Source organism: Trachypithecus francoisi, unplaced genomic scaffold (genome assembly GCF_009764315.1).
Source record: "Trachypithecus francoisi isolate TF-2019V2 unplaced genomic scaffold, Tfra_2.0 Lachesis_group6, whole genome shotgun sequence".
In the NCBI taxonomy this organism is placed as follows: Eukaryota; Metazoa; Chordata; class Mammalia; order Primates; family Cercopithecidae; genus Trachypithecus; species Trachypithecus francoisi.
In genome coordinates this window covers 22553797-23130512 of record NW_022681471.1, presented here as the reverse complement: position 1 = coordinate 23130512, position 576716 = coordinate 22553797, and the positions used below count along the sequence as shown (strand labels likewise).

The 576716-nt window shown below is 40.2% G+C and overlaps 1 protein-coding gene, 1 non-coding gene and 3 pseudogenes across 2 annotated transcripts; 3 read left to right on the top strand and 2 right to left on the bottom strand.

Moving 5' to 3' along the window:
* The first annotated feature begins 67376 nt into the window (after positions 1-67376).
* Positions 67377-67464, top strand: LOC117078717 (annotated as a pseudogene).
* A 33725-nt stretch (positions 67465-101189) lies between these two features.
* GPC3 (glypican 3) lies at positions 101190-557334 on the top strand. The gene is made up of 8 exons (XM_033200897.1): positions 101190-101803; positions 133620-133781; positions 334722-335416; positions 391332-391465; positions 403923-404048; positions 434514-434634; positions 494401-494560; positions 556783-557334. The coding sequence occupies exons 1-8, from the start codon at positions 101629-101631 to the stop codon at positions 556950-556952; spliced, it is 1743 nt and encodes a 580-aa protein (XP_033056788.1). The 5' UTR covers positions 101190-101628; the 3' UTR covers positions 556953-557334.
* On the bottom strand, positions 324843-330815 carry LOC117078116 (annotated as a pseudogene).
* Positions 424668-425082, bottom strand: LOC117077253 (annotated as a pseudogene).
* Positions 557335-561574: 4240 nt separating the features above from the next.
* Positions 561575-561678, top strand: LOC117078602. The gene has a single exon (XR_004435051.1). It is a non-coding gene; the product is annotated as a U6 spliceosomal RNA (small nuclear RNA).
* Positions 561679-576716: the final 15038 nt, after the last annotated feature.

The window sequence follows — 576716 nt, the reverse complement described above, 5'->3', positions numbered from 1 at the left end:
ATGGCAGGGTCTTGCTAGAAAATCCTAAAGTCCTGTGCTGCTATTTCCTACAGGGGCCTGACAAGGCTCCAAACAGCATCCCTATCTGCCATTGAAACTTAAGGCACCACTGGATCTGCTGGATCATATGGCCCAAGTAGCAGAGCAGCTTGAACAGCTGCCTGGACCTGTCACCAAGCCTTCTCTTGCTCTGAGCCCCACTCAAAACTAGCAGCTTTTCAGGTCACTCGGTTAAATGGGTCTGAATAACACATGCAAAGGAAAACTATGTTGACTCTAAAATCCAAAGAGGCCGACTAAATGCTGTGGCTCTTTCTTAGTTGTAAGAGGGACTGATGCAACAAGTTATCTTTCACCTTACAGAGCATATCCTGACATGCCCTACATCACTGGATCCCTAGAAATTTCACTGAGGAAGAAGGCCCTGCATTTTAGATTTATTTCCCACCTCTGACACATAAATATTTTCCAATGAAGTCTAGAGTAGTTGCTACTTCTTGCTTACTAAGTCCAATCAGCATGTCATAAATGTAAGGAAGCAGTGTGACATCTTATAGAAGGAAAGGTGATTAAGATCCCTGTGAACAAAATTATGACACAGGGCTAGAAAGTTGATATAGTCCTGAGGTAGGACTGTGAAGGTATACTGCTAGCCTTGCCAACTGAAAGCAAACTGCTTCTGGTTGCCTTGTGGACAGGAATGGAGAAGAAGGCATTTGAAAGATTAATAGCTTGCATACCAGATACCAGGGGATATGTTAATTTTCTCAAGCAATGAAACCATATTTGGCATAGCAACTGCAATTTGAGTCATCAACTGGTTAAATTTATGATAACCCACTGTAATTCTCCAAGATCCATCTGTCTTCTGCACAAACCAAAGAGGAGAATTGAATGGAGATGTAGTGGAAATTACCACCCCTGCATCTTTGAAGTTCTTGATGGTGGCATTAATCTCTGAAATCCCTTGAGGAACATGACATTGCCTTTGGTTTACTATTTTCCTAGGTGGATGCCATTCTGGTGGCTTCCACTTGGCCTTTCCCACCATAAAAGCCCTCAGTCCACATGTCAGAGGACTAATATTAAAGATTCTGCTAGCTACTGAGTATATCTATTCCAATTATGCATTCTGACACTGGCAAAATAACCACCACATGGGTTCATGCAACCCACTGTGAAATGGACCTCAATTAAAACTCCATTGATCACCAGACCTCTGTAAGCCCCCACTCTGACTGGTAGGCCACATTATGTTTGGTCTCCTAGAAGTAGTGTCAGTTCAGAACCAGAGTCCAGTAGACCCCCAAATTCTGATTACTTCCTTTTCCCCAATGTAAAGTTACCCTGGTAAAAGGCTGCAGGTCCCTTTAGGGAAGGCTGGGAGCAAAATTAATAGTATAAATTGTTGGTAGTGTACTTGGGTTCTTCCTTGAGGCAATCCAACATCCCCTTCATTAAAAAAGTACTGGGTCTATAAACTGGCTCAAGTCTGGAAATTGATTGAGGTGCTATGACTTTTTATTTTTATGATTTGAGTTAGGCTTTTGTTCCCTTGTCCTAGAAATTTTCTGCTTATAACAGATCAAGTAGATTTCCTGTCTATTTCACTTCTAGGAAATGAAGCATCATGACTAACTAACCAATGCCATAGGTCTGCATGAGTCAGACTATCTTGATTGCTGCTTTGACTTTGCTGTCCATTATGATAACTATGCTCACCTTGCCTTTGGTGGTTGAGTGCTGCCACTTGGTTTTTTCCACTCCATGATCCAATTACTCCCATTGCATTTAGGTTTACCAATTCAGTAACTGCAATTCCCAGTGTGAGGTTTGGTCTACAGAGAGGAGAGAATACAGAGCACTTCAAGGATCCTGGAGTTGCCCCATACGTCTATTTCTCATGGTATTGGCAATAGGTATGTCTTCTGAATCCTCCCAGTGTGGATGAGTAGATCCTAAATGACAAATCCACTCTAATGTTCCAATCTCCTTAAGCATTTGAATCTGTTCCTCTGCATTAAACCAAGGCATATTCAGCATTTCTAATTTGCCACCTTTTGGCCAACCAACAAAACAAACTTTTAGAGCCCTTTCTAATTCCCCAAGCTGTAACATTAAATGCGGAATCTGTGCTTAGTAAACCTGTATCAATAAATTCAGCCTGATCCAACTTTATATTCCTTCTACCATTACCCCAATGCCTTACAATCCATTTCCATACATGCTTCTTGGATTTCTGTCTGTATAAATTAGAAAACTCTAGTAGTTCTTTTGGAATGTGGAATGTGGACCTGCTCATGGTCACACATTGTATCTCACTTTTAGGGAACTTCTGAGACTTGAGTCTAGTTATAGATCTAGAAGCAAAGAAGGGTAGTGGGGGTGGATCCTGGGCAGGCTCAGCATGGTCTTTTATGGCAACTGCTTCAGAGGAGGGCTTAACAGTGTCTTAAGGCAATGCAGGGTTAATCCTCTCAGAGGAAGGTGGTAAGACCAAGACTACTATGGTGGAGAGGCTGACAGCACCAAGGATATGGATGCAGCTGCCACTAGCAGGGGGAGGCCATTTGCACTAAAGTTAGGGAGACCACTTTTGGTTGGGGTGAGGTATTCTCTTCCACAGGCAAAGAAGACTCAGAATTTAGGAGCTCACTTTCCCCAGCTTCTTCGGGGTCTTCCTACACATCTCCATTCTGATTTACAGGATCCCATTCTTTCCCAATTGATGTCCTCCCTTTAACAGGAGACACCCTGCAAGGTTGATAGTTTAACTTGTACTGTGATCCAGCCAATCACAGGATGAGGTTCTGTGTTTGATTTGCAGCAATTTTGGCCCTACCACTAGAGGAGACAGAGGATTCCTTCAGGACACACATAGAAGCTCTTAGGTCATTTATGCAGCACTTGAGCTTGAAATTTGAATCCCTGAGCTCATCCTTTTCTTTCATCAATTTGTCCAGCAACATTAGGAGTAACCAACCATTGTCTTTATATTTACTAGTTTTAAAGAATTTTGAAAAGGATTATATACAGAGTCACTCAGCTCCTTGCTTCTTACAAGTGGTTGATTAAATCGGAGTATCCAATGCAGATATTTTGCATATCTCTATGAACAGTTCATGCTATGTTATACTATGCTATGCTATGCACTACCTGTACTCTCTTTACTACTTGAGAGTCATTAGTATCTTTAATTCTAACTATATGTTCCATGAAAGGGCCATATATGCAAAGTGACCCTCAAACCCAGAAGGAGCCAAGATGAGGCAGACAAATCCAGTTTGTCAGTACAGGGTGATGTATTAGCAGAATTTATAGACAGAGCATGGTCTTGGGTGGCTGCAAGATAGATCTCTGCACCGCAACCCTCCAGACCCAGGGCTTATATCTCGGGGGAAACGTATAAATGCTGTGGCTACAGGTGTCACAGCCTATGATATATGCAATTATCCTTCATAAAATAAGAAGACATTAAGACATTCTTGGCCAGGCGCAGTGGTTCACACCTGTAATCCCAGCACTTTGGGAGGCTGAGGCAGGCGGATTACCTGAGGTCAGGAGTTCAAGACCAGCCTGACCAACGTGGAGAAACCCCATCTCTACGAAAAAATACAAAATTAGCTGGGCGTGGTGGTGCATGCCTGTAATCCCAGCTACTAGGGAGGCTGAGGCAGGAGAATCACTTGAATCCAGGTGGTGGAGGTTGTGGTGAGCTGAGATCGCGCTATTGCACTCCAGTCTGGGCAACAAGAGCAAAACTCCATCTAAAAAAAAAAAAAAAAAAGACATTCTTAGATGAATAAACAAACAAGTACTTCGTCCCTAGCAGAATTGCCCTTCAAGTATTATTAAAGGGAGTCCTTCAGGCTAAAATAAAAGGACACTAGACACTAGACAGGACACTCGAATCCACATGAAGAAATAAAGAGCATCAGTAAAGGTAGCTACATAAAAGACAGTATGGATGTATTTTTTGTTTGTAACTTGTTTGTTCTCCTGTCTGATTTAAAAGACAACTGCATAAAGCAATAATTATGTCCATGTTCATGGGCATACAATGTATAAAGATGTAAAGCATAAAGGAAGGGAGAAGAAATGGAGTTTTATGGGAACAACATTTTTGTGTACTATTGAAATTAAGTTGATATTAATTCAGACTGGATTGTTATAAATTAAAGTGCTAATTATAATCACCAGGGCAATCACTAAGACTATAGCTTCACGTCATTATGCCAAGCAAACAATGCTGGATTTCTCTCTTTACCCTGCTGTCCACCTGTGGCATGGTTTGCTGTCTCCTTTACGCAGTTCCTTGTATTTTCTTCCAGTGCGACTAAGTTAGAGCCTTTACTGGGCTGGGGGTGTGGAGTGAGGGAGATGATGTTTAATTTTTCTTATGCACATCTAAGGTAAAGGAACTCATTATGCTCAATCCTGTATTAGTCACAGGCTATCTTCATCAGAAGTGAATTGAAGTAACAAGATAATTCTTTTGTAGAATTATCTTTGATTGGCAAGGCACTTCCAGCTGAAGGAGTCATCTTCCTGGCCCTTCTCCCACCTTGGTCAGGCTGGCCACACGCAAGACACCTGCAAACTATGAGTCTATCATTTATATACAAAGTTTATAGCACATCTGTGAACGTAAGCATTCACTTGAAGGAGCCTGGGGTTAAAGAGGGATTTTTCAGAAACAGCATCTGTGCAAGGTATCCACTGAGTCACAGTACAGCTTAGGAGGACAAAATGAGTTGATGAAAAGATAGGAAGCAAGATTTTTCACACCAGCTTCTTCACATACCTTAGTTGATTTGTGCCTGCAACGTTTGTTAATTTCTCCCCATTCTATGTTCTTTTTTTCCCCCTTACTTTCCTGTGCCCTCTCCTCAAAATGCTGTGATAGGCCAGGCACAGTGGCTCAAGCCCGTAATCGCAGCACTTGGGGAGGCCAAGGCAGGCGGATTGCTTGAGTCTAGGAGTTCAAGACTGGCCTGGACAGCATGGCGAAACTTTGTCTCTGCAAAAACAAAAATTAGCTGGGCATGGTGGTGCGCGCCTGCAGTCCCAGCTACTCGGCTGGCTGAGGTAGGAAGATCACTCAAGCCAAGGAGGTCCAGGCTGCAGGGAACTGTGATAGCACCACTGCACTCCAGCCTGGGCTACAAAAGAAGACCTTGTCTTGAAAAACCAACAACAAACAAACAACAAACAACACGCACACACAGAAACTGGGTTAGTGATTTTGGAGATTTGTTCCTCCTAAAATTAAATGCACTTTCTACCCTAAGTCTGCAGTATTTACATGCTGCCCTACAGTTTGAAGGGAAAGGGAAAAAACTTGTGTTCCTTCCCTCTCATCTCTCCCTGTCATCCTTCCTTTCTTTTCAAACTTGTGAGATTGTCTCAGCCTTTAGAAAAACAGGATGTAGCTCAAATTTAGGTAGTCTGGCACCTTTCCAGGGATATGAGGGTCTGAGGAGCATCAGGAAGAAATCACACCGGGATCAGATAGGGCCAGAGACAACTAGGCAGCAGGTAATACTTGCAAGTGTTTGATGTGAAGATGTCTCCTTTTCTTTACTTGAGATCTGGTGCAAAGACCAGAACAGCACCACAAGTGTAATAATAATTGGCAGTCAGTGTGGGTAAAGGGATGGTCAGTACGTGTACCCAAAGAAATGGGAGGCAACACCAAATAGTGGGTAAATGTTGCAATGACAAATCTGGTTAGATATGTGAGAAATCAAGGTAGGCTGACAGTAGGAATCTGTTAACAGGTATCAAAGTCTGGAGGTGAATAAGATTTCAGTTCCTAGGAGGGGAGCCAGCAAGGCTAGTGTTGTGAGATCAGAACCAGGCACAAGGAAGGGCTGGACTTTGGGATACAGTGTGTGAAGAGTGATAAAGGACACAGCTTTGCAACCTTTCCTTTGCCCTGAACTTTCATAATGTGCCTGGAGCAGGCACTGGGCTAGGTGCTGGATATAAAATGTGATATAGTTTAGATGTTTGTCCCCTCCAAATCTCATGTTGAAATGTAATTGCCAGTGTTGGAGATAGAGCCTACTGGGGGGTGTTTGGGCCATGTGGTGAATCCTTCATGAATGGCTTGATGCTATTCTCACAATAATGAGTGGGTTCTGACTCTTAGTTCACATGAAATCTGGTTGTTTAAAAGAATGTGGCACCTCCTCCCCCTTCTTGCTCCCTCTCTCACCATGTAACCTGTCTGCTCCTGCTTCACCTTCCACAGTGAGTAAAAGCTCCCTGAGGCCTCATCAGAAGCCAAGCAGATGCCAACACCATGATTCCTATACAACCTGCAGAACCAGGAGCCAATTAAACTTCTTTTCTTTACAAATTACCCAGTCTCGGGTAGTTCTTTATAGCGATACAAAAATACACAAACACACAATGAAACTTAACACCGGATGATCCCAACGTTTGCAAAATTTGGGAATAAAAATGGCTGCAGCACTACTGCTAGCTGTGTGACCTTCGGCAAGTCGGTCAACCACCCTGGGACTCCATTTTCTCAACTGTAAAATTTTTTATTTCTTATTTTGTTTTAGATTTAGGGGTACATGTGCAGGTTTGTTACATGGGTATATTGTGTGATGCTAAAGTTTGAGCTTCTAATGATCACATCGCCCAAGAAGTGGACAGAGCACTCAATAGGTAGTTTTTCAACCCCTGTCCCCTCCTCCCTTCCTCCCTTTTGGAATCACCAGTGTTTATTGTTCCCATTTCTGTGTCATTGTGTAATCAATGCTTAGCTTCTGCTTCTAAGTGAGAACATGGTATTTCGTTTGGTTTCTACATTGACTTGCTTAGGATAATGGTCTCCAGCTGCATCCATGTTGCTACAAAGAACATAGTTTCCTTCATTTTTATGGCTGCTTAGTATTTCATGTGTATATGTACCACATTTTCTTTATCCAGTCTTCCATCCATGGGCACCTAGGCTGATTGCATGTATTTGCTACTGTGAATAGTGCTTCAATAAACATATGAGTACTGGTATCTTTTTGGTAGAATGATTTATTTTTCTTTGGGCATATACCTAGTAATGGTTCAGATGATAATTCTATTTTTAGTTTTTAGAGAAATCTCCAAACTATTTTCCACAGTGGGTGAACTAAATTCCATTCCAACCAAGTGTGTATAAGCATTCCCTTTTCTCTACAACCTCACCAACATCTGTTATTTTTTGACTTTTTAATCATCGCCATTCTGACTGGTGTGAGATGGTATCTTATTGTGGATTTCATTTGCATTTCTCTGATGATTAGTGATATCGAGCATTTTTCATACGCTTGTTGGTCACTTGTATGTCTTCTTTTGAGAAGTATCTGCTCATGTCCTTTGCCCACTTTTTAATAGGGCTATTTATTTTATCTTGTTGATTTGTTTCAGTTCCTTTGAGATTCCAGATGTTAGTCCTTTGGTGGGTGCAGTTTGGAAATATTTTCTCTCATTCTGTAGGTTGCATGATTTCCAGGTTGATAATTTCTTTTGCTGTGCAGGGGCTTCTAGTTTAATTAGGTCCCAATTGTCAATTTTTGTTTTTATGCATTTGCTTTTGAAGACTTAGTCATAAATTCTTTGCCTAGGCCAATGTTTAGAAGAGTATTTCCCAGATTTTCTTCTAGGATTTTTATAGTTTCAGTTCTTACATTTAAGTCTTTAATCCATGTTGAGTTAAACTTTATATATGGTGAGAGGTACGGGTCCAGTTTCATTCTTCTGCCTATTGTTAGTTTTCTCAACACCATTTATTGAATAGGGTATTCTTTCCCCATTATTTATTTTCGTAAACTGTCAAAAATTAGTTGGTTGTAAATGTGTGGTTTTATTTCAGGAGTCTCCATTCTGTCCCATTGTTCTATGTTTCTATTTTTGTACCAATAGTGCTATTTTGGTTACTGTAGCCTTGTAGCATAGACTGAAGTTGGGTATTGTGATACCTCCAGCTTTGTTCTTATTGCTTAGGATTGCTTTGGGTATTTGGACTCTTTATGGGTTCCATATGAATTTTAGAATAATTTTTCTAATTTTGTGAAAAATGGCATTGATAATTTGATAGGAATAGTGTTGAATCTGTAGATTGCTTTGGGCAGTATGGACATTTTAATATTGTTTCTTCCAATTCATGAGCATGGAATGTTTCTCTATTTGTTTGCATCATCTATGATTTCTTTCAGCAGTGCTTTTTAGTTCTCCTTGTAGAGATCTTTGATCTCCTTAGTTAGATGTATTCCTAGGTATTTTATTTTTTGTGGCTATTGTAAATGGGATTTCATTGATTTGGTTCTTAGCTTGAACGTTATTGGTGTATAGAAACACTACTGATTTTTGTACATCAATTTTGTATCCTGAGACTTTGCTGAAGTTGTTTATCAGGTCTAGGAGTCTTTTGGCAGAATATTTAGGGCTTTTTAGGTATAGAATTATGTCACCAGCAAAAGACAGGTAATTTGACTTCCTACGTGGATGCCTTTTATTTCTTTCTCTTGAGTGATTGCTCTGGCTAGGACTTCCAGTACTATGTTGAATAAGAGTGGTGAAAGTGGACATCCTTGTCCTCTTCCAGTTCTTAGTGGAAATGCTTCCAGTTTTTGCCCATTCAATATGATGTTGGCTGTGGGTGTGTCATAGATGGCTCTTATTATTTTGAGGTATGGTCCTTAACGCCTACATTGTTGAGGGTTTTTTTTGTTTCATGAAGGGATGTTGGATTTATAAGATGCTTTTTCTGCATCTATTGAGATGATCATATGGTTTTTGTTTTTAATTCTGTTTATATGGTGAATCATATTTATTGATTTGTGTATGTTGAACTATCCTTACATCCCAGGAATAAAGCCCACTTGATTGTGGTGAATTAACTTTTTGATGTGCTGCTGGATTCGACTTGCTAGTATTTTGTTGAGGATTTTTGCTGAGGATCCAAGATATTGGCCTTTTCTTTTCTTGTTGTGTCTTTGCTAGATTTTGGTATTAGGGTGATACTGGTTTTATAAAATGAGTTAGAGAGGAGACCCTCCTTGAATTTTTTGAGTGGTTTTAGGAGCTAATTAGTAGGATTGATACTAGTTCTTCTTATATCTGATAGAATTGGGCTGTGAATCCATCTGGTCGAGGGTTTTTGTTGTTGTTGTTGTTTTGTTTTTGTTTTTGCCTGGTAGGGTTTTTTTTTTTTTTCAACTACTGATTCAATTTTATTACTTATTATTGATCTGTTCAGGGTTTCTTTCTTTCTTTTTTTTTCCCCTGGTTCAATCTTGGGAGGTTGTGTGTTTCCAGGAATATATCAATTTCCTCTGGATTTTCTAGTTTATGTATTCAGAGATGTTCATAGTAGTCTCCAAAGATCTTTTGTACTTCTGTGGGATTGGTTGGGATGTTACCTTTGTCATTTCTGATTGTGCGTCATTGAATCTTCCCTCTTTTTCTTTGTTAATCTACTTAATGGACTGTCAATCTTGTTTATCCTCTCAAATAATCAATTTTTAATTTCTTTTGTTTTTGAAAAATGAAATGTATGGTTTTTTGTGTCTCAATTTCATTTAGTTCTGCTCTTATTTTTGTTATTTTCTTTTCTTCTGCTAACTTTGAGTTTAGTTTGTTCTTGTTTTTCTAGTTTCATTAGGTACAAGGTTAGGTTGTTAGTTTGAGATCTTTCTATCTTCTCAGTGTAGGCATTTAGCACTATAAAGTTTCCTCTCAACACTGCTTTTGCTGTATTCCAGAAGTTTTTGTATTTTGTGTTTCCATTTCCATTTGTTTCAAATACTTTTTTAATTTCTGCCTTAATTTTGTTGTTTACCCAAAAGTCATTCTGGAGCAAGTTGTTAGGTTTCCACATATTTCTGTGGTTTGAGAGTTCCTCTTGGTATTGATTTGTTTTTATTCCACTGTAGTCTGAGAAGATGCTTGGTATGATTTCAGTTTTTAAAATGTATTAGAGACTAGCTTTGTGTTCAAGCATGTGGTCAATCTTACAGTATGTTCTGTGTGCAGATGAGAAGAATGTATATTCTATGGCTGTTGGGTGGAATATTCTGTAGATGTCTGTTAGGTCTAATTGGTCAAGTGTTAATTTAAGTCCAGAATTTCTTTGTGAGTTTTCTGCCTTGATGATCTGTCTAATGCTATCAATGGGGTGTTGAAGTCCTTTACTATCATTTTTTGATAGTAGAGGCTGTCAAAGTCTTTTCTTAATTCTAAGAAGTAATCGTTTTATGAATCTGGGTGCTCCAATGTTGGATGCATATATATTTAGGATAGTTAAATTTTCTTAGTGAATTGAACACTTTATCATTATATACTGCACTGCTTTGTTCTTTTTTACTGTTGCTGGTTTAAAGACTATTTTATCTGATATTAGAATAGCGACCCCTGCTCTTTTTTGTTTTCCATTTGCATGATAGATCTTTTTCCGTCCCTTTAATTTGAGCTGATGGGCATCATTATATGTGGCATAGGTCTCTTGAAGACAGCAGGAGGATGGGTCTGATTTTTGTTTTTTTTTTTTTTCTTTTATTATTATACTTTAAGTTCTAGGGTACATGTACACAACGGGCAGGTTTGTTACATATGTATACAAGTGCCATGTTGGTGTGCTGCACCTGTTAACTTATGATTTACATTAGGTATATCTCCAATGCTATCCATCCTCCCTCCCCCCACCCCACAACAGGCCACGGTGTGTGATGTTCCCCACCCCATGTCCAAGTGTTCATATTGTTCAATTCCCATCTATGAGTGAGAACATGTGGTGTGTTTGGTTTTCTGTCCTTGTGATGATTTGCTCAGAATGATGGTTTCTAGCTTCATCTATGTCCCTACAAAGGACATGAACTCATCCATTTTTATGGCTGCATAGTATACCATGGTGTACATGTGCCACATTTTCTTAATCCAATCTATCATTGATGGACATTTGGGTTGGTTCCAAGTCTTTGCTATTGTGAATAGTGCTGCAATAAACATATGTGTGCATGTATCTTTATAGAAGCATGATTTATAATCCTTTGGGTATATACCCAGTAATGGGATGGCTGGGTCAAATGGTATTTCTAGTTCTAGATCCTTGAGGAATCGCCACACTGTCTTCCACAATGGTTGAACTAGTTTACAATCCCACCAACAGTGTAAAAGTGTTCCTATTTCTCCACATCCTCTCCAGCACCTGTTGTTTCCTGACTTTTTAATGATCGCCATTCTAACTGGTGTGAGATGGTATCTCGTTGTGGTTTTCATTTGCATTTCTCTGATGGCCAGTGATGATAAGCATTTGTTCAGTGTCTGTTGGCTGCATAAATGTCTTCTTTTGAGAAGTGTCTGTTCATATCCTTTGCCCACTTTTTGATGGGGCTGTTTGATTTTTTTCTTGTAAATTTGTTTAGGTTATTTGTAGATTCTGGATATTAGCCCTTTATCAGATGGGTAGATTGTAAAAATTTTCTCCCATTCTGTGGGTTGCCTGTTCGCTCTGATGGTAGTTTCTTTTGCTGTGCAGAAGCTCTTTAGTTTAATTAGATCCCATTTGTCAATTTTGGCTTTTGTTGCCATTGCTTTTGGTGTTTTAGACATGAAGTCCTTGCCTGTGTCCTGAATGGTATTGGCTAGGTTTTCTTCTAGGATTTTTATGGTTTTAGGTCTAACATTTAAGTCTTTAATCCATCTGAATTAATTTTTGTATAAGGTATAAGGAAGGGATCCAGTTTCAGCTTTCTACATATGGCTAGCCATTTTACCAGCACCATTTATTAAATAGGGAATCCTTTCCCCATTTCTTGTTTTTGTCAGGTTTGTTAAAGATCAGATGGTTGTAGATGTGTAGTATTATTTCTAAGGCTCTATTCTGTTCCATTGGTCTATATCTCTGTTTTGGTACCAGTATCATGGTGTTTTGGTACTGTGGCCTGTAGTATAGTTGTGAAGTCAGGTAGCATGATGCCTCCAGCTTTGTTCTTTTTACTTTAGGATTGTCTTGGCAATGCAGGCTCTTTTTTGGTTCCATATGAACGTTAAAGTAGTTTTTTCCAGTTCTGTGAAGAAACTCATTGGTAGCTTGATGGGGATGGCATTGAATCTATAAATTACCTTGGGCAGTATGTCCATTCTCATGATATTGATTCTTCCTATCCATGAGCATGGTATGTTCTTCCATTTGTTTGTGTCCTCTTTTATTTTGTTGAGCAGTGGTTTGTAGTTCTCCTTGAAGAGGTCCTTCACATCCCTTGTAAGTTGGATTCCTAGGTATTTTTTCTCTTTGAAGCAATTGTGAATGGGAGCTCACTCATAATTTGGCTCTCTGTTTGTCTGTTTTGGTGTATAGGAATGCTTATGATTTTTGCACATTGATTTTGTATCCTGAGACTTTGCTGAAGTTGCTTATCAGCTTAAGGAGATTTTGGGCTGAGATGATGGGGTTTTCTAAATATACAATCATGTTATCTGCAAACAAGGACAATTTGACTTTGTCTTTTCCTAATTGAATACCCTTTACTTTTTCTCTTGCCTGATTGCCCTGGCCAGAACTTCCAACACTATGTTGAATAGGAGTGGTGAGAGAGGGCATCCCTGTCTTGTGCCAGTTTTCAAAGGGAATGCTTCCAGTTTTTGCCCATTTAGTATATTGGATGTAGGTTTGTCATAAATAGCTCTTATTATTTTGAGATATGTCCCATCATTACCTAGCTTATTAAGAGTTTTTAGCATGAAGGGCTGTTGAATTTTGTTGAAGGCCTTTTCTGCATCTATTGAGATAATCATGTGGTTTTTGTCTTTGGTTCTGTTTATATGCTGTATTATATTTATTGATTTGCGTATATTGGACCAACCGTGCATCCCAGGGATGAAGACAACTTGGTCGTAGTGGATAAGCTTTTTGATTGCTGCTGGATTCGGTTTGCCAGTATTTTGTTAAGGATTTTTGCATCGATGTTCATCAGGGATATTGGTCTAAAATTCTCTTTTTTTTGTTGAGTTTCTGCCAGGTTTTGGTATCAGGATGATGTTGGCCTCATCAAATGAATTAGGGAGGATTCCCTCTTTTTCTATTGATTGGAATAGTTTCAGAAGGACTGGTTACCAGCTCCTCTTTGTACTTCTGGTAGAATTTGGCTGTGAATCTGTCTGGTCCTGGACTTTTTTTGGTTGGTAGGCTATTATTACCTCAATTTCAGAGCCTGTTGTTGGTCTATTCAGGGATTCAACTTCTTCCTGGTTTAGTCTTGGGAGGGCATATGTGTCCAGAAATTTATCCATTTCTTCTAGATTTGATTTTCTCATTTATTTGCATAGAGGTGTTTGTAGTATTCTCTAATGGTAGTTTGTACTTCTGTGGGATCGGTGGTGATATCCTCTTTATCATTTTTATTGCATCTACTTGATTCTTTTCTCTTTTCTTCTGTATTAGTTTTGCTAGTGGTCTATCAATTTTGTTGATCTTTTCAAAAATCCAGCTCCTGGATTCATTCATTTTTTGAAGGGTTTTTTTATGTCTCTATCTTCTTCAGTTCTGCTCTGATCTTAGTTATTTCTTGCCTTCTGCTAGCTTTTGAATGTGTTTGCTCTTGCTTCTCTAGTTATTTTAATTGCGATGTTAGGGTGTCAACTTTAGATCTTTCCTGCTTTCTCTTGTGGGCATTTAGTGCTATAAATTCTCTCTACACACTGCTTTAAATGTGTCCCAGAGATTCTGGTATGTTGTGTATTTTTTCTCATTGGTTTCAAAGAACATCTTTATTTCTGCCTTCATGTTCTTATGTACACAGTAATCACTCAGGAGCAGGTTGTTCAGTTTCCATGTAGTTGATCGGTTTTGAGTAAGTTTCTTAATCCTGAGTTCTAGTTTGATTGCACTGTGGTCTGAGAGACAGTTTGTTATAATTTCTATTCTTTTACATTTGCTGAGGAGTGCTTTACTTCCAACTATGTGGTCAATTTTGGAATAAGTGCAATGTGGTGCTGAGAAAAATGTATATTCTGTTGATTTGGGGTGGAGAGTTCTGTAGATGTCTATTAGGTCTGCTTGGTGCAGAGCTGAGTTCAATTCCTGGATATCCTTGTTAACTTTCTGTCTAATTGATCTGTCTAATGTTGACAGTGGGGTGTTAGTCTCTCATTATTATTGTGTGGGAGTCTAACTATCTTTGTAGTCTCTAAGGACTTGCTTTATGAATCTGGGTGCTCTTGTATTGGGTGCATATATATTTAGGATAGTTAGTTCTTCTTGTTGAATTGATCCCTTTACCATTATGTAATGGCCTTCTTTGTCTCTTTTGATCTTTGATGGTTTAAAGTCTGTCTTATCAAAGACTAGGATTGCAACCCCTGCTTTTTTTTGTTTTCCATGTTCTTGGTAGATTTTCCTCCATCCCTTTATTTTGAGCCTATGTGTGTCTCTGCATGTGAGATGGGTCTCCTGAATACAGCACACTGATGGGTCTTGACTCTTTATCCAATTTGGCAGTCTGTGTCTTTTAATTGGAGCATTTAGCCCATTTACATTTAAGGTTAATATTGTTATGTGTGAATTTGATCCTGTCATTATGATGTTAGATGCTTATTTTGCTTGCTAGTTGATGCAGTTTCTTCCCAGCATTGATGGTCTTTACAATTTCGCATGTTTTTGCAGTGACTTGTAATGGTTTTTCCTTTCCATGTTTAGTGCTTCCTTCAGGAGCTCTTGTAAGGCAGGCCTGGTGGTGACAAAATCTCTCAGCATTTGCTTGTCTGTAAAGGATTTTATTTCTCCTTCGCTTATGAAGCTTAGTTTGGCTGGATATGAAATTCTGGGTTGAAAATCCTTTTCTTTAAGAATGTTGAATATTGGCCCCCATTCTCTTCTGGTTTGTAGAGTTTCTGCCAAAAGATCCACTGTTAGTCTGATAGGCTTCCCTTTGTGGGTAAGCCGACCTTTCTCTCTGGCTGCCCTTAACATTTTTTCCTTCATTTAAACTTTGGTGAATCTGACAATTATGTATCTTAAAGTTGCTCTTCTCAAGAAGTATCTTTGTGGCATTCTCTGTATTTCCTGAATTTGAATGTTGCCTTGCTAGTTTGGGGAAGTTCTCCTAGATAATATCCTGAAGAGTGTTTTCCAACTTGGTTCCATTCTCCCTGTCACTTTCAGGTACACCAATCAGACATAGATTTGGTCTTTTCACATAATCCCATATTTCTTGGAGCCTTTGTTCATTTCTTTTTACTCTTTTTTCTCTAAACTTCTCTTCTCACTTCATTTCATTCATTAGATCTTCAATCACTGATACCCTTTCTTCCACTTGATCAAATCGGCTACTGAAGCTTGTCCATGCATCATGTAGTTCTCATGCCATGGTTTTCAGCTCCATCAGGTCATTTAAGGACTTCTCTACACTGTTTATTCTAGTTAGCCATTTGTCTAATTCTTTTCCAAGGTTTTTAGCTTCTTTGCAATGGGTTTGAACATCCTCCTTTAGCTCAGAGAAGTTTGTTATTACTGATTGTCTGAAGCCTTCTTCTCTCAACTCGTAAAAGTCATTCTCCATCCAGCTTTGTTCCATTGCTGACGAGGGGCTGTGTTTCTTTGGAGGAGAAGAGGCACTCTGATTTTTAGTATTTTCAGCTTTTCTGCTCTGGTTTCTCCCCATCTTTGTGGTTTTATCTACCTTTGGTGTTTGATGATGGTGGTGTACAGATGGGGTTTTGGTGTGGATGTCCTTTCTGTTTGTTAGTTTTCCTTCTAACAGTGAGGATCCTTAGCTGCAGATGTGTTGGAGTTTGCTGGAGGGCCACTCCAGACCCTATTTGCCTGGGTATCACCAGCAGAGGCTGCAGAACAGCAAATATTGCAGAACGGCAGATGTTGCTGCCTGATCCCTCCTCTGGAAGCTTCGTCTCAGAGGGGCACCCCACTGTATGAGGTGTCAGTCAGCACCTACTGGGAGGTGTCTCCCAGTTAGGCTACTCAGGTGTCAGGGACCTACTTGAGGAGGCAGTCTGTCCGTTCTCAGATCTCAAACTCCATGCTGTGAGAACTACTACTCTCTTCAAAGGTGTCATACAGGGACGTTTAGGTTTGCAGAAGTTTCTGCTGCCTTTTGTTCAGCTATGACCTGCCCCCAGAGGTGGAGTCTACAGAGGCAGGCAGGCCTCCTTGAGCTGCAATGGGCTCCACCGAGTTTGAGCTTCCTGGCCACTTTGTTTACCTACTCAAGCCTCAGCAATGGTGGACGCCCCTCCTCCAGCCTCACTGCTGCCTTGCAGTTCGATCTCAGACTGCTGTGCTAGCAGTGAGCAAGGGTCTATGGGCGTCGGACCCTCCGAGCCAGGTGCAGGATATAATCTCCTGGTGTGCCATTTGCTAAGGTTGTTGGAAAAGCACAGTATTAGGGTGGGAATGTCCCAATTTTCCAGGTACCATCTGTCACAGCTTCCCTTTGCTAGGAAAGGGAATTCCCCGACCCCTTGTGCTTTCCGGGTGAGGCGATGCCCTCCCTGCTCTGTGGCTGCACCCACTGTCTGACAAGCCTCAGTGAGATGAACCAGTACCTCAGTTGGAAATGCAGAAATTACCCATCTTCTGCGTCACTCATGTTGGGAGCTGCAGACTGGAGTTGTTCCTATTCGGCCATCTTGGAACCTTGGGTCTGGTTTTTAAATCCAATTTGCCACTCTGTGTCTTTTAAGTGGAAGTCATTTACATTCAAGGTTAATACTGATATGTGAGGTTTTGTTCTTGTTGGAATGTTGTTAGTTAAGTTGCTTTGTTGTCTCTAATATGTAGTTGCTTTATAGGGTCTGTGGGCTACATGCTTACATGTGCTTTTGTGATAGCAAGTATCATTCTTTCATTTCCATGTTTAGCATTCCCTTAAGCATCTCTCATAGGGCCAGTATGGTGATGAAAAATTCCCTTAGTGACTGCTTGTTTGGGAGAGACTTTATCTCTCCTTCATTATGCGTCTTAGTTTGGCGGGATATGGAATTCTTGGCTGGCATTTCTGTTCTTTAAGAATGCTAAAAATGGGCCCCAAATCTCCTCTGACTTGTAAGGTTTCTGCTGAGAAGTTTGCTGTTAGTCTGATGAGTTTCCCTTTATAGGTAAAATAACCCTTTTCTCTAACTGATTTTTAGGTTTTTTTCTTTTACATTGACCTTGGATAGTCTGATGAATAAGTGTCTTGGTGATGGTCATCTTCTATAGTATCTTGCAGAAGTTCTCTAGATTTCTTGTATCTACATGTTGACCTATCTAGCAAGATTTGGGAAATTTTGCTGAACTATATCTCAAATATATTTTGCAAGTTGCTTTCTTTCTCTTCTCTCTCATGGGTGCCAAAAAGTCATAGATTTGTTTGCTTTACATAACCCATGTTTCTCAAAAGCTTTGTTCATTTTTTAAAAATTCTTTTTTCTTTATTTTTGTCTGACTGGGTTGATTAGAAGGACCAATCTTTGAGCTCTGAAATTCTTTCTTCTACTTGGTCTAGTGTGTTGTTAAGGCTTCTACCTGTATTTTGAAGTTTCAGTAGTGAGTTTTTCAATTCCACAAGTTCTGTTTGGTTGTTTCTTAATATGTCTATGTTGTCCTTCCAACCTTGTATCATTTTTTCTGGCTTCTTAGGGTTGGATTTCAACTTTCTCTTGGATCTCACTGAGTTTCTTTGTAATTCACATTCTGAATCCTATATCTGCCATTTCAGACATTCCATTCTGGTCAGGCTCCATTGCTTGGGAGCTAGTGGGATCCTTGGAGGTGACAAAACACTCTGGCATTTTGTATTACCGGAGGAACTCATGCTAGTTTCTTCTCATCTGAGAGAGCTGACACTTTTGTTTTTTAAATTTGCTGTTGTTGGGATGGGGCTTCTTGATTTTTTATTCTTTCTCCCTTGGAGGTATGACTGTGGTGTATATTGTGTATGATCAATTGCCTTCTTTTCTGGGTGTTTTCAGGGTATAACCAGTTCCTTGGTTACAGATAGGTTCATACAGTCGTGGCTTTCTCAGATGTTGCTTGTTGTAGCAATATAATTTTGTTTGGTAGTATAATTTAGCTGCAACTCAGTAGGTGATGTTTAAGAGTAAGAGCTGGCAAATAGGGGCCGGAATGGAGGCAATGGAGAAGTGTGACAAGCACCCTCCTCCAGTGTGTGTTTGCCTTCAGGAGGGTGGAGCTGCTGGAGAAACCCAAGAAGGGGTTTCTTTTAGCCCATGCTCCCCAGGCCCTGATGGGAAGAGCCACTGCTGAGTCTGCAACAGTGCACCGAGGAGGGGAATGAGGGAACAGGAGATGACCCCCTTTCCATGTCCGTTCCCGGGCTTTGGTGGTGCTGCCTTCAGCAGCTGGTGCCACACTTGTGTTTACTTTGACCCAAGCAGGGGTTTGGCTGGCTGTGCCTACCCTCCCTTTGGGTCAGACTACACTGTGGATTAGATCTCCAGGGGAGTGGGGCCCACCTCCCTCATGCTCCTCAGAACTGGTGGGGAACCATCTTCCAACTGACCAAGGGAGCAGGCTGGGCTGCCCAGTAATGACACATGTAGATTGGTTCCAGGTCACAAAGATGTCCCAGGCTGCAAGTCTTACCATCTAGGAGAAACCTCAGCTTCAGCTATCTCCTCCCACTCCAGTCCTATGATGGGAGAGAGACTAATACCAGTGCCTACTGCTGAGGCGCTGTCCTCACTCATCACTCAGTTCTGGCTGTGAGAGCCCTTCCCCTGCTCCACAGCAAGCCCTCCAATCTCTGGCCCAAGACTAAAATGCCTGTTGTGGTTGCCACTGCCAGGTCACCAAACAATGTATCTAAACTCTCAAAAAGTCCTAGCTATGGACCATTTTGTGACAGAGAGGGTGGGGCCCCTTTCAGGTGAGCAACATAGACAAGAAGCTGTCTATGTTCTTATCCTATGCCATATGCATCACATTTAAAAAAAAAATCATTTCTCAGGCTCTAGAGCAGTTATCCCAGGGACAGTTATGTCCCTAAAACCCAGTATTTTATGTTCCCAAATAGTCTAAGTTTCCTGAGTAAGAAGTAGAAAAAGGAAGCCTTCTTTGTTTTAATGTCTCTAAAACACAAGAAGGTCAATGTCAAGCTTCTAGAATCCTCTTAACAATGCATACTGTGAGCCAAAGCCGAGTAGGGAGAAATCTCTAACAGAAACTATTATGACCTTGTGTATCTACCATATCTTGGAGGAATATCCACCTATACATCCGTTCTCCTTTCCAACAGAATATTATTTGAGGCCAGGCATGGTGGCTCGTGCCTGTAAACCGAACAATTTGGGAGGCCGAGGTGGGAAGATAATGAGGTCAAAAGATTGAGACCATCCTGGTCAATGTGGTGAAACACTGTCTCTAATAAAAATATGAAAATTAGCTGGACACAGGTCACACACGGGTCACACAGGGGTCAGTCATGAGTCAGTCATGGGTCACACACAGCTCACACATGTCACTCACTTGTCAGTCATGTGCCACACACATGTCAGCCAAGTGTCACCCATTTATCAGTTATGTGTCAGTCACTTGTCAGCCACGTCACACATGTGTCAATCATGTCAGTCATCTGTCACGCATGTCAGTCACATGTAAAACACGTGTCAGTCATGTCACATAGGTATCACTCACTTGCCACACACCTGCCAAACAAGTGCCACGCATGTGTCACACATGGGCCAGTCATGTGTGACATGTGTCACACGTGTCAGTCACATGTCAGTCACAGCCAAACACGTCAGTCACCTGTCAGTAACATGCCACACACACGTGTCAGTCACGTGTCACACGTGTCAGTCACAGGGCAGTCACGTGTCAGTCACACACCACATACATGTCATTCACACGCCACATACATGCCACACACACCACATATGTGCCACACACCACACACGTGTCAATCATGTGTCAGACACCTGTCAGTCACAGCCAAACGTGTCAGTCACCTGTCATTCACCTGTCACATATGAGTGACGTGTGTGACCCATGTCTGACAAGTGACTGGCACATGTGTGACATGTGACTGACACATCACTAACACGTAACATGTTTCTGACACGCGTGATATGGGTGTGACACGTGGATGACGTGCATGACATGTGACTGACACATGTCTGACATGTGTGGCACATGAGTTACACATGACTGACACGTGTGTGACATGTCTGGCACATAAGCGACACAAGATGACACGTGTGTGACGTGTCTGACTCATAACTGACGTTTTTTGCACATGACTGACATGTGACTGATGTGTGTGACTCATGACTGACACCTGTGTGACATGTGTCCCACACGTGTGTGACGTGACTTTTTTGACAAGCTCTTTTTCTGTCTCTCAGGCTGGAGTGCAATGGTGCTCAAACCTCACTGCAGCCTCAATCTCCCAGGCTAAATCTATCCTCCCACCTCAGCCTCCCTAGTAGGTGGGAGTACAGGCATGTGCTACCACACCTGGGTAAGTTTTTAAAAAATTACTTTTAGTAGAAACAAAGTCTTGCTATTTTGCCCTGGCTGATCCCCAACTCCTGGGTTCAATTGATTCTCCTGCTCTGGCCTCCCAAAGTGCTGGGATGACAGGCGTGAGCCACGGTGCCTGACCTGAGGCATGCTTTTTAAAACAGTGATGATATCTCCACAAAACACAGACATGTGAGGAAATCACAAAAATTAGATAAATTTTAAGGAAAAGCAAAGTATGTTCAGAGATATTTATCTTTTCAAATCTGATTTGGACTATACCTGTAACTAGTCTGCCAATAAGAGTCATTTGCTTAGGGTAGTTGGAGGAAATTTTTGAGAAGCATTGGGTGAACGGGAAGTACTCAAGAGGTAACCTGATAGGAATGTTCTAAAGAGGATTTCTATACTGAGAGGAGAGGGAATGATGAGCTCTGAGCTCCCTTTCGGGTCTAAGGTTTTCTAAAGGCCTTTATGAAAGGCAGAGCCTTTATGAAAAAGCAGGGAGGAATCTTAGAGTTCTAGTTTGGACGTGGTTCTACTTCAAGAGAGGTTGTTTGTGTTAACTAGCATTTACTTATACAGCAACTTTCTCTCCTTCTATACAAGATCAGATCATAAATTGAAAGATGCTTTTCAAGGGCAAAATACCCCTTCTCCAATTGCTACAAGAAATTCACCAGCCAGGTGTGGTGGCTCACGCCTGTAATCCCAGCACTTTGGAAGGCCGAGGTGGGCAGATCACCAGGTCAGGAGATCGAGATCATTCTAGCTAACACTGTGAAACCCCGTCTCTACTAAAAAAAAAAGAAAAAAAAAAAAGAAAAAAAATTAGCCAGGCGTGGTGGTGGGCACCTGTAGTCCCAGCTACTCAGGAGGCTGAAGCAGGAGAATGGCGTGAACCCAGGAGGTGGAGCTTGCAGTGAGCCGAGATCGCGCCACTGCACTCCAGCCTGGGCGACAGAGCGAGACTCCGTCTCAAAAAAAAAAAAAGAAAGAAAGAAATTCACCATGTTTCCCCACTTGTCCCCACATAGATCAGCTCTCTAGTTGGTGATTATGGAGTTCAAACTTTATAGTTAAATTTCATATTTTTAGCTCAATTTTTGTTTGTTTTCTGGCCATGACCCATCTATTTGTATTCCCAGAACACAGGAAAGCAAAAGTGCTTGTGTCAGTGGATTCCCCTGGTCTGCTCCTGGTTCCACGATCCCCTGGAGGGACTCACAGGACTCAATGTATAGTCCTACTCACAGCGATTATTTATTACAGTGAAAGGATTCTGATAAAAATCAGCAAAGGGAACAGGTGCATGTCCAGGGTAAGTTAGGTGCAAATTTCCAGGGGTCCTTTCCTAATGTTGTCACAGAGGACACTCTTAAATTTCCCAGCAATGAATTGTGACAACACATGTGAAATGTTGCTCATCAGGAAAGCCCATTAGAGACTCAGTGCCCAGGTTTTTTATTGGGGCCTGAGGGTATGCCCTCTCTACCTGCCTCTGCCTGCATGTACCCAAATTCCAGACTCCCAGAAGGAAAGCAGGTGTTCAGCATAAACCATATTTGCACAGTTTAGGTACAGTGAGTCTTCTTGCCAGTGAATGGTGAGAATCTTCTGAATCTAAGTTTCCAGATGCCAGCCCAAAGGCCAACCTTGTAGCAGGGCTTTCTAAGAATAGCATTTTCAAGTCTGCTATGTTAACTCTTTTCTGAACTGTGATAGATGTTTTCTGAAAAGGATCTAGTCTTGCCAGAAGAGGAAGGGCCTCTGACTCTTCTCTGTAGATTTTTGAGAGATCCTAACCACTGAACACAACCTCCCTCCCTTTTACAACAGAAAGAATAGGAATAATTATAGAGGAGAATCAGCAGGAAAAAATATTTTTTTAATACTTCAAATGAGACCAAATAAGTAGAGGCTTGTCTGCATGGGCATAACAACTTGGCCCAGTAAATAGCCACAAAAGAGATCCCTTACCACAACCCAGTGTCCGCCTTAAGTATGCGTTGGAGCAGGAAATATATATATGCAAGAGCCCCAGTAAGTACTTAGAGGCATCCTGCTGGCTTACCGACAGGGGCTAAATGCTGACTTCAGGTTTAGTACACAGTCATCACATTAAACAATGTTTACTTGCCAGGATCCTATTGTGTCTGGCTGTTACAGCTCCTTGATGTTTTTCTACTCTCCCTGCCTGGATGTACTATCTAGCACATCATCTGTCAGCCCTTTTAATTGCCTTCCTGTCTGCCCTAGGTTCCCTGTGTGTCTCCTAAGGTGCCATCATTGCAGAATCAAGAGAGTTGCCAGTCTCCTTCCTTGCTTACTTACTAGTGTCTCTTGGTAAAATATCACTCTCCTGGTTATCCAGGAAAGGAATGGTGGTAGGAGGAAGAAGAGTTAATGGGGCATCATCTCTGAAACGTTGAGTGGATTGGACTAGACAAAGAATGGCAAATATGTGGCCAATCCCCTTACTCCAGCCTCCTGGGCCTATGGTGCACAGACAGCATGGTGTTATTTCTTGTTGTGTCCAACACAGTCTTTATTCTGGGCAGCCATTGTCAATTCCTCAAAATTGGCATAAAAATTGAAGCCTACTGATTCCTGGCATAGATTGCTTTTAAAGTCCTTTTAATTTATAAGCTAAGTGATTACTTTATTCTTGTGAAATGCATATAAGTAAAAACAAGCTAAGCAAATGTGGCTCAGTACCATGTACTGTGGAATATGTAATATTTTTACTAATTACTGTGGAATATCTGATATTTTTAGGTGAAATATGGACAAACATTTAACAGTTGTAAATTTATTTCAATGTGAATAAGGAGAATTAGTGAACACATCAAACTTACTTGTGAAAATGAAATGAAGTTTAGATTTATTAATATATTTATTTAAAGGAAAAGGAGCCAAATTAAAGGCTATTTAGTAAATAATAGTACAGGTATGGCAAAAACCACGTAAGTTGATTCAAATCCTTGCTTCAAAATGTCCTGACCATATGAATTTGAGACAGGTACTTAATCTCTATGGGCTTCAGCCCTTTCATTGGTTGAAGGAAGAAAGTACTGCCCACTTCCAGTGTTGTAAAGATTAGAAGTAATGATATGGAAGTGGGGAAGGGAAGTGCTGGGAAGGGAAGGGCGTGGTCCCTGGCGAGGGCTCCACCCTCAGCCTATGCCCACTGACCTAGGTGAGGACAGATACTCCTGCCTTCCCGCCCTAATGTTGCATTTCCCAAGACCACCCTGGCCTGCCACGCCCCTATCCTGTGCCTATAAAAAACCCCGAGGCCCTAGCAGGCAGCCACACAAGCGGCTGGAAGTTGAGAGAAATACATCGGTGGAAGAAGACATGAATGTCTGCACGTTGAGAGGACATTGAGGGGAGCATACCGGGGAAAGAGCACATGACAGATGCTGGCAGGCCAGCAGGCCATCGACAGGTGGAACAAGGCAACAGTTGGAGGAGAGCCTAGGCCACCAAGTGGCCCAACTCCAGGGGAAAACCCTGTCTCTTCTGGCTCCCCCATCTGCTGAGAGCTACTTCCACTCAATAAAACCTTGCACTCATTCTCCAAGCCCACACGTTATCTGATTCTTCTGGTACACTAAGGCAAGAACTCTGGGATACAGAAAGCCCTCTGTCCTTGTGATAAGGCAGGTGTCTAACTGAGCTAACACAAGCTGCCTACAGATGGCTAAACTAAAAGAGCACCCTGTAACACATGCCCACTGGGACTTCAGCTGTAAACATTCAACCCTAGACACTGCTGTGGGGTCGGAGCCCCACAGCCTGCCCATCTGCATGTTCTCCCTAGAGGTTTGAGCAGCGGGGCACTGAAGAAGCGAGCCACTCCTCCACTGCACGTTCTGTGAGGAGGACAAGGGAACTTTTCCCGTTTCAGTAATATATGTCAAGTTTGTAGCATTGTGGTTGACATATAGCAGACACTCGATAATAATCAGAATTAACTAAGCTTACTATGTGACGAGGTTGTTCCGGAGCTTTATCTATATCAATCTAACCCTCCAAAAAACCGTTGAGATAGGTACTATTATGGCACCCTTTTTTTTTTTTGCCAGGGAAGAAACTAAGACATGGAGAGGTTAAGGTGAAATAATTTCCCAAGTCACAGTTAGTAAGTGGTAGAAGGGAGATTGAACTAGGTGGTCTGACTCTAGACCCTCCAGTTAACTATATTCTAACATCTAACATTTTAAGTACCATCTGCCATCATGTACTAAACGCTACCATTTAGAGGCCTTTCTCCAGGACCCTTTAGGTGTTCCCAGACATGTGCTAACAGGGCACCGAGGGGCACTCAGCTTGGATGGAGTGGATGGGACATATGGGGGACTGATGAAGGGACATGCTGGGGACTGTTAATGACAGAGCAAGAGGCTCAGATTGTTTTTGATAGGTAATAAGAACCAACTATAGGTGTCGGTACGCTGATGAAAGTCAGGTACTTTTTAAGGTACTGGACATAAAAAATGACATGATCCAACCCTCAAGGCCTGCTAGTCTAGAGATGAAGCAGCTGGCTAACAATTCGCTGCAGTAAAGAGGAAAAGATGGTATGAGATGAGTCTACATGAAGCACAGCAGAGACACAAGGGGGAGAGGGTCAATTCTGCTCTGACAGACAGGGGGCAAGGAAGGCTTCATAAGGAGATGACATATGCTGGTTTTACAGGGTCCTTGGAAGGTTTTGAGCAGAATGTCATCGCCAGAAATGTGCATTTCATTAAATAACCTATTTCCCATCCACCAACTCAGGAAAAGGAGGGCCTGACCCTGGGTGGCAGCACTGAGAAAGGGAAAGAGGAACACAGAGGCAGGCTTGGGGTAAGATTATCAGGGGATGATGATTACATATGGGGCCCAATGGGAGTACTGATCTGAAGTCCAGGGACTGGGGTGCCCCTCTTAGGGACAGTTTATGGAAGGAGAGACTGCATTTACTTCCATCTGAAGCACCAACGAGACCTAAAGGTGTAGATAGAAGACAACAGGAAAGAGATGCTAGGTTTTGGGAACAGCTTTCTCTCCAGAAGGACTCTATGAAAAGGCATGTCATTGATAAGGAAAGAAAGGCGTCACTCTTGACTTTTACCCATCATCTTAGGCTAGTTTATTGTCACTGAAGGCCCCAAGAATATAGGAGATAAGATGTGATTTCCAGAGGTGGGGAGTGGGGAGCCACCTGAAACTTCAGCCCTGCATCAGCAGGACATACACCGTCTCTTGTTCACTTGCAAGAGAAGATGTGGGGAGAATGGGCCACTTGAGTCTCAGTCTCACAGTAGCCCACAGCAGGGCATTGGGTATTGTTCTGGGTATACATAGGAGAGTCTGGTTTCCCTGTCCCTCCTTGGCTAGGCAGTGGCTGCAGTTGTGTCAGCCCAAACTCAGGCTGAAGGTAGGATACAGCTCAGCATTAAACTCTCAAATGACACCTTAGGCCTGTGACCAAGGAGGGCAGGGTATTGCAACAGGTAAGCAGCATGGGCAAAGAGCTGTTCGGAGTGTGGTTCACTCGCATCTCAGTCTCACAGCAGCCTGTTGCAGAGCTGTGGGTATTGTTCTAGATATTCATAGATAAGCTGTAGCATAGGATATTCATAGGATGAAAAATTAATTTTTTAATTTGGTGAATATGGCCAGTACTGACAATTGTGTGCAGCATATTAAGATGAAACACCAAAGTTGTTGCTTCAGAACAATTCTGGAGTCCCTGAAGGACCCATACTCCTGCCAGAGAGAGGAATCCCAAGCTATAGCATAGGATATTCATAGGATGGCCTAGTCTCCCTATCCCTCCTTGCCCAGGCAGCAGCTACAGCTGCATCAGCCTGAACTCAGGCCTTAACTGTAAAGCATTTTGAGGCAGTGGCAACTTCTGAATTTCTTGCCTGGTTGGAAGGAGCAGAAGTGTGGTGGGATAAGGAACTTGTCTTGAAGATGCTTTCACATAGCAAATAGTTTGTGTTTTTCTGTAACATTTTATTAGAAAAACTTTCAAATACATAAAAAGTTGAAAGACGTGTATAGCAAACACCATACACCTATCACCTAGATTCTACAGCGGTTAATATCTTTCTGTATTTGCTTTGTGACATATCTATTCGTCCCTCCATCCATCAATCAAACTAAGTTGCAGACATCAGTCACTTCACCCCTAAACACTTCAGCCTGTATAGTGTTAAATAGAACTCAATATTTATTTATGGTGCTTTCTCTTTTTGAGATAAACATACATACAGTGACATGCATAAACTTGTGTACTATTAGATAAATTGAGACAAATGCATACATTCATATAACTCAAACCCCTATCAAGATATAGAATATTTCCTTTACCCCAGAAAGTTCTGTAATGCTCCTTCTCAGCCATCCCTAACCCACCCATCCTGTGTAGTTTCCTAGGGCTACAGCAACTAATTACCACAAACTGGGGTCTTAAAACAACAGAAATTTATTCTCTCACAGTTCTGAAGGCTAGAAGCCCCAAATCAAAGTGTCATCATGGCCGTGCTGTCTCTGAAGGCTCCAGGGAAGACTATGTTCCATGCCTTTCTCTTAGCTTCTGGTGTTGCTGGCAATCTCTGGTGCTCCTTGGGTTGCAGACTCACCATTCCAAGCTGTCTCTGTCATCAATGGCATTCTTCTCGTATGTGCCTTTCTCTGTGTCTCTTCCCTTCTTACAAGGACTTCAGTCATATTGAATTAGGGCCCACCCTAATGACATCCTCTAAACTTGATTACATGTAGAAAGATCCTATTTGCAAATAGGGTCACATTCACAGATACTGAGGGTTAAGGCTTCAACATATCTTTAGAGGGGACATAATTCAACCCATAACATACCCCTAGATGCAGCTGCTATTCTGATTTTTTTTTCACCACTTATGTTTGCATGTCCTAGAATTTTATGTAAATAGAATAATGTTGTTTACTTTTACTTATGTATTTATTTTTGAGGCAAGATCTTACTCATTTGCCCAGGCTGGAGTGCAGTGGTGCAGTCATGGCTCACTGCAGCCTCAAACTCCTGGGCTCAAGTGATCCTCCTGCCTAAGCCTTCCCAGTAGGTAAGACTACAGGCATGCACCACCACACCTGGCTAATTTGATTTTTATTTTTGTAGAGACAGAGTCTTGCTGTGTTTCCCAGACTGGTCTTGAACTCCTAGCCTCCAGTGATCCTCCTGCCTTGGCCTTCAAATGTGCTGGGATTACAGGCGTGAGCCACAGCACCTGGCCTATCATAGAGTCTATACCGCTTTGTGTCTAGCTTCTCTCACTTAGCATGTTTTGAGATTCATTTAGGTTGTTGCATGTATCCATTCTTATTTACCTTTTTATATTCTTTTTTTTTTTTTTGAGACAGAGTCTCACTCTGTTGCCCAGGCTGGAGTGCAGTGGCGCGATCTCGGCTCACTGCAAGCTCCGCCTCCTGGGTTCACGCCATTCTCCTGCCTCAGCCTCCCGAGTAGCTGGGACTACAGGCGCCTGCCACCACGCCTGGCTAATTTTTTGCATTTTTAGTAGAGATGGGGTTTCATCATGTTAGCCAGGATGGTCTCGATCTCCTGACCTTGTGATCTGCCTGCCTCGGCCTCCCAAAGTGCTGGGATTACAGGCTGAGGCACTGCGCCCAGCCCCTTTTAAAATTCTTAAAGGCTAGTCAAGTGAAGCAGTTGGAGTGGAAAAGGAACAAAGAGATTGTACTGGTTGTGATTATTTCCTGTTAGTTGCTGACAAGTATTCCATTGTACGATGTACCACAGGTTGTTTATCCAATCTTCTGTTGATTGACACTTGGACTGTTTCTAGGTTTTAGCTATTACAAATAAAGCAGCTATGAACATTGACATACAAGTCTTTTTGTGAAGATATTTCTCTTGGGTAAAAACCTGGAGTTAAATTGCTGGGTGATGGGGAGGAAGAAAAGGAGGAGAGAGAGAGGGAGGCGTTCCTTTTAAAAAAGTGGGCCACAAGGATAGGACTTGTAGCAAGTTGATGTTGAGTCTTAGAGTGTTGGAGTGGAGTTTCTTAAAATTCTGTTGACAAAGTTGTGTCTGAGACTAGCACTGAGCTTGCAATTGAGATCAAATTGTTGTCTCAGCTGTGGGCAGAGAGGAGACCTACAGAGACTGGAATCAGGCCCTTGTAAATTATTTTAGAGCCAAGTTAAAAATTGGGCTTCATTTGTCTCAGGCTGTACCTATTCTATCAGCCCTCTCCTAATTTTTATGGATACTGCCTGTAGTGACTGGAGTCCATGTGTTTCAGTTTTTAAAAACAAAAACAAAACAAAATACTATTACTGTTTCTGTGTCATACATTTTTTTAACCCAAGGTCCTTGGGCTTAAAATAAGTCATATTCTGATTTCCAGATTTCGTATTAGTGGCCCTATTGTGGCCATATTCTTACAGAAGAAAAAAGCAGATAAAATTAAGCAGAATTAGAGAGCCCGGTTCTCTAGCAATCACTTCTTGGTACTGTCTGGCCACACTGGAGTTGAGTGATCTCTGTAGATGATTTGGATGGCTGGCCTATGCAACTGGCTGGGATCCAGTTGTTTGGCTGCAGCCAGCCCTTGCTGCAGACCATGTTTAGTTCATCCATATGTCTGGGTAGCATTCCTCTGACCCTATTCCTGGATTTATTCTGAGTGGGTATCTCCCTTGTTCTTAATTAGTTCCAGGAAAAGATATTCCACAGCCTCCTTTGACAGTTTATATTACAGTGCTTTATGATATTTCAAGAAATGCCTTTCCATTTCTACTACAACTCATTCCCTCTTTCTCTGAATTAGTGAAAATAGAGGTGAGGCTGCCACTGCCTTTTCCCATGGTAGCCCTTATGTCCTATGAAGGTAGCTTAGTGTATTATCTTTCAAACTTCTTTCTAGAAAGAGTAGATAATATATCTTATCATGCTCCTAATCTGAGGCACCACTAAGGATGAGTGAATCAACTCTCTTGAGGGCTGAAATGACTCTTCTGGGTACTTGTCCCAACTGAACTGTTATCACACAACTAACTTTTTTCTTCCCTTTGTTCACATTCAATTAACACTTTTGTACAAAACTGAGGAGGGCAGCTAATTTATTTCTCTGATGACTGGTTAAAGCACATTGTTTTGACACTAATCTGTCTGTTCCTGCTTAATCCAGTTCTCTGGACCCATGTCCAATCCCTAATTCTGAAACCCTGCCTGCTGTCTACAGTATAGTCACCTCAATGTCTGTGGCTTATACTGTCAATGGCTTTTACTTTGTCTTTCTTTTTCTGTGAAAGGATCTTTTAGATTATTAGAGGAGAAGGACCATAATCAGCCTCCAAGGCTAGACTATGACAAGAACTAATATGTTGTTGGCCATGAAGGAAAAAACATATTTGGTTTAGACTACAGGTAGGTCTTTTCAGTTTGGAAAGACAGTGTAGCATAATGGTTAAGAATTTAATTCTAGCATTGCACAGACCTGGATTTGAACCAGTGCTATCACTTACTTGCCCGTGATTTCAAACAAGTAAGTTAACTTTTCTCCATATTTCACTTTTTCTTATTGTAAAATGAGTGTGACTATAATATTACCTGTCTGAATGGATAAACAAATTGTGGTATCAATGGAATACTATATATCAATAAAGAGGAAGGGACTAGAATAGCAAATTTATGTTATATACATTTTACTGCAATTCAAAAAATGTAATATATCAAAAACCTTTGAATTGTACATTTTAAATGGGTGAATGCCATGGTATGTGAGTTATCTCTTAATGCAGGTATTTTAAAAATGGACTGTTCATACATGCAACCACTCGGATGAATCCCAAAATAATTATGCTGAGTGAAAGAAGCCAGACAAAAAAAATATATACCATATGATTCCATTTATATAAAACTCTAGAAAGTGCATACTAATCTATAGTGACAGGAGGCAGATCAGTGGTTGCTTTGAGAGGCATTTTTGGGAGGGGTAGGATGGGAAGGGTCAGGAATGAGGGGTTGCAAAGAGGGGCAAGGAAACTTTTAGGGATGATGCATATGTTAATTATCTTGAATGTGGTGAAAACGTGCTTACATATGTCAAAGATCATCAAATTTACACTTTAAATATGTCTGGTTTATTATATGTCAATGATATCTTTCAAATGTTGTTTGAAAATAGTATTTTTTTCAAATGGCTGGTAAGAGCCATTTGAAACAATGAATGAAAAATGCTCTGTTATATGGTAAGTGCTTAATAAATTGTAACTTAAAAACACAATTGGCAGGGAAGAGATGCAAGGAGTAAAGTTATCTGAAAATCATTCAGGCACTCATCCAGGTTTTTCTGAATAATGATTTATCTGGCACTTGCTTTCCCCCTTTCCCAGAGGGAGAACTACACCTAAGCTCAGTTACCCACCAGATTGATGAAGTTCTTCCCCCATCAGGGAAAACTGCACCTTCTCATGGTTCTCACGGTCACAGGCTCATGTTAGCTGGCTTTCTCAGACCAGTACCCTAAACTGGTGCCACACCAATTCTAGGCAACCTAGTGCCAAGCAGCCCTGTATGTTCCCCACAGACAAGGCCTATCCTAAAAATGAAGGAGATATAAATAGGAAGGGGTTTGTCTTAGTCCATTGTGCTGCTATTACAGAATACCTGAGACTGGGTACTTTATAAAGAACAGAAATTGATTCCTCACAGTTCTGGAGGCTTTAAAGTCCAAGATTGGCTGGGCATGGTGGCCCACACCTGTAATCCCTGCACTTTGGGAGGCCGAGGCGGGCGGATCACGAGGTCGGAAGATCGAGACCATCATGGCTAACACGATGAAACCCCGTCTCTACTAAAAATACAAAAAATTAGCTGGGCCTGGTGGCGGGTGCCTGTAGTCCCAGCTACTCGGGAGGCTGAGGCAGGAGAATGGCGTGAACCCAGGAGGCAGAGCTTGCAGTGAGCCGAGATCGCGCCACTGCACTCCAGCCTGGGCGACAGAGCGAGACTCTGACTCAAAATAAATGAATAAATAAATAAATAAAATAAAGTCCAAGATCAGGGTACTGGTGGGTTTGGTGTCTGATGAGGGCAGCTTTCTGCTTCCAAGACAGAGCCTTGTTGCTGTATTCTCCAGAGGTGGGGAAACATTGTTACTTACATGGCAGAAGAGTGGAAGAACCAAGAGAGAGAACTCACTCCTGAAATAAAAGGCATTAACCACACCCATGAAAGCAGAGCTTCCATAGTATAATCACATCTTAAAAGTTCAACTTTTAAGGGGAACATCACACATCGGGGCCTATCATGGGGAGGGGGGAGGGGGGAGGGATTGCATTGGGAGTTATACCTGATATAAATGACGAATTGATGGGTGCTGACGAGTTGATGGGTGCAGCACACCAACATGGCACGAGTATACATATGTAACAAACCTGCACGTTATGCACATGTACCCTAGAACTTAAAGTATAATTTTAAAAAAATTAAAATAAAATAAAAAAAGAAAAAAATGGTAATTACATTTCAACAGGAGTTTTGGATGGCAAACATTCAAACCATAGCAGGGTTTCACTACAGGAATTCAGCCCTACATTGACCCAATGAAAACCTGAATCCATCATTCTTATATTTGTTTTCTGTGTTGCACAGATTCACAAACTTAATGGCTTAAAACAATACCCATTTATTATTTCATCATTTACATTTGCCAAAAGACAGCACAGCTTACCTTTATTCTCTGCTCGAGGTCTCACAAAGCTGACACCAAGGTGCTGACTAGATTGCAATCTCATTTGGAGGCTTGAGAAAGGGAAAGATCACTTCTAATCTCCCTGGAGTTGTTGAAAACATTAATTTCTTTGTGCCTCCACTCCTAGGGACTACCCTTTCCATAGGCAATTCACAGTATGCTACATATGCTATTTGCTTCTTTGAGATAGGTAATTAAGTGCTTTTCTTTCTTTTCTATTTCAATTTATTTTATTTATTTATTTATTTATTATTTTTTAGTGAGACAGTGTCTTGCTATTTTGCCCAGGCTGGTCTCAAACTTCTGGGCTTAAGTGATCCTGTCACCTCAGCCTCCCAAAGGGCTGGGATTATAGATATGAGCCACCATACCCAGCCATTAAGTGCTTTTCACCTCAGGTAGAGTCTATGCCATCTCATTAAGTCAGGCCCACTCTCAAATTACCTTTTTGATTAACTGAAAAATCAGCTGATTTGGGACATTAATTATATTTGAAAATCCCCTCACCTTTTCCCTATAACACAACCTAATCACTGAAGCAACACTGCATTGTAATTACAGCCCTTCACCTATACACAAATGGAGGTTGTAAAACAAGAGGCAGGCATCTCAGAGGCCATCTTAAAAGTAGGCCTAGGTCAATGCTTTTCTGTGGTAGAATGGGCAGATTGGGAGCACTCGTGCCTTCTTTCTCTTGCTGTCTTTTGACTTACATGTCTCCTTTCTGCAATAGACCTACTTATTAATCTATTCATTGTGAAATTCAAACAGGATCCTGATAGAAAACCATGTGGGCCCCATATTGTATGGTAAATTGACACCTTGCCCAACTAGGAGGTTCATAGAATCTTCTCACTTTGTTTCAAGAGGGGTATGTACTAACAAAAATAATGTTTACAATATTTTTCTCAACTCCATCTGCCTTATAGATTGGAGAGATTAAAGTATAGCAATATAGATTGTAAGGAAAACTAATTAGATAGGCAAATGGCCAAAGCACATGAAAAGATGCTAAACATTATTAGCTATCAGAGAATGCTAATCAAAATCACAAATGAGATACCACTTCACACCCACTAGGATGGTTATAATGAAAAACAACAAATAGTAACAAGTGTTGACCAGGGTGTTGACAAATTGCAACCTTTGTCCATTGCTGGTGGGGATATAAAATGGTGCAGGCAGTCTAGAAAACAAGTGGTTCCTCAAAAAGTTAAACATAGAGTTAACATACAATCCAACAATTCCACTCCTAGCTATATACTTCAAAGAATTAAAAAACATACATCTATCAAAAAACGTATACAGAAATGTTCGTAGTAGGATTATTCCTAATGGCCAAATGTAGAAACAACTCAATGTCCATCACCTAATGAATGGATAAACAAATTGTATATATCTATACAATGAAATATAATTGGCCATAAAAAGGAAGGAAGTACTGATACATGCTGCAATATAGGTGAACCTTGAAAGCTTTATGTGATGTGGAAGAAGCCAGTCACAAAGGACTACATGTTAAACAGTTATATCCTTAGGGACAGAAAACTGATTGGTGGTTGCTGAGAGCTGGAGGGCTTAGGGGGAGCTGGGAAGTGACTAGTAACGAGTATTAGATTTATTTTTGGAATAATGAATATGTTCTAAAATTAGAGAGTGGTGATGGTTGCACAAATTTGAATATACTAAAAACCACTGGATTGTATACTTTAAAAGGGTGAATTTATGGTATATTAATTATATTTTAGTATATCTGTTATTTTAAGGAATCAGCCAACAAGTGTTTATTATCCTCTCTGTGTTTGATATGGGGTTAGCATTCCTAAAGTCAGTATCTAATATGCAGCAATGTGAATGAAGAATATTTCCACCTAGAAGGAATATTTTTCATTTTTGTTGAAATTGTTGGAATTATGAATGAAAAAAGTAGAGTCAAAAACATATTTGTTATAAAAATTTCTTGCAGAATAAAGTTTCTTACAGTTTAAAGCCTTGCTACTCAAATTGTGGTTCAGTAGCATTAGCACCACTTGGGATCTTGTTGCAAATGCAGAATCACAGGTCTCATTGAGACTTACTGAATCAGAATGAGCATTTTAATAAGATTCACAGGTGTTTGGCATGCACATTGCAGTCTGAGAAGCACTAGCCTGAAGGTTAGCAGGATGACTTCATGACACTTTAATTTGCCCTTTAATCAGTCTGAGAGTGAGGTGGTGGCAGCATATTTAATATTGTATTATGTTGACTGTTCTCTATATAGACTCATCATAGATGTAATCATCATCCTAAAAAGTGAAAATCAGTCCATTTTAATATAATTTCTTCCCTTACTTATAATCTATTACTTTCCATAGCCCTTTGTAAAATCCTATGATACATGTTTTTTCAGTGATATTTTAATGTTAATTTGCCATTATTATGAACAGTTTTATATATTTCAAGGAGACAAACCTGCTTAGTGCACTTTTTAAAAAGTATTGAAGTTTTAATTAAAAGTATGGGTACAAAGACAACTTGTAATTTTTAAGTTAAATTCAGTAGTAAAGAAAACTATTTAGTGTATTATTTGATTAATGTGCCAAGTGGGTAAGTTATGCTACTTAGTTAAAAGCTGTTTGTTTTCAAAGGATTGTTATGTCCTTGTTAGAATGCTAAATTACATTTTCAATTTTATGAAACTGCTCTTTCATTTATGTAAAAATTAAGATAACACAACACACCAGTTTCATAAAACAAAACTGTTATGTACATTAATTTCAGCAATATTTAATAATTGTATATTGCATGTATTTTGGGACTACCGTATGATAAACTTTGAAAGCATTTTGTGGAAATAATTACATATATGAATTTAGTAAAACCCAAATAACTCTATTCTTGCCTTTCTAAAGCAATATTATGTCCTTTGAATATCCATTTTGATGATAAAATGGTTTTCTTGATCTTCCTACATAGCTAGGGATTTTATTTTGCAGTTCAATTTCAGATTCTCTCAAGTATGGGTTTCTGGCCATTAATAATCACCAAGTAGGCCGGGCGCGGTGGCTCAAGCCTGTAATCCCAGCACTTTGGGAGGCCGAGACGGGCGGATCACGAGGTCAGGAGATCGAGACCATCCTGGCTAACACGGTGAAACCCCGTCTCTACTAAAAAAATACAAAAATCTAGCCGGGCGAGGTGGCGGGCGCCTGTAGTCCCAGCTACTCCGGAGGCTGAGGCAGGAGAATGGCGTAAACCCGGGAGGCGGAGCTTGCAGTGAGCTGAGATCTGGCCACTGCACTCCAGCCCGGGCTACAGAGCGAGACTCCGTCTCAAAAAAAAAAAAAAAAAAGGAAAGGCATTCCATCCTCATGGATCAGAGGATTTAATATTGTTAAAATGACCATACTAACCAAACCAATCTACAGATTCAACACAATCCCTATCAAAATACCAATGACACTCTTCACAAAAATAGAAAAAAAAAAAAAAAAAGGCCAGGTGCGGTGGCCTGTAATCCCAGCACTTTGGGAGGCCCAGATGGGCGGATCACGAGGTCAGGCGATCGAGACCATCCTGGCTAACACGGTGAAACCCCGTCTCTACTAAAAATACAAAAAAAATTAGCCAGTCGTGGTGGCGGGCACCTGTAGTACCAGCTACTGGGAGGCTGAGGCAGGAGAATGGCATGAACCCAGGGTGGAGCTTGCAGTGAGCAGAGATCGCCCCACTGCACTCCAGCCTGGGCGACAGAGTGAGACTCTGTCTCAAAAAAAAAAGAAAAAGAAAAAAAAAAGAAAAAAAAATTTGTATGGAACCAAAAAGGGACCCTGAAGAGTCAAAGCAATATTGAGCAAAAAGAACAAAGTTGGAGGTACCACACTACCTGGCTTCAAAATATACTACAAAGCTATATAGTAACTGAAATAGCATGTTATTGGCATAAAAACAGACATGTAGACCAATGGAACAGAATAAAGAACCCAGAAATAAATCCAGATATTTACAGACAACCAGTTTTCAACAAAAGCACCAAGAACATACATTGGAGAAAGAACAGTATCCTCAGTGAATGGTGCCCGGAAAAGTTAATATCCATATGCAGAAAAATGAAGCTAGATTCCCTATCTGTCACTGCATACAAAAATAACTCATGCAGATAACATGATTATATATTTAGAAAACCCCATCGTCTCAGCCCAAAAAGTCCTTAAGCTGATAAGCAACTTCAGCAAAGTCTCAGGATACACAATCAATGTGCAAATATCACAAGCATTCCTATACACCAATAATAGACAAGCAGAGAACCAAATCATAAGTTAACTCCCATTCACAATTGCTACAGAGAATAAAATACCTAGAAATACAACTTACAAGGGATGTGAAGAACCTCTTCACAAAGAACTGCAAACCACTGCTCAAGGAAATAAGAGGGGACACAAACGGGAAAAAATTTCATGCTCATGGATAGGAAGAATCAATATAGTGAAAATGGCCATACTGCCCAAAGTAATTTATAGATTCAATGCTATTCCCATCAAGCTACCAGACTTTCTTTGCAGAATTAAAAAACAAAAACAAACAAACAAACAAAAAAAACGAAATTTCACGTGGAACCAAAAAAGAGCCTGTATAGCCAAAACAATCCTAAGCAAAAAGCACAAAGCTGGAGACATCATGCTGCCTGATTTCAAACTATACTACAAGGCTACAGTAACCAAAACAGCATGGTACTTGTACAAAAACAGATATATAGACCAATGGAACAGAACAGAGACCTCAGAAATAGCATCATACATCTACAACCATCTGATCTTCGACAAACCTGACAAAAACAAGCAATGGGGAAAGGATTCCCTATATAATAAATGGTGCTGGGAAAACTGGCTAGCCATATGCAGAAAACAGAAACTGGACCCCTTCCTTACACCTTATACAAAAATTAACTCAAGATGGATTAAAGACTAAAATGTAAAACCCAAAGCCGTAAAAACCCTGGAAGAAAACATAGGCAATACCATTCAGGACATAGGTATGGGCAAAGACTTCATGACTAAAACACCAAAAGCAACTGCAACAAAAGCCAAAATTGACAAGTGGGATCTAATCAAACTAACGAGCTTCTGCACAGCAAAAGAAACTATCGTCAGAGTGAACAAGCAACCTACAGAATGGAAGAAAACTTTTGCAATCTACCCATCTGACAAAGGTCTAATATCCAGAATCTACAAGGAACTTAAACAAATTTACAAGAAAAAAAAAAAAGAAACAACCCCATCAAAAAGTGGGTGAAGGATATGAACAGACACTTCTCAAAAGAAGATATTTATGCGGCCAAAAAAATATGAAAAAAAAAAAAGCTCATCATCACGGGTCATTAGAGAAATGCAAATGAAAACCACAATGAGATACCATCTCATGCCAGTTAGAATGGCGATCATTAAAAAGTCAGGAAACAACAGATGCTGGTGAGGCTGTGGAGAAATTGGAACGCTTTTACACTGTTGGTGGAGTGTAAATTAGTTCAACCATTGTGGAAGACAGTGTAGCAATTCCTCAAGGATCTAGAATCAGAAATATTATTTGACCCAGCAGTCCCATTACTGGGTATCTACCTAAAGCAATTTAATCATTCTACTATAAAGACACATGTACATGTATGTTTATTGCAGCACTATTTACAATAGTGAAGACTTGGAACCAACCCAAATGCCTATCGATGATAGACTGGATAAAGAAAATGTGGCACAAATACACCATAGAATACTATGCAGCCATAAAAAAGAATGAGTTCATGTCCTTTGCAGGGACATGGATGAAGCTGGAAGCCATCATTCTCAGCAAACTAACACAGGAACAGAAAACCAAACACCACATGTTCTCACTAATAAGTGGGAGTTGAACAATGAGAACACATGGACACAGGGAGGGGAACATCACACCAGGGCCTGTCAGGGGGTGGAGGGCAAGGGGAGGGAGAGCATTAAGGACAAATACCTAATACATGTGGGGCTTAAAACCTAGATGATGGGTTGATAGGTGCAGCAAACCACCATGGCACATGTATATCTATGCAAAAAACCTACACGTTCTGCACATATATCCCAGAACTTAAAGTAAAATTAATAATAATAATAATAATAAAAGAACTGCTCAGTTTGGGCTTAAGATCAATTAAACTTTCATGGAAAAGGCAGAACTTAACCTTGTCTTCATCTATGAGTAAAATTTGTAGGCAAAGTATAAAGAAAGGGGAGGTATTTTCGATATAAGATTGAGGGTAGAATGAGCAAGTGTGTCGTGATGCCCATGAAACCTTTCTAGCCATAAGAGAAGTTCTATCTTGGAGAGTCGAGGAGAAGACTTTGGATAAATAGGATGAGATTTCTGTGCAAGGGCCTGAATTCTAGGTTTAGAATATAAAATTTATTCATCATGCATAAAAATCTCCAGAGGTTTATGAGAAGGAAGTACATAGAAAACCATCTGATTTTTTTTTTTTTTTTTTTTTGAGATGGAGTCTCGCTCTGTCGCCCAGGCTGGAGTGTAGTGGTGCGATCTCAGCTCACTGCAACCTCCCCCTCCTGGGTTCAAGCAATTCTCTGTCTCAGCCTACCGAGTAGCTGAGATTACAGGCATCCGCCACCATGCCTGGCTAATTTTTGTATTTTTAGTGGAGACAGGGTTTCACCATGTTGGCCAGGCTGGTCTTGAACTCCTGACCTCGTGATCCACCTGCCTCAGCCTCCCAAAGTGCTGGGATTACAGGCGTGAGCCACCGCACCTGGTCAACCATTAGAAATTTTCAAGTAGGAGGTAAACTGAGTTTAAAGATTAGTTCAAATTATCAAAGACTACACTTTCTAAAATAAACTATTTGTAGCATATATTGGGTTGTCTCAGTTTAAATAAAGACCAATTACATTTTCAAACCAATATTTCAAGCAATTTTACAACACACACACATATTTAGAATTAAAAGTATTGTGTACAAGAGGGTAAGCTCTTTTCTGGTAAGAATTGATACAAATTAGTTTAGTTTTTAACTATCGCTTTTGAACTGAAAAAGACAATTCCAACAGCTGTTAGTCCATTTTCAGACTGAACCTCTATGATGACTACTTAGTCACTCAGAAAAAAAAAAAAAAGAAGTATTTTATGTGCTTATATGCACAGCATACACACATATAACAATGTTTATACCTGATTCTACATTTTGATGGAACTTATGCCACTGTTGTCAATTATCATGTCTTGCAGAGACTGCATAAGCATAATTATATTTTAAAATAAACTCATGAATTATCCAACTAGAAACACAAATAGCAGTTGTGAAATATATTGGTGAAGGTTTGAAGTCAAAAAATACCTGTGGATCAGAAAGCACAAAACAGAATAATTTAACCACTGAGTTTCTAAGTGATATGCATAGCCTTCATTAAGTAACTTCTATTAAGATAAATGGGAGCCATGCAGCTAAAGCTAGTTTAGAGAGAAAAAGAGAGGGAGAGAAACAGGGGGTACTGGGGGAGGGTGAGAGGAAGGGGCTCTCTTTGATCAGAAAGAAACCAAACCAATATTGAAATCTTATAGTGACTTGGGAGGTCAAAAATCATTGTAAAGTCACTCTTTCTTGTAACTATTCATTGATTCCCTATTGTTAACATGGAGTGTTATTTGTGTTTGTGATATTTTAAGAATATGGTAAAATCTAGCTATAAAGAAACTCATTTGTACATACACTGGAGAAATGACAAGCCTAATCACAATTCCTTTAATATAATTTTCTATGACAGAATTTGTTATACAGATATTTATTCTGTCAACAACATAATAAAAGGATTCAAATTTAAAAATAATTAACTCAAATTGGATTAAAGACCTAAGTGTAAGACCTAAAACTATAAAACTGCTAGGAATAAACATAGGGGAAACCACTCCAGAACATTGGTCAAGGAAAAAATTTTATGGGCAAGACTTCAAAAACACGGGCAACAAAAACAAAAAGAGACAAGTGGGACTAGATCAAACTTAAAAGCTCTGCACAGCAAAGGAAGTAACATAGTGAAGCGATAACCTGCAGAATGGGAGAAAATATTTGCAAACTCATCTGACAAGGGACTAGTATATTCAGAATATACACGGAACACAACTCAACAGCAAAATACTACTACTACTAATAATAATTCAATTAAAAGATGGGCAAAGGATCCGAATAGACATTTCTCAGAAGAAGACATACAAATGACCAACAAGTATATGAAAAAATGTTCAACACCACTAATAATCAGGGAAATGCGAATCAAAATCACAATTAGATATCATCTCACCCCAGTTAGAATGGATATTATCAAAAAGACAAAAGATAACAAACGCTGGTGAGGATGCAGAGTAAAAGGAACTCTTATACACCGTCAGTGGAAATGTAAATTAGTGCAGCCATTATGAAAAACAATATGGAGGATTCTCAAAAAACTAAAAATAGAATTAACATAGGATCTAACAATCCCACTTCTGGGTACCTATCCAAAGGAAAGGAAATTGGTATGTTGAAGAGATATCTGCACCCCCATGTTTACTGCAGCACTATTCACAAGAGCCAAGATATGGAAGCAGCCTATATGTCCATCAGTAGATGAATGAATAAAGAAAATGTACATATACACAATGGAATACTATTCAGCCCATAAAAAGAATAAATTCCTGTCATTTGTAGCAACATGGATGATCCTGGAGGACACTGTGTTGTTTAAAATAAGTCAAGCACGGAAAGATAAATACCACCTTCTCACTCATCTGTGGGAGCTAAGAAAAGCTGAGCTCATAAAGGTAAACAGTAGACTTGCAGGCCGGGCGTGCTGGCTCACACCTGTAATCCCAGCACCTTGGGAGGCTGAGGTGGGCGGATCACGAGCAGGAGATCGAGACCATCCTGGCTAACACAGTGAAACCCGTCTCTACTAAAAAAATACCAAAAATTTAGCTGAGCGTGGTGACGGGCGCCTGTAGTGCCAGCTACTCGGGAGGCAGAGGCCAGAGAATGGCGTGATCCCGGGAGGTGGAGCTTACAGTGAGCCGAGATCGTGCCACTGCGCTCCAGCCTGGGCGACACAGCGAGACTCTGTCTCAAAAAATAAATAAATAAAAAGAGTACACTTGTGATCATTAGAGGTGAGGAACAGAACAGGGAGGAGAAAATAAGGAGAGATTGGTTAATGCATACAAAATAACAGCTAGATAGGAAGAATAATTTCTAGTGTTCCCTAACACTGTAGAGTGAATGTATTTAACAATAATTTATTGCATATGTTCAAAAAGCTAGAAGAGGGGATTTTGAATGCTCCCAACACAAAGAAATGATAAATGTTTGATGTGATGGATATGCTAATTGCCCTGATTTGATCATCACACACTGTATACATGTATCAAAATATCACTCTGGGCTGGTCGTGGTGGCTCAGGCCTATAATCCCAGCACATTGGGAGGCTGAGGTGGGTGGATAACTTGAGGTCAGGAGTTCGAGACCAGCCTGGCTAACATGGTGAAACCCCGTTTCTACTAAAAATACAAAAATTAGCCAAGACTGGCAGTGGGCGCCTGTAATCCCAGCTATTTGTGAGGCTGAGGCAGGAGAATTGCTTGAACCTGGGAGGCAGAGGTTGCAGTGAGCCAAGATCGTGCCATTGCACTCTAGCCCACGACAAGAGCAAAACTCCATCTCAAAAAAACAAAAGAAAACAAAACAAAAATTAAAAAAAAAAACACTGTGTATCCCATATATATGTACAATTATTACATGTCAACTAAAAATTTAAACACGGAATTATGGCCATGAGTGGTGGCTCACGCCTGTAATCCCAGCACTTTGGGAGGCTGAGGTGGGTGGATAATGAGGTCAGGAGATCGAGACCATCCTGGCTAACACGGTGAAACTTTGTCTCTACTAAAAATACAAAAAATTAGCTGGGCGTGGTGGTTGGGCGCCTGTAGTCCCAGCTACTGGGGAGGCTGAGGCAGGAGAATGATGTGAACCCAGGAGGAGGAGCTTGCAGTGAGCCAAGATTGCGCCACTGCACTCCAGCCTGGGCGACAGAGTGAGACTCTGTCTCAAAATAAATGAATAAATAAAATAAAAAAATAAAGACGGAATTACTCTGTTGGGGTAATCTATGGAGATTGTGAGGTAAGAGTTCAAGTGTGAAAGAGAATGGCCATCCCAGCAGAAGCAAAATTAGAGTTATCCACTACTGTTTGATTGTTGTAAACATTTCTCTGCATTGGGAAGACTAAAATTCTTAATATGACCTACAAAGCCCTGCGTCATATGGTCCCTTCCTAACTCATTGTACTCTGGCCACATTGGCCTATTTTTATTTAAGTACCTTTCCACCTTAAGCTGTTTGCATGTGCTATCCCCTCTAAATGGAAAAGTCATTCCCCTCTTTTAAACTGGTCAACTCCAAGTCATCCTTCAAACCTACCTTATATGTCGCCTTCTTAGGAAAATCTTCCTTCCTTTGAAACTAAGTTAGACTCGCCTATTATGTCATCTCATAGTAAAGAAAAACTTGTGTTTTCCTTTTATAGCATTCATCACAATTCTAATGCATTTTTATATAATAATTTGAAGGGAAGGACCATATTTGCCCTTTTCACTGCTGTTTCTCAAGTTCCTAGCATTGAGCTTAGTACATAGTCATTAGCAAATATTCATTAAATGATTGGAGAGATAAATAGGATTCTTAGAAAAATGGTGAAAGCTGCATGTTCGAAAGACTGCATAACAAGTGAAATAATAACCTACATGCCTCTAAATATTTGAATGCTCAGGTATATAGAGGGAAACACCCATATTTCAGGTCAGAAAGGGAGATAGGTCTTCCCTTGCCCTTCTATTCACAACATAGGCTACGGTCTACTCTACCTCTGATGGGCCTTACAGCTCACTGCATGGTTATTTCACCTCACCCAGCAGAAATCCACATCACTCCTGCCTTCCTGGGACCTCTATTCTTTTGTGAACAAACTTCCCTTAATAATGAATGTTTTCCTGGAGTCTTCACTGTCATAACTAAAATCTGGCCTTCTCTTGCAACTCTCAAAATAGAAACCACTTTTTCTCTCGCCTCTAAACTCAGAGTAAGGATTTGGGGTTGACTTCCTTTTTACTCTTATTTGGCATGCTTTCCACTGTCTCTCATGAGCCCTCCTCTTTTGAAGTCCACACTATCCACTTATACCTTACTCTTCCCATTTTGTAGCTGTTATCTATAATCCCCTGGGATGCACTGATAAATGATATTAGCACAGAATCCTAACTTTCTTTTTCACTGCATACCTTGTCCTTGGGGATTTTAACATTTAACACAGCTAACTCTTACAACAGGACGGGCTCACAGTTGTTCTCCTCTTGATGATCTTTATTTCCTACTCACTATATTTACTCATACACTATACTTCATGCCCGGTTCTGGCCATCTCTCTAAAGTTTTTCCACCTTCGCCAGGCACAGTGGCTTACGCCTGTAATTCCAGGACTTTGGGAGGCCATAGCAAGAGGATCACTTGAACCCAGGAGTTTGCGACCAGCCTGGGCAACAAAGTGAGACCCCCCGTCTCTATTTAAAAAAAAAATTTTAATTAGCCAGGCATGGTGATGTGCACCTGTGGCCCCAGCTACTCAGGAGGCTGAGGCTAGAGGATTGTTTGAGCCTGCGACGTTGAGGGTGCAGTGAGCCGAGATTGCACCACCACACTCCAGCCTGGGCAACAGAGCAAGACCTTGTCTCAAAAAAAACAGCATTTCCATCTTTAAGATCTCACATTTTTACTAGAGCCCCTTACCCTTTAACCTCTTTCATTCCCTTACTTCTATTCTTCTTCCTTACCATGACTTCTATTATACTTAGGAGGAAATATAATTTTTTTCCCTTAAACTGGAATACTTTTGAAGGCGAGAGACAGATTTTATTAACAATTACACTAAGAAAATAAAATAAACTGGGACTATATTAGGAATATCAGAATGTATGTTCGCTTTACTTTTAGTCTCTCAACTCTTCCTGTTTTGACTGTCAGCACTTTCTGGTCCTACTTGCTTCCCTCCCCAAGCAATTTTTAATAAAACTTTAACCCTGTTATATGATTTTTAATTATTTTATATACATATAAGATACAAAAGAGTATGTAGCATGCATATATTCAATTTGTGTTGTATTTATGCATAATACAACAATACATGTTGTATAAACACAAAAATAAAAAATAATGTACTATACATTAACATGTATATGTTTAATTTTTAAACTAATAAAGGGAATAATTGTGTACCTATCATTTTGCATGTGCTATGCAGATAATCGTATCTTTTTAAAAATTCTTGAGACAGGGTCTCGCTCTGTCACCCAGGCTGGAGTACAATGGCATAATCATGATTCATTGCAGCCTAAACTTCCCTTGGCTCAGGTGATCCTCCCTCCCCAACCTCCTGAGTAGCTGGGACTACAGGTGTGCACCACCATGCCTGGCTAATATGCTTTGTATTTTTGTAGAGTTAGGGTTTTGCCACATTGCCCAGGCTGGTCTCCAACTCCTAGGCTCAAGTGTTCCACCCATCTCGGCCGAAGTGTTATGTTTACAGGCGTAAGCCACTGTGCCTGGCCAATAATCACATCTTTGAATAATGACAATTTTATTTCTTTCTTTCTAATCCTTATAACTTAAATTTCTGAAATTACTGTGCTAGCTAGGACCTTCGGTACATGTTGAGAAAAACTGTTAACAGTTTTTTTCCCCCTGATGATTTTAAAGGGAATGCTTCTAAAACTTTCCCATTAGGAATATTGTTGCAGGTGTTTTGTAGTTACCCTTTCTCACATTAAGGAAGTTCCATTATTGACATAATCATGTTTTTCTCATCTAATCTGTTAATGTGGTGAATGATATTTATAGATTTTTCTAATGTTGAACTAAACTTGCATTTCTGGATAAACACATTTAGTCATAGCATATTCTTCTATACTGTCTTAGTCCATTTCTGCTGCTATAACAAAATACCTTAGACTGGGTAATTTATAAGCAGAAATTTCTTGCTCACAGTCCTGGAAGCTGGGAAGTCCAGGATCAAGGTATGGGCAGAATTAGTGTCTAGTGAAAGCTGTTCTCTGCTTACAAGATGGTACCTTCTTGCTGCATTCTCCTATGCAGAAGGGCAAAAGGGATGAATGCTGTGTCTTGACATGGCAGAAGAAATGGAAGGTCCAAGCAGCTCTCTAAAGCTTCTTTTGATAAGGACGTTAATCTCATTCATGAGAGTGGAGCCCTCATGGCCTAATCACTTCCCAAAGACCCCAGTTCTTAATACCATCATGTTGGGGTTTAAGTTCCAACAACTGGATTTTGGAGAGACACATACATTCAAATCATTGCATGCACTTTTACTGATTTTCTTTCTGCTTGTCTTATCAGTTGAAACAAGTATGTTAAAATATTCCATTATTTTGTTGAATGTATAAATTCCTTGCCATAGTTTTATAATTTTTGCTGAATTTGTAAACTCCTCCTTTTCATTCTGTAATTTTTTCTTTATGTAGCTTGAGGTCACTGTTTTATGTGCATGCAAGTTAGGAAAGTTATATCTTCCTGGTGAATTAAACATTTTCTCATTATATAAAGACTCTAAGGATGCTTTTTGTCTTAAAGTACATTTTAATAGTAATTCACTGCTTCTTAGCTGGTATATCCTTTTCTATCCTTTTACTTTCAACTCTTCGGTCTCTTGTAAATACCATATAGCTAGCTTTTGTTTATAAATCCTCCCTGCCAACCTTTTAGATAGTTTAGTTTATTTATATTTACTGTGATAATACTTTGCATTTGTCTCTTCTATCTTACATTTATTTCTGCTCATTTCACTTTCTCTGTGTGTCTTTTTTATTGTAAGCTTTTGGATTGTTGTTCTTTGGGGTTTTTTTCTTATTTCCTGTTTTTCTATCTGTGGGTTTAGAATTTATACAGATTACCCTTGAAATTTTACTATGCATATTAGTCTTATGTGAATAAGTATAATTTTTTTTTCTAAACAGTACAAGGGCTTTAGAGTGCTTTAAATACAATCACCCTTTTTTTTTTTTGACTTGCATGCTATTTTTGCCCCATATTTTAGTTCTGTCCTTTATGTAACCCCACAAATTAGACATCATTATTATTTTTATTTTATACAACCAGTATTTATTTAGGTTTACATGTGATTGCCATTTTATATACTCATCACTTCTTGCATCTCAGAAAGACCATCAAAGCACCTATTCTAATAAGTTTTTATTTAGTTATTTATTTTTGTAGAGACAGGGTCTCTCTATGTTGCCCAGGCTGGTGTCGAACTCCTGAGTTTTGTGTTTTTGTTTTTTCTTTTTTTAATTTAGCTTTCATTTTAAGAAATTCTATTTTTCCAAAATCTACCTGTTTATTCCTAGTAGCACCTATTGCTTGTTCAGCTTCGTTATTATCCTTTGTTCTATAATCTGTATCTAACAATTTCAATATCTTTTTTCTTAGGTAGCTAGAACTCTTTTGTATTTCCTTGTTCCTAGTTGACCCTCCCTTATAATGTCTTACCTTCTTGTATAATTTTAATTGTGAGCTCATTGATTGATCTTGAACTGTGGGGGTCCCATGGATCTAAATTTGGAAAAGTTTTCTCTGGAGTGGATATGATTATCCTTCTGCCTGTGGTCATTGAGCACTGTTCTCCCAGAACAATTCAGCTCATTGGATCTCAGCTCAGTTAAAGAATTCCAGGCTCAAACTTTTCCACTTGCGCTGGCCAAGGCTTAGTATCCTGATCACAGTGCTGCTGTAGCTATCTTCTCTACCAGGAATGCCATAAATCCTGGATGTCCATCACTCAGGTCCAAGTTCCCAGTTCCTTTGAATAATCTATTGGCTAATCTACCAATTACGTTTAGTTTCAATTCTATTGTGTTTTTCATTTCTATGTGTTCTATGTGCTTCTTTTTCAAATCTGTTTATTTCCTTTCTTTTTTTTTTTTTTTTTTGAGACGGAGTCTCGCTCTGCTGCCCAGGCTGGAGTGCAGTGGCCGGATCTCAGCTTACTGCAAGCTCTGCCTCCCGGGTTCACGCCATTCTCCTGCCTCAGCCTCCCGAGTAGCTGGGACCACAGGCGCCCGCCACCTCACTCGGCTAGTTTTTTGTATTTTTTTAGTAGAGATGAGGTTTCACCGTGTTAGCCATGATGGTCTCGATCTCCTGACCTCGTGATCCGCCCGTCTCGGCCTCCCAAAGTGCTGGGATTACTTGAGCCACCGCGTCCGGCCCCTGTTTATTTCCTTTCAAACTTCTCTTTTTAAAAATAAATAAAACATTTTCAATTGTCCCCCTTTTCCTTTCTTTCCCCAGGTCCCTGACATTTATTATGACAGTTTTTTAAACCAGTCTCCCTATTTATATGTTCAAGGAATGACTAATGGAAAATAAGATAGGTAAGATAGGTTGTGGTTAGATGTTTTAGGAAGTTTTAGAAATATAATAAGTTTATTTTGCTTTGTCTATGTCTAAAGTCTAAAAACTCTTTCAATAAATATAGAATAAAAATTCTGAGTGAATAGAAAGCATTGAGTTACTGTTTAATTGGCAGTCTTTGTCTTTTCTTAGTGTTACATAAAGTACCAATGTGTCTTATAATCTGGATGTCTTAGATTATCTGAAATTTATTACTTGCATTCTTATATACACCTCAGTGAATTTTCCATGCAGTTGCCCTTGCCTGGAATCCTGATTCCCTTTCTATACATACTAAAACCTTTCTTATCTTTCAAGCTCTAGAAGTACTATCACCTTCTTCATGACACCTCTCCTAATATCAACAGCTAAAAATAATATTCTGTTTTTATTTTCCATATCATTTAATCCCATTCATGGTACTTATTTTCATCATTTTATTATAGTTGTTTGCGTACATGGCTTATCTTTTTTTAGTCTGTAATTTTTACTCGTATTTATATCTATCACAATGTTTTGAATTTAGTAATTAAACACATTTTTAGATATTAATAGACACATGACAGATACTGTCTCTTTTCTTCTCTTCCATTTCCAAACTAGCCTGTCCTTTTCCAGCCCTGAGATTGAACTGGATCAAAATATCTATTCTCATCTATTTATTTCTTTGGGTTAAAATTTGCCACCCCTACCTGACTTCTCTCTCTAAGTTCTCTTACCAAGGAAGTTCAGTGTAAGTGAGTTTCTAAGATCTTTCTCATAACGACTGGAGGTTCTAATAAACATGGAGATCAGTGGAGGAGGAGATGCCAAAGTGGAAAAGAAAACCAAGAAAGAAATGGAAGCTTTGGTGATGATGAGAGGCAGACATGTTGAAAGCCAGCTTTGTCCAGGGCTTTACAGAACTGTTGGTTTAGCCTAAAATCTAATTTTTTTTTTTTTTTTTTGAGACGGAGTCTCGCTCTGTCGCCCCGGCTGGAGTGCAGTGGCCGGATCTCAGCTCACTGCAAGCTCCGCCTCCGGGTTTACGCCATTCTCCTGCCTCAGCCTCCCGAGTAGCTGGGACTACAGGCGCCCGCCACCTCGCCCGGCTAGCTTTTGTATTTTTTAGTAGAGACGGGGTTTCACCATGTTAGCCAGGATGGTCTCGATCTTCTGACCTCGTGATCCGCCCGTCTCGGCCTCCCAAAGTGCTGGGATTACAGGCTTGAGCCACCGTGCCCGGCCCTAATTTTTTTTTTAAGTGGAGACAAGGTTTTACCATTTTGACCAGGCTTGTCTCGAACTCCTAACCTCAAGTAATCTGCCCACGTCGGCCTCCCAAAGTACTGGGATTACAGGTGTGAGCCACCGCACCGAGCCCTGAGAATTTGATTTTATTCTTAGAGCACACATACTTCTCAGAAATTTCTCAGTTGTCTTTGGATTGTAACCCTTTGATTTTAAAATTTATTGTAAATACTGTAAAAGATTAAAGTCAATTTTAGAAGGGAAAGTAACGACCCTTAATTCCCCTGCCTAAATATGACAGTTTTCATCTCTTCAAGTTCCATTCCAGGATTAGTATACCAGAATTTTATATGATTACAGATTATATTATGATTACTATATATCATAATATAAAATATAATGTCTATATATCCTCCTGTCATTATATATTTTTATATTATTACTCTTAATAGTTACATCATAATCCATGGAATGTTGATTTACATAACATACTTTAAAAATATCTGTCAGTATTTGTGCATTTAAGTTTTTACAGTGTTTATTGTTATAGGTAATAAAATATTCATATAATGCAGAGATAAAGTAAAAATTGATGCATGTAGCATTACTTCATTTGAATCTGTTCCTTAAGATAAATTCTCAGAGGGTAATTACTAGGTTAAAGGCTCTTGATAGGTATATCCAAATTGCTTTCTGCAGTGGACATATCTCCCAAGCAGCCTGTATTAGTCCATTCTCACCCTGTTAATAAAGATATACCCAAGACTGGGTAATTTATAAAGGAAAGAAGTTTAATGGACTCACAGTTCCACATGGCTGGGGAGGCCTCACAATGATGGCAGAAGGCAAATAAGGAGCAAAGTCACATCTTACATGGTGGCAGGCAAGAGAAAATGAGAGCCAAGTGAAAGGGGGAAACCCCTTATAAAACTATCAGATCTCGTAAGACTTACTCACTACCACGAGAATAGTATGGGAGAAACTGCCCTCCCATGATTTAATTATCTTCTCCCACCGTGTCCCTCCTACAACATGTGGGAATTATGAGAGCTACAATTCAAGATGAGATTTAGATGGGGACACAGCCAAACCATATCACAGCCATTTATTTGATGGGTGGAATTGATTCCACCACTGCCATCTCCAATCATGAGCCCTCCTTAGTCTTAGCAAATCTGGGCAATCTATTCCTTTGCCATAGTATTTGGTTGCGGTGACCCAGGCTTAAGCTGTTCAGCATATAGTATTCCCCTGGTCAAAGAAATTTGTTCGGTGGTGGCCTAGTCAGTGTGGAGCCCAGAGCTTCTTTCCTGGTTTTAGAAGGCAGCATAATCTTTTCCCCAGGATGTTCAAGAGGAAGAGAAAAGTTGCTTTAGCAGCCCTTTTGCAACAATGAGGGTGGCAATGTGAGGGTGAAGGGAACACAAAGAGGCAGGCAGAGCTGAAGGAGTTACAAGGAAACAGAGCTAGAACCAGGATTAAATTGTGCCTTGAATCCTCCTTACTCAAATCCCTTAGTTACATGATTCAATAAATCCCCTTTGTTTGAGTCAATTTAAATTGGGCATCCTGTTACTTCTAAGCAGAAGCATACTGACATATTTTTTAAAGAGTTCTATGAATTTATATTGCTATTAGTTGAATTGAAACTTCTTCATTAAGTATTTTAAATTGCTAATTCAATAAATACCTTATTATTGCCTTAATCTTGTTTTAGTTGAATACTTGCCCATATGTTTGCTTCCTATTTTTATTTTCTCATATGAATTGACTGTTCATGTCCTTTATCCATTTATATGCTCAGTTATTTGTTCATTTATTCATTGAACAAATTTTTCTTGAATGTCTACTATAAGCCTAGTCTTGATGACATTTTAAAAATAAATTCAAATAAACTCTTTATACAGACTAGCCATTAAACTTTGCCTATCATAGTTGATGCATTTTTTTCGTAGGGCAGAGTTTCCCACTTATTTCAGCCTTTTTGTTCATTCATTAACTTAGCAAATATCTATTGAGCTCATGCCAGGTTTAGTTTCAGGTCCCAGGCATATAGTAATTTAAAAAAATGTCCTGCCTTTATTGTGCTTAAATTCTAGTAAGGTCAACATATAAAAAATAAATAAACAAGTAAATTTATGGTAGGTTAGTTGATGATAGATACTATAGTTCAAGAAAAATAGTTATCAAAATGAGGTCAGGGAGTACTGGGTGGAGGTGTTGCTATTGCAAATAGGCTGGTAAGGAACATTTGAGCATGTAGCTACCTGGATGAAGAGCATTTGGGGCAGAGGAAAATAGCAAGTGCAAAGGCCCAGAAGAAAGAGCTTGCATGATATGTTGAAGGAACAGCAAGGAGGCCAGCATGGTTGCAGCAGAGTGAGTAGAGAAAGAGACAAGGTCAGAGGAACCAGGAAACCAAATTATACAGATCTTTGTAGGCCATTACAGGATTTTAGATTCTATTATACAGAGGTTTGCTTATGTCAATAGTGTAATTTAGAATAGCTAATCAGCCTAGGTGTGGTGGCTCATGCCTGTGATCCCAGCTACTTGGCGAGGCTAAGGCAGGAAGATTGCTTGAGCCCAGGAGCTAAAGACAAGCCTGGGCAACACAGTAATACCCTGTATCTTAAAAAAAAAAAAAAAAAGGGATAACAGTTAATCACGTCCTTTGAAATTTCTTTTCATGGGCTGGGTGCAATGGATCATACCTGTAATTCCAGCACTTGTGAGGCCAAGGTGGGAGGATTGCTTGAGCCTAGGATTTAGAGACTAACCTGGGCAACATGGTGACACTTAATCTCTACCAAAAAAAAAAAAAAAAAGAAAAGCCACAAAAACTAGCTGGGCATGGTGGCATGCACCTATAGTCCTAGCTACTCAGGAGGCTGAGGTGGGAGGATAGCCTGAGCCTAGCAGGTCGAGGCTGTGGTGAGCTATGATGGTGCCACTGCACTCCAGCGTGGGGGACACAGCATTTAACTAATACATTTTCCTGATATACATCACCTTTTCAAAGACATAATGCATGTGTATTCTCTTTGTTTCCGTCTTTTAATTTTCAATTTTTTTTGAAACAAAGTTTCACTCTTGTTAATCAGGCTAGAGTGTAATGGCACAATCTTGGCTCACTGCAACCTCCACCTCCTGGGTTAAAGGGATTCTTCTACCTCAGCATCCTAAGTAGCTGGGACTATTGGTGTGTGCCACCGTGCCTGGCTAATTTTTGTGTTTTTAGTAGAGCCAGGGTTTCACCATGTTGGCCAGGCTGGTCTCGAACTCCTGACCTCAGGTGGTCAGCCCACCTCTGCCTCCCAAAGTGCTGGGATTACAGGCATGAGCCACCGTACCCAGACGAATTCTCAATTATTTATTTATTTATTTATTTATTTAAGATGGAGTTTCACTCTTGTTGCCTGGGCTGGAGTGCAATGGTGCAATCTCAGCTCACTGCAACTTCTACCTCCTGGGTTCAAGTGATTCTCTTGCCTCAGACTCCCAAGTAGCTGGGATTACCGGCGCCTGCCACCATACCTGGCTAATTTTTTGTGTTTTTAGTAGAGACAGGGTTTCAACACGTTGACCAGGATGGTCTTGGACTCCTGACTTCAGGTGATCTGCCTGCCTCGGCCTCCCGAAGTGCTGGGATTACAGGCGTGAGCCACCGTGCCTGGCCAGAAAGACTATTTTATTTTAATTTCTGTGATAGTGGCAGGGGAAGATGTAGCACCCCAGAGTGTAAAATTGAGGAGGCTGTCATTCTTTCACTCAACAAATATTTGTTGAATGCCTCCTATGTGTGCTAGGTCCTAGGAGCACGACAGTGAACAAAACAGACAAAAATCCTTGCTATCTTGAAACTCATAGTCTAATAATGTTCATAGGATGCAGCAGATTTTACTGAAAAATGCTAGATGATTGCTTGTCCATAATTTAGTGCTTTCTGCTTCTTGTATTTGGATCTGATTCTGAAGTTTTGCCAATGATGGCTGGGAATGACTTGTAATGATACTGGGTAGTATTCAGAATGTAATGTGAACATGAAAGTGTCATTGAAATATGTAGCCCCTGTACCTGTATTGCAGCTGTACCCATGAATCTATTTTGAGAGGAATGGGTATCTTGTTTGGCCTTAAAAGAATTTGTGGGCCGGGCGCGGTGGCTCAAGCCTGTAATCCCAGCACTTTGGGAGGCCGAGACGGGCGGATCACGAGGTCAGGAGATCGAGACCATCCTGGCTAATACGGTGAACCCCGTCTCTACTAAAAAATACAAAAAACGAGCCGGGCGACGAGGCGGGCGCCTGTAGTCCCAGCTACTCGGGAGGCTGAGACAGGAGAATGGCGTGAACCCGGGAGGCGGAGCTTGCAGTGAGCTGAGATCCGGCCACTGCACTCCAGCCGGGCGACAGAGCAAGACTCCGTCTCAAAAAAAAAAAAAAAAAAAAAAAAAAAAAAAGAATTTGTGATCTCATGCTCATTGACCTAGGCAATATTGTGAAGGTTGTATTAAGTTTATGGAACTTGTTTAACCTGAACTGCTTGATATATTGTCCCTACTGTTTTTGATATTTGATTTAGTTCTTTAGTCTGAAAGTCTTGATTGGCTATTTTTAACTGCTTAGGGACTTGGGGGTAGTTGAAAACAAAGGACAAAATCTGAAGGCAAATATTAGAAGTCTTTATGGAAGAGATTTGAAGAACAGATGGCATCCTTATGTAGTGATAGCTGGTATGAGGACATAGGAAGGTTGGGAGAAGACAGCAAAGAAGTATAAAGTAAGATAAATGAAGATTTCCTAAACCTCCAGATCACTGATGAAGTCAGACCCAGTCTAGAAATTAATTAGGGCATACTCAGTGGTCTGAAAGAATTCCTTTTGGCATGAGTCTAGTCTGAACAGTTTGAATTTCTCAAAAACAACAGTTGTGGTAGAACAGCTGTTATTTTACATCTGAAAATCTCTGCAGCACACATCCTGTGCCCTGGATTTGGCTATTTTTTATTAATAAGGCTGGAGCTCCTGGAAAAGAAAGCAATCTTGGATCTTGGGATGGGAAAAACACTGAGACGACACTCTGGTGCTTTAACAGCAGCTTGCAAAAGGGCATTTTGCAGGGAGGGGAAGTTTGAAGAGGCTATAAGAAGAGTCAAAGAAGAAGGAAAGGAGGGAGGGAATCAGCAGTGAAACGGCCTGTGACAAAAGGACAAGCAATCAAATCAGTGCAGGAAAGAATGACAGAAGCAACCATAGGGTTTCTGGTAGGAGAGGCTGGGTTTGACGAGTAATTATTGTTAACAGTGTATCCGCCATCTTATACATATTTTCTTACTTAATCTTCACAGCAACTCTATGATATAGTTTCTATTATTACCTCATTTTACAAATAAGAAAGCCAAGGTATAGTGAACCTGAAGTAATTTATCCAGTTACCCAGTTAGTTAAGTGGCAGAGCCCATACTCAAGTCCTTGCTCTCAACCGTTACATTACATAGTCTTTTACAAGCCATGTAAAAGAGCTAAAGCAGGATTTGACATCATCCCAAGGCTAAAATTTTTCTTTTGTTGTAGTTCGTATTATTCTGCATGTAGTATATGGGGATTTATTTTGTAATATGAAGTGCTTTAAACCGTTGGGGCTCCTCCATGAGTGAGGCTAATTTTGCTCTTTTTTTCAGGTTATCCAGTGGAGAATGGTTGAATCTATATCTTCCTGAGCCGATTCCAGGATTAAATCCATGGTCACTCAGCTAGCCCATGCTTTTAATGCTGTGTGTTTTATTTGTGAACCCCCTCCAATCTCGCAGAAGCCCAGCTTGTGTGGGGGGAATGACTGTCTTGGGGTGATTTAGTCAGTTTCAGTGACCTCCATCAGCCAAAAAAACAGACAGGCTTATAAAGCAAATAAAAAGGGTAGGAATATTAAAAGTGATTAGAAAAGGGAGAAAATTCATCCTGAGAAGAGAAAGCCTTGAGAAAAGATGGAGAAAGCAGAATCAAAACTTACCAAGGCCTTTGGATTACATTCTTGTCTCTTAAGGAAAAGGGAGTTGAGATATGAGTGACGGGGCCTAACTGAGCCAAGTACAAGGATCTTGCTATATTCTGATGAGCTCTGGCAGGATGTTATCAGGGGAGAAACTAGAGCCTTTCAACTCTCTATGTTTTGAGCAGAGTTTAGAGGAGATAGCATCCCTACTGTACTTTGAAATGTCCCTTTTAAGAATGTCAAATAAATATACAATATTAATAATAATAGACTGGATAAGGAAAATGTGGCACATATACACCATGGAATACTATGTAGCCATAAAAAAGGATGACTTCATATCCTTTGCAGGGACATGAATGAAGCTGGAAACCATCATTCTCAGCAAACTATCACAAGAACAGAAACCAAACACCACATGTTCTCACGCATAAGTGGGAGTTAAACAATGAGAACACATGGACATAGGGAGGGGAACATCACACACTGGGGTCTGTTGGGGGGTGGGGGGCTAGGGGAGGGATAGCATTAGAAGAAATACCCAAGTAGATGACAGGTTGGTGGGTGCAGCAAACCACCACGGCACATGTATACCTATGTAACAAAACTGCACGTTCTGCACATGTACCCCAGAACTTAAAGTATAATAAAAAATTACCTAAGGATTTTCTTTTCATAAGTAACCTAGATTTTCTGCCTCTCTGGAGTTATTTTTACCCTGGGATATGGTGCTGAAAAAAATGATAAATTGACTTAAGGAAAATTGATATCTTTAATATTTAGCATTCCATCTATGAACATGGCATGAATTTTATTTGTTGAATGTGTCTTTTATATCTCCTGAAAGGAAAACTTCTACCTTTGGTAAGTAAATTAATCTAGAACCCTTAACTCCTGTCCCCTAGAATTTTCTCCCCTGGGGTCTCTTGGAGTCGCTAGTGGTTAAGAACACAGAGTTCGGAGTTGGACAGAGCTGCATTTCTATTCAACTTCTGCCATTTTCCTTGCTGTGTAATGTTGGATAAACCAGTACACCCCTTTTAGCTTCAAGTTTCTCACTTGTAAGTGGAGGTGAGAAATAAAAGTGCCTACCTCACCAGGTTGTTGAGAGGGTTGAATGAGATAATGTGTGTAAAGCAATGCTGTACCTGGCTCAGGCACTCAATTATTAATAATTACTGACAACCTCACTTATGCCTACCAGTGAAGAAAGAGGTCCCACCCTCCCTTCAGCACTTTGGCCTAAATGTAGACACAGTAACCTTTCCTGAGTACCTTTTAGTATAGTTGAGGTAAGACTGGAACATTGACAATATTGTTCTAGAGACTAGGGAATAACAGTAAATAAACACAGAGAAAAATATGAAACCAGAAAACTGCTTTATAATGTAAGTCTTGCTTTTTGGAACCCCATCTTATCTAGGTCTCTACCTATTTCCACCAGGTGGATATCATCTTAGCAACCCACCACCACCCAGGAGCCTAAGGTGAGAATTTATGAATCCCCCGATGTCTGAATCCAAGACAGCTAGACTTAGAGAAACACAAGCAATTCATTTCTTGCCAACTAAGATCCTGTCTTTTTTGTTCAAAATGATTGATAATCTGGAATAATTACTGTTTTCCAGGGAGACTCCATCCATGCTTCACCCACATAAGTGTGGCCTTTCTCTACAGTTATAATTTGACAAAGATTCCAGAAAATCACACACTATATCAATAGTTATACAAAACACACATATATGGGTGAGAGTGAAGGCTTTTTGTTACATCTTCCAATAGTTTTATAGTTTTCTTTACATGGATACCATACCTCTATTGACACATTCATTCTTAAAATTTTTTTGTATTTTCCATGTAATTTATTTAATACTTACATCTTATTTCTTTTTCATATCTATTGAATTGACCAGAAGTTCAAATGCTATTAAAAATGATAGAAGATGTCTATTTTGCTTCCTTTTTAAAGAAAGAAATGTTTTTCTTTCTTTCTTTTTTTTTTTTTTTTTTTGTTGAGATGGAGTCTCACTCTGTCACCTAGGCTGGAGTGCAGTGGCGCAATCTCGGCTCACTGCAGCCTCCACTTCCCGGTTCAAGCGACTCTCCTGCCTCAGCCTCCTGAGTAGCTGGGGTTACAGGCACACACCACCACGCCTGGCTAATTTTTGTATTTTTAGTAGAGACGGGGTTTCACTATGTTGGTCAGGCTGGTCTTGAACTCCTGACCTCGTGATCTGCCCACCTCGGCCTCCCAAAGTGCTGGGATTAGAGGCATGAGCCACCGCGCCTAGCCTTTCTTCTTTCCTTTTCTTTTCTTTTCTCTTCTTTCTTCTTTCTTTCTTTTTTTGATACAGGGTCTCACTCTGTTGCCCAGGCTGGAGTGCAATGGTGGGAACATGGCTCACTGCAGCCTTGATCTGGGCTCAGGCGATCCAACCACCTCAGCCTCCTGGGCACACTGAGTGCCCTCTCACTGACCCAGCTATTCCCTGGGACACACTCCCAGAATCCACCAACTAAAGTGATAACACCTAGCACAGCAGGAGACCATCAGGACCTGGGACTTCAGGCATGCACCACAATGCCCAGCTATTTTTTTTTTTTTTTTTGAGAGATGAGGTTTCACCATGTTGCCCATGCTTGTCTTGAACTCCTGAGTTCAGGTGATCCTCCTACCTTGGCCTCCCAAAATGCTAGGATTACATGTGTGAGCCACCAAGGCTGGTCATTAATATTTCTTTAGTTACATATATTTTGCCTTGTGTTTTAAATCAATGTTCTTAATCATGTTATCCTTATTATTTTCATGGATATCCTTATCATGCTTATCCTTCCATCCCTAATTTTACAGAGTGTGTATTCAATGTTATGATTTGCTCTTTTGGATATCTCTTGGAAATGATTCTTGATACATCGGGCAAACATTTATTAAGCTTCTGCAGTGTGTCAGATACTGCGTGAGAGTGCTGGAGAGATGAGGATGAATAGTGTTACAGGCTAGTCAAAAGAAGGACAAGATGGCAACCATGACAATACAGCATGACAAATGCTAAAACAGACAGAATGCTGTTTAACCAAGAGCTTCCTAACTGATGCCGCTGACAGATTGAGTCGGGGTTGCAGGCAGTGCTGATATTCAGCAGGTACACACCAGAACAGCTACACCCTTAAAATACTGAAATACTTCCATAGTAAATCACTATTGCCCTGAGCGTGCCCTCTCACTGACCCAGCTATTCCCTGGGACACACTCCCAGAATCCACCAGCTAAAGTGATAACACCTGGCACTGCAGGAGACCATCAGGACCCTGATATAATGCTGCTGCCCAGCGTCTTTGGTCCATTCCTGTGCTTTGCCACTTGGTAAACACTGTGAATAGCATACCTGGTTATAGATCTGCCAATATATCCATCCCCTCAACTATTACGGTGGCCAGTGGGCTTGGGACAGCCAGAAACCCTTCTCTCCACCTCCAGCTAAGAACAGCCTCATTTTCATACCTCAGTGGCCCTTACAAATATTTTTATTTTCTTTCTTTTTTTTTTCCTCTTGAGGCAGGATCTTGATCTGTCTCCCAGGCTGGAGTGCAATGGCAGAGTCATGGCTCACTGCAGCCTCGACCGCCTGGGCTTAAGTGATCCTCCCACCTTAGTGCCCCTGAGTAGCTAGGACAATGGGCACAAGCCGCTACTCTCGGCTAATTTGTATATTTTTTGCAGAGACAGGGTTTCACCATGTCGCCCAGGCTGGTATCAAACACCTGGACTCAAGCCATCTGCCCGTCTCGGCATTCCTAATTGCCGGGGATTGCAGGCGTGTGCCACCGCACCCAGTCTCATTTTCTATGTATGCCACAAAAATGTTGAGAAGGACTGATTTAACCTATGGTTAGCATTATACTAGTAGACTGCTTTAGGCTGAACCATTGCTGCTTTCCGAGGATTATTCTTTTGATTGTGAGTTTGGCTCTGTTCAAGCTTTGCTAAACTATGTTTGCTTGTATTTAGGCTAAATTTTTTGGACCTGTCAACTATAATATAGTCTACATTTGGTCTCCGGTTTTCATGTTTTATGTTTATCAGGTTTGGGGATCAGGACCATATTTGTTTCGTGGGATGAAAGGCACATGCTTAATTTTTTCTATGTTTTCTCCTTTGAAGGTTTAAAATTACTTATCATTAGGTTTAGGAACTTTGTGTGACAGTTTCTGAATTTATTCTTCAGTTATTAATTTATCAGCTTTTCTACTTGTGGTATGAATTTTAGTATTTTACATTTTTGTAGACAAAAAGGATCTATTGCACTATATTTAAAAATTTATTAGCATACAATTGTGCATAGCATTTTCTTACAATTAAAAAATATAGTTATACTGGTTGTTATATCCCCTTTCTCATTTCTAATTTTATGTATTTTTCTTACATAGATTTGCCAGAGTTTTATCTACTTTATTAGCCCTTTCAAGCAGCCAGCTCTTGAATTTATTTAAATTCTATTGTTTTTACAACCTCTAATTTATTTATTTTGCTTTTATCTTTATTATTTCCTTCCTCCTATTTTCCTGCGCGACTTTTTGCCATTTTTGGAAAAGGTTAAGTTCAATGTTTAGTTTAGTTTATGGCCTTAAATTTTAATAAGGAGAGGTAAAGACCACGTCGTTGTATGTGTGTCAAAAAGCCTCTTTCTCTGAGCTTGATAGATGCTGGAGGAAAAGGGAATGAGAACTGCCAGGAGTCCAAAGTCAAAAGAGTATGGCAGTGAATGCTCCTCCCAAGTCGCTCATGTCAACCTTTTCCCAAAGCATTTCTCCACAGTGGGGCAGTAGGGAGTAAGAAGTGTTGCAACTAGCTTTCCGCAGAGGCAAAGGTATTCTGCTATGCTCTGAAACCTGTGCGTATGTTACGTTGGGAGTCCTCCACCCAGCCTGTGTGCTGCGGGTGTCGATGCGTGCTTGTAATTCTTGTTCTCTGGTGTTGGCTTTTTCTGAGTCTTGTTTTCCTTTCTGTTCGTCACAGTAGTTAGGTAGCTCAGCTCTCCAGACTGCTTGTATTAACAAGCCAAAATCGCCTGACTCCCTTCAGGGTCGGACAGAAGAAGCCTTTGAGCTTTGAGCTCAGCTGGGACAACATGGCTGCTGCCACTATCACCACAGCTCCTCCTCTTATCGGGCTCAAAGGTTTGGGCATTAGAGGCTTAAGGCATAGATTGGCTGTCTCATGGTCCCAGGAGGAGTTGATGGGAAATGGCCTGTGTGCTTAAATTGTTTTAGAGATGTGGGGGTTGGGGAGGAAGAAAAGGAGGAGGAGGAGAAGGGGGAGGAGGAAGAAGAAGAAGGGTTAAAAAAAATGGGAGTAGCCTACAAAGGAAGGGATTCCCAGGGGAAGAGGAAGCAGGTGCAAGGAAGGCCAATGCTTTTCTTCCCAAAGCTCAGGCATCCTGCCTCTGAGTCTCCCCCTTCAAAAACATATTTCTCCCACCCTGGCTCTTGTTATGAATCGTAGGGGGCAGCAGTCCCAGTTTTAAGTGTAATTATAATAGGAGGTACCCATGGCCTATAAGGCCCTATAAGATCTGATATCTCCCATAGGCCCCTTCACTTCCTATGCCCCACCTACATTCGTCTTCTTTTTGATCCTTAAGCCTGCCAAACCCTTTCCCACCTTTGTACTTTCTAGTACCTCTGCCTGAAACATGCTTCCTCTGATTTTCTCATGGTTGGTTGTTTCTCATAGTTTAGGTCTCAGCTCAAATGAATTGTCACCTACTTGCAGAAGCCTTCCCTGAGCACCTTAGCCTAACAAAGCACTGCCCCCAACCCCAAGCTACTCTCAATCTCATTCTTTTCGCTTTCTTTTCTTCATAGAAATTCTTGTTTTCTTCTCTCGTTTTTCAGCAACCAGGTCTTGCTCTGTCACCCAGGTTGGAGTGCAGTGCCACCATCATGGCTCACCACAGCCTTTAACTCTGAGACTCAAGCAATCCTCCTACCTCAGCCTCCCAAGTAGCTGAGACCACAGGTGTGAACCACCACACCTGGTTAATTTTTGTACTTTTTGTAGAGACAGGGTTTCACCGTGTTCCCAAGACTGGTCTGGAACTCCTGACTGCAAGCAATCACTCCATCTCGGCCTCCCAAAGTGTTAGTATTATAGGCATGAGCCACTGCACCTGGCCTTGTCTGTCTCTTTCACCTAGTTGTAAGCTTTACTAGGCCAGGGAATCTTAACTGCCTTGTTCACTGCTGTATGCCCAGGTGCTCATAACCAGTGTTAGCACATGGTATACATTGGATAAATCTGTTTTGAAGGGATGAATGAATCAATGTGCCAAGCATTAGGCTAGGTGCTGGTGGCACAAACCCAAAAGGAGTTCATAGAACAGTGGGAGAGAAATATATATAAGTGAATAATTGTTAAATAATGGGAGGCATGTATACTGTACCAATATAGGCTCCACCTCTGTATTCAGACCTCACTGGCTTAAATCCTGGCTCTACCATTTACTAGTCACATGACCGTGGGTGATTGCTCAATCTCTCTGTGGCTCACTTTCCTTATTTATAAAATGAAAATAATAATACCCCATGGAATTGTTAGGAACATTATATGAGATGATATAAAGGGTCAATACAGTGTTTGATAAATGGGAGTTACTGTTACTGAATCCCTAGAGTGGTATATATAGAGTATATTGCGTATTGCGATTCTTTTTTTTTTTTTGCTTCTGCCTATCTTTGGTTCCGGCTTCTCTAATGGAGAGCAGTCCAGATCTAGAGCTGGAAAGTGCTACTCTGAGAGGGAGTGGTGCCTCCTACTTTCTATTCCATCTTACAAAGACAGGCCAGTGTAGAGAAATTAATTCAAGCCTTTAAAAACTGATAAATGAAGAGGCACCTACTGCTAATATTTCAATCAAGTATCAAGATTGACTGATTAAAAGAGGATTCAAAAGCTTCTAGTTGATGGAAGCTGTATTCCTTTACTATTGTCATGTAAGACATCATCTTTTTTTGTTTATTTGACCCCAGTTAGCCCATATTGCTAATACTTTAAGGGAAAAATGTCCTATTTTGTACACTGTTATTATGCATTAATTTGAGAGAAATGTATTTCAATGCACTTGGCATCCTTTTGACTCTCCTTCATAATTATGGGACTAATTAAACATATACTTGTAAGCAATCAGTGTTGGGGCTGAAAAGGGATTATAGGGATTATTCAGGTGGATCCTTCATTTTTTAGAGGAGAAACAGGCCCAGCATCTTGCTTGAAGACATATGGCTTGAAGAAAGCAGTTTTAGAAAGTTTAGTCTGGTAGCACAGCAGAAAACCTCCATTGGCCTGCTACCAATTGAGCCTCCTCTTTTCTGTGCTGGCCCTGCTCCTTCTGTTCCTGTTTCATAATTCAGCAAAGTAATTGAGTGCCTAGTGGTTGCCACATCCTCTGCTAGGTACTGGATATGAGCAGTATATAAATATGGCTGCAGTTGTTGTTCAGCCAGCAGTTGAGGAGAAAGACAGATAAATACATAAGCAATAGGGGACATACAGGATATTGGGGGGATACCTAGAAGCTTACTTAAACAGTTCTAGGTGGGATGGGGATGGGAGAGGGTGATCATCAAAGGCTTCCAGGAGGAAGTCTTGTCATTCCATCTAAACTACAGGGCTGAAGTTTGAATGAGACTTAATCATGTGAGTAGGGGGTGGAGAAAAGGGATGGATTACTGACAGAAGGATTCCCTGTACAAAGGCTGGGCGATGAAAGAGAACATGGTGCGGCCATAAAACGGATGAAGCACTGATCCATGCTACAACATGGATAAACCTTGAAAAATTATGCCAAGTGAAGGAAGTCAGACACAAAAGACCATATATTGTATGATTCCATGTATATGAAAAGTCCAGAATAGGCAAATCCTTGGAGATAGAAAGTAGATTAATGGTTGCCTAAGGCTAAGGGGTGTGAGGCTTCTTTTTGGGGTAATGAAAATGTTCTAAAATTGATTGTGGTGATGAATACACAATTCTGTAAATATACTAAAAGCGATTGAATTTTACAGTTAAATAAGAGAATATGGCATGCTGTAGAAATAAAAAAAAACCATATGATGTGGCTAGAGAAGGAGGGGACAGAGAGAGAGAAGCAAGAGATAAAGTTAAAGAGAGAATACTACTACTAAAAGCTAATCTTGGCAGGGCATGGTGGCTCAGACCTGTAATCCCAGCACTTTGGGAGGCCGGGGTAGGTGGACCACTTGAGGTCAGGAGTTCGAGACCAGCCTGGCCAACATGGTGAAACCCTGACTCTACTGAAAATACAAAAATTAGCCAGGCATAGTGGCGGCTGGCTGCTTGTAATCCCAGCTATGTGAGAGGCTAAGGCAGGAGAATCGTGTGAACCTGGTAGGCGGAGGTTGCAGTGAGCCAAGAGTGAGTCACTGCACTGCAGCCTGGGTGACAGAGTAAGACTCTGTAAAGAAAAAAAAAACAAACAAAAAACAACAACCCCGGAAGGTAGGCATTGTAATTACTTCATTTTATAGATCAGAAAACTCAAGTACAGGGAGGTTAACTTGCTCAAAGATACATAGCTACTAAAAGCATTAAAGCTGAGATTTGAACCCAGCCAGTCTTGCTCAAGTCTAATCATTACACAGAACTGTCAAAGCAAGATCTGATTATGAAGGGCCTTGAAAACCATGTTAAAGAGTTTAATTTTTTTCTTGAAGGCCTTTGAAGTGTTTTAAACAAAAGTGATAAGATCAGATCTGTGTGGAAAAAAATCAATGGCATTCTTTTGCAATGTGACCAATTGAATTGGAGATGAGAGAGGGTGGCAAGATTAGAGGCAGGGAGTTCAGTAAGTTGGTCTGAACTTGGGGGCCTGAAATAAGAATGGCAGTTGCAATGAGGATGGAGAGAAGTGAATGGATTTTAAAAATTTTTAGGAGAATTAATTGGCAGGACTTGATGACTGACTGAATGTGAAGTGGGAGAAAGAAGGAATAGAGGTTGACTCCCAGAATTTTCACTTGGGCAGCTGGGTTGATGGTGGTGATATCTTCTGAGATCAAAGAAGGAGGATGAGTTCAGCTTCAGGCATATTGGTACCCATGGGACATTCAAGTCTAGATGTTGAATAGAAAGTTGGATATAGGGATCTGAAAAAGAGAAAAGGCCATGCTATAAATACAGATTTTGGGGAGTTATCAGTCTATACATGGCATTTAGAAACTGTGGAAGTAGATAACAGTGTTCAGGATGATGTGTCAGGTGAGAAAAGAATGGGGCCTAGGACACAGACCCAGTGAACACCCCAGTGAACACCTTAAGGATTGGCAGATATGAGGAGACAGAGCTAGAGGAACCAGAGAAGTAAGACCAAAAACAGGAGGGTATGGTCTTATAGAAGCCCAATGAGAGAGTTTTTCAAGAATGAGGAAGGGGGCCGGACACGGTGGCTCACACCTGTAATTTCAGAACTTTGGGAGGCTGAGGCGGGTGGATCACCTGAGGTCAGGAGTTAAAAACCAGCCTGGCCAACATGGTAAAACCCCGTCTCTAAAAATACAAACATTAGCCGGGTGTGGTGGTGGGTGCCTGTAATCCTAGCTTCTTGGGAGGCTGAGGCAGGAGAATTGCTTGAACCCGGGAGGTGGAGGTTGCAGTGAGCCGAGATCACACCATTGCACTCCAGCCTGGGCAACAAGAAGAGAACAGTGCATCAGATACATCTGAGAGCTAAGAACTGAAAAAAATGCCCATTGGGTTTTGCAATAAGGAGTCCATTGGTGAGTGCAATTTCAGTGGAGTGTGGGAAGAAAAAGACTGATTATAGTAATTGAGAGGATGATTCATAAAAAGCTTGATTTTTTTCCTTTTCTCATAGATCCCACTACCTGATTTCTCTCCTTGAGTTTCTCTCTGCCTGAGCCCATCTCTCAAGTCTTTTACCCAACCCCAATTTTAGTACCTCCCTCAGGGCACTCAAGCTCTTTGCCCTTAAAGCTCTATTTTGTTTTAAAGATTTTGCTGGCAATGACTAAAAGGAAGTAGGCAAAAGGAAAGTAATTTCTAAAAAAAAAAAAAAAAAAAAAACAAATCTCGGGAAGTGATTTCAAGCTTTTAGAAATCTGATAACGTTCTCATCATGGTTATGTCCTAGACTAGTATTTTCTAAAATATTTACAGCAGGTATTATATAACAGGGTTCTGTAATTAAACTAGTTTCTTTACTATCTGACATCCCAGAGCCTTTAATATGCTAATATATACTGCAAATCTTTGTGTGCACTGAGTGTGGAGTTAATCATGCAGTGTTTCTCAAACTTACTTGACCACAGAACCCTTTTATTGAAAAGCATTTATAGGATTAGCTTTCCACAGAAAACACTGGGAAAGTCTACTCATGTTTTATCACTTCTAATATACTTTTAAAGATGGTTCTAGACATTTTAAGACCTCTCACTATTACTCTTCCACTCCTGTGGTGGAGCTCATGCTCCTTCACCACCTTTTCAAAGTCTATATCCCTTACTCTTACTACTACCCAGGTAAAGCTTGATAGGAGGGTGCATACAGGATTGGAGAGACTGGGGGATGGAATCTAAGCAAGGAAACGCTATAGATGTTCACCAATGCATTCATTTATTCATCCATCCATTAATTAAGAGATTTACTGAATGCCTACTACGTGTGACGAAAAGTACTGGAAATATATTAATGAATTTAACAGTCCAAATAAAAAAACCCAAACCAAAAAAAAAAATCTGTTCTCATGGAGCTTACATTTATAATATGGGTGACAGACAGTAAACAAGTAGACAAAAATATAGAGACTGATTTTAGCCCTAAAGGGGTGAACTTCTAAGCCAGGTAAAGTAGGGGAATAAGAATAGAGTAGCTAAACCTCAGAAGTGGGTTTAGGAAATAGGAAGATAAATTTAAGTTTTGCAAAGCTGAATGAGAAACCCCATTCAGAGCTTGGCATCACCAGACCTTTTTTGCTTATCTTTATTTTTTTATTTTTTTTTTTTTTTGAGCTCTTGATCTGTCGCCTAGGCTGGAGTGCAATGGCGTGATCTCAGCTCACTGCAACCTTCACCTCCTGGGTTCAAGCGATTCTCCTGCCTCAGCCTCCCAAGTAGCTGGGATTGCAGGCACCCACCACCACACCCAGCTAATTTTTGTATTGTTAGTAGAAACGGGATTTCACCATGTTGACCAGGCTGGTCTCAAACTCCTGACCTCAGGTGATCTGCCCACCTCAGCCTCCCAAAGTGCTGGGATTACAGACATGAGCCACTGCACCCGGCCTGCTTATTTTTTGTTTTGTTTTGTTTTGTTTTACTCAGAGAAGCTTTCAGCAGCTGTTTCTCTGCCTATGTATAAGACCAGTTGAATATCTTCACATCTGTTGCCTGGGCAAGGGTATCAGGGAGTGCACAGAACACTCTGAAAGGCATCAGAGAGGTAGTTTTAGACTCCTTAAATGACACAAGTTGAATAATAATAACTGGTCAAATGTTTTGTAGTTTTCAAAATGCTTTCTCACCCAGGGCATGATTTCTTGCCCCCATTATATAGAACAGAAAATTGAGGTCTAGAGGCTGACTTGCCTAAGATTGCATAGCCCTTCAACGGTGGAGCTGAGATTGAATTCAGGTCTTTAGCTGGCACAACATCCACACATCAGTCACATTATCGCTTGATTTTCAATTCTCATGCTCATGGGCATGATGATTCTTGCATGTGTGTGCTGGGGGGAGGGGAGAGCACAGAGTAGGAGGTTGGAGTAATGATTAACTCTCCTTAGGGAAAAAGTGGTCCCTGTTAATGTTTTTGGATTGAATGAAAGTTTTCAGGGCAAGGGCCAAGTAGCGATTAGATCTTTTTCCCTCCAAGTAATCCCCATTCAAGGCTGCATAAATTGGAATCCTGAGGGGAGGAACTGTGAAGCAACAAGCCCGTTAGTCTCTCTCCAAACTAGTCAGCCCCATTCGAATTAGAGAATTTGGATGGTTTTTGTGTGAAGGTTTGGGTTTTCAGCTTAAAGGCAGATGTAGTGAAGTTGAGGAAGGCTCAAAGGAGATAATAAAAGGGTAGAATAATATAACTTGGATTCAACAAAGCTAGAAGGAGGGCAGGCGCAGTGGCTCACACCTGTAATCCCAGCACTTTGGGAAGCTGAGGCGAGGTAGGTGGATCACCTGAGGTCACAAGTTCAAGACCAGCCTGGCCAACATGGTAAAACCCCGTCTCTACCAAAAATACAAAAATTAGCCAGGTATGGTGGCAGGCACCTATAATCCCAGCTACTCAGGAAGCTGAGGCAGGAGAATTGCTTGAACCCAGGAGGCAGAGGTTGCAATGAGCCGAGATTGCACCACTGCACTCCAACCTGGGTGACAGAGAGTTAGACTCTCTACTTTCAGGGATCATTTCTATAGTTTATTACTAGAGAAGTTTCTCTGAACGTGTAGAGCACCGAAGAGCATTAAAAGCATTTAAAAAGGAAAAAAAAAAAAAAGAAAGAAAGAAAGAAAGAAAGAAAAGAAAGAAAAAAACAGTTTGAAGTGGTTGGAATTGTTCAGTTTTGGACCTGCCTACCTCTCATATGATCTCTCATCACTTCCTGCTTTGCACTTTGTTCCAGCAATACCAAAATGCTTGTAACATTTTACATTCCTTCCAATCTTTCTATAGTATTTCTTACCATCATGCCTGTATATCATGGTATCACTCTACTCATAGCACCTCTTTCCCCACATATCCATCCTTTACTGAGAGTCGGAACTTCCTGGGCTCTTACTTGCTATCCAGTACCATGCTAAATATCTTAAATCCAGTAGCTCATTTAATGCTCATAACAACCTTCTAAGGTGGATGCCATTACCCTCATTTTACATATGAGTGAACTGAGGCTTAGAGAAGTATGGTAACTTGCTTAAGGCTGCACAGCTAATAAGGGGAACCAGGATTTAAATTCTGATGTTTCTGATTTCAGATTCTAACCTCTAATGTTAGTTTGGGTCCTCTGAGAAGCAGAAAGCAAAAAGGAATTAAATGTTCAAGGATTTCAGTAAGGGAAATATCAGTATGAGAGCAAATGGTTGGGGGAGCCAGAGAAGGCGGAGACAGCCATCAGACTGATGTAAGTCTGACCCCTGGTGAAGAAGGAAGAAAGAAATGGTGGGTGGGGGCATCCTAGCCTGTCATGCAGTCAAAGAAAGGTTTGGTAAGGTTAAGTCCTTGAGCTAAACTCTGCATCTCCCCACAATAGTACTGCCTTAGTGTCCCTGCTATGCTCAGTCCCTTGGCTAGAAATAGCCCATGGAAAGTGTGGCATTGTACAAAAACAGTGATGAATTTCAGAGCACAGCAGTTGGGGCTCTTGATCAATGATGATCCTGTAATTTAGTGGTTCTCAACCAGCTGATTTTGTCCCCCCAGGGGACAGTTGGCAACAGCCAGAGACACTTTTGCTTGTCCCAAGTAGGGGGAGGATGGCTCCTGGCATCCAATGAGTAGAGGCCAGGGATACTGCTCAGTATCCTACAATGCACAGGCCAGCTCCCCACATCAAAGAATAATCAAGAATAATCTGGTCAAAAGTGTCAACAGGGACAAGGTTGAGAAACCCTGCCATAGTTGGAGGCTTGCATGGTGTTCTCAGGGTCACTGTAGTTCTCCACCTCTCTGTCATATTGCCCCTACCAGTAAGCTTTCCCTTCCTTTCTCCTTTACACTCATTCCATTAGATGTCCTTCCTCTCTTGTCTTCATAGCACTGTACATACATCCACCATAACACTTGTCAAACTGCATTATTGCATATTGACTTGTCTGTCTCCCTCTATGGATTGTGAGAACCTTAAAGGCAGGAGCTTTGTCTTACTTTTCTTTGTATCCCTTGCACCCAGCCTTGGCACTGGCACCTAGTAAATGCTTATTAAATGAATGAAAGCGAGAGAAGGCTCTGAAGCAGTTTAATACCTGTCTACCCTACTGGCTCCAATGACCCTCTGCTTAATCCCCACAAGTAGAGAAAATTCCCTACTGACATTTTCACTCAAAGTCCATAGTAGCTCACCATGTTCCTTACAAAATGTGTGGTTCTCCTCAAATCTGTGGAGACTTGTCATGTTCTCTTTATCTGTGAATGGTCCCATAATTTATGCTATTATTGATACTAGAGGCCAGGCACAGTGGCTCATGTCTATAATCCCAGCACTTTGGGAGGTGAGGTGGGAGGGTCACTCAAGCTCAGGCATTCAAGACCAGCCTGGCCAACATAGTGAGACCCCAAGTTTTTTCAAAAAAATGTAAAATAAATTAGCTGGGCTAGTAGTGCACACTTGTGGTCCTAGCTACTCAGGAGGTTGAGGTGGGAGGATTGCTTGAGCCCAGGAGTTCAAGGCTGCAGGGAGCCATGATTACACTTCTGCACTCCAGCCTGGGTGACAGAGAGACACCCTGTCTCAAAAAAAAAAAAAAAAAAAAGAGAGAGAGAAAAGAAAAAGAGGCTGGGCATGGGGGCTCACGCCTGTAATCCCAGCACTTTGGAAGGCCAAGGCGGGTGGATCACCTGAGGTCAGGAGTTGAAACCAGCCTGGCCAACATGGTGAAACCCTGTCTCTACTAAAAATACAAAAAAAAAATAATAATAAAAGCTGGGCATGGTGGTGCATGCTTGTAGTTCCAGCTGCTTGGGAGGCTGAGGCAGGAGAATTGCTTGAACCCGGGAGGTGGAGGTTGCAGTGAGCCGGGATCACGCCACTGCACTCCAGCCTGGGCAACAAAAGTGAAACTCAGAAAGAAAGAAAGAAAGAAACAAAGAAAGAGAGAAAGAGAGAAAGAGAGAAAGAGAGAGAGAGAGAGAGAGAGAGAAAGAGAGAGAAAGAGAGAAAGAGAGAGAGAGAAAGAGAGAGAGAAAGAGAGAAAGAGAGAGAGAAAGAGAGAGAGAGAGAGAGGGAGGGAGGGAGGGAGGGAGGAAGGAAGAAAGGAAAAGAAATGAAATTACAAATCTGAGAGTCACACTTTTTCCTTATTCCCTAACATCCTTAAATCACTAACTCCTAAGCATTTGGCTTTTCCTAATATCTCTTAAACCTTCTTCCTTTGCTCCATTCCCACTGCTATTGCCTTAATACTGCCTCTCATCTTCTTTTATAGATGATTTCAAGAGTCTCCTAACTCAGCACCCTGTTTTTAGTCTTGCCACACAACCCCTTCAAACTTATACTCTACACTGCTGCTAGAGTGATATTCCTAACACACATCTGAGTATATTATCCTCTTGTTTGAAATCCTTCAGGGGGTCCTTGTGATCTTTAGGATAAAGTCCAAAATTCTTATCACAGCACACATGACTCCCATGACCTGGACCCTGACTGGCTTTCCAACCTTGTTTTTCATCACTTTCTCACACATACCTTTGGCTCTATTTCTCAACTGGGGGCAATTTTGTCTCCTAGAGAACATCTCGCAATGCTGGTGATATTTTTGGTTGTCACAACTCAGAGAAGTAAGGTGCTACTGACATTTAGTGGGTAGAATTCAGGGATACTGCTGGTAAACATGCTACAATACACAGCCTCCCACAACAAAGAATTATCCAGCCCCAAATATCAGCAATAAACTGTATTAACTACTTTGGAAGCATCATGCTGGTTTTACTTGTGTGCATCCAAAATGTGCTTGGAATGCCTTTCTCCCCCTTTTTCATGAGGCTCATACCCACTTGCCCTTCAAAACACCATTAAATTCTCACCTCTTTTCGGAAGCATTCCCTGACCTCCCAGTGTAAATTAGATGTCCCTCCTTTGTCTCTCATGGTCCTCAGTGCCTGCCCTCTCATAACAATTATTAGATAGCATTGTAATTATTTTATTGTCTGTTCCCTGGAGAGACTGAATTCCTTGACAGCAGATATCAGTTTATTCACCATTGTATCCCCCGTATGTGGCACATGGTACGTGTTTCAATAAATGTTTTTTAAATGAATGGCCACAGAACCCATACAAATGACTGTTTAGATCCCAAAGAGTAGAATTTGTTGCTTGTCATCACCGTCACTACTGGTCTTCCTTTAAGATGGTGCCTCAATAGCAAAGACTTGGAACCAACCCAAATGTCCATCAGTGATAGACTGGATTAAGAAAATGTAGCACATATACACCATGGAATACTATGCAGCCATACAAACAGATGAGTTCATGTCCTTTGCAGGGACATGGATGAAGCTGGAAACCATCATTCTCAGCAAACTATCACAGGACAGAAAACCAAACACCGCATGTTCTCACTCATAAGTGGGAATTGAACAATAAGATCACTTGGACACAGGGCAGAGAACATCACACACCCGGGTCTGCTGGGGGCTGGGGGGCTGGGGGAGGGATAGCATTAGGAGAAATACCTAATGTAAATGATGAGTTGATGGGTGCAGCAAACCAACATGGCACATGTATACCTGTGTATCAAACCTGCACATTGTGCACATGTACCCTAGAACTTGAAGTATATTAAAAAAGAAAAAAAAGATGGTGCCTAAAATATTTACTGTGTTGCCGGGTGCGGTGGCTCATGCCACCAGCACTTTGGGAGGCTGAGACAGGCAGACCGCTTAAGGTCAGGAGCTGGGGCAACAGTGGAATAAAAGCTCACTAGTGCAGAAATAGTTAATGTTCACAGAAACAGTTAACATTAACTTTGGCACTGTGTGTCAAGCGAGGCCTAGGCCTGTTATCTCGTTCCCAAGAGTCTCTCAAACTCAACTGTAACACTAAGATATCCAAATGCAAAGAGGTAAATCTCTACATTTTAAAAAGTGTTCTGTTTTATTTTATTTTTATTTTTCGGAGTTTTGCTCTTGTTGCCTAGGCTAGAGTGCAATGGCCTGATCTCGGCTCACTGCAATCTCTGTCCCTCAGTTCAAGAGATTCTCCTGCCTCAGCCTGCTAAGTAGCTGGGATTACAGGCACCCACCACCAAGCCTGGCTAATTTTTGTACTTTTAGTAGAGCTGGGGTTTCACCATATTGACCAGGCTGGTCTCGAACTCCAGTCCTCAGGTGATCCACCTGCCTCAGCTTCCCAAAGTGCTGGGATTACAGGCGTGAGCCACTGCGCCTGGCCAAAAGTGTTCTAAAGATATTTATTCTACCTAACTGAATAGCTTTAGTCTGAACCCATGCTAGGAAAAGACTCATTTCAACTACGACTGGAAAAAATGCTAGGAGAAAGATAAACTTCTAAACTCCAGTATGAGAGACAATGGAAGGACAGTATCCTCTGGAGGTCCAGAGAAATATCCAATTCAAATAACATCAGGAGGCCAGGCACAGTGGCTCACGCCTGTAATCCCAACATTTTGGGAGGTCGAGGCGGGTGGATTATCTGAGGTCAGGAGTTTGAGACCAGCCTGGCCAACACGGTGAAGCCCTGCCTCTACTAAAAATACAAAAATTAGCCAGGCGTGGTGGCACGTGCCTGTAATCCCAGCTACTCAGGAGGCTGAGGCAGGAGAATCGCTTGAACCCGGGAGGCGGAGGTTGCAGTGAGCCAAGATCGTACCACTGCACTCCAACCTGGACAACTGAGTGAGATTCCATATCAAAAAAAAAAGAGAGATAACATCAGGAGTTTTTACGGAGTCTTTGGGCAACAGAGGAAACCTCCCACTTCATTGATCTATTCATTTAACAAGTATTTATTGAGCACCAACTAAACACCAAGCACCTGGGTACTAGAAATGCAGCACCGGAGATGAGAGGAGCAGACAAAAATCTCCAGTCTAATGGAGATTACATACTGTTAGGTACGCATTTGGTGAACAAAGGTAAACTGCTCTGCATATGTGTGGGAGTGCCTACTCTGCTTATGTTCAGCTACCCAAGGAAGATCTGGCAAGTAGAGACGCTGGGTTCCTTCCAGATTCTGTAATTTTTGTGGGGAGTAGTGCTAGATGGATATATCAAATCACTGATGAAACAAACGGCTTTGACCCTTAGGAGCAGTTTGAGTTTTCCCCCAACACCTACCTTGCCTTTCAGGACTTAACGGCTGTAAATGGAATCATTCTAGTTCTCAGGAACCATAATTAAGCTCCTCTGGTTGCATGTTCAAATCTTGAGGGTGCCCCTTGGGCATTTGGAGAGCATTTAGCACACTCAGCAGCCTCTACAACAGAAGCCAAAGTGGCAGCAGGAGGGCGTTCCATAAAAGCAGCTCTCTTCCTAGAGCCCATTATTAGAATGTGTTAACTACATCCTCTTTGCATCTGGTACATGGCAATTCAAGGGTGACAGAGGCAGAATGGAAATGGGACCCATAAAAATGTTCTGCTATCTGTAAAGTTAAGAAGTTGGTCTTTATTCTCACTTCACCCCTGGAAATCAGGTTTTTTCCTGCCTGAGTATTAGACACTTGAGGAAGCCACACTATTCTCAGAGTGAGGCATTATATGCAAAACACTTACTACAGTTTCTGGCAAATCATAAGAATTCACAGATGACAGCCATCATCATCATCATCATTAGCCTTATACTAGCACTTCACCACCTTACAGAGAATAAGGCACTATAGAATAAAACACTTTGGATTGAGATTCAGAAGTTCAGGTCTGTAATCTGGTTTTGTGAATAATTAGTCATGGGATCTATGGGGAGTTCACTTAATTTTAAGACTGGGATGACTCATGTGGCACGATAACAAGCTGAGTCTTTGGCAGTATGAGTTAAGGAGGAGGGGGGAAGTAGAAAGAATCATGAGTGGGGCAGATTGGGGCTAGGAAGTAAATCATCCCATTGCATAGTGTTACTGGATATTCAGAACCACTCTTCAGCCTGCCCTGTGCCACTGCAGGCTGACTTGTATGGATTACATTAATGGGCTCCCTTGCTTTCTGACCCCTGATTATGTTTGGCACCAATGGAGATTGGTAGGTAGGAAGAGAATGCAGTTGGACTGTTTATTTCCCAGGCTCTTTCTTGATGGGCCGAGTACTGGCAGTGGCTGTGTCCCTCTACTGAAGACCACAGCTCTTATAAAGCCACTCTCTTCATACTGTTCCCTCTTCTTGGCCCTTCAGGCCTAGAGGGGTAATGGCTCCCTGCTGTTACTATCTCTAGGGTGTGACTCCATCTCTTGTTCCTATACTCTACCCACACTTTTCTAAATAGGCTCTTTATGAAATGCTCCCCAGATTACTCAGTTTGACTGTGCCATCTGTTTCCTGTCCAGACCTTGATGGATAAACCTTGGTGTTTTTAAACTATATCCCAAACCCCTAGCGCAGAGATTGGAACGTCGTAGGTACCCAGTAAAGGTTAGTTAGATCAATACATTAATGAACTTTGATTAGGATAGTGGAGTGGTCCAAAGGACATAGGTAACTCAGGTATAAGTCTGAGTATCATTAGTTCTAGGAGGACCAGTCTGGTAGATGGAACACCCTAGGGCAATGGGGTAGGATTTTGGGAGAACAGGATTCAGCTTTCAGAAAAAAGCTGGCAAAAACTGAGTAAGGATAGTATTTAAGATCCTAGTCACAGACTAGGGTTCAAGCAGGCCCAATTATGTGTATTTAAGGCCAGAAAAAGCAGCAACCCAGAGTTCAACTTAACCATTGGGGTTTGAGGGGGAAAGAGTATCCTGACTGGTCAACTTAATGTCTGGGATCTATGGTGAAGGGATGAAGGAGTCTAATTCACTAGGCTAGCATAGTTTGAGGACTCTAAAGTATTCATTCATGTACAATATTTATTGAGCTCTTTGTTCTGATTTTGGCACTCATTAAACAATCTTCAGGATCTCACTCAGTTTCCATCATCTTCCTTCTTGGGGAAAGAATGCACAAAGTAGCCAGCAGCTCTGTTTTTCAGTATAAAGCAACGAAGGGCTGTGAGTGTAGGTGTTAAGGACATTGGCGTTAGAATCAGACATACTTTATATAAGAATCCCAACTCGACCAGCTTGGGCAAGTCATAACCTTTCAGAGCCTCTGTTTATTTAAAAAATGAAGGTGATGATACTACTTTACTCACAGTGTTGCCGTGAATGTGAGATAATTCATGTAAAGTACTTAGAATGTCTCTTGGCATATAGTAAATATATAGTAAATCATTTTTAGTTTATTTATTTATTTATTTGAGACAAGGTCTTGCTCTGTTGCCCAGACTGGAGTGCAGTGGCGCCATCACAGCTCACTGCAGCCTCGACCTCCCGGGCTCAAGCGATCTTCCTGCCTCAGCCTTTCAGGTAGCTGAACTACAGGTGTGTGCCACCAGGCCTCGCTAATTTTTGTATTTTGGTAGAGATGGGGTTTCACCATGTTGCTTTGACTGGTCTCAAACTTCTGGGCTCAAGTGATCTGCCTGTCTCTGTCGCCCAAAGTGCTGAGATTACAGGCATGAGCCATGGCGCCCAGCCCCTAGTTTATCATTTATATTAATGTATATCTTTTTGATTTATCATGGGTCAATCCCTTGGAGTCTGATTAGTCCTACAGCAACACATAAAATTAAGTTTCTAAACGTGCATAACTGAGAAGGAGCCCCCACAACCTGTGGCAGCATCTTCATGGTGCTACCACAGTCTTTCCCTGCCATATTTCTGGGCCAATCACTAGCACTGGCCAGTGGAGAACAGTTATCTATGCTCTGGGCTTCCCCCAGCCTTTGTGTCTGTAACAGTGCTTATCACTTTTTACGTGTCTGTTTTCCCTACTGGACAGTGAATTGTGTGGAGGCAGGGCTAGGCATAAGAGTAAGGGCTCAGAAATACTTGATAGTTTTTTAAAATAAAATTTCATTTGCACACATCTTCCTAGGAAGATCCTCAGCTTCTTATGAAGAATAAGCTGGGCACTTCATTCAGGATGTTGGGGCACCTGCTTTTCTCCTCTTATTCCAGTCTCTATTTCTTCCATTCCCAGACACCTGCCCCCGCTCTGAACAAGTGTTGGAAAGCAAATATGGCAGAAATAAATACCATTCAAGCAGTGCCTACACTGCAGGGAGCCCATAAAAGGAGAAGTCCCCTCTAAACTGGAGATCTGTTTATTCTGCAATTAGCAAAAGGTCAGTAGGCCTGGTATAGAATCCAAGTGTTACTCTGCTGTGTTAGCAAGAATTGTGGGGTTGAGAAGTTATTGCTGGGGATTTGGAATTTTTATTATGAATTCCAGGAAACCAGAGGTTTCTGGGTAATACGTGAATCACAGGAAAGTACTCTGCCATCCTTTGACCAAAAGTTAGCTCCTTTTTGGCGATATAACAAGGTCAAGAGGTCATGAGAGCTCTACTGGGTTACCTTAAAATGACCTCTTTTGAGGATGTAACAGATTATTAATCAGGAGCCATATCAAGGAGCTATGGCTAGGGTGGGGCAAGCCTTCAACCTTTGATTTAGGAGCTGGGAATTTACAGTTCTCTTTTGTCTGCAGAGCCCTAAATTTGCTTAACATAACTCTAATAGGAACATTTGTTTAGCTGTTGCTCTTTTTATCATAAGGAATCATGGGATATCATCCATTCCAGAAAGTTTATTGAACACCTACTATGTACCAGGTATTGAGCTAGGGTGCATACACACAAATGAATAAGACCCCGTCCTCAAGGTACTTAAAGTCTAGTGGGGCACACAGACATGAAAACAAAAGATACATCCATTGTCACAGGTGACATGATGGAGTATGTTTGGGGCATAGTGAGACCTAAAGATAGGAGTAGCCCACTGTAGCCAGGTAAAGAGTGAGGAACAGCCGGGCGCGGTGGCTCAAGCCTGTAATCCCAGCACTTTGGGAGGCTGAGACGGGCGGATCACGAGGTCGGGAGATCGAGACCATCCTGGCTAATACGGTGAAACCCTGTCTCTACTTAAAAATACAAAAAACTAGCCGGGCGACGAGGCAGGCGCCTGTAGTCCCAGCTACTCGGGAGGCTGAGGCAGGAGAATGGCGTAAACCCGGGAGGCAGAGCTTGCAGTGAGCTGAGATCCGGCCACTGCACTCCAGCCTGGGTGGCAGAGAAAGACTCCGTCTCAAAAAAAAAAAAAAAAGAGTGAGGAACAGGAAAGGCTTCATAAAGGAGGTGGCCCATTTCAACCGTACAAATAAAAAGAACCATTTCAATAAGAAAAGTGCCTCCCTAAGATTCACTCACACTTGTTTTGGCCACAGCATCTTTGATTCTGCATTTATTTGAGCCCTCTTCTACTGACTTAAATCTATCTACTTGTACTTTGAAATTCGTTTTGAAGTCTTAGTTGTAAGATTGTGCATCTCAAATTCATTGAATTTGCCTTTGAAGCTAAAATGCGGATGCTCTTCTATTCCTCAGTTAATGCATATATTTGGTTGCTTGACAATGGAACATTTCTGTACTACCTGTGTCATCTCAGACCGGAAACTTCTTGGAAGAGGAATCCCTTTGTTTTTATAAACTGCCTGATAAGCTTTGAAAGCTTATTTCAAGAGATGCATGCTGGGAGGTGAGGGATGAGAAAGTATTTGGGCTGCAAAGCCCAGTTCAGAATATCTTCCTCCTAGCACCAAACTGCCTCAGACCCTCGGTTGCATTTCTTACCTGCTGCGAGCCAGGGAAGTTCATATTACCACAGCCTTGACATTCCCTCTCTATTGATGAGAATGAAAACCAGAGCTGCATCTCTGTTTCTAGTTTTATCCCTGGGTCTCTCAAAATGTTTTCTCAACAGTAAGTCACAATTCCTGTGATGAAGAAAGCAAATGCGACTGTCTGTCTATCAATCTATCTATCTATCTATCTATCTATCTATCTATCTATCTATCTATCTGAAGCCAAAGACCTTTTATAGTTTCTGAACCTAGCTTGATATCTTCCTTAGAAACTAACCATTCCACACAAGCTGGAACCCTCGGTGTGATGGACTTCTATAGGCCTTTACAGCTGAAGCGCTCTTTGATTTGAAAAACTAGATTATCATTTAAATATTCTCTTTACACATGTCCCTCAAATAGATCATAGCTATATTTTCTTTAGCATGTGGCTTATAGCTTGATGATCTTGGAAAATATTCAAAAGTAGACATAACAGGTATTGCAACCAAGGGATGTTTCCAAGAGAGTGACTGGCCAGAGCATCTTCTAGGATACTTCCTTTTTAAAAAAAGTTTTGGAAAAAAACTTAATTGACAAATAAAAAAAATGTATGTATTCAAGGTGTACAATGTGAGGATTTGATAAACATTTACATTATGTATTGATTACTGAAGTCAAATTAACACATCCATCACCACCTGTAATTGCCATTCTGTGTGGGGAGGTAGGGTGAGGACCCTTAAAATCTGCCCTTTTACCAAATTTCAAGTAAACAATCCAGTGTATTATTAACTATAGGTACCAGGCTGTACATTAGATCCCCAGAGCTTGTTCATTTTATAACTGAAGGTTTGTACCCTTTGAACAACATCTCCCCATTTCCCCAACCCCCAACCTCTGGCAATCATTGTTCTATTCTCTGCTTCCATGAGTTCAACTGTTTTAGATTCCACATATAAATGCCATCATACAGTATTTGTCTTTCTGCGTCTGGCTTATTTCACTTGACATAATGTTCTCCAGGTTCATCCATATTGTGGCAAATGGCAGGATCTCCTTTTTAAAGGCTGAATATATTTCATTTTGTGTGTGTGTGTGTGTGTGTATACACACACACACACATGTATATGTATACAATCTCATATATATATGAGATTTTCTTTATCCATTCATCCTTCAATGCATGCTTAGGTTGTTTTCGCATTTTCGCTGTTGTGTATAATGCTGCATGAACATGGGTGTGCTGATATCTCTTTGAGATACTGATTTCATTTCTAGGATCCTTCTAAGCCATCCCACTGATGAGTATTTGTGCTTCCTGTACATGTTGAATGTAAGCTAATTTATTTTACATTAGCCTAATAATGACTTTCGTGATAACAAAAGAGAGTCAGTGTAAGGAAAATAAAGCCGTTGAGCACTAAGCAAGAAAGTCAGCGTCCATTCTTGTTGTAACCTAACTTTGTAGTGAGAAACAAGGTAAATAATAAATCGAGAGAAATTGTCACCGATTGATCCTAATAGTAAGATGTCAAGTGATGTGTTTCAGAGAGAGAGAGAGAGAGAGAAAGAAAGAGAGAGAGAGAGAGAGGTAGAGAGAGAAAGAAATCCCCTCTTTGTGTTTACCATTTGCAAACTACTTGAAAATCTGCCTCAGCAAAATCTCATCTATTTGGACTAATGGGGGTGGGGGCAGGCAGACCAATCTGAATTAGTGACAGGTTGGAATTCTGGAATGTTTTAAAACATGCCCTTTTATTAGTTGAAGTCTATGTGTACCATAACTCAAACTAACTGCTCACAGTGGTTCCCAAGAGATACTCAGAGACTTGCTTTCATGAATAGATAAGACCCATTTGTTATTAGCAGTATTCACTGACTCATAAATAACGTGCTAAAGTCCTTAGAAACAGTTTGTTCCTTTAAGATGAAAAGACATTTGTGATGTGATTTAAAGAATCCTGCCCAGCAAACTTTACCCTCATGGAGAATGCAAAGATCTCTCTCTCTAGAATCTCACACACACAGTTGGTGGCACCTGAGGGATTGAGGTATGACTACTGATGGGGTAAGGTAAAGGGGGCTCACCCTGATGTCTCCATTAAGAGATGCATAGAATGTAAAGTTGGGAGAAACATCCTATCCCCACCCCAGCCTCTACTGGTGTACTTCTGGCAGCAGGAATGGAGACCACTACCTTTGGAGGCTGGTCAGTACTAATATTTGGAAATGGTTTTCCTTGACTCTCCATTACTTAATGGGCAGACAGCTCCTCTAAGTCTGTGAGTGTGGACTTGCTACATCAATATGTGTTGTCTCCCCAGCCTCCTCTACTTGGGTATGAAAGGGGGAAGTTGATCTTGGTTACCCACCCATCTCCTTTCTTCTCCTACTGCTTCCTCTCTCATCTTGGACCCCCATAACAAAAACAAAAAATGCGAGGCTAACTGTTAGCTAGAAAACAATCTTGTCCCATTCTGGGTTCTTTGTCTACTCATAAGGAATTGCGGAAGTTCCTAATCCTTAAAGAATTAAAAGAAAGAGCTAAAATTTCAGAACATATGACAAGCAATGGAGTTGATATATTTTTGAGAAATGAATCACCAACAGTATTTAGTCAAATCACACTGTGTGGACAGCCTGCCCTCCGTCCATCCCAAAATGCACTCACCTTTGCTCTGTTGGGTAATGTAAATATTCAGCTGCCTCTCCATATCTAGGCTGAATGTTTGTCTTCTCTTGTCTGTATGGCCTTGACATGCCTGGCCACATCATGAAGGGTCTGTATTACAATGTAAACTCCAGCAAAGGGTTTGCGTTTGTTAATCTTTGTACAATTCTCAAAAAAAGAGAATGTTTAATAAGTGGCTTTAAAAATTTTCTAATTGTGGCAAAATACACATAACATAAAATTTATCATCACAACCATTTCTAAGTGTACAGTTTAGTAATAAGTATATTCACATTATTGTGCAACCAATGTCCAAAACTGTTTCATCTTGCAAAACTGAAACTATACTCATTACACAGTAACTCCCCATTCCTCCCTCTCCGCAGTCCCTGGCAACCCCCATTCTACTTTCTATCTCTATGAATTTGACTACTCTAGATAACTCATACAAGTAGAGTCATATAGAATTGTCTTTCTGTGACTGGCTTATTTCACTTAGCATAATGTTCTCCAGGTTCATCCATGTTGTAGCATGTGTCAGAATTTCCTTCCTTTTCAAGGCTGGCTAATATTTCATTGTATGTATATACCATATTTTGTTTCTCCATTCATCTGTTGATGGACACTTGGGTTGCTTCCACCTCCTGGCTACTGTGGTTAATGCTGCTATGAACATTGACATACAAATATCTATCTGTTTGAGTTTTTGCTTTCAATTCTTTTGGGAATATACCTACGAGTGAAATGGCTGGATTATATGTTAATTCTGTTTTTATTTTTGTTAGAGACGAGGTCTTGCTATGTTGCCCAGACTGGTCTTGAACTCATGGGCTCATAACTCTATTTTTTAATTATTTGAGGATAATGATGTTTTTCAATGAGACTGAGAAGGAGAAACATAAACTATATGCATTATTATATTACAGTGTCTCCCATTTCCCCATGTATCTATTGAGTACCTATCATGTACTTAGTGCTGTTTCTAGCAGGACTTAGGACCCTACGGTTCCTTCTTTTCTGTCACTAGAATCTGACCTCCATGGGAGTAGATTTATTTCTATTTATTTCTTCTTTACTGCTGCATGTCCAGGACCTAGGATAGTGCCCAGCATTCAGTCATTCCTTTGTTCAGCAAATAATTATTGAGTATCTAGTATGTACCACATACAAAATGATTATGAAAGTGATTATGAAAGTCAATTAAGAAACCAATGTTTCTTTTCTGCTTGGCTAATGGGCAGAGTTGATGAAAGGAGGCAACAAGGTCTTTTCTGATCACTTTGTGCCCCATCAGCTAAATGTTAACAACCCCTTTACTTGCAAAGGAGGATGGGGGTAAATTTAGGACTGGAAGAGAGCAACTCAGCTAGAAGAGAAGGTCAGTGGAGGCAGAAGCCTTTTCCAACTGATCCTGGATGGACAACTGCTTATTCACCAATACTGAAGCCATTTTTTAATTTGGAGGAGAGCAGAAAGGAGCGCCTGATTATCCACATCACTGTTTATTTTAACAGGCCACAATCAACTCCTGCCTGAATTTTTTTTTTTTTTTTTTGCTTTTTCACTTTTGCCTCAAATTTGGGTGCAGAGGTGGGGAACCACTATTGTCTAAGCAGCAACTTCAAATTAGAAGACTGAACAAACTCACCCAAATGTTACCTGGTACCCAGTTAATCCCACTTAGTTCAATAAGGTGGTATTTACAGAATACTCTCAGGACTCTCTGGAGTTCACAAAATGGTGCATTCAGTTAACAATGTCCATTTAAGTTTCCTCCTTTAAACTGGCATGAGATATGCTATTGGAGAAATTCAGCAGGTTAAGGGGCTGGCAGGAACTATCTAGGATTCCTTCCAGTTAAGCCCTCAAAGGCATTTTGCAGTCCCACGCTGGCCGCCAATATGCCAGTGTGGGACTGCATGCTGTGAACATATGACAAGCCCTTCTGTGAGCCCCAGAGATTGTTTTTCTCTCCCTTCTCCCTTCTGAGCCCCAGAGATTGTTCATGTCTATCTTTCTACTTTAAAACCACTGCCACTTACCATTTCTTAGGGTCCTTTTCATCTCCAGACTGGCCTATGTGGTAGGATGTAAACTTGCCAGCTATCCTCTTCTTGCTGTCCTCCCAAATAACACTGATACCATGGAGATAATAAAGTTACAAATATGGGAAATAGTTATACACACTTGAGACATTTCACAAAAGTTCCTGTAATCAATGTCTGTGCTTCTTTTGACTGAAGGTACTCTGAAGCTGGAGTGGTCTGCTCTCTTTTATCAGTCTTCTAAGGAGAGTGGTGCTTCGTATTGCTTATAGGCCAAGGCTACACTAATTAGCCTAGCATTCTAGGCCCTTTACAAGCAGACTATGGTCTACCATTCCATTATTATCTCCTACTCATCTTCCAGTCCACACAAACTGTCTGCTCCCATCAATGGTCTACTAATTATTTTCCCCCAAACTATTTTCATTCCTATTTCCTGGTCTTTGTTCACATTAATTCCCTCAAGCTCTCTACCCTTTCTTTGGGGCCTGGAGCCCTACCTTTTGTGACCACCCCAGCCCTTGGAGCAGAATGGCTCCCTCTTGGAATTCCAATAATCCTTCTAGTCTGCACCACTTCTCTAGATTTAACACATGGGAGTATATGTGTGTGCATGTGAGCCTAAAAGCAGTCACATTTTTATATTTCTAGGGCTAACACAGTGCCACACACTGAGTAGGGACTCAGTAAACATTTATTTTTTAATGATGATGTCATGTTCTTGAGGCCTGTTCTTTCTTTTCCTAGGTAATGTTTACTAACGTGAATGAAGTGCTGCTGAGACTTGCTCATGTTTTTTAAAAAGATGATGGTGATGACTCAGTGGCAAGACCTTTTGGCAGAAAATTCATCTTGAAAATACTTGTACTATCCTAGCAACACACGTGTAACAAGGGGAAACGGCCAGAACAGTCCTAAGATAAAAGCAGGGCAGATTGTAGGATTTTAATAGGCAGGATTCTCTCTCTTTTCTCCTTTCTTTCTTTCTTTCCTTCCTTCCTTCCAACTTTCTTTCTTTCTTTCTTTCTTTCTTTCTTTCTTTCTTTCTTTCTTTCTTTCTTTCTTTCTTTCTCTTCTTCTTTCCTCTCTTTTTCTTTTTCTTTCTTTCCTTCTTTTCCATCCTCCCTCCTTCCCTCCCTCCTTTCCTTCCATTCTTCCTTCCTTCTTCCCTTCCTTCCTCCCTTCCTTCTGTCAAAGTAATTAAACACTGGAATGAGCTACAGAGGGAGATTATTGAGAAAATTTGAACAATTTACTCATTCATTCGAAAGAAAACTGGGAGGCAAAGTAAAGGAGGGGGAAAAGTTTAAGTATGAGGGATTTGGCATTTATCCATAGAAAACAAAGGAAGGCAGATAAAACCTTCCTTCTTCCTTTCTACCTTCCTTCCTTCCATACGTTTTGGTCTCAACTCTGTGTGGCTTCCCCAGCAGGATGAAGAACCTTGTGGTGGGTGGGGCTCCTTCTTCACTGTGTTGTGGAGCTGTCAAGCAGGCCAATAAAAATTTAAAAAGGCACAGATGTTTTTCTCTGTGAAGAAGTGGTTGAAACAGTTACTGAGTAACTGTTTCTCTTAATGTGGATATACCTTCAGTCCCCAATAGACCCAAACAGGCCAACAAATTTAGCTCTTAAATACTTTACCCAAAGGAGTGCTGGGGTGACCGGTGGGAAAAGACCTGCTATTGCCTCAGGAGTTGGAAAAAGACAGACTCACACAAGTGGCAGGACAAGACATAACAGAAAAACCAAAAAAAAAAGCGTAAAAAGTTACTGAAGGGAAAACAAGGAAACAAAAATTGAAATAGTAAAGAAACACTAACTACATAGGAAGCAAGTATGGAAATTTGTCTGTAATTACATTCTTGGAGAAAAGTATAGAAAATGTGGTATAAAATACTTTAGTCCCAGAAACACCTATTCTAGAGCTATACATTTATAAAATAATTTTAGGTGTTTAAGACTAGAAATCTGGGCTGGGCGTGGTGGCTCACACTTGTGATCCCAGCACTGTTGGGGGGCCGAGGTGGGTGGATCACGAGGTCATGAGTTCGAGACCAGTCTGGCCAACATGGTGAAACCCCATCTGTACTAAAAAAACACAAAAATTAGCCTGGCATGGTGGCAGGCGCCTGTAATCCCAGCTACTTGGGAGGCTGAGGCAGGAGAATCACTTGAACCCAGGAGGGTGGAGTTTGCAGTAAGCCGAGACTGTGCCATTGCACTCCAGCCTGGGTGAAAGGGCGAGACTCTGTCTCAACAACAACAAAAAGACTAGAAATTTGTGGTTTTTTTTTTGAGACTGTGGGCCAGGCTGGAGTGCAGTGGTGCCATCTCTGCTCACTGCAAGCTCTGCCTCCCAGGTTCACGCCATTCTCCTGCCTCAGCCTTCCAATGTAGCGGGACTACAGGCACCCACCACCACGCCTGGCTAATTTTTTGTATTTTTAGTAGAGGTGGGGTTTCACCATGTTAGCCAGGATGGTCTTGATCTCTTGACCTCGTGATCCACCCACCTCAGCCTCCCAAAGTGCTTGGATTACAGGCGTGAGCTACCGTGCCCAGCCAGAACTCTGTATTTTTTTTAAAAATAGAGAGGGTTTCATGTTGTCCAGGCTGGTCTCAACTGCTGGCCTTAAGCAATCCTCCCACCTCAGCCTCCCAAAGTGCTAGGATTACAGGCGTGAGCCACCGCACCCAATTGAAATTTGTATTTTTAGTAAGTGCTTCTGCTGATTCTTAAGATCGAGTAAGTTTGGGAAGCACTAGCCTGTAACATAGTAGAAGGAGTTTCATTAAAGTGCAGAAACAGCAGCAAATAATTTGCTTGAAAGGCAATTCATGCAACAGGAAGAATAAGAGGGGAGATAAAGATTGAACATTTGAAATAGGAGAATAAATAATTATATTCTCTTTTGCACCTCTTGCTCTTGAAATGATTTAAGGCTGCAATGTTATAATATTAATAATGAACATATCTTGAGTGCTTACTGTTGGCTTGACACTACACATGTATTTTCTCATTTAACCCTCACAACAACCCCATGACTACTATTGTTTTCTCCATTTTACAGATGAGGAAAATGAAAGGTTAAGATAGGAAAGGGTAGAGCTGGGAGCCAAGCGTTAAGTATATTAGTCCCCAGAGTCTCTGCTCTTGCTTCACTATATTGCTTCCAAACATCAAAACAAACCAGAAAACCAGAAAGCCCAGAAACAACATGAAAGGCAAAAAGCACAACTAAGTGAAGAAATTTGGATGATGGAAAAATAAAGGAAGACAAACAGGTGAAGCTGGGGTGAGGTCCTGTGCATTGATTAGAAGGGAGGGGACACACATTTGGCTGTGGGCTTTCCAACAGCCAAAGCAAAAAAGGAAACGTGTCTTGATTCAGGGTATCTGCAAGATAAAAGCAAACCCGCTTTTTAGAAGAAACATAGCAATTTCTGGCAGAATTTTCTGGGAGAAATGACCCTTGTAGTACTTCAAAAAGAGGAGAAATGATTCTATTGAAAGGATTTGAAAGGATTTTTTTTTCAAAGAACTTTACTGTTCATTAATTTTTTAAAAAATTGGGCAAGCAAATGTTTTGAAAAGGAAATCATTTAAATATGGATGATAATATTATTCCCTTGTAAATATGTTTTACAGTTCACACTTTTATAATAAAATAACTGCATGTGGAGTTTTTGTCCTTGGAGATCTTAAAGAAAAGAGCTATTCCTCTGGCTTAGATGCCTGAAGGCAAGGACGGGCTTAAGGGGGCCCCTTCCAACTCAGGGGCTGCGATTCTATACTTCTGTAGCTGTGCAAACACTTCTACCTGGGGCAGCTTAACTAGTCTTAAACCTAAAGACTCAGCCACAGCGATGGCAATGAATGCTTCCATTGTGGAAATCCTTTCTGATAAAATAAATGTTTAAAAAACACACACACAGACAATAAAACAAAACCTCCTCAACACTTGGGATTAAGACACACCCAAGTAAGACATTTGCAGAAACAAAAGTTGTACTTAGTAAATGCTTGTCACTGGGGATGGAGAGTCAGCACTTAGGCACCACTCATTTAACTCTGAGCGCGTTTGCTGAAGTCCTTTGTGTCTTAGATGTCAAAGAAATCTTTTCTAAGGGCGCCATCAGCACCACCTCAGGGGTGATGTTTTAAGCCTAATGTGAAAAAGAGAGCTTCGCTAAAACTTCTTATATGATTAACACGGCTGAATGCCCTTTATGACAAAGCATGAGGAGTGCAAATAAAATTCTCTTCAGGAGGAGACCTTCTCCCCCACTTTTTTTTTTTTTCTGAAATCATTTCTTAGTAATGTAGCACAAGAAAAGAATGTTCACATTTTGGGGTTGGGGGAGGAAGCCCAGGGAGGTATAACTGTGCAGTTGAAACTGACCAAACTCATTACCAATTGGGTCAAATGGCTCAGAGGAAGCTCCCTTGCTGAATGTTGTCAGACTGCAACCCATAAAAGGTGAGAATCAAGTTAACATCATTGTGTGCATTAAGAAATGTGGTGCGGCAATAGGTAATACAAGCACATTGATCCTTTATAGAGTCTGTTGGGATCTTTGGCCTTCTGGCTAGCATAGGGTGTCCAGGAAGAAGGCATACAGGCGGCTTCTCTAAAAAAGAACTGGCCAGGTGTGGTGGCTCACGCCTGTAACTCCAGCACTTTGGGAGGATGAGATGGGTGGATCACCTGAGGACAGGAGTTCGAGACCACCTTGGCCAACATGGTGAAACCCCGTCTCTACTAAAAATACAAAAATCAGCCAGGCATGGTGGCGGGTGCCTGTAATCCCAGCCACTCAGGAGGCTGAGGCAGGAGAATCACTTGAACCCGGGAGGCAGAGGTTTCAGTGAGCTGAGATCCTGCCACTGCACTCCATTCTAGGTAACAGAGTGAGATCCTGTCTAAAAAAAAAAATAAAAAATGTAAAACAATTAAAAGAAAAAAGAACCGAGGTGCTTGCCTCTGCAAAGAGGGGCATGGTTATGTCACTGTCAAGTGAAGACTTCATCCTTGCCACAGAAGGCGTCACCCTCTAGAGGGCTTGATGGACTGCTACCCGACCAGGTTTCCCCTTTATAAACAGAGTCCAGCCGCCTTGGCCTTATCTCCTTGATTCTAAAATAGCTCGTCAATTTAATAGCATTCAGGTTGTTTATGCACACACAAGACCCTTTGAAAATAACCCTTTTCATGTCGCCAAACAGGCATTTTGAAATCAACTAATTGGATGGTTGTCTGAATTCAACTCGTTGTTTTAAAAATAACCAGTTGTTCCACTGAATTACATTTTTTTACCCCCAAGCCAATTGGTGTGTGTAGACAGAGTTTGAGTCAATCCAGATGGCTGGCTGCATTTTTGACTTGAACTGACTGACTGGATGTTTTGTGGTCAGATATATACAGCTCTTGATAGCCACTGGGGAAATGGAGTAGAAGGGAAGGAAGGTGTAGGAAAGTTAGGAGAAATTATATCAACAAAAGTTTCCATCTTGAGTGCTGTGGATCAAGACATTTTCTGCAATCAATCCTCCCTCCCCCTCAAAACACACGCACGCGCACGCACACACACACACATGCACGCACACACACACATAGTTAAGAAAACAGAAATAAAGTAATAACATCCCTCCCAGCTGGCTCTGCTCACGGCTGTGGGTCTTTTCTTTCTTTCTCTCCATGAATTTCTTCGCTGCTTGGGTGGCCTGTGGAGGGATTCTGGCAACTCAGCTTCATGGATTTCGCTCCCTCTAAGGCTGATTTTTCCTTCCTGTGGGGAGCTCTCCTTTGAGGGGCTCAGTGTTCCTCTCAGTCTGCTAAAGGCAAAGCAGGAATGAGAGGGCTTCGGTCAGACCTGTACCACATAATTCCAAGCATAAGGCCTGACGCTCACCCATGTAACCACTTTTCCTGAGGGAAGCTGGGAGTTTCCCGTTATGTGTGTAACCAGTTCTCTCTACACAGACAATTACTGGTACATTTTGAGAAATTCAGTGTTTTGTACTATCTATAGTTCTCATAATTAGCTGTCAAATTCCACTGGCCTGAGGAAGTGCAATTCAGATGCTTTCAAAGGCTACTTCTTTCAGACTTACATTTTGATTTCTTCATTTACCTTACTGATAACATGATGAAAGTAGAACAGAGACAAACTTTCCTTGAATGACTTATCCTCAGGTTTTTCACTTGTGAGTAAGAAAAGATTCTCTGAACATTTAAAATTGAACTGTAAGGGTGATCTTGAAAATGTCTTCCACTTTTATTTTCACAAATTCTGAATGAACTGTATGACACAAACTCATTTTTCTGCTGCCCACATTGTACCTTTTCTATCTGTGCAAAGGTCACTGTTTGCAGTGAAGAGAAGAGCACAAGAAATATTCCGAAGTTTGGCCTGTTTATATTGTTCTCAACTTTTCTCTCTCATCCAGTAAATCTCAAATTGGCATGTTTTTCATAACGTGTCATTTTTCCTGCCTAGCTTTTTAAGGTGAGTATTGATTCCCATGAGCCTTCCATAGACATCTGGATAACATTCAAAGTTTTTGCCTATGACATTTATGTTTTAAAGCACTGCCACATGGCTTGTTGGGATTTTTTCTTTTTTTTAGACTTGGGGTATGGTCCTGTCTTCATTGCTGACCTGCTATACGACCTTGGGATCATCACTTCATCTCTCTCAATCTCAGAGGCTTTCCCATCAATATTATGGGGGCAATAATACTTGCTTGCCTGGTCTATCTGATAGGGCTGTTGGAAAGAACAATCTGATAAGGTATGAGGAAGTCCTCTGTGAGAAATAGGAAGTTTTAAACAAATACAAGAGGTTCTGAAAGGAGACAATTTAACTGGGATTATTAGGTAGTCCTGGAAATTTGGTTCTTCCTTCTCAGATTAAGAGGTTTGTTATCAGGTCCCCAAATTTTACTATGTGTTATCATTACTGTAATCCCTGTTTGCTGAATTGAAACACCCCAAAAGATCAAATTCTAAGGAAAAAATGGTATGAGTAGATATACTGCCTAAGATTTGAGAATCAATAATATTAGTATAGGGATAAGGACACTTGGCAGGCTTGATTTTTTTTAGAGTTAGGGATACTATGAATATGTTAAAGTGCATCAGTATTATGCGTTCTATTTGCAGCAAAACTAGGGTGAGAAATAGAGATCTCTGGATTTTAGAATTATGGCTGCTTCAGGTGTGAATACAACATTGCTCATAGGCTGGGTGAGGTGGCTCACACCTGTAATCCTAGAACTTTTGGAGTCCGAGGTGGTCAGATCACTTGAGGTCAGAGTTTGAAACCAGCCTGGCCAACATGGTGAAACCTGGTCTCTGCTAAAACAAAACAAAAAAAACATAAAAAAATTAGAAAATATTGCTGGGCATGGTGGCGGGTGCCTGTAATCCCCGCAATCCCAGCTACTCAGGAGGCTGAGGCAGGAGAATCGCTTGAATCCAGGAGGTAGAGGTTGCGGTGAACTGAGGTCACGCCATTGCACTCTGACCTGGGCAACAAGAGCAAACTCTGTCTCAAAAAACAAACAAACAAACAAACAAAAATAAAACAAAACAAAACTGAACTGCTCATAGAACGATATTCTGATCTTTTTATCTTAATGAGAACTAAACCATTTTTTTTTGTGAAAATACACAGAAGAACAGTAGGTGATTCCATCCTTCATTCTTTGATGTTTCTCTTTAACTGACTCATCCTTGAGTGGTGTAGGGCATTTGATAAACCCCAGATGGTTTAGAAGCACACAGATAATATATCTGCTTTATATTATCATCTTGTCTAGCTGCTTGCATGTGACTAAATGACCTTTTTGCCATAGGAGAAGTTACACCAAGGAAGATGAACTTTCCCTTCCATATGTGAGATAATTGTTTTCCCTCCACACCATAGAGTATTAGCTGAGAGACTGACATTGTTTCTTTTTACCGGGAAATCATTAGCCTTTTGCCTCTGAACAAGAGTCACTTCATTACCTAGTACCAAGCAGAAGAAAAGAAAGTAAATACGGCATGATATTTCCGTAAGGTGATAAATTAGAAAAGGTATGAATATAAGAATATATGAGTTGATGGTAAAGTTGAAAACTGGGGTAGATCTGGCTGTAAGCTCAAGTTTGAAAATGTTTTTTCAAAGGTGAATTTGAGCTCCTGTAGTTACGTCCAGGAAATATGAGCCATTACTAAGATCTGGGAATTGAAGGTAAGGCCAAAAGAAAAAAAAAAAAAAAGTCTGGAAATGTAATTGTAATTGGGGAGGCCAAATGACAGAGGTTAAGCCCTGGGAAATGGAAAGGCAAATCGGTGTCTGAGAATTTCTGGGCCCATGGCAGATCTCTTGCTGGACCCAGGCCATCACTGAACACTGCTTAGCTCCCGTAATCTCCGCATGGACCTGTTTTAAGGAGAAGCTGGAGGAAGACTAAGCAGGAGTCAAGAGTGTGAAATTAATGCCTTTGAGGGCATATGCCTGCCTTCAAACTTACAAATCTGCAAACCTTTGGTAATCTGGAACTCCCAAAAGCTGGCATTGTGGCAAACCTGGCAATGAACTCACAACTAAAACCTCAAGATCTCAGTCATGTCTGATCAGTCTGGAGGTTAAAAACAAACCTGGCTAAGGATCATGAGGAGGAGAATTTTGTCCTCATCACTATATCACCAGTGCTTAGAACACAGTGACTGCTGAATAAATGTTAGTAATAAATGACAAAGAAAGAAACAAGTAAATAATGTTTGTTAAAACAAAACAAAAACCAAACCTGGCTTTGATGGCCTTTAAAAGAAGTAGCCTTAAGGTTCACACAATAATGTTAATACCTGCAATGTGCCAGACACTTTACCTATATGATCTCTAGTCCCCTCAAAGATTTTGCAAAGTTGTATTTTTCTTAGCATACAGAGAAGCTGTACAATGCATTGTAATATATGTGTATTATCACATGGATATATATATCTATCCATTCATTGACCAAAATTAAGTTTAAAAAAATTGTGGTAAGAACACTTAACATGAGATCTCCCCTCTTAACAAATTTAAGCATATTATACACTAATGTTGACTATGGGTACAATGTTGTACAGCAGATTTCTAGAGCCTATTCATCTTGCTTGACTGATACTTTATGTCCTATTCTTCCTTACCCCCAGTCCTTGGTAAACACTATTCTACTCTTTGTATCTATGTATTTGACCATTTTAGATACTTTATATAAGTGGAATTGTGCAGTATTTGTCCTTCTGTGCCTGGCTTTTTTCACTTAGCATAATGTCCTCCAGGTTCATCCATGTTGTCACAAATGGCAAGATTTCTTTCCTTTTGAAGGCCAAATAGTATTCCATTGCATGTATATACCTCATTGTCTTTTTTTTACCACTTCTATCATAACTTCAGGGTTACATGTGCAGGATGTGCAGGTTTGTTATATAGGTAAACGTGTGCCATGGGGGGTTGTTGTACAGATGATTTCATCCTGCAGATATGAAGCCTAGTATCCATTAGTTATTTTTCCTGATCCTCTCCCTCCTCCCATCTTCCATCCTCCAATAGGCCCCAGTGTGTGTTGTTCCCCTCTATGTGTCCGTGTGTTCTCATCATTTAGCTCCCACTTATAAGTGAGAACATGAGGTATTTGGTTTTCTGTCACATTGTCTTTATTTATCTGTCCATTGTCATTTAGGTTGTTTTCACGTGTTGGCTATTGTGAAGAACTGCAGCAATGAACGGGGGGTGTTAATATCTGTTTAGGATCCCGATTTCAATTCTTTTAATGAATACCCGGAAGTGGGATTGCTGGATCATATGACAGTTCCATTTTTAATTTTTTGAAGAGCCTCTATACTGTTTTCCATAGCAGCTGCACCATTTTATATTCCCACCAACAGTATGCAAGGTTTCCAATTTCCACATCCTCACTAATACTTGTGGTCTTTTTGAAGGTTAAGTTTTTAATCCTCATTTTCTAAGTGAAGGCTTAGACCGATAAGGCTGCTTGCCCAAGGTTATCTAGCTAGTAAGTAATAGAGTTGGAATTTGGACCCAGGACTATCTGACTGTGGAACTTATGTCCATTCCACAACACTGTGCTGGTTCTTGTGATCACTGTGTTGCAACATAAGTTAAAGCAAGTCAACTGGAGAGTGAGTTGAAATAGCTGTTATTGAAAATGATTGCTGTTTAACTGAGGTTAAACCAAAGGAACGACCTAGGAAGGGCTACTTTGGCCTTTGATTCCAGAATTACAGTTTTTAAAAAGCAGACTAATGCAGGAGAGCATGCATCTGTATATGTTGAATCATACATTAAAGAGGAAGAGAAAACTCATTTCAGAGGATTTGTTATTTTTTAAAAATCAAATTTCATGATGTATAGTAGGCCCAATACAGACTCAACTCATTGTCTCACCATTTTTGTATATTTACGACATTGCACAAAAATTGAATATGATAAAACAGAGCATCAAGGATAGGTTATATTAGATTTCATATGTATGCTTTGTTTACTAAGGCAGAGAAATAGGCAACGCATTTTGGAAGGATTTCCATAGAAGGGATTGACACAGGTTTTCCAATAGGAAAAAATTAATAATAAATCTTCCTAAAACATTACTATAATCATTTCCAAACAATAAAATAATCAATTAGACCCCCATACAGTGAGATTTAGATATAGTATCTTACCTTTAGTATTTTATAATCTTAAAGAATCAATATCAAAGCCTTGGTTATTTAAAAATGTTAATGAATTAATTTAAAAAATCTGGCCGGGCGCGGTGGCTCAAGCCTGTAATCCCAGCACTTTGGGAGGCCGAGGCGGGCGGATCACGAGGTCAGGAGATCAAGACCATCCTGGCTAACACGGTGAAACCCCGTCTCTACTAAAAAATACAAAAAACTAGCCGGGCGAGGTGGCGGGCGCCTGTAGTTCCAGCTACTCCGGAGGCTGAGGCAGGAGAATAGCGTGAACCCGGGAGGCGGAGCTTGCAGTGAGCTGAGATCCGGCCACTGCACTCCAGCCCGGGCTACAGAGCGAGACTCCGTCTCAAAAAAAAAAAAAAAAAAATCTTCGACTTAGATTTCTAGAGATAAATAAAATATGATAGAGGTATGTCTGTTTATATCTCCACTCTTGCAAAACTGCTTACAACAAAATTACTATCTTGCTTATTAGGAGAAAATTAATTGATTAATTAATTAATTTATTTATTTTGAGATGTCTTGCTCTGTCTCCCAGGCTGGAGTGCAGTGGCATGATCTTGGCTCACTGCAACCTCCTCCTCTTGGGTTCAAGCGATTCTTGGGCCTAAGCCTCCTAAGTAGCTGGGATTACAGGCACACGCCACCATGCCCAGATAATTTTTATATTTTTGTAGATACAGAGCTTCACCATGCTGGCCAGGTTGGTCTCGGACTCCTGACCTCAAGTAATCCACCCGCCTCAGCCTCCCAAAGTGCTGGGATTACAGGCATGAGCCACCACGCCCAACCAGAAGAAAAATTAAATTTTTAATGTTATTATACGGTACTTTGATTAAGAAGAGTACTGATCAACGACTAATATTTCTTGAGCATCTCCTGTGGAGCCATTACTGGGGTCTGTGTCATGAGGAATACATATTGTCATGTCTTCAACAATGTGTACTGGGGGCCTACTGCATTCTAGGCAAGGTTCTGGAGGCTATATACAGAAATGGAAGATTCCTTCCCTCAAGGAGTTCACTAACATAGAAACACAGATGGTCAAAGGTAGAAGGAATTTTAGAAAGCATGTAGTCCACCGTTCTCAATTTATAGTTAAGGAGGCTACATGTAGTTCAGAAATGTTAAGTTACTGATTCAGAGTCGCAATGCTCAGAGGGGCAAAACAAGAACTAGAAATGAGCTCTTTGACTGCTGGTCTGCCGTTCTTTTCATTCTTCCAATCTACTTGGGAAGATGGGATACTCCCACACGAAACAACTGCTAACTTCAAAACAATACCAGACAAAAAAACTGCTAACAAAACATATGGTATTAACCATACGTTTAACAGGAGTTAGGGAAGAACTGGAGACATCCAACAGAGCGTAAATCTTCTGAGTAATGACATGCAATTTATTTACGGCAGGGGAGACTTGCTATGCTTCTGACATGTTGTGAGGATGAATGAGATGAAGGCATTCCAAGGAAGCAGGACTTCCCTCTGGATCTTATCATCTTGCTCTTAAAAAGATGTGTTTTGGTACTCAGGTTAGTATCTCTTTCATTTACAACAGAAAACATGATATAAATTAGGAAGGAAATAATTGATAAAATAAAATACAAAGGCTATGGAGTTCAACTTCTGTTTGTAATTTATACTAAGATCTTCTGAGATGCACAACCTCATGTAAGCCACATTTACTCTCTTCTGAGTGTTTCTTGAATAAAAGTGAGCTGAAGAAGAAAAGCATTCTTATGTGATAATTTTTATAGCAGGAATATTTTAGCCAGAAATTTATCTTTAAATAAGTCACTTATTATTGGAAAGCTTTTATATGTTATGATCTTAATAGGAACTCTCCATAAATCGGGATGTGTGGACTTATTTTTGTAAAGAAAAGCATCACAGGGCTTCATTGAAAAACATTTACTAAGGGACTACTATGGACCAAAGTACTGTGCATATACTAGGGCGATGCTTCTCAAACTATCTGTAGTAAAATCAGCTTATTTTATATTATTTTTATTTTCTGACATGGACAAATACTTTGGGAAAACATCATAAAAATGATTTACTGGAAAAACTGAAAAAGAAATACAAAATATAAGGCCATTTTAAAACAATTATTTGACTCGACAGTGTGACCAACTCTTCATGTGCTTACAAGTGGCAGCAATATAAAAATGCTATAAAAGTTTCTAGGGGCCAGGTGCAGTAGTTCATGCCTGTAATCTCAGAAATTTGGGAGGCTGAGGTGGAAGGATCCCTTGAGTTCAGGAGTTCGAGATCAGCCTGGGCAACATTGTGAGACCCTCATCTCTGCGCAAAATAAAAAAAAAAAATTAGCCAGGCATGGTGGTGTGTGTCTGTGGTCCCAGCTAGTTTGGGAAGGGTGCTGAGGTGGAAGGATAGCTTGAGTTCAGGAGGTCAAAGCTGCAGCAAGCCAGGATCATACCACTCCAGTACAGTCTGGGCAAGACCCTGTCTCAAAAAAAAACCCAAAAAGTTTCTAAATGTTTACTTGGTAGCAGTCACAGATTCACAGACTGGTAGGAAACAGGGCACTGACCAGCACAGGTACACGGACTGCACTCTGAGTAGCACTGTACTATAGGGAGTACAGAAAAGAAGCATATGAATCCCTACTCTTTTAAAGCTCTCAAGTTATTGTGGAGATACATAGGAAAACATACATTTGCTGCACAATTTGGCAAGTGTAGTGGTCACCCCAATGTTGGTACTGCAAGTCAGGCAGCCCCTGGGCCTGGTTGGTAGAGTATGGAATGGCTTGGACCTGCTCTCTCCCTCTCCTTTAACTGCAGGTCTCAACCATACTGCCTCTCAAGAACACAGTTCTTGCCAGGTGCAGTGGCTCACACCTGTAATTCCAGCACTCTGGGAGGCTGAGGTGGGCGGATCATAAGGTCAGGAGTTCGAGACCAGCCTGACCAACGTGGTGAAACCTGTCTCTACTAAAAATACAAAAATTTGCCAGGCGTGGCGGTGCACACCTGTAATCCCAGCTACTCAAGAGGCTGTGGCAGAAGAATCGCTTGAACCGTGGAGGTGGAGGTGGCAGTGAGCCAAGATTGTGCCACTGCACTCCAGCCTGGGCAACAAAGCGAGACTCTGTCTCAAAACAAACAAACAAAACAAAACAAAACACACAGTTCCTAAGGGATAATCTTTATGGTGACTATAGAGTTACAGGTGGTGCTGGGGATGGCGTTTTCTTATGATATGCTACTTTTGAAATTCCACAAGACTTAGGAGTGTGGATAGGGTTTGGGAAGGGGAAGGGAGAAGTTATCAAAAATATGAGTTGTTATCTGTGATGGTGGCTGTTGATTTCCCATGATAAGTTGCTTGAAATTCATGGAGCTCTGGTAAGAGGAAAGGACCTTAATGGAAGCAAACACGTGAGATGTCAACTGTTGAATGCCAGTTGGCTTACTGGGGACCCAGGCTCCAGAGCATAAAGACCCAGAAAAAATCTTAGTGAAATTATTAGAGGTTCTACACATCGTACATCAAAACAGATATATTACATTACCTGAACCACTGTGTTTTTTGGTCCAAAATGATTCAAAACAAAACAAAGTACGTGTGAATTGCCATGTGGCACATAAAGCCATGCCTCAGGCATCACCAGCATTTGGATTTAAAGCTACTGTGCTCTCAATCACCAACTACAAACCCCTTAAATTTTTATAGAAAACCAAATATCCTATGCAAGAGACACAAAATGTTAGATTTACATACAGTGCATCTGCCCAATCAAAAAGAAAATCAATGGACAAACACAGAATAGAATAATTTTTTATTTGTGGTAATCAACATGATGCTACAAATAAAATTTTCAATAGTGTTTTTCAAGACTTGGACTCTGACTTACAAGAAGCTCAGTATATTTTGTGGATTTAGTGAGGGCAAAGCATAGTCCCTGGTCTGAGGAGAGACTATTCATCCACAACTCACAATGCAAGCATCTCAGCAGGGTCTATTAATTTTCCATACACACGGAGCCAAATTCTGCCTGGGATTATTATGCAATTTTCAAAATGGCTCTAAGTCTTTCAACTTACAAAGTTACCATTTACATTGCACTGGCCTGCTGGCTGGGATGGATGAATGAACACTCTTTCCCAAAGGACCATAATTCATTCTCTGATCATAGCTTATACATTTGGGAGCATTGGGATCAGTGTGCCTGGCGCCTCCCCTCCCCTCTGCCCCACAAAGGAGTCATACACTGCAAGAGAAGGGGAGACAAAGTGGCTGTGTGCCATAGAGTGCAGAGGTGTGGCCAGGGAGGTGTTGACTGTGAGCAGCACCAGTCTAACATATAAGCAACTGTCTACATGATGTGATTTCAGGTGCACCAAAAAAGGCCTCATTGCCCCTCAGTTTAAACACTCCCTTCCCACTGGCGGATGCCTGGAATTCCACAGTTTTTAGAGCTCTGTTCCTTTGGTTTAAAGCTTTGATCCTGTTAAAATACTTGTACCCCTGGTGGGCAGCCCCATTATAACCTATCAACCATATACACTGTAAATGGATGAGTTTTAAAGTTCTTTTCTGAAAGCAGGTTTTGAGAGTGGAGTTCAGGGCAGAAGATACTGTGTACCTGAGGGATAGGGGGAAAGGAGAACATCACCTGGGGGGCAAAGGAAACTGGGCCCAAGACAAACAATGTGTGCGTGTGTGGCCGTGTGCACGGCTGTGTATGAGCTCCTCCCATGGCGGCAGCTGTTGAACACCCTTTCTTAACCCTCTCCCAGAAAACTTGATTTATGCTGCTTTTGGAGCCATGGAACCAGACTCTCCTCCCAGCTATAGCAAGATAATAGCTGTTGGCTACAGCTGGGAATTCTCGAATTCTTTCAAACTGGAGACTAGGAGCGAAAGGTGAAGAAAAGTTCTTCTGGGCCTGCTGTGCTAGGTAGCCTTCCTCTGGGGTCCAAAGAGAAAGATGGGGCCCAACGGTGTTATCTAAATGCTTCCAACTGGGCCTGAAAGCACAGAATCATGAATTGTCAAAAGTGAACACTGGCTCAATCAGCACATCCTTTTGTGTTTCTAGACGGATTGTTTCTCTTTGTCTCTACTAGCTGAAGAGTAAGGATGAATCACTGGCCTTACTTCTAACACAAGGAAGGGAACCTTGAAAGGTAAGACAGTTGTTTATGTAAAAGAGAAAAAGAAAACCCAGTCTTAATTCACAGTCGCCCATTTGGGCAGTATATAGTATGTAATGTAACAGATTGTATGCTTCGGTTAAGGAATTGGATTTTCATCAGTAAAATTCCAAGTTACTGGGTAGGCAGGGCAGATAGCTGCTCGTAGCTTTCCTGCAAGCTTTCCTCGATGTCAGTTTCAGTGCCTGAAATTCTGCTATTAGAGTCATCGCTTAGGGAGTAGAAGGTTAGAAAGTCTTTGAGAGGCACTTATAAAAACGGAACCACTCCTTAAACCTAGCAAGTTTTATTAACTCCTACCTTAGGTTGGCTAAAAGCTCTGAAGTAGCCGCTTGGAGGGGCAGCATAAGCTTTTAGGCCAAAGAAGTATTTTCCAAAACCTCAGGGCCAGCTTGCCTATGACAGCCCAAAGCCTAGTCATTCACATATCACCCCACACATTTTGTTATATCTCTATATTCCCATTACAATTAAATATTTTTCTTCAAACCAGTTCACATTTTTATTGAAATAAATGTATCATGGCACCAGCTACTTAGTTTTGTCCTAACAAAATCATGGGTTGGATGTACTAGTTACATATATTTTTTCTAATCCACCATTAAAATAAATATTTATTAAAATGAAAAGCAAAAACTTCATTGGTCCACTTCAGTTAACCCAGGGATTCACACACTTCACTTTGGAAAGCACTGACCTAGCTCATACAAAGTATATTAAATATAAAAGCATGTATTAAAAATAAGTCACATTCCCCTTTTTCCAGGTACTCAATACCCAGTAGTTGAAAACAACTGTTGCCTTTGTAGTTAGTTGCATGAGCTCTGGAAGATCATGAATTTATGGGAGGTCATGTCTTCCTCTGCAAGGTCATGAAATTCAATCAATGCTTGCCTTCCAATCTGCCCTTTGGTCACAGGGCTCCACAGGTGGAACATATCAAACTCACCAGCCAAATTATGACTCTTAATTGGTGTTTCTTTTAAAGTGGATATGTCATTTGTCAAATGTTCAATGCAGGCGCAGGCCTAGCCCCAGGCAAAATTATGAAGTAGGAGAAGAATGCCAGATACATTGGCCACACTCAAATGTTTGTTGAAAAAAGAGTGAATGAGCCCTCCGTCCTTGACTCCTTCTCTCCCATCCCCCATATCCACTAGGTCATTATACCCTTTTAACACTATATGCTAAATATCTCCAGTAATTTTTTTCCATTTCCAAATCTTCTCTGCTACAGGACTTTATCATTTCTTGTCTGAATTATTTTCACAGCCTCTGAACTGGTCTCCTTGCTTCCAGTCTTTTTCCTTCTCCAAGCCATTCTCCACAGTGCTGCTGGAGAGATCTTTTATTCAGGCAAATATGATTATGGCTCCCCCCTCCCCCACCGTGCTGAAAATTTCCTTAAGTGGTTCCCCAGACTCCTCCACATGGCTTCAAGATTGCATAATCTGGCCCTTGCTTACCTCTCTCACCTTAGCTCTTCCAACTCCCCAACATGAAATTATTACTTGCACCTCCCACCTTCCAACTGGGCCATGCCAAGCCCTCTCCCCTCAGTGTCTTTGTTTACACTGCTTTCTTTGCCTCAGCACCCTTCTCCCCATCTGCTTGTCTCACCTAAACTCCTACTGCTCTGAGTTTAGGTCATCATCTCCGGCACGCTTTCTCCGATCCCCCCTCTTACCCCTTAGAACTTTATTATCTTAGCATTACACAGTGGGTTAACATTCGACTTGGTTGTTTTCCCCATTAGTTTGCAGTTCTTTGAGGTCAGGTACCATGGGTTGGTTAATCTTTGTATCCTCATTGTCTGTTTGTAATCTACAGTGCCTGGAACACAGTAGGAGTTCAAATATTTGTTACCGAATGAATAAATGGATAAATGAACTTCCCCGTGACCTTCCTCTCTCTTTGTCTCCCTTCTCAGCCCATGGGTCCTGGAACACAACCTCCTCTCCTCTGACCTTGCACACCCCAGACAATTTCCTGGTGCTGAGGTTCTCCCTCAAAACCTACTTTCACCTAGGTCGGAAACAAAACCTCAGATGACAAACTAATTCATGCAGAGGTGTTAAGTAATTTCATCACACAAATACTTATTGAGTTCCCTACTGGAGTAGGGTGTGGAGGATCATGAAAAGAATCCATGCTAAAGATCCCTCCTTACCAGCATATAGGTAATGACCAAAATGTATTCCTCCTCGGAGAGATATTTGATTCTCAAAGAACTGGATTTCTAATGGTGAAATCTAAGCAGGAGAGGTGGGATTTGGGTGTAGGAGATCTTTCAAATAGCCTTCTACTCCATCTATGAAATAGGCTAGCTTTGGCTCAATAAATTTGCTGTGTAATGATTTTCTAATGAGTTAGGCTGGCTTTAAGCCCCTGGTTATTTCGTTGTAACCAGTTAGGCTTTGCCTCTTGAAGGGCCACCTGGGACTCTCGTGCAGTAGATTTTCTTTTAACGCCCCAGAATCAGGTGCTTTCTCTGACTTTGTGTGGCTCTATTGAATCAAATCTAGCAAGCCACAGGGGCTTTCAGACTTTTAAGATACAGTATTCAAAGGTGAGGCAGGCTGTGAAAAGCCCAGTGGTCCCTGGCTGTCCCTGAACGTGACTATTTGCGGGTTGGCTTTGAGAACCTGGTCAGAGCTGCGTTAGGAAAACGGTTCGCGGGAAGCTCCTCAGAGAGTAGAATGAGGAGGTGGATTTTGTGTGAAGGAATACCTCGTGTGGCTCTGGTGGCCAGGAAAGAGCTGGCACAGGCTGAAAGAAGGCCTGTGGCGAAGCGGAGGGGCACCTAGGCCAGGGACCCCCACCTGCCCCCAGGAAGGAGGAAAAGGAGGCAAAAATCCTAAAGGGAAAAGCCCTCCAGGCTGTAGGCCAATGAGCGGCGGGAAGGAGGAGTGAGGCTGGGGAACTTCTCCCAGTCAGAGGGGACGGCTGCTGGGGAGCCAATCAGCGCGCTCGAGCCTGCAGCCCCTCTGCAGTAGTTGTGCGAGAGCGCCCTGTGTAGAGCGGCGGCGAACGGGCAGCTGGGCTCGGCTGCCGGGAGCCACCGCGCGCGCTCCGCACCCTCCTCTCGCACTGCCTCCGCCCGGTCCCCGCACGCGGTGCCCTAGTGGCCCCCGCCGCCCTCCACGCCGCGCCCCCGCACCCTGCAGGCTACCGGCTGCACAACCGCCGCCGCCCCCTGACCGCGCGGCTCGCCTCGCCCCGCCCCGTCTCTCCTCGCTCCGCCCCACCCCAGTCAGCCCCGCCCTGCCCCGCGCCGCCAAGCGGTTCCCGCCCTCGCCCAGCGCCCAGGTAGCTGCGAGGAAACTTTTGCAGCGGCTGGGTAGCAGCACGTCTCTTGCTCCTCACGGCCACTGCCAGGCTTGCCGAGTCCTGGGAGTGCTCTCGCTCCGGCTGCCACTCTCCCGCGCTCTCCTAGCTCCCTGCGAAGCAGGATGGCCGGGACCGTGCGCACCGCGTGCTTGGTAGTGGCGATGCTGCTCAGCTTGGACTTCCCGGGACAGGCGCAGCCCCCGCCGCCGCCGCCGGACGCCACCTGTCACCAAGTCCGCTCCTTCTTCCAGAGACTGCAGCCCGGACTCAAGTGGGTGCCCGAAACTCCCGTGCCAGGTGAGGAGGGGTCCCTTGAGCGTTCCCCGCACTCAGCGGGGACCAAGGGGCGCGTGGTGGCTGTGCCCTGAGCGCGCTAGCCCCGCCGGGCTGTAGTCGTGCGCCCTGCAGCTGGGCACTTGGGAGTGGTCGGTGTGCCTGAGGCCTGGCTGGATCTACTGAGGGAGGGAGAGAGGGTGTGTGTGGACGGAGCCCACATCCCCCAGTCTCATGCTGCTGTCAGGGAAGGTGTGAGCGGGAGGAACCGTGGGGATCGCCCTCTTGTGAGCGCCTGTTTTTTGGAAGGGCGAGAAGGTGGGAGCTATTTTCCCGGGTCTTTGCGAACTGGCGCCCCGCAGCCGAGCTGGTGCCTCGGGAATTTGCCATCCTTGCTCGCACATACGTGTCAGAATTTCAGCCTTAGCTGGACCACAGCTCCAGCCGTCCCTTCCCCAGCGTGCCCCCCATGCCCTCCTTTACCCAGCCTGGGTTTCCTAAGCTCACGGGCCCAAGTGCAAGCAAAGTTGAGGACAGATTTCTGAATCTGCAGTGGCGGGTGAAGACACACCGAGGCAAACTTTTGAGTAAGAGGGTCCCCAAAATGAGGAGGACTGAACCTTTTCCTTCAAAACAGCATCCCTTATATAGGTTAGCGAAATCGCTTTAAAACCGGTGCTGCTGGCCCAGGGCGCCGGAGTCCAAAGAAATTTAACTCCTCCCCCTCCCAAATTCATCTGCCTTCTTGACAGGCTGGATCCTAAAGGGGAGATGATTTTAGGTGGAGGAAAGTTTCTGAACGCCTGCCTTTTGTTCTGCACAATCAGATCGTGCCGTAACGACGTATTTTAACATTAGCCAAGGGCTGCCGCTGTCAACAGATGAATATTAATGGCCCTGCGTGATTGACTGTCCAGCGGTTAGGCTTCTAACGCCCGCCTTAGAATCCAATTAGACCAAGTTGCTACACTGACAATGCGGACAAGAAGAGTCGGTTTCAAACAGGTTAATTTGTCAGGGGTGCACTGAGAAGAAAAGGCCAGTTGTATTCCGTAACCGTGAGACGTTTGTGGCCTCCGGGGTCTCTTCTCAACTCAGGCATCCAGTGAGGCGCGCGTCCCGCGCTTCCGAAGGATCGGGGAGCAGCCCTAGCCAAAACTTGGCTGGTGGCTCTCAACAAGTCATGGAGGCGGGCCCGATGGTTGGACCAAGTTGTGAATGCGGATGCGCGCCCCGTGGGCGCTACCAGCCAGCGTTCACTGGTAGGAGGTTACCTAGGCAGCCAGCGCGCCCTCAGCCTTTTCTTTAGGTTGATGAAAAGAGCCGAGTGAGCCTGCTGTTTAGTTGCAAAGGTAATTGGTCACCCTTTTTGGTGACTGAAATGCATTTGCGCATATGTTAAATATTGCTTTGCAGGATTTCGCTCTAAGGGAGGGTCGAACTACCTCATCCACTGTTAAGTGTTAATAATGTACCACGTGGGCATGTGCAGGAGCTGTAAGGGGCAACCTATGAATCAGTTCCACAGAACTGAAACAACTGGCGAATCTCTCTCCCCTGGAAGTGCCATGGTAATTAGATTGTTAAGGCTAGAGAACATGCTTTTGTTGGTAATGTAAAAATTGGTCCTCACAGGCTGAGCCCCCACAAGACGAATGGGTCCAGGGTTGGGGTTGGGGCCACATTTGGCTGATTCAAAGCCAGGAGGTAAAGATGGTGCCCAAAAGAAGAAAAAGGCCAGAGGAAAGCACAGATAGTCATTTAGCAACGCCCCTCTCCACACACACTCCTGCAGGCAATCGCCCTCCCTCGCTCTCCCCCAGCTCTCTGGCTGCCTGCCTCTTTGCAGCATCTGTATAAAAGTATTGGGAGGGCCCACACACTGTGTGTATGAGATTTGGCCTGGGCTCTTTCCCTCCCTTTAGGCCTAGGGATGGCCATACACTTATAGAGAAGAGGAATTTGTAATAAAGGTTTTTCATTTTCCTCTGCTATTTCACAAACTCTATAGGAGAAATCACTTTTCAAGGGTTTTCATCATATAAACCCAACATTCCCTGCTTTAGTTCTATTTAACAAACACAAACACTGTTGAGCACCTTCTACATGGCAGGCACTGTCCTGACTCGCACTGGCCAAGCCAAACTTCAAATATAGTGATCCCCATACAGCTACCATTATATATCCTGGATTTTCTGGGGGCAGTGCAGGTTTCTAATACTCTGCCCTGGCATGAAACCATGTGTCCTGAATTTTAGTGGGACAAATATGGTCACTGTAGATGTGGAAAATGTGAAAATCCTAATGTCCGTGTGTGGAAAGAGTGCATCAGTATTTTAGGGAAGAGACAATAATGGCAGACTAAATACAATGGTAAGTGCATAATTTCGAAGTGAATAAATGTATAATTTGCTGCTGTCGTTCAGTGGTTGGAAATTGAAAGAGAGCTGAAAATTATTTGATAATTATGAACCATCACGATGACCGCTTGACTTTCCCCCCTCCACATCCATATTTTAAGCCACGTTCAGTTTGCCTGCTGTACTATATTAACTGCATTAAAGCTTTCTTTGTCCCAGATCAAATGAGATTCAGTCACAGTAAGGAGAAATCCTCAAGAATGTCCTGTTTCACTTAGGGGGAGCATTTGGGATTGACGGCTAACTTCGGCCATTAGCAGAATTAGGTTAGCCTGAATAAGGTACATTTCTTATGCTAATATGGATGAGACTAAATGGCATTTGAGACAAGCCAGCCTAAAAAATAAATCACTGGTGCTAAAGGACTACACTAGACTTCCACAAAGCTGATCTAAAGCCTTAAAATCTCATGTTCCCATTTCTTTTGGAGTGTTCAAGTCACAGGATAGCAGTTCTAAATAGCATGTCCCCAAAATCCATAGATCTCTTCATACCCCACTTATTTTTTTAAGGATTTGTAACTTGGAAAGCACCACAGATGGAAACCAGGCGCACAGAGTTAGCATTTGGCAGAAAAATCCATATAACTGACTTTCAGTGCAGCTCTTTTGCCCTTATTTAATTTAGAAAAATTCAGAAAAAAAGCCAATGAGCTCATAAGTCTAGATGTTTATTTTGTTTTGCTTAACCTACCCACAGGCGCAATCAAGAATGGATACAATTTTAGGCAAGGAAAGTGAGCTAGTAATCAGACAATGATGTTTCCAATTGTCTCAAGGGAATGTTACAGAAGTCTGGAAAAAAATTCCTCTAAACAAAAATCAAGTGTAATTCACTTTATGAATGCCATACACCACTTTTGTTGGGGGAGGGGGGTAGCATAAGGGATGGATGGAAATGAGAAAATCAAACAAACCGTGGTAGTGTTGCAACTCCCAAAAGATTGAGGGATCTTGCCTTGGAAGGCCTTGGAAAGTGCGAGAACCAATCCAGAAGGCCAAATGCCTGTATGGGTAAAAGGCAGTCTTGAACAGCCAAAATTGACTTGGAGTTTCTTGAAAGAGATGAAACAACATAAAAATAAAAAGCAACGTGCTTGAAACAAAGAGAGAGTTTGGTATTTGTTGTTGTTTTTTTTACTGTGAGAACTAGCCTCCGTATCTGGGTTGCCAGCTGCGGTTCCCCAATTAGTTTGAAGCAGTTAGCGGTCCTAATATCGAGAGAGAATAATAAGTGAGGTGTGGAAAGGTTTTCTCTCTTCTGAGATTGCACTAGATATTTGGGTAACCAGGTGATTTGTTAAAACTTTGAAACTTGAACAATACAAAAAACTTTGTATCGTGTGCTAACTTGGAACAGTTAGAGAATTCTTTCAATGTGGTCTGAATAGTACACGAATCCTGATACTGATACCAAGCTGTGCTTAGAGGGAGCCATCAATCTGATGGAGGACATGGCTGATGATTGGTGGGGCACCTTGGGCTGAAAGGAGTCTAACACTGCCAACTCCTTGGCAGCCTCTGTAATAGGTGCTGGGGGTGCAGAGAGGAGTGAGACACAATCCCTTTTGTCAAGGAGCTCACAGTCTAGTGGGGGAGCATACAAGTAAACAGGCTTCCCAGGAAACTTGTAGGATTAAAAAGGTGAAAAGGGCTAGAAAATACCTCCAGGAATTGGCTGAAATGGTCACAATAGCCAGCCTGGGCAAGGGAAAAGAACTGAAGAGATGAAGTGGGAGATAGGGAGAAGTCTCTTAATAGGGCCGCCATCTTAAAAAGAGTTTCTTAATTCTTGGAGCAAATTCCATTTTGGAAGCATTAGGAAATACAGACATAAGAATTTTGATGGATGCTAAATGACGCAGATGGTATCAGTTTTGCAATGTGTTTTTTTCTTATGGGCTGGTAGGTTGTATCCAATATTTTGATGCAATATTTTTGAGCATTCTGCTACTTCCATCTTTAGAGTTGCAATGTTTGCTGTTCACTGTAGCCTAGAAAAAGGCGGCTTATTACCGATCTGGGAGAAAAGAGTCCTGGATTTGTCTGGTATGAGAAAAGACAGAAAATATGTTTTCTGCCTAAATGACAGCTATCAATGACCACGCCAACTTCAGTGTTTGATGCATATACAAAAGCATGGGTCTTAAGAGGTATCTTATTACTCATTTCTAAGAAAATTGAAGATAATCACTTATAACTTGTGCACACGATACATCATTTGGAAAGAATTTCACTGGGGATCATGTTGCTCAACTGAAAAGTTCTGGCATGCTGAATTTGTACATTTTTTTGTGAATGCTTCCTTTTACTCTGATCTCTAGCTTTTTTTCTGCATATGGTTATTTGTATGTTTTAGATTATAAGCCTCTTAAAGGGAAAGCACTGCATTTGAGCAGTGTTGAGCACAAGGCCATACAGCATTTAGTAAATAATTGACAAAAATAGAGTTTCTAGATCATTATGTATTCCCTATGAACTCTCACATACTTTCTTAAGCCATATGTCATCTTACATATTTTAAAAGCCTAAGCCCAAATTGTTACGATACACTATTGGGGCATGTGGACAAACTTTTCAGCCTACATATATTTTGGCTGGAGACAGATGCAGGCTTACCTCAGTTAGCTGGCAACTCTTACCATCAGTGGGGCTTATTAAATTGTTGAATACCCAAATAACAAATTGAAATTAGCAGAATTGTTATGACTGGCTTAGTATCATTAACGATCAACAATTATTACAGCACATAAATTGTAGGACATCTCTTAAATCAAGCCCTCTTTGATTTAATGTCAGCTAGACCTTTCTTGCTAAGATTGATATTACCATATTTGGGAGTTGAGCTATATAACACATGCATGGACCTGTTGAAGTATCTCACAGGTTTTTGTAACCTGGAATCAGAATTCGTGTGCAGGCTCAATTCAAGAGCCTATTCCAGGAGCCAATATCTATTCAGTCCTAGCCAATCTTGTAAATGGGTTAGACGTTTTTGGTAATCTAGGATCTAATGGAAAGTGTGGGCAGAAAAATCTCCCACTCATCTGCCCATATTTAGCAAATTGTCTGGCTTGAAACAGGATCCCTGGCACTCCATTAGGAAATGAGCATCAGAAAATAGAATCCAAGTTACAGGCCCCAGACTGGCTTTAGAGACAGCATAAAGTAATGGGAATTTACCTTCTGAGACATAATGACAGGGAGAATGCTGTTCAAAAATCAAGGTGAAGGTGGGTATATTAGCAGAGGAAGTGTGTGTTTTGAAATGCTACGTGTTTGGGGTGGGGGCGGCGGTGAGAATGGTCATTGGAACGTTGTAGCCTTACTTGAATATCTTGTTGAATATACAAAGTAAAGAAGATATAGTTCTGTACTTCTAATTAGGGCAATTTAAGATCAATTAACCAAGTGTTAATTATTAGAAATACTTGTTTGCAATTTAAAAAAATGAATCAAGATTGATTACTAACAGAGGCATTTTCACTTTTCCCTCTTTTTGTGTGTAGCTGGACAAAGCCTAATTTGAGGGTTTGTATTCTTCCTCATGAATAAAAGGAAGTCAATGTTATAACCAAAATGCCTTGCTAGTGTTCCGAACAGTTAATTACTTCTAGTAGCTGAAATTGTATTTATATGCTAGATTAGTAAATCTACTAAGCTCTTTGAAGTGTACTTAATTGGCTTATATTGATAAATAATTGATAGGAAGGGAGATAAAATACAAGTGGGAGTGGCAATAAGAAGGGAAGTCAAAAGCTATTATAAAAGAAACTTCCACCGTCCAGCCACCTGAAAGCTGAAAAATGTACATGTCTCAGTAGAAGTGATGTTTTTGAAAATATTCTGTATTTTTCAAAATTTCCACAATGAAACATGTATTTATTCCTTATAAATCCAGAAGAAAGCACAACTTTAGAGTAAAATTTTAAATGGCCTTTTTGTCTGCCTTTTGCAACTAAATTTATTACTGGAAAATTAGAAGTCCCCAATTATGGCAACTTTGAAGTTCATGTTTCTAATGATGTCTTCCTTACTAGACTGTGATCATCTTGAGGTTAGGGGCTACATCTTATTCATCTTTGTATCCCAGTGTCTAGCACAGTACAGGGTACAAATAATAGGTACTCAATATATATTTATAGACTGAATGAATGGAGTTAGAAATGTGTTACAAACATAAAATTTCCATAAAGCCAATATTTAAGTAGTTGATTTATTGTTACCAATATACTAAGGCTTCTAAAAAAGTAACCAGTTTTTTTTTTTAGGTCAAAAATCCATTTGTTTTCTATAGGTAAGTGATAAAGGATATTAGTTTAATTCATTTGGCTATACTATAACTCTCTGGAAGAAATAGACTAGTCAAATCTTATAAGAGGTAAGTATTTTATGCTTGTTTATAAGGATATTATAAGTAATTTCAAGATAAATTGAAGATATATTATACATGTATATATAAATGCATATGTTTATCTTCACCTTACAGATCTGTGGTATTTAGGTTTGTGAAAATAATGCAACTTGGTGCCAGTTATGGAAACATACACTGAATGTATGTAAGTTTTTCCTCAGTGTTTGGTGTTTCTTACCTAAGGTATCAAGCTTCATAAATGTACATTTAAAAGGACATAATTCAGACTGGCCATGGTGTCCCACACCTTTAATCCCAACACTTTGGTAGTCCAAGGCAGGTGGATTGCTTGAGGCCAGGAGTTCCAGATCAGCCTGGCCAACATGGCAAAACCCTATCTCTACTAAAAATGCAAAAATTAGCTGGACATGACGGTACATACCTGTAATCCCAGCTACTCAGGAGGCTGAGGCAGGAGAATCGCTTGAACCCGGGAGGCAGAGGTTGCAGTGAGCTGAGATCATACCACTGCACTCCAGCCTGGGCGACAGAGGAAGACTCTGTCAAAGAAGGAAAGGAAAGGAAAGGAAAGGAAAGGAAGGGAGGGGAGGGGAGGGGAGGGGAGGGGAGGGGAAGGGAAGGGAAGGGAAGGGACGTAATACAGAGTGGATTTTCAGCCATGGAAATTTCATTTGGGTAGGATAAAGGGCCTCATTAGAGTTCTCTTAATTTCTGTCTGCATTAGGCCAAACTTTCAATTAGTTGCCTAGGTAAACTAATTGAAAGTTGATGGAAAGTTCTTTCAAATATTCAAATAGAGGCCCAAGTAGGAAAAAGGATAAAAAACAAAGAGATGATGTTCATTTGAAAACAAAAATCAGAATTCTATTTGCATACTCTTCTCCTTAATCTCAGCTCACTGCAACCTCTGCCTCCCAGGTTCAAGAGATTCTACTCCCTCAGCTACCCTAGTAGCTGGGATTACAGGTGCCCACCACCACACCTGGCTAATTTTTGTATTTTTAGTAGAGATGGCATTTCACCACATTGGCCAGACTGGTCTTGAACTCCTGACCTCAGATGATCCACCTGCCTCAGCCTCCCAAAGTGCTGGGATTTCAGATGTGAACCAATTTTGCTCCTGACGAGTTGCCCCTCTTTTAAAACTTACGATTGAAGAGGAGGTGACAAGTAAATAAATATTTTTTAGCTATAGCTTTACATAAGTGTGGTGTTTGGATATGTTTTATATATTTGTATTCATAGATTTTATGTATGTATAGAATGATTTCTGTTATTTAGACAGCAGTAATTAATAAATATTTCTGTTACTTAAACTGTTTGAAAGTTTATTGTTACTCTAAGCAGTAGGTGGTCTTTCACAGTCATACCTTACATTTGTCTCATGAAAGCCTTGCTTTCATATTATCTCATGTACACACAAGGCAACCACTCATAAAGTATCTGTCACTTCCGACTTCCAACAACTTGCCTGGTTCCAGCACTCATACACACACATATTTGTACACTCATACATACACACATATAATATCCCTAGATCTTTATGCCTTTAATAATCTAGAGACTAAGCCTAATTTATGCTGGGGGAGATCTAATTGGTACAGCTTTCAGAGATTGAGTAAACCCTTTTCAGTTGGATTGGCCTGAAATTGTAGCAGAGCTAATCGTCACTGATATCATAGAGGTACCACTCTTAAAAAATCAAGTTCCATCATTTCCCCAAGTACACAGATGTTATCCTTGTTAAGCAGTGACAGTCACCAATAATATGAATTTGGCCCACTTTGGAGAACTACTTCTAGCACTGGCAGCTTTGCATGTTGAGCACCATAGAAATGAGAATGTGACTCAAGAAGCAGTTTCCAGGTTAGGTTTCATGGAGTGATTGCACTGAGGACCACAGTTATCTGATTTGGAAAACAGATGGAAATTTGCAGAATAGGAACTCACTTAATAATGAACTTTATATGCCATTTCTGCATAAATATTTAAAAGTTTAAAATGTATTCTTTACTTCAACCAACATTTATTAAGCACAGATACTGTGCCAGGTACTGAGCTAGGAGCTGAACAAGATAAAATCACTGCCAGCAAGGAACTCCCTGCCTAGCAAGGGATCCAGGCAAGGAAAAACATAGATGTCAAGGCAGCATGACTATGGCCTGCCATTGAGCTGGACACCATGTGGAGGCCTGAGGGCTCTTGAGCTATGGAGGAAGTTGCCTAGTTGTCTTAAGAGGGCTGAGTTCAAGGCTACATTGAGCTACCATCATACCACTGCACTCCAGCCTGGGTGGCAGAGAGAGACCTTGTCTCAATAAAAAAGGGGTGGGGGTGGCTATCATGTAAGGCATGTACAAAGGTACAAAGTTAAGAGACAAAATAACACATTTGTTGGACTGGAGTAGTTGGGATTTCTCGGAGCACAGATGAAGAAGATGAATTAGAAAAAAAGGAAATGATGAGGAGTTTGGGTTATATCCAAGGATGATGAGGAGCCTTAAAAACATTTTAAGAAGGGAAACATTATTCAGTTGGAAGATGACTGGAGAGTGAGCAGTGGCAGGGAGTTTTAGTAACACAGGTGACAGGGCAGGGGACCATAAATAGGAGAATAAAATCTAAACTTGAGAGAATAGAGGGAATAGAATAGACATGACTTAGTGACTGGATATGAGGACAGAAGGGAGAATCTAGAACTTTTGGTTTTTCTGGGTGGTGGTGCTGTGGCACATAATAGGTGCCTGGTAAATATTTGTTGAACAAATGAGTGTGCTTGAAATATAGGAGGAACATGTTTTTAAGGGCTGAAATAATCAGTTTGGTTTCAAACAGATTGAGTTTGAAAGGTCCTTTGATGATGGAGGTAGAAAATGTCTGCTAGGTAGTTCAAGTTGCGTTTTGGATTACAAAAGAGGGAGAAATCAGGGATGGAGATGTATACTTGGAAATTATCAGCATATAGATGGTAATTGAAGCCTTGGGAACAGATGAGATCACTGGGAAAGAGTGTATATATTCTTCTGGAGTTAAGGAGAAGCACATAGTTGGGACTCATCAGCATATAGGCTTAAGTTGGAAGTCATGAGTGTGGATGATATTTTCCAGGCTTTTGCATGTGACATGTATTAAAATGTATTTTGCCAACATCTGATGATTTAAAAAAAAAAAACCTGCCAAAGACTTCAAGAACCCTCTTGATTAAGAGAAAGTATGAGTATATGTTGACATGATCCAAGAGTCTGCAAATGAAATAATGTACTACCAAACACACACGTGCATGTGCACACGTGCATACACATACATCTCCATGTAGAGGAATATATTAGAATCAAAGAGTCAGACTTCTATTATTCTTAATAGTAATAATGAATAATTATGCATGTTATTTAAACGGAAAGGCTGGACACGGTGGCTCACACCTGTAATCCCAGCACTTTTGAAGGCTAAGGTTGGAGAACTGCTTGAGCCCAAGACTTCAAGACCAGCCTGGGCGACATAGTGAAACCCTACCTCTACAAAAAATACAAAAATCAGCCAGGCATGGTGGCATGTACCTGTAATCTCTGTGACTCAGGAGGCTGAGGTTGGAGGATTGCCTGAGCCCAGGAGGCAGAGGTTGCAGTGAGCCGAGATCACGCCACTATACTCCAGCCTGGGTGACAGAGTGAGACTCTGTCTCAAACAAACAAACAAACAAACAAACAAAAACCACACACACAAAAAAATAAAGAAAAACAAAAACAAAAACAAAAACAAAAACAAAACCCTGACAGTTGTTAGCTGTTACTCTTAGCAGTAGGTGGTCTTTCACAATCACACATTACATTTGTCTTGTGAAAGCCTTGTCCTTATATCTCATGTGCACACAATGCAACCACTCATAAAGTGTCTGTAGCTTCTGAGTTCTAGCAACTTTAGTGGTTCCAACATGGTGGCTCCTCTGTCCCTCCCCCAGGGGAGTACTTTCCCAATGTAAAGAATGAAAACTGTAACAATGTGTAGCTTTTGGAGCTCTAGTCTGTATTCTGTTTCAGACTTGGCCCTCATGGCTGGTCTCTGAAACATGTGGTTCCAAGTAAACGCTAGGAATACTTGTGTAATTGGGCTGATCTTTCATAAGTGTCTATGGAGATGTATTATTTTTTGGTTTGGGGGTTGGGGAGGGTTGTATAATTTTCTGTTCCTCTGGCATAAATGGTTTCTTTAATTTGTCCGTTGTTTACGAGATTGCCTTCATCAGTGTTTCTTTCAACATAAGCTTGAAACTCCTTGTATTCCAATCGATTTTTTGACACCACTTTCAGGTTGGTGGAATAGTTTAGAAGGACCATGAGGGAAGATTATGGAAAATAACCTTTACTGAGTGCCTACTATATGTCAATTACTTTATATGTAACCTCTCATTTAATCAACACAGGAAACCTGAAAGGTAGGTGGTATCAACTCCATTTTACAGATGAAGAAACTGAGGCTCAGAAAAGTTTACTTTCCCAAAGGTTGTGTAAGTGGCGGAGCCGGAATTTTCACCCAGGTTTGTCTTACTCCATAGCTCATGCTGTTTCCAGAATACCTACTGGAGTATGAGAGGAAGGGATATAGTCTGGATATAAAGTATTTGACTTAAATTCTCATACTCTATCAACTTCTGTGACACTATATACTCTGGGTTCCCTTCCTACTCACTTCAATCTTTGCTTGTTTGCCCTCTTCCTCCTACACTTTAGATGTAAGTGTCCCAGTAGTGTTTGTCTTTTACCTTTTCTGTTCTCTTTGCTTATTCCCACATCCATTCCCATGACTTCATTATCTTTGCTCTTTGAATGATTCCCATATGTCTTTTCAACCTACCTCTTCCTTGCTCTTCAGTTCAGTATTTCCCAGTTGTCTGCTGGACGTGTCCATCTGGAAGTCCTGCCAGTGTTTCATTTTCAACCGAGCCAAAAATTAGTCCATTATCTTCTTTTTCCATCCACACAAACCTGCCTCTCCTTAACGTTCTATATCTCTGGTGATGGTATCTCTGGCACAACTTGAGACCTTGAAATTGTCTTTGATTTCTCCTTTTACACATCCCACACCCAAATTAAGTGACTAAATCTTGCAAGTCTACCTCTGTCTATTATGTCTCTCACTCTTATGGCCTTGGCATGCATGGCCTCTATTTAAGCATAACAGACTGAGCCAATGAATGAGAATGTGATATTGAATGGGCTAGGGAGAGCCAGTAGGATCTCTGCTCAGTGACTAATAATTTGTAACTAGTTGGAAAGTACTGCCTTTGCTGCCTTAGATGGGTAGAACGTCTAGTCTTGGCCTTGGCTTAATTTAATGTGGCCAGAGGCAGCTATCTCCTGAGATCATTTGGCTCTTCCCATAGGGAACCAATGGTTTCCCACTTTTTCTTTTGTTGGCATTCTGGGGTATATCTTACTTGGCCATCTCCAGAAGTCAGAGTGGAACTGTTGAAAAGTTTCAAAGAGCTGTAGAAGAACTACACTCAGTGTTTCAAATAGTCCTTTCTGTTTCAGAAACAGGTTTTCTGCTTTGTTTTCAAACTTCAAAGTTTATTTCTGAAATAAAGGTTTATTTTCTCCATGGTATTCTGAAGGTTTTATACAAGTGTTAATTTCTAAAACCTAAGTCATTTCTTGGCTTTAAAACTTCAGTGCTGTAGGTCAATTTAATAACGTTGCCTGAAGGGTTTTTTGGCCTTCAAAAGTTGTCAGATTGCTTTTTCTTTGTTCTTTGAGAGTGTAAGGTTGCCTCATTTAGGAAGCTTGAAGGAGATGTTGGAACCAGCATTTATTCAGTCATTCAGAGTCTTTTCCCAACATATCCAGTTTTATCTTCAAATTAGATCCTAGTGGCAATGAAATTTACTACCAACTAATAATTCTAGGTAAAATGGGTAAGATTCTTGAAAAGCTCCTCAACATTTCATAGAGTAGTGATAAGAAGTAGCCTAGGTTACTCTAACACCCACAGTTAAGGAGAACAATGGATGTTCTGTGTGTTCTCATCACAGCCCTCCTGGGGCTCAGTATACCTCTGAAGCTACTGAAGGCCCTCCTTCATCTTTTGGTTTGACTGTTCTCCACATCTTCCCTTTTCCCCTTCCTCCTACCCTCACACCCTCTCTCAACTGGTTATAATTTAGAACAGAAGGTGCTTTATGGTTTGTTATATTTATTAAATGGTTTTGTGTTTCTTGTTCTCTCTTAAAAAAAAGGATGAGTGAAATGTTTTATATTTTCCTCTGCATTTTAGTTTTAAGCTGTGTTTCCTTTCCCTGTAGCTTCTGATTTCCATCTCTCCTCTCTCTTCCTCCGTTTTCCTCTGCCTCCTCGGCTTCTGTCGGTTCTCACTGGAGAGAAAACAGGCTTTCCATTTCTGCCCACGCATTTTGTTTGGGTACCTGGTTTACTTATCTTGGGATATTGTAAAATTCCATTCTTTAGTTTGAAAATGAAGAGCTCTAAAATATACACCAATGAATTTACATTCCATTTTCTTTCTTTTTTTTTTGAGACGGAGTCTTGCTCTGTTGCCCGGGCTGGAGTGCAGTGGCTGGATCTCAGCTCACTGCAAGCTCTGCCTCCCGGGTTTACGCCATTCTCCTGCCTCAGCCTCCGCAGTAGCTGGGACTACAGGCGCCGGCCACCTCGCCCGGCTAGAATTTTGTATTTTTTTTTTTAGTAGAGACGGGGTTTCACCGTGTTAGCCAGGATGGTCTCGATCTCCTGACCTCGTGATCCGCCCGTCTCGGCCTCCCAAAGTGCTGGGATTACAGGCTTGAGCCACCGCGCCCGGCCTACATTCCATTTTCTAAGAACTGAGTATTTAAAAAGCTTTCTGCACAGATAGAATAAGGCTAGATGACCTGACTTGTGTACCTCAGATCATTGCTATGTAGTTTACATTCTCTCTCACCTTGTCATAACTCTAAATACATGAAAATTGCATCTTTGTTCTTAGAAATCTCTTTTCTTACATTGAATGCTTTCCTTTTTTCTAAAGATAAGGGAGCCCCTTTGAAACAGCGCTAGTGTGGGTTAGAACTGACACTTACCTTGTAAGCTAACCAAATTATAACCTGCTTTTCCCTGATGAAGTGATCACACTTCAGGGACATTGTTTTGCTTGTGGGGTTTTATTGTCCCAGTTTCAATTTTGACTGCAGGTTAGAGATTGTATTCCAATTGGACTATTCCTTGGTATTTTTTCTCTTTGTCTTTATACTTACGGGGCTCTGTTGTTTGTCCTGTATCTATTATCTCTTCCAAGCTTGGCCAAGGTTGTTAGGTTATGCACTTATGTATAAATATTTAACAAGATAAGTTAGACAAAATGTGCCTGAAGACATTTTAGCCCTGCCCCCGACCTTTCCACACCCCCCAACCCCAGCTCATTTTTTTGCATAGAGTCGCAGATGGTTGCTTTATCTCAGATGTTTAGATTTGGAGGACATTCCTTTGCACTTTGCTTGATGGACACAATTAAATGAAAATCTTTGAGTCAATCTTGACTACCAAAATAGTAGCACCAAGTAACAGATAACATTAGGTTCTTCTTCCTATTTTTTTTTTTCTAACTGGTTATCCAAACTCCCTTAAGCCAGAGAGTTTTAGGTATGAGATTGTGTGTTTTTTAAGAAAATATTATGGATAAAGACTAATGTTCTCAAGTCAGGAATAACAATTAGTACCATTCATTAATCAGGGGGCATGTTTTGACTTTGGGTCCTGGCTAGGAAATATAAACTGTGAAAGTCACACATATATATGAACCTCAAGCAAATTTATGACTTGTCAGCCTTTTAAGGTTAAATTCTTAACCCCAAATCGGAGCTGGCTTTATATGTGGAGCCCGGCACATTCCTTTGGGCCACTGAGCACGCCCCTCCCCAGCCCTTTGCTTAACAGCAGCTAGTGGCCTAATGAGCAAGAAGGATTTCTGTCTCTTATCAGCTGCCTAAACAGCAACAGGAAGGCTGATATACGGAGTACAGGTCAAAACCTGAGTTCTTGAACCAAAAAGCTACAAGGTCAGTTTAAAACTCTAGATATGTGGTATCGCTATAGTCATCGATACCTGTCAGTAAAGGAGTTAGACGCTTGAGTTCAAACAAATAGTAATAGTTGTCAAAAGTATGAATCGTCTAATTAATTTTGTTAATAGTTCTTTCCTTCTTTGTTTAGTTCTTCTATAAATAGCCTTCATATACTCTTTAATGAGCTTTTAGTTTGTGCCTGGAGGTTGTTATGGTCGTGTAGGAGTGTTTGATTGTCATCTAGTGATGATGATGGAGGTGAGGATATTTATATTTTGGCCCAGATTTTGGAAGGGGCTGCCAAATTAAGGTAAATAGATATCTACTACTATTTTTATTTCTTTTTAAACTGAGGATTTTTTTGCATATGCATTCAACTTGCCATGGAGTCAGAGAAACCTTTGTGCCTCCTCATATTGCACTCAGATGTTTTTTTAAAGGAGAAATCCTCGTTGCCTGTTTCTTAGATCCACTTGGAATCCAGGCTCAGATTCACGTAGAATAAATATTTTAGGGTATTCAGTGCCCATCATAGTGAAAGCCCCTTGACTTTCATCTTCTGCATTTGCATGTTTTCAGAGACAATAATGAAAACATTTTTTTCAGATTCCGTTGTGTTATTGAAAATCCTATTTACATAAACAGGCATTGTTGTGGCTTAGGGAAGAATGTGGGGTCCCATTCTTTAGCTCCTTGTATGTCTTTGCTAAGGCTCATCTAAATAGAAGTAATGACGCTTTAGTCTAAGCAGCTTTTCTCATTTAGGTAGGCAGGGTGGTTTGAAATTTCAGTTTACTAGATAATTGAGCCTCTTCTTCTTAATTATGTCAGGCATGCAGGTTGCTCTCTTTATAGTAAAGATCCTAAAAATCTAGTAATCTCCTCAGACATCCATTTGGTAATAAAGTCCTGTGCATTTTCAGGGGTTAATTTTCATGACAATTGTGTGTTGCCTCTCCACCCCCACCCCTGAAGAAATTCTGCTGTTTTAGAGCGTTGGTCTCCTCACAGTTGCAGAAACACACTTAAAAATATATTAGGATGTTGCTGGAATTACTGGCTCTAGAGGACATTTAAATGTATTCAGATTCATGCTCATTATACAATTTTAATTTAGGATTTTTAATAGCCTTGTCATATTTCTTGGAAAATCATGTGCCTGACTTTGCCAGACTTGGTTTTCTGCCCTGAATGAAAAATGGGTATCAGTGCAAAAGTGCAGCCTAAGTATCCCCTATTCTATCCTTTTTCTATTTCAAAAAAAAAAACATTCACGGAGGTCATCTGGTGCAGTGAGTGCAGTGAGGAGGGAAAAACTAAAAAGCAAAAAAAAAAAAACAAAAAAAAACAAACCCAGGTCGACTTCACATCTGCTAGTCATTCCCACTAGTGTGACTTCAATTCAGCAAGTTTTTATTGAGCACCTGTGGTGGGGGCGGTGCTAATAATCGTTAACATTTATTGAGCCAGGCACTGTGCTAAGCCCTTTATGGGCAACATCCCACTTAATCCTCATAATAGCACTACCAGGTGGGTAGTATTATTTTCCCCATTTTACTGATGAGGAAACTGATGCTTAGAGCGGTTTAATGACTTGTTCAAGGTCAAATAGCTATGAAATTAATCAAGCCCAGTTAGTCTGGTTCCAGAGCCATGTTCCTAATGATTACTCTTGTGATGGGTTCAGCATTTGTAGGAATTACTCCTTAAATCAGTTTTGAGAACCCAGTATGTGTGAGATGCTAGGGATTCAAATTCAAATGCTCCCTTCTCCCTGCTCTTGGTGGGAGAAGCAGACATGTAGACAAGACGACGGCCATTTATGGAGTGGTCCCCACGTTGGTTGAGGGGGAAAGAGGAAGAAATGGGAAGACCAGTACAGTGGCTTGAACCTGTGGGAATGCTACATCACGAAGGCAGCCCAGCAGCCAGGGGTTACAGGTATTTCTTTTCCTGTTTGGTGAAGGTCATCCTTTGAATTGAATTGTCTCAATGATTGTATCAACCTGTTTCCATCATTGCTTCAACCCAGTGTAGCATCAGCTACCTGGAACCCAGCACTCCTAAGACATGCACAGTTAGCACAGTTTGGGGCAATTGGCCTCATAGTGTCACCATTTCCCTTTCAGTTTTCCCTTAAAAAAAAAAAAAGTAAAAAGCAAGCTGGACACAGTGGTTCACCCCACCCAGTACTTTGGGAAGCTGAAGTGGGCAGATGGCTTGAGCTCAGGAGTTCAAGACCAGCCTGGGAAACATGGCAAAATCCCCCATCTCTACAAAAAAAAAATTAGCCGGGCAGGGTGCTGTGTACATGTAATCCCAGTTACTTGGGAGGCTGAGGTGAGGATCGCTTGAGCCTGAGAGGTGGAGGTTGCAGTGAGCCAAGATTGCACCATTGCACTCCAACCTGGGCAATGGGAGTAAAACTCTGTCTCAAAAAAAAAAACAAAAAAAAAAGTAAAAAATAAATGAGGCATATTCCTGAACCAAACTGCTGTCCTCTCAAGAGCTGGTGATTTTCTGAAGACAAGTTATATAAGACTGGCAAGCCACAGGGGACTCTGGATCCAGGCTTGGTTCATTCAGCTTGATCTAGAGCCCTCCTGGTGCTACCTCTTGGAGCCCACACTGGGATCTGGAGATCTCTGTATCTGGGTCACCCACGATTTGATGGGAGAATGAAGTTACTCTTACCCGTTTTTGAGTTTTTCAGTAAAACCATAGGAATGGAAGGGAAATCTCCAAATCACCTGTTTGGATAATTTGTGTTTTTCATAGCTCCTAAAGAAAGCAAAAAGTAAAAAAGTGATTACTGAGCATCACTTAAAAGTCTTTTATGTGTTACATTCATAACCTAAGATTTCCCTCAATTTTAGGAAACATTTGGTTCAGAGAAAAGTGAATTCACTAATGTACGTGTGGGTGTTTTTGAAACAATATCCTCTAGTTTCCAGTGTCAGCTTTCCAAGAACTCTTGTGTCTTCAAGTTTCTTATAGTTGCTCTGCAGTGCTTTGCTTGTCAACTCCCCTCCTGTGCACTTTCTCCTCCATTAAATCTCTTCCATAGAAAAGGGTTGCCACCAAGTCTAGACTTTAGTAACATGCAGAAGGAGGGCGAATTAGTGAGGATTCTGATTCGCATTACATGAGGGTAGGAGGAGGAGGAGGAAAATCTGTCCTTCCCAGTCCTTCAGATACTCAAGTTCTAACACAACAGTATGTTGAAGATGTGTAAAATTACTGGAGCATTTACACAGCTATTCCCCAAGATGGCATAAATGCCACAGCACTAGAGCACGTTAGTGTAGACACTCGGATAAGCTGAAGAATGGGAAAAGGGAAAAGATCAATAACAGCGCTTCTCACTCGGGGATCAAGAGTGAGTGATTTTCTTTTGGTTGCATTTTGCTCAGGTGCAGTGTGTATGTTGTACTAACAAGGCAACGGACTCCTTTTTCCACAGGTTCCTATCATAGGGAAAGGGGAGAGATATAATAGAGGGCACAGATTATTTACAGTGGCTGAGAATGTAATTACAAGGTGCAATGGCTTGAAACTGAAATTTAAGTTAGCCATTACAGCTAGGAGAAGCATCTTAACAGTAAGGGCAATTGGGCATCAGAAAGATTTGCCTGGGAGCTTGTTAAACAGCATCTCCAGGAATGCTGAAGACCAGGACAGGGGGAATGTGAAGAGAAGCTCATACCAAATTCAGAGTTGTGCTGGAGGCCCAGACTGATCTTCATCTTTCAATATTGCCTAGCTCCCTTTGTGATTATTCAATTGCTAATAGCTTGAAACAGTTTTTTTCATGTATTCAAAATATGCCTAATTGGGTAAGCATAACAAAAGAAATGCCTTTGAGCAGTGAGAATGAGGCTTTTAGATTGGCCTGAGCATTCTTCTAACAGACTTTCTGGAAAATGGGCCAACGAAGACAATATTATTAGTATTTTTTGCTTCTGCAAGACTTTTTCCTTCTTATTATATGGGACTATGGCTGTTAAAGTAATATTCGGCCTCTGTTAATATTACTTCCTCAGAGCTGACCTTACAGAAAATTTGGTTTTGGTCCCTGTTTATCTTTTTCTTGATCTTTCCCTCCTTTTAACACCGCGCCAGTACTATCCAGGTGTTCTGGGTTGCCTCTCCGCCTCCCCCCCACCCACTCCTTCTGTCCTGTGCTAGAGGAAGATTCCTAGTAAAGTCTTTAGCCTGAGGTATGAGGGCATTACTCACAGAGTATAATACATGAAGACAACACCTGACGAAATGGCTTAACCAAAGTAGTAACTCACCAATGATGAAACATTTAGATATTATTAGGCAGAAACATTTAGGTTGGGTAGAGGAAGAAAGAGAGTGTATTAGTTTCCTAGGGTTGCCATATCAAATTACCTCAAATTGGGTGGCTTAAAACAACTGAAATTTATTCTCTCACAGCCCTCGTGGTCAGAAGTCCAAAATCAAGGGGTCAGCAGGGCTGTGCTCTCTCCACAGATTCTCAGAATCATTCCTCGCCTCTTCCAGCTTCTGGTGGCTCCAGGCATTTTTTGGTTTCTGGTTGTATCATTCCAATCTCTGCCTCCATCCTCACATGGCCTTTTACTCTTCCTGTGTCTCTCCTATGTGTGTCTCTTATAAGGGCACTTGTCTTTGGATTTAGGATCCACCTAGATAATCCAGGAGGATTGACACCTCTCCAGCCCAGTCCTATCCAGGTGTTCTGGGTTGCCTCCCTCCCCCCTACTCCTTCTGTCCTGTGCTGGAGGAAGATCTCTAGCCTGATCCTTAATTACATCTGCGAAGACCGCTTTTTCCAAATAAGGTCACATTTACAGGTTCCAGGGATTAGGACATGGACATATATGGGGGAGCGGGGGTGAGGTGGACACCATTCAACCCACCATATAGAGAAGAGCTTTCTGGGGCCTTCTGAATCATACCAGTTTACCAGAACTCTCTACTGTAAGGAGGAACTTGTTTGAAGAAATCTTAAAGTTAGTTGTAAAGTGTCAGAAATGTCAGTGTGCTTCCTGAGGGGGATGTGGGTGGTAACTACTGGTAACTCATTTTTTAAATGGTTAAATTGAGGACCTGGGAAATAAAATGACTTACCCAAGTCACTGGATCAGAAGAAGAGTTCTGAGACAGAAGAGTTCTGAACAAGATCAGAAGAAGAGGTCTGAAACAATGACTCTTACCCAAGTCCCTGGATCAGAAGAAGAGGTCTGAAACAAGACGACTTTACTTCTGGCCACCAGAGCTGTGAGAGAATAAATTTCAGTTGTTTTAAGTCATCCAATTTGAGGTAATTTGATATGGAAGCCCTAGGAAACTAATACACTCTCTTTCCCCCTCTACCCGACCTAAATGTTTCTGCCTATTAATGTCTAAATATGTTATCATTGGTGAGTTACTACTTTGGTTAAGCCATTTCACCATGGGCTTTAGGTCTTACCTCATCATTCTTGTTGGACTTTTTTTCTGAAAAAATATAATGTTTTTTCTAAGCACTTTTGCCATGGGAAGGCAATTGTTGCTTATTACGCACCTGAAAACCTTTGTGCGGATCTGTAGGATCAAGGCAGTGGTGCACTTGCAATCTACTGCAGCTTTTCACCTGGTCTTTGTGGTTTGCTGAACTATCAGCTACAGGGAATTTTAGAAGTCAGAAACATCTGTGAAGCAAAAGTCTTTTTAGATTCAGGAATACTGAGTTTTAGGTACAACTTGCATGTAAAGTGGTAAATATATAGTTTTCACAGATGAAATATTCTCTGAAGAAATGCTGTCACACTTGCTTATGACAAAAAGACCAGTTCTAACATTTATGGCTGTGGGGCATCTCTCTTCTGATGCATTATCAGAGCATACCAGTGACAACTGTGGTGTGTCAAGAGATTAGTGAGTTAGAGTGTGGCCTTCATGGAAACAGAGAGAAAGGAACCCTGGGGGTCATCAGATTCACCTCCTACCTAGTGTAGGAGTCCATTCTGTGGTGTATGATATTGCTACCCAAATTATGCCTGAATGCCTCAAGAGACAGGGAGATTACTATGTATAGGAAGTAGGCTGTCATTGTTGACTAATATTTGTTCATTAATTTAACAACCATTTATTGAGTGTGTACTATGTACTGAACCACTATGCCATGTCAGGGAATACAGAGATGGCCAAAATATAGCTCTTGCCCGCAGAAACCTACAACTTAATAGTAGGGATAAGAAAGGTACACCAATGACTACAAAACCTAGATTGCAAAACACATTTTTAGAGAAGTACGAAGTGTACTGAAAATTCTGAGAGATAGCAGCTCAAAGAGTTCGTTTGGAGGGGAGGGGGAAAAAACATGAAAGACACTTGAGAGAGACCTTACGGATGAGAAGATTTAATAGCTGAAGCTAGGGAAAGAGCACTCCAGAGACAGGAAAAGCATGAGCAAAATGGGGAAGCAGGAAATGGAGGCATGTGTTTGGAAAACATTAAATAAGAGTTTAATTTAATTCTCACAACCACCTTGAGAGTAGGTGTTATTGTCTCCATTTCATAGGTAAGGAAGCTGAGGCTCAGAGATTAAGTAACTTGCCTAAGATCACACGGCTAAGTGGGTGGCCAAGTTGAGGTTCACATTCTGGTCTGATTTCAGAGTTTTTCCCTTTGCCGCTGCATGCCATCCATCAGGAGGATATGCCATTGGTTGGCCTCTGGAGATACAGGGGCATATATACAAAAGGACATGTGGTTATTACTCGGGATACAGTGCTATAAAGGCCATCTTGTTGGTCTTTGCCTTAGCCCCATATCGGTATTCATGTGTATTCAAGTGATATTGACAAAACCTTCCTAAAAGGCAAAAGCAAGTCCTTTGCTTCTTTTGTGTCCGCCCAATGCCCGGTTGAGAATGGGCTCAGTGAATATTGATTACCCTACAGTTGGGAAACTTAGACTTGCTAGTCCAATCCCTTTGAGGAAAACAGGCCCAGATTTGGGAATACACTTGATTAAGTCACACAGCTGATTTGGTAGCAGAGCAGATAATAACATTTTAGCTTTGATAGGGAAGAGCTCTTTTCTCTCTGATGTGATTTCATACATGGCAGGGAGGGACCTAGCACTTAGATTGGGCCTAAGGTGTTGAAATTCTCAACTATGCCTCAGGTCTGCATATTTAAAGATTGTATCTGAAAAATAAAAATTATACATCTCCTGAAAGACAGGATCTCAGCTACTTATCTGAGTAGAATAACAATTAGTGAAGAAGTGACTAGGGGAGGCAGGAAAATTGCCTTAGCTTAGTCCCTCTGGCAGAATTCTAAACTAAAAGATTCTGCATCCCAACTCCAGCATAGCTGGCATTGTTCTCCAACCCAGTTTTCTTTTTATTAGGGTGTTTCCCCTCATCTAATAATCAATGATGTGTGTGTATGTGTGTGAATACTTTTGCTTTTCTAAAAGTTGCTCTAGTAGCATCAATTAATCTGACCCAGCTCCTTTTAAACTTAACTCTCTTGAAGTTCTGGCATTACCTCCAAGTGAAAGGAGAGAACATCAAGCCCAAACTACAATGGGCCCCTTGAGATTCAAAGATGAATCAGTCAAGGGTCCTTCCCTCAAGGAACTTAAATCTAGTGGAAATAAGGCATGCATATATAACTTCGTTGCAATTTACAGAGTGTGAGAAGTGTCTTTATAAAGACTGGAGAGTTCCATGGGAATTCAATGGATAGAAAGTTTTTGGAGTTCATCTCCTTCTGCTCCCATAAACATTCTTTCCCGTGGGAATCCAATCCAAAGATAACAAGTAGTCATCTTGTAGCAGGGTTCACATAGCTCCTTGTCATCTGGCTTCTGCCACTCTCCACCACTTCAGTTTTCCCTCTAGCCTTGCCAGGTTCCTTGGCAGTGCCTGAAGATGCCACCCACTTTCACACCCCTGTGCCCTTACTCCATTTTCTTGGAGGTTTTAAAAGAAATAGAATGACATAATCAGATATGTACTTTAGAAATATCTCTCTGAGAGTTGGGTGGAGGAGGGTATAGAGGCAGGCAGGCCAGTTTGGAGGCTGTTGTTAGTTGTCCAAGTGAAAGAAGGTGAGGTGATGAGGCAGCAATGGAAAGGAGGGGAATGATGACATTTAGAAAGCAAAATCAGGAGCATTTGGTGATATTTGGCTATAGCAGATGAGGGTGTGAGTGAGGTATCCAGAATGAGTGAAAGGTTTCTAGTTAATTTGAGAGTCCATTTTCTACACCAATTCATGAACTCTGGGGCAAGGACCATGTCCTGTTCATTATATTCCTTGGGCTGGGCATAGTCCTTGGCACAAAGTAGGCATTCAGTAAATGTTGGATGAATGAATTGTTCACCACTTTGGCAAGCTGGATATAATCAGTGAATTTGTATTCTCAGAGCACATGTTGACCACTGGTTGGGAATGTGGTCCAGAAAGAACCTCTTTATGGGAGAGTGTAGTGATCTGGGGATTCAACCTTTACTGGGCATGAAATGATAGGCAGTTAATTGACAGTTGGCAGTAGAGATAAAGGTAATTCATTCTTTAATTCTCGGGCTTAGAGAATGCCTCATCTCCAGGGCTGCTTTAAACTCCCAGTACTCCAGTGTGGTAGCGACATTTTGGCCTGCCTTTTACAGAGGCAGAGTCCATGGTGGCCCCAGGCACGATCTTTGATTTAAAGTCTAAGCTCCTGATACCCAGGTGCACCCTCTGCAAGGTCATGTTCTTTCAGGCTAAATAACAGAAGGGTAACCTTCAGCTGGGTTCCCTAAGATGATTTCTTTCACCAGCAATCATCACTTTCCCCACCGGTTTTTAATGCAGCCATTTCTTTCATCTGTATTCCTATCTTGATTAGTGAGAAATTAAATGAGCGTGTGTAAGATTTGATTTAGATAATGATTAATTGGGGAAAAGATGTCATTCTAATAGCATGTCACTATTATATGCTAAGGAAATTAGTTCATATTTTTGGATGGCAAATTGACTTGTCCTGCGTTTAAAAAAATACCTTTTAAAAAATGCCTGTTATGGCTTTTTTTGGTTCATTAGTAGAGCAATCTGTGCTTAATCCTTTGAATGATTTTATTAGGCATCTATTATTTTCCCTACAAGTCATGAAGCAACCAGTTTGGGATATCATTAATTCCTTTGTTTAATATTAATTTAATGATAACATTGCATTATTATTTTCAGCACAAAGTACCTTTGTTAGCAAAAATATAATCTGCCATTCGTAAAGCAGACCTTGGCAATGAAATGTGTCAAATCATCATATATATATAGAAAAGATTTCCATTTTCATTGTTACTGAGCCCTGCGATTCATTCTCTTCTGTTGCTGTTTGAATATGCTTTATCTGCTCTTAGAAAAGTGTAAGGATCAAGGTCTACATTAATAGTTCTTCTGTTCTTTAATGTGATTTTTGACAATTTGTAGTCATTAACCAAAATTGCAGTCTAGTAAAATAACCAACATATAGAACATAATAAAGGTAATTAGAGAATCAGAAACCTGGAAGTGACCTTGAGGGTTTATTCAGTCCATTTCCCAATTTCAAGCTGTATGACTAATCTTCCTAAACAGCACTCTTCATCATATTATATCTCTGCTTGAGAACCTCCAGTGGTCCATTACCGCCTAGGAGTCAAGCCCACAGGCCTCTGCCTGCATTCAAGGCCCTTCAAATTTGAACCTGTCTTACCTGATAAGCTATTACGCCCTAGGGTCTAGCCTGTCTCCAGTTATGTTAGCTTTGCCCCGTTATTCCACTGTTTCCAAACACATTTCACCCATTGGCCTTTCCACATATTTTCCATTCTTTGTGGTCTACCTCAAGCCTCACCTTCTCCTGGAAGTCTTCTTTGACCCCTAGAGCCTCTGGTAAGCATTCCCTTATCCAGCAAATGTTATCTATATCACATATTTTGAAAGTCAACTTTATTGAGATATAATTTACAAACAATAACATGCACTCATTTTAAGTGAAGAGTTCAATGAGTTTTGACAGATGTGTACACCCATGTAACCACTAACCTAATTAGAATGTAGACTATTTCTTCTATCTCAGAACATATACTGCATATTTTGTCACATAACCATATACCAACTTTTACTGTTCTCTAGCTATTATTTTGTGTGAAAGTCTAGTCTCTCAGCATGAATTTATCTTTGGTTTACTTTTAATTAATACATATCAAATATTTACTTTGTATCAAAAAGACTAAGAGCTTCACATGCATAATCTCACTTTTTGTAATAACTCTATAAGGTTAAGTACTATTGACGATCCCATGTTATAGATAAGGGTAAAAAGTCAGGTAGAGGTTGAATAACCTACCCTTGCTTGTGCAGCTAGCAAGTGATAGGGCTAGGATTAAATTGTAAACAACTTGACCTGAGGAGTCATAAGTGTTTTGTTATTTGCTGCCTACTAGTGCCTGTGATAATGCTAACCTCGGAGCCATTAATGCTGACTTGGAATAAAATCCAATAGAACTGACACATTTAAACAGCCCCATACACACTGTTGGCTTTCCTCTTCCAAGTATGGATGGGGATTAAGCCTGGAATGGGGTCTACAAGTGAATGTGGTAAGCATAGGACTTCATGGCAAAGAGAAGCTGAAGTCCCACTCCTGGGGGAGGTGGCTAAAGAAAACCAGGAGCAGTCTAAAAGGTCAGATATTTAAATGGAGCCAACAAAGAGCAAGAAGTAGGCCCAAAGGAAAGAGCCTGTGATGGAGGTCAAGAAGGCCAAGCCACAGGTAGCCAGGCCTGAAAAGATCTCCTGTCACAAGAGTATGCCTCAGGAGAGAGCCTTCTGTGGACCATCTGTGGTTAGCCTCTAGGAGTGGAGTAATCCCCCAGAGAAAAAGCTTCCATAGCTCAAATATCTCCTTTTACTTATATGACCCAAAGCTGGACCCAATGTATGTGAGAAGTTGTCTTAAAATAATTAGTAATAAATTACATCATCGTTCATTCAAGCGAAACATCTCTTTATTGTATCTTCAAGATGTTCGGATTTTTTTTTTTTTTTTTTTTTTTTTTTTTTTGAGACGAAGTCTCACTCTGTCTACCAGACTGGAGTACAGTGGCCTGATCTTGGCTCACTGCAACCTCCACCTCTTGGGTTCAAGCAATTCTCGTGCCTCAGCCTCCCGAGTAGCTGGGATTACAGGCGCATGCCACCATGCCTGGCTAATTTTTTTTTTTTTTTTTTTGTAGAGATGGGGTTTTGCCATGTTGGCCAGGCTATTGGTAGTTTACTTTTTTGGTATTTTAAAATATTTTTCCAAGATTGAAGTTAAGTGTACAGGTGCCTCCACTTGATATTTTTTCTTCTTTTTCTTTTTTATCTTTTTTTTTTTTTTTTTTTTTTTTTTGAGGCTGGGTCTTAACTCTGCTGCCCAGGCTGGAGTGCAGTGGTGCCATCACGGCTCACTACAGTGTCGACCTCTGAGCTCAAGTGATCCTCCCTCCTCAGCCTCCCGAATAGCTGTGACCACAGGCATGCACTACCGTGCCTGGCTACATTTAAAAACTATATATTTTATAGAGATGGAGTCTCACTGTGTTGCCCAGGCTGGTCTCAAACTCCTGGGCTCAAGGGGTCCTCCCACTTCAGCCTCCCAAAGTGCTGGGATTACAGGTGTGAGCCACCACACCCAGCCTCCACTCGCTCTTCTTAGATACAGACAGACACAAAGTTCTTTGTTAGTATTCTCAATCTGCAGCCCTCATTAATTCAACACTACGTGCACAGGGCTGAATGGGAGCAAAGGAGTATCCCAAAGGAGATGGGAGTCATTCTCTGCTCTTCAGGAACTTAGAGTCTAGGAGAGGAGATTATAGTATGAAGGTACTTTTTAATCCTTCAATGTAAATGGGAACTAGCAGCCATGTAATGACTTCAGTTAATTTTTTTAGTGTCTGGGAATGCAAGTTATTAAGCCCTAAAGAGCTGAACCTTTCTAGCTCATTTGAATAGTCAATTGCTAAGTTATCTCCATCCCAGGCTATATTGCTTGCCTCTATTCCCTTTTCCCAGCTGAATTCCATTTTTACAATAATAATAATAATAATATAATAAAGTGAGAACCCTCTTTGATAGCTGGGCTCCACGATTACTTGTCCCTTATATCTAATAAAGAGGTTATTTTCTTTTAACTTTCCTTTGTCCCTGTATATTTAAAGAGTGCTTTTGTATTTAGTGTGTTTTTTGTAGGTGGCATCTTATTTTTTGAATTTACCTTTCTGCTTTTACTCATGCGAGTACATACCAGTTCTTGGCTTATCTCGTTAGTCATCTGCTTTTGGTTTTACTTTTTTTCATTCCATTTGGGATTCAGTTCTCAGGCTAATTCTTTGTTTACTTGATGAGGATTCCCTCTAAATTCTTTTTCTGTTTCTTTCTTTCTGTGTTCTTTCTGTTTTATTTCTTTCATGCACATGTCCATACATTGAAATAGTTATATTTCATTATTGTCATTTCATTTAGGCATGTCTAGCTCACCTAGGCTTCTTTGTTCCTCATGCTGTCTTGTAATGGGGCTTTTCTTAAAAGCTGGGCTGTGAAATTTACTGAAATTTATATGAAATTTACTTAATATGGTCGGGCGCGGTGGCTCAAGCCTGTAATCCCAGCACTTTGGGAGGCCGAGACGGGCGGATCACGAGGTCACAAGATCAAGACCATCCTGGCTAACATGGTGAAACCCCGTCTCTACTAAAAAATACAAAAAACTAGCCGGGCGAGGTGGCGGGCGCCTGTAGTCCCAGCTACTCGGGAGGCTGAGGCAGGAGAATGGCGTGAACCCGGGAGGCGGAGCTTGCAGTGAGCTGAGATCCGGCCACTGCACTCCAGCCTTCCAGCCTGGGCGACAGAGCAAGACTCTGTCTCAAAAAAAAAAAAAAGAAATAAATTTACTTAATACAAAATATCGTTTCCTTTGGCATATATTTCTCTTCTTCCTGGTTTGGAAATTCTGAATTCTTAATCAGTTTATGGGTGTTTTATTTCCTTAAATATATGGCTGACTTTTAGCCCATAGATCAATTGTACCAGTTCACTGATTAACCAAGCAGTAATAACTGGGAGGGAGGGTAAATATTGCAACATATCCACTTATATTTGGATATAGCATATACCTTTCTTCATGACATCTGACATGTTTTCCCAAAATTTCTCATTTGAAGTTTTATTCTTTTAAAGATTTTTGACTTAACTGATTCTTCAGGTGGTGGGAGTTTATAAAATGATGAGATTTGCCCAACTCAGGGAAGAGACATACTATATGCAAGCTCTAAATTACTATATGAATTATCATGTCAAAGGCAAATCAAACTGGTGTCATGGTAATTCAAAGAGTCATTCCCCGACCCATGTAGGTACATCAAGCAACAATTTGTTACCTTCTAAGATCTGAACCACTCATAGCACTTCACTGAGAAAAGAACTGAGCCCTTTTATTTGACCTAGAACTGGTGGGTATAGGACCAGTACTAACAGTTACCCTGCCAAATAAACTCAACCATTCCTGAAAACTGGAAGTCATTGTCAATGCAGATTTAGAAACACAAAGGATATTATCTATAACAATTAATTTTATGAACTTATTTAAATATGATATTTTGAACATGTACTACTTGGGCATTGGTTTACCAAGAAAGTAAATAAAGCCCTGCTAGATGAACAGGAACTTTGTATGTGAAAGTACATGCCACATAGGATTTTTCTTGTCTACATATTTGTCCCAACCAGCATTGTTTAAATTTAGATTAGCCACTCTTACACGAGGGGACTCTTTCCCTTCTTGGTCCAGTAAACCGTATCAGTTCCTGTTCCTAAAATAGCATTACATTTTGTAACTTCATGTAGTAAGAACACGGTGAACTAGAACTAGCTGTTTCTTTAATTTTTCTGAGATAATCATAAAGTTTTAAGCTTAGACCATATTGAAAATCAGTCTAAGGCTTGTATATGAGATTGACATTTATAGGAGATAAATCTGAACTCTGTGTCTCCAGACCCCAAATTGTATTTTGACATTAAATATCACCTTTCCATCTAGTACTATAAATTACAGTGCTGTGTTCGGTTTGGTGATATGTATTATCTGTGATCTCCTTTACTGCTTTTGTCAGCAGATCCCTTGAGAAGGGTGAAGTGAAGAGCTTGGAGTCAATACCCTAGACCCCAGCAGTGATGTCATGTGAGGCAAAACTTGATGAATTTTGTTCCTAAATTAAGAAAATCTGGACACATAAATTAAGGACATGAGCAACTGAAATTCCTAGGGAAATAAGATGTTGTAATAAAAATAAATTTTCTGGTGACTTAGGGCTAACTAGTCTCCCCTCCTTTTTTAAAAAAATAAAACCTCCAGTTATTGAAAAGCTGTCTAAATTGTCTGAATATGTTTTCTAGTATGACTTCAGTAAGATTTATTGAAACTTGCTTTTCTGAGGACCTTGTAAAACTTTAGGGGAGTCATCCTTATATCCCATATACAGATTTTTTTTTCATTCTACCTTATTAGTTTACTTTATTGCACTCATTTACTATGCATTAGCTATTTATCTCTGCTAGTCCCTTTAGACAGTGAGCTTCTTTGGAGAAGGGATTAAATTTCTCTTGTTCAAAGTTGTACCTCCAGCATGTAGCACAGTGCCTGGCATATAGAAGGTATGTTAGATTGGGTACTCTGAGAAGCAGATGCCAGTTGGATTCATATCTAATCCAATGTGGAATAGATGTGCAAGGGACTTATTGGGGTAAAACACTTATGAAGGAAAATGAGGAGGGAGCTGAAGGAGGCCAGAAAAGCCATCAGACCATGGTGCAGGTCTGACCCTTGTGGAAGAGAGAGGAAAGAAAGGAAGTTTGAGTAGGAGGAATCTTAGACTGCAGTGCCGTTTAAGAAAGTTTGGCAGGGTCAATGGGGAGTCCTCAAGTCAAAGTTCCCTGTGAGCAAACTCCTGTGTTACATGACTTTGTCATGCTCAGTATCTTTGCCATGCTCAGTCATTGGCTGGGAGCAGCCCCCAGGGAATGTGGCTTAGGCACAATGTGGTGGTGAATTCAAAGGGCAGCAGCTGGGACCATTAGTCAATTACATTCCCCACAGTAGAAGATCTGAGATGCCCATATTCACAGCCACCACAGAAGGAGATCAACAAATGCTAATTGGAGAAAGAGTTTGGCAGTGGCTCATGCCTGTAATCCCAGCACTTGGGAGGCCGAGGTGGGTGGATCACCTGAGGGCAGGAGTTTGAGACCAGCCTGCCCAACATGGTGAAACCCCATCTCTACTAAAAGTACAAAAAATTAGCCGTGTGTGGTGGCAGACACCTGTAATCCCAGCTACTCAGGAGGCTGAGGCAGGAGAATTGCTTGAACCCAGGAGGCGGAGGTTGCAGTGAGCGGAGATAGCACCACTGCACTCCAGCCTGGACAACAAGAGCGAAACTCCATCTCAAAGAAAGAAAGAAAGAGTTTGAATAAGACAGGAATTGAAGAGAGGAAGGAGTTTGGTCTTAATATTCACTGAGCCCTAATATTTGCTAGTATTGGTGGAGGATATAAAATCATGGGATTCACACTCACCTCCCTCATCTCTCCTCAAACGTTACCTTTGCAATCATTGCATTCTGTGTCTCCCTTACTTTACTTTTTAAAAATTAAAAACAAGCCAGGAGAATTGCTTGAACCCAGGAGGCAGAGGTTGCAGTGAGCTGAGATCGTGCCACTGCACTCCAGCCTGGGCAACAAGAGTGAGACTCCATCTCAAGAAAAATAAAAAATAAAAATAAATAAATAAATAAAACAATTGACACCTTTATTGAGGCATAATTGATATATAATAAGCCATACATATTTTAAGGGTACAAGTTGATAATTTTGACACGCATATACACCTGTGAAACCATTACCACAATCAAAATAATGAACATATCCATCACTCCCTGGAGTTTCCCCACTACTCTTTATAAACCTTTTCTCCTACCCCTCCTGCCCACCATCCCCCCTTAACAACCACTGAACTACCTTCTGTCACTCTAGATTAGTTTCCATTTTTTAGACTTTTGTATAAATGGAACTGTAGAGTGTGTGCTTCTTTTTGTTCTGGCTTCTTTCACATAGCATATTGTTTTTGAGTTTTGTCCCTACAGTAGTATGCACTAATGGTTCATTCCTTTTTATGGCTAAATAGAATTCCATTTTATAGATATACCACAGTTTGTTTTCCTTTCCTTACTTTGTTTTACTTTCTCTATAGTATTTATCACCTTTTGACATTATGTTTCTATTTTTGTTTGTTTGCTGTCTCCCAGAATGTAAGTTCCATGAGGGCAGGGACTTTGCTTTGTATACTGTTACAACCACAGTGCTTGGCATATAGTAGTCACCTAATAAATATTTGTTGAATACCTGTATCTTACTTCAGACCTTTAGTTAACACAGCAACAACACAGCTTTGATATGATATTGATGTTTTGATCATTTATCCTGAAAAGCAGTATTGGGTTGGCCAGATATACATTTCATTTGGAAATCATAACTGGAATTTTGAAAATTGTTTCTTGGTTGTCTTCTCATTCATATATTATAATCAGGAAAAATAAATTATAGGAGTGAAGATTGATCTTTTAAAAGACAAATTAAATATTGGTGTTCAATGATGTGTTTTTGGTGCTATAAATTAGTTTATGCAGAATTTATGAGTCAAACCTAGACAATTAATTCTGATGGTTATTCAAAAAGAGTCAGCCATAAGGACAATTGGGAGAAAGCAGGGATTAGTTAAGATGAAACACAATTTTGAATAATCAAAATTTTACTGTATCTCAAAAGAAATGCATTGTTTGCCCTGTTTGCCATGTGTGAGAGTGTGTGTGGCGGGGGGCTGTGTGGGTGTGGGTGTGAGAGAGATCCTGCTTACTGAAACATGAAAACCTTGTTTGTTTCAGGATCGGATTTGCAAGTATGTCTCCCTAAGGGCCCAACATGCTGCTCAAGAAAGATGGAAGAAAAATACCAACTAACAGCACGACTGAACATGGAACAGCTGCTTCAGTCTGCAAGTATGGAGCTCAAGTTCTTAATTATTCAGAATGCTGCAGTTTTCCAAGGTGAGTTCTGGGGATTATTTTAGATGTGCTGCTCAATGGCATCATTATTTGGGCACTGGGCTTTCAAATGCTAAGTATAATTTATAAATTACCATTCCAGCATTAATGCTTGATATTAAAAACCTCCCAGTGAGAAATTCTGGTTTAAAAAATCACATTTTCAGAGAAGCTTCATTTCAATCTTTGGAAAAGTGAGTATTGTCAAAAAATCATTGTTCAAGGACATTCTATTTATCTGTATATAAAGGTTATAAATCTCTACAGAAAGAATAAATAATATTTTATCTCAGCTGGGTTCAAAAACAAAAAGTTTCCTTAAATACTGAGCCTGGTTTTCTCCAGGAAAGAGTCAGATGCTTGTGGGACACATGTGAACTCCTTCTGACCACTAGGACCATTTCCATTTAAGGGGCAGACACTGGCTTATTGGCCCAGCATTTTCCCATTTGTGTGAGTGGTGTCCTCTCCTCTCTTTGTGATTCTCACTTCTTACCATGCCTGTGAATGACTGCGAAAGAAGCTGTTGTGGCATTGCCAGAATGGGTAGGAAATGACACTTTTCCTTGCTAACTTGTAGGACTATCATAGCAGGATGGGGAGTACCTCCCTCAATTCTAACACCCAGCTAGGAAGATGATGATGATGATGGAGGTGGTGGTGGTGGTGATAATAGCAAACACTTATATGGCACCGTGTACTAGGTACCCTTTTAAGTGGTTTACATGTATTAATTCTTTTAATCCTCACAATATAATTATGAGTACATATTAGTATCCTTGTTTTGTCGATGGAAATCTAAGGCACAGAATGATTAAGTAACTTGCTCAAGGCCCCAAAATTAATAAATAAATGGCAAAGGCAGGATTTGAACCCAGGTGGCATGGCTCTTAGAGTCTATTCTTTTAACTATCCCCATAGGCTGTCTCCTGTGACTGGGAAAATTAATTATGGATATCCACAATTAATTAGTAATTAATTAATTATCGAGCTTTCTTCTATCCTTCTTCAAGCAGAGGGAATCAGCCACCTTTTTCTTGCCTCACCAAGAGAGTATTGAGGTCAGACAGAAAAATAACACTCTGACTGCTTGACATAGCAAAGCTTGAGATTTATGACACTGTTACAAGAATTAACCTCTGAATTGTAAGGTGGGTTGATTATAGCTTATTTTTGTATTAGAATGAAATCTTTAGAATTAGCTAAGAAAATTGTTTAGATTAGTGAATAAAGCCTACATTCACAACAGTTTCTTGGGTCAAAGCCTCAGGGGATGTTAGGTTGATTATACGAAGTATAACATATAAGCTTGAAGTATTTGTTAACCTATTTATGCAGTCAGACTCTTGTGAAGAGTTTGTTGAGACTAACAATTTGGTGATAGAATGAATAATCTAGGCAGATTTTAAAAATACGTGTAGCATTCATGAACTTCTTAGATTGGTTTTGGAGTTGATCTGTTGGATGAAAGTGGGGTGAGAAGAAATGATGTGACATGAGAATTGGGTTGAAGCAGAGAGTTGAGTCTTACTCTTTGGGGCATCAAGGTCCCTTTTTAGAACAGAGTACTAGTGATTTGTTTAATTCCCAGAATATCCAAGCTCACAGATGTTACCTTATAATCCTTGTCTGATTGGAGCGGAGTGGTAGAGTGATCATACTGGTATTTTAACATGCATAGTAGCTGACATGGTTATCTCTCTGAGGGCCCAGGCTGTCAGTATTTACACCTCTGTCCAGTTCTGCACTTTGCATACTGTGTTTTCTAGATCTGCAAAAATGTGAGACTAGGAGAGAAAAGAAGTTCTGACAAGATTTTGGTTGGATTAGCTTCCAGATAAGCCTGCTGTAGCTTGGAGGCTGAATACTAGTCCTGCAAACAGAGGGTAGAAAATGGGGCAGCATCTACTAATTGTATCTCTCTCCCCCTTTCTCTCTGTCTCTCTTTCACTTACACACACATACACACACACATACACTTTCTTGAATTGTGGGGATAGACAGAAGGACAACCCTAGCAAAGGAACTTGGAGACAATGAAATGATGTCTGAGCTCATTATTGCTAGTGCTCTTTACCTTGTCACCATCTGTACTCATTCTTTTTCTTGTTTCACTCCCTCTTCTTATTCTTTTCCTGCCTCACTTTTAGAAAAAATAAACCTCACAAAGATAAATAAACCATGATCCCAGACCTCAAGGCACTTGTACAGTGTTGCAGAAGACATTGCCCCTAAATCCTTTTGTAGCAAACATTTGGAGAGACAGGACTTCAAACTGGGGACCACTACAAGATAATGTATTATTAATTGCTAAGAAAAAGAGAGCATCTACTTTTTTCTTTCTTATGACCGTTTATTATTCCAATGAATTGAAATTAGGAGACACAATTGTTTTTCCCCTAAAATACATCCCCTCCCCAATATTCTGGTAGACCAAATTAGTGAGAAAACCATCCCAGTACTTCACTCATGAAATTTGATATGACAGCTTTTGCTAGCTATTTTCTTCATCACACGAAGTTGAAGAAAGCTCATCTTGATCTTGGCCTAGATCCACAATCTCTTTAGTATTCCTTCACTAGTCCACATTGAGGGTATTTAAGCAGTGAGTGCTTTCTGCAAATATGTGCACAGTTCCACGAGCAATCCTTACTGCCTCGATTTGGATTTTATGTCTTCATTTGCGGGAAGCCTTTGCCCTTATAAATGTGCCTGGGGCCCTTTGCTACAGTGGTTGGAGTGCTCTATTGCTAATGTTGTTTTGATAATGATTGAAGCATTTAAAAAAGTTTTCTTTATTTTCAATCTTTGCATTGCCTCGTTTCCTAAATTTAATTTACTTAGATGTGCTTAGTAAAATGAGGCAGCACAATCACTTTTTGTTTCTGCTTAATTAATTCTTTCTGAAAAACTCCACTGAAAGTAGATTTTCCTTTCTCTTTTTCTTTTTCTTCTCCCCTACCTTATAATAATTATGATGATAATAATAGTGAAGATTTATTTAGTGCCTACTATATGATGCTTACTTTTACATAATTATCTCATTTAATTTTACCAATAGCCCTACAAGGTCTGTACTGTAATTATCTCCATTTTACAGATGAGGAAACTCATTGATGCCACAGCTTCTTCTGAGCCATCATATGACATGGCTTTGCTTGTTCTGAATGTACTTGAGGTAAAACAAAATTGAGAAGTTGAATTTGTGGTTCTTGTGAAGAAAAATGGAGTAGAATTCTGAATTTTTCATCATCTCACTACTACCTCTATACCTTCAAACCTTGAGTTCTATTTTCTTTGTAGAATTTTATTATGATTTTCAGCCTTGTACTATCAAGAAGTATTTGGGGTACATCCAGGTCTTTTCCAGACGTTGGATAATTCTAGTCTTCTCCAAGGTACCACTGACTTTGAGTGATAATAGACTCTTTTATATGCGGCAATACCTTGCTTTTTTTGGAAGTTGCCTATCCCACAACTTGAACTCTCTTCATCAGAAAGGAAAAATAGTGGTTAAGCAGGAAATCACCTCATCTGAAAGGTTTTTGGGTCCTTGCTTAGAGCCTACTACTGTTCCATGTTTATGTGTAGTCTTCACACACTTGATTTTCTGCCTTTCTAGGGGGGATCCAAGAACTCACTAAATGTGGCACTTGGGGACATTTAATAGAGGACCATACTCCTACAGGCCACAGTGGCTCTTGTATTACATTAGGTCCAATGTTCACAATGTGATTACAAGTAAATAAGGAAAGTTCAACTTACATTCACTGTCCTTTTCTTAATATTTCCATTTTAAATGGCTAAAATGAATTTCCTCAGTGCTTAAGATCAGTGAAAGAAACACTGGACTTGGAATCAGAAAATCTAAGTTCAAATTCTAGATCTGCATTTATGAGCTTTATGATTTGGGGCAGTTATTTAGATTCCAATAGCCTCAGTTTTCTTATCTGCAAAATGGACATAAAAATTGCAGTCCTGCTTACTTTTGTAAAGTAGAGATAATGAATGTAAAAGTATCTTGAAAACTGTAAAACACTATATGCATGCATTATCTAGACAGCTCATTTATGTGGACCGCTTCACCCCAGGTGGTGCCAAATAAATGATGCATTATCATTACAGACATTAACCTCGACAAGGCTGGAGTTCATGATGTACTTCAACAACTTTTGCCACTTATAGATGATATATGTGCAAACAGCTCCAGTGTACAGACGAAAGAGTACTTAGGCAAAACACTCTTTGAGAAAGGGGTTTATTTTATGCACTCTTGGATGTGAAGCTGTACTGTTTGAAGTGTCAATACTGCCAGGAGTAATCCTTTTTTCAGCTTCCTGAAGCTTCTCTTCTGGCTAGAATCTGGTGTATTTCATATACAAATAAGCGGCTAGATCAGGAAGGGTTTGTCGGTTCAGGCCATATTTTAATTGCATTTTTTGGTCCACACTGTTATGGCAGAGAGGAGGAAAAGGTTGGTATAAGTCTGGAGATCTTCAGTTGATCCTCACTCAGTATTGGCAAGCTTGCTTTCTTCTACCTGCTTTCTGTGGAGATGAAAAAGACATCTCTGAATGGGGGGGAGGACAATGTTTCTGTGCTGCTTCTGTTGTTTCTCTCCCTTATTTTCTGTTTCCAGCAGCTCTTGGCAGTTTTTAGACTCTCTTCTGTCAGATTCCTGTCTCTCCCACTCCCCCTAAATAAAATTGACCTTGGTTAGAATACCCTTTTCTGTCAGCTCATAGCAATTTCTCCAGTCATTTCTGCTTGAAATAACTGTTTAGGGACATTATTCAAGCAAAGCTTTTTTCCTTCACAGTTAATATGTGACTCAATAATTGCTTGAATGTTGATAAACATGTTTTTGAGATTCAATCATTTGCTAATTTAGTTTTTATTATGTAGTGGGGATTTTAAGTGAGTACTGAGCCATTTTTCTCCATTTCACAATTCCTTCCCCCTGACTAGCCTGACAGTTCTGCCCACACTCCAGCTCTGTGCAGGCTGAGCCCCATTGCATCCCCAACTCTAACTGCCCGCCAGTCTGTCACAACCCTTTCTTGGTTAAAAATAATGTATGGGAGAGAATAATTACATTGATGTCTAATCAAAAGTTAATTCATTTGCCGGAGCTAAATATAATAGCATTAAACTAAATAGAATAATTTTAGGAACTCAAACCACGGCCATGAGTGAAGTTATATATCCTCAAAAATGTAAATTATTAATCAAACCGCTCATCTGTACAGCAAAGCTCTAGTAATCCCATTATAAAAGGGTGAATTTCTCATCAGAGCCCAGAAGATGCTGGCTTTAATTAGTGGACTTGTATGGCACCAACTCAAAGGCATATTTTGGTTACAAAGTTTTTTTAAAATGCAATTCTTTAATTATTAGGGTTATTGGAAAACCAACTGGAAACTGAGTGTTTAAAGCCATTTCAGTTTTAAAGTAAAAACTTTTGGATTCAATTCGGTCTCAAAATTCTATGGCTTTAGTAGAGCCAGAGGCTGGGGGAGTTATAAACCTTTCCTGGGCCCTCTATTGATTTAGAAGTCAGTCATTAGGCTGAAAACTGTTTAATGAAAAGAGCTTAGAAAAACGACTCAATGTGCAGCCGGAGACCATTCTGGGGCCAACCATGAGGTGAGGAGATTATGCAGATGAACTCTTTTACCGCAGCCCTTCGCCCTTGATTGAACAAGGTCCTGAACTCATGCCCTTGATTTAACAGGGCTCTGAACTCACCTCCTCTTGCTGTCATCATCACTGCCCACCTTTCTCACTAGTGGGCTCAACAAAGCACATTAAAGGAAAGTGTCCCTGCCCTCTAGAAGCTTCCAGGAAAAACACCACTTTTGCCTAGAGTGCTTACTCTCTACCTCCCCACCAGCCCCCAAAGTGGGATTTGTTTGCTTTCTGAAAACATATGTTCCTCCTCTTCTTTCTGTCTCACTGAGTTGAAGTACCTGATATTGGAGTAATGAAGCATATGTTTGAGAGATTTGAATTCTCTTGTCAGTAGAGTGGAGGTAGAAACAATTTTCCTCTAAGCTGGAAGTGGTAACATAGAAATTAAAAGCCCCTTTCCTTCTACTGACTGAGATGCTTCCACGGGCTGAGGCACCTGTATTGCTCCTTTTCCTTCATTGTACTTTTCAGTCACCAGGTCTCATTTCTTCCTGCATCCTTCCCACGTCATTTTCCTACATTCCAACTGAGACCCCCTATGGGTCTCAGTTATCTCATTTATCATATGCAGATGCCTTTTGATTTTAGTTCCTCTCTGATTTCAGTTCCAGGCTCCATCAGCTAACATCTAGACTACTAGCAAATATATACCTGGGTTTCATGCCTTTAGCCTCCCTTGCTTCCCAATTCAGCAATGGAGTGTAATGATTAAGAATGCAGGCTCTAGGGGGCATTTCGACAGGGTTTGAATGAGTCTGGTTGGGGATAGGCAGGCTGGTATGGAGAGAAGAAAGCTGAGGGCTTGGGTGAGGATTAGAAACCTCCTTTCTAAACATGAACTGTATTGGAGAGAGATGAATGAGAAGTTTTCTGTTCTCAAGTGTTTTACTTATCTGATTTAAACCTCACAACAACCCTAAGAGGTGGGTACTTTCATTAGTCTCATTTTATCACTGACAAAATGGAGGCTTAAAGAGATTAGGTGACTTGTTTAAAGTAGCACCCAGTAGATGGCAGAGACAAGAACTGAACGCAGGAAGTACAACTCCATAGCCTGTGCCCTTAAAACAGTGCTGTATGTGTTATACAGCCTCTGTGTATTTTATCTCATGGTCATAAGCAGTCTCCTCAATTCTAGCTGTCCTCCTTGCAAGGGAACTCTATTGTATTTAATTAAAAAAACATTGGCTGAGCATGTCTAAAGGCAGGTACTGTGGGGGATTCAAAGAGAAAAACTACCTCATGCCTATCTTCAAGTAGATCAAAATTCAGAAACCCAGACATTTGTATACAAATAACTTGGGTACAAGACATCCTAAGAGAAATGTAAGAAAAAACCTTAGCAGTTTTCTAAGGGGAGTACAGGTGGATCCAGGTTTTGTAGTGCTCAAAACTTATATAATTGGGGGACCTTCTTTAAGAAAAAGAAGACAGAATAAAAATGCAAAACGCTCATGGCTCTTCTGTGACAGGTTGTACAAGTGCAGGGTCCCTATAGCTGAAGTTTCATTGTTTAACAGAAAAGTAACTTTTTTTTTTCTTTTTTTTTTTTGAGACGGAGTCTCGCTCTGTCACCCAGGCTGGAGTACAATGGCCTGATCTCAGCTCACTGCAACCTCCGCCTCCTGGGTTCAAGCGATTCTCCTGCTTCAGCCTCCTGAGTAGCTGGGAGTACAGGCGCCCGCCATCACGCCTGGCTAATTTTTGTATGAAAATTCACATAAAGATGGTAGTGTGGGGTTGGAAGAGATTAACTCCAACCAGAGGGTAGAGGTTCTTGGAGGAGACTGGCTGTATGAATTCTCCAGATAGACATGCTGTTGATCAAGGAGAAGAACGGAGGAGGGAGTTGGGTAAATCAGTGCACATCTTTTTCTCAATTAAACTCGAACTCAAATTATTATTATTATTATTATTTGAGACAGGTTCTCTCTCTGTTGCCCAGGCTGGAGTGTAGTGGTACTATCTTGACTCACTGTAACCTTCGCCTCCAGAGCTCAAGGGATCCTCCCACTTCAGCCTCCTGAATAGCTAGGACTACAGGAACGTGCCACCACACAGGGCTAATTTTTGCTTTTTTTTTGTAGAGATGGGGTTTCGCCATGTTGCCCTGGCTGGTCTCAAACTCCTGGGCTCAAGCAATCTGCCTACCTCGGCCTCCCAAAGTGTTAAAATTACAGGTGTGAGCCACCATGCCTGGCTGGCCAAATTCAAATTATTAATTGCCTATTAGATACCAGCCTTTCTGGACTCCTTGTCTACACCTGTAGTCTCTCACTTAGACTTCCTTCTTGAAAGGGCCAAACACCTAGGAGGCAGCAAGGGGCTTAGTGTGATGGCCATGTGGTCTGGCTTCAGGCAGGCTGGTGTCTAAGTCCCAACTCTGCCCTTTCCTCTCTTTGTGATCAAGGGCAGGCCACTTCTCTTTGAGCTATTCATTAAAGAAAATTAAATCAGATGAGTGCTGTGAAGAACTCAGCTCTATGCTGGCCCATAGGAATCAAACGCATGGTAGCCATTGTTTTTATTATTCCCTCTTGTGTATTTATAAGCATACTTATGTATGAAATATAGTATATTTGCTTTACAGTAATGAATGTCACATGTCTGGCATATATACATTTTAAAATAATTTTTTATGTTTTAATATAATTAGTGTCAAAATGTGCTAAATACCCACTCATGATCCTATCATTCAGACATAACCACTCGTAACATTTTTGTGTGTTTTCTTTTCTCTCTCTGTGTGTGTATGTGTATATTTAAAACCGTACAGTATACAGTTTCTAAATGGTCCCCTAGTGGTCTGAATGAGTTAATGTAGCCTTTAGATCTAACCAGCAAAGGGAGACCTGATTCCACTGGATTACATCAAGAGAGGAAGGAGAACAAAAATGTTGAAAGGAAATTGTTATGCTTATGACACTCCTCTCCTTTGGTAAAAGTTCTTTAGCATATAGTTCTGAACCCAGTTAACTGAAATGTCATTATTGGATTGCATTTCTTCCCTCTCCTGGGAACCTGTGCTTTTCCTTTCTAGCACTCATCAGGTTGCAGTGGTACATGAGTATGTATGGTTATTTGATTAACATGGGTATCCTTTACTAAAGAATGAGCTTTCTGTGGATAGGCCTTGTGTCTATTCTACCATATCCCTCTGTTCCCAGGTGAGACAGTAAACTCTCAGTAAATGTTTGAATGAACACATATATATATACATACACTCTCACACAAAATTAGAATAAGTAGTATTGATAGAAATAGATTCCTAACTGTTCCCCTTCCCCTGTAGCAACTACCAGTATGACCAAACAGAAAAGAAAAGATAGGTCCTGTTGCCTGCAGCATTTACTTCTAGGTTTTAAAAGCTGCTCATACATAAGATCTTAAAAGTCTGGATAATGGGGTTTTTCTTGCCCATTGAGATGGGACATCTATTTCTCTAAGCCTCTGCCTCAGCTTCTGGCCTCATAACTCCGAGGCTTGCTGGTTGTCTTTTCTTCCGGCATGACCTGGGCCCTTCCCAGAACACTGTGAACAAGATTCAGTGCCACAGATTTGCACCTTGTGAATAAGAACCATGAGAATGGTGACACCTGTCAGCTTGTCCAAATACATTCTTGTGTGTCCTACCACCCTTTCACAAGAACCTGAAGGGAAGAGAAGCTCGCTTTTCTTGAAAGCCTTGTAGCAAGCAGACATACTTGTATTTTGACAGCTTCCCTTCAAAAAGGTGGTATTAATCCCATAAGGAAACTAAAACTAAGAGAGTTTAGTGATGTGGGCAACTTAACCCAATGCTAAATAGTTGAGTTGCTAGATCCAAGACTGCTGAAATTAAATTGTGCTATTCTCCTATAGTGCTATATGTTCTCTCTCAATATTGTTGCTAGTGCATCAAATTTGGAGACTAGTCACATAACTTTACCTTTCCTTAGAGTTTTATATTTGATATTTTAGTGGAAGGCACGATGTCAGAATAGTCTTTTGAGTCAAATAGTCCTGTATTCAAATACTCTTGTTACATAACCCCCTTTTACTAGTTACGTAACCCCCTTTTACAAAATGAGGATAATAATTACAACCTTACAGCACTGCTGTGAAAGTGAGCCATAAATTGTGTCAAGCATTTACCATATTGCTTGGTATAGAATAGGTGCTTAATAAAAATCTTCAAAGTTAAAGGTTAAGGTTCTCATTCTTATATCTGTTTATAGTTGTTCTTCCTTTATCGACTCTAATAAATTGGGATCTGACATGAGTGTAGGAGTTTGATCAGACACAGGTGGGACTAAGGTTGACTCAAGTTTAAAAAAGGACTTGTCAAATAAATGAATAGTTTAAACAAAATTGTAGAGAGGAATCATTAACCAATTTAAAAGAATATTTTTTTAAATAAAATTTTTAGTGTGCATTAAAAAATCAATAATCATAGGTTCATTAGAAAGTATTGTTATCTATTTGTTAAGGCAGGTTTCTAGAGACCAATGGATTGTTTATTTATTCCTGATTATGTGAGACCTTGAAAGTAATACAGCAGTATTTATTTCAGGATAACCTTTTTTTTTTTAAACAAGTTTTTACTACACAAATAAGTATTTCTTTTTTAATTAGAGAAAATGAAGAAACCACAAAGAAATAAAAAAGTGGAAAATAAAATGACCCTGATTCTACCCACTAGAGGATAACTACTGTTAACATTTTGACATGTCATCTTGCATACTTTTTATTTATACATATGTGTATGTATAGTTTTTAAAAAATTGACTATACTGCTTTTTCATGTAGCCCTCTTTCCATGTCAATAATATGCTTCTGTAACACAATATAAATACAGTATCTAGGGGCTACCCTTTACTTAGTACTGTGGATATTTCATATGTTATTAATCTAACCCTCTCTATTGTTGGAAATGTAGGTTGCTTTCCGTAAGCTACAGTGAACTAAATAATGTCCATGTAATTAAATATTTATGCACATCCTTAATGATTTCCTCAGGATAAATTCCTGGAAGTGGAATCACTGGGTCAGAGGCTATGCAGTTTTTAAGGTTTCTCACATTTATTGCCTATTTGATTTCCATAAAGTTTGTATGTGCTTTCACTTTACTTCTTTTTAAAAACTTTTTAAGTTTTAATTTTTGTGGGTACATTAGTAGGTGTAAATATTCATGGGGTACGTTACATGTTTTGATACAGACATACAATGTGAAATGGAGATTAGCAGTGTAAGAATGTCCATTTTCCTATTTGCCCCTTGCCATTTTATCATAATCCCAGTTTGGGCAAAAAAAATAGTACTTTTTGGTTGCCAGTGAGATTTGTTGATCATTTGTACCTTTTATTTTGTGATTTTTCTCACTAATATTCTTTCATTTGGAAAAATTTAAGTATACCGTGTCCCTTACTAGTTGTCCTTTTCTTGCTGATTTGTAACAAACAGTTCTTTGTATATTCAGAATGCTAGCCCATTTTGTATAAGTTGCTTTAACTGATTTGTTAATTCAAGTTTTTGGTTTTTTGTGGGGTTTTAAAAATACTTTCAGTCAAATGTATCCATATCTTAATTTGGTTTCCAATATATTCTTTGATTCTTTACTAATTGATATTGGCCTTAGCATGAGTCAAAGATGTGTTCTATTTCCTGTTCTGACACCAGCTGTGTGGAAATAGGTAGGTAATTCAAAGTCTCTAAGTTTGTTTTCTTATATGCAAGATGGTAACACCTGACCTGCCAACCTGCTGGAGTTCTTGAGGATCAAAAGAGGTAATATATATGAAAATGCTTTGAAAGTTTTAATGACTATTGTAGTTGTTATTCAGTTGTCCCTTGAGACTTATCAGTCTGTACTATATCAGCATTGCCTTTCTTCCTCTGGATCTGAAACCTTTCTGGCCTTTTAGTAGGAAGTAATTTGGTCTAGAAATGCGCTGGAGCCTGTGCCCTGGTAGCTGCAAAAGTGCTCTAGAGAGTGGTGAAATGTAGCCTGCCACCAGTCTCTTTGCCTGGAGTGTGGTTTCTGGGCATCCTTCCCAGCTGGGGAAATGGGCCCTGGAACTATTCTTTGATGTAATGTGTGTGTTTACTCCTACATGCCCCAGTCCTTGAAGGGTAGCTTAAGAAACCCAGTCAGTGAGGCCAAAGTGCTTGTTCTACCAACAGAGTAGTAGGTGGGGGAAAACCCAAAAGATTGCTGTCCACACTCCTCTTCTTTGGTGCCTGGAAAAACAGTACTCTTTCTAGCAATTAACATTTGAAAGAGATATACTGGCCTGTCAGATAAATCAGTGGCTTAGCATTGTTTCGTGGTACAATTTCTGGAAAGAGTTGTTTATTAGGAAAACCTTTTAAAAAATTGTGAGATGACCATAGTTCTCCCTCTCTAAATGCCAGATTGAAAAAAAAAAAACAAAACAGAGAGACAGGAAAAACAATTAAAGTATCTCATGCATCAAAGTAATCATTAGTGGAAAATAAAGTATGTTCTTTCTGGCAATCTCTGCCAGATGATTGAGATGGCTTATAGTGGAAGAAGAGGCTTAAATGATGCACATATTATTTCAAATATAACCTTGAGATTTTTTATTTTTGTTTTGATGGGAGGAGAAGATAGTGTAAACTTGCAAAAAATTAAGCCTTCTTGAAGGTCAGAGACCTCTGGAAGGTTGGTGAGGTTAAGACATTTGAACTTACCCGGATTACTTAAGTGAAGGAGAAATAAAGTTAACTAATCTTACTAAAAGTGTACTATGTGCTAGACTTGAGTAGTCTTCGTAATGGTAATAACACAATTAGGTATTATTATCCCCATTTTACAGATGTGGAAACTGGGGTTAAGAGCTATTAAGCAATTTGTCCAAGGCCCATGTAACTAGCAAGTGGCAGCATTAAGTTTCTAACTTCAAAGTCATTGCCCTTTTCATTGAGCCACACGGTCTCCTTTGGAGTTAGAAGATAAAAATAAGCTTTAAAACTCCTTAAAATGATCATAGATGCTTTTGAAAAATAGAAAGTGCTGTTAGGAATCTGTACAGTAATGGAGAAATAAACAAAACACCCCAAGAATGGCCCCAAACTTTTATTTGGCAGAAGGCTTCAAATTCCATTGATATGAAACAATTCTCTGTAGGGACATACTAGGGTGAGTTAATTGTACCCTGAGTATTCTATGGCAGGGTGGCAGCCTTTCCTATTGCCTCATAAAGAATTGCACACACACCCTTCAGAGTTCATTTTAGTACTTTTCAGCCTGACATCTAAAGGGGCTGCTACCCTGACAAACACAATCTGGCCAGATGTTATTATTTTGCACTACATTTAATTTCTTCCTGCCAAAGATTTAGGCTTCTTTTCTCTGATAAAGATCAGGGGAAATTGTCTGGTATTTACAAAATCCCATCCAGGCGTATCTGTTACAATGTTCACTTAGCAAAGTTTATTAGATTATTAGGGCTTTAAACCCTTGGGCTCTTTCGTTATTGAAATTAAAAAAAGAAAAACCCAAACATCTTCAACAAATTTAAGTGGTATAATTAGACCCTGGACTTGTCTTACAGGCATTTTAGAATTATGAAAATGATTTAAATAGTATTTGCTTCCTGAGAAACTTGCTGCATTCGACAGGGATGAAAGGAAAGCAGTTATGCTCCTTTGGTCTCCTGAGTTAATGGGGAAAGTGATATCTGGAACTGAAATAAATTTGCTATAGTTGTATGGCGAAATTACTCCCATAAGTAGTTAGCCATACCACACAGGGCCTCTCTTTCTTGGCCTAGTTAAAATGTAGCCACTGTAGTGTTAGAGGAACATGTGGGTCTGTCATTTCCTTGCTCATGAAGTCTACTTAGAGCAAATACTGAACTAGACTCCTGAAGCTCTAATTTTTGCTTATATACACTATACTAGACATGTAAAGAAGACAGTAATAGAAATATTCAATATTTTCAAGGTATAATCAGTTATAATTTATATACACTGCAGTTTTCCTTAAAGGATTTCAATGTGCCTTGCATGCAATAATTGTATTTTCAATCATTTCCAGTTGAAAATTGGTGGCACAATTATTTTCTCTACTGTCTGAATGTAGACATGGAAGAATTCAGACAGTGACCTGACCTAATCAACATAAGGAGCCAGTAGCTGGTCTGGAACTTGAGCTAGTAGGATGTACATGAGAGAGGCGACCTAGTAGAAAGCAATGTAATTATGCTTATTTGTTTTGGGGAGTGAGGTAGGGTAGCTACTAATTCAGGCACCCAAATCCTGTAACATTAAACTTTGCTTAAGAAAGGAGAATTATTTAAGAAAATTGAGTGGAAGTTTTTGTTACATACGCCAACTTGAGTATTTTCTTCTATTGTACATTTACTTGGTGCCAGATGAGATTTTCAACAAATTGTGAAAGCCCAGATCTTTAGAGACTATGTTAGAAATGTCTCACAATTAAGCAGAACCATAGTTGGGCTTTTTCTTCTTCTTTTGAAGGCGGTCAGAAGTCTTTTATGTGAAAACTGTAACAATGCAAACATATGTTTGTACATTAACTATACAGGCAATAAATGCTGAAATGGCAGAAGTGAACTCAAGGCAGGAGGTAAATATTTTGTAAAAATAATAATCTAGAGTGAACTCTCATTAACTTAGGCTCTGTTAATTTGAATATTGTGATAGTTTGACTTGGGCTGAAGTTTACTTTCATCCCATTTATGAAGAAAGAATCTGCTAACAAATTAATAGTGTATATAAGATTGCAGGAAGTCATGTTTAATTTGCTTGAAGGACTTGAGCAAGCCCATTAATTGAGGCTGCTAATTACAATGAGCTTTGCTTATTAAAGCAAACCTGATAGAACCTCTACTTGCAAACACTTTATTAGCAGTGAGTTTAAGTTACTCTAGGTATGGAAAAATAATAAAAGGCAGTGTAGTGTTTAAGAGAACGAATTCTGGAATAAATTGACTTGGGTTTGAATCTTGTTACCTGGGGGAGTCTACTAAACCTCTCTAACTCCCAATTTCTTCATCTCTAAAACAATAATAGGACCTAACCTTACATGGTTATTTTGTGAGGAATAAATGATATGATGCATATAAAACTGAATTTAGGGTGGTGCCTAGTATAGAGTGAGTGCTCAATGAACATTAGCTTGTGTTTGTTATTTTTGGAAAGTAGTTATAAATCCCACTTCACCATCCTTCCCTTCATCAATTTGGCTTAGTGAAGATCCAGGAAAACATCCTGTTTGTTGAGCTAGTTGTTCCTGAATTTGAATGAGCAGCCATCTGGGGACAGTAACTTCGTAAAATGGTCTACCTGTTCTGTGGGCCAAATATGCACATGGAAAGAGATGATCGTTGGTTCTATAAGTCTTTTCAGTTTCCCAGGAGGGAAATTCGTATTGAACATGTTTTATGTTATAAGCTTAGTTGACCATGAGTTGATATTGTGAAGTTACTATGGAGCCTGAAAAATACCGAGTGTTTATATGTCTAAATATTTTATTACAACATTTCTAATATTCCTCTTCTGCTGTCCTGCTGATAAGGGCACTTTACTACATAAATAATAGGTGTTTGTTTTAGAAGAGAAGTTACTAAGTTCTGATAAATATAAAATAGAACATAAAAATCACCCAGAATCCTAACATCCAGAGGTCACTATGGTGAGCATAGGCTTTCTCATTTTTTTCCTGCGTATTTCATACATGTAGGTTTTTTTTACAACAATAAAATTGTACTGTACACATTCAAAGCAATGCTGATGATCAACCAAAGAGTGTGTGCATACTCTCTACAGTTATTTTCAGATGTGGTTTAAAATAGGGGTATTAATTTGTAATCACAAGATGGACTTGAAGTTGAAAAAATGCATGTAATTTTCTATCTGGGAGTCTGCCTCAAATCTATTTCTATTGACACCAATAGAAATTATAATTATAATTAAGAATGGATGCGTATGTGTGTGTCTTTGTGTGTGCACATGTGCTGTGTGTGTCAGGTAGAGACTTTTCCCTGTTGTGGGGTCTGGTGACAAGAACATTAGACTGGGAGTAAGAGGACATGGATTGTGGCTCTCATGCCATCATGACTCACTGGATGACCTTGGACAATCAATTTCATTTCTCTGAGCTTTGGTTTTCCCATATATAAGATGTGGGGTTAGACCAGATAATTTCTACAGCCCCTTGCAGCTCAAAGAGTCTGAGTGTTAAAAAAAAAAAAAAAAAAATCAAACCTGTCTGTCTGTCTGCCTGGAAGAACCTGAGGCTCTGTGGATATCTTCCTAAAGAGAGGAGGGGTGATGAATTTCAGCAGTTTCTTTGGCGCCAGATAGACCAAAGGCTGTAATTTTTAGCCTATCAGGCGTTTGACTTTTGAAAGTGCTAAATTCTCCATTAGGAGTAAATGTGGAAGCTCCAGGTTATTTATTGTTATTTACACTTTCCATCCATAACTGTCAGTGTCAGAGGCTCTGTCAACATCACTGCGTCAATCAGGTTAGCTTTAATCAGTTTAGTGGTGGCTAAGTCACAAATATATCAAATAGCCAATCAAAATGCAGGAGCCCTGTAAAGCCCGACTGAATTATTTATTTTGTTATGATGAAAATGTCTGGGCTTTATTGGGTTTTCTTTGAAGAACTTGATTCAGCTTGAAGTCTAGAAGATAAAAGATCAGTGATTGTCTCTCAGATTTTTATTCTGCCTTCCTTCAAGGCTTTTCATTTTTCACAAGCCGTTGTTAGTACTTTTAAGTCAAGGTGAGAGAGCTGTGATATTTTTTATCCTAGGGGTTTAGGCACGTGTGGAAAACTTTTACCTTTGATTTCTTGTCCTGTTTATGTCATGTGCAAGGTGTGTGACCTTGAGCTAACCACTTAACCTGTCTGGGCCTCATTTTCTTCATCTATAAAATGGAGATAATTCTAATCTTACCTAAATCTCAAATTGTTGTGAGACTCAGGCCGGGCATGATGGCTCACGCCTGTAAGCGCAGCATTTTCTGAGGCTGACGCAGGCGGACTGCTTGAGCTCAGAAGTTCAAGAACAGCCTGGGCAACATGGCGAAACGCCATCTCTACCAATAATAATAATAATAATAATAATAATAATAATAATTAGCTGAGCACGGTGGCATATTCCTGTAGTCCCCGCTACTTGGGAGACTGAGGTGGGAGGATCGCTTCAATCTGGGAGGCAGAGGTTGCAGTGAGTCGAGATCATGCCCCTGCACTCCAGCCTGGGTGACAGAGCGAGACCCCATCTCGAAAAAAAATTGTTATGAAACTCAAATAAGATAATGCCTTAGTTGTCATATAAACATGAGGTTTTATTATTATCATTAGCACTGTTATTTAGGCCTTCTGTAGGTAGGTCTGACATAGTATAACATATATAGTCCTGAAAAGTTACTTGGAAGTCAATTTTGTAAATCAAAACTCTTGTGTGCCTTACATGATACTCTCATATATTATCACAGAAAATTACATCCTGCAAATGTCATGAAAAATTAAAGCATTTAACAAACTTTAAAAAATCATATTGAACTGAAAAACGAATGATTTTCAAATATAACGTGAGCACTGCAAATCATTAAATACAATGCTTTAAAAAATAGCTCTAGAGACTCTGAAAAGGGAAATAATTCATCTTGCTTCCAAAATGCTCAGGGCCTTTTTGGGGGTAGAATGGATGGGGGAGTGGGCGGCTGGCAGTGGGAGGTCAGAGAGAGAAGAAGACAGAAGAAAAAGACATTTAAAATATAGCTGTCCTGCACAATTCTTTCTGTGTCAGTCTAAGTAGCTGTTTCCAACCCCCACCACACACTTATTATTCCTTTCCCAGACATCTTTAATACAGACGGTGAAACTGTAGTAGAAATGTGCCTTTGTACTTACAAGAAAGTTGTATGGCCCCTCTAAGAATCACTTTTGTTTTCTTTATTCTGCCGAGCCATTCAGAGGCCCTGATTACCAGCATAGCAGGAAAGAAAAGAGATAAATACCTAGCTCCAAAGCAAAACACAAAGGAAGCAAGATTAGAAAATTGAGAAGTGTGGAGGGGGAACATTTGAGTATAGTAACATGATCACTAGTAGGAAGGAAGTGTTTCAGATTTACCTACTGAATTATCTCATGTTTAAGTTGAGTCATGGCTAATTAACTTTCATGTGCTAAAGCAAATTTGTATGTACTGAGCATGTTCTGAGAGTGACTTTTATTAAAAATGGAGGAGCTAGACATTTTCTATATTCCTGATGTGATTGAAGCTGTGTCTCCAGGAGTGATTTTTCAGCCCTGTCTGGTTGCAAGGCTGTATTAGGTCATTCTTGCATTATATAAAGAAATACCTGAGACTGGATAGTTTATAAAGAAGGCCAGGCATGATGGCTCATGCCTGTAATCCCAGCACTTTGGGAGGCTGAGGAGGAGGACCACTTGAACTCAGGAGTTCGAAGACCAGCCTGGGAATGTGTTGAAAAAAAAAAAAAAAAATTAGCTGGGTGTGGGGTACTGGAGAGGCTGAGGTAGGAGGATCCCCTGAGCCTGGGAGGTCAAGACTGCAATGAGCTGTGATCACCCCACTGCACTCTAGCCTGGGCAACAAAGTGAAATCCTGTCTCAAAAAATATATATGTGTGTGTATATATATATATATAAAGTTTGGCTGGGCTCGGTGGCTCACACCTGTAATCCCAGCACTTTGGGAGGCTGAGGTGGGTGGATCACCTGAGGCCAGGAGTTCAAGACCAGCCTGACCAACATGATGAAACCCCATCTCTACTAAAAATACAACATTAGCCAGGTATGGTGGTGCGTGCCTGTAATCCCAGCTACTTGGGAAGCTGAAGCAGGAGAATCGCTTGAACCCAGGAGGCGGAGGTTACAGTGAGCCAAGATTGCACCACTGCACTCCAGCCTTGGCAACAAGGTTGAAACTCCTTCTGAAAAAAGAACAACAATAATAATAATAAATAAAAATAAAATGTATAAAGAAAATAGGTTTATGCTGGGTGCAGTGGCTCACGCCTGTAATCTCAGCACTTTGGGAGGCCAAGGTGGGTGGATCAGGAGTTCAAGACCAGCCTGGCCAAGGTGGTAAAACCCCATCTCTACTAAAAAGAAAAAAATACAAAAATTTAGCTGGGCATGGTGGCACACACCTGTAATCTCAGCTACTTAGAAGGCTGAGGCAGGAGAACTTCTTCAACCCGGGAGGTGGAGGTTGCAGTGAGCTGAGATTGCGTCACTGCACTACAACCTGGGCAACAGAGCGAGACTCCATCTAAAAAAAAAAAAAAAAAGAGGTTTAATTGGCTCACAGTTCTGTAGACTGTACAGGAAGCATAGTACTGACATCAGTTTCTGGGGAGGCCTCAGGAAGCTTTTACTCATGGTGGAAGGTGAAGCAGGAGCTTGCAACATCACGTGGCGAAAGCAGAAGCAGGAGAGAGAGAGTGAGCGGGAGAGGGGCCACACACTTTTAAGTTATCAGATCTCCAGAGAACTAGCTATTGTGAAGATAGCACAAAGCCACGAGGGATCTGCCCTCACGATCCAAACACCTCCCACCAGGCCCCACCTCCAGCATTGGGGATTACAGTTCAACATGAGATTTGGTCCGGGACAAATATCCAAACTATAGCAAAAGCCTCTGGGAAGCTCAGCCCATAGAGAAGTCTTAGAATACTTAGATTCCGGTTCCTAGTTGGTCATTTTCAGGCTCTGGTCCTGCAACAAGCTGTCTGAACACCTTGGGGATCCTCTTCTAAACCCGCAGGTGAGGCTAGGTCTCCTTGCCACCCTGCCTACTCCCCATCCCACCTGCCCCACACCATGTTCCCTTGCTCTATGTTGGCATCTCTAGGTTTCTAGTAACCTAGAAATGATGTGCTTTGGATGGGATGGAGAATGTCTGTCCCCTTCACAGGACTGAAAGCAACTCAAGGGTCTGTTTTGAGTACATCTCTGTATCTCTGCCCCCTTACTCAGTGTTGGTAGGTAGATATACATAGTAGATTTTCTAAATGTTTGTTGAGCTTTAATTTCCCAAAACCTTGGATTTCTAACTTATAAAATGGAGTTATTACATGTCTAGTCCATATTCTTATATTAGTTATAAGAATATGAAGATGTATATGTAAAATTGCATATTAAACCAAATGGTGCTATATGCACACTTGTATAAGGGGCTCTTATTAATTAGGGTTATTATGCATAATTCACATTTTAAAATATAAGGCTGTTTTCCAACAGGAAATCAGGCAAATTAATTTTGTCTGTCCAAAGAGATGAATAGACTAGCACATTGGTTCTTAACTTGGGTCCATTAATAGGTTACAGTGGTTCTTTGAAGCCCCTGAAATTTTATGTAAAATTTTTTTTGTATATGTGACTTTTTTCTAGAGAGAAAGCACATAGTTTCAGTCAGATTTGTAAAGGGGTCTATGCCTCCCAAACAGTTAAGGACCACAGGGCTAGCTAATCTCTAAAACTCCATTCCACTCTAATTTGGTTTTATGAAAAATCCCAGTCTGAACAAATAGATTCAAATTATTATTATTTAATGGACTCAAATAAACAGTCTCAGTTATTTTAACAGCAGTAAACTCAGGATTCTTAGATTTAATAATATCCATTTGGGTACTGATTGCTGGCATATTCTGCTACCATTCAGATTTCTACTTGGCTTAAGGGAAGACCTGTTATTTTACATGTTGCCTCCCATGTCCTTTCTCAAGCATAGTTATTTTGACCTCACCTGTGTTGCTTTTAAGAGGGGCTGGTTTGGGGCCTGCAGAATTAGAAGCTTTACCCTTGTGTTTGTCAACTGAGTATAATAAACATCTTTTAAAGAAACCAAACAACAATAGCAAAGGTATAGCCCAGTGGAGGCATTAAGGGAGTTGCACCATTTAGAAATCCAGCTGTGTTTGTTCTGATTATAATCAGGCTACTGTCTACCATTTAGTTCTCTTGGGAAGTGATACAGTTAAAATCCCAGCATCTGTAGAAATAGCAAGTTTATTCACTCAGTTATGTACACTGAGCTTTCTGTTTTAATAAAGAGAGGTGGGGTACAATGATCAGATTAAGGAATATGGGCAATTTTTACATTGAGCAGAAGGAAGCAGTCCTCCAGTGTGTTTTAGAATCCTATTCATTGCTGACACTGGGAGAAGACTGCTGACAATATGGGTAAGCTCACCTTGATCTTTTGGAGGGGAGCCTCTTCCAACCATTTAGAACAGTACGGTGGGAGGAAAACAAAACAAAACAAAAAAACATACCACAGAGTAGGAGGTGGAAAATAGAGTTTATATTCATGGCTCTGCTATGAAGCCAATAGTGTAACACCAGGCATGTCTTTTCCTGATGCTGAGCCTTGTGGGCTAGCTGTCGTTTAGGGCTTAGTCCTTAGTCCTTCCAGGGCTATTGTAATTGTTGTTAATAATAATTAGGAATAATAGTGAGAGTTTCCATATATTGTCTACTATGTGCCACTATGCTAGAGGGTTTTAATACATTTATTTAATCCCTGTGGTAATCCTGTTAAATAGGTAGCATTGTCTTCATTTGATGTATGAGGGAAATGGAAGCTCAGAGAGGGTGAGCAACTTGTTCATGTCCTATATTCTGCCCGCTCCTTCCTGGGTCCTTCTACTCCCATAGCCAGTGGTCACCAAGTCCTGTTGGTTATCACTGCCCTGGTTTCAGCCCTCAACTCTATCCTGAGGATTTAATTGCTTACTAACCAGCCTCCCTGCCTCAAGTTTTATACCCTTCCTTTAACATCTGTCAGGTTTTAAGATGTAACTGAAGTACCACGTTCTCCAGGACACCTTCCCTGACTACCCCATTCACTGGATTAGGTTACCCTCCTTTGTGTCTCATAATACCTTGTATATCTCTTGTGTGCTTCATTAAAAATAACAATAGCAAATATTAATGAGTATGTACTATGTACCGAGTATCATTAGAAACTCATTATATGCATTAACACATTGAATCCTCACAACAACCCTATATAGTAGGTACTGTTAGTACCATGTTTTACAGATGTTCAGTAACTTGCCATGATTTGAACCCCAGACACTCTTATTTGAGTGCCTGGTCTCTCAGTCTCTGCTTGATACTATCTGTTGCCTCAAGTACTGCTTTCACCAGGAAGATGTCTATGCTTCATTTCAAAATTACTTTAAAAAATAATTTGTGGCCTGGCACGGTGGCTCATGCCTGTAATGCCAGCACTTTGGGAGGCTGAGGCAGGTGGATCATGAGGTCAGGAGATCAAGACCATCCTGGCCAACATAATGAAACCCTGTCTCTACTAAAAATACACAAAAATTAGCCAGGTGTGGTGGCACGCACCTGTAGTCCCAGCTACTTGGGAGGCTGAGGCAGGAGAATCGCTTGAACCCAGGAGGTGGAGGTTGCAGTAAGCCGAGATCGCACCACTGCACTCCAGCCTGGTGACACAGCGAGACTCCATCTTGAAAAAGAAAGAAAATTGTATTTGTAAAACTCCACATTAAAGTTTGAAGCTGAAAATGATCAGTTCTCAGGCATTTCTTATAAACTTGAAGTACTAAAAAATAATGGTAAGATCAGATCATTCCACACTTGCATAAAACTAAATATTTTAAAACATTTCTGCTTCCATGAGACACATAGTCCCTATTTTCCAAGTAGGAAAACCAAGGATAGAAGATGAGAAGTGATTTGTCTAAAGCAGGGTTTTTCAATATTGGCATTATGAACATTTGAACATTTGGGACAAGGTAATTCTTTGTCATGGAGGTTGTCCTGTGTGTTGTAGAATGTTTAGCAGCATCCCTGGCCTCGACCCACAAGATGCCAGGAGTATCTCCCTCCAGTTGTGGCAACCAAACATGTCACCAGACACTGTGGCATTCGAGGCAAACAGTCTCTGGGGCTGGGGCAGTTGGGGCGGGGGGTGCTCAAATTCATCTTCCATTGAGAACCACTGGCATAAAATCTTGTGTTGGCAAGTCACAGTTTGAAAACTGGCCTTCTAGCTCTAAATCTAATTCTCTTTAATTTTTCTGAGTTGGTTCACATTCTCATTCTGATGGGGAAAACTGTGGTCCATGAGGCATGTTTGTACATGAACTTTTTTTCATGGAATGCTCTTTGTAAAGTGTGGAAATCATTTGGTGACTAACCAAAGAGGAGTTCAGAAGTGGTTTATAGGAGTATTTTGTTGATTGAATCTAGTTATTCAGTGTTGCCCAATTTTGTTTTCCTAAACAACTTTCGTGTGTGCATGGTATCTGAATGGATTTGATAGAAAAGAACATGTGTGTCAAGGTTTTTATTGTCTTTACACTTATGTGAATCAGCACTTTTATTTTACTAAGTCTCTGTTTGCCTCGAATGCCATATTTTCTCCATCAGAAGTATTTGGCACATAGACTGTATAATTTTACTAGTGGGCACTGCTGCTGTTTCTTATGAGAAGGCTTTGAAAAGGTTGTTGCTTCTCCCATAGTTTTGAACTTCTGAGAGAATTGCTTATTAAGAAATTTTCTCTCCATTTAGGGCAGTGTACTACCCTAAGAACTAGTCTCTTTGCAACCTGTGACCACCTGCCACCAAAAAGAAAGAGTAGGAATGTCTTAGATGGAGCAAGGAATGCAGGGAAGCTAAGCAGGCCTGGCTGGACTGTTTCACCAAGTCCCTCTGTGGATTCCCAGAAGGCTAGGTGAAAAGGTAGGGGTTTCTTCTTTTTCCATTTTTGATATTTTTTCAAATTACAAAGGTAATTTCTAAGATGGAGAAATGCATACAGTGTTTAGACATGCTTAATGAAAAAAAAAAAAAACAACACAGAACTATATGGAAACCCAGTGGAACAGAATCGAAAACCCAGAAATGAACCCAAACATATATGGTCAACTAATTTTCCACAAGGGCACCAAAAAAGACACAATGGAGAAAGAATAGTCTTTTCAATAAATGGTGCTGAGAGAACAGGATTTCCACATGCAAAAGAAAGAATTAAATTGGACCCTTATACTGTACATAAAAATCAACTTAAAATGGATGAAGACCTAAAAGTAAGACCTGAAACCATAAACCTTTTAGAAGAAAACATAGGGGAAAAGCTCCTTGGCATTGACCTTGGCAATGATTTTATGGATATCACACCAGAAGCTCAGGCTACAAAAGCAAAAATAAGTAAATGGGACTACATCAAACTAAAAAGCTTCTGCACAGCAAAGGAAACAATCAGCAAAATGAAAAGGCAACCTACAGATTGGGAAAATGGTTGCAAATATTTGCCAACCTTATATCTGATAAGGGGTTAATATCCAAGATTTATAAAGAACTCATACAACTCAATAGCAAGAAAACATATAACTTGGTTTAAAATGGGCAAAGGACTTGAATAGACATTTCTCCAAAGATGACATAAAAATAGCCAACAGGTATATGAAAAAATGCTCGAAATCACTAATCATCAGGGAAATGCAAATCAAAACCACCATGAGATACCACCTCACACCTGTTAAGATAGCTATTATCAAAAAGACAAGAGATAACAAGTGTTGACAAGGGTGTAGGGAAAAGGGAACCCTTGCACACTGTTGGTGGAAATGTAGATTGGTGCAACCATTATGGAAAACAGTATGGAGGTTCCTAAGGAAATTAAAATTAGAACTACCATATGACCCATATGACCCAGCAGTCCCAGCAATTTTTAGCAGGTATGTACCCCTCAAAATGAAATCAGTCTGTCTAAGAGATAACTGCACTCCCAATGTTCATTGCTGCATTATTCACAATAGCCAAGATATGGAAACAACCTAGTTGTCCATTAATGGATGAATTGATAAAGAAAATGTTTCATGAATAGAAACATGAATAGAAAATGTTTCATGAAACATTATTCAGCCTTCAAGAAAAGGAGGAGATCCTTCCTTTTGCCACAACATGGATGGACCTGGAGGACATTAAAGGGGAAAAAGGTCAAATATACAGAGATATACAGAGATAGAGAATAAAACAGTGGTTACCAAGATTGGGGCAGGGGAAAGGAAATGGGGAGATATAGGTCAGAGGATACAAAATAGCAGATATTTAGGTTGAACAAGTCGAACTAATATATAATACATGAGGACTATAGTTGATAATAGTATATTATATGCAGGATTTTTACTAAATGAGTAGATTGTAGCTGTTCTTGCCACAAGGAAAGTGGGGAATGTGTATGTGAGATGATGGAGATGTTCATTTGTTCCACTATAGTAAATATATATATACACACACACACACATATATATACACACACATATATATTTATTACATCACATTGTATACCTTAAATATACACAGTAAAATTTATTTTATAAAAGAAATATAGAGAGTAAAAAGTAAAAGTAACCAGGCATGGTGGCTCACACCTGTAATCCCAGCACTTTGGGAGGCTGTGGCAGATGAATCGCTTGAGGTCAGAAGTTCGAGACCAGCCTGGGCAACATGGCGGGACCCTGTCTCTACAAAAAATACAAAAATTAGCCATGTTTGGTGGTGCACACCTGTAGTCCCAGCTACTTGGGAGGCTGAAGCAGGAGGATTACCTGAGCCCAGGGAGGATGAGGCTGCAGTGAGCCATGATTGCACCAAGGCACTCCAGCCTGGGTGACAGAGGGAGACTGTCTAGAAAAAAAAAGTGAAAGTCCCCCCTTATCCCTCACTCTATCTTATTGATATTGTCAGCTGGATACACTGTAAAGAGTTTGATGTGTGTATCCTTCTGAACTTTTCCCCATGTATTTGTGTATATGTATGCACACACTCACTACTCATACAGTTTTTTTTCCCTACATAAATGAGGTCATACCATATATACTGTTTGGTAACCTACCTTTTCACTTTATGTATCTCTGGCATCTTTTGAAACAAGTACTTAAATACTTTGTACTTAAAAAAAAATCTGCTGCATAATATTCCCATCCATCTGCTTCCCTACCGGCAAACATTTAGATATGTTCTTTATTTTTTTTTTCTCTTACACACAGTGCCAAAGGGAATATTTAATTCCTATGTTTCATATACTAGAGCCGAACCCCTTAGGGTTTCCAGGGACAACGGGCCAGAATTATATTATCTGCTGCCTCCCAATGTGCAGAAAGAGCCAGTCCTTTCCATAGTTCACTAGGGAAGTGAGTGTAATGGTGGTTCCAGAGGAGTGACCCTGAGCAGTCTGCCTAGGAAATTGTGTTCTCCCTTTCATCATTCCAGAGGCCAAGGAACACCAAGCTCCAGGCCCAGTCTAGTTAAGCTACCTCGAACAAAAGACCTGAATCCTGCTGTCATATTGCAGGCTTGAATTTGCCGGGGCAGCAGGTTGCGGGGGGCGTGTATTTTTGGTTAGATGCCTCAAACACTTTAATTTTTCTGTTATTGTCAGCCAACTATATAGTGAACACTTACTGTGTGTCAGGCACTGCTGGGTAGTTTCAGACATACACATGGTAGTCTATTCAGCTAAATTCCTCAAACATTTAGGTCAGTCGGTTATGGACATGATATCCGTGTTATTTTTATATCTCAAATAAGGGCTCATAGAGGAAATGCTTTGCTTTAGATTCTGTTTCAATTATATTTCACAAATAATCCACATTTGGAGTGTGGTTTAGTTCGTTGTTTTGTTTTTGTCTCTATCCATATAAATCACTCTATAGAAAAACATCAGATTCTGTTTTCACAGAAGTCAGGGAAATAAGTTGTTTACACATCACCATTTGACTCCCTTCACCCATGTCCTCATTACAAACATCTCAGCCACCCAGTGAAGTTTATTTAAACTCCCAAGCCATCCATGCAAATAAGACCCCCACAGCTACGGAGTTTGGAGGAAGAAAGGACTAGGATTGTCTGCCACTTCCTTAGTCTATCTACTGGGTTCAGAACATTTCTTTTCATGAGTTATTTACTACCCAGAGGCTTGGCTTTAGTTGTGTGTCGTTTTTCAGTTTTGTAAATTAGGAAGGTGGTTCCATAGAATCATAGCATATCAGAGTTGTCAGGGAGCTTTAGAAACACCATCAAATACAACCCTCCTACCTCTGTGTGACTCCTCTGTACAACATATTTTGGGTGAGTGGTCATTTGGTTTTGGAGTAAAAACCTCTTCTGAGCAAGAACTCCCTCCCCTAAGAGGCAGCCATTTAATTTTTGGTTAGCTTTAGTTGCTAGTTCTTACGTTTGTTGGCCCACAATCCATCTCCATGTAACTCTTTTACCATACCAGTTGCTCTCATGTGGCTTCTACTCCAGTAGGTTTCTACTTGGTTATTATCCTTCTAAATTGTGGCACTCAGAATTGCCCAGTGTGATGCACAGGGTAGCAATTACCTCCTATTATCTATATAGTGTTACTTTTATTGAGGCAGCCAATTTAACAGTCACTCACGGTTGAGTCAGCAAGTGTTGTATTTATAATCAAGCAAAATTCTCCAAACTTTTGTCACTGGCCTTCATCTCACCTTTGGGGATTTGGTCCTGTATTGATATGACATCTTACTAAATTTGAGCCCAGATTTTAGGGTTTCAAAATTAGTTAACGGTTCTTCCAGCTTTAGTAATTTGTAAATATGATCAGTGCATCATTTATGCCATCACACCAGTCATTGATTAAAAATACTGAGCAGAGAAGATACCTTAGGATCCTGATTAGAGACTTCCTTTTCAATTGACATTAATCTATTAACTAGTACCTTTAGTACTGCCATTAAATCAGTGAGGCAACCAGCCAGTGGTATCCTTTGTAGTCCAGAGCAGTCTCTCTTGGACATGACTGTTCACTTTGTCCAAGGCCCTCTTGAAATCCAGAATCAGTATATCCACTGGATTTCTCTGGTTTTCAGCCCAGTACCCCCATCATAAAAGGGAATGAGGTTACTCTGGCATGACTTGTTCTTATAAAACTGTGCCAGTTTCTTTTGAATGTCTCTTCCTTCTTGAAATGCTCACACATCTTCTGCTTGATGACATGTTCTGAAATCCTGTTTGGGATTGATGTTAGACTGGTGGGATTATTATTTGTGACAGCCACCTTCTTTCTCTTTGAGACAGGATCTCACTCTGTCACCCAGGCTGGAGTGCAGTGGTGCAATCCTGGCTCATTGCAACCTCTGCCTCCTGGGCTCAAATGATGACAGCCACATTCTTTTCCTCTTTAAGGAATATGGAAACTAGATAGGCTTTGTTTTCACTCACCTTACCCACCTCTTCTAAACCTCTGTTTCCACGAATACTTTTCTCTTTGTCACCTTTCCCAGAACTGGACTGACTCTCTCCTCCTTCCCATTCACTCAGAACACTGCCCTCAGTTTTCCTAGGTGAGAGCTACTTATTGTGGTAATAGGTCCTAATGGGCTAACGTGTTTTTGACAATGAGTTTCTTTTCCCTATTCACTTTTTGAGCAGGGCCTAAGTCCCAACGTGTGATTAGAATGGTGGTAATTTGGGACACCATGGCAGGTTATTAATGTAGTGTGGGTGGTGAAAACCTTTCTCTCAAATAGGTGGCTGCCCATTTCGATTTCATGTATGGCTTTCTGCCAATTGTGTTGGGGGCGATTTGAAGTCAAATTGATTGGCTAATTGCTTGTGATCATCTGGCTTTTTAGCTGCTTGTGTAGCATCCCTGGAGGTAATTAGCACTTCCAGAATTGGGGGTGAATTGGAGTTATTCATGTTCACTGCTTTTGGAGTGTGAGCAGGGGCTGCACTCGCTTCTAGTTATGAGTGAATCATTTTTACTTTAAAATGATTACGAGGATTGATGAGTTTCTTTAACAATTTAAAAAATCCATTATGGAGGAGTTTGATATACAATTGCCTTCTAGAGTCATTTGAAGTGGCCAGTTGGGTTCTATATATTGTGCGATAAACTCATTGGTAGGAAATAGCTTCAAAAGTGTTGAGCATTTTCTAAAAGCGATTGGAATTTCAATTGCAGCCCTGTACCAGCAAACATAGTGGAATATTTTTCAGCCAAGTGTTAATGTTAAAGAATATATAATACATTTTTCATTTAAACATTTCTTCGTATGTAAATATCGTGTAAAAACCACTGGTATCTGACAGTGATTCCCAAATTTCGAATCATCAAAATGTCAAGGTGATTTCTCCCTTTTAAAAACAATGTCCCTGGGCGATTTATAGGACAGAGAACAACCAAGCAGAACATCTCAGGACTCTGCCATATCCTCACCTACCTGGAATTTGTCAGTGTCAATCAGCACTGAAATTCAACCTGTGGCAGTAAAGCAAGGCCGAGAGTTATCTCCTTATTTTGACTTTTCCTTTTTCATAGTTAAATGGGAGCTGATGTTATAATCTTTGGAAGATCCAGCTTGAGGGTGACTTGCTTTTGCAATGCAAATAAACAGTAGGCCTGGGCCACTGCCGAGTCTAGGGCTGAGAAGCCTCGGCCCAACCAGCTGTTGTATTCCAGTTGTTCCCGTGCTGTTCAGGGTGGTCCTCCAATCCTTTGACCTGCTGGCTGGGTTGTACAGCCCTCATCTTAGAGGTTCTTCCAGTTTTCCCTCTTTCTGTGTTAGGTTCTCAGCCTTGACTAATGGCTGGAATTTATGGAAGGCTAGAAGGGAAAGGCAATAATTTCTCTCCTCTGTCTTCCCAGTGATCAGGCAAGACCTACCCTCTAGTTCAGGATGGGGGTGGGGTGGGGATTTAGAGAGGACATGTTTTAGATTATTCTCTCTTGAATTCTTGCTTTAGGGCATCTCATAAATGAGGGAGCAGTGTCTGAGACCTACCACGTCCTATCTCTCTGATCAGAGCTTCCAGCCTGCCTCCTCCACGTCCTGTGTTTAGCAAGTTTGATTTTTACTTTCACTTGCTTTTCTCTCCTCAGCCTGTCCCCTCTCCCTGACTAAATGGGTCAGATTTTGTTTCCTAAAAGTAGATTAAATTGCTCTTTGCTGGAAAAGAGAAACAAACAGTCGCTTGGGATGCTGTGTGTGTGTGTACACGCGTGTATGTGTTGGTAAAGGGTGCTCAGATGGGGAATGTAAGGCTTCTTGTCGGAAATCTGTTTTCAATCCTAATGGCTCTTTTCATCCTAAAACTGAGTTCAAATCCTGGCTCTGCCTCTATGTGACCTTGTGCAAGAGCCTTATCCTCTTAGACCATTATGTTCCCCATCTTTAAAATGGGGCTAATAGAAGACTCTACCTCATATAGTTGTAGTCAGGATCAAGTAAATAAGCTGGGAAAAGGTGGGAGGGGGGAGGTGGTGGCTGTGGTACCTTTATTGTCACCCCCTATCATCCTCACCAGCAGACAGAACTGAGGAAAGTTTTTTTTTTTTTTTTCTCCTGAGGATCCAGTATTTGATCCAGAGGAAGTTTGCACAACCTATCTAACCCCAAACTGGTTCTGTCCCTGGAGACCAAGCTAGATCTTCTGGGGGCAGGGGGCAAGGGGGCAGTTGGTGGTGAATCAATCAAAGAGCTGTCTTCAGCAGTGGGAAGTGTCATGAGAATAAACAGCTGCTCCTTCTACCCTGCACCCGCTCCTGCTGCTAAATGACTCTAGGGAAGAGGAAACCAGTCATCAAAGACTTCTGCCACCTGTGCACAGCTGGTAGTTCCTGAGGTCACCCCTATAGTGGCTAGAGGAGTTTAGAAAGTATCCACTGGGTCAAGACACTGATATATCCATTTCCCAAAGGCCCAACGACTTGCTGCCCCCTCCATCCTCCATTCTCAGAGCTGCAAAGCTCCTTTGTAAGCTGGGACCACAACTAGTACAAACACACTTTGTAAGTGTGACACACAAGGTCTTCCACAGTGCCATTTTGGGAACAGCATCCCTTGAGAGATTCTCAGTGGGAAAGGCGTAGGACCAGGCTTTCTTCCTCCTTTCTGTCTAGCCTTCTCTTAAAAAGGAAGAAGAGAAAGTCATTATTCTTGAGCTATTTGCTGCCAAGTGTCATTCTCCCAGGGGATCCAGGCTGTTTCAGCCGGACTTCCCTTTTCCTGGCTTTAAGGTTACCAAGCCAAGTGGATGGAAGTGCACAGGGCCCAAATGTAAAGTTCCTGTTCCAGATGGGGCAGAGTAGCTGGTGACTGCTAGAGGGCAGCAGAGGGCCAGGAGCAGGTTTAGAACTGCTTAACGGCCAGATGGCAACCAGACTGCTGCCAGAGCAAAGGACATCAGAGGTCCCTCATTGTTGCGGGGAGAAAGAAGTAGGATGGTCCCTAACCAGGAGAGACAGGCACATCCAGAAATATTAGCAGAACATGGCGGAGACATATCACAGAGCAGGCAACTGGGTTGGTATACAGTGCAACATATCAGGGTAGGCAGGGCCAATGTTTTTGTAGAAGAAGAAAGAAAGCATATTTGCCATAAAGATCAAGTCAGAACCAGTGCTATGGTCAGTGTTCAATTCAAGGTTGGAAAAATCAAGGCTCAAAAGCTAGAATTGGACTGATTCAGCTCAGTTATTTTTTGAGTATATTTCAAGAAAGGCACAATAATGGAATAGTTAAAGATCATAGACTTTGGAATCACATAGGAACTGGGGTTTGAATCACTGCTCTGCCATCTATTAGCTAAATGACTTTTTGTCAAGTTACTCAGCCTGTCTGCACCACTTTGAAATCTTATCCAGAGCTGTTTCTAGAAGGATTGGGGTTACTGATTGTAGCTCCCCATCTCAAAGTTCTATTCCATTTGGTTTAGTACTTGTTTTTGTCCCTTGTTTAAGATGAGTGGAGCGGCTACCAATGCTGCCTTGGTTCCCAGCCAGCAAAGACCTGATTGGTAGTGGGGCATGAATAGAGCTAAGAGGGGCCCAGAGACCAGAGGAGAGAAACAATACCAAAGTTTCTGGGAAGAATTCTGAGATCAGTTAATTCATGTGCAAATCAGGAAAACAGAATATGCTGACTTATTCTAAAATGGTATTTTCTCTATATTTTCATAACCTTGTAATAGAAAAGCTAAGCTAAAAGAAAACCTGATTAAATGAAATGACATTTTATGAGTCTTGAGTGAGGCAAAAATTTGGATTATCTTGTTAAACTTAAGTGAGCAAGTAAATGCAATGTGGTATTCTGAATTAGAGCCTGGGACAGATAAAGGACATTAGTGGAAAATCTGGGGAAATCCAAATAAAGGTGGTAGTTTAGTTAATCATATTATACCCATGTTGATTTTTAAATTTTGACAAATAGTCCTTGGTTATGTAAGGTGTTAATATTAGGGAGAGCTGGATGAAACTAATTTTGCAACCCTTCTGTAAATTTAAAATTATTTTAAAATTTAAAGTTTTAAAAATTAAGTGGCTGAATTTCTTACTATCAACATTGACGAGCTCTGTTTTGGTTTTTATTTAATTGCACTGTGTCTGAAGACGTTTCAAAAATACATAGGATTGGGATAGGAATTAGCATATTGGCCGGGCGCGGTGGCTCAAGCCTGTAATCCCAGCACTTTGGGAGGCCGAGACGGGCGGATCACGAGGTCAGGAGATCGAGACCATCCTGGCTAACACGGTGAAACCCCGTCTCTACTAAAAAAATACAAAAAATTAGCCGGGCGAGATGGCGGGCGCCTGTAGTCCCAGCTACTCGGGAGGCTGAGGCGAGAGAATGGCGTAAACCCGGGAGGCGGAGCTTGCAGTGAGCTGAGATCCGGCCACTGCACTCCAGCCTGGGCGACAGAGCGAGACTCCGTCTCAACAACAACAACAAAAAAAAAAAAAAAAAAAGGAATTAGCATATTTCTACTATATACTCAGTTTTGAACTCTGCCCTTTTCCCTCTTAACAATATGTGTATTTTCATATTCCAATAAAAGCTCACCTAAATGTGATTGTTAATATGTATAATGTATTTAACCAGCCCCTTATTGATATATGCGTAGGTTTATTTTATGCTAGTATAAATAATGCTGCAGTTATTACCTGTGTACACATATTTTTATGCTCATTTCTAATGTTTCCTTGAGGGTAAAGACCTAAAAGTAAAATAATTGTGGAATATGAACTTTTAAAAAGATTTTGATGCTTAATGTTAAATCATCCTCCAGAAAAATTTGACGAATTTATATACCTGTGAGCAGTGTGTAGTGACTGTGCCACTACCTCTTTTTCCTAATTGAGTCTATTAGGAAAAAGCATCTTTTTGCTTCATATACTTACTTTTAACTTAGTTCTCTTCCGGGAATCTCAGTCTCTCTCTCTCTTTTTTTGTTTTTTTTTTTTTAAGACAGGATCTTACTCTGTTGCCCAGACTGGGGTGTAGTAGTGTGATCAAGCTCACTGCAGCCTCAATCTCCTGAGCTCAAGTGATCCCCCTGATTCAGTGTCCTAAGTAGCTGGGACTACAGGCGTGTGCCACCATGTCTGGCTAATTTTTTTTTTTTTTTTTTTAAATTTTTAGTAGAGATGAGGTCTTGCTGTGTTGCTCAGGCTGGTCTCGAACTCCTGAGCTCAAGCAGTCCTCCCACCTCAGCTTCCAAAAGTGCTGAGATTACAGGTGTGAGCCACTGTACCTGGCAGAATCTCAGTTTCAACTCAGATTTTTTTCTTTTTTCTTTTTTTTTTTTGAGACAGGATCTTGCTCTGTCATTCCGGCTGGAATGCAGTGGCATGAACACACACATCGAGGTCGAGGCTCACTGCAGTCTCGACCTCTTGAGCTCAAGCAGTCCTCCTGCATCAGCCTCCTGAGTAGCTGGGACCACAGGGGCAAGCCACCTATGCTTGGCTAATTTTTTTTTTTTTTTTTTTTTTGAGACAGAGTCTCGCTCTGTCGCCCAGGCTGGAGTGCAGTGGCGCGATCTCAGCTCACTGCAAGCTCCGCCTCCCGGGTTCACGCCATTCTCCTGCCTCAGCCTCCTAAGTAGCTGGGACTACAGGCGTCCGCCACCAGGCCCGGCTAATTTTTTGTATTTTTAGTAGAGACGGGGTTTCACCGTGTTAACCAGGATGATCTCGATCTCCTGACCTCGTGATCCACCCGCGTTGGCCTCCCAAAGTGCTGGGATTATAGGCGTGAGCCACCGCGCCCAGCCACTTGGCTAATATTTTTAAAATTTTTTCATAGAGGTGGGATCTCCCTGTTACCCCAGGCTGGTCTTGAACTCCTTGGCTCAGGCAATCCTCCCACCTCAACCTCCCAAAGTCCTGGGATTACAGGTGTGAACCACCGTGTCTGGCCAACCCAGACTCAGTCCTCTCTTCCTTTATCGTTTTACCATTTTTATCTGTAGTTCCTTAACGTGGTAGTTATGTGGGATATTATCTTTTTAAAGACTATATCTTACTGACATGTAACAGGAGATTCTCTTTATCTTTTACATTATTTCTGGTAATATTATGAAATTCACAGACAATATTTTTGTATTTACATACGCACACTTTAATGTCACCAAAGGGAAGGGGTTGTGGAAACAAGTGAAAGTTGAAGTTTAGGGAACCACTACCTACTGGAGTTGGAGAGCACTAACTTGGCATGACTTGGATTTACTAAATGTACCATTGCCTAGCACTGTGTGCTACTCACAGGTGGTAAGTACCTTCTCAATAAACAGGATGAACAACTGAAATCTGCTGTGGTGTAATGGAGGCAAAAGGGTCTAGAATGTTCTTGGTGGTGGGAATGCCGTTTCTGCTCCTAGTTCACTGTGTTGGGTCTCATTTGAATTCAGGGACCTCGCTTAGCACCCGTGCTTCTGGAGGAAAGTATTCTAGCCAGGATGCTGGCCTCTTCTACAGCAGGGACTGCTCTGTCAGAAAATGAGCTGCCACCGCAAGGAAGGTGGTTCCTTCCACTTCTGTCGCCCTTCACAGTCTCAGCTCCTCTCGTATTTATAAGACTGCTTTAATAGTCTTGTCTTGTAATTACATCTGGAGACAGGAGACAGCATCTTTTGATAGTTCAAGTCCTAACGCATTTAAATTGCCCTCCTAATGCTATAAAAGAGTCAAATTATATATTCTGGTTTGCACTAGACAGCAATAAATGTCAAGGTGCCATCCGCTCTGGTATTTAACTCCTTGCTGCCATCTGTTTTGGTGCTCCTCACATGGACCATACACTAGTGTTTTCCTGTCTCCTGGCATGAATGGATCAAGTTGGGAGATAAATCTCACTATTCAAATATATTAAAAGGCAGAGGCAGTTTGTAAACATTGCTTTGGAAAGCTAGGCGTAGCAATAAAGTCAAGGACAGGAACCTGATTTAGTAAAGGAAACATTTCACTAGATTGTCATCTACTTTATTTTTAAAGCTGCAATAAGATGTAACGATAAAAAGGCCAATGATGCATTTCAGCCAAGTGATACGAACTCTTGCTAAACCAATTAAACTGTCAGTATACTATGGTTTCACAGTTTCTATAACATTCTAGGTCACCTTAGAACACTTAGTCAAGTATGACTTTTTAACATTGATGCAAAATCAATTTGGCAATTTATAATCTTACATTTCATTATGAAAGTATATTATTCTGCAGGAATGCTGCTGGAAAAATGAGATATTTCTGAAGCCCATTCACTCCTCTCCTGCTTAAGTAGTCATAAAAGAATAAAACCAATCATGTTATCTGATGTTTTGAGACTTCTAGGTAGTTTTTTATTTATATGATTTTTTAAAAAAAGATATATGAAGTATACAATTTCTAACCCTGGATACAATTTTGAATGTTGGATAAAATTGTAGACATTAAAAAGTAAAAATTTTGATTAAAGAGCTCACTTTTTCATCTACCTTTTTCAATTTTGTAGTTTGTGGACAGAAAGAAAACTTTGCTTAAGTATGCCAGAGGGTAGGCTTTTTTAGTGTCCTATATTGAGGTTTTGAGCTCCAGCTCTCCTCAAAGAGATAAAGCAGATGGTTATTCATATTTAATACCATCACATTTTTCAATTTGGTGTTTGGAAATTGTGTGTTATAGAATGATGAACCAGCAGTATTGGAGAGGTGGTGGGGAAACAGAAAAAGGAAGAGTTGGAGACTTACTGTGATTACTGTAACTTAAAAAAAAAAAATCTTCCCTTTTTCTCTCTAGGACAAATATAACACTGCTTTTTGAAAAACCAATGACAGTCATAAAATACACATGACAGATCCTTAGTTTTCGGTGCTTATTAGTATAGTAGGGGACAGATCTGTTCTTATACTCTTATATAGCAAACAAGAACATAACTAACATTGACTGTATAGCCCTTTACTTCTGTTACGAACTCAATGAGGATTTTCTTTAACCCTCCCTTATGAATATTAATCATATTTGCAAATACATTTCCCACCAAAGCTTAAATCAGATCTGTGCCTCTGGCAAGCATGGCTGCATTAACACTGGACTATTTAAACTTGAGGTTTTCTTCTTTTTTGGTTTAAGTCATGGTTACAGAGTTGGTAAGGTATCTACTATATTAATTTAGATTCAGTTTGGGATCAAGCATGTCTAATTTACATATGGTACAAGGACTGTGGGCCACTCAGGCATTTGCCTGCCTCCATTGTCTCAGGTAATTCCACTCTCATTGGTATATCTCCTATTTGTATATTCTTTCTCAGACTCCAGTCTGAACACATTGAACAAAAAGAGAAACACAGAGCAGGAATTGACTAATTAAAATGAGATTCATTTCACACTTACTTTCTTGCTGAGAAAGCTATTAGAATGACTTTCCGTGTGTTAAGTATGGAGATAGGCAGTTGCACCTGCACTGTCTCATTTAAACTCACAACAACCCTGTAGGGTAGGTAATATTATTCTCTACTTTAGAGATGAGGACTGAGGCTCAGGGAGATTAAGGAATTTGCCATAGACATAATGCTAGGAAATGGTAGAATTTAGTTTCCAATTCAGGACTTTCACTCTAATTTCAGTGTTCTATTGGCTCCATTGGGGTTATTTATTGTTATTATTATCATTATCATCATCATCATTGAGACAGGATCTCACTTTGTCACCCAGGTTGGGGTACAGTGGTGTGACCATGGCTTATTGCAGCTTTGATTTCCTGGGCTCAAGTGATCCTCCTACCTCAGCCTCCTGAGTAGCTGGGACTACAGGCATGTGCCACCACACCTGGCTCTTTTATTATTTGTAGAAATTGGGTCTTCCTGTGTTACCCAGGCTGGTCTTGAACTTCTGGGCTCCAATGATCTCCCTGCTTTTGCCTCCCTAAGTCCTGGGATTATGGATGTGAGCAACCATGCCCAGTCTATTTGTTATTGTTGATACAATGAAGTCTTGATAAGCCAGACTACTTAGGGAATGGTAATATACCCTATGCGGGGAGGTTAGACAGTGGGAAAATTAACAATGTTGGCTGTTTTTTAAAAATTAATAATGTATTGGTATAATACCTGTTCACTTTAGAAAATTGAAAAACACAGATAAGAAAATTATTCATCCATAATACTAAGACCTAGAGATAACTACTCTTAACAGCTTAGTTAAGGGACTTTTTAATAGAAAAAAGGTGTGTATATACTTTTTAAAAAGGCTTGTAGTATACATACCATTTTATACCCTGCTTTGTAAACAACCTAACAATATATTGTGAAAATTTTTCCATATTATTATGTTGATGCCAATGCCATTGTAATGGCTATGCAATATTGTTTGAGTGTACTGTAAAAACAATCCTTTTTTTTTTTTTTTTGAGACAGAGTCTCACTTTGCCAACCAGTCTTGGGTACAATGGTGTGATCTTGGCTTACTGCAACCTTTACCTCCCAGGTTCAATCGATTCTCCTGCCTCAGCCTCCCAAGTAACTGGGATTACAGGTGCATGCTACCACGCTGGCAATTTTTTTGTGTTTTTAGTAGAGATGGGGTTTCACCATGTTGGCTAGGCTGGTCTTGAACTCCTGGCCTCAAGTGATCCACCCACCTTGACCTCCCAAAGTGCTGGGATTACAGGCTTCAGCCACTATGCCTGGTCAACCAATCCATCTTAGCCATCTTAATGAGAATCTCTCTGCTGGTTTGAGAGTATCCCTCTGATGTCACAATGTCTGGCAAAGTAGTGGCTTCTTAAAATGTTCAGAATATGCATTTCATTATTAGGTAGCTATGATTGAATGTACATAATGTTGCAGACTTCTTTTTCAAGATGGTGGTTTCCTAGGACATGACCCAAAAGCCTAACTTCTGAAACTTTTGCTTAGACATCCACAGGTAACACTAAGCAAGAAACCCCTGACAGAGGGAGTTAAATGCATGATGACCAAACATGATGTATGTATTAGGGGAAACAGAAACACTTTTTTCTCTTGAATTTTCATTGGAAGTGTCCTCTGGGTTGAAGTACTAAAGATTCAGGTTAAAAGACAAGTATGACCAGGCACCATGGCTCATGTCTGTAATCCCAGCACTTTGGGAGGCTGAGGTGGGTGGATCACCTGAGGTCAGGAGTTCAAGACCAGCCTGGCCAACATAGTGAAACCCCATCTCTACTAAAAATATAAAAAATTAGCCGGGCGTGGTGGTGGGTGCCTGTAATCCTAGCTACTTAGGAGGCTGAGGCAGGATAATTGCTTGAACCCAGGAGGCGGAGGTTGCAGTGAGCTGAGATTGCACCATTGCACTCCAGCCTGGGCAACAAGAGTGAAACTCCATCTCAAAAAAAAAAAAAAAAAAAGAATATTTTTGTTACATTGGTGTCATGACTATTAATCAATTATGGTACATCCATACAATGGAATAATATATGCTGTTAACAATTATGCTTTCAAAGAACACTTTATGATAAGAAAAATGATCTTTTATGAGCCAGATGATGATACTTGTTAAAATTTTATAAAGAATACAAAATTATATATATGTTATATATATTTATATTTCCAGTTTGATGAAAGAACACATAAGCCTCTATGCTGCAGTCTCTGGTTGTGTTTTTTTGGACATGGTGGACTAAGAGTTAATTTTTGTTTCTCTTTAATATTTTCTGAACTTTTCAAAAAATTACGGTGATATATATCTTTTGCTATAAAAAAGAAATAATCATATTTGAGTGAGGGAAATATGAAATCATTACTTAATGCTAAAACATTTAAAAAGTAACATTTTTGATTGTTAACTAAGTGCTAACTATACTGTACTAGCATATTAGTCTTTACAACACCTTGAAGAAGGTACCATTATTGTCCATTTGAGGAAGTCATTTGCCCAAGACCACACAGATTGGATGGGGCAGAGTCAGGATTTCAACTTGGGTCTGTTTATTTCCAAAGACTGTGTGAGATAAAATATAGTGGGGTCAAGAGACAGGAGGCTTATTTTTTCTTAACCAATTGCAGACCAAGCAGTCTAAGCAGTACTGGGACAAGAAAGTAGAAATTGAGAGCCAGGGTATAGGTATAGGGCATTTATGCTGGTGAAACCTGGGAGGTCCTTTGGCGCCAGAGGTTAGCCCAGGGGCTCTGAATCCCTGGGGCTGATAATATCTAGCCTCATAGCTCTATTGTGAGGATTAAATGAGACAATTCATGTAAAGGGCACATGGTACAGGCTTGCTCAATAAATAGTAGCTAGTATTATTATTTCTCTTATTTAGGACCTTGCTTGTTATAGGGATTAGAGGCTCCCAGAAGCCTGAGGCAAGACATGTTTACCCTAGTGAATCCTGTCACATCTTAATAGTCCTCAAACATTCCTCACCATTGAAATGCCTTTTATTTGAACCTTTCAAATAAACAAGCCCTAATCAGCTTTGTGGGCCCTACCAGCTTTTTTAGAAAACCTCTCTGCTTTTGGGGTGGGGTAGTATTTATTTACTCACTGAAAATAGGGACTTTGTGTAATACAAGGGAAGCAGGAGGTGATTGGTTTGGAGTTAATAGGCAAGTTTTTTTTTTTTTTTTTTTTTTTTTTCTTTAACTTGAGGAGGCTTGATTGGGTTATGCTCCCTAAAGACTCTTGGAGAGTCTGGGAATTTTGAGAACAAAGGCTCTGCAGGGAGGCCACCAAAGAGAGCAGGCTCTCCACCAATCTTTGTATGTTCTTAAATTTTTCATTCTATTTCTTTCCTCTCTTCAGTCCCTAGAATAGAGTGGCATTATCTTGAAGCCATGGAGATTTACGAAACAACCAAGGTTGGCCTCCCTTTGTTGAGCTTATGAAAGCCATATTTAGATTGAGAAGGAATGTGTTTTTCCCTTGGGAGGCCCCTCTATACCTGCAGCCATCAGAAATTCCATATTAAAATCCCACATTTAAGTCTTTACAGCTAAAGTCTGTTCTTGCATGTCTGGACCAGGTCCAGCTGTCAGACTGAGATATTACTGACTTTTTCTTCTCGAGTGGTTTACATCTGTTGGCTCCATTTCTTTACCACTAATTCTGAAACACCTTGTAATCTGACTTCTGCCACTGCCTCTCTGCTAAAATTGTGCCCTTGCAGGTTACCAGCAACTGACTTTTTGCTAAATTCATTGGGACTTATTTTTCCTCATCCCTTTCTTCTCCATGAATGTTTCTCTTCCCTTGGTTCCAGACACTACATGAATTTAACTCTCCTCCTACCTTTCTGAGTATTCCTTCTCTCCTTTGTGATGGAAAGTCTTCTTCCTCTGCCTCTCCTATGCAAGTGTGATTGTTCCCCAAAGGGGTGCAGTGCTCCCTTGTCCCTCTACTCTTCATTCATTCTCAGAGCTTCAACTGCTACCTCAATGCAGTTAACTCTCCAGTTCTGACTTCTTACCCATGCCTAGTCCAATTTTTTTTGTTTGTTTTTTTGAGATGGAGTCTCCCTCTGTTGCTCAGGCTGGAGTGCAGTGGCATGATCTTGGCTCATTGCAACCTCTACCTCCCAGGTTCAAGCCATTCTCCTGCCTCAGACTCCTGAGTAGCTGGGACTACAGGCATGCACCACCACGCCCGGCCTAGTCCTGTATTTCTTACGGCCTAATAGTAATTAAAAGTATCTTTTATGAGCCAGACGTTGTGCTATGTGCTTTATATACATTGTCTGTAATCCTCACAACAGTCTTCAAAGCAGATAGTCTTAAGCCCATGTTACAGACAAGGCAGCCAGTTCAAATAAGTTATATATGCTTTTATTTTTCCATTTCAGTCTCCTAACATTAATTGAAACTCAGCAAGTCCAAAAGAGAATTCCTCCCTCTGTGGGTCCTAACTAGCTGTCCTTCTCACTTTAAGGCAGTGTCATTCTCCCACCTTCTGTTGTGTCACTCACAGGCTGAGAGGACTGAAAATCAGTCAGGCGATTGCTTTGGAATAACACGCACCCCCCACCAAAAAAAAAAAAAAAACCCAATTCCTTCAAAATCCCCCAAGCCCAATACATTGCAACCCCAAATCTTGAAAATTAAAGTTTAAGCTATCATACAGATGAGCAATCCTCAACCATTATGAGAGCTAAATCTGATAGCTTTCATAAACTGCATACTCTGGGCTGCCTAGGGTTAAGCATAATTCTCAGGATTTAGCTGTGCTTTCTTCAATTCTCAGGACTCACTCTTCCCAAACAGGACCTTCCCATAGGCGAGACTGCCCTAGATTCTGTGTAGTTCCCCTTGCACAGGCAGTAATCCCACCCCTCCTGTGTAGAAGCTAGAAAGCCTATTGGAATGTGAGTGATTTAGCAATGGTCTTTCTATATATAGGTGTGACTTTCAATTCGCTTTTTTTCTTGTAAAGAAAATTACTTACAAATGATGGTAGTTAGTATTCATAATAGCTGATGCAGAACACATATTCACAGCTGATCTGGACATACCAATGTGTTGAGACAATGATTTTGAAAACCACTTTCACAGATTATTAGGGAAGGCCCAAATGCCCGTCAGTGAGGGTCAGCTTTCATTTCTGTGTGGCATATTTGCCTAATGCTACAAAATTTTAAACTTGATACTACTCAAGAATCAGAGAATTGAGAAACTGAACATTTTTTTGAAGGCTATGACAGGATCACCAGGTGACAACATCTCGTTGAGATGTTGCACATGCCAAACCAAATGCTTTACTTGGGCTGTTTTTACTCCACTAACATTTCTGTGACTGCTTCATTTTTTAAAGCGGAAATCTACCATAGCTGCCATCATTTTCAACGGGAGGAGTACAGAAGGTCAAAAGTTCAGTTCTATACTGTTCTTGTGAAGTCAAGCCACAAGGAAGTATAGCCCCATTGAGAAATTTTGGTTATCTATTTGGTATGTCAGTTTCTTCTATTAGTAAGGTATCTGTGCCCCAAATTGTAGTGACACTACTATTTAATCAGACTTGACTTGGATGGCAGCATGGAGTTGAAAGAGAAACTCAGATTAGCCTTTGGTGACTTGTCTTCTTAATAAGGAAATTAGAACATACCTTTTTAAGAAAATCTGAGCGCCTGGATATTTAATCACTGTCATGAAAGGAAGATAAAAGGCTGATGTGTTTTCCAGGATGTTAACCTGTATCTAGTTGAACAAATGTGTAAATTCGTCCTATATGTACTGCATATAGACGTGATTTGTTCACAACTAGCACAGTGCCTAACGTGTTTGAGGCTCAATAAAAATATATAGAATGTTAATTTGTTACTTTAGCAAAACAAAGATTAAAAAGTACTGAATTATTAAGAAATGGCTCCCATAGTAGTTAGCATAAATAAAAGTTTGATCAGAGCAAAATCTAATTTGCAAAGAAGATCACAGAAATGCTTATGTTTTAAGGAAAGCTTTATGCTAAAATGTAAAATATTAACAATATCTTACAACAGGCCACTTTTTTTTCTTCCTGAACATAGTACAGAGAGTGTTTTCACATTTAGCACATACCAATTGGATGAAAGACAGTGGGGAGGAGGTGAGGTTGAACACAGGGTTGCTTGGAAGCATCACTTCATCTGGACACAGATCATGGAGGACCCTACATCAGATTCATTCGGGGACTCAATATTCTCTTGGGCTGTTCCTGAAATTGTTGTCCTTCAAGCAAAGAGTTAGGCCTGATGCTAGTTAGAATCTGATCGGCAACCAGGGTTACATGTGATGTTCTATGCTTCTCAGAGAGAAGTAATTGAATAGAAGCCTACTAACAACTAGCTTTCCCCATAAATTGGTAGTCAGTGCAATTGACAAATGGTTGTAAGTGCCTACTTTGTGCTTAGATTGTGTGATGCCTTCTGTGAAAGTCTGAGATGTGGTCCTTGTCACAGAGATGCTTAAAGGCAAGATACTCACAAATGAAATAGTTAAATAACAGTACAAGGTAGTGTGAAAATCATAGTTTGAGAAGGAACTATGCAGATCATTTAGTCCAAAATTTCCATTTTCAAAAAAGTTAAGCTCAGATTAGGAAGTAGAATTTCCCAAGGTCTGGAAGACAACTGATAGAAGTTGGAACTAGCACTCAAGTCTGCCCCCCCCCTTTTTTTTCCATTCTGTTAAATAGGTGGTTATATGATGTTTTCACATGCTTATATTGATCCACCATTTTGATGCTGGGAACCTTCTAATGAGACTGTTTTGATATGGGGGTGCTTCTACAACAGCTGCAAAACAAACCAATAAAACATTCCACTTTTTTTTTTTTTTATTACCAAGTAATGTGCAAAACAGACAGACATACCCCATCCCATCCCTCAGTTTCACCTCATCCCCCAGCCATGAGGATGGAGATCAGGGATAAGGTGGGAGCAGGGGTCAAAAATGGAATGGGTGTCATGGATGGGGTGAATCTCAAAGAAGAGATGAGGGATGGAGTAGGAGGTCAGGCACCATCTGGCAAGCAAAGCACACATCTCCTGGAGCCATATGTTTCCCACACTTGCTCATCTTTGAAAGACCATTAATCATTTTGGGCATAGTATCTGCTCATTCTCTGAGAATTCTCTTATTTCTTGAATAGTCTGTGTCTTAAAAGTTCTGATTCCAAACCTTCAAGAGACAAGAATCTAGAGTAGGGGAGAATGTTTACGTCATAATATGGTCTCATAGACTCAGATCCAGACTTTACTGGGAGTCCTTGAGTCAATGTCTGTCAGTTCTATCATTAATATTCCCTGTAAAATCCCATGAAAAAGTAATATGCATCTGCTATTTTTAAAATCGTAAAACTTCGATTTTCTGATGGTTTGAGGGAATAGGTTTATTAGGCTCTTTAGAGGTTTATCTTTTTTCCAATACCAAACAAACTTAAAAATACATCTGTTTCCTGATTATACATATATGAATTTTTCACTTTCTCAAGGCAGTTTTTCATGTGAAATTATTCTTTAAAGTTTACTTCTGAAATATGGAGAATCTAAAGGCAAAAAGGAATGCGTAATCTAAAAAATTCATATTGAAAGTAGAAAGTGAGAGTTCCCCATAATTTGGATAAGGGTTGAGGAAAAAATGTCAGACAAGTAAATGATAAGCAGCTCCTAGTAGTCTGTTTTTGTCATGGCTGCCTCATGATGGCTGAATCAGAACAACCATGCCAGAATGTCAAATATAAATATAAGATGTCTTGATTTTAGCAGAACATTTGAGAGTCTTCTGTAATATCCTTATGCATAGATTGTGAAATTTGACTGCATAACTAGTAATTAGGCAGATTCACAGCTGGTTGATCAGTGGATTCAATGTCAACCTGGAAGAAGATGTTTTTAGTGAAGGCCACAGGAACTGTTTTTTTGGCTCTGTCCAAGTATTCGTTTATTTAACAAATACCAGACACCTACTATATAGAGGGCACCCTACTAAGCACTGTGAGGAATACACAGCTGTCCAGATCGGGGCCCCTGCCCTAAAGAAGCAGATTGTTGGTCATAATTGATCACAAAGACAGCCTTTTTGCATTGCAGATAACACAAAGCTGGGTGGCGTAGTTTAATATATAGGATGACAGACTCCAGATTTAAAATGATCTCAACTTGTAGGAACTCTAGGTCAAAACTTACAAGACAAAAGTTAACAGTGATAGATGTAAAGTCTTGAATTTAGGTTAAGAAAATTGCATATGTACAGGATATGAGAGATGTGACTTGGCAGCAGTTTATGTAAAAAGTTCTTGGGGATTTAGTTGATCACAAGTTTAATATGAGCCAACAATGTGGTGTAGCTTATTTTTTTTAAGCAAAAACAATTTTAGGCTGTATTAGAAGCATGTGTGCTGCTCAGACCACATCTGGAGTATTATGTTCAAGTATAGTCACCACATTTTACGAACATTGACAAAGTTGAATGTATCCAGAAGACAGTGACCAGGATGGGTCTGAAAATCATATCATATGAGAAATGGTTGAAAGAAGTAACTGGGGATAATTAGCTTTTACTTTAAGCCTTGGTTTAGACCCTTCAAGTCTTGGTTAGGTTCCCTTGCTATGTGCTCCACAGACCTCTGAACAAGCCTCGTGCCTTCCCCACTAGACCGAGGACTTTATTAGAGCAGGGTAGGGGCTCTGTGTTCACTATGATATCCACAGGACCTAGCATGGGACAGGATGTATCCTCAGCAATGTTCAGAGAATGAGTGAGTGAAATTTCCAATTGTGAGGGCCTTATGTAAAAATGATAAAGAACAGTAATGCCTGGCATCTATAGTCATTAAATTAAAAAACGAACAAGGAACTTAAAGGAGTTCCTTTTGAATGGTGCTTTTCTTTTTCTTTTTCTTTTTAAAGGCCTCTCTGACTTTCTTTTGACCTTTGATAGTACTCGATACTAGACTTGCATGTCTGGTTTGACAGGAATCTTAAAAAGTCATCTTTCCAAAAGGAGCGTTTTTTAAAATGGGAGAAAGTTCTGGCACTAGTATCAAGGAGATGCAAAAACAATGGGATAACATTTTTTACATGAAAATTAGCAAAGGAATATATATGTATATACAAATTACATACATAAATATATAAATATCTGCTATCAGTAAGGATTTAGTCAAATGGACACATTCGTACATTTCTGGTACAATCGTTTTGGAACAGCAATTTGGCAATATGTGTTATCAAGGGCCTAAAAATATTCATTGGCTGATCCAAGAATTTTACTTCTGGGACCTTCTCCTAAGAAAAGTCATCCTGAATACAGGGAGGAAAAAGGCTTTATGAACAGAGGTGTTTTATGACAACAAAAAATTGGAAACAATCAAAATGTTCCATAGTAGAGGAGTGAACGGTTATATAAACTATGATATGTCCATTTGATAGAATGTTATAAAGCTTTGCAGTTTGTAGTTTTGGAAGCATATAAAGCTGTATATATAGTATGATACAATGGGTGAAAACAAACAAACTGAAATCTGTACATAGATAAAAATCTGTGAAGTCTTATACCACAATGTGAACAGAAGCTATTTTTTAGTGGTGAGATGATCAATTAGTTTTGCTTTTTTTTCCTATTTTCTAAATTTTTCATTTAAAAGATTTTATATTGAAGACAAATTTTATAGTGTGCTCTATTGTGGCTAGAAATGAACCTCTGAATTTCTACTTCAGGTCTTCAACATCCCTGTATATTTCCAGTTTATATCAAGGGCCTTATGAAATTGTGAGGAAAAAACAAACCCAAACATCTTCAGAGCAAAATTGATTTTAATTCTAAAGTTAATTGAAATTAATTTTAATTCACTTTAATTTAAAACATATATGTAAACATATGTTATGAACACTTTTAGATCGGGGTATGTTAAGGAATCTCACAAATAAGAGAAGATACAACTTTTTTTTTTTTTTTTTTTGAGACGGAGTCTCACTCTGTTGCCCAGGCTGGAGTGCTGTGGCACGATCTTGGCTGACTGCAAGCTCCGCCTCCCGGGTTCAAGAGATTCTCCTGACTCAGCCTCCCGAGTAGCTGGGACTACAGGCACCCGCCACCACGCCCGGCTAATTTTTTTGTATTTTTATTAGAGATGGGGTTTCACCGTGTGTTAGCCAGTATGGTCTCGATCTCCTGACCTCATGATCTGCCTGCCTCGGCCTCCCAAAGTGCTGGGATTACAGGCGTCAGCCACCACACCCGGCCAACTTTTAAAAATAAAAACTTAATCATCCCAGCTTCTAGAGAGCCGGGCACCTTCTGCAGATGGAAATGAAAAGGTGTCTTGCAGGTAGCAGGCACTTAATACAGTTTTGAATGGCTAACTCCTGGAGGTGAGTAGGGAAGAATGAGAGCTTGACTGTAAATGGATACAACTGAGTGGCTGGATGTATACTGGAAGAATCTGGGAATCAGGTGTTACCTTATTACATCATATCTGTTTTAATGAATATTTATATATTGCTCAGATGTATCAAAGTTCTAGCTGTCAGACCTTTGTAGACTGTGAAAATGCATCCATTACAAGTAATTTGCGCTAACCTGTGACTCTGGACATTCAATTGAGTTCAGTTGACCTCTTATCAAAATTACTAGTTGCCCTTTCAATATTTATATTTTAATTTAATACACAGTTTATCTCCTACATGTAGAAGGCATGTTCACAGGCACATTTGATGCAAACTTAATTTCTTATGTTTTTAAGTCAATTTTGGGCTGCATATTAATGCAGCCTGTCCTCCCTTCTTTCCTAATAATGGCAGAGATGTCTTGGTTCTTGAGTCACTTGCATTTTGTTTGCTTCTTTACCACTTAGAAAAAGAACACTGCAGACTTTAGGAAATGGAATGGTTTTGAGTTTTGTTCGTGATGTTGTGGGTATCAGCATTCTAGTAGGGATACAGCCAGAATAGATCTGGTTTCATTAAGAATGTGTGAGGCCAATCTAGGTTTGAAGAATGTAGAGTTTTTATACATGTTCACATTGCATGTCCCTGGTCTTTGTGACTTGCAGTTCTGCTTAGCATATAGCTCTATCTCTACGAAATTAATTTTCTCCTCTGTTTTCATGTTTATGACATATTAAGGTTATTGCGGACAGTACTATTAAGAAGATGAATTTGATAAGAACGATTTCTGTTTCTTACCTACTTTTTGCCTTTTTTCTCTCCTCCTCCTTGTCCACCCTCCATTTTGTTTTAAATATATTCATTCATCTTTTCTTGTATCACCTTGTTTCTGTCTCAACAGGAAGCAAACTATTCTTCAGAACTGGTCAAATCCTTTTTTTTTTTTTTAACCCCAAATCCCCACTAAATGAAACGTTTCATACAGTATTAGATTGACATTTCAACAAAGCCAAAGAAAGGAGGATCTTTGGGAACAGATTTGACATCTATTTTCTTTTAAGATGTCCTGGACTAGTGTTCTGCAGATTCAATTGACTGAGAGATTTTTCCATATGATAACCTGAAGGTGTGATCTCCCGGGGATGGGTATTCTTAAATGGGGGATCTGGACAACTTGAAAGAAAGCTGTGAACTTCAAAGCTCCTTACACCTCAACCACAATTAACTTTATAGTGTCACTGGTCTGGCAAGTGTTAATAGCTTCATCATTTGCCTGCAGATAACTCCATTGGAAATTGTAGAGTATTTCAGTGGGGAATAGCCAGTGGGTCTTTGATCTCCATATAGATAGAGATAGAATAATTCAGAAAGAATTCTTTTGGAGCGATTTATGGCAGAGGCAGCACAATTTTATGAATGTTTCCCTCCAGTATGTCCAAAATATCTTGGCAAATATCAGTACAAGATGTACGCTTTCCATGGTTTCAACTTCTCTTATGAAATGGGGGTCTTGATTATATGGTTTTCCAACCTCTCTTTTTTCTTCAATACAATGGTTTTAAGAATAAGTACTGACAGTTAAACATGTAAACTGTTGGTGCTTGGTGAGGGGAGACTTACTTTGAAAAGAGCAGATGGTATCCCGTGGGGTGGAGATGATGTGGTACATTTGCTTTCTTTGCTGTGTGCCTAAGGTCATGTACAAATGGCCAGAAAGCAAATGAAGGTACCCTTAAGGCCGTTTGCACTTAGATGTCAACTTTCTTTCAGGAAAGACGATTTTTCTTTATTTTTGCTTTTATATAGGTCTAGGCCTCAATGTTGTTTGTTGGTTTCTCTTTTTTATTGCTACTTATTTAGTGCTGCCTCATCAATGACTTAGGTTTCTCTTTGAAGTGGCTGAGTCCCACCTCTATAATTCAGTTTCTTAAAGACTCCAGTGATAAACTAGACTTGAACCAGTAACCTAGTCAGCATATTTTTCCTAAATGCCTCCTGCCTTCTCATCAACAGTTTAATCTGTGAGAGGACACATGCTAGAATGACTATTGATGGGGATGTATTTTCTTCTAAGTGGCTTTGTTGGTTTTGGGAATCTTTCCCATCTCTCTGGGTAACTAAAGGCTACCCATCTTCACAACTGAGTCCTACCTCCTCCTCTCCATTTCAAACTGGCCTCGGTCCCATTTCTGACCTCTCAGAGCACTTGCCAGCCTGATAATAGTTTTAGCACTCCACTTTATTATTCTTTGGTTCTTTCTGGCGTTTTCCTTTTTACTTCCCAATTTGTTTGCAGGGCTCCGAAGAGAGAGACCATGTTTCACAGAATTATTCCTTATTAACAAGAGGTATATGGTCCAGTGACCCACTTTGTTGTCACATAGTTTGTGACCAGAGGAAGAAATGATGTAAGAAACACAGGGCTTCCAGATTTCAAAGAAAAATAATGGTGAGAGAGTGAAGGAGTTGGCACTAAGCTCTCTCATTACGTATGAATTAAAATCATGTCAGATATATCAAAACATCAACTGGATATTGATGAGAATGTTAATATACACTGAGTTATTTGAAACACTTCAGCTATCCTTCTACACTGTCCTCTAGATTGCACTGAGGATCTGTACCTCGGTACTGGCACAGATGTTGCTCAGGGCTCAGCAACTACCTGGATGAAGCTCTTGTGGCCCCATTGCTACCTTGAGCCAGGATACCTGTGGGCCAGGTATTTGGCGACTTTCCTGCTCCTCCAGTCACAGTCTTGTGTGCCTTTGCCTGTCTCCTCAGCTATTTCTGCTCAAGTACATCACGGTCAGGGTCGATCAGAAACCAGAACCAGATTTAGGTCAGTAAGGGAGAGGAAGACTGAGTGCCATAAAGGCAAGCAAGAAAGGGGAGGAGTGGGAATGATACAAGTCAGCTCCTACTTGGCTCCTAACAGTATTCCCCATTCCCTTCTCTGCCAGTAGCTTGCTGCAAAGGAAATACAAGTCTCTGTTCAGTCATAGAGATGTACATAAAAATGTATTTATTTATTTACATTTTATTTATTTATTCTCAGACAGAGTTTCGCTCTTGTCACCCAGGCTGGAGTGCAGTGACAGGTCTTGCTGACTGCCACTTCTGCCTCCCAGGTTCAAGCAATTCTCCTACCTCAGCCTCCTGAGTAGCTGGGACTATAGGTGCACATCACTGTGCCTGGCTAAGTTTTGCATTTTTTTTAGTAGAGACGGAGTCTCACCATGTTGGCCAGACTGATCTCAAACTCCCAGCCTCAGGTGATCCAGGCACCTTGGCCTCCCAAATTGCTGGGATTACAGGCATGACCCACCACGCTCGGCCGTAAAAACATATTTATAAGGGGGTTAACAACTGCAGCATTGTTTATGCAGTAAGAGCAAACAATTGGAAAACAATCTAAATGTCTGAACATAGGGGAATGGTTGTGTAGAGGACACTATGATAAAGCCATTAAAATGGGGGATTTTCTTTTTTTTTTGAGACAGAGTCTCACTGTGTTGCCCAGGCTGGACTGCAGTGGCACAATCTCGGCTCACTGCAACCTCCATCTCCCGGGTTCAAGCGATTCTCCTGCCAGGCTGGTCTAGAACTCCTGACTTCAAGTGATCTGCCTGCCTCGGCCTCCCAAAGTGCTAGGATTACAGGCATGGGCTACCACACCCGGCCTAAAGTGGTGTTTTTAAAGACTTTTAATGACAGTGGAAAATATTCACAAAATAATACATGGGAAGAGGCAAAACATCAGGCAATGTAACGAATCTCAGTTGACTATAGTATGCAGGTAGAAAATGCTGTAAGGAAATATGCTAGAATATTAATGGAGATTGTTTTTGTGTGGTGGAATCATGGATAGTTTCCTTTTTGTTTTACATATCCTAAAATTTCTTTTTTTCTTTTTCTTTTTGAGACAGGAACTTGCTCTGTCACCCAGATTGGGGTGCAGTGGTGCAATCTCAGCTCACTGCAACCTCTGCCTCCGTGGTTCAAGTGATTCTTGTGCTTTAGCCTCCCAAGTAGCTGGGATTACAGGTGTGTGCCCCCATGCCTGGAAAGTTTTTGTATTTTTAGCAGAGACGAGGTTTCACCATATTGACCAGGCTAATGTCGAAATCCTGGCCTCAAGTGATTCCCTCACTTTGGCCTCTCAAAGTTCTGGAATTACAGGTGCACATCCTAAAATTTCTATAATGCAGAATTTTAAAATTCTATGATTTTTATAATCAGTAAAATGAGAAGAAAATGTTCTTTGCTGTAATCTTCAGCCTCCATCCCAAGCCATCTCACATGCCTAGATGTAGAGAATTATTTTTTCTGAGAACAAAAGTAATATATTTGAATTATTAAAACTTTTTAAAATATACAAAAATATGAAGGAAAAATAGCAATGAATTGTCTTAAAGTGTCCTTCTTTAAATAAAACTTCTTTCTTTTTCAGAAAAGCTTATTTGAAGTATCACCGTACTTTCTGTTACTTAATAAAATAGCAAAGGCTCAAATATTTGGTTAATACAAAATATTTTAAAGCAGATTCTTTTATTTAGATGGCATCTTCATCCATGATTTCTAGAAATAGAAAGGACATTATATATCATCTGGCCCAACCCCTGGGTAAAGTTCAAGAGTAGGTTTTGACGGTATTCTATGTCAGGCACTGTTCTAACATCCCTTAGACCCAGCGAGTCTAAGTGACCTGTTTCAGGTCACACAGCCAGCTCTAGAAATCTGGAGATAGTCAGTACTTTGCTCCATCAGTTGTAATTCCAACGGGGAAAGATGTTTTTGACATTCTGTAAATGGTAGCATTCTTAAAAACACATACCTCAAACCTCTTTTCTGAAATAAGAAATTACCTTTTCCACTCTCTTCAAGTATATAACTTTAACTCAGAAATATCCAGAGGTTGCCAGGTGCAGTGGCTCACGCCTGTAATCCCAGCACTTTGGGAGGCCGAGGTGCGCAGATCGCAAAGTCAAGAGATTGAGACCATCCTGGTCAACGTGGTGAAACCCCATCTCTACTAAAAATATAAAAATTTACTGGGTGTGGTGGCGCTGGCCTGTAGTCCAAGCTACTCGGGAGGCTAAGACAGGAGAATCACTTGAACCTGGGAGGCGGAGGTTGCAGTGAGCCGAGACCACAGCACTGACACCTGGTGTCAGAGCGAGATTCCCTGTCAAAAATAAATAAAATAAATAAAATAAATCCAGAGACAAGTTAAAAAGAAATATGTGTCTGTGTATATGTATGTGATATGAAATGAAAAAAAATTTTGCTTTCATGAAAAAAAGGTACTTGTGTTTGAGAATGTTTTCAAATTAAAGAAAATGTTTGTTTGTTTGTTTGTTTATTTTGAGATGGAGTCTCGCTCTGTCCCCCAGGCTGGGATGCAATGGCGCGATCTCGGCTCACTGCAACCTCCGCCTCCCAGGTTCAAGCCATTCCTGCCTCAGCCTCTCGAGTAGCTGGGATTACAGGCGCCGCCACCATGCCCAGCTAATTTTTTTTTTGTATTTTTAGTAGAGATGGGGTTTCACTATGTTGGCCAGGCTGGTCTTGAACTCCTGACCTTGTGATCTGCCGGCCTCGGCCTCCCAAAGTGCTGGGATTACAGGCGTGAGCCATCATGCCCGGCAAGAAAAAGTTTAATATTAAGTAAATATTTGGTATAAAAATTCACCTAGGTTAATGTCTTTTAAGCTTTTTTGGTCTACCCTCTTGCAAAGAAATAGTATTATTTGATTTACAGTTAACTTCTGAATCAAATGTTAACATTTCAGATGCCATTAAATACGTCTATTATAGAAATGGTTCTTTTGATAAACTTTTATAGTGGCATGTTGTCGTATTAACCAGAAATACATTATTTGTATTATATCTGCTTCAGAAACAGAAGTAGTTAGATTCAAACAGAAATTCCTGAAAAACCCATGTGGTTTTCTTTATGAGCAATTTAAGGACACATTCTTCCAAAGAGAGAGAGATGGACAATATAAAACATAATCCGCTTCTAAAAATAAATACTACTTTGTGAAAAAGTTCCCTCTGGGTGGTGCTCAGTAAACCCTTTGGTATCAGTAGTCTGTCAGCTCTGGCACAATTGGAGCTTGTGTGGGAAGCCGTTTCATTCAGTGGTTGCTCTGCCACCACCAAGAAGCCAGAGAACATGGGCTGTAACTGAGGAGAAGGATAACCATGAGAGAATTTTTCGGCAAAGTAATAAGCAGACCTTAGAAAATCTTTGAAATGGTCCTAGGTAAGATCTCTTATCCTGGAATCAGATTCCCCTTCCTCCTTATCATTTTGTTGGAGGAACATTTGAGAAAGAAATTGATTTTCAGTTGACTAGGAAAATGTAAATCGATTAAAAAAAAAAGTTAAAGAAGATGAATCCTTGTATTGCTGTTTTGTTTAATCCTCAGATCTTCCACATGGAGTAAGAAATAAGTACCTGGTATTTTCTCAGGGACCATGGCTATTCAGTCTGGATGAGCTCTGACTCTTAAGATAAAAAGTGTGCAGGATTGCTGCTATGTTCTTGCTACCACCACTTGATTGTACTTCTTTATTGAAAACCCATCCAGCCGGGCGCGGTGGCTCAAGCCTGTAATCCCAGCACTTTGAGAGGCCGAGACGGGCGGATCACGAGGTCAGGAGATCGAGACCATCCTGGCTAACATGGTGAAACCCCGTCTCTACTAAAAAATACAAAAAGCTAGCCGGGCGAGGTGGCGGGCGCCTGTAGTCCCAGCTACTGGGGAGGCTGAGGCCGGAGAATGGTGTAAACCCAGGAGGCGGAGCTTGCAGTGAGCTGAGATCCGGCCACTGCACTCCAGCCCGGGCGACAGAGCGAGACTCTGTCTCAAAAAAAAAAAAAAAAGAAAAAAGAAAGAAAACCCATCCGTTTTCTCACGGACTTTTTGCACAGGGCCCTCTATGTGCCAGGCAATCAATAAATATTTGATTGATTGTTATCTTCTAAATGCAAATTCAACATTTAACATTCAAATATTGAAGTTTTCCTGTGCCGAAAAACAAAGGGATCTCTGCTAGGGGGATGCCTACTTGAATACTTTGGGCCTGCTCCTATAGGCCAGTTGTCATGTGTGTGTTCTGCTTCTGTGCTTTAGTTTAAGTTGAATTTAAAAACCATTAGACTAGCTGGGCGTGGTGGCTCATGCCTGTAATCCTAGCACTTTGGGACGCTGAGGCGGGTGGATCCCCTAAGCTCAGAAGTTCGAGACCAACCTGACCAACATGGTGAATCCCTGTCTCTACTAAAAGACAAAAATTAGCCAGTGTGGTGGTGGGTGCCTGTAATCCCAGCTACTCAGGAGGCTGAGGCAGGAGAATCACTTGAACCCAGGAGGTGGAGGTTGCAGTGAGCCGAGATCATGCCACTGCACTCCAGACTGGGTGACAGAGTGAGACTCTTGTCTCAAAAAACAAACAAACAAACAAATAAATACATAAATAAAATAAAAATAAAATCCAGTAGACCATTGGTCAAATCACTTACCAACCACCTAGAGATTCAGAATTTTCCAGTAGCTGGTGGGAAATTTGGAATCCTAGAATTCAGTTAAACTGCATATTGAGCATTCCTTGAACTGTAGGCTTCTGGGTTGCGTGGTGGTGGAGTGTGGGAGGCAGGGTTTACATACAATAATGATTCAGACTTAGTCCCTGTTCTCTGGGATCTTACAGTCTAGTAGAATGGGATTCATCGAAGAAGATTGATGGTATGCAGTTTGAGGAACAGACACTTTGACCACCTGAAGAAATGTGTACTGGAATTGGTTGGTAATGGCTGTGAATGTCAGGATCCTGTGATGCTGGAACAAGGTAGATGTGTGAGTGGAGGGAGTACCAATAAATGATGGAGCAATAAATGAAAGGAGATGTCTGGAGGAAGGTAGATGTGGCCTCTCAGAGAAGCAGGGCTCTGTTCTGTAGTATGTGCCAATGTTGGTCAGGGATATCATGATGTAAATATACACCCAGCTCTGTGTCCCACACCATATGAGACTGATGTTCCTTATAATGAACCAGAGCCATTAAATGGTTATGTTTCATATACCGTACTTCATTTACAGAGACAAACAAATGTAAGAAATATCCATACAGTAATGTGAAGTATTTTAAAATTACTTTTTATCCAGAAGATCTCAATCTGCAAATACTTAACAAGGTCAGACATCATGGGGGATATTTTAAAAACATGTGTGTGCCTTTGAGCAGTTTACTGAGTTGAGACGAGGTATATACAAATGGGAAGTTGACTCTCAGTACCAGGCAGTACAGGCCAATTGCTTATAGACAGTAACTGCTGTGGACTTCAGGGATGGCCAGCTTCCTGGGATCTTAGGTAGTCCAGAAATCTTTTCAGGTTCTTGAGCTGGCCTAAGTGGTTGAACAGGATTTAGGTGGGCTCAACATAATGCGGGATCTGCAGAAACATTGTCTTTTGCCCTCTGGAAAGTTGCAGTGTCTGACCTGCTCTCATAAACTCCTCCCCAAAACAGGCTTGTGCACTTAGCAGTAATAGATTGAACCATCAACTCCTTAAAGCACACCTGGTTGATAATTAGCTCAATCACATTGTGTTTCGGTCATTACCCTTGGATTTCCCAAGGATGAGTTTAATTCATCTCCCACATTGAAGTGAGTGCCTGCATGACCAAAAGTCAACAGAATTTCTGTGTCTATTATGTCAGTTTAATGCTGTGGTAATTTTATTGCAAAATAGGTATCGGTTTACAATTTGCCACCCAAATATCTGCACAGAAATTGTTAGTGTATGCTGTAAAAAGATCTTTGATGGCAAAAGGCTCCCATTTTTCCTAAACAGTACTTCATCTGAAGGAAGACAGAGGAAATGAGCTGAAACTCTGATTTGAGGAATTTGGGGTTGATAAGATCTAATATTGCTTATTCAGAGATGACTTACTCTGGTTTTATAGCTTATAAATGTATTGATGATAGATACAACCCCTTGCTTCCAAGATTTTACAGAGTTTATTTTGTGTTTTAACCACACTCCCTTTGCCTCTGACCTGCTGCTGGATGTGAAGGGATAAACTGGTGGTGCATATGCTATATTACCAAAGTGGGAAGGGAGAGGGGCACCTTTATTATATCGGATTACTGCCAGATGCCTGGAATGCTCAAATCTACTCACTGGTTGCTGTTTAAAAGGGAAAAATACAAATCTAACCGTTTCTAGGAATGGTGCCAGATGTCTGTACTAAGGCAACCCAACTCCAGAAGGCTATAAAAATAGCCCCCAAGTAGTAGGTTCTGATTTCCCACTGAGCTGACCAATAAATCCAACAACCAGTTAATTAAAAATGCTGGGAGGGAATGTTCATCCTCCATTACCCACCTGTCCTTGTGAATACTCATCGGTTACAAATGGGAGGCTACCACTTAGTGTTTCAGTGTCTGGATTAGGAAACTCTGTCCTTCTTTCTCATAGCAACACAGAGATATAAATGGCCTATGTGGATTGCCTGATACCCCTACTTGGGTGTCAAGGTTTATTTGAGGCTGAAGTGATTTGAGGCTTTCAAAGAAGCACCCAGTTATTTTACTTGCCTAGGGGCTTCCTGGCACCATCCACATGAGCATGTTTGGAGAGACTACCTCATCTCTCCCGTTTTCAGGCTTTGAGTTTTATTACAGTCTGCCGAAATCTGATAGAAAAGAAAACATCTTGCTGCCCTGACTGCTGCTATAGGCAGAATAGCACGGTATCCTTATATACAAGGGGGTTGCTTGAAGTTGGATCTTTTGTTCCTCTTAACAAGAAATTTCAACTTGATGAAACTAAAAAAAAAAGAAATCAGTTTGTGATGCAAGCAAAAACGTGGATAGAATATACCGTCAGTATCATCCTCATTGTTAAAGTCATTAAAAGGTGCACAAAGAGGCTGGGCTTGGTGGCTCATGCCTATAATTCCAGCACTTTGCGAGGCCAAGGTGGGCGGACAGCTTGAGCCCAGGAGTTCAAGACCAGCCTGGGCAACATAGTGAGACCCTGTCTCTATTTGAAAAAAAAAAAAAAAGCCGGGCGTGGTGGCTCACGCCTGTAATCCCAGCACTTTGGGAGGCCGAGGCAGGCAGATCACCAGGTCAGGAGATCAAGACCATCCTGGCTAACACAGTGAAACCCTGTCTCTACTAAAAATACAAAAAATTAGCCGGGCGTGGTTGTGGGTGCCTGTAGTCCAGCTACTTGGGAGGCTGAGGCAGGAGAATGGCGTGAACCTGGGAGGTGGAGCTTGCAGTGAGCCAAGATTGTGCCACTGCACTCCAGCCTGGGCGACAGAGCGAGACTCCGTCCCCCCCCAAAAAAATAAGAGCTCAAAGGCAAGGGAGGCCCAAATTCACTGAGTACAAATTTGACTACCAGGAACCTATTTTCCCAAGATACCATTACTAATGAATTATATTTCTCTTGATGCTTTTTGCCGACTTTTAAAAGAGAACTTGGAGAGATTTTGATGGAGAACAAAGAAAAGAGATGGAACTTGAGTTTTAGTTGGGTCTGCCACCTAAAATGGATGTTTCGTTTCTTTTTCTTTTTCTTTTTCTTTTTTCTTGAGACAGTCTGCCACTCTGTTGCCTAGGCTGGAGTGTGATGGCACGATCTTGGCTCACTGCAACCTCCACCTCCCAAGTTCAAGCAATTCTCCTGCCTCAGCCTCCCAAGTAGCTGGGATTACAGGCATGTGCCACCACGCCTGGCTAATTTTTTGTATTTTTAGTAGACAGAGTTTCACTGTGTTGGCCAGCCTGGTCTCGAACTCCTGACCTCTGGTGATCCACCCACCTCGGCCTCCCAAAGTGCTGGGATTACAGGAGTGAGCCACCACGCCCAGCCTTGACATTTCCTTTCTAGGGCCATTTCCTCTGTCCAATAAAAACTGGACTTGAGAAGCACTGTGATTCTTTGCCAACACCCTAAATTCATGGGGACAGTTGGATTTTGAGTCTGTCTTAATTGGGAATGAAAGTTTTTATGTAGAATGAAAAGTTTGGGAAGAGGCTGCTGAGTCCAAGGGTGGAAAAGCTTAGCAAAGACAAACTTTTCTTGCCAGCGAGGGAACTCTCTTCAGTAATCAGAGGGCCTTCAGTAATCATGATTGATTGGGCTGGATATGTAGATTGCTTTTATTCATGCTTTTGAGACGTGTGTGTGCCTGTGTCTGTGTATGTGCGCGCGCATGGTTTAAAGACTTTTCTAAAGCTGAAGCTCTTACATGATTTGCTGTGCATTAGCAGGATATGAATTATTAATTCTGCTTATACTTGATAATGAAGGCCACAAACTGGGACCCTGTTATCTGAGGACCTAATGCATTCCTTTTTCTTCATCAAAATAGGTTTGTAAATTGTCATCAGGGCCCTGCTACCAGCCCCCTAAATAACTCCTCTATCTGCTGCTACCTGTGATTTCTTTAATAAGGAATGGCAGGGATACTCATAATCGCATTCTATGAGGAAACGTTGATGGAACTGAATCTCTTTAACTTGGGGCGGGGGGTGGAGATTCAGGGTACGTTGGTAGCTGTTATCAAAAACATGAAGGGCTCTCAAGTCAAAGTAACAATAAACTAGTTTTGGTGGCTTTGGGGTGGGAGGAGGCAGACTCTGATCAGTAGAGGAGAGATATAGGAAGACATCTTTTTCTCAATCCAGGCAATAACTTTCCAACAACATAAGCTGACCAAAGAGAGAATAGGCTACCCCAAGGAGGCAGTGAAATTCTCATCATCAGTCCGCATTCACAGTTGTAGCTGGAGTGAAAAATTAGTCTATTTGAATGGAATCTGGACTCACTTTCCTGGAATAGACCTATAGGGATCCAGTGGTCTGGTGATCCCTTCACTATACTATGAACACTTCTAGCAAACTATATCTTATTTGTATCCTTAACACTTAGCATACAGCCTGATCATAGTAGGATCTCAGAAAATGTTTGTTGATGGACCAATTAGCTAAAAATGCACTTGAAAGTAAACAAATAGATGCTTTTGGTCCCAAGATCAAGTGTATTAAATTGGCTTCCATGTAACTGCAGTGTCCCACTTTTTCTTCATGTGTTTCTTTTTTCTTTTTTTGAGGTAGAGTCTTGATCTGTGGCCCAGGCTGGAGTGTTGTGGTGCAATCTGGGTTCACTGCAACCTCTGCCTCCTGGATTCAAGCAGTTCTCCTGCCTCAGCCTCCCAAGTAGCTGGCATTACAGGCATGTACCACAATGCCTAATTTTTGTATTTTTAGTAGAGATGGGGTTTCACCATGTTGGCCAGGCTGGTCTCAAACTCCTGACCTCAAGTGATCTGCCTGCCTTGGCCTCCCAAAGTGCTGGGATTACAGGCGTGAGCCACCACGCCTGGCCTCTTCGGGTGTTTCTGTGCATCTTCAGTCACACCAAACTGCTCATAACAGTGACCTTGTCATTGTTAGAGAACTTAAACAGTTCTGTTACCAAAAGACCCTTCCATATTAATATATATGGAGAAAACATGATTTTAATATTGGATAAGCATTATCAGAGTTACATGCATGTAAAGTAGTACAAAAACAACTACAAAATCTGGAAATAATTTCACACACATTCATACAATAAAAAGTAGAAGAGAAAACAATTCAAAACTTCTCATTTTCTTGAGATACGAGAGGATGCACATTGTGCCTGTCTCACTTATACCTTAGGAGAGACCCCTGAGCGAATTCTAGAGGTAAGTATTTGCAGTTCCAAGGGTCAGAGGCCCACGAACTTGCATTGTAAAATCAAAAGGTCAAGACTTTTGATCAGGCTGGGCACGGTGGCTCACTCCTGTAATCCCAGGACTTTGGTAGGCCGAGGTGGGCACACCACCTGAGTTCAGGAGTTCGAGACCAGCCTGGCCAACATGGTGAAACCCTGTCTCTACTAAAAATGCAAAGTTAGCCAGACGTGGTGGCAGGTGCCTGTAATCTCAGCTACTTGGGAGGCTGAAGCACTTGAACCTGGGAGGCAGAGAGGTTGCAGTGAGCCGAGATTGTACCACTGCACTCCAATCTGGGCAACAGAGTGAGACCCTGTCTCAAAAAAGAAAAAAAAGAAAGAAAGAAAAAGAGAAAACTTTTGATCAGGCATATTATGTTCTGGAAACATCCTAAAGAAGGGAGGATGAGTAGGCAGGGGCTTCCCTCCCCATCAAAAATTTAATCATTGCACACTTACATCATCTGATATGATTAGATTAGATGGTGTGTGTCCTTCACAGGATCCTTAAGCTTCCTGAGGGTTAGTTCGTTTGTACAGTGAAACATCTTCCCTATAAGAATTCTACTACCTAGGAGCTGGAAACCTGCATATCATCACTTTATTGGTTGACTCTACCATTATTATTTTTTTAAATGAAACACTTTGAATGAGGCCTTATTAAAAACAGAATTAAGTATTAGTAAATCATAAATATAATTATGTAAGTTAAATTTTAACAAAATAAAGAATAAATAAAAGACAAAATTTAAAAATAAAAAAATAAAAATAGAGTGAAGATGCTGTCAAAGGATGAAATAGGCTAAACCTAATGGGAAAATTGAATCTCTTTCCCCAAATACCTCACAGCGCAATGGCTTTAGAAACCATTGAGAAATGACAGACACTTCAACAATATAACTTCACTGAGAGCTTATTTATTTATTTATTTATTTATTTTGAAACGGGGAGTTTTGCTGTTGTTGCCAAAGCTGGAGTACAATGGTGTGATCTTAGCTCACTGCAACCTCTGCCTCCCAGGTTCAAGCGATTCTCCTGTCTCAGCCTCCTGAGTAGCCAGGATTACAGGCGCCTGCCACTATGCCCAGCTAACATTTGGTATTTTTAGTAGAGACAGCATTTCACCATGTTGGCCAGGCTGGTCTCGAACTCCTGACCTCAGGTGATCCACCCGCCTTGGCCTCCCAAAGTTCTGGGATTACAGGCATGAGCCACTGTGCCCAGCCCAACTGAGAGCTTAAAAAGGTGCAATGACTCTCCGAAAGACTGAGGCTCTGAGAGATATTTAGGCTAGTACCTAATAAAGTAATTCAAGATGCATACAAATCTCTGGTTTCTTCCAATTGGTGTCTTATGATTGTGGCTTTTACTTAACGTAACCTGCACCCTGATTGCAAAGGTTTTCCTGACTAACCAGTTGTGTGGACACTGCCTGTTCACCTTCCTTTAGTCCTCTCCAAGGTATGTAAAGTTCCTCACAGGAACTTCCGAAGTATATCTCCCCCCTTCCAGCTTGACCTTCTTTCCCTTTTGGTGTGGGGTGGCTTGAGGGTGTCACCATAGGAATATTGTTTTTGAGCCACCCTGATCACTATTTAGTTTAAAAAAAAAAAAAGACCAAGCATCCTGTTTGGACAGGTTGTAAGCTGTGACATTAGACCTTCCTGGTATGCAGAATGGCTTTCATCACTCTCCCACCCCATTCAGCAAGGTTAAAGGTCTCAGGAAGGTATTTGACTTGTGGCTGTAACTTGCCCTGACTGCTGAGCAATGATGGGTCTTTTGCTTGAACCACTTAGGAGGTGCCCATGGGAGCAGCATACCAGAAAGGAGTAGTGAAGGAGCAAAACTGAGCTCATTACAGCATTTGAAACGAAGAGGTCACCAAGAGGAAAGTAGAATGTACAATGAAGGGTTTGTCGATAGTTTTGGTTTTTTGAAAGCTCTGTTCCAGAAATAAAATGGTTTTCATGGTGTTTTTATTCAAAGACAGCAGAAGGAAGCTGGAAAAAAATGTAACATGTCTTAGATGAGAAGACCCTCAGAGGCAAGGACTACATCTGATGCAGCTCTTAAGAAGGGCTTTGTGCACAGAGACACTGGGCTAGGAAATACTCTGCATGCATTTGTTTATCTAACACTTATGGAGTTTCTATGTGTCAGGCACTTGTAATTATACAATCTCATTTAATTCTCATAACCTGATGAAGTGGGGGCCCATTTTCCAGATGAAAAATCTAAAGTGCCTAATGTTCAAAGTCCTCACACAGATTCCCTTCTTAAAGGAAGATCTTTAAAATTAATTTAAAAATTAATTTTAGTTTACTTGAAGAATTTTTTTTACTTCAAAAGCTTAAAATTTTTAGCATGCCTCAGGATTTTTTTTTTTTTTTTTTTTGAGACAGGGTCTTAGCTCTGTCACCTAGGCTGGAGTGTAGTGGCATGATCACGGCTCACTGCAGCCTCCACCTCCTGAACTTAGGCAATCTTCCCCTCTTGGCCTCCCAAGCAGCTAGAACTGCAGGCGTGTGTGTGACTATGCCTGACTATTCTTTTTTTTTTTTTTTTTTTTTACTTTTTGTAGAAACAGGGTCTCTCTAAGTTGCCCAGGCTGGTCTTGAACTCCTGGCTCAGGCAGTCCTCCTGCCTTGGCCTTCCGAAGTGTTGAGATTATAGGTGTAAGCTCCCATGCCTGGCCCAGAATTTTTTAAATGACAACTTTTATTGAGATATAATTCACATACTACAAAATTCACCCTTTTAAAATGTATATACTATTCAATGGTTGTTAGGATATTCACAAAATTTTGTAGCTATCACCACAGTCAGTTTTGGGATATTTTTATCACCTCAAAAAGAAACTATACACTTTAGCTAATCACCCTCATATCCCCCCATCTCCTTCAACCCTAGCCCTGAGCAACCATTTATCAACCTGCGGTCTCTATATATTTCTGTATTCTAGACATCTCGTGTAAATGGAATCATACAACATGGAGGCCTTTTGTGTCTAGCTTCTTTTACTTAGCATAATGTTTTCAAGGTGCTTCCATGTTGTAGCATGTATCAGAACTTCATTCCTTTTTATGGCTATATAATATTTCATTGTATGGATACCTGTATATACATTTTGTTTATTTTTCTTTATTATTTTTTTAAGAGATGGGATCTCTCTGTGTCACCAAGATTGGACTGCAGTGGTGCCATCATGGCTCACTGTAGCCTTGAGCTCTTGGGCTCAAGTGATCCTCCCATCTCAGCCTCCCAAGTGACTGGAACTACACATGCTGGTAACCACGCCCAACTAATTTTTTTTTTTTTTGAGATAGAGTTTCGCCGTTGTTGTCCAGGCTGGAGTGCAGTGGGATGATCTCAGCTCACTGCAACCTTCGTCTCCTGGGTTCGAGCAATTATCCTACCTCAGCCTCCTGAGTACCTGGGACTATAGGTGTGTGCTACTACATCCAGTTAATTTTTTTGTATTTTTAGTAGATACAGGGTTTCACCATTTTGGGCAGTCTGGTCTCGAACTCCCGACCTCAGGTGATCCACCTGCCTCGGCCTCCCAAAGTGCTAGGATTACAGGCATAAGTCACCACACCAACCTTTTTTTTTTTTGTTATTTTTATTTTTGATAGAGACAGAGTCGCTCTATGTTGCCCAGGCTGGTCTTGAGGTCCTAGGATCAAGGGATCTTCCTGCCTTGGCCTCCCAAAGTGCTGTGATTACAGGTGTGACCACCATGCCTGGCCTATATATTTTATTTATTCATCAATTGATGGACATTTGGGTTGTTTGCATTTTTTTGCACACCCAGGAATTTATCCTAAGGAAATAATCAAGATGATATATAAAGAATGGATTATAAGGATCTTTATTGTGCTATCAAGAAAGTGAAAAACTAGAAATAACCAACAATCTCCAACATTAAGAGATTAGTTTCATTATGGGACACCTATATGATAGAATACTGTATAGCTCTTAAAATAGTATTATGAAATAATTCATAATGACACTGAAAAATGCCAACAACTTATTATAAGTGATGAAACAGTACATAAAGTGTAATTCCATTTTTATGAAAATGTATTTATATACATTAAAGGAAAGTTAGAGGCCAGGTGCATTGGCTCATGCCTGTAATCCCAGCACTTTGGGAGACCAAGGCAGGTGGATCAGAAGGTCAGGAGATCGAGACCATCCTGGCTAACATGATGAAACCCCGTCTCTCCTAAAAACGCACAAAAAATTAGCCAGGCATGGTGGCAGGCACCTGTAGTCCCCACTACTCGGGAGGCTGAGGCAGGAGAATAGTGTGAACCCGGGAGGCAGAGCTTGTAGTGAGCTGAGATTGCACCATTGCACTCTAGCCTGGGTGACAGAGTGAGACTCTGTCTCAAAAGAAGAAGAAGAAGAAGAAGGCTAGAATCATAGGTAATAGGAAATCGTGGTCCTCTCTAGATGGTGGAGTTACAGGGGGGAGGGGTTATTTTATTCTTTTTTATCTGTATTTTCTAATTTCTCTAGAAAGTATTCCATAATTACTTACTGAGCACGTAGTATATGCCAGACATTGTTTAGAATATATGTATTGTGTAGTAAAAAATATAGAAAAAATGTTATTGTTAAAACAATCCAAAAATGGAATGTATGGAATTATGTATTGTATACACACGTACACATGCACCAACTTCTGAGGATGTAACAGGATCTTGCAAGCAGCACTGGGGTGTTATGTTTTAACTCCAAATAGATTAAGATTTACAGATGACATATTTATTGGATAAGAAAGACATTGAATCACTTTTTTTTGGAGTGATTCTGTGCATTTCTCCCTTCTCAATGGAATGTCTAGCTATTCTTTCCCTGCAGGAAGTGATTGGAAGTGTAATGCAGAGTTTATTTCCACTTACATGGTCTGACATTTTGACATTTCCTAAACTGCAGGATGTTTGAGAGCAAACAACTTGGCTTTTACTGAAAAATTAATTATACTGCCACTTTCACATAGTGGTGGGCCTTTGTAAGAGGACAAAGCTATTCAAGTGGGGAAAAATGAGATGCTTAACAGGATGACAGTAACATAAAGGTCTTGAGTCTGGAGAAAAGGACCTCATTAAGCATTGGTTATCAGCATGGTGTAAACTCTTTCAGAAAGTGTTACTACATTCCATGCCTTTATTGTGTGGGGGAAATTTAAATCTGTGTTCCATTTACATCATAAGTGAGATTTGTGTATTCTAATAATAGGCTAGTCTTGCCTTCTGCTACATCAGTACACACAAATTCAGTTCATTGCTTTCACTGGCTTGTCACATCAGGCCATCCAGCCAGTTACCAAAAGTCAGTCACGAAGAGTGAAACTAGTTTGTGTGTTGACATACAGCCATTCTGACTGCCTGTTTGGAGATCAAGTCAGCTTGGCCCGACATGAACATGTATAGTTCCTTATGAACATACTTGAGTTACTTTTGGGGCAAGATATAGTGTTGGATTGAAGCTAAGAATTCTGTCTGGAGATATTTATGCAGCCAATAGACATATAAAAAAATGCTCATCATCACTGGTCATTAGAGAAATGCAAATCAAAACCACAGTGAGATACCGTCTCACGCCAGTTAGAATGGCAATCATTAAAAAGTCAAGAAACAACAGATGCTGGAGAGATTGTGGAAAAATAGGAAGACTTTTACACTGTTGATGGGAGTGTAAATTAGTTCAATCATTGTGGAAGACAGTGTGGTGATTCCTCAAGGATCTAGAACTGGAAATACCATTTGACCAAGCAATCCCATTACTGGGCATATACCCAAAGGATTATAAATCATTCTATGATAGACACATGCACATGTATGTTTATTGTGGCACTATTCACAATAGCAAAGACTTAGAACCAACTCAAATGTCCATCAATGATAGACTGGATAAAGAAAATATGGCACATATATACCATGGAATACTATGCAGCCATAAAAAAGGATGAATTCATGTCCTTTGCAGGGACATGGATGAAGCTGGAAGCCATCATTCTCAGCAAAGTATCCCAAGATCAGAAAACCAAACACCATATGTTCTCACTAATAAGTGGGAGTTGAACAATGAGAACACATGGACACAGGGAGGGGAACATCACACGCTGGGGCCTGTCAGGGGGTGGGGGGCTAGGGGAGGGATAACATGAGGAGAAATACCTACTGTAGATAACAGGTTGATGGGTGCAGCAAACCACCAGGGCATGTGTATACCTATGTAACAAAACTGCATGTTCTGCACATGTAACCCAGAACTTAAAGTATTAAAAAAAAAAAAAAATTCTGTCTGGAGAAAAACTATATGACATCGGTCTGGGCAATGAGTGTTTGGATTTGACCTCAAAAGCTTAGGCAACAAAAACGAAAAAGACAAATAAAATTAAATCAAACTGAAAGGTTTTTGCAGAAAGAGGAACCAATCAACAAAGTGAAAAAGCAACTTACAGATTGAGAGAAAATATTTGCAAGTCACACATCTGGTAAGAGGTTAACCTATATATTTGCTGGAGGTCACAAATTTTTTTCTGTGAAAAATCAGACCCTGGCGATGACCTTGAACAGTAGGATATAAATAACTCCCACAAGCTCAGCGTTACAATAATGGAACACTAGGCATAAATGGGTTTTAATATTCAGAGTATATGAGGAACTCAAACAACTCAATAACAAGAAAGCAGATTGCCCAATTAATTCATAAATGGGCAAAGAACCTGAATAGATCTTTCTCCAAAGAAGACATACAAATGGCCAACAGGTATATGAAAAAAATGCTCAACATCACTAATCATTAGGGGAACATAAATTAGAATCACAATGAGATTTTACCTCACATCTGTCAGAATGGCTGTTATCAAAAAGATGAAAGATTAGTGTTCGTGAGGATGTAGAGAAAATAGAACTTTTATATACTGTTGGTGGGAATATAAATTAGTATAGCCATTATGGAGAACACTATGGAGATTCCTCAGAAAACTGAAGATAAGCCTGGGCAACATGGTAAAACCCTGTTCCTACAAAAAATACACAAATTAGCCAGGACTGGTGGCAGGCACCTGTAGTCCCATCTGCTCAGGAGGCTGAGGTGGGAGAATCATCTGAGCCTGGGAGGTGGAAGCTACAGTGAGCCATGGTTGTACCACTGCACTCCAGCCTGGGCAACAGAACTGAGATCCTGTTCAAAAAGAAACAAAACAAAACTGAAGGTAAAATTACCATATGATCCACCAATCCCACTTCTGAGTATATATTCAAAACTTTTGATATTAGTATGTTGAAGAGATATCTGTACCCACATGTCCACTGCAGCATTATTCACAAAAGCCAGGATATGGAATCGACCTAAATATCCATCAGCAGATTAACAGATTAAGAAAATGTGGAACATATAGAAAATGAAATAATATGCTGCCACACAAAAGAGGGAAATTAATATTATTTGCAACAACATGGATGAAACCAAAGGTCATTATGCTAAGTGAAATAAGCCAGATACAGCAAGACAAAAATACCACATGATCTCACTTATATATGGAATCGGAACTCATAGAAGGAGAGAGCAGAATGCTGGTTACCAGACGCTGCGGGGTGGGACTTGGAATGGGGAGATGATAATCAAAAGGAACAATGTTTCAGTTAGACAGGAGGAATAAATGATAAGTATTTGAGGTGATGGATATGTTAATTAGCTTGACTCAATCATTCTACAGTATATGCATATATCATAACATGCTTTGTACCCCATAAATATATGTAATTATGATTTGTCAATATCTAATGAATTTTTTAAAAAAGAATTCTACCTTGTGTCAGACCAACCCGAGTTCTTTTCTACCCCTCCCCCACCTTTAGAGACAGGAGTCTCACTAGGTTGCCCAGGCTGGTCTTGAACTCCTGGGCTCAAGCAGCCTTCCCACCTTGGCTTCCCAAATTGCTGAGATTACAAGTGTGAGCTGCTACACCCAGCCCCCAATCTGAGTTCTAATCTCTGATTAGATTGAGACTGTGTGAACCTCAATTTTCTATCAATAAAATGGGGATGATAATATCTATCTCACAGAGTTGATTGAATGAAGTAGTACTTCAATTAGATGATTGAATGAAGATTGAATAAAATAATCCTTTCCGTATGCTTAGCATATTTCATGGTATATTGTAAGAGCTGAATAAAATTTGGTGCTTTTAATGTGTACGCAACGGAATTTAAAGGGGAAAATGGAGACAATTCCTGTTCTTTTTTCTTCTCTTCAGTACATTTCAAATTTCCTTGCCCTGATTTTTTGTCTAAAATGCATTGTTAAAATTGCTAAAACTCGAAATTTTAAATCTAGACTTTAAGGATATTTTATATTACAATAATGAAATACTGACATAGGAGCTACTGGTGTGTGACAAACTAAAATGCACAAATACAACATTTAAACCCAACAAATCCTGTAGCAATCATGAAACCATACCTACTTATGGTCATCTGATTTTTCTGTTTTTTCTTCCCAGCCTTTGGACTTTTATAATGATAAACACATATCTAGATCTTACTATATTTGGCCTCTTCAAATACAAGGCTTTTGTGACTTTTTCTGTAATTCTCATCAGAATACTGTAAGTCTATTAATAACATCCCACTCTCCCTCTAACTTGCTGCTTTTAATCTGTTGGGGGCTTGAAAACGAGTTTACAAAACGTGTTTGAATTCTATTGGTAATACAAAAGTATTCAGTTATGAATGAGGCGTTGAGCTGGGGAGAGAGAGGTCCCCATTTTTGCTGCTGAGATACCTTTTCCTTTATTATATTCTGATTGTTCTGTACATTCTGGACACTTGAGGATCACGTATAAGGGAATCCAAATAATATTTTAAAGTTTAAATGTGTGACCCTGATAGCATATGAAAAGAATATTCTTTTACTCATTAAAAGGAACTAGCCAGTAAACTACATGTAATAATCCTATGACAAGTAACCCAGTGCTGCGGTAAATTGTTACATTGGGTTAGGCATTACCAAAATCACCAGAAACTAGCTGACCAATAGTGATAGATAGGTGATATGGAGTCAAATGTCTTGGAGAGGGGTATCTTTTGAAATTAGGTTAAATGACATGTGTTTGCAAGAGCAAATATTTAGTGCTGTGGTCACAATGTCATCTTGATAGACAAAGGAGAAATATTTCTGTCCAAAATGTCTAGTTAATATTTGACAATAGAACCAATGTGCAATAGTCAGGAGTGGTGGACTGATGTTTTGAGAGTAAACAAAAAATACCAGAGATTAATCAATGTAGGTTTGAACAAGGTTTTGACCTTGTGATTAGTCGTGTGACTTTCCTAATTTGACATGATCAATGAATAGTTCATATCTGGTAGACTTTCTGGTGAATTTTCTGGTAGTATGTTTTATGTTGAACATTGATTGGACTGTCAAGTGAATGCCAGATGCTAGCTTTGACATTTGTATGTTTAAATACAGATAACATCATTTTCATTCAGGAAAATTCTGGTCTATTAATATTCCTGAAGTTCTCTCTACAGACACACAGTTACAACATTGAAACTAGGGCCCTACAGCTTGTGATTTGGGGCAAAGTTACTTAATCTCAGTGTCCTAATTTCCTAGTATGTATAGTAGAAGGAGTAATAACTATCTCAAAGGGTTGCTATGAGTATTAAATAGATTAATATGTGCAAAGCTTCTAGTATACTGCTTGTACATCATATTAATTCAATGACAGGTTAATATTACCACCTAAAGCTAGACCTGGCTTTGATGACTGGGTAAGGAGACATCCAGTATTTGAGCTAGCTATCTTTTTCTTGCAATTTGATAAATCTCTTGAAGGCCCAGGGGCTTGTTGCAGTCTGTGGGAATGAGACTCTGGACGTAGAGACAACTTGCTCACAGAAAACTGATAGATAATCATAACGGAGAATTCTTGACTCACCAAAATGAAAACTTCTTAGGGCAATTGGTAAATGCAGTTAAGTGGCTGCACATCTTTTACTCATGAAACTTTGAAATTTGGTTCTCTTTGTCTCTGTCTCATCCTTTAAATGAGCACCCTTAGAAACTTCTCTTGACTCTGGGATCTCAATGAGATCTGGACTATACACTTAATAAACTTCATCTGTGAATGAGCCATCATAACCATTGTAAAAGCTCACTAATTACTGTTGAAAGCCACATGTTAATCATTGCATAAGGATTATATAATATAATTTCAGGAACTAAATAATTAAAGAAATTTATAAGACCATTTAACATATCTTTGACAACAATGAGCCAGAAAAAAAAGACAGCTTTACTTTAGTAGTTTAAAGGGATTTAACAATTCATGCAACACATATCTAAAGCAGTTAGTATATTATGGTTGCAGTGTTGAAGAATAACATTTCTTCTGGACAAATGGAATTCAGTAATGAAAGCTAAAACTGAACACAAATAAAGAAGGGTAGAGTGCTGGGGAGAAAATATCAGTAATGAGTACTTTAAAGTAGACTTGATAGTATTCAGAATTTGAGTGTCTAGATTCTAGAACATATCCTGGTCTGCTTTTAATTTCTACCCCAATAGAGTTGCTTAAAGGATTTCTTCAGCTTAATTGCCTTCTTTCATGCTGTTATCCTGCAACTTAAGTTCCCATATTCTATAAAACTTGACTTTAAATTACCCTACTTTATTCTGTGTCCTTCAGTACATATGCATTCAGTATATATTGCAAATAAAATTCTATTTAATGGCAGGATGGCAAAAATGACTATGTTGTATTAGAATCTTATTTAAATAAATGTCTACCACAAAGCCTACAGAATTTTGTTTGGCCATGCTAAGCTGGGAACTGTAAATGCTCATGGAAAAGGTATAGAAAAGATTGTACAAAGGGGGCTATTTTGCTGATTCCAGAGCAGTGGTGTTTCTGAGTAAATACCTCTGTAACCTTCTGCTGTACTTGTATTGGAAAGCAATAGAAGCAGAATCTGTAAGTATTGAAAGGCTCAGAATAAAAGCATAGTAAGAATAAAGGTATTTTTAACCTTTTGCAGGTTTTAAAATTTGTTAAAAAGGTGGTTAGGGAAAAGCTCTATATACACATATAAGCATTCGCACACACAGACACACACAAATATATTTCTAAATTTAGAGTGAAGGATTGTGAAGGCATTTGGGGCAAATTTCAGAATCTATCTTTAAGTAAATGATGCTCAATTTGAAGTATGTTGCTGGGGCTGCGGGACCTATTTGAGCACAAGATGGATATGATCTTAGGCCATCTGGGGAAGGGAAAGTGGGAGCAGCTGTGGGCCAATTTATTTGGAATTCTCTGACCTACTGAGAGTCAGATTAGAAATAAGATTCTCAAGGGATCGGATAGATCTTCCTCCACCGTGCCTCCTGCCTCTGACCAGGATATCTTTCCATTTTGAACTCTGTTCTCTGCATCGTTCCTTCCTCTTTGCAGAAGTTGTTCAAAGTCACAGGACAAGTTGATGGCAGAGCCAGATTTTAAATTGCCTGTAGGCATAGAGTTGGTCAGTAACTTTTCTCTTGATTTGGGGCACAGTTGCAAGGGCATGCTTCAGGTTTCCAGTAAACTCTCTGCGACTGGCACCACAAGGCAATTCCTTGTTAATTCAACCTACAGTTAAGCCACAAAAAAAAACTGTAGAAAATATCTGGTGACCATTTAAATAGAAATCAAGCCAAAATTATGTGTTTTTTCATTCTAGGGGGAAAGAACGATGATATATCTAACATTGTTTCTAAAGAGCATATCCATGGTCCAGTGTCTTTCAGAATCAAAAGTAGGCAAATTCAAGCAGTACCTAAGGGCCGTTTTGCTCAGCAGCACCTAGAAACAATTTTGGTCAGGGTCCAGATTTAAAGAGTTTCATATTCAGGTCAAGCTAGAGATTAGGAAAGGTGGCAGATGAAAATCAACTCAGGGTCTGACACCGGTTACAAAAGGAAGCAGGTCACTGGGTTGTGTTTATAGAGGAAAGAGAATGGATTGCAAGATTGTTATCGCTGGAATCATTGTGGGGGAGGGGAAGACCCTCATTTGAAGCCTTGGTCCTCAGACTAAAGGAGCCCAGAGTGCTTTAAGGACTTACACATAATTAGCCATACATTCCACAGGAAGAAGTTCTGCCTCTGGTTACATCCCTCTGCCTTGAAGCAACGGAAAAGGAGGAGGGATAAGGGTGGGAGCAGGAGGCACCGCAGGAAGGGCCCTTCTGGCCTTCCGTGAAGACCTTTCTAAAGCAACTCCAGATTTTCTAGCCTGTTTCAGCCTTTGTATTGAAAACCAGCAGATGTTTAGAAGCCTCAGCTAGCAACTTGGGGAAGAGGTTTTTACTAGTATATAGTAAACAGTGGCATATGAAGTTTGTGCAGTCCTGGTTTGTTGGAGCTGGTGATCTCCTTGCTCTTTGACAAAAATATTTTGTTCTGCTTTATAGTTTGCAGCAGATATTGTCCCTGACCCTAGAAGGAGGGGGAAAAAAGGACTTAGTCCTTTTTTAGTCCTCACCCTTTAAGAATTCAGGTAACAGAGTGACAAATAAAAGCATGGTTTCACCAACCAAAAGTGTGGGGTGTAGTTCACCCAGTTGAAACATACATGGTGATCAACATGAAAACAAACTGCTAAGTAGTTTTCATTAGTATCCAATTAGTAGGTGATTTGGTTGGTAAATACATTTGCTAATTCATTAACAATTAAGTAAATTAAATTTAACGAAAATGATTTAAATTTGAACATAAAACGCCACATGTATTCATTTTTACTTTATAAATTGAAATCCGTTTGCTGCCTCCCCCCACACTCCTTCAAATTGTGTACAGTGCGCAGTCAATTAGAGCACGCAGGGTAGATTGTTTTTCTCATTTAAAGTATCTCTCCTCTCTGGAAATCAGTCTTCCAGTGGAGCATGTCTGTCTGTGTCTCTAGATGAGTGTCAGCGACAAATGGTGCATGTGCACATAATACTGATGGGGATTGTGGGTACGCAGTGAGAGCAGGAAAAGCCCTTTGCAATACCATGAGGGATTCAGGAAGGTATTTTAGAATTTGGAGGGGTTTAAGGCTTCATTCCACTGCTGATATTGAATTGCAGCATGACCAAATGATTAACAAACTTGGTCTTCTGGAAATATCTCAGGGCAGAGAGGTTCTCAAATGATTGCAAATTGGTTAATTACTTTAAAAAGCATATTACTTGCTGTAAACAAGTAACTTTGCTGGGTTTTTCTAAACACCTGGCTATGTTTAGAAGATAGCAATATAGACCAAGTAAAGATATACAGAGCTGGAAAGCTGATATTATTATTATTATTTGGTAAATCTTAGAAGAAGCTTCGTAGTTTACGATGATGTTTTGAAGACTACTCCCTCATCTTATTTTAAATAACTTCATTTCAGCATTATGGTCAATGATTTTAAAAGCTGAAACACATTCCTGCTGTTACAATTTGTGTTATTTTTATTGTCTTTCTTTTTTTTCCTAATCTTTGGATAAATCTCATTCACAATTTCCTGGAGAAGCAACTAATCCTTTACATTAGTGGATCACATTATATGATTTTCCTTGTGATCAAATAGAAGATTGAATGAGCAAAGCTAAATGGGTGGGCAAGACAAACATCAATGTGGAATGGTCTTTTTGAAAATCAGTATTCAAATAGGCAAGGTGGTTGTTGTAATCTCTTCAGTGTATGTAGCTGAAAACAGTAAGATGCTGCCTCTAGAACTTTGATCTTTACTATGAAACGGTGGGAGAGAATATGTGGCCCATTGTGTTTGGTAACTTGCCAGGGTAGGTTCACATTTCTGAGGAAGTAGCTGCGGTCATATAGCAACATCAGTTTTTTCGCTTTCAATTCGTATTAATAGGTTGATGAAAGTTCAAGTGAATGTTGTTGAGGTTGAGTGAGTGAAAAATTATTTAATAGCATCTGTTAAGTATAAGACATCATTCACTGCTGGCTTCCTTCAGGATATCTAATTTCTCCATGAGGACCTGACCTGATTTTTTATCACATGAGGGTTGGATTACCATTTACCTCAAAGTCAGCTACTGTGCTCATAAAAGTTGTGTTTATTTTTTCTCTCTCAGATAGGTGGCCATAAACACTGGGATACAAGAATCATTCGATTTTTGTCTTCCTTTTACAGTGCTGTCTCCTAGTGGACTTGTGTTTTCTGCCTTCCCATTATATTCAGTTTTAGGGGGTTGTATAGAAAAATCCTCTTAAAAGGAAATGGTTGATGATGTCTTTTAAACAGTTTAAACTATGTAAAAAGAAAAAGCCTTTCAGTGAAGCAAGGTAGCATAGCTGTTTCAAAAACTAATAGGGTTTTAATAAGAATTGCATCTTTTTTTTTTTTTGAGATGGAGTCTTACTGTGTTGCCCAGGCTGTAGTACAGTGGTATAATCTTAACTCACTGCAGCCTCCACCTCCCGGGTTCAAACGATTCTCCTGCCTCAGCCTCCTGGGTAGCTGGGATTACAGGCACCCACCACCACGCCTGGCTAATTTTTGTATTTTTAGTAGAGATGGGGTTTCACCATGTTGGCCAAAGCTGGTCTTGAACTCCTGACCTCAAGTGATCTACCTGCCTCAGCCTTCTTAAGTGCTGGGATTACAGGTGTGAGCCACCATGCCCAGCCAAGGATTGCATTCTTGGTTTTTTGGTATATTTGATTGGATTGTCCCTATCATTTCCATTCATCAACTTTCTCAGTTGAGCATTTGACAGACACCTCTTAATATCACTAGTTTTAGAATTTGCATTTAGATGTTACAGAGTTAGTCACTGAGTTGTTTGAGTTTTGCACTTGGAATATGTTAGGTAACATCAAGCACCCTAACTGTGCTCTGTGGAAACCTGGACTCTATACATAGAATGAAACCTTAAAAGCTTAGGATGGAAATTTGGGTAAATTTTGTTATCTCCCAGATTACGGAGGTGGTGGGGAGGTAAGGGAATTAATGCTATGTAAATAATTTACTGATGTACCCTGGTTTCCTCAGTTTTAAAAATCTCTCCCTGGGTGTACTATGATACTTTCTCTCTGAGGCTGATGTAGTCCAACAAAGCCACAGTAATCCAGCAGACACATTTTAAAATTCTGTGCTTTATACCTCGCTTCCCTGTATTTGTCTTATATGCTACCATGTTTCTGTATTTTCCCAAGCAGACATTCAACTTGTACAGTTTTCCAGCATTACTCTCTTCTTTAGTAGTTTATAAATTCCAAGCTTGTTTGATGAACTGGAAGCCTTGCCAAGGATGAGAGATAGATACATGCACTGTGTCCTCGTTTGTTATACTTACTAAACAGATGCTTTGTGACTTGACCATGTCTTCCTGGCTTTTCTTTTAGCCCTTATTTGACTCCCAAGACGACTGGACATTTTAGCTGTGTATCTAACTGGGCAGAGTATGGCACATCCTTTCTCACCTTTTAAAACCAGGATGTGGTGCAGCTGAAATAGCTAAGAAGTTTGCAGCAGGCTCTGACCCCTACTATCAGTTACTGAGTGTATGTAAAAAAACAAAAAGAAGAAAACAGCAGAAGCACGTTTTGGGTGTGGAAAAGTCAATTAAGACCAAAAGAATTGAACTAATTCAGCACAGTTCTTTTCAGAAACACATTTTTTGGTCTTTGCTCCACACTTGGATTATTTAATTTTTGTCTAGTGACAGTGAGGATTTGGACCTCTTTAACAAAGATACTATGATTTTTTTTTTTTTTTTCGAGACGTAGTCTCACTCTTGTCGCCCAGGCTGGAGTGCAATGGCGTGATCTCAGCTCACTGCAACCTCTGCCTCCCAGGTTCAAGCGAGTCTCCTGCCTCAGCCTCCCGAGTAGCTGTGATTACAGGCGTCTTCTACCATGTCTGGCTAATTTATGTATTTATGTAGAGACGGGGTTTCACCATGTTGGCCAGGCTGGTCTCGAACTCCTGACCTCAGGTGATCCACCTGCCTCAGCCTCCCAAAGTGCTGGGATTACAGGCGTGAGCCACCACACCTGGCCTCAAAGATAGTATGATCTTAACTTTATCTAATGTTATCTTAGCGTTTACAAATACACATTTCCAAATATCTCATATAATTTTCAAAATAGAGTTAGAGAAAAAAAGTTAATTAAATTCTTTTTTTCTGATTATAATTCAATATATGCTTTAAAAGAAATTTGAAAATGCAGAATATTAAAAAAAACCATAGAAGTCACTCATAATTCTCCCCAAAGATAACAGTGGTTCAATGGTTAATATGTTGGTGTATTTCTCTCCAGTCTTTTTTTCTGTGTGTGTGTGTGTGTATGTGTGTGTGTGTGTGTGTGTGTGTGTGTTATAGTTTGCATTATGTAATATGTACTGCCTTGAAACTCACTTTTCCCACTATTTACTGTCAACACTATTTATTGTGAACATTCTAGTTCAATACATTTTTTATAAAACCTATTTTTTATGGCTGTATGCCCTTCATTATATGATTATAGAGTAATTTGTTTTGAGTTAATCATCTTAGATTGTTTCTGACTTTTGCAATTAGAGCTCATGCTATAATTAGCATTCTGGTGCATAAATATTTGGGTGCATTTCTGATTCTTTTATTAGAATAAATTCTTAGAATTTCAGCACTACTAGGCCAAAGAAACATTTATAAAGATGTAAAAATTCTTTGATGCATTTCCAGATTGCACTTTGAGAAGTGTTTCTGTTTAGTCCCAATAGCAGGGTGTAAGTAGAGAACGGTTGCATTATCCTTGTTTTATAGATGCAAAGGTTCAGGTCTAGAGAGATTTAAGACTTGTCTAAGGTCACATAATGATATTACTTATCCTCTGGTTTTCTGAGCCAGTTCTGTATTCTTTCCACTCTACCACTGTTGTAGTAAAACTTGGTGACAGATCTACAGTGATATAACTGTGAGGGAAAACTTAATGCAACCATGGCCTTAAAATAAATTTACTTGTATTATCATTATTACAAACTCTAATGTGTAGAATGTGATATATAGTGAGGACTCACTTCCCAAAGGCATTCTTTTATATCTTCAATATGTTTTCTGACTCACATCTAAAATATCCACTATAGAGGTTATGTTTAACTGAGAATAATAGCCTAAAGTGATTTTGTTGTAACTTTTTGGTCACCAAATCTGGTTTAAACTATTATTCCTTATTAAGTAATAGTCTTTGCAGTTCAGCATCAAGACATTGAAAAGATTAGTTTTGTCAGGATTAAATTGCTCTCAAACCATCATAAGTAAACCTTAATGTCTACAAAATGGACTGAAACTTTTGTTGATTCTCACGTTTTGGAAGAAGATGAAGGTAAAAATATAATTTTAATGTCAAGACTCCAGAATGAGATGGGATATAACAATTAAGGATGATTTCATCCAATGAAACATAATCAAACCAAGTGTGGGAAGTAAAGCAAACATCTACCCCATTCTCCCAAACAAAAACAAAACAATACTGTCAAAAGGACTAACCACATTAGTAGTTTTCATTTCTTTCACATAGCACTTACTTAATTCTTAGAATAACTAGGCATCTTGGCCTTTTTTGTCTGAGGATAGCCCATTCACAACTTCCAGGTCACCAGGAAGCCCTGTCTGGACTCTGCTAAAGGTCTCTTGCTCTTTGCCTTAGAGAATAAATGTGATAACATTGTTTTGCTCTTGATTCCCAGGTAGATAGGACATAAATTGGAATTAAAACATTCAGATTCTGAAAGCCAAGATAACACTTTATCTTATTTGAGGCTGTGTTTTCTTTAGTATCACCTTACCCTGAGAGCCCTCCTAAGTGTTTAGTAGGTACCATTATTTCTGGGGTTAGAAGTGCATTGCTGGAAGCCTTCTTATTGTATCCTGATATGCCTTTGGGAAAAACAAAGCCCTTCAAGTGTTAACAGGGTCTGTATTTGTTTTAGGCCAATGCCATTGTTATTTCAAATCATATTATCTTATGAAATAGGAGTCTATGTAATATGAATTTTGTTGTGTTTTGACAAAAATTAAAGTTGCCTAAGAATTATGATCATGTTACAATAATTGCCTAAACTGTGGTGTTAAAGTTCCTCACTTCAATTGTTTTCTGTTGATTGAACCACCTTTGGGGTAGATGATAAATCTCAATGGCTTTAGTAATAAAGATCTAAATAGCCTAATAATATTTCTAAATGAATCAGTTTTTCAGTGTTTCAGAAATGACAATTTTTTTAAATCAAGGTACTTATACTGAAATCAAATACTGATTATAGTGTAGTTCTTATTGCTTAACTGTTTTCAGACAGCAGGGACTGTATTTTGAATGAGTGCATCTGCTGAAGTTAGAGTCTCAAGAATGTTCATGTTATGGTAGGCATCTTGAAACAGATGATTGATGGGTTCAGTCAATCCACAAGTATTTATTGAGCATCTACAAAGTACCATGCACTATGTTAGGTACTGTAGGGCTAATATATAAGATCTAATTTTTACTCACAAGAGAGTATATAGACTGAGTGACAAAGAGACCATGAACATACTATCCCTTTTTGAGCTGAGCCTTGATGGTAGGGAGGTTATTGATAAAAGAATATGAGAGACTGGGATATCCATTGTGAGTAGATATAATAGCCTAAGCAAAATCTTAAAGACAGGAAAAGTGAGCTTGGTGAATGCCAAAAAACTATTTAAGCTTGAATAAAAAGATTCCTTAAAGGAAATAGTGTAGTGGAAGAGAAAGTTGAAAAGGCAGGTGGGGCATACAATACTCTCATTTCCATTTGCCAGCTGTGTTCTGGGGCTGTCTGCCTAGAACTAAATAAATATGAATAAATTTAAAAATTTGTCCAATTTAAAGCAACACCCAAAGAACAAAATCTCAAATTAATTTGTACAACATGTGGCATTGTAAAATAATCCTTCAGGGTGTCCAATTTAAACCACCTCCTCTTTCGTCTCTGTGTATATCATGTGGGCCACCCAGTGATGCCAGTTGGAAATGAGACACTAGGATTAGAAAATTTTGCCAGAGTGATTCAGAGCTTGTTGGATCAAGCTAACCAGCTTTGTGATTTCAAACTCACTACTCTCTAGTTAAATGATGTAGTGTGCATTTCTAGATGTTTGGAAGTAAAAGTCATTGATCAAATGATCTCATGTATGAGCCCTTCATATGAGACACTCCACCAGCCAGTGAGAGCCCAGAATCTGTCCTTGACGCATTATCTTGTTTTCTCTTGTTCTGTCTTGGCCACCACCTTCATCTGTCATGTTCTTTTAAAAGCAAGACCCTAAAAATTTACCTTCTAAATCAATATTCTAAGGTGAATTTTGTGATGCTTTGAATTATGGCAGAGAACCAGAAGTATAGGCAATTGCAAATGGAAGATGATGAATAACTCATTTATATGTGAGTTGGAAAACCTGTTTATATTACATTTGACTATGGGTGAGTCTGTTTTTCAGCAATTCACTTTCAAACTAAATAATGAAGTCATACGTAAAGGTCTGACTTGAGCTGCTGAGAGGCTGGCCCAATTTTCTGCAACCTGCTGCATGCTGGGGAGAGAGTAAAAACATCGTCTGTTGTTCAACCTATTACTGGCATAGCATCATCCTAAGCACTACTGACATGTGTAACTGAAATATTTTATTCTGTGGCTTACAGCTGTTTCTTCTTAGCTTGTCCTCAATAAATATGGGAGGGATAATCATGGTCAAAGGACTTAAAAAGGAAAAGTAGGATGGTTGTGTACAGGAAACTGTAGCAAAAAATATATATATGTGCATAAAATGGAAGGATTGGGGTTCAGTGACATAGACAAATCTTTAAAGATTACATGAAATAAATGAGTTGAAGTAAAACCAAGATAACATCACAATTAATGCTAAAGAATTTTTGATCAAACCAAACAGAAAAGTTCACACAAAATGAAAAACTACTTTACCTGAGATGAAGAAATGAGATGGTTTATGCATTTCAAAAATGGAACTGCAAAATGTTTGGGAGACCAGGTGGCTAAAGAACACAGAATGGGAGAATTGTAAAGTTAAAGCAGGTGAGAATAATCTTGCTCCTTAACTGACTTAGACTTACAAGAAGGAAGATAGGATTGGTGATTTTTTTTTTGGTGCAAATTGGATCCCAGATAAACCTTGGGAGCTCTTGGGAGCTCTTCGTGGGTGCCATAATTAGAACTGTGTTGTTTCTGTGATTTCCAGTAATCTACTCCTGAAGAGCAGAGTATGGTTTGAAATTGTTCTCATTCAATAAACCATCGTGGATTGAAATCTTATCAACATATTGAACCCTGTTTTGGTGAAACTATGTATTTTCAACTATTAGCACCTCTTGTTTTGAGTAATATAGAGTTCCATATATTTAAACCAGCTGTTTCCCATACCACTACCCATTTTAATCTGTTTTAAGCTTATCTTTGTTTAGTTTTAAGAAGTCCTTATCTTTACTGTATTAGGATTTGATGAATAAATTCAGTTCACCCAGCCAATATCCATTCTTGTTCAACAAACTGATTGCATCCCTTTTCAAACTTCCTCTGTTTAACCTGGAGTGCCTGACGTCTATAATATGCCCTTATATAGCAGTATTTCCACCCTCAAGAAGATGACAGTTAACTTTCTCAAGCTTTGTTCTGTCTCATCACCATGGGGCCTAGAATAGTATGTTGTAACCCAGGAGGAAAAGCACCTTGCTTAAACTCCTGGACACCACTTTGTTTATTTTAATAATTTGTGGATTATTTACATCTCAGCAACATTCTTGGGGTTTGGGGGATGTGGAATATATATGGACTGGCATAGTACTCTCTGCATTTTTTGTTGGCTGGCCTGCCTGGGAGCCTGCAGAGTTGTCTGTGATAATCGTTCATTGGCAATAGAATGCCAAAGGATAGTGTTTGTGCCTGGCACCATTTTTAATTCATTTGCCTTGTATTTAACTTTTGTAGTAAACTTTTGGGATGGCAGCCTTCTAGGGCCCATTAACCAGAGTTTAGAAGACTGTGTGGTAGAGGTCCTAGCCGTCTGTTACCTATATATTTCCTGCCAGTTAGATGACTTTCACTAGGACTACTTTATGAGGGTATAAAAGCTTCTTAGTAAATTCGGCCTTTTATTAGGCACTGCACAGCCCCTATTTCAGGAAAACGGTCTGTACCAGGAAATATAAGGGAAAGAAAGACTTTTAAGCTTTCTTTGTAGGTGCCTTTTAAACATGTTAGCCATCTTGGCACTTGCCACTAAGTGAGGGAGGCAACTATCATTCAGAAGAGATGGTTTTAACATCTGTGGTTTGGGTACACAAAATGAGACAGCATAGTAATAAATGTCCGAACCCCAGGACATTTAGGTCAGGCATGTTTCTTCTAGCATTGGTGCTAGTCCTGCCTGAGATTGCAGAAATCAGTGGCATCAGGGGCTTCTTCAGCCCATACAGAAAAATACAACTAAAGGGAAAAAAAGAGGCAGACTTTGAAGCCAGTAGACAAATGTTCAGTCTAAGTAATTGTGAAAACAGAAACAATATCTGTATGTTCCTTCCTTCCTCCTTTCCTCTTATCTCTGTTTTCCCTCTATCCCCATCCCTCTCAAGGTTCCACCAAAGGCCCAAAGCAATACAGGAGTGAGAAAAAGATGGTTGGGTGGAAGGAAAAATCATTTTATTATTTGAGTTGCTTTCTCCCTTACCCAAACTCCAGCACTGTTTGTTGCATGAACAGTTTGAGCTCCACAGGACCGTAGGTTACACTTACAAAAACAGGAATGTGTCTTTAAATAATATTAAATGTTTTAGTGACATCAAGATGCTTACAGGGCTAGTCAGACAGGTAAGCATATAACTGGCTTTCTTCTACAAGAAGTTATATTTGCGTCTTTTAGCATCCCCTTGACATTTATATACCAAGGTAGAAAGCCTGAACCTCAGAGAAAAAAAAAAAATACATGGGGTTTATGGGTACTTGAAATAAAAAATTGCACTTTTTCTTCCTATCATGTTCCTTAAAAGCCTTTGAGGAAAAATGTTGTTATGATGTGCCCAAAGACATTTAACATAAAAGGTAAATGATGCTAGCTATGGTGGTGCGTGCCTATAGTCCTAGCTACTTGGGAGGCTGAGGTGGGAGGATCACTTGAGCCCAGGAGTTCAAGGCTGCAGTGAGCTATGATTGTGCCACTCCACTCCAGCTTGAGTGACAGAGGGAAACCCTATCTCTTAAAAAGGTGGGGAAGGTGGCCATGGTTACCTGCCATCATCTTTAAGTTTCTTGGGCATTAAGCAAGCTGGAAGCCAGTTTAATAGCTATTCTTATGTCTTATGTCTTACTTTGCATCCTTGTGGATCCCTTTGGAAGAAACTAAATGTGTTGGCACCATTTTCACTATCATATCGTTTTCTTTCTGAATGTGAGGCGGTAGGATTCGGCTTATCATGTACTAGACGGTTGCACTACTGGAGGATGATGAACTGCCACTATATGTCACCTAATCACTTCTTCCATCCTAATTTGTATGTGGTTTAAAGTGTATAATCTCTTGCCTGATGTTTTTAAATAATGGCTTTTACATTTTTAAAGGGAAATTCTTTTGGAGGTACTAGTTTGTGGTGATGGTTGATAATATCTGTCTAGCATCATTTGTAGGAAAAGGATAGTATAATGAACAAATATTTATTGTGCACCTGCTATGTGAGATACATTATGTAAAGCACTGAGCACGATGTCTCACATAGAAGGTAAGGCATGAAGATCTTAACTAGGGCTATAGCAGTGGAGATAGGGAAAAGCTGGCGGTGGATATAAGAAACATTGAGGAAAAGAGAACTGATAGAATTTGTGACTATATGGATGAGGGTGAGCAAGAGGAAGGAAGGAAATAGTTTTTACTTTCAGAGCTGTTAGTAACTGGGAAGGAGCAGAGTGATGTCAGGAGTAGAAATAAGAAAGTTGGGGCCGGGCGCGGTGGCTCAAGCCTGTAATCCCAGCACTTTGGGAGGCCGAGACGGGCGGATCACGAGGTCAGGAGATCGAGACCATCCTGGCTAACACGGTGAAACCCCGTCTCTACTAAAAAAAAAAATACAAAAAAATTAGCTGGGCGAGATGGCGGGCGCCTGTAGTCCCAGCTACTCGGGAGGCTGAGGCGAGAGGATGGTATAAACCCGGGAGGCGGAGCTTGCAGTGAGCTGAGATCCGGCCACTGCACTCCAGCCTGGGCGACAGAGCGAGACTCCGTCTCAAAAAAAAAAAAAAAAAAAAAAAAGAAAGTTGGTTGAAACAATAAGGATTGTGGGATGATCAAGAGGCAAAATGAATTGGATTTTGGTCATGTTGAGTTTGTAATACAAGTGACCTGCTTACAGGGAGCTGTCCAAGAGGGAGTCAGAAATACAGGCCTGTAGCTCTGGAGAGAAATTGAGACTTACAGTGAAGTACAGTGAAATACAGTGTTATCCACATAACACATCACAGTGGAAATCGTGAAAGTAGGAAAATTTGCCGAAGAAGATATTTTAGAAAAAAGATCCCGCAAAGAAATAGAGCATGAGAATGAAAGCCTTGAGGGTATGTTAGTGTGTAAGGCAGAGAGATTGAAGAAGAAGCTGTGTAAAATACTCCATAGGGGTGGAAAAGGATGGAGGTTAGAAGTGACCATCACATTTAGCAACTCTAAAGTCATTGGTGACATTTGAATACCAAATTTCATTAGAGTGATGGGCATGAAAATCATATTGATTGGAGTTGAGGAAGGGAATGTTGATTTCTCTTTTAATATATTTGGGGGTAGAGTGGAGAAGAGTGTGGTAATTTGAGACAGGAGGGAAGGAGAGATCAGGTGAAGAGAAAGAGGCAGGACATCATAGGAAATCATGTTTAATATCTTCATTTTATCAGAGAAATAATCGTTTGCTAAGAGTGAAAAGGACAGGATCGGGTTTAGGACTTGGGAAATGTGGGACAAATGGAAAGTGGGAAAGGTTTAGATTGGCTGCCCTGGGAAATGACAAGTAGTCAGCAAAGTGTAAATAAAAAGTCTTGTTAAACATTAACCAGGGCTCAGCTAAAGTTAAGCTATACTGTAAGTTTATACCATCAAAATGGCAAAATTACATTACTTTCTCCAGTAACACTTGGCACTTACTAAAGAAAAAAGTCATGAAATTGGGAATGGGAGCCTAGAAAGTACATGATTTGGTATTTGTCAGATTGAGAATGAAGTCACACAGTGAGGAACTTTAGGAGACTAATGAGAGCGTTGAATATTTAGAATAAGAAAAGTGATAATTTAAATCATCTTTTTTTTGACCATTCATTCCCTTTGCAGCAAATAAGCTCAGTTATCCTTCCAAATGTGTTTTGATTAACAACAGCAACAAAAGATTCGCTCCACCCCCTATCTTATTGCTGTTCGAGTGATGATTGGTACATCATCACTAAAAAATCAGAGTTGAATTCTTGTGTGTGAGAATTCACTGAAGCCATATGAAACATAAACTGGTGATTTCTGTAGTTGCCCAGTACTTTTTTTTTCTTTTTTTCTTTTTTTTTTTTGAGACGAGACCGGCTAGGGTGCAGTGGTGTGATCTCGGCTCACTGCAAGCTCTGCCTCTTGGGTTCACACCATTCTCCTGCCTCAGCCTTCTGAGTAGCTGGGACTACAGGTGTCCGCCACCATGCCAAGCTAATTTTTTTTGTATTTTTATTAGAGACGTGGTTTCACCGTGTTAGCCAGGATGGTCTCGGTCTCCATCTCCTGACCTCATGATCCACCCACCTCGGCCTCCCGAAGTGCTGGGATTACAGGCATGAGCCACTGCACCTGGCCGCCCAGTACTCTTAGAAGCAAAATAAAAAAAGTTACCCTCCTTTCCCATCCTTGGAAATTTCATGTTACTATTCTGTGCTCATTGTTAAAGCAGGCTATGCCACTCAAGCTTGAAATGTGTTTGTGTTGCCATGGTTTGTGTCAAAAGTCCTTCCTCATCATGCCTATAGTTGCTTGTGCTCACTGAACCCCAACAGGTTTGTGACTTAATGTAGATGCTAAAGAAAGATACAGGAAAATATCTGTTAGCACTAGATTCTGGGTGCGCTTTCGGTGAAATTATACTTGTGATATTTGCTATTACTTACTAGGGTTGATTTTGCAAGTATTATGTCCAAAAACACTGCGTTCTTCCTAGGCACAATGTATCTGATCTAAGATGACTCTTTTTTTGTGAACAACATAAGAAGATATTAAATGTAGCCTATATTTTCTGAAATGTAGAGTACTGTCATGTTTACCTCTAGAGACACCCAATTTCCTACGGTAACTTTTCCTCTACAAGTTTTAAGTGCAGAAAGAAAAGGATGGGAACAAGGAAAGAAAGAAAAGTAGGTACTGCTGAATACTGGAGGAAGACTTGAGCTCAGAGAAAGAAACTAGGAAAATCAGGCCTAACTTCATCGTAATTCCACTGATAATCTGTGAGAACTGTTTCTAGAGACTTTTTCAGTTTCTTACCACTTCTCTCTGTGTGTTATTAAACCTTGTCTGTTCCCCTTTAGTTGTTAGCCCTAAAACCCCTTACAAAACCTCAAAAGGGTTTCTGGGCTTAAGTAGATACAGATGGGGAGGAGGGGAAACTATATAGCTGTGTTCTACTTGGCAGTGGCCCAAGAGAAAGCAGAGTCAAAGAGTAAGTGTTGTCAGCAGAGAAAGGGAGGGAGGAGGCCCGCCCATTGAGGAGAAAGTGAGGGTTGACTTGAGGGACTCTGGAAAGGGCCAGGGGAGGATGCCCTTTTCAAATGGCACATTATCATGAGGTCTTATCCTTTTCCTCTGGCTAGAAGTCATCCTCCCTTGCTCTGGACTTACCTGTACCCCTTTAAAAAAGCCTATTATTTAGTATTATCTTGTATTTGTTGTTGTTATCTTGTATTTTAGCAGCTAATTGCAAACATGCCTTATCTCCCCAAGTAGACTGTGAGCTCCTTGAGGGGAGATATCCTCTGTCCTGCAGCTTTTGTTCCAGTGCCTTGCCCATAGTAATGACTTATTTCATTTTAACTGAAAGAACAAGTGAATGTAGCCTATGGTCTACCATTTTCTGCATTGATTCCACAAGTATTATTTGAGCTCTGCTGATGAAACGGAAGAGTTCCCTAATCCCCCTCACAGGACCTGCGACAGTGGTTTGGCTCACCACTGCTCTAACCCCTGACAGGAGGGGGAGCATACAGACGGGCAGGAGCAGGAACTGGGGTGAGTGCTTTGGGCTCTGGCCCCGTGGTAGTGTCTAGGGGTGGGTGCCTGCAGCCTCAGTGTTACAGTGTTCTTTTAACCTTGCCATCCATAGATGGCTTAAGTGTTAACCAGCTCAGTGGACCTTCTGCATTTTCGCAAAGACAGAGGGCCAGTGTGACAGCTTTTTGTATCCCAAGCTTTTGCCTAGCATCCCAGAAGAATTGGGTCACACATGGGCTTGAAGGATGAATACGGGGTTTTATTGAGTGGTGGAGGTGCCTCTCAGTGGGATAGATGGGGAGCTGGAAAGGGGATGGAGTGGGAAGATGATCTTCCCCGGGAGTTTGACTGTGCAGCAGCCAAACTACCCTTCCACTGCCCCTAGCTGAACTCTTCTCGGCGTTTAGATGTTCCTTCCCTTCTCTCTTCCTCTGCTGCACCATTCTGCCATTCATCCGCTTGTCTACTCATCTCATCTCCTTGTCTGTTGTCTGCTCCTGGAGCCTGGGGTTCAGGATTTATATGGGTACAAGATGGGGGCATGGTGGGCCAAAAGGCAACTTTTTGGGCACAAAAACAGGAATGCCTGTCCCCTTTCAGGGCCACGTGTCTTCAGGCTTGAAGATGGGGCCTTTGCCACGGAACCGGCCTCTCCAACCTAGTATTTCCCTGTCTCCTGTCTGTGTCAATATTATGGGGATAGAGAGGATTTTTGAGATTGAAGCCTGCCCTCCAGCAGCTGCATATCTAGGTGGGATGCATAGATGCCAAAGACTGCTCTGCTTGTGATTCCATAGGTCCCATTGGATTCCGCTAGCAGATCATTTGTTCACGTGTCTTTCTCGTTTCCCCGGTTGCAATTTTAGCAAATACTCTCTTTGCTCTGAAAATTGTTATCAATTCTTCAGCCATTTATTTTCTGGGACTAGTAGCCCAATAATTCAATATCCAGTTCAGTGAAGAGTCACTGCTAGACCTGATAGTGATGGTAACAAACTTCTTCCTGGGAGCCACTGAACCATTTCAAGGCACAAGGGAATCTTAGAATAAACACATTTTTTTTTTTTTTGAGACAGAGTCTGGCTCTGTCACCCAGGCTGGAATGCAGTGGCATGATCTTGGCTCACTGCAACCTCCACCTCCTGAGTTCAAGTGATTCTCCTGCCTCAGCCTCCTAAGTAGCTGGAATTACAGGCATGCACCACCATGCCCAGCTAATTTTTGTATTTTAATAGAGACAGGGTTTCACCATGTTGGTCAGACTGGTCTCAAACTCCTGGCCTCAAATGACCCACCTACCTCAGCCTCCCAAAGTGCTGGGATTACAGGTGTGAGCCACTGCACTTGGCTGTAAATGATCTTATTCAGGCGCCAAATGGTGGGCTAGGAGCCTGAGAGAGAATAATTGGTTCTTTTCTCGGTATGGTTGGTCCCATAGGGCCACTTCCATCTCTTATTTACCTATGTCTTTTTCTAGTCTTGATGATTGACTGGAGAAGTTTTGGGGCCATTGCTTGATCTCCAAAAATAAAAAAAAGAAGCCAGAAGTTCTTTGAAAATGACTTTAGTTTTTTCTTAAAGAAGCATGAACTATCAGGTTAGTTGGGATAGTTTCTAAGCAGGGAAGCTATATTTCCTGTATTTGCTGAGAATATTATGAATGAGTTAACATGTTACTGTAGGTTAAGATAATCTAGAAATGTATCTGGAAAATCTATTTCAATTACCTTCTGGGTGCTTTTAGCAAAAATAATAAATTTCAAAGAATTAAGAGAGTCATAAAAAGAAGTGTTATGAGGGGAGTATGCCTCATTTTTCACCTTCAAAATTAAATATTCACTGTGGAATTATGTACTGCCAGGGTCACTGCATTGCTTATAGGCATTAATAGCTGCCATAGGTAACTGCTGAAGGAGGTGAAGGGGACCATTTCCATAACACAGAGTTTAAAGCATGCAATTTACTGAAAATCCCCTAAATAAATAGCAACCTAATGCTCAGCTGTGCACTAAAAGGGATGCTGCTTCATATTTACAATTTGCATGTGGATACCCTGTTGAAACTTGCATTTGCATATATAAGGTATTGATTTTGGCTAATGGAACATGAGGTCATTTCTCTTTAGTTTCCCTCAATTTAAGTATCATTTTCTTTCTCTCCTTTTGCTCACATAGAGGAAGGCAGAAAAATAGCTTCAGATGATTGTGTCTGGAAATACTAGATATTGTGGTTATTTTTATTTCAATTTTTCGTATTTAAATTGTCTGTATACCTTAGTAATGTCAGTAGCTGGCTACTGCTTAAAACTAGACATTTGCATGACAAATAATAGTTACTTTAAAGAGCTACTAAAGCTGTTGGAAAATACCTCCAGACATCGCTGTAGCTTTGTCTACTAAAACCAGTGAGGCCCAGCATTCTTGGTCGACATGAAGTGGCTTGGTTGAACTTGTTGCTATACAATACAGTGAATTGCCTGACCCTCCTAATTGTGCTTCAGATTTAATGCCAAAATGGTGCATTAATTGGATGTGGGCTTCAGGTTTTTGTTAACTATCAGCTTCGTTGCTGACCAATTACCACATGTAGGAAAAGATTAGAAAGCGCTCTGTTTTACTGAGACAACAACATCGACTGATTTACATCTACCCATACATTTTAAAGTAAGCAAACTTTGTATAGATTTTTGTTGCAGCAACCAAAATTCAGGCAGATCTCCCCTCCTAACTGTGTATTTTCCTGTGTGAAATGTTTCTTGTCATTATTTTCCTCCCATTTCATTTAATAAGAACATACATAGCTCATTATGAAGTAGGTACCCTATGGAGAAGATTGCCTGTGACATTCCAATATGAAATCACAATATTTTGTTTGCATCTATTTTATAAAAATTGCAAAAGTAATATATTTGGCAAAATACCACCTGCAATAGTGTAATCTTAATTAAATTGTTTTGTTGCTTATATGGACTCTTGTTGCTTCCCAGTACCAAAATCACACAATGTAACAGTTATTCCCTTTTAGAAACTATGGTTGCAATGATAGGTTTGAATTTTTAATGACAGAGGGAGAAAACATAAATATTAAAATATCTTTATTTTTTGTGTGGGATACAAATAAAAGAACATCCCACAGATAACTGTAATTGCATTTTATTGAAGGAAGAGAACTTGTAAATAGGGCAACAGCTGGACACACTAGATTTAAAGACAACAGTATCACATTTAAAGTATGAATGTCTAAGAGGAAGTTTATACTGCATGCCTCACATTTTAAATTCAGCAAGAAAGAACAGGGACATCCTTTTTCTCACTGGCAAGTTGTAATCTGTGTAAAACGTTAGGTATGTTTCCATATACTATTTAAATGCAAGCGACATTCAGAAAGAAGATCCAGATGAACACTTGTCATATAAGTTTCATTTTATTTACACTTTGAGAATTGTGTTTCACACTCATATTTGAATAAGAAACCTCCTTGCATCATGAATAAAATGTTTTCAACAACAAAAAAGTCAAATGTTGGTAAATTGTAACACATTTTTCCATAAATTTTCACCACAACTTTAGAATTGTACTCCCAAGAAAAAATACTGTTAAATCGGGAAACACAGTCAATCTGTCACTTACACTTGAGTTCAGGACAGACAAGGCTGCTGGGACATTTGAGCATTGGGTATTCATAGAGATTAGGCATGGGGCTGAACAGTGATGGGGCCAGGTGGAAAGGAGAGGTGATGGGAGTTGCAGCTGTTTGTTTCTACCCACCATCATGAGATGCCAACAGCTGGAGAACCAATTTGGTATAAATTCCCAGGACCTTACTGTCAGTTAATGTGAGCCTTCCAGGAACACATACCAAATAATAGCTTACTTTCCTAATTCTATGATGGGAAATTTCTTCAGAGTCAATCCCTGTGAAATGGGATCAGGAACGGTTTTAGTCAAAACCGTGAAGTGCGCACAGTTTGGGTTTCATGCCCTTTAACCTTCCCTTCATCTGTCATCCCTTCTTCCTCTTCCCAAGGTGCTCAGTATCCTATGCCTTTAAAATATTATCCCAACTGTTCTTATTGCTTCCTGTCCCCTCTCTTCCCCCATGCCACCACCTTACTGTACCCTTTCCAGAAAATACCCTGTGAGCAAGGTTTTGAATCTATTACTTGACCCGCTTCTTCCTCTATGTAAAGTTAACTGAGTATTCTTATTTTTCTCGACACTATCTATGGGAAGGGAAATTTGCCAGTAATCAAAAAGGCTTAATGTGTTACCTCTCTTAGAAATATTTTTATGTTAACTAGGTGTGTGTGTGTATGTGTGTGTGTGTGTGTGTGTGTGTTGATGGTGGTGGTGGTTGCACAGTGCCCTTAATACAAAGGAATGAAACATAAATGATAGCATTTATTAGTTCTGTGGCCTTCTCAGCACTCTTCAAATCCCATCACTTGGGTGCCCCTTCCTCTGCCTGCTGAGACTATCTCTGAATAGGTGATGTTTACATCCATTTATTTACTGCCTGCCAAAACCACAATTTAAAAATGTTCCTGTTGCCCAGTGAAGCCAAGAAGAAACTTTCAAGATTATCAAAATGTTCATTCTTAGAGAGAGAGAGATGACATCGTTCTTCAAAATGTTTCTGTTACTATGCTTAAAGAAAATGTTTTTTTCCTTAGAGAATTAGTTGGAGTATTGAGACTCAGATTTATGGCTATTCTATTGACAAGGGGTTATTGCACAGATGTTTTATTTGCTGTTTCTAGGGGCTTATCAAAAATAATTGACTAGCTGTCATTTTCTACATGAGACCAATTACTATTGACCCAGCTTTGCTTATTGTTTTCATTAATGTCTAACAAAGAATGAAAATGTTGTTGAATGTTCTTAGAACTGACAAGAGAAAAGCAGTGCTAAGAAGTGAGTATGTATCTCTTGGCTTTCCTAGTGCTGCTAAGCAGAGCCAAAGCTGGATGCCAAGATGTTGTATGAGCAAAGGCGTCTACAGTATGCAAACTCAGAACTACTCTATGTGATGTTTGGGAGAATGGAGGATATGGAGAGGTAGTAGCCTGCTATGTGTAGTTGTGCAGGTTGTGCTCTGCACATTCACATTGTGGTTCACGTGAAAGGCATTCTCTAGAGTTGTGCAAGGTGCAACCATATGTGGAAGCCTGGGAGGCAGTAGGATAACTTCTGTGTCTTCTGTGATAAATGTAGTCAGTATTATTATTATTATTATTATTTTGAGACGTAGTCTTGCTCTGTCGCCCACGCTGGAGTGCAGTGGCGCAATCTGAGCTCACTGCAACCTCTGCCTCCTAGGTTTGAGCGATTCTCCCGTCTCAGCCTCCCAAAAAGCTGGGACTATAGGCGCCCACCACCACGCCTAGCTGATTTTTTTTTTTTTTTTTTGTAGAGATGGGGTTTCACTGTATTGACCAGGCTGGTCTCAAACTCCTGACCTTGTGATCCACCCACCTCGGCCTCCCAAAGTGCTGGGATTACAGGCGTGAGGCACCACGCCTGGCCACTATTTTTTTTTTTTTTAAAGGAAGCAATACAGCCATGAGATGGCTGTCGTCTATGACTTGGCACCTTATAAAGGTAAAGGTGGCCTGTTTTACCTTTGTTATGTGGTCTATTGGCCGCATTAACCACATATTTATGCATCTTTGTGTTGGCATGTAGAAATGATTGCATTTCTGTAGTGGGAGGAATCTGGTAAATGATTTTTTTTGGCATATGCGGATTAGACAGGAAGACAGGTATGACTTAGTAAATGTGTTCCATTCTTCAAGAGTAGAGTTGAAAGTAACATTCCTCAATTAGTGAGTTGCCAAAAAAAAATCCCTTTTTCTAAAATACTAACATCGTACTCCTCAGTAAAGAGGAAATGGAAATGGAAGCACCATAATCACATGCAAAACTAATTTATGATTTTGGTTTAAGGAGCTTATATTAGGCTGTTCTTGCATTGCTATAAAGAAATACTCGAGACTGGGTAATTTATAAGAAAAGAAGTTTGTTTGGCTCATAGTTCTGCAGGCTGTACAGGAAGCATTGTGCTAGCATCTGCTTCTGGGGAGGCCTCAGGAAGTTTACAATCATGGTGGAAGGTGAAGAGGGAGCAGACACATCACATGGCTGGAGCAGGAGCAAGAGAGAGGGAGAGGAGGTGCCACACACTTTTAAACAGCCAGATCTTGTGAGAACTCGGTATCAACTAGGACAGCACCAAGCCATTGAGGGATCTGCCCTCATAACCCGAACACCTCCCACCAGGCTCCACCTCCAACACTAGGGATTACATTTCAATATGAGACTTGGGTAGGCACAAATATCCAAACTATATCAGAGCTAAAAACTTCCTGTATGAATTTGGGCTTTCCAAACCCTTCAGTTTCTTGAAGCATCTCCAAATATATTTAGTATCATTTATGATCCAGTCCCCATTTAAACTAACACAGAAGAGGTAACCAAATTCTAGTTGATCAAACTTTAGGATTGTTAATCTTGGGGAAACAATAACCCAAAGTTGAAACTTTACATAAAATCTGGCCAGATTCTAGCTCCTAGAATCTAAATTCCAGGTACTGCTGAGTCAGTTTCATTCTTGTGACTTAAATGGTCCCTGCCATAGCTCCTCTCCTTTTGAGAGCCCAGCAGCCCCAAGTTACCATAAATTAAGAGTAACCAGACTAGATGCAGATAGATCATTTACTAGGATGAGATTATCTATAAGTAAAATTTTAAGCCTGTGCAGTTTTATATGTATGCTGATAAATGCCCCTTCCCAATCGGGTTAAAATGGATATTCAATTCAATCGATTTTTTTTGAGACAGGATCTCACTTCGTCACCCAGGCTGGAGTGTAGTGGCATGACCACTGCAGATTCAACCTCCCAGGCTCAAGCAATCCTTTCGCCTCAGCCTCCCAAGTGGCTGGAACTACAGGCACATATCACCATGCCTGGCTAATTTTTCTATATTTGTAGAGACTGAGTTTTGCCATGTTGTCCAGGCTGGTCTCGAACTCCTGAGCTCAGGCGATCCACCTGCCTCAGCCTCTGAAAGTGCTAGGATTACAGGCATGAGCCACCGTGCCTGGCCAATCAATTTTTAAATAATGACTTACCATATATGCTAGAATATGATGATGGTTAAGATACTTCTCACCATTGATTCCATAGGACCTTCTACCGTGAACTTTGTAATTAACAACAGATCTACTGTCAAAGAGATTTGAGTTAGAATCCCAGCTCCACTCTCTCCTAGCTGATCAACTCTAGAGTATTCAGTTCATCTGTCTCAGGCTTAGTTTATTCATTTTTAGAATGAGAATAATGATAGAGTCTTCCTCATAGAAATGTTGTTAGGATTAAATAATATAATGCATTCGAAGCACTTAGCACAGAGCCTGGACATAAGCACTCATTAAATGCTAACTGTTAACAAATTTTTAGTGGTCATAGTTTATCATTCGGTGTTCCCTGAGTGCTGTTCAGTTGCTGTTCTCCCTCAAGAGGGCTGTGAACACTTTGAGGAAAGGATTTTTTTTTTTTTTTTCTGCCTGGTTCCCCTTTGTATTCTTACCTTAGCCAGTGAGTGTTACAAAGTGGGAATACTGAGCCTCAGTTTCAAAATCTTGGTGGGAAAAAACAGTACTAATAATGACACTTAACCACACAGGGTTGTTATGAGGATTTAAAGTATTTGCTATGATAACACATGAACGAAAGCCTCAGTGATTCACATATCCTACGATGCAGTGGTTTGGATATGATTTTTTTGGTCCCTGCCAAGTCTCATGTTGAAATCTGATCCCCAGTGTTAGAGTTGGCCTGGTGGGAGGTGTTTGGGCCATGGGGAAGGATCCCTCATGAACAGGCTTGGTGCTGTCCTCAAGATAATGAGTGAGTTTCATTCTGTTAGTTTCCAGAACTGATTGCTAAAAAGAGCCTGGCACCACCCTCCTCCTCTCTTGATTCTGCTCTTGCCATGTGATCTCTCCTCCCCTTCACCTTCCACTGTGACTGGAAGCAGCCCAAGTCCCCCTCCAGAAGCAGATACTGATACCATGCTTCTTGTACAGGCTGCAGAACCACTATCCAAGTAAACCTCTTTTCTTTACAAATTATCCAGCCTTTATAATAGTACAAACGGGCTAACACACATAAGTGTTTACTTCCCTTTCTTAATTCACAGAATTGCCAAGGATCCAATGAGATGATACTGATGATGCTTTGCAAACTCAAACTCCTGACATAGATTTGTGTGATGAGTGAGGAGAGTATCTGTAAATGTCTCTCAAAATTTTCTTTGTCAGAAACCTGAAACCTGCCCAGACTCGCACTGTCTCTTCTCTCCCAAGCCCCAGTCCTTATTTGTTTACGTCATTCACCACCATCTGTAGCGGCTGGAACTTTCCCCTTCATCTCTCCCTACCCACACACACCCAAAGTGGGCCCTGGGGTCCCAGCAGAGCAGATTTCCTTGGCAATAGTCCCCCACCTCCTCCGCCCCAGGTACACACATGGGCCTTCTGAGGGAATTCCCAGGGAGACCCCAAGCCTGGGAATTTTAGTATGGAATTGCTGCACTCCAGGAATCCTTCCCTCAGGTCCTAATAGCTCTGCCTTGGGAAGTCCTCTCCAGGAAGAGTGGCTCAGCACCCCTGTATGGTTGGGAAAGTTCCTAGAAATGGAGCCTTGAATAGAGGATGAGGACTTCTGGGTAGGATTCCATGGTTAATACATTTGGGAACTGGTGGGTCAGACAGAGCCTTAATTCACTACTGTGTGATTCTAATCTCTGAGAGAGATAATATATAGGGTTTGCCAAACTTAGTGGATGAAAGGACAGTTATTTTTCTAAGAAGTATTCATAGGACAAAATGTTACATGGAACTTGCTTTTGAAAATATGATTCCCACTCCCCAACCCAAACCAAATGAGACTCATTCTGGTTTCTGTCTTCTAAAATGATATCCTTTTCATTAAGATGAATCTGGTCCCAATCCAAACTGCAATGATAACTGACAGTAGTGTCTAGTATAATTGGAGCAGTGATGGAGGTGGGGCAGGTAAATGCAAGAGTGGCAGAAATTAATCTGCAGTCAGAAATTAATCTGACCCCAGACTAATGCTGGGGCAAGAGAGAGGGATATATGAGAGTGCCAGAATATGGTAGATATGGTAGGTGCCATGACAGGGTGAAGGCATCCAGGTGGGAGCTGAAATCCAGCCAGGATACTGCTAGACAAGCTGTTTTTCTAATTACTCCAGCCACAGAAAGTACCTTTGACAATCCCTCTCTCTCTTTTCTAGCTGGATGGCCCAGAGTGGGTACCTTTTAGCACCAGAGGGGACACTTTTCCTAATTTGCACAGTAGTGCCCTATGTTTTAGTAGTGACCTCAAGGGTGGTTATAGGAGATGCAAAGACAAGAGTGTCTATTTGGTATAGGCGTAGGGAAGATTAGTGATAGTTAGGAAATTTCTCCAGATAATGGCAAGGCAGTTCTTTAGCAGGCCCCCTTTCCTGAGTTTCCCATTGTTCCACTTATTAAACTCTGACATATGTCATGTCCTATGTACCCGGATATCCATTCATCCTGATCACAACCTAATCTCCCACTTACCACACCATCTCAGAACATTGTCTGGCAGATTAAAATATCTCCCCAGCTCTGCTAACCCACTCTTATAACATGACTAGCTCCTCCTTCCCCTTTTTAATCCCTTTATCTATAAGTACTTTTTAAAACAAGGGCTGACAGCTTTATTGTTCAGGAATAATTGTCAAAAGGCTTAGTGGACTGTATTGCCAGTAAAAGGTTATTTGCTGGCTTGGGGGTGTGATCCTCAGCTGTCCTGTGTCATTCCAATTATATTGTCATATGGTGAGATTTGTGCCTGATGTCATTGTAGGCGAGGATATAGTAGAGGCAGCTCATTTGTTTGATGGTGCTTCCCAGTTCTCCATTTGTTGAGATGCTTTTATCATTCAGACCTTTGAGACAATTCAACCTGCTTCCTTCATCTTAAAGGTGAGGAAATGGGCCCAGAAAGGGAATGTGATTTACCCCAAATCATACTATGTGTTGGTGATGGGACCAAGATGAAACCCAGCTCCCCAGGACTCTGACCAGGACTCCTGAACTCATAGCTTTGGGCACTGACCTCATGGGGTGAAAGGGAAGATTATATTTCTATTTGAGTGTTTTCTAACACATGAAATTTATATAGATAGCTATACCTAGCAGGAGCCAAAGAACAATAATTTAGAAATTGTTCTATAAACGTCATATCCAAGTTAATTAAACAAACTTTTATTGATTTAAGAGAAACTGGTTAATCAAGTTCATGATTCATTAATAATCAATTTAAGTTGATATGAAAATATTTGTGGTATGAGCAAGAGGTGGAGAAAAAAGGATCCAGAGAACAAGAAGAATAGGGCAGAAGAAGGAGGATTTAGAGAGAAGTGTTACTTGTGTGTTGGAGAGGGGTAGATAGAAATTTGGGAGTCATCTGTAGAGAGATGATAGTTGAAGAAATGAGAATGGGTGAAATTGCTGGGGATAATCTAAACAGAAACATTACATGGTAGATAATAAAATATCCATTACCACTTGCTGTATATCTTTCTTTCCTGAGTTCAAAGCCTTTCACCAATGCTATCACATTTACCATCACAGTATCTGTTAGAAGCACGCAGTAATTATTGATTCCCTAAAGCACACACGAGTTAAGTGACCTGACCCAAACCATAAGTAGTGGAGATAGGACCTAAAAGTATTGCAAAGCTCTGTGGCAATACAACAGACTCATTTAAATAATATATGCTTGTTCACGTTAGTCTTTGCTAATTCATGTGATTGTCCAGTTTTTCTTAATCAAGTTTTAGTTTGTAGCTATAAAGTTAGCACATGTCACTCTACAAAATTGTAAAAATATGGAAACCATAACATAAAACTCCTACCATCATCCTGCTATTTGAAGAAAATTGCTATTAACATTTTAGTGTAGATTCCTTTTTCTATGCATTTTAATACCTTTTTATAATTAGAAAGATATACAATATTGTAGCAGAGAATGTGGAAAATTCAAAAATATATTAAAAAGAACAGTAAAATCACCTGTAATTTTGATTACAGGTGATTTTGATTACATCTAGATGCTTAATGTTAGTACATTCACCTGTAATTTTACTATTCTTTTAAGTGTTTCTATTTTTTTAAAATTATGGTCAACAGGTATATGAAAGGTACTCAGCATCACTAATCATTAGGGAAATGCAAATAAAAGTCACTGTGAGATACCACCACATACCTGGTTAGGGTAACTATGATAAAAAAGACAAGAGATAACAAGTGTTGACAAGGGTGTAGAGGAAGATCAACTATTGTATACTGTTGGTGGGAATGTAAATTAGTACAGCCATTATGGAAAACTGTATGGAGATTCCACAAAAAACTGAAAATAGAACTACCATATGACTCAGCAGTTGCTCTTCTGGGTATATGCCCAAAGGAAATGAAATCAGGAGGTTGAAGAGATATCTGTACTCTCATGTTCATTGAAACATTATTCACAATAGCCAAGATATGAAATATTGACAGACAAATGGATAAAGAAATGTGCTGTGTTTGTGTGTGTATGATGGAATACTATTAATATTCAGCCTTAAGAAAGGAAGAGATCCTGACATTTGCCACAGTATGGATGGACCTGGAGGACATTACACGAAGTGCAATAAGCCAGGCACAGAAAGCCAAACATTTTATGATCCTATTTATATGTGGAATCTAAAGTCTAAAGGTAGAATATATAGAGATAGAGAATAAAACAGCGGTTACCAGAATTGGAGTAGTGGGGAGAAAATGGGGAGATGTAGGTCAGAGGATACAAATTAGTAAACCTGTAGGATGAAAAAATCAGAAGATCCAATGTACAACATAAGGACTATAGTTAATAATAGTGTATTGTACTTAGGACTTTTGCTGAATGAGTAGATTGTAACTATTCTTGCCTCAGAGAAGAAGGTAACTATGTGAGATGATAGAGATGTTAATTTGTTCCACTATAGGAACCATTTTACCATATATATATATATATATATAATATATATATATATATCTTGTAGCAGCATGTTGCATAACTTACATATACATGATATAACTTATTTTAAAAAGGAAAATCTGGCTGGGTACGGTGGCTTATGCCTGTAATCTCAGCACTTTGGGAGGCTGAGGTGGACGGATCGCTCGAGCTCAGGAGTGCAAGAGCAGCCTGGACAACATGTAAGACTTCGTCTCTGCAAAAAATAATTTTAAAAATAGTCAGGTGTAAGAACGCACGCTTGTAGTCCCAGCTATTCAGGAAGCTGAAACAAGAGGATCACTTCAGCCCGGAAAGTTGAGGCTGCAGTGAGCCATGATCGGGCCTCTGCTCTCCAGCTTGGGTGACAGAACAGGACCCTGTCTCAAAAAAGAAAAGAAAAGAAAGGAAAAGGACATCTGAAATATCCACCAAAATAAAAGGAAAAGTAAAACTACCTGTAGCTACTCCATCAAGTAATGATTACTGTTAACATTGTGGTATATTTCCTTTTAGTATTTTTTCCTATGCATTCACAAAGAAAAATGTTTTATTAAAATGTGATTATGCTATATATATAGTTTGATACTTGCTATTTTCACTTAATATTGCATCATGAGTATTTCACCATATCATTATATATAGTTAAAAACATTATCTTGAATGGTTGCCTAGAATTCACTTGTGTGAATATACCATAATTTCTTATGGATGCACTATAGTTTATTTTTATTTTCACTAACAGTGTATAAGAGGACCTGTGTCACTACATTCTCATTATCATTGCATTTTAACTTCTTCTGTCTCTGCCAATTGCTAGAAGAATGATGAAATCTCATCGTTTGAACTTTCATTTCTTTGCTAATGAGATTGAACTTTTTTTTGGAACAACTTGGTTTTTGACATGTGGCTTTTAACGCCTACTGAATGCACAACTTCTAGTCAAAACCACATATACATGTTTAGGACTCATGGCTCCAGTTGTGACAGAACAATGATTGCCTTGCTAATATGTTTTATATAGCACTGGGCTCAGTGCCACAGCCGCTAAATAAATCATAAGCTCCTTGACAACTAGGCCCATATCTTAATCATTTCTGCATCCCCCATAACCCCCAGCCTATTGCCTAACACAGAGTAAGCTTTAATAAATGTTTGTTAAATGGATATGGAGGTGGAGCTTTTGTGAGGGTCAATGTTAAGTTACTGAAATAGCTTTTGAAATCTCTTCATGTGAAAAAATAATCCCTGGAGTCAAAATTTAAAACCATTGCTCAGGCCTCAACCTATCATCTCATGTGACCAGGAACAATGAAGAAACAGATTTTTCCATAAAAGGGGACTTCTTTTTGCCAAAGGATCCTTTTCTAGCCATGGTATCAAGTCCACAAACACAGCACCATTATGATAGAGGAGAGTCAAAAGTAAAGCTACTAGAAATGAGCAAATGGCTACAAAGGAAAATAAATGGATGAGAAGAAATAAGGGGGAAAAAAAGAAAATATATGCAATTTAGAACTGTTTTTCCTTCACTTTTCTACTTGGTAAATAGAGCATGAAAGCTGCAAAGACTAGTGGAAAATTTTTTGCATAAGGAAACCGAGGCTTAAAGAGGTGAACTGACTTGTCTAAGGTGATGTAGCTTCTATAAGAGCATAGCTAAGACTGAGAGGAGTGTCTTTCAATGAGATCCTACTCCTATCCTCCACACCTCACAGCAGTACATCAAAGCAGTTTGTATTTCTCCATTCTCCTTGCCAGCTCTATACTTTAAATATCTATCTCTTCTTGTACTTCTTATACTCTTCTTGCGCTTCTTATACTCTATTACAATTGTTTGTTTTTATTTTTGCCTCCCTCAGTAGATTCTGTTCTTCAAGGGCAGGAACTGAGTCCTGATCTCTATAACTTCAATATCTAACATAATGCTTGATTCATCTAGATGCTTAATGTTAGTTCATGAAAGATATCATGTAATTACCAAATCTGTGTTGTGTTTTGGCATTCAAACCCTGAGCATCTGGAAATCTTTCTAGTTGAATAAATTTGCCAAGTATATAATAACTCCCAATAATTTTTGTTAATTATTAGGGTTTTGCCATAAGTAAGGCTATACTTGGAGAGGAGAGAAATGACTATTGTAGAGAAATGACAACAGGCTAGGGAAGGGGAATATGAGGGAAACAGAGCAGATAGGGAAAACTGAGGAGACTAGAGGAGGGAGATAATGGATAGAAAAAGAAGATCTTATGGGAAATTAGCCATTAGTGTTAACCATGTGCTTTTGTGGTACGGGTTCTCATATGCATACATACCTCACAGTAATTCTTTGTGTAGTATCACACCCACTTTACAGATGGGACAACTGAGACATGTTAACTGACTTTCCCAGAGTCACACAGTTAGGAAGTGGCAGAGATGAAATCTAAATTCATGTCTGTCTAATTTCAAAACCTGTATTTTTCCTTGTGTCTTTCTAATACTCCATGCTGCCTCTTACTGGCATTGAAAGGAATAAAACAAAAGAAAGCTTTTTTTTTTTTTAATTTAAAAATTGCATATCAAATTAACCAAATATTAATGATATACCATGTCTTCTTTTGAGACTTTCCCCTAAACTTCCCTAACAGTTCTTTAGCCTACTTTATTTATGTGACATTACCTGTGAAGTACTCTACATGATAGAGTCAAGGAGAAGTTATAGGTGGCAATGGTGCTAATGAAAGAGAACAGCAGTCTTTGAAAGCACCAAAGTTATACATACATCATCTTGCCTCATCATTGAGGGGATAAAATGCCAGCTTGTGTGCTGCTGTTGGAAGCCTGGCCACCTTCAGTTCACCTCCTGCACTTTTGCCACTCTCTGGCTTTATTGAACTTCCCACAAGCTCCATAATTCCTACTTCAGCATGCTGCTTATCTTGTGATTGGCAAAATTCCTATTGTTTAGTTTCCCAACAAGCAATTGGCAGCTCATTAGAAGTGATTAGTTGCTTTCCAGGATTTTAAAAATTTAGAATGTATTAAGTTCTCCAAGAAAGAGGAAATCTTGACTGGATCTTCAAAGAATCCCATTTTAGCTGCGTGTTCTCAAAAGTAAAGTTAATATCCAAGCAGTTGATTGCACCTAGTTGTCTAAACAATGTTCCAGATCCAATGAAGATTTTCTAATTATTCCCATCCTCCTTTCTGGAGGCAGCCTGGCACCAGCTTTGAGAGAAGGCAGGAAGATGGGTCTGTCTCACCGCTCTACCCCTCAAAGGCCTTATGAAGTTACAAATTCCACCTGTTCTGGAGAGGAACTCAGACTGAATAAAATATTAGGTCATTTGGTAGAATATCTTGACTTGGTTTTGCCTTAATGCATTTTATCATTGTTCTACAAGAATCTAAAGCTTTCTTAGAAAAGTTTGCAAAATACTGTTAGGTTGACCATGTGAGGTCTAAGACCTGGAAGGGATATACATAAGCCATTTAATTCATCCCTCTGCTTAGGTACATCAATACCTAAATCATAAATGAGTGATAGTTTTTATCCTTTAGAAAATATTTCTCAATGTAGGTATTTTGTGTCTTTTTAGTCAGTAGTATGTTCTGGTGTTTAAGTCTCTGGCATGGTCAAGAAGTTCTCCCTAATGTTTGAATTCTTTTCTAGCTGTGCTTTTATGCCCAATTGATATAAGCAATTTAGAAGTCCTAGGGAGATGCATGACATTGAAATTTGCTGAAAAGTACTCAGAGTTGGATTACAGTAGAAACAATGAAGAATCATTGCAGCCTGCAGAGATGTAAGGAGAATAGGAAAATGTATAACTGATTTCATCATGAATTTGCATGCAAATAAGGATGAAGCAGTCTATGGGAGGGGGAAAAGAACAGGTAGAGAAAGTAGAACTTATACTAATGCCATTGGAAATGAATCAGTAGAGGAGAAAAATTTTAGGGCAATAATGTGAAATAATTGGAAGAGATAGGGCCCACTTCAGAGAGATTTGAAGGGATAGATTTTAAATTGAGAGAACAAGATTGCTTGTATAACCCATGCAATCTACACTATAATGAGTATACTGGGAAGTAGGGAAGGGAAATAGATACAGGAAAATACTGATGGTTTATCAGGAGGGTAAGATGGTGGTATAGTATCTAGAGAGCTAAGTAATCCACTGATTTTGAAGCACAAGTAAAGAACAACTCTGGTGATAGTGTAATTGGAACTATGTGCCTTTATAAGGCCTTGGCACAATGAGAAGTTACATTTGAGAAGTATCCATTTTGAATGGGTATTCATGTAGGCCAGGATAAAGATTTTCGTAGAAAACAGCTGAATGTAAATGAGTAAATCTTTGAGGAGTAAATTTTGGAATAGTTCATTTAGACAAATGAAAGTTCATGTTTTTTATTATTATTATTATTTGTTTGTTTGTTTTGGAGACGGAGTCTTGCTCTGTCACCCAGGCTGGAGTGCAGTGGCACGATCTCAGCTCACTGCACCTCCACCTCCCAGGTTTAAATGATTTTCCTACCTCAGCCTCCTGAGTAGCTGGGACGATAGGCGCCCACCACCACGCCCAGCTAATTTTTTTTTTTTTTTTTGGTATTTTTATTATTTATTTATTTATTTATTTTTTTTTGAGGCGGAGTCTCGCTCTGTCGCCCGGACTGGAGTGCAGTGGCCGGATCTCAGCTCACTGCAAGCTCCGTCTCCCAGGTTTACACCATTCTCCTGCCTCAGCCTCCCGAGTAGCTGGGACTACAGGCACCCGCCACCTCGCCCGGCTAGTTTTTGTATTTTTAGTAGAGACGGGGTTTCACCGTGTTCGCCAGGATGGTCTCGATCTCCTGACCTCGTGATCCGCCCGTCTCGGCCTCCCAAAGTGCTGGGATTACAGGCTTGAGCCACCGCGCCCGGCCTTTTTTGGTATTTTTAGTAGAGATGGGGTTTCATCGTGGTAGCCAGGATGATCTCCATCTCCTGACCTCGTGAGCCACCCGCCTCGGCCTCCCAAAGTGCTAGGATTACAGGCGTGAGCCACCGGAAAGTTCATGTTTAATCCTGAATATGATCACTGTTTCACTTCTAATTGGAGATTCTGCCTAAGGAAAGAGGAAGAGTAGGTAAAGACTATTGTCACCCAGAGTACATTCTTGGGACCCTAAGCGGAGAAGTTGCCATTAATGAGGAAGGATGAGCTCACCAAATAGATATGCCTTGTACATCCTTAAAATTGAATGATCATTCTGATAGTTAGGAAATGGAGCTTGCATGATTCTGAGCCCACTGCCTCAGCTAGCATTCCTTTGTACTGGTGTTGGAAGTACAAGGCTGACAGCTGTTGTAGCAAGGATTACCAAGTAAACACTATTTCTGTGTTTGGTAGTGATATTAGCTATTGATCTTCACCTCCCTCAGAAATTTGGCAGTAGTGATCTCTTCTCATTCATCATGATACTTCCCAGGCTTCAGAGATTCTGATAATTGTGTGAAGTTCTGAACCTTTACTCTTCAAAATATTTTACCAGTGACTGTAGAGAAGCTAATGAGAAACCTGTGAATTTGCTGGGTTTGAACAGTAAAGTTGGAATTTTTCTTTTTCATCTTAAACTGTAAGGAAGAGCTCAGCTAGCTTTATTTACAAAACAAACAAACAAACAAACAAAAAAACAGCCCACAAAGTCAGATCATAAAGATGAACGTATCTAATGAACAGAATTGTAGTATCTTGGGCCTTAAAGTTATAATCTCATGGCTTAAAGTGAAGGTTATTGATTTCATCCATCATAATATTTTGCATAATAATCCAGACTTTAAATGAAAGAAATAGAGAATTAGGTAAGTTCCGATCAGTGAACTACTGATAAGGTAACAGTTCTTTAAACCCAGAAGAAAATGGGTTTAAAGAAACTAGTTCAACTCATTAAACATTAGCATTCAGGCAGTTTCCTTGGAGTCAGAGGGATCCAGAGATGAGTCAGCCATGATCTCTGCCCTCAAGGGACTTCTTGTCTGATAGGAAGGAGAAGCCCAATAATAATCTAAAGTGGAATATGTTGAAGGTGGTTAAGAGAGGTAAAGACAGCACTCTGGAATTTAGGCTTGGTAAAGATTACAGTTGAGTTGGGGTAGGGAGATCAGGTGAGGACTGGACCAAAGGATCAGGTGACAGTTAAGTGGGTCCTGTCTCCAGCAAGGATCAGGCAGGCTGGGCATAGGAAATGAGATTTTTCTGTTACTTTTTTACCAGATGGAAAAGATTTGAAAGTGGTTGAAGGGAAGCTTACCAAAAAAAAAAAAAGAGGCTGATGAAATAGAAATGGTTACCTCTTCAGCTGAATACTGACATTATGGTGAATTATGAACATATTATTGTTCTACCTTGACAGGTCAGTACGGGTGTACCTCCATAGTCTATAAAATTTGCATTTGAATTTCAGTGTTCTTACTAGAATTGATCAGGAAGTTATTATAGCATTATGGAACTTCAGTGAACTCATTTAATCTATTGTCCAACCTCGTTTATTATGGTTAGGTGAGAATAAGTTTTATTTTTAAAACGTCTTTAGTTAATTAGCCAGGCGTGTTGGTGGGCGCCTGTAGTCCCAGCTACTTGGGAGAGTGGCCTGAACATGGGAGGCGGAGCTTGCAGTGAGCTGAGGTAGCGCCACTGCACTCCTGCCTGGGGGACAGAGCAACATTCCGTCTCAAAACAAACAAACAAACAAACAAAAAACATATTTAGTTTTCCTTAGTAATCTGTTCAAGCATTTGCTGTCTATTTAACCAAACTCTTGTGAAGCGTATTTTATCTTGTTCTGTCTTCAGTGCAGATGGAGATCAGCTATGTGTATAATATCCTGCAAGACTTATTAAATGTTTTTCCCATTTTATCTAGGCTTACATAATCCCACTGTCATTGCCTGTACTCACAACCCCTTACTCTCCATTGCTTTGATGATCTTTCTTTTTCTCTAAGCCTCTATATTCTATGCATCTTTCCTTCCTCCCTTCCTCCCAGACATATTCAGAGAGTGAGTGAGCCACAGTGCTTAGTGCTGCAACATTATCAGCCCTCCTTCTCCCACAACACTGATTTGTACCTTGCTGGTACTGTGCTCATGTGACTGCATGGCCCTTATAAAGACTATATAACATAAAGGAAGGATGTGCCTTTGAACCTCATGCTTTTAATGACTTTCATGAAAAAAAATTCATCAGTGTCACTAGAAATGCTAGATTCGTTGTCTATTTCCAATTGATTTCAGTTTCCTATGGGAATGTGACCAGCATTGATATTCTTGCAGTCTATCAGCATGCATGCTTCAATGCTGCTTTTGTTGGTATGGCCACTTCAGTTGGTTTATGTGAAGATTGTGTATCTCTTAGTTCATCTTCCAGTCCATTACCCTTCTCTATCTTTGTGCTCTATGGGATGAATACCATAGAACGTTTTAGGAAGCAGGGCTATGATGGATTTATTTTAAGGTAAAAAATTATTTCTCTGTTTTTTCCTTGAACCGCTTCCCCCACTCCAATCTCTTTTCTCAATCCCATTCTATACTTCTTTACCCCCCCAAAACAAGCATAGAGTCAGTAACCATAAAGTGTCATTAGTCTCTGATTTAGGTTTGAGTCTGAACTAATTTTGAATTCTTGGCTCTAATGGATGCTTTCATAATAATTATTGGCAGCATCTCTTTCCACCTTAGTTTTATTAATACTGACTGACCTTGTGTAAGAAATATGAAAATATTTCCCTTTCCTCTATCACCTCATGTATTTGAAATGACATCCCTTCTCTCTTCCTTCCTTGAAGTGGCAGCATTGATTTTCTTTTGTTAATCTCTGCTTCTGTTTTCAGAAACAACAGTCAGACATACATCCCTGCAAATAGCTGTTCTTTTGTCTCTTCTAAATAGTGTTTTTAATAGAAATTTATTTTCTTATGGTCAACTTCTCTTGTACATTAATAGAAGCAGGCACCAGTTCTCTTGTACGTTGTTAGAAGCAGGAACCAGAGAAATAACTCAAAATATTAGTCATGGTTCTGACTCCCACCCAACAAGTCAGAAACTCTGCATTGCACTTATTTTCTGTAAGTAGGCAAAACCCTGAGGATTAACTAGTTCTAGTTTGGAAAACAGTTCATTCATATATTTGAGCATGACTTATGAAAAATTTCCTGTTTGTAGATATGTGCGTGTGCTCACTGTTGTAAAAGACCTTTCTTTCAAATTTGAAAGCCCTGAGCTGGAGAGCTGTCATGGAAAATAGGCAATGGAAAAGTCTCCTAAAATTGTTCCAATTTAAGCCAACTTGCTCCATTTATAAAACTTTTATATAGGCAGTCAGATGTCTGCTTTCAGCAAGTGCATGCGCAGTGGGACCTGAAATTGAGAGCATGTGAAATCCACAATTCATATGATAAGATATTCTTCCTGAATAATGAAAATTGCGGTAGGGAAACAAACCTTCAAGCAAGAATCAGCTTCTTAAGCATTTGTTTTTTAAAAAAAGATATCTGTGCCCATTATGAAGTATCTTTTGGCAAGAGAAATAAAAATACTCCTTACTACAGATGGCAAACTGTAGACAAATGCCCTGTATGAGGTATCACGTGTAATTATATCATTTCATCTTGAAACATTTTATGGGTTTGCCTTGCTGGATGTCTGTTGTCTTTATCTTGTCTCATATGCGTATACTCAGTTATATGTATGTATACATATAATTTGATTGGATAAATCCACCTAAATTAACTACTCTTGGCTTTTTCTTTGCTGTGTGGCTGGAGGGGTCACATATTTGAGATTTCGAAATAAAGAACATTTAAGGTATCAGTGGAAAAAACTTAGGAAAAAATCTGTTATCTGTTAGTTCTTATAAGGAGAAGTTCAGGTAATGGAAGAATTCAGAATGAATTCTACGAGCAAAGCTGGTTTAGGTGATGAGTTTCAATTGATATAACTATATCAAAGCTTGTGGTAGCAAATCTTAGAATTCTTCATCTATAACTTACAGGCACAAAGACAATATAGTATGCATTTATTAGTACTGATTAAACTACAAATATAAGCTATTCTGGTGGCAATTAGAAAGCACAACGTGTAAAGAAAATAAAAGAAACTACTTTTTTTTTTTCAGGATTTCAGAAGAAAGGCAGTTTTACAGAACTGAGTGAATTCTGCCTTTTCATGTTGGATATCGTTCTGGTTCTCATCCAGACTAGTTCACAAGTTCAGTATAATAAATTTATGATGACTGCAAAACCAAACTATTTCTTCGGGTCTTTGGAGAGAAATATAGAAAGAGTAGTGGGGAATAGTAATATGTACTTTCATTAGCTATGTCATGTATAAAGGAGGTAAATATTAGAGTATTTGTCTTTCACTTCAGAAGGATGCCATTAGAAAATGAAACTGGCAAGAAGTCTTCAGCAGCTCCCAAAAGAAAAGTTATGTTTTCGAGGTCCAGTGTATCACTGGAGTGGGAGGAGGATTATTTCCATATGTGTCAGGGTTAGTTTGTATGTGAAGTTATTTAAAAAGAAAGCAGTTGAACCTCATTAATTCAGTATTCTGTTAATTTGTAAACAAGATTGCCTGAGGGAGCTTTTAAACTGCTTAAAAGAGCAAACTTTTCAAACACTTTAGAGGTAGTGCCTGGTACACTAATTTCAAACAGTTATTTGCATGTGAGGCAAACATCCTTGCTGGGCAACATTTTGTTCATTTCACTCTAGCTATGGTATGCACAGTAATCCTTTCCTAAGCCTGAATTCCCTTAATCAAATTATATCCTAGGCAGACTTGCATCTATGTACTTCTTTCCCACCATCATCTCAAGAATTTTGGATAGAGATTTAAACAAATCTCCATTCACTCCAAGTTTTGAATTTGGGAGCATTATCAAGGTACCCCAAATCAAACACCTGGATGGAGGATTGGTCAATGAAAAAATGTTTCTTAATATTTTATTTGTAACATGGAAAAGTGAACTTACAAGGATCTCATTAAAACTGTGAGAGAGGAAGACCCTGGAAAGTTTGTAATCAGCAGACTAAGTAAAAAGTTAATTGTACAGCATCCTTTAGTGCTCATTTACCCAACAATTGATATTCTTTTTATTAATGTGCTGTTTCTGTTGTTTTATTTTGATGAGCATTAACAAATATTTCTAAGAGTTCTCTTAGGGTCACTTGTAACCACAGTCTCCTAAACTCTAGGGAATGTGGCATTGTTCAGCTCAAGAGAGAATTCTGAGGGAGCCCAAGGCCTTAGGTACTTATGTTTAGCTACTGGGACTCACTTTGATCCCAGAACACTGGGACCTTTTTCTGAGTGTCTGAGAAGTAGACTTTCTCTTTCTAGTTGTATTCTATTATTCTTGCTCGAAGGCTAAACTTTTCCTAACTCCCCTCATCTTTGATGAAAGAAAAGCTTTCACTCAAACCCCCATTTTCTATCCTCAGCCAGCCACATTGTTACCTCAAGCCTAATTCTCATTATTTTGAGTCAGCAGGACTCAACTAGTTTGCAGCTACACACTCTCCATACTTTATTTTACACTTTTGTCTGATTCCTCACAGTTTTCAGCTCCTTTCAGGCCTGACTTCCCCTTTCATTTCATCTGATCTATTTTAAGTGTCATTTGTGCTACTCCTGACCAACACCTTATCTATTCCAAATTAGCATATACAAGAAAGTTGTTTGTCTAAACTTTGAAGGTAGCTTCCTACTCCCACCAAGGAGGCTGTGAGAGGAGTGCAAAAAGGGAAGTTTGTATTTCTGTTCCTTCTGCTGTTACCTACAACATCCCTGTCTTCTGAACTGGGACCCTCAGGCTTTTGCCCTGGATTAGGTATTTTTTCTACAGCTCCCACCAGCTGAGGATCGCTGAGTTATTTACTCTTTATCTACAGTGAAGATATTTTTGAACTAAACATGGTAGGGGCATGTGGCCTAAAACTGGGACCAAATATTAAAAATCAGAATTTTTCCTTATACGCTGTTATTCTTGTAACTCAACTATATCTTTACTCCACTTTCTAGAATCTCCACTGTAGGTAACAGCAGAGGGTGAGGGGATGTGTGAAGAGTGAGAGTGTTTTGTGAAATAAGGTCTTGCCTCCCTTAGAATGTGAAGAATAAGTTCTGGTTTATTCTTTTCTTTACCTTTCTTCTTTTTTCTGGAAAGCAAAATGGATTTACCAGATAAGGTTTCACAAATAACTATACTCAGTCTCCCATTGATCTAGGGCCCCTATACAAACAGCCCTGGAGTTGTATGGCTGGTGACCTCCTCATGCTTTTTCTTATGAAGAATAAGTACAATCTACCTCACTAGGGAGTGTCCAGTCATGTGTTTCCAGCTTTGTTAAAGTGTGACTGAATGTGTATGTTTAAAGTGTACAGTGTGATCATTTGATATACATTGTGAAATGATCACAATCACGCTAATTAACACAACAATCACCTCACCTAGTTACTGTTTGTGTGTGTGTGGTGGGAACACTTAAGATCCACTCTCTTAGCAAATTTCAAGTATACAGTTCTATTAACTTAGTTTCCATGCTGTACATTAGATCCCCAGAACTTACTCATAACTAAAAGTTTGTACCCTTTGACCAGCTATTCCTCATTCCTCCTGTCTCACACCTCCCTTTCTCCTTTCATGGAGTCATTTTGTGAAGGCTCTACTGGCCATGGTTAACTTGTCTTTCTTCACAGGTATATTTTGCTAGTCATATTCTGTCTTTCAGAAGACATGTTGATTACTCTTTTCGCTTTCTGGTGATGGTTGTCTTCTGTGAGATCTATAATGTAAGACTTTATCTCTTGCTAAAAGGATGTATAAGCTAAGGAAAGATTACTGGCAACAGCTATGTAATAAAGGACAGGGAAAAAGTACAATGAAATGTGTTAAAAATGACTTTGTGGAAGACATTTTTTTGTATCAGGAAATACATAGTTACATAGTTGCCACAGAAACTTTTCAGATTTTTAAATTATTGTCTAAATTCATGAGAGGTAGCCATTTGTGTGGTTATCTATTGCTGCATAACACATCACCCCAAAACTCATTGCTTAAAACAACAATAATAATTTATTATCTCTCATGGTCTCTGTGGGTTATGAATTTGGGAATGGCTAGGTTGGATGATTCCTGTTGGAGGTCTCTAATGGGCTCGTGCATTAGGCCATTCTTGCATTGCTATAAAGAAATATCTAAGACTGGGCAATTTATAAATAAAAGAGGTTTGATTGGCCCATGGTTCTACTGGCTGTACAGGAAGCGTGGTTCTGGGATCTGCTTCTGGTGAGGGCCTCACGATGCTTCCAATCATGGCAGAAGGTGAAGGGGGAACAATTGCATCACATGGCAAAAGTGAGAGCGGGAGATGTAGAGGTGTCAGGCTCTTTTAAACATCCATATCTTGTCGGAACTGAGTGGGAACTCACTTATAACCAAGGAGATGGTGCTAAACCATTCATGAGGGATCTGTCCCCATGACCCAATCACCTTCCACCAGGCCCCACCTCCAACATTGGGAATCAAATTTCAACATGAGATTTGGAGGGGACACACTTCCAAACCATATCAGCTTGCAATCTAATGTTGGCTGGGGCTGCAGTCATCTGAAGGCTTGTCTGGAGCGGGAAGACCTGTTTCCCAGTGACTCAATAACATGGCTGGCAAGTTGGAACTGACTGTAGGTGATGAGTCTCAGTTCCTCTCCTTGCGGGCTTCTGCATAGGTCTTCTGTAATATCCTTATAACCTAGCAACTGATTTTTCCCAGAACAAGTAATCCAAGAGACCAAGATGGAAGCTACAATGCCTTTTTTGGCCTATACTTGGAAGTCACACATCATCACTACTGCTGTGTTCTATTGGTCATGCAGGGCCAAGCCTGATTCATTGTGGGAGGATACTATCCAAGGTCAAGAATACCAGAAGGTGTGCATCATTGGGGAACATCTTGGAAGCTGGCTATCACGCCATCCATATGAATGAATAAAAAACCTTCTGAGTATCCAATAATAATAATATTAACAACAACAACAATAACAGAATCTCCTACTTTTCTGTCTTAATAATTTCTGTATAGAAACTCCTAGTGTAATTTCTGGGCCGGCATGCACTCCTGGTTCTCTTCTTTTCTCTTTGCCTTTGTTTTGTCTATCACTTTCATGGAACTCTTTCTTCAGTCTGCCCTTTCAACATGTTTCCTTAGGGCTTATTCTCACTGTACATTCTTTACCTGGGTGACATCAAGGGTGCTGTATTAGTCAGAGTTCTCTTAGAGGACAGAACTAATATGTATGTAATATATGTATTACTGTATACATATATAATATATTATATAATGTAATACATTATATATACATAGAGGAGTTTTTAAAATTTAATTATTATTATTATTATTATTTTTTTGAGACAGAGTCTCACTCTGTGGCCCAGGCTGGAGTGCAATGGCACAATCTCAGCTCACTGCAACCTCTGCTTCCTGGGTTCAAGCGATTCTCCTTGCCTCAGCCTCCCGAGTAGCTGGGACTACAGGTGCCTGTCACCACACCCAGCTAATTTTTGTATTTTTAGTAGAGATGGGGTTTCGCCATGTTGTCCAGGCTGTTCCTGAACTCCTGACCTCAGGTGATCTGCCCACCTCTGCCTCCGAAAGTGCTGAGATTACAGGTGTGAGCCACCTGCCCAGCAGGGAGTTTATTAAGTAATAACATACATGGTCACAGGGTCCCACAATAGGCTGTCTGCAAGCTTGAGGAGCAAGGAGAGCCAGTCTGAGTCCCAAAACTGAAGAACTTGGAGTCTGATGTTTGAGGACAGGAAGCATCCAGCAGGGGAGAAAGATGTAGGCTGAGAGGCTAGGCCCATCTCTCTTTTCACGTTTCTCTGCCTGCTTTATATTAGCTGGAAGCTGATTAGATTGTGCCCACCAAATTAAAGGTGGATCTGCCTTCCCCAGCCCACTGATTCAAATGTTAATCTCTTTTGGCAGCACCCACACAGACACACCTAAGATTAATACTTTGTATCCCTCAATCCATTCAAGTTGACACTCAGTATTAACCATCACAGGTGCCCACTACTGAGGTCTCACATCTGTATTTTCTGCCTAACTTCTTTTATTTCGGCACCTATCTCTAAAATAATTGCAAATTCACCATTTTCAAATTCTTTTTTTTTTTTTTTTTTTTTGAGGCGGAGTCTCGCTCTGTCCCCCGGACTGGAGTGCAGTGGCCAGATCTCAGCTCACTGCAAGCTCTGCCTCCCGGGTTTACGCCATTCTCCTGCCTCAGCCTCCCGAGTAGCTGGGACTACAGGCGCCCGCCACCTCGCCCGGCTAGTTTTTGTATTTTTAGTAGAGACGGGGTTTCACCGTGTTAGCCAGGATGGTCTCGATCTCCTGACCTCGTGATCCGCCCGTCTCGGCCTCCCAAAGTGCTGGGATTACAGGCTTGAGCCACCGCGCCCGGCCACCATTTTCAAATTCTAACTGATCACTTTTCTCTCTAAGCCTACTCTTCCTGTACCCTCTTTCTGGTATCTGACATGAAGTTCACATTGGAGTGTTTACTGAATGAATATATTTATGCATCATGACATCTCTAATTGTAGACATCTTTATGCTTTTCAGTGTGGGCAAATATCACACTGGCAAAATAAATTATTAGACAACTTTAGGGCTGGGCATGGTGGCTCACACCTGTAATCCTAGCACTTTGGGAGGCTGAGGCAGGAGAATTGTTTGATCCAAGGAGTTCGAGACCAAGCCTGGGCAACATAGGGAGACCCCATCTCTACAAAAAAAATTAAAAGATTAGCCAGGCGTGGTGGTGCAATTAGGTCCCAGCTACTCAAGAGACTGATGTGGGAGTATTGCTTGGGCCTGGGAGGTTGAGCATGCAGTGAGCCACTGTGCTCCAGACTAGGTGACAGAACAAGATGCTTTCTCAAAAGAAAACATAAAACTTTGATAGAATAATTTTTAAAAATATAGGTAATTCATTAGGGATAAATGGTAAAAGTAACATACACATAGATATAATATTTGGTTCATTTCAAACATTTATGAACCAGAAAAGATGTCTGAGAGTCATTGTCAACTATTACTTGAAGTCTCAATGCCCAATACTGCCATAAGGGATTCATAATCCTAGGTATCATCAGGATGGAAACAAAGCTCTACCTTTTCAAAAATTCTTTTATTGGGTATTCTTCAAATGTGGCCTTTTACAACCACCTCTTGCCCCAACCCCAGCATAACTTCAGCTTTCTCCTTTGACCTACTCTGTCTATATAATGCACTGGTTCTGAGAAGCTTAGACTAAAACTTGTCAAAGGACAGGAAAAGAGACTGGTGATGATGGTGATGATGATGATGATGATGAAGAGGAGAATGATGATAGTTAACATATAGGAATTTTCTTGTATGTACCAAATGATGTGCTAAGTGGTCTGTATGCATTATCTCATTTAACCATCACAACAACCCCATGGGATAGGTGCTACTATCTTTAGCCCCATTTTAGAGGTGAAGCAACTGAAGCTCCCGAGATCACATAGTGAATAAGAGATGCATTCAGGTTGAGAATGACACCTGTCTTACTCAAAACTTCTTTGTAATCCCTTCCAAACCCCCTCCCCTAACCTCAATCACCTTAATAGGTGCTGTATACCTTCTTAAAGGATATAATACTGCCTAAAGTCACTGAATTAGGGGAAACTCCAAAGGTCATATATGTATTCTATAACCTACATATGTGAATATAGACACTATAGCTTCTGCTGTTACTTTAGTGTCCTCTCTAAGTTGAAACTCTCAACGGCTCAGTGAAGTATCTATAAAGGATATTATCACCACTTAGGGGATATGTGACTTGCCAAAAATCACCCAGTAAGCTTGTGATAGAGCTGAACTAGAATCTATGCCTCCTCATACCTAGTTCCTTTTTTTCTTCTATTTTAGTGTTCAAGGTATAGTGTGGAGCCACATTTCTAATTATCATTAGCCAGAAGATACACATGACTGTTCTGAGATTTTTTTTTTTTTTTTTTTTTTTTGAGATGGAGTCTGCTCTGTCTCCCGGCTGGAGTGCAGTGGCCGGATCTCAGCTCACTGCAAGCTCCGCCTCCCGGGTTTACCCATTCTCCTGCCTCAGCCTCCGGAGTAGCTGGGACTACAGGCGCCCGCCACCTCGCCCGGCTAGTTTTTTGTATCTTTTAGTAGAGACGGGGTTTCACTGTGTTAGCCAGGATGGTCTCGATCTCCTGACCTTGTGATCCGCCTGTCTCGGCCTCCCAAAGTGCTGGGATTACAGGCTTGAGCCACCGCGCCCGGCCCTTTTTTTTTTTTGAAATGGAGTCTTGCTCTATTGCCCAGGCGGGAGTGCAGTGGCATGATCTCGGCTCACTGCAAGCTCCGCCTCCCGGGTTCACGCCATTCTCCTGCCTCAACCTCCCGAGTAGCTGGGACTACAGGCACCTGCCACCAGGCCTGGCTAATTTTTTTGTATTTTTAGTAGAGACGGGGTTTCACCATGTTAGCCAGGATGGTCTCGATCTCCTGGCCTTGTGATCCGCCCGCCTTCGCCTCCCAAAGTGCTGGGATTATAGGCGTTAAGCCACCGCGCCAGGCCTGTTCTGAGATATCTTAAATGATATAGATTTTTATAATTGGGGAGAACAAAGGACCAATACCAGTCATGTGCTTGAGAATTACCATATCAGTGTTGATGACTCATTTGGTTTCACCCAAGCGCCCTCTTGAGTCCTTTAAACTTTTTTCCTTTCAGCTTTATTGAGGTATAATTGACCCAAAAAATTGTATATATTTAACGTATACAGCATGGTGATTTGATATATGTATACACTGTGAAATTATTACTACAATCAAGCTAATGAACACACCCTTGTTTAAAATAAGTCTATTATCCCAGGATTCCCAGACCCCCCTGATAAAAGTCCTGCGTCTTCCTGCAAGGCATGCTTTAATACAGCTTATTCCCACAAGGGGGAGCCAAAAATGCTTTGGGGGCTAGGAGATGAAAAACACTAAGAAGTTCTGAAAATCCTGCTTCCTTTCTGGTTTCTTTTGCCAGTAAGGCCCTCCCAGCAGTCTCCAGAAAGGAAAAGTAGATGGTGTTGATGCTGATGGTAGTGTTTTTGTATATGGGCATGGGATGAGGGTAGGGGACTTTCATCTAAAGAAACTTGATCCTGAGAGATAAAGTCCTTCTGAGCAAACAGTCAGCACTGTGTTCTCATCACCTATTTCTTTCTCCTCCTGGAACTTTGTCCTGCAAAGCTGCATTCTTTTGCCACTGTCAGGGGGAATTGGATCAGCTGCCTGTTGAAGTCTGCTCCCTTAACACTGGGTCAGTAATCTTGCCCCATCAGCCCATTGGAGCTGCTTCTGCCACTTCCCACTAAGGGTGTTAAAGAGGACCTGGTAAAAAGACTTCTGCTGCTTTCTTTGCAGAAGGTGGGTAGATATTGGGGGAGAAAATCCCATGTGATTATGGCCTTTAGCACTGCTTTAACTTTGGTAGTACCAATATTTCAGTTAAGCCAGGAGCAAAAAGGGTTGCTCTGGCTTTGACAGATAAAGCAAATTTCTGAATCCACATTTGAAGAAGAAATTTGGCCCCAAACCAGGAGTATGTATAAGGATGGAGAAATTCAGGCTTATTCAGAATGTAAAAATTAATTAAACTGTTGTTTCCATTGATACCCTGCAGATCTTTTTTTCTATCAGAAATATTTAAGAAATTTACATGTGATAATAACTTTCAAACACGATATTTCCAAATGTCAAGTTAATGTGTTCAGGGACCAAAAAGACTCAAGTACCCAGTATGAAGCTCACATCACATCTGTTTCCGCAAGTACTTTTGGGCCCTTTGAGGCAAAGACGGTGGGGGACCTTGACTTATTTTTAAGACATGGAAGTGAAGATGGGAACATCCCTTTCATCTCCCTTCATCTTTAAAAAGGGAGATGAGGATTGGTTGGCATAGTCTAGTATTTCAGGAAAAAATAAGTTACAAGTGATTTTAATTGCAGAAATAACAATATTCATAAGTGAAAAATGGGGTTACTTTTTAAGATAGAGAGAAGTAGGCTATTAAAATGACATATTTTGAATGATATAACTTCCCAGCAAGATGTAATTGCTGATTTTTTAAAAGAGTAAAGCAATAATCTAGTAATTCTAAAATTCCATTCAGTTTTCTGTAGACATTTAAGAATTACTGTTTGTTTTTTGGAGTGGAAGTAACATCTTTTGCAGTTAGTTTTTGGAACATGGCCACTGCTGAATAAAGAATTCCAGTCGTGCATTATATTCCTTTTGTATAATTGCACTAAGAGAATACGTTGGCATATTGTATGGTTTATAATGAGCTGCAAATAAAAATGAAAAAGGTACCACAAACCCTCAACAATGAATTAGTTATTCTGAATATTTTATTTTTGTAACAGTGATGCTGTGTAAATTGAAGAAAATGTCAAAAATGCTTCTTGGTATTTGGTCTGAGAGTTAAACTAAAGTGAGGTATAGAACTGATCAGTGACTAGATTTCTTGGTTCTTCTAAGGAGTTCCTTCACAGGGCAGTTTAGTTTCTGTCTAAACCTGCCTTTGAAGACATGTTGGGTTAGGTCTAAACCTGTTCCTTTATCACTGTTACTCCAAATCAGGCACTGAGGAGGTTCTGTGACCCTGAGGCCCCAGTTACAATTAAAGTACTTAATAATAATTGTCAAAAACATATGCAGTTATTATACAAGAGTGATTATCTTGAGCTACTAGCAATCCTTTAACCTTTAGGCTGTAGGTTCCTTACTTTCTTTCTCATTCCTCCCACATATTTCATATGAGTCCAGTCAGAAACTATAGACTGTTAAAAACTGTGAAGCGTCTGGGATTTTTTTTACCTTACTTGCAAGCCAGCAAGTTAGCTAAGACAGTTTCTTAGTTGCTGGCAGGAGGCACAAGACTCTTGTATCAGAGATGAAGAACATTTTATTACTCACAACAGTAGCAGTAGCCAAAGTCTCAGCATTTTCTCTGAGCCCTGGTACCCACAAGATGGTGTGAAGAGGGCCACATGATATCTGCTCACTCAGTGGGTTGCATTACAGAAGAGAACTCCAAGCTTAGGGGACTCAAATGTTTATAACAGGCAGTAAGCATGCCAGCCCTTTGCTCCAGAGAGTAACATTATATTTATTTTACTGCACTGTAGTCATCTGTATCTTCAAGGGCTGTAAGCAAATCTGCTGTTTTTCCCCCCAGAGTAAGACACTATCTCTCTCTAAACAGTCTTGAAAAGATTATTCCAGAACAAAGGCACTCAGTGCATCTGCTCACAAGATGTGCAAAAACACAACAGATCCACTGGGAATTGTCTCCCAACACAGACTAGGGCCAAGATGGCCTCTGAAGAACTGTTGGCCTAGTCCATCCTTGGGAGTTCTGCTGACAGGACAAAGCACCATAGTCATCACCATCATTACTATTACTCTTGCCTGGAAGAATTTTGTCTTCATCTTCCTGAAACAGAAAGTCCATACTTTGCACCTGACTCTGGTTTAGCCAGGAGATTTGGGAGGATGTAACTTGGTCACCATAATTTGACTTGTGACTTGAGATTGGGGGCCAGTGGTTAAAAAGTTAACATGCTAATTTGGTTTACTCCTATCCCTCACTTATAAAAAAAATAACTAACTTGATTGAAGCTTTATGTAGCTTCAGCTCAGTGGTTCAAAGCTTTGAAGGGAAAGACCATTCTGTTGGAAGGAACGATGTGGAATTTGGACGCTCAGGCCAACTCCCAGTCCCTGAAGAAAAATGGGTCTCCTGACATAGCCTTTAATAAGCTTCTGGACAAAGGGGCCACGAAGCCAGCCAAAAGATCTCTGTTTATCTGCCACATTTTCTTCACATAGGTAGAAATATTATGTTTAAATCAGCAAGCTGTACAATCTGAAATTAACAAAAAATATTGAATTATAGAGCTGTGTTGTCATGAAAATCCAAAAATTATTGTCTTCAAAATTTTGCCTTAAAAATCCTTTTGTTTTCTTGCCTGATTCTAGGAAGTTCAACATGAGAGAAGGCTGTATTGCCAGATTGTATTTCATAGACTCTTAAAGCTGCAAGGAACCTTAGAGCTCTGCAGGCTAGCCTGGCCCCCAGGGCTAAGTCCGTGCTGTAACTTCTTGACAGAGGATCATTAATTCCTCTCAGAGAGGTAACTGGACTGGGCAAAGCTCTGGATCTGTTCTAGACTCTGCCACTGATGAGCTGTGAGACTTTGTGGATATCACTTGTCTTCTCCAGCCTAGGTGTACTCAGACCTAAAGAAGAGAGAAGCTAGATGATCTTTTAGTGTTCTACTAGCTCTGACATGCCTCTGGTGGTCTCTAAATTCTGGAATGTGTGAATATTTGAACATTTTGAAAGGATGATTTTTTTCCTGATAATAGAAGTAACACGTTTATTTTAGAAAAATAAGAAATTATAGATTTTAAAAGTAATTTCGAATCTTTTTACCAATTTCAGTGCATATTTTAGACTATTTTGTGTGTGTAATAAAATTGGAGTCATATTGTTCTGTAATTTGCCCCTTTTACTTATCAAATAGTATGCGCATCTTACTATAGCAATTGTACTGTATCCTGAAGGAAGTAGAGAGCCAGTGAAGGGTTTTAAGTAATTTTCCCTGTAGTCATCCCTCTCCACGTCAGTGGTAGAGAAGAGAGAAGATAATTTTTATGCAATTTTGGGATTAATTCATTCCATTGTTTATTGCTTTCTGTGCAGAGAAAGGAGAGCTCATGGTTCTCTTCATTGAATATGGGGGTTATAGATTATTTTAGAAGTTTAGACGTCATGAGATGCTATATTATTGGCACTGTCTGTGTACATTTGTCTGCTGTGAAAACAAATTAGAATGGCACATTTCAAGACACTCATGATATGGAGACTATTTAATTATACCAAAATCAAAACTATCAACTATGAATATCAAATCTCACAGCTCCCAAGGCAGATACAACCATCAAGCCAATTTTTAGTAGCATGTGGGCCAATTGTTACAAAACAGCTTTTAGTGACCACATTTATTTAAGATTCTTTCATTCCTTACACATTCAAAAGAGTCAGAGGTACTGTACGAAATTAAACATTGTAAAATATAGGGCCTTTACATTTTAAAAACCAAGGATATCAACTAAGGAACCAAAAAGCATGGATGCCATGAAGTATCTAGATACGTCAATCCAAGTCTGTTTCCTAGCAGCAAAAGTAAACAGGAAAATATATTGGCTTGCATGTTTTTATTGTTGCAGCAGAAAAATATGTATTCTTTTCCCCAAATTTTATCCTGATATTTATTATATGGTCCCTCATGTGAAAGATAATAGGTAATAGTAGACACCTTCAACTATAGTTTTGCAATGGAACAATAACCCTGTTAAAATGGATAATTCCTGTATTGACCTTCTACATAAGAGGTGAGTGTGTAATATTAAATCATAATTCAGTTTAGACATTTCTTTGGAGGCTGAAATAATACAGTTCTGATACATGGCTTTCTGATTATTTAAAATATGGAAATAGAACTTGGAGAATGTGGTTGATAATCTAGCTATCATGCCCACTTTATTCTTTCTTTCTCAAGGGTCAGATGCCTCAAGGGGACCATTGCCTGACTATAGCTTGCATAGGAATCATGTTGGAAATCTTGGTCAGGTAACTCTAGGACCCAGGGTCTAGGTTTATCCATACACTTTGAGTAGGTGTTCAATAAAATTTTGTTGAATGAATAACTTACCAGGGTCCACAGCCTGGACAGATACTTTTCTCCCACTTAGTACTCTCTCTCTACTAGGGAGCACCTTACATGAATCTGCTTTTTTCTCCATGTACTGTCTGACTACTCTCTTAATTCATTTCTCAGTGATCTCCTCTTCTTCCTTCTCTTTTTCACCATTTCCACCCTTGTGCAGTCTGCATCTGCCGTGTTTTGGACAACAGCTGCCACAAATACAATTTGGATACAAATACAATTACATTTCAAAAATTACTCCTACCATATTGCAAAAACTAGAAAACAACAACCAAGAAAAGACTGGTTAAATTATGAAACAGCAATATGTTGGAATACTATGCAACTATTGAAAAGATGTTGAAAAGATTTAATGACATCAATAAATATCCATGATATATATTTAAGTGGTAAAACTGTGTGTGAATATACATGAATTTCTTTTGATATCTATTTTTCTACCTACCTATCATTTATTGAGAGAGTGAGACATAGAGACACAAAGACACACACACCCAGAGACAGACACACAGACAGACACAGACACACACAGAGAATGTACAGCTCTAGGTGGTAAAATTAAAGGTGATTGCATTTCTTTGCGTTTTGCTTCTCTGTACTTTAAAAATTTTCTATAGTAAACATAGATTATTTGTGGTTAAACAAATAATATAAAGCTCCTTAGCATGACATACAAAGCCTTTTTATAGGTGGTCACTGCATATTTCTCTAGCTTCTGTTTTGATAGTCCCCCATCCTTTGTTATATGTGTTACAAACTCCAGTCACATGGGTCCACTTGAATTTCCCCTAGATGCACTGGGATCTCCCATACTAGATTGCGGGCTCCTAGTAGCAGTTGGTAGCTGGGTTGTGGCCCTATGTGTATCTTTTCCACTTAGTGCAGTGCCTGGCGCTTAGCAAGGGCTCAGCATCTGTTTGTTGAATGAATAGCCAATGTATCATATACTTGTCTCTCGATTTTAATCAGACCCTCTCTCCTCCTTCCTTGTCACTGATGCACTTCTGCTGTTCAATTATCAAATTATGGACCTTATATGGTATGTTAACATGAGTTTGGATAATCAGTGAACATGTCCAGAGTTGTATAACCATGAACCTTATATATATGTTCCTGCCCTTATACATCTTTAGCATCTAATCAAGCTCATTCCCTATCTATTTCATGAAAGCACACCTTCATTTTAGGACTTGAACACATAAAAATAGGTGATCCTAAGACATCCTAACTATAAAAACCTGCAGGATCCATTTCCCTCCCGAAAAAACATATCTGGCTCTGTTTTCTTCTAAAAGTAAAATTAGACCTTGCAGAGACAGTACAATTTAAACGGCACCTCCCAATTAATTTTTACATTAATTTTATTTTTACAACAATAATTAAACATGGTCTTCTGTAACATCTATTCTTTCTTTTCCCCAAGGAGAGATTTTGTATTATTTTCCTTTTGTCTTTGCTCAGCACTTTGGAGTGTGTGAGTTTTCATTAACTATTCTGAATGCAGGCAAAGGCAATGTGGTAGGAACAAACACAAATCAAGACCACATAAATTAATAATCTTTTTAGTACCATTGTCCTGCATGCCTTTAGAAATTAATTTTAATACCAGCAAACAAGTTCAAAAATTCCTCCTTCTTTAGCTACTGTAAGAAACTCAAACTTCCTTTGGCAATTTTGTGAATGATAAAAGCTCACTTTTGCCTATATTTTTATAGCAAGTATCATATGGATTTATGCAAGGGGAACAAAAAATGAGTGGAGACAGACCAGTCACCTGTGTTAATCAGTACAGTATGTAGGAAGGTGTGGTATAAATTATGACAGGTGGATCTTTCGCTTTCTCTTTTTGTCTCTTTCTGACTAATCGGGTATGTGAATTTATCTTCCTGAATTGTAAGGGATTTCTCCATAAAATATCAGTTAATAAGTACCTCAGGTAGGTTTATTCATGGGTACAGTGTCTTCTAAAGATCTAGTAGCCATAGAATAGAGTGCAGTGTAGTTTCATGGTTAACAGCAGAGATTGATGTTAGAATGAAGCTAACTTTAACCCCAGCCTCACTGGTAGTAAGCTCTGTCATTTTATTTTATTTTATATTTATTTATTTGTTCATTCATTTATTTATTTATTTTTGAGACGGAGGCTTACTGCATCACCCAGGCTGGAGTGCAGTGGTGCGATCTCAGCTCACTGCAATGTCTGCCTCCCAGGTTCAAGTGACTCTCCTGCTTCAGCCTCCTGAGTAGCTGGGACTACAGGCACGTACTACTACACCTGGCTAATTTTTGTATTTTTAGTAGAAATGGGGTTTTGCCATGTTGGCCAGGCTGTTCTTGAACTGACTTCAGGTGATCCACCCGCCTTGGCCTCCCAAAGTGCTGGGATTATAGACGTGAGCCTCCCTGCCCAGCCAGCTCTGTCGTTTTAGATAAATTGCTTAACCTCAGTGTATATCACTTGTGTGTAAAAAGGGGACAATGGTGGTATTTACTTCATAAGATCATTGTGAAAATTAAATGAGTTAATAGATGTTTAATTTGTACTCCCCTAATGGCTAGTGATGTTGAACATCTTCTCAAGTGTGTTGGCCATCTGTATATCCTCTTTGGCGAAGTGTTGGTTCAAATCTTTTGCCCAGTTTTAAATTGGATTGTTTATTTTTTTACAGTTGAGTTTTTTTTTTTTTTTTTTTTTTTTTTTTTTTTTTTTGAGACGGAGTACAATGGCATGATCTCAGCTCACTGCAACCTCCGCCTCCTGGGTTCAAGCAATTCTCCTGCCTCAGCCTCCCGAGTAGCTGGGATTACAGGCATGCACCACCACACCCGGTTATTTTTGTATTTTTAGTAGAGATGGAGTTTCTCCATGTCGGTCAGGCTGATCTTGAACTCCCAACCTCGGGTGATTCGCCTGCTTCAGCCTCCCAAAGTGCTGGGATTACAGGCATGAGCTACCACACCCAGCCTACAGTTGAGTTTTTAAATATAACTTTTTATTTTGAAATAGTTTGTGACTCACAAGAAATTGCAAAAATGGTGCTGAGAATTCTCAAGTGTCCTTTGCCTAGCTTCCCCCAGTGATAATATCTCACAAAGCCATATATATTGTTAAAACCAGGAAATTGACATTGGCACAATACTACTAAATCAGGTACAGACCTAGATTTTACATGCACTTTAAAAATGTATTTTGTAAGTACACATCATGATAATCAGGATATAGAACTGTTTCATCACCACAAATAAACTCCCTCATGTTACCCCTTAACAGTCATACTATTCTGTATCACTATAATCTTTTTTAACTTTGAGAACATTGTATAAATGGAATTATACAGTAACCTTTAGAGATTGCCTTTTTTTTTCACTCAGTATGCCCTTGGAGATCCATCACATGATAGTTCTTTATATATTATGGATATAAGTCCTTTGTGGAATGTACGATTTGCAAGTATTTTCTTCCAGTCTGTAGCTTATCTTTTCATTGTCCTATAAATGTCTTTCTCAGAGCGAAAGTTTTTGATTGTGATGAAGTCTTCCAAATTATAATTGTTGTTATGGATTGTGTTCTTGGTGTCATGTAAAATCACTCTTTGCCTAACTCCAGGTCAAAAAACGTCTCCTATGTTTTCTTTAAAAAATTGTATAGTTTCGGCCGGGCGCGGTGGCTCAAGCCTGTAATCCCAGCACTTTGGGAGGCCGAGACGGGCGGATCACAAGGTCAGGAGATCGAGACCATCCTGGCTAACACGGTGAAACCTCGTCTCTACTAAAAAAATACAAAAAGCTAGCCGGGCGAGGTGGCGGGCACCTGTAGTCCCAGCTACTCGGGAGGCTGAGGCAGGAGAATGGCGTAAACCCGGGAGGCGGAGCTTGCAGTGAGCTGAGATCCAGCCACTGCACTCCAGCCTGGGCGACAGAGCGAGACTCCGTCTCAAAAAAAATAAAAAAATTGTATAGTTTCTTTTTGAGATGGAGTCTTGCTCTTGTTGCCCAGGCTGGAATGTAGTGGCACGGTCTCAGCTCACTGCAAGCTCCGCCTCCCGGGTTTACGCGATTCTCCTGCCTCAGCCTCCTGAGTAGCTGGGATTACAGGCATGTGCCACCATGCCCAACTAATTTTTGTACTTTTAGTAGAGATGGAGTTTCACATGTTGGCCAGGATGGTCTGGAACTCCTGACCGAAGGTGATCTGCCCACCTCAGCCTCCCAAAATGCTGGGATTACAGGTGTGAGCCACCACGCCCAGCCCCCAGAATTGTAGTTTTACATTTTACATTTGAGTTAATTTCTGAAAAATGTTTGATTTTAGGGAGAGATTTATTATTTTTTCACAAGTAATTTTTCAACACTATTGTCAAATCTTTGCTCCATTGAATTGCCTTTAAGCTTTTATTAAACTCATTTTCCCTTATTTGTGTGGGTATATTTCTGGACTCTCAGTTGTATTTTGGGAATGTATATATCTATCCCTTTAGCAACACTAGTCTGTCTAATCTTTACAGTACTGGAGCTTTCCAGTAAGACTTAAAATTGTACAGTAGAATTCCTCCAATTTTATTCTTCTTTTTCAAAATTGTTTTGGTTATTCTGGGTCTTTTGGATTTCCATAGGAATTTGAGGATCAGTTTTCTGTATATGCAAAAATATCTTGCAGGGATTTCGATAGGAATTGTATTAATTAGATCAGTTGTGTTAATGTAGATCAATTTGGGGAGATTACATCTTTACTATGTAAAGTCTATATGAATTTTGAAGCTCTGTTGTTAGGTGCATACACATTTAGGATTGCTTTACTTTCTTTGTGGATTGACTCTTTTGTCATTATGTAATGTCCTTCTCTGTCCTTGATAATTCTTTTTGCTCTGTAGTCTACTTTGTCTGATTTTAATATAGCTAGCCCAGCTTTCTTTTGATTAGTATTTGCATAGTGTATTTTTTCTTTTTGCTTTTAATTTCCATGTTTGTGAATTTATTAAATTCCCTTGTGTTATTGATTTCTAATCTCATTCTACCATGGTTAGAAAACATCTTGTGTGTCATTTTAATCCTTTAAAATTTATTTAAAATTGTTTTGTGGCCTGACTTTTGGTCTGTCATGGAGAATGCTTGATGATCACTTGAGAATATGTGTTCTGCTCTTGTTGAAAGAAGTGTTCTATAGATGTTTGCTGGGTCTGTTTGGTTTAAGGTGTTGTTCAAGTTTTCTGTTTCCTTGCTGATCTTTGTCTGGTTATACTGTGTGTTATTGAAAGTGAAGTGTTGAAGTCTCCAACTATTACTGTTGAATTGTCTATTTCTTGCTTCAATTCTGTCAACTTTTGCTTCATGTATTTTGGGGCTCTGTTATCAAATTCATATATGCTTATAATTGTTCTATCTTTTTGATGGAATAACCCTTTACCATTATAAAATGGTTTTTTTTGTCTCTAGTAACGTCGTTTTGGTCTGATATTAGTATAGCCACTTTAGCTCTCCTTTTGATTACTGTTTTCATGGTATATCTGTATGTTTTCTTCCAACCTTTTATTTTCAACCTATTTGTGTCTTTGAATCTAAAGTGTGTCTCTTGTTGACAGCAGATAGTTGGATCATTTTAGTTGGACATGGGTTTTTATTGTTATTGTTTCCCTATCCAATTTAATTGTTACTTTATTTATTTGTATTTTTAATTGACAAATGTTGTATATATTTATGGAATACAACATAACGTTTCAATATATGTACACATTGTGGAATGATTAAATGAAGCCAATTAACATATCTATCACCTCGTCTGCTTATGTATTTTTTTTCTGATAAGAACATTTAAAATCTATTCTTAAAGCAATTTTGAAAAATACAATACTTAATTATTAACTGTAGACACCATGCTGTACAATAGATCTCAAAAACTTCTTTCTCCTATCTAACTGAATCTTTATATGCTTTGACAGACATCTCCCTTTTCCCCACTCCCCTACCCCAGGCTCTCATAACTGTCATTTGATTTCACTTCTATGAGTTCAACCTTTTCAGATTCCACATATAAGTAAGATTAATTGGAGGCTTTAATAAATTCCCATTTAATGTAATTACTGATAAAGTAGGATTTCCATCTGCCATTTTTGGTTTGTTTTCTATATGTTTTATGTTTTTTCTTGTTCCACTACTCCTGCATTGTTCATTTTAAAAAGATCGTTTCAGGCCAGGCGCAGTGGCTCACACCTATAATCCCAGCACTTTGGGAGGCCGAGGCAGGTGGATCACCTGAGGTCAGGAGTTCAAGATCAGCCTGGTCAACATGGTGAAATCCCATCTCTACTAAAAATACAAAAATTAGCTGGGTGTGTTGGCACTCGCCTGTAGTCCCAGCTACTCTGGCGGCTGAGGCAGAAGAATCACGTGAACCCAGGAGGTGGAGGTTGCAGTGAGCCTAGATTGTGCCACTGTACTCCAGACTGAGCAACAGAGTGAGACTCCATTTTGAAACAAAATTTAAAAAAAAAATAAATAAATAAAAATTAAAAATAGATAGTTTCTACTGTGCCATTTTAATTTTCTTGTCATCATTTTTAACTATATATTTTTATGTTATTTTTTAATGCTTGCTGTCAGCACTATAATTAAGTTCTCAGCTTATGACAATTTAGTTCAGGTTAATACCAAGTAAATTTAAATAAATATAAAAACTTTGGTTCTTTTATTATTATTTTTTTTAGACAAAGTTTTGCTCTTGTTGCCCAGGCTGGAGTGCAATGGCACAATCTTGGCTCACTGCAACCTCTGCCTCCCAGGTTCAAGGGATTCTCCCTTTTCAGCCTCCTGAGTAGCTGGGATTACAAGTATGTGCCACCATGCCCAGCTAATTTTTTTTTTTTTTTTTTTTGAGTTGGAGTTTTGCTCTTGTTACCCAGGCTGGAGTGCAATGGCACAATCTCGGCTCACTGCAACCTCCACCTCCTGGGTTCAAGGGATCCTCCCTTTTCAACCTCACGAGTAGCTGGGATTACAGATATGGGCCACCATGCTCAGCTAATTTTTTTTTTTTTTTTTTTGAGATGGAGCTTTGCTCTTGTTGCCCAGGCTAGAGTGCAATGGCACGATCTTGGCTCACTGCAATCTCCACCTCCCGGGTTCAAGGAATCCTCCCTCTTCAACCTCCCAAGTAGCTGGGATTACAGGTATGCACCACCATGCCCAGATAATTTTTTTTTTTTTTTTGAGATGGAGTCTCACTCTGTTGCCTAGGCTGGAGTGCAGTGGCGTGATCTCAGCTAACTGCAACCTTCGCCTCCCAGGTTTAAGTAAGTCTCCTGCCTCAGCCTCCTGAGTATCTGGGACAACAGTTGTGTGCCACCACGCCCAGCTAATTTTTGTATTTTTGGTAGAGACAGGGTTTCACCAGGTTGGCCAGGCTGTTCTCGAGCTCCTGACCTCAAGTGATCCGTCTGCCTCGGCCTCCCAAAGTGCTGGGAATACAGGTGTGAGCCACCATGCCCAGCCTAAAAACTTTGGTTCTATATAGCACTGTTACTCCCTCTCCTTTATGCTGTTATTGTCACAAATTACGTCTGTATATAACGTGTGCCCATAAACACAGATTTATAAATTTTGCTGTATGTAATTGTTTTTAAATCAGGAGAAAGAAAAAGGGGTTACACACAAAAACTATATGTATATTGTCTTTTATATTTACCTATATAAGACTGTTACCTGTGTTCTTTATTTCTTCATGTGAATTAGAGTCACTATCTAATATCCTTATATTTCAGCCTGAAGGGCTTCCTTTAATTTTTCTTGTAGTGCAAGTCAGCTAGTAACAAATTCTCTCAGTTTTGTTTATCTGGGAATGTCTTGATTTTCCCTTCATCTTTTTACCCAGGTGAAATTCATATGCAATAAAACCCATTTTAAAGTGAACAATTCAGTGACATTTAGTACATTCACAGTGTTGTTCAACCACCACCTCTATCTACTCCCAAAACATTTTCATCACCCCAAGATGAAATCTTGTATCCATAAAGCAGTTACTCTACATTTCCCCTTCATTAGAGGCATAGTTTTGATAGATATAGACTCTTTGTTTAACAGGTATTCTCAGCAATTTGAACATATTAATCCACCATCTTCTGGCCTTCTTGGTTTCTGATAAGAAATCAGCTGTTAATTTTATTGAGGATTCCTGGTGCATGAATCAGTTCTTTCTTGCTGCTTTCAGGTTTTTCTGTTTGCCTTTGTTTTTCAAAGGTTTCAGTATGATGTGTCTAGGTGTGGATATCTTTGAGTTTTTCCCAAGAATTTGTTGAGTTTCTTGGATGTGTAGATTTATTTTTTTTTAAAAAAGTCAAATTTGGGAAGTTTTTGGCCATTATTTCTTCAGGTATTCTTTCTGCCTGCTTTTCTCTCTCTTCTTCTGGGACAACAATTATGTTTTTGTTGGTATGCTTGATGATATTCTACAGGTCTCTGAAGCTGTTTGTTTTTCTTCATTCTTTTTCTTTCCTTTTCCCAACCAAATGATCTCAATTGATGTATCTTCAAATTCAATGATTCTTTATTCTACCTGCTCAAATCTGCTCTTGAGCCCCTCTAGGGAATTTTTACATTCTAGTTATTTCACTTTTAAGCTCCAGAATTTCTATTTAGTTTTTCTTTAAAAAAATTGTATTGCTTTATATTTTTGACATGCTGAAACATTATTCTGATACTTACCTTTATTCTTTAGATGTGGTTTTCTTTAGCTCTTTGAATATATTTAAAATAGCTGATTCAGAGTCTTTATCCATAATGTCTAATGTCTGTGCATACTCAGGAACAGTTTCTATTGATTACTTTTCCCTTCTGTGTATGGGCTATACTTTCTTGTTTCTTTGCGTGTCTTTTGTGGGTTTTTGGTTAAAACTTGGGCATTTAAAATAATATAGTATAGTAACTCTGGAAATCAGATTCTTCCCCTTCCCCAGTGTTTGTTGCTGCTGTTGCTACTTGTTTTAATTGTGTTTATTTGTTTAGTGAGTTTTCTAAGTGAACTCTGTAATCTCTGTGTGTGGCCACTGAAGTCTGGTTAGCTTAGTGGTCAGCGAATGATTGGACAGAGATTTTCCTCAAATGCTCGGACTGAACAAATTTTCCAATGTTTGCTAAGGGGCTCTGTGTGTATATTGGGGCATCTTTTCAACAGTTAGGCAGTTGACAACTCTGCCTTGGCCATCACTTCTTACTTGTGCAGAGTCTCAAGGTCAACCATAAGTAAGACCTTAGTGCCTTCTCAGGTCTTTCCCGAGGATGAGCACAGCCCTACATGTGTACATGACCTTCTGTATTTCCATGAGTATGTCCAAGATTTCCAAAGCCCCTGTGGATATCTTCTTTCCTAGTTTTTCCTGTTAAGCTTTTTGTTTATTCTTTGCCCCAGCTGTATCCACCACCTCAGACAGTCACAGAGCCTTGTCAGTAATACTCCTTGACTAATTCCCCACCCTCCCTCCTCCCTGAGAAAATGCTTTTTATAGTGGATACATTCCAAATCAGGTCAAATGCAAACAGCCTTTTAAGTTGAATCTTCCAGATAACCTCCCAATGGGTCACGTAATGACAATTATTTGAGAATGACACTTTGTGAGAGCTGCATGTCCATTCTGCTCCTTAAGGTGGCTGTCAGGCTGCACCAGGAATGTAGGCTGTTATTTTTCAAGGCTACTACAGAGCTGGAGAGCAGCAGATGGACCTAGAGCAAGTTAAAATTTCACAAAATTCACTATTCTTACAAAGATTCATCCATTTTACTTGAATAACTGCTCCATGAGTTGCTCCAAGCCTTCTATTAATTTCCAGAATTCATAAAAATGTAATTTTTGCCCAGCACAGTGGCTCATGCCTGTAATCCCAACACTTTGGGAGGCTGAGGCGGTCAGATCATGAGGTCAGGAGATCAAGACCATCCTGGCTAACACGGTGAAACCCCGTCTCTACTAAAAATACAAAAAAAGTAGCTGGGCATGGTAGCACGCATCTAAGTCCCAGCTACTTGGGAGGCTGAGGTAGGAGAATCACTTTAACCTGGCAGGCAGAGGTTGCAGTGAGCCGAGATCGCGCCACTGCACTCCAGCCCGGGCGACAGAGCGAGACTCCGCCTCAAAAAAAAAAAAAAAAAAGAATAAAACAAAAGTAATTCTTGCAATTTTTGCCAGTATTTCATTGCTTGCTTTTATGGAGAGAAATTTTTTGGTATTAACTTGTTTTTTTAATTTTAAATTTTTGTGAACACATACTAGGTGTATAGAGCAATTTTTAAAATTGATACATTGTAATTATACATATTTATGGGGTACAATTTAATGTTTCACTATAGATATATGTTATGTAATGATCAAATCAGGCTATTTAGCATAGCCATCACATCATGCACTTACCATTTCTTTGTGGTAAGAACATTCAAAAGCTGTCTTTTAGCTGTTTTGTAATACACCATATCTTACTGTTAACCATCATCATCCTACTGTGCAATAGAACATTGGAATTTATTCCTCCTATGTAATCATAACTTTATACCTGTTGATTAACCTCTCCCCCTTCGTCTCCTCCCTTTTCCCGTCCTCAGTGTCTGGTAACAACTATTCTACTCTCTGCTTCTATGATGTCAATTCTTTACTCTGCCATTTCACTGATGTCATTCTATATCTTTGTGTTTTAAACATACCTGTATCAGTACATGGGAAATAGATATCTTATAGACACCCTGTAGTTTATAATATCTATCTTTTAATTGGATTGTTAGACCATTTACATTTAATGTCATTATTGATATGTTTGGATCTAAATCTATCATTTTATGATTTGTTTTCTGTTTTTTCTCTTCTGTTTCTCTTTTTCTCCTTTCCTGTTTTCCTTTGGGTTATTTGAACATTTTTTATTATTCCATTTTATTTTTTTGGCTGTATCTCTTTGTTTTTTTGTTTGTTTGTTTGTTTTTTAGTGTTTTTTGGTTTTTAGTGCTCTAGGGGATTACCATATACACACTTACTTTTTACAGTCTTCTTACATTTTTTTTTTTTTTTGAGATGGAATCTCATTCTGTCACCCAGGCTGGAGTGCAGTGGCACGATCTTGGCTCACTACAACCTCTGCCTCCCAGGTTCCAGCGATTCTCCTGTCTCAGCCTCCCAAGTAACTGGGATTACAGGCATGTGCCACCATGCCCGGCTAATTTTTTTGTATTTTATTAGTACAAATGGGGTGTCACCATGTTGGCCAGGCTGCTCTTGAGCTCCTGACCTCACGAGATCTGCCCGCCTCATTCTCCCAAAATGCTGAGGTTACAGGTGTGAGCCACTGTGCCCGGACAGTCTTCTTACAATTTGTATTTAACCTGAATGCAGAAATCTTCTATTATGTAAGTCCCCTTTCCATCCCCTTTTGTATTGTATAATGGTTGTTTTATATGAATATATTGCAAAATCCCATCAGAAATTATTATGTTTGTATTTAATGTTAAAACATTTTAAGACCTCAAGACCATAAGTATAGACTATTATATTTATTTGGATATTTATCTTTTCTGTTGCTCTTTCTTTAGTTCTTATTTTCAGATTTTCCTTCTGATATCATTTTCCTCCTACATGAAGAACTTCCTTTAGAGCATTTCAGTGGCTATCAATTCTCTTAGTTTTCGATTATATGGGAATATTTTTCTTTTTATTTCATTTTCATTTCTGAAAGATATTTCACTGGATACAGAATTCTGGGTTAATAGTTTTTTTGTCATTACTTTAATAATGTGCCACTTCTTTCTTGCCTCTGTGGTTTCTTATGAAAAATCCACAGTCATTCAAATTGTTATTCTCCTATAAGTAATATGACATTTTTCCAGCCAGTTTTTTTTTTTTTTTTTTTTTTTGGAGACGGAGTCTTGCTCTGTCAGCCAGGCTGGAGTGCAATGGCGTGATCTTGGCTCACTGCAACCTCTGCCTCCTGAGTTCAAGCGAATCTCCTGCCTCAGCCTCCTGAGTAGCTGAGATTACAGGCACCCGCCACCACACCTGGCTAATTTTTGTATTTTTAGTAGAGACGGGGTTTCACCATGTCAGCCAGGCTGATCTCGAACTCCTGGCCTCAGGTGATCTACCTGCCTCAGCCTCCCAAAGTGCTGGGATTATAGGCATGAGCCACCGTGCCAGGCCATTTAGTTCCTTTTATGCCAAGTAATTTCATATGTGTTCTGGACATTCTGTACATTATGTTATGAGGCTCTGGGTCTTGTTTCTAGTCTGTGGTAATTAATTTAATTTCATCTTTTAAACATTTGGCATATGATATAGTAGTCCCTCCTTATTCATGGGCATGCATTCAAGACCCCTAGTGGATGCCTGAAATCTTAAGTCTTAGTTCAGTCAAATAGTACTGAACCCTGTATATACTACATTTTTCCTATACATGCACATCTATGATCAGTTTTAATTTATATGACGGGCACAGTAAGAGATTATCAACGATAACCTAATAATAAAATAGAATACAATGATATACTTTTCAGTTTCACAGATAGATTTGCCCTTACCATAGATCTTAGCAACCTCAGCATATGATTTTTTTCTCTTCCTTATTAAGAACTTTCACCTTTTCACTTAAAGGAAGCACCTTCTGACTCCTCTTTGGCATATGTGAATTGCCAGCACTTCTACTCTTGCACTTTAGAGCCATTGGTAAGTAAAATAAGGATTACATGAATACAAGGCACTGTGATACTATGACAGTAGATCTGATAACTGAGAGACTAAGTGATTAACGGGTGAGCAGTATATACAGTATGGATATGCTAGGCAAAGGAATAATTCATATCCCAGGTGGGATGCAGCAAGACAGTGTGAGATTTCATCATGTTACTCAGAACAGTATGCAATTTAAAACTTATGAATTGTTTATTTCTGGAATTTTTTGTTTAATATTTTCAGATTGTGGTTGACCGCAGGAAACAGACCACAGATAGCAAAACTGCACATAAGGGGGGACTACTGTATTTATGCATGGCCTTTAGAACAAACCACAGATAGCAAAACTGCACATAAGGAGGGGACTACTGTATTTATGCTGCCCTTTAGAAAGGTAAAAATGCATAGACTCTGTAGTATACCATTATCTGTTTTCTGGGTCAAGTGATGCCAATTCAAAGATGACTCTTCAATCAGGCCAGAGAGATCTATTTCAACAAAATGATTTTGACTGTGAGTGACAATTATAGGATTATTAATACCTTATTTGTAATATATTTCCCTAGCAATGCAAAATTCCAGGGTTAAAAATACTATATTTTCCTGAAAGTTTTATCACCAAGCAACAAATGTTCTTTGCATCTGCTCACTATTTGTCTACCACGATTTTCAGGCCCATGATGGATATAAAGATGAATAACGCCTACACTAGGTATTATTACCTTTGTTATGTAGATGAGGGAGTTGAGGCCCAGTCAGACGTTACTCACCTAGTAAGTGGTAGAACCAGGCTTCCATTTCAAGTGTTCTGACTATATATGTATCTCTATGGCCTCAGCTTACCTCTATCAAGTACATAATCTGAGACAAAAGGAAATAAGTATTTCAAGTTTGAACAGTTTGAACAGAACTATTAGTGTGCTAGTAGTATTCCCAAACGATAGATAAAATTGACTGTGTAAAGATTGTGACACTGTTGCTCCTTACTTTTATGGACCACTTAAGAATGTGCCAGGATTATACAGAAATTCAAAGTATTAATAATTGGCTATAGTATTTACCAAAGTTCTTGTTCCTTCTGATGGCATCCAAAGCTTATTAGTCACTGGAGCGCATATGTCATTGCTGGTGACTTTTATAATAATTAGTGTACATTTATGCTTCCAAAAGAAGCTATTTTGAGGTTACCTTTCATCATTAATTTATCTTCATTGTTCATTCACCAGGTGTTGAAAAAAATGATTCTGTTGAAAACGTTGCTATACAGGTGTGTGGCTAGAAAGATCACTTTGTATACACTTGAAGACTTTCATCCTTTGGCTTTTCAGCACAACCTCTTTTGTGGGGCTTTAAGAAAGGCCTGGAGCTCTTGCTATGTGCCAGCCATTGGACTAAATTTCTGGCGTATGTTTCCTCAGTCATACCTTTGAACACAGTCAGTTTGAGATCCTAGTACTAGATGGGCCAAATCACATTCTTGTACTATCTTCCATCTACCAGCTAGTTGCTCCTCTGACTTTTTTGCTTATCACTTTTCAGGCTGCCCAACACCTTTGAGAGCCCTTGCTAGCCAGACATCATTACTCTTTTGCTGCTAGCTTAGGATAGACCCTTTCTGTGAGAGAAAGTATGTGAGAGTATCAGGTTCAAGCTAGGTGCCCTGATTCATAATTTTTGTATGGACTTCCTCCCATTTGTTCTACCCAAACTTATGACCCAACTGGCTGCTCTGATTTGTGGTTTTTGTATATTTCTTTATCTCAGTCTTACCTCTTCGGCTTCCTGAGCTCCTAATTGTGCTAACTGTAACTACTAGGATGGTCTTACCAAACCTCCTAGTCCCCAAATCATCTGGTAACTCAAATTTTACTGCCACTCAAAGTCCCAGCATGACATTTTCTTGAAAACAAAGCATCCCATTTCTGATTGCTCCACACCAGGCTGAACTGCCTGCTTCTGTTGCCCACAGCTAAACTGCATCATCTAACGTTATGATCAGTAATATTGCACTAATTTGCAAGAAAAAATGCATTAGCAGCACTAGTAGAAAAATCAAGTCAAAATTGACTGTATAAGATATACGTCTTATGCTGCCCGTTGCACTCTTGTTACAACTTTCATTCTTGTCCTTAGGGTTGGAGCATTTATTTCTCTTCAGTTACATACATTATCATGGTGACACTGTTAACAAACGTGGCATGAAAAAGTGAGGTTTCCATGTTTGGTTTCTAAGCATTTCCTGACCAGGCATCTAAGTTGTTATTGGCTTCCTCTTTGTCAATGGGATTATACAGTTCTTTATGGTTAGCTATGTGGCCCAAACTTTATTTCTTAGTGACCAGAGACAATGAAGACAATAGCTCAGGCTTAGGTTAAACTGAAAGGACTGTAGTGTAATGGAAGTAATGGTAAGAATAGATTTGGTACCATATAGATTATGGTTTGAATCTAGATTCTGCCATTAATCATGTATAACCTTGAGCAAGTTTACTTAAACTCACTGAACCTCAGTTTCATTATCTTTAAAATGGAGATAACAAACTCACAGGGTTGTTGTCAGGATCAATTGTGATATTGTTTATAGCACACTTGTCACTTAGCCTGCTATTGATTACAGAGAGGCTAAGTAACTTGCCCAAGGTTATATTGCTGGTAAGTGGCAGAGTTCAGTCTGAAATCCAAGTGTGCTTGATTTCAAAGATGCATGTTTATTCTACTGGTTTGTTTTGTTTTCCCATTTATAGGGCATTTGATGTGTTATTACTTAGAAATATAGATGCTTAGTACTGGAAGGAACTCAAATGTCATCTGTTATACCACTGATCAAGTTGCCTTCACAGCATATCTCACAAAGCCCTGCCAAGATTCAAGCTATTCTTGAACACCTTAGTTTGTCTATACTTTGCATAATTTTTGCTGATACTGTACTCTATGTCAAAGATTGCTGTCATTTATAGTGTCTAACCATGTTTATATTATGTTGGAGAGGACACCAATAGAAGGGAAGGGACTGTCAGGAAGTATGCAAGTAGAATGGGAGTCTAGTTTAATGAGAAGCCCCTGATGCCGTAAGTGTTGGTAGCAGGTTAAAAGAAAAAAAAAAAGAAAACCAATCAATAGAGAACAATCACCAAAAGGGTCTCCAGTCTAGGATTCTCCTGAACTGATTTCATCCCAACTTTCCATGTTATGATAAACATGGTGGATGGTTTGGGGTCATGGCATACCAGTTTCAGAAAGAACTGCTTTGACCTGCACCCACTTTTATTTTGACTGAAATAGGAAATCTTCTCAGATTCCCACAGGGACTGGGCAGCCGTTCATTGCCATAGTGCAGATAGTTAAAACTTTACAACTTGCTCAGAGTTTTTATGGTCTACCACCCTATTGGGCTTGTTAAACTGTTTGGGTAATTTGCTTTTTAGCTTATTATAACACTATTCTATTCTAGGGGGCAACCAATCTATTACACTCTTCATTACCTGTTGTTCAATAACAACACCTAAGGAATTCAGGGTGTTTGGTGCTGGAGTCCTGGTTTAAATCCTTATCATTTGGATTACACAGCTGATCAGTGCTCTGACTTCTAATAGTCAGACTAACTCTGGAAACACCTAGCTGCTTTTAGACCAAGGTGCAAGGGTGGGTGGCTCTCCATTCTCAGCTCATTTCAATTCCTTATCTCAGGGAGAGGGCCATGCAGTCTTGTTGGATGTCGTAATTTTAAACCACTTGGAATAATATTCTCCTTTGCCTTAATGTTATACATCCCTGTGCATGTTCTTCAGTAATTGAAAGGGATATCGGGCAAATTTGATCTGTCTAACTTTGACTTATGCTGTCCTTATCTTGGCCTTTGTGTCATTAAGAAAAAAATTGGTATTGATCTTGGACCATACCACTACATTGTGCTGCAATTTTTCTTCCTTGCTAGTGGAATATAAATCGATAAAAGGCAGCTGCTTTAGACGAAGGCCAGATATGGTGCTGTCATTTATATATTGTAAATCCAATGATAGCTGATCAAATCAGTGCCTCTTCTGTTCCAAACTTGACATGATTGAATTGTCAATAAAAAAGATTTTACAGTAAGAGAAGGAAAGCTGACAGTGTAAATGTCTGAAAACCCAATGAAGCTCAATATAAAATAAAACAATGAGCTAGGATATCATTTTATAATTTCCAATGGGAAAAAAGTGTTTAGTGAATCACAGCTGAAATTGGGGGTGATCACAGGGAGGGGGAAGCAGGAATGAAAAGCCTGCTAACTTGCATTATAATTTTTGAGAAATCTGAAATGCAAATTTGCGGATGCAAATTTTGGGAATTATGCATCGTAGTCACTGAGTTGTTATTTACAGAAATGGTTCAAATACTCTCCACCTCTTTCCTCCTCCACACACATATTTTTTTTAGTGATAATACCCAGTTGCTGGGAGAAATAAGCATCTTTCCCCAGGAGTCCTGCTGACTTCTAATAAGTGGCTTGGGAACAGATCTTGTAGAACTTATCCTTGCATTCTTAAAGTCGATCAGTAGAGCACTAGTTTCACTTAAAAGATCCCTAGAAGGAGTCAGGTTTGTTTTTGTTTTGTTTTGTTTTGTTTTGAAAGGAAAAGCTATAAATAAGAAGCTGCAGAACTTTCTCAGATATATACATCTGGCTTCACACGTGGCCAACCAAACTTCCCTTAGGTAAACTAAAAAATTAAAAAAGCTATACCTCTTAAAACTTGAAGAACTCCTGCCAATTTTTCAAGAGACCTGATCTGTCTGTTTGCAAATATAAGAGCATGGTACTTATTTGTATGTTGAGAAGCATATGACATCCCATAGGGAGAGACCAGGCTGTGAACTGATAAGAGAATGCTGTTTCATTTAAAAGCAGACAGAGCCTTGTTTGCATGACATTCTTGCCTCAGTAGTTGCTCTAAATGCATGGGACCTGATTAAGGGAGAATTAGCTTCTGAGAGATGCTTGGTTTCTGAGTTTTCATCTTGAAAATTATATTCTGAGGTTGTTGGAGCATATTTTTGGAGACCTCTTTAAATATAAATGAAATTCAGCATTATTCTGCTCCTTCTGGAGGTGGCACATTACACCACTGACCATCCTCTCTCTCCTTCTGTGATGTGCTCTTCTCCCAGGAAACTTCTCCAATATTGCACTTTTTATTATATTTATTTTTTGAGATGGGATCTCCTTCTGTCACCCAGGCTGCAGGGCATTGGTGCAATCATAGCTCACTGCAGCCTTTACCTCTTGGGCTCAAGCAGTTCTCCCACCTCAGCCTTCCAAATAGCTGGGACTACAGCTGAACATGCCACCATGCCTGGTTAATGAAAAAAACTTTTTTATAGAGACCAGGTCTCACTTTGTCACCCAGGCTGGTCTCAAACTCCTGGCCTTAAGGGATCTTCCTGCCTTGGCCTCCCAAAGTGCTGAGGTGACAGGTGTGAGCAACTGAACCTGACCTAATATTGCTCTTTTTTTTGAAGCTTCTCAAAATTGTTCTTGATGGCTTGTTCTTTGTCTCATTCAACTACTTCTTTAATCTCTTGTTCTGACAGTGGAGTTCTTATAAAGTTCAATCAGTTGCTCTCAATTTATTATCATGACTGCCCTTTACTAAGTGCTTTTTACAAGCCAAAGACTGTGCTGTTCAAGTTACATCTATTATTTCATTTAATGCTCACAGAATCTCTATAAAAATCAGAGAGAAGAGAAACAGGGCCAAAGAATACTCTAGATTCTTGGTTAACACCCAATTTTACTGGACAGGGAAAAGAGTAGGAGCCAACAAAAAAAATGGAAAAGCAGTGAACAGAAAGGAAGGAGGGGAACCAGGAAGAGCAAGATCCTGGAAGTCAAGAGAAGTTCATGTGACACCCACCATGAATTACACTCTCCAATCTGTATATCTCCATCCTCAGCTTATTGCACATGCACTGTACTAAAGGTGCTGTGGCTGGGTTTGGGGCATCATTGACCCTCTGAAATATGATGCAAAATTTCATGCATCTACATGTATACATTTTCTGGGGAATGAGTTCACAGGTTTAATTAGGGGCCCATAAACAAAACAAAGGTATATCTTCAGGCTCGTGCCTTCAGTTTTCCATTGTACAGTTTCCATTGTACCCCAAAAGTTAACATGTCTAAAACTTCATGTAACATCTCTTTTTGTGTCACCTCGCTGCAAACTGGTTACTGATCTCACCTCCACCCACTTTTTGCTAGTGTAATACCGTTATTCTCCTCCAAGCCATCCTGTTTTCTCCATATATCTAGTACATGACCATTGCCTCTAGGATTTATCCCTCCTCTCTTCTTACTTTTTTCACCACCTTCTCTTGGGACCTTTTCTTCTAGTGTGTAGACTTTTGAGGTTGCTTTTAGCCAGCATCCTTGCTTGCTAACCCTCTTTGTATTACAATGATGCCAGACAAATCGGGTCTCATGAAAAACTGGCAGGAGTTCTTCAAGTTTTAAGGGGTACAGCTTTTTTAGTTTTTTAGTTTTCCTAAGGAAGTTCGGTTGGCCACGTGTGAGGCAAGATGTATATATCTGAGAAAGTTCTGCAGCTTCTTATTTATAGCTTTTCCTTTCAAAACAAAACAAAACAAAAACAAACCTGACTCCTTCTAGGGATCTTTTAAGTGAAACTAGTGCTCTACTGATCGACTTTAAGAATGCAAGGATAAGTTCTACAAGATCTGTTCCCAAGCCACTTATTAGAAGTCAGCAGGACTCCTGGGAAAGATGCTTATTTCTCCCCAGCAACTGGGTATTATCACTAAAAAATATGTGTGTGGAGGAGGAAAGAGGTGGAGAGTATTTGAACCATTTCTGTAAATAAACAACTCAGTGACTACGATGCATAATTCCCAAAATTTGCATCTGCAAATTTGCATTTCAGATTTCTCAAAAATTATAATGCAAGTTAGCAGGCTTTTCATTCCTGCTTCCCCCTCCCTGTGATCACCCCCAATTTCAGCTGTGATTCACTAAACACTTTTTTTCCCATTGGAAATTATAAAATGATATCCTAGCTCATTGTTTTATTTTATATTGAGCTTCATTGGGTTTTCAGACATTTACACTGTCAGCTTTCCTTTTCTTACTGTAAAATCTTTTTTATTGACAATTCAATCATGTCAAATTTGGAACAGAAGAGGCACTGATTTGGTCAGCTGTCATTGGATTTACAATATATAATGCCACAAGAGTGGGCCAGGTGCGGTGGCTTATGCCTGTAATCCCAGCACTTTGGGAGGCCAAGGCAGGTGGATCACCTGAGGTCAGGAGTTCAAGACCAGCCTGACCAATATGGTGAAACCCCGTCTGTATTAAAAATTACACAAATTAGCTGGGTGTGGTGGTGTATGCCTGTAATCCCAGCTACTTGGGAGGCTGAGGCAGGAAAATCGCTTAGTCCTGGGAGGTGGAGGTTGCAGTGAGCCAAGATCGCACCATTGCACTCCAGCCTAGGCAATATAGTAAGACTCCATCTCAGTAATAATAATAATAATAATAATAATAAAGCGTGAACTCTCTAAGTCCCTTCCAACACTGACATCCTAGTATTTTGATCTCTGATTTTGACAGAATGTAGCGTCTCAAACAAGGCTTACAAGGGTTACGTGCTGTCCTTAATTGAAACTGTTTGTCTCTCCTAGTGAGCAGACAAGCCTCAGTTTTCGGAAACCACATCAGCAGATTTCATTCCAGGGTGGGGAACTATTTCTGACAAGGAGCCCCACAAAGTATGTGTGCTTCAGAAAAAAGGCAAAACTGAGTAAACAAATACTCCCTTTGCTGAAGGAGGATGTGGGTTAAAATCATATTATAGAGGAGGTATCCTGGAGTGTCCTGGGTAACTAGCCAAAAATTTGATCTGGTTTCTCTTAGCATGGGGTAACTCACCATGCCAACTGACTATTTCTCCAGTGACCTCGACATCCGAAAATGTTCCCTGAAAGCACAGCTGTCTGTTCTCCGTGCTTCAAACCTCACTGTTTGCCCTAATAGCCTGCAAGATGCCATTCTGCAGATGTTTCTTTAGCATTTCTTAACACAAGGGCATATTAGGCTCCTTTACATTTCTGACATTTGTACGATTGAATCCCCTCCTGGAAATCCGGGATTGCTTTTATATGACGCAGGCCATCCATGCTTGAGAAGTTGGGGCCTTGCGGAGCAGCACCTTAATGCCATTCACCCACCATTTCCACCAACTGCCCAAATCTGGGTCGACATTAAGTTCCAATTTGCTTTCTCAGGATACTGTAGTGAACAGAGTGGAAAGAAGAAACATTGGCATATCCTCCAGAATTTTAACTAACCAGAGGGCTGTCTGCTGATGGGTGCTCCGTGCACCACTAGCTCCAAACCTTTACTAATTATGCAAACTCATTGGGAGTGTCACCTGATGTTCTATTTAATGAGTGGTTGTGCACCACATTTCTTTCATTTTGCATCAGAATTACTGACATGATACTGACATTCAAGGGCAGGCTGGTTTCCTAATGCTTGCCAGAGAATCAAAGTTTTTTTATTTCCTGACTTTACCTATCCTTTCAGAAAACCTGAGAATGTCATTAATACTTAATGCTACATATAGTGTTCCCACCATAATACTTTCCCCAGAGGTTAGTCTTCAGAGTACATAGGACAGGGTAATTAGGTCTATTGATCTTTGCTACAGCCAGTGTTATCAGAATGGTGATCAACTTTATAAGTAAGATGCGGATATTCATTTTAGCTAAGGAGCTACAACGGCTCTTGTTTCTTGGACATTCTTTGCCCTAACAGAAGCATGGCTAAGCAGCTACCAGGACATCCTGAAGAGCTGAAAGCCCTCTTTTGTAGGCCTAGTGTTGGGGGCCAGAATAAGTAGGCACTTGCTGTGCCAAGAAGGGGAAAACCTTAAACTTAAATAGATTTGGCCCATGGGGCAAGATTTGTAAAGTCAAAAACTCTGTCAGGAGCTCCCACCCCTGCCATTTAAATTGCCAAGTGAATTCTCTAAAAGAGAGTTTCTCAGGTAAAATGTTCAGTATAGAACCCTTCTCAGGAGGCTTTTCTTTCACTTCACCAAGGCATAGAGTGGGACAAGTAATATCTTAGCTTGCAGCTGGAGAAAAGCCTTAAACAGGTAGCACCGACAATTGTACTGGAACCTAGATCGACATCTACCTACACCTAGAGAGTCTGGGCACTGGGAAGGATTGTTTTCTGGACTGTCTGGTGTATAATTCCTAGAGTCAAAGGATTTGAGCTTTGCCAAGCCAGAGAGAGGCTCACAGGGAGCCAGGACACCTTGTGTTTATCACATTTAGTAGCCACCCTGAGCTCTTTCCTATTTGGGTTCCCAAAGAGGGCTCCTTTTAAGAAAACTGAGGCTCACATATTCAAACTTCATAGATTTAGTTCTTTGGCTGGCCAGAATAGGGTGGGTGGAGGGGTTGGAGATTAAACTGTCAGGCAGGCATACAGCCAAGGAAGCAAGAGTCCAGTTACAAGAGAAACCTGAGTAAGGCCCTAGGCAGCAAGATCAATTCACAGTGAAGCCAGGAAGATCTGGACTGAGGTCTCCTTATTCCTCCTCACCTGTTCCCCCTCCCAGTTTTCTATAGGGCTTATGGAAATCATGGCTACTGCTTTCAGAACACATCTGTATATCTGTATACATAGCCTGAGTCAACTACAGTGACATCCAAACACTTTCGAGTTTAAATATTAACGGCAATTTGTTTCTCATGTGGCTTTGGAATTTTAAAAGTAGATCCTTCTGACTAGAATGGTAAATGTTTTTGAGACTAGATCTGTCTGTCAGGTACCTCTTCACCAGAGTATTTAAATATTTTTATATGATGAAGTCCTTTAGACCCATTTATATCCGTCTCCAGCTTGAAAAATAATTAAAACACTTAGGTTTTGATAAAGGTTCAATAAAATTTTGTCCAAATAATAGGAATGTTTATTGAAGTTTGGGACTACTTTATTAGGTTTAAATACGGCCTTGGGTCTTCACAATAGTTTGCTGTAGCCTTTTTCAGTCCCAGAAAAAGAGGATATCAATTTTGCATCACTGTTTGCAACAAAATCTCCTTTCCTTATTTGGTTTTTAACTAATACTTTTTGTAGGACTTCTATATTTTAACTAGGTCTAGATACTTGTCTAAGAATTTCTTTTAAGTAGCCCCCAAGTTAAAGAAGTTATTTAAGCCTGAGATTTTCAAGACAAGTTTAAACTAGCACCCTAAACTCTGTGATTAGTCTGGTGAGCATTGTCTGTGGAGACGTGAGGGCAGATTTTGACCTACATGAGCAGCTTTGTTGATTATGTGGCTTTAAAATGGCTAGTTTTCAGAATTAGACATTTTTCTCTCAGTTTAATTTATGTAAGTTGACCTACTATGTGCAAATGATGTTTGATGACAAAAGAGAGTGAGTCACACTTAGGCAGCAACATCAGTGCCCATTAAGCAGAATATAAATAACTGTCTCTAGATATGCAACAGAGATTTAAAATGGTCCCATGGGAGCTGAATTACATAGGAGAGTTTCCTGTGCAATTATTCTGAAACAAACAGAAAACAAGGGAAAAAAACCAAAAACCAAAAACCAAAAAACAAAACAAAACAAAAAAACAAAAACAGCCCCCACCAATTTCAGTTGGGATAGTCCTTATATCTCTTTAGCCAAACAGCTAAATCTCAACGGTGTGCTCCCCTACTCAACCTTGTTTCTTATTTCACTGTTTGTACAGTTCCTTCCTCCCACCTTCCCTCCTCCTTTTCTTCTTTCCTTAAGGAATGAAGCTCTGTAATTTTAAGTATGTTAGCTAGAGAGATATAATTAACTAGAGCTGTATACCAAAGTACAAAACTTACATTTAGAAATGACTCACAGATAGAGTGACAATAAAATTATTGTCCAAACAAGGACACTTTTGAGAGTGAAAGGAAGTGCTAAAAATAACTAACAGGTTAGTTGCTCTACCAGGTATAAACCAAGCCTGCAGCAGGCTAATCAGGATATATGGTCACCCTCTTCACACAGATGATTAGGATGCTAAGGTGGAAGAGGCTTCAGAAAGCATCTAGTGTTCCCTCCTTTGGAAGAGGAAACGGAGACTGAACCAGTAATGCCTGGTTCTGATTTAGGTCTTCTATCTTCTAGGCCAGGCCCCTTCCTTCTTTCCTTCTTTCCTTCTTTCCTTCTTTCCTTCTTTCCTTCTTTCCTTCTTTCCCTCCCTCCCTCCCTCCCTCCCTCCCTCCCTTCCTTCCTTCCTTCCTTCCTTCCTTCCTTCCTTCCTTCCTTCCTTAGAGTCTTGCTCTGTCACCCAGGCTGGAGTGCAGTGGCACAATCTCGGCTCACTGCAAGCTCCGCCTCCCGGGTTCATGCCATTCTCCTGCCTCAGCATCCCGAGTAGCTGGGACTACAGGTGCCCACTACTACACCCAGCTAATTTTTTGTATTTTTCATATAGACGGGGTTTCACCTTGTTAGCCAGGATGGTCTCGATCTCCTGACCTCGTGATCCACCCACCTTGGCCTCCCAAAGTGCTGGGATTACAGGCGTGAGCCACTGCACCCAGCTGCCAGGACTCTTTCAACTACTTCCCGTGCCTCATTTCTCTACCCAGATGGGAGTACATATAGCATAGACTCGCTTCATTTTTGTAGTTTTTACCTCACTCTCCAATGAATAGCTTTTAGACATGAAACATTTCAGATGTCAGAATCCCAGACTCCTCTTCCCTCCAAATCAGTGCTTCGCAATTAAGCAACTACACTGATACTTGCTGAACTCTCACTGCTAACTCATTTTTGGTCTTTCCCCCACTTTTCAGTAATTTAGGAAGGATGATGAATTCACAAAACCCAAGCCAATTAAATATTATGGAAAGATTCAGATAATTTGGATTCAAATATATTTTATCTTTTAAAATTCAAAACCAGTGAATCCTTAATTGATTTCAAGGCAGACTTTTCAGACTAGCCATACTTAAGTGGTCATCTGCTAACCAACAAGGCTAGACAATGGAGTAAAATTTCTCCTTTGATAATGAACTTGAGCTTGTACTTCTGGGTGAGAGATGAGAATGAGTAAAACTCTCAGCTGTGACTGACTTATGTTTTGAAACTGAACAGAAAGTAGCTGAAATAAAATGGGCCAGAAACTGGGATTAAGTTTATAAATATAATGCTCACTATCTCATATTTTTATTATCCTGTATGTCTTCTTTCATCTCTGTTCACACACTAGGTTTGCTTGCCCTGGTGGTAGACAGGCAGCATGATGATTCCCTCATTAATGAAAAGGATGGGTTCTGAAAGCACACTTTGTTGTTACAAACTTTATTACCAGTAGTAGAGATGACAGAGAAAACATACAGATGATTTTAGGACACAGGAAAACAAGGACTCATAGAATAAAAATCCCGTCAGATCCTAATGGAAATATGGATGTGACTGATACAGGGCCCTTAATGTTGAGGTCAATATCTCACTCCGCTTTTATGTATAGCTCAATAATCATTTGTTGACTGAATAGCATTGCTGGATGCTGCCATTGATTCTGCAGGCCAATGTGAGTTCTTCCTTTCATTTGTCTAATGACTCCAGAGTAGGAGGATGTTCTGTGGCCAGCAGTAACGCTGTTGGTAGTTGTTTTACCAGAGACTGGAAATTGGATTACAAGGATCAACTAGGAGTCTGGGAAGCTGCAACAAGGTTCAACTAGGAGGCTGGGAAGGATAAGAGGTGGAAGTGTCTCTAGCTCTTTCTCACTGTCCTCCCTGCTTTTCTTCTTCCTAGTGGGTCCTTATAGTGAATTGATCACCCTGATACTTTTCCCCTCCCCTCCAAATAAACCTGGATGTCTAGGCAAACTAGACATTTGGTTTAACAAGTTATAAATTTTAACAAATGATTTAAAAGGAACACCAACATAACTAACTTCATTGTAAGTGAACCTCCTAGAAAGTTTATTAACTTCCTAGAAAGGAGGCATATAAAATTGCATAAATATAGCTGTGGGTTGGTCAATTATTTTTTTCCCTGAGTTATTTCTTTCTGCACTCCTAATATTCCTCTTGCACACTTTGTATAGTTAATGTTTTACTATTTGGCCCTTATTTTGGTTTACTTCTTCTCCTTATTCACATATGCTTAACAGTTTTTCTCCATTGTCTCTCTTCTCCACACCATTGACCTTATAGCAAGGATATGAATAGGAAAAAGAGAATAACTTGAAAGATGGATTAAAAACTTTTCTAATGCATTTGGAACATTGCTATGTCTATATATGTGTCTTGTCTTTGTATTTGAGAATACCTGAAGCCAAAACTGTCTTTTTATTATGTATGAAATTTCATTTTGTGCATTGTGCATTTTTCGTTGGGGAGGATGTACAAGAAACTGTACGTAGTGGGATTATACATTTTCAAAGTTAGAACAGGTATTTGTTTTCTGATTTTTTTTTTAATACTCATGTCCTGGGTACTTTAAATACATTATCTCATTTAATTCTCACAAAAATCTCATGAAGATGTGGTATCTTGCTCATAGTCTCACAGCTAGTAAGTGGTGGAAGTGGAATTGGAATGCAGATTTGTCTGGCCCCAAAGCTCCAGATTTTTTCCATGATACCATACTGCTTCAAAATGTGAATAATTCTGGGTCTTCCTACTTCCTGATATTATAGCATATAAGGACCAGGCATATTTCCCCACTGAGCTCAGTGTTCTTATATTGAATTTCTTTATATCCCAAAGTCTGTTGAGTAGTTTTTCTATTTACAAAGCGTTCTAAGCTTTGAGTTGTATTTTGGAATGGATAACCCCCCATTTTCTTTCCCCAAGACATATGGAGTTCTTTGAAAAAATCAAACTGTCATTTGAGACTAAGAAGGAAAGGAAAGTCAGAGTGTTTAAATTTCCCTTTGTCTCAAGGGCATGGTTTTCATTAAGTTCTTTGCCTTTTTTTGTAGGGAGCAACCCTGTGGGCCTGGGCGTATGTTTAATGTTTGCTTTTATGCGGACATGGTCTTCTTCCTATTCTCAGGGTCCTGTCATGAGTGCTTCATAATAGTGTACCCAAGTCGTGGTGATATCATTGTAGTGCCTTAGCCTTTGGCATTTGGCCAGTATTGTTAACAGAGTTGTCTTATGTTTATTCTGATGTTGCCTTGGTCCAGCAGAAATGCATGGGAGGCAGGGAAGCTGGAGATGACAGTGCACTACAACAGTGGTTCTTCAACTTGATCTTCCTTCTGAATCCTCTGGAAGGCTTGGTAAAACACAGATTTCTAGGGCCTACCCCATATTTTCTGATTTGGTAGGTCTAGGATGAGGCTGAGCAATGTACATTTCTAACAGGTTCCCAGGTGATGCTGATGCTGCTGATCCAGAGACTGCTCTTTGAGGATCATGGCAGTAGAGAATGAAGGGAAATTAGCTTTACCACTTGATATTATTTTTTGTAGATTTGTACATCTCTTGAACACAGTCCCTGGCCACATAATAAATGCTCAATGCATGTCAGTGCTGCTTATTTTGGTCTGTATACAGTGATACTTACTCACTGTGCTTTTCCCTTTGCCAGCCTTTTCTAGTCTAGAAAAAGTTACCTGTGCAAGAGCACTTAACAGCACTTGCCTCGTTTGGCAAACTCACCCTCTAGAGACTCATATTTCTTTCTTTGTCTTATGCCTGTGAGTCAGGCAGCTGTGTCAGGTTCATACCATTTTGTTCCCCCTGGAGTCTTAGTCCATTTGTGTTACTATAAAGGAGTACCTGAGACTGAGTAATTTATAAAGAAAAGAGGTTTGTTTGGCTCATCATTCTGCGGGTTATACAAGAAACATGGTGCCAGCATCTGCTTCTGGTGAGGGCCTCAGGAAGCTTCCACTAGTGGAAGGTGAAGGAGAACAGGCATCATATGGTGAGAGGGGAAGGAAGAGAAGGGAGAGGGTGGTACCAGGCTCTTTTCAACAATCAGCTTTCTCAAAAACGAATAGAGTGAGAACTCACTCATTACTGTGAGGATGGGATCAAGCCATTCATGAGAGATCTACCCGCCATGACTCAAACACCTCCCACCAGGCCCCACCTCTAACACTGGGGATCCAATTTCAACATGAGATTTAGAGGGGATAAATATCCAAACTGTATCACCTGATCTTGGTGATCTGAGAACATGCAGTAGGATGTTTTTTCACTCATTTATCCTTTCCTGTAAGTGAACCCTCAGAATTCCTTTAAAATAGGTGATCTCAATTTCAGCAAATTGCCTATGATCTTGTTTTTCTAAGTCTGCATAATTTACTGACATATAAACAAAAACATAGATCAGGATGCTAAATCAAGACCACTTTTTTCTTCAGGCTTGTGCAGCATACAACTTTCTAACTTAATTTGAAGGCTAACTTAGAGTAACACATCAAATGAAGAGTGTTCTGCTTTGGTCACTGTTCTGTTAGCTTGGCTTTATCTTCACTCCCAAGTTAGGCCCAAATAATTCTAACTTAGAGATAAAATTTTAAGTTTTTTGTGATCTTATCACTTCCAATTACATCTGACAGTAGTCTCTTTTCTGTTTGTGTCTTATTGCAAAAGCAGAGAGGAAATGACATTATTATGGGTCTTGGTTTAACCACAAAAATAACAATGAAAACAAAGTAGAAAACCTTGTACATTCTGCTCTTGTTTCATATAACATAGAGCACCGTAGGTATTTTGCTAAGTTGTACTAAGTGCCAGATAATTGCTCTTCAATGGCATGAAGTAATTTACTTTCCTTGATTCCAGAGGATCAGGTTTTGTATTTTCCACATGTAACTGGCTACTAAATATAGTGTACTCTTTCCCTGGGATATACTTCTTAAAATATTAGGTTGCACCACATAAAATTGTTAATTTTCATTTTTTCATCAGTGAAAATGGCTATTTGTTATGGTTCGATCAAATACTTTTTTTTTATTATTATTATACTTTAAGTTCTAGGGTACATGTGCACAACATGCAGGTTGTTACATATGTATACTTGTGCCATGTTGGGGTGCTGCACCCATCAACTCATCAGCACCCATCAACTCGTCATTTACATCAGGTATAACTCCCAATGCCATCCCTCCCCCATTCCCCTTCCCCATAATAGGTCCCAGTGTGTGATGTTCCCCTTCCAGAGTCCAAGTGATCTCATTGTTCAGTTCCCACCTATGAGTGAGAACATGCGGAGTTTGATTTTCTGTTCTTGCGATGGTTTGCTGAGAATGATGGTTTCCAGCTGCATACATGTCTCTATAAAGGACACAAACTCATCCTTTTTTATGGCTGCATAGTATTCCGTGGTGTATATGTGCCACATTTTCTTAATCCAGTCTGTTACTGATGGACATTTGGGTTGATTCCAAGTCTTTGCTATTGTGAATAGTGCCACAATAAACATACGTGTGCATGTGTCTTTATAGCAGCATGATTTATAATCCTTTGGGTATATACCCAGTAATGGGATGGCTGGGTCATATGGTATTTCTAGTTCTAGATCCTTGAGGAATCGCATACTGTTTTCCACAAAATACTTTTAAATAATACAGTTTTAAAGTGGAAATATAAAGTGATTCTTTAAGGTACTTGATGATGATAATGATGATGATCATGATCATGATCATGATAAGGATAATGGCTAGCATTTATACAGGGCCTGCTATGTGCCATGTACTTTATATGTGATCCCTCATTAACTCATCTCAACAACCTTAGGAGGTAGGTACTGTTAATACTATTCATATCCTTTCTTTATAAAGGAAAACGCTGAATCTCAGAGAGGTTAGGGAACTTGGTCAAAGTCATACACATTAATTAGCAAAGCTGAGATTCTAACCGAAGTCTAGCTGATTCCAAAGCTTGGGCTTTTTTCAACTGTATTACCATTGTCATGTTGTAATTGAGTATAGGGAATTGTGTATGATAAGGCATAGGAGGCAGCATTCACTGGTGACCACATTCAAAGGTAAGCTCCCTTCCATTCAGCTCTAACTTTGGCATAGAACTTGACCTTATATTCCACAGTCCTCCAGTCCTAGGCTGTCCCTGCTCCCTTCTACTGGTTCAGTTCCTTTTCTGAGGCATTCTGGGAGAGGAAGTTCCAGGACACAACCTTTGTTTTCTACCTAGTGTGAGATGAAGAGGAGGATAATTAGAGGGGTGGGGAGTGGGCTAGTATAAATCCCTGTAGATGGTCCAGTTTGTGGCATTGTCATAACTTTGTTTGATTTTTGCCTACTTTATGTATTTCTTTTTTATTTGCAAGACAAAATAATCAGATAATTAAACAAAGTCTACTGCTTCACTTCTGTTCTCATCTACTCAACACAGCTCCAGGACCAATTTTGACCCAGATATGCCTGCTTCTGTGTAACCTGGTGAATAAGAAGTTTCTCTGAAAAACTGATGGTGGAATTTGCCTCTCATAGTACCCCTGATACTTTAATCAGGACCTATTTTAAATGGATGCCATATAGTATCTAATGGTAGTATTCCATCTCTGCATAGAGATAATATAGTATACCTACTAGATTTTTGTAAGTAGAGCAGATATTTGCTAGGGCTCATTACTTTTATTTTGATTTATTTTTACTATTTTTTTTTTTTTACCTCCGCCACCACAACCTAGGATTCATTACTTATAAAAAACATATGTAGTGTGGAGAAAAATGGCAAATGCAGAGTGGTTAAGTTTTATAACACATTTTTGGGTCGATTTTTAGAAATTATTTTTAAAAGAAGAGGCATAAGGCAGGATATTAGAATTCTAGTTCATGGAAATGCGAGGGATCTTGACATGACTGTTTTTGAATATTATGTTAAGAAAATCAACTTGAAATTTACACTTAAAGAAGGAACAGGTTGGAGAGTAAAAGAGATGAATTTAGTGTTTTGGCCTTCGTATATTTGAGATCCTTCTGAGACACCTTATGGGCTTGTCTGGAGCTCAAAAAAAAAAAAAAAAAAAAAAAAAAAGGTCAGGGCTGGGGAGAGATTGAGGAATCTTCAGAAGAGAGCAGAGATGATACCCTAGGGTGGATGAGTTAGTACAGATGTTTTGAAACGGTTAAAAATACAGATTCCTTGGGTCCTGCCTTTGGAGATTCTGATTCAGCACATCTGGAATGGGGCTCGTTCCCCCACTTCCTTAACAAGCTCCCTAGGCCATTCCGATTTGCAGCCAGGTTAGCACATTGGCTCATCTATCAACTCAGGTCTTGGCTGTTGCTTTGTTGCCTCTAAGGGGGATCATAAAATGTGAAAGATTCTTCTCCTGTTCTTTCAAAAGAGAGTAGTTTCCAAACAAAGCAAGTTTGAGAGATATATTTTGAGGAAATATTTGTGAAAACACCAGAAATAGTGGAGCCACTTGCATTTCAACCCTCTGGATTTGGTTGATTTAAAAAAGAGGAGGGGGGGGGAATTGTGTGTGTGTGTGTGTGTGTGTGTGTGTGTGTGTGTGTGTATTTATTCCAGACACTGAATGGGTCATTTTTACATATTTTCCAAAGACACATAAATAATAAAAATTTTAAAATTCAGAGTGCTGAGCTAATTTTACTACATATATAGAATATACTTAGCGGCTATTAGTGGCTTCTACACTGAAATAGAACCCTGGGATATGAAAATCATACTTGAAATTTGACAAAAGTTGTTTTTGCACAGTAATATAGGGTAAATGATAACTCTGGTAGAATAACCTAAATGAAGTTCAATAAATGCTGGGTACTATTTGAGGTTGACTTTTGGATTTTCTTGTAAAGGTTATCTCCAGATCTAAGTGTAAATTCAGATCACTCCAGGCTTCCTGAATCAGACCTATTTTTCATTTGAGACAGATGGAACCATCAAGAATTTTTCCCCTTTGACAATGTTTTGGAAGAACAGGGTGCCATTCTTTTCAGGTACATTTAAACCCAATCCAAGTAGTCAAATTGAAGAATGGAGAGAGCAGTGGCTATTATAGATCTCAAAGAGTCCGAATCCTTTGCAATGGCCATGAACCAGTCTTGCCTTTTCAGATGATCTATAAGCCTGGAATAGGACAGTTTTTGACCATGGTAGGGAAGTTGGAAATGTTAGTTGGTCTAAATTCCTGGTTATGGAATTAAAACAAGCTGTATCTACTTTGGTTATACTACTTAATACAGTATTTTTGTTTTGGCTTAATCCTATTAGTGTCACATTTTACTTTTAGAATATCTTCCACTATTGCCGGATGCAGTGGCTCACGCCTGTAATCCCAGCACTTTAGAAGGCTGAGGTGGGTGGAGCACGAGGTCAGGAGTTCAAGACCAACCTGGCCAACATGGTGAAACCCCGTCTCTACTAAAAATACAAAAATTAGCAGGGTGTGGTGGCACATGCCTGTAATCCCAGCTACTCAGGAGGCTGAGGCAGGAGAACTGCTTGAACTGGGACCTGGGAGGCAGAGGTCGCAGTGAGCTGAGATCACGCACTCCAGCCTGGGCAACAAGAGTGAAACTCTGTCTCAAAAAAAAAAAAAATCTTCCACTGTAACCTTGTATTTTATACACATCTCCAAGTCTTTTACTCATTCTCTCATTCTCTCTGCTGATGTAGACAGATATTTCTATATCTGGAGCTGGACACAGTCCCTATTTTCTGGGCAGGAATTCTCATTAGATGGGAAAACTGGGAAGACTTTGGAATGATCAGTCACTAGTGTGTGATGTATAGATTGTTTATATTGATAAAATGTTGTTCTAGCATCATTTAGGGGAAGTTCTCAGAATAGTTTTATATGTGTTATTCACTTCTAACTATAGCCCTGTGAGATAGGGAGGGTAGGGCTGGCTTAATACCACCATTTTTTAGATAAGACATCTGTGCTTGGAATGATCTCAGTCCAGGGTCCTTGACATTCAGCCTTCCTGTGGAATCAGGAAGAGGAGGAGTGATGGACAAGACAATATGTGTATATGGCTATGAAACAGTTTTGCAAATCTGCAGGCGGGTGATCATCATTATGAGTTTTCCCATAGGGGCAAAAATATTAAACACAGTCTTGAGAACCACACGGTTTATACAAAACAGTTTGCAGACTGGACTGAGTCACAGAATTGGCTCTTAATATGTTGTTGTTGTTTTTTTTAATATAATGTCTCCTCCTAAAATGCTATTATTTGTTATGAACTGATGGGGGAGTGTGTGTGAATGTGTATACAAATTACAGTTCCTTGACTTTTCTATCATGATAGAGGGCTTTTGCACTTAATACTGTGCTCATTTTATGTACTATGTGTAAGATTAGAGTACGTGATCCCATGAAATGATGCTTATGTCCAGACCTTCACAAAGGTTAATTATTAATCTGCATGTTCTATTTGTATTGACTCTGTTGTTGGGGAAGGTGTTATAAGGCTTGGAATTTATGATTAAGACTGTTAGAGATTATAATTGTGTTGGGAATGGCACACAGAAATGAAGAGGGCAGTAAGGTTTTGTTTTTTTTCTTCCTCAGGCCCATTTTCTGTTTCTCAGTTGCATTTTCTCACTGTCTTTAAACACACACACATGTGCATGTGCACACACACACGCACACACACACCACTAGATGGTTAGTTCATTCATGTGCAGTTAAACTTAGAATGCAGACTTCGTGGAGACAACACATAAAAAACAAAAGCTTAAGAGACCTATTAGTGAAGTTCATTTGAGTGCCTGAGGTATAAAGAATCTTTATAGCCTTGACAAAATGTATCTCTAAGTGTTCTTTGTTTAACTGAGATGTGCTAATACATGTCGTGTTGTATTTTAGTGTTCTTGACCTTTTAATTAAAATCCCTTGAAATGAAACCTTCAAGAGATGACATAGATTTAGTTGAATTTACCAAAGATTGGCATTTGTTAAGGGTAATGGCAGTTAGATTAACAGTTTTTTAAAAACACACTTGCTATTTCTTTCCGAAGAAGGGGAAGAAGTGATTTTTTCCTGCATGATTTTATAAAATGCGTTAGACTACATAAGGCCTTATTGGATTCATATACAGGAAGATGCATGTATAAACACATGTTAGCAAGCATATCCTAATGAAAAATAGGACTGTGAACCTCCATTTACCAAGGTAGGGAAGGAAGGAAGCAACAGCGCCATTGCTTAAAATACTTTCCACTGAACCTGACCAAAAGTAGAAAATGTATTTCAAAGAGCATCTCTGGCTGGGACCACCTGTCTCTCTAATTTCTATGGCTGTTTCAGATGGAAAGTTATTGGTGGTAGACATTTCTCATTGAATAAAAAGAAACCCCCTTTGTGAACTGTGTTGCCACAATTAATTTTCTTATAAGGTGTTCCTTACCAGAAAGTTTCAGAATTCATTGATCAATCCTGTGTTTCCTACTAACTTTGATTACTAGTGCTTGGATATCCTAGTTCATTTACTGGGGGTGGGATTTCTGTTTATTCTGTTAGTTGCTTGTGAAGGAAGATGTCTCACATGAGTAGACTTCAAATCAAAGCAGCAGAGATAGTATCATTGCAGCTTAGAGTATTTGAAATGGACTAGATGTGCTTGAACAAAAGACTTGCCTGTCTCATTAAATGGCTGTTTGATACTTTCTCTGGTGAAAGAGGTGGACCTCAATTTGATTGGTAGTCTTCCTCACAGACATTGGTGGTCTTCTTCCATGATGCATTTCAATCTAATTGAACTCCAAACAGACTACTGGCACTGTTTTTTCCTCAAATTGGACTTTCCTACTGTATGCAGCTCTAATGGCTCTCTCTAAACAGTCTTTCCAGAATATACTTAGGAACTTTTCTATTTTTGCTTTTTGAATTTGTAGCCTGCTGTATTACTTGCAAAGCCATTCACATGTGCTTTGTTTCTTTCGTTCTTTTAAAAATGACAACCAAAGTGATTTCAGAAAAAATGAGCCCAAACAGACTAGATTGACAGTACTCATCAAGTTGCTACCTGTCTCCTGACACCATAATAACCATATTTCAGAGTTGTGCATGCTTGAGCGTTACAACATAGTAGATGAAATCAGATTTAGAGTGGGGCTTGGAATTCTCTGCTCAAGTCCACAGAAATCTGAAAGCCCTGGTTTGTAATCTCCAATATCTGGTCTAGTCTGGAATTCATAAAATATTGTTTGTTCTCTGTTGAAGAGATGGACATTTCTGTGATACATTTAGTAAAGCCCTTTGGCCCTGGGGAATAAGTGGATGGTGGAGGAGGTCAGGTAAAGCCAAAATAGTCTTCCAATCACATGACAACATAATCATTTTTATCTGATCCAAATGCTAAATTTGGCTATTTGGGCATGTTTTAGTTTTTGGTTTTTGTACTGTGTCAGTTTCCCCAAAGGAATCAATCTTTGGGAAGCCAAAGAAAGAATGGATTGAAGGTACCACAGCTCAAATAAAGTGCAAGGTTAATCAGCCATCTCTGTTCAAAAGGGTGCTGTAACTCTAGGTAACTTTTTATATCAGTCAGAAAGCAGGGGCTTCCTTCCAAAGTCATTCATGTTCCTTTTTGTTGACACATTGACTCATCAGGACACCTGGAAAACTGTAGGGCTTATCCTTCCAGATAGGTGGCTAAATGAAGGTCTAGAAGAGAATTCTGTCTTTCCATCTGTAGTCTCAGACTTTGACCTTTTAGACTCCAGAGAAGTTACAGCTATCTGGAGCCCCTCTTAAGTATACCATATATTCCCAAGCAAGAAGAATGAGAGTCACAATCTTTTTAGAACTATGCTGGGCTTGCATGTGAGTGAGGAAGAGGTATCAAGGAGAGCTTCTGGGACAAGGAATGCCTAAACTGTAGCTTTAAGGGTCAATAAAAATTTGACATATAAAAAACAGGCAGGGAGTGCAAAAAAAGGGGGAATTTCAGGCACAGAGAATAAATAGCACGTAGAAAAGCTATGTAGCACTGTATACCAGACTTAGAAAGATGAATATGATACAAGCTCTGCCCTTGTAGAGCTCACAGTCAATAGGCTACCTATTCTGACTTCCTTTCCCAGTGATTAAGATGGCTTTGTCCTAATGGTGGATTCAACTTCAAGCCTTCCGCCCAGAGGTAGCTTCAGGACTTTTTTTTTGAGACAGGGTCTGGCTCTGTCACCCAGCCTGGAGTGCTGTGGTACAATAATGGCTCACTGCAACCTCTGCCTCCTGGGCTCAGAGGATTCTCCCATCTCAGCCTCCCAAGTAACTGGGACTACAGGCATGCGTTACCACTTCCAGCTAATTTTTGTATTTTTTATAGAGACAATGTTTCACCATGTTGCCCAGGCTGGTTTCAAACACATGGCCTCAAGTGATCCTGCTGCCTTGACCTCCCAAAGTGCTGGGATTACAGGTGTGAGCCACGTGCCCAGCCAACTTCAGGATCGTGCAACCTGTGCAGTCACACAAAGCCCTGCACTCAGAAGGGCCCAGTGCTTGGTTTAACATTCTGCCATTGCCATCTTTTAAAATTCTAAATATTTTTTGAATAAGGGGACCACATTTTTATTTTGCACAGGACCCTACAAGTAATGAAGGTGGTCCTGCTGGTGTCCCATGCTACTTTAATATGCTGACATGAGGCAAAACACAAATGTCCACTGCCCTTTCTAGTACCCTTTTGTCTTCTACATACCACCCCAGCTGTTTCCCAGTGAGGGAAACTTTAGATAGACTTACTCCTACCCAAGTTTACAGGACTTAATAGCTTTCCTTCCAAGGACTATTTGCCTTCTAAAAGAAGATAGCAGGCAAAGGGTGTAGTGCTCAAAGGAATGCATTTAAGGGTGGATATTGAAAAACATAAAGTGTTTATCACAATTATAGCAGCAACAGCAGCAACAACAACATTTGAACTGAGTGCTTGCAAAGCTGCTTCTCACATATTATTCCATTGACAAAGCACAAGCAGTCTGATGGTTTATGTGCTGTATTCATAAAAGGTAAATCAACAAGTTAGATAAGGTTGGGGTAAGCTCCCTAAAACAAGCACGTTTATCCTGTGACCCATGGGAGACAAATGCTTGTACTCAGTATCTAGCAGTGTCCGTATCTAGCAGTGTTGGCGGTGGCTGTACCCTGTTCCCTCTTTCCTTGCTAGCATCAATTAAGGGGAACCTTTTGAGTACTAAAGCAAAAAAAGAAGGGGAGATTGTGTCAGGCTGAGGGGTCCCATTCATCATGTGGGAATTTACTACATGGACCCATCTAAGACAGCTAACATGGGTCTCTCTCTCATGAACACCATCATCACACCATCTGCCTGACCAGGTCCTCTTTTAATTATTTACAATCTGATCTTTTGGGGGAAGGAAAACTGGTTTGCTCTTTTATTTTAGACAGATAAGCTTAAAATGAAACATAAAATCTTAATGTGTTACTGAGCCCTAGTTGAATTTAAAATTGACCTTTTTTCACGTGTGTTAAAGAAGCATTATAAGAAGCGATGTCTTGAAGTTTTTTTTTTTTATGGATTTTTTTTTATTATACTTTAGTTCTAGGGTACATGTGCATAACGTGCAGGTTTGTTACATATGTATACTTGTGCCATGTTGGTGTGCTGCACCCATCGACTCGTCAGCACCCATCACTTGCACTATTGAGAAAAGAGTTATCAACTTGAGACTTCAGGAAACTTATTATAATTTTTCTTCAGAAGAGATTTTTTTTTCTTAACAGCTTTGGGGGAATATTGAAAGAAGACTGAAGAGAAAGAGAAGAAATTAGATTTAACAATCATTTATGCATTTTATTTTTTATTTTCTAATTTTTTTGAGACAGAGTCTCACCCTGTCACTCAGTCTGGAGTGCAGTGGCACGATCCTGGCTCACTGCAGCTTTTGCCTCCTGGGTTCAAGTGATTCTCCTGCCTTAGCCTCCCAAGTAGCTGGGACTACAGGCATGTACCACCATGCTCAGCTAATTTTTTGTATTTTTAGTACAGACAGAGTTTCGACATGTTGGCCAGGCTGGTCTCAAACTCCTGGCCTCAAGTGATCTGCCTGCCTTGGCCTCCCAAATTGCTGCGATTACCAGTGGAGCCACCGCACTTGGCCCATTTATGTACTTCAGAACAAAACCTAATAATACACTTGTCCCCTAGTCTTTAAGGAATCTCAGGGGGGTAGAGCTGGTGATCAGGGAGAATTCCAGAGATGGATAATGGGAAGAAGTTTTAGTTTTGTGGGCACAACACCAGGTTCAAGCAAGCATGGCAGCATGTGATAAATATGACAGAAGTCTAGTCATCCAGTCACCTCTAATCTTTCTATATACTGGGCATTGTGTTCTGTTCTATAGAATAAAGATGAATAAAATAAGGTCTTTGCTCTTGAGTTCAAAGTCTAGGTGGGGAGATAGACATGTACCCAGTCAGTATGTCTGATTGCGGCTGAGACCACCAGACTGTGGTTAAGAGCCTGGATTCCTAATCCAAGGTTTGGGGGTAGGACTCTTAACAGCAGCAGCAAGGCAGTCCACAAGAGCCAGGGTTCTGGCCAAGAAACCAAGACAGGGACTCAGGCGAGATATAGTATCAAGCCAGAGGCAGAACTGCTGGAACTGACTAAAGTATATAAATCACAAGGAATTACCAAAGGCCCAGTTATTGCAACTGGGTAAAATGTCAGAGCAGGACTGGAAGACTTGATGCTGAGGGGTGACTTGATGTTGAGCACTGTGTGTCTTAGGAGCTTCCTCAGGTTAGGAGATCACTGTAAGCCTAGGTAGCGCTGGGGTACTATGGGGAGCAATAAGTAGGCTTCATCTGTAGTCATTCAAGAAAATAGTGGCAGTGAAGTTGAGTTAGTTTAACTGTAAGGCAAAGCTAAAAAGTTCTATGATTTCTATGAGACTAAAAAAAGAAAAGGTTATTTCTGACACTTTATAAATTGCACCACTTAAGCTGTTGGTTAGTTTGGACCAATGTGTCCTCTAAAATCCTTATTTGAGTGGTGATCCCCAAGTAATTGAGGCAGAGGATGCTAGAGAAACCCCATCTAAATAAGCACAGAGCTGATCTATGGGAGCAGAGAATGTTCCAGACTTAGAGAAGGCTGCCTTTTAAGTAGTTTCTGTTTTGAGTCTCAGATAAGGTATACCCAATTTCTAATTACTGCACTTTAACTGAAAGCCATTTGTCTTCTCCCAGTTCCTCCTTTCTTAGTGTTGCTGTAACCAAGGTCTAACTTGTCAGTACATTTCTCTTCAGGCACATTTAGGGATTTGTCATACATGGTAGAAAGTCATATTTTTCAACTGTGGTACTTTTAACTGTATCAGTATAGGGTTGATTTTGTACTTATACTTCGGCATACAGAAATGAAATTTCGTTGATGTGTGTTGAAAATGGCTCTTATAGCCTTTTACATTTAAAAAAGAAACATCTAAATTAGTAAAATATTAAACTGTGAAAAATGACCATAGTCACTGCCCATGAGGACTTTTGCTCCATGGAATATACTATATTGATAATGATTGTTTACTTGGAGACTCTTATGAGAGGGTCAGTCCACCATTTTTCATATTGTAGCAGTTCAGGGAAATAGAGTAGGATTCTGGTACGTAATATGCTTTTCAAAAGCCTCAAGATAATTTATATTACTTGTAACATAACCTTTTAAAAACGATTTTGAGTCCATAGGTATTTAGATACATACACAAGATAGTAAAGTTGTTTTATTGGTTTTTTTTTCTTTTGAAGATTTCAATGAAAAATTACACTTCACTGGGTGGTTTTCATGACAATCTATCTTATCGGACCTAAGCCAGGTTGTTGAGAATAGAAGCTGGAAATTTTCTTTTGTCTCACCCCACCTTGACCAGGCATTGCAACATGAATTTGGAATTGGGACCATGTGTGACCCTTATCCATTTATTTAATATCTAATCCTAGCAAAGCATAAGCAGACTCTCTGCCTTTGTAGTTTTTCATGGCTATGACCACTTTATGTGAATTACCACAAGGGGAGGACATGGTCCCTGACAGGCAGATAAAGGATAGTCTTTCCAAAGGACATTGTTCCTGAAAAATAGAACGGCTTTTTAAATGTTCCTTGTTTCTTTCTATTATATCACTTGTTTCTGGTTGGAATAGCCATATGTGTCTTAGCAATTTAGTTTTCAAAAACATTCCATGATCCACACATCAGATTCTTTTCAGTTGGCATATCTTAGGCTGAGACCACCATTTTTGTTGATTGTTGTTACATAGCTTGGTTCTGTCAAACAAATGCTTCTAAAGAGCCCCTTCTGTGTCATGCTCTAAGGTAAATATAGAGACAGAAAGATGAGAAAGACACAGTCCCAACCCTCTAGCAGTTCGCAGACCAGTGGGGAAGACAAATGGACAGGTATTTTCAATATATTTTGATAGACTCAGATAGACATACAGAATGTGCCGTTGGAGCCAATACAAAAACATGGTCTATGACTCATAGAATCTGTTTTTCCCCTTGCTACTCACTAAATATATTTTTAAAAAATTCTCCCTTCAACTAGCATAGGAAGCCACTGACATCTTCAGCCACTTAGTAGCCGACCTGTTATCATAAGGAAGTGCATTTACAGGGGGGATTCTGTTGAGATCATGTGAGGCGGTTGTGAAGGCACGGTTACAACCCCAATTGATGGTACTCATTTTTGGTCTTTCCCTTCCTCCCCATGGGGAAGAAACAGACAATGAGTAGAGACCAGAGGAGGAAAAAGAAGCACTACAAAAAAGGAATAAAGAACCTAAAAAGGCACAGATGATGCCCCCCGACCCAAAGCCAAATGTGTGCCTTTGAGGCTAAAAAGGTGACTGACCCTGGTGTTAACGTTGTATATTTTCAATAAGCTATATTCAGCTGTCTACTCCTTGAATTTCTTCTTAGCAACTTAAACACAAACGAGGCCTCCTTTGTGCTCAGGGACATTCTCAAGCACTTACGTTTTTTCCCTGGAATTCACAGGCCCTGCTCTGTTCTGTGTTTTATTGCTCTCAGCTTATTTCCTGTTCTCTTGATTAAAAACTAAAGCCTCTGTAGACATGATAAGTTAAAAATGGAACAGACACAAGCATTGCTTACTGGTGTCCACACCCTGGACCAGGTGAAGTGAATCCAGGGCAATTGGGATAAAAACACTATGTGGCATCAGCCTTTTGCACATCTTGTTCAAAGGAAAAAGAAGTGCTTTAAAAATCTTGCTTTTTCGAATTCTCTGCAGAATTATTTCGATAAGTTTGGAGCTGTTTATTTTTTCTTTCATTCTGTTGTCTCTTGTGCAGATGGAAGAGAAGCCTCCTATGTTAGCTTGGTTTAAGTGATGCTAAAAGGAATACATTTGCCGGCACTATCAGGGGGCCCAACTGAAAATGATCACCTCTGACAGCACAAGATGGACTAGCTCTTTCTTTTCACCTCCTGAGGGTTTAAACACTCTCAACTTTTTTATTAACAGGAACTTGCAGGGACAAGCCTGCTAAGCTTATCTCATTCCAAATGAACACTTTAATTCATCAAAAGCTTACAGTGAGGCTATGCAGGTTTATAGAAGAAATACCATACAAAAGGCTCTCAGAGGTCCAAGGCAGTGATCTGGTTCTGAAGCTAGAGATTGTTGGTTTTACACACAAATATATAGGGTATTTGAATTGTGGGCAGCCATGCAGTTGTGGCTTGAGGGGTTGTGTGCAAGACTGGAGTTCATAAAAGGATGTCACCCAGGGTGCAGAGTTAGGATATTTCTGGGTTTGGTGACTTAGGAAAAAATATGAGGAAAATCTGTTTTGTTTTAAGGGTTGGAGTACACTTACTAAGAGCATCAGACCATTTATTTCACAAGGGGTATTGTCAAACTTAAATGCATACATTACAGTAGCCAAAACCTATGCCATCACAATAAAAATTCATATTAAATGTTTTTGGATATTCATTAAGCCCTTAAATTTCTTAATACAAATTATATGCATATGCCCATACACGTTAACTGTAATGGGTTTTTCTTTATTTATTTTCTTGCACACCTTTAATACTATAGCAAGGTGTTCAATTTTTGGATTTAATTGTACTCTTTTGAAAAACTCCCCAACTTGTAATGTATATAGTGTTTTAATTAAAATGCATTTCCACCAAGTCACAATGATAATTTCTTGGAGTGGCAAATAAGCAACTTGTAATGTCAGCCTACTTTGATGCCAGGAGTTGGCTTTTATTTTTATTTTTTATTTTTTGGTGTTAATTCAGGATAATCATAAACCAAAAGATTATCATTATCATTTTATTACATTACTCTAGTTAAAGAGAATACATCAAAAGGACGATTTCATTAGGCAGCCCTTTGCATAATGGCCTTTTGTTAGAAGGAAACGTGGCTCCCTCCCCTAATGTGTATAGAACAACCCAGGACAATTCTGGCAGCTGGCCATGGAGTCCGTCTTGGCTCTGACAAGAACAGATGGTTTTGGGGTCTGTTGTTCACATTTGATTTCCATGTTACACATTTTGAATGAAGTCTTTACTGAACCCTTTGTCCTGCAGTCTGCAGCTCCTCACATCAGGGGTCAGTTAGGCGCCGGTCCTGACATGCCAATTTGACACCCGAGTACTGCCATTTAGAACTTGGATTCCCCTTACTTCTGGCCCTCTACTGGATGGAAGCAGTAAGTGTGCGTATACCGCCCTCTGGTGTCCAGCTCGGAGAGGTGCCAAAAGCTGGAGTTCCGAACTCCAGGAACTCAGGGGGAGACAAACGCCTGAGCCCTCTCTCTGGTACTTGGGAGCAGCTATGGAGGTGCCTGTTTGAATGCCAAATCCTTATCAGAAAAGGACCCAAGGTGTGAATGCCGTGGTCCATAGACTTTCAACTCAGGGAAGGACCTTGGGGCTTATCCATTTCACCACCTTCCTTGTCTCATTCTATACCCATTTATTGAGCATCTACTATATTTGTAATTTTTAATTCAACAGATATTTATTCACACCTAGTATGTGCTAGGCACTGTGTCCTGAAGCAAAGAATGTAACAGTGAAAAAAGTGTACAAAAATCCTCATCTTAAAGGAACTTCCATTCATTTTTGGTGGGGGGGGAGTTGGGGGGGTGAAAGGCGAGGGAATAGCAAACAAGAAAATAAATGAATAAGGCAAATTTAAATTTATGGTAAGTACTATGAAGAAAAAGCAACAGCACTTTGGGAGTCTGGGGTGGGCGGATCCCTTGAGGCCAGGAGTTTGAGACCAGCCTGGCCAACATGACAAAACCCTGTCTACTAAAAATACAAAAATTAGCCTGACATGGTGGCACATGTCTGTAGTCCCAGCTACTCGGGAGGCTGAGTTGGGAGAATCACTTGAACATGGCAGGCAGAGGTTGCAGTGGGCCGAGATTGTGCCACTGCATTCCAGTCTGGGTAACAGAACCAGACTATGTCAAAAAAAAAAAGAGAGAGAGAGGGAAGGAGGGAGGGAGGGAGGAAGGAAAGAAGGAAGGAAGGAAGGAAGGAAGGAAGGAAGGAAGGAAGGAAGGAAGAAAGAAAGAGGGAGGGAGGGAGGGAAAGAAAAAGGAAAAAGGAAAGCAGGGTGGAGTTAGAGATGCAGGTGGGGTGACATTTTAGATAGGGTGGTGAGGATAAGCTTCTGAGTGAGGTGAAGGAACAGCCATTTAGAATGTGTTTAGGTCAGGAAAACTGAGGTCAGGAAAAGGGGAGAGACATACCTCAAGTCTCATAGCTCTTTTGATAGTAGAAGTAGGACTAGAATGCATACTCCCTGATTCCAAAGCCAATGTTCTTACCTCTGAGTTGCGTCTAAGTAAGATAACAGAAAAAAATAATTATTGAGCTGCTTCTATGTATCAGGAGACAGCTAGACCCTGGGTCAGCAGAGGCCACACAAACATGAATGACGGTGAGTTCCCTGTTTTAAAGGAACTTAATGTCTAAATGCATGTGCCTAGCCAGGTATCTTTTGCCTAGAAAGTCGGCATCTACCTGCACTAATGGCACTCTGTTGCTCAAATATGACATTGCAGACCTGTGGTGTCTGGGACTAGCCAGTTGAGTGTTAGGTACCCTGTGTGCTAAAGGATGAGTTTCCGGGGAAGCTGCAGCATCAGGTCATTTGCTGTCCCCTCAACCACTGCCCCAGCAGAGTCGCTGCTCCTTATATTCTCCCGGACTCTGTATTGGCCATGGGGAGAGGCTATCTTGGCTTGCTTTGAAAGAAGTCAAGTCAGGAGAACTCTGTTTTATTCACAAAGTGGTGGTGGTGATGCTCAAAGGTAATCAGATTCAGAGACAGAGTCAAAGCACTAATGAACTGAAACCCTCATCCACATGGTAGACCAGTCATGTAGGACAGACTGAGGAGATGCTGCCTTTGTTGAACCCTGCCACATCCACACTGTCCGTCATGCCTTTGGTTCCCCCAGCTTTGAGTACCCACTCCTATTGCTTTCATGGGGTGATTTATACTGTACCCAGGATCTTTCTTCAGAAGAAATAGCTGTCTGTCCTCATTTTTTTAAACATAATGGTTCAGAGATTGGATGGGAGAATTCTCTAGTTGATCTTTACAGCCTGATTTTCATCTTTCTGAAATCTATATATGTAGATATGGTGTTATATCTGACATCCTTATTGTGGACAGGCTTTTAAACAAACACACCAGTAGGCTGCATAGGGGTAGAGTGGGTAACTGGTTTAGCATTATTTACCTCTGATTTTTCTACAACTAAAGAGAATTTTTTAAGTCAGCATTTTTGGAGTAAGGAACTTTGCAACAGAAAATATATTCCTTTGAAAGATATGTATATTTCATCTGCTACAATAAATACCCTTTTCGGTCTCCCCCAACACAGAAAATGATGCATGTGACAATCAAAAAATGAAATATGATGAATATAATCTGAGGTCAACTTTTAGGGATGGTCTGTGTGAATGTCATCAATCTCCAGAGGAAATGATCACCTCCTCTTCCCAGAGAGAGAAATGTTCCAAGGGGTGGGTGGGAGGGGAAGAAATTCTTCCTTTACCTCTAGTGCTTGCCAATTGCCAGAACCTCTTTGCTACATATTCGTCTTTCTCTGGGCCTTCAAATTGTTTCTTATTCTCTCTCTCCTTGTCCTCTGACTCTTTCCCTTTCTCGCTCGTAAATCAGCCAGTCTGTCTTTTTTTTTTTTTTTTCTTTTTTGGCTGATACCCATTTCTTCCATGTCATCCAGCCAATTGACTCCTCATTTATCAGTTAACAACTAATTGTGCACTGATTACCTTAGCCTTCTCCCAGCTTTGGCTGGGGAGGAACCTGCGATTCACTGACCTCATTTCATTGCATATCTGGCATCAGCACTGTTTTAGAATTAAGTGATAGCCTTGGGGAGCTAAAGGAAAGAAAAAAAAAAACAGTAGTTAAGTAGGAGTTCCCCAAGTTTTTAGCTGACTGAGAATTTTGCCCTTTTGGAAATCCTTCCACTAAGTGCTCTCTGCTCTCGTTTACCACTTTACTTGGCAAAGCTGAAGGATAGCAAAATGATCCATTTGTGAGGATTTTAAATTGATAATAGATAATAGCTTATATTTGCACAGTACTTTAAAAGCATTTTTGTATTTATCTCCTTTTTCTCCTGTAACAACCCTGGGAGGGATGTGGGATCATCCCTGTTTGATGGTAAGGCAGCAAAATGTAGTTGAAAGCATTGCAGACTCAGAATCAGAAAACCTGGTCTCTTTAAGCCATCCATAGAGGTAGCAGGTGTCCCCTGGAGATCCTGGAAGTAGGTTGTTCCATGACAATTAAACTTAAGCAAGAAGCAATAGATCAATGCAGAGAGCTGTCTCTGGAAGGTATTAATATAAGTTAAAGCAGTGATGTGTCAATGAGAATGGAGACTGGAGAGAGTAAAAGAGCTCACATTGAAGGGCCTGTCCAGTTCTGTCTGAGGACATGAGTGTCTAATAGTTCATTACATTGCAAAGATTGATGCCATTGCACATGTAGATGATTTAACTAACTCACTGGGTAATGCTTCCAGGTTTGCCAACCAACCTTCTAATTATAATTCATCTTTTCATGTAACTTGTCTATTGGAGAGAGAGTGTGGCCAGAGAATGTGTGAATCTAGTCCTCTTAGTAGTAATATTTAATACCTCAAATGAATACTTTGGTATTCTGGTTGCATATGACCGTCTCTTGAGAACTTACGTAGCATAAGTCGGATGAATACTGGGATACTGTCAAAATCAAATTTCCTCGTGGGCAAAAGTGAGGACCAAATTCAGACTATAGAAAATTTATCAAAGGGAAGGCTCCCCTGTGAAGCCTCATAGTGGCTGCCTGGTCTGTCAGCCTTCCTTGGTGACATCCTTCATTATCATCACATATATGTCCTTTTGAACCTCCAAGGATTCCTGCTTTCATAGGCTATGTAACCTTGGGCAACCCAGTTCTCCTCTCTGAGCCTCAGTGTCTGCATGCTAGAGTGCTTTGGAAACTATCCAAAAGTAAGGTGGTAATATTCTGAAGAAAGAGAAGAAGAAAGAAGAAGAGGAAAAGGAGGAGGAGGAGAAGGAGGAGGGGGAGGAGAAGAGGGAGGAGGAGGGAGAGATGAGAAGGAGAGGTTTGGCATCAAAAACAATTTGCCCAACACCATATATATAGCTGTTGGTAGCCAAAAGTAGCATGGCAACCATCACTGTATTCTTTTCTACCAATGGAGATATGGAGGGCTGAGAAGTGGTGATCTTGTGAGATGGGAATAGGAAGGCAAGAAACGGACAACCTCTTGAATAGGTAAGGGGCATGTGGCTCTCATGTCAGAGGTGAAACAGTGAGACTGAACTCTACCTGTGAAGAAAGGATTGATCATAGATCGTTGGAGAATTCATAATAGTGAGAAAGCATCTAATCCCACAACTGGATCTTTTGGTGCTGTCTTAAGGGATCCCAGGCATAGCTCTTTAAGCTCAGGTTTTTACATCTCTCCACCTTCTAGGTCTTTTTCTAGAGCCCAGGAGCAGAGTTTTCACCTGAAATTTTTGTTATGTCCTCTGTCTGGTGGCTAGGTCTCTTTACCTAGGAAGCTGGATAAGAGGAGTTATTATGAAGCTAATGACATTTGCTTTGTACCACTACAGATATTTCTGTATCATATATATATACATATATATATACACACACAATCATATGATATCTTTATATTATGTACTATACTATATATATGTATATATCATAAAATATCTTTGAAAGTACACACATACTCATCTTTAATCCCCAGGGGCTAACACAGTGCCTGGAAATAATGTTAAGGAAAGCCTAAATCACTGACCTATTATTGAATGAAGGTTTCTTTGAGAGTGGTTGTGTCCCATCTTCTTCATTCCAAGTCCTGATGATGACGAGAGTGGAAGAGAGAGTAGACAAGTGCATTGTAATCGAACTATGGATTGCTCAGAAAAGTAGATCATGTAGGTCCACTTTCACATTTTACAGGTGTGGACATAAAAGACCAGGGGATTGAAGCCACATCCCAAGGTTGTACAGTTAATGGCAGAGGTGGGGCCAGAAGCTAGATCAGTTGATGAATAATTAGAATAGAACAGAACAGAGCAAAACAAAACAGAATAGAAGGAAGTGAGCAGATGACTGACTTCACCTCTAATTGGTAACAGCCTTGGGCCCCTGGGGGACCTGCCACTCCCTGTTTAGTCCATTCTATTCAAAACTTCTTTGTGTTGGAGGGAAAGGGCTAGTTGAATTCCTAGGGGTTCTTCACTACTTGTTCAGTGTTCCTCCTGTCTAGAACCAATGCCTGATTGCTAGAAGAAGTAAAGGCCTCCTACAACAGTGGAGGAAAAAATCCTAAAAGTTAATCACTACTTCATACAATTATGGACCTTGGCATAGGCCCCCCAGAACCTAACTAGCATCCAGGACTGTTTCCTTTAGATGGTTGTTGCTAATGAGCGAGAGGGAAAAAATATACCTTCCAATATCAGGTTAATGATAAGCAATTGTGTCAGACTCCTCATTCCTTTGCCATTGATAAATGTTAGAGGCTCTAATCTGCTCTTTCTGGATATGATTTCTTGAGGCTTGAATAGTGTCATGGACCAGGGATTAGAATGACCCAAGTTTTTTAACATTATAGGAAATCCTATAGAAATGGAATTGTGTTGAGAACCTACTGCTTTGTGATTATTTTCTATTACTATAAATAGCATTAAGTGTCATGTTATTATCCATCAACCTGAGAAGGAGTGAAATGCCCACAGAGACCTGTGATAATTTCCTTGTTTTTGTTCACCTACCAGACCAACTATGTGTGCAGTTATAAAATACTTGACTTTGAACTTTTTATTATGGAAGAAAGATGTTTCATTGTGTTGCAGAATTTTGCTCCTTAGTTCAGTTAAAAATCCGGGTTCTTGTCACATGACCAGGAAAATTTAGGCATGCAGACACATTGAAGGGTGAGTAGAGCAGGATTTTATTGGGCGAAAAGGAAAAAAAGAAAAAAAAAATACTCAGCAAAACGAGATGGAGTCCTGCTAACAGGCCCCTGACCTCAGAGCTAATCCCAGGCCACCACACAGGAACTGAAGAGGCCAAGCTCTTCCCCTGCATAAGCTGCACTTCCCCATGGCTCCACTGACTTCTCCCAGTGCATTTGTTAGGCTCCAGTCTGCTGTGGGCATGCCCAGACAAGCCTGGGCGGGTTTCCTCATCTGCACAAAAGCATCTAATATATACTTGTGGGGCAGGTCGGAGATTCTCCGAGGACCCCTTTTTATCTGCCTAGGCATTTGGCTGTCTCAATTGTGTTTAAACACCCTATCTGGGTTCTTTCTTCCTTCCTTTCTTCTTTTCTTTTCTTTTCTTTTGACAGAGTTTCACTCTTGTCACCCAGGCTGGAGTGCAATGGTGCTATCTCGGCTCACTGCAACCTCCACCTCCTGGATTCAAGCACTTCTCCTGCCTCGGCCTCCTGAGTAACTGGGATTACAGGCGCCTGCCACCACACCCAGCTAATTTTTTAAAAATATTTTTAGTGGAGATAGGTTTCGCCATGTTGGCCAGGCTGGTCTCGAACTCTTGACCTCAGGCGATCCACCCACCTCGGTCTCCCAAAGTGTTGGCATTACAGGCGTGAGCCACTGCACCCAGCGTCACTTTATAAAATATATATTCTTTATTTTGACAGGATTATGTTTAAGGTAGCTTTTGATGAGAGACATCTATCTTTTCTAGATCTTTTGTCCCTGGTAATTTGTTGTAAATTTTTATAAATCAAAGGTCTTATTGATCTATAGGTTTTATATTATACTGTGCATGAATAGCTATTGCTATATTACTGAAGAAATTGCCATATAGTCAGGGTAAAACATTGATTTTTACGGACTATAGTATTCTTTGCAGAAACAATACGTTGAACTTTAATTTCCTGAGAATGTCAACTTGCCTTGCCTGTCAAGAAATTAATCTGTGGCTAGAGCTTACTGATATAGCAGTCTCACCTACTTGATTAGACATCATATCATTTTATTACATCAATATCTTTTGGAGGCATTGCCAATACTTGTATTCAGAATCCCATCTTTCCTTTTGATGAGGTGCACTTAGCTCCAATAAGTAAGCAATGAGTAAGTGCAAAAACCAGTACTTGGCACACAATAGGCATTTAAGTTTAGATATAATTTGTTGAGGTCTTACTAATGCCTGGCATAGTACCAAGCTATTTATCTGTATCTGTATTTTTATTGGTACCTGTCTGTCTATCTATCTACCTACTTATCTATCTCTCATTTAGTCCTCAAAATAAATCCTGTGAGATAGTTACTATCATTTCCCTTTTACAGGTGAGAAACTGAGGCTGAGAGGTCATGTAACTTCCCCATAGTCACATATACCATAACCTGCAAAAAGTAGTAGAGCTATGACTTGGAACCTAGTTTACCTGACACTCTAGTCTACTGCTTTTCGCAAACAGGCTGGAACTGGCTTTGAGATATTCAGATCTGTCCTGCCTCTGACAAACAGCAAAGAAGACCCCCCACTTCCCCAACCAAAAGAGAAAGAGAGAATCAGACCTGGGGTAAAAGTCTGCGCTCAAGCACTGCTATCTGTCAGCAGCTATATACATCTACAAGTAAAGCCCCCTAAGGAAAGTTTCTTCCAAGAAAGTTCCCATCCTGGTTTATTCAAAGATCTGAATTTTAAGTGGGACCACCTCAACATTTCCACTGATCTGTTTCCTTTAGGGGGTAAAAAACACACACACAAATAAATAAAAAACAAAACCCTATGCAAAAAGAAGTGACTGTTCAGAATAGGCAAATCCATAGAGAAAGAAAGTAGAGTAGTGGTTGCCTAGGGCCGGGGGGAGGAAAAAGAGGAAATGGAGAGTGACTGTTACTGTACACAGGCCTCATTTTGGGAGTGATGAAAATATTCTGGAATCAGATAGTGGTGATGGTTGCACATCTTTGTGAATATGTCAAAACCAATGAATTGTACATTTTAAAGGAGTGAATTTTATGATATGCAAATTATATGTCGGTTTTTAAAGAATTGAATGATCATGCCCCTCTTCTTTTCTAATAATGGCAATTTCCTTACATTCTGTGTGTTACAAACAGTCTGCTGTTAAGGGGGAGCAGTCCTAGAAATGGAATGTCTGTTTAAAGCATGCATGTCCTTGGGGGTTCACAGTGCTCTGGGATGCCATTTGTGGCCTATGACCTTTGACTAAAGAACAGTGGTAACTTTGAAATCAGCTCTGCCGAGGGGCTGGTCAGTATGGGCTCCTAGATTCCAGTGGGGATTTTCAATTCCCCGATTACAAACTTCCTATGAAAGTAGGAGATTCAGTTTGGGTTTCTGCCTCTCTGCATGATACTCAGGTAAAGGCTGGGGTTTTTCCCTCTTAGGAGAAATGTGAATAGTTAAAGTGTAACTTCTGCAAATAACTTGATTTATCTTGAAGTGCAGCAATTTGCTACACGTGCGTTTTTCAGAAAGCACTAATCAATTCCAGGTCAGAATCATTTAAAGCGCCCCACAAATTGATAGTGAGGTCTTAAAAAGGCTCAGCAGCTTTGGAACGTTAAATTTACTTGCTGTAAATTTGGAATAAGAACATAAAGAATCACTTTCCAGCAAGATGATGAAAATTCATCATGTTCATTATGTGTTTCTTTAGAAGCACACTACATTAATTTTCCAGCTCAACTAAGTGGAGGAAGTAAGGTTTCTCGTTACTAAAGAGTTGCTCTGATGTTTAGAGAGGCGGTCCAGTTTCATTAATGAATCCAATCTGGTCTGACTTGAGATACTGTTTAATGTGTCCCCAAAACCCGAATATGGATAAGTGTCATAAAAACCAACATCAGGCTTTCTCCTTTTAAAACAATGGCCAGAAGGTATTTATAAAACTTAGTTTTGTTTTCCAAGGATTCAGATGCAATAGCTTGCAGTCAGCTCTTGATTTTTCATGGTAATGAGGGAGAGCAATGGTATGGCTCCTCTGAAAATAGTATCTCTTTGCATTTGACTCTGAAGGATGTGTCAGAATGAAAGAAAGGAAAATAAAGAAGTCCCACTGGTCAGCACCTCCTCTTGGAAGCCCTCTTCAGACATTTGTCCCACTCTAGGGCATGCTGGAGAATGATAGCATCACCTCTCAGCCGAAAGGGGCCTTTTGCTAGCTAGGGGGAGAGCAAAAATTGTCTTCTTTTTAAAAAACCTTCTTGCTCAGCTGCAGGCCAGCATGCAGAAGTGAAAGGAGAAACAAGGCAATCAAGTGCATCAACATAAAGTGTCCTGTCACGTACTTTGTTTAACTTGGCTAATAAGAACATGAAAGCAAGCTAATTTGCCTGAGGATACCTGAGATATACAGGCTCATCTTTCTAGGCCCTGTAAAACACACTTTCCATCTCATCTTGAAGAACCTCAAAAAGCTTTGCAAACTACACAGTGGTCTAGAATTGCTTGACACCTCCTGAAATGCAACCTATGTTGTGAGTGGTAGCGGCTGTTAACTCCTAGAAATTCTACCCAGAAGTTCAGATCAGGAATGGGGAGGTAGTACTTTGGGTTGCTGTGGTTCCAGCCCCTCCAGGTCTTGGATTCCTAGCTCTCTGGCCTCTATCTGCTTGGGCTCTTCTGACCAAGCTAAGTCCTAGGACACCTGAACCTTGGACATCTTTTTTGGCCTGATATCCGTTGTGATCATACATCCCTCTCTGTCCACCCCCTGCCTACTGACCCCTTAACATCTACCCAACTCTGCTGGCCTAATGAGCTCTCAGAATTGGCCCCTGCTAACCTGTCTCCTTGCTGCCTGAGTCAAAAGCTTTGGCAGCCTGTTTGCATAGATGTAATACCTATTCTTGTGGCAGATCTCTATCTGTAACCATGGGAACTAGGCACAGATGTTTATATGATAAGCATCTAGTCTAAATCTCTATGGTCATCTCTTGTTTGTCAATGCTAGTGGACAGGAGCAGAGACATAGGTAATCTGATAGAGTGGGTGATCCAAAATTAATTTGTATTTGAAGTTGAAATGGACATACACACTTCATCGGGCAGCCATATATAAAGAGACTGCTCTGAGTCTGGTTCTGACTTCTGTTTTATAGTAAGGTGCTAGGAACAGGGAAGGAAGGGTACATGAGAAAAATGAAAAGAACAAGAGGAAGGGAAAAAGGACAGAAAGGGGATGGAAATATAGAATAGGAAATGTGAAGAGACACACTGAGAGGTGAGTGCTTCCTTGAGTTAAAACAGGTGGAGTGCTGAGTGCTTCCAAAGGTTTGCTCTGCTGGCCTTGTCTTTTCCTTGTGTTCCATAAATGCTAACCTCAGATTTACATTTCTATCACAGAGTTTCAGGCTTGATTACTCTAACAAGTGCTTCTCAGATAGTCACCTTTCTATTACATTTTCTGTAAAGATGAAATTTAGCAGCTGGTAATAATTACGGTGAAGGTCTCAGTCCCCAGCAGAGAATGTGAGTTTGCAGGGTAATCACAAGTGATGTTGCTTTGGTGCTGGGCCAGGGGTTTAGGGTTAGCACTCTGTCTCCCACAGAGGAGATGGAAGGGAATGCCTGGGATCTTCAATAAGTAGATTCCCTCTGGTAGCATTCAGAGCTGTTACTTCTCAGAGGAATTGCTAGTTTGGGAATGGGCTCTCTGATGAGTCACTGCGGTCTGCACGATTTGTAGAGGTCTTTGCAAATGGTAGTGCTTCCAATCCAAAAGAAGTTATGAATTTCTGTCCTCAGAAGTGCTGGGAAGATTAAAGCCCCAGGAACCCAAAATAAGCTGTTAAGGGCATAATAGACATTGGATTTCACACTGGACAGTAAGTTTCTTCAGGAAAGGAATCATGCCTGATTCTCTTTCAGGTTCCTGGCACCCTTAGTATGGTGTCTGGCACAGAGTGGGCACTCACCAAACACAGGAGTGGAGGCTTAACAAGGAAGGGTAGGAGTGGAGACTAAAGGGTAGCTTGGGCCATTGCAACTGCAGGCCTTGTGCAGTTCCCTGACTTCCAATTTGCCTCTTCCCCACCTTCCCACTAGGCATGCTTATACCTAGTTTCTGCTTCATCAGCCTTGTCCAAGGCTTTCAGAATAAAGTCTGCTCTAATGTACCCCTTCTGCCAAACTATCTGGAGTTCACCTTTGCAAATGTAAGTCAGTCCGTGAAGATAGTGTAGCAAGTTGTTTTCTCAGTTTGTAGAAAAAGTGCTTTATTGGTCTCCTGAGAGACTGGCCTTAAAGTCATTTCATGGAGTTCCCAGTTGCTGCATTTTGAGTGCCGACACCTGGCTCAGCTCTAGCCTCTGTGATCCTGGCAGTGTAGCCTGCCAGCTGTGACAGTCACCATATGGCCTGGTCTCTCACTCTTCCTGCCTCAGGATTGACTAATGTGGCAGAAAAACACTCCCATTACATTTTTGTGGATGAGGCAGACAAGTGGATTTACTTTTGAAGTGAAGGAAATGAGACTGAGATTTCCTTCTAGCCTGTGTTGCCAGAGAACTCTTCATCAGTGAGGCAGTTGGGAAAGAAAATATAGAGCTACCTTTGTAGATACAGAGGATCGACTCAGAGAGAAAAATAATAAAATAAATACAGAATTAAAAAGAAACAAAATGTAAGGCTGTAATGGGGGAGGAAATACAATATCTTACATACTGAGAACATCATTTCTGAAATAATTTTCAATAAGTCAGTGAAAGCAGTGCAATTCCACAGGCTTGGGATATGAGAAAAATAAAGTAAATATTTGCAATAAGCCGTTATGGAGAAAGGTCTCTGATGAGTTGCTATTCACTACAACTAGACTATAATGATACTAAACAGAAATCCTTTGGCGCCTCCTATTTGCAAGCTTTCATTGAGGTACTCAAGATCATCGTTCTCTTTCCTTTTGGGATGACAGCATCCCAAGCAGACTATAGAGGGTTTGAGCGAGGTGGTGATGTTGCCCATTGATCTCCTTTTACACTACTAGCAATAGGGCCTGCTTCATTCCTAAGCTAGGCACCACATTTCTGAAGGGTGGCTGTCACTGAGACTACAGGTCCAGCCCTGTGAAAGAGTTGATAGGTAATTATATGTTCCCATGAATTACTTTCAGAGCTGGGTAATTATCGTGAAACTGACCAGCTGGAACTCACAATTAGTCCAGGCTTCCCAGGCCACCAGCCATTACCTTTGAGTCAGGGTAATCTGGGACACAAATCGTTTCTTTTAAATGTTGTAAGACAGGAAAACATTTAAAATGAGGAATGGCTAGGCCCTCTCGGAAACTAAAATCTGTTATTAAAACAAAGTATAAAAGAAAATATTATACCTTTAAAGAAGCCTCTTTGTGAGAGGCACAAGGAAGAAAAGGGATACTCTGAGATAGTTTTGGCAGGAGAAATTTCAAAATTTAATATAACTTAAAAATATTCCTTAGGATTAAAGAGAAATGAGCTATAATATTGAATGGTTAGGAAGCTATAACCGTTTTTTCTAGCTTCCAAATAGCTTTCTGTCTAATCCCACATTCATAAGAACAAAAAAATTTTGTGACTCTTCATAGCTTACAAGATCAAACCAAACCTCCTGGCATGGTGTCTAGGTCATTTCCCAGCCTGACCCCAGCCTGCTTTCAGCCTCTTCTTCCATATGGACCCCATAGCCATTTCATTTCATCCATCCATATGGCATTTATAGAAAGGTGCCATGTGCAAGATACTTCTAGGTGTTTTGTGATCTAATGCCACATTACTCCACCTTGGTGGGGACTTTATTAGTTCACCATGCTCCTATTTGGGCCCCATTTAAAAAAATTATGAGGTGGTGGGTGCCTGGGCAAGGATTGTAGCCATGGCTTGGGGGTGGGGATAGTCAGGGAGGACCAGGGTGTGGTAGGAGAGGGGAGAAAAACTTTGAATAACAAAAGTGATGGATATGATCCACCCTCTGTTTTTTTTTTTTTTTTCCAATTTCAGTGATTTTCCAAACTCCTATGAATCATCTAAACCCATGCAAGATAAAATTGGCTAAGCAAGGTGTTATATATTAACACAGTAGAATGAACATCTCATAGCTACATGAAAATGTGGATATGAAATAATGCTATTAATAACAATGAACACTGATTGAGCTTATTATGTGTCAGGCACTGTTCTAATCATTTTGTATATATCTTATCATGTAACCCTGACAACAGCCCTCTTAGGGCAGGTACTATTATTATCCCAATTTTACAAGTAGAGAACCCAAAGTACAGGAAGGTTAAGTGACTGGTCCAAGGTCACACAACTAGCACGTGGAGGAACCAGGATTGGAAAAGTTGTATTCTAATTCCAGAGTTCATGTTCTTAACTACTATACTATAACTGTCTCTGTACAGGAAAAAGAACATAAAAAGTATATAGACATAGCTACCCCATATAAATACCTTGTTAAAGACAATTTGCAGTGATGCAAATGATTGGATTTAATGTTAGATTCATTCTTCTGTAAAGAAGCTTAAATTCATAAGAAGAGAAAAAAAGTGAGAATAGTTTAGAGTCATGGGGGTCAAGGGAAAGCAATTTAGGAAGAAAAGTGTCAATGGTGTCAAATGTTAACTGAGCCAGGAATTAACTTAATAACTTCAAGCAAGTCACTTAGCCTCCTTAGTAATTGTTTCCTCATCAGTAAAATTTTCTATTGCCTTACAGCTACCTTTTGAAGATTAATGAGATAATGTTAATAAAGTCCTTGTGATTTCCTTTGATAATACTTTCTCAAAATTGCAGACCATATTTTTAGAGGGTAAAAAAGAAAAAAGAAAAAACACTAAAGGCAGAAAATATGTAAATTTTTCAAGTGTTGTATGATAATCTAAAGTGTTTCATGTCCTTCAACTCTGGTTGGTGTAGCAACATAACCCCAACTGTCTTGGTATTTGAAGGGAGGAATCAGCCACGGGCCCTGCACTGTTATTATATTCAAACCAAGCTCTCAGAGTCGTCCAGGCAGTCCCAGGTCAAGAAGACAACCTGATATTCCCAGTTGAGTGTCTCTTGCATGTCTTTGGCTATCATGTTTAACTAAATCTAAAGTGACCTTTTACATTTTTTGCCAAGAGGGAGATCATGATAATGCTATAATAGACTTTATGTTCATCTTGGCCAGACCTAACAGTACTTGAAAACTATATCAAATTCTCAGTTGTTTATAATGTCTAATAATCACATTGCTGTTTCAATTTGTGTCAGTTGCTCAGTGGGTCCATTACTAATTTTGTTTCCAAAATATTTATCTATAATGGAAAAAATTCTTTGTGAGAATCTATTCTGATGGTTACATGTAAGTAACAACTCAACTATAAACAACTAAAGAAAGGGGCTGTCTGAGGGGCCAGGTTCTTTCTCTTTTATTGCTTCTTTTCCATTCTGCTTTTGACTTTTTGGTTTGCCTTCTACAGTCTTCATAAAGAAAAGGTAACAAGCAGTTCAGATAGCTCAAGTAACCATCCCAATATAATTCTCTCAAGCTCCAATGCATTGCTGAAATGTTCAAGTCTCTCCTGCTTTTGACCCATGTAATTTTGGAGGTAAAAATCATAAATCTTTAGTGGCTAATGTGTGTCACCACAAGATGACTGTCTTCAGTAGTGTGCAACCCTTTTTAAAACAGGGGTTTGAACAGTTCAACAGATACGCCACTGTGTTCTTTATAAAACAAGGTTTTATTGCTAATTGACTTTATAACTTGTTCTTATTTAAGGCAGTTCTAACATATTTCTTCCAGGAGGAGAGAAAGATGGATGACGGAAAGAACAAAAGACTGGGGCTCATGAGGCTTGGGTTTTAGTTCCTGCCCTGTCAGTTTCCTCATCTGTGAATTGACGGGCTTTGATCATCAGAGTGCCCAGACTTGGCTCTGCATCAGATTTGCCTGGGGAGCTTGTTAAAATAAAGATTCTTGCGACCAATGCCTAGAAACTCTGAACTGACAGGTCTATGGTAGGGCCTAAGAATCTGTATATTTAACAAGCACCCCAGGAGATTCTGACATAATAGGTTTGCAGACGAACAATAGTTAGAAGTCATTGACTTAGATTACTTCTAAGGTTCCTTTCAGGTTTCAACATATGTAATTCTAGTATCAAAGATTTCTAATCTAAACAATAGATGAAAATAAATAGAACTGATATAAGAAGAAACGTATATTAATAGTTTCATGCTGGGCTTTTGTATTCTGAAACCAGAATTTGGGGTGTCGGGCACAACTAGAAGATGTTTGCAAGACTGTGGGTCCAGCAAGTGTGCTGGAGTCAGAGGTCAGAGTTCTAACTTGAGAAAAGGAGGTGGGTACCGCGAAGTCATAATTTCACATCAAGAATTTGGGCTCCAGAGGTCCAGGGAAGCTAAGCAGGCATAAATAGGAACAGAAGCCTACCATACAGGAATTGCTTGAGATTTAGAATTAAAGTAAAAAGAGAATAAAGAGGGGGTGGAGACCAAGAGACGAGTGGAGAAAGAGGGGTTGAAACCAGAGAATGAGAATAAGATCTCTGTTCTTGGAATAGCTGTGGTCCATGCATTAAGAAAGAAAGGATGTCTTTGGGCGGTCGAGGCAGGCAGATCATGAGGGCAGGAGTTTGAGACCAGCCTGGCCAACATAGCGAAACCCCATCTCTACTAAAAATACAAAAAATTAGCTGGGCGTGGTGGTGGGCACCTGTAATCCCAACTACTTGGGAGGCTGAGGCAGGAGAATTGCTTGAATCCGGGAGGTGGAGGTTGCAGTGAGCTGAGATTGCACCATTGCACTCCAGTGCGGGTGACAGTGTGAGACTCCGTCTCAAAAAAAAAAAAAAGAAAGAAAGAAAGGACATGACTACCTACTTGCTGTACTAATTTTTGAGTACACTCATTGCTGTAAGAGAATGAGAGCAAGTTCATGGACTGTGATTGGAACAGAAAGGTCATAAGGTATTGGGGATGCACCGGACCTAGTACTCTTCTGACCTTTGGATTATCACTGTCAAGGCTATGGGAAATGGCCGTGACTGGAAAGGAATAATAGCCAATGTGGGCAAAGACAGGAAGATGGAGGTTGATCTCAAGGAGCCTGAGATGTCCAGCTCAAATGACTCAGAAAATTGATAACAGGGAATAATAAATAATAGTGAAGGATCTTGTCATCAGTGGCTGCATTTAATGGAGAGGCTCTTCACTTGATTTTCCACATACATCCATGACCTATATAGATAGGTACGTTTTGCCACTCCAGTTGAAAGTCAATAAAAATATGAGCATCACAGTTTGATGGTCTCGAATACTAGCAGCAGGCCTCACCGTGGATCTATGCGTAGAAGAGATTAGATCAAGTAGTGCCGGAAAAGCGGTTTGTGAAGGGCTGAGACATGAGGATTGTTTTGTCATTCTTGGGAAGGCAGGAGGGGGCGCCAGTCATTTGGTTGATACCCTATAATCTGTGTAATGAGATTCTTTGAGAATGTGTTTTGATCAGAAATAGCAATGAATTTAGTCAACAATATCTCCTCAGTTTTCTGCTATATATATTATTAGAAAGATATATTTAGAGTAGATAAACTATAAAAATAACTCCATAATTACAACCCTAGAAGTTTAACATGTCACAGACTGGAAAAGGCTTCTTTGATTTGTAGAAAAGATGTCTTTGACCATTGTTCACTGTGTTCACATGTTATATTTGCTATGCACACCACAGTTTTTCCTTTCTGGGAGGCTTTTTATTTTCCATTAACTTTCCAGTCTTTACCTTTTCCACTGATGACCTTTTAAAATAGTTTTGGGTATGCACCTTTCTTTAAACTCATGCCCCTTTTAATTTTTTATTTTGAAATAAACGTAGACTTAATGTTGTAGTTATTAGATATCATGAATTTGCTTATGATTCTCAGAGATGGCCAGAGGTGTCTTCTTCATGGGTTACATTTTTGTTTCCAAGGTATCTCTTTTTCAAAGTGATGCTCTCAATTCTGCCAAAGTCCCTTGTGTAGTGAATTGTTTATGTCCAATCCTGTAATCTTCTTGTCAATATACACATCCTTTTGCTGTGTTGGGGAAAGACTATGTAATTACTGACCCCGGCATGATACCAATTTTTACAATCTTATGCTGAAATAGATTTTTCTGACAATTAGGGCAGTCAGACAGGCTAGACAGAGTGCATGATCTTGGGCCCTATGTTAATAAGATGGCCAGGCTATCTGCCTGTCCATATCAATCTCAACATATCTTTGAATGTATAGTTGAGACATGGAAGCAACTTACAGGGGTCTCCCCAAGACCCTGAAAATAAGGAAAATGAAATCACTACCTAAAAGTTAAGGTAGAACATCAACAAGCTTTGGATGAGAACAGAACTATGCAAATTCACTTTGAAGAGACTGAATTACAAAAGAACAATGGAGTCGCGTATTCATTGTCTAATTCGTAAAGTATAAATGAAGAAAAAAATAAGGAAAAAAACAACGCTGGCAGCAAATTGCCAAAAGTTAACTCATGTTGGTAACAGTTGGTGGGACTATGGGTGACTATTACTTTACTTCTTTGAACTTTATTGTTTTAATTTCAAATAAAAAGAGAAAAAACAAGACTGAGACAGAGACAGACAGACCTAACGGCTGCTAGGAAAAAAGACCAGACAGTAGCCTGATTGACAGTGTTAACACAGTCGAAGAAAGAATGTGTCAATCAGGGAGTGGGGGCCATGGGCTGTCAGTCATGAAAGCAGATGAAAAGGAGAAAGTCACAGAGAAAGATAGTAACACTGATCAGTGCCCTTCTACCAAGAAAGAAACTGCCTTCTTGGGCTCTGAGCTAGGCACAGAGGCAACACAGCAAAATGGTTATAAGTGAGATCCCAGATCCAGACTGATTTGAGCTCATATCTCATGCCCACCACTCCCCAGCTTCATGACCCTGGGCAAGTGGTTATACCTTTCTGAGCCTCAGTTTCTGTCTATAACATGGGAATTTTAGTAATGGTACTTACCATATAGGGCCGTTGTGAGAATAAAAGGAGATAATCTATATGTTCAGTATGGTGCCTGGCACACAGTAATCTCTCAATAAATGTTAGCTATTATTATAATATTTTATTTATAATACCCTTTTTATAGAGATATATTTTAACATGATGCCATAATTAGATATTCAAAGCTTATACCTTGGGTTGACATTGCTTCCATGGCCACTAAGTGAGCTTTGGATTATATTTTATCTTCCTATATTATTTATCAGTAGGGAGATTATATGAGGATCTGTCACCTCATGAATTATATGTATCATTATAAATGGGTTACATATATTATATATGTCATTATAAATGGGTACACTGGCGTTCAGCTTTATTCCAGCAGTCCTTGGAGGGTTTGATAGTGTGGGTTCAATCAGTCTGGAACCTTATCAAATTGAGTTTTGAGCCTCCAAATCCTGGGCATTTAAATATTTTAAACACGGCCCTCTGTGAGCTTGGTTGAAGTGAATCCACCTCTGAGGGCCAGGATCTGGACCTAACGAGGTTTCCTAGCAGCCAGTCTGCCAGCATCCTCTCGCCAATTAACTCCCTCTGTTTCTACACAAAATTGTATGGAATAAAACCAGAAACTCATTTCATATTTTCTGTGTATGTTTGCTGGAGTCCGATGCTTTGCGTGTGTTCTATATGAGTTTATACAGGGCCTTAGTAAGATACTACATTATATTGTTACTGGAGTTGATGTGTAATATCGGCCAACCAGTAACTATGGAGAAATAGCACAGAATTATGGAATTACAATGCTTGAAGGGAACTTAACACTCAGGTAGTCCTATCTTCCTAAAGGCCAGAGAGGAAAAATGATCTATCCAGGATGACAGGTAGTTTATTTGAGACATATCTATACTCATATAAAAGCAATTCTCATCACAGCAGAGATAAAGGACTGAAAGAATGTATCAGAAACCCAAAACAGAACCCAAAGATGAAGGGCCCACCTTGTTATTATTCTACCACATGGGAAATATTCCATAGCTGGTATCCTTCACTCTGCTCTTTTACATTCACTTTACTGGCTTTTTCCTTCGTTCTGATATTTTTCCTGGAGAAATAAACGTCACTAGTGTTCGAGAGCTTACTCTTCATGAACTAGGTCAAATTAAAACGATTCTGCTCATTTTCCAAGACATTTTGTTCATCTTAAAATGCTTTTCTTTCTTCTTTTTCCTTAAAAGGGGACTTCCTTCTACATAGTGCTCCCATTTTATTTGCATTTGCCTCTCAATTTTCAGTTAGTTCAATTACTTATTTATTTAGTCCTTTTCTTTGTCTAGTTTTGTGCTTCTTTGTCAATTGGTACTGTTCTTCACATTTGGTATGCAGGCCGCCTGGACTCTGCCTTCATGAGTAACTGATGCACTCTTTTAATAAAAATAAAAATTTTCATAGTGAAACCCCATCTCTACTAAAAATGCAATAATTAGCTGGGCATGGTGGCGGGAGCCTGTAATCCCAGTGGGAGGCTGAGGCAGGAGAATCTCTTGAACCCAGGAGGTGGAGGTTGCAGTGAGCTGAGATTGCGCCTTTGCACTCCAGCCTGGGCAACAAGAGTGAAACTCCCTCTCAAAATAATAAAAATAAAGATTTTCTACCCCCTTTTTGTTGTGTGAAATTTCAGGAACAGTGAATATGCCACTTAAAACTGCCTTCTTCCTTTCTTCTCCAAGGACAATGTCTAGTCTTCCATATCAGGCATTAGAAAGAAGTGCTTCAGAGCTCATTTTGAATTCCAGCTCTGCACCACTTACTAGTTGTGTGGCTTTGAGGAAGTTGCTTCTGCTCCCTGAGCCTCAGTTTTCTCACCTATGAAGTGGGAGTAATCATAATAATTAAATAATAATTTAATTAATTAATAAAATGTAAGGGGCACTTGGTATAGGGTCTGGCCCAAACGAATGTGCTATGCTGATATTAGTTCTTGTTACTATTGTCATCATTGTTCTTGTTACTGTTATTTAGTCATGATTATAAAACTGGTCTGCTGAGATCACGTTAACCATGATACTCAACCCAGATTGTCAATATCAGCACTGTCTCCAGCAATGCCATGGCATTCTTAGGACACAAAAACTTTCATTTTAATTTAATGAAAAAGGAGTATATAACATTTTTAGGGGGTGGGGTATGATGATACCATCAACCCAAATGAGCTGATGAAAGAGACATGATTCCAGGGAGGTTGGGACCTATCATGGTGAATGTATTCACCTGGTTGCTTGTCGGGAGCGGACCTTTCTCTGTGTTGGTATGTGCTGGCATGATGCACCACACCAGCACCTTTGTTTATGATCAGTAGTGACATATGTCTGCTAAAATAAATTAACATTCTTGTCTGGCCCAACTCATTTTGAGAAAACAGATTTGCAAGCTAGTATGTAAGCTGACCCATATAACCCCTTGGCTTAAAAAAATGTACTGTATATCATTGTAATTTTACTCTAACAAGGATTGAGTGATGGCAAGCAAACTTTAGTTTTTTTCTTTTTATGGCTACATCGACTGACTTCTACCTGTCGTTCTTTGAGAGTCATGTGGAAAGGAGACTGAAAACTAAATACAGGAGAAGGAAAGGAACACAGGGAAAAGAGGCATAATGGAATTTGTCAGCGTCTCTGAATACTGGTGTCCTGTTCTATAGTAAAACCTCAGATCTGAGCAATTCTAAAGAGCTTAAACACAGCATAGGAATGGAGCAAGCTAATTATGGGTCTATTACAGGGGCGATTTGAACATCATTTACATTAGTATTCCAATGACACATTGACATAATGGCATGCCAAGACCACACAGCACTAATATTTCTTCCCTCTCTGCCCAGAGAATTTATAGCCTAAGGAGAATACAATAGAAAACAATTTACTTCTCTAGTTTGGTTTTGGTCATTCCGGGCCAGAGGCATAGACTGTAGTGACTTCCACATGCAGATTTGGGAAAGTGACAAACTTGAAATTTAATTCATCTCTTTGTGGTGCGTTGCAAACCTAAGCAATACCATTTTGAGGGATTTGGCCTCATCTTTCTTTCCTTAAACAAATAGAATTTTCAGTGATGTCAACTTCACTATTCTAGACCTCATGAGATGGAATTTAGTGTTTGGTTAAGGCTAGTGAGGTCAGCTGAGGAGACACAGTGCAATTGTGCCATGTCTTCCTTTGCACTGAAATTGTGGATGCCTCCAGGCCCACACAGAGGGGCCCCCAGGCATGTTTAAGGAAAGTGCTAAGCAGCAGGATCAGACGACCTCATTAGGGAAAGTGACTGAAACTTGTATTTTACAGATTTTGTTTAAAATGCCCAATCTCAAATTCAGCCTTTTCCAGGCACATTGCCAAATTACAGCAATGGACCATTTTTCAAATGCCAATTTAAAATAAGCCGTCTTGAATGTAGCACTGTGACAAAGGATCCTTTTGGCAGAAAGCCACTTTAGACATCAGATTACTCCAAGCATTATTTTAAAATAGTACCCAGGCCTTTAAGTAATTCAGGTGCTGTTTCCTTTGAACCCAGAAAATGTCAGTATACCAAGAGCAGACATAAATGGGGCAGGCCTGGCCAAGAGCTGGATTTCCTTTTCCACAGATGGATTGAGCCCTCATAGTATATACTGTCCCTTGTCCATCTGTCCGAATGGAGCTATCTTCCTCTGATTCACTCCTTCCCCCGATTCCCTCCCAGATTTAAATATTAAATTGAATTTGTGGGGGTGAGAGATGGGGGAGTTATGAGGAAAGAAATTCATTGTGAGATATTGAGGGTGAAACTCCTAGAAGAAAATAGAAGAACAATCCTGCTATGAGGTGGATTCTGTGCTTGCTCTTCCCTTTTTATCTGGAATAGCAATTGGGAGGTAGTGACAAGGGCTGCCAGAGGTTTGCTCAAGAGAGTTCTGAAATAACAGGTTTTGGTCTCGTGCAAATAAAGACCTGTAGTTTGTTAGGAGCTTGGGGACAAATGGTAGCAAATGGACAAATGGCCCTGTCTCTGATCCTGCAAGTCACCGAGGTAGCAGTGGGTGACTTGCTTTCTGTTTCTAGCTCAGGACTTGAGACTTTCTAAGAGATTCTAATATTGCATATGAACCTTGCCAGGGGTGTTCGGACAACACAAAATAGAGAAGCTGAATCAAGCGTTTATACTTGTGGGAGTGGTTCTGACCATACTCTCTCTTCTTCCAGGTTATTTCTAGGATTACTTTCATTGCTGGTTCTCCATTTTTATAACTCTTATTAAACTGGTTTCCACATTTTGTTAAAATAATCAAGTGTTCAAGAATGTTCAGAAGGTCCAATTTCATTAGGTCATCTGGTCCTTAATCATGAACCTCATATGTGATTTTTTTTTTTTTTTTTTGACAGGGTCTCCCTCTGTCACCTAGGCTGGAGTGCAATGGTGGGAACATGACTCACTGCAGCCTCGACCTCCTGGGCTCAAGCAGTCCCCCTGCCTCAGCCTCCTGTGTAACTGGGACCCCAGGCGTGTGCCACCAAGCCTGGCAAATTTTTGATGTTTTGTAGAAACAGAGTCTCACTATGTTGTCCAGAGGCTGAACTCCTGGGCTCAAGCAATCCTCCCACCTTGGCCTTCCAAAGTGCTGGGATTACAGGCATGTGGCACTGCACCCAGCTGTGATTGTTTTATAGTACAATACAGGCAGCTCTTGTGGCTAAGTCACTGCTCTATGGAGAAAGGTTTCTTAAGCCAGGCACCCTGCATGTATGCTCTTACATGCAGGATATCTGGCATTTCGTATACAGAACTGTTATTTGTATGTCCTTTATATATTTGAATCTTAATAAATCTTGTCCCGTTTAAAAACAAATCCAGTTAAGCTTTGAATAAAAAAGGTGTTTCTCTAACTCATTTCTTTGAATTTGCACTAGGCTTTTAGGCTCTTCCGATAGTTGCTAAAGTCCCTAGCAATTGCTGCAGACCAGAACTAAGGTGGTGGCTAAGCCTCAGAATTTAGCTGCTTTGGTGCAAATAGGTACCAAGTAATATTTTATTTAGGCCTACATAGATTAGATGACCTGCCTCCTAGATAACACTGGTATTATAGTATTTTTTCCAGTTTATTGAGGTGTAATTGACATACAAAAACCTGTAAATATTTAATGTGTGCAATTTGATGAATTTGGAGATAAGCCTTGAAGCCTTCATCATAATCAGTGCCATAAACATATCCATCTTCTCCAAGGTTTCCTCCCATCCTCTTAATTTATTATTTTCTTTGTGATAAGAGCACTTGACATAAGATCTATGCTCTTGGCAAAATTTTAAATATATACAGTATCATTGACTATAGACACTATTCTGTATGGTAAATCTCTAGGACTTCATCTTGTGTAACTGAAACTTTGTACCCATTGAATGATGATACCTTTCTGTTTTGCCCTCACCCCAGGCTCTGAAAACCACCATTCCTCTCTCTGCTTTGATGAGTTTGACTATTTAGGATTCTTCAGATGAGTAGTATCATATAGTATTTGTCCTTCTGTATCTAGCTTATATCATTTAGCATAATGGTCTCCAGGTTTATCCATGTTTTTGCAATCAGCAGGATGTTCTTCTTTTAAGGCTGAATATATTCCGTTGTGTGTATATGTGAGCATGCATGTGCGTGTGCATATGTGTGTGTAACATTTTCTTTTTTCTTTTTTTTTTTTTGAGACAGTGTCTTGCTCTGTCACCCAGGCTGGAGTGCAGTGGCACGATCTTGGCTCACTGCAGCCTCTGCCTCCCGGGTTCCAGCGATTCTCCTGCCTCAACATCCTGGGTAGCTGGGATTACAGGCATGTGCCACCACACTCGGCTAGTTGTTGTATTTTTAGTAGAGACGGGGTTTCACCATGTTGGTCAGGCCGGTCCCGAACTCCTGACCTCGGGTGATCCACCCACCTCAGCCTCCCAAAGTGTTGGGATTACAAGTGTGAGCCACTGCGCCCGGCTGTAACATTTTCTTTGTCCGTTCATCCATCAAGGGACACTTAGGTTGTTATCTGTGTCTTGGCTATTGTCAATAATGCTGCAATGAACATGGGAGTCTGGGTATTTCTTTTTCCACTGCCTCCCTCCATTCTAGATGTCAGTGGAACTGGCTCTTTGTCCAAAAATTAAGGAGGGGAGAAGGGGGTATAGTGGGATATGAAGGAGGAGAGACATCATAGGTAGTGTTCAGGTATGTATATACTCTGGCTTTGCATACATGACAATAATTTTCTTTTTAAGCAAAGGCAATGTCAAAAAGAGGTTGCAAAGACCCGCTGGAAAAAGGAGAAAAGTTTTGCTTCATGAAAAGTCCATGGAGTCAATCTTTACTTACTCTCAAGTTATTCCTGCAGAGTGAATTCTTTACTTTAGGTGCATGATGCTCAGTAAATTGTGAAACTCTTCCCCCTCTGCATGTAGGCATTAGAGACTTTTGGAGATGCATCCAGAATTTATGAAACCTCTCAGCAATCAAATAATAATGATAAATTACGTGGTTGCTTTAGTGCCTTGATGACCTTGTAAGACAACCAGGGGAAACAGAAACTAACATGCCCAGCTAGACCAGGAACTTCATTAGAGCAACATGGCTATTTTCCTACCAGCTGACTTATTTTGTCAGGTTATAACCTTAATTCTGGAGATTCACCCCCGCCCCATCCCCCGCCACCCTATTCTCTCACACAGACTCCCTAACACACACATACATACAACTCAGTTCTAATGTGGACGCAAAAATCATTTTATAATGTTTATAGAATATAAGGGCAGTTGACTGAAGGTGAAACATTCCTTCTTTTGGACAGACTCAGGGGAAAGCTGCATGGTTGAACTTTGCTTGTGTGCCACCCCTGCCCACGTGCCACTGAATTTGACTGGAGTACCTGTGGTGGTGGTTACCTTCCTGCTAAGTCTTCACCTGCTTCCAGAGTTCACTGAGTGCACCTGAGTAGCTCTCTTCACCCGATTTAATTATGCCAGCCTTCAAGAGTCCCTTGGCCTTCATCCTCCTGTGTTTCATGTGTTGGAATACCCTGCAGGAAACTGAGTCCTAAGAAACTGTCAAGATCTTGGCCCTTGAGCCTTGTTTCTGCCAGTAGCCCTTTGAATGAACTGCAACTCGGGGGATAGCCTGGCCTTTTTGCAAAGGCTGGCTTTCCAATTAAATAGCAGAGTTTTGTGGTTAGAGTTGAGAGCTCTGAGATTTCATACCTGTATCAGTAATCCCTAGGAAATGCACAATATTGACCTCTTTCACTTATTTTCTTATAATTTCCATTTCATCATGACTCGAAGGGAACACAGGTAATGCATTTCTGGGGAATTATTGTTGTTGGTAAGTAGCCGGAATCATTCAGATTTTTGCGTTGTTCATCGCATCTTGCCCAAGTTGTAGAGTTATTTTCCTGAAATATTTAGTAGACCCAGTGTAGCCAAACAGCTGAGGTATTAAGTTTACTTAGTCAAACCAAAAGGAAAAGAAAACTACCTATATCTGGAAGCATTGTTACATAGTAATTTAGTAGGTAAGCGCTGGATTCAAACTGCTTGTATTCAAATCTTGGCTGTTCTACTTACTGTCTGTATAAGCTTTCTAAGTTACTTAACTTCTCTGTGCCTCAGTTTTCTTATCTGTAAAATGAAAAGAATACTATACTCACCTCATAGGGTGATTCTGATAATTACATAAATTAATTCATATAAAACGCTTGAAACACTGCCTGGCAGATGGTAAATGCTCCAAGGATGCTAGTTCTTATTATACCTAAAGCTAATCTTGAAGTGCTCTGCAATACTTGCCCCTGAATAAAATGGACATAATGGAAAAAATATTTGACAAATAGGAGTTCTGTGTTTCATTGCTGCCACCATCTACTACATAGCTATATGATTTGGAGACAATCTTAGTTTCGGTTACCTGATCTGTGAAATTGGGATAATAATGTTCCCTTAGCAACTGCTCAAACACATGCATTCACGAGTACACATACACACATGCTCACATTCAATGATAGAGAAAGAGATAATTAAGTTAGAATACAGACTTTAAAAATCTGAAATTACATGAGGCATTTTGCAGATATGGTGATCTGTTGCCATGTATACTATGTATACTTAAGCTATAAAAGAGTCCCAGAACAAAATAGATTAATACTTTTATATCTATATGGTATTTTATGGTTTTCAAATGAGATAGACCATCTTGTATTTATCACAGCTGGCTATATCTGGCTATTGCAAGCCTTTAGGATCTAGGGACAAGTTGTTTGCATATTTTATTCACAGTCCAGCAGAGAGTGTACACTCGGTAAATATTAAATGGAAAAAATGTATTTTACACAAGTGCAATCAATCTAATGAAACAGCAAAGATGCCTCAAAAATGGTCTTTAAATAGTTTTTTAGCAAGTGGTTAATGTTGCTGACTTTACATAATGTCAGGGGCCTATGATAATTTAGGTCCCAAACAAGTTGAAATTCGTACTGGACACATCTTTAGAGACTGTGATATGAGTCACCCAGGGAAGCAATAGCCCAAAGCTTTGGGGCTTGGGATTGCTTATCTCAGATATACCTTATCATTAACAAGAGAGTAGGCAGTGAGTCTGATGGTTCTCCATCTGTAAAGAGTCAAAAGAAAATTGTTACATTGAGTGCCCAGTTAGTACTTAAGTATATGAATGATTAAGGCCTTGGAAGGGGATATGTGTTTAAATGTTAAGCCAATTCAGATATGATACTTCTCATTAATGATGGAAAGGAGGGCTAGAATGCACCTTCCAATAACAATGGGGAAGACGAGTCTGTTGCTTTTGTAATCACTGAAGCTTTGGCTGTAAAGCACTTGCAGAAATAAAAAGTGCCATGAAAATCTTTAATAACTGTTACAGACACAATGCTCTCAATAACAATTGTTGCATACACTACTGGCAATTGACCTTTCTTAGGGTATTAATTTAGTGTCTAAGTGGTTTAAGAGGGAAAGAAGAGCATATAAGATAAGAGCACAAGACTATGTAAAATGCACACATTAATTGTCCTAACAATAACACAAAAGGTCCCCTAGATGTTTGGCTCTTTCTTTTCAATGACTACAGGATATTGAAAAGAAATACAGGTTTTTTATTAGATAAAGGTACTACCAGAATGTTTGCATTTAAACCTTTAAGTGCAGCTATTCCTTCTTTATGGTACAGAATCTTTCATTCAATACTTACTCAAAAGCCTATTTTTATTTTCCTAAGCTATGGTTAGTAATAGTAAGTTCTTGAGAGAAGAAACTCCTTAGCCTTGATTTGTGGAATTATGGTCATATACTATTAAAAAACTCACAAGTTGAGAAAACAATAGCCAGATGTAGAATATATGTTAGTGATTTTTTTTTTTTTGGTCTAGCTAAGATATAATCCACTCTTAGCATGGCTGTTTGGAGTAATCCATGTCCTCTCCTCATAAACTCTTTGGAGAATGACGGTTTTTTTTTTTAAAAAGAAAAGTTTTTAATTAAATAGAATGATTTGGTGAGTCCTGGGGGCCTTTTAACTACTCACTATGTGGATTATTGGAAGAACTGTAGTAGAACTTTACTTCTTTGGGTACCATCAGTCTTTCTTTTGTAAAGAATGAACTAAAAAATTTAAGAATGTGATCCTGATACTTCTTTGTAGGTGTCATTTCTTAGCCATGAGAATGTCGAATAAGTAAGACTATTTTCCAATCAGCCAAGAATGAGCTGGTCCAGATGAAATCCTGGAAGACAGAGAAGAATGAAAAAAGGCTAAGGATCATGACTTATAACAGAAATAACTCATCGAGATGACAGCACAAAAATTACTGACCCCCAAGCTTCTCTTACAAGAACCCGAGTTATTCTTGGTGTGTCCACAGTAAAATGGGTTTCTAAACCCCAGTGGCTTTTACAAGACAAACTGTTCTTAAAGTTTTATCTATTTAAGAAACAAGTTTTCATGTGGGATTCTCCTACACTGTTCCGTTTAGCTACTTTCCCGGTTTTTCAGGGGTGTCTTTTTCCTGAACCCAGTGTGAAAACAGACAAATTCTGAGTCATGATGAAGGTAGCCTTATTAGCAACTCCCTAATTTTAACATTGTTACATTTGACCCACATTTTCAAGATATGGAAAAAGGTAAAAAGATGGAAGATTTTGGAAGGATCATATACATAGATTCAACCGAGGGCATTTTTTCTACTTTCAACTTCTATTTTAGATTCAGGGGATACATGTGCAGGCTTGTTATATAGATATATTGTGTGATGCTGAGGTTTGGGATATGATTGATCCCATCATCTATGTACTAAGCATAGTGCCCAGTAGTTAGTTTTTAAACCCCCACCCCTGTAGTTCCCAGTTTCTATTCTTGCCATCTTTATGTCCATGAGTACCCAATGTTTAGCTCCCACTTATAATTGAGAACATGTGGTATTTGGTTTTCTGTTCCTGCATTAGTTGCTTAGGATAATGGCCTTCAGTTGCATCCATGTTGCTGCAAAGGAAATGATTTCATTATTTTCTATGGCTGTGTAGTATTCCATGGTGTATATGTACCACGTTTTCTTTATCCAGTTCACCATTGATGGGCACCTAGGTTGGTTCCATGTCTTTGCTATTGTGAATAGCGCTGTGATGAACATGTGAGTGTATGTGTCTTTTTGGTAGAATGATTTATTTTCCTTTGGGTATATACCCAGCAATGAGATTACTAGGTTGAATGGCAATTCAACTCTTAGTTCTTTGAGAAATCTCCAAACTGCTTTCCACAGTGTCTGAACTAATTTATATTCCCACCAACAGTGCATAGGCATTCCCTTTTCTCTGCATCCTCAGCAACATCTGTTGTTTTTTGACTTGTTTTTTCTTTTTTTGAAAACTGATGTTTATTTTTTGCCAAGCTTGCTTCCATGTTGCTTAAGAGCTGATATAAGAACAGCTTAAGACCAACCAGTGGTTGCACCTACCCATTCAGTGGCCTGAGCAGTGGAAGCTGCAGACCAGTTTTCTGTGGCAGGCTAAGCACTCCAGTCTTCAGTAGGGAACTGCTGAATAGGCACAGAGGGTACCTGCACGCCTTCAGACCAGTCTGCCACCTCAGGCTGAGTAGCAGCGAACTCAGGAGCTGGAGCAGTCCATTCACTTTGAAATTCCTCCTTTGTCACAGCCTTTTCAGCAGCAGTCTGCTATTCTTTTTCAATCTCTTCAGGATCTCTGTAGAAGTAGAGATCAGGCATGACCTCCCATGGGCATTCACAGGAAATAGTACCACACATGTGCAGAACTTCCTGAGCCAGCATCTACCATTTCAAACCCACTGAGTGAGCTCCCTTGTTGTTGCATGGGATGGTAATGTTCACATAGAACAGAGGAGAATCTGTGTGACACAGAGCAATGGTGGGAGGATTAACATAAGATGCCTCTGTGAGAGGCTGGTGGTCAGCCCTGGGGTCAGTAACCACAAGAAGCCGTGGCTCCTGAAAGACTGCCTGGATCTGGTTAGTAAAGGTTCCAGGAGTGAAGCGGCCAGCAATTGGAGTGGCTCCCGTGGCAGCAGCCAACTTCAGCACGGCCCTCAGGCCAGTATTCCTGGAGGATATGACACTGACATCAGCAGGGTTTTCAATGGCAACAATGGCACGAGCTGCCAGCAGAAGATTCTCCCAGGTCCTCTTCAGATTTAGGATGTAGATGCCATCACTTTTCTTTTAGAGATGTACTGTTTCATTTGGAAGTCAAGGTTAGTGCCACCTAAGTGGGTTCCTGCTGCAAGGAACTTAAGGACACCCTCCTATTTCATTTGCAGGACATCAAGGGCTCCGGACTTTGTGAAAGTTTTCCTCTAAGTTAGGACAGGAATCCCAAACAATGCTGTATGGACCCCTCTGTGGGTAGCGCGGAAAGGCTATTGTTTTTTTGACTTTTTAATAATACTCATTCTGACTGGTATGAGATGGTATCTCATCGAAGTTTTGATTTGCATTTATCTGATGATTAGTGATGTGGAGCTTTTTTTTTTTCATATGTTTGTTGGCTACTTTTATGTCTTCTTTTGAGAAGTGTGTGTTCATGTATTTTGCCCATGTTTTAATGGGGTTGTCTTTTGATTGTTCAAATGTTTAAGGTCCTAATAGATGATGGATATTAGACCTTTGTCGATGCATAGTTTGTGAATATTTTCTCCTACTCTGTAGGTTGTCTGTTTACTCTGCTGATAGTTTCTTTTGCTTTGCAGAAGCTCTTTAGTTTAATTAGGTCCCACTTGTCAATTTTTGTTTTTGTTGCAATGGCTTTTGAGGACTTACTCATAAATTCTTTCCCAAGGCCAGTGTCCAGAACGTCAGCCAAGGGCTTTGACCACTGCTAGGGAAGACAGTGTTGAACTGCTAATGAGTCCCTGACAAGGTGTTTGCCATTTATAAACATAAACATTTCTATAGTTGCTACTCATACTTGTGAGAAAACATTGTTGAAATGGTATTTTTTCTTTAAGTGATAGGTATAGCTCCTCTCTCTCCTTCTCCTTATTTATTTACCTACCTATTTGTTTTTATCCTACTTTGTCCCCAGAGGAATTTAAAGTGCTCTACAAATATGTGCATAATAAATGTAAGATGCAATGCAACTGAAATACATAGGAACTATCCGGCAAAGGGGAAAGTAAGATGGAGCCAAGTGTAAGGTTATGACACAAAGTGCATGGTATGAAGTTTATTATGCTTGATAGAAGCAGACCATAAATCTGGCCCTAAGCCTTCCAGTAATAAATGTGAAGAGGGAAAAAGGATGAGTTACCTGAATTATGGTGTCCAGAACATTAAAATAAACTAGTTGTTCAAGAAAGCTAATGGTGGGTAAACGATAAGAAGTAGTTGGGCTAATGAGTTGGTCAACTGTTGCAGACTCATACATTTTCTAGTAGTTAGAGATATTCACTTCTCATTTCTGAGGACCCTTTGAGTGAATTATTTTAATTGTTCTCTCTGATCTATAATAGCCTTTAGGGAAATATCTGTATCTATCTCTCTCTCCATTTATCAAATGATATACGTAATAGCCTGTGAAAAGCATATGTTTCTTCTTTCTTTCTTTCACTCATTCCTCTATTCCTCATTGATGTACGTTGTATTTAGAAGCCTAGTGTGTGAAATTTAAAAAGCAAGACTGTATATATTTACAGGCTGGTCATGGACCTGCACAAATAAATTGCTTATATTTAATAGCAACTTATTTCTAAGCTTTGTCCATTCTAGTTAAGTTAATGTGAAACATAAAATGCAAGAAAAATCTGACAGAAATTGGAGCAACACTTTTAGTGTCTTCTCTATTATTTAGTTTTTAAAATGTGAGGCTTTCCTTACAACCTTAACTTGCAGTTTCTATGTGACTGATTTCTAAAAAATCATTTAGTATTTAAAAATAACATTGAAATGTGTTACCTATTTGGCTGTTTTGGTCCATTAACCTTTTCCAGTGGTTTTTTCAATTAAAATTACATTGATACCATATGGCATCTATTGTATGTGAAAACTCCCTAACTCATGAAAGAAATGTCAAAGCAGATTGAGGAGGAAAAAGAGGGAGTGATTTAACACTCTTCAGTGGTTCTAGTCACTAGTTCCATCAAGGGCTAATTTCCAAGGCCCAATTTTTTAAAAAAAAATTTAAAAAATTAATAGACCTTATTTGTTTAGAACAGTTTTGGATTTAAAGAAAAATTGAGCAGGTAGTACAGAGTTTCTGTGTGCTCCTTCTTCCCTGCCCAGGACTTATTCTATTATTAACATTACTAGCATTCGTGTGGTACTTTTGTTATGATTAATGAACCAATATTGATACATTATTATTAACCAAAGCCCATAAGTTTACATTAAGGTTCATTCTTTGTACTGCATGGTTCTATAATTTTTTACAAATGTATGATGTCTTGTATATTTCATTAGAATATCATACAGTATCGTTTCACCACCCTAAAATCCATGCTTCACTTACTTCCCCATGTTCTCCTCTCCCCTCTCAAATCTCTGACAACCATTGATTTTTTTAGTGTCTCTATAGTTTTGCCTTTTACAGAATGTCATATGGTTGGAATCATATAGTATGTAGCCTTTCAGACTAGCTTCTTTCACTTAGCAATAGACATTTAAAGTTCCTTCATGTCTGTTTGTATCTTAATCTCTCATTTCTTTTTATTACTGAATAGTATTCCAGTGTATAGATGTACCACAGCTTATTTATCCTATTGAAGGACATCTTGCTTGCTTCCAGTTTTGGTGATTATAAATAAAACTGCTATAAACTCTAGGTTTTGTTGTAGACATGAGTTTTCAAATAAATTGGGTAACCACCAAGGGGCACAACTGCTGGATCACATGGTAAGAGTATGTTTACTTTTATAAGAAACTGCCAAACTGCTTTATAAAGTGGCTGTACCATTTGTATTAATATTCCCTCCAGCAATGCATAAGAGTACCTGTTGCTCTGCCTCTTTGCCATCATTTGGTGTTGTCAGTGTTATGAATTTTAGCCATTCTAATGGCTTTGTGATGGTATCTCATTGTTATTTTAATTTGCAGTTCCCTAATAACATATGATATTGATATCTTTCTATTGAATATCTTTTTCCCATCTGTATATCTTCTTTGGTGACATGTCTGTTCAGATCTTCTGCCCATTTTTTAATTGAGTTGTTTTCTTACTGTTGAATTGCAAGTGTTCTTGGAGTGTTTTGGATACAAGGCCTTTATCAGATATGTGTTTTGCAAATTTTTCTCTTAGTCTATGGCTTGTCTTTTCATTTTCTTGACATATGCTTTACTCTTCATTCTCTTAACATTGCAGAATGGATGTTTTTCTGCTTAGTGCCTGATAAGTCTGACTAATCAATTTTCAACTTCATGGATTGTGCTTTTACTGTTATATCTAAAAACTTATGGCTAAACTTAAGGTCAGTCACCAAGAACTCCCAATTTACATTCTATAAGTTTTACAGTTTTGCATTTTATATTTATGTCTATGATATATTTGACTTAATTTTATGAAAGGTGAAAAGTCTATATCTAGATTCAGTTTTTGCATGTGGATGTCCAGTTGTTTCAACACTATTTGTTGCAAAGATTATTCTTTCTTCATTGAATTGTCTCTGCTCTTTTGTCAAAGTTCAGTTGATTATTGTATTTGTGTAAGTCTATTTCTGGGCTCTGTATTTTGTTCCATTGATCTGTTTTTCAATTCTTTCACCAATACCAAGCTGTCTTTATTACTGTTCCTTGATGGGAATTCTTGAATTCAGGTCATGCCAGTCCTCCAACTTTGTTTTTTTGCAGTGCTGTTACAGCTATTCTGAGTCTTTTGTCTTTCCTTATAAACTTTAGTATTGATGTCCACAAAATAAGTTGCAGGGATTTTGATTGAAATTCATTGAATTTATTGATTATGTTGGAAAGAATTGAAAACTTAATAATATTGAGTCTTTCTATCCATAAACATGGAGTATCTTTTCATTTATTAAGATTTTTTTTTATTTCTTTTACCAGAGTTCTGTAGTTTTCCCAGTCTGTACACCTTTTATTTCCTTTTATTGTCTCATTGCAGTAGCTAGTACTTTAAGTATAATGTTGAATAGGAGTGCTGAAACAGGGGCATTCTTGCCTCATTCCTGATCTTAAGGGGAAGCATGCAGTTTCTCACCATTAAGCATGATGCTAGCTATAAAATGTTTTTGTGGACGTTCTTTATCAGGTAAAGAAGGTTATCCTATGTTTCTGGTTTGCTGAGAGTTTTGATCATGAATGATGTAGGATGTTGGTGGGAGAAACAGCAAATGTTATTGGCAGGAAAAACAGCAAATGTTTTTCCTGCATTTATTGATATGATCAGATGATTTTTCTTATTTAGGCTGTTGATGTGATGGACTACATTAACTGATTTTTTCTCTAGTTTTCTTTTTTTTATTTCATTTTAAGTTTCAGGGTATATGTGAAGAATGTGTAGGTTTGTTATATAGATAAATGTGTGCCATGGTGATTTACTGTGCTTAGCAACCCATCACCTAGGTATTAAGCGCAGCATGCACTAGCTATTTTTCCTAATGTTCTCTCTCCCTCCCCGCCTCAACAAGCCCCAGTGTGTGTTGTTTACTCCCATGTGCCCATGTGTTCTCATTGTTCAATTCCCACTTATAAATGAGAACATGCGGTATTAGGTTTTCTGTTCCTGCATTAATTTACTGAAGATAACAGCTTCCAGCTCCATTCATGTTCCTGGAAAGGACATGATCTTGTTCATTTTTGTGGCTGCATAGTATTCCAAGATGTGTATGTACCACATTTTCTTTATGTAGTCTACCACTGATGGCCGTTTGGGTTGATTCCATGTCCTTGCTCTTGTGAATAGTGCTGCAGTGAACATACACATGCGTGTATCTTTATAATAGAATGATTTATATTCCTTTGGGTGCATACCAAGTAGTAGGATTGCTGGGTCAAATAGTATTTCTGCCTCTAGGTCTTTGAGGAGTCACCACACTGTCGTCCACAATCGTTGAACTAATTTACATTCCCACCAACAGTGTGAATGCCTTCCCATTTCTCCACAGCCTCACCAAAACTGTTGTTTCTTGACTTTTTAATAATTGCCATTCTGACTGGTGTGAGATGGTATCTCATTGTGGTTTTGATTTGCATTTCTCTAATGATCAGTTATCTTGAGCTTTTTTTTTTCCATATATGTATTGGCTGCATAAAAGTTTGCAAAGGACATGAACAGAAACTTCATGTGATATGACCAATTTTACCACAGATCCTGGCATGTACCTTGCAGTTACTTCATAAATACTACTTTTCTTTCTTCCGTTAAGGTACCTAAGCTTGAAAACAAGGACCATTTTTATTCTAACCCATTGTGAGGCATTTACACCAGGAACATAAAAAGTTCTTAAGTATTTGCCATTCTTACAGTGCTGGAAAAACTGCCTTGGAAAAAAAAAACCTGCTTCTATAAGGACTGCCTTACCCTAAAGGGCTTGAAAGAGATTCCATGGTTCATTTATTCCTCTCTTCTTCCAAACACAAATATACTCTCCTTTTTTTAAATACCCAGCTTACTACTGAAAAGGCCCATAAAAACTCATTTCTTCCTGTCTGGGTCTGAATACAAGAACATCAGTATCAAATACTAAGGATAGTCATTTTGCTATGGTGATAGGCTATATGTCCTGGGGGATAGTAGAAATTATTGAACCATTTAAAGAGAGGTAATAGCCTGATTGTACACTTCACCATCAAACCACATCTAGAGAATTGTATCCCTTTTTGAACACCATAACTTAAGGAGGACATTGACAACACTAGAGCATGTCCAAACGGTGGTGACCAGAATGATAATGGGGCATCTAGATGTCTAGAAACCTTGCTATATTAGGACATGTATTAACCCAAATTTATTAAATCTATTTGCCTGCACCACTTATTTTTCTTTATGTTGTAAAAAGTTAGAATATTTTCTATTCAATGCCAAAATGTTCATGATAGCTTTGATTTTACATTGTTTGTTCAAAGTTTTCCTGGATATACCCTTGATTTCTTCCCAGGAAAGAGGCAGAGGAAAACCTCCCCTAGTTGAAGTGTACATTATTATCTGACCAAAAAAAAAAAAAAAAAAATCAATGAGCTGAACTTTGCAGTAATTCCAACCCTTGATTTCATTTCATGAAACCTCAAGTTGCCAAGAAAAGCTGAGCATCACTTTTCACCTAGTGTTGGTTTCTATAAGTCTCCCAGGAGCCTTTAGTTGACCAGTTATGGTTTGGTTTGTTGTTCTGTGATACAGAAGTAAGTGGGTTGGGGAAAGCCCAGAGATGTGCTAAGTGGATTCTGAGCTGTGGAAGTCGGAGCAGGGAGCACATATGAGCTTGAGGTTCAAAGTAAACCCCTAGACCTTTTCCCCTGCAACATGCATTGTGATTATTCTTTCTGCAGAAGAGTTTATGATCTTTTATATTTTCTTTTTCTATAGATTAAGAGTGCTAGTAACAGAACTTTAAAAAAATGTTATGACAGTACAGTCAATGGAATCTCGCTGTTGTACATCTTGCACATTAGAGAATGAATGCACTGTACTTGAGATAGAGCTTGCCTTGTATAAAATTCATTTTAGGGATGCTTGGATGATTGAGATCTACAGGAGTGGCATATCCACAGCTGTCTTTTCCCTCCTCTTCATTCTGCACAAAGGCAAGGTGAAAGGTGTGCCTCTGCTTGGTTGGTCTTTGGGTTGCAATTCCTTCTAGTATGTTTCCATTTGAAGATGGGAAGCCAATGGAAAAATAATGAGTTTAAAATAGAACTTTACTTTCTGCAAAGGTTTTTGAGAATATGTGTATTGGCTGTAGGTCGAGGGCAGCAAGAGTGTAACTGTTATGGAAGACACTAGTTTGGTGTTGATTGCTTCTACTTTCCTGTGTGACCACGGGAAAATGCTTTAACTCTACTGAGCCTCAATTTTGTCATCTATAAAATGGGAGTTGTAATACCAAACTTAAAAGATTGTTGTAAAAAGTAGATGCCATAATATACTTGAGAATGTTTTGTAAACTCTAAACTGTATAGCTTGTGAATACTTCTAAGACAAGGATGGTATATCATTTGTCTCCATCTACCCAGCACTTACGTGCCTCTAGCACCTGCCACAGAGCCTGATATATAACAAGTGAGTGCCAGCTGAAATTAAAATGAATGAATAGTTTCAAATCTCCAAATTTCTGATGATTTGAATGAATTTATTGAGTGGTCCTCTGTATTGGGCTAATCTCTTGGCCTCATCCAGCTTTTAGAAAACAAGGATTGAGATTAAAGGAGCATGTGGAGTTTGGAGAGTTGTTATAAGATAGACCAACTTTCTAGGAATTGCTTAATGTTCTAAACAAACAAAAAACAAAATGAGCATTCAGCAACTTATGGAAAGGCAGATTTTTTCCCCAGGGACACACAGCTGCAAAGCAGAAGTAATCAATGCAAGCTAGTGTCCCTCAGAGACTGTTACACTCTCACTGCCCTCAGACCTGCAGCCAACACACGTATACTCAAAACCTTTGTAGGGGCCGGGCGCGGTGGCTCAAGCCTGTAATCCCAGCACTTTGGGAGGCCGAGACGGGCGGATCACGAGGTCAGGAGATCAAGACCATCCTGGCTAACACGGTGAAACCCCGTCTCTACTAAAAACACAAAAACTAGCCGGGCGAGGTGGCGGGCGCCTGTAGTCCCAGCTACTCAGGAGGCTGAGGCAGGAGAATGGCGTAAACCCGGGAGGCAGAGCTTGCAGTGAGCTGAGATCCGGCCACTGCACTCCAGTCCGGGCGACAGAGCGAGACTCCGCCTCAAAAAAAAAAAAAAAAAAAAAAAACCTTTGTAGGAAGTTAAGTTCTGTTTTAAACTTATTATTTTCTCAAGTGAGCTTGGAAGCCCAATAGAATTGTCCTGGCAATTGTTCAACATTGCTTGGCATGTCATAAGCCCAAGGGAAGAATCTAGGGAGCATGTTCTACCCTGGGAGGGATCTGGGGCAGATGGTGGTAGCACAACCTAGAGCTCACTTCTGCCACAGATGACTGAAATGTTGGACTAAGTGATCCCAAGAAACTGTTAGAGTATGGTCTCTCTAGTAGTCTAAAAGTGGTAATAATTTGATTTTTCAAGGCTCATGAACTGGCATCATTTGGAGTACATCTGTCATGGACCTTTGCACTTTGGAAGGAAATGGAAGGAAGGACTATGTTAATTTTAGGTGTCTCAGGAACTTGGCTGTTTTTGTTTTTAAACTCTTACTTCTTCAAAAGCCTATTGTGGTTGTTTTTCCTTCCCTCATATAATGTAGAACTCTGATTATATGAAATAATTTGGGTCTGGGATGTTTCAGTTTGGAGAAAATGAGATGGTGACATTACTACTTTCTTTTTCAAACCAATGACACTGATTAGGCTTTATGCAAAGGGGTTGGGGCAGCAGATACAATTATGAATTTGTGGTCTCTGTAGAGCAGATAAGGCTTCCAAGCCACGTGGAAACTGAACTTAGCAAGGAAGCTTAGTAGTTATCCCTCCGGATGTTCAGCTTGCAAATACCAGAGGTGTTGTTTTCAATACCAAATGATAGATAAGTACATGGATTGTTTTTCCACCCAGATACAAATGCATTGGATAAATTCCATTTCCAGGTCTGGCAATCTGTCAGAAAGCTCTCTTTAAAGTTATCAGGAGAAAATCTACCAAAATGATTAAATTTGTGATAGCTTTTATTCTTGGCTAGAAACTTGCCTCCCCTCCAGGGCTAAACAGGCTTAAATTGTTGTGTGAGTTTATACAATATATGGTTTGTTGTCAAATATTTATCTCTGTCTAAAAATGAAATGTCCTGAAATACAATTTCTTTTTAACTGAATAAATCAATGTGAGAAAGAGAAATAACTTCTCATTTAGCCAATTTTTAATCAATGTTTTCATGAAAGGCCGAAATGTTAACCGAATCTTGGCTTTTGTCATTTGAAATATAATTTGTGTGTTAAGAATTTATGTGCACATCAGAATCTGGACTTCATGTTCAGAAAGGAAAATTGATTTATAGGAGCAAACAACTGCAAGAGTAGAGGCAATGCCAGAAGTGAATGAGAGTCAATTATTTAACGCAAATGGGACATTAATCACCACAGCAATAGAGAAGTCTCAAATTCATTTACACCCTGGATTTTCATGCTTTAATTTGTACACATTTTTGTGTCTCTTTTTTTTTTTTTACAGAGGCCTTTGAAATTGTTGTTCGCCATGCCAAGAACTACACCAATGCCATGTTCAAGAACAACTACCCAAGCCTGACTCCACAAGCTTTTGAGTTTGTGGGTGAATTTTTCACAGATGTGTCTCTCTATATCTTGGGTTCTGACATCAATGTGGATGACATGGTCAATGAATTGTTTGATAGCCTGTTTCCAGTCATCTATACCCAGCTAATGAACCCAGGCCTGCCTGATTCAGCCTTGGACATCAATGAGTGCCTCCGAGGAGCAAGACGTGACCTAAAAGTATTTGGGAACTTCCCCAAGCTTATTATGACCCAGGTTTCTAAGTCACTGCAAGTCACTAGGATCTTCCTTCAGGCTCTGAATCTTGGAATTGAAGTGATCAACACAACCGATCACCTGAAGTTCAGTAAGGACTGTGGCCGAATGCTCACCAGAATGTGGTACTGCTCTTACTGCCAGGGACTGATGATGGTTAAACCTTGTGGCGGTTACTGCAATGTGGTCATGCAAGGCTGTATGGCAGGTGTGGTGGAGATTGACAAGTACTGGAGAGAATACATTCTGTCTCTTGAAGAGCTTGTGAATGGCATGTACAGAATCTATGACATGGAAAACGTACTGCTTGGTCTCTTTTCAACAATCCACGATTCTATCCAGTATGTCCAGAAGAATGCAGGAAAGCTGACCACCACTGTGAGTACCAGTCTACAGTTTTCAGAGGATTTGGGCCTTATTGGGGTGAGGTGGCCAGTAGCAGGTGCTGATGGAGAGAAATGATAACAAAATTGGAAGCAGGGGAAGGGATGATGATAGACTGAATGACCTCACAGAGTTAGGCAGCATATTAAGACCACAGGCTATTATGGTCCACCCACTTCCTTACTGTGTGACGTTGGGAAGTCATTTTATCTTTATGAGTTCATTTTTCTGATTCATGAAATGGAAATAAAAAGAATATCTTCTTCATAGGGAATGGCGTTTGTTAAAGCACTAAGCACATGTCTGGTACGTGGTAAGTCTTCAATAAATGTTGCCTATTATTAGCATTATTGTCAGTTATCATAATCCTCATTTTTGATACACAATAGATGACAAGCCTGTGAAGTGGGAGCTATTATCTTCATTTTATAAATGAGGAAACTGAAGCTTAATGAAATTGCAACTTGCCTAAGAGCACCCACCTAAAGTTAGCGGAAGAGCCATACTTCAGAAATTGACCAGATCTCCCTTTAATTTGGTTATCACCAATTTTTCTGATTCTAGTTTCCTCTTGGTGTTTTCAGTCATGTATATCACATTAGCATTTTGAGTAGTAACTTCAAACACAGAAGACTCAGCTAGAGTTCACTAACTAAACCTCACAAGCACATAAGCAAGGCAAACAATCCATGTTCTCCAGTGGTTTTGTTTATAGCCTTGATTCTATCAGTCTAACCCTGATGAAATTCGTGATGGAGGAAGGGAAGTTCTGTGAGTGAGGCAGCAGTTTGCTTGGTTTCAGTCAGATATTCTTAGTAACGGAACCACAGGAGACACCAACTTCCAATATATAGCAGAGCATGTAACCAAGAGCTACCGGTCAGTTCCCCTAAGGTAGTATCTGATTCCTGAATGCTGCCAGCTTTGTAGAAGGAGGTAGCAGAATAGTATATTACACTACCATTGTTGAGCTTCCACTACATCTCAAGTGCTATGCTGGCTAGTTTACATAATATCATTTCATAGTAACCCATGAAATCAGTCCTAATAAACCTAAAAGCTGGGTTTTGTTTTGTTTTTCTGTTTTAGAAATATTCTATTTCTCCTTTCCACTAATTATTTTTCATTGATATACAATAGATGTACATATTTTCAGGGGACATGTGATAGTTTAATACATTCATATAATTTGTAAAGGTCAAATCAATATGATTGGGATATCCATCACCTAAATATTTGTCTTTATGCTAGAAACATTCAAATTCTTCTTTTTTAGCTACTTTGAAATATATGTGGCCAGGTGCTGTGGCTTATGCCTGTAATCCCAACACTTTGGGAGGCCGAGGTGAGAGGATTGTTAGAGGCTGGGAGTTCAAGACCAGTCTGGGCAACATAGAGACCCCATCTCTACCAAAAAAAAAAAAAAATACAAAAAACTAGCTGGGCATGGTGGCATGCTACTGGGGAGACTGAAGTGGGAGGGTGACGGGCTCAGGAGGTCAACTCTGCAGTGAGCCATGATCACGCCACTGCACCCCAGCCTGGGCGAAAGAATGAGACCCGTTCTCAAAAAAAAAAAAAAAGAGAAAGAAATATATGATAGATTACTATACACTGTATACACCCTACTGATCTATCAAACACTGAGTCTTATTTCTTCCTCAAAGCTAGTTAAGTCCGAGGAGCTGGGATTCAAACCCAGACCTTGTTGGCTTGGTTGATCCACACCCTTAGCATCTATACAGTGCAACTGCTATGCACTCTGAACCATTGCTTATCCAAAATGTGGAGGATGGATTAGGCTATTTCAGCTTGTCTTTAAACTCTAGGGGTAATTAGTTTCTTTGGTGAATTAAACTAGGAAAGAGGACAAAAATGATGCAACCCTCAGCCTGACTACTTATGGAGTTGCTGTAATTGCCCCATTCACAATGTTAGTCATTTAAAACACATTTCCTGTGAAAATATTTTATAGTAAGATGAACAAAAATGTCCTATCTAATTACAGTGTTTTTCAGTGGCTAATTATTCCCTTGACTGCTTCACAATTTGAGGCCAGATTCTGGGGCCTTCTGCAAAAGTAAATTTTACCAAACTAGAAAAAGTAAATGCATTCATATGTTCATTCACCTAATACTGATTCAGGGCCTACCGTGTGTAAGACACAAAGAAAGCATGCCAGGGGCGTGGAAATACTTTCAGTAAGAGGAAAATAAAGAGACAACATTAAAGACAGGGTGTAGGAGTGTTTAAAGGTTGCCTCTGATATTGGTCACTTCACAACAACACAATTGATCTTGAAAACAAGTATCCTCCTGTGGTGCATTTATTTATTTATTTATTTATTTATTTATTTATTTATTTATTTTTGAGACAGAGTCTCGTTCTATTGCTCAGGCTGGAGTGCAGTGGCATAATCTCTGCTCACTGCAACCTCCGCCTCCTAGTTCTAAGCGATTCTCTTGCCTCAGCCTCCCGAGAAGCTGGGATTACAGGTGCACGCCACCATGCCTGGCTAATTCTGTACTTTTAGTAGAGACGAGAGTTCACCACATTGGTCAGGCTAGTCTCGAACTCCTGACCTCAGGTGATCCACCCGCCTAGACTGCCCAAAGTGCTGGGATTACAGGCGTGAGCCGCCGCACCCGGCCGTGTGGTGCTTTTAAACACATAAAAAATGAAGTGAGGAGCTTATAAAGAATTAAGTGCACTGTTTTGATCAGGCACTAGACATGAAGGTTCATTTAGGAAACATTTATTAAACATCTGCTTTGTGTATGGCACTTTGCTAGGTGCTGGATATTCAAAACTACCCAAGACATAGTTCTTAAGTCTTGAAAAGGTCACAGTCTAGTTGGTAGACAGACGTGTAACTGAATACATTTCACCATAGTGAACATTTCATCATAATGTGAATGTTGAAAGGACTGTGAGAGATTAGCTAGTCCAATCCCATTGATTTACAAAGGAAGAAATAAAGTTCAGGGAGGCTTACCCAAAGTTATGTAATTAATGGAGGAGGCAGAAGTAGAATCCAAGGTCTTCTGCTGCTACAATCTAGTACTTTTTCCATCACACCAGTCTGTCCCCACTTAGGCCCCCCTAGACTTTTACTCTAAGAGCTCCATTAGGATTTTGCAAATACATAGTGAACCTAAATTGGATAGCTATTTCTGGCTGCCAAACCTGCTACATTTTAGGTGCATGCACATGAGTGCAGGGGGAGTGCATTTCATGTCATTATCATTCAGGAAGAAAGGCTTTGGCTGTCAAGAGGTGCTCAGTGATGCAAGCCCTTTCTGTTTTGGCCATTAAGGGCCTGATTGCTCCCAGCTCCCAGCTGGTTATGAGAGTGTGAATTCTGCCATCCCCAGGGAATGCCTGAACTAAACCAGAAAACATATGTAAACTCTGCCTTGTTCGTGTTTTATGATCACCAACTCTAAGTAATATGTACCAAATGGTGGGGGTAGGGGAATCACTGGCCAGGTGTGATCCAGCCCATACTCAGTACAGGTCAAAAAGGGACTGGGCATTTATGAGGGCAAAGGGAAGTCAGAGCTGCAGAACTCTATTTCACATTAACAAACCCACAGAATGCCCCAAAGCAAAAGCTGGTTTAAAACTAAAGCTTTAATGAGATTCTCCAGTAGCACCCTCACCTTCCTGTTGCGATAAAATGTAAAAACTTGCCATTCAGTCCTGCTTGAGGTTCAGTTGTGGTGAGAGACTTCTTTAAAAATATCCTCTTCCTGAGCTCTGCTGGGATATCCTTTCGAGATGGTTTTAAGCCATGACGTGCGGTCTGCCACACAGAGACTTTGCCTAATTGTTTTTGTGGCTGTCGTCTACCCAGATTATGAAGATTGCTTCGGTCTTCTAAGTGAGTGTGGTACTGTTCGGTTTTTTAAGTGTGCCTGGTTGGTGCTTTAGTTTTCTCTAGCATAGTTCTCAATACTTCAGACTACCAAGTGAAGGCAGGCAGACAAATACTGGGGTATTTTCTCTGGCAGCACCACTGGAGGTGGTAAAGGATCCTGTTCTCAAACTCGGCTCATCATCACAATCACCTGGGTTACTTGTTAGACACATTCCTGGAGTCCACCCCTGGAGAGATTCTGATACCAAAGATGTGTGAAGAGGTCAGATGATTTTCTTTCGTTTTGTTCTGTTTTGTTTTTTGAGACAGGGTCTCACTCTGTCACCCAGGCTGGAGTGCAGTGGCTCGATCTTGGCTCACTGCAACCTCCGCCTCCCGGGCCCAAGCGATTCTCATGCCTTGGCCTCCCGAGTAGCTAGGATTACAGGCGCGTGCCAAGACATCTGGCTAATTTTTTGTATTTTTAGTAGAGATGGGATTTCGCTATGTTGGCCAGGCTGGTCTCGAACTCCTGGTCTCAAGCAATCCACCTGCCTCAACCTCCCAAAGTGCTAGGATTACAGGCTTGAGCCACTGTGCCCAAATGATTTTTCTTTTTCTTTTTTCTTTTTTTTTTTTTTTTTTTTTTGAGACGGAGTCTTGCTCTGTCACCCAGGCTGGAGTGCAGTGGCGCGATCTCGGCTCACTGCAAGCTCCGCCTCCTGGGTTTACGCCATTCTCCTGTCTCAGCCTCCCGAGTAGCTGGGACTACAGGCGCCCGCCACGTCGCCCGGCTAATTTTTAGTATTTTTAGTAGAGACGGGGTTTCACCGTGTTAGCCAGGATGGTCTCGATCTCCTGACCTCGTGATCCGCCCGCCTCGGCCTCCCAAAGTGCTGGGATTACAGGCTTGAGCCACCACGCCCGGCCCAAATGATTTTGCGTTTAAGAAATGTCCCAGTTGATTCTGATGCTTCCTTGGGAGCATATCCAGCCACCTCGTTTGGAAGATAAAGAAAATAAGCCCCAGAGGTTGGAAGTGAATGGCCTATGTTCCACAGACAATTAGTGGCAAAGCTAGGACCTTTAATTCTTCATCTATAAAATGGGGTTGAGATATGGCAATTAAATGCAATGTTAGGTTCAGGAACATGGCAAATACTCACTAAGTCCCAGTCCAGTACTCTTTCTTACTACAGTGATCTAAGTGTCAATTGAAAAATGAGTTTTTCTTAAACTTATTTTTAGGTGCCAAGATCTCTTAATGTTATTTTAGTCTAAATGAAGTAAATAAAAATAGTAAGTGTGTGAGAATGTGTGTGTAAATACATGTGTGTGGGGGGGGGAGGGGAGAGAGGGAGGGAGGGGGAAAGAGAAGATTTGTGCTGATAATCCAAGAAAGTATTAATGATGAGACTATAAATAGATCTGTTTTGCAAACTGAGGTAAGTATCTGTACAAACTAGGATAAATATCTTGGCCCCAAGTGAGAATTGAATAGATCTTTAACAGTATTTGGGTGAAAGTATCACTATTAAATTTATCAGTGCATTATTGAATTCTACATCTTATACCTTAAAGCAACTACAAATATGTACCATTTTGCAATACATATATTTTCAGTGTTGTTACACCCAAACTGCTAAATGCCACAGCTTCTTTTAAAAATACAACTGTTTTTATCCTGAAAACCATTTTGATTGCTGTTACCATATACCTATGTGTGGACTATATGCATAGCCATTGTATATTTCATGTATAATTTATCCATTTACTAAATGATCAATAATTAGCATGTTGGATGTTTATCCCTCTCCCAGAAACTTTCCCAAAACTGTCTGTAATTTTGTTCACTTCCTTTAATCCCCAAAGTAACTACTCACATGACTTCACATGGCAATTTGCACTTTTATTTTTCTGCGTGTACACACATACATACTATCTTTATTGATTCATTTCAGCATTTCTCAGAGTTAGTGCTTCCTCTCCCACAATTTCATTACCTTGGCTTGTTCTGTTCTTCCTTGAACATTGTGTAGAATTGCAACCTTTTCTACCACCATTATTTCTCCCTTTCTTTTTTCATTGTGATATTCATTTTAGCACTATCTGAAATAGTATTCATTACAGGAAGCATTTATTGAGCATCTAATAATGGAAGCACTATGGTAGCCACTGTGGATCAGAGGGAATAGCTGGAAAGATGCACATGACTCTGTTGTGTTGCCCTCAGTGGTCACTTGGCTAGTAGGTGGTAGAACTGGTATTCAAAGCTGAATCTGTCTGACTCCAAAGCTCATGCTCTTAACCATTACTCTATATTGCTCTCTCAAGTAATTCTGTTCTCTTCAGCAGAATCTTTATTCCCCAAACACAGACTAAGTAGGTTTTTATTATATTATTTAATATCCGGTATTACTCCCTACTGTTTTTCCAGCTGCACAATCAGTTTTTGAATTCATTCTCCCTCCTTGGAGACTTTTGCTCTAGTATTTCCCAATGAAGTACTAAAAGGCATGAGATTTTTCATCTTCCTAACACTTAAAGGAACAGAGTAGTTTCAAGGAGAAGAAGGAATGTTTGTGCAGGTGATGGAAGGTCCAGTCACACAGTCAGATGACTTGGCCTAGAATCTATGTGAGCAGTGCCGGTGGTGAGAAAGAGATTCTCTTCTACTTGCAAAGTTGGAAATCTGCCAGTTGGACCAACAGATAGTTTTTAATGCATCTGCCTTTGATCCCGGACATTAGAAGAACATCAGATCTCCAGTATGGAGTGTCCTTGGCATTTAATAATAGTAACATTGCCTACTGAGAACCTAACATATCCAAGTACATCCATTTCCTTTGCTAGGATTTCTGAAGTCAGTATTTATTTTTGTGTGCCAGGAAGCTCTGGGGAAGAGTCTCTGTTGATCCTCAATAATAATTAACTCCATCAAACTCTTATATTTTGCTGTCAGTGTGAGTGACTGTAAGTCATCTTACCTTCCTCTCCACTGTTGAAGGCTGAGGTTATTTCTCAGGTGTCAGAATGTCAGTGTTTTTCTCCTCATGCTATCACTTTGGACTTTCATTTTTCAGTCTCAGATAGAGATACCTTGTCTGAATTCATACAAGCTGTTTTCAGTATCGAGTGATTTGAAAGTGATAAAAACAAGTAAATGGCTCACTACCTAATTGGTGTCTGCAGGTCAGCATCTAGAACAATGGTAAGGAACTTTACTTACACGAGGTTTATTTCTGGAAAGACAAAAACTGTTTACAGGCTGCCATCATTTTTCATTCACATCAAAATAGCTTCAGTGATTTCCATGGAGAAAATATATAGTTTTAAAACACACATTACCTATTTATTGCAAGAATACAAATGAAAAAAATTGGCACCATGTTTTAGGCAATAAATGTTAACTTTATGGTAGGTTTCAAAAAGTGGTTACATAAAGGGAGCCTTTTTAAATGTTTCATCCTGAAATTATACATATATTACAGGTCATGTTAAGAAATTAGATGGGTTCTTCTTAAATCTAGAATTGCTTGACTTTGCCTTGGCATAATTGCCAGTTGCTTATATGTTCTGAATTTTTAGAGAGAAATTTTACATCCTTTCTGTGGTCAGTGGACTGATGTGGCAGGAACACATCCTCAAGAGCTGTGAAAGATCTGAGATTTTTACCCTAATTGCAAGTTAGCCTGCTGAAGTTTCATCGATGTTAGTTAATGGCATAAGACTCCTGAGTCAGAGATGAAGGACACTTTATTGCTTACAGCAATAGCAGCAGCCAGAGTATTAGCATTTGTACCAGATCCCTGAGTCCCAGTTCCCACAGGGTAAGGCAAAGAGAACTGAATGATTCCTGTACACATAGTAAGTTGTATTATAGAAGAGAAACTTTGAACTTAGGGAACTCAAATCTTTTATAATAGATGGTAAGCCCACCTGCTCTTTATTCTAAAGGGAAATATCATCTCTATCTTCCAAGGCTACAGAGATACTTGAAAAGGATAGTCTGGAACAGAGGGTAGTCAGTTCGTCTGTTCCTAAGACATGCCAAAACACAAGAGATCCATGGAGAATTGTCTTCCAACACATGGTCCCCCACCCTTTCAAGTTCTCAATGCTTTTGGAGGATCTGGCAAGGAAATTAGAAGTTAGTAAAAGACAGTTAGCTCAACCCTGACTGATTAGCCGAAAAGCAGGCCCGTGTGCCACCTGTTGGAGGGTAGCAGAAGGCACATCCGAATACTGAGAACTGTGGCAGTTTTCTCAGCTCTTCAGAGAATACTTTAAAAAGAAAATATCAAAGAGGCACCTGTTTGTTGCTTTTCATTAGCAGTAAACTCGGCTACTGTGAGCCTCCAGCTACTCCACTGCTCTCTTTTCAGTCTCTAAGCTGTCATTTCCTTTCTTGCTCTGTTCAGGCTGTAGGGTTGGGAGTTTTGTGTTGCTAAGTGACTTCGCTGAATTAAGTTTTCTGTTTTATTGCACGTCTAGGGTGAAGCATTGTGATGACCACAGAGTGGTTAGCACATGCTTATCCATGCCTGCTGGCAGTGACAGAGGACGGATTCGTCCTCAGATTGTATTCAGAAAGGTTAGAAAGCCAGAGATATTTGCCCAGGTAGGCAGAAGTCCAAGAAGATCTCACCATGACCTGATATTCTGAGTACCCCTGTGGTCCTGAGACAACAGTGAGGGAGCCAACAATGCCTTTTTTAAAATAAACTTTAAGTTCTGGGATACATGTGCAGAACATGCAGGTTTGTTACATAGGTATACATGTGCCATTGTGGTTTGCTGCACCCATCAACCTGTCATCTACATTAAGTGTTTCTCCTAATGCTATCCCTCCCTAACCCTCCGCCCCCCGACAGGCCCCAGTGTATCATGATATGTTCCCCTCCTGTGTCCATGTGTTCTCATTGTCCAACTGCCACTTATGAATGAGAACATATGGTGTTTGGTTTTCTGTTCCTGTGTTAGTTTGCTGAGAATGATGGTTTCCAGCTTCATCCATGTCCCTGCAAACGACATGAACTCATCCTTTTTTATGGCTGCATAGTATTCCATGGTGTATATGTGCCACATTTTCTTTATCCAGTCTAATATTGATGGGTGTTTAGGTTGGTTCCAAGTCTTTGCTATTGTGAACAGTGCTGCAGTAAACCTACATGTGCATGTGTCTTTATAGTAGAATGATTTATAATTCTTTGGGTATATACCCAGTAATGGGATTGCTGGGTCAAATGGTATTTCTGGTTCTAAATCTTTGAGGAATCGCCACACTGTCTTCCATGATGGTTGAACTAATTTACACCCGCACCAACATTGTAAAAGCATTTCTATTTCTCCACATCCTCTCCAGCATCTGTTGTTTCCTGACTTTTTAATGATCGCCATTCTAACTGACGTGAGATGGTATCTCATTGTGGTTTTGATTTGCATTTCTCTAATGACCAGTGATGATGAGCTTTTTTTCATGTGTTTGTTGGCCACATAAATGTCTTCTTTTGAGAAGTGTCTGTTCATATGCTTTGCTCACTTTTTGATAAGGTTGTTTTTTTCTTGTAAATTTGTTTAAGTTCCTTGTAGATTCTGGATATTAGCCGTTTGTCAGATGGATAGATTGCAAAAATTTTCTCCCATTTGGTAGGTTGCCTGTTCACCCTGATGATAGTTTCTTTTGCTATGCAGAAGCTCTTTAGTTTAATTAGATCCCACATGTCAATTCTGGCTTTCGTGGCCATTGCTTTTGGTGTTTTAGTCATGCCCATGCTTGTGTCCTGAATGGTATTGCCTAGGTTTTCTTCTAGGGTTTTTATGGTTTTAGGTTTTACGTTTAAGTCTTTAATCTATCTTGAGTTAATTTTTGTATAAGGTGTAAGGAAGGGGTCCAGTTTCTGTTTTCTGCATATGGCTAGCCAGTTTTCCCAGCACCATTTATTAAATAGGGAATCCTTTCCCCCATTGCTTCTTGTTGTCAGGTTTGTCAAAGATCAGATGGTTGTAGATGTGTAGTGTTATTTCTGAGGCCTCTGTTCTGATCCATTGGTCTATATATCTGTTTTGACATCACGCTGCCTGACTTCAAACTATACTACAAGGTTACAGTAACCACAATGCCTTTTTAAAAAGATGTTGAGTGGCTAGGGAATCAGAGTATAGTGAAAGTAGCCTCCTACTTTGTGGGGGCAAAAAAGCTCCTGGATACTTGCTCCCTTCATTAGAAAAGCTGAATGCCGCACAAAACATAGAGTCATATACACTGTGATTTCCCTGTGATTCAATTTCCCCCACTTGGCACAAGGTTCCTCTTGGCGAGTGTAGTTCTACATTATCCACTCACAATGGCACCACAAGTAACCTTGGCTCACTGACCTCTTATGCCTATGCATTTTGTTGTCTAGCTCAAGTATCTGGCAGAAAAATGTTTTTTAACTTGACCGTTTCTTAAAATGACCAATCCTCCTGCCCCTACCTTAAAAATGGAAAACGTATTTGAATGTCACAGAAGCATTTTTTAATGAAGTTGCACTGTCCTATAGTAATTTCCTCAAGGTAGGGGGCAATTTTAATACTTGCTGTAATAAAGAATTTTACAAAAGGCGAAGATAAGGAATTCTGAGCAGATGTCTTCCATCATGTTGCAGCCTTTGGAAGATAAAATACAAATGTCATCATTACCAGCAACCACAATTTTCTGAGTGCTGAGTGCTGAGCACTGTTCTAGGGCTTACAGTTTACTTTTCCCTTCCTTGTTGCGGGGAATGTTAATGGGGTAAAACAAATAGCCTTTGTTTTGGTGAAATTACAGATTTCTTAATGTCCTTTTAAAATGCCCCTTTGGAAGTACATAATCCGGCAAGGCTGCTTTCTTGTTTCATATGGGGGTGAGGGGAGGTTATTGCTGCCTCCTTATTACCCAATTCAAATTCATTCTGAAGAATATTCAGAAGTGAATTAATTTTTCCCTTTTTCATTCCACTCAGAATGCCTAAAACAGATAAAGTAGGAAGCAGAGTCATTATATTTGGGTGCTGTCTATTATCATTTACTGACTGAGAGTCTATCTAAGCCTTTCTGCTTTTTGCAGATAATTAATTTTGTTCCTAAATGTAGGGAAGAGTGATTGTAATCAGTGTGTTTGTACTTTCAGCCACAAATAGAGCCCATCAAAGATATGCAGTACAAATAAACCTCATAAAATATGCAGCCCAAGTACTACTCACAGTTAATGTTCTACCTTTTTTTCCAAAGAAAAAATTTTATACACATTATATGATTTTTAAAAGTTATTCTGTATTTTCATATAGTTAATAGATGGACCCCTCTTTTTCAAACTCAAACCTATGCTGTGAATTATTTTTTATCATTAAATCTCATGTAGTAGAGCTGAAGGAGACTGATTTGGCTTATAAATCATCTCAGCAACATATACACATTACTGAGTTCTGGGTGTGGGTTTCTCTTATGCTTCCAGAAAATAATGATCAGATCTAAGTTACAGGCTCAGTTTCATGGATGAAACCCCACACTAAGAGCACGGTGTTTGTGAAGGAATTCCTCTGAACTCTTTTGGAAAGCTTTTGCCCTTCTATCCCAGCTGCCTGTCCCCGACCTCTGGCCAATGCCTACACTAAACCCATTTCTTTTCCTTCTGCTTCAAATTTGTACCTTGCTCTGTTCTGTTCATTCAAACCCTGTACTTTATTTAGAGTGGTGATGTGTGATTATGGTTTAGTCATCACAGGAAACCCATTTCTTCTTCTACTAGTTCTCTAATGCATTCCCTCTCACGAGAAGCAAACTTCATCAGCAAAGTTATCGCTAGAAAGTTCTTAAAAAGGATTATCAAAAAAGCTAGATCTCAGTCACTGTGATGCAGTTGTAGGGAGAAATATTTAAGTGTATGTGGGACCTTATGAAATTACCTGCTATACATTGTAAGTTATAAAGAACATTCGTTCAGAATTTTAACACAGGATCTTTGCCTCGTGCTGCCACAGGCAAGTGGCCTGCGAAAAGCAACTTCTTTATGTCTGTTCCTTAATCTATACAATGAGGAAGATGATGACAAGAGTGATTATTTAGTAAGCACTTGCTGTGTGCCTCACACAGTTCTAAGCTCTTTACTTGGATCAACTCATTTAATGTTTACAATACTAATGAAAAGGAATTATCAGTACCATTTTCCTAGTTAAGGACCTGAGACGGAGAGACTTGGAAGCAGGTGCCAGCAGCAAGGCAGCTTCAGCTAATTGCTCTCTACTGCAGCAACTTTTGAGGTACATCTCTTGCCCAGGGCCAGACCCAGTCTTAGAATATATGGGCGTGGCTTGGCCTTGTCTGCAGATGGATATAAGCTGACTCAGTTGTCTGGAATGAGGCAGGATGGGGAGCCAGAAGTTACTAAGGGTCTTTCATTCTTGCCTACTCTTTCAGTTATTATTCATCCTGTTTTCTACGTGTGGCCTTGAGAATTGCATGGAAACTTCCAATGGGCTTAGCTTTTCTTCTCTGCTTTTCCTCATATTTGTATTAATTAATCTTAATTAAAGTTTTCTTTCTTTTTCTTTTCTTTTTCTTTTTGGCTTAAACAACAGAAGTTTATTTTCCCACAGATCCGGGGGTTAAAACTCCAAGATTAAGGTCCTGGCAGATTCAGTCTCTAGTAAGGGCTTTCTTCTTGGCTTGCAGATGGCTGCCATCTCATTCTGTTTTAACATGGCTTTCCCTTGGTGCATGTGCACCCTGTGGGGAAAGAGGAGGACATAGAGAGAGACAGAGAGAGAGAACACAACCTCTCTGGTATCGCTTCTTATGAAGACACTAATCCTATAGGATCAGGGCCCCACACTTATTCAGAGATGAGGCCTCTAATGAAGTGATTAAGATTATATGAGTTAATTAAATTTTTCTAAATTTGCTTGGAGTTCAGGCCTCCTCCAGAATCAGGGCCTATTTCATTTACCTAAAAACAAAACAAAACAAAACATACACGCGCGTGCGCGCACACACACACACACACACACACACTCATTCTTGATGAGCTTTTTGAAAAAATACCTTAAAAAGTATTTTTAAAAGTATTTAAAAGTATTTTTAAAATACTTTAAAACATATAGGGCTTCAACATTTTCTCTCTTTCAGACCAGAAATCCAAAGAATTGTGAAATACCAAGCTCTGTATCTTTCTTATTCTGTTTTAAACCCTGTAATGATCTCTTTCCATACATGGAAGGAGTTCCCTATTAACTAAGTTTCTGATTTACCCAACTGCTCATTCCTCTTAACAAATTCTTAATGCAAAATGAATGAGTTTCTTGACTGTAGCAACCTGCTAGCATATTTTTAAAAAAATTGTGAGCACTTTAAATCATCTTTGAGCGGTTTTTTCACAAGTTTTCTAAACATAAAGTATTCTGGTCAAAAAAGCAGGGAACTAAACTAGTGTCCCTACTCTGATTAAAAATAAAACAATAATTGTGACAAATTAGTATAATCAGACTTGACAGATAGAAACTATAGAATTCGTGTTAGATTTCTATCATTCTGAAAAGGATGTTAACAATTCCCAGATCACAGCGAATGAAAGAATACACACTGGTGGAAACATTTTCCTCACACATCTGTGTTTATAAAGTTTTAAAGTCTGTTTCCTCCCCTACCATTTCTCCTGAATCTGTAATACATTGATTTAAAAACAATTAATGCATGACTCAAACTGCTGTGCTCTGAAAGGCCCCATTCAGAATTGTCTCAGTTCTGGTTAGCATTGACCGAAAACTCTATAAGATACCAGGAATAATAAAGTACAACAACATTCATTTTTAATGGCACCACAGAGATTTTTAAGAGCAAAGCCTTCTAGATGAAAGCTGAGTCAATACCCTGCACAGGAATGGATCAGCTTGGCATTGCAAGGAGCAGAGGAAGAAAAGGTTGTGTGATGCAGTGAAAAGAACATGGGCTTCAGGAGTTAGAATGTGACTTTCTCTCCCTCTCTTTTTTAATTTATTGAAACAAAGTCTCACTCTGTTGCCCAGGCTGGAGTGCAGTGGCGCCATCTCGGCTCACTGCAACCTCTTCCTTCTGGGCTCAAGGGATCTTTCTACCTCACCCCTTGCCCCACGCCATAACTGGGACTACAGGTGTGCACCACCACGCCTGGCTAATTTTTGTATTTTTTTTTTCTTTTTTGAGAGACAGGGTCTCGCTGTTTGCCCAGACTTGGTCTCCAACTCCTGGGCTCAAGTGATCCTCTCACCTCAGCCTCCAAAGTGCTGGGATTACAGGCATGAGGCACTGCATCTGGCCAGAATGTGAATTTCTATTCAACTGTTCTTTATCTTAGTGACATGAGCATATAGTATAATCTCTGAGCCTTGGTTGTTTCAACTATAGAATGGGGATAAAAATACCAACCTCACAGAACTACTATGAAAATTTGCAACAATGCCTAACACATGGCAGCACTATAAAATCTGACATGTAACATGATCTATTTAATCTGCTGTGAGGCAAAATAGCCTTTTCTTCCTAGACCTTCTCTCACATGGAGGCACTCATCTTTGGGGTACTCTCATTAACAGCACCATCATTGATAAATATTTACCCCACTCCTATGACAAAGGCCCTATGTCAGGAGCTGACAACCCAAATACACTAATATCCCCATATCCACAGAGAGATATGTTCCAAGACATCCAGTGGATGCCTGATTCTCGGTGGATGCCTGAAACCAGATAGTTCTAAACCCTGTGTATACTGTGTTTTTTTTCCCCTATACATACATACCTGTGATAAAGTTTAATTTATAAATTAGGCACACTAAGAGAGTAATGACAATAACTAATGATGATAAATAGGACAATTCTATCTTTTCCTGTTGAAGTTCCTGCTAGTCTTTGCATTCAGAAACTGCTGTGTCTCTGAACAAGTTTATTCAGCATGTACGACTGTAGTCCTCTGCTTCTATTTGCCCAACCTTTGCCACTAATAAACAGGAGAATCAATCATATCCCCCAGATGTTCGGATAGATTGATTCACAGCCAAGCAGACCAAGTTGAACACACAAGTTTTGTAACTACTCACAGTGGTCTTTACAGAAGACTCATGAATAAAGGGCAGTGTGATATATCTGGATTCTCTATGGGGATTTTTAGCATTCATCTTCTTTTGCTCAGATTTAGTGCTGAAATCCCTGGGAGTAGAGGGAAGACTCAAGCTGTGTTTATGGCTCCTTTGTTTTGGAGTGTGAATTGTGCAGTATAATGCTAAATTGTTTTTCTGGGTACCACTGTTAAATGATGATTAAATTTAGGTTGGGTATAAAATGAATAGATGTCTATTACAAATCTTGGATAATTTAATGATATCCCCTTGTTTTAGATATTTTCCTTTTATTGGGTCCTTAAATTTACTTGTCTCTTCTTATCTATCTTGCCTACTCAGGGTCTTTCCTCTTTTATAATGAATTACAGCTACCTTTCTGATTCTTGGGATTTGGGTTATCACTGTTTCTTTGATGGAAGGAAAGGGGAAAGCAATGACAGTGGGGGTGAAGGGAGTTTAACAGAAGTACAAGGAAGATGAAAGGTGAATCAGAGACCTGGTGCAATGGCTCACGCCTGTAATCCCAGCACTTTGGGAGGCTGAGGCGGGAGGATCCCTTGAACCCAGGAGTTGGAGACCAGTGGCAACATAATGAGACCTTGTCTCTACAAATAACAACAACAAAAAATAGCTGGTGTTCTGGTGCATGCCTGTGGTCCCAGCTACTCCGGAGTCTGAGGTGGGAGGATTGCTTGAGCCTGGGAGGTTGAGACTGTAGTGAACATTGATCACGCCACTGTACTCCAGCCTGGGCAACAGAGCGAGACCCTGTCTGAAAAAAACAAAAAGTGAATCAGATTATTTTGAAAATGATTTTTTTCCAGACATATGTCTCCTGCAGTATTTACTTAATATAATCATTGCCCCACTCATGCTGCCACAATACAATGTCACAAATTCTAGATTTTAAAAATGTAGAAACATATTATGTCTCAACTATGATATATTTGCCATTTTCTTAAATCAAACAGCAGTCTTATTATGTGAGACTACTATTCTTTCTTCATCCCCTAGTATACATAATCTTATGCATAACAGGTATTTAATTTTTCTGTTAAATCAAGAAATCAAGCTAAAGGGGTGTGGAGTTCATATAGCAAAATTGAGCAGAAATTACGGAGCGTTCGTTTATACCTCCTACCTGCTCCATGCACACACCCTCCCTCACTAGCAACATCCTTCAACAGAGTGTTACATTTGTTACAACGGATGGACCTACATTGAAACATCATTATCACCCAAAGTCTGTCATTTACATTAGGTTTCATTCTTGGTGGGTTTTGACAAATGTAACAGCATGTATCCACCATTCTAGTATCATGCAGAATTGGTTCACTGTTATAAAAATGTTCTGTGCTTCACCTGTTCATCCCTCCCTCTCCACTAACCTCTGATAACCACCGACCTTTTTACTGTCTCCATGCTTTTGCCTTTTCCAGAATGTCACATAGTTGGAATTATACTATTTTCACATTAGCTTCTTTCACTTAGTAATATGCTTTTAAGTTTCCTCCATGTCTTTTCGTGGCTAGATAGTTCATTTCTTTTTAGTGTTGAATAATATTTCTTTGTCTGGAGCATCTTTTACTTTTATATTAATTTAATTTCAAGTCCAAATCATTATTCCCATTGCATTAGTGGTAAATTATACCACATTACTTCTTTTTTAAAACAGCTTTATTGAAATATAATTCATATAGAATACAATTCATCAATTCAACTATTTCAAATGTGCAATTCACTGGTTTTTAGTATATTCATGGAGTTGTGCAACCATTACCATAATCAGCATTAGAAGATTTGTATCACCCCAAAAGGAACTCAGTACCAGTTAGCTATTACTCCCCTATTACTCCCCATCTCCACTGTCCCCCATACCTGGCAAAGACTAATCTGGCTTTCTGTCTCTATCGATTAGTCTGTTCTGAACATTTTACATAAATGGAATCATAAAATATATGGCCTTTTGCATCTGCCTCTTTCAGTTAGCATGTTTTCAAGGTTCAGTCACATTGTAGCATGGATCACTACATTACTTTTTGTGGATGAATAATATTCGATTGTATGTATATACCACATTTTGTTTGTCTCTTATCAGTTGATGGACATTTGGTTTTCTTCCACTTCTTGGTTATTATGAATAGTGTTGCTATGAACATTTGTGCACAGATCTTTGTGTAGATCTATGTTTCATCTCTCTTGGGAATATACCTAGCAGTGGAATCATGAGCCATGTGGTAACTCTTTATTTACCTGTTTGAAGAACTGCCAAACTGTTTTCCAATGAAGCTGAGCCATTTTACTTTCCCACCAACAATGTGAGGGTTCCAATTTATCCACATCCACACCAACAATTGTTATTATCTACCTTTTTCTATTACAACCATCGTAGTGGATTTTAAGTGGTATCTCATTGTGGTTTTCATTTGAATTTCCCTTATGATTAATGATGTTGAGTGATTTTCATGTGCTTATTGGCCAGATCTTTTCTGGTAAAATGTCTATTGAAATCTTAATTTTTAAACTGGGCTATTTGTCATTTCATTGTTCAATTGTAAGGATTATTTACATATTCTGGATACTAGACCCTTATCACATACATGATTTACTTTTTTTTTTGTTTTTTGAAACAGGATCTCACTCTATCATGCAGGCTGGAATGCAGTGGTGTGATCACATCTCTCTGCAGCCTCAAATTCCTGGGCTCAAGTAATCCTCTCACCTCAGTCTCCCAAGTAGCTGGGACTACAGGCACACACCACCACACCAGGCTAATTGTTGTATTTTTTGTAGAGACGAGATTTCGCCATGTTGCCCAGGCTAGTCTTGAACTCATGGGCTCAAGCGATCCACCCGCCTCAGCCTCCGAAAGTGTTGGGATTATAGGCGTGAGCCACTGCCTCCAGCCTGTAATTATTTTCTCCTATATTCTGGGATGTCTTTTCACTTTCCTGATAATGTCTTTTTAACTCAAAAATTGTGATTTTGATGAAGTTCAATTTATATATTTATTTATATGTCATATCTAAGAAATCACTGCCTAATCCAAGGGCATAAAGATTTATACCTATGATTTCTTCTAAGAATTTCATAGAATCAGCCCTTAAATATAGGTCTACAGTTCATTTGAGCTAATTTTTGTATGTGGTATGAGGTAGTGGTACAACTTCATTCTTCTGTATGTGGATATCCTTTTGTCCCAAGTTCCATTTGTTGAAAAGACTGTTCTTTCCCCCATGAATTGTCTTGGCACTATCATCAAAATTCAATTGACCATAAATGTATGTAGGGTGTTTTTTTTTTTTTTTTTTTGGCTCTCAATTCTATTTCATTGATCTCTATGTCTATCATTAAGCCAGTGCCACGTTGCTTTGAATACTTTGTAGCAAGTTAAGAAAATGGGAAGTTTGAGTTCTCGAACTTTGCTCTTCTTTTCAAGATTGTTTTGGCTATTTGGGGCCCCTTGCAATTCCATATGAATTTTATGAGCAACTTGTCAATTTATGCAAATAAGTCAGCTGAGATTTTGATAGCGATTGTATTAAATCTGTAGATAATTTAGGGGGTATTGCCATCTTGACATTAAGTCTTCTAACATATCAATGTCTTTTCACTTATTTAGATACTTAATTTCTTTCAATGATATTTTGTAGTTTTCAGTGTAAAAGCCTTACACTTCTTTTGCTACATTTATTCCTAAATATTATCATCTTCAAGTTATTGTAAATGGAATTGTTTTATTAATTTCATTTTGGGTTATTTATTACTAGAGTACATAAATTGATTTTCGTATACTGATCTTGTACCCACTACCATTGCTGAACTTGTTTATTAGTTTTAATTGTGTGTGTGTGTGTGTGTGTGTGTGTGTGAGTGAGAGAGAGAGAGATTGTCAGTCTTTGGTGTTTTCTATACACAAGATAACATTATCTGCAAATACAGATGCATATACAGTTTCATTTCTACCTTTCTAACCTGCATGCCTTTTGTTTCTTTTTCCTTCCTTCCCTTTCTTCCTTCCTTCCTTCTCTCTTTTTACTTCTTTCCTTTTCCTTCCTCATTGCTGTGGCTTGAACCTCCAGTACAACATCAAATAGAACTAGCAACAATGGATATCCCTGTCTTTTTCCTGATTTTAGGTGAAAAGCCTCAGTCTTTTCCCATTAAGTATAGTATTGGCTGTGACTTTTTTATAAATACTCTTTTTCAAGTTGAGGAAGTTCCTTTGTATTCCCAGTTTGTTGATTGTTTTTATTATCATCAAAGCATGTTGGATTTTATTAATTCCTCTTTAGAAACTGATGAGATAATCATGGGGATGTATCCTTTATTCTATTCATATGATATATTACATTGATTACCAGATGTTAAATCAACCTTGCATTTCTGGGATAAATCTCGCCTGGTCATGGTATATGATGCTGTTTATATTTTGCTGGATTCAATTTGCTAGGATTTTGTTGAAGATTTTTATATCTGTCCTTAACAGAAATATTGGTCTATAGTTTTCTTGTGATTTTTGTCTACTTTTGTTATCAGGGTAATACTGGCTTCATAGAATGACTTGCGATGTATTCCTTCCTCTTCTAAAGATCTTCTATTTGGAAGAGTTTCAGAAGGATTGGTATTAACTGTTCTTTAAATGTTTTGTAGAATTTGCCAGTAAGGCCATCTGATCCTATGCTTTTTTTTTGTGGAAAGTTTTAAAAGCATTAATTCAAACTTTTTGTTATAGGATTATTCTAATTTTTATTTCTTCTTGAGTCAGTTTTGATAGTTTTTAAGAATCATTTTGGAACTTGTACATTTCATATCTGCTCTCTAATTTGTTGGCATACAGTTTTTTAAAGCATTCTCGTATAATTCTTTTTATGTATATAAGGCCAGTAGTAGTGTCCCTTCTCTTTCATTCCTGATTATAGTAATTTGAGTATTTTCTACTTTTTTTGTTGGTCAGTCTAGCTAAAGGTTTATCAAACCTGTTGATCTATTCATAGAACCAACTTTTGATTTTGTCAATTTTTCCCTATTGGTTTTCTATTCTAGTTTTCACTGATTTTCACTCTAATTTGTTATTTCCTTCCTACTGCTTGATTTATGTTTAATGTGCTCTTCTTTCTAGTGTCTTTAGGCAACAATTTAGATTTTTAAAAAATTTTATTTCAATAGCTTTTGGGGTGCAAGTAGTTTTTTTGTTCCATGGATGAACTATATAGTGGCGAATTCTGAGATTTTAGTCCATGAATCACCAGAGTAGTGTACATGGAACCTAATGTGTAGTTTTCTTTTTTGTCTCAGGCTCCCCTTTCACCCTCCCCCTTTTGAGTCTCTAAAGTCCATTATATCACTCTGCATGCCTTTGTATATACTCATAGCTTAGCTCCCACTTATAAGTGAGAACATATGGTTTTTGGTTTTCTACTCCTTTGTTACTTCACTTGGAATAATGGCCTCCAACTCCATCCAAGTTGCTGCAAAAGATATTATTTCATTCCTTTTAATGGCTGAGTAGTAGCTCAACTCAGGTTGAGACCAACTTGGGCAACATGGTCAAAACCTGTCTCTACAAAAATACAAAAATTAGCCAGGTGTGGTCCTGTGCACCTGTGGTCCCAGCTATTCATGAGGCTGAGGTGGGAGTATCACTTGAGGCTGGGGAGTCGAGGCTGCAGTGAGCCATGATTGTGCCACTGCACTGTAGCCTGGGTAACAGAGTGAGATCCTGTCTCAAAAAAAAAAAAAAAAAAAAGAAGAAGAAGAAGAAAGAAATGTGAACTCTTGATACCAAGGATCTTTAGTGGATTGCCTTCAAAGAACTGAACTAGAGGCCCAAGCAAGGGGAAAGCTGCACAGGGAATGGAGGAATCCAATCATTTCAGATGCCACTTTGGGTGATTTAGATCCTCTACAGATCTCTTTCTCCTGAACTGTGTATTTGTTTCTCTTTATCTTTTTGGCTAGAAATTAGGAGGTGAAAAGATGAGCGAAGCCATCTGTACATCTGCCCTAATCTCTTCATCATTTTGCTTGACTAGACTCATCATAAGGATGATTAAAGGCTTCTCAGCACTTGAAAATTGGTTATTATTATTTTTTTACCTCACCTTTGCCTTTTAAAGAAGAGCTAGAGTTATCATTTACTTTCCCATCCAACTCTTCAGTTTCCTTAGTCAATTAATTCCATGCCTGCCCTATTTGTTTAAGGTTTGGGGCAGCCCAGATGAACTAACCTAGACTTCTGATTTTTTTCAGGTTATAAATGCTCTGCTTTCCCTCATCCATTCTCCCAACTTTGATTTCCACCTATTACTCTGGCTTTGTCAGTAAGTGGCTTAAGATTCAAGTTCCCTTTTTGCTACTTTCATGAGCCTGCCAATCAGACTCTGTGTGGATGCTGCTTTTTTCTTTCCCAGATTTTGTGATTGGGTCCCTGGTCTCATGTTTCATAGATCCTTATCTGAGTCTCTGAACCTTGCATCCTGATTGTACAGGCCATCAGTCTTCCCAGGATCTAAATTACTTACCTGTATCTCCTTTATTTCCTTCATACACTTCTCTTAATACAGCATCTAGACTTCCCAGCTTAAGTATTAGCTGGAAACCCTATCTCACATCCACCACAACCAACTATCCTGGACCCTGGCCTTGGATTTCAAAGTGACCACAAAAGAGGAAGAACAAAATACTCATTGAATGCAATTTGTAAGGCAATGCATAGTTTTCAAGAAGCAGCAAGTGAAGACATCTGTTGGGGGAGCTCTACTCTACAGAATGAAAGAGGCTATTGGATAAAAAAGGAAACAAATCTATCACCCAGCAGCTAGGAAGGCTTAACATAGAGACAGGGCAGACATTTCCTTGTTTTATCTTTTCAAGGCAGAATAGGGAGATTTAGTTGGTTGGGTGTAGTAGACAAACCACCAAAGTAGAAAAGTGAGGGTTAGAAATATGACAAAGTAAGCAAGTGAGATATGGCTGCCTTTTGTGAAGACAAGAAAAACAAACACTAAGTGGTTACTTTTGTAGCATCTACAAGTTCTTTGATCAAAGAAAAAAATCTGTAAATTCTTCAAGAAGTTTGCTTTTGTACTGTATGGTTAATTTAAAAATCAACTTACAGGGGAAAGTGAAATGCTTAAGTCTAGAAATATGGATAAATAGTCCAACGTCACCCATGCATACATGTCCAAGAAAGGCCATACGACCTGGAAATTTTTTTTTGCTTAGCCCCACGGCATTTGTGTAAACCAGGATTCTTCTCTGTTAGGGGTGCCATGGGAGGTATCCTCTGAAATTACAAGCTTCCCTTAATGGTCTGTTCTTCAAAACATCCTAGAGAAATACTGTCTTTGGGTTAGGACCTTTGTTTCTGTTATCAAAATTTTCTCCTCATCTCTAATCCTGTAAAGTATCCTCACTTATCCTTGTCTCTCCTTCCTCTTACCTAAAGTTTGTGGTTTTTAAAAAATCATTTCTTCTTTACTTTCCATTTAGAGGTAGAGAACGACATTTTGAATGGCCCTCAAATATCTAGTTTTGTTTCTTCATTTTGAAGACAAGAAAACTGAGGCATATGATTAGAGGCAAAGGAATTGCCAAAGATCAACCAGTTAATGTCAAACTAGGACTGAAACATGGCTTCTGACAATAACACCAGTATTCTTTCTGCCATACCTTCCTTTTTTTTTTTTTTTTTTTGATATGACATTGTATGCTTCTAAGGCTTATTTTTAGAATTATTGTATCTTCTGCTACCTAAAGATATTCAAATTAGCTTCTAAGATGCTTCTTGATTTTCTCTGCTTTTTGATTGTAGGATTCCTAGAAATCACAATAGATGCAACATTAGTATGGATTTCAATGCACAGACTATTATGAGCGTTTTTATGTGAAAAAGAAAAATAAAATAGGCAGAAGATGAAATTTCTTGCCAAGATATTTTCAGATCTGTGTTTTTACAAGTTACCTGAGAAATTCTTTATGAGGAAGGAATCAAATATAAATACGCAACTGAGACTAGAAGAACCTCTGAAATATGGCTCACTATAGAAATAGTGAATAAAAACTGTCAGTCTTGTTTCTCCCAGCTTTGACTGTTGCACAAGCCTAAGCAAATTGATATAAAAGTGTTGCTCAAAATGTGCTTCAGTTATAGCCAATTAAAGGTCAACGTATATAATTTACACAAAATGGATGGGCAGGAACAAAAGGTATCTGTTGGGCCATGAGGAATGATTCTATTTAATTTGCAGATGAGTACTATAAAGGTCATTGAAAATGTAAGATGCAAATCATTGTTGTTTTTAATACAGCATTTTTTCTAGGTTTGGGCTCTCAGCCTGTTTTATTCTGTTGTTTGCATGCATGCCAGAGTCATTAGTACAATTGAATTATAGAATGACCTACACTATTAGACTGTTAGACTGCTTGATTGAAATTATCTTTATAATGGAAATCAGAGAACACTTTTAACCTTGTTAGAGCACCACTGTACCGTTGATTAATATATAAAGCAAGTCATAAATTTTACAGTGAGCTACTTATTTCCAGACAGTCTTGTGAAAGCAGTTTGGTCTATATTACAGAAACTTTCTTTATACCATTGTCAGGCTGACATTAATGATTCTGATTATTTCTAGGACTTTCAAAGTGTCAGTGTTAATTAAACTAATGCTTAAAAATATGCATATGAAAGAACTTTTGAATGCTACATTTAAATGTTTGACAATGTGTGTAAAGATTCTTTTGTTACCTGGTTAATTTTAGAGAACTGACTTCATTTGATAAGGTTTCTCCCCAGGAGCAAATGCTTAGCTAAGTGGCAGTAGCCAATATTGCCAAAGTCACAGCTTCATCTATATACTCAATATATATTTGTTGAGTACTTTTGATATGTTCTTCACTAGATATGTAATACGGATAGAGAGATGAAAAAGCCAGCACCTGCCCTCAAGAGAGTTCATAGTCTAGTGAGAGATAGAGTCATAGAAACAGAGATCAGCCTATGGCCAGGCATTATGATCGCACAGATTAAGGGAGTATTATTTAATCCAGGCTGGGTAGGACAGGGAACTTGTCCTAGAGGAATTCCCCCTGAATGAAAACTCTTCTAACCACTAAAGGGGTGAGGGAAGGGTCTGTGAGAAATAGATGACTGCTGGGAAGGAACAAAGGAAACTTAGGGCTTGGGTGGGGACTGAGGAATAATGGAGGGAATAGGGTCCTTTTTACTCCAGTCCAGAACTCATTCGATGGCCCAGATACATGTTCTGAGCAGTACCAAACCACCCAGATCCTGAGACCTAACATTGACCCTGGGAGCAAGGGTGCTGTTATACTGCCTTCCCTGAATTCCCACTAAAGATGGCCCTGGCAGCAAGAGGGTAACATAGTGGCAGGAGAAGTCAGGCCTCCCACACTGGACCAGCCACCTGCATATATGGGAGGTCTGGACACAGGAGCTTATAAGTCTGGGAGGCCCTGGACTAGTTCCAGAAAAGAAAATAAAAGGTTTGGGAGTGAAAAAACTGGTCCTGTTTCTAAAGAAACTGTTTTCTATAAAAGTGTACCTTTGCTTTTAGACTATTAGGGGGATGTAGAACTAATTAAAAGACCTGAACATCATCAATATTTTTCTATTTAACTTTTATGAGTAGTTAATTTTAAAACAGCCTTCGTGAAGTCACTGGTGGAAAAGCTAATGCACAGCTTTTCAGCATATTGCCCTTCAAGACTCAGGTTATATTTAATCATAAATTGCATACAAATAGCTAATTGGTAGCTTCTGCAGTAAAATGTATTTGTTGTCTCAAATTGGATTCATAACCACAAAAGTCAAGCCATAGCCAATCTTTGTAGAGAACATTGCTAAAGGAGATACTAAGCCAAATGACCTGCATGGGTACAGTGCTGAGAGACCACTAGGCTGGATTGGTGGACTTTAAGTTAGCGGGAATAGAGTTGGGTAAACATATTGAGTAGGGGGTGTTACAAATCAACACTTTGTGACAGCAGAGATTCATATGATGACTTCTGGTTCATATTTGAGAATTATATATCCTAGAAGGTAACTGCATTTCCTATCTAAATTCTCCTCCTTCATCTTCTCCTTCTTTCCTTCACTCCTTCTTTCCTTCCCTTCTCCTCCTTTCTCCTTCTCCTTCTCATTCTTCTTCAAGAAAAATGCATTGGTAAGAGCAGATTGCAATGTCCTTTAAGGGAAAATCTGCTACAGGGTGTTTTGTCTCCAGAGGCAGATCTTTAGCTGATCCAAAAAGTGAAGCCAAAAGGGTCTTCATTGACACATAGGCCACTGGCATGGGTGTGTAGCTGTTTGCATGTAGGGAAACTGAAGTCAGCCTTGCACCTTTCCCTTGCCTTTAAGATAGGTTGCAGGACTCAATAAAACTTTCAGAAGCAAATAAATGGAACCTAGAAGGCTTGTTTCCTTGGGCATGGGGAGGCACCATATGTCAGTTTCACGTTTTTAATCAAAAGGCCAGGCTTCATCTAGATTGTAGTAATAAGTATTTGCTTTCCAGAGATTTTCATTGAAATGACAAACGCCTTTCCTTTAACTATTTCTCATGCTCTTTCCCCTGATCAGAGACAAATTCAGAACAAAAAAATGCCTTTCAGAATTTTCTTTTTTTTTTTTTTTTTGAGACGGAGTCTTACTCTGTCGCCCAGGCTAGAGTGCAGTGGCCAGATCTCAGCTCACTGCAAGCTCCGCCTCCCGGGTTTACACCATTCTCCTGCCTCAGCCTCCCGAGTAGCTGGGACTACAGGCGCCCGCCACCTCGCCTGGCTAGTTTTTTGTATTTTTTAGTAGAGACGGGGTTTCACCGTGTTAGCCAGGATGGTCTCGATCTCCTGACCTCGTGATCCGGCCGTCTCGGCCTCCCAAAGTGCTGGGATTACAGGCTTGAGCCACCGCGCCTGGCTAGAATTTTCTATAATTTCCTTTATTTTGTGCTATCATTATCTAACCTATTTATGAGGAAGTAGTTATTTGGTTGCCTAAGAAACATTGGAACCCAGGCTGTCGCCACAGTGGTACTACTTTCAAGATCCTTAGAGATTATATAGTCCAATCCCATTCTTTTACCAGTGAAGAAACAGATAACAGATGGGGAGATGCATGTAGAGGAGAACAAGGATCTGGAAATAACCATGACAAAGGAGTCAAAAGGAAGGATATGAAGTATGTTAAAAGTTGCCATGTATCACTTTTTTTCTTTTTTTTTTCTTTTTCTTTTTTTTTTTTTGAGACGATGTTTCGTTCTTGTTGCCCATGCTGGAGTGCAATGGTGCGATCTCGGCTCACTGCAACCTCTACCTCCCGGATTCAAGTGATTCTCCTGCCTCAGCCTGATGAGTAGCTTGGATTACAGGCACCTTGCCACCACGCCCGGCTTATTTTTTTATATATATTTTTAGTACAGATGGGGTTTCACCATGTTGGCCAGGCTGGTTTCGAACCCCTGACCTCAAGTGATCTGCCCACCTCAGCCTCCCAAAGTGCTAGGATTACAGGCGTGAGCCACCGCACACAACTCACATATCACTTTTTAAAATTGTAGAAGATGGTGTGAGAAGGTTGGCATGTCATAAAGATGGGGGAAAAGGGAACTGCAGCTTATTAAGTGCCTTTCATGTACCAAGCTTTGTGCTAGACACTTCATATATATTCGTTAATTTAACCCTCACCACAAACACATAAAGTGAAACTCTTATTTCCCTCATTTTACAGATGAGGAAACTGAGGCTTAGAGGAGTGAAATATTGCCTTCCCTTTGAGAAGAAGCAGGAGACCTGGAAACAGATATCCATGTTTCAGGGGCTCAAGTCAAGCATCTTGCTTCCTGGCCCATATTGCTGAGTCTGTAACCTAGGAGCAAATACAAGAAACAAACACATGTCAGTCATGAAGTCAATATGCAGACAGGACCAAATCAGAAAGTAGGAAATCTAGGTGTGGAGGAAGTTTCCTGATAGGAAGAGCACATGGGTGCTCCAGCTTTTGCAGTGGCCAGTGTGGCCACTCAGTTTTTTGTTTGTTTGTTTGTTTTTGTTTTGAGAAATGAGAGCCAACAGAAAGATTTGTGAACCTGGAAGCAGGTGGGAAGAAGGGGAGTAGGAATATTTGAGCACATGGGATCAAGAGTGGGAAGGTGGAGTGATAAGAGAGTGACTGTCTGCTGAGAGGGACCCCATGAGAAGAGGTTGGGAGAGTTGGTACATCGGGCAGATGAGTGATTAGGGAAGTGAATAATTAGGGGACAGCAAAAAGACTCCAGGGAATTCCTAACAGGCTGGTTTGCTCTTTAGACATTTGTACAAGGAGTATTTTTATGGAGTGATCGAGACAACTGAATGTTAACTTCATGTAGTCATTGCTACTTCCTATGTCTTTATTATCATTATTTGCTTTTTCAGTGTTTATGATGACTCATTAATCTGGATTTCCTGTCTTATAGTTGATATTTGAGACAATGTCCTAAGGGAGCTCTACCCAGCAGACTTTTGCAGAGGAGTTGTAACCTGAATGCTAGGCTCTTTTGTTACCCAGCTGCCAATGTTTGGATCAAAACAATCCATTTCTGATTCATGTATGTTATTAGCTCTGGCAGGATGGCAAGACGTGAGGCAGATACTGTTTTGTATATTACAGAAACCTAGATAAGCAAACAGAGAATGAAGAGATTGTCTTTATTAGAAAAACAATCTTTTGCGATATTTCTTAGCACCAAGCAATGAGTTTTTAATAAAACCTAGGAGATAGAGCATTCATGTGTCTGGTCTCGCTCCCCCTCTTTGAATCTAGATATATGTGATTTCATGATGCTAGCAAGAGGCCTGCTGATTTGTCAGTTCATCAAAAGTTGCTAAAGGAAAGTCAACACAAACGATGCTAATCATCATCTTGTCTTTTCCCAGTGACTCGATTGGACTTCTAGTGTCTGAGCTGCCTGTTCTCCATGGCAGTGTTACCAACAGTAGTACCTGTGCCTAGTTGTAAAGGGTGAGAATCTCATTTTGTCTGTCTTCCTCTTGATAATAGGCTGGGGGCCGATTCCTTGGAAGAGCTGGAAGAATTATTAACACAAGTTATGTGTAGCCAAGTGTTGCTTTTCCTCCCTTGTTTGGTCATATTCACAGTAACTCATTTCTTTATCACACTTGCCTCCTCTAGATCTATGTCTTTGAGGCTCTACTCTCACTCCCTGTAAGTCAACTCCAAAATGAAGTAATTTGATTTTCTTCAGGTGGAACAATATGTTTCAGGTGTCCCTAGTCCAAATGGAATTGTGCAGCTGCCATGCAACCTGTGGGACCAGCATAATGGTGTCTACCAACATTTTGTAATAGGAATCACTGATATCGTTCAGGCAATACCCACATGGGAAGAATCTGATGTTACAACAGGAAGTTTTTCTTTTTTTATTATAATAATAGAGACAGGGTCTCCCTGTGTTGCCCAGACTGGTCTTGAACTCCTGGGCTCGAACAATCCTCCTATCTTGGCCTCCCCCAAGTGCTAGGATTATAGGCATGAGCCACCGTGCCTGGCCAGAATTTTGGCTGAAAGCACCTTTCCTTCTTCGAATCAACTTGCTTTGAGAATTCTCTTGTGTTATGTGATTTGTCCACATTGAATCAGTAGCAGAACTGAGATTATTTCTATTAACAATATTCTGGGCATCATAAAAGGGCATCTGAAATCAATGGAAGACTCTGTTGCTTGACCCTCAAATCTGTTCTGGACCCCAACTGCCTGAGGTAATGTGCTGTCGTAACAGACTGCAGCCTTTCTGATCTGGTAGTACCTATCAGGAGCCCCGTGTATGACCTCCAAACTGCTATTTCTTTATTTTTCATTTGTCCTATTACTATGCTCAATTATGAAGACTGTTAAAAGATTGTGGCACAAAGAACAAAGCTCTTGTCCAAGTCTTACTCACCTTTATTATGGCTACTGCAAATTCTTCAGGAACAAAATGGCAGGGTGATGGGAAAAGGAGACATCCTCTATTTTCAAAGGGAAATTACTTCCCATTCCTTTCACTAGTCCTCTTAGATCCATAGAATTATAAGATTCCAGAGTTGAGAGTGATTATTTAATTCAATCCCTTTCCTTCTATAATTGAGGGAACTGAGATCCAGAGAGAGAAGGGACCTTACCAATGGCATGCAATCTCAGTAGCAGGCTAGCACCGTAGACTTTGTTATTCACATTCCAAATTCAGTGTCCCAGAAAGAATGATTAGTGGCTTTTAAATTTCAAATCGGGGCTCCTAAGATACATTTCAAGCAAAGTCTTCATTATTCTTCAGAATAAATAAAAATAGACCCTACTCTTTAGACCCCATGTCCAGCTGGAGATTCTTATAATATAGGTATCACTTGAGACCATTCATTCTTAAGGTAGGAATAGAGAAAACACTTGGTCAGGTCTGTTTCTCTTTCTGTTAATCATTATTTCCATCTTCCTGAAGACCATAGTTTCTTAAGTAATTACCTTCAGCTAGTTGAATCTTTGATCCTCAGTTATTCCCAAAGGGTTTCCTCAAGTAAAGACTGCAAGCAAACGCATTGGGCTTTGAAGTTGTAGATCCTGGTTTCAGGACCCTGTTTTGTCCATTACTAGTTGTGTGGCCTTGGGCGATCACTTAACCTCTTGGAACCTAAACTGATAAAACTAGGCATGATATCTTACCTCACAGGGCTGGTTACAAATCTCCATGTGATAACGTAATGTGGACAAGTGATTTGTAAAGAATAAAGGGCTTTGCCCAACCTAAGTGTTGGTTATGAGAATATCTACTGTATGTATTTCACGAAAGTAGTCTGGGATGCCCTCAGTTCCTTCTGCACAGCAATAAAACTCTTGACTATCTCTTGATTATTCGCACTAATGCTAAGGGCAATCTGTTAGGCCATTTGCATTACTATAAAGGAATACCTGAGTCTGAGTAATTTATAAAGAAAAGAGGTTTAATTGGCTCATGGTTCTGCAGACTGTACAAGAAGCATGACACTGGCATCTGCTTCTGACGAGGGCCTCAGGAAGCTTCCACTCATGGCAGAAGGCAAAGAGGTAGCAGGAGATTTCACATAGCAAGAGAGGGAGCAAGAGAGAGAGGGAGAAGGTGACACGCTCTTTTAAACAACCAGATCTTGCATGAACTCAGAACAAGAACTCACTTGTTACCTCGAGGAGGGCACCAAGACATTTATGAAAGATCTGCCCTCATGACCCAAACACCTCCTACCTGGCTTCACTTTCAACATGGGAGATCACATTTCAACATGAGATTTGGAGGGGACAAACATCCAAACCATATCAGGCGAGGAACACAAATAATACAAAACAGAAACTCATTCTATCGTTTGTGTTTGTGTTTAAAATACATTTAGTTTGGGGAAGCCTCTGAACTCTGTTTGCTGAAAGTGAAATTCAACTGAGGAAGAATTCCAGAAGCAGGCCATGTGCAAGTCCCTGCCGTTTTCTGGGCCTCAGTTCCCTACCTGTAAAATGGAGAAGTGCCCTAAGTAGTCACACAGTCTCTGCCAGCTCTGATGTCCATGTGTCTGTGAGTCTAGATATATGGAAGGCAACAGGGGAAAGCCAGTTTTAGATGATGCACAAAGTTTTATTGGGCAGCTGAAGTTGTGCAAATACTAGGGGAAAAATCACAAGCTGCCAAAACAGTATCACGTCATTAATAGAATGGGCAGAGAGGGAAGTCAATTCTGAGTGTAAGAAACCATGACTGACATTTTAGGAACTGATCAAAAGAAGTGATTGGAGGAAAGTGAAAATAACATCTGTAGACAGGAAGGCCCAGGATAATAGCAATGTGTAATGCTGCTGTCACAGAGGGAAATGCGCAAGATGAGTCTCTCTGTGCTGTTTTTGTTCAGGAGTCATACTCTTCTCAATTCACCTGATTTTTTTCCTCTCCTTTCAATCATACCCTTTTCAAAATTCATCTCAGAAGTGTTTCTGAGCCATTCCGATTACAACTTTTGCTAAAACCAATCAGCAGAGGTCTGCTTACAGTGCAAAGCAATCAACAGAGACCCAGGGTATTGGTCAGATATGATATCTTCATTTAGATGGACTGTGGCTAATCGGATTGGCTGAGGTTACAATCAGAGCAATTTTGCAACGGCACTGCTGCCTACCAGGTAAAAAGCTTCCTGTACAATTTTAGGAATGATGCCTGGTTAAATATAGTGTTTTGTACTATTTGCATGAGAAATGAATTATGAAAACAACATATGTTGCACTTAATATTTTCCTCTATTAACTCATACAGTACTCCTTTAGCCTGTAATAATTGAATGACAGTGAGAAAATAAGATCCAAATTTGGCCTCTTCTAACATACTGTGCTATGTAGTGGTATCCTGTACTCTGAACCTTGTAAATTGGAAAGGCAGTGAGGTTGTTGTGTGTGATTTGGGGTTCTGTGATAGGGTGGTATGTAGTGTTCCATAATAGTCAATCCTGGTTTTATATGCCATTCCCATGCATTCCCAGAAAAAAACATTTTAAATCAGACTCAAGTCTTAATTGTATATAATAAATAGGAACAGACACATGAATAGTAACAAACTTTGAAAAATGAAGTACAGGTACATATTAGTCAATATCAGATAAATTACAGACTATAAAGGGGCTCATCAGACTGTATCCATATGCATAATAATATTATGATTTCATTGTTGAGGTGTAAGAGTTCCTTTTGTATTTAGAGTACTAGATCTTTATTAGATATATGATTTGAGAACATTATCTCTCATTCTGTAGGTTGTCTTTTCATTTTCTTAATAGTGTCCTTTGAAGCCCCAAAGTGGTTTAATTTTTATGAAGTCCGTTTCATCTACTTTTTTGCTTTGGTTATTTGTGCTTTCATTGTCGTATCTAAGAGAACATTGTCAAATCCAGGGTTACAAAAATGTACAGAATTTTTATTTAAGAGTTTTACAGATTTAGGACTTAATTTTTATTTAGTTTTTGTATATGGTGTGAAGTAGGGGTCCAAATTCAGGGTATGTTACTGGAATAGGCTTGCTAGGATTCTGTTGAGGATTTTTAGGCCTATCTTCATAAATGATATGGGTCTGTGGTTTTCTTTTCTTAGGATGTCTTTGTCTAATTTTGTTATCAGGGTAATACAGGCCTCAGAGAATGGGTTGGGAAGTGTTCTACCTTTTCTATTTTGGGACTGGTGTGTTTTTTTTTTTTTTTTTTTTTGAGACGGAGTCTCGCTCTGTCACCCAGGCTATAGTGCAGTGGTGCAACCTCGGCTGACTGCAAGCTCTGCCTTCTGGGTTCACGCCATTCTCCTGCCTCAGCCTCCCGAGTACCTGGGACTACAGGCTCCCTCCACCATGCTGGCTAATTTTTTGTATTTTTAGTAGAGACAGGGTTTCACCATGTTAGCCAGGATGGTCTCGATCTCCTGACTTCGTGATTCACCCGCCTCAGCCTCCCAAAGTGCTGGGATTAAAGGCGTGAGCCACCGCACCTGGCAGATTGGTGTTAATTCTTTGAATGTTTTGGTAAAACTCACCAGTCAAGCCTCTGGACCTGGGCTTTTTAAATTAATAATTCAGCCTCTTATTTATGGATCTATTCATTTTCTATTTCTTCTTGAGTCTTTCTAGGAATTTGTCCATTTCATCAAAGTTATCTACTTTTTGGTGTAAAGTTGTTCATAGTATTCTCTTATGGTCATTTTTTTTTTTTTTTTTTTCTACGAGGTTACTAGTAGTGTCCTCTCTCTCATTCCTGATTTTAGTGATTTCTTTTTTCTTTATCAATCTAGCTAAAGGTTTATCATTTTTGTTGATCTTTTCAAAGAACCAGCTTTTAGTTTTATTCATTTTCTCTAATGTTTTTCTATTCTCTATTTCAGTTATTTCCATTTTAGTCTTTATATTTCTGTCTGCTTGGTTTGGGTGTTTACTTTGCTGTTCTTTTTCTAGTTTCTTAAGGTAGAAACTTAAGTTACTGATTTGGGATCTTCCTTCTCATTATTAAAATTTTTTTTTTTATTTCAATAGTTTCTGGGGAACAGGTGGTTTTTGGTTACATGGAGAAGTTCTTTAGTGGTGTTTTGTGAGATTTTGGTGCATCCATCACCTGAGCAGTGTACACTGTACCCAATGTGTAGTATTTTATTCCTCACCCTCCTCTCACCCTTCCCCCTGAGTCCCCAAAGTCCATTATATCATTCTTATGCCTTTGCGTCCTCATAGCTTAGCTCCCACTTATAAGTGAGAACATATGATGTTTGGTTTTCCATTCCTGAGTTACTTCCCTTAGAATAATGGTCTTTACTTCCATCCAACTTGCTGCAAATGTCATTATTTTGTTTCTTTATATGGCTGAATAGTATTCCATGGTGTATATATATCATATTTTCTTTATCCACTTGTTAGTTGATGAGCATTGTATTAGTTTGTTTTCACGCTGCTGATAAAGACATACCCAAGACTGGGCAATTTACAAAAGAAAGAGGTTTAATGGACTTACAGTTCCATGTGGCTGGAGAAGCCTCACAATCATGGCGGAAGGAAAGGAGGAGCAAGTCACATCTTACATGGATTACAGCAGGCAAAGAGAGAGAACTTGTACAGAAGAACTCCTCTTTATAAAACCATCAGATCTCATGAGACTTATTCACTATCAGGAGAACAGCATGGGAAAGACTTGCCACCATGATTCGATTACCTCCCACCAGGGCTCTCCCACAACATATGGGAATTCAAGATAAGATTTCGGTGGGGACACAGCCAAACCATATCAGGCATTTAGGTTGGTTCCATTTTTTTGCAATTGCAAATTATGCTGCTATAAACATGTGTGTGCAAGTGTCTTTTTATATATGGGTAGATACCCAGTAGTGGGATTGCTGGATCAAATGGTAGTTCTACTTTTAGTTCTGTAAGGAATCTCCATACTGTTTTCCATAGTGGCTGTACTAGTTTACATTCCCACCAGCAGTGTAGAAGTGTTCCCTTTTCACCACATCCACACCAACATCTATTTTTTTTTTTATTTTTAAATTATGGCCATTCTTGCAGGAGTAAGGTGGTATCTCATTTTGGTTTTAATTTGCATTTCTCTGATGTAATGTTGAGCATGTTTTTCATATGTTTGTCAGCCATTTGTTTGTCTTCTTTTGAGAATTGTCTATTCATGTCCTTTGCCCACCTTTTGATGGGACTATTTGTTTTTTCTTTCTGATTCGAGTTCCTTGTAGATTCCGGATGTTAGTCCTTTGTTGAATGCAGAGTTTGCAAATATTTTCTCCCACTCTGTGGGTTGTCTATTTATTCTGCCGATTATTTATTTTGCTATACAGAAGCTTTTTAGTTTAATTAGGTCCCATTTATTTATTTTGTTTAAAGTCCTTTTCTTTAATATAGGCATTTACAGCTATAAATTTCTAAGCACTGCCTTCTCTACCTATGGTAATTTTTGTTAAGTTGTGTTTTTATTTTCATTTACCTCATATGGTTTTCTAATTTCCCTGATCATTTCATCTTTGGCCCATTGGTTATTTAGGAGTGTGTATGTTTAATTTCCACATATTCGTGAATTTACCAAATTTCCTTCTGTTATTGTTTTCTAATTTTATTCAATTGTGGTCAGAAAATATATGATTTCAAACATTTTAAATTGATTGAGACTTGTTTTGTGGCCCAACATGTACCCTGTACTGAAGAACGTTCCACATGTAGTAGAGAATTGTGTTTTACCACTGTTGTATGGAGTGTTGTATAGATGTCTGTTTGATCTAGTTGGCTTATAGTGTTGTTCAAATCTTCCATGTCCTTTATATGCTGCCTAGTTGTATGAACTATCCATTATTGAAAGTGGGGAACTGGAGACTCCAAGTATTGCTTTTGTATGATCTATTTCTCCCTTCAATTCTGGTAGCTTTACTTCACATATTTTGGGCTCATATACATATGTGTTTATAATTATCCTATCTTCCTGATAGATTGACACATTTATCATTATAAAATGTCTTTCTTTGTCTCTAGTAACAACTTTTGTCTCAAAGTCTGGTATTTTCCCCAACATTAGTAGAACCACTTTCTATGTCTATTGATTCTAGTTCGTATATCTTTTTCTATCCTTTACTTTCAACATATTTGTGTCTTTGAATCTAAAGTGTGTCTCTTGCAGACAGCGTAGACTTGCACCATGTTGGTTTAAATCTATTTTGCCTATCCCTGCCTTCTGATTATAGTGTTCAATCCATTTGTATTTAATGTAATAAAACAAGTAATAATGAATAAGTAATGAAATAAGGTAAGATTTATATCTGTCATTTTCTACTTGATTTCTAAATGCCTTATGTATTGTTTCTCGGTTTGTCCAGTATTGCCTTCTTTTGTGTTAAACAGTTATTTTCTAGTGTAATGGTTTTATTCTCATGTCATTTTTAACCATATTTTTAAAGTTATTTTCTTAGGGGTTGCCCTGGAAATTGCAACTAACATTTTGTAACAATCTAATTTGGATTAATACCAACTTGATTTTAATAGCATGTAAATCCCTTTTTTTCTATAAAGCTTAATTCCCCATCCCCCTTCTTGTGCTGTTACTGTCGTTCAAATTACATTTTCAAACATTGTACTCTGATCAACACAGATTTATAATTATTGCTTATGCAGTTGTGTTTTAAATCAGATAGGTGGAAAAAAGAGTTATAACCAAAAATATGTTTATACTGTTTTCCGTATAAAACTATATAGTAAACTTTGTGGATGTTTCTTCTTTCTTTTTCTTATTTTCTAGAGAAAGGGTCTCACTCTGTTGCCCAGGCTGGAGGACAGTGGCACAATCATGGCTCACTGCAGCCTCCACCTCCTGGGATCAAGCAATCCTACCACCTCAGCCTTATTTCTTTATGTGAATTAAGTTACAGGATGCATAGTGAAGGACTCCTTCTAGTGTTCCTTGTGGTATATATTTGCTAGTGATAAGCTCTCTCAATTTTTCTTTATCTGGGAATGCCTTGATTTCACTTTCATTTTTCATGTATACTTCTGATGATCATAGAGTTCTTGGGCGATGTTTTTTTCCTTTCAGTGCTTTGAATATATCATCCTGTAGCAGGACAAGCCACAGACGAAATCCCTCAGATACCAGGTTAAAGAAGGAAGGGCTTTATTCAGCTGGGAGCTTCGGCAAGACTCATGTCTCCAACAACCAAGCTCCCTGAGTGAGCAATTCCTGTCCCTTTTAAGGGCTCACAGCTCTAAGGGGGTCCACATGAGAGGGTTGTGATCGATTGAGGAAGGAGAGGGTACGTGACTGGGGGCTGCATGCACCAGTGATTAGAACAGAACAGAACAGGACAGGGATTTTCACAGTGCTTTTCTCTACAATGTCTGTAATCTATAGATAACATAACCAGTTAGATCAGCAGTCGATCTTTGTCTGTAATCTATAGATAACATAACCGGTTAGGTCAGCAGTTGATCTTTAACTACCAGGCTCAGGGTGTGGCACTGGGTTGTCTGCTTGTGTATTTCATTTCTGCCTTTTAGTATTTACTTATTCTTTCTTTGGAGGCAGAAATTGGTCATAAGACAATATGAGGGGTGGTCTCCTCCCTTAATCCCATTGCCTTCTTGTGTTTCTACTTTCTGAAGAGAAAGCAACTATAGCCAGGTGCAGTGGCTCACACCTATAATCCCAGCATTTTGGGAGGCTGAGGTGGGTGGATCACTTGATGCCAGGAGTTTGAGACCAGCCTGGCCAACATGGTGAAACCCTGTCTCTACCAAAAATACAAAAATTAGCCAATCTTCGTGGTGTGTGCCTTGTCATTTCAGCTACTCGTGAGGCTGAGGCACAAGAATCGCTTCAACCCTGGAGGGAGAGGTTGCAGTGAGTTGAGATCATGCCACTGCCCTCCAGCCTGGGTGACAGAGCAAGGTATTGTCTCAAAAAGTTAAAAAACAAGAAAAACAAAGCAACTGTTAATCTTATTGAGGGCCTTTTGAATGCAATGAATTACTTCTGTCTTGCTGCTTTCAAGATTATCTTTGTCTTTTGACATTTTGATTATTATGTATCTACTTGGAATTCACTGAGTTTCTTGGATGTGTGGATTAGTGTTTTGCATCAAATTTGGGAAGCTTTTAGCCATTATTTCTTCAAGTACTCTTTCTGCTCTTTTCTTTCTTCTCTCTCTGAAACTTCCATTATATGTGTATTGGTACACTTACTGGTGTTCCACAGGATTCTGAGGTGCTACTTATTTTTTTAATTCTTTTTTCTTTGTCTTCCTCAGATAGGAAAATTTAAATTGATCTATCTTCAATTGTGATTATTTTTTTCTTTTGCATGCTCAAATTTCCTGCTAAGCCCCATTAATGAACTTTTAATTTCAGTTATTACACTTCTCAATTCCAGAATTTCTGTTTGGTTCTTCTTAAAGAAAAAGAAAAGTAATTTCTATCTTTTTGCCTATCAAGGCATCATTCTCCTACCATCTTTTAGTTCTTTAGGCATTGTTTCCTTTAAGTGTTTGAACATATTTAAAATGGCTAATTTAAAGTTTTTTGTCTAATAAAGCCCATATCTGGGCTTTCTGAGAGATAGTGTCTGTTGATTGATTTTTCTTCCTGTGGATGGGCCATGCTTTGTTATTTCTTTACATCTCTTGTAATTTTTTGTCAAAAACTAGATATTTAAAGAATATAATGTAGTGTCTCTGGAAATCAGAGTCTCCCCTATCCTCAGGTGTTGTTGTTAGTGTTTGTTATTGTGGTGGCAGTTCTTATTTCTTTGTAACTTTTCTCAACCAATTCTGTAAAGTCTGTATTCTTTGTCATGTATAGCCATTGAAGTATTTGTTCCATTAGCTTAGTGGTAGTGAGTTAATGATTGAACAGTGTTTTCCTTGACTTTCTGGAACCAGTGAGTCTCTCAGTCTTTGCTGAAGTACTCTTTGTGTATGCTGAGCACACCTTTAACATTCAGCCTAGCAGTTGAAGACCCTGCCTTAGCCTTCACTTCCTTGCACAGAACCTCAAGGTCAGTCAAAGGTAGGGAACAGGACCTTCTCAGATCTTTCTTGAGTATGAGTATAGACTTGGGCATGCACACAGCCTTATGCTTGAGTGTAACCTACTAGATCCCCAGGAATATGCAGCTTTTATAGCACTTATGGACATCTCATTACCCAGATTTTCCTGTGAATTTTTTGGTTAGCCTATTATTTGCTTTAACTATTGTCCCCTTGCTTCAGGCAGCTACCAAGTTAAATAATTACCTCTAATTGAATTCAGTAAATGTCCCCAGGGAAAAGGCTTTTTCACAGGTGAGCTCAATATCAGTTCAACTAAAAACAGCCTTGCAAATGGGGTATTTTAGGTAACCATCAGACAGGTCAAATAATTACAGTTTACTGAGTGTAGCTTTGAAAGAACTCCAACCTGTCAGGGTTCTCTAGAGGGACAGAACTAATAGGATAGATGTATATATGAAAGGGAGTTTATTAAGGAGTATGGACTCACACAATCACAAGGTAAAGTCCAACAATAGGCTCTCTGCAAGCTGAGGAGCAAGGAAGCCAGTCCAAGTCCCAAAACCTCAAAAGTAGGGAAGCTGACAGTGCAGCCTTCAGTCTGTGGCCAAAGGCTTAGGAGCCCCTGGCAAACCACTGGTGTTAAGTCTAAGAGTCCAAAAGCTGAAGAACTTGGAGTCTGATGTTTGAGGGCAGGAAGCATCCAGCACAGGAGAAAGATGAAGGCCAGAAGACTCAGCTAGTCTAGTCCTTCCACATTCTTCTGCCTGCTTTATTCTAGTCACACTGACAACTGATTAAATGGTGCCCACCGAGATTGAGGTTGTGTCTGCCTCTCCCAGTCCACTGACTCAAATGTTAATCCCCTTTGGCAACACCCTCACAGACACACCCAGGAACAATACTTTGCACCCTTCAATCTAATCAAGTTGACACTCAATATTAACCATCACAAACCCCATTCTGCTCCCTCCAGTGGCGCCAGGATGCTAGATTTCACCATGAATGTGGGCTGTTAGTTTTCAAAAGTACTTCAGAGCTGGAGAAGAGGAATGAGAATAGGAAAGTTAAAATGCCACAATGCTCACTGTTCCTACCAACATTCAGCCATTTTCTTGAATAAATGCTTCTCAGATTGCTGCAAATATTTTTATTAAATTCTAGAGCTCCAAAGAAGTTGGTTCTGAACGTTTTTGCCAATTTTCTCATTGCTTTTATGGAGGAGCGCTTAAAACACTGTCCAGCACATAGTAGGTGATGAATTAATATGTTATTCATAAATGCCATTTTATTTATTTAAACATAATTTAATTTATAGTTTACTTATAAATTATTATTTTCAGATTATTTTGGATGTTAATGTAGAGCAGAGATTGTGGTACTAGGACTCTTTACATTCTTAAAAGCTATACAGGACCCCAAAGAGATGTCGATGGAGTTATATCTATTGTTATTTGCTGTATTAGACATTAAAACTGGGAATATTAAAAGTATTTACTTACTAATTCATTTAAAGTTAATAATAAAGTAATCAGACATTCATATATATTTTTTCAAGATATGCTTTCCAAAATAAAATACTTTAGTGGGAAGAATAGCATTGTTTTACATTTTTGCAAATCTCTTTAATTTTTTCCTTAATGGTAGACAGCTGAATTCTCGTATCTTCTTCTGCACTCAATCTGGTTTGACTGAGGAAAATTTGGTCTCACAAATATATACGGTTGAAAGAAGAACTGTGTCCTAATACCCTTTTTTGACAATTAGGGATATTTTCTCTGATACTATACAAGAGGTTGGCAAGTGATAGTTTCTTAAAGGTTAGTTACAATATGGAAGCTGCAAACATATCAGTTGACTTTTCATTTTCTGTTATGTTAAAATCTATCTTACACTTTGGATGAATTATTAGTCATTGTGTGATTTTTGCATCATGATGCCTTGGTCATTTGAAAACTTTTGGCTCGGCCGGGCACGGTGGCTCAAGCCTGTAATCCCAGCACTTTGGGAGGCCGAGACGGGCGGATCACGAGGTCAGGAGATCGAGACCATCCTGGCTAACACGGTGAAACCCCGTCTCTACTAAAAAATACAAAAAACTAGCCGGGCGAGGTGGCGGGCGCCTGTAGTCCCAGCTACTCGGGAGGCTGAGGCGGGAGAATGGCGGGAACCCGGGAGGCAGAGCTTGCAGTGAGCTGAGATCCGGCCACTGCACTCCAGCCTGGGTGACAGAGCGAGACTCCGTCTCAAAAAAAAAAAAGAAAAAAAAAAGAAAGAAAACTTTTGGCTCACTGACTTATGCAGATTTTCCAAATATTAACACACTTCATTGTATAACATCAAAACTCGTATTCATTAGTGTCACCACTGTTCTCATCAGAAAAGCCTTTAGGTATTGGGAAGCTGTCAAGTTTCATAGTGGAAGATAACAAGTTTTCCCAAATTCTAATTTTTGCCTGAAAGTGCAAATTCTGCCATTGGCTATGCACACTGTCAGTTGTTTCCCTTGAAGTAACAGGCTTGTTTTGTTCATTTCCAAGAAAATGCCTACAAAATACTTGAGTTTGAATAAGAGTTTGTCTGTCAGTTTTTCTTTCAAGTAAAAATAGTGTTGCATTTAAAAAGTGTTTAGTTCATCTCACAAGTCAATCACACTTGTGCTTTTCCTCTAGATGACCATCATACTTTAGTATGTACCAGAAGTACTTTATGCATACTTCCCATTTCATCACACATAATATCAAGAAAGACATGTAGTCAAGGGTCAAGATTTGATAAAATTAACTTTTACTGCCTCTTCAAGTACATTTTTTTTTTTTTTTTTTTTTGAGACGGAGTCTCGCTCTGTCACCAAGCTGGAGTGCACTGGCCAGATCTCAGCTCACTGCAAGCTCCGCCTCCCGGGTTCACACCATTCTCCTGCCTCAGCCTCCCGAGTAGCTGGGACTACAGGCGCCCACCACCTCGCCCGGCTAGTTTTTTGTATTTTTTAGTAGAGACAGGGTTTCACCGTGTTAGCCAGGATGGTCTCGATCTCCTGACCTTGTGATCCGCCCGCCTCGGCCTCCCAAAGTGCTGGGATTACAGGCTTGAGCCACCGCGCCCGGCCGAAGTATATTCTTAAGTGAAACTAGCTTTTTAAAAAATGTGTGTGCTTGGCAGTGAAAACTACAATGACTACTATTGCAGTTTGTTGTCACTACCCTGACTCATGATAAGGTGCAAGCAGTTTTACCCACCATAGCTTTTGCATCAGTGCAAATGTCATCACATTTGTTTAAGGTAAAACCATTAATTTTAACAATGTTATTTAACACTTTGAATATTTCAGCACCACTCATGTTTTTTGTTTTTTTTTTTCCCCAAAGCTTTCACATAATAGATCTTCTTCAATGATTAGTTAGTGCTTAATACTGGATGATATAAGCAAAACAGCAATTCCACCCCAAATCTGTAGATTTGTGTATTTGTAAGGCAAAAACACATTCTGCAGAAGAGACATTAACTAAAGAAGGCTTTATGTTTGTGGGTAAACCTTTTATTTGATGAGTTTGTTTCTCCATCATTGGAGTGTGGCATGATTTCTTCTGTGACTTTTCACCCAGCAGGCATTCAGCAATGTCAGCTCTACAGGGGTTTATTTTTTATTTTTTATTTTTTATTTTGAGAGGGAGTCTCACTCTTTTCCCCAGGCTGGAGTGCAGTGGTGTGATCTCGGCTCACTGCAACCTCCGCCTCCTGGGTTCAAGCAATTCTCCTGCCTCAGCCTCCCAAGTAGCTGGGATTACAGGTGCCTGCCACCAAGCCTGGCTAATTTTTTTTTTTTTTTTTAGTAGAGACGGGGTTTCACCATGTTTGCTGGGCTGATTTCAAACTCCTGACCTCAAGTGATCCTCCCGTCTCGGCCTCCCAAAATGCTAGGATTACAAGTGTGAGCCATTGCGCCAGCCTCTACAGGGATTTATTAGTTTTTTCACTATTGTGTGTACTTCTACAGCTAATATAATGCAGTAACTTACCCTATAGTATGTTTCACTGCATTTTTCATTTCTATTTGGAAAAGCCATAATAAACACTTTTGACTTTTAAAGAGCTCATAACATTTACTTTAAATGTTTAATTTCATTTTCTTTAAACTCCAAATAATTAATTTCGAGATGACTCTACAATTTAACTTACACTCTAATATCCTATTCCAAAATGTTCTTTTGCATCAGAAAAATAAAATAAATTATGCATGTCTATAAGGTCAAAGAAAAGACAGCCTTTGTTGTATTTTTGTTTCTTAATTACAATTGTAATCTACAGAGTAGATCCCTCTCTTCTATGAGCCAGAACTCTGTGATAAGTTGTTTTGACATGTTTTTATCAGTTTTAGATGTAGACATTGCCACTGTGGGTTGGTGAAGTAAGTCTTCTAATCTCCTTTTTCAAAGCCAGTCATCCATTCTTAAATATCAGAAAAACATGTTGCAAATAAATTGTATCTTATTGTATAATATGTCCAGTAAGTTGTAGAAAAAATTTAAAATTTATATTCTTCAAAAAATATTTTAAAGTGTTATTGCAAAATAAGACTACAAACTATGTTCACTTCGTATATTTTCACATAGATACAAAACTTCTAGATTTCCAAATAACAATTCATTAAATGATAAGAAGGTTACAAAGATTATGGTATGCATAACCTAAATAGCCAGTAAGAGCACTAAGTTCTGAGTATAAGTTAAACTCTGAAAATGCATGTATTTTTACTTGCTCCCTTAGAACATTCTAGAATGCACAAATACATATTTCAGAGCAGTGATATCATTTTACATCATGTTGCCTCTTGAAATTTCCTCTGTGTACTTGTGAGAGAATAAGAGTAAAAAGGACAAATAAAGTCTTAGTATTATTATGAAAATAGGTTTGCCCTTTAGGACCTCCCGAGAGGTCTCAGAGAACTGGAAGGAATGGATTGGAGGAGGTCAAAACTGGAGCTTTGGAGACCAATTAAGAGGCTGTTGGGATGGTCTATGTGGCAGTGGTTCTCCAACTTGTATGCATCAGAACCCCCTGGAGGGCTTGTTAAAAGCTGGGCTCCGCTCCCAGGATTTCTGATTCAGTAGGTCCAAGTCTGGCCCCAAAATGTGCATTTCTAACAAGTGCCCAGATGGTATTGATGCTGCTTGTTTTAGGACCACGCTTTGAGAACCACTGTGCTAGGGCCTTACTAATCATCTCAGACTTCACCCCAGATCTGTTGAAGATGAAACTCTGTGAATAAGATTTTCAGGTGATTTGTATACACATTAAAGTTTGAGAAGCACTGCTCTAAGAGACAGTTGATGGAATCCTAGACCTAAAGATAGAGAAAAGTTCACAAACTGAAAGGTTATTTTTAAGAGGCAATAAACAAGACTTCGTGTCTGGATGTAGAGAAGTTAGAGAGAGGGAGAAATCACCAGAAATTATTTGGTTTCTTCTGGCTTGAGCAATTGAATAGGAGGTAATTCCTTTTCACTGGGACAAAGGACACAAGGAGATGAGTATATTGGGGGAGTGGTATTTGAAATCAGTATTGAGTTGATTTACTACACAAAGTTCTCTTTTAACCTGCACATTGATGGTTTCACGTGGTTAAATAATAATGTCATGGACTCCTGGTGCTGCAAAGGGATTGGTAATGCATAAGAAGTGTTAGGCACACATGCAGGATTCTGCTTTCAGGTCAGACTCCGTTTGTGGCAGATATAAATTAGCCAAATGTGAGTCTCTTCTACATAAGGAGCATTTAAAACCTGTCTCCCATCCCTACAGCATTCAGCCCCTCAGACACAAGCATGTGGGAATGAGACACAGGGTAAACAGCCAAACTCACGTACCACCTATTGGTAATTCGATATTAGAAGAAGAGAAGAGAATATTCCAGATATTCCAGATCAGACCGGACCCAATTGTGTGACTGCCAGACTTGGGCAATTTCCATGTGCTTCCCTTTCAGGGACATATAGCTACCCATGTTCCTGACCAGCTGAGCCAGGATTATGACACAAAGCAGGCTGCAGAAGGAAGTAGTCCCCACTTAAGAATGAGTCAAATTTCTATCTGGTTGGGGGAGACATTACACTTTCAACCATTGTTTCATTTGATCTTCACATTACAGCCAGGTCCAGCAGGCATTTTAATTATCTCCATTTTGCAGATGAGGAGGCTGAGTTTCAAGGAAAGTAAATGACTTGTCTAGGTTATTGAAATGGTAAGAGGATGGACTGACACTGGGCCCCAGGTATCCTGACTCCAAATTGTGTGTTCCTTTCACGATAATACCGTGCTGTAGTTCAACTTAGCAGCAGGCTGATCTGTAGGACATTTGTCCCTTTTTTGGATTCCAATTTACTTCAAGAACTAACTTGTATGAAATGTTCAAATAATAGCACTTGATTTCTTAAAATTGCTTGATTCTTAATACATTACAGATTATTAGTGAGCTTTTCTCTTAATGGTCAGGAAATTAACAATGAGTCACAGCAAAATGTCTGAAAGATGAGGAAAGAAAAAAACGCTTACATTGTCACCAGATCTGTTCATTATCCTCTGTGCTCTATATCAGATCAATCAATAGTTAATTAATAATGATGTTCTTCCTGAAGTACAAGGTTATAAATTAATTTAATGCTCATATGCATATTTTCTGTAGGAAAAGTGAGAGGAAAATGCCTGCCATGCCCATCTCATTGTAAGAAAATGTATGTAATGATTACAAGCCTATAATAAGAATGGTTTGCTTAGCCAAATGTTTGTTCATTTCTGTTAATCAGTATTCATTTGAGCTACCTCCATGCAGTTTGTGGAAGCAGTGCAATCAGTTGAGTAGTGTGGCAGATTTAAATCAGTAATAAAAGCCCTGGGGAAATTAACAAGACAAAACATTAACCACAGAGTAAACATTAACATATATTAGCATTTTTATTATACCTGTAGAATTGTTAAATGGGCACGGTTGCTACTATTAAAAAGTTTATGTTGTATATCACATAATTTCAATGTATATATTGTTTTTAAACTTTTAAGATTTAATTAAATGAAATTGTATAGTGGTATGATAGATGATTCAAGAGAATGAACTGAAATTCATCATTTTATTTTAACTGGAAAACTATGAAATTCCCACCCAACTCCACCTTCAGCCCCAAGGTACCACAAAGCAAATGCCACAGGTAATACTCATCCAAACTAGACAACTAGATCAGAGTTGATATTTAAATTGCATAACTCCCAGAGGAAGTTTTAGTTTTAATTCTTTAGGGTTCTGATGAATCCATCAATGATCCAAGACTAAATTTAAATGGTATTTGGCAACATTTCTCAGAAAAGCACTTTCTTTTTCTAAGTTGGATGAACTTTCATTAGCTGAATTCAAGACATTATAATAACACTTCAATTAAGAGAGTGATATATTTGCATAAGCACAAACATTTAAATAAACAGAATGGAGTTCAGAAATAGCTCCACAAATATGGCCAATTAAATTTAAAGAAATAAAAAATTGAAGTAACTAAATGAGAAATGATCTTAACAAATTGTACTGAAATAATCTGATAAATATTTGGAAAAACATAATCATTATTTCTTGAGTGTTAAATAACTTGGAAAGTTTGACAAGTTAATCAGATAAACAAATGGATAGCATTCATGACAGATAAACAGAGCATACACATTATTTTTAAATATCAGAGAAAAATATTTAAAGGAAAAGCATTAGGCCTAAAAATGTCATTAACTTTGTGAAAGTAGAAATCCAACAGGTCATATGATTTAAGCACTGTGAAATGAAGTAGAAATGTCAGTGAAAGGGAAATCAACAGGTAATATCTAGCCATGTAAAAATTTTATTTAAGATCGATTTTATTTCTTTTTTAAATAGTTTCAGCTTTTATTACAGATTAGAGGGTACACTTGCAGATTTGTTACATGGGTATATTGTACGACACTGAAGCTTCAGGTCCCAATGATCCCATCACCTAGGCCGTGAAAACGGCAATCTTTACATCACACAATATACAAAAATTAACACAAAATGGGTTAAATACCTCATCATAAATGTACAAACGGTAAAGGTTCTGAAGAAAATATGTCTGTGACATTGCCATATGGAAAGACTTGTTTGGATAGAAAACAGCATCAATCATAAAGCTGCAAAAATAGATAAAATCAAGTTCATCAAAAATTTTTAAAAAGTGTTCTGTGCAAAAGGCATCACTAAGAAAAGTGAAAAACCAGATACTGGGAGGGAGTATTTACAAAACATATATTTGAAAATGAAGGCCGGGCGCGGTGGCTCAAGCCTGTAATCCCAGCACTTTGGGAGGCCGAGACGGGCGGATCACGAGGTCAGGAGATCGAGACCATCCTGGCTAACACGGTGAAACCCCGTCTCTACTAAAAAATACAAAAAAAAAACTAGCCGGGCGAGGTGGCGGGCGCCTGTAGTCCCAGCTACTGGGGAGGCTGAGGCAGGAGAATGGCCGTAAACCCGGGAGGCGGAGCTTGCAGTGAGCTGAGATCCGGCCACTGCACTCCAGCCCGAGCGACAGAGCGAGACTCCGTCTCAAAAAAAAAAAAAAAAGAAAGAAAGAAAATGAAATGACAAGATTTGAGTAAACAGTGCAGCTTTATTCACAAAAACAAAAATGTGGAAACTACCCAAATGTGTAAACATATTTGGTATATTTATTCAGCAATTAAAAGAACAAACTATGGTAAACCACCAACATAGAATTCCTCAAAGAAAAAATTATCCTGAGCAAAAAAGCAGAAACAAATATGTAAATACTGAATCTATCCATATTTATTTTCTATATTTCTATTCTTTCTTTCTGTTATCAATCTAATCCTAAAAAAGACAAATCTCATCTGTAGTGATTAAAATGTCAGTCACTATAAAATTATAACAATATTTTATGCATTATGAGGTAGTGTTTACACATGTGTATACATTTACAAATCTCATCAAACCACAATTCAGGGATGCATTTTATTTTATGTATATTGGGTCTTAAAATATTCAATTAAAAAAAGAGTACGTCAACCAAAGAGCTAATGTGCTGCAGCATAAACTCTGCCCCCCCATTAAAAATTATCTCTGAAAATTACTAACACATGATTAATTATATTAATTATACTTAATAAGACACATGACATAACCTTTATGTAAAACAACTGTCTATGCTTTCCATGTATTTGCTTAATCTCCATATATTCTACATCTTATGATTCTTATTTTCAGAACTTCTCCACTGAAGTGACTCATGTCATCATTATCAATCATCTAAATTTACTAAACACAGTGCATACTAGGTCCTCATCTTGCTGAATCTCTCCAGGTTGTTAAACCCAGAATATTGATCTGGGTTTTCTCCCTTTGGATGTTTTAATTACACTGGTGTTACATAAGGACAGGATTCTCCTACAAAATGTTAAATATATGTTTCAGAAACATAAAAACATCACAGTTTCAAATAACCTTTTTTTTGGATTCAGAGAGTACATGTGCAGATTTGTCATATGGGCACATTGCGTGATGCTGAGGTTTGGGGTATGGATGGTCCCATCACCCAGGTAGTGAGCATAGTACCCAATAGATAGTTTTTTAGCCCATGTCCCTTTTCCTCCTTCTCCCCTCTTGTAGTTCCCAGTGTCTGTGATTCCCGTCTTTATGTCCATGTGTATTTAACATTAAGCTCCCACTAATAAGTGAGAACATGCGGTATTTGATTTTCTGTCCCGGCGTTACTTTGCTTAAGAAAATAGTCTCCAACTGCATCCATGTTGCTGCAAGGGGCAATATTTCATGCTTGTTTGTGGCTGAGTAGTATTCCATAGTGTATATGTACAACATTTTTTTTATCCAGTCTGCTGTTGATGAGCACCTGGGTTGATTGCATGTCTTTGCTATTGTGAATAGTGCTGTGATGAACATATGGGTGCAGGTGTCTTTTTGGTAGAATGATTTGTTTTCCTTTGGCTATATACCCAGTAATGGTATTGTTGAATCAAATGGTAGTTCACCTCGTAGTTCTTTGAGGAATCTCCAAACTCCCCTCCGCAGTGGCTGGACTAATTTACACTCCCACCAGCAATGTGTAAATGTTCCCTTCTCTCTGCATCCTCACCAGCATCTGTTGTTTTCAGACTATTTAACAAAAGCCATTCTAAATTCTGTGAGATGATATCTCATTGTGATTTTGATTTGCATTTCTCTAATGATTAGTGATGATAAGCTTTTTTTTTACATCTTTATTGGCCACTTGTATGTCTTCTTTTAAGGAGTGTCTGTTCATGCCCTTTGCCCACTTTTTAATGGGGCTATTTGTTTTTTGCTTGTTGATTTATTTAAGTTCCTTATAGATTCTGGATATTAGGCTTTTGTCAGATGCATAGTTTGCAAATATTTTCTCCCATTCTGTAGGTTGTCTGTTTACTCCCTTAATAGTTTCTCTTGCTGTGCAGAAGCTCTTTAGTTTAATTAGGTTCCACTTGCAATTTTTGTTTTTGTTGCAATTGCTTTTGAGGATTTAGCCATAAATGCTTTGCCAAGGGTGATATCAAGAAGTGTATTTCCTTGGTTTTCTTCTAGGATTTTTATAGTTCAAAGTCTAATATTTAAGTCTTTAATCTATCCATCTTGAGTTAATTTTTATATATGGTGAAAGATAGGGGTCCAGTTTCAATCTTTTGCATATGGCTAGCCATTTATCCTAGCACCGTTTATTGAATAGGGAGTCAACTTTGCCAAAGATCAGATGGTTAAACATCAGAATTTTTGTAAATGTAGGAATTACCAAAGATTTTGTAGTCAACCCAATAATCTGAATTCTGGAGCCAGGGTCAAGGGACATCCTGCAGGCAGCAAGTGGCAGGCTAGACCTACTTGGGAGCCTCCTCTTCCATAGAATTTGACATGCAGTGCTTTCGTATGGTTACTAATTGTCTCTTACTTGGCAGACCAAAGAATTTAAATCATCCCACTATTGGCTTACTGCCAGTTGAAATACTACCTGAAACCTAGGTTAAAATTGAATGTCAGTTTTCTGTTGAACAACTTTAGCCATTTCTTGGAATATGTTTAGAGGATTTTTCATCATTATTACTGTCTTCCAATTATGGGTAAGGTGTCCACATAACCACAGACCTGGGCCACACCCAATACTGGGAATCCCCAGAGCCTATGCCAGTGACAGAAACCCATGACACGGGAAAATCGAAAACAGAAACATAGGTTTTAGAATCAGACAGACCAGCATTCAAGTCCCAGCTCTACCATTTACTAACATTGTGACCTTGCTTTTAAGTTCCCCAACTTTTGTGAGCTTCAGTTTCCTTATATCTAAAAACGGGGCTAATAATACCCATTCTGTGTAATCCCAGCGCTTTGGGAGACCAAGGTGGGCAGATCACTTGAGTCTAGGAATTCAAGACCAGTCTGGGCAACATGGTGAGATCCCGTGTCTAGCTACATTAGCTAGGCATGGTGGTGTGTGCCTGTAGTCCCAGCTGCTCAGGAGGCTTGAGTGGGAGGATTACCTGAGCCTGGGGAGATCAAGGCTGCAGTGAGCCGTGACCACACCACGGCACTCCAGCCTGGGCAACAGAGCAAGACCCTGTCCCAAAAAAATAAATAAATAAGTAATACCTGCTCTGTATACCTCAGAGCGTTGTTGGTAGGACTGAGTAAAGAGAATGGAGAATGGATGTAGAAGTTATCTATGAAGCACTAGGTTGGAATAGGGTATTGTGTAAGAAACGTGAAGTGTTGGTATTGTTGAGAAGCTTTCGATATAGGCTTTCTTTCTCTGTTCAGCCATCTGGAGTAAAAGATCAAGTCTGAATTTTTTTTGTCACTTGAGAGTTCCCAGAACCAACAGTGAATAGGGGCCTGAGAATGACAGATTTTAACCAATGGAGTAGCTGCATTTCTTGACATATTCATTATAAGGTATAGGAGTGAATTATATCAGACCAAATTTTTGCATGATTTCAGAGTCTTTGGTAATAAGGGGATTCAGGACACACCACCCCAAAATATGGCACCTTTGCATTTAAGAAAACCCCCAAAACAAGAAAGTCACTCTCACCTTCCCCTCACCCTTCTCCCCTGAAGCAGGTCATAAAACCTAACTGACCCTCTTCTGAAGTATGTCATAAGACCATCATGTGAGAGGTGCCCACCCTATACCCAGAAGAAAGAAACATCTTTACCTCCAAAGTTACAGGGATACAAAGAAAAATCTGAAGAAACTGCCCTGGCTAAGTTTCCCCCAGTTTATTACCATTCGGTTATAACCTCTTTGTCCAATCACAATTCACCACTCTCCATTTCCTTAAAAAACTTAGCATAAAAATCCACAGCTTTCCCCATTTCTTTGGGTCTTCCTTTCTAAAGGCTCTTGTGTGGTGTAAAACTTATATTAAACATATTTGTATGGATTTCCCTTTTTAATTTGTCTTTTATTACAGGTGCCTCAGGCATAGGTCAAGAAAATAAAATTTTCCCTGCCCTGCAATAACATACTCCATTCAGAAAGTAATTTTCACCTTTTTTTTTTTCCAAGGAAACTGAGAAGAAAATATGGCACTTCAAATATCCTATCTTCCTCCTGTGTATAGGGCTAGAGTTACAGGTAGAGTGAAGCTATGGGACCAGGTTACAGTGAAGTCCTGGTGTGGGTGAGAGGTGGAAGTGGGGTGGTAGGCCAGGTTTCTTGATGCCCAGCCTACTGGGCTCTGCATGATCTAGACCATGCTTGTCCAACCTGCAGCTTGCAGGCTGCATGCAGCCCAAGATGGCTTTGAATGTGGCCCAACATAAATTCATAAACTTTCTTAAAACATTATGATATTTTTTGGTGATTTTTTTTTCTAGCTCATCAGCTATCGTTAGTGTTAGTTTATTTTATGTGTGGCCCAAGACAATTCTTCTTCTTCCAATGTGGCGCAGGGAAGCCAAAAGATTGGACACCCCTGATCTATACCTTGCTGGGTCCCAGCAGTGTATTTTCCTTATGTAGGTGCAAGGATGGTGCTTCTGGATCCTGGCAGAAAAGAATGATGCTAAGGTTACTAAAATGTCTTCCTGGCCAGGCGTGGTGGCTCACGCCTGTAATCCCAACACTTTGGGAGGCCGAGGCAGGTGGATCATGAGGTCAGGAAATCGAGACCATCCTGGCTAACACGGTGAACCCCGTCTCTACTAAAAATACAAAAAATTAGCCGGGCACAGTGGTGGGTGCCTGTAGTCCTAACTACTCAGGAGGCTGAGGCAGGAGAATGGCGTGAACCCGGGAGGTGGAGCTTGCAGTGAGCTGAGATCGCACCACTGCACTCCAGCGTGGGCGACAGAGCGAGACTCTGTTTCAAAACAAAAAAAATTATTTTCCTGGCCTGGATATGGTCAGAGGCCCTGCCTTCTTCTTATGTTTCAGGATTTGTAACCCTGCAGAACACTATTGCTTTCCTTGTCATAAGTCTGGCACATAAATAAAAAACACCTTTAGGAATCACGGTCTATGGAAAACAAAAAGGTTTTATACTCCAGTCTTTTGATAGAGACACTCACCTATCCAATAAATTCCCTCCAACTAACCAAATTTAAAGGTAGCAGCATCCTTAACTAGATACATTAGTCAGTGAAAGGAAATTGGATTGCACTTCTTATTTAAGAGCCTAAAACTTCTGGGCAGGATACTGATTTCTAAAATGCCACTTGGGAGGCTGACTTCTTCAGTAGGGGCTGCTGAAGAATAAGACTCAAGTCTCCCAGCATAGCCTGACGTTTCCCAAGTGTGAAGCTGAAAGGACTTCTTTAATGTGAATGCTGCATCTCTTGTAAGTTATGTTTTCTTTTAGTGTCCACTTCTCAAAATAAGCTCATAATATTCACCTATAGCTCACATAGTGTGGAGGTGAAAGATGTAGGGAGAAGGGCCCAAAGGAGGGAATATATTTGACAAATGCTTTGTATATGAGAAGAATTTGCTTCATGGTAGATTTGTGGAAGAAAATGCAGCCTGTCTGATAAGATATGGCACATTTCAGATGGAGGAGTAGGGTTATTGGCAGGACACCATTGTTTGCCCCTTACCCCACACAGAGCCTTGGAAAGTTGGCTTGATAATACCACATTGGGTGGCTTGGGAAGAAAGGTCAGACTGCAGAGTGGCGACATTATCATTTGTTCTTGACCTTCCTACTTTTGCCTCAGCTGCACCCCTTTCCAGTAGGTTGGGGCTGGTGAGGGCAGGGAGGGGGTCAAAAACTTTAAAGTCTTGCTGTGGACCAGATACTATTCACTGATACAAAGGGCTGACTTTCTTTCTTTTTTTTTTTTTTTTTTTTTCGGAACTAAAAAAGAACTTTATTTATTGAGGGCAAGGGGATGCAAACAATACAAAAATCAAAAGCTTATCTGGTATTTAACTTTCCTTTCTCAGCTTGTCAAATGGGAGTTTAGATTTTATTTTTACATTTGCTAAGGGTCCTGATCTGCTCATGAAATCCTTCTATGGGGGAAGCTGTGGGGCAGATTCCTTAAGCGACCCTTTGGGACAACTCTTATCAGGGAGGAGGGAATTGCTCGTTTCTGCCTACTTCTTTCCCTTCTGCTTCATGTGTACTACAAAATAGTCATTGCATGCAATGGTGAGGCCCGCAATTAGGGAAAAGAAGCTCTGGAAGCCCACTTTGCCATCTCTGCACTGGTCCAGGTCCTTCATTATTTTGTCCACGGCCAGAGGGTCTTTTTGATTTTCCAAAAATCCAGTGAACTCCTTTTCCATGAGTACTCTCAGGTCCTCCTTTGTTTTTTTTTTTTTTTTTTTTTTTTTTTTTTTTTTTTTTTTTTTTTTGAGGCGGAGTCTCGCTCTGTCGCCAGGGCTGGAGTGCAGTGGCCGGATCTCAGCTCACTGCAAGCTCCGCCTCCCGGGTTTACGCCATTCTCCTGCCTCAGCCTCCTGAGTAGCTGGGACTACAGGCGCCCGCCACCTCGCCCGGCTAGTTTTTGTATTTTTTTTAGTAGAGACGGGGTTTCACCGTGTTAGCCAGGATGGTCTCGATCTCCTGACCTCGTGATCCGCCCGTCTCGGCCTCCCAAAGTGCTGGGATTACAGGCTTGAGCCACCGCGCCCGGCCAGGTCCTCCTTTGTTAAGTAGCCTTTATCCCCTGCGAATTTGTGAAATGTAAACATCATGGTTTCCATGGCGTGCTCCATTTGAGACGGCATTTTGGTGTGGTCTGTTGAAGCCTTGGCCGAGGCGCGGCGGACGCTGGGCGAGCTGTACGCGGGGCGGCGAGGCGAGCGCGGCGGGCTGTGTGCCTTCCTTAGACTTTCAACGGGGAAGGAGATTTCACAGCTGTGGGTTGCAAGTAGACAAGTTACTGTGAAAGATGTGTGAAAGATTTGATTTTGGTGCTGGATTGGGAACAGGTGTAGGTCAAGAGAATGTGTACTGTGCTTCTGAATGTGCCAAGAATACTTTGATCCTAGTGAAGTAAGTTCTCACATGAATGTTTGTTCACAGAATAATAGATATTAATGGAACAAACATCAAGGTTTTGTTCCATGAAATTTCACCTGCATTTTCACAAAGTAAACATGTATATGTCTTCAGATAGAAAGTGGTAATACATAGTCTGCCCTCATTTATTTGGCATCTGCATTATATGCTTTGAAAATGAATGGAACTTAACTCTCCAGTCCAGCTAGGTAGCCCCTGACCTAAAGCACCCTACCAGACTGCTGCTAGTTAAGGCATATTCATGGAATGCACACACTTTGTTTGAAATTAATATTAGCCCAAGTCACATAGCATTCCATAAGCACGTCTGAAAAGTTCAGTATCATGCATTCCAAAGCTAAATTGAATGTCTTTAAGTGTCTTCGGCTTTTGTTTTATTCCCATTAAGATAAACCATTGAGTATAGCTCATCTGAATATCAAACTATAGATGCTATCTTTTATAAATGAAGGTGATGCTACTCTGATTCTAGATTTTTTTTCTAATTCAATAATGTATGTATATGAAAAGCCTTCCAAAGCTGTATAAATAGATAACTTAGTAAATGCTGTCAGGACCATCTTGAGAAATCCAGAAGCTGGGATTACCACACAGAGCCCATGGCTTATAAGTAGAGTGCTGAGCTGAGGCTGATAATAGAAGATTCTTTCAATTCGCTTCAATTAATTCACCTAACAGTGCACAAAATCCAGTCTGAATAGCGTGGAAATACAAAAGTGACAAACATACAACCCTTCTCCTTGCCAAATATTTCTAATATTTTTCCTGAAGTTTACAGTCTATATATTTACCTTGGCTACGTTGGGTGGCTATGTTTTTGGGGACTGGTAATTCTTTATATTTTTCTACAGTATACAGTGTAAGCCACTGGAAGGTCAAGCATTATCTGCTAGGAAGGAAATACCGCATAAACTTTGAAATCAGACAAATGGGTTCTAAGTCAGACAAGTCAGTCCACTGTTTATTTGCCTCATGCAAGTCACTTAACTCCCTAAGCCTCAATTTCCTCATCTCTAAAATGGGGATGATAATCGTTGGCATAGTGCCTGGCACAAGGGAGATATATAAGAATGTTAATATTCATATTTTTTATATGGAAGTTCATTTAGGCCTTTGCTTGAATGTGAAAAAAGTAGCAAATCTAGTAATAATTAAACCAAAAAAATCAAGTAGAATGGAGCTAAGTAAGAAAGATTATGCCATTTTTAAAAAAAGTATTGCTATATGAGTGTAAAAGAGGTCAGCTTTAGAGAGAGATATCCAATAAATATTTCTGAATGAATGAATGAATGAGAAAAGATGGAAGGAAGAAAGGGAGGGAAGAAGGGAGGAAAGAAGGAGACAGGGAGGAAGGAAGAAAGGGAGAATCTTGAGCAATTATATTTTTAAAATACTTTTAATCCTGAGCTTATTTAATGATATATGATTCACAGGTGATTACGCTTGCTTATTTATTTATTAGAAACAGGATCTCCTATTACTCAGGCCGGAGTGCAGTGGCACAATCATGGCTCACTGCAGCCTTGACCTCCTGGGCTCAAATGATCCTCCTACCTCAGCCTCCTGAGTAGCTGGGACTACAGGTGTACACCACCATGCCTGGCTAATTTTTTACTTTTTGCAGAGACTGGGTCTTGCTGTGTTGCCCAGGGTGGCCTTGAACTCCTGACCACAAGTGATCCTCTTGCCTCAGCCTCCCAAAGTGTTGGAATTACAGGTGTGAGCTACCTGTCACTGGCTACTGATTGGTTGACTTGTCTTCTTCCCTTGGGCATTTTTAGGAAAGCCAGATGAGCAACCACACTTTTTATCAGAGTACCTTAGCTTGGGTCTTATATCAAAATACTCATAGAAATTGGGAGCACTCTGTGCTTGGGAGGCTGCTCTTATGTTAACTGGCTACACAACTCTCATCTTCTGCACCAGTTCTTCCTAAATTTTGCAATTCCCTTTTGTGAACTTCTTCATATGTATTAATACCAAATGCCATTGAAAGGTATGAATAACATGAGGCCTGTGTTGACAGTCCTCTCAAATGTATACATCACTGTAGAAAAAAAAGCCATTTTTTTTATCTTAGGAAATCTCTGAATAGGCTGTACTCAGAATGGGGTCCCCATTCTCAGTCTCCAGCCTTCTTTCCACCAATGGTTCTTTGCCTTACAAGCTTATCACCTTTTTTCACTCTAGTCATAGCTTTGTTCTGCTATTTAAAATTGGGGGAAGAAATTGAAGTGCCTTTCAGAATTTGTTTCTACTATCATATCTGCACAAGTATCATATAATTATATTGCATTTCTTTTTTCAGATTGGCAAGTTATGTGCCCATTCTCAACAACGCCAATATAGATCTGCTTATTATCCTGAAGATCTGTTTATTGACAAGAAAGTATTAAAAGTTGCTCATGTAGAACATGAGGAAACCTTATCCAGCCGAAGAAGGTGAGAGGTTTCTTTTTTTCTTTATTCCAGCATACAATTAGCAATTGTATTTTAAGGTCAAAAACTACTAGAGTGAAACTTCTTAAATACATGTTATTTAGTTCTTCTGAGTAGAGTGCTTGATTAATTAAATTTTATCATCTGTCAATGTTTAAAAAAAGATATGGTATTATATCCAAGCCATATTTAAATGTAAATTTACTGCTCATAAATATCTAGTACAGCAATACGTGTGGAAAGGACTTCCCTATTCAAGATCTTTTATTGATTAAGCAAAATAGTTTCTGCTTACAATCTTGTCTAACAATTTCTTGGCTTGCTTTGTAGCTTTTCCCATTATTAACAGTGAGTCAGAGGTAAATTCACCAGAGAGAAGCTGGTGAGACACATTCATGTGTATACACACACACACATACACAGACACTGCACACTTTACGCACTCTTTTAAAAATGATAAAATGAAGGATCTGGTTCCTGGTTCTTAAAACAACAGTCAAGGAACAAAATCCAGGTTTGTTTCTTGTTCTCTTCATCCATTCTCCCCTGATCCAGGTTCCCTCTATCCCCATTCTATTTTTTGATTACAATAAAGGGGTAGAAATTGGATCAAAAGCCCAATACAACTCTAGAAGAACTGCCCTACCTGAAAAGACTGCACATGTAGCCAGCCCTACCACTGGCTCAAGAATAGCTAGACATGAGTTGTTCCTATTAACCTTGAGGGGGTTAGGTGAGATTGGCCTATAGATAGAAAATGAAGAAAGGAATTATGTAACATCCCAGATTTGGGCTAAACTATTCCATTCCTCTCATTTTCCTATAGGGGTTTCTGAGATGGTAATTCTTAGCGTGATCTGATACAATTTAGGATGAAAGAAGGCGGTAATGCAACTTAACAGAGTTCCCCTACTGAAGCATTTTGGAAAGTCCTTATTTCTTCTCTTTTGTTGACTTCCAATCTAATGGATTCCTAGTTTCCCTGTAGTAGCTATTTTAAAATGTGATTCCAGGACTTCTGGGAGTCCAGTGACACTTTCAGGGCACCTATGAGATGTTCCTTTTGCTAATTACATATTTGTGTGAAACTGGATATTGTTCATATACTTCAACCAAAACAATTTATTACAACATATTAAATGCAGAAGTCAATAGGAGAATCTAACTATCCCCTATCAAGCGAGACAGTAGAGACAGCTTGCAAAAATGAAAAATGATACCATTTTTTTCACTATTGTCATGAAATGTTATTAATATTTATATTAACATGTAATAGGCCCATAATTGCTAGTTTCAAATTAATAATAAATTTTAAATTTTAAAAAAATTCTGGCCGGGCGCGGTGGCTCAAGCCTGTAATCCCAGCACTTTGGGAGGCTGAGACAGGCGGATCACAAGGTCAGGAGATCGAGACCATCCTGGCTAACACGGTGAAACCCCGTCTCTACTAAAAATACAAAAAAACTAGCCGGGCGAGGTGGCGGGCACCTGTAGTCCCAGCTACTTGGGAGGCTGAGGCAGGAGAATGGTGTAAACCCAGGAGGTGGAGCTTGCAGTGAGCTGAGATCCGGCCACTGCACTCCAGCCCGGGTGACAGAGCAAGACTCCGTCTCAAAAAAAAAAAAAAAAAAAAATTCTAAAACAGTAAATATCAATAAATATATATCATATAAACAAAATCTCTTTGGGATCCTGAGGCTGCAGTCATTCAAAATGTTGATGGAGTCTAGAGGACCAACTTCCAAAGTGGCTCACTTACAAGTGTAACAAGTTAGTGCTGGTTGTTGGAAGGAGGTCTCAGTTCCTCACCATATGGACCACGTGAATGGCCTCAGGACATGGAAGCTGGCTACACCACAGTAAGTGATCCGTGGAAGACAGCAAGGAGAAAGCTATAGTGTCTTTTATGGCCTAGTCTTTGAAGTGACACATCATCAATTTTGGCATATTTGATTTGTTAGAAGTGAGCCACTAATTCTTTGTGGTTTTTTGTTTTGTTTTATTTTTTGAGACAGAGTCTTGCTGTGTCACCCAGGCTGGAATGCAATGGCGCCATCTCAGCTCACCGCAACCTCTGCCTCCTGGGTTCAAGCAATTCTCTTGCCTCAGCCTCCCGAGTAGCTAGGATTACAGGCGCCTACCACCACGCCTGGCTAATTTTTGTATTTTTAGTAGAGACAGGGTTTCACCATGCTAGCCAGGCTAGTCTCAAACTCCTGACCTCAGGTGATCCACCTGCCTCAGCCTCCCAAAGTGCTGGGATTACAGGCGTGAGCCACTGCGCCCAGTCAGTGAGCCACTAATTCTAATCCACGCTCAAGGAGAGGGAGGAAATTAAGCTCCACCTCTTGAAGGGAGGAGAATCAAGGAGTTTGTGGACGTATTTTAAAACTACTTCAGGGCTCCCAACATCAAAATGTTTGAGACCCATTTTCCTATAGCATAGGGGTTCTTTGGAAAATTTTTGTCTTTTGGGCCATATATTAAGGCCCTCTTTTGCACCTGCCTGTCCTTTGTCCATTTTTCTCCGTTGCATTTACTCTTGGACTGAACCACCTGAGGAATAAACTTCAGTTCATCTAAGGCATTGACCTTTAACTAGTGGCAACCCCTTCCATATTTGACTGAAGTAAAGATGATAGATAGGTAGATAGATACATAGCTAGATAGATAGATACATAGAAAATCCTCACTTAACTATGTCTGTAAGTTCTTGGAAACTGCAATTTTAAGCAAAATGGCATATAACAAAACCTATTTTTTCCTCATCACCATTATAACAAAACGATGTTGAATGAAACCACATTATTCAAAGACCTGCTGTACATTGTTTCACTTTAAGTTTCAGTTTCCAAGAACTTATAAATGACATTAAGTGAGGACTTACTGTATATGTGTGTGTGGGTGGGGGGTATCTTTATTCAATTCAGCAAAAATTTAGTAAACACTTGTTAATACCAAAATGTATACTAGGCACTGAAAATACAAAGACACAATCTATGCTCTCCAGCTCAGTTTAATGGGAAATAGACTTAAATACAAATAATTCCAAAATAGCTTTGTAAGTGCTAAAGCAAAAGAATGTCCAGAGTACAGAGGCCGCCTACAGGGAAAGACAGAACCTTGAGGCTTCATGGAGGAAGTGGTATATGAATCTGTAGCCGAATCACATGCAGAGCTTTCTCAAAATTAACACACCCACTCAGTCCCATTTTGAGATTACTCTGCCAACCTAGACACATTTATAAGTAGGAGGTTTATCCAGGCCTGTTGCTATGACTTCTGTCTTGGGCTCTGGGGAACTCATTCCCCTTCACCGTAGTGGGGACAGCTGTATGTGTGTTGATTCCTCCAGGGAAAGAAGAAATTGATAAATGAGGTTTTGGTTGGCCACCGGATTTGGTACCTTGTTTAGATTCATATACATATATTTCTGAGACTGAGTCTCGCTCTGTCACCCAGGCTGGAGTGCAGTGGCACGATCTCAGTTTACTGTGACCTATGCCTCCCAGGTTAAAGCCATTCTCGTGAGCCACCACACGTGGCCTAGATTCATCCTCCAAGGAAAAGAAAGGATAGTAAGAAAAATTGACAAAGCCTGTAGAGTTGAGTAAATGATGGTCAGGCAGAGCTTCTTTGGGTGTTGGGAGCTTAAGCGTGCCCAACGATGTTACTCACTTTTATTGAAACTGAAGCATTAGAATCTGAGATGGAGCCTTTCTTTGTGAATTCTCTGGCAGAAGAAGAAAACAAAACAACAGGAGAGTATCTGATTTTATTTAACTCCCTCAAATAGGCATTGTAACCCCTCTTAGGGAGAGAGGAGAAGTGGGAATTAAGATGATCTCTTGCTAAATGCACTGCCCCCTGCAATCTGATGTTATTAAGAGGGTTTGTTTTTGCAGTGTTAGTACCTCTATAAATCTCTCAGTATGTTATCTGCACAGCATTTCACACTGTCCAGAAAAATATATGTGCCTCTAGCACTTCTCATGCCCATGCCCAAGCTCCGTCCTCTGTTGTTAAAAATATGATAATTGCAAAGGAACCCTATTGTAGCATTCAGTCTGTGGAGGTTGTGAGCAAGCTGTCTGAATCTGATTATGAGTTGAAAAGCCCTTTGCCTTATTAAAATAACAACACACAATGAAATGCTGGATTCCTTTGGTAGCATTCAGAAGTCATCTGCTTGTTTTGTCTGCCCCCAACTGGGTAGTTTGCAACACACAACTAATCTTAGAGATAGCTTAGTTCAATTTCAAGGCGATTTGATACTCAACTGGTGGTCTATGTGTGGGACTCAGTGTTCCTTTAAGGGATAAGTATTGAAAATATCTGTCATCAGATTTCAAACAGTGAGTGGAGAACAAGATGCACAACTAGTACAATCAGAAAAGAAGAAATCAGATCTTCACAGCCCCTTCTAGCTTTCATATTTTCGGCACATCTCAGTTGTCAGCTTCTCCCTTCTTTGCCCTTCCGAATGTCTACTTCACTGCTTCCCTTATGATACTGTTTCCCTTGCCATGTTTATACAATATACTGTTTGGTTGAGTACATGGACAATATTCTTCCATTGTTCAAATGCCGAATCTATGGTTGAATAGTCCATCTTGCATCTACATATACCAAGCTTTTGGCCCAACTGCTAACCTGTGAGAAAGTCACACAATCCCTCCACCCTTGTGAAATTATATCTACATATTCCAGCCCTCTCCTTCCGGTGCCCCCCCCTTCCCCTCTGACTTGGTCTAAAGGGGCAATGGATCAGGTAACACTAGTAAATGACCTAGAAAGCAAAGAACAAAAACTGATCTCAGCTCCCCTAGTCCAAAATCAATGCGTACTCCCACCCACTCTGAACAAAACAACAAAGTATGTCCTGAGTGAATCAACGAGTTCTGGATCTAGTACAAGTCATTCTGCCCTAAATAGGCCTCTACTTCTTTCAACATTTGTCAACACCATCTCTATGCTTCACATTGTGTAAGGGTTAGGCTCTGAGGAATGAAGGGGCACCTAGCTTAGTTAGGGAGGGAGACATGCAAATGAATAATTTCCATACATTGGGGGTGAGTGCCAAATCAGAGCTATGTGCAAAAGAGTGGCAGTGTCACAGATGGGGAAGATAGCCCCTCTCCTGGGAGCATTAAGAAAAACTTCTTGGAAAAGGTAACTTTTGAGCTCAGCCTGAAGGATAAGTTCAAACAAACTCAGCAGATTGAGGAAGGAAAGGAGGGCATTCTGGGCAAAGGGAACACTGAGAAAAAGTATGGGCAAGTCTTTAGAATGGTAGAAAGCTCTAGTTTGGGATTAAACTGTGAAAGGCTCTCTCCAGCAGAATTAGGCATGATCTTACGTCATTCCTATTTTCGTTATTTTAGTTTAGGTACTTTTCTTGCATTGTCAACTTTTAAAAATAATAAGCTCATATTACTTTACATGAAGATAAAAAAATGAGCCTTAATAATAAAGGAAAAACGTTCCAGGTCTGCAGTCAGGGATGAAAAACTGTTTTTACTTGCAGTGATTTCCAATTAGTGCTGCTTTGATGCCTGCCGAAGCAAATCATTGCAAGAAAGCAAAGGCAGTCCCCTCCCCTGCAACCAAAGAAGGGGAGGGATGATCCTCTTCAGGATGATGGAAGCCCTCCAGGGAAGATCACGTGCACTCAGCTGCCATATTTGAAAATGGCTCGTGCATGCAAAGGGGCCCTATCCTTTAGTTCCACATTTAACACATTGAATGGAAACCTCTAGGAAGAGACTTTTTCCTGAGCAGGCTGTCGTAAGCAAATGTTGGATCTGTCTGAGAGCCGTAAGTGTCAGAATTTGTATGTCAATGCTATGTTTGACATGTATGTATTAGAATAAAGTGGAATTACAATCAAAGAACATTCCCTTCAATCAAATTGTTTTTCCCATCCCAGGCAACTAATTGTCCAAACTTTCTATCCTCTTTTTTTTTCCCCCTGGAACAATTCAGTTGAGCAGACTGTCTTAGTTCACAGGTGGAGATTCTTTTGTTGTCTGTCATGGGCTACTAGCACAAAGGAAAAAAATCTGGACTGTGTCATACATGGGTAATTAACATGTCACTTAGTTTAGTTTCATGTGTCTTTCTTTAAAGAGAAAAATAGAAATATTCAACTCCTCTTTTAAAACTATAAGCAGAGGAATATAAATCTTTATTTAGAAAATATTAAAATACACTTAATTCCTGTGCTGGAACAAGTTTAGAAAGGAATGACAGGAAGAGACAAAGAAGAGGAGAGATGAGAGAGGCCCAGTAAACTTGGTAGGAGGTAAACTACTTTTGTCACACTGCTGCTGTAGTGTCAGAGGACATTATCACCTGTTGTTGCTGTCCTTTGAAAAGCTCATTAACTCTCCAACAGTTTCTAAAGTCTTCTTCCCTACCCTCCAAAACAGTATGTCTACACTTATTTTCAATAATCAGTTTCTTTTAGAGACCAAGAATTATTTTCTCACAGTAATTCAGAAGGTTTTCCATAAAGGAATGGCCTTCACTGTAACACTGTCCTTTGGGACTCTAAGATATTGGCCAGTTTGCAAACTGTGCTGGAGACCTACTCTTTTTTCTCCAAAAGGCAGGTACTGTCTCATCCCACAGGGCCTGGGAATTAGTTGAGAACCAGGATTTATTTAATTCTGAGGTTCTTCTAGTCAAATCTACCTTGGATTCTAAGTGGATTCTAATGGAGATAATACACACTAAGAACCAAAAAGAACTCAGAGAACAAGCCTATCAAGAAGAATAGGTTTTAAAGAAATAAATGTAAAACTTTACTCAAGAGAAAAATCTAGAGCAAAATACATTGAAATATTAACAGTGATTATCTGTGTCTGGTGGGACAATGAATTTTTTCTCTTTCTATCTTTCTTTATTTTCTAAATTCTCCATAGTGAACATGTATTTCTTTTACAATGAGAAAGAAAACAAAATATTTTAGAAGATGGAGGAATAAATATATCTGAACTGTTTACAGCTGTTGCAGCGCTGAAGTGGCAGCTTTTACAAATTTCTCTTTTCTTCCCTCGCCACCTATGTGTTTATTTTATTTGCATCCAACCTGGCTTTTCCCAACTTTCCTCCATGTCTCTTTTAATTCTTCCGAGGGGCATCCCTCCTCATAATAGAGAACCCTCTCTTTCTCTAAGACATATTTCTTACCTCTTCTCTACCCTTTCTTTTGAGGGGCAGGGGTAACAGCTTTATTGAGATTTAATCCACATACTATATAATCTATCCATTTAAAGTGTGTAATTCAGTTTTTCTTAGTATATCCAGAGTTATGCAACCATCATCACAATAGATTTTGAAACATTTTCATCACCTCAGGAAGAAACTCTGTACCCTTTAGCTATCATTCCTCAACCTTCATCTCCCCAGTAGTAACCAACCACCAATCTACTGTATATCTGTATATATTTGCCTATTCTGAACATTTCACAAAAGTGGAATTATAGAATACATGGTCTTTCATGACTGGCTTCTTTCACTTAGCATAGCGTTTTCAAAGTTTACCCATATTGTAGCACATTCAGAATTTCATTCCTTTTAAGACTGAATAATATTTCATTGTATTTCATTATATATATATATATAATCATCTTTTGTTTATTCATCAGTAGATGGACATCTGTCTTGTTCCACCTTTTGGCTATTGTTAATAATGCTGCCATGAACAGAAACTTATTTGAGTACCTACTTTCAATCCTTTTGGATATATGCCTAGGAGTAGAATTGCTGGGTCATGTGGTAATTCTGTGCTTAATTTTCTGAGGAACTGCTAGATTGTTTTCCACAGTGGCAGTACCATTTTGCATTGCCACCAGCAATGTGTGAGGTTCCAATTTATTCATCTCCTCACCAGCACTTGTTGTTGTCTATCATAACCATTCTAGTGGGTGTAAAGTAGTATCTCATGGTTTTGATTTGCATTTCTCTGATGACTAATCTATCTTTTTCTTTTTTTTTTTTTTTTTTTTTTTTTTTTTTTGAGGCAGAGTCTCACTCTGTCACCCAAGTTGGAGTGCAGTGGTGTGATCTCCACTCACTGCAACATCTGCCTCCTGGGTCCAAGCAATTCTTATGCCTCAGCCTCCCTAGTAGCTGGAGTTACAGGTGCACACCACTGTGCCTGGCTAAATTGTTTGTATTTTTAGTAGAGATGGGATTTTGCCATGCTGGCCAGGCTGATCTCAAACTCCTATTCTCAAAAGATCCACCTGCCTCGGCCTCCCAAAGTACTGGGATTACAGGTGTGAGCCACTGCACCCAGCCCATAATCTATCTTTTTCTAACTTGACTTCATTTTAGCCCTCCACATCCAGTGCTTAAATTCTTAGACACAAATCCCTGTCAGGCTCAGAGAAAAAGACCTTCCTACCAGGCTCAGAGAAAAAGACCATTCAAACTGCTGTACCAAATAAGTCAAGAGGTTTACCCAGCCCAGTAGCTAACTGATTTGGGAAGAAGAATACCAGGAAAAATCTGTTGGGAGAGAATATGGTTGTACTTATTAATATCTACCTCAAAAAAGTGAGGAATTTTAATTATCTTATTGTACATAAAATTATGTAGCACTTGAAAAACTTTTAATTGTCCTGCATACATGAATTTATCTGGAATATAATATGTGTATTTCATATATATATGTGACTGTATTAGTCCATTTTCACACTGCTGATAAAGACATAACTGAGACTGGGTAATTTATAAAGAAAAAGAGGTTTAATGGACTCATAGTTCCATGTGGCTGAGGAGGCCTCACAATCGTGGCAGACGGCAAAAGGCACATCTTACATGGTGGCAGGCAAGAGAGAATGAGAGCCAAGCAAAAGGGGAAACCCCTTATAAAACCATCAGATCTCGTGATACTTATTCACTACCACAGGAACAGTAGGGGGCAAACCACCCACATGATTCAGTTATCTCCAATCTGGTCCCTCCCATAAAACATGGGAATTATGGGAGCTGCAATTCAAGATGAGATTTGGGTGGGGACACAGCCAAACAATATCAATGATACATTTCTATTCTACAGATTCATGATAGTGTTGTAATATTGGCAATGGCTAACATTGTAGAGTGATTACTGTGTGCTTACTTGTGTGGGTACTATGCTAAACACTTTACATGCATTGTCTCATTTAATCATTACAGTAAACTTGCAAGACAGGTATCATCATTATCTTCATTTTACAAATAAGGAAACTAAAGTTCAGAGAAGCTTAGAATTTGCCTAAGATTTCACTGCTCAGTAAGTGAGGGCATAGCTGACATCTGAAACTCAGCTGAGTCATACTCCATAATCAGTGCTCTTAGCTACTACTCACAACAGGTTTGAAGGGGCTGTTCTGAGAACCCAATCATTCTAACATGGTTGCAAAATAAAACTGTTCAAAATAACTAATTCAAAATAACAAATTCAAAATAACTAATTCAGAAGTAAATTTTTAAAACACAGTCTCTTTCTGTCTCCATCCTATATGCCCTGTGGAATTAATAAAGTAGGATAACTTTTTATTTTTCCAAGTTAACTTGTTCATCTTTCAAAGAGATTCCCTGAGTTCTAGAACATGATAACCCAGACTATGTTCACATTATTCACTGATACGATTTGGCTGTGTCACCACCCAAATCTCATCTTGAATTGTAGTTCCCATAATCTCCACATGTCATGGGAGGGACCAGATGGAGATAATTGAATCATGGAGGTGGTTCCCCCATCCTGTTCTAATGATAGTAAGTTAGTTCTCACAAGATCTGATGGATTTATAAGGGGCTTCCCCCTTTGCTTGGCACTCATTTTTCTCCTTCCTGCCACCATGTGAAGAAGGACATGTTTGCTTCCACTTCTGCCATAATTGTGAGTTTCCTGAGGCCTCCCCAGCCATGCAGCGCTGGCTTTTCTTTATAAATTACCCAGTCTTGGGTATTTCTTCATAGCAGTGTGAGACGAGAGTAATATATTCACTGTCTTTGTGATTTTCTTAGATTTTTATCTTAACCCTTCCAGGTAATATCTTTCTATACTAAAGTGGGAGGTCTTATGTTTATTGCAGCCCCTCATTCCCTTGACATTTAGATCAAACCTCATCTAGATCTTCTTCAAGTTGTCAATAATCTTTATGATCCACCAAGAAAACTGCAAGGGTTGGGAGAAGTTCAGGGTGTTGGTTTTTTTTTTTTAACTTCTATGGAAATCAAAATGGAAGGCCTTGCCATGGGTTCAATTTTTCTTGCCATGTGCTATGTTAGTGAGAGGGGGTTGGAGGTAGTGAAAGGCCTAAGGGAAACTCTTTCCTTTAAGAGAGGGCCATTGTTTCCCGTAGACTAATGGCCATATTCAATTTCCTTATGGAGTGGGGGGAATTACTTAGACTCAACCTTTACTCTTTCAGCTCCCACTCTTGGGAACCACATTATTACCTTGTAAAACAGAGCATCTCTCCTATTAGCTGTTAATTGAGCCCATCTTTTTCCTCTATGAGAAACTATAATGTTGACTTTTATTTTCAGAGCTCTGTATTGAGCCTCTTCTTTTTGGAGATTGATGGTGCTCAGACACCAGGGGTAGGCTGTGGGTTGGGGGGTACAGGCATAACAGGAAGCAACTTGTGGGGTATCCGAAGTTAAATATGTCCCAACAACCTTTCTTGAGTTGTTCTGTCCATTACCTTGGCTTTTCAGTGACCCAAGCCTTTGTGAATCTATGCTGAGAGCCCTTTCTCTCCCTCCCCACCTCTTAAATCATTAGTTGAAATGAATAGTTTTACGGTAATTGTCCTAGTTTGTTTTATGTTGCTGTAACAGAATTCCTAAGACTGGGTAATTTATCAAGAGAAGAGGTTTATTTATTAGACTGGGAAGTTCAAGATTGGGCGGCCTCATCTTGTGAGGCCTTCTAAGTGAAGGCCGCATACTATGTGAAAACATGGTGGAGAAAAGGAAAGGGAACTGAGCACAAGTGAAAAGGACAAATATGAGAGGCAGTCTCACTTTATAACAACCGCTCTCCTGGTAACTAATCCATTCCCTGGAGAACCAACCCAGGCTTGCAAGGCAGACATAAGTCCATTTTCACCTCTAAAAGGCACCAGCTCCCAACACTGCCACCTTGGGGACCACACCTCAACATGAGTTTTGGTGAGGACAAGCCATCTTAAACCATAGCAGTAATAAAATGAAGAATCGGATTAAGTACAAGAGGATATTTTCACCAGTCTTCCTCATTTGGCCAGATCTGAGAGCAACTCCCAGAAGGCATTCCTGGGCTAAGGACTTCCACCAGTGTCCAAATGATATTCAGGCCTCTGGTTCCTATAGAGGCCTGTACATCAGGCCAGTCCATTCTTAGCCTGGAGACAATATTGAATAATTACTCCACTGCCAGAAAATTCCCTGAATAGAGTCTCCAAAAACTTAGTATAGACATAAGGTACATTTGGATGTGAAGGATGCTTTAATTTTCTATCAGTAACATTGCTTTAGAAAATAAAGTGCGTTTTATTTTTGTCTGTTTACCACTGTACCTCTATTACATATTTTAATATTTCTTTTTAAACATACCCACTTCTCTCCAGTCTAAGGAGTATTACTTTGTGTATCCATGTACATCTGAAATGAGATAACAGACCTGAAATTTTTCTGGTATTTATGTGTGTGTGTTTACATACAATTACAGACATAATATATTCTCTCTCTCTGTCACTCTCTCTTTCTCTTTCTCTCCCTCTCTCTCTTTCTCTCACACACACACACACACATACTTGTCTTATTATATGTAGCACAAAAGCAAAAGCAAATAAATAATAAAATATACTAGAATCGTCCCCCACCCTGCTCCCTCTCCCTCACAGGAGCCACAATATACAAAGAACAAAGAAACCTTCCTTTCTGGCAGATGTGAGTTGCTCTGACTATATTGCCAGGAGAATTTCATAGAGCTTATACTGTTCTGAGCACCCTGCAATTCTGATCTGCAACCATTAGCCAGAGCCTATATGGAAACGGGCCACCTCTAGGGTAATAGCATTGTAAATTACAATCAATGCACCCAATTACACTCAGAAACCAAAAGATATGTAGTGCTCCAGTGTGCCTTATAATCAGCACCTTTGAAAATGTAGGTAACAGCATTCTGAATAAAAAAAAATGGAAGTGGAACGTCTTAGAAAATGAATGTTGGAATTAAATCATCCTTCTGATAGAAACAGCACCTTATATGGCAGGCAACTTTTTTCTAATATCATTTTATTGATTTTTTTTAAAAAAACTAAACTGTGGCCTTGTAGCCAAGAATGTCTTTAAAAATCATTTATTGCTCTAATCAGCCTGGCAGAGGCTTTCTGTCATGCTGATAAGGAAATTAAACTTTTCTCATACTGAGTTTACTTGCCTCTTATGCGCAGATGTTTTGTTTTTCTTTTAGGGAACTAATTCAGAAGTTGAAGTCTTTCATCAGCTTCTATAGTGCTTTGCCTGGCTACATCTGCAGCCATAGCCCTGTGGCGGAAAACGACACCCTTTGCTGGAATGGACAAGAACTCGTGGAGAGGTGATCTTTTTTGAAAGTTACATATAGCAATATTTGAGGAATAATTGTCATATGTTTATATAAAGGTTAATTATGTCTTCTGTCTCCATTAATTTCACAAGAAAAATTCTAGAAAAATCTATGAGGCTGAGTGTGGTGGCTCATACCTGTAATCCCAGCAGTTTGGGAGGCTGAGGTGGGCAGATCACCTGAGGTCAGGAGTTCGAGACCAGTCTGACCAACATGGTGAAACCCCATCTCTACTAAAAATGCAAAAGTTAGCCGGGCATGATGGCACAAGCCTGTAGTCCCAGCTACTCGGGAGGCTGAGGCAGAAGGATCATTTGAACCTGGGAGGTGGAGGTTGCAGTGAGCCAAGATCGCACCACTGCACTCCAGCCTGGGTGACAGAGCGAGACTCTCCAAGAAAAAGAGAAAACATCTATGATATTTTACATGATGTCTATAATTTATAGCCCTCCTAGATATTGCAGAGTTTGAAGCACATAGAGAACTGTGTCTGAAGGCAATTTTGCAGAGTTTAAAGCATAAAACAACTTTCTTTTGTCTTCGATTCTTCCATCTCCTCATTATGTGGGTCCTTATTTATTTGATTTGAAGAAATCACATTCATCTTGATAACTATCATTTATTGAGAGTTAATTGTATATTACGTACCATGCTAAGTGCTTTATATGTATTATTTATCTTTGTAACAATCCTATGAAATGAATACTGTTATTTTCCCCCATTTTACAGATGAAGATAGAGAAAGGAAGAAAAGGGAGGGAAAGAGGAATATCATTTCACTGAGCAATTTTATTGAAATATTTTATTGAGCATTTGTTTTGGGTTTTTTTTTTGTTGTTGTTGTTTTTTGTTTTTTTTGTCTTTTTGGTTTTGTTTTGTTTTGAGACAGAGTCTCACTTTGTTGCCCAGGCTAGAGTACAATGGCGCGATCTTGGCTCACTGCAACTTCTGCCTCCCAGGATCAAGTGATTCTTCCACCTCAGCCTCCCGAGTAGCTGTGATTACAGGCACCCGCCATCATGCCTGGCTAACTTTTGTATTTTTAGTAGAGATGGGGTTTCACCATGTTGGCCAGGCTGGTCTCGAACTCCTGACCTTGGATGATCCGCCTGCCTCAGCCTCCCAAAGTGCTGAAATTACAGGCATGAGCCACTCCGCCCGGCCGAGTATTCGTTCATATAATCTATGCTATCGTTATCTATGAAGAATTTGCTCATCACTGAAAAGGAAATCATATATATTAATTATATTCATTTATTCAGCAAGTATTTACTGAGCACCTTCTAAGTGCCAAGCCTGTTGAACAAAACAGACATAATTTCCTGTCCTCACAGAGTTTTCATTCTAGTGCGCTAGTGGTATTCCTACCTCCATTGCTTTCCATGTGGGAGGAATGCTTGCGATTAAAAAATTAAATCAAGAGGATACAATGCTTAGGAAACCACAAGGAGTTGATGAACATGCTTTAGAAAATGTTTGTACAAGTAGTAGCATGTTGTAGAGGAGAATACAGAAGAGACCCGAAATCGAGTTCTGAATCTTTTACTAATTAGTTGCTTAACCAAAGGCAAGTGACTTAATCTCTCTAGGCCTTGCTTTCCTCCATCTAAAAAAGGAGATGGTTGGATTAGAGTCCCTCCAGGTCTGACAGTCTGTGTGTATTTTTTTCTTATTAATTTATTCACTCATTCATACCTTCAACATTTATGTTTTGAGATATTATGTGTTAGGCACCAAGCTAGGTGCTAGGGATGCAAGTGCGAAAAAGGCAAGTTAGCTGCTTTGAAGAGCTTACATTCTAGTGGGACCCAATACCAGGACATGGAATGCTGAATGGAATTTATTAGCAGTATAATGGAGTGCAAAGAGGAAGGCTTTGGAGCCAGATGAATTTGGGTTTGCCTCTCAGTTCTGCTACTAACTGTGGCCTTGGGTGAGTCACTTAACCTAAAAAGTCTCAACGTCCTCTTCCTCTGTGGCATCTCACAGAACTGTTGTAACTATTGGGAGAGGTCATAAATGAAAAGCCCCTAGCAGACTGGCACATACTGGAAGCTCAATTTATATTACGTCTCTATTTTTCCCCCTTTCCCCTTCACTCCTCCTCTTTCCAACGCAAAACAAAAGACATGTCAGAAAATAGCTTATTCCTTATCTATGCTATTTTACTGACATGGGACAATGCGAATAAGGTTACATGACACCCTGGAAGAGGCATTGAAGTTGTATGGAGATACACTTCCCTCTAGCAAATGTAAATCAGCCTGGAAGGATTAATGGCTCCATGCACTGGAGAAATAATGTGTATTTGTTATCGTAAAAGCTCCTCAGGTACTAAGAAGAATGATGAACATGTTTTTTTGTTTTGTTTTGTTTTGTTTTTTTAATTTTCAGAGAAAAGCAGTTGGTATTTGGCTTTATAAAAAGCTGATGCTTTAAAACTGATACAAACAATAACTATTTGAAAAAGAATATATCCACAGATCAAATATGTGCTTCTTACATAAACTTGATGAGAAACCATTCCAGTGCCTTGTCCAATGTTGTTACTATAGCGAAAAATGAACAACTCGTGAATATTTGTTTTAAGCAGCTTATCTTCTAACCAGGGTCTCTTATTAAAAAGGAAATTTTACTTTACAAATATATTTATTTACTGATGTGTTCATTCATTCATGTATTTATTCTAACAAATATTGAACACTTATCCAATATCAAGCACTAATATTTGTTTCTTCATTGTGATCGTTTGAAGCAAATATTATAACCCTGCTGGATTTATCTTCTGTTGTTTATGGTGAAAAATCAGATTGATCCGGTTTTAGTTAATTTTAAAATAATTTATTCCCAGGCCTATGTATTTTGAATTATTGGAATTTTTATTGAATTTTGCTCATACTAACTACTTCATGTTTGGTACACGTTGGTGAAGGATGATGCCCTGGAACCAAGAAATTTCTCTTCTATCAAATGGTGAAATCCAAAGCCTGCTAAATTTGAATGAGTCCAAAAGTTAGCCAAATGTACTTTTTATATCATTAAAATAACTGTTAACTGAAATATTTTTGTTTCATTTGCTAGCTTTAAGCCTTAAGGTATTGAACAAAATAATAAAATAAATACTGTAGTATGGAGAAAAGCTATTATTCCAAACTTCTATTCATATTTCTGATTTCTGAAAAATCTTTATTTTCAAAATGACTTTTATTGTTAATATATACTATCCAGGAAAGAAAGAAAAGAAAGGAGGGAGGTAAGAAGGAAGGATGAAGGGAAGGAAGGGAGGAAGAAAATAAATCAAACATATTTTCAGACAGAATAAGGGTAGTGTAATCCAGGAAGTGACTCCTTCTTGGTTAGTAACCTCAGGTTATAATTAACTTGTACTTGTATTGCTGACTTAATGCAATGATAAAACTAGGGAATAATGTCAAACTAATTTTTTAAAAATTACTCAGGAATATACCTTTAATAATATGAAGTTCTTTAGCCTGAAGACATGTGTGGCCTCTATTTGTACCATTTATAAAGATTAGCTTTGCACTTGTATCTCATCTATAGTGGAAACCTCTTTCCAGAGCTTTTCAATAAATTTCTCATTTAATTTAGTCTTAAGTAACAGTTACCACTTCCTGTTGTCCAATGGGTTGTAACTTTGTTATCTTTCTAGGTCAAATTTGTGTGCCTGTAAAAAATTTTACTTTTAGTCAAGAAAAATTACGAAAATCAAGGATCCTGATAGGGAATGAGACTTGTCAGTGGAGACACTTGATCAAAAGGAAAGTATTGATGTTGAGGGAAATACTGAGCAATATTCATGTCAGCTGGGTTATTAGAGCTGTTTGTAGCCTACTATGGATGTATAGATCACTCAACTTTTAAAGAGTTAATTCCTTGTCTCTCTAAATAAGGTCATATTTTCCATCATTTGAATTTTTATCTCTTATGAATGCAGTCGATTGAAATATGAATGAAGAAAATGTTTTCACCGATTCAGTCTTAGGGAGTACCACCACATAAGCCTATCATTCATCCTTCTCAGCTTCCCACCACCCCATCTGGACTTGAGATAAACATTGGTTTGTCTACCAGGACTTAGCCAAGAAACCTTCAAATTAGCAAACTGGGCGCATGTGAGATATCCTCTTTTATGTGAGCCACCAGCATATCCTACAGGCAAAGATTTCCTACAAATGCCAAAGGCAGAAAGATCCTCCAGCTTCTGCCTTTGTCAAACTACAGAGAATTTCAATTAGAGAGTCCTTGGGACCAAGAGAAAGATAAAGGAACCCAGATTGCTGAGTTAACACTGGGCTTCCCAATAGGTAAATGTCATTTTTGCCCTGATAACACCCAAATGAAGAGTGAACATTTTTGTAAATCATTCTCAAACACCCTTTTTGCTAGGCCAAATATCTGGATAATTGACTGAATTTTCATTCATCTTCTGGATAGTTTGATACTTATAAATTAGTATAACAGAGCAACTATAAATTAGTTTTAGTTTCTATAAATTAGTTTAGAATCTATAAATTGGTAAACAGAGTTTGACACTTGTTTAGATTAGTATAACACAGAAACTGGTTAAAGTAGATATGTTCAAAAACCCCTAGTTTCTGAGGAAAAAAAAGGTGTTTTGTCTTTACATTTAATATCTGATAGGCCAGGCGTGGTGGCTCACACCTGTAATCCCAGCACTCTGGGAGGCCAAGGCAGGCAGATCACAAGGTCAGGAGCTCAAGACCAGCCTGGCCAATGTAGTGAAACCCCATCTCTACTAAAAATACAATATATATATATATATATATGCACACACATACAGGCGTGGTGGCAGGTACCTGTAGTCCCAACTGCTTGGGAGGCTGAGGCAGGAGAATTACTTTCCAGGAGGTGGAGGTTGCAGTGAGCTGAGATCATGCCACTGCACTCCAGCCTGGGTGACAGAGTAAGACTCCATCTCAAAAAAAAAAAAAAAATCTGATAATTCAGGCTCATTCCACACAGATTGAGCACTTAGTATATAATAGGGCATACCTGATAAGTATAATCCAGCTCCTGCCCCTGCTAAGGAGTTCACAACCTAATGAGAAGGATGAGGAAAGAAAATCACCCCATCTCTGCCAGGCGTGGTGGCTCACGCCTGTAATTGCAGCACTTTGGGAGGCCGAGGCAGGCAGATCACGAGGTCAGGAGATCGAGACCATCCTGGCTAACATGGTGAAACCCTGTCTCTACTAAAAATACAAAAAAAAAAAAAAAAAAAACTAGCAGGGCATGGTGGCGGGTGCCTGTAATCCCAGCTACTTGGGAGGCTGAGGCAGGAGAATGGTGTGAACCCGGGAGGTGGAGCTTGCAGTGAGCCGAGATCGCACCACTGCACTCCAGCCTGGGTAACAAAGCGAGACTCTGTCTCAAAAAAAACAAAAACAAAAAAAGAAAATCAACCCATCTCTTCCCCAGCAGTCCAGGGAGATCTCCTCTTAGAGGTATCACAACAGAGGCCCCATCCATGTGTATTGTGCGTGTGTGTGCAGACGCAAGTGTGTGCGAGAGAGAGTGTGTGTGTGTGTGTGTGTTGAGGTAAAATTTGCATGACAAAATTACCATTTTAAGGTGTACCATTCAGTGGCATTTAGTCCATTCACAATGTTATACAACCACCATCTCTCTCTAGTTCCAAGACATTTCATCACTCCAAAAGGAAACATTGTTGTACATTAACGGGCACGCCCCATTTCCCCTTTCCTCCAGCCCCTGGCAACTGTCTGCTTTCTGTCACAACAGATTTACTTATTCTAAGGGTTTCATATAAATGGAATCATTCACTTAGCATTATGTTCTTGAGGTTTATCCAAGTTGTAGCACGTATCAATACTTTATCATTTTATGGCCAAATAATATTTCATTGCATGTATATAGCATATTTTGTTTATCTATTCATCAGTTTTTATCCATTTTTATATAAACTCTGAGCAACTACTTCTCTCTCAGATCTCTCTCACTACCTCTGCACTCAGCTTAGCTCACCCTTATCCTTGAAGACAGGTCAGCCAAACCTATAGGCCTCCCATCCCCATCATCCTTGAGCACAACCTAAATAAATGCTAGCCTATCACCAGACCACATCTCTGTAATCCTTTGCAATGATTCTCCCCTGAGTCTCTGTCTCAGCCTTCTGTTTGTAGTCAGCTGGCCTCTCCTACAATTAGCACACCTCCCATAGGGGTTTATATTTCCCTAGTGACTTTGAGACTTATCAACTCTGCATAGACAACTACTTGTACTTTACTTTGTGGCATGATACCTTAGTTCCCTTTGTGATTCACCTGGAGCTGCTCATGCTACCCCTTTATCATGTTGCTGGGCCAGATGGGCCTGGCTCCAGATGTCAGCTCCAGGATATTGCTGTTTTCTGGCTAACAGTTTCTACATAGCCACTTCTGTTCATTATGAATCGGAGCTGGGCGTGGTGACACGTGCTTGTTGTCCCAGCTACTCAGAAGGCTAAGGCAGGAGGACTGTTTGAGCCCAGGAGTTTCAGTCCAGCCTGGGCACACAGCAAGACCCCATTTCTTTAAAAAAAACTATGTTATGAATGCACGTTCATCTTTAATTCTCTCATGATGACTCTGAGACTCTTACATGGGGCAGCTGGCATTACTAAATAAACTCCCTAAGATCTGCAGGGGTAAGTTGTGGTGAATCTGCCTCCTCTTTATCTTATGCAATCTTACCTCTCATTTCACCTGAGAAATTATACACACACACACACACACACACACACACACACACACACTGAATTCTCTTATTTCCACTGACCAGACAAGTCTTCCAGTGTTTCTAATGCCTCTTCAGGATTTCTCTGCTTAATTGAGAAGGCAGAAGTGAGAATATGCAAAGCAATTGTGTTAATTCTCAGAGTTTTGTCCGTTGTCTCAAAACCTTCTGGATGTTTCAGAAAAGCACAGTAAGGAAACATTTTTCTTTCCTTTCTGCTGGGTTGGAAGGATAGACTGTGGCATGTCAGCAAGTTGAAGTGAATATGAGAGAACCATCAACACCCAATTCATGAGATGTGTAAAATCATACAAACAATTAAATGACTGAAATAGCTTCTTTTTTCGCCTATGATCTAGGAAAGGCAAGGGAGAATAGTTGATTCTGCTTTTATAATGCAATTATTTTAACAACACAGTATGTTTTGAGGAATTTGGTTGGGGGCACAGTTCTTTCTTTTCTTTAATTTTTATTTCTATAGCTTTTGGAGTACAAATGGGTTTTTGTTACATGGATCAATTATGTAGTGGTGAATTCTGAGATTTTAGTGCATCTATCACCCAAGTAGTGTATGTTGTACCTAAAAATTTCTAATACAAAAAAGTCTTTCACTGGTTTACATGGAAACAAGGAAAGACCTTCAGAATCTTCAATCTGGTAATAAAGAGATTAAGTAAAAAAAAGACCTATATTCTAAAGTGCATATATACTCACGCATACATATAAAACATGCACATCTCATTCTAGTCATGTCAGAACAGGCCAGTGGTATGCAGCACTTGCTATACATTGCCCCCATGCTTTCATGCTAAAATAAGTTATTATTTGTTGTTGTTATTGTTGTTTTAATTTATAGTGTGGCTTTTCTCCAAAGGGACCAAGGCAGTATCCACACAATTTTAAATATAGGATAGCCAATGCAAACATCAATGAGGAAATAAATAAATAAAATACAGAGCCAAGAGGAAGAGGGTACAGAAAAACATAAACAATGGACAATGGAAATAATATTCAGTAGCACTGAGTCAGGTCCTAAAGTCCATTGATTCAGGCATAAGTCTGAAGGTGAGACTCAGTAGCTCTTCTCAGCCACTGTCATGATGATTTGAGGGTTAGAAGCTGAGATATAGTCTTCAACCTCCCAGCTCTCTCTTCTCATGGCTAGTTCTTCCTTTGCCCCTATATTGGAGGAGGCTCTGTTTATGAAAGGCTGGTGGGAAGGAGAGAGGGACAAATAGGGCTTTGGTATTTGATTTATCACTATCTATCTCCACAGTTCCTGGTCCCCCTAAGACATTTTTGGATTTCATTTCTACTTTAGTTTTCCCAGGAGCAGAAATATGACGTTTCATTTTTTCCAATTTGGGGAACTGCTAGTTAGCCTGAGTGTGTCCCCAAGAATGAACACACTGAAGTGTAATGATGCTTTGCTAGTATGGCAGTTTACATATTCTACCTTGCCTTAGATAAGTCAAGATTGTTCTTGGAAAGCCTTTGAAGGAGAAATGGATTACGCAGAAAATGACTTAATTTGATATAGCATGAAATATTTATGGCAGCTACGATTTTTTTTTTAAATCCTGGTAAGGCAGAACAGATCAGTTTGGAGAGTACCCCCATGTAATAATCTCACTATGGACTTAGATTGGAATATTTTTCAGCAGCGATTTATCTTAGATGTAGTCTTTAGTGACAGCTATTTATCAGGACATACTCTCATGGCAACACAGTAACATTTATCCCTTGAGATTATGGTGTCATACACAGTAGCTTTACCTTCAGAATTGAGTGAGAGAAACACAGCTTATCCTGTTGACAGATGGCTTAATACAGTGTGCTCCATTCAGGATGCGTTAGACTTGGTTGACTATCATGTCTTAAGTAGCAGGAAGAGACATTTTCATGGCTCAACACTGATATGTCTATAGACAACCTGTTGAATACTGGATAGCTTATTACTTTAAGCAGATTGTGTCCTATTAGTATACAATGCCAGCCTCTGTTGAGCTCAGTTGGATCATTTTGTGATACGAGAGCAGCATTTGGGGGCCTCCAAAGCAGGTCCCAGCATATCCACACCCTCAACAAATAAACATCACCTCCTAATTTCCTCTTGGAAATGTGATTCTGATGGTTGGATAAGGCCTGTCTCCTTTTACTGTCACTGCTCCATGAATCAGAAGTCTTCTATTTTAGCCTGGAAGGCTTAGGAGATGGAACCAGGAAGAAATATATCTGCTTTTAAGAAATGAGTAAATTAACATACTAGAGCTTCTCTGCCCCTTAAGTATCATTGCCTCCTTCAAAGGTAGTGCCTTGGTAAGGGACAGATGAACTCCACTGATGCTGCCAGTCTTCCAAATAATTTTTCTATCTCCTCTTTGGAAAAAGCCTTGTGGGTTTATGGCTGATCCTGCTGTCTACAAGTTGTTGATTCTCAGCCAGTTGATCATCAGTGGTGCAGGCTGAGGTCTTCAGTGAGAAGACCCTGAAATGTTAGGAAGCATACACTTGGTGATTAATACATATTGGGAAGAGTGCAGTCTTTAGGATGATCCAGAGGATTTTTTTTTTTTTTTTGAGTCAGAGTCTAGCTCTGTCACCCAGGCTAGGGTGCAGTGGCACCATCTTGGCTCACCACAACCTCAGCCTCCCAGATTCAAGCAATTCTCCTGCCTCAGCCTCCCGAGTAGCTGGGATTATAGGCATGTGCCACCATGCCTGGCTAATTTTTGTATTTTTAGTAGAGACAGGGTTTCACCATGTTGGTCAGGCTGGTCTCAAACTCCTGACCTCAAGTGATCTGCCCTCCTCAGCCTCCCAAAGTGCTGGGATTACAGGCATGAGCCACTGCACCCAGCCCCAGATGGATATTTTAATCCTGGTTCAGACACCAGCTGTGTGCTTTGGCAGAACATTTAATATGACATTCTGTTACCTTATTTATAAGATGGGAGTAGTGATACCTACTCTGCAGGGCTGTTGTGAAGATAAATTCTGGCACATAGGCACTTAAATAATTGATAGCTGGTGTTGATGTTGTCATTACCATTATACCATGGTTGAGCAGCCCATGTAAATGTCCAGAGTAAGGGTGAAGAGGTGTGGGCCATGTTTCTTCCCATAAAGGTAAACTGGATTTTTTGGGGGGAAATACTATGAGTCTTTGGGAACCAAACTACTAAATGAGGTGGCTGATTAAGCAGGCTTATACCATTTGGGGTTCATTTGGAGGAGAGGATAAAATAATAGGGCTGTTTACTTCTTCTGACATTTATATTGGCTTTAAATGGGGTTTCCAAAGAGGAGTTCCAGGAAATTTTTTGTAGAGACTGGATCTCGCTGTGTTGCTCAGGCTGGTCTGGAACTCCTGGGTTTAAGCGATCCTCCTGCCTCAGGCTCCTAGGTAGCTGAGATTATGGGCGTGTACCACCGTGCCCAGCAAGAATTGTCTTGAGTGACGTCAGCATAATTGTTGCAAAAACCTTTGGGCTGCATACATTCTGGTAGATTTATACAAATTTGAAATCTGTCATGACTTTATATTCACCCCTCAGAGAGCATGTAAGTTGAATACTGATGAAACAAGTCTGCTGAGTATGATAAGTGTCCTGATGTTTCCCTGGTAAGTTTCTTTTAGTGTTATCAATGTCACTTCATCAGAATACCTCTGACCTCCACAAACAGTAACACCCCCCTGAAACATTTTTGTCCAATTTCTCTGACTCAGAAAGTTTATTTCTGATAGTCAATCACTGAGCATCAGTGAAAGTGGACTCTTGGGGCTTGGAGTGTGAAGCACAGGGAAAGTATGTTAGGGAAGCCTCTTTTCTTGGGAGCTTCCTGCTAGTGGCCCTGCTCTTAGAACACCTCTGGCAGTTGTCATTGTTGTGACTGTGATCGTTGGATTGTGGTGGTGGTTTTTCTGTTCCACAGGCCACAGGAAATGACTGGCAGGTGTCACTTTCTTTGCTGCTACTGGTACAGTTCTTTCCCTAGGATACAAGCTCTTGGTGGCTTCTTTGAAAGAAATTTAGCTCTCCTATTTTTTGCTCTTTCTTCCTATACTTCAGCAAGTACAAAATCTTCTCTGAGTTTCTCTGATGATTTTTTACTGATAGAAATGTAGCCAAACAGTTGAGGGATTAACAAAAAGCACAAAGAGTTATGTGGCAACATAAGGCAGTGTATTAGAGTGTTTAAACTTACAACTTTAGAGTCAGCAAAGCCTGGGTTTGAATGCCTGCTCTATTACCTATTAGCTCCTCTTCTCTGATCCTCAGCTTCCCCATATGTAAAATGGAGTTAATAGTTTCTCCCTTAACAGTTTGTTGAAAAGATTCCAGGAGATTGTGAAGTACGGAGTATAGTGCCTGGAACACAGTTAGGTTCTCAAAAATGGTAGCTTTTATTGCTGTTCTTCAAAAAAAAACCTATTAAAAAGCCCTTGAAGATCTTTACTGGGAGATAGGCCTGATATTGGCTCCCTTCAAAAACCCATTCTTAACTTTTCAGGAACAGCCTCACCTACCCCCCTCTCATTTTTATGTTATTTCCTCTCTTTTCTGCAAAAACAAAAATCCCAATCCTTGGTCCTGGTTGGTGCAAATGGTGGGCATTTGAGTCCACTGAGGATCAAGTGAGAGTTATTTGTATCTAAGGGTATGCACTAGGCTGACCTTCTTACCTTCAGCATCTTGTTTCACAGCAAAGACATCTTAAACCATTTCTCCTATGACTGCTTTATAGAGATTAACTCAGGCAATCTTTCTAAATTACATTAAAAACCATGATGAGTCTAGTTGCAGGTCAAAAGTAGTTGTTCAGTGCTCTGAAGTCCTTTCTGTCACCCTTGAGTTAGCCTTTGTAGAAAAGGAGAAAGATCATTAAAATCAGTCATGATTTCCCAATTTCTCAAGCCAATGAATTTTATTCTTTTACGTGAGTATGGCTTTGATCCATGGTTTTGTCTCCTTTATAATGTAGTTTCATTTCCCTGTGAAAGGAAATTTGTTTTAATTTCTAACTCCAGTGTCACAGGAGCTTCCTATTTTTTGCCCCCTCAGATCTTAGTGATCCACATGGTCAGATGAATCTTAAAAACTACCCAAATGAACTTTTTCTTGGTTTGAGCCACTTGTTGGCCCATTTTGTCATTGTTCTCTTTGCTTCTAGTCACAGCTTCGGGCCTAGAGCTGGGATGAGTACCTGTTCAGCAGGAGCCAAAGTAAGGTGTTCCCACCTGAGGTAGGGATACAGCAGTTTGGGGTTGGGGGGATGCATAGAGGATTGCACTATGTAAGAACTCATGCTGAAAAGCTAATTTCCAAATACTATTAGGGAGCACTAAGACAAGGACCATCTTAGAATGGGCTAGAAAAAGAGCCATTGGCTAGCTTACCCCTGCTTATCCTTAACATCTCTTCTGAGGACCCTGAATCCTCCTGTCCACACCTTTGTCTGGGTTAAGACTTGCTGGCACCTCATCTTCTCTCTAGCATGTCCCCAGCGACACTATATTGAGAGCTTTTACATGTCTGTCTGTAATCTTCTAGTAGCTCCTTAGTGACTAGTACTGTGGGCCAGGCGCAGTGGCTCATGCCTGTAATCTCAGCACTTTGGGAGGCCGAGGTGGGTGGATTGCCTGAGCTCAGGAGTTTGAGACCAGCCTGGGCAATATGGCAAAACCCCGTCTCTACCAAAAATACAAAAAATTAGCCAGGCGTGGTGGCATGTGCCTGTAGTTCCAATTACCTGGAGGCTGATGCGGGAAGATCGCTTGAACCCGAGAGGTCGAGGCTGCAGTGAGCTATGATCGCACCACTGCACTCTAAGCTGGGTGACATAGTGAGACCCTGTCTCAAAAAAAAAAAAAAAAAAAAAAAGAGTAGTACTGTGTCTTCCATCTATAAAACCTCATTGCTTAGCTGTGCCTGCTGTAGAGTAAACTCTCTATACATGTATATTGAACTCGTTGGATGAACCAACAGACATAGTTGCGGGTAACAGACCTTAGTACTAGGCCTAGCTTCCCATGGTATCACTGTACTATTAGGCAGATTACTTAAACTCTATTTTATTTTCTCCTTCTGTGAAATTAATACCTCCCTTGCCTACCTCAAAGAGTTGCTGTGAGCCTCCGATAAGAAAATGCATATGAGATGTTTTTGAAAATTATAAATTACCCTCCGTTTACTAGATGTTAGTGTAGAAGAGTAGATCAGATGTAGGGGGAAGTTTTACCCTGAATAAATGGAACACTTGGTAATCAACACAGCATTAGTGGGCTCTCTTTACAAACATGAACCCTTTAGCAGCTTCCTGAGTATCTCTCTCTGTACATCTCTCAAGGACTTGAGGAATATACTTTAAAAAATTTTTAAGCAAATCCACCTATCCTCATGAATTTTATTTTTAAACAAATCAGCCCATGATGCTGAATTAAACCAGTTGGCCCTGGATAAGGAAATACTTTGAGAGATTGGTAGCATCAGTTTAAATTAATGAAAAGTCTGAGTGACAGATCATTTTAAAGTAAATGCAGTTTTATTACTTTCAAGCACATATAATAACAATGCTGGGAATTGAACTTGGAGAAAGACAGCATGTGTCAGAGAATCAAAGCATACAAATAAGAATCATTGATAATGAGGCTATTGCTATGTGACTGTCCTGCTAAAGACCATCCTCCTCAAATTGGCTAATGTTCCCCTGGAGAAACTTATCTATTTAAGAAACCCCTATTTTTTTTTTTTTTCATTTATAGGCATGAAGAAAATACCATTAAAAAATCCTATACATGGCTTCTGGATAACCAGCTTTTTCAAACCCCAGTGGATAGCATCTAGCAGCAGTGCCCTGCTCTCTGGTTATAACAAATAATAATCTTGAACAGCAAACACCCTCTGGCCCCTACAGTGATCAACTTTTTCCAGGTTGCCTAGGACTTTCCAGGTTTAGACTTCTGCCAAGTCCTAGGAAACCCCTCAGTCCCAGCAAACTGGGGTGGTTGGTTACCTATCGGTACCTATGACTCTTACAGCTACAAAATATAGGGAAAAGATGCAGTCATGGGGGTTTACATACATTGAAGGGGTGGAGGAGAGCTGGGAGAGCTGCAGCTCACACATTCTGTTGGTTTCTCTGTCTTCGCTTTTTAACTCCTCTTACCTTTCCCTCCCTGATGCATTTTGATCACTGTCCTCTTCCCTTTGCTCTCTTAAATTCTGTCTAAGGGTACGTGGGACTTCAGAAAGCAGGACTCAAACAGTAGAGTGGCTAATAATAGTAATAACTAACCATTCTGTGGAACTTCCCAAGTGCCACACAATATGCTAGGCAGTTTGTATGCATTGACTAATTCTCAACAACAGCCTTTTGAAGCGGACAATATTATTACCCACACTTTACTGATTCTACTGATGACATTGACAAATTACCAAAGGCCACAGCAAGATAGGCTTTAAACCCATCCAGTCCATCCCCTACCCACAGCACTGTCCTGCCTGTCAAATGCCTGGCTTCTCTCCTGCAAGGTTTAAAGCCTTCTCACCTTCTTCCTATTCTTGGTGGAAATCCTGACCTCAGCTTGGTTTAATCTCTTCATCCAGCAGACCTGGAATGAGTGTTCTGTCCAGCCTTTCTCTGGCCTATAATGCTATACCCTATCCTTCCCTTGTTCCCTGCCCAGTCTTGGTCCATGAGAATAGACGTACATTTCCTGCCTCTCATACCATGCTTCTCTGCTCTCATGTCCTCTCAAGTCTGTAAGGCGGCATCCCCTGGAAGAAGGAGTTCTTCTTAGAGATATTTCAACCCCTTGCTAGAAAATGGCATTCACCTGCCTCTGAGGCTAATTCTCCATTTAATCTCCCGTACTCACATGCCTCTGATAATAAAGCCATTGCCTGTGCATCCCCTGTGGCACTTTGGAGTCCATGCAAACAAACAAACAAACAAAAAACCTTTGCCCTAGGCTGAGAGTCCATCCTGAGTCCTAGCTCTACTGTGAACTTGTTGTGTGACCTTGGACAAGTCACTGCACTTCTGTTTTTTCTTTTACTTGTAAAATAAAGGAATTTGACAAAATCACCTCTAAAGCACTTTCCACCTCTAACAGGCTGTGAGATACTATAACAAAGATATTTGATGCTGGAGGGAATGTGAAGGGAAAGGGAACACCATAAAGCCACCTTAATGACTTTGAATTTGATGCCTTCCTAAGTAGACCAAAGTGAAAGTGATTCAAAAGGAGCCCCAGGGTATAATCATTCTCATGAGGACCGCAGTGAGCTCTTCATTTTACTCCTCCAGGCATTATTGGAGCTACAGGGGAGCAGATAGGTTGGCTGTTTGAGATGTCAGAGTTGTTCTCGATTTCTAATGTTGGAGAGTTGGGGTGAAACTCACATAATTAAACCTTAAAGAAAATGTTTTCCCCATAGCACTGCATAACTCCGATGGGGTTTCTGAGCAGAAAAAAAAAAATGGAATTCAGTGTCTGTTGCTCCCAATAATATTTGACACAACTGTCCAGAATGAAAATTAGAAGCCCTCTAACCACAGAGATATATCAGTGACAGGAGAGAGACATCGGGGGAGTGCCAAGGGCTGACGGGCAGGTAAGAGCAAAGTAATACAAAGTGGCTAAGAAAACCAAAGGGAGAGAGACAATTTTCACCCTTTCCAACACCCTCCAGGCTAGAGAGCTTGGGTAAATTTTGACCTAGTTGTCCTTGTGTACATGGCTGTGAGCTTTTATTAAGTATTTATGCAGCAGTTTATATTTTACCAAGTGCTTTACAATCACTTTTATTTGGCTTAGTAAAGTTTTCCTGGAATCCCATCTACTTTATGATCAGAAGAGTCATTTCTTGTTTGCTTAGCACCTCCATGTATACAGCCTCACACAATAGGCCACTTGTTCTAGCAGGAGAGCAGGTGCAAAGAGTTGAGCAGTGAAGGGCACCTGCAGCTACCAGGGCAGTTGGAGTGGGGTAGTTTACACTTCAGTTCACCTTTTCTCCCCCTTTGTTATTCTTTCGTGTTATGTTATTGCTGGCAACTTGAGAGTGGCGAGGCAAGGCTTGGGCCTGCCATGTGCGGAGCTGTCCTGACATATGGACACTGGCAGAGATAGGCTCTTTCCCCTGTGCCAGTGTCTCTGCCCATGCCCACCATGGCCACGCGCTTCCACCAGGCAAAAACTTGGTGAATATGTTTCTTTCTGCTGTTTCAGGGCTCTTGCTGCAGCCTTGGTTCTCAAACTCTGGACATGAGTTTAGGAAGACTATAGAAAGAGGAGTTCTACTCTCTGCAGACAAGACCAGCCAGTGTTCTTGGACAAATCTAACACTTAGCTACCTTATTCTTGGTAGTCCCTTTTCCCTCCCACCAACCACGGCAGCCCCCTTGTGCCAGCACTCTGGATTTTGTGATGTAGGATGGTGTGGCTCTATAGATGTCTCATGAAGCAATATGGCCACACACTCTCAATCACCAGTTTGCAGTGGGAATCCAACACAGTCATCAGTTGGATGTTTCCTTTTCTGAAGACCAGATTTGCCAAGGCAGAAACTAAATTCTGGTTCATGAAGTCCAGGCTGGAATTAGTGGGCCAGAACATTGGAAAATTCAGGACCTCCAACTACTAATGTTCTGTGGCTGAGAACAGGGCTGTGTAGATGCTTAATAGGTAAGTGTAGAATAGATGATGACACTCAGTGGAGTATAGAAAAGGAACTCTACTGTTCTCTAGGTTGCCACTGGTTTCTAAAATGGTGTGATCTGGCAGGTGGGACACATTGACAGGTTTACATCGATGGGCCCAGTGTAACGTAGGTCCTCAGTCAGTGGCTGCAGATTTGGGGGAAAGGCCTCAGGGACAACAGGTTGACAAGGATTAGGCAGAATAGCTTAGAGTCTCCATCACACAAACTGAGCATTGGATGAGGCCTTTTATCTCAGGTCAGTTCAGTAGACATTTATTGAGTGCATACTGGGTGCCAGGTACTGGGTAAGGGAGTGGGCCTAGAAATGAATACAGACAAGAGCCCCAGGACAGAGTTTTGCCCAGGAAAACACAGCTGGCAAGAGGAAGTCATACCTGAACACCCAGGGCTCACTCAAAAAAACATGAAATACTGGCTTGGAGGAACAAAACTAATTCCAGAGCCTGGGGCCTGACAGATGAATCAGTTAAACTAACACCTTCCCGCCCTTGTCACTACTGGCTAGGGATCTGGGTAGGGCTAATTCTGCAGATTGAAGGTTTGAGGCCTGGAAGTGACTGTGGCTAAGGCCAGAGGAGCTGACAGAAAACAGTGGCAGGAATGTTTAGCTTTCTTTTCAAGTGTATAGGTAGTACCTATTTGCATGAAAACAGTTTGTTTTTTGAGGCTGATGGTTGGCAATTTATTAACCATAGTTCAGCCAGACATCCAAAAGAACACTGAGGAGTCTTTCCTCTGTTTACTACATAGTCTAGAAATGCCACACAAGAAAAAAACCCACCAGGCACACTTTTTCTTGTTTCAGACTTGCCTCTCTCCCAAACGTGTCTGGAGTCAGTTAAGAGTGATTGTTTAGGTGGACTTTGAGAGTCCTGTTCTTCATTTTGAAGATCACCACATTAAAGAATGGATGTTTGTTGTGGGCCCTGCAGGGACCGGAGACAAACAAAGCAGCGTTCTGAACAGAGAGATTTGAAAAAGCGTGTGGGCATTTTCAAGAGTCATCTAATTCATTACTTGTGACAGTTATCCAAAGTGGAAGCAGAATATTTTCTATCACTGAGAGGAGGAATATGAACTCTGGGAGAAGGAGGGAGGGGAACAGGCTTCTGACACCCAAAGCTGGTCACTTGGGAAACTTTGGATGGCTGCTCTGGGCCACAGGTGAATGATTAGTTCTGTGAACTAAAATTAATTTTGAACCATTTGAAGTCCTTTCTGATCATTTCCCCTTCAGATGATGCCCTGTCTCCTGGAAGGTTTGGGACGGCGCCTCTGCTAAAAACTTCCTCTCAGCTAGGCTTAAATGCTTAGTGCCAACCATTCACATATCATTGCTCAATCGCAATGGCAAAGAAAGTTCCAGTGCTTTTTCCCTTGCCCATTTTCCCTAATGATAAACCATTCCTACTCATGCCTTGACCCATACTTTACTGAGGACAAAATAAGAGAACTGATACTCTTCCGTTTCTGAAGTTCTCAATGTGGGGATGAAGGGATTTGAAGCTTCCCTTGGCTATTTATTGCAAGGTTTATTTCTTCTCTCTCAGGAAGCTCTTTTTTTCATTTTTTATTTTGATTTTTTTTAGAGACTGGTTTTCCTGTACTCCACCCAGGCTGGAGTACAGTGGCACCAACATAACTAACTGCAGCCTCAACCTCCTGGGCTCAAGTGCTCCTCTTGCCTCAACCTCCCAAGTAGCTGGGACCACAGGCATGGGCCACCATGCCTGGCTAATTTGTTTTTAAGCTTTGTAGAAACGAGGTCGCCCTATGTTGCCCAGGCTGGTCTCAAACTCCCGGACTCAAGCAATCCGCCCACCTCTGCCTCCCAAAGTGCTGGGATTACAGGTGTGAGCCAGCGTGCCTAGCAGGGGATTCTTCTCAAATAACATTTATTGAACATCTAGTGCATTTGAGATTCTGTGTTTGGTGCTTTCATGTGATAAAAATAATAACAGCAGCCCTCATATAGAACTTTCTATGTGCCTGGCATGTTTTAAGCACGTTATCTCAATTTGCTAAAATTCATTATATCAAATAATTCTCAAAACAGTGCAGGTGGCATTATTCCTATTTTATAGATGAGTTCAGCAAGGTTTAATTATTTGTCAAAAGTCACACAGCAGGTGGGGGCACCAGCTTTTAACCCATGTCTCTGACTCCAAGGCCAGTGCTGTTTCCACCACATAACTCTGTCTCTCTAAAATGTATTATATACTTGCTGCCTCAGTAAACTATGACTGCCTAACTGAACTTAATCTCTTACAACAATATTGGTCGTTATTTTGAACTTCAGTTACCTTCATACAATGCCCTCATGTTGCTGAGGTATGTGACTAGTTCCTTGCCCCTTTGTTCTTTGCTATTCTGTTTGGGGGAGGTAACAGCTTCATTCTTGTCTCCCTAGCAGTGATGCCAATAATAACTTCAGTTGCTGTTGTTTGGCCTCTGGGCCTCGGTTTGCCCCTCTGTAAGAGGAGAACATTGGGCTGAATGACTTCAAAGGTCCTTTCCAACCCTCATATTTTCATCAATTAAAATCTAACTTAAAAATGGGTAAAGAGGCGGGTGCGGTGGCTCACGCCTGTAATCCCAGCACTTTGGGAGGCTGAGGCAGGTGGGTCATGAGGTCAGGAGTTCAAGACCAGCCTGGCCAACATGGTGAAACCCCATCTCTACTAAAAATACAAAAATTAGCCAGGCATGGTGGTATGTGCCTGTAATCCCAGCTACTTGGGAGGCTGAGGCAGAGAATTGCTTGAACCTGGGAGGCGGAGGTTGCAGTGAGCTGACATCGCGCCATTGCACCTCCAGCCTGGGAGACAGAGTGAGACTCCATCTTAAAAACAAACACCAGGTAAAGATCGTGTCCTTTTGCTTTAACTTGAGTAGAACAAGAAAATGTCTGGTCCTAGTTCTCTGGACTAGAAGGACTTGGTAAATGAGTTTGGGGTGATTGAAGAAGTCTCTACCACACTCCTTGTTCTATTATTCCCCACCCCCAATTATTGAGCTTTGAATTACACCTTTTTCTTTCTCTGTTTTTAAACACAGTTGGAGTCCTCTCCTCATTTGTATGTTCCCCTCAAGGACAGCCATCAGAGAGACATTGCTCTGGCCTAGTGTCCTGACCGCCACGATTAGTTCTCACCAGCTTGCATACACTTTGGGTTCTGCCTAGCTTGCAATTCTCACAAGAATCACTTTTGCTGTGCTTATTTACTTTTCTCTTTATCTCTAGCCTCTTCTGCAAAGTTGGTTTCTTCAGAGTAACATTCAGGTGACCTCATCTCAAGCATTTTCTCATTACCTTCCCCTTTCTGCTGGGGGACTGTTCCCCACAGCCACAGACTCTTCTCCTTGTAGTGGGTGATACTAACTTCTCAATCTTTCCTCACCATCTGAAAAATATTATTTGCTTCTCTGGGTTTCAGTGGCTTCCTGATTATGTACTGAGACAAATCTTTTAGTCCCTCCTCAAAGTAAGTTGGAGACTGCACTGTAAATGAATTCTAATGCAGTTATTCTCTCATATAGCTAATGGCTACTAACTGAGATACAGAAATAGATTTACATCACCAAACACCGCATGCTCTCACTCGTAGGTGGGAATTGAACAATGAGAACACTTGGACACAGGGCGGGGAACATCACACACCGGGGCCTGGCATGAGATGGGGGGATGGGGGAGGGATAGCATTAGGAGAAATACCTAATGTAAATGATGAGTTAACGGGTGCAGCAAACCAATATGGCCATGTATACATATGTAATAAACCTGCACACTTAAAGTATAATAAAAAAAAAGAAGAAAAAGAAGGAGATAGGTTTACATCCCCTGGGTTTCTTTCCTAGATTTTGCTTCCTGTCTACTGAAATCTACTTGTAATTTCTGAAAGGCTGTTGTTGGAGAACACAGGTACTTCTTGCAGTAAAGTGGATATATCTGTTTCTAGCATCCTCCTAGCTTAACATTGGCTCTGAAGTAGTACTGCTATGCAAACAATTATGAAAGACATTTTTTCACATGAAAATTTTTAGTTTATAAATCCTTTCATGAAAAATCCACAATGGCCACAGATAACATCATTGCAGCCCTTTACTCCTTCAGCTTTTTGCCAGCACCAACATTGGCCTTTGCAGTCCCCCTGACTTTCTTTATTGGGTTCTTGCATTCCTTCCTTGCTTTCCTGAGTCTTTTTCTTCTCATACAGGCCATGTCTTGAAAGTCTATGTTTGGGTTCATTTTTCTTTGCATAATCCAGAGAATCATAAATCATGCCAAAGCCAGTTGTCTTGCCACCACCAAAATGAGTTCTGAATCCAAATACAAAGATGACATCTGGTGTGGTCTTGTACATTTTGGCTAGTTTTTCCTGTCTTAGGCACTCTTAAATTTCTGTCTTAGGCACTGTTGCCTTCCTGGGGTGAAGGACATCAATGACCATTTGTTTCCCCTGAAGTAGTTGGTTGATCATGAACTTTGTAGTTCAGATAGTTACCATGTCGTTCATGATGGCTGTCTATCCTCAGACAGCCAGGAAAGAGGAAGACATTTTTATTTAGATATGTGCATAAATAAACAGAAGCTAATTGTTTCTGTCTTTATTAAGCACATTTACAAATCTCAGCTCTTTTCACCTTTGCTTTATTTTACCGTGCATTTATGTAAATTAACACTGTATCATGGATAAAGAAAAGGACGTTTTCTTAGGCCTCTTAATAGATAGTTTTTCTACCCTGTTTTCTGGTTTGTCTTTAAAGCTATTTATGCTCTTTAAATTATCCAGTTTTTCCCAGAGTGATTGTTGTGACCAGAATGCGTTCCAAAGAAACAGGTAAATCACTGAGTTAGGGATTACGTGCAATACTGAAGCTTGTCCATAAGATGGCGCTCTGAGAATGTGAGATCTCTAACTTATTTTTAGCCATGTATAGCTGGGCAGCATATTAAACTTTTGTGAAATCAAATTTTTTTTTGGTGGGGACCTAGTCCTTTTGATTGGCTCTCAAGCACTTGGAATCATTCTGATACTTAAGGGAAGAAGGAAAGTGACTTTTCTAGCAGTTCCCTTGTCCTAAATCAGTACTAGCAAGTGTCAAAAATCAGCAAGATCTGCTTGAGGGACCTTTTAAAGAAAGGGATTTCTTCTAAATGTGGGACTTGTGATAATAAATGTATGTGTTGTTACAAAAGTCCCTGTCTGGGTATCAGATTCTTCATCTACACAGTGAGTGGATTGGACCAGATGATCTCTGAGAGTGCTTCCATTTCAAATGATCTACATTTGAATTTGTTGATTTCCTTCCACTACGCCATTGCTGCCTCAGCCAGAACAGAAATGAGAAGAAAAGATCGCCTATTTTACGCTTGTTTGACTCTATTCCTCTCCTACAAGTGCTCTCTTTGCTTCAACTGTCCAAGACAAGCATGCCCAGATGTCCTGTTTTAATGAGGTTCCTTTTCTCTTTATGGCTTTTGCGCAGGATTTTTCCCTCTCTCCCCAACCCCCTCCCAATCCCTGACAATCTTCCTGAACAGAAGCATGTCCCCCTTTTCACTTCACAATAGGATTTTCTTAGTATTATAACAGTCATTTTTGTGCTAAACAGATACCAAACTTGATAAAGAAGAAGATGCCGCATGTAAGGTAACACTTCTAGCATGCTACATAGCATGTTCAGTTAAGAAAACATTAGATTTGGGAGGTAGGAACATCTCTCAGTTTATTTTTCCTCCTCCACTTGCTAGTATTCATTGCCAGAACCATGTCAAAGCTTCAGTAGAGAAGCAGCATTTTGCAGAGGAGGACAATTAATTTAATTACAGATGAGTATTACTAAGTAGCTAACCCATCATTACAATCCCCCATGGCCAACAGTGTCCCCATTCCTGACACACTCTGAGCAGTCTGTGGATAAGAAGAATTGGGGCCACGCTGGCTCTTCCTCATTCAAGGCCTGTCATGAACCACGTGCTCCAGTGGCACAGAGCTAGCCTGAGAAAATGAAATGCTGAATTAATGAATTAATGCAAAGCTGCCAAGGCACCCTTCACCAATTGACTTCCCTCTGGGCTTGAAGCTCAGAGCACGCATGTTACATGAAATTCCCCAGGGGCACATCACACATGTTGCCTTGCTGTAGCCAGGGTGACAAAATCAGGGATGCACTAAGACATTGTTATCCTGTATTTGTTTTCCTATTGTCCTTAGGCATTTGAAATCTTCAAATAGTCTTTGGTATGTGTCTAGTGGCATGGATGGTGATGGTGGTGGATTATTTCTCTAACTTCAACACCTTGTCTCCCAAGAACACAAGTATGCCACTGAATAGCCTTCGCCTGCCCACCATGGCCTCCCAAAGTATGGCTATTAAATAGCCATACTGTCAGATCTCTGTGTAAGAGAAGAAACCTGACACACAGGGCTCTCTTAAAGGGCAAGTCCAGGAATCTTGCTGAGTAGGCCAAGAGAGCTTTGTGGCGATGCTGCTGGGAGCCTTGTAGATCATTATAAGCAGCTCATCCATTGTTTCCTACAAGGAAGCAATGGAGCAGGGTGGTGAGGAAATGTCAAATATTTAGTCGACATCGTTTCTCTCTAAGGAAGCAAGACCAGCATAGTGGTTAAGAACCCACACAACTGGAGATGGATTCTTAAAGTTCACACTCCAGCTCTGCTGCAGACAAGCTGTGTGACTTTAGGCAAGTAACTTACCTTCTCTGTGCCTCAGCAGCAGCAAAAACAGCTGCCAATAGGGTAGTTAGGAGGATTAAGTACATGTTTTCTTTTTCTTCAGTGCTTTGAACAGTATCTGGCGTAGAGAAAGCACTCAGTAACTGACAGTATAAGTACCATGAGGTGCTTTGGGTGATTAAAAAAACAAAAACAAAAACAACTAACCAAACCTCTGCCTTCAAAGACCTCACAGAGTACATGGGGTGGCAAATGGAATATACATAAAAGGAGCACTAGCAACTCAGGGCAGTGCCCACAATACATTTCAATGCGAGGGCAGTGAGGTCAGCATGACTCAGGGTGGTTCAGGGAGGCCCTCAATTCTCATCAGGTGAGGACTTCAGGCATCTACAGGAAAAAGGTAGTGAGAACTTGAATAACTTCTTTGCCTCTGTTTTGAGGGAGGATGCAACTGATAATTTACACTCATGTTCACATCCTCACTGATATACTGTCTTTTTGAAAAGCCGGTTGGAGTTACCTCACTGAAGAGTAGAAAATAGGGCCGGGCATGGTGGCTCATGCCTATAATCCCAGCACTTTGGGAGGCCGAGGTGGGCAGGCGGATCATGAAGTTGGGAGATCAAGACCATCCTGGCTAACATGGTGAAAACCCCGTCTCTACTAAAAATACAAAAAATTAGCCGGGCGTGGTGGTGGGCGCCTGTAGTTCCAGCTACTCGGGAGGCTGAGGCAGGAGAATAGCGTGAACCCAGGAGGTGGAGGTTGCAGTGAGCCGAAATCGCACCACTGCATTCCAGCCTGGGTGACAGAGCGAGACTCTGTCTCAAAAAAAAAAAAAAGAAAAGAAAAGAAAAGAAAAGGAAATATATGGGATATATATAGAGAGAGAGAGAAAAAGAGAGACAAGGTTTCACTCTGTCATCCAGGCTGGAGTGTAGTGGTTTGATCTTAGCTCACTGCAACCCCCACCTCCCAGGCTTAAGTGATCCTCCCAGCTGAGCCTCCTGGGTAGCTTGGACTGGGACTACACGCACACGCCACCATGCATGGCTCATTTTTGTGTCTTTTGTGGAGATGGGGCTTCACCATGTTGCCCAGGCGAGTCTCAAACTCCTAGACTCAAACGATCTGCCCACCTTGTCCTCCCAAAGTACTGGAATTATAGGCATGAGCCACCACACCCAGCCAGTGTGGGCTATGTTTAACCTAACAAAGTTGAGTTTGTGACCTGATGTCAGCCACCTAAGGTCTGAAAAAACTGAAGGGTGACATTGTGAACATTGCCCCAAATATGTGTTCTGTCATAAGAAAGCACCTTTGAGGAAGGACATTGGTGATGGTCAACATAACTCTTATTAACAGGAAGGATTTCCCAGAGGCCCTGAGATGTGCATGTGAGTTGGGCCCACTTTTTGTTTTTCTTTTGTTTTGTTCTCTTTTGCCTTTAAAACAACTAATGACTGTTAATACAATGTATAATATGGTGACTATATTAAAGAATACTATGTTGTATATTTGAGATTCACTAAGAGAGTAGTTCTTAAATGTTCTCACCACAAAAATAAAGATAATTATATGAGGTGATGAATAGGTTATTAGCTGGTTTGGCATAATTGTTTCACAATGAGTACATATGTCAAAACATCATATTGGAAGTGTACATGTATTTAATTTTTATCAATTCTACCTCAAGAAAGCTGGAAAAACATTTTAATTAATGACTATATAAAATCTCATTCATTATATATTAAACTATTATAAAGATTAAAAACAGTCATGGTAAAAAATATTTTAAAATATAGAAGTTTTAAAAAAAATAAGATTTCACTAGCATCTCCCTATTCTCACTCACTGAAAGTGACTGCTCTTATCATTTTCTTATGTATCCATCTAAAATTTTTCTGGGCATATTTGAACATGTATAGAGTGTATAAGAGTAATGCAAATGTAGACCAATTTTCACCACGGATGCTGCTACTTGTATCTGTTATAATGTATCTCGTACTTGATGCCATATCAACACATACAGATCTACTTTGCCCTGTTAATGTGCTCATAGTATTTCATTCTAACACTCATTACTTTTAAAATTTGGTTCAATATTTTGTCTGGCTAAGGAGCAAAGGATAGAGACATGAGAAACAAAAAAGTATTGAGAGCTGTGGGAGAGGTATCAAGATACCTGAAAGATAGTGCAAGAACACAGAGTTTTTAAATAATGCCACTAAACTTAAGCAACTGTAAGCATCAGTTGGACCAGGACTTTTGGTTACTGCCTTGTGAAGTAGATGCAATAATGGCAAGTTTTAGGCTTAAGACACAGGGCAGCTATTCCCAACACTTCTATAACCAGAAACCATGCTTAATTTGTGAGAGTCCTTTGAGGATTTAAATAGCACATGGATAGAGCAGAACAGTAGATGCTATTTCAACTTTCAAAAAGTTTGGCAAGCTTTTGAACCCAAAACTGTCTTTTAAAAATGGAGTCACTGTGGGATCAGGGAGCAGTGTTTAGTCCTGGCTCTTTATCCATGGCTGGGAGATAAGAAATTTTAGAAAATACATAGCTAAAGGGGCACTTTTCTGAATGGCAGAAATTAATACAGTAGGACCACAAAGGATCAGCTGTGGGACTAATTTGATTTAATATTTATAATAGTTTTGGAAGCTGGAGTACAGGGCAAAATCACTAAGTTAACAGATGTCTTTACACTATTCCAATGAGAATAAGTAGCTTCAGGAAGACACTTGTTTTATAGGAGTGGACATAAAAGTGGCTGGCAAGCTTTGATATGAAAAAGACCAAGGATATGTCTCTAGGGACACATTCCTGAAGTTCATTTCAGAAGATTTATAATGAACCTTACCTCTTTATCTGCAAATAGGGTCTCTGCTTCAGGCATCAGTAGGAGTTAAAGAAGAGAAGATGGAGTTGGTAGTATCATCAGAAGGTGGATGATATTTAAACAGACCGCATTATATGAACATAAAAGAGGAGGCTAGTAGTAAGCTGATTCCCAACAGATAAAGAATGCTCCTTTATGTCTCTTTAAAACAGCCCCCAAAGGCAATTGGTATTTGATGATCGGTGATCTGTGTATTCACGAATTAACTTTTAAAGTTAAATAATCTGAATGTGTTAAGCTATCATTTTAGAAGAAATGCAATCAAATGTACTCTTCAGCATCTTTGCTACAAAATATTTTCCTTCTCAGAGGATGACTTTTAATTATGAATGTCAGAACTAGATTTCCTGGCCTCCTTTGTTAGCATGCATGTTTTTCAAAGTATGTCCTTAATATTGGCAGATACATTGTATCATGGACGGGGACATCTAATAGAATGAGATTAGTATCTTCTGAGGTTGTGCAATTTTCAGTAATAAAGAGATAATGGGCCGGGCGCGGTGGCTCAAGCCTGTAATCCCAGCACTTTGGGAGGCCGAGATGGGCGGATCACGAGGTCAGGAGTTCGAGACCATCCTGGCTAACATGGTGAAACCCCATCTCTACTAAAAAATACAAAAAGCTAGCCAGGCGAGGTGACTGGCGCCTGTAGTCCCAGCTACTTGGGAGGCTGAGGCAGGAGAATGGTGTAAACCCGGGAGGCGGAGCTTGCAGTGAGCTGAGATCCGGCCACTGCACTCCAGCCCAGGCGACAGAGTGAGACTCCGTCTCAAAAAAATAAAAATAAAAATAAAAATAAAAATAAAGAGATAATGCCCTATCTACCTCTCAACTTCACAGTGTGGTTGAGAAGCTCAAATGAGCTGAGTGATATGAAACTGCTTTGTAAAGTGCTGTGCAAAAATGCGGTAGTGTTAATTATTTTTTGTACTTCATAATTTGGGATTAGAAATATAATTGACTCAAATCTATGAATTTATCCTTTATAGATGTAAATGCAAATGTGTGAAAATCGGTATACAAGGATGTTCTCTGCAGCATTGTTTATATTAACAAAATATTACAAATTATTGTTAATCAGTAAGGTATTGCATAAATAAGTTATTATTGAGCCATACAGAGGAATAAGAACAAGGCAGTTCCATGTGTCCTAACATGAAAATATGTCCAAAGTATATATTTAGTTTTAGTTTTTGTTTTGAGACAGGGTCTCACTCTGTCACCCAGGCTAGAGCACAGTGGTGTGATCACAGCTCACTGCAGCCTTGATCTCCCGGGCTCAACACTTCAGCCTCCAAAGGTGTGCACCACCACGCCCAGCAAATTTTTTTTTTTTTTTTTTTTTAGTGGTTCAGTTTCTTAATTTTAAATTTTAAGCAGTTCTGTTTTTTGTATTAAAATACTGCAACTCAATATTTTTGTCAAAGTTTCCACTTTCTTATCAGAGACAAAAGCCAGAAAAATACAAAAAGTGTTCCTTTCCCCCATTCCTCAAGCATAACATCCAACAACTTGGCAGCTGGTAGTTGTTGTTGACAGTTGTGACTTGTATTTGGTGATATAAACAAGATTATAGAGGCACTAAACCATAAATGTAGTTTCATTTTTTGGGGCATTACTATCATTTTACAAAATATTTAGCTTCTACTTTGAACATTAAAATGTAGTCCAGCTTTTTAAAGCCACAATTAACCACCACATTTTTTATAGGACCAAAACAGTTTGATTGTTCTTTAAAAAAATGATCATTTAGAATCAATTAATTAGAATTAGGAATGCTTAATGCCTACCTTAAGTGGATACCTAATTGATTCCTAAAATAGAATTGTGGTCTCTTTAAAGATGTTCAAGTTGCAACATTGAAGCTGCTTTGGTGGTGCCATCTAAATGATAATTTGTTTGCAAATGCCAAATGAAAACTCTTTGTTGGTAGATTGAGCTATGTGCAGAATTAAACACAAATCAGTTTAGGCATCTTCACTTTTCATTATCTTATCTCATTGGAAATTATATATAATGTAAACAGTAGAACACAATTCACTGATGTTTTTCCTTAGTTTAATACAAGTGTACCTCACTTTAAGCAAAATATACTAAATTATTTCTGAAACAGGGGTTTCCTTACTTTTTCAGTTAAAAAGATGTGCTTACAGAATTTATTTAAATAACAAGGCTTCTTTGACCTGTTCAGAGTATTTAGATCACAGAAATTCATTTCACACACAACTTCTTTGAAATACCTACATTGCATAAAATGAGACACACAGGTACATGTGCCCATTCCATCGAGACTGCCTCATTATTTTGTGGTTATTTTATATTTTTCAGTTTGTCATTATTAACACTTTAATATGCCAGATTCATTCACTCCCTATTTTAGTTGAGATGAGTTAGTGTTTCTAAGGAGTGTTTTGTAATCTCTTGTCCCAAACTAGGCTGGTTTGGGAATCCAGTGAGAGTGACCTGGTTTGGGAATCCAGTGAGAGTGACTGAAAATTGAAATTCAATCCTGAACATCCTTCCAGAACACAGCTTGTCACCCTGTGGAGATAACACACAAAGTACCTCAGAGGACCCCCATCTGTGGCAGTGAAAAATCATGTGAGAGTTATAGTTCAAAAGAAAAAGTGCTGAGCACTGTGGCTCATGCGTGTAATCTCAGCACTTTGGGAGGCTGAGGCGGGAGGATCACTTGAGCCCGGGTGTTTGAGACCAGTCTGGGCAACATAGGGAGACCCCGTCTCTACAAAAAGTTGGCCAGGCATGGTGGCTCACACCTGTAATCCCAGCACTTTGGGAGGCCAAGGTGGACGGATCACCTGAAGTCAGGAGTTCGAGACCAGCCTGGTCAACATGGCGAAACCCCGTCTCTACTAAAGCACCTGGCTAATTTTTTGTATTTTTTATAGAGATGGGGTTTCACCATGTTGTCCAGGCTGTTCTCAAACTCCTGGTCTCAAGTAATCCTCCTGCCTTGGCCTCCCAAAGTGCTGGGATTACAAGTCCAGTCCAAAGTATATGTACTAAGTGATACGAAGTTGCAAATCAGTATGAGTAGTATCATTCCAATTTTGGTTAAAATTACCCATTAGTATATGGAGGTGAAAACCTCTACATGTATATCAAACTGTTGACCATGGTCCACTCTTGGAAAGACAGATTGATGGGGCAACTTTTACTTTATGCCTTGTTTATTTCTGTACTTCTTGAATTGTTTACAATGAACATTATTATTTCATAATTTAAAATATGAATTATAGATATCAATTTGCCCTTATAACCCTGGCTACCCTATTGTAATTGAAAAAACAAAGTATATAAAGAGAGAGCAAAAGCCCTGGGAATCTTTTCATTTCTTTAAGAAAGCATTCCATTATCAGGATCAGGAGCAAGTAAAAAAGAGCTCAAAACCTTTTTCTCTCTTTGGCAACGGTGTTCTGGTATTTCCACATGATGAAAGCAGAAGGAATAAATGAAATCTGTTTCTTGTTTTCTTTGTTTCGCAAAATGAGGAATAATTCTATGTAGAGGTCTGGAACCATGGGTGCAATAAGGAAACCACCTCATCTGTGTATCACCGTCCCAGTTGAAGTTGGCATACCCCACACTGGAAGGCAGAATCGCCTAGTACTTTAAATAGTTACCCTTCTCATGATGGTGAGGATGTCCATTGCTACCCTGAAACTTCAATTCTGGAGTAAAGCCTATTGTTTATCCTACAGGAGCACGTTAAAGTCTTCCCTCAGGCTAGTGTTCTCTCCTCTCATGGAGAACGCAGAGGGAAGCTGACAGGTGTAATTTATGGTGCAAGTGATTTGAGAAAGTCTCCTAAATAGATACCCAGCTCCATAGCCTACAGGAAACAGTGGGAGGAGGAAGAAGAGGGGAAGGAAGAGGTAAAGAACATGGAAGAATCTTTCTCCTTCAAATGAGTAGAAGGCTTACACACAGTGAAGGTTCATTCTGTGTACTTCACTGTCATGACCTTGAACCTCCCCCAGCACAGCTCTAATCACTCTGCCTTGTCATTGGCCCTTACTCTTCTAGACTCCCCACTAGACTGAGATCACAATAAGTGCACACAGACCTTGTCTTTCTTGTTCATTGTTGTATCCCCAACATCTAGGGAAGAAAAGGGATATTGAATATAATTGCTGATTGTTGAATGAATGTTTTCTTACTGTAAATAGACACTATATGGAGTGCTCTACTTTTGCACCATGAGGTCGTCTCATGAGCTTGTGATCAGCCTGACTGTTGATGCCAAATAAAGTCAGCTTTTCCTTTGTTTGGGACTTTCTTTGACAAACCTTTTCTTTACCTTCACCTTTACAGATACAGCCAAAAGGCGGCAAGGAATGGAATGAAAAACCAGTTCAATCTCCATGAGCTGAAAATGAAGGGCCCTGAGCCAGTAGTCAGTCAAATTATTGACAAACTGAAGCACATTAACCAGGTATGTGGAATGTCAAAAAATAATAATAATAAAAAGTAGAAATGACAGAGAGAGAGAGAGAGAGAGAGACAGCTTCCACTATTCAAACTATATTCTTGGGCTTTTAGAAAAGGCACTATTATTTTCTTCAAATAGTCTGTCTGCTAAAAAGGACTTCTGGCCTTCATTTTTCACCCGGCTTTTAAATTATAAAGACAATATTGCAATATGAGGGTTATCTTAGAAAATAGAGGGAAAAATATTTCTCACAATCCCACTATTCTATCCCGTCTGTTTTCATTTTTACATGTTCTCTCCTAATATTTGTCCAGAAAGGCATACTCACACAGGCTTTTTCCATAATCAGAAATCCACAAGTGATTTGTAGTTCTGAAAATTAACACTATCTTGGCAACACTTTTCCATATTGTCACAAATTTTTTTGTTATTGTTGTTTTGTTTTGTTTTGTATTGTATTGTTTTGAGACATGGTCTTGCTCTTTTGCCCAGGCTGGAGCACAGTCATGTAAGCACAATCATGACTTACTGCAGGCTTGACCTCCTGAGCTCAAGATATTCTCATGTCTCAGCCTCCCAAGTAGCTGGTACTATAGGCATGCACCACCACACCTGGCTAATTTTTAATTTTTTTGTAGAGATGAGGTCTCACTATGTTGCCCAGGCTGGTCTTGAACTCCTGGGCTCAAGCGATCCTCCTGCATTGGCCCTGCAAAGTGCTAGGACTACAGGTGTGAGCCACCATGCCTGGTCCCCACAAATCTTTATATTAATTATTTGTTATGGCTGCATAATATTCTGTTGAGTATTCATCATAATTAATCCGCAGCTTTTGCTGGATATACAGGTTGCTTCAAATTTTTTGCCACCATAAATAAAGGTACCTCTTCATATATAATGCTTTATCCTGATCTTAGCTTATTTTCTTAACATGCTAAAGTTATTGGGTCAAAGGATATGAGCAATTTAAATGCATGTATCCAAATTGCTTTTCAATGAGAATGTATCAGTTTTCACTGTCACCAGCAAGACAGGAGAGGTCCAATTTCACTGCATCCTTGCCAGCTTCTGACTCACTGCCATGCACAGAGACACCCACAGATTCCCTTGACCTGTACACATAGTTTTTCCTCTCATAAGAAGTTTAGTAACAAGACACAAATAGAAGTTAGTTGTACCATCTGCTTGTGATTGCTTTGTGGCCACAATAAAAATGCTACCAAAAAGGCATATACCAGAGTGACAGTGTTCCTGCCCCATGATCCATGGGTGGGAGGACTCTGGCATCACTGACTTCTATTGATAGTTTAGGAAGAACTTAATGGAACTGAAATCCTTGTGCAAGAACAGAGATTTTAATACAAAGACATTGCATGAGTTTTTAAAATATGGATTTTAGCAGTGAAATTTTTGTGGGTCTTTAAAAATGGATTTTAGCAGTGAATTTTTGTGGGTCTTAGAAAATACTTAGAAGGGCTTTCTAAGAGTAGTATTTTTTTCACTGCAATTGCATTGCGAAAGTATTGATGACATGCTTGGGTGTAAACTCCTCTGGTGCCTAATAAAGTGCTCTGTACTCAGTGAGCACTTAATAAATAGCTGATAGTGCTGCTGAGCAAATTATAATGGCAGTGTCTACCTAACTGAGCCTTTGTGTGTGTGTGTGTGAAAGTACAGCTTCACTACGTTCTATGAAGCCTTGCTAGATATGGTGTGATCATTTCAAAATGCCTCTCTGAGGCGATCAGAGCACAAACAATGTAAAACACTTACTACTGAGTTGAGGGCATGACATACTTCACTTGGGGACAGTGGTACAAATTATCTCAAATCAAATGTGTCTAGGTGGCTATGTTCAACTGGTTAGACCCCAACACTGGTGAGGCCAAAATCTCAGTTTCCATCACTGTGTCCCTAATCCTAAATGAGGAATATTGTCAACAGGTCCCTTGTTTCAACAGACCTTAAGGATTACCTACTATGTACTCAGCCAGGTGCCAGGGATTTGGGGGATTCAAAGGAAGTCTAGTCCTCTGTCCTCACAGCATCCTTGGGAGAGGAAGCGCAAGCATAGGAAGTGGTTAAATAAAGATAAAGGGCAGCCTGTGATGCAGAGCCTGAAGAGGAATGCTGCTCATCGGTTTTGGGTGGCATGATTAGGCTAGTGGGAAGATTGCAGAGAGGGGCAAGTGTTAAGATCTGCCATAAGCAATGAGTAGGGTTTGAGTAGGTAAAGACAAGCAAGGGAGGGGCAGTCATAAGAAAGAGTGAAGACCTGTGGGGGGACCCCACCCTAGAAAATGGGAAAGCTGCATCAGACATGGGCTTCTATATGATCAGGCAGTTACTAAAAAATATTTATAGCAAGCCCTTTCAGCAAAGGCTTTGGGCACAGTAGAAAGAATATGGGCTTTGGATCCAAATGGATCTGAATTCAGTTATAGATTTTGCTAGGTACATAACCTTGGGTAAATCAGTTAACCTCTCTGAGCTTTAGTTCTCTCATTGGTATTATGGTAAAGGTATCAAAAACTCCAGTGTATATATAATTATATACATATATATATATAAAATATGCACACAGATATATGTAATTGCGTGTGCATGACAGGCACTTAATATATGGCAGTTAGTTGTGAGGACTGTGTTTAGGATTTTCTCTATAGGCAGGACTTGAGTTTGAAAGGGAGTTCCAGTACTTTCTGCCAGTCTAATTCTTCTCCCCCAGTTTTATATGTTTGTAGATCCCTTTGATGCATCTCTTCTCTCTCTTTCTCTCCCATATTGTCTCCTTGTTTCCCTCTCCTCTAACTTTCAGCCACAAAAGCTGAAACCAGCTGACAGGTAGGGTGATGTACATAGAGAGAAAGGTCGCTATTACAATTCCTTTTTCCTACCTCTGGCCATGAATAAGTGTGTGAACATTTTCAGTTTCTATACAAATACCATTGAGCAACTAATTAATTCTCATTGATAAACTAGTTTTACCTGTTTCAGTTGAGCTGTTAAAATTGTTGGACTCCAAACACCCACATTGATTTTTTTTCTCATCTGTGTTGCTTTATATAGCTGAAACACATTTTTTCAGTCCTTAAATAAAATTCATATTTTGGCCATGATTCGATCTGAAAGTGAGACACTTTAGGGAAGTCATAAAGAAGAAAGTCATGATAATGTCGATGATGTTGATGATAATGATAATGTGTTGTCTTTGTATAGCATTTACCCATATTTCAAAGTGATGTCATGTTCTAAGGTCTAACTGCTTAGAAAAAAAATCCAACCTGGAATTATATAAGATATAAAACTGTGACAGAATCTTTTCAAGAACTCATTATTACTCTTAAACCTTATCTCATTTTCACTGTTTTTTGGGGAGGTAAGTGATAAATAATGTTTGCCCTTTTTATAGTTAGAGAAACTGAGGCAGAAAACTATCAATGGCTGTGTAGACGTAGACATGCTGCCAAAAGATTTAGTGAGTTCAGTTGAAAACTCAATCATCCAGATGTTTCCTATACACTGCCAAACATCTGGATTCACTGAATGCCTGACTAAATCGGCCTAAAACTTTGGTGATAGGGAGGTAGAATTGAGTTAACTTTCCAAGTTCACATGTAATTGAGTGGTGAATCTGAGAATGTGATGTTATTTTCCTAAGCCCCTTGCTCGGTGCTGCATCTATTAAAACTATAATAGCGTGCTAATACAGAGATACTTCTCTCTCTCTCTCTCTCTCTCTCTCTCACTCTCTCTCTCTCTCTGCATGTATGCCCCATGTGTGTCCATCCAGATGAACTATGGCTAGGCCATTTATGAGCACATCCCAAAATAGCTTTTCACTTTGTTTCCTGGGAATTCTCAACTGCCTCCTTGCAGGTTATGGTTACTGTTGATAGCTCTGGAAATAATATACCCACTAAGGGAATAAAGTAACATTATTTTCATACTGATAGTCCCATGGTATAACCTTAAGGGGATGGGTTCAGGGCCAGGCTCAGGCCCCTTTCCTGGGAAGGCCTACAGGTGTGGAATGTTCTCCCCTCCTCCTTCCAAGCCAGAGTTCATGTGTAACATTCCCACGATCAGAAATGAGGACCTTTTAATTTCCTTTTCAGTTTCTAATTTGTGTGAGAATTTATTGTCTTGTGTTAGGAGAGGAATTGAACTATTTTACGTCCTCAGTATCAGTCCTGGAATTTGCTAGGCCGTATTGCTTTTTTTTTTTTTTTTGAGACGGAGTCTTGCTCTGCCACCCAGGCTGGAGTGCAGTGGCCGGATGTCAGCTCACTGCAAGCTCCGCCTCCCGGGTTTACGCCATTCTCCTGCCTCAGCCTCCTGAGTAGCTGGGACTACAGGCGCCCGCCTCGTCGCCCGGCTAGTTTTTTGTATTTTTAAGTAGAGACAGGGTTTCACCGTATTAGCCAGGATGGTCTCGATCTCCTGACCTCGTGATCCACCCGTCTCGGCCTCCCAAAGTGCTGGGATTACAGGCTTGAGCCACCGCGCCCGGCCTCCCATATTGCTTTAAAACAACAACAACAACAACTAAATTTTGTTTTTGTTAGTGTCATTCTGCTCCAGGCTCCTACATGGAGAGAAGACTCCACAATTACCAAAAATGATCACAACACACTGTTACTCAGATAATACTGTGGGCCATTTATCCCCTAACCTAGTTTTGTTGTTAACTTTTCTCTCTCTTTAAGAGTAGTTATGTAGTTAGTGCTAATTTAGCAGTCCCTAAACTGCCACAGGAGTTATTGTTCCCAAGAAAAATCTATCCATTTATTGTTTCCCCATTTCAGTTCAGGTTCAAATGAAATACCAGAAATTGTTTTCCTGCCCGTTGTAAACAGTTGAAGCCAGAGTAGTCAATACCTGCCCATTTGGTGTCAGAGCTTTTCATTCAAAGTTAGATAAAGTCTCATCTGTTTGGGATGGTTGAAATGTCCTGCTGAATGGTGGGGGAGTGGACGAGATGGCCTCTTAAGATTCCTTCCAGCCGTGTGATTCCATGATTTGTGGCTCAAGGTCAGGCTTTAACCCAGCACCCTCTTGTGAACAAGTCTTGTGACTTTATTCTCTGCTCTGCCACTCTTTTTAAAACACCCTGTTCCCAGGTCACCCCTTTCCACTGTGTAACCTCCCATCTTTTCAGAGGTTGTTCCCTTCCCACCAGCCTTCCAGCCTGGGCAGATGGAACTTAAACTTGCCCTTCCCCCCACCCAATTCTTCTGTTCTGCCTTGTTCTCATTAGGCTATGAAAACATTAAACTATAAAAACAGTTTTGCATTTATCACCCCTAAGTTTCCCGCCTCCAGGGCCAGATAGGTGACCTGTTTTCGAATCATGTTAACCATGTGATGCCATATGAATGATAATAATTCTGCCATATATTTACATAGCACAATTCAGTTTGCAAAGCTCTTTCCTATCCATTAGATAATGTGATCTTTATAGCCGCTCAGAGAGGAAAGCAAGGCAGGCATTATTACTTACATTCCCAGATGAAGAAACCATGAGCATTAGAAGTCTACTGATTTCCATACAGTAAGTGGTAGAGCTAGACCTAGAATCCAGAGCTACTGATTTCATTCTCTGTACACTTTCCTTTACTTGTACCAAGACATGGCACACCTATTAGGAAGATCTATATAGAAACGATGTGCAGAATACAAATAACAAAAACTCCCTAATTTGTGGTCTGATAATTTTCAAGTGCCAAATATGGTCATTTCTATGGCCGAACTCTAAAATCAGCAGCAATGAAAGATTAAGCACATTGTTTACAAAATCTCACTTGGTGAGATTCTTAGAAAACTAACCACCACATTGTATGGAAACAGAGGAACTTTGTGGCATGAGTTTGAGTTATAAATAGCAGAAGAACTTTCTGCTAGTGAGTCCTAATTCATAGAATGATGTTAAATGGTCAAAGATAATTTAAAAATCTAGAACAGACACTGAAATGTCTCCACTTCCATCCCCCTCTGTAAACACCAGAAAAGTATTTTTAAGATGCCTGGCAGACTCTAGTGCGATGAAGACACTAACTTTTGAAATAAAAAGTTAAAATTTTTAATAAGTTAATTAGTAAAGCTGTTAAGTGCCAAAGGAGCACTCAGGACTTTCCTTAGCATGTGATTTTAAAAAAATGTTTGAAATGAATCTCAGACATGATGGAAAACACTCCAGGTAACTTGTTTTCATAGTCTTCTCACAATAACAGGAGTGAGAGTTGTAAAACACTGGCCTAGTGCAATGGTTGCTAGAAAAGCCAATATTGATATAAAATTTCTAAATAAAAGGAGAAACCTTTGGAAAGTCAACTTTAAGTAAAAGACCTTCCCAAATGGAATTATGTCCCAGTGTCTGTGGTCTGTGTTACTTGTTCACATACAAGTGACGTGGCAGAACTCTAGTAATTGCCATTTATTTCCATATGGAGCCAGAATATGTGTGTGTGTGTGTGTGTGTGTGTGTGTGTGTGTGTGTGTGTCTGTGTGTGAAAGACAGAGTACCTACAATGGCATGTTAACAAGAGCCAATGAATGACTTCTGAGTCACAAAAGGACAATGTGAGTTAGTCTTTAAATACCAGACTTAGACTCTGTGGAGTTAAACATTATTTCATGAAGTAAAAGGAAATTCTCTGATATACTCCAAAAGGGATTTATCATTAAAAAATCTTCTGTCACTTTGCCTAATAGCCTGAAAAATAATTACAATGTCTGGTGGCTTTGGGGAGCATGTGTTTTTAATATCTTAATTACTATATACAGTTTAATAACACCACACCAAGTAGAATTCCCAAGTATTTCATATTAAATTTCTTGAAAATGAACTATTTGCTATATTTAGAATACACAGGATTAAAGGTACTTAAATTAGGTCATGTATTTTAGTCCTTGCATATTAAATTAAATTACTCAAAAATGGAAGATGAGTCAGGAATGGCGAGCCAAAATGTTGTTGGTATTAGTGTTGTGGTCATCTTGATTGAGCAATGGAGGGAAATACATGAACTTTCTCATTACATTATTGTATTCTTTCATAGAATATTTTTAATTGGAAGTGTTAGCAATGGAAAGGCAAGTTCTACATATGAAAAGACAATTCCGTCAAACAATATAGACTACCAGGTTTATGAAGTTTAGAAATACATATCTAAATTATCTATGAAATTCATAGGGTCTCCTATTCTATTTATATTTACCCACTGGCCAAATGCAACACCTTTTTTTTTTTTTGAGACGGAGTCTCGCTCTGTCACTCAGGCTGGAATGCAGTGGTGCAATATTGGCTCACTGCAACCTCCACCTCCTGGGTTCAAGCAATTCTCCTGCCTCAGCCTCCCGAGTAGCTGGGATTGCAGGCGCCCACCACCATGCCCGGCTAATTTTTGTATTTTTAGTAGAGACAGGGTTTCACCATGTTGGCAAAGCTGGTCTCCAACTCCTAATCTCAGGTGATCTGCCTGCCTCAGCCTCCCAAAATGCTGGGATTACAGGTGTGAGCCACCGTGCCTGGCTGATACTTTTTAATAAACAGTTACAAATACTCGTTCCCTAAAAGGTTTGCAGTTACAAACATTTGCTATATGAAGTATATCAGTGTGTGTGTGTATGTATGTGTGTGTATTCAAATGCTATATCAGAAATTAACTGAGATATATTTATGAATATGTATCTTGCTTCTAGACTGTAAGCTCCCTAAGTGTGGGATCGCATATTTAATTCTTTGTATCCCGTGGCACCTAACACAGTAGCATATACAAAGTAGACCCTCTATATATATAATTGATTGATTGATCAGTCAATTCAAAGGACTTAACCTTTGCTGCCCTTAACTTATTTCTGATTTTAGATTTCATTTAAGGTAATTTTCACATTCAATATTAGCCAGTGTCTGTGCTAAAGGACAGAATTACATAAGTGCAGGATCATAGGGTCTAACCCTTTGATTTTACAGAGGATGTTAAAGCCAAGAGAGGGAAATGACTTGTCCAAAGTCATACTACCAGTAAGTGACAACACTGGGACTGGGAAATAAACAGGTTAATATTCTATACAGCCATTTGCTCTGCTTCCAAAGGCTCTTGATACAAGCGTGCTTGCAAATATACAAACACATTTTCTTATACAGTAAGTACTCCAAATCATGGCAGAAGCCCATACTTAGGAAGTTCACCTTTGGAACAAAAGGCTGTACAGCAGGAACCATGAACTTCCTAATTATTTATCACTTATTTTGGATATTAAGTAGGTTTGGGCCTAACAAGTATACCTTAGTGCCCAACTGCCTCATTGAACTCATTAGGCAGTTGTTGCACCGGGTGGGGAGGTCTCTGCTGGGATCACTGAACCAAAGGAAGGCAGAATCAGCAAGACCTGTTGCTCATGGCCTTTTACCCACTCACAGAGTCTGACTCAGGCTGCTGTTCTCATTCAGGGTCAATCATCCTTTCAGTCTCATCCCCTGGATCTCAACTCCTCCACCTTCCTGGACATCCTATAATAATTTATCTCGTGCCTCCTTCCTCCTTCCAGAATGATAAAATTAGCATCATATTAGTCAGTGGGCTTCTGTGCCAGATAGCTCAGTTGTTTAGGGCAGTGTATTCAGATTGTGTTCCATAGGGAATGTGGGAGAGGTGCTGTGGAGGTTGTTCTAAGTCCCCCATTCCTATTTTAACCAGAGCAGCTCCATTTTTTAAAATCTTCTTCACATATTGGTCTTCTAAGTAAGATTTCACTTAAAGGGGTCCAACTGCAAAAATAACAAAAATCTTAGATGCCCTTAAAGCTAACATTAAAGGCTTAAACCCATGTGAGCCATTTCTTAATTTGAGTGGTCAATGGAGGTACTAAATATCTATAATACACAAGGAAGTCACAGCATGCCCTCCAGTCCCCATCAGCAGCTTTCTAAAATGAACTGTGGGTCAGAATGGAGACCAAATGGGAGAATGTGAATGGCTTGGTGGTAACATTATTGAAGGCCCATGCTGTAGTACTAGTGAACCAGAAGTGGCTTATTTGAAGCTGATGACCAACATATATGAGTTTTCTTTGCCCATGTCATTAGGATTCTAACAAAATCCAATGAGAACAAAGTACTGAGCTGAGCTCTTTTGTCTTGAACTAGTTTGTCTATATGGTGCAGTCTTGTGTTAACTGGCCCACACAAATGTTTGGTCTTGGTCCTTTAATCCCATGGCTATTTGAGATCTAGCGTTCAACTGTAAATTTATTTGACACAGAGCAAGAAATGTTTCCAAATTCTGTGTGAGCTCAGTGTTGGTACATAGTTAAGGTAAAATGATAATAATGAGATTAATTCTGTATTCTTAACTATGTGCTTTCATTAGATAGTGACCACAGTGATTTTATGTAGCAACTGTTAAGTGGAGTGTCTCCAACAGAGTTCTAATTAATATCCAAAATAAAGATTACATTATTATTCATATACACTGGATCTTATTGGATAATTTCTTAAGTATGGTTTTCTTTTCCTTGTTTAATAAGTTGATCTAGATTTTTTTTTCATAGTCCCTATTTTGCTAAGTCATCACTTCTCAGAGTAATATCTGTTCTGTATTATGGGCAAGCAGCTGACGAAACCAAATAAAAGCTAAGAGAATTACTCTTCTGATATGCCACAAAAAAGAGGTCCAAGTTCAGGTTAGTTACATTCCAGGTCACTGAGGATTCTTATGGTTATTATCATGGTATCACTGTTATTAAACTTTGAAGCATCACAAAGAATTGGTGAAGAGCCAAAAGACTGAAGACTGGCACAATTATTTACCCTCACCTTCAATAAGGGATGGAAATTGGATTCTGGAAGCCACAAACCAGAAAGTCTGGTGTCACATCCTAATGAAATTCTAGATTAGATTCTTGGAGAGCATGAGCTCTTGGAAGCAGCCATGGTGGTTACAAGTAGCCACTGTGGACTTACTCAGAACTAATCAGGCCATTTCTCCTTATACGTCCATGCATGCACATGCCTTATTGATCAGAGGAATGGCATAGACATGCTGGGTCTCAATTTCAGCAAGGTGTTTGACAGAGATTCCTATGACTTGTCTTAAAATAAGTAAGGAGAAATATTGGCTAACTGATCATCTAGTTGGATAAATGTGTAGCTAATTATTTATCAAATATGAAATGTATCAATATCAGCCCAGAGTGAGTCCTTTAGTTATTAACTTTGTGCCTAGCCCCTTATTGCCTAAAGTTTTTGCTAGTGACTTAACTGAAGATAGAGAAGGCATACTTCTAATATTTAGTGACTGCATGATGCTAGGTGGGGTTAGTGAATACATAGATAACACAATTGGGATGCAAAAACATCTCAGTAGGCTGCAATGACAGCAAAAAGCTAGCAGGGTAATATCCCCATGGGGATAAATGTGAAGTATTACATGTAGATTCACAAACATGAGTACCTAAGCATGATAGGGGAAACCCAACTTAGCACACATGTTAGTTTTTAGTTATGATGGAAATAGCTATGAAACCTTCACTGACCCAAAACAATATCCCCCAAATATTGTGGTAATTTAGTAACTCTCTTGATGTTGTTGCCATTTTTTGTGGGAAGAGAAGGATACAGATTTACATGTATGTTGAGGTGGGAGAGGGAGAGACATGGAAGTGACTAGAAAAATACTCTCCACCCTGTTTAAAGGTTAAAAAGGACTGTTTTGGGATTGTGATGTTCACTGCTCCACATGAGTTTTTGTTAACGCCAATACTACCTGTTTTAGTTGTAAAGCATCACTGGTATGTGACTGAGAGTCTCAGTGAGATGTTTGAGAGCCAAAACACTGGATTATTTAGTTTGAGGGAAAGAACAAAGGCTTTAGAGCCAAATAGATCTGTATTTAATTATTAGATTTGTCATTTTGTAGTTACTTGGCTTTAGGCCAAATTACTTAACTTTCCTATACTCATGCTTCCTAATCTGTGAAATGGGTATACTATCATCTATCTTGAAAAGTTAAGACAAATATTAGGGATAATGTATGTGGTAGGCACTCAATATAATTCTAGGTACTGTTTTTCTTCATATTCTTACAATATGAAGAGTTAGCATAAGGGCAAGTCAGGAGTGACCTTTTAAGTGACTTGAGTATCTGTGCCTCAGTTTATCAATTTCTGGAATGGAGAGACTACAACTTTTCTAGTTTGGAGTGTTGTTTAAATGATTTAAAAATTCTAAATATAATAATCTAAATTCTAAAGATTCTTGGAAAAATATATCTAGCCAACCTTCAACAGATTTCTGAACTATTTAAAGATTAGTTTGGCTCAAAGTGACTGAATGGAAAATGAAGATGATTTTGTGTGTGTGTGTGTGTGTGTGTGTGTGTGTGTGTGTGTGTGTTTAAATTAAGTTCTTCAGATTTTCCCAAATTTGAACTCTGCCCTGAAGTAGAGGCTCTATAAATAGGCAGGCTGCCCTTGGAGTATAGCTTAGAGATTTTACCACATGATCCAGAAGTCCCATTTTAATCTTCAGCCTCACCAGGACCTTTCATGGAAGGATGGTATCAAATGGAGAGACTTCAGAGCTATAAAGTTCAGGGCAAGTTAATCTGCATTCCTTTTGCATTTTGCTCTCTGGTTGAAGATGGTGAGAGGTTCCTATATTTAAAACCCGGCTGACATGATATCCTTATTGGCAGATGTCTCACAGGAGGTATTTAGAATGATTTTAAGCAGCATATAATATGTTTGTGAGTGTGTGTGTATTTCACATGCCAACAGAGCAGAAAGAATTCATGGGGCTTGTGGCTACTGAGCTTTCTTGAGACACCATCACTCTCAGCTGTTGGGGTGATGTCACAGATACCAGTGACACTGCCTAGGCCCAAATTCCCAAAGCTCTTTTTTTTGCATTGCAGAGCCTAGGGCAGACCTACGCCATAGGCTCTACTTTCAAAGAACTATGGATTTGTTAGCCACAGACTGGAACCAGTGACCACTTGTTGTCAGGTAAAAGGAAAGCTGCCCCCTGCTGCCTGAGCCTTTGTGCCTGCCTGAGATACCATGGAAAATGGGGAAGGAATCCAGACTCATTAATGAGCTAATACAAAAGATTAAGCCAAGCTAGAGGCAGTTTGTTATAGCTGCATATGGATGCTCGAAGGCGGTCAGAGCTGAAAGATCTCCAGACCAGAACCCAGTGGTGCTGCTGCCTTTGTTTGCCAGACACAAATATAGGATAAGGGTATCCCCGTGGGGAGCAATTTTCGTATTGCCAATTTCTTTTTTCAGTTATGTCATTCCCTGAGCTATTGTGTGGCAAATTGATTGATCAGTAATTGCAATCTGATAACCCATGGTCCAAATTACTGTTAAAACTGCAGGTTTCATTATAATATACTGAGATGGCGCTCAGATCTGAGCTTTTACTTGGTCGAATGGTCTTTGTTCTTGTTTGTTGTTCTTGGAAGTCACTGAAAGCATGATTACTTCTATGACTCCTTTTCAAAATGAAATTCACAAGGAAAAATAAAAAGTAACACACACACACACACACACACACACACACGTGTGTGTGTGTGTATATATATATATCCATGTCATTTATTAGGAGTTATTTGTTGAATGCCCATTTTTTATGTAGTGCTGGATTTGATGGGGTCTGTTGATAAGGACATAGAGAATCCCTCCCACACACACACTCATCACATATGCATATATCATCACCATTTGCATTCATTTATTCAATATTGAGCAGCTCTCTGTGCCAAGCACTGAGCATAGGGGCTGTAGACAAAGATACAGAGATAACTTAATCACTTTCAATGAGGGTGATGAAAACATGCCTACATTACTATACTCCAAGGCACAGTGTGTCATAAAAGAAATATAAACCAAGTACTATGCTAGCCCGGAGAAGAGAAGGATTAATTCCTACCGAGGGAATTAGACAAGACTTTAAAAATAGGAGGTAGCCTTTAAGCCAGCCTTTGAAAGATGAGGAGAATTTTGACAGATCGAGATTGGAAGGAAGGATCTTCCTGGCAGAGGAATATGGCATGAGCAGTGGCTCAAAGACATGAAAGTACACCGATAGCCTTATGTGGCTAGGGAGCTGAGGCCACAAGCCAGATTGGAAGAGGACGTGGACAGTGAAAGATGAGACGGAAAAGGTGATAAAAAAAATTTGGGAGGGCCATGAATAGCATACTAAGGAATCTGAGCTTTACTCTGTGGCAGCACAGAGCACATGAAGGACTTGAAGCATGAGAGTGACATGGTCAGATCAGTTAACATCAGTAATGTTAACTGCCAGCAGCGTGAAGGGTGCTTTAGAGATCAGAAATTGGAGGCAAGGAGTCCAGTTAAGTGATAGCGTTTACAAGGCAAAGAAGGAAAGCTTGTTATTCAAATTCATTACCCTTCCTTCCCACTGCTTGATGGGAAAATGGAAGGGGTGTCCAGTCTTTTGGCTTCCCTGGGCCATATTGGAAGAGGAAGAATTGTCTTGGGCCACACATAAAATACACTAACACTAACGATAGCTGATGAGCTACAAATAAAAATTGTCAAAAAAAAAAAAAAAAAAAAAGAACCTCATAGTATTTTAAGAAAGTTTACAAATTGTGTTGGGGTTCATTCACTGCCATACTGGGCTGTGTGCAGCCCGTGGGCTGCGGGTTGGACAAGCTTGGTTTAGGAGCTAAGAACCGCTTTGTCCCTAAAGTTGACTCAGTCATCTTTTGGCCATTAGCCAGGACATAGGAGAGGCTGGAGCAGGCAGTGGTTTGGGTCTCCGCAGAAAGTAGTAGGGTGTGGCCCTCCCACAGTAGACCAGTAGCTTCTCCAGGTCCCACAGTAGAAAATGAAAAGAAATTTCTAGTACCTGCAGAGATTTGTCCCTTATTGAAGCTTTAGTAGAAGTTCTCACAATGAGGTATTTAGATTCCCTGATGAATGTGTTAACTATTACTTTTAATCAATTTGTTACACACTTTTTTTTAGTCAGAATTCCAATTAAATGTAGCTCCTTGGCTGTTGAATGTTGAGTGCCATCCATTCACTGAAGTCTCAAAAATTACCAAAACTGTGAGAAAGATCGAGAGAGATTATAGTGTTTTTCTTCAGCTGCCACTGTGGGTGCTTAGATGTGTTGGAGAGACTACTGTGTTTCGTGACAGCCTCACAAAGAAGAGTGGGGGCCCCAGAGGGAAGCAGTGACTGTTCGCCTTCTCCATACCTTCTCAGAACACATTTTCCTATTTGTTATCAACTCCTATGTCTTTCTAATTATGGCAGCTCCTTATAGCTGGTGCTGTTTCACTAGAACAGTCTCCAAGAACTTTACACATGTTATATATAAGACCTCGCTTGTTCATTTTACTCAAGCATGTGCTGACAAGGAGCTGACCTGACATTTCACCAAGATGCTCTGCCTTGTACTCGACACTGCCTCTTCTCTCCACCTTAGCACCCCTGTGCCCTTGCTGGTCAAAGCAGATGCTGAGAAGACAGAATAGATATCTCGGTTAGACTAAACTTGTCTGTCCCACTCACCACCATATCTTCAGCTCTTTGAGCAATGCCTGGTATATAATAAGTGACTGATAACTATTTATTGCATAAATAAGTGAAAAATTATGTTCCTCTTTATCCCCAGTTTGGAGCTATGTGGACAGGGTGAATATATTTTGCACATGGGACAGATATGAATTTTGGGGAGAAAATGTAGTGGCCGGTACAGAGAGAAGGCAAGAAAGTAGGGGGATTCTTTTTGCCATCAAAAAAGTTACAAAATGTTACATTGGGGTTTTGCTTTTCAGGTATGTACAGAATATTTTATTTCTTCAAGAAGTCATCTGGAATAGCCCTTCCTCTATTTTATTGAGAAATGCAGTGGAATAATACCACAGCTTCCCCATAAGTCTTCATTACATCAGTTCAGAAGGTCCTCAACTTGCTAAGAACCTGGAAAATTCATGAACTCTCTTCCTGTTCAGTCGCCCTTTTCTGACCTTCACTTGGGGGCTATGCTGTGGCTGTCATACAGTGGAATGATTTTTGACAGAGCCCCCAGGCTCTGGCCTACTCTCTACCTACTCTGCCTATTCAGTCGCTATAAAATATGGTATTGAGCAAAGATGGGAAACGTACTTTATCTGTCAAAGCCTGAGTAATAGCAACTTTCATTTTCCTGGCCGCCGCCTTTCAACTCCAAGCTCAGCTTGTTGAGGCCTGAGGAGCAGAGCCAAAACAGCAATTCATGTGCGTATTTCTATCTAGACTCCAGTCTCCCTGGGTAGTGTAGTCCTGTGGTGATTCATGCCTCGAGTATAGATAGCTGGATATTGGGAAACTTCCTTATTTGCAGGATATAAAAGCGAATGAAGTGATTAAAATCTTTGGCATACCTGCCCCTATTGCATAGCTTTCTCGTGCTTTCCCTGAGGGAATCATTTCTGTGAGGAAGGACAGATGGGTCTGTGATCCTCTCTACTTTCAGCATATTCCCTGGACCTACTATGTCCTACTCTCACTTCTCTGTTGACATCACTAGGCCTGAACTCTCTTCTAGGTAGCCGATTACCAGTGCTTTCAGGTCATTCTTTGTACAATTCTGTCTGAGATCCTTTTCTTTCCCCATTTGTTGCCCTAGTCCAGACTTGCCTTGCTTCTCCATCAGTCCTGTGCTGGGCACAGGAACTAGAAAAATCAATGAGATAGTCACTGCCCTTGGCTTCTAGGGACCCACAATCTTTTTTTTTTGTCTTTGTTTTCTTATAGTACTATAGTCTTCAACTTGCTTCTATTTATATTTTGCTTTATATATTTTCTTTTGTTGATCCAGAAACAATTTTTGTGTAACTTTTTTCTCTGCCACAAAAAGACATGTTGCCTTCCTTTTATAAGTCCCATGTTTCCCTGACTCCCACTTCTGCCACCTTCTCTGAAGGAGAGGTACTTCTCTCCCCACAACTCCTCACTTTTTTTCTTCCTATCCACCCACTCTCATCTTCCACATAATTTAAGAATTCCTCTTATGGGTTGATTTATTTTCTATGGTCTTAGTGACTCTATCTTAAAGGGAAAGTAATAGAAGAAATGACCTGGAAAAAGACAGTGATCAAGACCGAGTAGCATTTATCTGGGACTCGCTTAGTGTTAATCCTTGGCTGGATGTCTCACAACCTCTAATGAAGAACACCATGCTTGCTATGTGCTCCTTTCTAGATGAAAAAAAAAAGTCCATAATCTATAAATGCTTTTGGCTAGCAATGATGAGCAGCAGCAGCTTTTTTTTTTTTTTTTTTCAAAGCAAAAGCACCAGAAGTTTGGAAAGGAATTGCAAGTTATGTTGTAATGCAACTGATCTCCTTCTTCCTGAGAAAGCTGGTTTCTCGCCAGAGTGTTCAATTCAGGCCCACGCAATCTGGGTGTATTTATAGAGGGCCCAACAAGGAAGAGAACACGATAAGCTTCCTCCCCAGTATGGTAGACAATGGCAAACAATCGCCAGGTGAATGCTATGGGGAGCCAAATGCCATTTAGGTATGTGAGAGCAGACATCTGCTAGACTGCAAGGCCTGCCCGCCCCTCAAAGCAGTTGAATCCAGTCTGAAAAGTCAGAAATGTTATTCTGGATGATGGCAAGACCTCAGAGAGTTTTGGGGGCCCTGTCTGTGTGGGGGACATCTAGGAGATGAGACCTACTCTAAAGCTGCCTAATTCTTAACAACACAAAAATGTTAATAAGAAAATAAGAATGCAGCTGGGTGCTGTGACTCACACCTGTAATCCCAGCACTTTAGGAGTCCAAGGTGGGTGGATCACTTGAGGTCAGAAGTTCGAGACCAGCTTTGGCAACATGGTGAAACCCCGTCTCTACTAAAAATACAGAAATTCACTGGGCATGGTGGCAGTCACCTGTAATCACAGCTACTTGGGAGGCTGAGGCACAAGAATCACTTGAACCTGGGAGGCAGAGGTTGCAGTGAGCCAATATCGTGCCACTGCACTTCAGTCTGAGTGACAAATTGAGACTCTGTCTCAAAAAAAAAAAAAGAAACAAAGAATCCCTGCAGCATTTAAGTGTTTTAACACTTTTGAGACCCATAAATATAAATGTTTTATTTGCATTATCACATTTATTTCACACATATATTAAAAAATTAATGCATATATATGTATGTGGAATAAAGTCTGTAAGAATGATATCAAAACATTAGCAGTATTACAGTAATTTTCATTTCCTTTTTATATCTTTCTGCCCAAATGCTTTTTAAAATTATTTTTTTAAATCAGAAAAAACAATAATCTATAGGCTCATACATGTAAATGTTTTATTTACATTATCACATTTCTCACCACTATCCTTTGATTAATAATATCCACTATTAATTATAACTAGCTACCATTACAGGTGGGCACCTCTAATCCCAGCTACTCGGGAGGCTGAGGCACGAGAATTGCTTGAAACCGGAATGCGGAGGTTGCAGTGAGCCAAGATCACGCCACTGCCCTCCAGCCTGGGCGAAAGAGCAAAACCCTGTCCCCCCCCCAAAAAAAAAAACCATAAAAATAAAAGCAATCCAAATGTCCATCAATAGCAGATTTATTATGGAAACTGTGCTGTTTCCATACAATGGAGTAATCTGCAGACATTTAAAAATATTTTTTAAAACACATTGTGCATAGAAAGATACCTATCATATATTACTAAGTAAAAAGCAATGCAGACTATGAGACAGTAGTAAAGAACAATCCAATTTTTTAAAACATTAGCGTGTATATATATATATGTATGTAGAATGAAGTCTGTAAGAATTATATCAAAACATTAGCAGTATTACAGTAGTTTTCATTTCCTTTTTTATACCTCTCTGTACTCTGCCCAAATCCTTTTTTTTTTTTTTTTTTTTTTTGAGATGGAGTCTTGTTCTGTCGCCCAGGCTGGAGTGCAGTGGTGCGATCTCGGCTCACTGCAAGCTCCACCACCCGGGTTCACGCCATTCTCTAGCCTCATTCTCTCCCAGTAGCTGGGACCACAGGCGCCCCCAAATACTTTTTAAAAATATTTTTTTAAATCAGAAAAAATCTATTTTCACTTAAAACAAATCAACTTTTTGAAATAGATAAAGACAGATGTAAGATTGAAGCCACGCTGGACCAAACCAAAGCCATTCCTCCCTGGTCCCCAACTGAGCTGTATTCATCTCTATTGGCTGTCTCAGAAGCAGCCTAGCTTCTGTGAGGAGGCAACAGCAGTATCACTCGGTCTGGTGGCCTGGTGACCTCCTGACCAGTGCATACTGACCCAGTGTTTCAGCCTTATAGCCTAGGAGTCATCCCCTTAATTCTGAGGGCAGCACCAAGGACCTTTTAGAGACATGGTCCCAGGGGCAGCCCCCATGATCTACACCACCCAGGATTCGAGCTGACAGGCACACTCAGAGATGTGTATACAGTGAGAGGTAGCCTCCATGCATCTGAACTTCTCAGAATAACCCAGTATGATTCTGTCATTCACAAATGGGCCCAAATATTTTAGAATCTATTTCTATTTTTGGCCTGCCCAACCCCTTAGGAAAATAAATTCCTTAGTATTTGATATGCAAAGTAGGGCCTCCCTTTATCTAACCCCAAACCATCTCTTTCAAGTTCAAGGGGATACCCCTCAAACTCCAGTATTCTAGGACTTAAGTTTGTGATAACTCTACCTATCACATTGTATGCACTTCTTTTCTTTCTCTTTCCTTTCTTTCCTTCCTTTCCTTCCTTTCCTTCCTTCCTTTCCTTCCTTTCCTTCCTTTTCTTTCTTTCCTTCTTTATTTCTCTCTCTTCTTTCTTTTCTTTTCTTTTCTTTTTCTTTCTTTCTTTTTGATGGAGTTTCACTCTTGTTGCCCAGACTGGAGTGCAGTGGCGCAATCTAGACTCACTGCAACCTCCGCCTCCCAGGCTCAAGCGATTCTCCTGCCTCTGCCCCCCGAGTAGATGGGATTACAGGCATGCGCCACCAAGCCCGGCTAATTTTTGTATTTTTAGTAGAGACGGGGTTTCTCCATGTTGGTCAGGTTGGTCTTGAACTCCCAACCTCAGGTAATCCGCCTGCCTCGGCCTCCCAAAGTGCTGGGATTACAGGCATGAACCACCACGCCCAGCCTCTATGCACTTATTTTCTTTTCCGCTTCAGTCATCATATTTTCAGACTCAAGAAGCCAGTGATTTTAGTTTGTCCCTATATGGCTTTGCTTTGTTCTCCATCCTTCATTATTTTATTTCACCTTCTCTGGACATTTTCCTGTTCTATTTTGTCTTCTTTAATGTGCCACCAGCAGAACATAACCCCAAATATTCTGGGAATAAGGTACAGTAGCACATATATGGTAGTGCTAAAAGCAGTTACTGCAGCTTGAAAGCAACTTCTTTCTTAGTGGGTTGCTAGGTGCAGACATTCACAAGTTCAGCTTTCAATGGGAGAACAGTGATCATGAAAGAGCTGTGAATACTGTCTGTTTTTCCTTACCTTAGAGATGTATATGTGGCCTCCATTTTATATTGCCTATATTAAGATCCAATGGAACCCCAAACTAAGTTTGATTGTGGGGCAAGGTGGGTGGGGTGCAGTGGGAAATCCCTCAAATCAGTGAAATAAACGCTGATTCCAAATGTAACACGCAGGCTCTATGGAATAAGACAGCTCTAATCTCTCAAAGACCAAAGATAAGGCCATCTGACAGCTTTGCAATGTCATTTTCAGTCATTCCTTTACACACGTGTAAAACCTTCAGACGTTCTTGAGAAAATAACCTTTATTTCAAAAAATAGCTTTGAAGTTTGAAAATCAAAGCAGGCCAGCTGTTTCTCAGCACAGAAAGAATTTTTCCTAAACTGCTAGAAAGCTAATAAGGATTTCAAAGGGCAGTGATCACTTACTCTAATGCCCATGGTCCAGGGAGCACCAGGGGTGGGACAAGCTGTTTACTGCAACTAACACATGAACTAGGGAGTGTGCCAGACCTTCCTCTGTGTTTGTCCATCTTTTCCTGTGTCCCAGTATCTAGTTTTTCTCCTTTTTTTCTTACCATCCCCTGGCCTCTCTCTTTCTATTCCCTACCTTTTGTTTTCTTTTCCTAATCTCTCTGTCTCCTCCTTCCTGACATTTTTTCTTTGAGACAAAGTCTCGCTCTGTCGCCCAGGCTGGAGTGCAGTGGCACCATCTTGGCTCACTGCAACCTCTGCCTCCCGGGTTCAAGCAATTCTCCCACCTCAGCCTCTCGAATAGCTGGGATTACAGGCGTGCATCACCATGTCTGGCTAATTTCTGTATTTTTAGTAGACACAGGGTTTCGCCATGTTGGCCAGGCTGGTCTCAAACTCCTGACCTCAAGTGATGCGCCTGCCTCGGTCTCCCAAAGTGCTGCGATTACAGGCATGAGCCACTGCACCTGACCTGGACATCTTTTTTTAACCTCCTCATTCCCCAAACTTGGTATAGCATACACCTGGAATTTTGTTTTAATTTACTATACCTATTCAATGGAGTTTTCCTTTCCCTGTCCTTATTTTTCTTAAAGAAAACAAGGTGAATGTTTTCTATTTCTTCCACAAACACAAGCAAAAAAAAGCTAAACTAAATCAAGCAGCTTCTTTCTTGTGTGTGGCCCCAATTGATTTTTTTCCCCTGTGGGTCAGTGGCCCTTGACAGAAAAAAAGGTCCCCACCCTTGCACTAAGGGGTCTTGCCAATTTAATTCTTCTTCAGAAAAGGAGATGAATAACAGTATGGACAATTAGTTACTGTGGGTGGGAGAAGGAATTTGGCTGCAGGCAATTTTCTTTGGAAAGATAGGACGGCACAAGAGGTTGAAATAGTTCTACTTGTGAAAAATAGAGGGTATGAAATAACTTGGTGGAAAGTTCAGCTGAGAACAGGAGCATCTGGGGCTTATTCATGGTTTTTCAGAAGTTTTTGAAGCTTTTTATTAGCTGGGTTGACCTCAGATTGAGGAGAGATTTTTCAAATGTTAAACAGTTTTTTCTTTTGCATTCCTAAAGTCATATTGTGTTCAGCTTGTTAATATCTGCACAGGGGGCCTTCGGCAGAGGCTGCCAGACCGGCGTGCTTTTGGGACATAGTTCCCTATAGCTGGTATTTCCCTTTCTTGTTGAGGATTTGCATGTGTCTCTTTCATCCATGCATACAGCAGATTCCTCCACAAATAATTGCATTTGACATCACAGTTGTTAGAGAAAATGCAGGGGAGGGGGAAAAGCCTCCCTTTCGTCCACACTGAGACAGCTGGAGGGAGGAAGCAGGTTAGACAGGGAAATACGTAAACATACCTGGAATGTAGCAGCAGGTAATTCTGTCTGTGTTAGTCATGATAATAACTTGCATGTTGGAATATCAATAGTGTAGATTCCAAGATGTCTAGGATTTAGAAAGGAACAAAGAAACCACCACATATCAACACCTAGCATCTCACTGATTTACTGTGCCTAAGACAGGAAATATTGGCAAAGGTGTTTAGTTAGGATCAATGGAGTATGTTCCAAGGTGCCTTCCCCAAATATTTTTTACAGAAGAACTTTAGGCAATTTATTTCCAGCTTCTGGTGGCAGGGGCAAGTGCACCCTACTGGGAAACTGAAATCTGGCTCCTGATAGACTGTCAGGAGTGGGGGGCCGGTGTCAGATTGCACTTGCACTCCCAGTAGAAGTTACTGGAACCCTCAGAAAGGCACACTCTCCAAAAAGGAGTATTGTTCAGGGCATGACGGTATTGAGAACAGCAAAAAATAATCGATCCACTAACACTGTGACCAGAGGTAACTTTCTATGTTAGAAATGAACCAGTACTGCCTAAACAGAAGCCCTTATTCTTAATGGTCTGCAAAATGTTCCGTAGCTAAAACTTTTGGAGGTAAGTCAGTGATTTGATTTTTTTTTTTTTTCCTATTAACTGCCAGGCCTACAAAGTTTTTGTGCAAGTAAAATAATTTAAACAAATTTCCCAAAATTTGACAAATGTTTGGAGCTCTTCTGACACAGACGTTCTGTGTTCTGTATTTGGTTTATGATCTATGCCAGGCTCCTTGATTAACAGGTAGAGGACATACCCACAGTTCAATAGATCAACGCATAGTATTTGAGTTCTTACTCTAAATGTTTATTGTTTATTCGGTCACTGAGTGTCAAGTACTTGGGTAGGCCCTGGGAGAGACACAAAGATGAATCAGACACAGTACCACCCTCAAAAAGCCTTTGGCCTCATAGAAGAGACAGATACAGACACAAATAATTACAATACAAGGCAGAATGTGATTGAGATTTTAAGACAAGTCTAAACAGAATGTTGTATGAGCACAGATGAAATGATTAGATTCACTTGCAGGAATTGGGGAAGAATTTATGGAAGAAATTACATATGAGATGGTTCCTGGAAGATAATCAGAATTTCAATAGGAGACATCACTCAAGGCTAAGAGAACAGCGTGGACAAAGCACAGAGGTGTGAAACTGTGTGGCATATCTAGAGAATGTTGATTAGCGAAGATGTGTGCGGCGAATTCTGGGAGTTGAGGTTGGGATAGTCAAGTGGAAGTATACCGTGGGCAGTTATAAATTTGATTTAGGAACCTGAGGGAAAAGTCTAGACAATAGAATTTTACTTAAAACAAGCTTGTCCAACCCACGCCCCACGGGCCAAATGCGGCCCAGGACAGCTTTGAATGTGGCCCAACATAAATTTGTAAACTTTCTTAAAACATTATGAGACTTCTTTGCATTTTTTTTTTTTTTTTTTCTCATCAACTACCATTAGTGTTAGTGTATTTTATGTGTGGCCCAAGACAATTCTTCTTTTTCTAGTGTGGCCCAGGGAAGCCAAAAGATTGTACACTCTTGATTTAAAAGTCTGAAAAGTATCATTCCCTGTGAACCACATGCCTTGAGGAACAATATTAGAACTCAGCATCTGTTCTTTGGGGATCCACAACTAAATTTGAAGCAAGGCATTCATATACATCTACATTGGAAAACAGAACGACCTAAGTATCGTATGATGCAGTGTACATGGGCACCAGCCAAGAGTGGATGCAGGAGAGCACAATATATTATTGGTAACTTGTCATTTTTGAGGCCAACTTGGAGTTGGTCCAAGTTGCTATGCCCCCACTCCAACTCATGTGTCACTCCCTTCCTAGACAAACACTGACACAAACCACAAACAGACTTCATTCATCAGCACTAGTGTTTGGGAAGGAAGTGGACAGAGGAGAAAAGACTGGCAGGCAAGGGAACAAGCAATTCATTTTTAGGCTTGAGAATAAGAAAATTAACTGGTCATAAATTCTAGGTAATCAGTTTTTCTCTTGTTTTGTCGTGAATAAAGGAGGTGTTCACATTTTGAAAGTAACACCTCGTAGTACAAAATGGAATAAGCAGGCAAACCAAATTCATTCTTTGCTTTTGTAAAGTGTGAGAAAGGGAAGTTTTTCTGACCCATACATAGATTCCCTAAAGGACAAAAACTGTTCTCATTATGAACATATAGGTACCTGACACTTCATGCTGCATTGAAAATAGATTTAATTAAAATAGTTAGTAATGACTCATTTTGAGGGCCAGGTATTTACATATCATGATTTTGCCTCTAAGAATTTCATAGATTTAAAAGATAATGTGACCAGGCACGGTGGCTCACACCTGTAATCCCAGCTGTCTGGGAGGCTGAGGCGGGAGGATCACTTGAGCCCAGGAGTGTGGGACCAGCCTAGGCAACAAACCGAGACCCTGTCTCTACAAAAAATAAGAAACTTATCCAGCCTTGGTGGCATGCACCTGTGTTCCCAGCTACTTGAGAGGCTGAAGTGGGAAGATCGCTTCAGCCAAGGTCAAGGCTGCAGTGAGTCGTGATCGTGCCACTGCACTCTAGCCTGGGTGACAGAGAGAAACCTATCTCTAAAAAAAATTTATTTTAACAAATAAATAATATGAAAGAGAATCTTTGGTGAATTAATGTTGTCCCCAATAGAATTTTCTTCTAGATAACATTATGCAAGTCCCCATGGATGACTTTAGAGGGGAAGTCCTGGAGAAGAGTCTAATTTCCCACAAGTGAACTTCCTAGCCCTCCCTTTGAATCTGATTGGCTAGGGCATCTGCTGCCTTTTTAAAAATTATTTATTTATTTTTTGTTTGTTTCTTTTTTTGAGAGGGAGTCTCACTCTGTTGCCCAGGCTAGAGTGCAGTGGGACGATCTTGGCTCACTGCAACCTCCACCACCCGGGTTCAAGTGATTTCCAGCTAATTTTTGTATTTTTAGTAGAGACAGGGTGTCACCATGTTGGCCAGGCTGGTATCAAACTCCTGACCTCAAGTGATCTGCCTGCCTCAGCCTCCCAAAGTTCTAGGATTACAGGCGTGAGCCACCACACTGTGCATCTGCTGCCTTTTAAAGCATCATTCTTCCCACTTGATTTTCATCACCCTGTACTACAAGGACCAGTGCACCTGTCTTGTATTGGAAAGGAAATAAATGTCAAAGTGAGAACAAAATAAGGACAATTGGCTCATTCCAAGTTTGTGTGGGACTGGAGAACAATTACTTTTCCCAGCGTGTTTGGCAGGGGGTGGTGGGAAGGCAGCTGCATGGGGAAGAAGTGTTAAATTGTGGCATGTGTTCATATCTACTGCAGCTATCATCCCTTTAAATCACCCCCAAATAATGCCAAGTTCTTATTTAGAAGTAAGTTTTTCAGAGAGCCTGCCATCTGAATAGTGAGGGGAGATCTGCTAGTGAGAAGCCATGCAAATCACCCTCCCCTACCTCAAAACAGGATCAGTGCAACAGCAGAGGTTTGGGGCTCCAAAGGATTCCATTCTGAATAAAATGTGATGCCAAGGTTGCAATGACTTTTGAGCATGAAAGATCCTGTGCCTATTTATTTATTTAGAGACAGAGTCTCCCTCTCTTGCCCAGGTTGGAGTGCAGTGGTGTGATCTTGGCTCACTGCAACCTCCGCCTCCCAGGTTCAAGCGATTCTCCTGCCTCAGTCTCCAGAGTACCTGGGACTACATGTGCATGCCACCATGCCCAGCTAATTTTTGTATTTCTAGTAGAGACAGGGTTTCACCATTTTGGCCAGAACTGGTCTCGAACTCCCGACCTCAGGTGATCCACCTGCCTTGGCCTCCCAAAGTGTTGGGATTACAGGCGTGAGCCATTGTGCCTAGCCCCTGTGGCACTTCTTAAAGGAGAGTTTGCCCTGACCTCCTTGGCCAAAGTTCACATCTGGTAATTGTATCTGTTGACACTGGCTTCCTTATCCTTTCAGCTGCGTACAATATTGGCTCTCTCGCATCCTCTCTTAGACTGTTCTATAGTGTTGCTATGTGCTATTAAATAGCAATTGCATTTCACCGAGCAGAGAATGCATGTGGAAATCCTTTGGGAGAAGTGTGCTATAGAAATGTTGGATTGATAATGTTTTTTTCCTTTTGTGAACCAGGAAGTGTAACTGTAAGAAACAGATCTAAACACTGTTTGGAATAATTGTTAGTGTGTACAACAGAGTAAGCAATGACCATATGCAAGGCCAGGCATGTCAGGGCTCAACAGGGCCCATTAGAGATAGGGAAATGAAAACAGAATATTTTTTAAGAGTAATTTTAGTGAGTGGGCTTATAGTTCAGAATAACATATAAAGAATTTTGGAGTTTTCTGGAAAGTAGACAGCCTCTATTTGAATGGGCCTTTGCAATTTACGAAGTGTTTTTTTATGTACACACACTGAATTCCCATAACCTTTGAGATAGGTATAACTCTTACCCTGATTTCACAACATAGGAAACAGGATTCGTGAGGTTCAGGGATCTGCATAAGGTCTCACTTCTAGCAAGTAGAAGAAACAAAATAGATGGGAATCCAGGTTTTCTGACCTTAAATCCTTTGTCTGTTCAGCACACCATAACTAGAGGAGTGTGTTGGTTGTGGTTTGATGAATGGAGTGTGAGTCTGGCATACTTTCTTAGGTATATTTTAAACTTTGAATGACTAGAATTCCTGGAGATTCTGGAAAGCTCAGTTGTTTTTTGACATCTGAAGGTTAGGACCAAAATTTCAAAATGTTAAACTTTTTAAAAATACAGTTTAACATTTCTAAAATAGACTTCCCTACCTTGTCACATGATTGCTTTCTCCTGTAGATGGGGGTGCTTTCAGTTGTCACTCTTTTATTTATTTATTTATTTATTTATTTATTTATTATTTATTTATTTTGAGATGGAGTCTCGCTCTGTCGCCCAGGCTGGAGTGCAGTGGCGGATCTCAGCTCACTGCAAGCTCCGCCTCCCAGGTTCACGCCATTCTCCTGCCTCAGTCTCCCGAGTCGCTGGGACTATAGGTGCCCGCCACCTCGCCCGGCTAGTTTTTTGTATTTTTTAGTAGAGACGGAGTTTCACGGTGTTAGCCAGGATGGTCTCGATCTCCTGACCTTGTGATCCGCCCGTCTCGGCCTCCCAAAGTGCTGGGATTACAGGCTTGATCCACCACGCCTGACCAAGTTGTCACTCTTTTAAATTGCTACTGGGCTTGCCTGTGTCCCAGAGACCTCCAGGCTTCACAGCATAACTCAAATAAGTGCTGTCTATCTGGTCCATTTTCACTTTCTTGTCACTTTCGTGTTGTTGGATAAAAGTGTTTTGCATAGGTAAAGAGTTAGTATACCTTAGAAATGACTAATTTCTACAGAGCAAGGGGTTTACTCATCTGATAGGATGCTCTCATAGAGATTTATTATTATTAAATATTAAATATTGGCTGTGGGATGAAAAAGAGAGATTTCAGAAGAGCAGAAATTTCGTTTTAAAAAGTGTCAACTTGAACTTCATGGAGTTAATGTGTCTCCTGGCTGATGGCATGATTATAGGTGGTTGAATGCTAGGACAGGGGAGGAGTCTGGTAAGGTATTGCTGGCTGAAAGATAGCTAGCTTTCTACTGGGTTTTGACTCCAAGGGCAGGTATTTTAATCCAAGCTTGAGTTCCTCACTTGTCACACAGACTAGCATAATCTCTCCATTTTGCAAATACATTTTTGGTTACTTTATTGAGGTATAATTACATCTCATAAAATTTACCTATTGTAAATGTACAATGCAAAATGTTTTCCTGAATTTATACAATTGTGCAACCATCACCCCAACCCAATTTGGAACATTTCCATCACCCCAACAAGTTGCCCCATGCCTGTTTTCGTTCACTCCTCATTCCCACCCCAGCCCCAGGCAACCGCTAATCTACTTTCTGTCCTTATAGATTTGCCTTTTCTGAATATTTCATGTAAATTGAATTCTACAAGATGTAATCTTTTGTGTCAGGCTTCTTTCATTTAGCATATTGTTTTTCAGGTTAATCTGTGCTGTAGCATGTATCTATACTTTGTTCCTTTTTATTGCTGAGTAGCATTCCATTGTACAGGTATACCACATTTTGTTAAAAATATTCATTCACCAGTTGATGGACATTTGGATTGTTTTCTGATTTGAACTGTATGAATAGTGTCGCTGTGAACATATACATACAAATCTTTGTGTAGATGTAATATTTGCACTTCTTTGAGGTAGATATGTAAGAGTGTAATGTCTTGGTCATATAATAAATATATGTTTAACTTTTTGAGAAACTGCTAAACTATTTTTGCAAAATGACTGTACCATTTTACATTTCCACTAACCATGCATGAGGGTTCTTTTTATCCATATCCTATTCTACATATGGTATTGTCATTCATTGATTATAGACTTTCTGGTGGGTGTGTAGTGGTATCTCACTGTGGTTTTAATTTGCATTTCCCTAGCAACTGATGATATTAAGTGTCTCTTTATAAGCTTATTATCCACTTGTACATATTCTTTCATGAAATGTCTATTCAAATGGCTTTTAATGGATATTTTATAGTTTCAATGGGGAGAAAAAAGTGGAAAGAATATGACTGTGCCAGGAGATTTTTTGCATTCTCCCCTCCTAAGTATTAATCAGTCTTTGTTTCTTTTTGTAGTTGGCTTTGGGGGTTTTGTTTGTACTGTTTTGAGCAAGTAAAGGACTGACATGGTCCATAGCAATTCACTGAACTAAACAGAATTTCTATATGGAGTAGGAATAGAGTTTCTCTCCTCTAGAGCAGAAGTAAAGTTACCTTAAACTGCTTTGGGTGAGATGTTACAAAGTGCTTTCATATATATTATCTTACTGACTCTCTGTAGTTGTTTCATGAGGTACGTGCTTTTATGATCCGCTCTTTACGGGTGAGACTCTGATTGGATACCAGACTTATACCAGGATCATCAGTTGGTAAATTGGTAGAGCTGACTCTTGACCCCAGGTCTTCAAATCCTCTACTCTTTCCGCTATAGCTGGCAATCACACTTAAGGTCCACTTTATTTTCATGTATCGGAACTCTGGCAAAGCCCAGATCAGCACCTTCAGGATATCACACGTGGGAATGGCTGCTGGGTAAACTTTCAGGAAGTGTTTCCTCCCATACCTGAGTAAATGGCTTTGCCCATTCCCTTGGCCCAGATGTCTGGATCTCTGTGTTATGGACAACCTGATTGTAATCTGGAAACAATGAGGACTCAGAACATCTGTTGAGAGAAGGAAATCTAATAGATGAGATGGCATATTCTGATTGGAGATTATTTTAGGAACAAATCAGTTTACATAAAACCAACTAAACAATGTTTAATTGACAAAATGCTAAAGCATAGGTCAAAATATTGTTTAAAAATTATTAAAGGTAGAAATGAGAATACTAATGTATTTATTACTGGAGAAATTACATTAAAATATATTATATTCAGTGCTCCCTAAGGTTTTAAGAAAGTTTTATTGGTGTGGGGAGTGTGTGAGTAATAGTTCTGTATCACTCAGGGGCTCATTTTAAAGCTTTTTATCTGTTTGTCCTCATAAATCATTGAACATGCATGATAATTTCAGTATTTAATATGCATATGAAAATTCCCATACTGCCTCACATACTCAAATATAGCATGCGTGCACACACACAGACACACACACATCGTTTGTTAGATGGTATTCTTTCGTTGGGTTGAAAATATGGTTATTATTACTGGGGCATATAAGAGAAATATAAAGCACAGTCCCTTTCCTGTAAAGCTTACAAGTTATGGAGCACTGAATGTTCCCACAGAAAGAACAATTAGAAAATCGTGCTGGGCGCGGTGGCTCAAGCCTGTAATCCAGCACTTTGGGAGGCCGAGACGGGCCAATCATGAGGTCAGGAGATCGAGACCATCCTGGCTAACACGGTGAAACCCCGGCTCTACTAAAAAATACAAAAAAAAACTAGGCGGGCGAGGTAGCGGGCGCCTGTAGTCCCAGCTACTCCAGAGGCTGAGGCAGGAGAATGGCGTGAACCCGGGAGGCGGAGCTTGCAGTGAGCTGAGATCCGGCCACTGCACTCCAGCCTGGGTGACAGAGTGAGACTCTGTTTCAAAAAAAAGAAAAAGAAAAAAAGAAAATCGTATAAGGCAGAACCTAAGAAACTGCTAATTTGGGCACAAAAACAGTAAGAATTATTAAAAGGAAGAAATTACTGGAAGCTGCGTGCTGTGGCCAAAGCAACTAGCATAGTGTTAGACTATCTATCTATTTAGCTATCCACTAATCCATCATCATCTATCTTAAACTTTTTTTTTTTTTTGAGATGGAGTCTCGCTCTGTCGCCCAGGCTGGAGTGCAGTGGCCGGATCTCAGCTCACTGCAAGCTCTGCCTCCGGGGTTCACGCCATTCTCCTGCCTCAGCCTTCCGAGTAGCTGGGACCACAGGCGCCCGCCACCTCACCTGGCTAGTTTTTTTTTTGTATTTTTTTAAATAGAGACGGGGGTTTCACCATGTTAGCCAGAATGGTCTCAATCTCCTGACCTTGTGATCCGCCCGTCTCGGCCTCTCAAAGTGCTGGGATTACAGGCGTGAGCCACCGCACCCGGCCCTATCTTAAACTTTTAAAATTACATATGTTCATTGGAGAAATCTAGAAATTATATATAAGTAAAAATAAGTTAATCTACCCCTAATCCTACTACTCAGAGATAACCACTCTTTGAGCACATATATTGTTTTTTTTTTTTTTTTTTTTTTTTTTTTTTTTTTTTTTTTGAGACAGAGTCTGGCTCTGCCGCCCAGGCTGGAGTGCAGTGGCCGGATCTCAGCTCACTGCAAGCTCCGCCTCCCAGGTTCACGCCATTCTCCTGCCTCAGCCTCCCGAGTAACTGGGACTACAGGCGCCCGCCACCTCGCCCGGCTAATTTTTTTGTATTTTTTAGTCGAGACGGGGTTTCACCGTGTTAGCCAGGATGGTCTCGATCTCCTGACCTCGTGATCCGCCCGTCTCGGCCTCCCAAAGTGCTGGGATTACAGGCTTGAGCCACCGCGCCCGGCCGAGCACATATATTGTGTTCCTTTTAAAGTAACAAGTGTTGGTGGGGTATGCTGGCTCACACCTGTAATCCCAGCACATTGGGAGGCCGAGGTGGAGGGATCACATTAGGTCAGGAGTTTGAGACCAACCTGGCCAACATGGCGAAACCCCATTTTTACTAAAAATATAAAACCTAGCCAGGCATGGTAGTACACATCTATAATCCTAGCTACTTGGGAGGCTGAGGCATGAGAATCACTTGAACCCAGGAGTCAGAGGTTGCAGTGAGCTGAGATTGCACCACTGCATTCCAGCCTGGGCAACAGAGGGAGACTCTGTCTCAAAAAAAATTTTTTTTTTAAATTTTTTAAAGTGGTAAATGTTAATTGTTTTAAAAATAACCCAAAATACCTGTATCCCGAAAAAAAAATCATTATCACTCATTCATCCTGGCAGTATGTCCTAAAGTATGTTCCACAGAACTTGTGTTGGTTTGTTTTTTTCTTTATAAGTGCTCCTTCAGCAAGAACATGAAAAATGCTCACATCATTGAACAATTGGTAAATATAAGTTAAAACCACAATGAGATATCACATCATACCCAATTAGAATGGCTACTATAAAAAGAAAAACAGAAAATAACAAGTGTTGGGCAGGATGTGGAGAGACTGGAACCCTTGTGCACTGTTTGTGAGAAAGTAAAATGGTGCAGCTCCTATGAAAAACAGTACGGTGGTTCCTCAAAAAATTAAAAATAGAATTATCATGTGATCCAGCAATCCCACTTCTGGGTATATATAATATTCAAAACAATTGAGAGCAAGGTCTGCAAGAGATATTTGTACTCTCATGTTCATAGCAGCATTATTCATAACAGCCAAAAGTTATTGGCTTATATAATAGCAGCCTAAGTGTTCATCAACAGATGAATGGATAAGAAAAAATTTGGTATATACATACAATGGAATATTATTCAGCCTTAAAAAGAAGGGAATCCTGTCACATTCTACAACATGAATGAACCTTAAAGACATCTTGCTAAGTTAAATAAGCACCACAAAAGGACAAATATTGTTTGACTTCACTTATATGAGATATCTAGAGTAGTCAAACTCACAGAAACAGGAAGCAGAGTTGGTGGTCGCCAGGGACTATGGGAAGAAGGAAATAGGCAGTTAACAGGTACCGAGTTTTAGTTTTGCAAGATGAAAACATTCTGGAGATTGGTTGTACAGAAATGCAAATATACTTAACACTACTGAACTGTACACTGAAAAATGGTTAATATGGTACATTTTTGTGTGTTTTACTACAAGTAATATTTTTAAAAATGTGTTCCATGTGCTCAAGTAAGGAAACATTTGTCCAAACAAAATTAATTTCGTTTGTTTATAGCAAGACTTCTCAGAACTTTTAATATACCAATGTGTATTGTGACTCTGCATGAGGAGATACAGTGTAATGTGTTTTCTCAGCTTATCTGACCATGGGTCTCTTTTTCCAATATATTATGGGACTAGCCGAGTATATTAAGGAACACACTTTGGGAAATACTACTACAAAATGTTGGTGATTTAAGGTCTTACCTCTCTAAGAAACATTTGATTTCAAGGAGACACCTGGGGTGATCAATGTTTATTCCAAAGGAATGTGTCTCTAGAGATAGAATGTCAAGCCTTGTAAATACCTAAGAAGGAAAAGGTTTGGGGCACAAGGCCACCCAGTACCTTTCAGATCTCTGCTTGTCGACAGTCAAATATTTGGCCTGCCAGGAAGGTCAGCCCAGCATTCTGGCAATTGAGAGAAAGCCATCAAATTTAGAAACTACTCTTAGGAGGCAACAATCTTCAGTGTCTGATTATAGAGTTTCATAATTTCATTAAGGCATCCAGTCATTCCAGTACAGACAGCAGCCATTTCCAAGCAAAAGCTTTAATGCTGTACTGGAAACTCTGGATGGACAGAATTCAGGTCAAGGGAAAGATAATTCTCTAGGTTGAATATCTTCATGTGTAATTCAAAACGAGAGGTTGCTAGTAGATTAAATGTACTGTAGTTGAGTTAAAGGAGGATGTCATGGTTAAAAGCCAAGCATTTCCTTTATGAGCAGGTGAAAAAACAGCTGACATTCCTGATTGTTTTTCTAAGTGTTTAAAATGACTTTTCCAGACCTGAAGCCTGTAAGCATTTTATTAACATTTGATTAATAATTATTCCTTACTGTGTTGAACCTGAAATTAGGATCAGGTTTCCTTACATTACCACAAACACACACACACAAAACACAAGCCCCAAATAACTCAACTCTTTCTTTTTTCTTTTTCTTTTCCTTTTCTTTCTTTCTTTTTTTTTTTTTTGAGACAGAGTTTTGCTCTTGTTGCCCAGGCTGGAGTGCAATGATATGATCTCGGCTCACCACAACCTCCACCTCCTGGGTTTCAAGCAATTCTCCTGCGTCAACTTCCCAAGTAGCTGGGATTACAGGCATGCACCACCATGCCCAACTAATGTTGTATTTTTGGTAGAGGCAGGGTTTCTCCATGTTGGTCATGCTGGTCTTGAACTCCTGACCTCAGGTGATCTGCCCACCTTGGCCTCTGAAAGTGCTGGGAATACAAGCATGAACCATTGCACCCAGCCAACTCTTTTTCGTAAAGGATCATTCCAAAATAATTTCCCCTTTCCCTTTCCTTAGCAATCTCAAAGAATCATAGACTGAAGCCAGGCATGGTGGCTCACGCCTGTAATCCCAGCACTTTGGGAGGCTGAGGAGGGTGGATCACGAGGTCAGGAGTTCTAGACCACCCTGGCCAACATAGTGAAACCCTGTCTCTACTGAAAATACAAAAATTAGCCGGGCATGGTGGCACGTGCCTGTAGTCCCAGCTACTCGGGAGGCCAAGTCAGGAGAATTGCTTGAACCTGGGAGGTGGAGGTTGTGGTGAGCTGAGATCATGCCACTGCACTCCAGCCTGGACAACAAAGCGAGACTCTGTCTCAAAAAAAAAAAAAAAAAAAAGAATCATAGACTGTCAGAGCTGGGAAAGACTTGGAGTTCATGTAGTCCACCTCTCTTCTTGGACATATGGGGAAACCAAGGAGCAGAGAGGTGAAGAGATTTCCCCCAATACTCAAAAGAGTGACAGAGCTGAGAAAACCTGACTGCCTGTCTAGTGTTCTTTCTAATATAGTTACTTCATTAGAAGATGATCTATGGAGGCTCAATATATCTATGACTACAGGTCAAATTTGTTTATAATTGACTGGACAAGCAAATAATAAGGGCTTTATTTGAATGTCAGAATGTGATTTCTCATAGGTAATACAATTTGTAAGCTGAGCATGAAATTTAAAACCTGAAATAAATCAGTGTTCATACCATGTAAGAATGTACATTACAAGTGTAATGTAACATTTTGTTTTATGTGTAAATATATAGCAGTTAGGTCAAATACATCCACCGGAATTAGTTGGTGGCCTTGATTCATGTGGACATCCATAGCAGATTCTGAAGAGAATTTTTACTCTGAATTATATGGCTTTGTAGGTACTCTGTATGACATACCCTATTTGTAAGTTGCAACCAGGAAATAGTTGATAGCAAAGGTCAGCTAGAGTATAATGGAGATAAAATGTTGGTTGCCTAAAATTTTTTAAAAAGAGGGCTCTTTAGTAATGTTTATAATCACTTGCTAATGAACACATTGGTATGTTATGTATTTGAGGCCATATATCTTTTTTTTTTTTTTTTTTTTTTTTTTGAGACAGAGTCTTTCTCTATTGCCCAGGCTGGAGTGCAGTGGTGCAATCTCAGCTCACTGCAGCCGCCACCTCCCAGGTTCAAGTGATTCTCCCAACTCACCCTCCTGAGTAGTTGGGGTTACAGGCATGTGCCATCATGCCTGGGTAATTTTTGTATGTTTAGTAGAGACAGGGTTTCCCCATGTTGGCCAGGCTGGTCTTGAACCCCTGACCTCAGGTGATCTGCCTGCCTCAGCCTCCCTTTGGGGATTACATGTGGGAGCCACCACTCCTGGCCAAGGCCACATGTCATTAAGCAGCTTTAAATCCATCAACCAGTTAGGATAACAATTCTGATGTCAACTAGTAGTTTATTTCATAGTTCTCTACAGGGATTCTTAGCACATTAGAATAATTAATGTCAGGACACACTGTTTTTGATGTTGCTTGAGAAAGGCCACAACTAAGTAAACAACCTCATTGGTTGTGAATGCAAATATTGAGATAGGTGGAGTCTAGTTATTTTTTAGGATAGCTAAACAACGATCTCTAAATGGAGGAGTTATAAAGAACAACAACAAATAGAAGAGTGGATTTAAAGATTGTTAAAACGCTTAAACCATCGACACAAAAAGTTTTACTTCTTAAGACATATTTTTCCACTGTTCTAGACTCCAGTATCCTTGTCTACTGATGTCAAACAATAGTGCAAACAGGGAGTCTTGTAGGTGGCTCTTTGTAAAGAGAATTAATGACTTGGTAAATGCAGTACTTGGCAGTAAACATTATATTCCTATAGCCTTTGCCCATAGGGCTCTGCCTTTACTCAGAGCCTAGGGAGGCAGATTTCCCCATAGAGAGACTGCCCACAGAATCATTTGTTTCATTGTGGATTTGGAATGGATTTGGAATTTGTATTTTTTCTCTTTTTGTAACAATAAGCCTCAAAACATTACATGTGCTGTCCTAAGATACCTGTGGATCAACACATATAAGCCTTTAAATTCACTTAGCCAGCTTTAGAAGTTGGCCTTTGTTGAATATGTACTTATCAGATAGAAAGCCAGCAACATTAGTTTAGAGGAAAGAGTGTAGCTACGTTTTGAAAGCATTTGATGGTTATATTTGATGAAGCTTGGAATATGATGGAAATTTCAGAAATATAACAACCTCCTATGCCATGTTTCTGCCTTGGTATCCAGTCATTCACACTGTCCCTGTTAATATTAACGGTAGGAATGAATTTAACTCTCCCAGGAGACTATAAACTTTCAATATTTTATTCATGGTTTAAGAATTTTGACCCTAAGAATTTAGCCAAGTAAGAACTATTTACTGAACTCTTTTTTTTTAATTATTATACTTTACATTCTAGGGTACATGTGCACAATGTATAGATTTGTTACATATGTATACATGTGCATGTTGGTGTGCTACACCCATTGACTCGTCATTTACATTAGGTATATCTCCTAATGCTATCCCTCCCCCCTCCCCTCACCCCATGACAGGCCCCGGTGTGTAATGTTCCCCACCCTGTGTGCAAGTGTTCTCATTGTTCAGTTCCCACCTATGAGTGAGAACACGTGGTGTTTGGTTTTCTGTCCTTGTGATTGTTTGCTCAGAATGATGGTTTCCAGCTTCATCCATGTCCCTACAAAGGACATGAACTAATCCTTTTTTATGGCTGCATAGTATTCCATGGTGTATATGTGCCACATTTTCTTAATCCAGTCTATCACTGATGGACATTTGGGTTGGTTCCAAGTCTTTGCTATTGTGAATAGTGCTGCAATAAACATACGTGTGCATGTGTCTTTATAGCAGCATGATTTATAATCCTTGGGTATATACCCAGTAATGGGATGGCTGGGTCACATGGTATTTCTAGTTCTAGATCCTTGAGGAATCACCACACTGTCTTCCACAATGGTTGAACTAGTTTACAATCCCACCAACAGTGTAAAAGTGTTCCTATTTCTCCACATCCTCTCCAGCACCTATTGTTTCCTGACTTTTTAATTATTGCCATTCTAAGTGGTGTGAGATGGTATCTCATTGTGGTTTTGATTTGCATTTCTCTGATGGCCAGTGATGATGAGCATTTTTTCATGTGTCTGTTGGCTGCATAAATGTCTTCCTTTGAGAAGTGTCTGTTCATATCCTTCGCCTACTTTTTGATGGAGTTGTTTGATTTTTTTCTTGTACATTTGTTTAAGTTCTTTGTAGATTCTGGATATTAGCCCTTTGCCAGATGGGTAGATTGTAAAAATTTTCTCCCATTCTGTAGGTTGCCTGTTCACTCTGATGGTAGTTTCTTTTGTTATGCAGAAGCTCTTTAGTTTAATTAGATCCCACTTGTCAATTTTGGCTTGTGTTGCCATTGTTTTTGGTGTTTTAGTCATGAAGTCCTTACCCATGCCTATGTCCTGAATGGTATTGCCTAGGTTTTCTTCTAGGGTTTTGATGGTTTTAGGTCTAACATTTAAGTCTGTAATCCATCTTGAATTAATTTTTGTATAAGGTGTATGGAAGGGATCCAGTTTCAGCTTTCTACATATGGCTAGCCAGTTTTCCCAGCACCATTTATTCAATAGGGAATCATTTCCCCATTTCTTGTTTTTGTCAGGTTTGTCAAAATCAGATGGTTGTAGATGTGTGGTATTATTTCTAAGGGCTCTGGTCTGTTCCATTGATCTATATCTCTTTTGGTACCAGTACCATGCTGTTTTGGTTACTGTAGCCTTGTAGTATAGTTTGAAGTCAGGTAGCGTGATGCCTCCAGCTTTGTTCTTTTGACTTAGGATTGTCTTGGCAATGCGGGCTCTTTTTTGGTTCCATATGAACTTTAAAGCCGTTTTTTCCAGTTCTGTGAAGAAACTCATTGGTAGCTTGATGGGGATGGCATTGACTCTATAAATAACCTGGGCAGTATGGCCATTTTCACGATATTGATTCTTCCTATCCATGAGCATGGTATGTTCTTCCATTTGTTAGTGTCCTCTTTTATTTCACTGAGCAGTGGTTTGTAGTTCTCCTTGAAGAGGTCCTTTACATCCCTTGTAAGTTGGATTCCTAGGTATTTTATTCTCTTTGAAGCAATTGTGAATGGGAGTTCACTCATAATTTGGCTCTAGTTTGATTGCACTGTGGTCTGAGAGACAGTTTGTTATAATTTCTGTTGTTTTACATTTGCTGAGGAGTGCTTTACTTCCAACTATGTGGTCAGTTTTGGAATAAGTGCAATGTGGTGCTGAGAAGAATGTATATTCTGTTGCTTTGGGGTGGAGAGTTCTGTAGGTGTCTATTAGGTCCACTTGGTGCAGAGCTGAGTTCAATTCCTGGATATCCTTGTTAACTTTGTCTCATTAATCTGCCTAATGTTGACAGTGGGATGTTAAAGTCTCCCATTATTATTGTGTGGGAGTCTAAGTCTCTTTGTAGGTCTCTAAGGAATTGCTTTATGAATCTGGGTGCTCCTGTATTGGGTGCATATATATTTAGGATAGTTAGCTCTTGTTGTTAAACTGATCCCTTTACCATTATGTAATGGCCTTCTTTGTCTCTTTTGATCTTTGTTGGTTTAAAGTCTGTTTTATCAGAGACTAGGATTGCAACCCCTGCTTTTTCTTGTTTTCCATTTGCTTGGTAGATCTTCCTCCATCCCTTTATTTTGAGCCTATGTGTGTCTCTGCACGTGACATGGATCTCCTGAATACAGCACACTGGTGGGTCTTGACTCTTTATCCAATTTGCCAGTGTCTTTTAATTGGAGAATTAGCCCATTTACATTTAAAGTTAATATTGTTATGTGTGAATTTGATGCTGTCATTATGATGTTAGCTGGTTATTTTGCTTCTTAGTTGATGCCGTTTCTTCCTAGCATCGATGGTCTTTACAATTCGGCATGTTTTTGCAGTGGCTGGTAGCAGTTGTTCCTTTCCATGTTTAGTGCTTCCTTCAGGAGCTCTTTTAAGGCAGGCCTAGTGGTGACAAAATCTCTCAGCATTTGCTTGTCTGTAAAGGATTTTATTTCTCCTTCACTTATGAAGCTTAGTTTGGCTGGATATGAAATTTTCGGTTAAAAATTCTTTTATTTAAGAATGTTGAATATTGGCCTCCACTCTCTTCTGGCTTTTAGAGTTTCTGCCGAGAGATCTGCTGTTAGCCTGATGGGCTTCCCTTTGTAGGTAACACGACCTTTCTCTCTGGCTACCCTTAACATATTTTCCTTCATTTCAACTTTGGTGAATCTGACAATTATGTGTCTTGGAGTTGCTCTTCTCAAGGGGTATCTTTGTGGCGTTCTCTGTATTTCTTGAAGTTGAATGTTGGCCTGCCTTGCTACGTTGGAGAAGTTCTCCTGGATAATATCCTGAAGAGTGTTTTCCATCTCGGTTCCATTCCCCCCATCACTTTCAGGTGCACCAATCAGATGTAGATTTGGTCTTTTCACATAGCCCCATATTTCTTGGAGGCTTTGGTTGTTTCTTTTTACTCTTTTTTCTCTAACTTCTCTTCTCACTTCATTTCATTCATTTGATCTTCAGTCACTGATACCCTTTCTTCCACTTGATCAAATAGGCTACTGAAGCTTGTGCATGCATCACGTAGTTCTCGTGCCATGGTTGTCAGCTCCATCAGGTCATTTAAGGTCTTCTCTACACTGTGTATTCTAGTTAGCCATTTGTCTAATCTTTTTTCAAGGTTTTTAGCTTCTTTGCAATGGGTTTGAACATCCTCTTTTAGCTCAGAGAAGTTTGCTATTACCAATCGTCTGAAACCTTCTTCTCTCAACTCGTCAAAGTCATTCTCCTTCCAGCTTTGTTCCATTGCTGGCGAGGAACTGTGTTCCTTTGGAGGAGAAGAGGCACTCTGGTTTTTAGAATGTTCAGCTTTTATGCTCTGGTTTCTCCCCATCTTTGTGGTTTTATCTACCTTTGGTGTTTGATGATGGTGACCTACAGATGGGGTTTTGGTATGGATGTCCTTTCTGTTTGTTAGTTTTCCCTCTAACAGGACCCTCAGCTGCATGTCCGTTGGAGTTTGCTGGAGGTCCACTCCAGACCCTGTTTGCCTGGATATCACCAGCAGAGGCTGAAGAACAGCAAATGTTGCAGAACGACAAATCTTGCTGCCTGATCCTTCCTCTGGAAGGTTCATCTTAGAGGGCCACCTGGCTGTATGAGGTGTCAGTCACCCCCTACTGGGAGGTGTCTGCCAGTTAGGCTACTCGGGGGTCAGGAACCCACTTCAGAAGGCAGTCTGTCTGTTCTTAGATCTGAAACTCGTGCTGGGAGGACCACTACTCTCTTCAAAGCTATCAGAAAGGAATGTTTAAGTCTGCAGAAGTTTCTGCTGCCTTTTGTTCAGCTATGCTCTGCCCCCAGAGGTGGAGTCTGCAGAGGCAGGCAGGCCTTCTTGAGCTGCGGAGGGCTCCACCCAGTTCAAGCTTCCCGGCTGCTTTGTTTACCACCTCAAGACTCAGCAATGGTGGATGCCCCTCCCCCAGCCTTGCTGCCACCTTGCAGTTCGATCTCAGACTGCTTTGGTAGCAGTGAGCGAGGCTCCGTGGGCATGGGACCCTCTGAGCCAGGCGTGGGATATAATCTCCTGGTGTGCCGTTTGCTAAGACCATCGGAAAAGTCCAGTATTAGGGTGGGAGTGTCCCGATTTTCCAGATGCCATCTGTCACGGCTTCCTTTGGCTAGGAAAGGGAATTCCCCAACCCCTTGCACTTCCTGGGTGAGGCGATGCCCTGCCCTGCTTCGGCTCACGCTCCATGGGCTGCACCCACTGTCCGACAAGCCCCAGTGAGATGAACGCAGTACCTCAGTTGGAAATGCAAAAGTCACCTGTCTTCTGCATTGCTCATGCTGGGAGCTGTAGACTGGAGCTGTTCCTTTTCGGCCATCTTGGAACCTCTCCCCTGAACTCTTTTTTTCCCCAGTGCTTCTTCATGTGCTAAAACACTATAGGCTCTTGTCATATCAGAACTAGTTATACTGCTGCTTCTTGTTGAAGAAAAGAGTCAAACTCTGTAAAATATTTGAAGAGATTTATTCTGAGCCATATATGAGTGACCCTCAGGAGATCCTGAGAATGTGTGCCCTAGGTGGTCACACATTGGTTTCATGTATTTTAGGGAGATATGTATCAATTAATACATGTTAGATGTACATTGGTTTGGCCCAGAAATGTAGGAAAACCGAAAGTGGGGGCTTCCAGGTCATAGATAGTTTCAAAGATTTTTTGATTGGCAATTGGTTGAAAAACTTATAATCAATAGAAAGGAATGCCTGGGTTACAATAAGTGATTGTAGAGTCCAAGGTTTTATTGTGCAGATGAAACCTCCAGGTAGCAGGCTTCAGAGATAATAGATTGCAAGTGTTTCCTGTCAGTCTATAGAGTCTGCTCTATCAGTATTTTGTGGAGGATTGGAGTTAATTATAATTCGCCCTTTGGTAGTATTTACCAGTGAAGCCATCTGTTACTGGGCATTTCTTTGCAGGAAGTTTTTGATTACTAATTCATTATTTTACTTATTATAGATCTATTCAGATTTTCTGTTTTTTCTTGAGTCAGTTTTAGTAGTTTGTGTCTTTGTAGGAATTTGTCTATTTCGTCTAAGCGATCTAATTTATTGGAATGTGATGTCTATAGTATTCCTATATAACCCTCTATAATTCTGTAAGATCAGTGGTAGTGTTCCCTCTTTCATTCTTGATTGTAGTAATTTGAGTCTTCTCTCTGTTTCTGGGTAGTCTAACTAATGGCATATCAATTTTGTTAATCTTTTCAAAAATCAACTTTGGGTTTTATGAATTATCTCTATTTTTAAATGTCATTAATTTATATTGTAGTACTTATTATTTATCTATGTAGTTACCTTTCCTAATATACTTTATTTCTTCCTACAGTGTAGGTTACTGTCTAGTGTCCTTTTACATCTGCCTGAAAGACTCTTTTTAACATTTCCCCTAGGGTATGTCTACTAATAGCAAATTCTCTCAGCTTCTATTTCTGTTTCTTTTAATTTCCCCTTTATTTATTTTTTGTTTATTAATTAATTAATTTATTTATTTATTTTTGAGATGGAGTCTCGCTTTGTTGCCCAGGCTGGAGTGCAGTGGCACAATCTCAGCTCACTGCAAGCTCCGCCTTCCAGGTTCATGCCATTCTCCTGCCTCAGCCTCCGTAGCAGCTGGGACTATAGGCACCCGCCACCATGCCCGGCTAATTTTTTGTCTTTTTAGTAGAGACGGGGTTTCACCATGTTAGCCAGGATGATCTCGATCTCCTGACTTCGTGATCCACCCTCCTTCACCTCCCAAAGTGCTGGGATTACAGGCGTGAGCCACCACGCCCGGCTGTACCCCTTTATTTTTGAAGGACATGTTTGCTGGTTATAGAATTATTGGATGACAGGTTTTTTTTTTTCTTTCAGCGTTTTGAACGTCATCTCACTGCCTTCTGGCTTTCATGCTTTCTGATGAGAAATTAGTTGTTAATCTTATTGAAGATTGCTTGTACATGATGAATCTCTTCTTTCACTGCTTTCATGATTTTTTCATTGTCTTTGACTTCAGCAGTTTGATTGATATAAATAGGTGTGGATCTCTTTGAGTTATACTAGTTGGTACTTGCTGAATTTCTTAGACACATAAATTTATGTTTTTCATGAAATTTAGGAAGTTTTCAGCCATTATGTCTTTAAATATTATTTCTTCCTATTTCTTTCTCCTGCTTCTGGGATATCGATTACGTATACGTTGATATGCTTGATGGTATCCCACATGACTCTGCAGATTTGTTCATTTTTGCTCCTTCTTTTTTTCTTTTCCTCATACTGAATTGTCTCAATTGATGTAGCTTCATATTCCATGATTTTTTATTCTGCCTGCTCAGATTTGCTGTTGAGTCCTTCTAGTGAACATTCATTTGTTATTTTATTTTTCAACTCCAGAATTTCTATTTTGGTTCTTATATAATTTTTGTCTCTGTTAGTATTGTCTATTTCATGGGATATCATTATAAAACACTTCTTTAATTCTTTAGACATGGTTTCTTTTAGTTCTTTGAATGTGTTTTAAATAGCTGATTTAAAGTTTTTGTCTAGTAAGTCCAATGTCTGTGCTTCCTCAGGGGCAGTTTCTATTGGCTTCTTTTTTCCCCTGTGTATGAGCCGTATTTTCTTTTCATTCAATTTTTTAAATCTCCATTTGTTCATGAGGAAGTAACATGAATGCTTGGAAATTACTTTATACTTGTGGGTCCATTGTATTTACAAAAACCACTCTCTATGTTTTATAGTTTCTAAAATACTTATTTAAGTTTACTACATTTGATCTTAAAGGCAGCCCTGTGCTTTTTCCAGGGCAGAGATTATTTTTATTACTGTTTTACAGATGAGAAAACTGAAACTGGTATGACAAGCCTCTTTCCATGATACTGTATATTTTATGTATCCCTCTGTCTTTTACATTTAGCCTGCTGCCATTCATAATTCCACTATGTTGTTTTATGTACAAGCTCAGTTTGGTTTCTTTCATTCTTTGGGCTTGATATTATTCCAGATTGTTACAAAAATAGGTTCAAAATTGTTGTAAAAGCTCTTGGAACATTCTTATTAAATTCTTTTTGTGAAGCAAACTACATAGAAGAACAGCCACATTCACCAAAAGCCATAAATACTTAGATTTACTTCTGGCTCCTAAGAGAATTCTTCATTTGGGAGAAGTTCATTTGTATTCAGGTTTATTTTACATGTTTCCTTATTTCAGTTGGTTTTTTTTCTCCTGATATTTTGATTTTTAAGGTACCAAAGCCGTTTTATTATAATACAAGGAATTTGAGTTAAAGTTTGAAGATAGGAGAACTAGACAACTGTCAATGTGGAGTGAATGCAAGGATATCCAGAAACATTCCACCTACACCAAAATATCAGTTTCACCGGTGTTCTCCAGTCTCTATAATTTCCACTGCCAATCATTACTTTGGGATGAGCCGTTCTTCCCAGAAGGCCCTGTTTAAAGGCACAGTTTACCAAAGTGGAGTCATATCTTAAACCATTCTTATTTTCTGTTAACAGACAGAGGAATCTGACATTTATTCTTAGTCTATTGTGTGCCCAGGCACTGTGCTAAATTATTTCCTCATGACAGTTCATATAAGGTAGGTGATATTATCTCGATTTGACGAATATGGAAAACTTAAACCACCAAGAACAAGATCCTAAGTGACTGACAGATAGATTTTGCCAGGGTGGAGGACATGAAGCATGGAAGAGGTGCCCCAGTTAGGTGAGTGAATAGGCAGACACTGAACATTCAAGGGCCATTTTAAAAGACTGGGTCATCTGGGCAGAAGCAAATAGAGAAGATCAACCTTGTCCAATTGAAGGTACTGTTTCTTTGTTTCCCTGTCAGCTAGACTGAGTGGTGAGAAGTGCTATAAATTACAAGGAAGGAGAGAGAGGGAGAGAGAGGTGGGAGAAATAGCAGACTTTGATAATTATTTACCATAGGGCTAGAAAATGAAATTTTGCAAAGCAATACAGTGAAGGAGTGTGCTTTTCTAAAAGCAAGATAATATTTCTAAGGGTAAAGTTTTGACCTACATAAAGGAGCGAATGTTTTCATGCCAAAAATAAAGGAACTGTTTTGCCAGTTGAGTTCATGGAAAATAAATCTTATTTCTGGCGGGCATACCTAGAAACAGAAGTCAAGCTGGGATGGGGTGGGGCAAGGCCATGTTTTGGGAAGAAGTGCTTGATTAGCAGCAGCAGCAACCTCCTCCAAATTCCCGTGGCCCTCTGTGTTTTATATTACTTGTTAGGGAAGTTGTGTATTTCCTTTCCATTAATTAAGGTATCTGCTTAAGTGTGAGTGCCTAAGCATGTTAATTTGTTGGGCACTCTGTCTCTGATGTTGTGGGTGGTGCATTTATGGCAAAAGGTCTCTTCATTGCCAGCTCACAGATGGTGATGCTAGAATTTAGTTCAAACTTGTGGAATCACTACATACAACTTCAGTGATTATTGCACTGTATATGTTCCTGCCTCTTTCCAGAAACATGAAAACACAAGATGTCGACCATCTGAAATGTCAGTTGTCCTTAAATATAGTTGCTATTTAAAGATGTATAAATTATAACCATCCCACCAAATTTCATCTCTGGGGCAGCAACGTATTTGAAGTTTTGATTTAGTTGAAAGGCATGACAATTTAGGAGTTTACCATTTATATTAACAAAATTTATCAAATGCTTAAATGTGTATAAGAGACTGGGAAACAAAATGGAATTATGTGTAATTGAATGCAAATGCAATGATTTTAGTATAATTAAGCCTCTCTAAGATGCTTTCAACTGGAATTGCTTGGGAATAGATAGAAAGAAATGAATAGGAGAAAATAATAAAGGGCATTTGATTTATCCACTTAATCAGGAGTGGATCAGAATGAGAACTTTGAAAGGTTGTCGGAGTTGATTATTTGAGTGTAGGAACCAAGCCTTTTCCTCTTCTTGCACTGAGCTGGTTTTATTCCACTACATTTCCGCACCTTGCAGAAAGGAACTCCTTGTGGACTATATGAGGGTAGGCTCTATGTTCTGTAACTACCACTTACTCACACCAACCTGGAAATTGGCTGCTACATGCTCCACCCCCCACCCACACCCCCACGCACACCCCACCCACACCCAGGGGCTGTGTTGCTCTCCCTCTAGCCTGAGATTTGGCAAGGTTTGGCTAAGGATTCAGGAGGAAGAACCTCATTTTCCCCTACTGGAACTTAAACTCATTTTGCAGCTCTTACATTCTTTTGCTTCTTTTTCACTTTACCTGCCCTTAACTGATTCTTCTGTGTTATCCCCAAGGATTAGGCAGAAATCTAGCATTATTTATAGCACTGGTGTGGTTGAAAGGCTTTACTATCTATTGTCTTCGTAGACTTTCTGTCTTCCCCTGTAAATTGGGGGGCGGGATTTTACCATATGCTCTATCAGGTGCTTTCTAACTCACTTACCATTCCAGTCTATGACTTTCTTCCCAACCCTTTTCTAATTCCCTTGTAAGATGTTGAATATAATGCTGAGCACTTCTGGGTGATCGATACATCTAATATCTCCATTTCTCATACTAGATGCCATCCTCTGGGAGGCAAATGCCCCATTTCCCAGCCATCCCCTTTCCTGTTGCACCCACCTAGGCCATTCAGGTTGATTTCTTCAAAGACAGAAATTACCATAGCTGTATCCAGAAGAATTATATTGAACGAACATGATATTAAGACTGTGCGTATATTACCTGGTATATTAAAAGGGGGTTAAATGTTATGGGGGAGGGTAGCAGCTGTTTATTTAACAAAATATTAATTGAATATGACTACAAGGAATCTCAGAGGATGATGGAGAAGCCCATGTTAGAACTAGTCAAGACATTGTTACCTACTGAGCTCAGTGAAGAGAAAGAAAGGTGGAACTGTAAGTGTGTTGACTATAGCCTGTTATAAGCTGTCCTTTTCCCTTCCCACACTTACCTTCTGCTGTTCCTACCGCTCTATCACCACCATCATCACCAAACAATTTTGTGGGATAGGGAAGGATTCCAAGTAAGAAGCCCAGCCAAACACTTCAGTCCGAGGAGCAAGCAAAATGTGCACACCCTATCCACCAAAGAGGGCCAATAGAGAAAATAACTCACCAGAATCTCTACCAAACTATACCTAGCCAAAATAGGGAGAGTTCAAGCACTGCCCAACACTGAGTACAGATTAGCTGGACTTGGTTACATCATGCTCTTCCCAGACCTTGTGGTTAAATTCTAATAACCTTCTTAGGAAAAACAAGAGTCCTGTCTTGGGAATGCTTGATGAGGTTTGGAATTCAAGAATAAGAGGCAATGATGAGAGAGACCCAGATGAGCATGAAAATGATTGTATCCGAACTAAGTTCCAACTATATTCTTATTTCAGAGAAATGAAATTAACCTGAGTTATGCTACCCCAAGGCAAGTATATAGATACACTAAATCAGCTAGTGTTTTAGGGGATGAAAGGTCGATGTGAATGTTAGTTTAGGCAAATGCCAAGTAGCAATTATTTTGTGAAGGTTAGTTTAGGCCAATATTAAGTAGAAATTATTTTGTAAGCCTGTACAGTCAACCCAACAGAAAATTTTACAACTGTGGAAAAAACATGTAAGGATATGATAGAATTAACTAGCTAAAACTGAGAGAATGTTCACCAATATCAATATAAGTAGATGTTAAATAACTATGAATTTTGTTAAAAGACCATCTGACCTAATATGGGATGCCAACAAGGTAGTAAATGTATTCAAATTGCAAATGGCTAAGCTTAAGTTGAACTACAGTGTTCAGTGATATCCTTTCAAACAATGTCCTAAATAATTACCAAAAGCAGGGCTCAAATTCCTTTTCTATTGGAGAATACCATCAATTCCGTTCAATTTCACATTCCTTCATCCACTGTTTGACCATGCCAGTCAAACCACTTGAGGTACAGAAAAGAGAACTACACTACAACAAGGAAGTACTTAATCATTTGGTAGCTGCAGCATGTAACTTGGCTTGCCAATGGCCTATGTAAGAGTCTAATGCTCTAGTGGTCTTCTGTGACCAACATGTTACAAAAGCTATACATGCTGAATTCAGAGAGACCAATCATTTTAGCATATTTAATGCTGTATTTACCAAACAAAGCACTGTTTTAGGACATGTCCCAGTTTTTTATATTTCAAAGAATGACCTGAGCATTTCTTAAGTTAGTGTTTACTTAAGGAGTGAAGCTAAAAAAAAAAAAAAAAATATATATATATATATATATATATATAATATATATATATATATATATACAAAGGCACCATTCCTTTGCTGCTGTTGCTTCAGCCTGTAAAGTTGTATGATTAGATAGGAATATTGTAATGATTTTATTCATGTTTCCTGAGAGAGAGCCCATTTCCCCCTTAGGATTCAGTGACCTAAAATTTGGGAAGGGAAAGGCTTGAAAATCTCTGGCCTCCAAGGAAACTAGAAACTCAAAATAGAGTTTTTCAAGTCCCAGTCTCAATTATCTGAACATATTTAAAAATTCATATTCTTCAAATAGTATACCAGAACAGGAAAACTGCTCTCACCAAAAACCTATTTATAAACCCTGATCTAGACCTAGTCTTTAAAGGGAGGAAGCTTTGTCAGAAACTAGAGGCATCTCATTAATCCTCAGTGGGCTAGAGGCCTTCTGGAAGAATAGTGAACCGATGTCCCCCAGTCATTGAGGTTGACTCTTCAAGCCCAATGCTTGATGACATGGCTGCTGTGGTTCATACACAGATGTTATTTTTAGAGGCAAGAATTCTCATTTCCCAAAAGTATTACCACAGGATGTCTATTTGGAATGAATCACATTATGCATTTGGACAATAGTAAATGTTCAGATCATGTCTGCGTAACCTCAGTTCCCTAAAGAAATATGTAATATTTTGGTACACTCTCACCCCAGGACCCTTGCCCTCTGTCAGTGGCCCTCATCTAACTGAGGTGATTTATTTGGAAATGGAGCAGGGCTGTGGGGTTCCATAGATGTCTTTGAAGCAGGTTTTTCTTCCAGAAAAAAAGTTATATTTTGTCCTTGTGGCTTTTCACAATAACTGGTATAGGGACAAAAATGTCACCAATCTTCCACAAAGCGAGTAGCAAGGCTTAGAGACCTTCAGGGAGAATTTGAACTTGGTGGCCTGCAAGAGTGCCTTGCTGTGTTTGCACTTTGCTGCCACAGCTGGCAAATCAGCCTGATCTGGCTAAACTTTTTGGACCTAGGCCAGTCTCATGTCCAGCCTTTATAACTATGACTGGACTGTGTGGGGCTTTTGGTCCCTTAAACTGAGCTTTATTCTAGTAGGGCTGGAGACCCTCAAGGAGGGCATTACAGAGCCCAGAGTTAACACACACAGGCAGACTACTCTAGCCAAGAGAGTACTTATCTGGGAACTGGCAGAGGCTCCCTGGGTGGGTCCGGTAACCTTGTTTAGCCACTTAGTGCTTTGGTTGGCCACATCCCTTTGGATTAGCTGGTTCATTTGCTTCAAAAGATCGAATGACTGCCTTCTTCTTTGACTTTACCCTACTCCCTCCTGGGAGGAGTCTCCCTCATCTGTGGGGAAAGATGGTACCTGCCTTTCATGGTAGCCCAATAAAGTAAATGCTGATAGTCAATCACTCAGTCTGTCTGTTCAGCTGTCTTGATGTCTAACTGTGGAGTCAGGGCTCCCTGGCAGGAATCAGCTATTACCATACCAGGAAAATAGCAATGGCATATCAGACTCAGTCAAAGAGACAGAGGTTGGAAAAAAGTCAAGTCAATGAAGAGGGCTGGCACAGTGGCTCACGCCTGTAATTCCAGCACTTTGTAAGGTCAAGGCAGGAGGATTGCTTGAACCCAGGAGTCCCAGAACAGCCTGGGCAACATAGCGAGACCCCAATCTCTATTAAAAAGAAAGAAAGAAAAAAATTCAGTGAATAAGCTACTTATTAATTTCTTAACCCATTGTTCATTCATTCTTTTAGTTACCAAACATGTCCTAAGCACCCACTATGTGTCAGGCATTGTGCTAGTCTCAGGGCTATACCCTTTCTACGCTGAAGAAAGTTTTCAGGCTGAAAATGGACATGTTGCCCCACATCTCTCTTGGCTCTAATTTCCTCATTTGTAAAATGAGGCTAATAATACCTGCCCTGCTGCCTCACAGGGGTCCCATATAGATCAACTAAGAGAACAGATACAGAAGCTTTTAATTATAAAAATCATAAAATGCTAGTAGTTGTGACTCAATAATGAAGATTTATTGAGGGCTTACCATGTTCTCCAGATTTAGCCTTACCCAGGCCATAACTGAATGTTAACCTATACCAAAAATTCTGAATTCATCCTGTTTGAAAATTCAGGTTTTATAAATATGTAGTTTTTCATGTATAAAATTAATATTTTGTGAGTGCTGTGCACCAGATACTAAGCTCAGTGCTTTACACAAATTACCTCATTTAATCCTCATAATTACACAATGTGGGAGATGGATACAAGTATTATTATACTCATAGAGAAGAAATATGGAACTCAGAGAGGTTAAAGAATAACTTATTGGCTGGGCACAGTGACTCACACCTGTAATCCAAGCACTTTGTGAGGCCAAGGTGAGAGGATCACTTGAGCCCAGGAGTTCAAAATTAGCCTGGGCAATGTAGGGGGACCCTATCTCTACAAAACAAATTTCAAAACTATTCAGGCGTGGTGGCATGCACCTGTAGTCCTAGCTACTCAGAAGGCTGAAGCAGTAGGATTGCTTTAGCCCAAGAGGTCAAGACTGCAGTAAGCTGTGATCACTCCACCACACTCCAGCCTGGGCAACAGAGCAAGACCCTGTTTCAAAAAAGCAATAAAATAATAGCTTATTTATAGTAACAAGACTAGTAAATGATAGAGTCAATTTGAATCCAAGTTTTCTGACTCCAGAATATGAACCTTTAATCACCATGCTATACCTCCTCTTGGAAAAGAATCAAACTCTATACACTTCTAAACTATTGGTAATATTATTGATAGAATTATTGGAAATTTTCCACTTTGAGGTAGTGGACAGTTTCTTAGAACTACAGAGAACATTTCTACCACTGGGGAAGGAGCCCCACTGAAAAGGATTTAATTCCATCCTGGGTCAGCTTCTTCACATCCTGGTGTTTTGTTTGTTTGTTTGTTTCCCATCCATTTAACAGGGGGACATATTTTCATAAGTTTCACTGCTGCATTCACAAACCATAAAGTAAGAATTGGGAAAGCTGGAAGTGGTAGAGAAAGTGTGTTAAGTGGATCAGAGACAGATGTGGAAGCAAAGCCCAGGCAAGAACATATGTGGGTATGGGTAGCTTTGCTGATACCATATGGAAGCACAGCCTCTAGCAGGTCTCCCTTCTTTGTCATTAAACATCTCTGTGTGCATCCTTGGTACACAGACTCTTATCTTACTGGGAGCATCCAGAAGGGATTTCCCAGACCCACAAAAATTCCACCCAGCCTTCTTTCTAGTGCTTCAGTGTGTGACCATGGAGTATTACTTTTTTTGTCTTAGGAGGTATTCGTAACAAGCTCTTATGTCTGCTGCTATGGCTGCTGCTACTACCCCTCCTCCCTGTCTTTTCCTCTTCAAGATCATCATCATTATTCTTAGCAGAAGAGTTAAAATGTCCAAGAACTTATTACCTTTCCAGGCAATGTGCTAAGCACTTTACATGCATTATTCTATTTATTTGTTCATGCATCCACTTAATATTTACTGAACATTACTTTGTACCAAACACTGTGCTAGACACTGGGAATTGAACACACTTTTATCCCTTCTGTTAGTCTAGTGGGGATGCAACAGGGAATATATAATTACAAACCATGGAAAGTTCTAGAAAAGAATACATGGAACTATATGAAAGGTAAATGGTGCTATTTTATTTAATTCTTCAACAGCCCTGTGAAGAGAATAAATAGTATTATCCCCCATTTTACAGGTGAGGAAAGTGAAGCTCAGAGAGTTTAAGTGACTTGCCCAAAGTCACACAGCTAGTAAGTAGGCTGAGTAGGGATTCACATCCATGCTGGTCAGATTCCAAAGCTCATGCCCTTAACTGCTATACTTTATTGCCCCCCAATGTGTGAAGTGCATATATAGCCATTAATTCTAGGCCTATACATTTGGATTCTGGCTTTGTCTCAAATGTATGGAGTTGCAATTGTTTCCAATTAGTTGTGGCTGTGGTTTGGTGCATTCATTCAAAGAGAGTGTGCACACAAAGCACAGGTCACGTGCTAGGCCTTGTGGATGTGCAGAACGTATAAATAATAATGGCATTCCAAAAAAACTGGGCTTCACTGGAGTCACTACATTTGTTTTCCATTAGCTTATGCTACTCAAATACAAACAGTAAAACATGTGTTTACTTTGCTGTGGATACGGAAAGCCAGAACCCCAAAGCACATTTTGCAGGTCGTATAAAGCTGAGCATCCAAATAGTTCAAAATCAGTTTTATAAGCCCAGCTTAATAGCTTTAAAATGTAACCTGGATTCCAGATATTAAAAAATGCCTACAGAAGGTATGTGAGTAGCCAAAAGAGACAAAACCAGCTAAATCCTTAAAATATGTACCAAGTCCCATATTTGCAGTATCTATTTTGTTACTTATCCCTTTATTTTTTTTTAAATGCTAAAGAGCTTAAAGTCAAGCAAACTCTTAGCCATGTAGCAGCAGCAATGGAATTTTTCATTCTGTACTAACCAGCTGTCTGAAGCTTTTCAAAACAAACCTCTTTATAATGAGATAGTTTGGTTATTTAAAACACAGTAGATGACAAGCCTGGGGAAAGCAAGCAGGAGGCATCCAATGCTGTTCAATGCCCAGTGCTTCTCTCCCCCTTCTGGTCCTCCCACCCAATAGTGAAAAGCTTTCCCATCAAGTTATAGTTAATGCCTAGCATCTGAGAAAATGGAATTGAAATGGAAATTATCTGAGCTAAAGGCAGTAAAGATGGCAAAAAATGTACAATGAAGGCCCCATTCATTGATGTCTTTACCTAAGATACATGTTTTTTTTTTTTGTTTTTTGTTTTTTGTTTTTTTTGAGACGGAGTCTCGCTCTGTCGCCCAGGCTGGAGTGCAGTGGCCGGATCTCAGCTCACTGCAAGCTCCGCCTCCCGGGTTTACGCCATTCTCCCGCCTCAGCCTCCCGAGTAGCTGGGACTACAGGCGCCCGCCACCTTGCCTGGCTAGTTTTTTGTATTTTTAGTAGAGACGGGGTTTCACCGTGTTCGCCAGGATGGTCTCGATCTCCTGACCTCGTGATCCACCCATCTCGGCCTCCCAAAGTGCTGGGATTACAGGCTTGAGCCACGGCGCCCGGCCGACACATGTTTCTTTTGAAGAGTTCTGGACCAGGGGAAGGGGGGCAAATATATTATTGTTAATGAGATCTCTATTACTCAGTAATTTAGTCAAGTTATGTCCCCTCTCTGAGCTTCAATGTCCTCCCTTAATGTGAGAAATGGGGATGGCAGTCTTTCCGGTTATACAAACTCGTGGAGAGGATTGAGGATTATGTGAGAGAACATATGTTAAACCCCAGCACAGTGTGTGACTGATAAGGTTCATATCTTTGCAATCAAGACAATTCCAAGAGGCATATTATTTATACCATATAGGCAGATCAAGACTTGCTGCTCTCACTGGTCTAATTTCAACATATTTGATCACTCTCAGAACAAGTATGTCCTTTGATCTCCCATGGACCAAGCACAAAAAGAGCTTCAGTCAAATCTCATTGTCCCATGCTGCCGTACCCTTTTGTTATCTGGGTATGGCTTTAAAAATATAAAATTGCTGTGCTTCACAAAACCCTTTTTTCTCTTACACTGTATTTCTAATTTTCTTAAGTAATTATTCCAGGCTTGTTGTTTCCTTTTATCAAACAACCCTGGGTACCTGTTCCAAGGCTAACTTTAAATGTTTCCCTGTCTGATCAAATGAAGTCAATCACCTTTATACAAGGGTATTTTCCTTAACTACAAAGACAAAAGGTCATGATATCCATACCTAACTGAAAAGGAAATCATCATATTGCATTTACTTTTAAACACATGGTTTGAAGAGCATTTACTAAGGATTCCAACATGCATGGTACTCTGGTGGCTCTTGTCAGAAGATGGTTTCAGTGGGATTCTGGGAAGCAGAGTAACATTGAAACAGCCTTTCTAAAAGAGTAAGGAGTGGTCTGTGGTTCACTCAACAGTAAGATGAGGGGGACAGATCTAGTTAGGCATGTGCCTGTAGTACCAGCTACTCAGGAAGCTGAGGCAAGAGGATTGCTTGAGCCCAGGAGTTCGAGACAAGCCTAGGCAACATAGTGAGACCCCAGCTCAAAAAAAATAAATGCAAATCTGTGTGCTCCTTCCCAGATTCACCAAATCAGAAATTCTGTGAATGAATTGGGCCAGGAAGCATGTCCTTTTTTTTTTTTCTTTAACTTTTGCCTTTTTATTTTTTTGAAAATCACAATTTATTTTTATTTTGTCAAAATTGCTGACCTGAATATTATAGGGAAAGAAAAGATTGAATGATTGCCAAGAGCTCAATATCAACACAAAAATGTAAACCATCAAGACTGTTTGTACACTAAAAAACTTATGTTTCTGTTACGTGTTTGGGGGAATTATGGCTACACATTGAATTACTTGTTATTTAAATATTACTTCTACAATACGTATTATCTTAGATATTTTTCTTTTTCCTACAAAATGTCTTTCAACTTAAAAAATGTTTAATTCTTTATTTTTTCCTTTTATTTTTGGTTGACACATAATTGTATGAATTTATGGGACACAGTGATATTTCAATACGTGTATACAATGTGCAATGATTAAATCAGGGTAATTAGCATATCTATCACCTCAAACATTTATTATTTGTGTTGTAGACATTCAAATCCTCTCTTCTAGCTTTTAGAAAATATACAATAAATTATTATTAACCATATTCATCCTACGGTAGTATAGAACAGTGGTCCCCAACCTTTTTGGCACCAGGGACCAGTTTCATAGAAGACAATTTTGCCATGGACCAGGGGTGTAATGGTTTTGGAATGAAACTGTTCCACCTCAGATCATCAGGCATTAGATTCTCATAAGGAGTGCCACCTAGATCCTTTGCATATGTAGTTCACAATAGGGCTCCCATGCCTATGAGAATCTAATGCTGCTGCTGATCTGATAGAAGGTGGAACTCAGGTGCTCACCTGCTACTCACCTCCTGCAGTGTGGGGACCCTGTTATAGAACACTAGAACTAATTCCTCCTATCTAGCTGTAATTTTGTATCTATTGACCAATTTCTCCCTATCCTACCCTTCCCAGACTCTAGTAACCACTATTCTCTACTTCTATTAGCGCAACTTTTTTTTAGCTCCTATGTATGAGCGAGAATGTGGGGTACTTATCTTTCTATGCCTGACTTATTTCACTTAACATAATGTCCTCCAGGCTCATCCATCTGGCCTCAAATGACAGGATTTCATTATTTATTATGGCCAAATATTATTCCATTGTGTATATGTACCACATTTTCTTCATCCATTCATCTGTTGATGGACATTACAGGTTGATTCCAAATCTTGGCTATTGTGACTAGTGCTGCAATAAACATGGGGGTGCTGATATCTCTTCAATATGCTCATTTCTTTTCCTTTGAATAAATACCCAGTAATGGGATTACTGGACCATAGAGTAGTTCTATTTTTAGTTTTTTGAAAAACTTCCATATTGTTTTCCATAATGCTTGTGCTAATTTACATTACTATCAACATGTATAAGAGTTTAGCATGGCTAAGTTTTTAATAAGCATCCTGGTGATTCTTATGGAATTTAGAGAATCACTCCCTTAATGTGTAAGTATGTACATACCCTTTGACCCAGTATCCTTACTAAGGAAATAATCCAAAATATGGAAAGAGTTATGTGAATGTTCCTGATGATTACATTTTCGTTTATAAAAGCAGAATAACAGGAAACAATGCAAATATTCAATATTAGGAAAATGGTTAAGTAAATGTTGATAGATCCCTTAATGGATAGATACATTATCCCATGTAAAGTATGACGTTTATCACATTTACTTATTATAACAATTCTGTGAGGCAGGCATTATACCTCATTTTATAGATGAGGACACTGAGGTTTAGGGAGATTAAGCAGCTTGTCTGAAAATACAATTTTAATAAGTGGAAAAAGTAGTATTCTAGCTCAAGTCAATCTGCTTCCCAAATACAAGTTCAATTTAAAAACAAGCATTAAAAAGTGCTGACCTTTGAAAACACAAACATTGTTTATTTAAGTTTGCGAATTAGGGGTTTTCTTCCTTGTTTCTTTTTCCTTTCACTTTTCTATATTTGATACTTGCATATTTAAAATATTAGATTCTAAAATAAAGTTGATTGTATGCTTAGGCAACTGTGACAGTCTCAGTGGCTAAAACAGAGTTGCACAGACAGTAGTGGCTATAGAAAAAGCTGGAATGTGAAGGGCCTTGTGCACTTCCACTAAGGTGTCCTCTGTATGCAAAGTAATGCATAGCAGAAGTGTCAGGTTAACAGAATGTCTATGGGGATAGTGGAATGAAATACTCAGATGTAAGTTTTAATATGATAGTTTACATTGATAATCATTATTGTATGCCTTGGCTTTTAAAAACCTAACAGGACAGTGTCCTTTGAAAATGGCAGTTAATAAAAAGCATTAGGCCCCTAAAGTTACCTCCTTTTGTGTGTAAGTCCCTCATAATTTTCTTTTCATGAAGTGAATGTTCAGTCTGAAAGACTGAGAGAGGGAACAAAAAGGTCAATATTGTGAATTGTAATTAGGCAATTGGATTTCTGGGCCAAATTCCAGGCTGTGGAATCCACTCCTTGCTGGCAATTCCTCCTCTCTGACCCATTACCCTTCTTTCAACACTCTGGAGCTTCAGTCTCTTCTTTAGATTTTTGCATTAACAATAGATTTCTAGGTTTGGGTTTGTTTTGTTAATGTGTGAGGGTTAGGTTTATCAGCGGCTGTCTGTGTAAAATGGCTTAAAAGTCTACTGTAATCCTTCTTCCATGCTGAATTTGTCACCAGAATGGGAATGATTTAATACCTAAAGAAGTAACTTCACTGACAAAGTTTTAAAGGGTTTTTGTTTAATTGCACTTTGTTTTAAACTGAGCTACTCAAGAACAGTGGGGGCATTGCACACAGGTTGGAAATGGCCTCTCAAAGATTAGCTACAGGTCTTAGCCAAAATCCTCCAAAAATGTTTAGCTATTCATTCACAAATTCTTCTTCTATAATTAATCTGGACCTTGACTTTCTCCTTTTTCATAAGGTTGTGGAAATAGCTTTTAAAGAATTAAAGATACCATAACACTTCATTTTGCTTCAGTTCAATAGCACATATATTGAGTGCCTACTATGTGCTAGACACTGCCTTAAATGCTCTGGGGTTCAAAGATATATAAGATTAAACCCCTGGGCAGCTCACAGAATGGTGGTAGAGAGAAGTCATATGTACAAATAATACCGGATTGCATACAGAAAGTGGCATTTAGGAGGTACAGGTAAAGGGAACAGTGGTAGAAGAGGGAGAGGGAGAGCTATAATGACTGTCTACCAGGAAAACTTTATTAATGACATGGCATTAGAACTTGGCTTGAAAGTATGGAGGGCTTTGAACAGACACAAATGAAGAACAGCTCATAGTACATTCTCAATGAATGTGTACTGAAGGTGTTAATGAAAGGGACAGATGCAAGAGATGCTTGAGAAATAGCAAGTTCACTAATCTGTATCTAAACATAAATTCTGCTTATGTGAAAAATTATCATTCAGGTATTCCATGATGTACACAAAGGATGCATTCTTGAAAATTAACATAAAAATGCTTATGTTGAAAGCAAATTTCTCATAAGACATAATGGTAAAGGAGGGCATTGGGGGTTTTGGTGAAACTGAAGTGATGTTATAGGCTAGATAAGCAGTTCTCAAACAATGGTTTATGGATCTTGGGAATCCAAGAAATCCAGGGATCCACAAGGTTAAAACTACTTGCACAACAGTACTAAGATATTATTTGTCTTTTCCCCTGTGTTGATATTTGCACCAATGATTCAAAAGCAGTGGCAAATACAACTCTTCAATGCCACAATATGAATCAAGACACCACAGGATGAATTAAGTCAATAGCACCAAAATGTACTAGTAGTCATTGTATTCTTCACTGGTGTGTACTTGCAGAAAAATAAAGGGCAGTTTCACTTAAGCATATCATTGCTGAATCTGTAAAAATTTATCAATTTTATTAAACCTCATCTCTTACACTTTTAAAAGATTCTGTGTTATAAAATGGGAAGTACACTTAAAGTATTTACACAGTAAACCATGTCAGTGTGCATCTCAAGAAAAGGCACTTGTGAGAAATTTGAGCTGTGAGCTTTCTGTTTCATTTTTACTTGAGAGAATGACTGACAAACTATAGTTATGCAGACTTGAATACTTGCTAGACATTTTCTTGGAAAGGAACAAAGAGAGCCTGTCAGTTCAGGGAAAACAACTGGCAGTATTTATTGCCAATAATAAAATTCAGGCTTTCAATAGAACACCAAAAATTGTTTTAAACTTTTACCTGCCACTGTGAGCTTGAGAGCTTCCCAAAACTTAAAGACTTTTCGGATGAGATTGGAGATAATATTAACGAATGTGATTTTTTATATCATATAATGAAAGGTGTTGACATTGGCAAGATCCGCATTGCTCAGTGAGCCAGTGTTTTCCAGATGACCCATGGATGATGATACAAAATGAGTAAAATGCATGTTCAAAGTTCAAAACTTACCAGTGGATTTAAATGTAACAGGACATGAAATATTTATTTATATAGTTTCATATTCTACATTGCAACTACTTGTTGAGTTTTTATGTAGTGTCAAAGAAAAATCTCCACAATTATCTGAAAAGTCTGCTAAAATACTTCTCTCTTTTCCTACGACATATCTGTGGGAGGTTGCATTAACTGCAGATGTTTCAACCAAAACCATATATCACAGCAGATTGAGTGGAGAAGCAGATTTGATAATCCAACTATCTTATATTAAGCTGGACATCAAAGAGATTTATAAAACTGTTAAATAGTGCCACTCTTCCTGTGAATTATCTTATGTCTGGGAAAATATGTTTGTCATTCAAAAATGTTTATGTTCTAACCAGGGCAATATAGTGAGACCTTGCCTCTACAAAAAGTAAAAAAAAAAAAAAAAATTGGGAATGGTGTCACACACCTGCAGTCCCAGCTACTTAGGAAACTGAGGTGGGAGGATTGCTTAAGCCTGGGAGGTCGAGGCTGCAGTGAGCCATGATCATGCCACCACACTCCCACCTGGGTGATGGATCCAGACCCTGTGTCAAAAAAAAATGTTTATGTCACATCATGGGTTCATTCTTGTTATGTTTACAGAAGCTATCAAATAAATATTTTAAAATTTCTCAGTTATAATGTCTAAGATGGCAAATGTTGATAGATATAATTCGTATAAACAAAAGTTCTCTATGGTTCTCAGTAGGTATAAAGGAGTCCTGAGACCAAGAAGTATGAGAACCACTAATCTAGCTCATCTTAGCCTGTATTTATATATAATAAATGTAGTTGTGTATGATGAGCAGCAGAGGAAGTGGCAGGGTGAATGTGGTGCTGGAGTGGGAGACAGTTGGTAGATTGGCTTCTCCAATACCATTAGACGTTGTTGGCCAGAAAAAACAAAAACAAAAACGTCTTTGGGGCTTTCTTTTCTTTGCTAAAAAATAAAAATAAAAACGTAAAAACCACCTGCAGAATCACATTTCTCTGTAGTATGTAGCTCTTTCCAAGTAGATCTCAGGGTGGCAGCTAAATCACAGGTGGAGAACATAAAAGTATACTTAGCCGTGACATAAACATAGGGACAATGGAAACCACAGAAACCCCAGCTTGTGTTTGCAGCAGTTTTTCTTTCTGGATACCTCTTCCACAATCACAAAAATCTCAGTTTCTGTATATCCGGAATCTTTTGTTGGCTGTCTTTTAAAAGTAGAGGCTGGGTCTAAGATTTAGGATGAGAAATGTGTGATGGGGAAGAAGCCAGGACAAAAACAGAATGTAAGAATGAAGCCTTGGAGAGAGATGGCGAGGAAAAATAAGATGGAATCTGACAACAGCCCTTGGGGACCCTTCATGCGGTGCGCTGGGTCTTTGGGTCAGTGTAGAGACTTTTGAAAGGTGGGAGTCCCGTTAAATTAGTAATGCATTGGCCATGTGACTAAAAAACCAGACACTGCAGAGTGAAACAAACATGTCTCTTAGTGTGCATATTATCTACAAAAAGCAAACTAAATTTAAAAGCATCTTATTGGAATTGTGGGAGAGGAGAATATTGAACAATTTTTCTAGAGATCAAGGCATATATAATCATGATGATTGATTATAAGTAGTTATTGTACATGTGTGTAAAATGGCACTGCTATTCTCCTCATTCGGTAGGAAGCACTTTGTGGTTTTAATTTAGTGACTGTAAATTTGGTTATTGGTGGCTTCCATAGGGATCTTTCCTGGTCTTGGTGTCCTCTTAGCTTTGCCTTATCATGTCTTAAGTTCCTCATGAGTGAGTTGTATCATGGAGACTTTCAGGAGCTTAAATACCGTGGTATGAGAAGATCTAATACAATATACACTCTGGCTACTGCATGATGTAAGTAGAGTCAAGGAGTAGATCATCACATCAAATACTGTGGAAAGGTTCAGAAGTATGAATCTCTAAAGAGTATAAGCAGTTTACACCTACTTAAATTTGAAAGTGATTTTGTAAAGCTTCTGTGTAATTCCTTGAACATTTTTAATGCCTCCTGTTAATAACACATTGTGCAGACCTGCCTGAGAAATATGAAGAGCTGATGCATTTCTGGTTGTTTTCTTTCAGCTCCTGAGAACCATGTCTGTGCCCAAAGGTAGAGTTCTGGATAAAAACCTGGATGAGGAAGGGTTTGAAAGTGGAGACTGTGGTGATGATGAAGATGAGTGCATTGGAGGCTCTGGTGATGGAATGATGAAAGTGAAGAATCAGCTCCGCTTCCTTGCAGGTAACTGATGAGTGCTGACCCAAATGTAATCTAAAAATGGTGATGCTCAGGAATTAAAAATAAATTGAACCCTCTCTCTGCAATTCCCTTACATTCCCTACAACACACAATCTCATCAACTCTTCAAGGAAAGACTATACAAGCTCTAGAAAGTGAAGTTTTCAAGTAGCCTCCTTCTTTTCCTCCCACCATTTCCAACCTTTGGTAGATTAAAAGGGTAACATCCTGTTTTTCATTATCTAAAATGGACTGACCTAATCACTTAGCTCTGTTTCTCATTGGAGTTTTCCTTGGTTCTTCTCATTTATAAAAAGAAATGCATAATAAGAATGCAAATGCATGATGAAATAACCTGTACAATAAACCCCCATGACACAAGTTTACCTATATAACAAACCTAGACATGTACCCCGAACTTAAAACGAAAGTTAAAAACAAACAAACAAACAAAAAGAAATGCAACCTTGGAAGTCTTCTGAAAACCAATGGTGGGATAACTTTCAAAGGAAGAGCCATTAGCTGAGCCTCTTTTCTTAGGACGTTATGTCTATTTTGTTTTCTCACAAGTAGTCTAACATAGATAGGCTATGGCACATAACTGAAGACCTACATAAAGACAAGAGTGGTAGGGCACGGTGGTTCATGCCTGTAATCCCAGCAATTTAGGAGGCTGAGGTGAGAGAATCGCTTGAGCTCAGCAGTTCCAGACCAACCTGGGCAACATGATGAAATCCCGTCTCTACAAAAATACAAAAATTAGCAGGGTGTGGTGGTGCGCCTATTGTCCCAGCTACTTGGGAGGATTGCTTGAGTCCAGGAGGCAGTGGTTGTAGTGGTCTGAGATTGTGCCACTGTGCTCCAGCCTGGGAGACAGAGCCAGAGTCTGTCTCAATTAAAAAATAATAATAACAACTAAACAACAAAAGCAATAGAAAAAAGTAATATAGTACTGCTGGGGTCAAGGAGGCAAAACAACAACAAAAATTCCTTACATTTGTATTCCATATCACAGTTTAGAGTACTTTCATGTGGATAGGTGTTCTTCGATTTTACAGATAATAAAACCAGGGCTCAGAGAAGAAATGAGATTGCTCTATATGGAAGAACTAGAAATCTACCTCGGGTCTTGAGACTTCCAGTGCCATTCTCTTTCTTCTGCGGTGCACAGCCTTCTCCTTAAAACCCTATCACCCATGGCCTCTGAGATGCTAAATGTTCCTGTTTCTCTGGCAGCCTCTTTCCTTCTTAGTTCTTCTTCCTAATCCTACCTGAAACTGGCTATTATCCAGATGTCCCTTCTTAAGCCTCCATCTTTTCTCTCTTCTCCAGAGAGAATGCAGATCTTGTCTACTCTCCCTCTTTCAACTTTTTCTTCTTTTTTGAGATAGGGTCTCCCTCTGTTCCCCAGGCTGGAGTGCAATGGCGCATTCACACCTCACTGCAGCCTCGAACTCTTGGACTCAAGTGATCCTCTCACCTCAGCTTCCCAAAGTGCTGGGATTATAGGTGTGAGCCACCATGGCTGGCCTCAACTTTTTTTATGATTTGAGTATTTATTTTTTATTAGGGTAAACAAAAATCTAACATGGAATCTGCCTCTTAACAAACTTTTACGTGTACAGTACAATATTGTTAATTATATGCACATTGTTGTTCAACAGATCTCTAGAACATTTTTATCTTGTGTGACTAAAACTCTATGTCCATTGAACAGCAACTCCTTATTTTTCCCTCCCCCAGCCGTTAGCAACAACCATTTTACTTTCTGCTTCTGTGACTACTTTAGATACCTCATATATGGTGGAATCATGCAGTATTTGTCCTTCTGTGACTGGTTTATTTCACTTAGCATAATTTTCTCAAAGTTCATCCATGTTGTAGCATCTAACAAGATTTCCTTCTTTTTAAGGCTGAGTAATATTCCATTGTATGTATGTACCACAATTTCTTTATCCATTCATCCATCAATGGACATGTAGATTGCTTCCACCTCTTGGCTGTTGTCGATAATCCTACAGTGAACATTCTTTAACTATTATAACACTGTGGGAAATAACTTACATAAAGTCATTACCACGAGTCTCAACTGATCTCCTGAGCTACCATCCCACATCTCCAGCTGCTTATTAATCATTTCTGACTTCACCACCACCACCCCCAACGTGATCTGTCACAAGTCAGATTTATCAACTGACCATCATTCTCCTGATCACTGAGGCTTAAACCTAAAGCCATCTTTGCTTCTTTCTTCTCCCTTGCCTTTATATGCAGTTAGGCCCCCAGTCCCTGTCGATTCTTTCTTTGTAATTTATAATTTATTCTGGACTTCTGTTAATACTTCTTTTTTTTTTTTTTTTTTTTTTTTTGAGATGGAGTTTGGCCCTTGTTGCCCAGGCTGGAGTGCAATGGCACAGTCTCAGCTCACTGCAACCTCCACCTCCCGAGCTCAAGCAATTTTCCTGCCTCAGCCTCCCAAGTAGCTGGGATTACAGGTGTACACCACCACACCCAATTAGTTTTTTGTATTTTTAGTAGAGACAGGGTTTCTCCATGTTGGTCAGGCTGGTCTCAAACCTCTGACCTCAGGTGATCCACCCACCTCAGCCTCCCAAATCTTAGCCTGCTGGGATTACAAGTGTGAGTTACCGTGCCCAGCCCAATCCTTCCTTTCTATTCCGCCTTCACACCCTCCTGCACATACTATTGCAGACACATCCTAGGTGGTCTCCAGGCTTCTAGGCTCAGGCAGGAGTATTGAGAGCCTTAGGCTAGTAGATTAGAGGACAAAGAGTTTGAGACCCAAGCAGAAGATTCCATCAAATTCATCTTGCATAGCTACCTGGTTAATCTTTTGAAGGCATCTCATACTTTCTCCGCAGCTCAGCTGCCTTCATGCCTTGAGGATAAAGCTAAGACTCCTTAGCAGAGTTCTGAGGGCCTTCTGGTCTAGCCTCAACTACCCTTCTGGCTTCATTCCCCACCACTAGCCCCCATAAGTACCCTCCACTTTGGTAAGAACAGCCATATTCATGCTCCATGAACCCCATAAACATACTGTTCTTGTTTCTATTTTCACACCACTGCCCATGTTTATTTCTTTTTTTTTTTTTTAACTTTTTTTTTTTGAGACAGAGCTCACTCACTGTGTTGCCCAAGCTGGAGTGCAGTGACACAATCTTGGCTCACTGAAACCTCTGTCTCCCAGGTTCAAGCAATTTTCCTGCCTCAGCCTCCTGAGTAGCTGGAATTACAGGTGCACACAACCGTGTCCAGCTAATTTTTGTATTTTCAGTAGAGACAGGGTTTTGCCATGTTGGCCAGGCTGGTCTCGAACTCCTGACCTTATATGATCCCTGTCTGCCTCGGCCTCCCAAAGTGCTAAGATTATAGGCATGAGCCCCAGTGCCAGGCCTGCCCATTTTATTTCTATATAGATCGACCTTTTTTTCTTTCATCTTAAATTTTACCCATCCTTCAAGGTGCAATTCAAGTGTGATGCAGTGAAAAGAAAATAGGTCTTGGGGTAGGACAAATGTTTATTTAAATTCTTGCTCTACTTATGAGCAAGCATGCCCTGGGACAAGTTTCTTAGCCTCTCTATGTCTCCATTCTGTCATCCATTAAATGGGGATCATAACCCCAACTTCATAGGACTATTAAATCAAGGGGAAACATTTATAAAGCATCTAGGCAAGTATCTGGCATATACTAGGTGTTCCATAATTGTTAGTTTCTCTGCATGAAATCTTTCATAGCCATCTCAGTCCATAGTTACCTCTGTCCTCTGAATTCATTACTAAAATGAATTCTGCCAGTGCTTTCATGAAACAGTCTACAATAGCTCCAAGGTTCCATAGGCCATAAAGTGACCACTCAGAGCCTGGCAACCTATTAGAAGAATGTTGAATAAACATGAAAAGTAAAAATAAGAGAAACTAATGTTCATTGGACACTTATTATGCTCTAAACACTGTGCCAGGGCTTGGCATGCATTGTCTCATATCATTTTCACAATACCACTATGAGGTAGGGGTCATTACTATTCTCACTTTACAGATGGTAAAATTTATGCTGGAGGTGTTCTCACTCACAGGTAGGAATTGAACAATGAGAACACTTAGACACAGGGCGGGGAATATCACACACTGGGGCCTGTCGTGGGGTGGTGGGAGGCGGGAGGGATAGCGTTAGGAGATATACCTAATGTAAATGACAAGTTAACGGGTACAGCACACCAACATGGCACATGTATGCATATGTAACAAACCTGCACGTTGTGCACATGTACCCTAGAACTTAAAATATAATAATTAAAGAATTATGCTGGAGGAGGTGGAGTGACTTGCTTAAAGTCACATTCACGAAGGGCAGAGTCCGGATTCAGAGCCAAGAAGTCTGGTTTCAGAGGCCACTCCTTGAACAAGCCTACTCTGACTCTTTTTTCTCTGATCATCAATACAACTATAAAAGGATCAAAGTCAGCTTTGCATTTTGTTACCTGTAAAAGTTGTGGTCATCTAAAGGTTGCCCAGACAACTTGCCAAAACGTTGACTGGTCCCAGCACTGATCCCTGAGACATACCACTGTTCATACTTCTCCAGAAAAGTCTATGCTTATTCCTACTTGTGCTTCCCTGACTATAAGCCACTTTCCTATCCATTTCAAAGCACTGCTCCACAATTCCATGGTGACTTAACTTGTTAAAACAGTGTTTGGCGTGGGATCTTGTCAAGGGCCTTTTCAAAATCTAAATAGATTACATCCATGGTTTCCCTTTGTCCACATACACATTTATCCTGTAAAAGAATTCTAGTCAATTTGTTAGGCATGATTAACACTAAGTTCTTTATAAACTGTAAAACATTAGACAAATGGTGGTTAATTTAATTGATAGGAAAAGTGATGCCTTGTCCCCAATGCATTACACTTGCCTAACATGTTCAGTGATCCTACCAGCCTGAAGTTCCTTGGGCCCCCTTTACAAATTCTTCTCATGGAGAGGAGACTCATTGCCAATCTGCCAGGCTTATGGTACAATAGCTATTTGGCATAATAGCTATTTGGAATGACAGGCTATATGCTTTGGTCAACTGTTACACAATTTTACCTAAAATTTGGATAGATGCCATCTGGTCCTGATGATTCATCAGCATCCATTTATTTAGTCAGCTAGACTTGGAACATCATGCACATTCACCACCATTTCATTTAGCCCTCCAAATTGCCTCCTCCAAAAGACAACTTGGGAATAAAGAGCATGGCTTGGAATATGTTAAGACTCTCTTGTATCTCCCTTTTGTCCCTGAACAGAACTTTTGCAACATGACCAGTAAGTAGTTCTATTGGCTGGCTTCCCTGGCTTACTTCTTCCCTTCTTTTGAGGCACTGAATGAAGTGCAGGACACCCAGGTTCTATTCCTGGCTTTGCTTCTCCCATGTGTCCTAAAGCGAGCCCCTTCCACTTTTGAAAAGTCAGTTTCTCCATTTGTGAAATAGAAGGAGTGCACACACAAGTCTTGCAGGGCATTCCAGTGCCAGCAGTCTGTGATTATGTTCATTTCTTTGGCTTTGATCCCTGGCAAAGTGCTTATCAGAGTCTTTTGAGGACATCTTCTTGTAAGTTTTCATCTGACCTTGCAAGTTCTCTGTTCTCTTCTCTTGAGCTATAGTTCCATATAGAAAAGATCTCATTTTCCCCACTCTAACCCCCTTGACTTTTCCACCAATCTGGCAAGCTGGGCTTCTTACCAAGGGCTCCCCACATGTGGTCTTCAACACACTTGTGCATTAGGATGCTATTAAAAGTAATGACAAAAACCACAATTACTTTTGCGCCAACCTAATAATAAGGTTTTAGTCATTTCCAGGCTTTCTGGGGTATATTCATTTATAAAACTATTCATCTCAAAGTTCCCTAAGTGTTTTTCCTTACTTCTTATTTATAAATTTTACATAGAATCCTTAGAGTCTTCTTCTTTCTGATTGTTGAATTTAATTGTGGTGGGATGACCATCGCATGATGTCTTACCATGGTTACATCTTTGCCTGTTCCTTGCACTTCTCAGAACCAAGAGTAATGTATTTCCCTTTCCATGTGTAGCCTAGTCCATTCACACTGCTATAACAAAATGCCTTAGACTGAATAATGTATACATACTAGGAAGTTATACTTACAGTTCTGGTGGCCAGGAAGTCCAAGATGAAGGTGCCAGCATTTGGTGTCTGGTGAATGCCTTCTTCCTGCATCCTCATGTTGCAGAAGAAACAAATGCTGTGTCCTCACCTGGGGAAAGGCAGAAGGGCAAAAAAGGGACCGATGCTGTGTCCTCACATGGCAGAAGAGATGGAAAGGCAGAAAGGAGTCTACCTAGTTCTCTCCAGCGCTTTTATAAGGGACTAATTCCCTCCATGAGGGCAGAGCCCTCATGGCCTAATCACCTCCTAAAAGCCCCACCTCTTCATACTGTTACATTGCCGGGGGCATTAAGTTTCAACATGAATTTTGGATGGGGCACAAACATTTATCAAACTGTAGCAGTGGGATACTTCATCTCTCTCAGCCTGCTTCTGTTTCTAAAAAGTGGATATACAGCAAACTAGCACAGGAACAGAAAACCAAACACTGCATGTTCTCACTCATAAGTGGGACTGAACAGTGAGAACACATGGACACAGGGAGGGGAACAACACACACCGGGGCCTGTTGGGTGGGGGATCGGGGCAGGGAGAGCATCAGGATCAATAGCTAATGCATGCTGGGCTTAATACCTAGGTGATGGATTGATAGGTGCAGCAAACCACCATAGCACACATTTACCTATGGAACAAATCTGCATGTCTGTCACATGTATCCCAGAACTTAAAATATATATATATGTGTGTGTGTGTGTATGTTTAAATGGAGATAATAATAGTTCCTATTTCATAGAGTTGTGGGGATTAAATAAAATCATCCTTGCAAAGCATTTGGCACAGTGCCTGGTATCTAGTAAGCACTCAAAAATGATATTAAAGCTACTGTTCTGTTGTTGCTGACCTGTGAGAGCTCAGAGTGCCTGTAGATGTAGATTACAATTGTCTTATGTTTGTTTGTTTGCTTGTTTGTTTGTCTAAGACCCATGAAAGACAATTACAACCAGGTAACCAACATTCAGCAACAATATTCTCTTAACCGTTGCTACTCCAAGTGGGGTCCATGGACCAGAAGCATTTGTATTATCTGGGAGCTTATTAGAAATGCAGAATCTCAGGGGCCACCTCAAGACCTACTGAATCAGAAAGCCATTTTAACAAGACCTTGGGTGATTGTTGCAGCCTTTTTTTTTTTTTTTTTTTTCGACAGGATCTCACTTTGTTGCTCAGGCTGGAGTACAGTGGTGCAATCAGAACTCATTGCAGTCTCGAACTCCTAGGCTCAAGCAATCATCTTGCCTCAGCCTCCTGAGTAGTCGGGACTATAGCCACATGCCACCATGCCCAGCTAATTATCTTATGTTTTGTAGAGATAGTGTTTTGCTTTCTTGCCCAGGCTGGTCTTGAACTCCTGGGTCAAGCCATCCTCCCACCTCAGCCTCCCAAAGTGCTGGGATTACAGGCATGAGTCATTGTGCCCAGCCCCTTACTACATTCAAATTGGGAACTTCTGTCCTTTTAGGTTTTTTTTGTTTTTGTTTTTGTTTTTGTTTTTGTTTTTTGAGACGGAGTTCACTCTGTGCTCCAGGCTGGAGTGCAGTGGCACAATCTTGGCTCACTGCAAGCTCCGCCTCCCAGGTTCACGCCATTCTCCTGCCTCAACCTCCTGAGTAGTTGGACTACAGGCGCCCGCCACCGCACCTGGCTAATTTTTTGCATTTTTAGTAGAGACGGGGTTTCACCGTGTTAGCCAGGGTGGTCTCGATCTCCTGACCTCGTGATCGCGCGTCTCGGCCTCCCAAAGTGCTGGGATTACAGGCGTGAGCCACCACGCCCGGCCTCCTTTTAGGTTTAATACTTCAAGCATGTAAGAAGTCACTAAATTGCCCAACAATGAGCTAAGTATTCTAAGTATAAGAGAACTTCAAGGCCCAGTCATCCATGTAATTGATTAGGACACTTGGGTCCTTGAGCAAGTTATTTAGCTGCTCTGAGCCTCAGTTTCCCCAGTTGTAAAATGGGCATAATCACCCTTGCCTTGCCTACTTCAATGAGTTATTGTGAAAATCAAATGTAATAATGACTAGAAATGTGCTTTTTAACCTGCTAAGCTTTACAAATATTTAAAGCAACCATAGATGATGATTATTATTAGTCTAAAATCTCGGGAAGTCCTTTAGCTTTCTCAGCATCTCTAGCTCATGTATTTTCTGCAAAGATTAGATTTTGCCCATGAGTCTGAACACCCATGTACAGACTCCCCTCCAGAAACAGATCTTCATCTATGATGGATCTGGTGTAATAAGCTCTCTTTTTGCCAGGCTGACATCTGCAGTGTTCCTAGTTAATGACTTTCTCAAAGCCCTTCTTGTAAGCTGTTTGGGAAGCTGGCCACTCCCAGTGCTTCGGCTGGGGCAGATCCCTGAGAAACTTTGCAAACTCTGGCCAGGTGTCCCAGGTTAATATGTGATGACTAAGCATCTTGACCATCTGCCCCCTCTCCACCGTGTTCCCACTCTTACCTGCACAGAAACACACATGCACACACATGCGCATCTGCTATTGGAAACACGATTGGAACATAGAAAAAGCAACTCCCAGCAAGAAACAGCCATCTCAGAGACACCTGCATTAACATTCCTCATCCTTCCTTGTCCTCACTGGACCTGTTCTTGCTCCAGCTTACCCTGCTCTGTGGGTGCAGCCAGGACATTCTAGTGATCCTAATGTCTTTATAACTGCAAGTCTCAGAACAAAAAGATGATCTTGTCTCAAGCTGGGCTGAAGACAGGGCAAAATGATGAATGAAGAAAGTGGAAACCTACTATAGAAGACAGAAACATTCCTTGTTGCTACATGGGAGTAAGAGGGGTGTGGGCTGGGGAGTACAGTTCAGGAAACACATCCTGGGCTTAGGGCTTAAACCAATTGTATTAGTCTGTTCTCGTGCTGCTGATAAAGACATATGAGAGATTGGGTAATTTATAAAGGAAACAGGTTTAATGGACTCACAGTTCCACATGGCTGCGGAGGACTCACAACCATGGCAGAAGATGAAGGGAGAGCAAAGGCACGCCTTACATGGCAGTGGGCAAGAGAGAATGAGAGCCATGCAAAAGGGGAAACCCCTTATAAAACCATCAGATCAGCCAGGTGTGGTGGCTCATGCCTGTAATCCCAGTACTTTGGGAGGCCAAAGCGGGCAGATAACCTGAGGGTCGGGTCTTCAAGACCAGCTTGATCAACATGGAGAAACCCTACCTCTACTAAAAATACAAAATTAGCCGGGTGTGGTGGTGCATGCCTGTATTCCCAGCTACTCGGGAGGCTGAGGGAGGATAATGGCTTGAATCTGGGAGGTGGAGGTCGCAGTGAGCTGAGATCACACCATTGCACTCCAGCATGGACAACAAGAGCGAAACTCCATCTCAAAAAAATAAAATAAGTAACTGCATAAATAAAACCATCAGATCTCATGAGACTTATTCACTACCACAAGAATGGTATGGGAGAAACTGCCCCCATGATTCAGTTACCTCCCACAGGGTCCCTCTCACAACATGTGGGAATTATGGGAGCTACAATTCTAGATGAGATTTGGGTGGGGACACAGTCAAACAGTATCACCAATATTAAAAACAAATGACTGTTTATTGCCCTTGGTACACAGATATTTCTCATAGAAATGCTTGCCTTCAAGAAACTTTCAGTCTCTCAGATGTCAGTGTGGGGACTGCAAAGAGAAAACCTGCCACTTGTTGCTTGACAGGGGGTGACTGGTCCCTTTTGCCATTCTTCTGTTGTCATCTCCAAGTGCTATGGGGGAAGCAGTGGTCTGCCTCTGGCTAGTCACTTCTTCCCAGCAGTACTGTGGTGGAAGCCTTTAAGATTTCACAGCTGTGAGCCCCATTTAAGGTAATATTATTAGTATTATTTAATATCATTGGATTATAACTTATTATTTAAGCTGTCTGTAGCATATATTCCCTTTTTGTAGTTACCTTATAATCTGAAAGCAAAATAAAAATGACCTCAAGTAAAACAGCAATTAGGAAATATTTTTATAAGCCAATTATCTTTATTCTTTTTTTTTTTTTTTTACTGGACCAAGTGTAACCTTACACTTCTACTCCTAATAAGCCTGCGCACATAGGAAAGGTGAAGGACACTTCAATGGCTTAAGCGTTCTTCTAAAGTGTCAAGTCAAACCTTCATAAACGTAGGCTGGTAGTCATTTTGTATTAATAAATTCATTATTTTAATAGAGTGGTCTGGTGAAAAGGGCCATTGGAACTTTATGATAGGCCTTTTATCATGAGTGACAACTGCAAAATATTAATGATTTAGATCAATTATGTTGCCTGCTGAAAAATGAGTAGGAAGCTTGTAGGGAAATGAAATGTCCTGGGTTTTGTTTTTTGTTTGTTTTTTGATTTTTAAATGGGAAGGTTGTTAGGTCCTATGCAGAGCTCGGAATACATTAGATACAGTAATATATCTATTTATACTACCCTGTTGGTAACAAGTCCAGGAATAAATTGTGGCAGTTTTACCAAAATGTATTTTATAGTGTGAGTAACCCAATTCTACTTCCTTTGTGCTCTTTGGAAATGCACCATTCAGATCTTTGTCACATAAGTTGTAGATTGCTTCCTACTAAGTAAGCCACCCCTGGAACTCTCAGGCAAGATCTTGTAGTGACTCCCTCCAAACTTATTTCTTGGGATATCAGCCCCTCCAACATGTGACCTCAGTGCAAGGGACCCCGTGTCATCCACTGGGAGGGAGATCCCATCTGTTGGGCAAATGAGACACCTTCTTACCCTTAGACTGTTAAAGTTCAAGATGTGAAGGGAAAGGCGTCACTTCTACAGAGTCGAACAAACTGGGTCCCAATTCTGTGTCTGCCACTTCCCAATGTTGTGACTTTGGACAAAGTCACTCAGTTCCTCTGAACCTCAGTTTCCTTACTTGCAAAAATGGTGGTAAAATATTTCCTGACCTACCCACCTCATAAGTTGCTGAGTGAAACACATGAGATAATGGATGTAACGTATTTTATAAACTTTAAAGCATCATATCCATTTAGGATAATATTATTAATATTGTTCAGGGTTAGAACTTAAATTATAATTTTAGCTAAAGGCTTTTGGTGAATAAAACTAAACTAAGTTCCAAATGTCTAAGCCAATAATTTTCATTATAAATGTGCTACTCTTATACACTGTTGGTGGCAATATACACTAGTACAGCCACTATAAAGAACAGTGTGGAGATTCCTCAAAAAACTACAAATAGAACTATCATATGATCCAGCAATCCCACTACTGGGCATTTACTCAAGGAAAGGAACCAATATATTGAAGAGACATCTGCACCCCCATGTTTAGTGCAACAGTATTCACACTGGCCAAAATATGGACTCAACCTTGGTTTCCAACAACAGATGAATGCATAAAGAAAATACAATGTATAGACACAGTGGAATACTATTCATCCATAAAAAAAGAAGGAAATCCTGTCATTCCAGGCAATGTGAATGGGACTGGAGGACATTGTGTTAATTGAAATAAGCTGGTAACAAAATGTTAAACACCACATGTTCTCATTCATATATGAAAACTAAAAAAAGTTGATCTCATAGAAGTAAAAAGTAGAACAGAGGTGGGGTAGGGAAAGATATGTTGAAGGATACAAAATTGCAGCTAGATAAGAGGAATAAGTCCGGTGTTCTAGAACCACTGTGGGATGACTATAGTTAACAATAATATATAGTTTCAAATAGCCGAAGGAGGATATGAATGTTCCCAGCACAAAGAAATGATAAGTGTTTGAGATGATGGATATGCTAATGACCCCTGATGGATAATGACCCTGATCTGATCAGTATATATTAAATGAAGCAAAACATCACCATGTACCCCATAAATATATACAATTATTACATGTCAGTTAAAAATAAAAAAAGAAGGAATCTCTGAAAAAAAGATGTTCTCCATCATCTCCATCCCCAAAGGTGACATTTTAAATTACTCATTAACTTGTTTTTAGCCCAGGGTGATTTGAAGTGAGAAGAAATTTGAACAATGACAAATATGTCTGCTGAGTTGTACAAATAACCACAGTCACAACAGTAGTAGTCACTTACATCTTGAAAGAATCACAGCTAGTTATATTTTGTTTTCTTTGGTGCTAGTGGGGCAGTAACGGCATGGGTGGACAACGAGTTGGGGAGAAAGGGCCTCTGATTTTTTCTATTTTATCTCGCTCTGAGCTACAAGCAATCTGCTTTCATGTTTTGATCTTTTCTTTTAGAGATCAAATGTCATAGGGAAGCTGAAGGAAGCAAAGCTCACCATAATAGCACTTTTCACACAGATACAGACCAGGTGGTTCTCGCTAATCAATTGACAAGACAGCCAATCCCAGCTCACCCTAGAGCTTTGCGAAGCTCCCAGGGCTCACAAAGGGGACTTTGATGTGAGCTTTAGCAGTGATATTACCTGCCAATTGAGTAGGTATACCAAGAAAGAGGCCTTCCCCATGCTTTCGTGTTGGCTAGGGAATTACTATAGGTAATCTGGTGATAGATGAGTATGAGCAAAGGTTAAAACTTCCCATAAAGTTATCGTAACTCAGGATACCTTAGGGAGTTTGTTTCTTATTATTTGGAAGGAGATATTCTGAGATTTCCTTTTCTAGGTGTGCTGTGCTGTGATACTTTCCCATCTGAACCAGTAGGCTGTAAGGCTTTTTTCAGGAGTAATACTGTAAAAGTTGTACTTGCTGGTAGGCCTTACACATAACTCTCTAAGAATTGGGTAAGTATTAGGGATATTGTGAGCAATTTAGTGCCATTGTATTATATTTTCTAATCAATCTTCAAATTAAGAGGAAACCGTTGAACAGATGAATTTGACTAAGTGGTGTAATTGATTTTCTTTGGACAGAAGCCATGTTGGCCAGTTTCATGACAGCCTCAACTAAAATGTGGTAATTTAGCCAAGTATTGGTAGAAAGGAAAGGGATGGAGAGGTTCCACATTCATCTGGTGGGAAAGTAGAGAAGGATCCAGCAAGAAAGTGGCAAGCCCGAAGCCTCTCGCTGAGCTGCCAAACAGAAGTGAAGCAGTCCCTGTAGGATAACATCCCCGAGGGATCTGGGAGTGCAGACTTACATGCCAGCAAAAGGAAAGTACTCCCCTGCAAGAAGAAATAACATAGCAGAAAGAGACAAATGTAGAGATGTCTAATTAAACCTGTGCTGTCATCCAAAGTTTCCATGATAAACAATGATCTCCTAGGGGGTTCAAATCAGAAACAAGGAATCATGAGCGTGCAGAGTGAGATAGAAGCTGAAAAGATCTAGTGTGGATAGTCCTGGTGGCTGCAGGTAGAGATCAGGAATAAAGTGAGGGCTGAGGTCCTGCTCAGAGAGGAGAGGGATGTGGAGCCATCCGATGCCCTGCAATCATTGACTTTCCATAAGACCCCTTAAACTGTACACATGTGCACACAGGTGCTGTCAAATCTCTCCAATTCAGACAGTGCAGTCCTCTAGGTTTTTCTAACATGGCAAAAAGAACAAAGATGTAGCCATCACCTCCCCTCTTTCCTTTATTCCTCTGTGCCAGTTACAAGGAGATTTCCCATTCGCATTGGTAGGAACGAAATTACTGGCAAGTTTTTGTGTGGTTACTTTTTCTGAAGGGAAACCTTGTTATAGATCTTGCCTGTGTACACACCTGCCTAAAAGATATTTAATGATGCTTATCATTTCCAAATATACTTTCTGAGTTTTTTAAAAAGTGCCTTTTAGTCTGTTTTTGTTTTTGTTTTTTACAATTCTAATGTGAATGTCTGATGGTAAATAAGCTTTTAAGGTGAGAAGACGAGCACCAGCACAGACAGAATCTTTTAATTTGTAGCTCATTGGTGGACTGAAGCAGTAATATAATTACCAAGTAAATAAAAATGGAGTAGAAGCCAGGCACAGTGGCTCACACCTGTAATCCCAGCAGTTTGGGAGGCCAGGGTAGATGGATTGCTTGAGCCTAGGAGTTCGAGATCGGCCTGAGCAACATGGTGAAACCCCGTCTCTACCAAAAACCCAAAAATAACCAGCCATGGTGGTGAGCACCTGTCATCCCAGCTACTCAGGAGGGTGAGGCATGAGAATCGCTTGAACTTGGGAGGTAGAGGTTGCAGTGAGCCGAGATCTAGCCACTGCACTTCAGCCTGGGTGACAGAGTGAGAATCTGTTTTAAAAAGAAAAAACAAAAATGGAGTAGAGGCTATTCTACAAATTCAGGTATCCGAGGACAGTCTAGGTTAGAGCAGGAGGAAATCTCACGAGCACCTTCAGGATGAGCTTCAGAGGAGAGTGGTTTCTCCAATTAATAGTGAACTCCTCGGAGGGTTGAAAGCAAGTATTTTCATCCTGTGTATACACTTCACAGTTCTCAATCACCTATTCTCCTTCCCTCCATGCTGCTCAGTGACTCTCACTTAGTACATATTTCGTAAATATTCAGTTATGGATGTGTAATGTTTACTTTTCACATTTGCTTCCTTTGGTCTCATATTCGATAGGGTAACAGTGTGCTTCACCTTCACTGCATCTTAAACTAGCTTCCTCAAAGTGTCCTCAACTTTTAGCAGCCGTATCTGTGAGCAAAGAAATCTGAGATCACTGTTCCAGACAACACAGGAGTAAGGACTCAGCTGAGTGGGGGAAGGCATGGCATGTGAAACACAGGGTGTTTGTAGCCTCCTGTGCATCTTGAAAAGAGAGAGACAGATGGGAAAGATTCTGCACACAGGGACAGTGGGAGGATGGTGAAAAGAAGTAACAGTGTTCAGTCTACATGAGAGAAGAATTAGGAAGATATGAATGTTGTCTTCTAATGGTAAGAGGTCTTGCATATGGAAGAGGAGAGTAGATCTGGAGCCAATGCATGACATTTACAAGGAGACATATTTTGGCTAACAGAAAGATGAACTATTTCTTTGAGCTATTCCTCAATGAATGGATTGCTGTGAGAAACAATCAGCTTCCTGACTTTGAAGGTATTTGACTAGAGAATAAATAAGCATATCAGGCCAAGTGCAGTGGCTCACGCGTGTAATCCCAGCACTTTGGGAGGCCGAGGCAGGCAGATCACTTGAGGCCAGGAATTCGAGACCAACCTAGCTAACATGGCAACATCCTGTCTCTACTAAAAATATAAAAATTAGCCAGCCATGGTGGCGCACACCTGTAATCCCAGCTACTCAGGAGGCTGAGGTGGGAGAATTGCTTGAACCCAGGAGGTGGAGGTTGCAGTGAGCTGAGATCGCACCACTTCACTCCAGCCTGGGCAACAGCGTGAGACTGCATCTCAAAACAAAACAACAAAAAAAGAATAAGAAATATTGGCTGGATGGGGCTCAGGTGTCAGAGAGTGGATAGATACCTACATCATGATGGACTTTTGACTTCCAGGGTCCTGAATAGCTCTGAGGGGCTAAAATTTTATGACGTAAACATGTAAATAGAACAAAAGAGAATCAATATGGTGGAGCAAACCAATGAGGCCATTTTTCAGGCTGGGGGAAAGAAAGAGGAGTGGAGAAAAGAATCTCTGTGGTTGTTCGTCTATGAGCATATGTCACCAATTATGATTTTCTGTAACTATTTTCCTAAGAAAACAGATCCTTACGAATGGCAGAGACTTTTCCAGGGAGCAATTAAACAGATCCTTACGAATGGCAGAGACTTTTCCAGGGAGCAATTCTTCTCAACATCTTCTGTCATTCACAGCCTCCAGATTTGTTTTGCCACTATAAGAATCTAGTTCTCATTTCTCCCCAATTATTTCCAGGCTTGTGGCCGTCCTGCCCCATGTTAGAAAAGCAAACCTGGGATAGACCCCTTCCCCTGGCTACAAGCAGTTAGTGCTGATGGCTGTATTGTCAATATCAAGGTTGTCCGGTTCACACTCTCTCCCTTCTGATTCTGCCCACACAAAATAGACCAGTGCATCTCAAGTTATCTATGATGAAGGGCCCAGGGTTTGTTTGGTTGGTTGTTTTTTTCGTTCCTCCCAATTCTGTCATGGACCAATATCTTTGTAGAAAATAATAAAACTAAATTACCAGAAAGATAAAATGACCAAAAAAAAACCCTATAAAATACAAGCCACACTTTTTAATTATGAGATTCAACAGACCTAAAAATCTCTGTCAAATTGCTATAAAAGTTTCAAAGTGCTTACTTTCAGTGTCTGTACTTATCTTCTTGCAGATTAGCAATAAATAGCAGAGCAGTAGCCCACACATTGAGTAGGGAGATGTAGCCTGCTCTGTGTGTCTCTGCCTTGTATTCCTCCTCACCTTGGATCTCATGGTGGGAAACACTCAAAAGCAGTCTAAAAGGAGTGAGGGCAGTGGTGTACTAGAACTGGCTTACACTGGTTCACAAGAACCAATTGTTAAATTTTCAGAATTCCTGTGAGCCAGTTGTTAAACATGGCCATTACTAAAAATTAAATTGTATAAATTTATAATGAAATAAATTCTATTAAACAAAAAAAACACTGAAGACTCATCATGTCCTAATTATTTTATTGCATTTTTAATTATCTCTACTCTTGAGGTTATATGTCTATTGTGTGTGTATGTGTGGTGGAAATAATACATACTCTTGCAATTCTGTATTCAGTGTGGTCACATTGGTAGCTTGAAGCTGGCCAGGATAGAAATATTTACACCACAGAAATCAGGAAGAAGCTACAAATCAGGGCTTGATTTATTGTTTTGTTGATTGTCTAGACTCCAGACTTAAGAAAGTGATAGGAGAAAATGTTAATAGCACAAAATAACTTAAAATCATGTTGTCTCTGTAGCCATTACATTGTGAATGGCACAAAAAAAATTGAAGAAATATTCTTCCAGTATTTGAAAACTATTATCCAATTCAGTAAAGAAGTTGCTCCTATCACTGGTGGAGTGAAGTTCTGACTCCATTGGAGTTGGAGCACTAATAATAATAGTGTTATTTCACTTTTGTGTTGCCTCTTGGTGTATTCCAATATATCAACCAGTATTCTTGTAGGAACTACACGTGCTCATCGGTCACAACCCTAGTTTGACTCCAGTTGCAAGCGCCTGAACAAAAGTCAATGAAAGCATTCTGTGAGAACTAATTGGCTAAATAAAATTTGTAATGAAGAGCATTTTATATTTTTATCTGTAAATTGTAAGATGCTGCACATCCTTTATTCCAATAACATTAAAAATAACCTGACATGCATACTTCCTTTTTTGAGAGCCAGTTGTTAAATATTTACCAGCTTACCCCTGGGTAAGACAAGACATTTAGAGGATTTATTTTCCTTCGTTTATCCTTAAAGGTTCTAAGCTTAAATCAATAGCTCTTGCCACCATGAGTGAGAGAAAATTTCTGTCTCCCAAAGTTATGCTGGCAAAATAAAGAGCCCCTCATTTTCAGTGATACTGACTTCTAGGAATCCTAAACTTGGAAACTTTCTTAACTTGAATCTGTAAGATCCATAAAGTTTTTTCCTCAAAACTTCTTATTCCCTGTTGAGGTTCGGGAGCTCCCTCTGAAATTTCTCTGCTAACCAATGGAAATCTCATCAGTCCCATCCCAACCTGGATAGTATTCTTGCAGGTCAGTTCACTGGAGCACCCGGGTGAGGACCACTTTTAGAGTTCAGCCTCACTGTAGAAGATGGCATTAAGACAAATGTATACCGTGTGCCAGTATTAACCTTGGTTTCATAGAGTTCAAGTGGAACTCCTAATATCAGGTTACATTTTGTTGGCTCGGTAATCATTTTTTGAACCACCAACCATATGGGCAGAGGTTGGGAAGAAAGCTAAATTTGGAACACACTCCCACTCTCCTGTTCAACATTCTTTCTTGTTTGTACAGGGAGGCAACATATTACTCATACTCACATACAGTACAACTGCTAGAGGACTAAGAAATGAGATTCTCCCAAAATGTGGTCGGATCACTGGAGATTTTCTTCTATACAAATATGCAGCAGTTCAGTAAGAACATCTGTGCTCTGCTTCTGCAGATGTCAGAACACAGCACTAGAAGACTAAATTGATAATGAAAAGGAACCCAGGGATTTCATGCCTGTGGGTTCATAAATTCTTTATCATTTTTAGTCCACATGCAGAGATAGCACCTTTTTGCACTGATATCTTTTTGATTCAGGCATTTTTAGAGTGTGGAGCCATGAATGTCTCTCCATTTAGTTTTTCTTCTTCTAGCTTTCCTTCTCCCCACACACCACTTCATATGGAATGATAGTTGGAACAAAGAAGATGGATGTTTTGGGAGAAAAACAATAATGATTTGGCCCGTATCTGTGGAAATAATGCACATTTCTTTCAGCTCTAGGGCTTTCTAAACCTAAGTACGCAAGTTGTACTTTAGCCTAAAGCAGCTAAAGGTCAGTGCCTCCAAGGGGTTTAGAAACATGTTCAACTTAAGGAATGAAAGTTAGTCTGCCTTCCTTCAAGGAGAGGTTGTAGTCTTCTCACCAATAGCCAGCTTGGAGTCATAAGGCATTCTCCTTGCTGTCTCTAAATTCTAGGCATGAATGAGGAGCAGTGAAACCAAATCCCTTAGCTCACTACGTCTCCAATCTTTTCTCTCTCTAACCCCTACTCCATCCTATGCTCCAACTACCTTAAAGTTTTCACTGTTGCCAAACTTGCTATTCTGTTCCTTCAGGCCTGCCAGGCCTTTGTAAAGTCTTATATCTGTAATATACATAAAGCAGTTAGCCCAGTGCCCATGCCTTGGTAGGTTCCCATAAATAGTGGCTGTTAATATTCTGCACATGCTGACCTGTTAGCCCATAGTTGTTTCCCCTTTTGTACCTTTAAAACTCAGTTCAGGCTGGGCATGGTGGCTTACTTCTGTAATCCCAGCACTGGGAGGCCAAGGTGGAAGGATCACTTGAGCCCAGGAGTTTGAGACCAGCCTGGGCAACATGGTGAAACCCTGTCTCTACAAAAAATTAACTGGGTGTGATGGTGTGAACCTGTAGTCCCAGCTACTCCAGAGGTCAAGGTGAGAGGATCACTTGAACTCAGGAGGTTAAGGCTGCAGTGAGCTATGATCGTGCCACTGCACTCCAGCCAGCCTGGACGACAGGGTGAGAATGTCTCAAAAAAAAAAAAATTAAAATAAAAAACTCAGTTCAGATACATCTCCTTCCTCAGTGACACCTAGCCCTAGGCAGAGTGCTCCGTTAATACGCTTCAAGCATTTACCAACATGATGGTCAGGTAATTCCCAGTGCCTGGGACCTAATTGGTGCTCAGTAAGTGTTTGTTGCATGGCCCTGGCCATACAAAAATGAATAAGCAAAGTACCTGCCCATAAAAGTTCCTAGTGTAGTTGGAGGTCTTTGGGGGTGGTGGGCAATGGGAAGGGCACAGACACCTAACTGGATCATTGTAATGTAAAGCGGTTAAAGCACTGATTGCAGTATGTACAGGGAGTTGTGGAAACACAAAGGTAAAGCTTCACACCCAGTCTTGGGTGGTTAGAAACTGAGCTGAGTCTGAAACAATGTGTAGGGGTCAGGTGGAAAGGGAAGAAAATTGCAGGCTGGCAGGATAGTATGAGCAATGACTTGGAGATGAGAAAGAGCACGGTGGTTCTGAAAATGACATGCACTTTGGTGTGACTAGAGTAGAGAAGCAAGAGGCGAGGCTGGAAGATTTGTTAGGGGTCCCATCATGAGGGCCTTCTCTGCCTTGTTAAGGAGCTTGGTCTTGATCCTATAGCAGGGTCTATAAATTCACAACATATGGGCCATTAGCTTCCCCAACCCCCATCCCTCTCCATAGCAGACATTCATAATCATAGCACCCCACTCCACTGAGCCCAGATGTGACATCCTAATCCTTCTGAACATGGCACTACAGGGAAACATCACCAAAAGATTGAAGGCTTGAAAGCAGCACTCTGGTTTACTGCCTTCAAACCTTTGGTTTGGTTTGGTGTTTTGTTTTGTTTGTTTTTCTGTTTTGAGACAGGGTCTCCCTCTGTCACCCAGGCTGGAGTGCAGTGGCACAATCATGGCTCACTTCAGCCTCAAACTCTGGTGCTCAAACAATTCTCTCACCTCAGCCTCCTAAGTACCTGGGACTACAGGCATGTGCCACCATGCCTGGTTAATTTTTTTTTATTTGTAGAGATGAGATTTTGCCATGTTGCCCAGGCTGGTCTTAAACTCCTGGGCTCAAGCAATCCACCCACCTCAGTCTCCCAAAGTGCTGGGATTGCAGGCATGAGCCACCATGCCCGGCCAAAGAAAGGTTGTAAACATGTTGGGAGTTTGAGGGGGCAAGTGAGTGCAAGTGAAGGGAGAAGGCTGACATGATCAGAATTGCATTTTGGAAATCTCTTTCTGGGGGAGTGGATGAAGATGCAGATTTAAGAAGAAGAATCAGCAAGACCCATCTATTTAGATGTGGCAGAGTGAGGGAGAAAGAGTTGTCAAGGATGAGGTCATTGTTTCCACCTTGGGCAAATGGGCAGATGCCAGTGCCATTCAGAGAGAAAGCATGGAGGAGGTAATGATAGGTTGGCACAATAATAATAGCTCATATTTTTTGAGTGCTTACTATGTGCCAGGCATGGTTTTAAGCATTTTATGTGTATAAACTCATTATATCCTCCCAGCAACCCTGTGGCATGGGTACCATTATTATTTGTTTCGTAGAAGAAGAAGATACACAGAGGGGTATAGAATACTGAAGAGCTAACATAATCAAGGGCACTAAGGGAGAATGTTAGAATGAGAAAAGCTGAAAACCCACACTTGAGTCATTTGGAGGAATATGGATAGAGCCAGCCAGTTAGCTAGGCACCCATGCTAGGGTTTATCAGTTCATCTTTAATGTTTTGGAAACCAAAGGATTTATCATTCTTGGAAGAGGCCCACTTCGATGTGTATAAATCCTTCCTGCCCTTACCACATCTGTTCTACTCACAGGGGCAAACATCAGTAGGAATACGAATTAAAACAAGCCTGTCCAAATGATGACCTAAATGATTTCCAAATGAATCTTCAATATAAACTACATCCAGCATTCTTAAAATTAAAATAGTTTGAGGGGTGGCTAGTTTCCCAGACTCCCCCAGAGCACCTCATTTGATGAACGCTATAATAAAAACACTTCCACCCACTCCACCCTGAATATTAAAAGGGCAAGGTTAGGAAGGGTATTGAATTTTAAGAGAATACATCACATTAAATTGTGCTGTTTTTTTCTAATGATTAACCCTTTCTTGTTTTAATAATTACACTGTATACATATATGGGTATGTATATGTATGTAAATGTATATATTTATGCAATTTGTTTAATAACTTTGCACTTTGCAAAGCACTTTCTCCTGCCGTGTTTGAGTGTTACAGGAGCTTAATTACTTTAAGGAACAGGCTATTTCAATGACTAATAGACGTGTTGCCATTTTCATCTTAGCTTCATGTCTGACTCTTGCTATCTGGGCTGTGTCAGTATTGGAGTGTGAGCACTACCAAGAGTCAAGGTACTTTAGCCAGGAAGGGATGAATGTCCATGTAGCTCAACATTAGAGTCAAGGTGAACTGAGGACTGAACAGCTGAGGTTTTCAGACCTGTCCGCCATATTTGCTGTTAATCCTGAACTCAGATCATGAGACCATGGATTTGCTAATGATTCCATAGTGTCCTCTGGAACAGCTATAAATAAACTACAAATATGCTATTTTTGCCTGAACATGTCATTCCCATAAACACGTCTTTACCCCAACTCAGGCCATTACATCTGCTTGTGATGTCTTCAGTTCTTCTGTCCTGAAGCCTGCCAGTAATTCAAGACCCTCCTCCACAAAACGTATTCTTGATGACTTCAGCTATCCATGACATCTCATTCTTTTCTGAAACCCTTATCTCCACCATTCTATACATAACAATAACCAACTAGCAGATTGTTATTTACTAATAACTTTGAAATTCATCATCTGATCAAATCTTCATTACAACCCTGTAAGGTAGACTTAATATTAGCTCTTAGGAGAAAACTGAGGTTCAGAGAGTTAAATTAAATAACTTGCCCAAAGTCAATTGATATTAAGAGTTAGGATTGGGCTGAACACAGTGACTCATGCCTGTAATTTCAGCACTTTGGGAGGCTGAGGCTGGTGGATCACTTGAGGTCAGGAGCTTGAGACCAGCCTGGCCAACATGATGGAACCCTGTCTCTGCTAAAAATACAAAAATTAAGTGTGGTAGCACACACCTGTAATCCCAGCTACTCAGGAGGATGAGGCACGAGAATCGCTTGAACCCGGAGGAGGAGGTTGCTGTAAACCGATATTGCACCACTGTACTCCAGCCTAGGTGACAGAGCGAGACTCCGTCTCAGGAAAAACAAAAAAAAAACAGAGCTAGGATTGGAGCTCAGATCTTTCTGATGTCAAATTCATTTCCCTCTCCACCATGCTGCATGACCCAGCACACATAGCTGAAAAGTATTTGTTGATGATGATGACAACAATCCTCTTGTGATAGTAAATAGCCTCTGACTTTTTCCATGGAGTTGATGCTCAGAACCAGAATAGCCTGAGCAAAAAGAGTTCTGCACCTCTGTAGCCTTTTAGGGTTAAGTGCTATAGAGAGAAGCTGAAAGTACATTGCTCCACTCAGTTGGGTGGGACTAGTCTGGATTCCCAGAAGATCTTTCTCCCTCTCTTTATATACGTTTCCCCATATCTCTCCCATGAATCATAGTTCTTCAAGGTACCTGAGCCTGGGCCCAAAAAGGAAAGATTGAAGAGCATGTGGTATTCAAGTAAGTCACTATATGTGCTTGGGAGATCTAGGTCTACTCCTCTGTGCTGTACTTGAGAGCTATAATTATTGATCCACAGTACATTCTTGTGCCCCATGACCATCCGGCCTCAGTACATCCTAGACTATCATTTGCTGGGCAGCGGTTGGTTTGGACAGCTTATTCTGAAGGTAGCTTTGGAAACTTGCATAATCTCGGTACTGAGAGACTCAGCAAGCAGCCAGGCTAGAGGCCCCAAGTGCTGTTCTGGGTCCAATGCCCCAGCTAAAATAACACATTTAGAATTATTCAGTATCCCTTCCGCTTATCTCTAAATTTGAAAACGCATACTCATGAGGAAGCCTGGCTTTTAGTAGGTCTTTGGTATGTTAGAGAATTGCATGTTATGGGAAGTCAAAATGAATGTTGGAGTGAATCTCATTCTGGCTGCAATAATAATCTTCACATAGTAGCAGTATTGTAGCCAATGAGGTTTATCTACAACATGATTATTGCTGATTAAAATGATAATAATAATAACAGTCAGAAACATAATAGCACTTACTGCTAATTGTTTTCTCTGTGCTGACGTTGGTCTAAGTGAGTATTACCTCAGTTAATCTCTACAAGGCCCTATGAAACATTGGTAATATAACTCCCTTTTATAGATAAGGGAAATAAAGCTCAGAGAGATTAAGTAAATGCTTTAAGGTCACACAACTAATAAATGGTCCAGCCAAAATTCAAACCCACGCCTTTTTGGCTCCAAAGGCCATGAAACTATTAATACTAGCCTCTGCTCTGCCATCTCCCTTTCTGCTGCTTCTTGGTACTCCTGTCTATGCCTTGTAAGCCTTCAGTCGACACCCAGCTGAGACCCACAGGAAGTGCTTCAGCCAGTGTTGAAGTCAACTAAAGAGTAGTGACCAGCATGCAGCAGAAAGGGTCCCAAGCTGTTCATTCTAACCATGCCATTGTGCTCCACTGGCCAACCCTTAAGCCTCATTACATTTCATTCTCCCAGCAAAGACAGTAAAGATAAGAATGCAGATGGAGTGTGTGGGATGCGATAGGACTAAATTCATTTGGTCTTCTGAAACTTTTGTAAAAATATAAACAGATCTGATCTAGTTAAATACTCCTCTTCTCCTTAGGCCCAGACATAATCACATAATTCACAATCAGCCTTGCTGGCAAGACAAAGATTGGAGATGTTCCATAAAGAAGATATCAGTTTGAAAAACCTACAACCTTAGCTGAAAAATATAATTTTGTTCATAAAGATGTCTAGTAGGAAATAACCACAATGAAATAGCTTTGAACCAGTCGTTATCTTTGGTCAGTATCATGTGGCCAATGAGAAATTATAATCTCCCCTTTATACAGAATGTTACTTATATTAATATGGCTTTCTATAAAATATCATTTTAAATGTGGATTGGTGAACTGGTCTCTCTCTCTCTTTTTCTCAACAGCTTCATTGGATATAATTCACATAACCATACAATTCAACCATTTTTAAATGTAGAATTCAGTGGTTTTTAGTACATTCACAGAATTGTGCAGTGTACAATCAATTTTAGAACACATTCATCACCTCCAGAAAAACCTTTTACCCCTTAGCCATCACTCTCCAACCCTCCTAACCACCCCACCCCCAACTCTAGATAAGCACTAATCTACTTTCTGTCCCTTTGGATTTGCCTATTCTTGAAATTTCATATAATGGAATCATTCTATATGTAGTCTTTGTGACTTCTTTCACTTAGCATAACATTTTCAAGATTCACCCATGTTGAAATATGTATAAGTAGTTCACTGTGGGTTTTTGCTTAATGATATTCCATTGTATGGCTGTGTTATTTTACTTAACTATTCATCAGTTGATGGAAATGTGTTTTGTTCCCACTTTTTGGCTGTTATAAATAAGGCTACTTGTTTATAGCCAAAAAGTGGAAGCAAAGAGTAGGAACAAAACAAGCAGCCTTATTTATCATAGCCAAAAAGTGGGAACAAAACACATTTCCATCAACATTATTTAGTTCTTGTTTAATTTCTTTTAACAATGTTTTTGTATTAATCAGAGTATAGGTTTTCTACTATTTTGTTAAACTTATTCCTATGTATTTTGTTCTTTTTGATACTATTGTAAATGGAATCACTTTCCTAATTTAATTTTCAGATAGTTTATTGCAAGTCCATAGAAATACAATTGATTTTTGTATATTAATCTTCTATCCTACTGCCTTGATGGATTCATTTATTAGTTCTAATAGACTTTGTGATTTCTTTAGGATTTTCTACATGCAGGATCATGTTGTCTTCAAATAAAGACAGTTCTACTTCTTCCTTTCCAATCTGGATGCCTTTGATTTGTTTTGCTGGCCTGCTTACACTGGCTAGAACCTTCAGTACCGTGTTGAACAGAAGAGGCAAGAACTGATATCTTTAGTCTTGCTCATGATCTTAAAGGGAATGCTTTCATTCACTCACTCTTTTTTTTTTTTTTTTTTTTGAGACGGAGTCTCACTCTGTCACCCAGGCTGGAGTGCTGTGGCCGGATCTCAGCTCACTGCAAGCTCCACCTCCCGGGTTCACGCCATTCTCCTGTCTCAGCCTCCGGGTAGCTGGAACTACAGGCGCCGCCAGGTCGCCCGGCTAGTTTTTGTAGTTTTTAGTAGAGACGGGGTTTCACCGTGTTAGCCAGGATGGTCTTGATCTCCTGACCTCGTGATCCGCCCGTCTCGGCCTCCCAAAGTGCTGGGATTACAGGCTTGAGCCACCGCGCCCAGCCTCATTCACTCACTCTTAAGTAAATTATTAATAGCTCTGGAGTTTTTATAGATGCTCTATTGGGCTGAGGGAGTTTCCTTCTATTTCTAGTTTGTTAAGTGTTTTCACCATGAAAAGATGCTGAATTTGCCAATTGCTATTTCTGTTTCTATCAAGATAATCATGTAGGGTTTTTTTTTCTTATTCTATTAATATGGTATATCACATTGTTCACATTTTGTATATTAAACCAACCTTGCATTCCTGGGATAAATCCCACTTGGTCGTGGTATAATCTTTTCAACCTGTTGCCGGATTTGCTTTGTCATGTTTTGTTGAGAACATTTGTGTTTATATTTATAACATATATTGGTCTGTAGTTTTCTCTTCTTGTGATATCTCTGCCTAGCTTTGGTATCACAGTAATGCTGGCCCCATCAAATAAGTAAAAAGTATTTCATCCTCTTCTATTTCAGGAAGAGTTGTGAATGATTGTTGTTGATTCTTCTTTCAGCATTTGATAGACTGAAGCCATCTGGGCCTGGGCTTTGTATATTCAGATTTTCTATTTCTTCTTAAGTCAGTTTTGGTAGTTTATGTAATTCTAGGAAATTTGTCTATTTCATCCAGGTTATCTAATTTTTGGTTTACAGTTATTTATAATATTACCTTATAATCCTTCTTTATTTCTTTACAGTCAGTTGTAATGTCCCTTTTTTATCTCTGCTTTTAATAATTTAGGTCTTCTTGTAATTTCATTTTTTTCTTATGCAGTCTTGCTATAGGTTGGTCAATTTTGTAGATCTTTTCAAATAACAAACTTTTGATTTTGTTGATTTTCCCTGCTGTTTTTCTGTTCTCTATTTTATTATCTTTACCTCTAATCCTTATTATTTTCTTCCTTCTGGTTGTTTTGGGTTTAGTTTGCTTGAGTTATTGATTTGAAATCTTCCTTCTTGTTTAATGTAGGTGATCATAGCCATAATTTCCTCTGAGGACTACTTCCTTGCATTCCAAAAGCCTTGGTCTGTTGTATGTTCATTTTCACTTAGAGTGTTTTCTAATTTTCCTTGTGATTTCTTCTTTGACTGAAATTTATGTAGGATTGTATTCTGTAATTTCCACATATTAGTGAATTTCTCAAATAGTTTTCTTTATTGATGTCTAATTTCACTCCATTGTGATTGAAGAATAGACTTGACATGATTTCCATCATTTTTAATTTATTGAGGCTTGTTTTATGGCTTAGTTTAAGGTCTATATTGGGGAATGTTCCATGTGCACTTGAGAAGAATGTGTATTCTGCTGTAAACCGGTTAATTTTATCTACAGGATTAATATGAAGCTATAGTAAAGTACTTCTTCAGCTTATACTTCATATTTTAAAACAAGATTCAGTCAGTAATCCCTTCCTCCATGTCCTTCAGAAAAGAACATGTGATTCATAATCACCATTCAGATCTCAGGATTAAAAACAGAACTACAGAAAGTCCTCCTCTTGACATTCCAATTCCTCTGCCCTTTAGAACCATAGAGGCAGCACTTAATTATCCACAAGGAGATTTTTTATCTTGTGGCTTATCTGAAGTGACCTATAGTTTTTAGTCTTTCTGCCACCCCTCCCAAGCTCAGGTCACTGATGTAAGCCAGCACAGATGAGGGGCATTTAAATATCAGAACAGGGTGGTTTGTTAGACTGTCACTGAAGCCATAGGGACTGGATATATTAAATACAAAAAGCCCATTTGACTAGTGTTCTAAGCTCTTTGGTAACCTAATCAAATTAGGTATTAGAAAATGGCTAATTTTCTAATTAGAAATGGCTAATTGGGTCAGGACACCCAAAAAAAAGTAGCCAACCTAAATGCACAGAACACAGTGGCTGAGTGTGAATAGTTGGCTGAAGTAAATGTGATGCTTAACTGTATGTTGGTATCATTTATGCCATTTTTGAAAGCTAGCCATGCCTCAAAAAATACGTTCTGGAACTAATTTCCTATTTTAAATGGTGTTCAATATTGCCTTTTGTCAGAGAAACCATTCTCACTTGTAGATTTATAAGGTAATACAAATAAACATCAAAGAAATAAAAATATTATGATCAACCAAGATGTGAGTTTAAAGACAAAAAGAAAAATTTTGATCTCTTTTTATGCTTCTAAATTCTCATGATACTTATGCCATACACATATGTATAAGTTTATAAAGCTATGCGATAATAAAATCACAGACTTTCACTGTGGGTAGGTTTAAGATTGAAACACAGGAGAACCGTTTCTCCTGTGAGATTTTTTTTTGAGTGCTTATATGAGCACTCTTAAAATCCAGCCATAGAATATCCTGTCTCTGAGTAATAAAATTGGGTACACTGGCTATAACAATATAAAGATGGCCAAGAACTAACATGGAATGGTGAATCACTTTAAGCATTTGGTCATGGGGCCAAAGACCGGGCTTTTGGACCTAGACTGTGTATCTAATTCTACTTCAGTAAATCAAGCTAGTGAAGGCAGTGGATCTCATGCTGAGAAAAGAAGGAAGCCCAGACTCAAAGGGGTCTAATTCTGCTGGGAGGTTAAAGAATGGATGCCTTTCATGGAATTATTTTGTTCAACTTAGAATGAGTCGTCCACAGATGGGCCCATTTCATCTCATATTTGTTAATACCTCTGTTTTAAAACATTCTTTTTCTGCTGGGCACAGTGGCTCACGCCTGTAATCCCAGCACTTTGGGAGGCCGAGGCGGGCTGATCACCTGAGGTTGGGACTTTGAGACCAGCCTGACCAACATAGAGATACCCCGTCTCTGCTAAAAATACAAAATTAGGCGGGCATGATGGCACATGTCTATAATCTGAGCTGCTCGGGAGGCCAAGGCAGGAGACTCCCTTGAACCTGAGAGGCGGAGGTTACCGTGAGCCAAGATCGCGCCATTGCACTCCAGCCTGGGCAACAAGAATGAAACTGTCTCAAAAAACAAAAACAAACAGAAAACCATTCTTTTTCTATATAAATGTATTAAGGCTGATGTTTCTAGCATAACCAAAATTTGTGTAATCTAGAAATAACTTCCATCTGCTAATACTCATTATGCAAGATGGAAATTGCTCTTAAGAGCTTACGTTTTGTATTTATAGGGACACTACATGGACAGGTGCCTGTGGCCACATGTGTCTCACGTTTAACTGTAAAACAGATACCAACATCCATCCATTATAGGGTGATTTAAAATACAACATTTAATTTCCAAATGTAAGTTTTGCTCAGAAAAATATAAAGCCTGTCTGGTTAGAGAAGAATTTATGGAATGATGCTTCAGGGCTGTTTTAATTGAAGTTGTGTCTTTACTTCAGTTAAAGCTCTCAGGGACAGTAATGATAAACAGGGTTCACAGCAGTGGACTTCCTCTAAGGAAAGGCAGCTCTTGTCCCCAGCTTCCAGGAACTAGAACCATGGTTTCCAAATCAGTCACACACAGACCCACCCCTGCCCTCAGTATCCCATAGTTGGTCTTGAAATCTTCCTGGCATTTGGCTGGAGACAAAAAGAGGGCAGGGACACAGCAGCTTCTAAAGGATTGTGGTTCCAAAGTGGAAAGCTCATCTGCAGTGTGCAACTGCTTTATGCTTGTTTATTCACTTCTTCATTTTTGATTCACATATTCATGGCCCTCTTCAGGTTCATCCTCATCTGCCTTTTCCATCTAATCTTTGTTTTTTTTAGAGTTAGGGTCTGGAAATTTTATTTTTTTATTTTTTTATTTTTAAATTATACTTTAAGTTCTAGGGTACATGTGCACAATGTGCAGGTTTGTTACATATGTATACATGTGCCATGTTGGTGTGCTGCACCCATCAACTCATCAGCACCCATCAACTCATCATTTATATCAGGTATAACTGATACCTGACAGTGTCTCACTTTGTCCCCCAGTCTGGCGTGCAGTGGCGTGATCATGGTTCACTGCAGCCTCAACCTCCTGGGTTCAAGTGATCCTCTTGCTTCAGCCCCACCAAGTAGCTGGGACTACAGGCATCGCCACCACGCCTGTGCTAAGGTTTTCATTTTTTGTAGATACAGGGTTTTGCCATGTTGCCCAGGCTGGTCTTGAACTCCTGGGCTCAAGCAGTCCACCCGCGTGCACCTCTCAAAGTGCTAGGATTGCAGGTGTAAGCCACCTTGCCCGGCCTTTAGTCTAATCTCTTGCTTCTTCTCACATAGTCCAGCTGGACTATTTCCTGAGCATTTTCCATTTTTCCATGCCTCTGTGCCTCCATATATACCATTTTTTTTCTATCTAGAATACTTTTGCCTCTCCTTCCACTTACTTCTCCTCTCAGTTTCTACATATCCAAATCCTACCCATGCTTTCCAGCCTCAGTTTAAATGCTTCTTCCTCCCTAATGTCTTTTCTGATCCTAAAACACTTCTACCTAATCCAGAGGTGATTACTTTCTCCTCTAAACTTCCTCTCTTTCTCTGTACCTTGTTGAGACACTGTAACACAATAGATAACAGCATAGCCACTTATGAATTGTGTGACTTTGGGCAAAATTCTTCTCCGAATCTGAGACCTTAAATTTGTAAAATGGAGACAATGATACCTGTCTCATAGGATTCTTGTAGGAATTAAATGAGATTAGGTATGCTAAGAACCTATACAGCTCTGAATTATAGCTGTCCTTTAGGACAGGGACCACATCTTGTTCAACTTTGTACTTTCAGCTCTTAGCATTGCACCTGGCCCAGGGTGGTACTATGTGAATGTTTGTGGAGTAAATAGGTACCCATTTAGTAATGGGAATATGGTGGAGATGTGCGAAGTGTTTTCCAGCTATTTAGGAGGTGATCTTTTGTGTCTGTCACTTGCCTTCCCATGGCTCCCTTGTCAGCCTACAAAATGGAGGTGTCCTTCTCTGTTTCTAAATTAAGAGTCAGGTCAAGCAATGCAATTTTGTGCTTGGTGCTTCATTCCAACTCTCTGATTATTCCCTGAGGATTTTGCTCTCCTTTATAGAGTCTGGAGCTCATCCTTTGCTGAGGACTGAATCCATTCAGAATTTTGCATTGTTAAGTTTTCAGCCAAGTTCAGGTAGTCTGGTAGTTTGTTTGTTTATCCTTGGCCAAAATATGACTTTCTCTTTTTTCAAAGTGTCTTGGAAAGGTTTCATAAAGATTTTGGTACATTCAAAAGATCATCAAATGTTTTATGTGTATATAAATGAGAAATTCTTTGTTTTCTCCTAAACTGCCCCTCTGGTAAAGTCAAGAGGAAAGCATGTGTTATAAGTGGGCCTTAGTTTTTATTTGTTGGATTTGGGCCTCTCTCCATTCTCTTTTTGGCAGACACATGGAGTATATTGAATTCCAAGCTGACTTTCAATCAAACGGCGTTTCTATATTTCCTTAAGAAAAATACTCCTAGGGTAAAGAAAAAATGTCTTGAATGCCAAGAGGGACTGGTCGATAGGTTTTGACCACATTTTCAGGAGCTAAGGCAAGGATAAATTCAAACCTGGATCAGGGAACTCAAATGGAAGAAAAACAGCCTACTAAAATGGCTCTGCCACAGGCCATTGATTTCACTGCCAAGGGGGATATGAGTTTTGTCCTTCACAGGCAAAATATGCAGCTCTTTACCATTCTATCAGAACCAGAGGATGCTGCTCATGGGGTGTGATTTGACCACACTCAGAAGTTTAGCCATAATTTGAAACATGTGGGGCATTAGTCTGTGTTGTTGTTGCTGTTTTCTTAGAGCCATGGTAAGGGCCTAGTGGGTGAGACAGATTGGATATGCAACACTATGTCATAGTTAGATATACATCTTTCTTAACCTTGAGCACCCTAGGATGGGAACAAGACAGGGCTCACCTGGGAAACTCAGCATTCAACCCATGGCCTGTTACTCAGGAGGCACCCTGTAAGTATTTGAATGAATGGAAAGTACTTGTCTATGAGATGCCTTTTTTAGAGCTTTTAGAGCACTGGTATCAGTGTAGGAGGAATATTGGAGAAATACTCATCAGCCTTTCCTCTGCCTTCTGACTCTTATGGCAATTCCTGCTTGAGAGTCAATGCAGTTCGGAAGCTGGTAGAGGGAAAGGGAAAGATTCCTTTTAAATTTTTATTTAATCTTCCCTATCTACTTGAGATCTGTTGATGTCTGGACAGATGTTAAGGCTTTTGTTTTTGTTAATTGTTCATCACTTTGAACAAATCTCTTTCTCTAGCCTAGAAGCCAGGCTTGAGCTAAATGACAGGGCTCATTAGTATTAGCCTCCTTGGGCTCTGTGTATCTGGTAATGAAAAGTAGGGTGAAGCTGAGGGGATGAGGTCCTGTCTGTAAGAGGAAGATACCTGGGGCCATACTTTATCCTGGATTCTGCTCACCTTCCCCAATTCAAACCAATTGGTGAGTATTTTATTTACATAGTACACCTGCAAGTATACAGGTATGTTATGTTCAATGTGATACTCTGTGTGATCTTGGTAGATTTTTCAGGCTTGGTAACAGTACAGCTAAAGATTTTGGAAGGGTGGAAGAGCAAATATTAATGCCAGTACATTTGACTTCTCTATCACCACCATGTGAGTAGAGCTTTTATTTAAAAAAAAGAAAAGAAAAGAAAAGTCAAACAAGCCCTAGTACCTCATGCTATGAACAGAAGTGCCTGCAGTATAGGTCAGGCCTTACATGTCCTCTCCAGAGGAGGACCACCCTACTGGAGTGTGGAAGTAGATGACATTTCTGGAGCTGCATGTCTGAATCCATCATTCCCTCCCCTGGCTCCTGTTCTCTAGGCAAATGGTCTAGCCATCTTGCTGGAATAGGCAATATCATCCAAACATATGGCGGTCTTTGGAAGTATCTAATGGGCCAGCAGTGCACATTATGGTGATGTCATGTTGGAACCTGACAGGTTCTATGTGTAAAGCTCTATTGTGCTTAAAAGGAAGTTCCATGGCCAATCTGGTCATGGACCTGACTGCTTTATTTAGAAAAATTAAAGTCACACTTCCAATTTGATCAACAAATACTTATTGAGGTCCCATTAAATACCAAGCCTTATGTGCAGAACTTTACATAAACACTGTCACTTAATTCTCTTGGCAACTTTGTTGGGGAGGTAATTTTGACAACTTTGGAGATGTTAAAATTAGGGCTTAAAGAAGTGAAGTCTTACTGCTGGCAAGGGGTAGAGCTTGGATTTGAATTGAGGTCTGTCTCTTCCTCAGACTCTCCCTATTCTGCGCTGTGGCATCCCAGGAATTCTTTTTCTTTCTTCCAATTATTTCGTAGCCCAGTTGTACCAAAAAGCATAACTCTGTTAAGGGTTCCACAGTTACAAAAGTACTTTGGGGATGAGCCCTTTAACCATTGTTCATGAGGACCTTCAAAGTTTCCCAAGGTCCTCCTTAGTTAGTTGCATGCATATAGTAAAAGTATTCTTGTTTATGGCACAGGAAACTACTTTCATCACCATTAACTTGGGAAGGCACAAGGAGTGAAGAGGAAGTGATGAGAGAGAGAGAGAGAGAGAGAGAATTCAATGCAGCCAGTTATTTCAGCTCAACTCACAGATATTTACTGAGTATCTCCTTCATGCCTAGCACAGTGTTAGGCACAGTGAGAATAAAGAGGCTATATATACAGCACCTGCTCTGTAGGGGAAAGGAAGACACAGAAGAGCCAAAGAGTCTGGGCTGAATTCTGTGAACAGTCATGAGGCATTGGTGGCTTTTGAGCAGAGATGTGACAACTGCTCCCAAGGTATGCTTTTATTCATTCCTTCTGGGCTATTGCGGGGGTCAGGAGAGAGCAGCTGTTGAGCAGGGATGGGGCAGTGGGCGTTGAAAAAGCCAGACTGTACTATGCTAGGGTATTAAAGATGCGACAGTTTCTGCATCTTTGCCTAGCACCTCCCATACATGTGAAATCCCACAGTTTAATGGAAAGGATATAAACCATCTGCAGCAACATATTGTTTTAAAAGGAGACACCAGCATGAAGACTTAGCAACTTTGAACCAGTTGAAAGAAGAGCATCTGCCTGATATTTTCGTAGTGAATCTATTGATTGTTCATCTTCATTCTTCTTGTGATTTTTATTACTAGCATATTTGTATTGATTGTGCCAGAAAAATCCTTGAGAGAAAGAAGAATTTGTAAATTGTTACTTTAGAGAGATTAAAATCTATATAAGAGTTAAAGGTTTCTGTAGGTTTGGTCCATTGGCATGCACAATTAAAGTACATTAGATTTTGGAAGTCATTTTATATCATGAGGGCCGATGGAGGTCAGGAATTTTCCATGCCTGTTCACCTTTTCATGGAATGCTTACACTTAATCAGCACCTACTGTGTGCCAGACACCATGCTAATGCTTTCACATATCCTCACAGCAATTTTGTTTTATAGGTGAGGAAACTATGGCCCAGAGAAGTTAAATAACTTACCCCAAATCAAAATTGGTGTGCAGTAGAGCCAGAGTTGATGGCTGTGTTTACTGGTTCCAAATCTAAAACTTTTACCACCACACCATCCACCTCCCTCACTGATCTGTTTCATACTCCTAGAGTGTGTGTACACAGGGTGCATCACTAGAAGGGGATGAGAGTCTCTGACTTGCTCATGACCACCCATTGTCATTTAAACAAAGCACAGGGCCATGCAGAAATGGGGTTCAAACCTCACATTTTGATGAGGGAAAGGAACATGCTGGGAGGACTGGGTACTGACAGAACACTGCTAGCCCAAGAAGGTTGCCCTGATCAGCTATGAGAAAGCATGAAGTCAACAAATCTCTTCTGAAGATATGGAAGGACTATAATGAAAATGACATCAAGAGGGGAACAAAAACACACTTGTCCTGATTTTCAATTTGTGTCCTAGATAGAAGCATAACAATGCTATCATATCTCTTGGTGGGTACAGATCCATATCACTTCTGTGCATCCATCTCTCCTCTCTCCTAAAAGACCAATGGGCTGGTGGCAGAGCTAAAGACTGGTAAATAGGCCCGGACCAAACTAACAGTGGCGTATCACTCTAGTTTGTGTCTGAATCCCGGACTTGATCCTAGGACCCCTTTCAGTTCCCTAACTCCCCTGCTTGGTTATGATTTCATAATCTGGAGTTGGCCTAAGCTCTCCAGCACACTCTTTCCAAAATACTTCTAGATGAAGGCTGGGGGTGGGAAATACAGCCTTGTGAAATAGTTGGCTAGGGCCCCACCCCTTCTCACAACTGGAAATGGGAAGTAGGGCTGAGCTTGGTTAAAGAAAACATTCATTATGGCGTGAACCCGGGAGGCAGAGATTGCAGTGAGCCGAGATCGCGCCACTGCACTCCAGCCTGGGCGACAGAGCGAGACTCCGTCTCAAAAAAAAAAAAAAAAAGAAAACATTCATTAATACCTGGGACTGGGGTGGGTCCTGGTTATGGAGGATTAAAATTTGGGGAAACCTTTTCAGAAAATGAGGAGCCAAGTAGTCTGAAAAAGCAAGTATTGGAACTTTGTTATCTCAAAAATGCTCCATGTGCTGCCTTGTTCTTCATCAGTAATAAAGCTATGAGGAGCAACAATTTGATTTATATCTGAAAATCTAGGATCTGGCATTGAAAAATAGTTGCTGGAACTTAATACAAGAAAATATTTCATATCTTTAGATTTAGCTATTACCTATAATCATCTTTTATTTTCTCTTTTGAGCAAAATGTATAAATTTGATTGTTTCTAATGTTTTTATCGCTAAGTACAACTATGTATATTAAAGCTCAGTATAACTATCTTGACACAAATCAGTTGAACTGCCTTTCTAAAATAGAAAGTTGAATTCAACAAAACAACTCTAAGGCCTAGTCCCAGCTACTCAGGAAGATCGCCTGAGCCCAGGAGTTTGAGGTGTCAGTGAGCCATGATCAATGCCACTACACTCCAGCCTGGGTGACAGAGGGAGATCCCTTCTCTAAAACAAACAAAATTCAGCTCTTTTGTATTCAATTCATAGCATTGGATAGCCAGCTTGCTTTTTTTTCCCCCCTCAAGTGTTTTGGTATCATGTACCCCAGCTTCATTTATTGGTTCCTAAATGTATTATTTTAAATACATCCAAACCCAGCCTTGCAGAATACTTCCCTACCCCTCTTCAGGGACAACAACATAGTTCAGTTGTCCTTTTTATCTCTCCCTGTTCCTGACCATTTCCCTCTCTTTGAGCCACAAACTGGTACATATATAATATCTAATATAATTTCTTCTACCATCCTGTGAAGGCAGTGATATTGTCCCTATTTTGCAGATTAGCAACAAAAGCTCGGATTTGAAGGACTATGGTCACATGGCTAGTAGTTGACCTGAGCTACTCAATCTCTCATGTGGTCCCTCCAGATCCTAACACTCCCATAATGGTTCTATGGTGGTGATCCCCATTTCTAACGACTCCTGTGGAAACAGACTAGTGTCTACTCAGAATGGACCTGCCTATAGCAAATTTCATCTAAGTCCTACTTTACTATATTAACTATATCACAGATGGAGACTGAGGTGCAGACATTAAGTCATTTATTCTTTTTTTTTCCTTTTGACACCAATTATCACTCTTTCGCCCAGGCTGGAGTGCGGTGGCACGATCTTGGCTCACTGCAACCTCCACCTCCTGGGTTTAAGCAACTCTCGTGCCTCAGCCACCTGAGTACCTGGGATTACAGGCGCCCACTACTGTGCCTGGCTAATTTTTGTACTTTTGCTAGAGACAGGGTCTCACTGTGTTGGCCGGGCTGGTCTCAAACTCCTGAGTTCCAGCGATCTACCTTTCTCAGCCTCCCAAAGTGCTGGGATTACAGTTATGTGCCACTGTGCCCAGCCAGGTCATTTATTCTTAATTTTGGGAAAAATCAGGAAAATCTGGATGAGAACCTAATACCTCTAAGGGGAACTGGACCAGACTGCCTCCTTACTTTAATGCTGCTTGGAAAACTGCTCGTGACTCCTTTGCCTTTTTGATTTCACATAAATATTCCAAGGCACCCAAACATTTTTCAGGCACTATTTTCACTTTTAAAAATTCTCTCAAAGTTAAAACAGAATGCCTGCATGTCTGTGCATGCACATATTTTAGAACTGTATGCTTTACGTACTGTGGCTTGAAAGCCTTCTATGTTATTTTGATTTTATAAATGTTTTCATAATCACCCAAATGGTGCAGTTCGTGATTTTGTCATTGGATATAAACTAAATTTCCTAATGGAAAATACATTCATTCTGGAACAATGCCAGAAATTGTCCAAAGAAGATACTTGAAGTTTGCGTCATAAAATATCTGTGTAGACAAATTATCAGGTGTTCAATTAAAACTACAGAACTGATTTTTAAATTCCTATTGACATCATTGCAAGTGCTCCAAATTCTATCACTTGTGCACTTCACGTGCCTTCCTCATAATTAACATGAAGAAATTAATGTCCTACAAGCTTCGATATTTGATGCCATATGAATCCTGAGGATATTTAAAAGGAGAAAAAATGTAAATAGGATGAAATTCTTAAGCAAGATTACTGATATGACAGGACTAAAGAGCTTCGGAGTGTGTGAAAAGTGCCTCTTTTCTTCCCTTTAATAAGTCCATTACTTGCACTTGGGCATATTTTAAGGTCCTTTTCATGCTGAATCTGGAGTTGGGCATGCTTTGCATTTCAAGCTTTGTCTATGAACCAGTAAAAGCCAAAGTTATTTCTGCTTTAAAATAACAGCAGCCAGGAACAGCTAATCTCTTTTCATTGAGTTCCTTACATTATTTTAGTGGACAAAGTTTGTGTTGGCTACAAAACAGGCCATTCACAACATCTATGAGAAGGAATTTAGGTAAGAATGAAGAGAGATTGTAGGATGTATAAAGACTGCCTCTCCTGAGGCCATTAAGAAATTCTAAATTGGCACTGTTTTGAATAGTGACATTGCATTAGCCTTGCTAATTTCAGTAATTCAAGCTGATAGCTTCTGTTTACCAATCTTTCGGATAAAACCTTCCCATCACTACAGTACCAATATGCTTCTCAGCTAAGGTGAGTTGGTATTTTAAAATAAGTGATGGAGGGGGAAGGTAGTGAAGCAAGTTGGAGGTTGCTGATGGGCAGTACGGTAGCACCTCTCTCTCTGTCAGAAACGCTTTGAAAAGAGGTATATGTCTTTTCTTCCTCAGTAAGACAGGCCTTTTGCTTTTCTTTCTTTAAGCAGGAATGCGAGAGAATATGAGACAGAGGGTGTCACTCCCTTACTTCATTGCATCTGACCTCTTCGATTATCTGTCTGGCTTTTAATTGTATTCATTTCAATAATTGGGACAGGCAAACCCATCCAAGATTTTTGAAATTTTATTTTTAATTGGCAAATAATATTGTATGTATTTGTGGAGTACAATGTGATGTTTCAATGTATGTTTACAATGTGGAATGAAGAAATAGGGCTTTTTTTTTTTTTTTTTTTGAGACGGAGTCTCACTCTGTCACCCAGGTTGGAGTACAGTGGCATGATCTCAGCTCACTGCAATCTCCACCTCCCCAGTTTAAGCAATTCTTCTGCCTCAGCCTCCCAAGTAACTGGGACCACAGGCATGCGCCATCATGCCCAGCTAATTTCTGTATTTTTAGTACAGACGGGGTTTTGCCATGTTGGCCAAGTTTGTCTCGATCTCCTGACCTCAGGTGATCTGCTCGCTTCAGCCTCCCAAAGTCTTGGGATTACAGGCGTGAGCCACCGTGCCCAGCCAAAATATGGACTTTTTATAGTAGGAATACATTTGCACTTACAAACAGTTAATGGCAAAATCTCCACGGGGAGAGGGAACTCCTTTTTAAAGGCATTGTCCTAAGTCTCTCTTGAATAACTGGCATCTCACATCATGCTGGAAAAATGTACACAGGGAAATCTTCAGAGCCTCACGAGCTGAGAAAGTAGAAAGATTGCTGAGTGTTTGAAAGGGTTTAGGGTTTCATTTGGAGAGCAGCTGCACCCCACCGTGCCTATGCTCTGATACACAAAATATGAGCGAGGTGGTCCATTGGAAATCACCCCGAGTGAGTTGACAGCGAACCTTGGGTGACAGGACACTGCCTGCAATACACGCCTTCCGAACATCCAGCCGTGGGTTATTGACCTGGGATTCCTGTCCGTCAGTAACTAAGACCAAAGCACAGATCCTTCCCTGAATACTTTGGCTCATCAAACAATAAAGATTAGAGAGAGAGAGAGAGAAGCAGAGACACAGACAGAGAGAAAGGAAGGACATCAAAGGGTGGGAGGGTAGATTATGTGAAAACGCGTGAGAGATTTTCTTAGGTTCCAGAGCAGTGTTTCTCCAGAAATGTTAATGGCTTTCTCAAATAAAAAATAACATCTTACGCTTGAAGAGCACGTTAAAGTTTACAAATAATATTTACATATCTTATCTCATTTGAGAAGTGAGCACAAGTATTTAGTATTATACAAGTTTGATACTAAATAATCAAGTCCTCTCTGCTTATAGACACAGCAGGAAAGGTCTGTGGATCAGCTCCCCAGGTTTCTCTTCTCAGAACACTCCACAGGCTCTGCCCCTGCTCAGAATCCCCATGGCACTCTGTTCATGCCTCTCTTGTGGCACTCATCACATTCTACCTTGGCCTACAGGGGGTTTTGGTACTTGCCCCATCTTCCCCACAAGATAGAGAGTTCCTTGAGGACAAGACTGAGTTTTCCTTAACTCCATACCCACTATGGCATCTGGCACAGTGTCTAGCAAACAACAGGTACCCAATTTATGTTCATCACTGCCCCTCCTAACACCTATGCCATGTGTCAATCTCCTGCTAGATGGAGAGCCCCTTGAGGGCAGGCTCCATGAGTTCTCCTGTCCCCAGTGCCTGGCCCACTGGTTCCTCGAACATCCATAAATGTTCTCAGCACTCAAGAAATGTTACATAAATTGGTCGGGCATGGTGGCTCACACCTGTGAGGTGGAGGTTGCAATGAGCTGAGATCGCACCACTGCACTCCAGCCTGGGTGATAGAGTGAGACTTTGTCTCAAAAGAAAGAAAAAAAAAGAAAGGAAGGAAGGAAGGAAGGAAGGTTGGTTGCATAAATTAATGAATTAATTACATTATACTAAACATACTCAATATAAACCCTTCCTTTCACCTGTGGCTGCCACACCCACCACTCATCCACTTTAAGGGCTTATTCATGATGACACTTTTTTTAATTAATTATTTATTTATGTATGTATGTATTTATTTTTTGAGACAGAGTCTTGCTCTGTCGCCCAGGCTGGAGTGCAGTGGTGTGATCTTTGGTTCACTGCAACCTCCACCTCCCAGGTTCAAGTGATTCTCCTGCCTCAGCCTCCCGAGTAGCTGGGACTGCAGGCCCTGCCACCAGGCCTGGCTAATTTTTGTTTTTTTGTTGTTGTTGTTGTTTTGTTTTTTTTTTGAGACGGAGTCTTGCTCTGTCGCCCAGGCTGGAGTGCAGTGGCCGGATCTCAGCTCACTGCAAGCTCCGCCTCCCAGGTTTACACCATTCTCCTGCCTCAGCCTCCCGAGTAACTGGGACTGGAGGCGCCTGCCACCACGCCCAGCTAGTTTTTTGTATTTTTTAGTAGAGATGGGGTTTCACCATGTTAGCCAGGATGGTCTCAATCTCCTGACATCGTGATCTGCCCGTCTCGGCCTCCCAAAGTGCTGGGATTACAGGCTTGAGCCACCGCGCCCGGCCAATTTTTGTATTTTTGGTACAAATAGGGTTTCACCATCTTGGCCAGGCTGGTCTTGAACTCTTGACCTCGTGATCCACCCACCTCGGCCTCCCAAAGTGCTGGGATTACAGGTGTGAGCCACCATACCTGGCCGATGACACATTTAAACCAAACTGTTTTCATCAGGCCTCAGGTAATAGTGACAAAGATCAGCATCCAGAATTTGATACATTTTCAATCCTATCTTTCCCCAAAAAGGTACTCCAAAAAGCAAATTGTAAGGGCTAGAAGAGATTTTAGAGAAAGAAGCTATAGAGAAAGGAAAAGAAAAAGTAGTGAGATAAAGAAGGTAGGTGGGAGAGCCTGGAAGGCGAAGAATGCTGTCTGAGTCTGTTCTCAGGGCCCTGCACCCTCTAAATGCTGCCTGACCAAGGCATGAGAAAAATGAGACCAAAAAAAAAAGCCCAAATTGAAAAGGGAGCCTCCTAAACTTGGTCTTAGGCTTCATACTGAGGAAAAAAAGAAGATTTGCAGATTGCTTACCTTGTTGTTAGTCAAAAGGGGGCTTCAGATTTCTCCAATGACCTAAGCTATAATCTGTCTCCATAGCCCTCTGTAAATATTTCTTCCATTTGTGAGGAAATTACAGTGACTTGAGAGGCTCGACTTACTTTCTCTAATCTCTTGGCAAAGAAATTAAAAAGACAGCCAGAAATTGCTGTCTGACTGGAATTCCGCATGGCATAGGGACAACCACTTGGGACAAATCAATTGAGAAAAAAAAATTCTTTATTTAAGGGGAATGTATCTTTAATCATGGTAATCCCTTTAGTAAATTGCGTTCTCTGGTGACATTGCATACCTAATTACAGTTTGCTTATTTTGATTTTCTCTTTATATTGTTGCCTGCTTCTTATGCAGTTGTGGATCTGCAGGCTGAGCAATGAACTTACTGCTGGCATTAAAAACTGTCGGTCAAGTGGGTCTCAGGTCCAAAATGTCACCACTTTGGGAAGTGAATCCAAGGTCACCAGACAATTATATTTCCTTTAGCACTTCCTCAAAATATGTATTCTCCACCCTCTTAAATCATTTGGGTTATTTTCTCCAAGAGGTATTCTCAACACCTTAAAACTGTGGAAATAAAAATGAAATATTGTACATGGATTCAACCAAGGACCATAGTAGTGGTAGCTCAAGTGCTAGGATTTGCTCCATAATCTAACTGATGTAGCCTCGTGTCATGCTGTTTTTTGTTTGTTTGTTTGTTTGCTTTTAATGAAAGCACTCTATTGCCAAGTCATATTCTGTGGTGAGTCACTGTGACTCCCAGGTCATCTTCTACAGCGTTGTGCCCAGCCAGATTCATCAGATGTTGAAAATGCTGTTTGTTTCAAATTAATATTTTTTAATAGCAGTTGCATTAGGGTAATAGCATTATAAGATGATATTTCAAAAAAATCTTTAATGTCATATTTCCTTGATAACCTCCTCTACATAATCTTTTTGACATCATTTTTAAGAAAAAAAAGTCTCCTTTCTCACAAAATATTTTTCTCCAACCAATCTGTACCACCTTCTATCTTATAACTTGTCCCCTATACAGCCTCCATTCCTACGTGGCAGGACCTTGGCATGTAGGAATCACCATGTACCCAAAACTGGTATGTTCTAGGATGTTCACTACAGCATTGTTTATACAGGGAGAAATGAGAAACAACCTAAATGCCCATCAGTGGGAAAATGTTAATTGTGTTATATTAATACTATGAAATTCCTTGCAGTAATGAGAAAGAAAGAGGTAGTTCCACATGTATGAACAGGCAGAGATTTCTAACACATTACATTACAGTCTGAGCCTATGAATGCATACTCATGGAAAATACACTTACCAGTAATTACTCTTGGATAGTGCTAGGAGGGGGAGGTGAAAGGGGGCTTTCTTTTGTTACTCTATATACTTAGGCATTGTTTGAATCTTTACCTTCAAGAATGTATTCACATGTTGAGTAGTTTTAAAATTAACAAAATAAAAGAACTCTATCAAGAGTTCAGGGAGGATGATTTGAGAGGGGACAAAACAGGGGGGCTGTCACAATAGTCCAGATCAGAGATTATAAGAACATAATCTAAGCAGTAGCAAACAATGGTAATTGAAATAAGAGTTCACAAAATATCAAGGAACAGAATTTACAGGATGGGGTAGTTAATTAGAACTGGAGGATGAAAAAGGAGGAGGAATCTGGGGGTGGCTGGCAGGTTTCTGGATTGGGCAACAGTAGAAGCATTTACTGAAAAAGGGGAACCTGGGAGGAGGGGCAGTTAAGGGAATAGAAATGCTGCATTGCTGCATTCATCATTTCAGTGGCTTTTTTTTTTTTTTTTTGAGATGGAGTCTCACCCTGTGAGACTGGAGTGCAGTGGCACAATCTCAGCTCACGGCAGCCTCTGCCTCTCAGGTTCAAGCGATTCTCCTACCTCAGCCTCCCAAGTAGCTGGGACTACAGGTGCATGCCACCACACCTGACTAATTTTTGTATTTTTATTAGAGACAGGGTTTTACCGTGTTGGCCAGGCTGGTCTCGAACTTCTGGCCTCAAGGGATCCGCCCACCTTGGCCTCCCAAAGTGCTGGGATTACAGGCGTGAGCCACCACATCCAGCCTTCAGTGTCATGTTGAGTCTGAAATGCCTGAGAGACATCCAAGTAGAAATGGCCAGTGGGCAGTTAGATCTTCAGAAAGATGTCTGAGCTAGAGATGGATTTGGAAATCCTCAGCGATAAACAGAATCGGAGACTTAGATGAGAGCATTTAGGAAGACTTGTAAAATGAGAAGAGTGGAAGGCCAGGGAAGAGATGAGAGAACACCCGTCTTTAAGAAATGAGCAGAGGCAAAAGAGACTGCAAAGGAATCTGAGAATGATCACAGAAGTAGGAGGAGGATCCAGAAGGAAGTGGTGTAAGAGGGACACCAAGTTTCAAGACAGGGAGTGGCCAGCCTGACCAGGTGGCATGCGCCCATAGTTCCAGCTACTTGGAAGCTGAGGTGGGAGGATTGCTTGAGCACAGGTATTCAAGGCTGCAGTGAGCTATGTTTGCATCACTGCACTCCACCTGGGTGATAGAGTAAGACTCTTCCTCAAAAAATGAAAAAAAATACCTGGGTGTAGTGGCATGTCCCTGTAGATACAGCTACCCCAGAGGCTGAGGCAGGAGGATCATTTGCGCCCAGGAGGTCAAGGCTATGTTAGAAACAAAATGCTTGTTCCTCAGTGCCACAAAGAAATAGCACTCGAACATAAATTTAATTTTCTCAGCAAGGCAATTTTTACTTCTATAGAAGGGTGCAACTCACGAATGGAGTAACGGCAAGAGCACACCTGAACAAGGGAGGGGAAGGGGTTCTTATTCCTGACACAGGTAACCCCTACTGCTGTGTCATTCCCCTATTGGCTGGGGTTGGACCACACAGTCTAAGCTAATTCCAGTTGGCTATTTTAAAGAGAGCAGGGGTATGAGCCAGAGCGGCGGGATGAGTAGTTTGGTGGGAAGGACGGTTAGAAAGAGGTAACTAAAGGTGTCTTAGGTCAGAGCAGGTAACCAGGGGTGACTTAGGTCAAAGCAGGTGGCCATGGTGAGTCAGGACAGAGCAGGTGACCAGGGAAACAGATGTGAACTACTGATTAAAACTGGTGGAAAAGGTTGTTTACTGAAACTACAAGGAAGTTAAACTTTAAAATGCAGGACAAAGAACTGAACATACTGACATACTGATTCTTTGATGAGAAATCTAGAACTCACTGTATCTAACAGCTGCAGTGAGCCATGATTGCATCACTGCACTCCAGCCTGGGCAGCAGAGTGAGACCCCATCTCAAAAAAAAATAAAAGGCCAGGTACAGTGGCTCACACCTGTAATCCCAGCACTTTGGGAGGCCAAGGGGGGCGGATCACGAGGTCAAGATATCAAGACCATCCTGGCCAACATGGTGAAACCCCGTCTCTACTAAAAATACAAAAAGTAGCTGGCGTGGTAGTGTGCACCTGTATTCCCAGCTACTCAGGGGCCTGAGGCAGGAGAATCACTTGAACCTGGGAGGTGGAGGTTGCAGTGAGCTGAGATTGCACCACTGCACTCCAGCCTGGCGACAGAGTAAGACTCCATCTCAAAAAAAAAAAAAAGAGGGAGAGAGAGAGAGAATAGTCTGTAGTTTTGAATGCTGTAGAGAGCTCAGGATGGACACCCTGAAAAGAATCCATTGAGGAATTAACTGTAAACTGGCATGAGGGATCTTATTGGGCTAATGAAAATGACCTAAAATTGGATTATAGTGATAGTTGCACACCTCAGTAAATTAAAATATTATTGAATTCTGTGCTTGAAATGTACTTGAAATGGGTGAATTTTATGAATTTTGTTTTAAATTATGCCTTAATAAAGTTGTCAAAAATATAAATGATAAAAAAGAATCCATTGAAAGTTAATTTAGGGCAAGCTATTATTCCAAGGGGTACTTCTGGTCTAATCTCTTCCTAAATGGTTTGGGAAAAGTCCTGTGAAATAAAATGACAGGGAGTCTATGAGATTACTGATGCTACACCTTGACACCCCTATATTGCAATATCAATATTTAGCTTATTGTTTGATTTGCTTTTCACCAAGCTGATACTATCACCCTATGTCCTGTCCTCCTTTGGATAATTGCAGATTAGTTGTTTTACTTATTTTTATCATTTTTTATTTTTTCTGAAATTTATATTTCCAGAAAAAAGTAGGATGCCAGGTTATAAAGCCTCAATTTATACCTGTTTTGGTTGTTGTTGTTGATTGCATTTTAATGTGTTTAAACATGGATTCCTTATTGGCCCTACAATAAGAGATTTCATACTGAAATCTTATCATTCATCTTCCGACACTTCTATGATGCCTGTCCTTCTCAGCCATTTTCCTTCTTAATTTGACTTGGCCAATCACATGATGTATTTGTCTTGGTTAATGGGCACATGTGATGTATTCTATAGTTAGGTAAAAACAAAATGGAAAACTTCTGCCCCTTCTTAGTTGTAAGGAACCAGGGCTGCCAATGACCCTACTTAATTAAAGTATTCGTTTCTTGCCAATTGCATCTTCTTTTTATTTTGGTTCAATATCTTCCTGCTGCTTATTATAGTCCTGCTTAGTGATCTGGCTGCCACTCTTTGTAGTAGAATTTTCCTTTTTCCCTTTCACATCTTTATAGCCGTGAGTTTGAGCCACTTAGCATCTTTTTCCTTTTCCTGGCCTCCTTTTGCACTTGCTTGCTTTGTTCTAATGCCCACAGAGCTATTTGTATGAGGATCATCCAGCTTTTTCTCCTCAGTTGCCTTCCTGTTGGTTGCTTCCAACTTATGTCCTAATCATGTTCCCAAATTGAATTTTCTTCACCTGATGCCTCTTCTTTTCTTTGGATCCTGAGTGATGCCATTGTGTGATTGCATTGAGCAAAATATCTACTACCTGTGAATTAGTTTCCTATTGGGAGGGAGAAAAATTCAATGTAAACGATTGCTGAGTTTGTTGCTCCATCTTCTCCATAGGCAGTGTCTTCATATGACCATCTTTACCATATAGGCACATTTCATATTGCTTGATAAGTACTATTCGTGAGATTAACGTCTAGTTTAATAAACTGGATAGATTATGTGGGTTTTTTCTCCCCACTCCAGGCAGATCCGTGGTTATTTCCTACAATTATGTCTTGGTCAATAACTCCTTGACAGACTTAAAGCCCTCCTCCCTAAGTGAGTCATGGTCTCCAAAAGACGCCGGTCCCTTTCTTTGAAAAGGATGCAAAGCAGTCTCTTTAGATTTCTCTCCAGTGTCTGTGTCAAAGGGAGGAATGCAAAGGTCACTTTAACCTTTATGCCTTCACTCTTCTTCCCTGCCATGAGACCTCTCAAGACCTGAATGAACTCTTAGACTCTTAGGGCTAGCAAGGGTCATCAGAAGCTATTTACCTTCACCCCCTCATTCCATGTTTGCATCCCTTCACCAATATCTCTACCTAATGGCTGTCAAAACTCTCATAGGCTGCCTCCCAGAGATAGATCTCACTGGGTAGGGCCAGCCTATGCAATTTCCAGGTTGCACTAATTATTAGAAAGTTATCTTTTAAGTCCAGTTTTCAGATTGTGTTATTAGAAAGTTCTTAATTTCTTTTAAATCCAAATCATTTTCCCCTTAGGGAAAAGACAAAGCTGTGAACCAGCATTAACTAAAATGGCATGACTATGGGGCAAGAAGAATCTAAGATGAAGAAAGAGAGAAGAGGAATGACAAAAAGGGTGCAGGCAGGTGCCGGAGTCAGGAGACAGGCAGGCAGTATCAGATAAATAGGTCTGTGGAGCTAGAGGGGCACAGGAGGAAAACTGAGGTGAGAGGCAGAAGTGGTGCTGAGAGGAGAACAGTAAGGGAATGGAAACTGGTGGAAAATTAAAGAAGGAGATACTGGAGTCTCTTCTAAAAGGAATGGAACTCAGACTAGAGGTTTAAATCAAAGTGGGGGAGGAACAGAAAATCATTTTTAAGATTCAAAACCTATCAGAGGGTTCCAACTTTGCCCTTAGCCTACAGCTATGGAAAAGAGCATTATGGAGACAGGAAAGAATGTTTACTAGAACAAGGACTAGACAGAAGAGAAAGGAATAATTGGACACAGGAAATTAGTTTAAAGAGCAATGGAAAGAGAAAAAGAAGTGAATAGAGAAATGGAAAGGAGGGGGAATGAAAACAGAACTTTTAGGTTAAGGAATTGCATTTATTCCTGTGCCAGCACGTAATTGTATTTTCCTGGCAAGCATCCTGCAGCCCTCTGCAGGGGGAAAGGGGTGCCGGCATGTGTGACTGCAGGGATTGAAGTCTTACTGCTTTGTACTATTACAGCCAAGCGAGGGACTTCATTAACGAGCCTGTGTTTTGATGTCACAGAGACAGGCACTGAAACTTCAATCACCAGCAGTCCATGCACTTGAGAATCAGTGGTGATGGGAAGAGCAGGGTGTGGCCAAGGGTGAAGGGTGGGGGTGGGGGGTAGATTGTGAGGCTGGGACAGGGGTCAAAGGTATGGGAACACAATCATGAAAGTTCCAAGTAGGAAATGAATAGAACCTACTCATCAAAAACCCTGTTTCCTGCCCAGCATGGCACACAGAATGCTGGCATGTGTCAGCTGCTCACATAGCAAAGCATCAAGTTCCAGGCAGCAAAAGGGAATAAGAACATAATCTTTGTGGATTCCATCCATATTGAGTGCGGTAAACTGATGCTGTGGGTAATGAGGACTGGGTATTGCTCAGAAATGCCTTGGAATCTAGAGGTCAGGGCTTGAACCCTGCCATTTGCTTCCTGAGCCTCCCACCATTGGCCCTGCCTTTTTCTTGACTTCATGGATCAGTGGTGGCTCCTTCTCCTAAGGAAATCATCAGTTAGTAGAGACCAATTCCTTGGGAAGGGTGTCTTGTAAGGAGGTAGCCCTTCACCTGCACATTCTCAGTAGGCTGGGGATGTGTGTTCATTCATGCAGCCATTGATTCCTGCATTCAGTCAGTCAGTCAACTGAATGACTGATGTTTTTAGGTGTTTGTGTTAGCCAAGCACTGTGTGGGAGTGACAGAGGGGAATAAGGTGAATTTCTTCCTTCAATGAAGCACAGTCTAGTTGAGGAGAGGAACATAGAAATGACTAACTCTACTCTGAGGGAGATGGAAATTAGTACTGTAATGGAAGTTCAATTCAATTAATACTCAGAAGTGATTAATTTGGGTTGAAGTGAGAAGGGAAGGCTTCCTGGAAGAGGCTATCATGTAATTTGAGGCTTGAAAGATACAATTGTGGGGCCGGGTGTGGTGGCTCACTCCTGTAATCCCAGCACTTTGGGAGGCCCAGGCAGGCGGATCACCTGAGGTCAAGAGTTCGAGACCAGCCTGGCCAACATGGTGAAACCCCATCTCTACTAAAAATACAAAATTAGCTGGGCATGGTGGTGCATGCCTGTAATCCCAGCTACTTGGGAGGCTGAGGCAGGAGAATCACTTGAACCCGGGGGGCAGAGGTTGCAGTGAGCCGAGATCACACCATTGCACTCCAGCCTGGGCAACAAGAGCAAAACTTCGTCTAAAACAAAACAAAACAAACAAACAGAAAGATACAATTGTGGATAGAAAAGACAGGGTAGGTGGGAGACAGAAAGACAGAGGGGGAGGAAGGAGAGAAAGAGAAAGAGGGAGAGAGAGAAAAGGATAGAAAGAGAGAAGGAGGGAGGGAAGACAGGAAGAGAGAGAGGAAGGGAAGGAGAAAAAGAAGGATTGGGAGGGAGGGAGAGGGAGGGAGGAAGGTAAAGAGAGAGAGAGGACGGTAAAGAGAGAGAGAGGGAAGGAGAGACAGAAGAGAGAGGGAAGGATGGAGGGAGAGACAGAAGAAAGGGAGAAGGGGAGAAGAAGAGAGAGGGAGATAAAGAGCGGGGAGGGAGGAAGAGAGAGAGAGAGGCCATTCGAGGCTAAGGGAATAGCATGAAGAAAGACGTGGGAACTCCGGAGTGCTCAGCATTTTCAGCAAATGGTGAATGGGATGGTACGACTGCAGCATATGGCACTGGGAGAAATAAATGGACAGTTGAAACTGGAAAGCAAGAAAAGATGAGCTGGAGAAGCTCATGAATGCCATGTTCAGGAATTAGGACTGTATCCCACATACAGTAGGGAGCCATCAAAGGATTTTGAGGAAGAGAGAAATGTGTTCCAACATATGTTTCAGGAAAAGAGTTTTCTCTGGTTCCAGCTATCACAGAATGGAACATTCTTTCTTCCTGGATGGCAATGGGCTGCTGGAGAGGAATGGCTCTTATGTGGCTAAGGCATTGAGGACTGGGTGGCAGTGGTGGGGAAGCTGAAGGAAAGAGGAGAAATGGACAGCATCAAAAGAGATGGCACCTGTGTGAATGTGAGAATGAGCACTCGTTGACATGCAGGTCCAAAGGTGGGAAGAGAGGAGGATGGAGCCAGGATGACAGTGTGTGCTTCCAAGTAAATTGAGGGAAAATGAGTCTCAATTCTCAAAATCCCATTGATAATGAGTGTATTAGTCCATTTTTATCCTGCTGATAAATACATGCCCGAGTCTGGGCAATTTACAAAAGAAAGAGACTTAATGGACTTACAGTTCCATATGGCTGGGGAGGCCTCACAATAATGGTAGAAGGCAAGGAGGAGCAAGTCACATCTTATGTGGATGGCGGCAGGCAAAAAGAGAGCTTGTGCAGGGAGACTCCTATTTTTAAAACCATCAGATCTCGTGAGACTTATTCATTATCACGAGAACAGCACAGGAAAGACCTGCCCACATGATTCAATTACCTCCTACCAGGTCCTTCCCACAACCCTTGGGAATTCAAGATGAGATTTGGGTGGGGACACAGCCAAACCATATCAATGAGGGAGAGATTTCATACTCAGAGAGTATTTAGAGAACAAATTCAAATGGAATAACTTAGGGAGTCTGTTCATCTTTCATGTATAAGAATACCTGCCTGCTGTTGATTACTGGACAGGGCGTTTTCAGGACCTTGAGCCATTTTGACCCCTTGGCTGTTGTATGAGTATCTTTCTTGGCTGTTGGGCATTGCCAGGACATTTCATGCATTTTAGTTCTTTTGACTGCATTTTTTTTTTTTGTAAGATCCATCGTGGCTGATTAAAAATGTAAGGTTACCTGATTTGGGGTTTTCCCATCCAAATATATCTAAAACCCTGATACACTGATGAAGCCCTGATATACTTGGGCTCCGAGGGACTGCAAGGCCACTCCCTCACTCCCACAACCCCTCAACAGCAGTTGGATTTGGCTACAATAAGTGACATTTTGTGTTTTTCTTCTGTGTGCTCAAAGCCCAATGATGCATACCTCTGTAGCTGCATCATGCCTGAAATGTATATTACAAACAGAGCTCTGTGAATCTAAATGACTAAATAATATGAGGACAGAGTGTATGCTTTCATTTTTTTTTTTTAACAGTTTCAGTGTAGCAGTCTTTGTATGAGTTACAAAAGCAAATGTAAGTTTCCTGAGAATGTGTAAAAGTGTCTTTTAAAAAATGCAGCCTCACGCCTGGGTGTGGTGGCTTACTCTGGTAATCCCAGCACTTTGGGAGGCTGAGGCAGGCCTATGGCTTGAGCTCAGGAGTTCAAGACCAGCCTGGACAACATAGTGAAACCATGTCTGTACTAAAAATACAAAAATTAGCCGAGTGTGGTGATGTGCATCTTAGTCCTATAGGCTGAGGAAGGAGGATGGCTTGAGCCTGGGAGGCAGAGGTTGCAGTGAGCTATGATCGTGCCACTGCATTCCAGCCTGGGCAACAGAGCCAGACCCTGTCTCAAAATAATAATAATAATAATAATAATAATAATAATAATACAGCCTCAGATTAAAATCCCTGGTGAAAATTACCCTCTTCCCCATTCCCAATTGAGGAGCTATTTATATCTGCTATTCCAGGGTAGCACTCAAATATCCATTCATCTTCATTCTTTTGGACAACTTAAATTGACTTTCAAAGCACAGAAAGCTTACCATTTGGCATGGATGCTTTGGTATCAGGTATATTCACACACAGATCCCTCTACAAGGTAAGATGCCAGAGTAGTGGTGCACTCCCCTTAGGAACTAGGGAGCATCCCCAGATGCTGTTATCTCTTGGTTTCTAGTGTACGTTTTTTTTTTTTTCTTTTAATTATGGCAAAATATATAGGATGTAAACTTTGCCATTTTAACCAATTTTTATTTTTTATTGAAGTAAAATATACATATATATTTTGCCATCTTTATTAATTTTGAGTGTGCAGTTCAGTGGTAATGAATACATTTGTGTTCTTTTTTTTTCTCCTTCATCCCTCCTGCTTCTCCCCTTCCCAGCCTCTGGTAACCACCAATCTACCTTCATGAGATCTATTTTTTAGCTCCCACATATGAGTGAGAACATGCAATATTTGTCTTTCTGTGCCTGGCTTATTTCACTTAACATAATGGCCTCTAATTCCATCCATGTTGTTGCAAATGATAGGATCTCGTTCTTTTTTATAGCTGAATAGTACTCCACTATGTGTACATACCACATTTTCTTTATCCATTTATCTATTGGTGCACACTTAGGTTACTTCCAAATCTGGGCTATTGTGAATAGTGCTACAACAAACCTGGAAGTACAGATATCTCTTCGATATACTGATTCCCTTTCTTTTGAGTATATACCTAGCAGTAGGATTGCTGGATCATATGGTGGTTTTATTTTTTGTTTTTTGAGGAACCTCCAAACTGTTCTCCATAGTGGTTGTTTACATTCCTACCAACAGTGTACAAGGTTCCCCTTTCTTCACATTTGAACCATTTTAAAGTGTACAATTCAGTGGTGTTAATTTCATTCACAATGTTGTGCAACCATCACCACTATTTCCAAATCATTTCATCACCCCAAAAAGAAACTCTGTAACCTTTAAGCTGTAACTCACCCTTCCCCTACCCCCAGGCCCTGGCAATCACTAATCTACTTTATCTCTCTATCTATTTGTTTATGCTGGACATTTCATATAAATGGAATTATATACTATGTGGTATTTTGTGACTGGCTTCTTTCACTTACTATAATGTTTTTTTTTAAGGTTTTTTTTTTTTTTATCTTGGCTATTCCACATCCTTCTTAATGTGTATATTAAGTTGTTCTTCAGCTAGGTAGAAGAGGTGTATACATATCATTATGGAAAATAATTCTTTTGGCTGACCTGGAATGACACAAAGAAAATGAAAGTGAGGAACATTTCAGTAATAATAACCTTAATGTCTCAGAACTTGTAAGGGCTGAAAATTGGACAAACTGAAGAATTCCAGCATAAGTTTCTGTGTTATTCTAGAATGCAGGCTAATTTCAATGTGTGTTTGGTGCAACTAAAAACTAACAACAATAGGAGATAAGTTAGAGAAATGACTACCTTGTGGAGAATTTAGGGCCACCAACATATTAGAAGTAGTTAAAGTCCTATCAGTGTTTGTCAGTCTTTAGAAATCGACATCCCCATTTGTTTGTTTGTTTGTTTGTGTATTTATTTATTTATGAGATGGAGTCTCACTCAAGGTTCATTCATGTGGTGCCATTTATCGGTACATCATTTCTTTTTCTTTTTCTTTTTTTTTTTTTTTTGGCTAATATTCCATTGAATGGATGTACCATATTTTGTGTCTCCATTCATCTGTTGATGGACACTTAGATTCTTTCCACCTTTTGGCTATTATGAATACAATGCAGTGAACATTGGCATACAAGTATCTGTTTGAGTATATGGTTACAGGTTGTTTATGTTTCAACAACAGCAAGAATATAGTATTTTTAAAGGCCATTTTGCTTTGGAATTCTAGAGGCACCTTCTAACAAAACTTGGTTGTACAGACTGGTGAGGTGTTGTGGCACAGTCAGGGTGGCAAATGCCTAATTTCACTCACTCTCAGACTTCTCAGAGAATCCATATTAGCTCCCCCTCTCTCCTTAACTCAGTACTCACTGTCTTTTTTAAAGAGATGGGTCTCGCTGTGTTGCCCAGACTGGAGTACAGTGGCTATTCATAGGTGCAATCATAGTGCACTATAATCTTGAACTCCTGGCCTCCCACCTCAGCAACCCATGTAGCTGGGACTACAGACAGGCACCATGGCTATATCTGGTTTCTTACCCAACGATCCTACTGAAACATCTTTCAAAAATCACCCATAGCCTTCTATTCAACATCTACAGTGGCTTCTTTTCAGTCTTTACTTTTCTTGACCCCTACGCAACATTTGACCGTGTTAACCCACCCCTCTTTAAAGTACTTCCCGTCCCTTGCCTTCTCTACATCAGTTTCTTGATCTTCTTCCCTGGCCGTTGTGTACAGTGTCTCTGTCCCCAGCTCCTCTTCTACTACTGACTGTTAGGACCATCATTTCCCATGGGAATGAGATAACCTTTCCTGTGGGAAGTAAAGGCTTTGATGAGCTTTGATATCTGTGGAGCTGTTAAGCAGCCTCAGGCAAGAAGGACCTGTAGACATCAGAGGAGTGGTCATGACATTGCTGGGGAAGGTGGTGAGAATGCTGGGGCTGCTGGAGGAGAGCCACCACCCGCATTACCCATGCATACTGTCAGTGCTTCCAGGATGGGGTTGTTCTGTTCCTGGGAATATGATTTGACTCATGATGTGCCTAAATAACTATGGTAGGCTGGGCACAGTGGCTCACGCCTGTAATCCTAGCACTTTGGAGGCTGAGGAAGGAGGCTCATTTGAGGCCAGGAGTTTAAGACCAGTCTGGGCAACAGAGCAAGACCCTGTCTCTACAAAAAAATAAAAATAAAATATTAGCCAGGCGTGGTGACACACACCTGTGGTCCCAGCTACTTGGGAGGCTGAGGTAGCAGGATTGCTTGAGCCCAGGTGCTCAAGGCTGCTGTGAGCCATGATCGTGCCACTGCACTGGGAAACAGAGTGAGACCCCATCTCTATAAATGGTAAGTATGTAAGTAAGTAAGTAAGTGGTGGCCGATATGACTTTTTAATTTCTTTCTTAATGGCTACACATAATAATGAAGCATAGCTGGTGGCTGAAACCCCCTGGAAACATTTGTGTTAGAAAAAGAAAGCAGTCTGAGCTCTAGTTAAGGACAATCACCATGATGTTTCCCTCGTAACAAGGAAGTTGCCATAGAAAAGACCACATTAAGTCACTCATCAGGAATTTGTGAGTCAAAAGGTCCAGCATGGTAGTTGACAAAGCCCAGGTGACCCAAGTTGCCTAACAGTGCTGGAGTTGTTTTTTGTTTGCTTGTTTGTTTGTGACAGGGTCTTACTCTATCACCCAGGCTGTAGTGCAGTGGCACAATCACAGCTCACTGCAGCCTTAGCTTCCTGGACTCAAGCTATCATCTCACGTCAGCCTCCCAAGTAGCTGGAACTACAAGCACATGCCACCATGCCTAGCTAACTTTTCTGTTTTTTGTAGAAACAAGGTTTCACCATGTTGCCAAGGCAGGTTTCAAACTCCTGGGCTAAAGTGATCCATCCCCCTTGGCCTTCCAGAATACTGGGATTACAAAGTGTAAGCCATTGTGCCCGACCTCTAACAGTGTTTTTAAGATTCTTCTACCTAAATACCCCAGTATGTCAGAGAAGAGTGAGTGAATCCCCATTCCTGAGGATTTGAGACATAACCTGCTAAACAGGAAATGTCTGATGAAGTCTTTAGTGAGCTTGCAACTAATATATTTCTGCTCCATCATTAGCCTTGCATATTTTAGTATAAAAAAAGTGTGCTTTCCCCCTAATTCCCTAGGAGAAGCATGCGATGGTTTCATGTACCTACAACCCACTGCAGTGTAATCTGAAGATACACATATTCCAGATTGAGAAACAGAGGCCTATAATAAGAGAGGCCATGCCTCAGCTAATGGGAAAAATTCATTGTATTCTTTCAACATCCCATTGTTGTAACTAAAGATGTTTGCAAGCTGGAATGAGCCATAAGAAATGAAGCAGACATCTCATTGCCCAAACCCTCTTCTAGGAGAGGCCATTGGATTATTTCCAGGTGTTATTGTCATTTAGTGGGCAAAATTAGCAACTCATTTGTTTGTCAAAAAGGCAGATTGTGGGCTGGGGGTGGTGGCTCACACCTGCAATCTAAGCACTTTGGGAGGCTAAGGCAGGCAGATCACCTGAGCTCAGGAGTTCGAGACCAGCCTGGACAACATGGTGAAACCCTGTCTCTACGAAATATACAAAAATAATCCTGGAGTGGTGGTGTGTATTTGTAATCCCAGCTACTCAGGAGGCTGAGGCACAAGAATCACTTGGACTCTGGAGGTGGAGGTTGCAGTGAGCCAAGGTCATGCCACTGTACTCCAGCCTGGGTGACAGAGCGAGACTGTCTCAAAAAGGCAGATTGTTAAATGAGCCCATTCCCAAAAGGAGTCCCATTAGACCAATTAAAAACCAGAGGTCTCAAGTGTTCCTTGTCCTCCTTATCTGATCTATGAAGAAGAAAATCTAGACTTCCGGAGACCCAAGGGTCATTTGCAAAGTCATTTTCCTCTGCTTTAAAGTCTAGTCATTTCACATCTAAAAGTTCACAAAAGAGGAGGTATTGAGGTGGCAGGAAAGAGGGTTGTGCTGAAGGGCGAACAAGGAAACCAGGGTCTGTTTTGGATTCAAGAGCGAATGGCAGAGCCCAATGGCTCTTGTGGGAACAGGCAGCAGAGTGAGCAGTGTTGCAATGAATGTGATTTCTCCAGAGATTTCCCCCAGCTTCAGCCTCTGGGGTTTGCCAAGCAATGTCCTGAGTTTCACGTATTCATGTCTTGGAGGCCAACTGTACACAGCAAATGCAAAACACAGAGATAGCAGTATTGCTCTGTTGCTATATTAGGGCCAGATTGAAGCCATCTGCTGATGCAAGCTTGGCAAGGAAGAAACCCCTATGCTTGGCTCAGCAGCAGTGTTTTCTCTCCTGGCATTTTGATAGCAGCACTTCTTTCAGGCTGCCCTGTGAAGTCTTTCTGTTGGTATGGGTGAAGCCCCCATAGCAATGCATCATCCTCCTTGAAGCCCACGCCCTCAGAGGGTGAGCATTTGCTTCCTATTATGTGCTCAAGACTCCAGTAGCTTTGTAAGGGCCCAAAGGCTTGTGTTCCTGGCTCCCAGATCCCCCTGTGCATGCCTGTCCATACCTGCTTGATGCACCCCAGGTCCAACAACTTCTCCCCCAAAGCTCTGTGTGTACTGGCTTCAATGGAAGTTGTTATGCCAGAGTTTAAAAGCAAAACAGAAATAATCCAGCATGGATGTGTTTATTGCCAGGATCTCTCATCCAAGATTAAAAAACAGCTCAAGAAAAAAAGAGAATTCAGAATTGGTAGTTGATGAATATTACCAGAGAAACATCCCAAGGGAAGCAACTGATTGACCTGGCTTGCTTATGGAGGCCCTGTCAGGGGTGGAAGAATGATTACAGCCTGCAGCAGGCTATATCCCTCACTGGGCTGCGAGAGACTTGGAATCAAAGAGAAATAAAACTAGAAGGAAACTTAGAAGTCATCCAGTTCAACACTTTGATTTACCAGATGGGGCAACTGAGGCCCAGAAAAGAAGGAATGACTTGTCTAAAGTGAGATAATAAGTCAGTAGCTAAACTAGGCTTGGAACCCAGGGCTTCAGACTGCCAGGATGTGCATGATCACTTGAGGCCAGGAATTTAAGACCAGCCTCCTAGGGACTCTGCTAGGAGATGCTAAATAACCAAAGATGGGGGGCTCTCCATTTATTGCTTTTCCCAACAAAGAAAAACTTTTCAACACACAAAACATTGCAGACATTAAGACTGACAATTATTTTTAAAATAATTATCTAATCTGCAACACAAAGGACATGAAGGCAAAATGAGAGTCAGGGGCTGAGTGTGTAATTAGTACAGATGCTGGGTCTACCCCCTGGGCATAGTTAAACTGATTACAAATAGAAACAGATTTTTGGATTTAGCATGAAAATCTCCTTGCTGGCCCAAAAGGTTCTTACTGATGATCAAGATAGAAACAATTTATGTGCATTTTATAATATGTACCTAATACAGCAAAAATATGTTCTGGAAAATCACTGATAAACATAAAGATATGAATGATTGAAAAGAGAATGGTTTGTGGTGATTCTCATAATACATCTGGTTTGTAGCAAACTGAGAAGTTTCTGGTTTTGTGTAGATTTAGCCACTTTGTAAGGTTTTTTGTTTGTTTGTTTGTTTTTGTTTTTTGTTTTTAACTTTGCTACTGGCTGATCCCCAGATACTATTCCCACAGGCTTCTTGTTTATTTCAACACAAGATGTCTGACAAGTCTCTCCCTCTTAGAGCTGTCTTCCACAGTGTTAACAATGATCTTTCTAAAAAACGCAAGTCAGATTGTGTTGTTTGCTTACTTCAAAACCTTCAGTGGCTCCCTGTTGCTCACAGAATAGTTTTAGCTTTCCTAATCCACCGTGATTTGGCTCTTACTTGTCCCTCCGCCTTACCTTTCATCACCACCACCTCTTCCCCCACAATACACACACACACACACACACACACACACACACACCACAACAATGTACATTCTGTGGCTCCTCCTACCATGGGGTCTACTTGCTGCTTCTGAATATGCCTCACAGACATTCTCTGAGCTTGGTGATTTGGGTCAGGCTGCACCCTCTGCCTGGAATAACCATTCATTCAGCCCCTGTCATAATTCTGTCCATCTTCATCATGTAGATTATGTCCCAATTATTCTTATTTTATTTTTATTTTTATTTCAATAGTTTTTGGGGTACAGGTGTTGTTTGGTTACATAGATGAGTTCTTTAGTGGTGAATTTTCAGATTTTAGTGCACCCATCATCTGAGCAGTGTATACTGTATCCAATATGTAGTCTTTTATCCCTCACCCCACTCCCGCTCTTTCCCCCGAGTCCCCAGTGTCTGTTATATCATTCTTATGCCTTTGCGTCCTCATAGCTTAGCTCCCACTTATAAGTGAAAACATACAATATTTGGTTTTCCATTCCTGAGTTACTTCCCTTAGAATAATGGCCTCCGGCTCCATCCGAGTTGCTGCAAAAGACATTATTTCATTCATTTTTATTGCTGAGTAGTGTTACATGGTGTATATATACCACATTTTCTTTATCCACTTGTTGGTTGATGGGCACTTAGGCTGGATCCATATCTTTGCAATTGCAAATTGAGCTACTATAACCATGCTTGTTCATGTGTCTTTTTCATAGAATGACTTCTTTTCCTTTGGGTAGATACCCAGTAGTGGGATATCCCAATTGTTTTAAGAAGCTTTCCAAGATATGTCTGTTTGAAATTTTTGTCTCTTTCTCTTCTATCCCCAAGATGTTTTGCTTGTGCCTTTAACTGAGCCCTTTCTACTTTCTGCCATGTAGCTAGTTGGATTGTCTCTTGATCAATTTCCCTTGCCAGTGAGGGGGCTCATGAAGGCAGACAGTAAGTCTTTCTCTAACCCTCTACTGTGATGCTTGAGACATCATAGGCTAGTTTTGTTTGTTGAATTAGATTGGATTACATTTCCCCTGTCCAGAAATGTCTGTATTTATCTTTCACCAAAAATCCTATTTCCTCTGTCTCCATAATGCTTCCTTACTGTGCTGAGCTATTCCCTTTATCTCTAATTTTCATGATGGTGGCCCAAGCATACAGTGGCTTTATTGGGATTCCCATCAGTTATAAGCCACATGTACCTGGCTATGGAATTGGGTGATAAACTCTTACTACTGCTGAATGAAGAGCCTCAGGAACCTGCAGCCACAGCTTAGGGAACACAGGGAGATAGCATTCTGAATATTCCTGGGGGCCTTTTGGAGGTAGAATAGTTGGCCACCTTTGTGGTTGGAGTATCTAATGACTTTGGCCATCATTGTTGATTTCTTCAGGAAATACAACTGATACGATAACTCCCATTCCCAACCCAGAGCTCTTTTCAGGATTTCAAAAAGTTTAACAAGGCTACTTAATCAAGTATGTGTTCAATTTTATGTGCAAACAGTGACTTTGCTCTCACGCTTTTTGGAAGTTCTCTTTGGCACTGTGTATTTCACCAATGGAGTTTGTTTTCAAGAAGAATCCATTACTACTTAATCACTGTAGTTTGTTTGGTATATAGAATTTTTCAAGAGGCAGTATAGCTTCATTTGAGGTTTAGAGTCAGACCTGGACTCAAATAGCTCCTTTACTCCATACCAGCTGTGTAAATATGGGCAAAATAATTAATCTGAGCTTGAGCTTCCTCTCCAGTAAAATAGGAATTATAATACCTACCTTATAACATCGTGGAGATGGTTAAATTAAATGAAATAATGTACAGAAATAGTTTAACACAGTGCCTGGCCTACAGTGAGCACTCAGTAATTGGGCGTCATTACTATAATTTCAAAATACAGGGCCGAAGAGATAGAAATAACAAAAGAAGACCAGGTGCAGTGGCTCACGCCTGTAATTCCAGCATTTTGGGAGGCTGAGGTAGTCAGATCACTTGAGCTCAGGAGTTTGAGACCAGCCTGGGCAACATGGCAAAACGCTGTCTCTAGAAAAAAAAAAAATACAAATAATAGCCAAACAGGGTGGCACATGCCTGTGCCCCAGCTACTTGGGAGGCCAATGTGGGAGGATTGCTTGAGCCCTGGAAATCGAGGCTGCATTGAGCCATGATCGCACCACTATACTGTAGCCTGGGCAACACAGAAAGACCCTGTCTCAAAAAAACAAAACAAAACAAAAAGCAAACAAAATCAGAAGAGGTCTTTACTGGCAAAAAAAAAAATTAGAACAACTGTATTTAACAAAACTTCTGGGTTTGCCATAACTACTACAGTAAACAAAACTGTTGAAAGTTAGCAGATGATTTGAAAAAAGAAACAGTGTAGGAGCTGAGCAGTGGCATTAATAGATATTGTTTCATCTTGATGTCAGGCAAGGGGCACTATCCAGAAAAGGAATCTGAAAGTAATGCTGAGAGTGCTCTCATTCAGGTCAACCCTAAAAATACTCCTCTTCATTTAAGTTGAGAAGTTGCTGTGAGAACCAAGGCTGGGCTTTCAACAGATCTAGCCATATGTGCTCTCCACTTTGGTGAAACCCGATCGTGACCTAAGCCTGTGCTATCCTTGCCGACTGACAGCTGACCTCGGCCTTCTCTGTGCACCCTGCATAGTTCACCTTTCAAAGAAAGAGGTCTGATTTCCAAGTAGAGCATTGCTCTTTGTTCTTTTTCTCTTTTATTTTGTTTGTAGGTATTTATTTTGGAAGGGAGGGAATCTAGATTATAGTCTGCTCTATTGCTTTTCCCTGGGTAAGAGGGTTTCCTGGAAAATTTGATTTGAATTATTATGAGTACTCAGGAAGAAAAGCTCTCTGCTTTTAAAGGAGTAAAATGTAACCAGATTCATATATCTTAAACATTAGGACATTATTTCTTTCTACAGCCATGAAAATAGTTATAGTTAATAACAAAATGGAGAAAATATTTGTATAAAATATAGGCAAAAGTTCAACAAAATATATATTATTAAAATGAATAGGAAAAATATCAATACCCACTAGATTAAAAAGGCAAAAGGTATAAACTACTATGCCTTGAGAAATATAATTAGTAAACTAAAACATAGGAAAAGTTTATCTGCACTAGTAATCAAATCCCTGCAAAATAAAGAAACGTTGAGATGTCGCCTTATATTAACAAAAAATATCTTTTTTCAATAGAGGTGCTGTAAATTGGTCCTCTCATCATTGCTGGTGGCAGTATAGATTGCAATAGGCCTTTTGGAAATTGGCATCTTAGTCTGTGAAATTAGACTCCCTGGCTTTGATCACTTTGACCTTGCTGCCTGCCCCAACCAGTGCCAGCCTTAGCGGAGCCCTGGTCCTGGGCCCTGCTCTGTACTGGACCAGCTGAGTCCCCACACTTTTTTCCTGTGACTTATTGAGTGTTTCATCCCCTGTAAGAGAAGCTCTTCCTTCCTCTTCCTTCCTTCCCTCTGTAGAATCCCAGTCATTTCCTCTGTGCCTGTTGCTGGGCATCTCAGTGTCCCAAAGGATCTTTCCAACTGGCTACCAGACAGTTGGCTGGTGAAGTTGCTCACATCATATCACCTTCACAGGATATTGAAATAGCAACATTGACAACGGAGTCTAGAATCGCCAAGAGAGTAGATTTGATCTCTAAATCTGGAAAAGCAAATCTGAAACATATTGAGCCCTGGGACAGGGTCAGCCATCTTGAATTTCCTGATAAACCACTGTCTTCCTTAGATTTGCCTTCTGGGGCCACCTTTGCTTTAGGACAAGCTAAATAACACCGTGATTTTTTTTCAGAATCATGAACATATATCATAAATGCTAGGCAGTCCAAGAATGAAAGGCCCTTGCCCATTAGCCTCTCCTTACTCCCATTCACTTGGTATCAGTTTAAATCTATGCTTTGATCAATTTTGCTTTTTTGCGAGGATTGTTTCTAGGGGGAAATGAAAAGACCTTATAGATAAAAGGAGAATTATTTGGGAAAATAAAACAACTTTCAACAGCAAACTACCTATTCTCAACCCTGATTAAAGGAAAGCTCCCAGGACAAGGAAATGTATATAAGGTGCAGGGCCTAAGAAAGGTACACTGGGAACCCACAGCACCCCCTCCCCACCAGCACACATACACACAAGAACACACGACAGGGTATAGTCACCCACATGGCATCTTATGTTTTGATACCCATAAGATCTGCTGAAAATGCCCTTCAAGCAAAACCTTGCCTGGGAGGAGATGTTGCAAAGGGCTAGCATGCACCCTACAATGTGTATGCAGCCAAAGGGCAATGGGGTGCAGCCTGTTCACTCCACACTCCCGCTTGCTATGATCTCTGGAAGGAGCACTTCTGGCTGGCTCCTTCCACTGCCTCCCCTCTCCCCGCCCCCCACCCTCACATATCCTTCTTTTTCCCATCTCACAGTGGCCTTTTTCTCCCCACTAAAAAAGGAAATCAAAGCTGAGGCTTTCCAGCAGTCCAGACACATGCTAGAGCTGTGGATAGTGTTATACTGAGGCTATGGGTAGACTTGCATTTCAAATCCTTCTCTTTTGATTGACAGAACTGGCCTATGATCTGGATGTGGATGATGCGCCTGGAAACAATCAGCAGGCGACTCCGAAGGACAACGAGATAAGCACCTTTCACAACCTCGGGAACGTTCATTCCCCGCTGAAGCTTCTCACCAGCATGGCCATCTCAGTGGTGTGCTTCTTCTTCCTGGTGCACTGACTGCCTGGTGCCCAGCACATGTGCTGCCCTACAGCACCCTGTGGTCTTCCTCGATAAAGGGAACCACTTTCTTATTTTTTTCTATTTTTTTTTTTTATCCTGTATACCTCCTCCAGCCATTAAGTAGAGGACTAACCATGTGTTATGTTTTCGAAAATCAAATGGTATCTTTTGGAGGAAGATAAATTTTAGTGGTAGTATATAGATTATCCTTTTGCAAAGAAAAAAACCATCAAGTTGTGCCAAATTATTTTCCTATGTTTGGCTGCTAGAACATGGTTACCATGTCTTTCTCTCTCTCTCACTCCCTCCCTTTCTATCTTTCTTTCTCTCTCTCTTTGCATGGATTTCTTTTAAAAAAAATAAATTGCTCAAATAAAAATGTATTGGCTCTTTTTTTTTTTTTGCAAACCGTCATCTATGGTGACTGTGCAATGCCTTTTTCCTTCTCACTAAACTTTCCATCCAATATATTCTTATCAGGCCCCAACAGGGTCCTTGAAACCACCTCCCTGCCTTCCTTCTGGGTGGAAATCAATCCTGACTCCAAGAACCAATTACAGTCACTCCCTCACAATCCACAATCTTCATTTCGAAACCTTGGGTTGGAGTATCTTGTCTATGAAACCGAAGGTATCTCAAAAGAGTTACCTGGTCTAGTCTCTCTTTACAACTTTTACTTTGCCAAAAATGCTTTGCCCAAATAGGAATCCTCTATGTAAATCAGGTACAGTTGCACAATTCATCTTCTTCCTTCTCCCAAATCAAGACAGGTGAACCCAAACAGTGCAAAGAAATCACTCCCCAGCTTCTTTGCTGCTGTCTCAGGCTTGCTGTGTTGCCTCTCTCCACAGGGGGTGCCACATGACATGGGCAGCCATTGCTTTGGGTCAGGTTGCAGAAGTTGTCCTCAGCAAACTTTATAGGATTTATAGGAAGCAGCTCTCACTCTTGGCCGCAGGTGAGCTTCTTCAACATTCATTTATTCAATGAGTAGGTTTTGCATACCTGTTGGGTTTCAGGTACTATACCAGATGCTAGAGACAGTGGAAAACCAAACAGAATTGAGCCCTGCTCTCATGGAACTGAAGGTCTGACACCAGTAGTAATTACAACACTGGCTTTTCATCAACCATAGGCCCAGTATTATTACTCAAAATCTGTTTTTTGCAGGGTGCGGTGGCTCACGCCTGTAATCCCAACCCCTTGGGAGGCTAAGGCGGGTGGATCATTTGAGGTCAGGAGTTTGAGACCAGCCTGGCCAACATGGCAAAACCCCGTCTGTATTAAAAATACAAAAAAATTATCCAGGTGTGGTGGAGGGTACCTGTAATCCCAGCTACTCAGGAGGCTGAGGCAGGAGAATCGCTTGTACCTGGGGCACAGAGGTTGCAGTGAGCTGAGATCATGCCATTGCACTCCAGCCTGGATGACAGAGCAAGACTCTGTCTCAAAAAAAAAAGTCTGTTTTTTACACATACAACATTGCAATAATAATGGCACTTAGGTAATACTCAGACATTCTGCTGCTGAGGGATCCCAGGACTAACCACTCTGCCATTTTTGTAATGTGTATAATTCTTAGCACATTGCCTTGTTGCCAGGTCAGGTCAATAGAGACATTGTTGATTCTTTCTAAAGGGGGAGGACTCAACTCCCACCTGATATATATAAGAAAGAGAGGGTGAGATGCATGGAAGGGGTGTGAGCAAAGGTCAAGGAATGGACGGGGAAGTCCCCTTTGATTCTATGAGGTGGTCCTAGTCAGGATCTCCTATTTCAGTCCCATGGCAGGAGGTCACCATGCGAGAAGCAGAATGTGTAATTTCTCACAACTTATTGCACCCCCTCTCCTGCTGTCACCAACACACTTCTGTCTCCTGCAGAGCACAATTTTCCAATATCCATCTTCTTCCTTTGCAGAAATGCTCACAAACGCAAACTGGAAATGTTTGGTTTGACGTTTCCTTTGGTTAGTTTTATTGAAGCTAAGACTACAATCAGTTGAATGTGTTAATGTGATCTCAATGATTTGTAATGGTGGGTAAGACCTGAAAGAGAAAGAAGCCAGTTGTCTTTGTTTTTAAACCATCATTCTTTGTGTATTTGAATGGGGTTTATAAGAAACTTTGGACTTTGGTTTATGAAACCTACACATTACAAAGGTTTGCTGCTTGGACTCAGAGTCTAATATAGCAACACCAACCCAGAAGAAGGATTTAAAGCCCAGTTATCATCTAATAACTGTCCCTGTCATTCCATGGAAATGTTGATATTGATGCGGCAAAAAATAATTTGTGGCTCAGAGACCAGGTTTGCTCCTACAAGCAGGAGAGGACTGTCTTAAAGTCCATTTCTCCTCTCTGGGAGGCAAAAGAGATTGTCAGTTTTCGCACACCCTTCTCATCCACTTCCTCTCTCTAGACCTCAGTTTCCCTATTGTCAAATGGAGAATGAGGACATTTCTAACCTCTTTGTTACTCAGATTTTGTGGCACCATTCAACCCAAAAGGCAGTAAATGCTGGTCCCTCTGTCCAGCTGGTGGCATCAATGTGCTGTTCCTCCAGTGCTGCTCAGAACTTTTCCAGCCTAAGGTCATATTTGACTTGCTTCAGTTTCCAGAACATGACCCCAGGCAGCCTGTGTTTCTGCTGTCCTGGTACTCTGCCTGCAGCTATGGACCATCCAGCCTGAGTGAGGAGGACCAGAAGACAACTCCCCTGTCATGTCCAAGACCTGCTGGCTTCAGCTACGTAGATGGGATTCAACTGGATAACCACACACATGTTTAAAACATGGAAAATCCACCATATCCTATTGGCATCAACTATGTATCAATGGCGTGTCTCTCTTAGCTTTTCGCCTCTGTCTTTTCCTACCTATGTATTTTTTTTTATTATTGTTCTACTTCAGAATCAAGTTCCATGGCTAGTTAGTGGTTTTTCATCTTTGACGTGTTGATTCTACCATTTTACTTTTTTTTTTTTTTTTTTTTTTGAGACGGAGTCTCGCTCTGTCACCCAGGCTGGAGTGCAGTGGCCAGATCTCAGCTCACTGCAAGCTCCGCCTCCCGGGTTCACGCCATTCTCCTGCCTCAGCCTCCCCAGTAGCTGGGACTACAGGCGCCGCCACCTCGCCCGGCTAGTTTTTTGTATTTTTAGTAGAGACGGGGTTTCACCATGTTAGCCAGGATGGTCTCGATCTCCTGACCTTGTGATCCGCCCGTCTCGGCCTCCCAAAGTGCTGGGATTACAGGCTTGAGCCACCGCGCCCGGCCTACTTTTTTTTTAAACAGAGTCTCCCTCAGTCACCCAGGCTGGAGTATGATGGCACAATCTCGGCTCACTGCAGCCTCCACCTCCCGGGTTCCAGCGATTCTCCTGCCTCAGCCTCCTGAGTAGCTGGGACTACAGGCACACATCACTAGCCTTGGCTGATTTTTCTATTTTTTTGTAAAGATGGGATTTCACCATGTTGCCCAGGCTGGTCTCAAACTCCTGACCTCAAGTGATCCACCTGCCTTGGCCTCCCAAAGTGCTGGGATAACCATACACATGTATAAAACATGGAAAATCCACCGTATCCTTTTGGCATTAAGCTGGGATTACAGGTGTGAGCCACTGCACCTGGCCTGATTCTACCCTTTGATTTAAATTTTCTACACTTGAATTATGTTAAGATGACTATTTTTTCTTAGAAGAGACCTGGGAACTGGGAAGTTGTCCATTGTGTTGGAAGGCCTCTTCCTCATTGGATGCATGAGTGAACTTCCATCAGCTCAACTCTGGTACTTGAATAAGGTTAATTCCTTAAATAACAGATACTGAGTCCCTAGGCTGGAAGGGACCTGATAGTTCATCCCACAATGTTTGCTTGATTACCTCCTAAGGCAGGGCTCTCACTAGGTCACAAAGTAGCCTGTTCGGTTGTTGGATACCTCAAATTTTTAGCAAATCCATTTCTTAAAGGAAAAGAGTTATTACAAATGAAATACAGGTAATAAAAAAAATCTAACAACACATAATTACGTAAAGTTTAGAAAATGATGTTTCCCCCATAATTCCATACCACATAGAAATCCACTATTAAATATTTATATTTTTCCATACAAAAAAAGTAGCCGAGTGTGGTGGTGGTGGGTGCCTGTAGTCCCAGCTACAGAGGAGGCTGAGGCAGGAGAATGGCGTGAACCTGGGAGGCGGAGCTTGCAGTGAGCTGAGATTGCACCACTGCACTCCAGCCTGGGCGACAGAGTGAGACTCCATCTCAGAAAAAAAAGAAGAAAAAGAAAAATATTTATATTTTTCCAGTCTTTCACCCCCCTCTCTGTATATGCATATTCACATACATGAGATTGTATTAAACAGACAATTTTTTTTTGCAGTTGCATACTGTTGCAGTATTTACAACCAACACTTTATTGAGAAATATATATATATATATATATATATATATATATATATATTACTTTAAGTCCTGGGATACATGTGCAGAACGTGCATGAACATACAATTCTATAATATGAATCAGTCTTTATTAGGGTGAGCCTAAATCTGCCTTTCTATTATTTCCTCCTATGGTCTGCCTCTTCCATAAAGAGCATCCTGAGATTCAGATGGCCATGCTCACTTGGGCAGCACATATACTAAAATCGGAACCATACAGAGATTAGCATGGCCCCTGCGCGTGAATGACACACAAATTTGTGAAGCGTTCCATATTTTTAGCAATATTGATGGAACTAGAGGCCATTCTCTTAAGTAAAACAACTCAGAAATAGAAAATTAAATACTGCGTGTCCTCACTTATAAGTGGGAGCTAAATAATGTGTACACATGAACATTGAGAGTGGAATAATAAACACTGGAGACTGGGAAAGGTGAGAGGATGGGAGGGAGTAAGGGGTAAGAAATTACTTAATGGGTACAATGTATACTATTTGGGTGATGGTTACACTGAAAACCTAGACTTCACCACTGTGCAATACATCCATGAATCAAAACTACACTTGTGCCCCTTAAATTTATACAAACAAAAAAAGAGACTAAGATGGCACTAGTTTTCACACAGCTCCCTTTTCGCAATAATTTTCAGTCACTGACTCTTGCCTCCTCTGGGTTGTCTGCTTTTCCAAACACATTGGACAGTGTTGACAAGCTCCTTCGTGAGCTGGGCTCCAGTGGGCCAGTGGTCCTCTTGTCCTGTCAGGCCAGTAGCTGAGCCCATGGCAGAGAGAGCCTGAGGAGAGTGGCCGATGGGTGTCTCTGTTCCCGCAGAGGTCCAGGACATCTGCCGGAGCAGTTCTAGGATTCAGATGCTTGCTGAGCAGCCACATCACACTCTTTAGTGCATGATAATTCCATGTTCCGGCTAAATGCAACCGTGATAGGTTTTTTCAAGAATGGCTGCCTAGTCAGGTCTCTTCCATCCCATATTTGCACAATTGGTTTTTTAAATACGTTCCAAGGGCTTTTGATTTCCCTTGTCTATGGATTGAGTCAGATGCCATACACTGTGTGTATGTGTGTGTGTGTGTGTACTGGGGTGGAGAAATATTTTTTTCTTGCCAAGGCCACACCATTTTTGGAAGTCCTCTTTTGGAATTGCTGTTGAGCTAGTTTATGTGCCATACGAGAAAATCAGCCTCATTTCTTTATAGTCACACCTTGTTTGGAACCAAAAATAATATTATCCAGTTTGATCACCCACCTCATTCACCACACTTGCTGCCAAGTAGCTTTTAGCTGTTTCCAAAAATCAAATCTGCCTTCAAGAAACAAAGACCCTTCCCTCCGTCACCCCAGGAAGATTCCAAAAAATGTGCTATGGGCTATGGAGGTTTCTCTTTTTTTCCAAAGAAAAGTTCCAGAAAATTTGAGGACACTGTCCCTGGTGCAATGATTCCCTTCTAAGGGGGCCTTTTGGAAAGTCACAGTACTAGTTTGGATGTAGAAGGTCTTCTAGGTTTGCCAAGGAACCAACCAAATAAGCTCATAGCTTTTTATTCACTTTTATATATTTAGAAATTCATAGGTGGGAACTGAACAATGAGATCACTTGGACTCGGGAAGGGGAACATCACTCACTGGGGCCTATCATGGGGAGGGGGGAGGAGGGAGGGATTGCATTGGGGAGTTATACATGATATAAATGATGACTTGATGGGTGCTAACAAGTTGATGGGTGCAGCACACCAACATGGCATAAGTATACATATGTAACAAACCTGCACGTTATGCACATGTACCCTAGAACTTAAAGTATAATAAAAAATAAAAAATAAAAAATAAAAAAATAAAAAAATAAAAATAAATAAAAAATAAAAAATACAGCCGGGCGCGGTGGCTCAAGCCTGTAATCCCAGCACTTTGGCAGGCCGAGACGGGTGGATCACGAGGTCAGGAGATCGAGACCATCCTGGCTAACACGGTGAAACCCCGTCTCTACTAAAAAATACAAAAAACTAGCCGGGCGAGGTGGCGGGCGCCTGTAGTCCCAGCTACTCGGGAGGCTGAGGCAGGAGAATGGCGTGAACCCGGGAGGCGGAGCTTGCAGTGAGCTGAGATCCGGCCACTGCACTCCAGCCCGGGCGACAGAGCGAGACTCCGTCTTAAAAAAAAAATAAATAAATAAATAAATAAATAAATAAAAAATAAAAAATAAAAAATAAAAAAAAGAAATTAATGTATTATGTTTGAAGGATTCACATTTAAAAAAACAGAAAAATAAAGCATAGGGCTGGGCACAGTGGCTCACACCTGTAATCCCAGCACTTTCGGAAGACAAGGCAAGCAGATCACTTGAGGTCAGGAGTTTGAGACCAGCCTGGCCAACATGGCAAAACCCATCTCTACTAAAAATACAAACATTAGCTGGGCGTGGTAGCATGCGACTATAATCCCAGCATTTTGGGAGGCTGAGGCAGGCAGATCACTTGAGGCCAGGAGTTCTAGACCAGCCTGGGCAACATGGTGAAAACCCCATCTCTACTAAAACTACAAAAATTAGCTGGACATGGAGGTGCACACCTGTAATCCCAGCTACTTGGGAGGCTGAGGCAGGAGAATCGCTTGAACCCAGAAAGTGGAGGTTGCAGTGAGCCAAGATCACGCCACTGCACTCCAGCCTGGGCAACAGAGCGAGACTCCGTCTCAAAAAACAAATAAACAAAGACTAAGGGAGAAGAGTGTTTTAGGCAGAACAATATGACACAGGTCCATAGTGGGCCATGCACAAGGCAGCTTACTTTTGGAATACTTGCCGTGGTGAAGCACTGCAGGATACCAGGTACCTCCCTGGGAGAGGGGAGAGGTACAACGTGAGGATGCACACCATGGAGTATCATGCAGCAGTGAAAAGCGACGGACCATATGTACCCCCAGCAGCATGGATGGATCTTAAAATCCTAGTATGGGTAAAAAAGAAAAAAGGCAAGAATGGGCTATATAGCATCTCACCACTCAAATTAATTAAAATATGTGCATAGGCCGGGCGCTGTGGCTCACACCTGTAATCCCAGCACTTTGGGAGGCTGAAGCAGGTGGATCACCTGAGGTCAGGAGTTCGAGACCAGCCTGGCCAACACAGTGAAACCCCGTATCTACTAAAAATACAAAAATTAGCCTGGCGTGGTGGAGGGTGCCTGTATTCTCAGCTACTCAGGAGGCTGAGGCAGGCCGGGCGCGGTGGCTCAAGCCTGTAATCCCAGCACTTTGGGAGGCCGAGATGGGCGGATCACGAGGTCGGGAGATCGAGACCATCCTGGCGAACACGGTGAAACCCCATCTCTACTAAAAATACAAAAATCTAGCCGGGCGAGGTGGCGGGCGCCTGTAGTCCCAGCTACTCGGGAGGCTGAGGCAGGAGAATGGCGTAAACTCGGGAGGCGGAGCTTGCAGTGAGCTGAGATCCGGCCACTGCACTCCAGCCCGGGCGACAGAGCGAGACTCTGTCTCAAAAGAAAAAAAAAAAAAAAAAAAGGAGGCTGAGGCAGGAGAATCACTTGAACCCAGGAGGAGGAGGTTGCAGTGAGCTGAGATCGCACCACCGAACTCCAGCCTGGGCAACAGATTGAGACTGTCTCATATATATATATGACAATACATATTTTAAAAATATAGCCATACTAAAAGGTCTACATTTACAGCATTAGAATGGGTACCTTTGCAGGGAGGGAAATGGCAGTGAGCTTTGGGAATAAAATAGAATAAATGAATGAACAAAACAAATCAAGAGAAGGGCCTTATCTGGACCAACTATGGTGCCTACCAGGAACCAAGCAGTAGCTTTCATTCAATCCTTTGCACCCGAGGTCACAAACAAAACCAAAAGCAAAGAAGAAAGGGAAAGGGGAAAGTCAGGGGTAGGAAGGGAGGAGAAGGCATAGGATTCCAGGAGAAACATCTTGCCTGCAGAGCCTGGTACATAGTAGGTGTTCAATAGATATTTGAGGGGATGAACATTGAGGGAATGAACAAACAAGCATTCAAAATGTTCTGCCTCAGGCCATTTGAAACTACTGGCTTAACAAATGTACCTTCAATTATGTGACATACTTGCCACCTAGTTATACACTGACCTTAGAGTTTGAGAGGTGATTCGACTTAGAATTCTAGAGCGAGCCATCACTCAACTGCAGCTTCAGTTTAGAATGACATATTTAAGAACTACTTTGGATATGATGTTACAGCTTTCTTTTTGGGTGAAAGTCCCCGGTTGTCAGCACTATTAGGCAATGGGATTGTTACATTTATTTTGCTTTGTTAGAGTCTTCAACTCACAAAGATAGATTAGCAACCCCAACCCCCTCATTTTACATATGTAGAAATTCAGGCTCAGAGAGGTTAAGAGATTTGTTTAAGGTCACACAGCACAATGAGTGCAAGTCAGGACTGAGCCAACCAGAGCCTTTTCAATCACATTGCACACACCTTGTCACTTGGAAGGATTAACAAATGGGTTATATTGGTGAATGACAATAAAGGCTGTTTTCTGAAATCTGTGCCCTTGCAGATGGAGTTAGTTATACTGATCTTCATTTTGATCCTAGTGGCAGTGAAAAAAAAAATCCCTTATCTAACCAAACACACTGCTTTCAAAATTAATATGTTCAAGCCAGGGCCTGTTTTGAGACGTTTAATGTTGCCCTTACAAATTAGAACCTGGGGTGCAGGAATTCCATCATCCTCACGAAGACTTCCTGTCACAACAGAGGCATTGTTCTCCCCACTCATACTGTTTGGTTTCATGCCTTTTCTGTAAGATGTTAGGTATTTATTTTGTTTTGTTGGTGCTTTTGTAATCAGTCTAGACATAGACCTACACTGAGCCATCCAGGAGGCAGATAAAACTCCCACAGTGGAATTAGGTAACCCCTTCTGTGCTGTTCTCTTAGGGAAGGCTGAGAGACTGCTCCTCCCCACCCAGCCCCCACACCTAAATGTTCGTGAACACGACCACAGAATAGACTGAATTCACTAATTGAGGAGGTAGGAAATGTTCTGTCTCTGAAAATACTCTCCGTCCCACAATAATCTTTGTTTGGTACTGGGATGAATTTGTTGCCCACATTTTTGTCTTAGCCAGGGCACTAAATGCAGCCTATTTGGAAATGAAAAGGAGCTTTTTGCATGGATCCTAGAGACTGCTTGCTTACAGGTTTCCACAATCAAGAACCTGTAGATTTTCCTTTATTCTGAACGAGCAAAGGCATAGCAAGAGAAAAAGTATGAGGAGAGAGCAGGGCATGGATTTCTTGGATTTAATTGCAGTTCACTTTCTGTGCTATCTTGATGCAAATGTTTTGGTTTTTTAGAGACAGGCTCTCACTCTGTTGCCCTGGCTGGAGTGCAGTGGTACGATCACAACTCACTGCAGCTTTGACTTCCCAGGCTCAGGGATCCTCCCACCTCAGCCTCCCAAGCAGCTGGAACTATGGGCACATGCCGCCACACCCGGCTAATTTTTTATTTTTTGTAGAGATGGGGTTTCATTATGTTGCCCAGGCTGGTCTCAAACTCCTGGCCTCAAGCAATCCTCCTGCCTTGGCCTCCCAAAGTGCTGAAATTACAGGCGTGAGCCACCATGCCCAGCCTGTTTTGAATTTGAATTTTTATTTATCACAGAATAAATAGAAGCATGACTTGTGTTTCACAATTACCGTGGCTAATTACATTTACTTTTACCATTACAATACATTGCCAATAGTAACCATGTTTTGCTCTTCTGGAAAATCTGAAGAGGTGTGTCCCGTCCTCAGAGCTTCCCAGACACCATCCATAACTGTGACAGGAGAAGCTTCTAGAAGATAGGGAATTCCAAATAAGAGTGTCTGCCTTAGGCTTGCAGTCAATGGGACCATTTAGCCTGGCATCTCCCACAGTACTCAGCTCCACCTCTTACACTTGGTCACACCACAGAAGATGTTTATGGAAGGAACGTCAATTTGAGTGTCCAAAGCCCTGACAGATGGGGTGGAAACCACTCATTTTCTCTCAACCAGGACCAGAGACCTTCACATTTATACAGCAATGAGGCCACTAAGCACTGGCCAAATGTGAAATGTAATCGTATCCCTCAACTCTGACCTGCTTCAGTTGCTACTGATGGAGCATTCATTAGTAACCTAGGGCTCATTTCACTTAGAATGATATCATATTGTTTTCTGCCATGTTACCAACGAGAAAGCTTTATTCTCTCCCAATTTTCTAGAACTTGTTTATGGCTACAGTTGCAAAAACCCAACAGGGCAAAAATATTGTCTAGGAACTATGGCAAAAATTGAGCTGTTTTCAAGTGGCCACATACTGTCTAAACTTCCGAATCAATTTCCTCCTTAACTTTCTATTTAGAGCAATCAGTCCTAAATCATTCAAGAAAGATTCGATGTTTTCCCAGTGTGTGTTTTGTTTTTGTTCTTGTTTGTTTGTTTGTTTGTTTGAGACAGGGTCTCACTCTGTCACCCAGGCTGGAGTGCAGTGATGCGATCATGGCTCACTGCAGCCTCGACCTCCTGTGCTTAAGTGAACCTCCCACCTCAGCCTCCTAAGTAGCTGGGACTACAGGCACATGCCACTACACCCACCTCCAGTATGTTTTTGTTCTGCATATTTTACCATACTTGAATTCTATGAAAATCAATAAACAATGTATGTATATATAAAAAAGAAAACAGCATAGGCCAGGCACAGTGGTTCATGCCTGTAATCCCAGCACTTTGGGAGGCCAAGGTGGGAGGATGACTTGAGCCCCAAAGGTCAAGGCTGCAGTGAGCCATGTTCACGCTACTGCACTCTAGCATGGGTAACAAAGCGAGATCTTGTCTCAAAAGAAAAAAAGAAAAAGAAAAGAAAACAGTATATTTAGTTTGCCAAATCTGTTGGATTATAAAAAGTTTACTACATTACCATTATTTCAGTCCAGAAGCCTGTAGTTAGTGGTCGTCTTTCTAATATCATGAATATTTCAAACACAGCTTAGGGCTCCCAACAAATTAGAATCTATCCCAAACTGAGTGCCACAAATGCTCCTTTTCAAGGATAAGTTTACCATCTCCTTAGTTCTTTAAGTTCCTTTTAAACTTCGAGATTTTCTGTTGCATCAAAGGGTTAGTTCTAATGTTGATGGTCTCATTTCCTATGATTTCAGACTCTCATTTAGTCCTATAGCAGTTGATAACATGAAATCTATGGTTCCTCAGCGTGGCTCCCCTACGTGAGTTTTGGTAAAACTCTAGAAAACTGGGGAAGTTTTTGTCAACATTCTCTCACCAGCATCGGGTCAGCCCCAGTATCACTAAGAACACTATCAATTACATTAAGTCCTGTACTGCCTGCTCCCGGCTGGTTCTAAGGCTCACACAGGGAAATGAATAGGAAGGTTTTTTTGTTTCATTTTGTTTTTGTTTATTTGTTTGTTTTTTTTGAGACAAGGTCTCACTCTGTCGCCCAGGCTGGAGTGCAGTGGCACGATCTCAGCTCACAGCAACCTCCACCTCCTGGGTTCAAGCAATTCTCATGCCTTAGCCTCCAGAATAACTGGGATTATAGGCACACACCACCATGCCCAGCTAATTTTTTGTATTTTTAGTAGACGTGGTTTTGCCATGTTGAACAGGCTGGTCTCAAACTCCTGGCACCAAATGATCCGCCCACCTCAGCCTCCCAAAGTGCTGGGATTACAGGTATGAGCCACTGTGACTGGCTAATTTTTGTATTTTTAGTAGAGACAGGGTTTCCCATGTTGGTCAGGCTGGTCTCGAACTCCTGACCTCAAGTGATCCACCTACCTTGACCCCTAAAGTGCTGGGATTACATGTGTGAGCCACTGCACCTGGCCTTTTTCTTTAGACAGGGTCTTACTCTGTCACCCAGGCTGGAGTGCAGTGGTACAATCTCAGCCTCAACCTCTTGGGCTCAAGTAATCATCCCACCTCAGCTTCTTGAGTAGCTGGGACTACAGGCATGCACCACCACACCCAGACTTTTTTTTTTTTTTTTTGTAAAGATGGGATCTCCCTATGTTACCCATGCTGGTCTCGAACTCCTGGCCTCAAGCAATCCATCCTCTTTGGCCTCCCAGAATGCTGGGGTTACAGGTATGAGGTACCTTGCCCAGGCCAGAAACTTGCTATTAATCTGTCTTACCTCGTCCACTGATTATTAATAATTTCTCTTGAAATGGCATTTTTTTTTTTTTTTTTTTTTTTTTTTGAGACGGAGTCTCGCTGTGTCGCCCAGGCTGGAGTGCAGTGGCGCGATCTCGGCTCACTGCAAGCTCCGCCTCCCGGGTTCCCGCCATTCTCCCGCCTCAGCCTCCGAGTAGCTGGGACTACAGGCGCCCGCCACCGCGCCCGGCTAGTTTTTTGTATTTTTAGTAGAGACGGGGTTTCACCGTGTTAGCCAGGAGGGTCTCGATCTCCTGACTTCGTGATCCGCCCGCCTCGGCCTCCCAAAGTGCTGGGATTACAGGCTTGAGCCACCGCGCCCGGCCTTGAAATGGCATTTTTAAAGCCTCACCAGTGGTCTGATTTTGCCTAACAATGCAGTGGGACTCCAGTCCCCCATCTTTTGTATTTTGGGGCTTAAGGGTCTATCTCAGATATCTTCCAACATCTCTCTTATTGGTCATTGTTGCTTCATCCCTTATCTAGGGCAGGAGGTAAGGCCCCATGGGATGGCCATCCATTACAGGTCATCCCCAGGAGATATTGAAATCCCACTGAAGTCACCACTCAACTGTTAGGCAGAATCTAGGTCTGCAATGAGTGTGCTCATAGCAAAGCCATCAGTGATTTAGAAATGAGTATCGGTTACAGCTTAGTGGGATACTGGGAGCAGAACGAGTGTCTAACAGGAGATCAGGTTCTATATAGCCACACTATGAGGAAGGCTTAGGCCTCCCAAGAGTTGACTAGAACAGCTGAAGCCTGTGCTGTGAGCCGGCCACAGACTTAAGGAAAAAGGTCTTCATGTTCTCCAAGAGCTTGCCAGGCCCATCCACTCAATTAATCCTGACAAGATCTTCAGTTACAGAATGACTTTCTCCAGCAGTGAGGCAGGAAGCCTGCCCGCTCACGTACCCACATCCAACACCCGCTCCCAGTAAAAGCTTGCTGCTTACATAGAGAAGTTTTGCAGTGATTTCTTTCTCCTTGCGCCTGGGCTTGGCTGTGTTGATCCATGACTCCCCCGCCTAGTCTGTGAGCCACAGGCATTGCCCCTGTTGCGTGAGAAAATACCTTCCACCCTGGTGTGTGCTCTGAAGCAAAGTGAGTCACAGGCCTTCTCACACGATCTGGCCTGGATGCTTCCAGAAGTTCATATTCCCAAATGAGATGGAAGCCAGCAAGCACATGGGGCTCAGTTTTCTGAGATTCCCATTTTGCTTTTGGCCTTAAGTCCTGAACTGCAAGTCAGAGCAGCTGAACCCAACTTCCTCAGTTGCTGAGTGTCTCAGAGGTGCCATCCGTAATGTTACTGTGAGTCCACATGAAACCGTAGGCTTCAGAGAAGGCAGCCAGCCAGGACTGGTTTCAAGTGCCTTCCACATTCTTCCTCTTGAAGAGTTCTCCGGAAGCTGCAGAGCTTAGTGTTTCTTATCCAAAAATCTTCTGGCATTTTTTATTTGTAATAATTCCAAACCCACTCAACATTCTTATAACAACTGAGATTGGGGAGAGAGAGTGGGGGAAAAGGATCGGTTACACGAATAAGGGCAAACTCACTCCTAGGTGCTGATTTTCAAGGGGAAGTGAATTTGATGGCCCTTGTTTGAGTTCTCAGGGAGTGTTGATTTCTTGCCTAAAATCTTCAGTTTTTCTTTCTTTTTTTCTTTTTTTTTTTTGAGACAGGGTCTCACTCTGTCACCCAGGCTGCAGTGCAGCAGCATGATCATGGCTCACTGCAGCCTTGACTACCCAGGCTCATGTGATCCTCCCACCTTAGCCTCCCGAGTAGCTGGAACTATAGGTGTGTGCCACCATGCCCAGCTAATTTTTTGTGTTTTTTTGTAGACACAGGGGTCTCGCCATGTTGCCCAGCGTGGATTCAAGTGATTCACCCGCCTTGGACTCCCTAAGTGCTGGTATTACAGGTGTGAGCCACCACAACTGGCTGCTTTTCTATTGTTAATCAGGGTGGCTGATTTGGATGATGGGGAGGTATAGGATTTGGGGTTGCCAGGGTCAGGGTAAGATGGTGTCAGGGTAAGGGGCAGGGTAAGTGCTGTGTTCCAGCAGGAGACTGGGAAGGGCCTGGCAGCAGCTAAACTTATGCCTTTCAAACAAGGGCACCGCAGAGCTCCCTGCTGCAGCCAGCACAAGGCCCAGAGGTGGGCTTCCACGTTCTCCACATGTCCTACTCTCTGTGCTGCAACCAGGAAGAAACAGAAATCACACAGGGGCAGAGCAGGCAGGCAGACCCTTGAGGTCAACTAGCCTAGCGCCTCAGCTAGCAGATGATGCAAGTAAGGCCCCAAGGTAAATGAGGGACATTGGGATGGTTCTAGAGCCTGGTGCCTCCTGTTTCCAACCCAAGGCTCTCTTGGTTTCCAGCTCCTGAGTGGGATGAGAAATAAGACAGCATCTGCCAGGCCAGAATCTAGAACTTTCTCCACCTCAGAGTCCCTGGGTTCTTATCACTAACTTCCGTCACCAGTGTTTGCAACAAGAATCAGACCAATAATACCAGGTAGAATAGAAATTGCCTGGGCACCAGGTGCTAGAGCAGTTGCTGGTGAGCCTGTTAGAATAGGCATTTCCTATGAGTCCTACGAGACATGAATTTTCCTTACAGAAACACATGGAGAGTTACTTCAAGGGTGATGTAGAAGAAAAAACGCATTTGCACAAGGACCATGGTCATTTTCTTCTGCAGTAACTTACACACAGGCCTCTCCCCTGGGGGCTTAGCAATGCAGTTATCCAGAGATCTGCCTCTCACAAATCTGTTCAGCCCTTCATTATAAGGAGGCAGAATTCAGCCACCAATTCCAGAAACTATTTTCTAAGAATAACAGCATATCTGGCCTAATATATTATTCTTTTCACTTTTCCTCCTTATGTTACTTGCTGGTAACATAAGGAGGCTGGGCATTGCCTTTTATCCACACCTATTACTTAGGCCTGGCCAAGCCCCTTCTCTGGAAGTCTCAGCTCTAGGAGAAGTTCACACACTTAGTTCTTAGAACCAGGGAGAAATGTTGACAATGTCAGGGAAGTATGAATGAGGAGAAACTCACACACTCCCTACAGTAGGAATGCAAACTATAACTTCAGCAATACCAAGGGGTGGGATCACAAAGACTTGGTCTAACCTGGGCCTCAGTACACCTTCTCCCAAGGCCCTGGTGGCTCCTCAAGTATAGAGAACCATATCTGAGAGATTATAGAGAGAAATCTTGTGATTATTTCACTCAAGTATATATTGACAAGGTGGGCAGATCACCTGAGGTCAGGAATTCAATACCAATCTGGCCAACATGGTAAAAACCCTGTCTCCACTAAAAATAAAAAATAATAAATAAATAAATAAATAAATAAGCCAAGCATACTGGCGCATGCCTGTAATCCCAGCTACTTGGGAGGCTGAGGCAGGCCTGCACACCAGCTTGGGTGACAGAGCGAGACTCTGTCTCAAATAAAAGTGTATACATTGAGTTTTTATCTTTATGGACCTCTTTCCGTGTTTTTTTTTAGTTGATACCAAGTGATTCAATATTGTATATAGCACTGAAATTTTGCAAGAAAATCTCTTCCTTAGTCAAAACCTCCATTTTAATTTCCTCCAAATCAGTTCTTAAACTTTTTTTTTTTTTTTGGTTGACAGATAGAGACTTCTTTGAGAATCAGATGAAAGCTTAGGTCTCTCTAGAAAAAAATGCACACATACACTGTGGCCAGCAGCCTCTACAATGGCTTGCAATGGTCCCTTGGCATTCACATGCTCGTGTAATCCCTTCTCCTTAAATGTAGATTGTACCTAGTGACTTGTTTCTAATGAATGGGATGCAGCAAAAGTAATGAGATTGGTTTACAAAAAGACTCTGGCTTCTTTATGTGTGTTTTCCCACAGCTGAAAAAAAAAAAAAAGAAAGAAAGAAAAAAAGACTGACTGGGCACAATGGCTCACACATGTAATTCCAGCACTTTGGAAGGCCAAGGTGGGTGGCGTGGATTGATTGAGCCCAGGAGTTTGACACCAGCCTGGGCAACATGGTGAAACCCCATCTCTACATAAAATTAAAAAATTAGCTGGGCGTGGTGGCACACATCTGTAGTCCCAGCTACTTGGGAGGCTGAAGCAGGAGAATGGCTTGAACCCGGGAGGCAGAGGTTGCAGTGAGCCGAGATCGTACCACTGTACTCCAGCCTGGGCAACAGAGGGAGACTCCATTTCAAATAAAAAAATAAATAAATAAAAATAAAATAAAAGACTGGCTTCCATCTTGCTCACCCTCCCTGCTCTCTTGCTCACTCATTGTTGAGTGTCGTTAGTTGCCATGTTGTGTGCTACACTGTGGAGAAGCCCACATAGCAAAAAACGAATGTCTTTGTCTATTAGCTAGCAAGAAACTGAAACTTGCCAATAGCCATGTGAGTGAGTGTAAAGGCAGAACCACCTTCAATCAAGCCCTGAGATAAATGCAACCCTACCAACTCTTGATTGCAACCAGTGAGACACCCTGACCTGAGGCACCTGTTAAGTGACACCTACATTCCTGACCCACAGATCCGTGTGATAATAAATATTTTTAAGCTGCTACATTTTGGGGGTAATTTGTTACACAGCAATAGATACCTTACACACACACACACACACACACACACACACACAAATATTTGCCAAATGTTCACTGGATTCCAGGACACCCTAAATCTTATACCATTGCCCTTCTAGGTTGACTCCATGTTAAGAATCCCTAGACCATTGATGACCAACAAAAATACAATACAAACCACATAGATATGTTGAATATTCTAGTAGTCACTTAGAAAAAACAAAACCAGGCACACTCCTGTAATTCCAACATTTGGGAGACCAAAGCAAGAGGATCACTTGAGTCCAGGAGTTCAAGACTAGTTTGGGCAACATAATAAAACCCTCTCTCTACAAAAAAAAAAAAAAAAAAATAGCCAGGCATTATGGCACATGCCTGTGAGTCTCAGCTACTCAGGAGGCTGAGGTGGGAGGATCACTTGAGCCCAGAAGGTTGAGGCTGCAGTGAGCTATGATCATGCCACTGTACTCCATCCAGCAGTCTGGGCAACAGAGAAAGACTTTGTCTCAAAAAAAAAAAAAAAGTAAAAGCAAAAAGAAATAGGTAAAATAATTTTTAAATACATTTTATTTAAACCAGTATATCTAAAATATTATCATTTCAACATATGGTTAAAATTATTGCAATATTTTGCATTTATATTTTTGTGTCAAATCTTTGAAATCCAGTGTGTCTTTTTTTTTTTTTTTGAGACGGAGTTTCATTCTTGTTGCCCAGGGTGGAGTGCAATGGCATGGCATGATCTTGGCTCACTGCAACCTCTGCCTCCCAAGTTCAAACAATTCTCCTGCCTCAGCCTCCTGAGTAGCTGGGATTGCAGGTATGTGCCACCAAGCCCGGCTAATTTTGTATATTTAATAGAGACAGAGTTTCTCCATGTTGGTCAGGCTGGTCTCGAACTCCTAACCTCAGGTGATCCACCCACCTCGGCCTCCCAAAGTGCTGGAATTACAGGTGTGAATCACTGCGCCCGGCCTGAAATCAGGTGTGTCTTTCAATGCATAATGTCAGTTTGGACTAGCCACATTTCAAGTGCTCAGTAGTCATATATGGCCAGTAGCCTCTGTACTGAACAGTGCAATCCAGGAGTAATGTGGAATTAAAGTAATGGACAAGTAATTGCCTTCTCTGGCTATTATAGCACCTGCTGCCTTAGATACCTGGCATTGATGGGGAAGTTAGCAGAGCCTGTTGCTTTTAAAAAAGCTTGAAGGGGGCTGGGCACGGTGGTTTGTGCCTGTAATCCCAGCACTTTGGGAGGCCAAGGCGGGTGGATTACCTGAGGTAGGGTGTTCGAGACCAGCCTGGCCAACTTGGGGAAACCCCGTCTCTACTAAAAATACAAATATCAACCGGGCATGGTCGCGGGTGCCTGTAATCCCAGCTACTTGGGCACCTGAGTAACAAGAATCACTTGAACCCAGCAGGCGGACGTTGTAGTGAGCCGCGATCATGCCACTGCACTCCTACCTGGGCAACAAGAGCAAGACTCCATCTCAAAAAAAAAAAAAAAGCTTGAAGGGTTAAAGATGGTAATGCTCTCCAAATTTATCTGCAGCTTCAACACAACTTCTATCAAAATCCCAGCTGGTTTCCTTTGTAGAAATTGACAAACTGATCCTAAAATTCATATGGTAATGCAAAGGACACATAATAGCTCAAACAATATTGAAAGAAGAACAAAGTTGGAGGAATCACATTTTCCCATTTCAAAGCTTAACTACAAAGCAAGAGTAATCAAGATAAAGATAGCATAGTATTGACATTGCATTGACGTATAGATCAGTCAAACAGAACTGAGAGTCCAGAAATGAACCCCTACTCCTTGAGTCAGTTGATTTTTTGTACAAGACAGCCAAGATCATTCAATGGGGAAAGAATAGTCCCTTCAACAAATGATGCTGACACATCTGGATATCTACATGCAAAAGAAAATTGTACCCCTACCTCACACCACACACAAAAAATTAACTCAAAATTGGTCAAAGACTTAAATGTGAGAGATAAAACTATAACATCCTTAGAAAAAAAACATAAGGGTGAATTTCTATGACATTGAATTTGGCAATGGGTACTTAGATATAACACCAAAAGTACAAGCAATTATAACAAAAATATAGATAAATTAGACATCACCAAAATTAAAGAGTTTGTGCTTCAAAGAATACCAGCAAGATAATGAAAAGATAAATCACAGAATGCAAAAATATATTTTAAAATCATATGTCTGATAAGAAACATGTCTCTGGAATATATAAATAATTCTTACAATGTGATAATGAAAAGAGAAATAAACCAACTATAATGGGTTAAGGATCTGAATAGTCATTTACCAAAGAATGAATATATATTCATTCATATATATACACACACACACACACACAACACATACCCAATAAGCACATAAAAAGATGCTCAACACCACCATTAGCCATTAGGGAAACACAAATCAAAATCACAGTGAGACACCACTTCACCCTCACTCA

Coding starts and splice junctions, on each gene's coding strand:
- GPC3 (XM_033200897.1), top strand. CDS start 101,629: ATGGCCGGGACCGTGCGCACCGCGTGCTTGGTAGTGGCGATGCTGCTC. Junction 101,804..133,619: donor GCCCGAAACTCCCGTGCCAG/GTGAGGAGGGGT, acceptor TGTTTGTTTCAG/GATCGGATTTGCAAGTATGT. Junction 133,782..334,721: donor GAATGCTGCAGTTTTCCAAG/GTGAGTTCTGGG, acceptor TTTTTTTTACAG/AGGCCTTTGAAATTGTTGTT.